Genomic DNA, 551313 nt, shown 5'->3' on the forward strand with positions numbered 1-551313 from the left:
GAAGAATGAGGGATAGAAAGATGGATTAGAAGCTCTGAATATGGGCAGAGGGACTTTTTGACCATCAGGTTTCCCTGCACAGCCATTATGTTAGGGAATCCCTAAGGCCAAAATGAGCAGAGTTTTGCTCTAGGGTTCTAAGCTCGGTGGTGGTTGCCCTAGTTCTTCCCAGAGAGTTTGTTGGGGAAGAATCTTTGTCTTGGAGTAATTGCCGGGTTGTCACAGTTCTGCAAGCAATTCTGCTGGAGCTGGGAGGGAGGTGGGAGAACTGTACTCCATATTAGTCCTTCTGTTCTCTGCCTCACTTCTCATTTCTGTACTGTGATGTCTGTCATTTCCAGTCTTCTTCCCATAGCTGCAGCCTTCACTGCCTATGTTCTAGGTGGCTCCTGCCTCCTGTCTGCTTAATGGCCAACACTCGCCATTCTCTTCACACATTTCAGAAATGTGTTGAGCTCTGTTATCAGTGGATGGGTCCCTTGCCATTTGATTATTATTATTGTTGTTGTAAAATTTTTACATTTTAAATTACTATAATATTAATAGACTCTCAATTGGAGCTGTAGATCAGCATGTGTGCTTTGGTCTGCCATCTTGAGTACAGTCTTCTATGGAAATTTGATACACCAGAAATTGGTTCAGGATATGGGCAAAGAAAAATCATTAGAAAAACAACTTGAGGCAAATGGGGCTTGACTGTGCCCTGAAGGACAGGAAACACAGCCACAGACAAAATAACATAAGATTCCTATTGGCAGATACAGAAAAATTATTAATAGTCTTTAGCAGACCAGTCAGAAGCACCCCAGTGCTGACATGCATCATCACAGCCACAAGTCACAGGACAGTTCGTCCATGTCCTCAACATGGAAAAAGATGTTAACCTAGCACGAATGGTTTTTTCAGTCACCAACACCAATAATCAACATCCATTCAATACATAGTTCATTAAGCATCTATTTCATGCCAGATACTGTGCCAAGTGCTTGAGATATAATGGTGAATAAAATCAGACCTATTTCTTGGCTTCATGGAGTTTACAATCTTATGATTATATAATTAATATGGTTTTGCTGTGTTGCCACTCCAATCTCATCTTGAATTTCCACGTGTTGTGGGAGGGACACGGTGGGAGGTAATTGAATCATGGGGGAGGGTCTTCCTCGTGCTGTTCTTGTGACAGTGAATAAATCTCACAAAATCTTATGGTTTGATAAGGGGGAGTTTCCATGCACAAGCTCCCTCTTTGCCTGTTGCCATCCATGTAAGATGTGATTTGCTCCTCCTTGCCTCCTGCCATAATCTTGAGGCCTCACCAGTCATGCAGAACTGTAAGTCCAATAAACCTCTTTGTTTTGTAAATTGCCCAGTCTCAGGTATGTCTTTATCAGCAGCATGAAAACACACTAATACAATAATTAAATGTAGTTACATCTGTGGTTACTGCTTTCCTGAGACAATGCATACATCTGTGAGAGTGAATAAGGGGTTTTGCTGACCAAGTCTGAAGGGTAGGTGAAGGTTTTTGGGAGGATCTGACTTATGAGGAGCACAATTTTCAATAAGGGCCATTGTACATTTTATAAATATGTATGTATACTTTTATTACACAGATAGGTTTAATCATGAAAGATAGTTAAATCTAGCCTAGGCATCAGGATACCTGGGAGACATTTTAGTTTCAGATTTGCCAACAGATGACTGTATGACCCTGGGCAACTCAACTCAGCTTCCTTCGGAAGGATTTTTTCATCTGTAAAATGAAGAGATCAGACAAAATAATCTGTTAGATGATGAGTAAGACACAGAAATACATTTGTGTTTTCACATAAAATGACCTCATATCTTTGCATATTTCTGTTTGCACTTAAAATGACATCATATTGACAAATATACATTGGTCTTGTTTTTGGGAGATGTGTTGGCTAAAGAACAGGGTTTCAAGCAACAATTATTTTTGAGTATTAATTAAGTATTCCTTTGGGATTTTTGCTCCTGGACTCATTTTAAATTGTGAAAGTTTCTAAAATGTTAATTTTCAATAGTGTTAACTGTTGCTTTTAAAATATGCTTCATGAAATCGGGTGGAAGTTTGTGTGCATGTATGTGTGTGTGTGTGTTTTGTATTTATTGACAATAAAAGCCCCCTTGAGGAAACACAAGATGATTTTCTTGTCTATAAAACTGTCCCTAGAAATGGTAACACATCTTAGGTTGCCTGAGTGATTTGGCAGATTGAAAGAGGAACTTATATGTAGTCAGTACCCCAAAACAGTTTTTAGAATTAGGCTAGCTCTGCTTCTTGAAGCATGTTATCTTTAACCCCTTGTTTATCAGTTTGTGCTTATTCTTGTGCTTGATTGAAAATGTTTATAGTTTGGAAACAATATCTCTAAGTGAATTAAATGCTCGTGTATTTTAGAAATAAAATTGTACTTCCATCTTTTAATTTATTTTCGAATTATCCTTGATTATGCTCATAGTTTTAACTCCTAATTTGGAGTAAACTCTCTACCTTCAGGAGCTTCAAGTCAGTGATCCACTCGGTCCTCAAATCTAAGTGAGTTCATTATTTCATCAGAGGGGCCGTCCCTCTCCCGTGGACAAAGAGTTGGTACTCAGGTATGGTTTAGCTAAATTCACAAAAAACCTGACTCCACTAGATTTCTTTGGGTGGTACTGAGACAGAAAATAAAGGTAAGACGTGACTAACAGTTGAGAGAGGAATCTCATCTGGGTCACTGAAAAAGACTAAAGGAGAAATGTCTGTCTTTCACCAATGTTCTTTCCTCACTGAGAAACAGTGGTTCCACCAGCACAGTGTAATTGTCCATCTCTGTTGATCTCCAAGAGCTTTTGAAATATGAACATAATTACAAATAGGGTGTTGGGTGGCACAAGGAAATACTTAGCATCATCTTTGGGAAAGTGGTTGTACTCTCTACAAATTTCAATTAAAAGGCCAAATTCTTTTCAAAAGGAGTTTTGTGTCTTTCCCGTTTTCTGTATTGTACTTTTTGTTCTAGTTGCTAAATTCCATTTACAGTCCAGAATGTGCAATGAGATGGCAGTTAATGCATAAATAAATACTGTGAACTGCTAATAAGTGTCTCAGGAAAAGACAGTCATTTTCAAGTATTCATGTCAACATTACCTTATAGGCAAATGTGTTAACAATACACATAGCTTTGATCAGCTGTGGCTATATTAGTCAAAATGCAGTTGTGAAGGGATTAAGGAAGGGCTGACTAAATCCTTTCTTAAAAATTGCATTAAAATGCAACACAGAAGAAAAAAAATGAATGAAAGCATGTGTGAATTTCCTAAACCTACAACATCTGTGCTGATAGTTCAGACCTGCATTTTAATATTCTACATATATAGTTACACATATAAAATATTTTTAGCATTGAAAACTATATTGAGTATGAATATTTACCGACATGGGAAGAACTTTGTAGTAGACTGATAATTTAAAAATCAGATGAAATAACAATTTGTAGTGAATGGTGCCACTGTAGTGGATAAGTGTATACATATTTATTAAAAAGAAGAGAGCTGAGTTGATACAGAGAAGCTGTTAACAGTGATTACCCCTAGACAGTGGGGTCATGGGCATCTTATGTTACTCTTCTTGCTGACCTTTTTCCCAATTTTTCTACAATAAGGTTGCATTGTCTTTTTAATAAGAAAAATAAATATTAAACATACTGTGTAACAAAATGTGTTATGATCACTTGTCAGCAACAGAGCCACTGATATTTGCAGTGATCATGGAAGTATGCATGAGAAGCAAATAAATAACATAAATTTATTCATAAACAATGAATAAATTCCTTAGGGCCAACTTTTTCCAAAGTGTGTTCCTGAGAACACAGGTTCACAAAATTATCTGTGAAAAGCATAAACAGGGTTGATTTTTAAGATCTATAGCTATGTTGGCAACATTTTAAAAAGGACTCTAAATCTTTCGTAAATTCAAAAGGCACTCTGGAAAGTTCTGGAGTAGAGAAACCTCCACAGTAATTTCAGTTTTTGACCCTCAAACAACATGGGTATTAGTTGTTAAGTTTTGGGGGAGTCAAAAGTTGCATGCAGATTTTTGCCTTTATGGAGTTGGTGCCTCTGACTCTCAGGTTGTTCAAGGGTCAACTGTATTTATTTGACCACAGATCCCTTTTTTTCATGGAACACCTATTAATATTTAATGGTCCCCACTTTAGGAAATGCCATCCTAATTCACTTTTGTGTTGTTATAAAAGATCACCACAGACTAGGTAATTTATAAAGAAAAAGAATTCTTTCTTAAGTCTTGGAGGTTGAAAAGTCCAATATCAAAGTGCCAGCATCTGGGGAGAGCCTTCCTGCTGCATCATTTCATAGTGGAAGGTGGAAGGTCAAGAAAGGATGCTCCAGAGAAAGCAAGATCAGAGGGGCCGGAACTCACTTTTATAACAAGCCCACTCTCATGGTAACTGACCCACTCCTACAATAGCAACATCAATCCATTCATGAAGGCAGAGTCCTTGTGACCTAACTACCTCTTATTAAGCCCCACCTTCCAACACTGTTGCACTGGGGATTTAGTTTACAGCACATGGACTTTGGGGGACACACTGAAACCACAGCGCCATCTTCAGTCTGAGAAGAATTTCTGTCTTTCATTGAAGTTCCAAAGGCTTCTTATTTTGATGACTTTCCCTAAAGAACGGATGCTATGGCCAAATGCTTTCTTTTTAATATACCTAATGAGTAAAAGTGCAAAAATAACTACAGAACTATCAAACAGCAACAAATGTTCTTCTGCTGCCTACCACAGAATTTTCCTTGGTGAGAAGAAAACCCTACATCATATTTCTCTTTGGCTTCTGTCTCTGCAGGCAAGAGGAAAGTGGACACCCCACAACAAACTACAAACAGTTTCACCTCCTAGCCCGAATTTCTCAGGGTTATCCCTCTTACTGGTCTTTTCCAATCCACTCTCACTTCCTCCAGTTGATACAAATGATGCTTCAAAAGTCCTAATGAGAATTTCCAGAGCTGGATTCCAGCATTCACAGACCAGTAACTGGGTGTTTGGTACCCACAAGACTAACAATTTGGGGTACTTTTTTTTAAGAGATAGGGTCTCACTATGTTGCCCAGGCTGGACTTTAACTCCTGGGCTCAAGCAACCTTCTCATGTCAGTCTCCTGAGTAGCTGGGACTACAGGTGCACACAACCATGCCCGGCTTTAAGTACCTTTTAATCACAATTTTAAAATCATAATAAAACAATTACTTTATCTTTTAAAATTATACTTCAAGTTCTAGGGTACATGTGCACAACGTGCAGGTTTGTTACATATGTATTATATGTGCCATGTTGGTGTGCTGCACCCACTAACTTGTCGTTTACATTAGGCATATCTCCTAATGCTATCCCTCCCCCCGCCCCACCCCACGACAGGCCGCGGTGTGTCATGTTCCCCTTCCTGTGTCCAAGTGTTCTCATTGTTCAATTCCCACCTATGAGTGAGAACATGCAGTGTTTGGTTTTCTGTCCTTGTGATAGTTTGCTGAGAATGATGGTTTCCAGCTTCATTCATGTCCCTACAAAGGACATGAACTCATCCTTTTTTATGGCTGCATAGTATTCCATGGTGCATATGTGCCACATTTTCTTCATCCAGTCGATCACTGATGGACATTTGGGTTGGTTCCAGGTCTTTGCTATTGTGAATAGTGCCACAATAAACATACATGTGCATGTGTATTTATAGCAGCATGATTTACAATCCTTTAGGTATATACCCAGTAATGGAATGGCTGGGTCAAATGGTATTTCTAGTTCTAGATCCTTGAAGAATCGCCATACTGTTTTCCACAATGGTTGAACTAGTTTACAGTCCCACCAACAGTGTAAAAGTGTTCCTATTTCTCCACATCCTCTCCAGCACCTGTTGTTTCCTGACTTTTTAATGATCGCCATTCTAACTGGTGTGAGATGGTATCTCATTGTGGTTTTGATTTGCATTTCTCCGATGGCCAGTGATGATGAGCTTTTTTTCATGTGTCTGTTGGCTGCAGAAATATCTTCTTTCGAGAATTGTCTGTTGATATCCTTTGCCCACTTTTTGATGGGGTTGTTTTTTTCTTGTAAATTTGTTTGAGTTCTTTCTAGATTCTGGATATTAGCCCTTTGTCAGATGAGCAGATTGCAAAAATTTTCTCCCATTCTGTAGGTTGCCTGTTCACTCTGATGGTAGTTTCCTTTGCTGTGCAGAAGTTCTTTAGTTTAATTAGATCCCATTTGTCTATTTTGGCTTTTGCTGCCATTGCTTTTGGTGTTTTAGACATGAAGTCCTTGCCCATGCCTATGTCCTGAATGGTATTGCCTAGGTTTTCTTCTATGGTTTTTGTAATTTTACATCTAACACTTAAGTCTTTAATCCATCTTGAATTAATTTTTGTATAAGATGTAAGGAAGGGATCTAGTTTCAGCTTTCTACTTATAGCTAGCCAGTTTTCCCAGCACCATTTATTAAATAGGGAATCCTTTCACCATTTCTTGTTTTTGTCAGGTTGGTCAAAGATCAGATGGTTGTAGATGTGTGGTATTATTTCTGAGGGCGCTGTTCTGTTCCATTGGTCTATATCTCTGTTTTGGTACCAGTACCATGCTGTTTTGGTTACTGTAGCCTTGTAGTATAGTTTGAAGTCAGGTAGCATGATGCCTCCAGCTTTGTTCTTTTGGCTTAGGATTGTCTTGGCAATGCAGGGTCTTTTTTGGTTCCATATGAACTTTAAAGTAGTTTTTTCCAATTTTGTGAAGAAAGTCATTGGTAGCCTAATAGGGATGGCATTGAATCTATAAATTATGGTTTAAACGTATACCCAGAAAGTATGGTATGATTTCTTTCTCAGCAGTAAGTCAGGTACTGGAGGGAAAAACAGCATACTCAATGCCTGGAATGTCTTCTGTTATAGCCTCAGAGTTGATGAAGAATGCAGTCCTGCTCCACTTCGATTCCATCTGGCTCTAGAAGGTGTTTCTGAAGGTTTGTGAACAGCATTTGGATTTGTTTGTTTTTATTTATCTTGTTTTTTTTACTATGATGTATAAATATGTCCTGTAATATCATTGATCTATATGATGAATGAGACAATGAAGTGTTAAAATGGAACTTGTTGATTAGGATATTTATACCATAGTTTGGTTTTAAGAAACCCTGACAGACACAATATTTAAAATGATTAAATTTATGCTTTGACATGAGGCTACTAAAAGGTAGAATGTATCATTGAGATATGCTACTTGAAAAAACTACTTTAAAAAAAATGGAATTACTGGTGTCATGAAGAAATGCTTTTATCTAAACCCTGGTTTCAAAAACTTCTGTAAAAACTTTTCACCTCAATAAATAGTTTACTTCTGTGTAGAAAGGGAGGCTTATGCTTGCTGCCCATTTGTTCACAAAGCATGCTTAAAAGATAAACACTTGGGGCCACAGTTTGAATGTATTAGTTACTTCACCAACTATTTTCTGGGGACAAAGCAATGCATAAAGGACATTCATTTTTATCCATGTAAACATTTTCTTGTTGAGCATATACTGCTGTTCATGTCTTTCCAGCCTAAATCATAGTTCACAGAATAATTGTTAACTACATGAAAAACCTCCCCTAGCATGGAGTTGGAGCCATAAACTAGCCAATAAGTCATTGAGCACTTTTTTCATATATATCTGCACATTTCTGTCAAGCACTGATTGATACTCTGCACACCTGATTCTTTCCAAATGTAAGCCAAGTATCTGCTAGCATGTACTCCTGATAACACATTGTTCTTCTGTGCTGTATGCCATTAATATTATATGATGTACAGCAGTTCACTTGGATTATGAAATTGCCAGTAGCTAATTAAAGTTTCTTCCTGAGCATGGTAATGATCATTAACCTTAGAACTGGTTTTAGAAATTTGTTGGTGATAATGTGACTTCTATATTTCTGTTTTTGATGTATAAGTTTGAATAATGTTTATTTAGTTTTAGTCTCTTCTCCATCTTTAAATGACGAAATTTATCAATTTCATATTAGAAAGCATTATTTTGTGCTTGTTCAGGAAAAATTCAATTGGTTTATCAGAAAGGTCACAGAACTCTGAAAGCAATGCAAAAGCTCCTGTGGCTTCTTGCCATTCTTTAACAAAGTTTTGTAACAGACAATGCAATAGAAACTGGAGGCAAATTGATTGCTGGTCTGATAAAATCCAATTTTCACATATTCATCAAGATTCACTTGTTTCAGCAAATACAGCTTCATATTTGATATTTGCATTGAATTCCTGTTCACTGTTTACATTTATAGTATTGTTCTATTACAATTTTTGTCACTATTTTTATCCTTTACTTTTAAATAACTGATTTATATCTGTGAATTGGCTATCATGACACAATAAAAATTTTGACATTTAAATGTACAAAATTCAATAGTCAAGGCAAAATGCACCATTAACTATTAGCTGAAGTGAACAACTTTTAGGAAGAAACACAGTGATTATTAAGCATGTGACTAGGTTTCTATAAAACATAGTAAGTTAATCTTAACTCTCAAGTTTATGTAATAAACATGAACTAAATTGTTTCCTTGCTGTTTCCTCCTATAGCTAGCCTGGGAAACACCAATGACTCATAGTCTACCTGGGATCAGCATTTCCCCATAGGGTATGATTTCGGCGTATTGGGATGGCTGCCTGTCTTCCAAAATAGCTCATTATTTAAAGCCTCCAAGTTATTTTTTTCTTCCTGTGACTGCAAGATAGATCTGGCTCAAAAAACTCAAGGCATGTAAGTACTGTGTGAACCAATTGCCTCACTTGTCCCAGCTACTCCGGAGATTGAAGCAGGAGGATCACTTGCGCCCAGGAGTTCTGGGCTGCAGTGAGCTGTGATTGGGCCTATGAATAGCCACTGCCCTCCAGACTGGGTGACATATAGCAAAACTCTGTCTTAAAAAAATACTCAAGGCAATTTTTGTGAATATCATGGAGCCTATACTATTACAGGCAGACTATAGACATGAGCTACATGTAAAACAGACATAGTCCCTGCCTTCCCAGACCATGATTCAGATCTTAAATAAATAAGCATGAATAAACTGCAAACTACCAATTGTAGTAAGCGCTGAAGGAAAAGAAAGATAAGAGAGAATAATAAAGTGAAGAAGGGTGTCTAATTTAAATTGTTGGGTCAAAGGCAAGTACTGTGTGAGCTCTTTTCTCTGAGCTCCTCCGCCGGAGGAATAATCCACAGGTACTTAGTATATGTCCTTTTTCTAATAACATTTGTGTAGTATAGGAATGTCTGGAAATAAAAGATTTTTTTTTTCATTCATTTACTTTTTTCTTTAGTGCTTACTATATTAAGACATTGTTCTAGACGTGGGGGCGGGGGCGGTGAGGACGGAGCACAGCGGTGAGTAAGACAGCCAAGATTTCTGTGCTTATGTAGATTTTGTTCTAGAGGTGAAATGTTCCTCCTCAGAATACGGAAAAAGAAAAATATAACTAAACTCTGGAGTAAACTATTTAAAAAGTTTATGAAGTTCACCGTGAGGATAAAGAAATATACTCATGTCCAACAACACTTGACTGTAACCAGATTGAATATTTAATAATCTGTTTTTTTAAAAAGGCCTATATCAATCAGAAGTGGTGATCAGCAATGTAGAAGATAAAGGCTCACATGGAGCTGGTGTAGTAGGTATTACAGATTGATGACACTAGCCATTACTATCACCTTACTCCTTTTCTGATTGAAATTTGGCCTCAAATAGAAATTTGCCTGTAGAGAGAATTATTAACAAGAATTGGATATGCTGCTGGCATTTTGGTCACATATATTAGTGTTTGGGAATGTATTTACCATGAATCTTTACTTGAGGAGACTATAAATTAAGCTGTGAGCCTGCTAGGCCAGGAACTGGCTCTGGATTCAGTGCGGTGCCATCACCCCCAAGTAGTACCCCTAGGGCCTGTGTTGGGGTGGCCAGGCAGCTTTCCCCTTGAGACTACTGGCTTTAGGGTTGGGGTTTTTTTTTGTTTTTTTGTTTTTTTCTCTCCAGTCAGCAATTTGAATTAATCAATTATCTTGAGATATTTTCGAGATATTTCATTAACTATCCCTAGAAAGACAATAATGATTTAGAATGTCAGACAGGAATAGTAATTTCAAGGTTTCATTAAAAAAACCATTTTTAAAAGATTGGCTGATATTCCCAAGTGCTATCAAAATAGGCTAGAAAATGTAGGAGTAATTGAACCCACAACGTTTTATCCTTTTAGAAATGCAGTTGCTGTTCTATAAGGAAGAAGATGGAATAACACAGTAAACAGGGTTCTTTTCAAATAAATTAATAAATTAAATACACAGACATTTCTTTTATTTTGACAGCTGAAATAGTGTGTAAGATCAAAAAGAAACATTCAGCAGTTCAGTCTTGTCTCCCTTTCTTATGAAACTGAAAAGAAACAAAATAAGCACATTTGAATTTGATGTAAAGGAGACTAAGAATATTTATCATAGACAGTTGAATATTACTCATCTGAGACCAAACCTACTCGTTTTCAGTTCGGCAAAAATACACAAAGAATTTGATAAATATTGAATTATGCTTCAGGGCAATGCTCATGCAGGTTGAGACAAAAAGAAATACAATGTATTTTTAAAATCGTATTTGGTAATGGACTTTAATTTCAAAGTAGAAGGAAAGAATTTTTTTTAAAAAAAGATATTAAATCTTTTTCAAAAAAGATTTTTTTAAAGAATTTTCATCAACTTCAAGAATTTCTTGAACTTCTCTTCAGTTCAAATTACGTCTTTTATCATTTCTTCTTTGAGATTTGCACTGCTGGTAAACTCTTTATTTATTTACTTATTTATTTATTTTTTTGGTCTGAAAATGTCTCTACCCTCATTCTTAACAAACAAACAATTTTATTGAATATAAGATTTTAATTGGCAGTTATTTTCTTTCAACATATTAAAGATATTTCACTACCTCCTGACTTCCAATGTTTATCATTGCTCTAAGTGAGGTTCCTTTGAAAATAATCAGTCTTCTCTTTTCCTATAGCTTCTTTTTAAGTGTTAAGTCCTTGCTTTTCTGCAATTCAGTATGTGTCAAGATGTATACTTATTTTTGGTTTTTTTCATTAGTCCTGGAAAATTCTTTTAAAAAAATCTTTTTAAAAAAAGATTTAACATAATCTTTTTTTTAAAAAAATTCTTTCCTTCTACTTTGAAATTAAAGTCCATTACCAAATATGACTTAAAAAATACATTGTATTTCTTTTTGTCTCAACCTGCATGAGCAGTTACCCTGAAGCATAATTCAATATTTATAAATATTTAATATATTAAAAGATTTAATATAAGCTTTTTTAAAAAAAATTCTTTCCTTCTACTTTGAAATTAAAGTACCTTACCAAATATGATTTTAAAAATACATTGTATTTCTTTTTGTCTCAGCCTAGGGAAGAGCTGTTGCTTGCTTTTATACCACAACCTTTGGTTATTTTTCTAGTAAATAAGAGGAAAGAAAGCTTGAACATTTGTAGAAAAAATGCAGCAAAAAGGAAAAAAATAGGCTGACGGTAAAATGATGTGGTCATGTTAGCTATATCGCATATACTATTGTTAAGACAGTGTGTTTAGAGACATTAACTTAGATTATGGTAATTATTTTGGAAATTTATAGTATTCAGTTTATGGAGCTTTGTGTAAAATGGAGAATACTTAAGCAACTGAAAACAATGATTAGCTTTTTTAAACTTTGCACATTAAGATCATGGGGCATTTTTAAATGTTAGTTTTTTTATTCATAACAATTAAAAAGTGCTCTTTGCATATTTAACTAAAATATGAAAGTAGGAGACAGACACTGCTAACATGTTGTGCATTTCCTCCAGCCTCTAAATAAATAAAGATAGATGTAGATCTAGGAATCACATTACTAGGAGATTTGAAAATGAAAGTAGGAAACCCTCAAATCTTCTGTCTTCCCTATTCTCTACCAAGGCACCTGAAAAGAGATGCTCCGTCACAATCCCAGCTTCACGTCATGCCTTTGCTGTTATTTCCCCACCTAATCAACCAATTTTCCCTAGACTATTTATGAAATAATGCTTCCTTTCCCCATTTATTTAGGACGCCACATTTCTCATAATTTTTTGCTGTTGGTATTCTGAGTCAGGCATTCTTTTTTTTTTTTTTTTAAGATGGAGTTTCACTCTTGTCGCTCAGGCTGGAGTGCAATGGCGCGATCTTGGCTCACTGCAACAGCTGCCTCCCAGATTCAAGCGATTCTCCTGCCTCAGTCTCCCAAGTAGCTGGGATTACAGGTGTGTGCCACCACGCCTGGCTAGGTTTTGTATTATTAGTAGAGACGAGGTGTCACCATCTTGGCCAGGCTGGTCTCGAACTCCTGACCTCAAGTGATCCCACCCGCCTTGGCCTTTGCCCTTTATTTCCTATTACATATTAGACCCTCCCCTTCAAATCACTTCTTTTCAGTTCAAATTACATCTTTTATCATTTCTTCTTTGAGATGTGCACTGCTGGTAAACTCTTTTTTTTTCTTTTTTTTTTTGGTCTGAAAATGTCTCTACCCTCATTCTTAAAAAACAATTTTATTGAATATAAGATTTAAATTGGCAGTTATTTTCTTTCAACATATTAAAGATATTTCACTACCTGCTGGCTTCCAATGTTTATCGTTGCTCTAAGTGAGGTTCCTTTGAAAATAATCAGTCTTCTTTTTCCTATGGCTTCTTTTTAAGTGTTAAGTCCTTGCTTTTCTGCAATTTAGTATGTGTCAAGATGTATACTTATTTTTGGTTTCTTTCATTAGTTCTGGAAAATTCTCAGCTATTATCTCTGTTCCATATCTTTCTTTCTCTTCAACTGGAACTCTTATCAGATGTGTAATAGATCTTCTTAACCTAAGAAACTCTTAAATGAAGAAGCTCTAAGCTCTGTTACATAAATTCTGGTTTATACTTCCTACTTCTTTTTGCCTCTGTATTCTGAATAGTTCTTTTCTTACCAACCTTCAAATTCACTAATTCTCTTTTGAACTGCTTCTTGTATGTTATTTCTATCCATTAAGCTTTATATTTCAAATGTTACATTTATTTCTAGAAGTTTGCTTAGTTCTCTTTCAAATGCACTAAGTTTTGTGTGTGTGTGTGTGTGTGTGTGTGTGTGTGTGTGTGTGTTTTGGCTTTGTTTTATTTCTTTTTTGATTATTATTATTTTACTTTTATTATTTTTTTTATTATACTTTAAGTTCTAGGGTACATGTGGATAACATGCAGGTTTGTTACATATGTATACCTGTACCATGTTGGCGTGCTGCACCCATCAACTCGTCAGCACCCATCAACTCATCATTTACATCAGGTATAACTCCCAGTGCCAATCCCTCCCCCCTCCCAAGTTTTTTAAAAAATAGTTTCCTATTCCCTGAAAATACTTGGTTTTTAATTTTCAAAGCATAGTCATTTTATTTCCTGTAACTGGAATATTACAATATCTAAATCAATTGTATATTTGTTTCTGCTCTTTGTTGTTTTTTGCTGGGTCTTGTGCATAGTGACTTATTTCCTTGTGGTGCTTGGTTACTTTTGTCTGTGAGTTGCTTTTTGAAGTCTTCTTTTGTAATTATAAAAGCATATCCAAGTGTTTCTATCCCCTTTTTCATTCCTAGTGTATTAGGTATTTGTGTGGTGTGTGTGTGTGTGTATTTGTGGTATGTGTGTTTGTGTGTGTGTGTGTGTGTATCTTTCTTAATTAGAAATCTCCAGGGCATTTTTCTTTTGAGACAGGGTCTCTCTGTCATCCAGGCTGGAGTGCAGTGGCACAATCATGGCTCACTGCAGCCTCATCCTCCCAGGCCCAAGCAGTCCTCCCACCTCAGCCTCCAAGTAGCTGGGGGACCACAGGTGCATGCTATCATACCTGGCTAATTTATTTTTATTTTTTTTGTAGAGACAGGGTCTCAGTATTTTGCCTAGGCTGGTCTCTAACTCCTGGGCTAAGGCAACTTCTCACTTTGGCCTCACAAAGTGCTGGAATTACAGGCATGAGTCACCGCCCTCAGTCTTCAGGGCATTTTTGTATTATTTTTTCCTTCAAAGACACAACTTTTGGTCTACTTATAACTCTAATGGCTTTTATTTAATAATTATTTAATTTTTGTCTTTATTTTTCTTATTTCCTTTTCCTTAAGTAATGTAGTTTGAGTTCGTCTTCACATGCATCCCGTTTGTTATTTTATATACTTCTTTTCTAAAGGAGCAATAATTATCATTTTGTTTCCTTTTTGTCATATAACTTATTTGGGATAATTTCCTTTCCAAATTTCTAAATGACTGATTTTTTTCCCCTTGTTTAATCATTTGTTATTCATTTTTATTTTATTTCATTATTTTTAGAGAATGTGGTCTAAGTTTTAGACTATTTTCTAAATGCTGAGTTTTTAATGGCCTAATGTTATCAATTTTAGCACATATTCTACAGATCTTTGTCAAAAAGAAATAATCATATTTAGGGTCTAACATTCAAAATATACATAAACATAAATAGGTAGGTAGATATTAATCTTTTAAATTGTAATCTTAGAATTTTTCTGACTACTTGATTTCTCAGGTCATTAATTCAAATGACACAGTTATAAAATGAAAATCTTTCTTAGGGATAACATGTCTAAGCATATTGTTTGGGAATTCAGAGGGGGCAGAGCAAGATGGCCAAACAGGAACAGCTCCAGTCTCCAGCTCCCAGCGCGAGCGACACAGAAGACAGGTGATTTCTGCATTATCAACTGAGGTACTGGGTTCATCTCACTGGGGAGTGCCGAACAATCAGTGTTGGTCAGCTGTTGCAGCCCGACCAGCGAGACCTGAAGCAGGGCGAGGCATCGCCTCACCTGGGAAGCGCAAGGGAGAAAGGAATCCCTTTTCATAGCCAGGGGAACAGAGACACACAACACCTGGAAAATCGGGTGACTCCCACCCCAATACTGCGCTTTAAGCAAACGGGCACACCAGGAGATTATATCCCACACCTGGCCGGGAGGGTCCCACGCCCACGGAGCCTTCCTCATTGCTAGCACAGCAGTCTGTGATCTAGTCGAAAGGCAGCAGCGAGGCTGGGGGAGGGGCGCCCACCATTGCTGAGGCTTAAGTAGGTAAACAAAGCCCTGGGAAGATTGAACTGGGTGGAGCTCACAGCAGCTCAAGGAGGCCTGCCAGTCTCTGTAGACTCCACCTCTGAGGACAGGGCACAGCTAAACAACAACAACAACAACAACAACAAAAGCAGCAGAAACCTCTGCAGACGCAAGCAACTCTGTCTGACAGCTTTGAAGAGAGCGGTGGATCTCCCAACACGGAGGTTGAGATGTGAGAACGGACAGACTGCCTGCTCAAGTGGGTCCCTGACCCCTGAGTAGTCTAACTGGGACACATCCTCCACTAGGGGCAGACCGACACCCCACACCTCACACGGTGGAGTACACCCCTGAGAGGAAGCTTCCAAAGCAACAATCAGACAGGTACACTCGCTGTTCAGCAGTATTCTATCTTCTGCAGCCTCTGCTGCTGAGACCCAGGCAAAGAGGGTCTAGAGTGGACCTCAAGCAATCTCCAACAGACCTACAGCTGAGAGTACTGACTGTAAGAAGGAAAACTAACAAACAGGAAGGACACCCACACCAAAACCCCATCAGTATGTCACCATCATCAAAGACCAGAGGCAGATAAAACCACAAAGATGGGGAAAAAGCAGGGCAGAAAAGCTGGAAATTCAAAAAATAAGAGCGCATCTCCCCCTCCAAAGGAACGCAGCTCATCGCCAGCAATGGATCAAAGCTGGACGCAGAATGACTTTGACGAGATGAGAGAAGAAGGCTTCAGTCCATCAAACTTCTCAGAGCTAAAGGAGGAATTACGTACCCAGCGCAAAGAAACTAAAAAGCTTAAAAAAAGAGTGGAAGAATTGAAAACCAGAATAGTTAATGCAGAGAAGGTCATAAACGAACAGACAGAGATGAAAACCATGACACGAGAAATAAGTGACAAATGCACAAGCTTCAGTAACCGACTTGATCAACTGGAAGAAAGAGCATCAGCGACTGAGGATCAAATGAATGAAATGAAGCGAGAAGAGAAATCTAAAGAAAAAGGAAGAAAAAGAAATGAACAAAGCCTGCAAGAAGTATGGGATTATGTAAAAAGACCAAATCTACATCTGATTGGGGTGCCTGAAAGTGAGGGGGATAATGGAACCAGGTGAAAAACACTCTTCAGGATATCATCCAGGAGAACTTCCCCAACCTAGTAGGGCAGGTCAACATTCAAATTCAGGAAATACAGAGAATGGCACAAAGATACTCCTTGAGAAAAGCAACTCCAAGACACATAATTGCCAGATTCACCAAAGTTGAAATGAACGAAAAAATCTTAAGGGCAGCCAGAGAGAAAGGTCGGGTTACCCACAAAGGGAAACCCATCAGACTAACAGCAGATCTCTCGGCAGAAACTCTACAAGCCAGAAGAGAGTGGGGGCCAATATTCAACATTCTTAAAGAAAAGAATTTTAAACCCAGAATTTCATATCCAGCCAAACTAAGTTTCATAAGTGAAGGAGAAATAAAATCCTTTACAGATAAGCAAATGCTTAGAGATTTTGTCACCACCAGGCCTGCCTCACAAGAGACCCTGAAGGAAGCACTAAACATAGAAAGGAACGACCGGTACCAGCCATTGCAAAAACATGCCAAAATGTAAAGACCATCGAAGCTAGGAAGAAACTGCATCAACTAACGAGCAAAATAACCAGTTAATATCATAATGACAGGATCAACATCACACATAACAATATTAACCTTAAATGTAAATGGACTAAATGTTCCAATTAAAAGACATAGACTGGCAAACTGGATCAAGAGTCAAGACCCATCAGTCTGCTATATTCAGGAGACCCATCTCACATGCAGAGACATACATAGGCTCAAAATAAAGGGATGGAGGAAGATCTACCAAGCAAATGGAGAACAAAAAAAAGCAGGGGTTGCAATACTAGTCTCTGATAAAATAGACTTTAAACCATCAAAGATCAAAAGAGACAAAGAAGGCCACTACATAATGGTAAAGGGATCAATTCAACAGGAAGAGCTAACTATCCTAAATATATATGCACCCAATACAGGAGCACTCAGATTCATAAAGTAAGTCCTTAGAGACTTACAAAGAGACTTAGACTCCCATACAATAATAATGGGAGACTTCAACACCCCACTGTCAACATTAGACAGATCAACGAGACAGAAAGTTAACAAGGATATCCAGGAATTGAACTCATCTCTGCAGCAAGCAGACCTAATAGACATCTACAGAACTCTCCACCCCAAATCAACAGATTATACATTCTACTCAGCACCACATCACACTTATTCCAAAACTGACCACATAATTGGAAGTAAAGCACTCCTCAGCAAATGTACAAGAACAGAAATTATAACAAACTGTCTCTCAGATCACAGTGCAATCAAACTAGAACTCAGGACTAAGAAACTCAATCAAAACCGCTCAACTACATGGAAACTGAATAACCTGCTCCTGAATGACTACTGGGTACACAACGAAATGAAGGCAGAAATAAAGATGTTCTTTGAAACCAATAAGAACAAAGATACAACATACCAGAATCTCTGGGACACATTTAAAGCAGTGTGTAGAGGGAAATTTATAGCACTAAATGCCCACAAGAGAAAGCTGGAAAAATCTAAAATTGACACTCTAACATCACAATTAAAAGAACTAGAGAAGCAACAGCAAACACATTCAAAAGCTAGCAGAAGGCAAGAAATAACTAAGATCAGAGCAGAACTGAAGGAGATAGAGACACAAAAAACCCTCCAAAAAATCAATGAATCCAGGAGCTGGTTTTTTGAAATGATCAACAAAATTGATAGACCGCTAGCAAGACTAATAAAGAAGAAAAGAGAGAAGAATCAAATCGATGCAATAAAAATGATAAAGGGGATATCACCACCGACCCCACAGAAATACAAACTACCATCAGAGAATACTATAAACACCTCTATGCAAATAAACTAGAAAATCTAGAAGAAATGGATAATTTCCTGGACACTTACACTTTCCCACGACTAAACCAGGAAGAAGGTGAATCCCCGAATAGACCAATAGTAGGCTCTGAAATTGAGGTAATAATTAATAGCCTACCAACCAAAAAAAGTCCAGGACCAGATGGATTCACAGCTGAATTCTACCAGAGGTACAAGGAGGAGCTGGTACCATTCCTTCTGAAACTTCCAATCGATAGAAAAAGAGGGAATCCTCCCTAACTCATTTGATGAGGCCAACATCATCCTGATACCAAAGCCTGGCAGAGACACAACAAAAAAAGAGAATTTTAGACCAATATCCCTGATGAACATCGATGCAAAAATCCTCAATAAAATACTGGCAAACCGGATCCAGCAGCACATCAAAAAGCTTATCCACCATGATCAAGTTGGCTTCATACCTGGGATGCAAGGCTGGTTCAACATATGCAAATCAATAAATGTAATCCAGCATATAAACAGAACCAAAGACAAAAACCACAAGATTATCCCAACAGATGCAGAAAAGGCCTTTGACAAAATTCAACAGCCCTTCATGCTAAAAACTCTCAATAAATTCGGTATTGATGGAACCTATCTCAAAATCATAACAGCTATTTATGACAAACCCACAGCCAATATCATACTGAATGGGCAAAAACTGGAAAAATTCCCTTTGAAAACTGGCACAAGACAGGGATGCCCTCTCTCACCACTCCTATTCAACATAGTGTTGGAAGTTCTGGCTAGGGCAATCAGGCAAGAGAAAGAAATCAAGGGGATTCAGTTAGGAAAAGAAGAAGTCAAATTGTCCCTGTTTGCAGATGACATGATTGTAGATTTAGAAAACCCCATTGTCTCAGCTCAAAATCTCCTTAAGCTGATAAGAAACTTCAGCAAAGTCTCAGGATACAAAATTAATGTGCAAAAATCACAAGCATTCTTATACACCAGTAACAGACAAACAGAGAGCCAAATTATGAATGAACTTCCATTCACAATTGCTTCAAAGAGAATAAAATACCTAGGAATCCAACTTACAAGGGATGTAAAGGACCTCTTCAAGGAGAACTACAAACCACTGCTCAGTGAAATAAAAGAGGACATAAACAAATGGAAGAACATACCATGCTCATGGATAGGAAGAATCAATATCGTGAAAATGGCCATACTGCCCAAGGTAATTTATAGATTCAATGCCATCCCCATCAAGCTACCAATGACTTTCTTCACAGAAGTGGAAAAAACTGCTTTAAAGTTCATATGGAACCAAAAAAGAGCCCACATCTCCAAGACAATCCTAAGTCAAAAGAACAAAGCTGGAGGCATCACGCTACCTGACTTCAAACTATACTACAAGGCTACAGTAACCAAAACAGCATGGTACTGGTACCAAAATAGAGATATAGACCAATGGAACAGAACAGAGTCCTCAGAAATAATACCACACATCTACAGCCATCTGATCTTTGATAAACCTCAGAAAAACAAGAAATAGGGAAAGGATTCCCTATTTAATAAATGGTGCTGGGAAAATTGGCTAGCCATAAGTAGAAAGCTGAAACTGGATCCTTTCCTTACTCCTTATACGAAAATTAATTCAAGATGGATTAGAGACTTAAATGTTAGACCTAATACCATAAAATCCCTAGAAGAAAACCCAGGTAATATCATTCAGGACATAGGCATGGGCAAAGACTTCATGTCTAAAACACCAAAAGCAACAGCAACAAAAGCCAAAATTGACAAATGGGATCTAATTAAACTAAAGAGCTTCTGCACAGCAAAAGAAACTACCATCAGAGTGAACAGGCAACCTACAGAATGGGAGAAAATTTTTGCAATCTACTCATCAAACAAAGGGCTAATATCCAGAACCTACAAAGAACTCAAACAAATTTACAAGAAAAAAACAAACAACCCCATCAAAAAGTGGGCAAAGGATATGAACAGACATTTCTCAAGAGGACATTCATACAGCCAACAGACACATGAAAAAATGCTCATCATCACTGGCCATCAGAGAAATGCAAATCAAAACCACAATGAGATACCATCTCACACCAGTTAGAATGGCGATCATTAAAAAGTCAGGAAACAATAGGTGCTGGAGAGGATGTGGAGAAACAGGAACACTTTTACACTGTTGGTGGGACTGTAAACTAGTTCAACCATTATGGAAAACAGTATGGCGATTCCTCAAGGATCTAGAACTAGAAGTACCTTATGACCCAGCCATCCCATTACTGGATGTATACCCAAAGGATTATAAATCATGCTGCTATAAATACACATGCACATGTATGTTTATTGTGGCACTATTCACAATAGCAAAGACTTGGAATCAACCCAAATGTCCATCAGTGACAGACTGGATTAAGAAAATGTGGCACATATACACCATGGAATACTATGCAGCCATAAAAAAGGATGAGTTTGTGTCCTTTGTAGGGACATGGATGCAGCTGGAAACCATCATTCTCAGCAAACTATCGCAAGAACAGAAAACCAAACACCGCATGTTCTCACTCATAGTTGGGAACTGAACAATGAGATAATTTGTTCAGTGTGATCTGAAGGGGAACATCACATACCGGGGCCTATCACGGGGAGGGGGGAGGGGGAAGGGACTGCATTGAGAGTTATACCTGATGTAAATGACGAGTTGATGGGTGCTGACGAGTTGATGGGTGCAGCACACCAACATGGCACAAGTATATATATGTAACAAACCTGCACATTATGCATGCAGGTACCCTAGAATTTAAAGTATAATTAAAAAAAAAAAGTGGAAAAAAAAGCATATTGTTTTCTGTACATAAAGAGATTTTCCCTTTTATTACTTCTATTTAATATTTTCATTAACTAATAATACTTGGCAAAGCATGTGATTAGTCTCTGTAACAAGTTTTTTCTTCTCACTGTCAGATTTTAATCCCCTACATCCAACATTGAATACATATAAACTATGCCAGAATGGTCTTTCTATGCCTTGTTTCTCCAGTAAGCAACATGATGACCTTGGGGTTTTTAGTGTATGTGGAAGGGGGAAGGTGGGTTATGCTGTGGACTGACATCTGTGTTATATTTTGTTCTTACCAACCATACATTGAGAACAAAATGGGCAAGAATGTAACCTCTGAATAGGACTTTGGAAAGCCACTCCCCCACCCACATCCTTAATCATTATAAGACTTATTTATAGGAGTAAAATAGTTTCTCATAGAAAATTTGAAAACAGCATCTGCAATATAAACAGGCAGGAGGAAAATGGTGCATTTAACCACATCACTCAAAGGCAACCATTAACAACTAGTTTTGCTTCTTTCCTTCTAATATTTCTTCTAGAATTGTTTTTACATAATTGAGACTCTTCCACTATTATATAATACGCATTTTCCATTATTAAAAATTATTCAACAGAATCATGTTTAAATGCCTTGAGAATATACTATTTTTCACTTAATATTTCTTTAATATTAAACTTGCATTTCCAATATATTTGTATTATTAATTATGCTTTGATGAATTTGTCTTTTTTTTTTTTTTTGAGATGGAATCTTGCTCTGTCCCTGAGGCTGGAGTGCAGTGGCATGATCTCAGCTCACTGCAACATCCGCCTCCCAGGTTAATGTGATTCTTCTGCCTCTGCCTCCCAAGTAGCTGGGATTACAGGTGCCCACCATCATGCCCGGCTAATTTTTGTTATTTTTAGTAGAGACAGTGTTTCACCATGTTGGCCAGGTTGGTCTCGAACTCCTGACTTCAGGTGATCCACCTGCCTCAGCCTCCCAAAGTGCTGGGATTACAGGCATGGGCCATAAGTAACACAGTGGATCCCTAACTTTTGGGTGCATCCGAAACCCCTGAAAGGCCTCATTCCCCAAGTTTCTGATTCAGTAAAAGTCTGAGTGTGGCCAAATAATTTGTATTTGTAATATTTCAGGTGATGACAATGCTGCTAGTCCAGGGACCAAACTTAGAGAATCACTGTAATATTGACATGTAAGGATTTGTTTCAATAATTTCTGAAAAGCAATGCTTCTTCCTTCTATTGTTGGTTCCATCTTTGATAATGCAGGGAAAAATAATACTTATTTTAGATTAGAAAAGGAAGTAGTAATGTCTATTAAAGGTTTTTAAAAATCTTTTAGTCATTGGCTTTTGCTAACTCCTTTGCACTGATTGTGGAATCTTACTGGAACCATTTGACCCTGGAGCCACATCACTATACAGCTGGTCTCTTTTTTTTTAAGTCACCTGTTCTCATTTAATTCATTTCCTTTGGTGTCTTCCTTCCTGTGGAAAGCCTCTGACATCTGTCCTACATACTTCCTTATGAATACAAAAGCTCATTTTTTTCATTTTTAACTTTTATAAGTCAATTACTCTTACCCTTTTTGTATTTGTGATGTTTTCATTCCTTATGTTTTCAAAAGACACTCTAGTCTATAATTATTTAGGATTGCTCTTTTAAAAAAATTTTAAACATTTTTTACTACATTCTGTTGACATATTTAGGTCTGAGCCTAATGTCAAATACTAGCAGCGGATGACTTCTCACTTCACTGGCACCATCATGTGGTGAAATTTTGCGCTACATTGAAATATTTGCCAACATGGTGCCATTTAATCACATTTTATGTATAGATAACACTGAAATTGGACCTATCACAGTAAGTTAGGGAATCTGAAATAATCCTGTTACTTTAGTAAATGCACAGAAAAGTAAACACCAATGATTAAGTATGTGGACACTGAAGTCAATTACATGAGCTCAAAGCCAGGCTTTTATACTATCATGTAACATTGGGCACATTGGTTAATTTCCCTGAGTCTCAGTTTCCCCGTATGTAAAATGGGATACCAGTAGCATCTATCTCATAGGGATGTTGACAATGGCCATAAAATAGTTTAATAATATCAGCTGTGATTAGTTGTTACCATGCCATCACATTTCATTTTCCCTTTATGGTCAAACCAAGAAAAGAAAGAGTATCAGAAGACTTCCCCTGTGAGTTTAGAAAATTGTACCAACATGTAATAATTATTTTCAGAATGATTATAAGTAACATGAAGTTAAAAACTGTGAAACATAAAGATTGAAAAAACATTTAAATAAAAGTTATTTTTTAAAAAGGCAACTTCTGGAAAGAAAGGTCTATGAACTGTACTTACCAAGTGAAATTTGAAAACTAATCTGGTTATATTAAGCATAACTGACAGTCAAAATAAATAATTGTGAGGATGAGTAACTTAAAACCTTTTTAAGGGTCAAAAATACTTTTTAAAATTAAAAATGATTTATAGTCCCCAATCCTCTCAATGAGCTATTGAAAGAGAAATGTTTAATTTTATAAATCCTTGAAAGAGACACACGTGGGACAGATCTATATGTTGGAAATCTTTCTATTAAAAAATAAATTCTAATTATTTTATCAGAATAAGAGAGAGAGTAGAAGCAGGCAGGGTTGCTGTGATTTGAATGTGTTCCCCAATGTTAATGTGTTGGAGGCTTCATTTCCAATGCAATGGTGCTGAGAAGTGAAATTTTTGAGAGGTGACTGGGTCCTGAGGGCTCTACTCTCATTAAGGGATTAATGGAGCCATTATTGCAGGAGTGCGTCGTCATGGGAGTGAGTTCCTGATAAAAGGATAAGTTCAGCCCCCTTCCCTGCTCTTCGCCTTTGCCTACTCTTTCCCTCTCTTGCCCTCCTGCCTTCCACCATGGAATGATGGAGCAAGAAGGCCTCACCAGGTGTGGTTCCCTTGATTTTGGATTTCCCAGCCTTCAGAACTGTACGAAATAATTTCTCTTCTTTATAAATTACCTAGTCTGTGGCATTCTGTTATAGAAGCACAAAACGGACTAAGACATAAAATTAGTGCTGAGGAGTGTGGCTGTTGCTATAACAAATACCTGAAAATGTAGATGTGGCTTTGGAATTGGGTAACAAATAGAGGCTGGAAGAATTTGGAAGAGCAAATAGACAAGCCTCCACTGCTGTGAATGGAGCATTGGGCAATTCTGGTGAGAAGACAAGAGCTGTGAGGAGAGCCTAATCTTCTTAAGGATTATTTAAGTGGTCATGACCAGAAGGCTGGTAGAAATATGGACAGTAAAGGCCATTCTGATGAAGTCTCAGATGGAAATAAGAAAAGTGCATTGGAAACCAGATTAAAAGCTATCCGTGTTTTGCAGAAAATTGTGGTGGAACTGTCTCCATTTCCTAGGACTTTGTGGAATACAGAACTTAAAAGAGGTGAACTAAAATATCTGGTGGAAGAATTTTCTAAGCAGCAAATTATTGAAGGAGTTGCATGGATATATTTAACTGCATACAGCAAAATAAGATAAAATGTAAGATATGAAAGCTACAGAGAGAGAGAGAGAGAGAGTGTGTGATTTAGAATTTATACTGAAAGGTAAGCAGAGCAGAAAGATTTGGAAAATTTGCAGCCTGGGCATGGAGAGTGTGTTGTCCAAAAGACCACCAGAATGCCTAAATGATAGAAAGGAGAGCTTTATTGGCAATATCAGTTTGCAAACTGAGAAGAGTCTCTGGCACGTGCTGCAGGTGCTCTTCTTTGAAGATGAAAAGGGCACGTTGGCCCTTATGCCTCAAAGGGCCTGTACAGTCAAACATAGTCAGCAGGTTTGGGGAAAAGCTATACATATTTATGTGGAGAGTTGAGTGCATGCGCAATGGGCAGGCATATATGTAATGTATATCCCATGTTCACTTTGGGGTGGGGTTTTGGCATTAAAATGAGGTGAAATTTGGCTCCACGTTAAAAGGTGAACTGTAGGATATGAAGACTGTGCATAGTATCTATAAGCTTGCTGAAACTAGCTTAAGGTCTATAGTTACTTATTAGGAAAGTGTGTTTATAAGGTAGGTCTTCTGTCCAATCAGAGTTGAAGTGGTCTGGGTTGTAAATCAGTTTATGAGGGCTCTTGATAATTTACCTGATAGCTCCTATTGTTATGGAGTTTAGTAAGAGTGTGTTTTTCCTTATAGCCATAGGAATTTAGAAGTTGTCACGTCAGCTGAGCACTGAACCCTCAACCCATAGGTAGTACCTGTTTCCTTAACCTTGGGGTCTGGCTTAGTTGATAAAGGGGCATCTATTTTGGTTTCTCAGATCACAAGTAAAACGGTATCTTTAGGACAGCAAACCAAAGATATGGCCAAGCCACTATTTGCTAAAGAGGTTAGTATGGCTAGAAGGAAACCAGGTGATATTCATCAAGACCGTGGAGAATGATCTGAAAGCAATTTCAGACATCTTTAAGGCTCCCCTTCCATCACAGGCCCAGAGCTCTAGAATAAAATGGTTTTGTGGTGGACGACCCAGGGTGCCCTCCATGAGCTTGCTGCCCAGGACCACTTCCAGACTCTGTTCCCTGTATGCCAGTGCAGTAATCCTGTCACCCCAGCAGTGGTTCAAGCAGGCCTGGCTGTGGCTCAGGCTGCCATTCCAGAGGACACAAGGGGTAAGCCTTGGTGGCATCATGTGGTGCTGATTCTGCAGGTGTGCAGAATGCAAGAGCTGTGGGGCCATGGTGACTTCCACCTAGATTTCAAAGAATGTGGACAGCCCAGTAGGTCAATGCCTAGTGGTCTTGAGAGTGGGGCAGCTCCCATACCAGCATGCAACTCCTATCTGGGAAAGCTGGAGGCATGAAATTTTGATCTGAGCACTGCTCGGTGGACAGTCCACCAAAGCGGTAGGAATGGAGCTGCATGAGGCCTTGGGGATGCTGCCCCATCCTGGTGTGCCGAGGATATGGGATATGGAGTCAAAAAAGATTATTCTCCAGCTTTAAAACTCATTTTTCTTATTGGATTTTATACTTGCTTGGGTCCTGTTACTTTCTTCTTGCTTGTTTTTCCCTTTTGGAATGGGAATGTCTATCCTATGCTGTCCCAACATATATATATATGTTTATATATATGTGTGTGTGTGTGTATATATATAAAGTAGATAACTTGTTAAATTTCACAGGCTCACAACTGGAAAGGAATTTGCCTTAGGATGAATTGTGCCTTGAATCTCACCCATATCTGATTTATATGAGACTTTGGTCTTTGGACTTTTGAACTGATGTAGAGCAAGACTTTTAGGACAATTGGGATGGAATGAATGTATTTTGCATGGTGAGAAGTCATAAGGTTTGAAGGCTAGGGGTGGAATGCTATGGTTTGAATGTGTCCCCTGAAGTTCACATGTTAGAGGCCTGATCCCCAATGCAACAGTGTCGAGAGGTGATTAAGTAACGAGGCCTCTGCCGGCAGACACTGATTAATGCCACTTCACAGGAATGAACTGGTTGTCACAGGAGTGAGTTCCACATAAAAGGATGAAGCCAGTCCTCTCCCTAGCCACCCCTCTTCCCCTCTCTTACCCTTCTGTTTTCTGCCATGGAATGACACAGCATTAAGTCCCTCACCAGATGTGAGCTCCTCAACCTTGCACTTCTCAGCCCCCAGAACGCTAAGAAGTAAATGTTTATTTTAATCTTTATAAATTACCCAGTCTCAAGTATTGTTATAGCAGCACAAAATAGACTATTCCCCCATCCCCTTCAACATCATGTATAATCATTAAATAGAATGAGTAATCTTGCCAGAACCACAATCTTACATTCAGTTTTCAAACTGTAGTTTCCCCCAGTTAGCATTGTTCAATGAATTTTTGTTATGCCATTATGTAAATGTAGTCTATGTTCATTATCTCTGTCTTATTAAATTCATCAAAAGCTGTCCAGGAACAGATTTTCTGTTTTGTCAACTACACCCATAATCTTGTTCCCAGATTTTTCATCAGTATTTTCAGACTGTGAGGGAAGGAAAGCAAGAAATGGGAACAATTTCATGAATTTTAAATATGCTGTAACTCTGTTTTAGTACAATAAAGTATATAGCAGTCTGCAGTTGCTTCCAGCATACCCCAATCTCAGGGCAGTGCCAGGTTAGTGCAGTTGGTTAGAATGTGGCAGTATGTCCAAAATTATTTCCCATGTAAATCAATTGGCTTGGCTGTGCAGAGAAGAATGTCTTCAGTGTCAGTCTGAACTGTTGAGGCCAGCAGTCTGGAAAATCTGTGCCTCTGATTATTGAGGTTTGGAGATTTCCAAAGACCTATTATTGACTTCTAATTCCATTGTGGTTGGAGAACAATACTTTATGATTTTCATCCTTACAAACTGAGATTTATAACCCAGAATATGGTCTTTCTTGGCACATGTTCAGTATGCATAGATATGACACATCTCTCCATTTATTTAGCTCTTTCATTTGAGCAATGTTTTGTCACTTTAGAGTACAGCTCTTGCATGTCTTTCATTAAACATATTCCTAGGTATTTATAATACAGATGCTCCTCAACTTATGATGAGGTTATGTCTGAATAAACCCATCCTAAATGGAAAATACTGTAAATTGTAGTTGGGTTTCAACTTAATATTTTCAACTTACAATGGGTTTATCTGAATGTAACCCCATTGTAACCTGAGGAGCATTCTGAATGTCTATCACTTTCACATCATTATAAAGCAAAAAAAAAAATCGTAAGTCAAACCCTCCTAAGTCAGGGATCATCTGTACTATTATAAATGGCATATTTTAACATGTCATTTTCCAATTGCTGCTTACTAATATATAAAGTATTTTTTTATATATACTGAGCTTTTACCCCATGACTTCAACATCCAGTAGATGTTGAAGATTTTCCACATGGATAGTCTACAAAATACAATTTATTTAGTAGCTTTGAAAAACAGATTTTCTACACAGACCACTGTAAATAGACAGTTTTGCACTTTTCTAATATTTATCTTTTATTATTTTAATTATTTATTGTATTGTCCAGAATTTCTGATACAAAGTTGAATATAAGTGATGAAAGCCGACAGCTTTACCTCGTTCCCAATCCTAGGATTGGATATTTCACCATTAAGCATAATAGCTATTGATCTTTCACAGATGTCCTTTATAAAGTTCTCTTTTATTTCTAGTTTTGTGATTGTTATGAGTTGGCAATAAATTATGTCAAATGCTTTTTCTGCCATTATTAAGATTTTCTCCTTTATCAATGTTGTAAATTACTGTTTATTAATGTTGGGCAAATCTTGCATTCTGGATAAACCACAATTGGCCACTGTATTTTATTTTTTTCTGGGTTCAATTTGCTAGTATTTTCTACAGGAATTTTGCATCTGTATTAGTGAGTAATATTAGTTTGTGGTTTTTTTCCCCTCTAATGTCTGTTAGATTTTTCCGAAGGCTCTGCTGTTACTCCTTCCTCCTCTATTCTCTGAGTTTATATAAAATTGACATTGTGTGTTATTTAAATGCTGGATAGAATTCACTAACGGGGATGGTTTTCTTTGTATTTTTAAATTATGAATTCAAATTCTGTAACAGATATACAAGTACTCAGATTTTCTATTTCTTCTTCAGTGTTTTGATAATTTTTTTTTTTTTCCAAAAACTTTTTTTCTTGAGACAGAGTCTCGCCGTCATCCAGGTTGGAGTGCAGTGGTGTATGCTCAACTCACTACAACTTCTGCCTCCAGGTTCAAGCGATTCTCCTGCCTCAGCCTACCAAGTAGCTGGGATTACAGGTGCATGCCACCACACCTGGCTAATTTTTGTATTTTTGTAGAGATGGGGTTTCTCCAAGTTGGCCTGGCTGGTCTCAAACTCCTGACCTCAAGTGATCCACCCGCCTCGGCCTCCCAAAGTGCTGGGATTATAGGCATGAGCCACCATGCCTGGCCCCAAAAACTTTTTATTCTAAGTTATCAGATTTTATTGGTATAAATGTTTATAATATTATTTTATGGTTTTAATTAGAATTTTTCAATCTTAGCACTATCGACATTGCAGGCCAGCAAATTGCTGTGGGGGACTGTCCTGTGCATTGCAGAATATTCAGCTGTTTCCCTGGCCTCTGTCTTCTGATAGCAGACTCTCCAACTGTGACAACCAAAAATGTCTCTGGACATTGCCAAATGTTCCTTGGGGGGAAAAAAACCCTCTGGTTGAGACCTATGTTTTAATGTCTGTAGAATCTCTAGTGTTCTTTCATTCCAGATACTGGTAATTTGTCTATTTTTAAAATGAGTTTTTCTAGAGTTTTGTAGGCTGTACAAAAGAAGACTATGCACTGGACTTGGCCTGTAGACCACAGTTTGCTGATCCTGACTTAGATTACTGATTTTTTTTTCTTCTTTTCTAACAAAGGCATGAAAAAAACTATAAATTTCCCTCTGAGAATACTTTAGTTGTATTTCATAAACTTTGAAATGTTGTATTAATGGATATTAGCCAATTAATGGTTATGGAGAGTGTTTATGAAGTAACATGAGCTTGACTGTTATTCCAATAAAAGAGCTTACAAACAGACTTTTGGTTCTGTGAGAGATGAGCAATGAAGAACAACAATAAGTACTTTCCCAACTAGTTGATAAATTAACATAAACATCCATAATCTGGCAACAATATTATTTTGGCTCCTATCCCTAAAAAAAGCCAGTCTGCAACATCCAAAACATTTACCAACACAAGGAAATTGCAATGATTTTCCTGTACCTTATGGAGTATTAATTTGCTGCCACCTGCTGGGAGGCACAAATGAGTTTCCAGCATTGCTAGCTACAATTTGTCCTCAACTATTTATTTTGAAAATTTTCAAATCTATAGAGGAGTTAAAAGAACATTCATATACTATTCACCTGAAACAACCGTTTTTTTGTTTTGTTGAGACTGGAGTCTCTGTCTGTTGCCAGGCTAGAGTGCAGCGGCCCAATCTCGGCTCACTGCAACCTCTGCCTCCCAGGTTCAGGTGATTTTCCTGCCTCAGCCTTCAGAGTAGCTAGGACTACAGCCACGAGCCACCACGCCCAGTTCATTTTTGTATTTTTAGTAGAGACAGGGTTTCACCATGTTGGCCAGGATGGTTTTGATCTCTTGACCTCGTGATCCACCCGCCTCCGCCTCCCAAAGTGCTGAGATTCCAGGCGTGAGTCACTGCGCCCGGCCCAGGTTCAAATTTTTTAAATCCTTAAGGCTATCTAGTTGACAGCTGTCTTTAATGTAGATCAGTCCTCCTGCCTTTTTTTTATTGTCTTCCACATTAACCTTATTGAAAGGTCCAAACAAATCACATTCTGAATTTATCCGAGTGTTTCCTCACAATCAGATTCAGGTTAAACATTTTTGGCAAGAGTGTTACGTAGGTGTATTTCCCATAGCCTCATAATGACATGTTCATATTTTCGCCGGTATTGGTAATGCTAGCAATTTTTTTCCCATGAAGCATCTATTAACATTTTGCAAGAGACTAATGTTCCAAGGAAATGTGTTCCCCAAGCTGTACTGTTCAGAAAACTTCTGAATAAAAAAGTGACACGCATGAAAGTGTTTTAGAGTTTGTAGAATGAAAAGCAGGTTAAGGATTAACTCAATTTTAAAATTAACAAACTTCTTCACTTCTAAGGTAGCACAAACTGGGCTTTCATGAAAAGTAACCCTTACCAAAACAATTGTTCAGATGAGCAACGCCAAGTTTAAAGAAAGGAAATAAAATGTCTCAAGAACTGTCGTTCTGTTTGTGTTCAATAACTGAGATTTGAAAGGTCTGATTCTACGTTCTCTCCACTAGATCCTTGGCTTCATTTAGACTTGTGCTTAATTTTGTCATTGACTATTGAGTCTACGATCACTCTTTGGAGTAAAATAGTCCAAATAGTAATAATGAAAATGGTGAGACCAGTAATTCATTTACTATTATTCTATATTCAGTAAGAATCAACCTGTATCTAATAGCTGAAAAGGCCTGAAGCCTCCCAAATGCATGTCATTACACAAATTCTGTGTGAGGACTGACATCTTGGTTCCATATACTAATTATACTGCATGGCCCCCATTTATAACCATATCTACTTGTCATAATTCGATCCTGGCTGCTGCCCATGGATGCTATCTTTATCACATTATAGCAAACATTTGGGTGATTAAGTTTTTCTCAAAAATTCTAGAATAGCATACAACGGCTTTACTACTTATTACGTCATCTAAGGGTTTTTAAAAATTAGTTACCACTCCGCCCACGCAGTGAGGTAGCAAATATTATGCCATTTCAAGCGTGTGCCTTTCCCCCCTCGGGACTTCCCGTGGACATCCTTGCAGCAGTGAGGCTGAGTCCTGGCTTTGGGTGCATGTTAAGAAATACTAATCAAAAGGAAAAGGGTGCCTTTCAAGAGAAAAAAAATTGTGGGAACTTCAACCTTTAAAAACCATGCCATGGTTTAAAAACGTAAAACTCTATTTCGGCCGAACGCTGAGCATTTCTTCAAATCACTAGGAGAAGCTTGAATGTCTTTAAATTCACCGGTCTGTAAAACGTAACGCGTCTCTCCCTCACCCCACATTATAACTTTCCAAAAAGCGGAAGAAGGGGCTCCGGGGGTCCCGGCCCCAGGAATGCTGGGGCTGACGGCAGGACTCTGCCTCCGTCCGACTCGAGGGTATCGCGAAAGCCGGGAGGGAACAAAAGTTACCCTCGAACTTCGGGGGCAAAAGAGTCCATGTGGACCTTAAAAAGGGCAAAACCTACCCTACAGGCCGTAAACCGCCCTCCCCTCCCCCCGCCAGAGAACTTCCCGGCGCAGAGCTTCCGCAGCCTGCCGCAAGCCGGGAGGCCTTCACGCTCACGCGCTCTCCGCCACACGCCGGAACTGCGCGGCCACGTCCGCGGGGACCCTGGCCATGCCCCGCGCCGCCACCCGGCCCCAGGCGATCTCCTGGCCCCACGCGCCTGCAGTCGGCGCTGCTTCTGCGTGGGAGGATCCGGCGGAAGGGGCGGGGTCAGCCGGCACTTCCGTGACTTCGGGCGGGTGAGTATGGGGAGTGTGCGCGGCGTTAGGGAGTCGGGCCTGGGCTCCCGCCTATGGCAGCCCCCCCGCTGGGAGGCCAGCGCGGTCCTCCGGGGCGCCCCCTGGAGGATTTGGGGTGGGGGAAGGAAAAGGAGAGTATTATCGAATATTCTCCTGATGTTGATGTTAGGGGTGCGGATATGTGTGGACAGGCAGGAGTCGGCAAATGGGTTCAAATGGAAGGTTTAACAGAGGCCCCGTACGTAAACAGTGTTTTAAAATTCTCATTTTGGTTAAGTTTCTCAGGTTATCTTTGAGCCACAGCAAGGCAGCTTTGTTAAGATGGCTCATCCTTTGTCGCTGCCAAACCAGGTGAATGGTTAACCTGAGGCCGGGTCGGAGAAAGCCACTATGACTTCTACCAAAGAGTGAAATTAAAACTCTTTTCCGGGAAATAAAATCGAGGATATAAAAGTAGGATTCAAACTAAAAGTTACAAACAGTATCTAGGTTCTGTCACATGCTGTGCCGGGCAGGGGCTAAATCTCAGCAGAGGGCATGCTGTCTTCATACGTATTTCTCATTAGAAAATGAAAGACAACCTAAACCAAAATAATATGATAAAAAATGTTTATTATCTGTCTTAAGAGTTGTACCCTAATCCATATGTTTGGAAAACATAAACTAATAAAACTCTTCCAACTTGGTAGAAAGCCAGAAGTTTCCAGAAAAACTGTGGATTATTCAGTATTTTGCGGTTGTCTACAATGTTCAGAATATTCTTTTACAATAATTTTGCACTAAATATTGGTTTGTGTTCAGGGTAACAAGAGGTTTTTAAAAAGTCAAAGACAGGGACAGGTACTTTAAGGTCTGTATCCTATTAGGAGAGACAAAACAAGCATGAAGTTACATAACCATAAGAAATGTAAATCACCATTTGAGATATTTGATGTCAAAAGAAAACCTTTATTTAGAATGGAAAGAGCTGGTGAATGCTTGAAACATTTACCATTTAGCTGATTGTTGCCACATGGGAATGTGGGTCTCTCAAACGCAGATCCAATTGTCTCCAACACAGGCCAAAGATCTGTATTTTTGCGTAATTTTTCTTGATTTTTAATGTTACTTGCAACCAATTTAGTTAACCCACACCTTCTCTGGGTGGGCCAGGTGCAACTAGTTTGTGACCTCTGCAGATTTTCACCTTAGTACAGTCCTACACTTACAGAATGGTTCAGTTAAAGATTTTTTGACTTTGCAGTGGGTTTATCCAGACACAAACCCCATCGCAAGATGAAGACTCTTTGTATTCAGAAATAATTGGAATTAGAGATCAGAAAAAGTCCTAGAGATTGGGATTGTCAGGAAAGATTTTAAGCTGAGTAGTATAGGAGAGGGATCATAGAGGGGGAAGGATATAAAAGATGAGTTAAATCTTGGAGTTGGGAGAGTGGCAGGTTTGGAAGTAAACTCTCCTTAGAGGAAGTTTGGAAAGGCAAGTGCAAGAGGTGCTGCTGGTCTGGGGACTACACTTTGAGAACCACTGTCCTAGGGTACGGTGAACTTTTGGAGGAATTTGAGTAGGAGGGTAAGGAGATCACATTCACCTTTCAGGATGAGTCTTGCTGTGAAGTCTGAAAGGAGGACCGAGGAGGGAGAGAGAAAAGAGGAACGTTTCTTAGAGGCGATTAGCACCTGCTTGATGCCAGGCCCTGTCCCAGGCTCTCTCATGCATACTGTCTCGTTCATACTCACCACGACCCTGATACGTAGATCTTAATGTTTTCATTTTGTAAGTGAAGGAACTTTGAGAATATGAGAAATTACCCAGGTATCATAGTTGGTCTCAGAGCTTCCTAGTTCAACTCTAGATTTGAAATAGGGTGGTAGCAGTGGGAATGAATCAAAACATTTAATGGTGATGGAATTTAGAAAAATAGAGACTTCACAAGCACATTGAAGCCTAAAAGTGGAAATTTGGAAATCTGAATCTTATTGGAAAAGTGATAAAAGGTAAAGTGGACAGAGAACTTTAGAGAATCCCTTCATGAATTCAGTATTCATTCTTTATTACTCTTCACTCATGGTGACCTATTTAAAACCTATTTAAATGTTGCTTATTTAAGAAGTCATCCTGCTCTACAAAAATTTCTGAAATTATTTGAAAAAGAGAAAATAAAGCCTTCTGTTGGGGGAGAGGAGGAGTGGAATGTGGTAAACAGATTAATGGCATTTGACAGCTTATCTTCAAAAGCAATTAGGATTGAGAAATGGAAACACATGATACAACACTGCATTGCCTGTATGAATTGTGCTGTGCTGCAGACACTGATCTACTGTATTGATTTTGGAAATTCTGTATGCTTTTTCTTGCCAGAGTAGTTATTGAAATTGAGAATATTCATTGGATCAATTTCAAGATAAATATCCCAAGTCAGACTGCTGCTGCTGAGCAAATTTTTAATGAAGGAAAATATCCATATATTGAAATCAGTTTAAAAAGAAAGTCCTTAAAGTAAATATATATTACTGTAAAATCTAGAAAAAAAAATGTACATTTTATAAACATCAATTAACTGAGTAATCAGTGTAGTAGAGTTATTGACCCATGCAGAATTATGGCATACATTCATTAATTCTGTGAGCAAATAGTTGTGCTATAAATACAAAGATAACTGATATGGTTTGGCTGTGTCCCTACCCAAATCTCATCTTGAATTGTAACTCCCACAATCCCCATGTGTCATGGGAGGAGCCTGGTGGGAGGTGATTGAATTATGGGGACAGGTCTTTTTCCTGAGCTGTTCTCATGATAGTGAATGAGATCTGATGGTTTTAAAAACAGGAGTTTCCCTGTACAAGCTCTCTCTTTGCCTGCTGCCATCCATGTAAGACATGACTTGCTCCTCCTTGCCTTCTGCCATGATTGTGAGGCTTCCTCAGCCATGTAGAACTATAAGTCCATTAAACCCTTTTTCCTGTATAAATTACCCAGTCTCAGGTATGTCTTTATCAGCAGCGTGAAATCAGACTAATACACTAGATATAGCCTACTTTGAGGTATCTTACTGAATCTTGTAAAGCTGGGGAATTTCTCTTGTATTTTATTAGTGCTTAGCTTACAAATTGTAGGATGAAGCCATATTCTCAGGAATCCTGAAAACTAGTTGAAACATTTTGATTTGATTATTATTATTTTATGGCTGTTATGCTTTTAATGGAAGCAGATACAAAATTCATCAATGCAAAATAATGTTTTACATACTCATTAACATAGTGATTAATGTAAATTATATTTTGACAATGTAAAATACAGTGTATTTGGCCTCAAAAAAGAAACTACAGAGTTAGCTGCAACTTAAGATAACTGGAAAGGCTCCTTACATTGTTTTTTGCCCACCACCTTTATTGTAATAGTTCTGTATGATATCTGGGGAGGGAATTAAAAAATAATACAAAACTCTTTCAGCTGTGGTTCAGAGAACTGTAGTGAAGCTGTATGGCAATGACATTGTGAGACCCTGAAGTTTCCCCAGAAGTATTTCAATAAGAGGCAGTTAAGAAGCTTAATAGTTTCAAAGTCTGGAAAGCAGCAAATACATCTTAGAGAATTTAAAAACATTATAAACCCCACTTCTCTTCTACAGAGACATTTTAAAGCATGGACATAACTTTAAGGAGATAGAGAAAACCTCAGTAGTTTTCATAAAGCTTCAATGAACACACCCCAAGGCACAAGTGTTGAAAATGGCCTGTTCACTAAAATGTCACTTGTGGAGGTACAGGTATGCTGTGCTTACAGTGAGAGGACGACTTTATCCCTAGTTAAAAGCACCAGGTGTCAAGCTCTGCTTCCATTACCCAGGATGCACCAATAATCCCTATGATAGTGAATGGTTCAAATAGTATACTACATTTCCAACATGTCTTTTGCCTATTTGCTTATTTGTTACTGGGGTTCTTTTGAACCCCACAGGTCTATAGAATATTTTAAAAGGCTAGAACTACCTTAAAAATAGTCTTGAAATAATACGGAGCCCTTCTAAAAGAGCTCACTGGATATTTTAATAACATTTACAGAAAGAAAGAAAAAATTTGAAGTAGCTGAATTTCTTTCAAGTGAAGAAGAATAATGTAGAACATGTAATCTAAAATGTTTGATAATTAATGTCAAAAATTGCCAAGATTATTAATATATATTCTGGTAATCACTATTGGCCAAGTTAATTTTTTTTGCAAAATGCACTGTATGTTAATAGAACAGGAAAATCGTTATTTCAGACCACTAACAGAAGAAAACCCACAGCTAGAGAAGCATCTATAGGGCAATTAAATGTTAGGGAAGTTTACTAGCTTTAGAATACATCAATACACTTCGATTACAGAAATATTTCATTTTTAAAACTAGACTGTTTTAATGTACTTTTTGTAACGACCTGATCTAAGGAGCCTTGGAGGCTTGTGAAAAAGGTGTATCCACAAAGATGCTGCATTTCTAGTGTGGGGGTGAATTAACACTTCTGTAAGAAGGAAGGAACTGAATCAGCTCAGCATCAATAAACAACATTTTTCTTTTAAACAGTAACTCATAATCTGATGACTCACTTCACTTTGCTAGTTCAAAATTAGGCAGAGGAAGAACTAAGCTAACGGGTCAGACCCGGAAACACAATGATTTGGCAAGCCTCAGTCACTCAGCTCATGATGTGTGATAATCAGTGGAAAGGCTGCTCAACTCTTGTCCATTCCTTCACATCTGTAGATGAGTTCGATATAACCACTTCTTTTTATCAGCTTACCAACTTTAAGCTGCCTACAGGCAAAGAGATCACAAACTGCAGGGAGGCCATAATGGTCTGGGGGGAAGTTATATTCTTCCTGTAGAGGTGAATTAAGTAATACTTCCCAGGCCTTCTTTCGAAGCAGCCACTTGTCTTCTCCAGAGGATAGCTGGCTGAGGTTGCCCATCTTCTTTCCTGGTAGGACCCAGTCAGCTGTGTTAAAGGGACACCAGGAAGTGCTCATGGGGCTTTTTAGCTTTTGTTTGCCAGCTTTGTCTTCAGTATTAGGCACTTCCTTAGGATTTCCTTCTTTGTATGGGGGCCTGATAAGCCACTCCTAGAAGACGCTGTTCTTTATGACTTGGAAGGAATCAGCAGTTCTAGAAGGAACCATTGACTTTGGTACTTTAGTTCTATTACTACTTTACTAGAAGGACAGAGCCACATATTCAGGGAATCGTTATGTTTCTCAGGCTCAGGTTTGGGTTCCATGGGCATCTATTTTTATCCTTTCCTTCTTTGTTCAGAAGCCTCTTATACAGAGCCTCCTTCTCACAATTCTCATCACACACACATTCTGAAAAGCTGGTGCAGGGCTCATTGGCTCTGCCTACCTCCTCTACCTTACATGGGTCCTGATGGTTCTGGACAAGCCTATCCTCTCTAACCATGCTGGGGGTGGACAATGGTTTCTTGGCCTCCAAGTGGTCATTCAGGCACTTCAGATTGCCCACGTTTTCCAACTGCGTACCTTTGGGCTGCTTTTCCTGACAGGTGGTACAGAAGTCAGTCTTGACAAGCCAGTCATTAACATTATAGAACTGGAACAAGAGCTTAAACTTCTCACTGCTTTCATGACTGCCATTCTCGGGCTTCCCCAGCTTATGGGATTCCTGAGGAGTCACTAGCCAATCTGATAGGTTCATCTTATCTTGATCAGGAAGCTCTAGATCTTCAACCTTTTCCATTTCAATGGAGAGCTAGTGGTAGAGTGGCTGTTACACTTTTGATAACTTGGTTTTTCAGGAACTTCCTGTTGCTGACTCTTGAGGAGCAAGTTTTCTAAGCCCTTTAGGTTTCCCCAGACATTACTGAAGAAATTGCAGGCTCTGGAAGAAGTCTGACTGTTCTCCAAGGTCTGCTTTTTGGTGAGCCAGTCCTGGGGGTTTGTGCTGGGTGTGTAAGGAGCCTGATGACCACTGGCAGGTTTGCTTCCAAGGAGTCATTTGTTGAGAGGGACAGCTGCAATACTGGATGCAGACTTCTGCTCTGGCATTGGGATATAGCCCCTCCTCCAGGAAGGGCCCAATATTTGATGAACTAACATAAGCCGTCAAGTGCTCAGGAATTTGAATTGTTTTGAGAGACCTAAATGTGGTGATGGTCTGGCACAGAGCAGTTGTGTCAGCTTCAAAGAGTAGGACATTTGAATCTTCATGCTCAAGGGTCAAACTGCCCAGTCTCTCCAGGCACACAGAGACTTGATTGGCTAGATCTTTGTTTTGGGTACACTCCAATTGATGAGTAAGACAATTGAACTGGCCCAATAACCAGTAGAACTGCTGAGCCTGCTGTTGAAGTGTCTCCTCTTTCAGCTGATAGATGAGGTCCACCTGTTCATATAGTCACACCTCATGGCTTCTAAGACATTCCAGGTGGTGGCTTATGCACCTGTGAATCTGAGCTTTGATCTCTTGCAAGTTGTCTTTAATTTGCTGTTCAGCCTGGAGTAACTCCACCAATAGCAAGCTGCAAGTCCCTCCGTGCATCACTACCCCTCAAAAGGGGTTCTCTATTACTGGAGCTGCCACTCTGGTCTTGGAAGGTATTCATTCTGCTCACAGCTCCAGGTCCAAGTGCCTCTCTGGGCAATCCGAGGGGACCTTGGGTGGACTGAGACATGGCCCCACCCAAACCTAGGGCCCAAAGCGGATTTGATTATTTGTCTAGTTCTTTGATTTCTTCCCATGAGAAAGCAGGAAAAGATGCTGAGTTACATGAGCAGGTAGGAAATCCTTCTTTTTACTTACATGATTTTGCCATTTTAGTGGAATTAGTCTGTTCTGCCTGTGACAGTATGTAAAGGTAGAAAGCCGCTCATACAAGGCTGAGTTATATTGGCTCTTAAAAAATTTATGGGCTGCTTTAAAATCTGGTTGATTGGATAAATTCATGGGGTTAAAGATATTATGAACTTAGTTATCAGGTGTGAATTATTGTCTGTGTAGCGAAAAACATTTTAAAATGTGGTCTGTTCTGTCACCTAACACATCGAGATCTCCTACTGATAAAAACTTAGCACAGGAAATAGAAACTAATTTTTCATTTTGGCTTAAGCAAAAAATAAATAATTAAAAAGATAAATAGCCAGCCATAATCAGGCATATTCAGATGTACAGGATTATTTTATTTTCTCTAGAGTTGACACCATATAAATCTGTATTTGTGAAATCCATAGTTTTTTCCAAGTTCTGCCACTAGTTGAGAGGCCTTGGTGAATCAGCCTTATGCTGTTGAGTCTCCCCTTTAAAACAGGATGTCAACCACTGTAGGATTGTTGTGAGGATTAGCTGAAAAAATGCATGCATGATGCCTCACACGTGATAAACACTCAGTAGAAGGTAGCAGCTGCTGCTTGCCATTCAGATGGTCCAGAGAGTTGGGGGGAAATCAAGAAAATTAGTCCCCTGGGAAGAAGTTTGAGGATGTCAAACCCAGAATTGCATACATCTGGATAGCTTTTTGGTTTTGGCAAAAGAACTGCAGTAAGATGGTATCATCCTTTTTCTGGTTCTTTCTTTTCACTTAAAGGCCTTTTAAGATTTGCATTGGCATCAGAAGGCAGATAACTACAATCCCAATTGTGATAAAACCTACAGTATAAATCATAAGCTTATCAGACAGTTGGTGTGGATTTTCTGAGAAAGATTGCAATTAAATTGTTGTAAGAAACCACTATTTTAAATGTTAAAGCAATCTAGAATATTTATTTAGAGAATATTTGCTTACATTATTATAAATAGACATAGTTTCATCTAGTAAAACTTTTGTTACTGAATTTTGATTCCTTGCAAACTTATCTTAACGTTTTTCTGTTTGAAAGGTTGGTTACATGTCAAAGGTGCCTTGATTCAAAACAGAAAACTTAGAAGGCAAAACGTTTTAGTCAAGGTCCTTCAGTCACACAGGTTAAGATTGTTACCCAAACTTTCCTTTATAGTTTAGTAGATTGTTTACATAGAGTAGATAAGAGTATATATTCATGAATCCAAAAAAAATATTGGAAGGTTACTGTGTGCCAGGCACTGTGCTCATTTCTGAAGAAATATGCCCTTTTTCTGGGAGACTCAGTCGAGTTGAGCAATGATAATTGGTAGGGAGCAGTCTATAAATAGATCAATTAGAAAACAAGAAGACAAATACTATTTTTGAGATGGGAACAAAAGACTGGAGCATTGAATAGAACACTTAACTGTCTGGAGAAGGTGGGGGAAGATGTATCTCTGAGGAGGTGCTATTTGAACAGAGTAGGCATTTGTCAGCAAAAATGTGAAGGATATGCACTTCAGACACCTAATTTTTATTACAGCATATATATAGTTTAAAAACTTTACCGTGCTCAAAAATGGTTACTATCTCATATATATCATGTTATTTCAGACTACTTTTGAACTTCAGATTTAACATGATTCTGATAAAATATCTCTGCATGGAAGAAAAGGTAAAATGTGATTATTGCTTATTTCATCTTGCACATAATTCTTTTTACTAAATTTTTTTAGTATATATGCTGACTTTATATCTAATTTAGAAACTGACATATAAATGCATTGAATGTAACACTGACCGTCACAATAACTAGTAAAATTAAGGATTAATCAAATTTGACTCTGATGTTAGGAAGAAATCTAAATGCAAAAGGAAGCAAGTTACAGGTTATGGCAAAGATAATAAATCATGAGTAGTTATTAGGCATTTCTTACTAAATTTTAAAAATTCTGAATTTTATCTTTTAAAAAAGATTTTTTTGCTTACTTTTTCTTACCATAGAACTGTATTAGTTTCCTATTGTTCCGGTAACAGATTACCACAAACTTACTGTCGTAACACAAATTTATTATCTTACAGTTCTATTGGTCAGAAGTCTGACACAGGTCTTACTGGGGTAAAATCAAGGTGTCAGTAGCTCTTTGTTCCATCCTGGAGGATCTAAGAAGAGAATCAGTTTCCTTGCCTTTTCCATCTTCTGTAGGTTGTCCTCATTCCTTGGTCCATGGCCCTTTTACTCCATCTTCAAAGACCTGAAGAGTGGATTGAATCCTCACATGATGTCACTCTGCTGTTCATTTCTACCTCCCACTTTCATATTAAAGGACATTGGTGATTACATTGGGTCCACCTGGATAATCTAAGATAATCTTTTTACCTTGTCAGCTGATTAGCAACTTTAGTTCCATCTGCAACTTTAATTCCCTATTTGCCACATAACATAACATATTCATAGGTTCCAGGGATTTGGGCGTGGACGTGTTTGGGAGGCCATTATTCTGCCTATCATAGTAACATATGCTGTTTTTAAAAAAACAGAAAAATATGGTCAACCGAAAAGCAACATAAAAGCACCATAATACCACTCATCTGTAGATGAAGTTATATACACATCAATATATATAGTTATTCTGTGTGTGTGTGTGTGTGTATGGGGAGGGTGTCAATGTGTGTTTAACATTTTTGAAAAAGGTGTCACACTTCCTCTTAATCCTGAATCCTTTTTTTAGTAATCTGGTCTCGTGGATTTAAATGACATCTAAACATCGAAGGAATGTTGAATTTTATCAGATGCTTTTTCAGCATCAGTTGAAATGCTCATATGGTTTTTGTCTTCCATTCAATTGATATGATGCATCACATTGATTTATTTGTATATGTTGAACCACCCTTGTACCCCAGGGATAAACCCCACTTGGTCATGATTAATGATCTTTTTAATGTATTGTTGAATTCAGTTTGCCAGTATTTTATTGAGGACTTTTGCCTCAGTAGTCATCAAAATTCATCCTATGAGGCCAGTATTATTCTGATACCAAAACCAATGATATACCAAAAAAAAAAAAAAAAAAAAGAATACTAGAGGCTAGTATTCAACAGTATTCAAAAGAATAGTATTCTTTTTTATTTAGTATTCAAAAGAATACTAGCCTTGTATTAGTTCATTTTCATGCTGCTGATAAAGACATACCTGAGACTGAGCAATTTAAAAAAGAAAGAGGTTTAATTGGACTTACAATTCCACATGACTGGGGAGGCCTCACAGTCATGGTGGAAGGCAAGAAGGAGCAAGTCACATCTTACGTGGATGGCGGCAGGCAGAAAGAGAACTTGTGCAGGGAGACTCCTGTTTATAAAACCATCAGATCATTTGAGACTCATTCACTATCAGGGGAACAGCACAGGAAAGACCCACCCCCATAATTCAATCATTTCCCACTGGGTGCCTCCCATAACACGTGGGAATTATGTGAGCTACAAGGTGAGATTTGGGTGGGGACACAGAGCCACACCATATCAAGCCTCTAGTGTACTTTTTTTTTTGGAATGTCTTTGGTTTGGGTATCAGAGTAATACTAGCCTCATAGAATGAATTTGGAAATACTCCCTTTTCCTCTTATTTTTCAGAATAGTTTCAGTAAGATTGGTATTAGTTCTTTTAATGTTTGATAGAATTCAGCAGTGAAGCCATCAGGTCCCAGGCTTTTCTCTATTAGACTTTTTATTACAGCTTCAATTTCATTAGTTGTTATTGGTGTGTTCAGGTTTGGGATTCCTTCATTGTTCAACGTTGGTAGGTTATATACATCTAGGAATTTATCTGTTTCTTCTAGATGCTTTCAATTTATTGGCACATACTTGTTCATAATAAGCACTAAGGAGACTTTGGATTTCTGCAGTGTCAATTGTAATGTCTCCTTTTTCATCTCTGCTTTTGTTTATTTAGATCATCTCTCTTTTTTCCTTAGTTTAGTTTGCTTTTGAAGTTGCATTGTTCATTTGAAGTTTTTCTTCTTTTTTAATGTAGGCACGTGTAGCTATAAACTTCCCTCTTAGTACTGCTTTTGCTGTATCCCATAGGTTTTGGTATGATGTGTTTCCATTATTATTTGTTTCAAGACATTTTTCAATGTCCTTAATTTCTTCATTGACCCACTGTTCATTCAGGAGCATATTGTTTAATTTCCATATATTTGTATAGTTTCCGCAATTCCTCTTGTTATTGATTTCTAGTTTTATTCCAATGTTGTTAGAGAAGATGCTTGATCTTATTTCAATTTTTTGAATGTTTCAGGACGTGTTTTATGAGCTAACATTTGGTCTATTCTTGAGAGTGATCCATGTACCAAAGAGAAGATTGTGTTTTCCACAGCCATTGGATGAAATGTTCTGTAAATACCTATTTCGTCCATTTGGTCTGTAGTGCAGATTAAGTCTGATGTTTTGTTATTAATTTTTTGTCTGGAAGATATATCCAATACTGAAAGTGGGGTGTTGAAGTCTCCAGCTATTATTGTATTGGGGTCTATCTCATTATCTCTAATAATATTTGCTTTGTATATCTGGGTGCTCCAAGGCTGAGTGCATGCATATTTAAAATTATATCCTCTTGCTGAATTGACCCCTTTATCACTATCTAGTGACCTTCTTTGTCTCTTCTTACGGTTTTTGTCTTGAAATCTATTTGTCTGATACAATTATAACTACTCCTGTTCTTTTTTGGTTTCCATTGGCATGGAATAACTTTCTCCATCCCTGTATTTTCAGTCTATGTTTGTCTTTATAAGTGAAGTGGGCTTCTTATAGGCAGAGCTCATTGGGTCTTGTATTTTTTATCCATTCCACCACTCTATGTTTTTTGACGGGAGAGTTTAGTCCATTTACATTCAATGTTATTATTAATAAGTAAACACTTATTCTTGCCATTTTGCTATTTGTTTTCTGGTCTTCCCTTCTTTCTTTCCTGTCTTCATTTTAGTGATGGTGATTTTCTCTGCTGATATGATTTAGTTTCTTGCTTTTTATTTTTAGTGTATCTGTTGTATGTTTTCTGGTTTGAGATTACTGTAAGACTTGCTATCTTATCTTACTATCTTATCACCCATTATTTTAAGCTGATAACAACTTAGCACTGTTTACGTAAACAAGTGAATAGAAAACTAATAAAGACTATGCCTTAATTTAATCCCTGGCTTTTTAATTTTTTGTTGTTTCTGTTCATATATACTGTCTGTCTTGAAAAGTTATTGTTGTTATTATTTTTGATTGGTTCCTTGTTTAATCTTATACTTAACAGTAGTTTATACACCACAGGTACAATATTCTTTTGTTTACTTTCTATTACCAGTGAGTTTGTACCTTCAGATGATTTCTTATTGCTCACTAATGACCTTTTCTTTCTCACTAAAGTGTTTGTTCTCTTTAGCGTTTCTTGTAGGAGAGGTTTGGTGTTGATGAATTTTCTCTGCTTTTGTTTGTCTGGGAAAGTATTTCTCCTTCATGTTTGGAGGATATTTTCACTGGATATACTATTCTAGTGTACATTTGTTTTTTTCCCTTCAGCACTTTAGTAGGTTATGCCATTCTCTCCTGGCCTATAAAGTTTCCACTGAAAAGGCTGCTGTCAGTCATATTGGAGCTCCATTGTTTGTTGTTTGCTTCTTTTTCTCGTGCTGCTTTTAGGATTCATTCTTTATCTTTGACCTTTGGGAGTTTGATTATTAAGTGCCTTGAGGTAGTCTTTGGATTAAATCTGCTTGGTGATCTGTAACCTTCTTGTACTTGAGTTTGGTATCTTTCCCTAGGTTTGGGAAGTTCTCTGTTATCCCTTTGAATACAGTTTTTACCTATCTCTTTCTCTACTTCCTCTTTTCCTCTTGAAGGCCAATAGCTCTTAGATTAGCCCTTTTGAGGCTATTTTCTAGATCCTGGAGGCCTGCTTCATTGTTTTTTATTCCTTTCTCCTTTGTCTTCCCTCACTGTGTATTTTCAAATAGCCTGTCTTCAACTCACTAATTCTTTATCCTTTTTTTTTTTTTTTTTTTTTGAGACAGGGGTCTTGCTCTGTCACCCAGGCTGGAGTGTAGTGGTGTGATCAGGGCTTGCTGCAGCCCCTACTTCCCAAGCTCAAGCAATCCTGTCTCCTCAGCCTCTTGAGAAACTGGGACCACAGCCACCACACTCAGCTAATTTTTGTATTTTTTGTAGAGATGGGGTTTTGCTATGTTGCCCAGCTGGTCTTGAACTGGGTTCAGGGGATCTGCATGCCTTGGCCTCCCAAAGTGCTGAGATTACAGGTATGAGCTACCGTGCCTGGCCCAAGCTCACGAGTTATTTTTTCTGCTTGATCAATTCTGTCTTAAGAGACTCTGATGCATTCTTCACTATGCCAGTTGCATTTAATCTCCTTGTTAAATTTATTTGATAGAATTCTGAATCCTTTCTTGTGGTATCTTGAATTTCTTTTTTTCTTTTTTTTTTTCTTTGAGATGGAGTTTGTTCTGTCACCCAGGCTGGAGTGCAGTGGTATGATCTTGGCTCACTGCAACCTCTGCCTCCCAGGTTCAAGTAATTTTCTTATCTCAGCCTCCCAAGTAGCTGGGATTATAGCACCCACCACCACACCTGGCTAATTTTTGTATTTTTAGTAGAGACGGGGTTTCACTATGTTGGCCAAGCTGGTCTTGAACTCCTGACCTCAAGTGATCTGCCCAGCTCAGCCTCCCAAAGTGCTGGGATTACATGTGTGAGCTACCACACTCAGTCGTGTCTTGAATTTCTTTTGAGTTCCCTCAAAACAGCTATTTTGAATTCTCTGTCTGAAAGATCACATATCTCTGTTTCTCCAGGATTGGTCCCTAATGCCTTATTTAGTTTATTTGATGAGATCATGTTTTCCTGGGTGGTCTTGTCTGTGTCTGGACATTAAGGAGTTAGGTATTTATTGGAGTCTTTGCAGTCTGGGCTTGTTTGTACCTGTCCTTCTTGGGAATGCTTTCCAAATATTTGAAAGGGCTTGGGTGTTCTGATCTAAGCCATATCTGCATTTTGGGGCACCCCAAGCCCAGTTAACACTATGGTCCTCGCAGAATCATAGAGGTACTACCTTGGTGATCTTGGATAAGATCCTGAAGAATTCTCTGGATTACCAGACAGAGACTCTTGTTCTCTTCCCGTTCTTTCTCCCAAACAAAGTCTGTCTGCTTCGAGCCACCTGGAGCTGGGGATAGGATTATACAAGCAGCCCTGTGGTCACCACCACTGTAACTGCACTGGGTCAGACCTGAGTCCAACACAGCAATGGGTTTCACCAAAGGCCCACTATAACTACTGCCTATCACTTTTGTTCACTCAGATTCCTAGGGCTGTGCAGTCAGCAAGTGGCAAAGCCAGACAGGCTTATGTCCTTCCTTTGAGGGTGGTAGGTTCCCCCAGGCTCCAGGTAAGTCCAGAGATGCCATCCAGGAGTAAAAGCCTGGAGTCAAAAATTCTAGAAATCTATCTGATGCTGTATTCTACTGTGACTAAGCTGGTGTTCCAACCACAAGACAGCATCCTTCCCATTCTTTCCTCCCTTTTCCAAAGGCAGAGGAGCCTCACCCCATGACTGTCACTGCCACAGGCCCATGAAGAGTGCTACTCGACTACTGCTGATGCTCCCTTAAGGTCCAGGGGCTCTTTGGTCAGCTCGTGGTGATGCTGCCAGATCAGGGACTTACCCTTCAGGGCAGTGGGCTCCCCTTTAGCCCAGGGCAGGTCCAGAAATGCCATCCAAGAGCCAAGTCCTGGAATTGGGGACACCAAGAGCCCATTTGTTTCTCTACCCCACTGTAGCCAAGCTGGTGCCTAACATGCCAGACAAATTCCTCTTTACTTTTCCCTTTGCTTTTCTCAAGCAGAATGAGTTTTGCCCTGTACCTACTGCAGCTAGGAATGTGCTGAGTCTTACCTGAAGCCAGCAAGTCTCAGAGTCTCTCACCCAAGGCCCTCGATGTAATACCTTGGTATTGCTGCTGGGCCCAAGGGCTCTTCAGTCAGCAGGTGATGAATCCTGCCAGGACTGACTCCTTTTCTTCAATGCAGCAAGTTCCCTTCTGGCCCAGGGTGTGTCTAGAAATGTTGTTCAGGAGCTAGGGCCTGGACGGGGGACCTCATGACTCTAACTGGTGCCCCATCCTGCTGTGACTGAGAATATCCAAGATGCAAGATAAAGTCCTCCCCACTCTTCCCTTTCCTTTCCTCAAGCAGATGGAAGGTGTCTCTTTTGTAGCCATGAGCTGTGCAGCCTGGGATTAGGGAAGGAGTGATGCCAACACTCCTTTTGCTGCCCCGGCTGGTGTCTCACTGGGTTGTTTCGCTCCCACCCCCGCGCCCCGAAACCCCCCAGTCCACTGGCTCTGGGCTCAGTTCAACACTAGGACTTGCCTAGGAGTTGCAGTCCTTGTGGTCTAGACTTCCGTTAAAGTTTAATTGAGACACTAGAGCACTTTAACCCACAGTGGCTAGGCTTCTGTGAGCTCAGGAAACTCAAGTTTCAAGTGCTGGGAACAGCCATTCCTCTCTGGCTGGTTTAATGGTTAACAGTTCCTTCTGTGTGTGGTGCCAGCTGAGTTTTCAGGTTTTGCTTTCTGCTATAGCAGGGTGGCACTGCCTCAAAGTTGCTATGTTCTCCCTCTCCCCAGCGCACAGAAATGCTCTCTGCATCATGCCACTGCTGTCAGGGAATGGGAGAGGGGTGGTGTTGGGTATTCAAAATGGTTTTTCCTGCCTCTTCAGTGCCTCTTTGAGTGATACAAAATTAAAACCAGGTAGGGAATGATTGGTGAAGCCTTGTATTCTGCTATCCTGCTCCGACCCTGACCACCTCTGTCACTCTTTTTTTGAACACAGCTTGTTTGGTAATAGGAGGTAGTCCTGTTAAGACTTGTTAATTAAGGAGCATATTTTAAATAGTTCTAATTTGCTCTTAGACTACGTATGACAACATCTTCCCTATGGGACAGTAGGACTAGATTTGGTAATAATGTTTTCTATCCTGCAGATTTCCTGTCTGTGTTCTTTGGCTCCTCTTCATGCCACCACCATCACTGCAACTGAAAAGACTTCTTACTTCAGAAGTTGGGCAGAGTTACTAATATCTACTCCCCTTGTAGCCAAAGGACTTCTCTGTTATGTTAATATAATTTATTAAGGAATGCTTGCCATAAAGAGTCAAACAACCTGGGTTTGAATCTTGGCCCTGCCACTGGCTATGACTGTAATCACTCAGTCTCTCAGTGTTCTTTCCCCCTTCTGTTAAATGAAAATTAAAACTGTTGTATTGCCCTCATGGAATTAACTGGAGAATAAGTTGAAATAAAGTATCTGAAAGTGGCTTGTAGACTCTAATGTGCCAGGCATTTGGGGAATGAAATAAGTTCAGATCAGCAGCAGCTCTTTTTTTCTTTTTATTTAAGCAGTTGCAGTGTGCCAGGCTCCATGTCAGACTTTGAGGATTCTAACAAGATAGCATAGGTCAAGAAGGTCTTAAATCAGGCTTTTCTTTTCCGTTCCTTAATACCTTGCCTAAGTCCAGGTCCTCATCATCTCCTTTGATTTCTTGCTAGGGCTCCTGAACTGGGCTCTCTTAAAAAGTCTCATCACTCTTGACGTCATGTCACTGCTTCTAGAGTTATCTCTTCAAAAGCAAAGTTGATTATGTCACCTCCATAAAGGTTTTACTCTGTCATTTGTCCACTGCCCACAAGACAAAATTTAATTTCTTGACCTCAGTTTACCTCCAGTCCAGCCTCATCTCCTATCAGTATTTTCATATACCTTCAGCTTCTGCCTTACTGAATTTCTCCATTTTCTCTGACATGACAGGGAAGAGACCAAGTCCCAACTCTGATTTTGCACATTTAAGTCCTCAGCCTGGAAAGCCTGCCTCAACCTTCTTCAACATTTTTGTTATTTCAGACTCGGTCGTGACTTGGACTCCTCTGACTTGAATTCCCCAAGAAGAGTGAGCTCCTGTAATCTTGTCTGTTCCCATGGCACTTTGTTCTTTCTTTGATGTGATGTATTTTATTCTGTGAGCTCTTGAAGTGCTAGGATTTAAGATAAGATAATGAATAAGGCATCCTGCCTAAGAAAGTGTAGCAGATTGAATGATGGCCTTCAAAAAGATGTGTCCACATCCTAATCCCTGGAACCTGTGAATATGGCCCTATTTGGAAAAAGAGTCTTTGCAATGTAATTAAGTAACTAATTCTGTTACGATAATTATGGTAATTTGTTACAGCAGCCCTAAGGAACTAATATATTAATAGAAGGTTATGGTATAATGGCTGGAACATAATCAAATACTATTGTCATCACCATCAGTACCATTACTATAGTCACCATTACTCTTATCACCTATCATGGGACCTGAAAAGTAGTATGCGCTTAGAAGATAGTGGTTGAATAAAAATACAGTTCTTGCCTGTGGGATTCCAGTCTGTTGGTAGTGGTAGTGGTGTTGATGAGAAATGTGCTTAAAGGTGGTATTGAAAGAGAGCTTCCAAAGTAGACTCCCTCTTAAAGTTTTGTTTTAAAGGTCTTTTTGTGTGTTTGTGTGACAGGTGACATTAGATCTTTTAAAATTGTTTTTTAGAAACACTTTTATACATTTTGAGTTGTCCTTTTAGAATAAGGCTAATTTTGTACAAATAGACATTATAATGCCCACCCCCCCGCAATAGAGAAAATGTTGTTTTTGGAAAACTGATGAGCACTTATAGTTCTACCAGTTTAAAAAATCTTAAACTATTCTTTTTCCCTAATAGAATGTTAAGTAACTAATTAATTTCATGTTCATTGGCCTTGAAGTACCATTTAGAGGTGTATCTTGGAGCAATAATTTATTCCATCATGCCACAAGGTGCTTGAAAATCAACCAAAATTTACAAATACTCATAAACCCAAACTGGGTGAGTTACATGTAACTGTAAATTTTACTTTGCTACTGCAAGAATTATTACCAATGTTTCATAACTTGGTGTAATTAAATAAAAGCTAAGGTTAATGGAACTCTTACTCCATGGTAGACACTGTTTTAAGCTTTTTACAAGAATTGTCAGTTTGTTCTCATAACCACTCTGCTTTTGTACATATTCTCTTTACTCAAGAGGAAGCTGAGGAATGGAGTGGTCAAGTAACTTGCCTAAGGTTATTTTGGCAGAGATTCATAGTGACCATGGCTCATAACCTCTGCACTGCCCTGACTTGGCATACCATGTCAACTTTCATTCTTTAATACAATTTGAAGTAGAGAATATCAGTATATCATCATTAAAAAGATCCTTATCAGGCCGGGCACGGTGGCTCAAGTCTGTAATCCCAGCACTTTGGGAGGCCGAGACGGGCGGATCACGAGGTCAGGAGATCGAGACCATCCTGGCTAACACGGTGATTTTTTAGTCTCTACTAAAAAATACGAAAAAAAACTAGCCGGGCGAGGTGGCGGGCGGTGTAGTCCCAGCTACTCGGGAGGCTGAGGCAGGAGAATGGCGTAAACCCGGGCGGCGGAGCTTGCAGTGAGCTGAGATCCGGCCACTGCACTCCAGCCCGGGCGACAGAGCGAGACTCCGTCTCAAAAACAAAACAAAACAAAACAAAAGATCCTTATCTAATTTCATAGTGGTTCAAACTTTAGTGTGAATCTGCAGGAATTCTGATTAGTGGGGCTGGGAATGTGCATTTTAAATAAGCACCCGGGTGGTTCTGACTATACTTTGAGATACACTGATCTGGTTACTACACAACTCCTACAGTTCACTTATGGCTTATTTGTGTGCTTTAAGTTAGGCTACTTTTTGCATACATCCGTGTTCAAGGATGAGTCTATTGAATACAAACATGTATCTAAACTTGTACCTGAAGTGCCTACCTTAGTAATCACATTTCTTTTTGTGGAGAGTGAATACAAGGACAGCATCAGAGAGATTCATTTTTTTTTTTACCTTTTGTATGAGCTTCAGAATCTGGTGTATTGACCTGAGGAAACTGTTAAGATGAATGTAAGAGAAAGCATAACATAAAGTTTCTACCCTAGTGGTATTTTATATATTGTTTTTATTAAAAGAAAACGTTAATGTAAATTCCCCTTCGCAGTAGAGTAGCAGTTCCATTATTTGGGTTACTCCAAATATTAACTGTGGCCATGGAGGGAGTCTTCTCTTTTAAGTTTATTTAGTAAGAAAACTTTCACCCATTTGTACTACCAAAAACTCTGATTATGTGTGGGTTAGAATATGGGGGAAACACTAGGCTTTCAAATTTTACTCCTTCAGTATTTTAGTTATATATCAAACTGGCTAACATGTTTTTCTTTCTTCTAGGGAGGTCACAAATCACGTTGAGCCAAAACGCATACAGTGTTTTCTTCAGTTACAAATAAAATGAATATGCCCATGCTGCTACCACATCCTCACCAGCATTTCCTAAAAGGTCTTTTAAGAGCACCTTTCCGATGTTACCACTTCATCTTTCACTCAAGTACTCATCTCGGATCAGGAATCCCATGTGCTCAGCCGTTTAATTCTCTTGGACTCCATTGTACAAAGTGGATGCTGCTGTCAAATGGTTTAAAGAGAAAATTATGTGTACAAACAACCTTAAAGGACCACACAGAAGGACTTTCTGATAAAGAGCAAAGATTTGTGGATAAACTTTATAGTGGTTTAATCCAAGGGCAAAGGGCCTGTTTAGCAGAGGCCATAACTCTTGTAGAATCAACTCATAGCAGGAAAAAGGAGTTAGCCCAGGTGCTTCTTCAGAAAGTATTACTTTACCACAGAGAACAAGAACAATCAAATAGAGGAAAACCACTAGCATTTCGAGTAGGTCAGTCTTTTTATGTGTGTTTTTTCAGTAAATAGTTTTGCAAATTCTCTGTATTCTATTTAAAATAAAAAAAAGTCTAAATAGTTTGCAATTGAATGGGGACTTTTTTTTCACAATATTTGGATGAATTTTAAATGAGTCTTCATGGCAAATATTAGTTTTGTTAAGTTGAAAAAATTGCCATGACATTTGAACCAAGGCTATGAATTTTAAGAAAAGAATATAAGATTTTTATTTTGGCAAGAATCTTGCTCTGGATCCCAGGATAGAAATATTCATAGGAAGAACTACTATGAGTTTACTCCTATTCCTTTTAGTAATCCTTTGGCTTAAATAGTTTAAAGTGAGTTCCCTGTTTTGTTGTCGTATCAACTATAATTATCACATTTCAAAATTCTGCCTTTTAGGTTGTTCATTAGTCTTTCTATAGGCAAGTCTCACTTCTTTCAGGTACTTTTCATTGAGTTTCTGGGAGTGGCTGTAAACCCAGCCATCTCAGTAGCAAAAGGTATTTTATTTATTTTTATTTTTTATTTATTTTTTGCGACAGTTTTGCTCTGTCACCCAGGCTGGAGTGCAATGGCGCAATCTCGGCTCACTGCAACCTCTGCCTCCTGGGTTCGTGCAGTTCTCCTGCCTCAGCCTCCTGAGTAGCTGGGATTATAGGCATGCACTCCCACGCCCAGCTACTTTTTGTATTTTTAGTAGAGACGGGGTTTCACCATGTTGGCCAGGCTGGTCTTGAACTCCTGACCTCAAGTGATCCATCTCAGCCTCCCAAAGTGCTGGGATTACAGGCATGAACCACTGTGCCCAGCTATTTTATTTTTAGAGATGGAGTCTCACTCTGTCACCCAGGCTGGAGTGCTGTGGTGATCATAGCTCCAACATCATGCTTGGCTCCAACATCATGCCTCCAACATCATCCTTGGCTAATTTTTTTTTTTTAAGTTTTTTGTAGAGATGGGGTCTCATTATGTTGCCCAGGCTGGTCTCGAACTCCTGGGCTCAAGCAGTCCTCCCACCTTGGCCTACCAAAGTGCTGGGACTACAGGCATAGGCTACCATGCCCAGCCTATCAAAATGTGCTTTAAAAAAGAGATCATATTTATTCGTTGTCTGTATATTAGATGTTCATTTGATTTCTTGAACAATTTGACGTGGTTCTGAAATTGCTTTTGAAATTGTGCATTGTAAAACAATTTAGATATGTTTGACCAGCAAGAATTAAACAAGCCAGTTTAGGTGTAATGAGAATGTCCCATGGTGGTGAACTAGGTGATTTGAACCAACCCTCCTGCTAAAAATAACTTGCCTTGGTGGTTAAAGTGCAAAAATTTTGTGGAGAATGAGTAAATACTTTTAAAATTTCATGTTACGTTACACCTTTATCTCACAGTTTATTGGCAATGCAGACACAAAAGCCTCCTAGTTTTTAGGGTAATGGGCATAGATGCTTTAAGATAATTTCAAAATAGCTCACCAATCAATATTTATACTGGTCCCCATTTTTCAGACTTCTTAATCTTCTGCCCTGACTGAGGGATTCTCATTTTGAGAGTACTACATTGGACGTTAATAATCTTTATGTATGGTAATCAAAGATATTAGCAAACTCCCACAGAGAAATTCTAGTTATGACAAACTGCCTACTTACTAGATTTTAGAGAATCTTTGAAAAAATGTCTCAGAAATGTGTGGAATTAACTAGCAGTTCACAGATAACTTTGTAGTGCTATTCTGGTTCTTCCGTCTTGATCTTGTGAGGCAGATAAACCTGTCTTTATTGCAGTTATTTTTTTCATCATAAGTAAAAGCAACAGATGTTTATTCAGCATCTAAAAAGGTGTTTAAGATAAGTGTTGGATCTGCCCTAAGAATTGTGGTAAGGAGTCAGGCATACCGTACACTATACATACTTTGTAGTTAGTTAAATGCCTATGTTTTATATATTTCATTTAACATACATTTATATATCTCTTATGCCATGCACTGTTCTAAACATATTGCAGACATTAACTCATCTAATTATTAAAACAATCTGAAGAGAGAAGTACTGTTACCATATCTATTTTATTATTGCAGTGGACACTGAGGCATAGAAAGAGGTTCAAAGTAACTTACCCAAGAGCACACAGCTTGTGGGAGGTAGAGCTAGAATGAGAGCTGGCTGCGTGGCTTCAGGATTTGTGCTCTTACCTGCTGTGCACTGCCAACTCTCCAAGTGGGGGAATTTTCTGATTTTCTTAACATAAATTATTTTTTTCAGAATTCAGTTTATATTCTTTGAGTTACGAGTGATATGAAGAAAAAAGATGATCCCTTATAAATAGAGAATTGCTTTCTCAATCACTGGGAATTTCTAGAATAATGAGTTGTTTTTCCAGTGGGAAGAAGTATACAGAACTGAGGTAGGTAGAATAATTACTGATCATGATGCGAGGTGGGCAGATGTAGAAATTGAGCCCATTAACAATGGAGACAATGAAGTCTGTCCAGAAAGATCTACTTTATAGTACAAAGGCAAAGCATGTTTTATAATTTTTAAAAGTGAATTTTGTGAACATGTGGAACCCAGAGTGTTTCCTTCTTATAGCCCCATTACTCAGGAATTAAAGAAACAGATTTTTATTTGCCATTTTAGGACATGCTGAAATATATGAATTGTGGTTTTAATACATTAGGGGAACTAGAAGGTAGTCTAATATTTTACTCAGTAAAGCTGATCGTAGTTCTGATTTCATTTGTTTCATTGAATTAGAAGATCTCTTTCCACCATAGGGTTGTCTGGGCCCCCTGGTGCTGGAAAATCAACATTTATAGAATATTTTGGAAAAATGCTTACTGAGAGAGGGCACAAATTATCTGTGCTGGCTGTGGACCCTTCTTCTTGTACTAGTGGTGGTAAGTATGACTGATTCTTTTTAAATTGCAGAGCTCTAGGGGCTTTCTGTTATAATTTAGTAGGAATTGGCACAGTTGGGTGACCTCTAACTGCTAGCTAAGTTTGGTTTCGCTGAAGGAAGGGAGTTCTGCAGAGTTAGGTGGAAGTAGTTTGGGAGTGTTGTCCTCTTCAGAGGAGGCCAGCTTGTGGATAGCTCAGTGGGCACTCAGAAAACTGCGACAACAGTTGCCAGAAGTTGAAGATGATCAAATGCAAATTTCAGTCCTTCAGCTCCCATGCATAAGGCCAGGCCCCTCTTTGCTCCTGTTGTGTTTCCTGGCTGCCTTAGCACCTGTGCAATTCACAAAATAGGTACTTACTCATGCATCATTTTCCTCATAATGTTTTAACATCTCTTAAGCATTAGAAAAACCTTACTTCTAGGGGCCGGGCGTGGTGGCTCACGCCTGTAATCCCAGCACTTTGGGAGGCCAAGGTGGGCGGATCACGAGGTTAGGAGATCGAGACCATCCTGGCTAACACGGTGAAACCCCGTCTCTACTAAAAATACAAAAAAATAATTAACCGGGCGTGGTGGCAGGTGCATGTAGTCCCAGCTACTCGGGAGGCTGAGGCAGGAGAATGGCGTGAACCTGGGAGGTGGAACTCGCAGTGAGCCGAGATCGTGGCACTGCACTCTAGCCTGGGCGACAGCAAGACTCTGTCTCAAAAACAAAAAACAAACAAACAAACCCACCTTACTGCTGTTTATAATTGTCAACTGTTTATATAATATGTTCAGTTAAACAGAAAGCTCTTAGAGGGGCACTGTAATATACTGCCATTCCCCTTATGGCATTTAGCATAGTACATTGTATGTTGCACAGAATGTTAAGCAATTACTTTCTGATTTGAGGTCATGAAGTCACTCAAAGTTTAATTTGCAGCTCATCAGAGATAAAATGAATATAAACTTAGTTCCCCAAAGGATCTTTTAAAGAAAACAGAAAGCATACCATATAAACAGGAAAGGTTTTTTCTTGCTTTACCCCTCTTTATGATTTAAGCTTTTCATATTACAGTTACTCACTTAGCAAGTATTTGAGTGCTTACTATAGGTGAGGCATTGTACATGGAAGATTCTTAAACTGTGTTATATAATGGTGAACAAGATACAGTTCTGGCTTTAGCGAGGTTTACATCTTATGCGAGAAACACAAACACAGGCCATTACAATACAATGTGTGTTGCGAAGGGGTAAATACAAGATGCTTTATGAAAGTATTTGATTTTTGCATACTGTATTATAATGTGGGTTTAATACTAAATATTCAGAATGATGATGTAATCATATTTTAGGGACTTAGGTTAATATAGACGTGGACAATTCCTATTATCACCCCATTGAGAAATCTAGCTTAGAACGTTCAAAATTTTTGAGTCACTATAATAAAAAAAGTTAACTGTAAAATAAAATTTTTGCTCACAAGGTTCAAAATTAAATCCCTGTCAATATGTTGTCTTATTTACAGCTTTAGAACTTTGTTAAAAGTAAGTACTTAATGAAGGATTTTTTAGTAAGTGGCCCTCATTTATATATAGGTAAGAAGGCCATTCCCCCATTTTCACAATATTCTAGAATACTGAACAATAGAAAAAAAATAATGGCTTGAGATAAAAATAGACACAAAATAATGTAACAAAATAGCCTATGGTTAAAGTTACATAGCTATGTGGTTCCTAACCTTTCTCAAAAAATAGTGGTCCCTTTCTCAGGCAAAAAATTATGTAGACTTTGAAAGAAAAAAATACAAGGATAGACAAAACACTCAATATAAATTTCTACCCTATTGTATCAGTACATACACTTGAAAAACAGCATTACATTAAAGTTTGAGAAGCATTAGTTTTTTGATCTATAGTCAATCTTTTTTGTGCTTTGAATTCACAGACCCGCTATGATAGCTTTGAGACTTTCATGAGGGTCTACAATTAACAGTTTTGGAATCGCTGGCTAAGACATGGGAGAGTAATTTCCTAATGTTTACTTCAATGTGATGGAATCTATAGGGTAGTAATTTAAAGTATAGCTTTGGCAGATTGTTTACTTACACAGAGATTATTTCATGCAGAAAATTACCTTGGAAAAAGGTTGTGTGTGAAGTAAATAAGGAAGTTGATGTATGGAGTACATGTGTGGTCTAGAATTAGAACCTATGAGAAGACTCTGAACTGACATTTAGTGGTAAAAGAGCATATCTTTAAGAAACTTTTCAATCTTTAACATTATGTGGAAAAGGTAGCTCTTAAAAAGAGGGAAAATAAATATTCAGATTAGAACAGCAGTACACCTACAAATGTTGTTATATGACTGAAGCAAAGTAGTAAAAGGTAATAGTCCCGGGAGTTTTAGTCTTCTAGAATTTGTAAGTATTGATGTTTGTCAAAATATTATACTACAGTGAAAACAAAAACATAACCCGTTTCATTCCACAGTTATTGAGTGCCTGCTCTTAACACTTTGTTAAGCATTTAGTGTACAACATATGTAAGGCGTTGTCCTGTCGGCAAATACTTATTTAAAGCATGGTATATCAACCTTGGCAGTAGTGACATTTTAGGTCAAATCATTCTGTGTTGTGGGTGGCTGTCCTGTGCATTGAAGGATGCTTACTTAGCAGCATACCTGGCCTCTACCCAGTAGATGCCAGTAGCACCCTACCCCTCACTTGTGACAAGTAAATATGTCTCTAGACATTGCCAAATTGCCCCCAGTTGAGAACCACTGTGTGAAAGAGATAAGAATTAAAAATATGAAACCAAAAAATGTGTTGTATGAATAGTTTTCCATCCATTAACTCAGCTTACATTGCATTCAGTGAGAGCTCCACATTTTCTAAGTAGTAGGCGATTAGAAGCAACAGACTGGGCAGAAGGGGCAGCTTGAAGATATATTTGTGTAGCATTTACGTAAGGTTGAGAAAATGTCATTTGCAAAAATAAAAGAATGAGGAGTGGAGGGTGCTCATGGAGATAATAGAAAGAGGAGGGACACTAAAGTTCTCTTATGCCCTCCAGGATGCTGGCATACATTGCAGAGCTGTTGTAGCATAGAAAAATCACAGAGATGGGCATGAGCTGAAAAGGTTCCAGGCAGACTATATGAAGGAGCAAGGACTTTCACTGATCTTTATTAGGTGGATAAGTTCTGTGTTTTTGTTAGTAACGGTTTTTGAAGCACATGCCTGTATATAATTACATTTGATTCTCCCAGTAGCATATTACCCTTGTGATGTAGCTGAGGAAAGAGGATTCAGGAAGGTAAAGTGACCTCTCAGAATTGAACAGTGTGAAATGGTGGGGCCAGAATACAGACCCTGGGCTTGACACGCTATAACTTAGCAGTGAGGAAACAGGAGAGATACTTCTGACATGAGAGCACAAACAAAAGATGGGCAGAAGCAAACACAGTGATATTAAGATGACAGTAAAGTAACCACCTTGGTTAGAACAGAGGATTGGTGTGAGGACCAGTAGAAACCAGAGTTGGACAGGTAAGGTGCGGCTGAAGAATCTAGATTGGAACCTTTGGTCAGCGGGAAGTTAAAATTACAGGTTTTGAGGGACTTGAAATGTTAAGATTAATCTGACATCATTGTATACAATGAGTTGGAGAGAAGCTCAGTAATATGAAATGCAGTTTGAGATTTAGGGAAAAATGGCATAAAGCACTTCCCTCTAGGAACTGACTGAAAATTGACCTGTAAAACTGTTCCACGATTATAAAATGTAACTGTATGTTTTAGGTTCACTTTTAGGTGATAAAACCCGAATGACTGAGTTATCAAGAGATATGAATGCATACATCAGGCCATCTCCTACTAGAGGAACTTTAGGAGGCGTGACAAGGACCACAAATGAAGCTATTCTGTTGTGTGAAGGAGCAGGATATGACATAATTCTTATCGAAACCGTAGGTGAGTGTGATATTCTATTTCATAACAATATAGTATTTTATGAATGCTATATAAAGATGAGTGACAACTTATTTTTGTTCATTCAGCAGATATTTGCTAAACGTATAATTAAATACAAGATATCCCATATTCCATAGAAGATATGAATGTATAGGTTATAATCTGTACCCTCCAAGATCTTATTTTAAAAAGTAAAAATAAGCCATCTATCTGGATAACTGTTACATAGGTGGTATATTATACATGCCAGAGGAGAACTGTAAGCATTAGGATGATCTGTGTAAATGATGCTTTAGCACAACACCTATTTTGTTTAAGTACATTTCATGTGTCTACTGTGTTCACCAAGAAAATTAATGTAGTTGGCTGCCTTTTGAAAATGCAGATATGTTTTATTTCATTGTTTTATATCCTTAGCATATAGTTACATGTGATGAAGACACAGAAATGAAAACCCCAATAAATTCTTTCTTGTGGAGAGACAATCTATTATATTGCTATGTGATAAATGTTTGTGATACAGCCTAACTCAGATTTGGGGGTCCAGTGAAGACTTTTTAGAGGAGGTGACAGCTGAACTCAGTTTTGAAGGAAGAATTCGAGTTAAACAAAATGTAGGATAAAGGACATTTGCAAAGATACACAGGAGTGAGAAAACATGGCCCATCCAGAGAAGTGCGGTTTGCTCAGGATACTTAGAGCCCAGAGTGTGAAGGCAGGGAATGAAGGGAGGTCAGTTGGAGCAGTAGGCCAGGGCCAGATTGTCAGCGACCTTACATGCCATGCCATGGCGTCTTCTGGAGTTTGCCCTGAAAGGAGTGGGAAGATGCTGCTGGATAAGCAGGAGAGTGAGAAAACCAGATATGTATTTTGGAGAGATCCCTGGCAGCAGAGTATAGAATGATTAGAAGGAGGGCTAGAATAGAATCAGGAGACTACTGTGCTAATCCCAGAAGGAGATGGTAGAGGTGTGAATGAAGCAAAGGAAGTGGGAATGGAGATGAGATGGATCAACGTAACATTGAAGATAAATGGGCAGGATTTTATCCATGATAAGATATGAGATAAGGAAGGAAGGGGAATTGCAGATAATAGAGAATACTGTGGAAAAAGTGGATGTGCAGAGAGGAAAACAATGAGTTCAGCTGTGAATATATTAAGTGTTAAATGCTTATTAGGTATCCGAGTGACTGTGTGTCTCGAGAGAAAAGGACTGAATGAGAAATACAGATTTAACAGTTACCAGCATAGTTCATAGTTTCATACTTTAAGTTAAGAATTTGGTTTAGATCAACTGGGGAAAATATCAGACAAAAATGAAAGACATTTATATTAATCTGCTAGGGCTGCCATAACAAAATACTACAGACTGGATGGCTTAAACAACAGAAATGTATTTTCTCACAGTTCTGGAGAACAGAAGTTCAACATCAAGGTGCCCATAGGTTTGGTTTTTCCTAAGACCCGTACCTTTGTCTTGTAGATAGATGACTGCCTTCTTGCTGCATCTTCACTCTCCCTTGTCTCTTCCTGTTCACTTTACTCTCTTAGTATCTCTTCCTGTCCTTTTGAGGACACTAGTCCTATTGGATTAAGGCCACTAGTCCTATTGGATTAAGGCCCTACCCTTATAACTTCATTTAATTGCTTCTTTCAAGGCCCTATCTCCAAATAAAGTCACCTTGAGGGTTAGAACTTTAACATAGGAATGTGTGTTTTTTTTTCTGTTGTTTTTTTTTTTTTTAAAGACAGAGTCTCACTCTGTCATCCAGGCTGAAGTGCAGTGGCGCAATATTGGCTCACTGCAATCATTTGAACCTCCCGGGTTCAAATGATTCTCCTGCCTCAGCCTCCCGAGTTGCTGGGAATACAGGTGTGCACCACCACACTTTAATTTTTGTATTTTTAGTAGAGACAGGGTTTCACCATATTGGCCAGGCTGGTCTCGAACACCTGACCTTGTGATCCACCTGCCTCGGCCTGCCAAAGTGCTGGGATTACAGGCTTGAGCCACCACACCTAGCCTAACATAGGAATGTTTTTAGATGAGGGGAACACAACTCAGTTCATAACAATAGCCATGACAGGGCTTTAGAAACTCCACCATTAAAAAGTAGATGAATGAAGAGTTAGTTGCCTGAGTGGTAGTAGAGAATCAAAGGAGAAGAACACCTTAGAAACCAAATATATTACCTGGAAATTGTATTTAGCCACCTTTCCCAGAAACTCAAAATAACAGTGACTCAAACAAGAAAGAGGTTATTTTCTAAATAAAAGAGACCTAGAGAGGGCACTGTGGCCCCAGCCTGTAATTCCAGCACTTTGGGAGGCCAAGGCAGGCAGATTGCTTGAACCCAGGAGTTCCAAACCTCCCTGGGCAAGATGGTAAAACCCCGTCTCTACAGAAAAATAAAAAAATTAGCTGGGCATGGTGGTGCGCATCTATAGTCCCAGCCTTGGGACTTGGCAGGCTGAAGTGGGAGGATCACATGAGCCTGGGGAGTTTGAGGCTGCAGTGAGCTGTGATGGCACCACTGCACTCCAGCTGGGGTGACAAAGTGAGACTCTGTCTCAAAAAATAAAAGAACCCTGAGGCCAGGCATGGTAGCTTATTCCTGTAGTCCCAGCAGTTTAGAAGGCCAAGGTGGAAGAATTGCTTGAGCCCAGGAGTTTGAGACCAGCCTGGGCAACATAGCAAGACCTTGGCTCTGCCAAAAAAAAAGAAAAAAAAATAGCCAGGCATTGTGTTACACACCTGTAGTTCCATCTACTCAGGAGGCTGAGGTGAAAGGATGACTTGAGCCCAGGAGTTCAAGGCTGCAGTGAGCCATGATCGTGCCATTGCACTCTAGCCTGGGCAACAGAGCAAGACCCAGTCTCTCTTTAAAATAAAAAGGAGCCTGAGGCAGGCAGTCCGGAGCAGGTAAGGTGTTTTGACAGTGCTGTGGGTGTCACAGGTTTCTTTTGTCTGTCAGATTACCATTCTTAGCACTCACTTTCCATCCTCCTCAGTTTGCTCATGGTTAAAAGATGGCTGATGTAGCTCTGACTGACACTTCCATGTTCCACATAGATTGAAGAAGGAAAGGGAAATAAGGAAGCAGGGAGGGGTGGCATAAGAGGTTTAGCTGGATTAGCCATCTTCAAAAAACTTTTCCGGAAACCCCATCTAATGACTGTTGCTTTGACTTATTCATCATATCTAGCTGAAAGGGGATCTTGTGAATGTGGTCTTTCATCTGATACGTTGATACTCCTAATAACATTTGGGTGAGAAAATAGGAAAGAATAAATATCAAATAGGCAACTAGAAGTCCATCACACCGTGAAAGGGAGAGAGTTTCCAGAGTTTTGGTGGAAGCAAGATTTTTTTTTGAGATGGGGTATCACCATGTTGCCCAGGTGGGAGTACAGCAGTGCAATCACAGCTCACTGCAGCCTCGACTTTCCAGGCTCAGGTTCAAGCTGTCCTTCCACCTCAGCTTCCCAAGTAGCTGGGACTATAGGTACACCACCATGCCCAGCTAATTTTTGTATTTTTTGTAGAGACAGGGTCTCACTACATCACCCAGGCTAGAAGCCAGTTTTAAGTGGTATGAGATGAACATGAATTGAAGTGGAAGGAGTGAGCATAAATTACCTTTTTCCAGAAACTTGAGTATTTAAAAAAAAAGTGAGAAACATGGTGATAGTTGGAGGAGTTTGTGAGTTTTTGTCTTGTTATTTTGTTGTTGTTGTTTTTATTTTATGTGGTTTTAAGATGAGAAAGATTTGAGCACAATTTATGTATTGTGCCAGAGGGCAAGGGCCTGTAGACAAACAAGAGGTTAAAGATAAAAATCAGCAAGGACCCAGAGGAAGTGAAAAAGAATGAGAGATTCCTTTTCAGTCAAATGGTTCTTACACTGAGACTGCAGAGGAGGCTTTAGGCTGTTTTTATTTGTGTCTTGTTACCTGCGGAGTATGGGAGAGGGAGAAGCCTAGAAAGTTCTTGCCTTTATTTCCTCTGTGAAGTAGGTGCTGTGCTCCTGATCAAGTAGGGAGATTATGGTACAGTGAATGGTCATAATAGCTGCTGTGGGAAATGGAATGGAAGCCAACTGAGGGCGTTTAGGGAGATTGCTTTTGCCAGGCCGTAAGGAAGATGTAGCAGAGGCTGCCTGTCGTGGCTCTTGTCCACAGAGCTAAGTGATTTCTCTCACGTGCTTATGGAGGAGAGAACACACATAGTGGGATTGATCCCTACATAATTGGGCGTTTGCAGGCAAGTGTGAGGACAAGAAGACAAAAAAGATAAAACTATTTGCAGGCATGATTCAAGACTAGAGTCACAGTGTTCAAGCTGTTCGCTGATGAAAGGGAAGCCAAGAAAGAGCTGTGAGAGTGAGGAGAGGATGGAAGCCTTTAGGTTCTCCATACAATCCAAGAACAGAGCGGGAGAGCTGGGAAGGATAACTGGTTTGCTTAGAGGGTAAGATATGACATTTAATACATTCTTCAGAAGTGTGATGTTTAAAGAGGTGACCAGGTTGACTGTGTGACCAAGAGTATGAGTGAATGAAGTTGAATGAAAATGATGGTCAATGTAGTTGAGAAAGTCTAATAATGGTGAGTATTTTAGGATATAGTTGTGATTTAAAATTTCAGGTGTGGGTCAGTCGGAGTTTGCTGTTGCTGACATGGTTGACATGTTTGTTTTACTACTGCCACCAGCAGGAGGAGATGAGCTGCAGGTAATTATTTTTATTTTTTTCCCCAAAAATACAAACTGTATATCTCTGAAAATAAAAATTTCCAGTGTTGTGTTTTTGTAAACTAAGTTGATAATGGTTTAGAAAATGAAACATCATTCATGTTGGCTAAAATACCTGAAACAAAGGCAGATTCTTTATATTTTTTCCTAACTTACAGGAATAGAATATATGACCTTGAGAATGTAAAATTATGCAACATAAATTTTTCCATCTGTAACATCACTAAAATACACGCATTGCTCCACTCAGAAGAGACCATTGTTGCATAGATGTTGTTAGTACACTTGATTCAAAAGTTCTGGGGATAGTGGGATCCCACTATCATAGTTTATATGTTGTACAATGGGATTCTTACTCTCCTCCTGCACTGCAGTTCTGGCACTACTACCCAAAGTTAGTGCAGACTTCATAGGGTGAGGGCATAGTCCTCCACAAGCCTCCTCTCGCTTCAGACACTAGCTGCAAGCTCCAGGGTGCCCAGGCCACCCATACCTCTGACCAACTGGCTATAAATTTGAGAGTTCCCATTATCCCTTAGGTTTAGTAATTCACTAGAGCAGTGGCCCCCAACCTTTTTGGCACCAGGGACTGGTTTCATAGAAGACAATTTTCCACAGACTGGGGGTAAGAGGGCATGGTTTCGGGGTGAAACTGTTCCACCTTAGATCATTAGGCATCACTTAGGTTCTCATAAGGGGTGCACAACCTAGATCCCTAGCATGCGTAGTTCCCAATAGAGTTTACTCTTCTATGAGAATCAGATGTTGCCTCTGGTCTAACAGGGCAGAGCTCAGGCAGTAATGCTCACCCACCGGCTGCCCACCTGCTGTGATGCCCAGTTCCTCCGTGGCCTGGGGGTTGGGGACTCCTGCACTAGGGTGACTCAGAGAACTCAGGAAAGCATTATATTACAATTGCAATGTGCTTATAAAGGAGACAAATCAGGACCATCCAAATGAAGAGACACATAAGAACTCTGGGAGGGCCCAAATGCAAAGCTTCTGTGTCTTCAAGACACATTTCTCTCCTGGCATATTGATATGTATCACCAACCAGAAGGCTCCCCTGAGCTTTAGTATCCCAAGTTTTTCTTGGGGTTTCATTATGTAGGCATGATTGATTGAATAATTGAACTTGATCTCTAGCCCCTGTCCCCTCCCTGGAAGTTAGGTTGATATCACATGGCATAAAACCCCAACCCTGTAATCACATGATAGGTCTTTCTGCCATGGTCAGTCCCCCATCCTGAGTGATCTCATTGCATAAACTCAGGTATAGCCCCAGGCACCTCCCATGATTAACAGACACTCCTGTTACTCAGGAAATTCTGGGAATTTAGAACTTAAAAGATTACCTCCCAGAAACTCAAAGACTAGACAAATATTTTCCTTTTTTTTTTTTTTTTTCAGAGACAAGGTCTCACTCTGTTTCCCAGGCTGGAATGCAGTGGTGTGATCATAACTCACTGTAACCTTGAACTCCTGGGCTCAAGTGATCGTCCTGCCTCAGCCTCCCAAGTAGCTGGGACTATAGCCATGTGCAACCACTCTCAGCTAATTTTTGTAATTTTTTTTTTTCCTACAGATGAAGTCTTGCTTTGTTGCCCAAGTTGGTCTTGAACTCTTGACCTCAGGCGATTCTTCTGCCTCAGCCTCCTTAAGTGCTGGGATTACTGGTGTGAGCCACCACACCTAGCCCAGACAAATTATTTGTTATACAATGCTTCTGTTTCAATTTTATAATTCTAAAACACAGTGATTGCAGATTATGGCTGCTTATTTAGAAGCATTAACTATTAGAATTTCATAATTGAAAGTTTTGTTTAAAAATATTTGAAAAGAAATTTTAATCTTATGTAGAAAAACCTGTATTTACTAAATAAGGTTTGACTTTTGGATTTCATCCTTTGTTTTTAATATTTTTATGTGACATAATTTGAATTAAGAGATTGAGGTTTGTCCACGCAAAGCTGAAAGAAGAAAAATACAAAGTATAAAAAGAAATAATAATAAAAAAAGAGATTGATGGGTTTGTAGACATCAGGTTATTTTTCCTCAAATGCAAATTGAAAATAAAATGCTATATACATTTAAGGAAAATTTCAAAGACTTTTTTCTGGAAATGCAGATGTTAATGATAGGTATGTTTTCTTTTTAAGCACCTTACTGATGGATGGTTTTGCATCCTGCAGTGTTAGCTCATGAGCAGATTCCATCACGAGACAATGTGAACTCTCCTGCCACTCAATCTTGTTGTGACTTGATGTATTTACCCTAATTCTGAATGTATTTCAACATGTTAGTCTCTAAATTTGGAAGAGATATTACAGACGACTTCTATAATTCCAACAGCCAATGCTTTTGAGTAATTTCTGTCAAGTAATGGTGATTCTTGACATCCAGGGCTTAGGAGGATACAGATGAAAAGTTAATGAAATGTATGACTTTCAAAATCTTAGCATTGACTAGTTTTCCCATTTTTATGTTGGTTGTCATTAAATGTTTCTGATCTCTTTAGGGTATCAAAAGGGGTATAATCGAGATGGCAGATCTGGTAGCTGTAACTAAATCTGATGGAGACTTGATTGTACCAGCTCGAAGGATACAAGCGGAGTATGTGAGTGCACTGAAATTACTCCGCAAACGTTCACAAGTCTGGAAACCAAAGGTAAGCTTGCTTGCATTCTGTATCTTTCACTCTGAATGGATTGTGTACATTAGAAGACAGGATGTAAGTCCCAAACTAGACATATAATCAATCTTGCTTCTATGTGAAGATTATAGTTTTAAAAATCATGACAAAGCCAGAGTGTGTAGTCATGATTTTAAATATAATCCTTTAACCACTAGATGTCAAAAACTAGATCAGAGATGATAGATGTGATTGTAATACTTAATTTGAGCCATTTGGAAGTGATAGCAAATCCATTCTGAAAGGAACCATCCTTAAGATTATGGAGCAGTTAATTATTTGATTATCTATGTTGGAATTTGAGTAAGAGAGAAAAGGCTTGTGATGTGATACCTCCATTCCCATTATGTTTGTTGGGTGCCATTTTCAGTAAGGAAAAAAATTTTAATCCTGTAATAAGTGAGGCAGTAATATTGATGTGGGCCTCTTTATCTGTAGACAGACACTATATTATTAAAGAATAAGCTGCAATCATTATAATGAGAATAATGATGACTTATCTTACTGTCATATCCCAGTTTTTCCCAATCATGTCGTCTGTATTGAGTCTGAAGCCACCTTATATATACATGCAGATGTCAGATGCCCAGCTCTTCCACTTACTAAATCAGGCAAATTTGACAGAGGGAATTAGGCTATTTCTCAACCTACCTTCATTTTCTGGCACTCAGGCCTCAGGGGAACCTACCTGGCATTGCCCTTGTCACAAGTCCTCTATGATGCCCCTGACCATCTGAGCAATTAAAATAAAATAAATTAAATTAAAACAAATCTCTGGGCTTAAAATTTGACCTTGAATCAGTGTTTTATTTCTGCTATGCACTTAGTAATCCTAGGTATATTACATCAGAATATATATTGGTATGTTTACTTTGACACAGCAATAAAGTCTTATTCTTGTCAATTGCCTATTTCTGTAGACTATAAGAATTAACTGGCAGGTATCACAGTCCCCATGAAAATGTTTTCTATCATTTTAAGTGAGATGGTCTGGTTCTTCCCTTTTCAATAGGTAATTCGTATTTCTGCCAGAAGTGGAGAGGGGATCTCTGAAATGTGGGATAAAATGAAAGATTTCCAGAACCTAATGCTTGCCAGTGGGGAACTGACTGCCAAACGACGGAAGCAACAGAAAGTTTGGATGTGGAATCTCATTCAGGAAAGTGTGTTAGAGCATTTCAGGACCCATCCCACAGTCCGGGAACAGATTCCACTTCTGGAACAAAAGGTTCTCACTGGGGCCCTGTCCCCAGGACTGGCAGCAGACTTCTTGTTAAAAGCTTTTAAAAGTGGAGATTATTAAAATTCATCCTGTATAATAATTTTACATATCGTTTCATAAAGTATTTTAATAGAAAAATCACTTGTATGCTTATATTTTCAGTAATCATTGCATGGTGCTCTTGTCTTCTTTCTTTGTGACCCATGCTTGAAAACTTGAAGGAAGTTAGATATGAATGGCAAAAGTTAGGCAGTATTTATAAGGTACCTGTTGTATGTTACTGATTTCTGTTTCATTCTCTTCTTATACCCTGGCATGGTGGCCTGTAGGGTAGTTTCTTCTTATTAGTCAAGAACAGAAAAAGCTAAGGAGAGCAGAAAATATCTTGTACTTTAAAATGCTTACTTTGATTCCATATTATCTGAATTTCCAGAGAACATGTAAACAAGAGTGACTATATTTTTAGAGTCTTTCTTGAAGCCAGAACGACACACAGTGGGTTGCTAAGAGCCAAAAATCATAACTGACATTTAGTGTACCAGATTATTCTAAGAATTTCTGAAGTCACCATGTACATGAGTAATGAAACAACTGGAATAATGTGATGATGTGAACACAGTTTTAAAGTCTGCTTGTCTGGATTTGCAGGGAGCCTTCCCCCACCCCCCGACACGATAGGTAAGAGAGCAAAAGGAAACTGGGAAAATCAGCTACAGATAAAATGGGTAATTAATCCCCAGTTCTTGGACCCATTATATTTGTAGCCAATTGGAGTAAACCCCTAAAAGACGAAGTGAGGTCAGAATGATTCAAGGATTATTCAGTTTGAAGACTACCAAAGGCTTTTGCTTCTCTTCTTCCTTGGCCATTTCACTTCATTTTAGTATTTTAAAAATCTTTTTTCTTGATGGTGAATAAGTTTTGTCCTATGGAGGAAGCATAGCACAGTGATTAAGAGCTTGGGCTCTGTAGTTGGACTATGTGGGTTTAAACTTTAACCCAGATCAATCATATATTAGCTATATGAGCTAATCTCTTTAAGCTTCCGTTTCCTCCCTGGTAAAATGAAATTGGTGAAGAACTTTCTAAGGTTAGTGAAGATTAAATGAAATAACGTGGGAGAATTATTTAACTGTCATGATAGTGTATAGGAAATACTCAAAGGCTGCTTACTAGCATTATTACATTAAAGTTGTGGGTACCTGAAACTGTACAAACCTGATGTATAATTTCTGTTTTCTCTCATGGTCTTGTTACTACCATCATGCTCTTGATATTTTAGGATATTTTATGATTATCTTTGAAGAACCCTTTCTGGTTAATTCTTTGAATATATTTTATACTTATTTGATGGTAGTTGTAACTATGTATGTTTGAATAAAATTTCTAACCATAAAATTTCTCCATTGCACAAAAAGCCTTTATAGAAGTTTCTGACATGTTCTATTCTGAACCCTGTAGAATATTTTATGTAGTAATAGCAGCTTGCATTATTACTTACTGTACTGGTTCCTATGTGGAATCAAATCTCTTGAGCATTATTTTAACAAACATCCCTTTACATTTTTTGGAAAGATTTTTAGTACTCCATTGGCATAGCTATTTCATAAAAGGTTTAGGAGAAACTTTGAAAGGTTGTCCAGTTGACTTTTCTGATTTTAGAAAGGACCACCATGAAACTACCCTATCAGACAAAAAACTGGTTTTCAGAAACCTGAGATAAGGAATTTTATAATTTCCCTGAGTAAGCTGTTACAGGGAATAACAAATCTATTGCCATATGTGGCACAGTGTAAGTAATGCTGGAGCACACATACTGCATTGTAAAGAAGGTAGGAAAGGTGGGGGGACTTCTGTTAGCTTTAATTTTAAGGCTAAAGCATTTCTTCTCGGTTTGAACTACTTTTAAATGTTATAAATGTCATCATAAAAATCATTAGAAAACTCGCTTCTCCTTATGTTGTCATTGTACCGTTGGGTATGGTATAGAGACCAATTTCTAAGAGATTTTTACCTCTGTTTCTGTTATTTGCTATACTGGAGGTGATATAATAATAATGAAATGTAGCCCTTTTTTTCAACTCAGAAATCCTATTCCCTCTCCCCATCTGTGATTATACTGTACTGGACTTCTGACTTGGTCAAAAGCATAGGTTTTGACTTAGATACATGTGGGGGCCGATCTCAGCTCTATCACTAACTAGCTATATGATCTTTGGCAAGTTTTTTCTCTATATGCACTAGTTTATTTATCTGTAAAATTAAGATAATAGCTACTTTACAGGGTTGGAAGTATTAATTTAGAAATTATACAGTGCTTAGCACTCAGTAATTAGCAGGTGGTGGTGTAAATATTTTACATAGATATTTGTGACAGTTCTTTGTTCTATAAAACAGACTAATATTAATTTCAGATTGGCCAAGCTACTTAATTTCTCTGTGCCTCAGTTTCCTCACTATTAAATGGGGATGACAATAATATCCACCCAGAGCAGGATTATTTTAGTATTACATATAATCCTTGGATATAAGTGCTGATGAAGTTTAGATATTTGTCCCCACCCAAATCTCATGTTGAAATGTAATTCCCAATCTTGGAGGTGGAGCCTGGTGGGAGGTGTGTGGATTAGATCATATCTGTCATGAATGACTTGGGCTATCCTTTGGGTGGTAAGTGAGCTCTTGCTCTGAGTTCACACAAGATCTAGATCTGGTCATTTAAAAGTGGCACTTCCCCATCGCCTACTCTCACTTGCTCCTACTTTCATCATATGACATGCCTGCTCCCCTTTCACCTTCTGCCATGATTGTAAGCTTCCTGAGGCCTCCCTAGAAGCTGAGCAGATGCCAGCACCATGCTTCCTGTCATCTGTCGAACCATGAGCCAATTAAACATCTTTTCTTTATAAATTTATAAATTACCCACTCGCAGGTATTTATAGAAAGAATAGCCTAATACAAGTGCTAAATACATATTTGACAATAAACGGCAGTTATCGCTTAGAACTGTTATGAGGATTAAGTGAGTTACAGTGTCCATTCATCTCAAAAAGATAATTCTGAAAAAAATTTCATAGGTTCACTTTGCCTTGTCAAGAATATAATTACCAGGCTGGGCATGGTGGCTTGCACCTGTAATCCCAGCACTTTGGGAGGCCAAGGCGGGCGGATCACGAGATAAGGAAATTGAGACCATCCTGGCTAAAACAGTGAAACCCTGTCTCTACTAAAAATACAAAAAATTAGCTGAGCATGGTGACAGGTGCCTGTAGTCTCAGCTACTCAGGAGGCTGAGGCAGGAGAATGGCGTGTACCCAGAAGTCAGAGCCTGCAGTGAGCCAAGATCACACCACTGCACTCCAGCCTGGGCGACAGAGTGAGACTCCATCTCAAAAAAAAAAAAAAGAATATATGTACCATTAATTTCTGTAGATAGGAAAAAAATGTGCTGAGCTCTAAAACTGGGAGACATTTTGCTAAAACAATATCAAATCTCATTAAAATGATGACAGTTATTTCAATAGTTGACATTAGCTATCCCAATACAACCTAACAAGGCATTTTCTCTTCATAATCACTCGATCATATGGCCATTTACCTGCTTTCCCTAGGCTTTTATAGCTATTGCCCGGTGAACACTGAAGACAACAGTTAACGAACAACATATGTATGATAATTTATGTAGTTGAACTTCTAATGCCCGAAAAAAAAAAAAAACAGGAAAAATTAGTGAAAATCATTCAAACATTGTGCTCACCAGGTAGACTGCCATCATAGAAGTCATAATGCTACTGCTAAAAACTAGTAAACTACTAGTAAACTGTGAAGACAGAAGTAACTCCTGTGATCTATAAGTTTGTGCAGATGGTGGAGCTTTGCTGCTTCTAAAGCCTGGGAAATGCAAATGCGGCTTCGTTAAAGCAAATGCTTCCTACGCCAGACTTTGTGAAACTCCTCCTAAAGCTGAATTCTAAAGACCAAGTGGACATATGTTAGGGTGCCATTGTAATTCAGGTAGAGTGTCAGAGTGGTGACTGGTACTAACAGTAGGTGTTCTAAACATTAACTACAAAACTGATGAACATGTCAAAACTTTAAAAGGAACAATCAGAAAAACTCTTTAACAAATGTTTTTCTTTCTATAGTATTTTAATTTATTTTTCTAAATTTTAAAATTTACTAAATTTATGAACGTTTTTATCCCACTTGAGATGAATACTTAGTTCCTGTCCCATGAAGCTTCTGTAGATTTGCTTTGTCATTTGTGGTATGTTTGATAACAAAAATGTTAGTGGCACAAAAACAGTTATGTTGAATGCTTTTGTTTTAGAGAAAATTTCCCACTCTGTACTAGAAAATGTAGATGATATGAGTCAAAGTTCATTAATATTTACCCAAAAATTTGTGTATAAAGGTAACCTTGGGGCAGTTTATTTTGCTTAGCCCCCTCAGCTTCTTGATAGAATGAGGTGAGGGCGTATGTAAGTCAGTAAACTCTTCTGTTAGTAAGGTCGAAGGCTTAATCGAAATTAATTATGCTTTTAACTAACAGAAGAAATCATGTGACCTCATTCTCAAAGCTCGTAACATCCACCTGGCCAATCTTGAGATGTGGATAGAAATCTTTTTTTTTTTTTTTTCAATTTTTACAATAATTTTTGACACGTTGAAGCTGTGCATGTTTATGGGGGCACAGTTTGATGTTTCAATACATGTATATGTTGTGTAATGATCAAATTGGAGTACTTAGCATATCTATCCTCTCATGCATTTATCATTTCTTTGTGGTGAGAACATTTAAAAATCCTCTTTTCTAGCTATTTTGTAATATATACTACCTTACTGTTGCAAACCATAGTCACCCTACTGTGCAATAGAACACCAGCACTTATTCCTCCTATCTAGTTGTAACTTTGTACCCATTGACCCCCCTTTCCTTCCTTCTGCTCTCCCCTCCCCAGTCTCTGGTAACCATGGTTCTGTTCCCTATGAGATAAAACTTTTTTTAGATTCCACATGAGTGGGATCATGCAGTATTATTTCTTTTTCTGTGTCTGGTTTATTTTCCTACACATAATGTCCTCCAGGTTCATCCATGTTGTTGCATGGTGTTAATCTTAGCATGACAGTATAGCCATTTATAGGGCTCATACTTCAATGCCAAATCTTGTTATATGTGGAACCCAGCTATTTCAAGGATTAGTGTTCTCTTACAAAGCCACATTAGCATTTACACCCAGATTTTGCTGACTCAGAATTCCATTGCATGCGAGATCTCAGTCCCCTGAAGAATCCTCTCCCCAACTATTTTTGGAAGTCTCAGGGGTTTCCTCACTGAGTCACAAACAAGTTCACACTCTTGGGTGCAGCCTACTCATGCCAGGCTTCTGTTGGGCCTCCACTATTTCTAATGCTGCTGTTTCTGTAGGAGAATGCTGCCTTGCTTAGATGTTCCCAAACTGTGAAACACTTAAGTTGCCAAAATAGTGCTGTGTTTCCAGGGTACAGCTTCTTTGCCTCTCTTCCAGTAGGGGCCAGTGCATTGTTCTGGGATAGGAACGAACTACTACCATCTCTTATTGTCCTCAGGTCTCCTGTCTTTTCCCCCAGCACCTAAGTACACACCTCTGCAGAAAGCTTTCCCCACACAAGCCCACTTTTCAAAATGTAAATCAACTCCTGCAAAGGATGCCTGGGTAGTTGGCTGTCCTTCCTTTTCTGGTAGTATCACCTTTAACTGAATCATGACCTCCCAGCTTCACATGTGGGTATGATTGCTAATTCTGTCAACCCCTCAAAAAAGGTATCACCCCCATTTTACAGAAAAAGAAATTGAGCATCAGGGATACTAGGAAATTAATCAAAGTTCACCATTTCTAAATGTGATGCATCACATACATTAGATTTAAACATTACTATTTTCCAAGTTGCTCAAAGCACTCTATGAACCTCATTCTTTCTATAAGACAGTTCAGTGACAGATGTTATCTTCAATTATAGATACTTCTGTGGTATAGAGTAATTAAGGAATTTGTACATGACTCAGATGATAAGATCCTGCTCAGTGTTTTAACTTTAAGACCTTTCTTCTATAACCTAATATCCTTAATTTTGCTTTTGTGGAGAACACACCTCAAGGTATTTTTTTTCCAGTAGAATTTTTTGCTTATGTTTAAGGATAATATTTTAGACATTCAAACCCAACCAAACAGAAACCCTTAATATCAGCTTCTGTATTAGCCCAACTTTTGGCTAGAAATGACAGAAATCTACTAGCTTGGGAAAGAGAGTAATATACTGGATCATCTAATCATATAAGGAGAAGAGTAGGAGAAGAGTACTTCACAGACACAAATGATGCTGGGGATTCTCCCTGCCTTTTCTCCTCTGTGTATTGACTTCATTCTCCTGGGTTCCTCCCCATAGCTGGAGATATGGCAACAGCAGCACTTAGGTCCACAGGAAGGATTTCCCCTATCTCCATAGACCTAATTCTGAAAGTCTCAGGGGAGCATTCTCACTGGTCTGCCTGACAGGTCGTAGGTCCATCTCCATGGCCAGGGATGTGGGTTCTATGATTGATAGGAGTTGAGGAAAGATCATTTCCCCAAAATAAGAGGTTTGATAGTCACAGAATCAAATAGGATGCCAGGCAGACAAAACAGATGTCTATTATAGATACTTTAATCTGTTTTGGAGTAAAGTCAGATATAAGTATTATTGATTGGTGTCTTATATTAAAAGAGTCAATCTTCATGAAAAGGTTTAATTACCTAATTATCGGTAATACAGTTGATCCTTGAACAATATAAATTTGAACCGTGTGGGTCTATTTACATGCTGATTTTCTTACACCTCTGCCACTCCTGGGACAGCAAGACCAGCCACCCCTCTTTTTCCTCCTTCAGCCTACTCAATGTGAAGATGACAAGGATGAAAACCTTCATGACGATCCACTACCACTTAATGAGGGATCAATATATTTTCTCTTAACATTTTCTTCCCTCTAACTTTATAGTAACAATACAGTGTATAATACACATAACATACAAAATATATGTTAATCAACTGTTCGTGTTATCAGTAAGGCCTCCGATCAACAGTAAGCTATCAGTAAGCTTTTTGCAGAGTCAAAAGTTATATGTGGATTTTTGACTGTGTGGGGTTTCAGCGCCCCAACCTCCATGTTGTTCAAGGGTCAACTCTATACCCACTGAAACACGTACAAGTGAGGTTCATATTGTCAGCTGTCATATATTTGAACTTTTGTGGCAATAACACCCTTATTTATTAGAAATATCCTTCCCCAATCCAGTTTTACAAGTAAAATATTTTTCTTTTATCCCCCCATACTAACTTAATACTTACCTTTCCTAACAGTGAAGATGCATCTGCAAACAAAGGATCAATAGCTTCAAGAAGAATGGTTAAAGCATGGTATCTTTTTTGTATTATTTCTTTTATGTCTAACTAATTAATAAGGGATTTTAAGAGTTATTTTAGCCTAATAACTTTGTTTTAGTTATTTTAACCTAATAAAACTTTTATTTTACCCTTTGAACAGTTGAAGCAGGCAATACATTTCAGACACAGGTCTTTTGATTTTGTGGTTGACCTACTCAAGCCAATTCTAGAGAAAAAATGGTTTATTTTAAATATAGAGAATCTCATGAAAATCCAAGGACAGGAATCAAAATTTAGCCTTTAAGAATGGAGGCAATAAGGATTCCATTTTAAACTGACATATAAAGAACTTGAAAATCCCCACTTCATCCTTACCACAAGAAAATGCTGGCAAAACTGAAAAGGACTTTTGGACCCGTAGGGAACCAACAGACCAAAATCTGGAGACAGATGCACCCAGACAGTCACAGCCGAGATCTGCCTATCCAGAGCGGAAACCACTGGAGCCATGAACTATTAGCTTATTTTGAAAAATTAAGTGATTATTTTGAAGAATTGCTGGAGGCTGAGTTTGGACTAGTGCAAAAGTGAGAAACTTCTGGATGTTGCAGTCTTAGGGGAATCCCCACAGTTTTATGGAGTTTACTTCCAAGAACAGTGTTGTCACAGTGGAGATTCAACCAAAAAAAAAAAAAATCCTCTCATGGCTCTGGCAGGAGGAGGAAAAGAGAACTCATTATGTAATAAGCCCAGAGCCTTCTCATAGGCCTACTCTCCAGGAGAAAAGACTGTCTGAGCTTTTTCCCAGCTGGGATAATGGCATTCCTTCCACTCCATTCCCAGCTGATGCTTTTTTCTAACCTAAAAGAGGGAGGGGAACATAGTCAACAGGAGTCAGGGCTTGGGGCAACTAGATTAAAAACTCGGTAGCCAGTGAATGGAGAAGGCAGTGGGAGTAGGGGAAATCTATACCACTGGAAAAATACTTGTGAAGTCACAGCCCAGAAGCACAAGACCAATTAAAAGACTGATATTTAATTTTAAGATTATAAGACCTTTAAACCTTGCCATCATACCACCAGGGCTTTAATATTGTAACAGTGGATTACAGTTGTAAGAGCTGCCAGATACAGACTCTCTCTCTGAGGAGGAGTACTTAGGGAAGCCTCAAGTCAAGAGGAAAGACAAAAACAAGGACATGAGGAATTTGAAGGCTCTAGTACCTGCACCTATCCCAATATTAAAAACAGCTCAACTCCTAGCCAGACTAATTGCATCCTCACACTAAAAGCCTGTTTATTTCAGTGTCTGTTACCCAATAACATGTATTCATTTCAATAAAGGAATTACAAGGTATGCCAAGAAGCAAGAAAAGACATAATATGAAGAGACAAGGCAATCATCAGAACAAAACTCAGATATGGCATAGATGTTGGAATTATCAAACAGGGAATTAAAAATAACTGATTAATATACTAAGAAATCTAATGGAAAAATAGACAACATACAACAACTGATAGGTAATGTAAGCAAAGAGATGGAGACTTTATGAGGGAATCAAAAGGAAACGCTAGGAATTTCTGAAACTAACAAAAATTTAAAAAGGCTTCAATGAGCTCCTCAGTAGACTCGACATGGCCAAGGAAAAAGATCAGTGAGCTTAAAACGAGCCATTAGAAATTCATAAATTCAAATGCAAGATAAAAAAGAATAAAAGCATGGAACAGAACATTCAAGAACTGTTAGAAAATTCCCAAAGATACACAATTATGGAATACTAAAAGGAGAGAAAAGAAGAAATGTTTGAAGTAATGATGCCTGAAAACTATTCGAAATTAATGACAGACACCAAACCACAGATCCAGAAAACTCAGTGAATACTAAACAGGATAAATAAACAACAACAAACCCACACATAACCATATATTTGAACTGCAGAAAACCAGACAAAAAGAATGCAGGCCATTCTCACGTGAACCAGAAAGTCTCAGTCATGATACTTTTCTCTGTCTTGTTCCTGCACCATTCTCGATTTTAACTCTTTCATAACTGTTTTTTATATGGACTACCAAGGGCCTTGCTAGCTTAAATTTTATCTCATTACCTTAGAGCTTTAATTTCCACTTTAGTACTTTACAGTTTATTGGTTCCAAATTTTGGATTCCTGACAGAAATCTTCTGGTGGCAACAGAGGTCACTGAGGAATCTATGGGTAGGTTTCCCAGAATCAGTTGCTCACCTCAATCTGCATTTCAGGAGGTGGGATAATAAAGCATAAATATGGTTCCTGTTTATTCATGAAGAACCGTTTGGAAAGCACTTTTTCTTGGGGTCGGTGGTTAAAACAGGCCGTGATGTGTACTTCCACCACAGAATAATAGGTAGATCAGTGAGTTCCAGAGGAGTGAACTAACTGATTTAAGCAGCCAGTATGACTTACAGTCAAACTTACCTCTCCTAGCTAGCGTTTACTCAGTGATCTCACTGTGACATGGATTAGAAACAATTTGTTAAGAAAAATGTTTGGACTTTTTGTTTTTTGAGACAGGGTCTTGCTCTGTTGCACAGACTTGAAGTGCAATGGCACCATCACAGCTCATTGCAGCCTCAACCTCCTGGGCTCAAGCAATCCTCCCACCTCAACCTTCTGAGTGGCTAGGATTACAAGTGCATACCACCATGCCTGGCTAAATTTTTGTATTTTTAGTAGAGACAGGGTTTTGCCATGTTGGCCATGTTGGTCTTGAACTCCTGGACTCAAGCGATCCACCTGCCTTGGCCTCCCAAAGTCCTGGTATCATAGGCATGAGTCACTGTGCCTGGCCTTTTTTTTTTTTTTTTTTTTCATTTGTGGAAAAAAGACACAACACAGGCAGGGTGCAGTGGCTCACACCTGTAATCTTGGCACTTTGAGAGGTAAAGGTGGGAGAATCACCTGAGGCCACAGTTCGAGATTAGCCTGGACAACATGGCAAGAGCCCATCTATACACAAGATAAAGTAAAAATTAGCTGGGGTGTGGTGACTCATGCCTGTAGTCCCAGCAACATGGGAGGATGAAGTGGGGAGGATGGCTTGAGCCCAGGAGTTTGAGGCTGCAGTGAAATATGATCTCTGGACTACACTACAACCTGGACAACAAAGGAAGACTCTCTCTAGAAAACACACACAAACAATGTAACATTCACACTTTCAATTTCCAAGTATACAAGAGCATCAACCACATGCATATTGTGCAATAGATGCCCAGAACCACCCCCACCCTACATGACTGAAATGCTCTAGCCACTGAACAAACTTCCCACTGCTTTCTTCCCCCAGCCCTTGGCAACCACCATTCTATTTTCTATTTCTATGAGTTTGACTATTTTAACCACCTCATATAAGTGGAATCATGCAGTATTTGTCTTTTGTGACTGGCTTATTTCATTTAGCATAACATCCTCTAGGTTCATCCATGTTGTGACCTATGACAGGATTTCATTTTTGAGGCTGAATAATATTTCATTGTTTGTCCATACCACATTTTCTTTATCCTTTTATCTGTCAATAAACAGGCTGCTTTCACCTCTTGACTGTCATGAATGGTGCTACAAATGTGAATAATGCTGGGTGTGCAAATACATCTTTGAAACCTTATCTTTGACTCTTTTGGATATATACCTAGAAGTGGAATTGCTGGATGTATTACTCTGTTCTCATGCTGCTATAAATAACTGCCCAAGACTGGCTAATTTATAAAGGAAAAAGGTTTAATTGACTTACAGTCTCACATGGCTGGGGAGGCCTCAGGAAACTTACAATCGTGGCGGAAGGGAAACCAAACACATCTCTCTTCACATGATCGCAGCAAGGAGAAGTGCCGGGCAAAGAAGGAAAAGCCCCTTATAAAACCATCAGATATTGTGAGAACTCACTCACTATCATGAGAACAGCAGCATGGGGGTAACCACTCCCATGATTCAATTACCTCCTACCAGGACCCTTCCAAGACACGTAGGGATTATGGGAACTACAATTCAAAATGAGATTTGAGAGGGGACACAGCCAAACCAAATCACTGGATCAATATGGTAGTTCTATTTCTAATTTTTGAGGAACCTCCATACTGTTTTACATAATGGCTGCATCATTTTACATTCCCAACAGTGTACCAGAATTCCAGTTTCCTCACATTCTCACCTACAGTTTCTGTAACTTTTTTTTTTTTTTTTGAGACGGAGTTTCACTCTTGTTGCCCAGGCTGGAGTGCAATGGCACGATCTCGGCTCACTGCAACCCCTGCCTCCCGGGTTCAAGCGATTCTCCTGCCTTGGCCTCCCAAGTAGCTGGGATTATAGGTGCCCACCACCACACCTGGCTAATTTTGTATTTTTTGTAGAGACGGGGTTTCTCCATGTTGGTCAGACTGGTCTCGAATTCCTGACCTCAGGTGATCCGCCTGCCTCGGCCTCCCAAAGTGCTGGAATTACAGGCATGAGCCACCACGCCTGGCCCACTTTCTGTAACTCTTACTATACTTTCTGTTTTGGTAGTGGCTATCCTAAAGGGTATGAGGTGATATCTCACCGATGGCTTTGACTTACATTTCCCTGATGATTAGTAATGTTGAGCATGTTTTTATATGCTTAATGCCCATTTGTATATCTTCTTTGGATAAATGTCTAAGTCCTTTGCTCATTTATTAATCAAGTTATTAGTTTTTTGTTATAAAGTTGTAGAAGTTCTTTATATATTCTGAGTATTAACCCCTTGTCAGATATATGGTTTGCACATAGACCTTTAAGTTACTATTATTATTCCTGCTCTTCCCTTATAAAGTTATCAGTCTATTTAATTCTAGAAATGTCATTGTTTCCTAGAGATCTGCTACACATACTACATCTTTATTCCAAATCAAGAATCTGAGAAATCACATTACCTCTTTTGCAAAACCAGTGGTGTTACTGTTTCCAGAAACTTTCTTCCCACTAGCTCCAGTCACTTGGGGCTCTTAAAATAATAGAGGACACAAAAACCATTTTTCTCAATGAATCTCAGAACATTTTATTGCCTGTCATATATTATTGCTGCTGTTATGCCTTGATTGTGTCCCTCCTCCCAAAAAATATGCTGAATTCTAACCTCCAGTACCTCAGAGTATGATCTTATTTGGGAATAAGGTTGTTGCAGATGTAGTTAAGATGCAGTCATGCTGGAGTAGGGTGGGCATCTAATCCAGTAGGACTGGTGTCCTTGTAAGAAGGCAACATGTGGCAAAGAAACCCAGGGAAAATGTCATGTGATGATGAAGGCAGACATTGGAGTGATGCAGCCGGCTGCCAGTCAAAGAACACCAAAGGTTGCCAGCAAACACCAGAAACTAGGAAGAGGCAAAGGAGGATTCCCCTATAGGTTTCAGAGGGAGCATGGCCCGGCCACCACCTTGCTTTCAGACTTTCAGCCTCCACAACTGAGAGAGAATAAATTTCTGTTGTTTTATGCCATCTAGTTTGTGGTACTTTTTAATGGCAGCCTTTTTGCTTCTGTTTATATTCCACAATTTATACCATATCTTGGCCTTAAACTCAGTATTGGGCTTTGAATATTCCAAATACTTAAATAGACATTTTTCCAAAGAAGGTATACAAATGGCCAATAAGCGTACAAAAAGATGCTCAACATTACTAATCATCAGAGAAATGTAAGTCAAAGCCACAGTGAGATACTGAGATGTCACCTCACACCCTTTGGGATAGCCACTACCAAAACAGAAAGTAATGGTAACAGTTACAGAAAGTGTTGGTAAGGATGTGAAGAAATTGGAACCCTGGGAAACTAATACAGCTGTCAAACTATCTGAGCCTGCCTCAGAGAGAGAAACCTCTACAAAGATTTTATCCCTGCCAATCCCCACTGCCCAAATAAGAATATATTCTTTCACCTCCCAATTCTGCTTCCCTGAGCACCTTGGAAACCCATAAAATGAAAGGAACACATGAGATTCCCGGTGTTTCTCTTATCCGGGTACTTTGCTTCCTTTTATATCCCATGATTTGTACCACATCTTGGCCTTAAATTCAGTATTGGGCTTTGAATATTCCAAATACCTAAATTTTACAAGTTTGAGAGGTTGAGTTCCCTTATAAGAGGGACTCAGGAAATTTTAGAGACACTCTAAAAAAATTAGCGATGAGCAACAGAAAAGCCATTATGAAGTGTTTGGCCACTCAAGCTATTCCGCCTTGAGGAGATAATGTCTGACACTCACCAAAGAGTGGGTAAAAGGCATAGTATATAAACTGTTCTGCTATTATAAAACTCATTTCAGTTCTATTCAACTTTTTATAACGTGCATTCACCTTCTCTAGCATCAAGCTCTATTATATGGCATTTACATTACAGATTTTTAGCTCAAAATATTATCTTAATAATTTGCTCAAAAATTGTCTCAAAACAACAACAGATATTTCACTACACATAATTTACCTACTTTCCAATATCAAGAAAGTATACCCAGGGTATGCTGTTTATGCTGCCTTTTTACACAGTTTTCTACTTAAATGGCTCTTGATTAGTGAATTAATCCTAAGCAGGGTGGCAGGAGGAAATGTCATTGGTATAGAGTATATTATTCAAATGTATTTGTAGAAAGTAGACCAGGCCAGGCATGGTGGCTCACGCCCGTAATCTCAGCATTTTGAGAGGCTGAGGTGGGCAGATCACTTGAGGTCAGAAGTTCGAGACCAGACTGGCCAACATGGTGAAACCCTGTCTCTACTAAAAATACAAAAATTAGCCATGCGTGGTGGCAGGTGTCTGTAATCCCAGCTACTCAGGAGGCTGAGGCAGGAGAGTTGCTTGAACCTGGGAGGCAGAGGCAGTGAGTGGCGATCGTGCCACTGCACTCCGGCTTGAGCAACAGAGCGAGACTCCATATCAAAAAAAGAGAAAGTAGATCAGTATGGCAGGAAATAAATGATGCTGTTCAGTGGCCCAAGGCAGATGCACAATAAATATTTATGGAATGAATGGATGAATGAACAAATTCTGAGCAAAGTTAATATGTAGACACAGAGACAAAGAGACAAAGCCATAGATTAAACAGTCCCTTCAAAGAGTGACAAATCAAAGGGCAGTAATATATTGAATTAATGCAATTTTCCAAATACCCTAAAATGGCATTTGTCAGGATACCCACATTTTTGTAGAACAAAACATTGCATCTCTTAGCTCAAAGCATCTCTCAGTGTACCTCTGGAAATTCAGAAACAGGTATGTAAATAGCAGTGCACATTATAAATCTGCCACCATGCAGACTAAATGTCCAAAGGATGTGGGGTGAAGTATTAACCTCAGTCGTTCTAGGATCGTCTGTTCCCAGGTCTTGGCACATTCTTTCTGTGCATTCTTAAACTTTTGGATCCCAAATCAGCACATAGTGAGAAAAGAGACAAGGAGAGTCAAACTTGGATATGTATTTGACTAAGCCACCAACATAGGCAAATAAACTCCCCATGGTAAATAGGGAGGGAATGAAGGGTCTGTCTGTTAAACTTCAAGAAGATTTATCATCTGGTCTCTGTTCACCAACATTCATACATTACCTATTTTAGCAACTTTATTTCATGGCTTTCTCCACCCTCTAACATGAGGTTCTGGGGAGAATTCAACTTATTTAAAGCTGTGAGGAGTTCATCTATCTATTATTTGTCTTCAAGCATTGAGAAACTGTAATTCACTAGGATTAATTCCTCTTTAACAGAGAACTTTTTTGGACTCCAGTTAGCAAATATGCCATGGGTGATAGCCTTCTAGAATACTTCCTCTGAGTTTGAATAATTTCTGGGGTTGTGAGGGTTTTGCATGTTAATATTTAATTGATAATATTTGATGTGTGGTTCTTAAACTTGGTTTCAGAATCTTCAAAGTATTTCAATGATGCATGTAACAAGAGACTGTATACTTCTTTCCTGTAAACAAGTCTACAGACCTCAGCTTGGGAACACAAGGCAATTTGCATTAAAAATAAATAAAGAATGTCATTCTTTGGTCTTTCTCTGCCGGACTCATTTATTAGGTCATGATTAGGAGCTTCTTTGAATATGAAATCCAGTCACATATGGGTTGTCAGAGATGCTTTTGGACTGTTCTAAGAAAAAAGGGAAAAGTCAGCACCAGAGAAAGCCAGGGTAGAGAGAGGTGGAGGGTGACAGATAGATGGAGTATTCACTAGGCAAGAGTCCAGACTTCGCAGCCATGTTGCCTGAGTTTCAACCCCAGTTCTGCTGCTTCCTAGCAATGTGACTTTGGGTAAACTTTTTATGGATCAGTTTCTTTCTCTGCAAAATTAGGGCAATAATGGTGCCTTTCTCATAGCGTTGCTGTGAGGATTAAATGAATATTAAAGTCTAAGAAACTTGCCTGGGAAGTGTAAGTAATCTGCTTCTATATTGATTTATTATTATTATTATTATAATATACATGAGACTCAGGTTAAACAAGAATACTTTTAAATATCTTTTAAGACATCCTTCTAAATGACTTTTGCTTTTCCCAATAATGTTTTGCATATAACAGACTGAGATTGGTGTACAAGCAGAATTGTATAGGACTGGCTTACTTTTATACTACAGGAAAGATGAGCCAGCTCCACTTGTGAGTCAACTTTCCCCACTCCCTCCCTGGGTGACCTGACAAAATCAGCTATTACTACGTGCTGTTTATCTCAGGGTTACCACTAGGAAATGCATGAAGCCTTGACCATTATTATGAATCTTTTTTTTTTTTTTTTTTTGAGACAGGATCTCGCTCTGTCACCCAAGCTGGAGTACAGTGGCCTGATCTCAGCTCTCTGCAGCCTTGAGCTCCCAGGCTCAGGTGATCCTCCCACCTCACTTCCCCGAGTAGCTGGGACTACAGGCATGTGCCACCGTGCCCTGCTAATTTTTATGTTTTTTTGTAGAGAGGGGGCTTTGCCATGTTACCCAGGCTGGTCTCCAACTCCTGGGCCCAAGTGATCCGCCCACCTTGGCCTCCCAAAGTGCTGAGATTACAGGCATAAGCCACCGTGTTGGGCTTTGATTATTTTTTAGCTTCAATTATTATGAGCCCTTTGGCTTATTTGCCTGAGAGTGTGCGGCACAATTTGTGGACTATTTCATCACAGGTGTTTATGAATAGACAGGGTTTCCCTGAAAAAGAACAACCATTCAGGTTTCCTCATATGTATACCTTGGTCTTTTCCTCCGTGGACTCATATTCTTTCCACCCTATTTTCCTATTCTCTATTCCCCACCCATTTTACACACACACACACACACACACACACACAGACACACACAAAAGAACTGTATACCTTATTTTCTCCTTCCTCTGATTACTGGACCCAGAACTAAAAGGAAAGAAAGTTTAAGAAGTATCATATTTGATTGAATTGATTCCAATCTCTATGCCTTAGAGGATTTTTTTCCTCAAGGCCTAGACTCTAGAAGAAAGTGGAAAAGTAAATGCAAACCCAAAAGATTTTTTGCAAGATTTGAGTGATTGATTATGATATGGCTTGGATATTTGTTCCCTCCAAATCTCAGGTTGAAATGTGATCCCCAAAGTTGGAGGTCAGGCATCCTGGGACGTGTTTGGGTCATGGGGGCAGATCCCTCATGAATGGCTTAGAGTCTGCCCTGTCATAATCAGTTCACAGGGTATCTGGTTGTTGAAAATAGTCTGGGACCTACCCCCGCTTCTTTGTCTTGCTCCTTGTCTCATCATGTGACATGCTTGCTCTCCCTTCCACTTCCACCATGAGTGAAGCTTCCTGAAGCCTCACCAGAAGGAGATGCCAGCACTATGCTTCTTGTACAGTCTGCAGAACCATGAGCCAATTAAGTCTCTTTTCTTTATAAATTACTCAGCCTCAGGTATTCCTTTATAGTAACATAAAATAGCCTCATACAGATTATATGTTGATACATTCAATTTGTTTTAATTTTTGTAAATAACATTTTGACTCTGATTTTAAGTACCTATATTCATTGTAAATTTTTTTTTTAAAAAATAAAAGAATATAGGATGTAAAAATCATGTGTATTTTTCCATTCAGCTAAAATAAGTATTAACATTTATATATAACCTTCTAGGCCTTTTCTTCTAAAATACACAAACACACACACACTTTTTATTAAGTGAAATTGGGTTCACGACATATACACTGTTGATCACCAGTTTCAGTTTTCAAATGGTAAACAGAACCAAAAATAAATTTCAGGAAAGCAATGAAAAAGATCCTTCCTTTTGGTCTTTTCCTCACAAATTTTATCAATTTCCTTTTCCCATTACTTTGCAGTTTCCCCTTCTTTTATTTCCATCAAGTCTTATTGCAACTGGTTCCTTGTATCCCGTGTCTTTTAAGCCATCTACTACTCAGTTTTTGATAAGTTCCTAAAAATTTCCAAATCACACAGTTGGTCAGTAAGTATGGAGAAATTATCCAAGATCAAGGACTAAGAATTAATATCATTGTAATTGACAGACTCAAACAGTTATTCACTGTTAACTCCTTATGTGTACTCATTAAGGTGCGTAGCGACACTCATCCAAATATCAGAACTTAGCACCTTATGGGGAGGAGATGGATTCAGTCTGAGATGGAAATTTCAGCTTCCTTGGGGTTTTCTTCTCAAGGGAATTCTGCTTTCTCTGGTCTTTATCTGGTATCTTCCTAGGTTTCATCTTGTGATGGTATCAATAAGCTTCTGCCTTCACAGGATATAGCCTGACATATCTAGTCTGTGGTGATAGAAATTGAAATAGTGGTTACCAGATGTGTTTTGTGCATGTGTATGTGTGTGTGCGTGTGTGTGTGCACGTGCACATGTGTGCATGTGTGTGTGTGCTGTTTTTAACTGGAAAGGGACACAGAGCAACATTTTAGCATGCTGAATATGGGTCATAGTTACACGGGTAAGGACATATGTAAAATATATGTGTGTACTTTGCTGTTTGATGTTATCTCTAAATTTTTTTTAACAAAATATGGCTTGATCCACCCTTTTGGCACGCTGTCAGTACTTTAAGCTAGTGATCTAGTCAAGATCTAGCAACTTTCAGAAACTGCAGACCAGCCGTTGTGTCAGCTATAGAGACTTCTGGCCTTTCCTGTTACTGGGTTCTTCTGTAGAACAGAAATCCTCAGAGATGCTTCTGACAAAAGGAGTTTTGTGGTCAAATAAGTTTAAGAAATGCTGCATAATCTAGGCCACTTTGCAAGATGCACAATGCAAACAGACCTTGAAAGCTCTGAGAAGTCTTACGAAAAAAAAACATGTTTATCCCAAATTGTTCTAAACTTACTTACCATGAAACCCTTTTCATTAATACCTATTGACATCTCATTAGAATAATCAGCTTGTGTTCAGAGAGAAGCCTAGTCAGTGCCAGGCCACCAAAGGCTCCCACGCACCAGGTGAAATGAACACCCCCTGCTAGTTTTATTTGGTATGAGGTCACTCAGTAAGCTCCTATTTTCACAAAATCATGCTCACAACCCAGAGTCTGTTGTCACAGTGCTCTTGATTTTTTTGTCATACTTAACACACTGATGAATAAACAATACAGCTTGCCGTAAATCAGTTACAAAAGGGAAGTTTTTAGTGCAGATTTTCCAACCTGGAAGTCAGACCATAGAAGTCAGTGTCCGTGAGAAGGAAAGTATCTAATAAAACGTCAGAACAAAGAATGATCATGAGGTCCTCTAGAATTATTATAGATTAAATACTTATGATAATAAATTCAATTAGTCTGTTCACTTATTCTCTCATTTGAAGTACAATTTATTATTTTATTTTGTTTTTATTTTATTTTTTGAGACAGAGTCTCACTCTGTCACACAGGCTGGGGTGCTGTGGCACGATCTCGGCTCACTGCAACCTCCGCCTCCCGGGTTCAAGCGATTCTCCTGCCTCAACCTCCTGAGTAGCTGGGATTACAGGTGAACACCACCATGCCCAGCTAATTTTTTGTATTTTAATAGAGACATGGTTTCACCATGTTGCCCAGGCTGGTCACAAACTCCTGAACTCAGGCAATCTGCCCGCCTCGGCCTCCCAAAGTGCTAGGATTACAGGTGTGAGCCACCGCGACCAGCCAGTCCAATTTATTTTTAACGGATTTGTTCAACATCTAGTGGACTGCTGAACTAAGTCATAATTCCATCTAAACCCAAGAGTAGACATTTTTCCTTAAGTTTGGCTACTTTTGGTTTTTGAGGTTATAATTGTTGAAATGATATCATAACTGATTATGGGAAAAGTAAAATATTATAGAGGCAGGAAAGTGATAACAAAGCACACTGATACTATAATGCATTTTTAAAAGACCTTATTTTATTCCATATTCATTTATAGATGAACACATACTTTGAGAAGAAAATTTTTAAATTTTTTTTACAAATAATCTTCACAATTTTGTCTATTTATTTTCCTGTGTCAAAACAATACATACTGCTGGCAGAGTTCTCCTCAAGCAGCCACTACCTGATAACGAATGAGTTAGAAAGACCTGGACAGCCCAGTGTTTCTTTCTCTCCTTCACTCTTTATCTTCATGGTCTTTTTTAAAAAAATAGAGATAGGGTTTTACTCTGTTGCCCAGGCTGGACTCAAACTCTTAGGCTCAAGTGATCCTCCCATCTCAGCCTCCTAAGTAACTGGGACTACAGGTGTGTGACCACCCCTGGCTTCTGTCATCTTTTTATCTAATCTGGATTTCTCCAAAAAGTCTTCAACTCCATAATAAAAAGCAGCTAAGCCTGCCAACATCTGCCTAATTCTTTTTCTAGGGCAAATGTGCTTATGTTCCAAATTTCAACATTTTAAGGAAGAAACCATAAGGAAACATACTAACAAGTATTTGCAAATAATCTCATTCTCAGAGAAACATATCATATAGTGTGTCAGCCTGACTTTAAAAGACTTTAAATTCAATCCCTGGAGCAGTGTCTGTCACCTGCATTCAAAGACCAGTTGCAGCAGAATCATGTAACAATATAAAAATGCAGATCTCGGGGCTTTACCTCAGACCTACAGTCTCTGAAGATAGAGCTGAGAGTTCTGCCAGTTTAATGGGCCCTATTGGTGCTGATTAAATCCTCTATCGAAATTCTTTTTTTCAGCACTTAATGATAGCTCCACTTGCAGAGTTGCTAATTGGCACTTCTGATTGGAGTGAAGCGGGGAATGTACATGGCATCTGTGTCTATAAAGAATACTGAGGGTTACTTGAATGAGCAATGGGGGTTGAGAACTACTGCACCAACAGTTAATTTTAAAAAGGAACAAACAGCCGTGCGCGGTGGCTCACACCTGTAATCCCAGCACTTTGGGAGGCCAAGGCAGGCGGATCACGAGGTCAGGAGATCAAGACCATTCTGGCTAACACGGTGAAACCCCGTCTCTACTAAAAATACAAAAAATTAGCCCGGCGCGGTGGCGGGCGCCTGTAGTCCCAGCTACTCAGGAGGCTGAGGTAAGTGAGTAGTGTGAACCCGAGAGGTGGAGCTTGCAGTGAGGCAAGATTGCGCCTCTGCACTCCAGCCTGGGCAACAGAGCGAAACTCTGGCTCAAAAAAAAAAAACAAACGTTGAGAGAGTAATTTCATTTTGATTTGCCACTGAATTGCTTTTTAATCTAGAGAAGTGAAGATGGGTAAACATAATAATCAGATTTACAGTAATTATTAGTGAAGGATGGAGGGATTCAAGTGAATAGAAGATCAAATGCTATGACTTCTCAACGTAAAAAAGTTCACGGCGGCATTTCCATGACCTTAATTCTCTCTCTCTCTCTTTTTAAAGAGGAAATGTGCTTTTTAAGCATTTCAGTAGTTTTTCGGGGAACAGGTGGTTTTTGGTTACGTGGATAAGTTCTTTAGTGGTGATTTCCGAGATTTTGGTGCACTCATCACCTGAGCAGTATACACTGTGCCCAATGTATCATCTTTTATCCCTCACCTGCCTCCCACCATTGCCCCAGAGTCCCCAAAGTCCATTATATAATTCTTATGTTTTTGCGTCCTCGTAGGTTAGCTCCCACTTATGAGTGAGAACATACGATGTTTGGTTTTCCATTCCTAGTTAGTTCACTTAGAATAATGGCCTCCAACTCCATCCAGGTTGCAGTAAATGCCATTACTTCGTTCTTTTTTATGGCTGGGTAGTATTCCCTGGTATCTATATACACCACATTTTCTTTATCTACTCTTTGGTTAATGGGCATGTAGACTGGTTCCATATTTTTGCAATTGCAAATTGTGCTGCTATAAACATGCGTGTGCACGTGTCGTTTTCATATAATGACTTCTTTTCCTCTGGGTAGATACCCAATACTGGGATTTCTGGATCAAATGGTAGTTCTACTTTTAGTTAAGGAATCTCCATACTGTTTTCCATAGTGGTTGTACTAGTTTACATTCCTACCAGCAGTATAAAAGTGTTCCTTTTTCACCACATCCATGCCAACATCTATTATTTTTTGATTTTAAGTTATGGCCATTCTTGCAGGAGTAAGGTGATACCTCACTTTGATTTGCCTTTCTCTGATAATTAGTGATGTTGAGCATTTTTTCATATGTTTGTTGACCATTTGTATGTCTCCTTTTGAGAATTGTTTATTCTTATGCTCAGTCTACTTTTTGCTGGGATTATTTGTTTTTTTCTTGCTGATTTGTTTGAGCTCCTTGTCGATTCTGGATAGTCCTTTGTCTAGAACAAAGGACTTTGTTGAAAACTTTGCATGGTTTGCAAATATTTTCTCCCACTCTGTGGGTTGTCTGTTTACTCTGCTGATTATATCTTTTGCTGTGCAGAAGCTTTTTAGTTTCATTTGGTCCCATCTGCTTAACTTTGTTTCTGTTGCATTTGCTTTTGAGTTCTTGGTCATGAAGTCTATGCCTAAGCCAATGTCTAGAAGAGTTTTTCCTATGTTATCTTCTAGAATTGTTATGGTTTCAGGTCTTAAATTTAAATCTTTGATCCATCTTGAGTCGATTTTTTTATAAGGTGAGAGATGAAAATCTAGTTTCATTCTTCTACATGTGGCTTTCCAGTTATCCCAGCACCATTTGTTGAATAGGGTGTCCTTTCCCCACTTTATGTTTTTGTTTGCTTTGTTGAAGATCAGTTGGATATAAGAATTTGGCTTTATTTCTGGGTTCTCTATTCTGTTCCATTGGTCTATGTGGCTATTTTTATACCAGTACCATGCTGTTTTAGTAAGTATAGCCTTGTAGTATACTTTTAAGATGGGTAATGTGATGCTTCCTGATTTGTTCATTTTGCTTAGTCTTGCTTTGGTTACACAGACTTTTTTTTATTCCATATGAATTTTAGGATTGTTTTTCTACTTCTGTGAAGAATGATGATGGCATTTTGATGGAAATTGCATTGAATTTATAGATTGTTTTTGTCAATATGGTCATTTTCACAATATTAATTCCACCCATCCATGAGCAAGGGATGTTTTCCCATTTGTTTGTGTTATATATGACTTATTTCAACAGTGTTTTGTAGTTTTCCTTGTAGAGATCTTTTTTTTTTCTTTTTTTGAGGTGGAGTCTCACTCTGTCACCCAGGCTGGAGTGCAGTGGTGCGATCTCAGCTAACTGCAAGCTCCACCTCTCAGGTTCACGCCATTCTCCTGCCTCAGTCTCCTGAGTACCTGGGACTACAGGTGCCCATCACCACGCCCGGCTAATTTTTTGTATATTTTAGTAGAGATGGGGTTTCACTGTGTTAGTCAGGATGGTCTCGATCTCCTGACCTTGTGATCTGCCTACCTTGACCTCCCAACGTGCTGGGTTACAGGCGTGAGCCACCGTGCCCATCCTCCTTGTAGAGATCTTCTGTCTCCTTTGTTAGGTGTATTCCTAAGTATTTTATTTATTTATTTATTTTTGCAACTGTTATAAAAAGTGTTGAGTTCTTGATTTGATTCTCAGCTTGGTTGCTGTTGGTGTATAACAGTGCTACTGATTTGCGTACATTGATTTTGTATCCTGAAACTTTACTGAATTCATTTATTAGATCTAGAAGCTTTTTGGATAAGTCTTTAGGGTTTTCTAGGTATATGATCATGTCATCAGTGAACAGCAACTGTTTGACTTCCTCCTTACTGATCTGGATGTCCTTTATTTCTTTCTCTTGTCTGATTGCTCTGGCTAGGCCTTCCAGTACTATGTTGAATAGAAGTAGTGAAAGTGGGCATCCTTTTCTTTTTCCAGTTCTCAGGAGGAATGCTTTCAACTTTTCCCCATTCAGTGTAATGTTGGCTGTGGGTTTTTCATAGATGGCTTTTAATATTTTAAGGTATGTCCCTTCTTGCCAATTTTGCCTCAAGTTTTAATCCTAAAGCGATGCTGGATTTTGTCAAAAGTTTTTTCTGCGTCTATGACCTTAATTCTTAACCCTGGCTGCTCTTTAGAATCCTCCAGGATTAAGCGTTAAACAAATAGTGATGCCTGGGCCCTACTCCACATCAACTAAATCAGAATCTCTGTGGTGGGGGCCTGGAGTCCTGCTTATTTTAACAGCTTCCAGGGTGACTCTAGTGTGCAGCCAGCCAGAGCACCACTACACTTTGACACATGAGAAGCTGTTGAGTCACCTGCTATTGTTGACATTACAGGCAGTTCATGTTCTCTTCCAGACACTTGGAGGTCTTTAGGAGAAGTGAATGCTTGGCACTGTTCTTTCATCTCATTTCCACTTCTTGAACTACCATCATTAGGAATTACTGCTTTATTTGTGATAGTAGTAAAATACAAATAATTTTGCCACCTGCTTTCTTGCCAGAATTATGAAGCAGCATATTTCTTAGAGCAAAATCCAGAAAGTTATATAACTTACAAATATATTAGTTAAAATTTGCCTCCCTCGGGAGGCAAGGGGGTAGCATTTGTGGAATTTTGTGATCTGTTGCTTGGCAACTATATCTAAGACAGTTAAGCTTCTGCACTCTGTGAACTGTTGAGTCACAAAGTTTGGTGAGCCCAGTCAATTGCTTCCTGCTACTAGAAGGAAATTAATTCTTCATTATGCAGAGGACTTGACAAGTTTTCATCCAGAGCAGGCCATTCGTAGTTATGTCACACTTCTTCTACTTGACTCCACAAATTCTTCTGCCCTTTAGCCCTCTTACTTCTCAAGAGTTTGATCTGATCAGACGCAAAGCTGGAGCGTCTTGGCAGGATGAAACACGATGGTCAGATTCTTCCATGACAACATACATAGGCAGTTACCGGAAAAAACAACTGGACAAGTCCGCATGCAACCGATTTTCTTTTAGAGCAGGACAGCATCAGCCTGAGTGTAAACAGTAAGATCTCTTTGTAATTTGCACCTGGATATATCACTATAAATAGACAAGAGTGCCCTTAGAAGAAAGATGTATTGTAGACCCTGAAAGACTTCATAGACTTTAACCCTCTGTATTTTCTTTTGTAAATGTCAGCAGGAAGAAGAGCTAAATGTCAGTGACCAGCTGAAATTATGATCCTATTCTCTATTTAGTATTCCTAAAATTATATATAACTGCCTACTGCTGAAAGGATATGGATATGAATATTTGACTACATTTTGGGTATTTGGAGTTCTCTTTTCAGCAAAAAGGTGCTCCTGAGAATTTCGCTTTGTTTCTTGTTTGGTTTCTGGCTTTCAGGAGCTTAGAAGTTCCTTCAGAGCAGGAAGAAATTGACGAAATCCTTCCCTATTCCCTACTTGTGGTTATTGCATTTTCTGAGTGTTTACTGTAAGCCAGGCCCTATGATAAGCCCAAAATCAAAAAAATTAATTTCAGTTTATAAAGTGACTGCAACTATAGAAATAAGTAATCAGCACAAAGAAAGATTTTTTGGGTGTCTGGTGAGGGAGGGAGTGTTGTATGTCTGAAGAGAGCTCAGTAAAACAAGTTTCCTCCAAGCTGGTTTGACAGGCAGGCGAGGTGGGGAATGGAAAAGCACAGTGCATGGAGAAAGAACCATTTAGCCCCAAACACCATCAAGGAGCTGCCAGGAGCTAAGTACATTTGAGAAAGTATAAGTGGGGATGTGGAAAAATATCAGGACTTGTTATTAAGTCTATCCATCTGTATATATTAATTGGTAAATATTTTATCCAAATTCTTGGAACCTAATTGATAATCAGTTGAATTATTAACCTCAACTTCAGATGTCAGCAATAACCCACATAATACCCTGATAAATATTAGTTATATTTCCATCCAGGCCTTTCCAAATCATCAAAACAAGTACTTAAAGCTAAAATGTCTCAGAAAGACTTCCCCATTGGGTGCCTTGCCTGGTTTAGTCCAACAAACTATAATTTCTGCATTTTAAAAATATCTCTCAAGTATATTGGCACTTAATTAGCTTTGGACATCCCTTTGCTAATTCTGTGATACTTGAGGTTCCTCTTGGCCAGGTAGTGGAGTTGTCTTAGTCATTTTCTGCTTCTACAACACAATACCACAGACTGGGTAAATTATAAATGATAGAAGTTGGGGTAAATTATAAATGATAGAAGTTTATTTGGCTCATGGTTATTGGAGGACAAGAAGTCCAAGAACACGGTACCAGCATCTGGTGAGGATGCAATAAGATGATCATCTTATCGCAGAGGGTGAAAGGTGGAAGAGAGCACTTGCAACAGAGAGAGATACTGAAACTGAACTTGCTTTGTAACAGCCTCCTCTTGAGATAACTAACCTGCTTATATTATTAATCTATTTGTGAAGGTTCCACACTTATGACTCAATCACCTCTTATTACCTCCCAAAGCTATTGCATTGGGGATTAAATTTCTAACACATGAACTTTTGAGTGACACACTCAAACCATAACAGGAGTCTTTAAGCACTGCTGAGGTCCTTTTTGAAAATAGTGTTTGAAAGAAACGTGGTATCCAAACAGATCCATTTACCAGAGTAGGAAAAAAGGTACTATACTTAATAACTGAAAAAAATGCAGGAATAGGACATCTGTTGAAAATGTATAGAACATCTGTTGAAAATGTATAGAACTTTGAATTTTTTCCTATTCAGAGAGTGATCATTATGTGAATCATTCCAACCAAGGCAGCCTGTGACATTGCAAAACACAAAAGAGCATGGGCTTGTGAGGTTCACCTGTTTTTGGAACCTCAGAAATGTAAATACATTCTTTGCACAACTATTGCTTATTCTATTAGACGCTAAGAAGAAGCAAGTGTTATAAATGAAGATGAAGTACAGATTGAGCTCATTTTGAAAGTACTGATTATATTCTAAATTTACTTTGTTTTTAATCTTTTTCATGGCTAATTTTAGTCCCAAGGACAAATGTCTTTTTAAGTTCTGAGCAAAAGCTATTTGATTAAAATTCCATAAGGCTATAGAGGGACATTCTACATCACTGTAAAATCAGAATGGTCCAAGGAGAATTATTGGGACAAAACATAAAATGACTGATCATATAAAGTGGGTTAAGTCAAGAAAGTATTAAAATATACAAAACATTATACATTATACTTTTTACTCATCATATTTATTTACCACATACATTGAATATTCATATTGTATGAGATAGAAAAAACTTGGTAAAAGTCTTGATCATTTGGTTCTGAACCAGTTTTAACTGCAGATATGTAAATTTATAAATATAATCAAAAGGATTCTGAATTTGGAGAATGGAGATTAGTGTGATACAGACCTTAAGCTATTATGAAATATTGTCATCAATCCCAGTTATCTGCCAAGGTTGAAATAAGGGAAGGGTCACATTTTGGAATTCCTAAGACAGGAATGTGGCTCAAGTATAAAATATTAAGTCTTGATTCTTTCTGTATTCAAGACAAGGAATGAAATGGCATATAAATTGGGAAGTAAGAACTAAAACTGTCTTTGTTTGCAGATGACACTATCATCTACATAGAAAATCTGAAGGAATCAGCAAAAAAAAAAAAAAAAAAAAAAATCCCGGAACTAATAAGCTATTACAGCAAGATTGCAGAATACAATGTTAATATATAAAAAATCAATTATTTTCCTATGTATGAGCAATAAACAAGTGGAATTTTAAATAAAAAACATGATACCATATATATTAACATTTCCCAAAGTTAAACACTTAGATATAAATCTAACAGAATATGTACAAGATATATATAAGGAAAACTAAAAAATTCCAATGAAAGAAATCTAAAAAGAACTAAATAAATGTAGAGATTTTTCCATGTCCATGGATAGGAAGACTCAGTATTATCAAGATGTCACCTCTTCCCAAATTGGTCTATAGATTAAATGCAATTCCAATAAAAATCCTAGCCGGTGAGTTTCTGAATATCAACAAACTAATTCTAAAGTTTATATGGACAGGCAAAAGACCAAGAATAACCAACACGATATTGAAGAAGAACATAGAATTGGAGGACTGACACTACCTAACTTTAATGCTCACTATAAAGCCAAAGTAATCAAGATAGTGTAGTATCGGTGAGCAAATAGATCAATGAAGCAGAATAAAGAGCCTAGAAATAGGCCCACATAAATATGGTCAACTGGTCTTTGACAAAGAAGCAAAGGCAATACAATGGAGCAAATATTGTTCTTTTCAACAAATGGTGTTGGAACAACTAGACGTCCACATGCCAGAAAATTAACTGAGACACAGACCTTATACCATTCACAAAAATTAACTCAAAATGGATCATAAACCTAAATGTAAAATGCAAAACTGTAAAACTCCTAGAAAATGACAGGAGAAACCTTAAATAACTTTGGGTATGGCAATGGCAATGATATTTTAGATACAACACCAAAGGTATGATCCATCAGAGAAATAATTGATAAGCTGAATTTCATTAAAATTAAAAATATCTGTTCTGAGTAAGACAATGTCAAGAGAATGAGAAGACAAACCACAGACTGGAAGGAAATATTTGCAAAAGACACGCTTGAAATTTTTGTATTTTTAGTAGAGACGGGGTTTCACAATGTTGTCCAGGCTGGTCTTGAACTCCCAACCTCAGGTGATCCATCTGCCTCGACCTCCCGAAGTGCTGGGATTACAGGCATGAGCCACCGCGCCTGGCCATGCATGATACAAACTTTTAATATTTAAATTAAGAGGAAATTAAAAACTTAGTGCTTACCAGTAACAGTTAAAAATGTTGTAAAAAATGCCACATATCAGCCCGGGCAACACAGTGAGACCACATCTCTACAAAAATAAAAAAAATAGCCGGGTGGTGGTGACACATGCCTGTGGTTCCAGCTACTCGGGAGGCTGAGGTGGGAAGATTACTTAAGCCTGGGAGGTGGAGGCTGAAGTAAGTCATGATTGTGCCACTGCACTCCAGCCTGGGTGACAGAGTTAGACCCTACCTCAAAAAAAAAAAAAAAAAAAAATGGCACCTGCAACATGGCTAAAATAGGTCACATCTCTAGGAAGAAATGTAATCAAAGATGTGCAAGATCTCCACTCAGAAAACTAGAAGACATTCGAGAAAATAGAGGCAATCTAATAGGAGATACAAACCATGTTCATTAATTGAAAGATGATTGATGTGGTTTGGCTCTGTGTCCCACCCAAATCTCATATCCAATTGTAATTCCCACTGTCGAGGGAAGGTCTTAGTGGGAGGTAATTGGATCATGGGAGCAGTTTCCCCCATGCTGCTTTTGTAATAGTGAAAGAGTTCTCATGATATCTGATAGTTTAAAAGTGGCAGTTTCCCCTGCATGCTCTCTCTCTCCTGCCACCATGTAAGATGTTCCTTGCTTCCCCTTCATCTTCTGCCATGATCGTAAGTTTCCTGAGGAGTCTCCAGCCATGTGGAACTGAGTCAATTAAACCTCTTTTGTTCATAAATTACCCAGTCTCAGGTAGTATCTTTATAGCAGTGTGAAAATGGACTAATACAAGGATATAGTAAAAATGTCAGTTCTTTCCAAATTGATTTATAGATTTTATACAGTTCCAATAGGTGTTTTTGTAGAACTTGACACAATGATTCTAAAATTCATGTGGAACTACAAAGAGCCAGGAAATAGCTGAGATACTCTCAAAACAAACAAACAAAACAAACAACAACAACAACAAAAAGGTGAGGGTCTTGTTCTATCAACAACAAACTTACTATAAAGCTTTAGTAGTTGAGGCAGGGTGCTTTCATGAAACAAGAATAAACAAAGACCAGTGGAGCAGAATAAAGAGCCAGAAACAGACCCATGCATATACAAATACTTGATTCATAAAAAAACAAAAAACAAACAAAAAAACCCAGCAGAGCAGCAGAGAAAGGCAATGTTTTCAATTCCAAATAAATTAATTCAGATGAATTGAATATCAAAGTGTAAAAGGCAAATCAATGAAACCATTAGATGACAATATGGAGAATATCTTGACTATTTCAAGGTTGGCAAATATTTCTTAAACAAAACACAAAAAGCACTAACCGTAAGGAAAAAGTTAGATAAATTTTGAATTACCTTAAAATTAAGTGGTTCTATTCAACTAAATACAATATTAAGGGTGTATAAAAAGGCAAGCCACAGAGAAGAATATATTTTCAACTTAGTGACTGACAAAAGGCATCTATGAGAGATATATGTACTTATATACATATAAGTGTATATATATGAATTTGTAGGAACTCTTACAAATTAATACCAAAAAAACACAACCCACTAGAAAAATAGGAAAGAGACTTCAAAATTAAATCAATAAACCAAGATATCCAAATAACCAATAAACATACCAAAGGTGCTCAACTGCGTTAGCAATCATAAAACGCAAATTAAAACTACAAAGAGTTTATGCTAAACACCTTCAAGAAAAGTTAAAATTTAAAAGACCATTAATATTAAGTGTCAATATAGACCAATGGCACAGAATAAAGAACCCAGAAATTAAGCCACACACCTACAGTCAACTGATCTTTGAAAAAGTCAACAAAAATAAAAAAGGGGAAAGGACACACTATTCTATAAGTGGTGCTGGAAAACTGGCTAACCATATGCAGAAGAAAACTGGACCCCTAGCTTTCACCATATAAAAAAATTAACTCAAGATGGATTGAAGACTTAAATATAAGACTTCAAACTATAAAATCCTAGAAGAGGCTGGGCATGGTGGCTCATGCCTGTAATCCCAACACTTTGGGAGGCCTAGGCAGGTGGATCACCTGAGGTCAGGAGTTCAAGACCAGCCTAGCTAACATGGTGAAACCCCATTTCTACTAAAAATACAAAAAAATTAGCTGGACATGGTGGCAGGCACCTGTAATCCCAGCTACTCGGGAGGCTGAGGCAGGAGAATCACTTGAATCCGGGAGGCGGAGGTTGCAGTGAGCTGAGATTGCACCATTGCACTCCAGCTTGGGCAACAAGAGTGAAACTCCATAAAAATAAATAAATAAATAAATAAATAAATAAATAAATAAATAGGCCAGGCGCGGTGGCACACGCCTGTAATCCCAGCACTTTGTGAGGCCGAGGAGGGCAGATCACGAGGTCAGGAGATTGAGACCATCCTAGCTAACATGATGAAAACCCGTATTGGATAAAGATACTAAAAATACAAAAAATTAGCCGGGCGTGGTGGCGGGCGCCTGTAGTCCCAGCTACTTGGGAGGCTGAGGCGGGTGAATGGCGTGAACCCGGGGGGCGGAGTTTGCAGAGAGCCAAGATCGAGCCACTGCACTCCAACCTGGGCGACAGAGCTCCGTCTCAAACAACAACAACAAAAACAAATAATAATAATCCTAGAAGAAAACACCTAGGTAACACTCTTCTGGACATTGCCATAGGCAAAGAATTCATGACTAAGTCCTCAAAAGCAAACACAACAAAAACAAAAACTGACAATTGGGACCTAATTAAACCACAGAGCTTCTGCATAGCAAAAGAAACTATCAATTGAGTAAAGAGACAACCCACAGAATGAGAGAAAATATTTTTAATCTATGCATCCAACAAAGGACTACTATCCAGAATCCATAAAGAACTTAAATCAACAAGTAAAAACCAACAAACCCATCAAAAAGCACGCAAAGGGCCAGGTGGGTAGCTGACGCCTGTAATCCCAGCACTTTGAAAGTCTGAGGCAGGAAGAGGATTGCTTGTCCCAGGAATCTGAGACTAGCCTGGGAACATAGGGAGACCCTATCACCCCCCAACCCCCCCAAAAAAAAGAATTAGCCAGGTGTGGTGGCATGTGCCTATGGTCTCAGCTATTCAGGAGGCTGAGGTGGGAGTATTGGTTGAGCCTGGTAGTTCGAGGTGCAGCGAGCTATGATCATGCCGCTGCACACCAGCCTGGGTGACAGAGTGAGACCTTGTCTCAAAAAAAAATTGCGCAAAGGATATGAACAGACACTTCTCAAGAGAAGACACAACAAGTGGCCAACAAACCTGAAAAAAATGCTCAGCATCACTAATCATCAGAGAAATACAAACCAAAACCACAATGAGATACCATCTCACACCAAGCAGAATGGCTGTTAATAAAAAGTCAAAAAATAACAGATGTTGATGAGGTTGGAGAGAAAAGGGAACATTTAAACACTGTTAGTGGAAATGCAAATTAGTTCAGCTCCTGTGGAAAGTAGTTTGGAGATTTCTCAAAGAACTGAATATAGAACTACCATTGACCCAGCAATCCCATTACTGGGTATATTTCCCAAGGAAAGTAAATCATTTCAACAAAAAGACACATGTGCTTGTATGTTCATTGCAGCACTATTCACCATAGCAATGACTTGGAATCAACTTAGGTGCTCATCCATGGTGGATTGGATAAAGAAAATGTGGTATGTATACACTATGGAATACTACACAGCCATGAAAAAGAATGAAATAATGCCCTTTGCAGCAACATGGATGCAGCTGGCAAGTGAATTAATGCAGAAACAGAAAATCAAACACAGCATGTTCTCACTTATAAGTGGGAGCTAAACAGTGGATACACATGGATATAAAAATGAAACAGTAGACACCGAGGGCAGAGAGGGAAAGGAGCAAGGGTTGAAAAACTACCTATTGGGTACTAAGTTCACTATTTGGGTGACAGGTTCAATATAAGCCTAAATTTCAGCATCACACAATATATTCATGTAACATACCTGCACATATACCCCTTGAGTCTTAAAAAAAAGCCTACTAAATGTTGATAAGGATGCCTAACAATAAGATCTCTCATATACAGCTGATGGGAATGTACGTTGATGTCGCGCTTTAGAAAAAGTTTAGTTTTACCTTCTACAGTTGATTCTACGGATATTGTAGACGTAGCAATTCTACTCCAACTGAAATGTGCTTTCACATGTACGTTGAGAGACATGTACAATAATGTTCTTAGCAGTACTTTTCATAATAGCCAAAAAAACTAAAACAAGCAAAATGTAGAATAAGTACTATTCATTGACAGAAGCGTCAGCTGTGGTGTGGTCATACAATGGAATACTGTATAGTAATGAATAAGAAAAACTATGGTTCCACTCAATAATCTCACAAACATAATGTTGGGCATTTTGAACCAGGTGACATGCTGTATAATTCTGCTTATATAAAAATAAAAATAAAAATAAAAAACCCAGCCCAAACCAAGCTATAGTTTTTAGCGATAAAATATATTAAGAGAAGCAATAAAGTGGTTCCTGTAGAAGTTGGGAAATTGGCCCAATGACCACCTGTATCAGACCATCTGCCCCAAATCTACTGAACAATAATTACTGGGGATTTAGCTTAAAAATCTGCACTTTTAAATTCATACCCCCAGGTGACTCAACTGCTGCTGTTGGTTAGGAGAAGAAAGATGCAGAGTAGGTGACCAACCCCTGTCTCAGGAATGATTAGGGCAGGTTTTTGTGCTGAATACATGTATAGGAATATTTTAGGCCTCGTTAGGCTGATATCAATTCCACTCTACCCCTGCATCATGGAGTTACAGGTTCCTGAAGCATGAGGACCCTCCTCCCTCAATCAGTGACCCCAAAATAATTACTACCATGTGTTGAATTCTAGAAATTGATGACTTTGTTCATTCCATACAAAATAACCTGCGCTTCCCACCCAGTCCCTGCTTGCTTAGAGTGTCATATTTGGATTCAAGGAAACTGGGATACAGATGTGTTTCAAAGGATACACACTGCATCTGTGAGTCCCCAAGTTACTCCGCTGATATTAAGTTTTTGGTTTTTTCAGAAACCAACATAATTACTGTAATCTTTCTTATCCCATTCATAGCACTTATCTTATTTCGAAAACAGCTCCCTAGAGAAACACTCATAAATCCCTTTGAAGTAATTATGAACTTAATGTTTGAGCTTTTCATGCGCAGAAGTTGAAAATGTTACCCTTTTATGACAAATTAGAGAACAAACAAATCACTAAAGACGACAAGAAAGTCCAACTGTAGTTTATTTAATGGGATTGTGGGATTACAGTTGGGAGCATAGAAAGAGTGGAAGAGAACAAACAAATGTTTAAAAACCAAATAAAAAGATGAATGATTTATATTCCTCTGGGTAAATACCCAGTAATGGGATCACTGGGTAGAATGGTAGTTCTGTTTTTAGCTTTTTGAGGAAATGTCATACTGTTTTCCACAATGGTTGAACTAATTTACCCTCCTACTAACAGTGTACAAGTGTTCTCTTTTCTCTGCAACCTTGCCAGCATCTGTTATTTTTAACTTTTTAGTAATAGTCATTCTGATTGGTATAAGATGGTATCTCATTGTGGTTTTTATTTGCATTTCTCTAATGATCAGTGATAATGAGTTTTTTTTCCATATGCTTTTTGGCCACATGTCTTCTTTTCAAAAGTGTCTGTTTATGTTCCTTGCCCACTTTTTAATGAGATTGTTTGTTTATTTCTTGAAAATTTGTTTAAGTCCCTTTAGATGCCGGATATTAGACCTTTGTCAGATGCATAGTCTGCAAATATTTTGTCCTCTTCTGTAGGCTGTTTACTCTGTTGATAGTTTCCTTCGCTGTGCAGAAGCTCTTAAGTTTAACCAGATCCCCTTTGTCAACTTTGGCTTTTGTTGTGATTGCTTTTGGTGTCTGCGTCATGAAATCTTTCTAGAACATAACAACACATGCATGCAAATGTTCACTGCAGCATTATTCACAATACGAAAGACATAGAATCAACCTAAATGCCCATCAATGACAGGTTGTAAAAAGAAAATGGGGTACATATACATCATGAAATACTATGCAGTCACAATCAAGAACAAGATCATGTCTTTTGCAGAAACATGGATGGAGCTGGTGGCCATTATCCTTAGCAAACTAATGCAGGAACAGAAAACTAAATATGGCATGTTCTCATTTATAAGTGAGAGCTTAATAATGAGAACACATGGACACAAAGAAGGGAACAACGTGGCCGGGCACAGTGGCTCACACCTGTAATCCCAGCACTTTGGGAGATTGAGGTGGGCAAATCACAAGGTGAAGAGATCGGGATCATCCTGGCCAACATGGTGAAACCCTGTCTCTACTAAAAATACAAAAATTAGCTGGGCTTGGTGGTGCGCGCCTGTAGTCCTAGCTACTCAGGAGGCTGAGGCAGGAGAATCACTTGAACCTGGGAGATGGAGGTTGCAGTGAACCAATATCACACCACTGCACTCCAGCGTGGTGACAGAGTGAGACTCCGTCTCAAAAAAAGAATGAAACTACAGACACTGGGGTCTACCGGATGGTGGAGGGTGGGAGGAGGGAGAGGAGCAGAAAAAAATTGCTATGGGGTATTAGACCTAATACCTGGGTGATGAAGTAATCTGTACAACAAACCCCCATTACACGAGTTTATCTAAATAACAAACCTTCACATGTACCTCCAAACCTAAAATAAAAGTTTTAAAAAAAGATAAATGGAAATTCCTGTAAGTCCATAGGCTTCATGTGATTTATAAATCCATAAATTTGTAACTTGTTTCTTCTACTTGCTTTTCTTAGGATGTCATTGCCAAACAGTTCTGCCTGTCGTCTTCTCTGCTGGGCTGGTACCCAAGAGACTACAGATGTCAAAGGTAAGTGCAACATGAGAAGTTTCTGGGCCCAGCCCTTTTGCCAGGGTTGCTGTGTTTCTTTCAGGTTCTTTTTTTTCTCTGACTTCACTGAGATATGATTGACAAATAAATATTGTAAAGAAAATGTGGTATGTATACACCATGGAATACTACACAGCCATGAAAAAGAATGAAGCTGTGAACTGTGGCTCACACCTGTAATCCCAGTACTTTGGGAGGCCGAGGTGGGTGGATCACTTGAGGTCACGAGTTCGAGACCAGCCTGGCCAACATGGTGAAACCCGTGTCTACTAAAAACAGAAAAACAATATTAGCTGCGTGTGGTGGCGCATGCCTGTAATCCCAGCTACTCAGGAGGCTGAGGCAGGAGAATTGCTTGAACCCAGAGCTTGCAGAGCTTGCAGTTAGCCGAGATGGTGCCATTGCACTCCAGCCTGGGTGACAGAGCAAGACTATGTCTTAAAAAACAAAACAAAACCAACCGACCAACCAAACAAACAAAAACAGACCTAATCTCTTAACAATTTTTTTTTTTTTTTTGAAACAGGGTCTCACTCTGTTACCCAGGCTGGAGTGCAGTGGTGCGATCTCGGTTCACTGCAACCTTTGCCTCCCAGGTTCAAGTGATTCTCATGCCTCAGCCTCCCAAGTAGCTGGGATTACAGGAGCCTGCCCCTATGCCTGACTAATTTTTGTATTTTTAGTAGAGATGGGATTTCACCATGTTGGCTATGCTGGTCTCAAATTCCTGACCTCGTGATCTGCCCAACTCAGCCTCCCAGAGTGCTGGGATTACAAGCATAAACCACCATGCCCGGCTCTCTTAGGAAATTTTAAGTATACATTGTAACTAACCATAGTCACCATAGTGTACATAAGGTCTCCATAAGTATTCATCTTATAACTGAAAGTTTGCACACCTTGACCAAAAATTCCCCATTTATCTTACCTTACACCTCCTGGTAACCACTGTTCTACTATGCTTCTATAACTTCGACTTTTTAGATTACACATATGAGTGAAATTATGCAGTTTTTGTCTTTCTGTGGCTGAGTAATTTCACTCGGCATAATGTCCTCCAGGTACATCCATGTTGTCACATAGACCGAGATGTCCTTCTCTTTAAGGGGGAATAATTTTCCATTGTATGTTTATACCACATTTTCTTTATCCATTCATTATCGACAGACACATAAGTTGTTTCTAGATCTTGACTCTTGTGAATAATGCTGTAATGAACACGGGAGTGCAGATAGCTCTTCAAGGTCATGATTTTATTTCCTTTGGTTGTGTATCAGTAGGATTGTTGGATCATACAGTAATTCTATTTTTAATTTTTTTTGAGAACCTCCCAATTAACATTTCCATCAACAGTGGATAAGGGTTTCCTTTTCACACATCTCTGACAACACTTATTTTTTAACTTTTTGATAATAGCCTTTCTAACACGTAGAAGTGATACCTAGCTGTGGTTTTGATTTGCATTTCCCTGAATTTAGTGAGGTTGAGAACATTGTTATATACTTTTTGGCCATTTGTATGTGCTATTTGGAAAAATGTCTCTTCAAGTCATTTTCCCATTTTTAAATCAGTTTTTTTTCCTGCTATTTAGTTGTATGAGTTTGTATACCAAAAGTATCTGAGACAGGTCTCAATCAACTTAGAAAGTCTATTTTGCCAAAGTTAAGGATACATCTGTGAACAGCCTCTGGATGTCCTGACAACATATGCCCAAGGTTAGGGTAGAGCTTGCTTTTATACATGTTAGGGAGACACGAGACATCGGTCAATACATATAAGATGTACATTGATTCAATCCAGAAAGGCAGGACAACTCAAAGCAGGGCCTACCAGGTCAGAGGCAGATTTAAAGATTTTCTGATTAGCAATTGGTTGAAAGAGATTTTATCTAAAGACCTGGAATAGATTAGAAAGGAATGTCTGGGTTTTGATAAAGGGATCTGGAGACCAAGGTTTTATCATGCAAATGAAGCCTACAGGTAGATTTCAGAGAGAATAGACTGTGTTTCTTATCAGATTTAAAGAGTCTGTTCTATCAGTCTTAAACTCTCTCTGTTGATGTTTGTGAGGCATGTCTGACCCCCAGTTTCCATCAGACCCTGAACTAGTTTTTCAGGATAATATGAAATGCCCTTGGCTGAGGGGAGGGTCCACCAGTCAGTTGGGGGCGCTTAGAATTTTATTTTTGGTTTACAAGTTCATTATGTACTTTGGATATTAACTCCTTATCTGAGAGATGGTTTGCAAATATTTCCCGTTATTCTGTCAGTTTTCATTTCGTTGATAATTTCCTTCCCTGTGCAGAAAGTTTTTGTTTAATATAGTTCCATTTGTTTATTTTTGCTTTAGTAGACTTTGCTATTGATGTTATATCCAAAATTCACTACCAAGACCAATGTCAGAAAGCTTTCTCCCTGTGTTGTCTAGGAGTTTCTTGTTTTCGGGTCTTATATTTAACTCTTTAACCTATTTGAGTTGATTTTTGGGTGTAGTGTAAGATAAGAGTACAATTTCTTTCTTTTATATGTCGATATCCGGTTTTCTCAGCCCAATTATTGATGAGACTACTGTGGGAGCCATAGGCTCTTGGCTCCCTAAAGCTTTGGTAAAAATCACTGACATGAGGCAGATTGATTAATAGGAGAAAAGGCATAAACATTTATTTAACATACATCCATGGGAGCCTTCAGAATAAAAACCCAACTTCCCAATGAGTTACAGAAACGTGTAAATTATCCTGAGGCCACAGTAAAGAATGCAGACTCAGAGAATGTCCAGAAACAGGTAAATCAGGCTTAATGGCAAGGCAGGTTTAGAGAGAGAGAAATGAGGAGGCTTGACTGGCAAAGGTGGCTTTTTTATGTAGATGAAGCCTTCTTCAGAGAGAATAGACGGTAAATGTTTCTTTTCAGATTTTTAAAGGTGTCAGTTCATCTGCCAGAGTTGGAGGAAAAAGTTTTAAATAAATAAATAATAAAGGTGTCAAACTCTCAACCTCTCCTGGATCTGGGGGAAGGCATAGAAAGGGGAGGGGGCATGACTTCATTAATGGAGATTCTCTACAGATGCAAATTTCCCCCACTTAAAATAGCTTCACAAGGCCACTTCTGTCTGCTGGCCAAGCAGCAGCCATTTAAAAATATGTCAAAGAAATATATTTTTGGATAAAGTATTTTAATTTCTTTCACTATTCTTTCCCTATTGTGTATTCTTGGTGCTTTTGCTGAAGATTAGCTAACTATATGCATGGGTTTATTTCTGGGTTCTCTGTTCTTTTTCATTGGTCTATGTTTCTGTTTTTATGCCAGCGCCATGCTCTTTTGATTGCTACAGTTTTCTAATATATTTTGAAATTAGGACAAATGTTTTTTCTTGCTGCTTTCAAAATTCTCTTTGTCTTTGATTTTTGAAAGTTTTGTTACTGATGGCAAATCCATACAGGTCTGCAGCAATCTCAATTCTTGCCTCCTTAGAAGAAAGAATTTGACTGAAGGGCATAAGCAGAAGGAGAGACCAAGGCAAGTTTCAGAGCAGGAGTAAAAGTTTATTAAAAAGCTTTAGAGCAGGAACGAGAGAAGGTAAAACACACTTGGAAGAGGGTGAAGCAGGTGACTTGAGAGATCACCTTGGAAGAGGCTAAAGCGGGCAACTTGAGAGATCAAGTGTGCAGTTTGACCTTTGGCTTGGGGTTTCCTATGTTAGCATGCTTCCAAGGCCTTGCATCCCTTCTCCCTTGTTTCTTCCCTCGAGATGGGCTGTCTGCACGTGCAGTGGCCTGCTAACACTTGAGAGGAGAGCATGCAGTGTGTTTACTGGAGCTGTACACATGCTCATTTGAGGCATTCTTCCCTTACCAGACAAATGTCTTTAGAAGGCCATGTACTAGTTAACTCCACAATTTTGCCTCTTAATGTGTAAGCTGGAGCCCATTCACCAGACTCCTGAGATCTTATTGGGATGCTGCTGATCACCAGTTTCAGGAGTTTCTATTTATTGGGAGACTGCCTTTCCCTGGCATCTGCTATGACCAATTATTATTTTAGAGAGACAGTTAGCAATCACCTGACCATAGCTTGATGGTTGCCTGACATTCCTGTTGTGTGTGTGTGGCAAGGTTGGAGGCTAGGCCATCTCTTGCCCTGCTCATGCCTGACTAACTACCTCCTGTAACATTTCCCCCCTCAAGAGTCCAGTACCCCAGTTCTTTGGGGAAAGTGGATGAAGGTCAATCTTCTGTAACTGATTCCTGCTGACAGAGAGGAGTGGTAGTGATTGTTCTGCAGGTCTTGGCCTCTTGCTAGCTGTCAGGGCAGAGCTGGTTCCATGGGTTGGTGAAAGCAGTATCCAACCAGGTCCAAGAGACAGGGACAGGATTTTGCCTCTGTCATGTCCTACTAATGAGCAGTCTAGAGGTCCTCTGTAGAAGGCTGGCTCTTGAATATTGAGAGGACAGTATCCCTCACTGATGATCACATGGAGCTTGATGGCCTGAAGGTGAGAGGCAAGAAATAGGATTATTGGAATTAGAAGAATGCTAAGTCAAAATAAGGGGGTGATGATAGCTCCAAAAAATTCTGAGACTGCCAATATGCTCAGGTAGCTGGTGGCTATAGTTATGCCTGCTAAGACTTGGGTGCATGGGGTTGCTAGCTGATTCCATTGGGTTCTTGGGGTTGCTAGCTGATTCCAATATGTGCCCAGAATTAGAATATTGATCCAGATTTTTACATTACCCATCCGCCTTGTTTCTTCTGACCTGCAGCCAGAGATCACTGGCTGGTTCACAGGAATAAGCAGGGTTAATCTAAATTGCAGACAAAAACTCAAAAACTGATGAGACTAGAATCTAATAATAAGTGTACCATAGTTTTTGAAACAAAATTTTTTTCTCTCCGGTCCTCAGTTTTATTAAAGACAAATCATGATAGAACTGACTTGTTCACAAAATAAACTTTAGTCTTATTATACTTGGCATGGTTATTTGCATAAAGCACAGTGAGAATAATTATGTGCCATATAGAGTCCTTTTAAAATTGGCTTTAATGAAACTGTGTTCCATAAGGAATTTCAGATAAGACTTTTTTAAAGCCTTAGGTTGGCACCATCAAATACCTGTATGACTTGGGTAAAGTTCTCTCTTCTTATGGTCTCAAGATAACTTGGGGCTTCTAGGCCTGTTATAAAGTGACATTCTTTACTCACCACAAGCCAGGAACCCTTTACAGGGACTGTGCAGCCAAGGTATGAGGGCAGTTTTCCGAAGGAACTTTTATTGGCTTCATAATTCCATTTTGATTCCTTAAAGAAAAGCATGCCATTCCAGTCAAAGCCTTGGTAAAATAACCAGTTTCTCCAAGGGTGTCCTGTTATAAAAGAAAACAGATTCTTTTCTTCCTTTTTTCTTTTTTTTTAGGCGGAGTCTTGCTCTGTCGCCAGGCTGGAGTGCAGTGGTGCAATCTCAGCTCACTGCAAGCTTCACCTCCCGGGTTCATGCCATCCTCCTGCCTCAGCCTCCTGAGTAGCTGGGACTACAAGGCACCTGCCACCATGCCCAGCTAACTTTCTGTATTTTTTAGTAGGGATGGGATTTCACTGTGTTAGCCAGGATGGTCTCGATCTCCTGACCTCGTGATCCACCCGCCTCGGCCTCCCAAAGTGCTGGGATTACAGGCGTTGAGTCACCACGCCCTGCCCATACAAGATACTTTTTTATATAAAAGATGCTTTTTTATATAAAATCTCTTCTTTATAACCTTCCGTGCCTTTAGAACCTTTGAATTCAACAAAAATCATTCTCCTTTCATTAGAAAGTAAAGATTTGTACTGCATGTTGCTTTGCAAGTTCTGTAAAGGGGGAACAAATGAGGAGATTATTTACATACTGCACTGGAGAAGTTATCCCACCTCAAGAGATTGCTCAGTTAGATTTTTGCTAGTGCTTGTCTGAATAAGTGTGGGCTATTTCTATACCACTGGGTAGGACTGTCCAGGATGAAGTTATTGGTTAAAGATTTAGGTAGCTTTCTTAGGAGAAATAGAGCTATTAGGAAGATGAATTCAGGCCGGGAGTGGTGGCTCATGCCTGTAATCCCAGCACTTTGGGAGGCTGAAGCAGGCGGATCACCTGAGGTCGGGAGTTCAAGATCAGCCTGACCAACATGGAGAAACCCCATCTCTATTAAAAATACAAAATTAGCTGAGCATGGTGGCACATGCCTGTAATCCCAGCTACTAGGGAGGCTGAGGCAGGAGAATCGCTTGAACCTGGGAGGTGGAGATTGCGATGAGCTGAGATCGCACCATTGAATTCCAGCCTGGGCAACAAGAGTGAAACTCCATCTCAAAAAATTTTAAAAATAAAAGAAAGATGAATTCAGAAGTCAGGTAAATATTAAGCAAGCACCCATCTTGGAGAAAAAAAAAAAATTTTTGCCCTAAAGAGGTGTTGGGTATTTGGACATCACCAGGGACTGGTCCCTTAAGTAACATAAAAGGATGTGAATTTTTTCTTTTGGAGGGAGGGGGTGGCATTTCCCCCATTACCTGATAGGATTTGGAGGAAAGTTGCTCAGAGAAGGAGATTAGCACAGAGTAAGCAGCTCTTGAACCCAAAAGGGAAATTTATAATTTTACTTGCCACCTCCAAAGTTGCCCTCAACTTTGTCCTGTTGATGACAGTGTCTGATTTGGAAGCCAGTCACAGCAGACAGCCCCTTCAGCTCAAGGCCATCAGGAATTGGGATTCTGTCCCACGGGTGGTTTGGCCCTCAGAGTAGTCTCATTTCCAGTGGCTGACCTTCTGGCAAAAGGGGCAAGCCATGCACATAGCTTTTATCCCACTGGGGCAGTGCCTTCCAGTGCCCTGGCTTCCTGCACCAATGGTAGTTACCTGGAGAAGTGTCAACCTGGAGGGCAACCTGGAGGGGGCTAGTGGGCTTGCAGAGCAGCCAATACCTCCTTTCCCTTTGTTTCTCCTTTTTCTTGGCCCTGTCCTCCTTAATCTGCTCTCAGTTATGAAAGACTGAAGAGGCTAATCTGAGGACCTCCTTCACAGGGGCACTAGGTTCCAAGGCTGACTTTTGTTATTTCCTCGCCTTTCATTTTTAAGCCAAATAGTATTACAAAGGAAAACTAGTTTCTTGTTTTAAGGTTTGGGGGAATTTTTCCGTTTTGGGAGATACATCCAAGGGGCAGTTCCTGTGGTATCGAGACAAGATTACCTGTCTGTGAAGAGAGAACAGAGGAGAAAAAAGTAAAAACAAGGTGTCCCGTCTTACTTTCCTGTTATCCTGTATGGGGCATCCCCCATTCGTCCTTAGGGTTCCAGAATGAACCAGTCTTACCATGTACCCTTTGCCTTGGTCCCATCTCATCACAAGTGTGCACTTGAGAACAGAGGAGATACTGAAGTGAACAGTGGTCTCCTTGTTTATCCTTGGGGTTCCAGAATGAACCAGTCTTACCATGTACCCCTAACCTTGCCTTCGTCTCTGTTCTAATGGTAATCTGTTACCAAGCTTGGGACCAAGCTTTATCTCTGTCCTCTGGGTCTCTTGTGCCTACGGTCTTGGGCTGGCCTATATCCTTGTCTCCACGACCTCATAGTGACTCTCACTTGGAGCATTTTAGCAACAAAATCATTATCTTTTCTCAGATTCCCATTTTACACGTTTTTTAAGTAGAAAAGAGACCTGCTTTTCAGCTAACTGCCTCAAGGGGGCTGGACTTCCCTTCCTTTGAATATGACATTGAAGGTCTTGATGCATGTTGAGAAGAGCATGGAAGTGATTAGAGAAATGGAGGCTACAGGAAGAAGTGGGAGGATGTGAGAGGAATACTCATGGGAAGCCTTCATATGCTCACAAAAACAGCAACCCTTGGATTCTAGAGGGAAACGTTTATTTGCCCTCTTGACATAAGGTAGTAACCTCCAGAGAACTTGGGGCTTGGGGCTTGGAGTAAGAACTCACAAATGGCAAAGGAAGAACTTTGCCTCCTTCCCGAGGGATTCTAACTCAAAAAAAGCAAGTATGTGGGACTTTTAAAGGGCCACAGAGTGAGGCCCTATGCAGGCAGACAAACTGCTTCAAAAGCCACTGAAAAACTTACCCCTAGAGTGTAACAGGAACAAAAACCATATGGCAAGTCATAAGTTGCTGGCAGAGCCAGGGTTCCAATTAGTTTGTCTGTCCCCACAATGTGCCAAGAGACAGGGGAAGGGTTGGAAGTCATCCAAGTTGGTAGGGTAAAAACAAGTATAAATCTCAGGGGATACCTGCAAGGAAGCCCATGTCTTTGTTGCCATGCAAATGCAGCTTGCAAGAACATTAATTACAGGGAGTATGTGTTTAAGAAGTCACGTGGCATGCAAAAGTGAAAACAAAGAGGCGGACTTGCCCCCGAGGCAGACAGTCTGGCAGGTGTGCAAGGCCATTTCAGAAAACACACAGAGAAAACAGGAGAATAGGCAGCATAGGTATTTTTGGGAAAGAGGTAATTTTAGCTGGAAAAGCACAAGAAACCCCAAGCATTGCATGGGTTTAGGCTTTAGTCCTACCATTCTCATGAGCTCCCTGCTTAGGAGGGCCATTAGTGCCTCAGTTCTACTTGATGTGGGCTTCAAGGTCTTTCCCCCCACCACAAGCTACCTGCCAGGGTGAGCTGAGAGATCAGCCAGGAGGAGCACAGCCACTTGTGGCTGAGAGGAATCATTCTGGGGGTTGGTTTGTAAGCAGGAGAGTAAAAGGGGAGAAGAAAACCATGTACAGAGGTTGAATGCCTTCAGCTGAAGAAGGCAAGGTGTAGAAGTCTCTTACGACTAGGGAACATATCTGAGTTATGCAGCACCAAAGTTTGTTAGCAGTGGAACGTAGTGGAAAGTATGTTAACAGCATAATGTATTTGAGTCATGGCACCAAAGTATGTTACCAACAGCGAATCCATACAGATCTGCAGCAGTCTCAATTCTTGCCTTCTCAAAAGAAAGAATTCAACTCAGGGGTATAAGGCAGAAGGAGAAACAGAGGCAAGTTTTAGAGCAGTAGTGAAAATTTGTTAAAAGGCTTTAGAGCAGGAATGAAAAGAGGTAAAGTACACTTAGAAGAGGGCCAAGCAGGTGACTTGACAGATCAGATGTGCAGCTTGACATTTTGACTTGGGGTTTTTATATGTTGGTATGCTTCTGGGGTATTGTGTTCCTTCTCTCCTGATCCTTCCCTTGGGGTGGGCTGTCTGCATGTGCAGTGGCCTGCTGATGCTTGGGAGGGGAGCATGCACAGTGTGTGTACTGGATTGTATACATGCTCACTTGAGGCATCCTTCCCTTACCAGTCAAATGTCCCTAGAAGGTCGTATACCAGTTAAACTCTGCCATTTAGACTCTTAATGTGCACTCTTGAGCCCACTCACCCATCTCCTGAAATCTTATCAGGAAGCTGCTGATTACCAGTTTCAGGAGTTTTGGTTTTTTGAGAGACTGTCTTTCCCTGGCATTGGTTGTGGCCAATTATTATTTTAGAGAGACAGTTAAGCCCGTCTCTCTGATAGTTGCCTGACATTCCTGCTGTGTATGTGTGGTCGGGGGTGTGGGGTGGGGTGGGGAGCCCTCTCCTGTTCTGCTCATGTCTAACTAGCTACCTACTGTGACAGTTTGATTTAATGTGTCATGGTTGAAGAAAGTAAAGATCACTTGGTGACCATTCAGAGGCAAAACTTATCTGAAGAATTTAGAAGTAATTAGATTTTCCTATTATCTAAAGCTGGCATCTGGTACCAGTCTTCTTTCCCCCAAATTTATAAGTAACTAGAATTTTTATACATCTCCAGAATGCATGCATGTCAAAACTCATTGTGCAACCCTTGTTGACATCAAGGCACTAAAATGTCTACGAATGTAATCATTTATCATAACCTACATGGCTAATATGGTCCAAATTACCCTTAAAGCTTCTGCTTTAAGGTCCATAAATACCCCTAAGGAAAAATCCACCAGAATGCACTCAGTCTTCTCTTGTTGAGGTGCCCCACTGCACCCTCCTCCAGTGTTCTATCTAATAAAACCACTTTTCAAATCTATACTGTTGTTGGTAAATTATTCTTACTACCCTGCTGACCACTTTCCATTGCTGGAGCTCTAACACTTTGCCCAACAATGGAAAAATCACCTTTGGGTTGAATCTGTTTGGGAATTTTTGATCTTCATGCACTTGGCTGTCCATATGTCTCTCCAGGTTTGGGGTGTTTTCGTTCTTTAAATAAGTTTTCCACTTATTTCTCTCTTCTGGTACTTTCTTTCTCTTTTCCTTCTGGTAGTACCATATTCTGTATATGTATATTAGCTCTCTTGATAGTGTTCCACAAATCCCATGGCCTTTCCACGTTTCTTTTCATTTGTTTTTTTCTTCTTTCTCCTCTGACTGGATAGTTTCAAATGATCTGCTTTGAGTTCATAGATTCTTTCTTTTGCTTGATCAAGTTAGCTGTTAATCCTCTCCATTGCATTTTTTATTTCATTTATTACATTCTTCAGCTCCAGAATTTTAAAAATAAATTTTATTTTGCTTGCTTAAGGTACAGGAACACCTTGTTTTATTGCATTTTGCTCTATTGTGCTTCACAGATAATTGCTTTTTTCTCACAAATTGAAAGTTTGTGGCAACCTTGCATCAAGCAAATCTATTGCTGCCATTTTTCCAACAGTATGTATTCACTTCTTGTCTCTGTGTCACATTTTGATAATGTTCACAATATTTTAAGTTTTCATTATTATTGTGTCTGTTATGGTAGTCTGCAATTAGTGATGTTTGATGTTATTATTGTAATTGTTTTGAGACACCACAAACCACACTCATATAAGACAGCAAACTTAATTAATAAAATTTGACTGCTTTGCCAACCAGCCATTTCCCCATTTCTCTCCTCTCCTTGGGCCTCCCACTTCCCTAAGACACAACAATATTGAAATCAGGCCAATTAATAACCCTACAATGGCCTCTAATTGTTTGAGTGAAATGAAGAATCACGTATTTCTCACTTTAAATTAAAAGCTTAGTAAGGAGGGCATATTGAAAGCCAAGATAGATCAAAAGCTCGGCCTCTTGCACCAAACATTTGGCCAAATTGTGAATACAAAGAAAGTTCTTGAAGGAATTAACAGTGCTATTCCAGTGAACGCATAAATGATAAGAAAGCAAAACAGCCTTATTGCTAATATGGAGAAAGTTTTGGTTGTCTGAATAAAAGATCAAAGCAGCCACAACATTTTCTTAAGTCAAAGCCTAATGCAGAGATAGGCCCTAACTCTCTTCAATTCTAAGAAGAATGAGAGAGGCAAAGAAGGTGCAGAAGAAAAATTTGAAACTAGCAGTTGTTGTTGGTTCATGAGGTTTAAAGAAAGAACCAATCTGCATTACATAAAAGTGCAAGGTGAAATAGCAAGTGCTGATATAGAAGCTGCAACAAGTTATCCAGAAGACATAGCTAAGGTAATTAATGAAGGTAGTTGTACCAAACAATATATTTTCCACGGAGACCAAACAGTCTTCTGTTGGAAGAAGATGCCATCTAGGACTTTCATAGGTAGAGAGAAAAAATCAAAGCCTGGCTTCAGAACTTCAAAGTACAGGCTGACTCTCTTGTTAGGGGCTAATGCAGCTGATGATTTTAAGTTGAAGCCAAAACTATTTACTATTTTGAAAGTCCTAGGGCCCATAAGAATTATGCTAAATCCAGTCTACCTGTGCTCTGTCAATGGGATAACAAAGCCTGAATGACAGCACATCTATTTACGGCATGATTTCCTGAATATTTAAGCCCACTATTGAGACTTACCACTTGGAAAAAAAGATTCCTTTCAAAATATTACTGCCCACTGACAATGCAACCGGTCATTCAAGAGCTCTGATGGAGATGTACAAGGAGTTTAATGTTGGTTCCATGCCTGCTAACACAACATCCATTCTGTAGCCTATGGATAAGGGAGTAATTTCGACTTTCAAGTTTTATTATTTAAGAAATATGTTTCAAAGGCTATGGCCACCATAGATAATAATTCCTTTAATGAATCTGAGCAAAGTAAGTTGAAAATCTTCTGGAAAGGATTCACCAATCTAGATGCCATTAAGAATATTTGTCCTTAATAGAAGGAGGTCAAAATATGAAAATTAATGGGAGTTTGGAAGAAGTTGATTCCATCCCCTGTGGATGACTCTAAGGGGTTTAAGACTTCAGTGGAGTTAAGTATATGTAAGATGGTATAGAAGTAGCAAGAGAACTAGAAGTAGAGGTGGAGCCTAAGGATATAACAGAATTGCTGCAATCTCATAATACAATTTTAATAGATGAGGAGTTGCTCCTTACGGATGATCAAAGAAACTGATTTCTTGAAATGGAATCTACTCCTGGTGAAGATGCCATGAACATTGTTTTAGTGACAACAAAGAATTTACAATATTGCATAAGCTGAACTGATAAAACAGCAACAGGGTTTGAGATGATTGATTCCAACTTTGAAAGTATTTTTAAATTAAGGTATGTCCATTTTATTTTAATTTTTTTATTTTTATTTTTGAGATGGAGTCTCACTCTGTTGCACAGGCTGGAGTTCAGTGGTGCAATCTCGGCTCACTGCAACCTCCGCCTCCTAGGTTCAAGTGATTCTCCTGGCTCAGCCTTCTGAGTAGCTGGGATTACAGGCCCCTGCCACCGCGCCTGGCAAATTTTTGTATTTTTAGTAGAGATGGGGTTTCACTATGTTGGCTAGGCTGGTCTCGAACCCCTGACCTCATGCAATCTGCCCACCTTGGCCTCCCAAAGTGCTGGGATTACAGGCGTGAGCTACCGCACCTGGCTTATTTTATTTTTAGACACAATGCTATTGCACACCTAATAGACTACAGCAGAGGGTAAACATAACTTCTATATGCACTGGGAAACAAAAAGTTCATGTGACCCACTTTATTGTGATGTTTTCTTTATTGAAACGAACTGGAACTGAACCCACCCTATCTCTAAAGTATGCCTGTATACAATATGATGCTATAGAGTACATATATAGTAAACAGGTTACCATAATGAAGCAACTTAAATATCCATCATCTCACATAATTACCCTTTTTTATGGCAAGAGCAGCTAAAATCTATTCATTGATTAATAGCATGAATCCAGGATCTGGTACAGTTTTATTACCTACAATCCTCACGTGTTCATTAGATCTCTAGACTCATTCTTTCTACATATCTGCCACTTTGTATCTTCTGACCTACATTCTGTTTGTTTTTTATTTCTGTTTGTTGAACTTCTCATTTGGTTCATGTGCTGTTTTCCTGATTTGATTAAGTTGTCTGTGTTTTCTTTGTGACTCACTGTGCTTTTTCATAACAATTATTTTAAATTTTCAGGAAATTTGTAGAGCTCCATTTTGGGGGGGTTGGTTAATGGAAAAATACAGTGTTTCTTGGGTGGTGACATGTTTCCTTGACTTTTCATATTCCTCAAAGTCTTGAGTTACTGTCTTTGCATTTGGAGATACAGTCACCTCCTCCAGCCTTCACTGACTGGCTTCAGGGGAGAAACACCATCACAGTCATCTCAGCTGGATATTTGATGGCTCTCTCAGGCCTTTTCTATGGATGTGCCCATTCCACTCCTCTTGCTCCCTCTTTGGAGGGAATTCTTAAGATTGTATGGCTTCTGTCAATCTTGCAGAGCCAGACCAGACCAGACGCTGAGAGGCTCTTGTTTGTCTTCCCTAGAGCAGTGCCCTAAAATGCTCACGTTTGTGTGTTTTCTCCCAGTCTCATGGAGTTGGGTGGGCTGTCTGCACGTGCCGTCTGCAGAGGCTTGCACATGCTGCCTCCAGGAACACACATGGAGAACAGGCTTCAGGGGAGGGGCTAGTGATGCATGTGGGGCATTGGGGGTGCCCGTGGGCCAGTTGGGGTGCTCTGCAGGTGAGGCATCCCAAGCAGCTCATGGGTGGGTTTCTGATGGACTCCCTGAAGCAGTAAGTGGGATCCATGGCCCTTTGTTGAGTTCCGAGTCCTGCTGGCTGTGAGTCTTTGCCTCTCTCCCCTGTTTGCAGCCTCCCACACCACTCAGCTGTGATAATTACCTCAGTATTTTCTATGGGGTGAGAAAGAAGTGGGCCCCTTGGGCAGCGTCTCACACAGCTGGAGGAGCCAGGCGCTCACTCACTCTTCTCTCACTTCTTCCCATGGGAGGAATCGTGGGCTGAGGAGCTGTCTCTTGGCACTGAGTTGTGCTACCTTGCAGAAGAGGTGTCACAGGTAAAGGGAAACGGCTCTTACCCTCTTCAATGCATCTATTCTTGGAGTTTTTACTCTACTAATGTACTGGAATTTATCCACTGGTCACCCAGGCTCCCACTATAGTACTGTCTTCCATGGGTGGTTGTCAAAATCAATCTGTCCATGGGGAAATGATGGTAGAAAACTCCTATTTTGCCATTTTACTGACATCACTCTCCTCTACTTTTAGATTCTTGATGGTAGTCCCAATGGCTTCCATTTACCTACTAAAGGGATGGTGGTCTTTAGCAGGAAAATGACCATGTTCCACGCTGGAATGGTTGCTCTTAAAAATGACAGTTCTTCCAAAACAGACATTTTTCTCTTTCACAGTAGTCCCAGTATGTAACTTCCCAGAATGTAACTTCCACCAGAGCTTGGAGCTCTAGGTGATATAATCTGAGCTTTACTGAGTACACCAAGGAACTAAGAAGAGAAACCAAAACTATCAACTGGTAAACTATATTTACTCATCTATAGCCACCTCCACCCTGTTTCAGTTAAATTAGGTTAACACTAGTTGCTATAGATAGCCCCCCAATTTATCTATTATCAAAATTATCTATTAATTAGGGAGTTGATAGATAAACTTCCAAATTCCAGTTGCTTAACACAATAACATATTTTTTTTCTTTATCCAAATGCAAAGTTGGCTGTTCTGCAGGTAGACCTTTCTCATGGTTACTTGGGACACAGACTTCTTTCCTCTTGGACTTCCACCAATCCCCAAAGCCCTAGAGCCCTTTGTCTCCATCTGGCAGGTGGGGGTGAAGGCGAGGGGAGACACACGTGCTCTTTCTCCACTTCAGCCTGGAAGTGACTTGCATCACTTACGCTCACATTCCAGTGTGATGCCAGAGAGCTCAGAAATGGATTCCTTGGCTGGGCAGCCACTTCCTAGCAACAACTGCTCACTATGGAAGGGAACAGCTGGCCACTCTGCCACTCACTGATTTTGAGAAGAGAACACAATAGATTATTTTCCATATAATTTCCGTCTCTCAGGGTTGAATCTTTGAAGGTTTAACAAGACTAATGATTGTAATATCAAATTAGGATTTGTAGCAATTTATAAAATATTCAGGTAATACCCATTTGTGGTGGAATGTGTCTATGTGTGTGGCGGGGGCTGCGCATGGTGGAAAAAATTATCCTGCAGCCTTATTGGGTTTTCCTAAATAATGGAGATAAAGGTTTTTGATGGTTGCCTTGGATGATCACTATTCTGTTAGCTTTCCTAGTAAAATTTGACTTTATCAGCATAGTACATCTGAGGAGGGATTTATGTGTTCCTTAGTGGTTTGTTGAGGCAAGAGGAGAGGGCAGCTGACCATGTTTGCTATTGTTAAAATCAGGAGACTTTCTCTCCTCCCTTTGCAGTAAAGAACATAAAATTGAAACACACTATGCAGCTTGAAGACAAGTCTGAGCCTGTGTTTGGAAAATTAAACAGCTTGAACACGTCATTCATAGTAAGTTAAGATGACAGCACATCTGACCTGAGTAGCACAAAGTACAATTCTATTACATTCATATTGTTTTTTGTGCCCTTCAGAATTTGCTAATCACCTGTGGCCTGCTAGACCTGCTGAGCAGTCCTGCAGTTGAGTGGGTGGGGGTATTTGAGGGGTAGTAACATGAGTAGCAAAAGCAGTAATCTACTACTCTACAGCACGTATTACTTTGCATTCCTATCTGCTCTCCAGTTATTATAGTAAAGCATTGGTAGGACGAAAGGTAGAAATGACATCGGTGAATATATTCATAATGACTGCTTATCAATTTACCCCTGTTGCCTTTTTCATTCTTTGCAAGTGGTCATTTTCATTTAACTGATGCTGCCTCTCTTCATTAAGAGGTAACAGTACATCAAGGCAGAACTATTTAATTTACCCAAATGATAATATCTCCTTGTGCTTCTTTTCCATTTCCATGTCAAATTTTTGATTATCAACGTTAATTTAGCTTGAAGTCAAGGATCAAATTGTCAATGCAAGCCAATTATATAAATTTGCTTGTCACTAGTGGACTTTGGTCTGCTGATTGTTCCTTTGTAACATCCATTCATAAATAGAAAAATTGCATGGGCTGTTCTTAAGTGTGATTCATGGTCATCATAGGAGAAAAGTTCTCAAATTCTTTTTCACATCTGCCTTTCAAAGAGTTCGGTTGTATTTCTGCCTACATTAAGTGCTTTTCCTTTTGCATGAATATTAATTTTCTTTCCAAGAGTTTGATTTGGCTGTGGCTTTTCTGACCTGATTCCCTTCTATATCATATGCTCAGCTCTTATATTCAAAGTAGAACAAAGCAATAGCTAATAAAAATCCAGTATTATAAAGCTGCAATACAACAAAATTTTAATTCAACTTTCTCTCCGTTGTACTATGCTAATACAGATTCTAACAAGTTTTTATTAAACTTCTGTCCAGCAGAAGCAACTTTATGAAGAGCACGTAGAATGCAAACCGTGATACAGCTGGGCCAACACTCACTGGCTTTCCCTTTCCTTTCACTGTCCTACACCTGTACTGCTCTAGGGAGAGCCCAGCTGAACCTTGCAAAAGAGCGCACTGGTCTCTTTTATTCTTGCTGTTCCAGAAGATGTAACATGCACTAGGAGGAGGTGTTATATGGTATGACCACAGTAAAGTCCAGATATGAAAACGTGTACGATATCCCTGGGATATTTCCTAAACACAGCAAACTTCAAGTCTCTGAATCAGCTACCTGGAAATGCTTTTATGGGATATGACATTTAACAAGGATGGCCGTGCCTAGGAGAATATTGACAAGAACCAAATAATATTCTAAGAGGGCAAAATGTGTATGAGTTGTAATGTAATTTCAAGAGTATTTGTGTCCATTTTTAACATCCTTTCTCACCTACTCTTTCAATCCCACTTTTATTCTTCTGTAAAGCCTTCCCAAGCCTTTAAAGATATCAAAAAGCAGTAAGAACTCACTGGACTACCCCATCAGTCATGTCTTGCCAACCCAATCTATTCTCCACAGAGGGACATCTTAATGCACAAACAAAATAATCTCACTTCTGTTTCCTGTTGCACTTAAAACAAAATCCTAATTTTTTGCCATGGCCTGGAAGGTCTTGCACGAATGTGACCCTGCCTATCTTTCCAGTCTATTTCACACCTTCTCCCACCTTTGCTTATTCTGTTCCAGTTATATTGTATTTGTTCAGCAACTTGAAACTGCTAAGCTATTTCCCACCTCAGGACCTGCACACATGCTGTAGTCTTTGCTGGAACACAATTATCCCAGTTCTGCTGAGTTGTATCCTTCAGGTCCTTCAATTCTGAACTTAAATGTCACCTCTTCAGAGAGGCCTTTCCTGGCTACCGTGTTTAAAATAAGTTTTTCACATTCTCACCCTCTTCATCTCTATCTTGATGCCTGCTTTGTTTTCTATGTATTATGGTATTTGTTTACTTGCTTATTATCTCTTTCTCCTACTAGAACATAAGCTTTACAAGGGCAGGAACTTGTCTGTCTTGTCTTTGTATCCCCAGCACCTGGCACAGGGCATCACACAAAGCAGGTTGTTTGTCAGTGTTTGTTGAACGATGGTTTTTATGGTCCTTCCATGGTTGGCTTTTTCCTTCCCACAGCGTACTTCTTTATAGGGGCAGTTCTTTGTTTATAATTTGTCTTCCAAAAGGAAACTTATAAATGACTTTTAACAAATTAAAATGTAGTGTATAGAAGCAACCTTTGAAAAACTGTGTTTCCAGTGACAGCCTTTAGAATCCTATGTAGGAGCCCCTAGAATTGCAATACTTTAAAAATGAAGTGAATAACTAGTGCATGGCACTGTTCCACACAAACATGATTTTAGTTATATTCACTTCTCCACCCCTACCCAGGTTCCGTGACGCGCTACAGGAGATACAGCCAGGCAAACCCCAAATCTGAAACTTATGAATGAGGAATATAAATAAGGGATGGCAAATGTGATTTGAGGGGAGAGGAAAAGAGGAGAGAGGGCAGATGACTGGCTGGTGGCTGTGGGAGGAGTTGGGGCCTGAGGCTGGGGAAGGACCTTCCATTTCTCAGCAGTGTGAGGGTCTTGTGGCTTCCAAGCTTGGTTGGTTTTGTTTTGATCATGCCTCAGAGGTGTGCCCCCTTGTTCTGTGGTTGGATCATTTCCAAAGCTTATTGATCCTGGAGGTTGGGGCCCCAGAATGAAGGGGGAAGCAGGTGGGTTATGGCATGCCTGAATAGACGGAGGCTTTTTCCATGGGTCTTCTGGTCTGTCTAAGAAAGGGACTCTATGCTGGCCCTGGGATGTGAACTTAGGAGCAATGGGCACCTCCCCCAGCTTTCGCAGAAAAGACTCACAGCTCCCCAACCAAGGCTTCCTCACACCCAGGCCAGCTTTTCCCAGCAGAGGAAACTTCCCTCTCCAAGGCCTCCTCTGTTCTGAAGCCCAGAAATGGGGTCAACAGGAAGACTCTCACTTCTCACTTCTCCTCAGCTATACACGGAGATGCCCAGGAGTGAAACCCACCCACCTACACTCCCCCAAAGGAGCCCTAGGTCTTACTGTGAGTAAGACTCTCTTTCTGTGAGTGACTCCACACAATATTCCACCTGCCGGCTGAGCTGTTGCTAGCTGAGGTACTGCACTTTTTACCCCACCACATATTCCCGGGGAATGTTGTTGTTGCTCTTCCTCCAGCCATCTCCCCACATTGATTGCCTAGCAGAGACTGATTTTAGCACTTCCTTCCTGGTATAAGGCCTCACAGGTCATTCTGCTGAGGGGAGAAAAGGGCTCGAAGGGCTTTATTGTGATTGTCTTCATTGTTTTCCCCTAGGGTCGCCCTTATTTGCCTTCCATTTTCAACAAAGGAAAGATGCTCCTGTGGGACAATGGAGGGATCAGGGGTCAGACAGGCAGGCTGCTCCCTCACCTAATCACTGCTGCCCTCACCATCCTTCCCCATTTCCCTGTGGACCTCCATAGCCACCGCTGCGCAAGGTTTGCAACAAAGGGAACTAGATGACCGAAAACAAGCCTCACTCACCACAGTGTGAGCTGTCATGGCAGAGGGAACTTTTAACTTCATGACTTAGATTGTTTTTTGGCTAATTTGTATGCCTTGCTGTGAGAAGCGAATGTATTTCTTTTAAACTACAGGAAGAAAAAAAAGATGGCCAGGTGTGGTGGCTCATGCCTGTAATCCCAGCACTTTGGGAGGCCGAGGTGGGCAGATCACAAGGTCAGGAGTTCGAGACCAGCCTGGCCAATATGGTGAAACCCCGTCTCTACTAAAAATACAAAAATTAGCCGGGTGTGGTGGCGGGCGCCTGTAGTTCCAGGTACTCAGAAGACTGAGGCCGGAGAATCGCGTGATCCTGCGAGGTGGAGGTTGCAGTGAGCTGAGATCTCACCACTGCATTCCAGCCTGGGTGACAGAGCGAAACTCTGTCAAAAAAACAAAAAAACAAACAAACAAAAATCACACTGACCACCAATATGTCTAGGTAGAGTGATAAACACTCTGCCTATAATTGAGGGCCTCATCACACTAAACATGACAGCTATGCTGTGCGACTGCTGGCACACCCCAGAGAATCCCCGGATGGGCCTCTGGACTCAGAAAATATCAATGTCCCTTCCAGGTGGTGGAAATTTTGTTTTGTCTTACTCTCTCTATTTTAAATTAGAAAACAGACTAAGAAATGGTTAAATGTGTTTGCCAGAAAATATTCAAGTGTAAGGCAACAGTTTCCAAATTCCCTGCAGAGACTGGGCACAAGGGAACATTGGCAGCCAAGCCTGTTATTAAGAAGGTCACAAGATGCCATCTGTTACTGCGTGCACTTTACTGTTCAAGCATAACATCAACTAGGAGGTGGCTGCAATTGATTTTGCCTGTGAACTTAAAAGATAGAGCTATGGTGGACACCATAGTGATTTTAGTAGGCTTATATGAACAAACCATGTGTCTGCCTATGAGACAGGCGGGAGTTACATGGGGAGAAAATAGGGAAAAGGTGAAGCATTATTTTTAGTTCTGTCCTTGGTTATAGCTCAAATGTAATTTAGGATGCTCCTCGGTGATTTTCCTTTTTTTTTTTCTTGTGCCTGGTTTTAGCCGTTTACTAAATACGATAGAACTGCCTTCTTTATAATTACCAAGTTAAGGCAGATAAAAGGGGGAGGGCATGAATAAAAAGACAGATAAATGAACTGCCTTATTCTTTTGCTCCCAAAGAATAAAGGAATGAAAAATCATTTTAAAGAATTTATAAAATTCACAAGAAAACTAAAATGGCACAATCAATACCCACCTGCCCTCTCCTAGATTCATCAATTGTTAATATTTTGCAACATTTCCTAACATTTGCTTTATCTAAATCTCTCTGTACTGATACCTATATATACTTATTTGCTGGAATGTTGAGAGTAAAATTAAAATATCATAACAGTATATCCTAAATACTTCTTCATGAGTCTCCTATGGATAAGAATGTTCTCTTACATAACCACAATATTATTATCACACTCAAAAAACGTTTGACATTGTCTTAAAGTCAGCTGATTAGAAAAAAAGAAATTTAATGTTGCTAGAATGATTTTTTTCTAATATATAGAACATTGAATGACTTATTCTTAAAAATCTGTCAGGAAAGAGATTTGCTCTCTAATCTATCCCAATGGTTAACACATCTCTCTTTAAGACAATGATACCTTATATTTTTGAGACATTTTGAGAATTCTGATGAAAGCTCTGGGACCTATCTTCAGAAAAATATTCGTAAAGACTGTACCAGTTTGAGGCCTGTTAGGAACTGGGCCGCACAGCAGGAGGTGTACAGTGGGGAGCAAGCAAAGCTTCATCTGCATTTCCGGCCACTACCCATGGTTGGCATTACTGCCTGAGCTCCGCCTCCCGTCAGATCAGTGGCAGCATGAGATTCTCATACGAGCACAAACCCTATTGCGAACTGAGCATGCAAAGGATCCGGGCTACATGCTCCATATGAGAATCTAATGCCTGATGATCTGTCACTGTCTCCCATCACCCCCAGATGAGACCATCTAATTGCCAGAGAACAAGCTAGGGCCCCCACTGATTCTACATTATGGTGAGTTGTATAATTATTTGATTATCTATTTCAGTGTAAGAATGATAGAAATAAAGTGATGTAAGAATAAAGAATAAATATAATGTGCTTGAATCATTCTGAAACCATCAACCCTGCACCTGCTCACCCACCTTCCATGTTTCCATTGTCTTCCCTGAAACTGGTTGCTGGTGCCAAAAAGACTGGGGACTGCTGCATAAAGACACTTACACTGGCCAAGAATACACACATCTTGGCTGCTTCTAGGTTGTATTGTTCACATTTAATCTAAATTCTCCTCCTTTGTGTACATACAATTTAAGGCCACAGTACTCGAAAAGGATGGAGAATGGTTTGTCCTCACTTTCCAACATTATGTTTTGTGTTCATGAACCTTCATTTCAAATGACAGGCAGGTGGGAGATCAAAGTATCCCCAACATATTAAAGGAAAGCAGAATCACAGATAAGGCTGGCAGTTGCACTATGACAGACACCCAGTAGGTGGACTAAATGATTAGAAGACCTGCAGGTATACTTCCACACTTGAGCTTCTCTGATTCTGCAAGCCTATACTTGCTTTCTTGATAATTTGCTTTTAAAAACTAAATACCTGTGACCAGGAATTACAGGAAATACAGGTATTTCCATCAGGGTTGGTACAACATTTAAGGACTTAATACCTAAAGATAGAATTTGTTGGTAATTATGAAGATATTTAGTTTTATCAACAACAAATTGCCCAATTCAGTTACAGTTCTAAGACTGGGAAGTGGGAGCAGGAAGGTAGATACATACTAGCAAATTAGGGTAACATTAAATGTCCTTAATTAAAAGGCCAACTGAAGCTGCCAAGGTCAAGCTGTACCTTGGGCTCTATTTTGTGAACTGTGATCTCGCAAGGAGAAGTCATTAGCTAACCGTAATCCAACATATGTGAGCTTAACACTGGTGAAGAGGAACACTGGTTCCTCTCCATATACCGACTAAAGAAAATGAGAGACATTTCTAGTTCAGTGAGAAAAATGACCAAGTTGGCCGAAATATAAGCACAAATGTATAAATACCTAATGCTATGATCTAGCACAAATTCTAATGTCTGTATTTTTCTCCATAATGCACCAAATGCCCTCAAAATTACTTTCTATAAAACTTTAATATTATAGAATCATATCACTTACTAATTAATGATTAGTATAATTCTTGAAAGGAAGGGTAACAAAAAGCTAGTTAAGCCTCTGGGAGGCCTGTGGGATTTATAAAAGTCTTACAGAGCTTTGAAAGGCTAAGAATTCACAGAGCATGGAACAATCAGCACTAATTGTGAAGGATAAACTTCTTATCCGTCTGCTTTTACTGTGGCTATGAAAAAGTGGGTTTTTCTTGAATTTAGCTAAGTAATTGTGAAGCTCTTTGACTCTGGCTTAAGATACCTTGTTTTTTAAAAAAAGTTTATCAGCGTAAAATAGCACACAAAACAATGAACATTTGCCACAGGCTAGTTCACTCTCTCGACTTATTTCTAATGCCAGATCCCATCATATTACATCAAGCAAGACACCCTTTCAGCATTTTCCCCTGATTTTTAATAAAATCACACAAGGTAACTCAGTATAATTCATCATTAAAAAATCAATCTGGGCACCATGGCTCATGCCTGTAATCCCAGCATTTTAGGAGGCTGAGATAGGAGGATTCTTTGAGCTCGGGTGTTCGAGACCAGCCTGGGCAATAGAGTGAGAACTCATCTCTATGAAAAATGTTGAAAACTTAACTGAGTGTGGTGGCATGTTCCTGTAGTCCCAGCTTCTTGGGAGGCTGAGGCAGGAGGATCACTTGAGCCTGGAAGTTGAAGGTTGCAGTGAGCCATGATCATGCACTGCACTCCAGCCTGGGTGGCAGAGCAAGACTGTCTAAAAAATATAAAGAAAAAGAAAGAAAAGAAGAAAAGTGCAAGTGAAAAAGCACAATGACATCACATGTTCTCACTTGTAAGTGGGAGCTAAGCTATGAGGATTGCAAAGGTATAAGAATAATGCAATCGACTTTGTGGACTCGGGAAAGAGTAGGAGGTAGGTGAGGGATAAAAGACTACACTTGAGTATAGTGTACACTGCTTGGGTGATGGGTGCACCCAAATCTCAGAAATCACCACTGAAGAAATTATTCATGTAACCAAACACCACCTGTTCCCAAAAAACCTATTGAAATAAAAAAAATTAGAAAATTTTAAAGAAAGAAATAAAAAGAAAAAGAACCATAATGAGCTACTCCTTCACAACCATTAGAATGGCTATAAGTGCAAAGACAATAACAAATGTTGGGGAAGATGCGGAGAAACAGGAATCTTCATTCATTGCTGGTGGGAATATTAAAATACAGCCACTTTGGAAAACACCTTGGCAGTTTCTTTAAAAGTTAAACAGAAATTAAAAGCAGAATCCAGCGATGCTACATATAGGTTTTTACCCACTAGAAATGAAAACACATGTCTACACAGACTTGCATGTGAATGCTCATGGCAGCATTATCCATAGCAGCCAAAATTGGAAACAGCTGTAATGTCTGTTACCTGGTGAATGAGTAACAAAGTCTACTATATTCATACAATGGAATACTATTCAGCAATTAAAAACAAGAACAAAATACTAAAACAGCTGTAACATGGATGAACCTCAAAACACTGTATTAAATTAAAGAAGTCAGACATAAAAGATCACAGAGTGTATGATTCCATTTATATGAAATGTCCAGTAAAGGCAAATCTATTGAGAAAGTAGATGAGTGGTTTTCTGGTGCTGGTGTTAAGAAAGAGGATTAACTATAAAAGAGCAAAAGGAATCTTATTGGGGTGATGAAAATACTCTAAAACCAGATTATGGTGATGATTGCATAACCTGGTAAGTTTACTTAATTCATTGAACTGTGTACTTAAATTTTAAGTTTTTAAGTGATATATCAATAAAATTGTTTAAAAAAATCCACCTGAGCTTCTCAAGACCTTAATAAAAATTTACAGCCTCAGAATTTCAGCAGTCTTGCCTCTCTCCAATTCTAAGAGTGTAAGTTGTGTATCATAGGAGAATATTTCAGACACAAAAATGTTTATCTCTCCCAAAAGCTCCAGAAGAATTACTATGAATTTAACTTGTATGGTTTTGTCTTACCTGTTTGATGCTTACTTTTAAAAAGATATTATTCTTAATTGACACATAATAATTGTATATATTTCTGGAGAACAGTGTGGTATTTTAACACATGTATACAATGTGTAATGAGTGAGTCAGGGTAACTGGCATATTCATCACCTCAAACATTTATGATTTATTTGTGTTGGGAACATTCAAAATCCTTTCTTGTAGCTGTTTGAAAATACGCAATTTTCCAGAGATATTTCAAATAAAAAAAGAAAATACACAATAAATTATTGGGTTTTTTTTTGAGACAGAGTCTTGCTTTGTTGCCCAGGCTAGAGTGCAGAGTGCAGTCATGGCTCACTGCATCCTCCACTTCCCAGGCTCAGGCAATCCTCCTGCCTTAGCCTCCCTAGTAGCTGGAACCCCAGGTGCCACCATCACACCTAGCTAATTTTTAAAAATTATTATTTGTAGAGACGGGGGTCTCCCTATGTTGCGTACGCTGGTCTCAAACTCCTGGCCTCAAGTGATTCTCCTGTCTTGGCCTGCCAAAATGCTGGGATTACAGCCATGAGCCACGGTGTCTGGCCATAAATTACTGTTAACTGTATTCCCTCTACAATGTTATAGAACACTAAAATTTATTCCTCTTATCTAGCTATAATTTTTCATCAGATGCTAAAGGGAAACAGATGATGTGTGTACAATTTGTGGTAGTAGCCTAATTGGCAGTGTAAGAAATTTTATTTTAACACTGCTTTTAATCCTGATTTTCCCTCTTCATGTTCATGCAGGACTATTCCCTGAAATAACCAGGCCCTTTAAAAAGTCATTTGATGTCAAGCATGGAGTGGTAAGTCCAACGTTTCTCAGCGATCACTTACCTGTAGAGAGCTTAAATTATTGTATACTGCATATTATTCGTTAAAAAAACAAAAGGGGTTAAAATTTTAAAAAACAATATTCACTAAACATTTATTCCTGAGTGCTTATTTTGTGTGTAGCTTTCTATTAGGTGATAGGAACACAACAATAACCAAGGTTACAAATTGTGAACAACTGATGATACTGTGCTTTTATCATCATCACCAACTTTTCCTCTTTCCCATGCAGAGGAAAAATTAGTATATACTGGCAGTTAAAAATAACTTTCCTCTGATTGTAAACATTCAAATAATACAGAGTAACACAGTAAAGATTATCTGAAATTCTTTCCCTTCCCTCAGGGACAATCACTATTTTCATTTCAGCGAACATCCTTATAAATGTCTCTCTATACTTATGTATGCATAAGGATACATGCATACACACAGTCTATTGATGAGATCATACTGGACACTGTCCTCTGTAACCTGCTTTTATCCTTCAATATTTTCGTGGACATCTTTCAGTGTTAATCAACATAATTATTTGTTATCATTTTTAATGGATACATAATATTTTATTAACTGACTCCATTACAATTTAAAAATATGCCATAGGCCGGGCATGGTGGCTCAGGCCTATAATCCCAGCACTTTGGGAGGCCAAGGCAGGTGGATCACCTGAGGTCAGGAGTTTGAGACCAGCCTGACCAACATAGTGAAACCCCATCTCTACTAAAAAAAAAATACAAAATTAGCTGGGTGTGATGGTACGTGCCTGTAATCCCAGATACTTGGGAGGCTGAAGCAGGAGAGTTGCTTGAACCTGGGAGGTGGATGTTGTAGTGAACCGAGATCGAACCATACACACATGCCATATAAGGAGGCATTTAAGGTTTTCTAACTTATAACTACTGTAACCCATGCTGTGATCAACAAAATTTGAATATACGCTTTTGCAGCTGTAAAATCATCTCTTCAGGGTACGTTCGCATATGAGGAATTCTTGGGTCAAAAGTACACTTATTTTACAAATGGCCAAACTGCCTTCCCGAAAATTGGCTTCGTGCCCCAGTAGTGCGTGAGAGTGCCTGTTTTCCTATATCCTCTCTAACACTAGCTTTAAAATATAATCTTGATGTTTTCCAACTTGATAGATGAAGATAGCTCAATTTGCTTTTAATTTTATTTCTTTATTAGTGAAGTCAAGCATCTCCTCCTATGTTTATTCATCATTCATAGTTCTTTCATGAATTGTAATTGATTCTCACTATTTGTGGTTATATTTTGTAAAATCACCATGAATACTGAATTAAGGAATACTGAACCATTGTTCCTAAAGGAAATATAAGGTTAGATTCCTGGGAGCCTCCAGTCACTGCATCTTTGCCGACTGATCAATATATAATTTTGTTTTTACATATGTTTCTGTTTAAAGACACTTAATATATGTTGTTAATTTATTAACATTGAACTCATGGCTAACACCACTATAACTAATGCCAGAATGGAGCTTAATTAATTTACAAATACATTTTAGCAAGTAGGTGAATTTGCAAATACAAATTCGTGAATAATTATATTTGAATGATAATGATAGTATATTTCCTTTGTCCATTTTCCTACTAGGGTGTTTAGCTTTTTTAAATTGATTTGTATATGGTATTCTCATATTAGAATTGTACTCTTTTGTCTATATTTTACTGTTATTGTTTGTTATTACAGTGGTGGCTTTTTTTTTTTTTGAGACAGGGTCTTGCTGTGTTGCCCAGGCTGGCCTTGAACTCCTGGGCTTAAACAATCTTCTGCCTTGGCCTTCTGAGTGGCTGAAACTACACTGCACTCACAGTGGTGGCTTTTGACAGCGGTATCAGTGCTTTCTGAATGCAGGAGTGGGGAGGAGCAATGTTGGGAAAATGAATTTTATTAGATTTCTATTATTATGAAAGTGGTTGGTATTTATTTCTATCTCTTTTTTTTATAGGCACATCAAATTTGGGATTTTGGTGATTGTTTTCCAACACCTCCAAATTATGGAAAATACTGTAAGTCCCATCCTAAACTACTACTTTATATCCATTTTCTGGCCTTTATTTTAATAGTGGTCTTCATGTGATATTTCCACACCTTTTGCGTTTCTGCTTTCTTCCTCCTGGCACCCACATTGTTACATCATTTTATCTCTCCTAACAATACAAAAGGTAGGATGCAGAAATAACAGGAGGGAGAAATGCAAGAGGCATTTGCCACTCATACTGGTGGCAGAGGCAGGGGCTGCATATGTAAAGATTTGGATCTATTGATTTAAAACAATGTTTGGGAATGTCAGGAAATTTCACTTGTGGTAGACTCTGTTTATCACAAACACTCATATATTGGCTATCTCTTCACCCTAGGTGTAAGACCTAAAAAGCTAGCACAGGAGGCCCTGATAAACTACAGTCGACGAGGGAAAGGTGTCCTAAAGCATGTAAGCATCTTTCTACTTGCCCTACAACAGTGGATCTCTGGGGGAGAGTCAGGAAGTGGGGTTCTGAGTGTCTCTACATGGCAGCAGGGGTGGTGGCCTGTGTATGTTTAGAGTTGGTATAAAAGTATTCCCTAAGTTACAATCAGGCAAAAAGCGGAGCTGTTCTGATAAGATAAAGTCTTTCTTAAAGCATCATGAATAGTTTCTTGGGTGGATCTCTCCACAGCTGTTTTGGAAACAAGCCCTTAAGAGGCTTACAGCAGTTGGAATTTCTATTGTACTGTCCGAATTTTCATCGGTGAGTTGCTGGGTTCTGCCTGTTGTGAAAAAGGGAGTTCTCCGATAGTCCTGCCCTGCCGCGTATCCACCCTGGGTGCCCAGTGGCCGGAGTTTCCCTCCCCATGTGCCCGTCCTGCCACCCATCATCTACCGTCCCTGCTTCCCCGAAATGACCCTCCAGACCAGGGATTCTCTCCTTCCGGATTAGACTTTCTCAAAACCCAGGGCTTTTAAACAGATTGTTAAAATGGGATTCTTTTTATGTCTTAAATTTCTAGCAGAGACTCTTAGAGAGTAAGTTGAAAGAAAGAATAAAAACTGGTTTCTGCATAGAAGTTACAACTAAACTGGTTTCTGCATAGAAGTTACAACTATTTTTGCTATTCTATTACTTTATTAAGATTTCTGTTTAACTTAAAAAAAACTCAGGCTCATCCAAAGTAATTATGTTCATTATACCATGGGTTTGATATTCTCATTATGTGTGTTAGGGGGGGAAAAAAAAAAAAACTCTGACCATTAAAGTAAAAAATGTTATGCAAGTACTACCTAACAGTATCACAAGAACCACCAGTTATACATACATTTCACTTTGGAAATGCTGGTCTTTGGGCATTAACTAGCAAATCTGATACATTTCGCTAATGGGAGAGGGTTGAATGACCCGCGCTGGTTCCCAGGCGACTTGTCTATTTTAATGATGGTCTTCCAGAAATGGTGCAGTTTTTCTCGACTTTTCTGCTTAGGACCTGATAATGTTCCCAGGGAGCATTTCAAACATGGGAAGCCAGTGCGGTGGCAGACTATGGAGGGAGTTGTTTGGGGGCATTTGTAGCTGTGTGGTCCCCTGAAAGTTATATTGTGTGGTCAACCAGGGACATCCCTTCACTGTAGGGTTGATGCCTGCTTCTAGGAAGGGTAGATGATTTCCTGAAAGTACATTTACTGAAAGCTGGCCTCTTGGGAGTTGCTTGGGAGAATCATTAACTATTGTTAAATAAATAAATCCCTCTTGCCTACATGGAATTGTACTGGTGCCAAGCAATTCCATTGCCAATCAGTGTCTGCAGCTGTTCTGGGGGAACAGTTGCTTCTCTCTGTAAGGTTCTTCCCCAACCCCTCCCAGAAAGGGAATTCTCTATACTCAAAGTAGCCGCTTTTAAGTCAACCATTCCCAACAAATAAATGACATTACATCCTGCTCTTGTTTTTGTGGTGCAATAACAGACTAAAAATACATGCACGTGCACACACACACACCCCACAATTAATATGCGGCGCATATTTGGAAAACCTTGGACCTAGAGTCCTGACAAAAAAAAAAAAATAATAAATCATGACTTTTTATTTATGAGACAAGGCAAATCTTAATATTTTTAAATTTTATACTTTGAAGGAGAACAAGCACTGAGATATATAAATGCCCGATTTCCTGCATCAAAGCAATAAGTAGAGATTGAAATTTTCAACGATCATTAACACTATTCTTAGTTTTGAAAGTACTTGCTTGCTGGGTAGTGCCTTTGGTAACCATTCTCTAAGTATTTATATTCCTGTGTCCTATCTTGAAGAAGTTCCTGATGGAAACTGGAAAGCAGAGCATTCACATCCAGGAATGCGGGGACTAGAGGAATTAGGGAAACCTGGAAAGAATCTTACCAGAGAAGCAGTGGGGGCCGGTTAGGGATTGCAAGAGTTCCTGCCCTTTTTCTCTCCCGCTTTATTAATCTGGCCTTCCTGACAGAGACACAATATATTAAACAGGAGGGTTAAGAGAGATGGAAGAAAATGCAGGATCAATCCCATCTCCTGCTCATGAATGATGTCTGGTTTGGAAGAGACCATTTAATTCCCAATTCTGTGGAAAAGTGACCTTTGCAGATGAGCGAGTGTTGACAACCAGGCCATTTTTCTCCAGCTTCATGGACGGTGCGATTCTGAAAGCAAGGTTGGCTCATCTGAGGGTTCGGAAGCTGATCGATACTCTGATTATGGCTGGGGAGGACCCTCATCGCCATTTAACTAAGTTGGAAAACGAAGCCACAGTGCTGGAGGCGTGGAGTTTGCTTAATAAACAACTTTGAGGTATGGGGCCCCCCCAACACCCCCCTGCCCAGGAACATCTGGACCCTGGCAGGTTGGCTTTCTGGGACAATTCCATGGGCTTCATTTCTCAATTTTTTCCCTTTTTAATTGGTGGTGAGAGACAAAACTTGTTATAATCTTTACTAAACTTTCCTTTTTAAATAAATACTTGGGACCACATTTATCCACAGGAACCACAGAAATGGTGCTGCGGCCCCGACCGTCGTGGGCTCCGGCGTCACAGAGCCTGTCCCTTGTATCTGGGAGCCCCGGGGAAGGGCGCAGGGGCGTGAGAAGGGTTCTTTGTATTCAGAGCGGTCACCCAGCAGAGCCGGAGCCTTCCACCGCCAGGTTTTCCTCCGCGCAAGGCGCCGCCGGGAAGCGAATTGGCTTCGACCGTCGGGGCGGGGTCGCGGCCCTCCCGCCCTGGCTCTCCCGGTAGGCTGCCCGCGCCCCCGGAGCCGCGCCCACGGCCCGCCCACCCGCCGCCTGCCCCTCCCCTCCCCCGTCCGCCTCTTCCCGCTCCTCCCGGCCCGCCGGAGCGGTCGCCTTCTCCTTCCTGCACGGCCCACCTCCTCTCTCCGCGATCCTCTGGCTCTCTCCAGGATCCTCCTCCCCTAGAGTCCACGGGCCGCCTCCACCGCCTACGATCCTCCTCCTCTCTTCGCGACCCTCCTCCTGCTGATTCTCCCCGCTACCGCCCGCCTCGTCGCCCTCGCGGAGCGCGCGGGAGGAGGGACCGGGAGGGGCAGGGGCTGCGCGGTGACCCGGGGCGCGGGAAGGAGCCCGCTGCGGTCCAGGCCCGCAAAGGGCCCCGGCAGCCGCCGACTTCCGAGGACAGGCAGAACGGTGTTTGGTTTACTGAAGGAGCCACCTCCTACCCCCTCTTCCTCCCCAGTCCCCGTTTTCTGCCCCCCACACCCCCTTCCATTTACTCCTAGTTACCAAGACCGTCCTTCTCTTAGGATTTTTGTTGAATAGAAAATACAATTAAAAGTCGCAGCACCGCCCCTGCCTCCCGTCCCCCAAACTCCTAGTGATTATTTTTGTCTCTTAGCCCTAGGTTGGGTTAAATACATTCCCCGGGAGCCATCTGGTCTGATTCCCGGCAACCTTCGTATGGTTTCCATTAAGCTCTCCAAAAGCATGCGTTGAAAAGGCAGCCTTGCAGCCACTCAGGAACCTCCGGAGTTTTGCCCTGGCCAGCCCGGGTAGACATCTCAGGCAGTAGGAGAGAAAGGCCTTTGTTGAGGTTCCGAGTCTAGTACCTCATGATCCAGGTTTTAATCTCTTAACTTCCTGGCTTTTCCTGGTCCAATAAAATACAGTTCTCTAAGGTAATGGTTATCATTAATTCATCATTTGTTTTTTACTATATGCAAGGGATAGCTGATTACAATTCTGTTTTAATTCTAAAACTGAAGTCTTAACAGCTTTACAGATGAGTTGCAACAGTAACCTGGCCGCAGAAGTTCAATTTGACCAGCAGCATTGGTGTGGTGGGGTCTACACCTTCTTGCTTGTCTATCCCCCATTCCTTAATCCCCAAAAGGCAAAGAGCAAATGTTTGCTTGTGGAAACATATTCCCTCACACGTGAGTTAGGGCTTGTATCCAAGAAAAAGGGAACCGGCAGGTTCATAGACTCAGAGTGTTGTGACTAGAATGTTCTTTAGGATTCATCCGAGATGTATGTCCATTGATTGAGGACACTCAGAAAGTGGAGGGGCTTCGGGAAGGTCACATGACTGATGAGTACTGTACTGCAGCCAAATTTGGGGATGGGAGGGTGGGGAAGAGACCTGGGCATCAAGTGCTTTATCATATACAGCAAGGAAGATTGTGGTCAAATCAATTCATTAGTGGCACATCCTAGCTCTCCCCAGCCCCTCAGCTGCAGTTCCGTCTCTGTCCTGCTCTGTGCCTCCTTGTTTGGGGAGTTAGAGCCCTTTGCTTTTCTTCCTATTTCCCCACTCCCGCCCTGCCCGTGTGATTTTTATTTGGGTTTTTAAAACGAAACCAGGTGCTGCATAAAACAAAAGCAAAGTAATAACAAGGAAAGACTATCCAACCCTTGAGGAATGTGCTGAGTTTTATGACTCAGGCTGTCCTGGCAAAGGGCTTGGGCTGACAGCGAGAGGTGGGTGGCACGGAGCACAGACCATACATGGCAGCCCTGGCCTCCCCAGATAGGCATGGTCAAGGCAGCCTGTGACTCACAAAACCAGAGACTCTTGTTCTTTGTGGAGCAAGACTTCCCGGAGGCTAAAGCAAGATGATCATCAACTTTTCTCCTAGAGCTCCAGAGCCAGTTCAGTCTGATAAAGCAGGGGCCACCCCGGAGTTTGGAGGGGAAGAGAGCCCAGGCAGAAGGCCATCCCTGGGAAAGAAACAGGCTTGATGGACTTGGGCGAGAGCTTTGGTGCAGTCAGGAGATGAGTAACATGGAAGTTGCAACATGACATGAAAATTAGCATGTATTGTAGTGGAGACAATGGCTTGAGAGTTCCAGGTCGCTGGACTGCCACAGTGCCTTGGAGAAGGGGACTGTTTGAGTGCTCCTAAGCCCGGAGGAGGTGTTTGCTCCTCCTGAGTGCATGGAGCACAGGAAAAGCTTGTCAGATGCCAGTAAGGTTTTCGAGGTGCCATTCCTCATGCAATCAGGAAGAGTAACTATGGGCAAAAGTAGTAGACTTTGCATAAACACCCAGAGAGCCACCCAGACACACATCCTCACATTCTGAGAATTCTTTTCAAATGAGCATAGTAATGGGGTGAGGTGTACATTTTTTCTGTTACTAAGAGACAGACTGAGAGAGAGAGAATGCAAAGGAGAATGTCTCTCCTAGCAGAGGTGGTGGGAGGGGTTGGAATTTGGGTGACAAGAATCTGTTTGCGCCCCCTTCATTACACAGGCCTGGGTGAAACGGGACTGATAGGGCTTCTTCTGGTTTCTGCTTCTGGTTTCTTCTTCCCAGAGAAGGCTGTCACTTTTTGAATGAGAATGAACTTTGACTGGCATAAATGAGATCTCTGTGCAGAAGCTCCATGGAACAGGCTCTTGTGTTTCCTTATCTTCTTTCTCTTTTTCTTTTCCTTTCCATGGACTATCCATTGAAAAGCTATGGTGACTATTCCATAATTGCAGGCAAAGCTCTGCTTAACTTTTTCCTTAAAGTCTACTTACCTGGAAAAATAAAGTCTTTTAAGGACGATGACTTCATAAATATTTATAGTGGGAACAGGCGTCACTCTGGTTCTGCGAGAGAATGGGCTCATTCAATTTTATTTATGATGTGACACTTGGGTGAGTGACATCTGTCATCTGGGTCGGCCCTACACTCTGTTCCACTGAAGCATGTTTATGGAGTGATTATGCCTGCAAATATTTGCTATATTTAGGCCCTCTCCTCCCCTAACCCCCTCTTAGCCTTCTTAAGTCCCCAAAAAGCCAAGCTGTGGTCTGGAAGGTTTGAACCCTAATGATAAGGCACAGGGGCTTGAACACGTGCTGTAGAAGGATTTGATGAATTGGGAGGCAATTAGAGTGGGAACGCTGTTACTATAGCATTCCTGTATTCAGGAGGTTTTGCTGTCCTGTATCTAGCAGGTGAGGGCTCTCAGCTGGGCATTAGGGGTTTTGACAGGTGACGAGCACAGCCCTGAGTGACGAATGTAGAGGGATGCTTTTGAAACTCTTCCCTTCCCAGGGAGCTTTCTCCGGACAGGATCTCACAGGCCCTCAGATCTGTCACCATGCACTCCAGGGCTCTAGGGGCGGGACCTGATAGGGACTCTATGACCTCAGCTGGGTCAAGGTCTGGGTGTAACCTGAGGCCTCCACTCAGCCACACCTCGTCCATGGCTGGGTGCAACAGCTGCCCTCCATCAGCTGCAGAGGAGGGAGGGCCTTCTCTGGCTTCCTGGCTTTCGAGTGCACATGCCTTGACCTAGGCATTTCAGGCTGGACTTAGACATACTTCAGGACTCAGTATTTGCTCTCCGATCGGCTTGGCGATCTATTGTTTATCCTGGGAAGGGCCAGGTCTTGGCACAGGAGCCTGAAGCTTTGCCAGTGTTTTATTTTTAGAGACAGGAAAATGTCTGCTTTTTGGCAGCTGCTCTTTTTCTGGCACACATCAGGGATGGTGTAAAAAAGTTCAAGTGAGAGATTCCAAGCCCTAAATTCATGGCCTATGACATAGGCAGTAGCACCATGAGCCTCTCAACAGGCGCCTTTGGGGAACCTAGGATCTGTCATTAGAAGGCCTCCTGGGCAGCGTAGTGGCCTGCCTGACACACCCTGGTGGCGAGAGTCCTGTCTAGTTCATAAACCTCAGAACCTGAACATCTCGTGAGTTCCTTTTGAACGCATCAGCCCATCTGAACTATTATAGTTCTTCCCTCCATTTTTCTCCTTCTCTACCAGTCCATAATCTAGTTCAACTTGGTAGCAGAGTTAAAAGAAAAAAAGAAGTCTGCTAAATTTCATGTTCATCAATCCTTCTTAAACCCAGTGATGTTGTCATCATAATGATTGTAGAAGCCAGCCAGTGTCCATGGCAAGAAATATCTTACTAGACTCAGAGATCACATTTCCAAGTTTTATTGGAATTAATATTTGTCCTAACATAGCCCTCTTAAAACATTTTTGTAGGTCCTGTGATTCTGGCTACTGGAAATTTATAGGAAAGCACTTTGTAAACTATAGTGACATATTATGCAAAGGTAAAATGGAATAGAAATAAACATAAATAATTATCAGTATCTTTTCTCCCCAACCTTTGGAAAAAGATTACTTTCTAATTACAAAAATAAAACGTGAATGCATTCTCCTTTACTGCTTATAGCCCATGATTGCCTTTTGGATTCATTTTTCTTCCTGCTGGAGCACATCTTTGGTGGATTTTCTTTTGCTTTTCCTCCCTTCTCCATCAGAGTGGGTAATACATTTTTCTAAGGGCTGGTGTGTCTGAGAAGGTATTTTGCTCTCTCTCTCTCTCTGCATGTTAGCTTGACTTGTTATAGAACTCTAAGTTCAAATAGATTTTTCCTGAACATTTCTAAGCTATTCCATTATTTTCTTGAGACTGCTTTGGTTGATGAGCAGTACCCTTTTGATCTGACTCTCACTCCTTCGTAGGTAATCCTCTGTATCCTCTTGTACCTTTTACGATTGTGTTTTTCACCTCGATGCTCTGCAGTTTCGTTTTGATATCGCTATGTATGAATTTATTTTTAAAATTTATCCTGCTTGGTAATGATAGGCTCTTTCAATCTGAGTGTTGAGGTTCTAAGATATGGGGCAGAAACCAGAAAGGGTAACTTCATCTATATAGTAAAGTGCTGAGGAAGAGAGGAAAGAAACTGTGCGGCCTGAGTGTTGGGAGGAATTTTAAGGGATTAATAGAGACAGCAAGAGAATAAGACTTGGAGAGATTCATTGTTAGTTGGTTCCTGCTGGAGCACATCCTTGTAGAGAAAAATGTGTAAAGAAGATTTTAAATATACTCCCAGCAGGACTCAGTGGTTTACGCCTATAATCCCAGCACTTTGGGAGGCCTAGGCAGGTGGATCACCTGAGGTCAGGAGTTCGAGCCTAGCCTGACCAATATGGTGAAACTCCGTCTCTATTAAAAATACAAAAATTACTCAGGCATGGTGGCGGGCGCCTGTAATCCCAGCTATTCAGGAGGCTGAGGCAGGAGGATTGCTTGAACCTGGGAGGTGGAGGTTGCAGTAAGCTGAGATTGCACCATTGCACTTCAGCCTGGGCAACAGAGCGAGACTCTATCTAGAAAAAAATATATATATATATACACACACACACACACATACACATGTGTGTATATATATATACACACACGCACTCCCCTCTGGTGTTTTACGAAGAAACTAAGACTCAAATTGTTGTTAATTATATTTTTTTTTGTGGGACTGTTGGATCTGTGATTTGATACTAAACCAGAAGACTGAACCATAAGACTACTTTGAATTAATATGAATTACATAATCAATTATTATTTTGAGATAGGGTCTTGCTCTGTCACTCCGGCTGGAGTGCAGTGGTATGATCTCAGCTCACTGCCACCTTTGTCTCCTGGGCTTAAGTGATCCTCCCACCTCAGCCTCCCGAGTAGCTGGAACCACAGGTATGCACCACAACACCCAACTAATTTTTTGTATTTTTGGTAGAGATGGGGTTTCACCATGTTGCCCAGAATGGTCTCAAACTTTTGGGCTCAAGGAATCTGTCCGCCTTGGCCTCCCAGAGTCCTGGGATTACTGGTGTGAGCCACTGCCCCTGGCCAGCAATGAGTTTTTTTTAATGATTAGGCAAATAACCTTTTTTCATTCTGTCCTTGTCCCTTCCCTTCCCTCACGCTGTCCAGGCTACAGTTTCTTTTCACATAATGAAAGATTCTTTTACAAAATGAAATGGAGTTAGATGCTCTAAAGTCTTGCTGTTTCTCTATAACTCTTTTTCTCTTACTCATTGGTCATCTACCTACCTAACCACTTTCTTTTATGGCTAATAGATTATAAGAAGCATACACAAATACTTTGTCCGCTCATTTAGTAATCTAATTTCTCACCAGATGGGTTGTCATGTATAGATTGTAGATTTGGTCAGAAAAGACTGTACAGTGACCAAAGTTATAGCAGGTTCGGACTCTTAGCTTAAGATCCAGAACGCGAAGCTCTGCTTACCTCCCCAGAAGTTGACTACTCCTGACTGAGGAATTCATCCCATAGATTGTCTTAGTCCACCCATAGGAGTTATGTGTGGCAGAGGAGCAAGATTTGGGAAAGGCTCAAACACAAATTTATATTCAACCAACCATAGCATCTCTGAGCAAATGAAGGCAGGAGATACAAACAAAATCGTATTATGACTTTTCACTCTCTTCTTGAAACATAATCATTGAATTGCCTTTTATTTTATCGTGTGCATGTATTACCTTTTAGAAAGCACTAAAAACAGTTGTTAAACTTTTAAAAGTGTAAGGACAATAGAATAATTATTGAGAGTCCAAATTCTCCCAGGAGATTTGAATTACTTGAGAGCTTTTCCCTCTACTTCTAATATCCACACTAAAGTGTTTGATATAACGAGACAGTAAACATATGCAGCGTGTATAATCTGAATTACTCTCCTGACTAAAAGGTAGAGATTGAGTTGCTGCAGCCCAACACCCCTGACAACTACTGAGCTCCTAGTTGTTAGATGCTGCTACTCTTACTAGATTTTGAGATATGCATAGTCTTTGCCTGAGTAAGCGGGATTGCAGTGTGACCTAGAGGAGAGAGATCTGGGAAAGGCTCAACGTGGAACTGATATTCAACCAGCAATAGCAGCTCTGAGCAAATGAAGGCAGAAGATGCAAACAAACCTAAGTTCAAAGTCTGCTGACATTGGAAGCCAGCCAGGTGAAAACCATTCACGTGGATCTTCAAGGGAGTCGGGCGTTTCTTTGAGTTGCCATCAGCATTTCTTCTTTTCTGGAATATAAAGTTTCCTTCACTTTGTATGTAACTAGGGCTCTATCTGTATCCAGAGAGGGTGAAATGCTTTCCAAATTATAGCTCTCTCTCCCTTTCAGGAAAAAAAAAAAAAAAAAGTGACGTGAGGTTTTCAAAACTGCATTTTACAAAAAAAGAACGATGCATTTACTTTGTAATTTCAAATGACATATTTTCCATTTTTGGTGAATCTGTAATTAATTGTGGCTCCTAAATCATCGGGTTTCCTACAGTCCCCTTCATCTTTTCTCCAACCTTTATGTTAAACAGTTAATGCTCTATACATTATATAAATACCCTTCTGAAATTCAGTGCCCAAGGAAAAATCCATTTTTAAAGAGAGGGATTCTGAATAATAACCACCCCTTGTTTTGAAAATATAGGTTTTCATAAAACAGCATTTGTAAAAGCAGATCCACCCCTAGAGAACATGTGACAAATATCTAGCAGATGTCATTACGGCAAAGTACTCCCCTCAAAACCCTTAAATTTTCACTTCTTCTGGATTTCCCGCTTTAATGGAAGAGCCCACCATGGCGACACGTGCTCTGCCTCTCAAAGTGTGGTCTGCAAGGCTTTGCCAGATGGTCTCCTTCAGAGTAAATGCTTTCAATATGATACTGTTTATATTTGTGATTCTGGCATGAACTAATAATTTTCTCGTGATAGTTAATAAAAAACAGATTATTTCATTTCTATCTCATAAAACCTGGTACCTTTCCTCCTATTCTATCTGATGAGGGTGATTTTTTTTCCCGTTAGTGAGGTTGCAGTGAGCGTGGGGAGGATTATGGAGCTGCAGCCGTCTCCACGGCTAATGCGGTGTCCAGCCTAGAATTTGAGATCCCCTCCTCCTCACAAAAGTCAGGCTTGCAATGCATCAGAAAAGGATAGTTTGTCAGGGTAACAGAGACCAGGGCTCCAACATAAACAATCTCTTTGAAGCTTCAAGGTTTACCTTTTAGCTGTAATATTCTGGAATTTGGTGGCTGAGTCTGGGGTTCTCTGGCCATATCCATCATGTTTTCTTAGAGGCTGATCACATTCCCTTCTAATCCTTCATTTTTCCAGACTAGAATACTTATTTTATAACCCTTGCCACAGCAGAGGGGTGAGGGGTAGGGCGACTTTTCATCCCTTGACCTTTTTTTATTTTAAAACTTTTTTGGACTCTTTGCGTTTCGGAGAAGAGGTACTAAATTTTATCTGTGTAGCCTTCTTTTCCTGTGGGTATGTTTGGCTAACAGAAACTGGTTCTGGTGAGCAGCAATAGTAGGGATGGTATGAAGATGGATGGCCTACACTTCAAAGGATGACTTGATAAAAAAAAGATATGGAAAATTGGTTTGGAGTGTGGCTGGAGATTATAATGCCACTAGTTTACTTTTCTTCAAAGGAATGTGAAGTAGGGAGTGGGAAAAGGTTAGATTTCCCTGAGAGAGAAGGTAAGATTTGGGGTCTTTTGGTGAGAACTAGGATGCATTAACTTTCTTTTTTTCTCTCTCTCTCTCTCTTCTTTTTTTTTTTTTTTAAAAGACAGAGTCTCACTCTATCACCCAGGCTGGCATGCAGTGGCTCAATCTCAGCTCACTGCAACCTCCACCTCCCAGGTTCAAATGATTCTCCTGCCTAGTCTCCTGAGTAGCTGGGATTACAGGCACCTGCCACCATGCCTGGCTAATTGTTGTTGTTGTTGTTAGTAGAGACTGGGCTTCACCATGTTGGCTAGGGTGGTCTCAAACTCCTGACTTCAAGTGGTTCACCTGCCTCAGCCTCCCAAAGTGCTGAGATTACAGACATGAGCCACCATGCCTGGCTGCATTAACTTTATTTCTTTCAATACTAAACTCAATACAAGGGTAGACTTTTCTCTTTGTTGCCAGCATCTCACCATCTACTCATTCTTTAACCTACTGGAATTTAGCTTCCACTCCTAACCTGTCATTGAATCTACATCCTTAAAGATCACCAATGGCCATCAAATTGATGAAGGCTATGAGATTCAGCCTGACTCTACTCATCCTTCTGTACGATTTCACATAAAAGTCTCTCTACCACTGGGTTCTCTAGCAATGTTGTGCTTGTCTCCGACTTCTCTGTTTCTTCTCTTTCTCCTGTGTTGACATTAAAATCTCCCTATGAAAGCCATCTCCTAAGGTTCTGTCATTGGTGCCTTTGTTGTTGCTATTGTTGCTGGTGCTGTTGCTTCCATGGTGTTACCACCCTCTCCACTGTCTTCAAATATCTTTGCTCCAACAAGTCTCATCATGAGATTTCTTCTGAGCTTCAGAATACGTTTTCAGTCTTCTACACAAGAGCATTTTTTTCTAGACAGAAAACTACTGTGGTCCACCTGGTGAGGATGCTAAGAACCAGCACAAGGATATTAAGAGTGGAAAAGACAGGAGTCAGAAAAATATTTGGCAGATAAACAGAGCTCTTTGATGGATTAACTATCCAAAGAGCAAGAGGAAGAAAAAGAAGTCGGAGAGCACGAAGGGGACAAAGCTGACCCCAAGGTTTATAGCTTAGGTAAATTGGAGGACAGGTGTACCCTTATTGGAGTAAGAAATACATGGTAAGAGTCAGATTTAAGGGAGAAGATGATGACTTCAGTTTAGGACATATGGAACATACCTCATCTCTACGTTTTTTGCCTTTTGAGTCTTCCTTTCTGTCTTAGTCTGTTTTGTGTTGCTGTAACAAAATACCTGAGACTATATCATTTATAATAAACAGAAATTTATTTGGCTCATGGTTCTGAAGGCGGGAAAGCCTAAGATCAAGGGGCCAGCATCCTGTGAAGACTTTCTTGCTGCATCATCCCATGGCAGAAGGTGGGAGGGTAAGAGAACTCATGAGAGAGAGAAGGGGAAGTGGGCTCAACTCGTCTTTTTATGAAGATCCTGCTCCTGAGAAAACAAAGCCACGCCTGTGATAATGGCATTAATCCATTTCTGAGGCCGAAGACCACATGAGCTAATCACCTCTTAAAGGTAGTGTCTCTCAACACAGCTGCATTAGGGATTAATTTTTTTTTGTTTTTGTTTTTTTTTTGAGATGGAGTCTCGGTCTGTCACCCAGGCTGGAGTGTAGTGGCACGATCTCCGCTCACTGCAAGCTCCACCTCCCAGGTTCACACCATTCTCCTGCCTCAACCTCCCGAGTAGCTGGGACTACAGGCACCCACCACCATGCCCGGCTAATTTTTGTGTTTTTTTGTATTTTTGTTAGAGACAGGGTTTCACTGTGTTAGCCAGGATGGTCTCGATCTGACCTCGTGATCCGCCAGCCTCGGCCTCCCAAAGTGCTGGGATTACAGGCATGAGCCTCTGTGCCTGGCCGGGATTAAGTTTTCAACACATGAGCTTTGGGAGATTCAAACCATAGAACTTTCTTAGTGCTGCTAGAATTATCTTCCTAAAATGCAGGTCTAATTCATGCCATTCGCCTCAAAATTTTTTGTTAGCTCTTACTAACTACAGAGTAGTTTAGGCATTCAGTCTCCTTGACAGGGATTTGAAGCCCTACACAAGCTGTCTTTGTTTGGTTTCATTGTAATCTTCTAGCACAACAGAATCCACCAAGCAATTTCTCACCTTCTTGCCTTTGCTCAAGCTGTTCTCTCAATCTGGAATGCCCTCCCCAATTTTTCTGTCTATGGAAATCCCACTCATTCTTTAGATTGCAGCTTGCATGCTACATCCTCCATAAAGCCTCCTCCCACCACAGTTAGAATCTGTCATTCTTTATTCAATATTTTCACAGCAATTTATGTGTATTTTTTCTTGTATTATAATGCATATGTTCAGATGCTCATTTCTTCTATTGGTTGGTAAACTCCTTAAAGCTGGGAAATGTATCTTATTTATCTCCATTCCTTATCAGCTGCCAACACACGATTTTCCATATATTTGTTGCTCATTAAATAATAAATGAAAAGGAGAGAGAGACATTAATCATGGTTAGCGTGGAAGGGGAGTCTTGTGGGGAGAAATGGTTGGTAAGTTAGGCAGGGACTTGCTTTAGAATATATTCAACTGGGATGGAAACTTTGGGTTGTGAAGAAAAGGGATAGAGAATAATGATGAGGGTGGCAATGGATTATGGGTAATGTGAAGGGCTCATATTTAAACACAGGATCCTGTGATACAAAATCATGCATGTACACATTTAGCTTCTTATCCATAGGCAGATAAACCAAATTGTAAAGTCCTTCAACAGGAAATTATTACTCTTCCCATTTAACTGTAACCACAACTCTTGAATATTTCACTATTTTTGCTACTATGTCTATTGTCTGATACCATAAAGAGATGGGACCTTAATTAATAGTATGGTGATGATCCATTGCTATGCCCATTTACTTAATTGTAGAAAAGGTGGGCAAGGAGATATTCATTCTGATTAATAACATTCTTTGACTCTTAATTTTTCTTTTCATTTTCATCAATCTGTTTTTATATTAAATACTACAAAGAAAAAATGAAAAATATTGTCTTTTAAAAAGTTATTTATTGTACTGGGTACATAGTAAGTATATATACTTATGGGGTACATGAGATAATTTGATACAGTATGCAGTGTATAACAATCACATCAGGGTAAATGGGGTATCCATCACCCAAGCATGTATCCTTTGTGTTACAAACAATCCAATTATTCTCTTTTAGTTATTATAAAATGTACAATTAGATTATCATTGACTATAAGACACACTGTTGTGCTATCAAATACTAGGTCGTATTCATTCATTCATTCATTTTTTTTTTTTTTGGTACCCATTAGCCATTCTCACTTCCCCCTAACCCCCTACAACCCTTCCCAGACTCTGGTAATCATTCTTCTACTCTCCATCTCTATGAGTTCAGTTGTTTTAACTTTTAGATCCCACAAATATGTAACAATATGTCAAATTTGTCTTTCTGTGCCCGACTTATTTCACTTAACATAACAATCGTTAGTTCCTTCTATGCTATTGCAAATGATTGGATCTCATTCTTCTTTATAGCTGAATAGTACTCCATTGTGTATATTTACCGCTTTTTCTTTATCCTTTCATCTGTTGTTGGACTCTTAGTTTGCTTCCAAATCTTGGCTATTGTGAACAGTGCGGTGAGAAACATGGAAGTGCTGATACCTCTTCAATATATTGATTTCTTTTCCTTTGGGTATATACCTAGCAGTTAAATTGCTGGATCATATGGTAGCTCTATTTTTAGTTTTTTGAGGAACCTCCAAACTGTTCTCCATAGTGATTGTACTAATTTACATTACCACCAACAGTGTACTAGGGTTCCCTTTTCTCTACATCCTCACCAGCATTTGTTATTGCCTGTCTTTTGGATAAAAGCCATTTTAACTTGGGTGAGATGATATCTCAGTGTAGTTTCAGCTTGCGTTTCTCTGATGATCAGTGATCACCTTTTCATAAACCTGTTTGCCATTTGTATGTCTTCTTTTGAGAAATATGTATTCAAATCTTTTGCCCACTTTAGAATCAGATTATTAGAAATTTTTTTCTATAGAGTCATTTGAACTCCTTATATATTCTGATTACTAATCCCTTGTGAGATGGGTAGTTTGCAAATATTTTCTCCCATTCTGTGGGTTATCTCTTCACTTTGTTTGTTTCCTTTGGTGTGGAGAAGCTTTTAACTTGGTGTGCTCCCATTTGCCCATATTTGCTTTAGTTGCCTGTGCTTGTGGGGTATAACTCAAGAAATCTTTGCCCACTCCAGTGTCTGGGAGAGTTTTCCCAATGTTTTCTTTTAGCTTCATATTTTGAGGTCTTAGATATTAGTCTTAAGATATTAGTCTTTACTCCATTTTTGTTTGATTTTTGTATATAGTGAGAAATAAGGGTCTAGTTTTATTCTTCTGCATATGGATATCAGTTTTCCCAGCACCATTTATTGAAAAGACTGTCTTTCCCCCCAAGGTGTGTTCTTGGCACCTTTGTCAAAATGAGCTTACTGTAGATGCCTGGACTTGTTTCGGGGTTCTCTATTTTGTTCCATTGGTCTATAGGTCTGTTTTTATGCCAGTACCATACTGTTTGATTACTACAGGTCTGTAGTATAGTTTGAAGTAACATAATGTAATTCCTCTAGTTTTGTTCTTTTTGTTCAGGATAGCTTTGGCTATTCTGGATCTTTTGTGGTTCTATATAAATTTTAGGATTCTTTTTTCTATTTCTTTGAAGAATGTTGTTGGTATTTTGATAAGGATTGCATTGAATCTGTACATTGCTCTGGGTAGTATGGACATTTTAAAAATATTGATTCTTGCAATCCACAAACATGGAATATTTTTCTTTTTTGTGTCCTCTTCAATTTCTTGCATCAATGTTTTATAATTTTCATTGTAGAGATCTTTCACTTCTTTGATTAATTTCTAGGTATCTTATTTCATTTGCAGCTATTGTAAATGGGATTCCTTTTTAAATTTCTTTTTCAGACTGTTTGCTGTTGGCATATAGAAATGCTACGGATTTTTGTACGTTGATTTTGTATCCTGAAGCTTTACTGAATTTATCAGTTCTAATAGTTTTTTGGTGGAGTCTTTAGGTTTTTTAAAATATAAGGTCCCCAGCACTTTGGGAGGCCGAGATGGGCAGATCACAAGGTCAGGAGATCGAGACCACGGTGAAACCCTGTCTCTACTAAAAATACAAAAAATTAGCCGGGCGCGGTGGCGGGCACCTGTAGTCCCAGCTACTCAGGATGCTAAGGCAGGAAAATGGCATGAACCCGGGAGGTGGAGCTTGCAGTGAGCCGAGATCGCACCACTGCACTCCAGTGTGGGGGACAGAGCGAGACTCCATCTCAAAAAAAAAAAAAAAAAAAAAAAAAAAAAAAGTGTGTGTATGTGTGTATATATATATATATATGGTCATATCATCTACAAACAAGGATAATTTAACTTCTTTCTTTCCAATTTGTATGCCCTTTCTTTCTCTTGTCTGATTGCTCTAGCTATGGCTTCCAGTACTATGTTGAGTAACAGTGGTGAAAGTAGGCATCTTTGTTGTGTTTCATATCTTAGAGGAAAAGCTTTCAGTTTTTCCCCATTCAATATGATAGTAGCTGTGATCTGTTGTATATGGCTCTAATTATGTTGAGGTATATTCCATCTGTGTCCAGTTTTTTGAGAGTTTTTTTATGATGAAGTGATGTTGAATTTTAACAATGCTTTTTCAGCGTTAATCAAAATGATTATATGGTTTTTGTCTTCCATTCTATTGATACAATATATTATGTTGATTGATTTGCATGTGTTGAACCATGTGTACATTCCTGGGATAAATCCCACATGGTAATGATGAATAATCCTTTTAATGTGTCATTAAATTCAGTTTGCTAGTGTTTTGTTGAAGATTTTTTCATCAATATCAGGGACATTGATCTTTAGTCTCCCTCCCTCCCTCCCTTCCTCCCTCCCTCCCTCCCTCCCTCCCTCCCTTCCTTCCTTCCTTCCTTCCTTCCTTCCTTCCTTCCTTCCTTCCTTCCTTCCTTCCTTCCTTCCTTCCTTCCCTTCCATCCTCTCTCCCTCCCTCTTTCTTTCTTCTTTTTCTTTCTTTCATGTCTTTGTCTGGTTTTGGTATCAGGGTAATACTGATCTCATAGAATGAATTTGGAAGTATCCCCTTCTCTCTGTTTCAGGATAGTTTGAGTAGGATTGGTATTAGTTTTTAAATATTTGGTAGAATTCAGCAGTGAAGCCATCATGTCTCAGGCTTTTCCTTGCTATGGGACTTTTTATTACCACTTTGATCTCGTTACATGTTACTAGTCAAATAACAGTCAAGTTATTGGTTCAAGTAATTGTTCAGGAATTGGGTTTCTTCATGGTTCAATCTTGATAGGTTGTATGTGTCTAGAACTTTATCCTTTTCTTCTAGATTTTCAAATTTGCAGGTGTCTAGTTGCTCATAATAGCAACTAATAATCCTTTGAAGTTCTGCAGTATTAGTACTAATGTTTCCTTTTTCATCTCTGCTTTTATTTATTTGGATCACCTCTCTTTTTTTCTTAGCTAGTCTGGTTAAAGGTTTGTCAAATTTATTTAACTTTTCAAAAAAACAACTTTTAATTTCATTGATCTTTCGTATTGTTTTCTTCATTTCAATTTCATGTATTTCTGCTCTAATCCTTATTATTTATTTTCTTCTTCAAATTTTGAGTTTAGTTTGCTTTTGTAGTTCTTTAATATACATCATTTGGTTATTTACTTGAAGTTTTTCTTCTTTTTTGCAGTAGGCACTTACAGTTATAAACTTCCCTGCTTTTGTGTATCCCATAGGTTTTGGTGTGATGTGTTTCAATTGTCATTTGTTTCAAGACATTTTTCAATGTTCTTCTTAATTTCTTCATTGACCCACTGATCATTCAGAAGCATATTGTTTGATTCCTATGTATATGTATAGTTTCCAAAATTCCTCTTGTTATTGATTTCTAGTTTTATTCCAACGTGTTTAGAGGAGATGCTTGATTTTATTTAAATTTTTAAGTGTTTTAAGGCTTGTTTCATGAACTAACATATGGTCTATCCTTTAGAATGATTGATGTACTGAGGAGAAGAATGTGTTTTCTATAGCCATTAGATATAATGTTCTGTAAATATCTATTAGGTCCATTTGGTCAATAGTGCAGATTAAGTTCGATGTTTAGTTGTTAATTTTCTATCCGGAAGATATATCCAGTGCTGAAGGTGGGATGTTGAAGTCTCCAGCTATTATTGTATTGGGGCCCATGTCTCTCTTTTGAGCTCTAATAATATTTGCATTATGTTCTTGGATGCTCCAATGTTTTTTTTTTTTGTGTGTGTGTGTGTATACATATATATATATATTTCAAATTGTTATATCCTCTTGCTGAATTGGCCCCTTTATCATTATATAGTAATCCTCTTTGTCTCTTCTTATAATTTTTGAAAACTATTTTGTCTGACGTAATTATAACTACTACTGCTCTTTTTTGCTTTTCATTAGCATGAAATATCTTTTTCCACCCTTTATTTTCAGTCTATGCTTGTCTTTATAGGTGAACTGTATTTCTTGTAGGTAACAGATCATTGGGTCTTGTTTTTTGTTTGTTGTTTGTTTTAAATCTATTCAGCCACTCTGTGTCTTTTAATCGAAAAGCTTAGTCCATTTACATTCAATGTTATCATAGATAAGTAAGGATTTATTCCTGCCATTTTGTTGTTTTCTGGTTGTTTGTAGTCTTCCTTCTTTTTTTTCATTCCTGTCTTCGTTTTAGTGAAGGTGATTTTTCACTGGTGATATGATTTAGTTTCTTCCTTTTTATTTTTTGTGTATCTGTTGTATGTTTTTTGGTTTGAAGTTACCACGAGATTTGCAAATACTATCTTATCTCCCATTATTTTGAACTGGTAACAACTTAACACTGTTAGCCTAAAAAATCAAACAAGCAAACGGAAAACTAATAAAGACTCTATACCTTAACTTCATCTCCCACTTTTTAACTTTTTGTTGTTTCTATTTATCTTATATACTATCTATGTCTTGAAAAGTTGTCGTACTTATTATTTTTGATTGGTTCATCTTTTAGTCTTTCTATTTAAGATGAGACTAGTTTACATGCCAGTTACAGAGTTATAATATGCTGGGGTTTTTTCTGTGTATTTACATTACCAGTGAGTTTTGTACCTTCAGATGATTTTTTTTATTGCTCATTAACATCCTTTTTTTCTTTCACTTTGGCATTTCTTTTTTTAAAATAATTTTATTTTATTTTTTTGACTTTGCATTAATATTTCATCTCTAATAACAAAGTTATCTGAAACATGGGCAAGTGTTATGATGATATACTTCTTTTTTGGGGGGTTCACGTATTTTTTTATTATACTTTATGTTCTAGGGTACATGTGCACAACACACAGGTTTGTTACATATGTATACATGTGCCATCTTGGGGTGCTGTACCCATTAACTCGCCATTTACATTAGGTATATATCCTAATGCTATCCCTCCCCCCTCCCCCGACTCCACAACAGGCCCGGTGTGTGATGTTCCGCTTCTTGTGTCCCAGTGATCTCATTGTTCAATTCCCACCTATGAGTGAGAACATGCAGTGTTTGGTTTTCTGTTCTTGTGATAGTTTGCTGAGAATGATGGTTTCCAGCTGCATCCATGTCCCTACAAAGGACATGAACTCATCCTTTTTTATGGCTGCATAGTATTCCATGGTGTATATGTGCCACATTTTCTTAATCCAGTCTGTCACTGATGGACATTTGGGTTGGTTCCAAGTCTTTGCTATTGTGAATAGTGCCACAATAAACATAAGTGTGCATGTGTCTTTATAGCAGCATGATTTATATTCCTTTGGGTATATGCCCAGTAATGGGATGGCTGGGTCAACTGGTATTTCTAGTTCTAGATCCTTGAGGAATTGCTGCACTGTTTTCCACAATGGTTGAACTAGTTTACAGTCCCACCAACAGTGTAAAGTGTTCCTATTTCTCCATATCCTCTCCAGCACCTGTTGTTTCCTGACTTTTTAATGATTGCCATTCTAACTGGTGTGAGATGGTATCTCATTGTGGTTTTGATTTGCATTTCACCATGGCTAGTGATGATGAGCATTTTTTCATGTGCCTGATGGCTGCATAAATGTCTTCTTTTGAGAAGTGTCTGTTCATATCCTTTGCCCATTTTTTGATGGGGTTGTTTGTTTTTTTCTTGCAAATTTGTTTGAGTTCTTTGTAGGTTCTGGATATTAGCCTTTTTTCAGATGAGTAGATTGCAAAAATTTTCTCCCATTCTCTAGGTTGCCTGTTCACTCTGATGGTCATTTATTTAGCTGTGCAGAAGCTCTTTAGTTTAATTAGATCCCATTTGTCAATTTTGGCTTTTGTTGCCATTGCTTTTGGTGTTTTAGACATGAAGTTCTTGCCCATGCCTATGTCCTGAATGGTATTGCCTCGGTTTTCTTCTAGGGTTTTTATGGTTTTATTTCTAACATTTAAGCCTCTAATCCATCTTGAATTAATGTGTGTATAAGGTGTAAGGAAGGGATCCAGTTTCAGCTTTCTACTTATGGCTAGCCAGTTTTCCCAGCACCGTTTATTAAATAGGGAATCCTTTCCCCATTTCTTGTTTTTGTCAGGTTTGTCAAAACCTTATCAGATGGTTGTAGATGCGTGGTATTATTTCTGAAGGCTCTGTTCTGTTCCATTCGTCTATATCTCTGTTTTGGTACCCAGTACCATGCTGTTTTGGTTCCTGTCACCTTATAGTATAGTTTGAAGTCAGGTAGCGTGATTCCTCCAGCTTTGTTCTTTTGGCTTAGGATTGTCTTGGCAATGCGGGCTCTTTTTTGGTTCCATATGAACTTTAAAGTAGTTTTTTCCAATTCTGTGAAGAAAGTCATTGGTAGCTTAATGGGGATGGCATTGAATCTATAAATTACCTTGGGCAGTGTGGCCATTTTCATGATGTTGATTCTTCCTATCCATGAGCATGGTATGTTCTTCCATTTGTTTGTGTCCTCTTTTATTTCCTTGAGCAGTGGTTTGTAGTTCTCCTTGAAGAGGTCCTTCACATCCCTTGTAAGTTGGATTCCTAGGTGTTTTATTCTCTTTGAAGCAATTGTGAATGGGAGTTCACTCATGATTTGGCTCTCTGTTTGTCTGTTATTAGTGTATAAGAATGCTTGTGATTTTTGCACATTGATTTTGTATCCTGAGACTTTGCTGAAGTTGCTTATCAGCTTAAGGAGATTTTGGGCTGAGATGATGGGGTTTTCTAAATATACAATCATGTCATCTGCAAACAGGGACAATTTCACTTTCTCTTTTCCTAATTGAATACCCTTTATTTCTTTCTCTTGCCTGATTACCCTGGCCAGAACTTCCAACACTATGTTGAATAGGAGTGGTGAGAGAGGGCATCCCTGTCTTGTGCTGGTTTTCAAAGGGAATGCTTCCAGTTTTTTCCCATTCAGTATGATATTGGCTGTGGGTTTGTCATAAATAGCTCTTGTTATTTTGAGATATGTTCCATCAATACCAAATTTATTGAGAGTTTTTAGCATGAAGGGCTGTTGAATTTTGTCAAAGGCTTTTTCTACATCTGCTGAGATAATCATGTGGTTTTTGTCTTTGGTTGTGTTTATATGCTGATTTACATTTATTGATTTGCGTATATTGAACCAGCCTTGCATCCCAGGGATGAAGCTGACTTCATTGTGGTGGATATGCTTTTTGATATGCTGCTGGATTCGGTTTGCCAGTATTTTATTGAGGATTTTTGCATCGATGTTCATCTATTGGTCTAAAATTCTTTTTTTTGTTGTGTCTCTGCCAGGGTTTGGTATCAGGATGATGTTGGCCTCATAAAATGAGTTAGGGAGGATTCCCTCTTTTACTATTGATTGGAATAGTTTCAGAAGGAATGGTACCAGCTCCTCCTTGTACCTCTGGTAGAATTTGGCTGTGAATCCGTCTGGTCCTGGACTTTTTTTGGTTGGTAGGCTATTAATTATTGCCTCAATTTCAGAAACTGTTATTGGTCTTTTCAGGGATTCAACTTCTTCCTGGTTTAGTCTTAGGAGAGTGTATGTGTCCAGGAATTTATCCATTTCTTTTAGGTTTTCTAATTGATTTGCATAGAGGTGTTTATAGTATTCTCTGATGGTAGTTTGTATTTCTGTGGGATCGGTGGTAATATCCCCTTTATCATTTTTTATTGTGTCTATTTGATTCTTCTCTCTTTTCTTCTTTATTAGTCTTGCTAGCAGTCTATCAGTTTTGTTGATCTTTTGAAAAAACCAGCTCCTGGATTCATTGATTTTTTCAAGGGTTTTTAAATGTCTCTATCTCCTTCAGTTCCGCTCTGATCTTAGATATTTCTTGCCTTCTGCTAGCTTTTGAATGTGTTTGCTCTTGCTTCTCTCGTTCGTTTAATTGTGATGTTAGGGTGTCAATTTTAGATCTTTCCAGCTTTCTCTTGTGGGCATTTAGTGCTATAAATTTCCCTCTACACACTGCTTTAAATGTGTCCCAGAGATTCTGGTGTGTTGTATCTTTGTTCTCATTGGTTTCAAAGAACATCTTTATTTCTGCCTTCATTTTGTTATGTACCCAGTAGTCACTCAGGAGCAGGTTGTTCAGTTTCCATGTAGTTGAGCAGTTTTGAGTGGTTTCTTAATACTGAGTTCTAGTTTGATTGCACTATGGTCTGAGAGACAGTTTATTATAATTTCTGTTCTTTTACATTTGCCGAGGAGTGCTTCACTTCCAACTATGTGGTCATTTTTGGAATAAGTGGAATGTGGTGCTGAGAAGAATGTCTATTCTGTTGATTTGGAGTGGAGAGTTCTGTAGATGTCTATTAGGTCTGCTTCGTGCAGAGTTGAGTTCAATTCCTGGATATCCTTGTTAACTTTCTGTCTCAAAAGTGGGCAAAGGATATGAACAGACACTTCTCAAAAGAAGATATTTATACAGCCAACAGATACATGAAAAAATGCTCATCAGCACTCGCCATCAGAGAAATGCAACTCAAAACCACAATGAGATACCATCTCACACCAGTTAGAATGGCAATCATTAAAAAGTCAGGAAACAACAGGTGCTGGAGAGGATGTGGAGAAATAGGAACACTTTTACACTGTTGGTGGGATTGTAAACTGGTTCAAACATGGTGGAAAACAGTGCAGCAATTCCTCAAGGATCTAGAACTAGAAATACCAGTTGACCCAGCCATCCCATTACTGGGCATATATCCAAAGGATTATAAATCATGCTGCTATAAAGACATATGCACACGTATGTTTATTGAGGCACTATTCACAATAGCAAAGACTTGGAATCAACCCAAATGTCCATCAGTGACAGACTGGATTAAGAAAATGTGGCACATATACACCATGGAATACTATGCAGCCATAAAAAAGGATGAGTTCATGTCCTTTGTAGGGACATGGATGCAGCTGGAAACCATCATTCTCAGCAAACTATCACAAGAACAGAAAACCAAGCTCCACATGTTCTCACTCATAGGTGGGAATTGAACAATGAGATCACTGGGACACAAGAAGGGGAACATCACATACCGGGGCCTATTGTGGGGAGGAGGGAGCAGAGAGGGATAGCATTAGGATATATACCTAATGTAAATGGTGACTTAATGGGTGCAGCACACTAACATAGCACATGTATACATATGTAACAGACCTGTACGTTGTGCACATGTAGCCTAGATCTTAAAGTACAATTTTAAAAAAAAGTAAGTTATGCAAAAACAGAAAAAAAAAATCTTTCTGTCTCGTTGATCTGTCTAATGTTGACATTGGGGTGTTAACGTCTCCCATTATTACTGTGTGGGAGTCTAAGTCTCTTGGTAAGTCTCTAAGGACTTGCTTTATGAATCTGGGTGCTCCTGTATTAGGTGCATATATATTTACGATAGTTAACTCTTCTTGTTGAATTGATCCCTTTACCAATATGTAATGACCTTCTTTATCTCTTTTGATCTTTGTTGGTTTAAAGTCTGTTTTGTCAGAGACTAGGATCGCAACCCCTGCCTTTTGTTGTTTTCCATTTGCTTGGTAGATCTTCCTCTAGCCCTTTATTTTGAACCTATGTGTGTCTCTGCATGTGAGATGGGTCTCCTGAATATGGCAGACTGATGGGTCTTGACTCTTGATCCAATTTGCCAGTCTGTGTCTTTTAATTGACCATTTAGTCTATTTACATTTAAGGCTAATATTGTTTTTGTTTGTTTGTTTGTTTGTTTGTTTTTTGAGACGGAGTCTTGCTCTGTCGCCCAGGCTGCAGTGCAGTGACCGGATCGCAGCTCACTGCAAGCTCCGCCTCCCGGGTTTACGCCATTCTCCTGCCTCAGCCTCCCGAGTAGCTGGGACTACAGGCGCCCGCCACCTCGCCCGGCTAGTTTTTTGTATTTTTTAGTAGAGACGGGGTTCACCGTGTAGGCCAGGATGGTCTCGATCTCCTGACCTCGTGATCCGCCCGTCTCGGCCTCCCAAAGTGCTGGGATTACAGGCTTGAGCCACCGTGCCCGGCCAAGGCTAATATTGTTATGTGTGAACTTGATCCTGTCATTATGATATTAGCTGGTAATTTTGCTTGTTAGTTGATGCAGTTTCTTCCTAGCATCGATGATCTTTACATTTTCGCATGATTTTGCAATGGCTGGTACTGGTTGTTCCTTTCCATGTTTAGTGCTTCCTTCAGGATCTCTTGTAGGGCAGGCCTGGTGGTGACAAAATCTCACAGCATTTGCTTGTCTGTAAACGATTTTATTTCTCCTTCACTTATGAAACTTAGTTTGGCTGCATATGAAATTCTGAGTTGAAAATTCTTTTCTTTGAGAATGTTCAATATTGGCCCCCACTCTCTTCTGGATTGCAGAGTTTCTGCAGAGAGATCTGCTGTTAGTCTGATGGGCTTTCCTTTGTGGGTAACCCGACCTTTCTTTCTGGCTGCCATTAACATTTTTTCTTTCATTTCAACTTTGGTGGATCTGACAATGATGTGTCTTGGATTTGCTCTTCTCGAGGAGTATCTTAGTGGAATTATCTGTATTTCCTGAATTTGAATGTTGGCCTGCCTTGCTAGGTTGGGGAAATTCTCCTGGATAATATCCTGCAGAGTGTTTTCCAACTTGGTTCCATTCTCCCTGTCACTTTCATGTATACCAGTCAGACGTAGATTTGGTCTTTTCATATAGTCTCATATTTCTTGGAGGCTTTGTTCATTTCTTTTTACTCTTTTTTCTCTAAACTTCTCTTCTTGCTTCATTTCATTCATTTGATCTTCAATCACTGATACCCTTTCTTCCAGTTGATCGAGTTGGTTACTGAAGCTTGTGCATTTCTCACGTAGTTCTCATGTCATGGCTTTCAGCTCTATCAGGTCCTTTAAGGACTTCTCTACATTGGTTTTTCTAGTTACCCATTCGTCAAATCTTTTTCAAGGTTTTTAGCTTCTTTGTGATGGGTTCGAACTTCCTCCTTTAGCTCAGAGAAGTTTGATTGTCTGAAGCCTTCTTCTCTCAACTCATCAAAGTCATTCTCCATCCAGCTTTGTTCCATTGCTGGCGAGGAGCTGCATTCCTTTGGTGGGAGAGGCGCTCTGATTTTTAGAATTTTCAGTTTTTCTGCACTACTTTTTCCCCATCTTTGTGGTTATATCTATCTTCGGCCTTTGATGATGGTGATGTACAGGTGGAGTTTTGTTGTGGATTTCCTTTCTGTTTGTTAGTTTTCCTTCTAACAGTCAGGACCCTCAGCTGCAGGTCTATTGGAGTTTGCTTGAGGTGCACTCCAGACCCTGTTTGCCTGGGTATTAGTAGCAGAGGCTGCAGAAGAGTGAATATTGCTAAGCAGCAATTGTTGCGGCCTGGTCTTTCCTCTGGAAGCTTCGTCTCAGAGGGGTACCTGGCCATGTGAGGTGTGAGGTGTCAGTCTGCCCCTAGGTGGGGGTGTCTCCCAGTTAGGTTACTCTGGGGTCAGGGACCCACTTGAGCAGGCAGTCTGTCTGTTCTCAGATCTCAAACTCCGTGCTGGAAGAACCACTACTCTCTTCAAAGCTGTCAGACAGGGACATTTAAATCTGCAGAGGTTTCTGCTGCCTTTTGTTTGGCTATGCCCTGTCCCCAGAGGTGGAGTCTACAGAGGCAGTCAGGCCTCCTTGAGCTGTGGTGGACTCCACCCAGTTCGAGCTTCCCAGCTGCTTTGTTTACCTACTCAAGCCTCAGCAATGGAGGGCGCCCCTCCCCCAGCCTCGCTGCCACCTTGCAGTTAGATCTCATACTGCTGTGCTAGCAATGAGGGAGGCTCTGTGGGCGTGGGACCCTCTGAGCCAGCCATAGGATATAATCTCCTGGTATGCTATTTGCTAAGACCCTTGGTAAAGCACAGTATTAGGATGGGAGTCACCCGATTTTCCAGGTGTTGTGTGTCATGGTTTCCTTTGGCTAGGAAAGGACATTCCCTTCCCCCTTGCACTTCCTGGGTGAGGCAATGCCTCACCCTGCTTCGGCTCTCACTTGGTGGCCTGTACCCACTGTCCTGCACTCACTGTCCGATGTGCCCCAGTGAGATGAGCCCAGTACCTCAGTTGGAAATGCAGAAATCACCCATCTTCTGTGTTGCTCACTCTGTGAGCTGGAGGCTGGAGCTGTTCCTATTCGGCCATCTTGGAACTGCCGCCTCAATGGATGTCTTGTGTTTCTTATAGGACAGTTCCATTGTTGATGAAGTCCCTCAGTTTTTGTTTGGGAAAAATCTTTATTTTTTCTCCTTCATGTTTGAAGGATATTTTCACCAGATACACTATTCTAGGGCAAAAGTTGTTGTTGTTGTTGTTTTCCTTTAGCTCTTTAAATATGTCATGCCACTCTCTCCTGGGCTGTAAGGTTTCCACTGAAAAGTCTGCTGCCAAACATATTGGAGCTCCATTGTATGTTACTTGTTTCTTTTCTCTTGCTGCTTTTAGGATGCCTTCTTTATCTTTGACCTTTGAGAGTTTGATTATTAAATGCTTTGAGGTAGCCTTCTTTGGATTAAATTCACTTGGTGTTCTATAACCTTCTTGTACTTGAATGTTGGTATCTTTCTCTAGGTTTGGGAAGTTCTGTGTTATTTTCCCTTTGAATAAACTTTCTACCCCTATCTATTTCTCTACCTCTTCTTTAAGGCCAATAACTCTTAGATTTGCCATTTTGAGACGTTTTTCTTAGATCTTGTAGGAATGTTTAATTCTTTTTAATTATCTTTTATTTTGTCTCCTCTGACTACGTATTTTCAAATACCCTGTCTTCAAGTTCAACAATTCCTTCTGCTTGATCAATTCTGCTATTAAGAGATTCTGGTGCATTCTTCAGTGTGTCAGTCACATTTTTCAGGTCCAGAATTTCTACTTGATTCTTTTTATTTCCATCTCTTTGCTAAATTTGTCTGACAGAATTCTGATTTCCTTCTCTGTGTTATCTTGAATTTTTTTGAGTTTCTTCAAAACAGCTCTTTTGAATTCTTTGCCTTCAAGGTCACTTATCTCTGTTTCTCCAGGATTGACCTTGGTGCCTTATTTAGTTCATTTGGTGTGGTCATGTTTTCCTGGATAATCTTGATGCTTGTGGGTGTTCAACAATGTCTAGGCATTGAAGAGTTAGGTATTTATTTTAGTCTTTGTACCCTGGGCTTGTTTGTACCTATCCTTCTTGGAAAGTCTTTCCAGTTATTCGAAGGGACTTCAGTGTTTTGACCTAATTTGTTTCTGCATTAGGGGACACTGCAAGCCCAATAATGCTATGGTTCTTGCAGGTTGTAGAGGTACTGCCTTGGTGATCTTGGATACGATCCAGAAGAATTCTCTGGATTACCAGGTAAATACTCTTGTCTTCTTCCCTTACTTTCTCCCAAACAGAGTCTCTGTGTGTGTTCTGAGCTGTCTGGAACTGGGGATAGAGTGACATAAGCAGCCCATCGCACTACCACTGGGACTACACTGGGTCAGACCTGAAGCCAACACAGCATTGGGTCCCACCAAAGGCCTACTCTAACTACTGCCTGGCTCTACTTATGTACTTAGTTTGCTCAGGGCCCTAGGACTGTACAATCATCATATAGTGAAGTTAGCCAGGCTTAATGTCCTTCCTTTCAGGTCAGTGAGTTCCCCCAGGACCCAGGCAGGTCCAGAGATGCTCTTCAAGAGTCAGGGCCTGGAGTCAAAAACTTTAGAAATCTACCTCATGCTCTGCTCTACTGTGGCTAAGTGGGTGCTCAATCCACAAGACAAAGTCCTTCCCACTTTTCCTTTCCCATTGCACAGGCAGGGGTACCTCTCCCCATAGCCACCATCACAACCATGTGTCCACAATATGGTGGGTACTGCCAGGTGACTGCCGATGTTCCCTTAAGGCTCAAGGGCTCTTCAGTCAGCTTGTGGTGAATGCTGCCTGGCCTGGGACTCACCTGTCAGGGCAGTGGGCTCCCCTTTGGCCCAGGGCAGGTCCAGAAATGCTGTCCATGAGCCGGTATCTGGAATCAGGAACCTCAAGAGCCTGCTTGGTGCTCCCACCGTAGTCAAGCTGGTACCAAAGGTTCAAGACAAAGTCTGCTTTATTTTTCCCTCTGCTTATCTCAAGCAGAAGGAATCTTTCACAGTAGGCACCACAGCTCAGAATGTTCTGGGTCTTATCTGAAGCCAGCATATCTCAGTCTCACCCAAAGTTCTTGATGTACTACCTGGGTATCGCTGCTGGTTATGCAGGACGCAAGGGATCTTTAGTCAGCAGGTGATGAATGTTGCCAGGAGTAGCTCCTTCTCTTCAAGGCAGCAACTTGTTGCTGACCCAGGATGTGTCTAAAAACATCCGTGAGCTGGGGCCTGGAATCGGGGCCTTACGACTCTGCCCAGTGCCCTGTGCTACTGTGTCTGAACTGTTATCCAAGTTATAAGACAAAGCCCTCGTTTCTTTTCCGCTTTCTCTGCTCAAGTGGAAGGAAGGAGTCCGTTTCGGAGCTGTAAGCTGTACTGCCTGGGGTTGGTGGAGGGGTGGCATGGGCACTCCCTTAGCTTCCCTGGCCAGTGTCTCAGTAGGTCATATACCCTCTAAGTTCACTGGCTTCATGTCCAGCACAGCACTAAGACTTGTCATTCTTGTGGCCTAAGCTGCCTTTTGAGTTTATTTAGGACTCCAGAGTGCTTTAGCCCACAATGGTGGGTCTTGCCTGAACTCAAATTCTGACCACTTGGATAGGCAATTCCCCTCTGGCTAGGGCTGTTCTAAATGTTGCCAGCGTGAGTGGGCATCAGCTGAGTTCAGCCTAGGTTTGTTTTCCACTATAAGAAGGCAGCACTGAGGTCAACGCAGGGTCCCACAATCACTGTGCTCTCCCTCCCCCAAGTACATAGATCCTGCGTGCCATGTGGCCACTGCTGGGGGTTGGCGGAGGGATGGTCTTGGCAATTTAAGACTGTCTTTTCTACCCTCTTCAGTGCCTTTTTCAGTAATATGAAGTTAAAACCAGGTGCTGTGATTGCTCACTTGATTTTTGGTCCTTATGAAGGTTTTGTGTGTGTGTGTGTGTATGTGTGTGTGTGTATGTAGATAGTTGTTACATTTGGTGTTTCTGGTGGGGGAAAAAGAGGACGATTGGTGAATGCTTCTATTTGACCAGCTTGCTCCACCCTTGAAAAATATTGTCTTTTAATATGAATCCTAGAATAACAAAATTGAGGACTTTCCTTCTGGGTGGTCCCACACATACATATTTATTATGTTTCTATCTTCATTATGTATGTACCTATGCATTCTTTATATACAAATTCTGTGTATCCATGTGGCCATCCTATCCATCAGTCCATCTTTATCCCAATCTTCCATTAGTAATACAACTGCTAGTTGTGTGTCAAAGACGGTAAGAAACAGAGAAAACCCCTATACTGAATATTTTAATTTTCAATTATCTGTTATGAGTGCAGCTACTCCTTATCCAGTCCCATGTTCCTGGGGGAGTTATATACACAAAGGAGATGCCAGACAAGTGTAATCTTTTTATTCCTAGTTGGAGTATGGCTCACAACCCTTTTCATGGTGAGTTTGGACCTAGGAGAGCCACTGGGATGCCTTTTGCTTGGGCTTGAGGCTGCCTGCAGAGGCCTGGGTGGTAACTTGCCCCTATCAGCCCTGTTTTGGCTCTCATGTGGCTTTCCTAGGTCAAGGAGGCTATGGTGGAAGGCAGCACACAACCCTCTCCAGTGGCTTCTCCCTAAAAAGTCCTAGAAGAGCTACATCCCGTCAGAGAAATTAAAAAAAAAAAAAACACCCTCAATAAGGGAGGACTGTAAAGAGACCCTGCTACATGAATGAGAAGCCTTTGCCTGCCTCTTAATGTGCCAACTCCGCCATTTCTTAGCATCAGGACGCAACGCTGTTCTTGGCTCTGCCCAAGACCATCAGTCTTTCTCAGGAGTAGGGGGCCAGGAGAAGTGCTTTGAGCTAACCCAGCAGGATGGGTGGGTAACCAACATTGACCTAGAGGCTAAAGACATGGCAACATTCACACCAAATATGATCATTGTATTGGATACCACTTGTTCCTTACCTCACAGACTCACCTTATTCTACCTTTTGCTGTGGCAGCCAGCTCGAGTCAGACGTCATTGACAGGATCTCCTCTCAGCTTCACCAATTAGCTCTTGCTGCCTGCCCAGGGCTTCTTTGCCACCTCAATATTTAGTGTATTCTTTCATTACACTAAAACTAAATAAAATGTTTCATTTTACTTTCTGTAAGAAACCATTTACTCTTCTACAGAAAACATCTGAAAAGTGGTTGTCAGAGCTCAGTGGTCACAGTGGCACTGGTGACTGAGGAGGCCGGTAGCAATTGGGATGGGAAATGGAGGGAGAAAGTTGGAGAGATGAAAGTGGGCAGGGCAAAGCCTCTCCATCCATCTGGCAAACCCCTAACTCATCGAAGCAGATCAAACAGTTCAGTAAAATATGTTTAAGCCACGCTCAAGATGATTGCAGGCAATCCAAGCATGGAGATTTGGCTTTAACCAGATGAGGAAAACTGTAAGCCGGGTGCGGTGGCTCATGCCTGTAATCCTAGCACTTTGGGAGGCTGAGGCAGGAGTATCACTTGAGGTCAGGAGTTCAAGACTGGCCTGGCCAACATGGTGAAACTGTGTGTCTACTAAAAAATATAAAAATTAACTGGGTATGGTGGCATGCACCTGTAATCCCAGCTACTCAGGAGGCTGAAGCAGGAGAATTGCTTGAACCTGGGAGTTGGAGGTTGCAGTGAGCCAAGATCATGCCTGGGCAACAGAATTGAGACTCTGTCTCAAAAGCAAGCAAGCAAGCAAACAAACAAAAAACAGATAAACTTTAGATCTCCCAACCTGTGAAGTGAGCAGAGCAGAAAAATATTTTTAGTCATTTTTTTCCCTTCGCTGAGCCTGTTGTGGCTTGAAAATGTTGAGGTGCCATTTTTGCTGTAACTGTCTTACAAGGATTCTGCCTTGCAACCATCTCTCTTTCAAAAGGCTGACTTTTTCTTGTTTACAGCAAGTTGTAGAATCGTAGTTGATTATATGTTATATTAGAGTGGGAAGGGGCCTTCGAGATCATTCAGTTCAGCGGTTCTTTTCAGAAGATGCTTAATGGTATGTCATAATCACACCCCTAGTTTGTGTCTGAGCCAGGTTTCTAACTCAGGTAGTCTGACTCCAAGTAATCCAAATTTTCTCACTGTACAGGGTAAAACACCACCTGTAGGGAATTGTGTAAGGGGAAATGATTTTGAAGTGTGAATTGAAGTAGATTCTCTGCTCCGGGTTTAGAATTCTACTGAAAACCAAGAACGAATGAACTAATACTTAGCTGTGCGAGAAAGGAATTCCAGGGGGATACAGCAATTGGTTTTTCTTTTCCCTTTTGCACCTCCTATTAATGTGAGCAGGATCTGCATTTTCCTGTTTTACAGATTCAACTACAAAGAAAGAATTATGAACAGAAGCTCTACTACTTCATAAAGAAGAAGAGGCCTTGATTAATAAATAACCTGACACCCTTCAGATGTTGCACAGGGAAAAATGGAATGCCCCAATTTCTGGGAGTCACTGTACTTCACTTACCCAGGAGCTTGTTTTACAGGCATTTGCCTGCTTAGTTAATTGTAGTTATTCCCAAAATAAACCCCATTTTGTGTGGGACTCTTCTATTCTGAGGGAATGATGTAAGCAAGAATATTGGCTGGAGTATCTTGAATATCTGTGATGGATGGCTCCTCAGAATGAATCCTAAATCTCCAAGGGACCCCTTTTATCTTGTGATTTTGCTCAGAGGTTCTAAGCTGCTGCTGGGAAGGGTTCCAGTTCTATATTCTCTGTCTTCTGGAAGCACTGATGAAATCACTCAGGTGCTATCCGCTTCCATCTCTCACTAAGCACCTCTTGGCTCTCCTTCGTCCCCACAGACTGAAAGCATGGAGGTGACTAATGAGATGTGTCTTCCCCTTCAAATTGTTCACAAGTCCCACATGACCTTTGGCAGGCAGGGGTTCCACCGTGGTGCTTCTGACTGTGGATAAGGGGAAATACGTGCTCACCACGGCTTGCTATTTCTCCTTGCTCCCATGACCAGTGCGGCAGCTCTGTTAAATGGTCAGGCACGGTTTGTTGGTGGCCCCCAAACAATCCATCAGCAGTGGACACATTATAGAAAACATGGCTTTGAGTCTTAGCTTAAACTACATTTATGTAGCATGACAGTAGGAGAAATACCTAATTGTGCTTGGATTACAATTCAAACAAAGGCCTCATGACTGTCTTGCATATGCAGGGTCCACACACCGTTTTCCAGAGAAGTCAAGATGGGAGAGGGTGTGATCTGTTCTGTCACGAACAGTTCTGTTTCCAGACCATTTCTCAAAGTCACTGAAGGCCCATTTCTGGGGAAATGATTACTAAACTGATGATTATTTTATTTGTATTGCTGGCTATTCTCAACTTCAGGGAAAACGTAAGGTAGCTGTGGAGTTTAAGGAAAAAAAATGTGTACACAAAATGAGAAGCCACATCTGCCTGTAGCACTAGCAAAAATCAAAGAAGTCTGGCTTATTTCAACACCGGCCACCCCAAAACAAAATTAGTATTTGAATCAAATTAACATATTTGACTCAATCACCTAAAAAATAGCTGTTGGATGAAAAAATAAGAGAAAATAGTGTCTAATTAGTGACTGGCCATTTTCAAAGTGGCTTCTCCTACATTATCTCATTTTTTAAAAAGTAAATTTGATCTTTTTAAATGTTAGAGTGAAGTGGTTCACAATTGCTTGAAATAAGCAAAGGACATTATATTTATAAGCATGCAAATTACAAACCAGGCAAAACAGTCTCTTCTGCTGCTTTATATATTTTTGTCAACCATCATAGATTCATGGAAAGGTCTCAAATAGATAGAACAAAATGGATTTTAAAAAATTGTTTGAACTTAGCGTGTTTTTCATTTCTTTCTCTCTCTGTCTTTGGTCTCAGTTTCTTTCTCTGGTACCTTCTCTTGAATGGTGAACTATTATTACTTGCATTTGGATAGATTATTATTTAGTTTGCAAAACATACAATTTTTCCACTCATTAAAATCTCATAGTTGCCCAACTTCATTAAGATAAATGGAATTATTCATCTGTTTTCCCCCCTTTGGCTATGGGGGTCAATGAAATGATGTTAAGCAGGAGAGGATAGGGTTGGCAAACACTTTCAAATGTCACTAAGTAATTTCAGGAAGGAGCTGGCCTGCCACTGTCCTGAATGATGGATATGCTCTCAACCTTAATGGCCATTAAAGATGTACATAATAACAGTTTGCATTATAACCATCACTGTTCAACACTTGAATTTTGTGACAGTTAAAACTAGGAGTGGACACTTCTGAAATCTGATTAAAATACACTGAGAAGTAAAAAACGGAACAAAGCAAGACAAACAAAACCCTGAGACTAACAAGCAGTCAAGGATGGCAAACGAAAAAAGAAAAAGAAACAAGAGTATAGCCAACTTGTTTTTTTAATTAGAGTATATTATACTTTCAAACTGGATACACTAGAAATTGGCAATGCAACATAAGATGCAAAGGAATATACCAGTTACTGTCAAAATGACCCTGTACAGCCTTGTAATGCAAAAAGCTTTATACAATACAAATTTTCAGTAATGTACACAAACCTTGACAGTATGATCATCTGAACATAATATGAAGAGTTAAAAAAAGGATAGAAGAAAGAAAGTGCTGAGAACCCTAACTGCATTACTATATGGAAAAATAAGCTAGTTTTCATTGAAGAATGCATAGTGACAACAATTGAAGTTAGTTGGTAGGTGAATTTCTCAAAGATGTTAGTGTTTTACACGGAAAGGATATCTATGGAATACATCCTTCCCTGAGTATCAAACTGCAAACCAAATTCAGGGGAACATATTTTCTAGGGTGGAGTCTGAAAAATGCTGTAGATTTTTTTTCTTTATTAATAACAATAATAATATAAAAAGTCAAACAAACTCCAAACACACCTTTTCTCACTCAGAAAACTTTTATAATTTACCAGAAAGATTGATGACTCTTTCCAAAGTGCTAAAAAAGTTGCCCAATTATATTAAGCATGACTAAGTCATTCAAATACAAGTTCAGTGGCAAGCAGTGAAATGCATGGCATTTGAGCAGTAAACGTCTCCTTCTTTCACTCCCTCTTGTTCTTGAAAGTTTCAATCCTAAGACCTCCTATTGCACAAGTGGCATGCTGTAAAACCTATGGTCCGAATTGTCAGGGCCACCCTTTCAGGGTTTTAACCCGCTGGTGCTTGAGTGTGATTCACCTTTTCTACCAGCCTCTGTGGGATCACTTTAGCCCACTTTCCTGTCAACACTGAACTTGTAATTTTGAAAACACATTATTAGCCAAGTGGCACATTCTCCATTATATGGGGATAAAGACATGACTTGAAAACAAAACAACCCAACCCACCCATAAGCCCAGTATTCTTGGAGTGTATTGTCCATAACTATCTATAGTGTCTTTTACTGAGACATTGATGTGGCGAGGTTGAACATCGTTTCAAACCCGGCCGAGAACAAAGGTCTCTGCTGGAGAATGACTGAGGGTTTGGGAGCTTCCCGCCCTAGCTGGTTTGGCCTCCCTGTCCCTGTGGGCATCTCCTTAGTGTAAACAGATTTGCCAGGGCACCGAGCAGGCTCCCCATCCATGGCGGGATGACTGGCAAAGGGAGGTGTAGCGTACCTGCTGGGTGTGGGGGAGAGGGGCTGGCATGGAGGGGACTGAGGAGACCATGGTGTGGACAGACAGTACAGTCTTCTGGCTTCCTGTAGAACTGTACTAATTTCCAGGGAGCTTTCAGCAAAGCAAACTGACTAGAGGAAGAACATTAGGGATGCTTTTATTTTCCCCTGGTGAAACAGATTTTAAAAAACCCCAACTCTTAGGATAACACATGATGGAAAACAGCAACACAGTAAGAAAGTGTTCCTCCTGTACACCAGTTCTCCAATAGATAAATTAAATATATAAACTTTTATATTCCAAACTTCCCATTATTATACAAAGAACATTTCTTCCTGCTCTTTCAGCCTGTTTCATACTGGAAATTCTGTTGTTTTAAAAATACAAGCAATGAACATATTCAGCCAAAGATTTTTTCCTTTTTTCTTTTTAAATCACCCATTACTTTTTAAGATTAGCAAAGGGCTTTACAACCAACCCACACCTGCTTCCTGCTGCAATAAAGTGCTGCACATAAATTGCCATTTTAATGACCACAAAATAAGAGCTTTTAAATAAGTATAAAGTTAGCCTCCTAGCAGGTTACATCTACCAGGCGTTAACAAAATGGAATACAGAATTACTAATAACATGGAGGATACCGCGATATAGCCAGAAGACCGGCAAAACGCAATGGAAACTTGTCAGGGGCATAAACTGAACCATAGGACTAAACAGCACCTTTTTGTTGCGTCATTATATGTCAAAGAGGTTGTGGCTAAATCTTCAAACATACAGTCTACTCATTCCATAAAAAAGGTACATTTTCTTCCTTTTTACTTTTTTCAGATGAGAAACAAAAACTAGTGCAAGACCACAGCACTGTGCAAAACTGCCGCTTCTTTTTTTTAGTCTGAGCATTTATACCCAGAATTTATCCAAACCCCTTTTAATCTCCTTGGCTGGATTTATCAACCATAAATTTTTTTCACTCATACATTTCTTTTTCCTGCAAACAAATGGTAACCACTGAATTAATACATCATATATATATATATAATCTGCCCTTAAAAAATGATGCACTGTGTGTGTGCACCGTACACATTTGTCTATGTGTGGGCACACACACAAAACACACTTAAGTTCTGTGATGTTTGCTGCAGTGCTGCGAGATATTTCTTCCAGATCAGTCACTTGATTCCTCGCCTCTTCATCGCCAGAGAAGATCTGAGTACAAGGTCTCCAGCGCTCTGGTGGAAATCTCCAGCAGCACTGTAGATGTCTACCATTCCTTCATCGACTAAGCACCAGGCCCTACCACTCTGTAGCCGTCAAAGAGAGAGGGAAAGGTGATGAAGGAGCACAGGGAGAGACTGTCGTGGATGAACAACCCAGGAGGGAAAAGAACGTTCATCGCTGTTAAAGAAGCCAGTACAAAGAATGTGCAATAGAAATGTCATGGCACACGACACACGGCTTTCTCTTTCAGAATCCACAAACGCCCACACACCGCATTCACCCAACAGAAAACCAAATGCACCAGTATATAAGCTTACAAGTGCTGATTGCTATTAAGGACACTCTCTTTAGGGTTTAACAAGACAAGATTCCTTTCAGAGAAAAGTACGGAGAAGGGCTGAGAGTGGGAGTGGGTGGCTGGGTAGGCATGCCTCTGAAGGTAGAAGTATGCAGTAGGTCACCTCTCTGAAGATTGGATAAAGCAGCTTTCAGGTCAATGCAATAGGTATACACACAGAGCCAATTCTCTATTCCTTACTAAAGATATACAGTACACATGTTTCAGACCCATGGGGGTCTGTAGGTTTTGCAGCAACATACACCTGCTGGGGTTGTGTTTAAGTTTTGTGGGTTTTTTTTTTTTGTCTTTTGTCTCTTTGTTTTTGGTACAGAACATGGCTGCCCTCAGACAGTCTCTGCTCTTTCTCTCAGTCCGAGATAGGCGAGGAAGGAGTGTTTGGGTGAGGGGATGCTGGGAGGCGCAGTCTGAGGTCGGGGAGGGTGGAATGTGAGATCCAAGTGGTTCTTGGGGTATAACATTGTCAAGGGAATGAGATGGGCAAAATCTGAGTTCCGGTACTTGTCAAAGCGCAAAGGGGAGCCGTTGAAGGCCAAAGCCTTGAGTGCCAGGTTGGGCTCTGAGCTGCTGCCGTGGGCTGCTGTCAGGGCCACGGTCTGCAGAGCCTGGGAAGCGGACATAACCGACAGGGGAGACAGGAGATTCCGGGAGCTCCCGACCACCAGGAGCGGGGCCCCCGGGCCGGCCGGTTCCTTGGGGGCTGGACACAGGCCCTTCTTGTCCTCCTCGGGGCAGTCCCCACTCTGGTGCTTCTTGACGTGGCGGCTGAAGACGAAAGGGTGTGTGGTCTTGAACAGGCACTCTTCGCAGCTGAAGGTCTGGCGTGGGGCGTGCTTCAGCTTCTTGTGCAGGTTGAGATTGTCCTTGCGCTTGCAGCTGTAGCTGCACTGGTCACAGTGGAAGGGCCGCTCCCCGGTGTGGACGCGCACGTGCTCGATGAGCTTGTTGGCGGTCTTGGACAGGTAGCCGCACTGGTCGCACTTGTAGTGGTTGCCCAGGCGGTGCTCCCGGGTGTGCGTCTCCAGCTCCAGCTGGTTGGCCTTCACCGTCTGGCAGATCCGGCACTTGTACTCCATCTTGTAGTGGGTCTTGAGGTGGCACTCCATGGCAGCGGGGCGGTTGGTGGAATAAATGCAGAATGGGCACCTGCCGGGGGAAGCAACGCAAGGCAGGTTCAGCCGGGGAGGTTCGGAGGCAGCCGCGCTTCTCCCCGCCTCACCAGCCTTCCCTCACACCACCCCGCAGTGTCTGAGGCCTGACCTGCCCAGCCCAGCCCAGCCCTTGCCGCCTCTCAGGGGTGGAACGGCCCTTTTTGGCTCTCCCTGCTGACAGAGCAGTCCCCGCTGACAAGCAGCTCTGGCGAGGTCCGCTCAGCCTATTCTGGGTCTCCCGGCCGATACAGGCAAGGCCAGCCCTCACCAAGGGGAGCAGAGAAAGTGCCAGGAATCAATTTGCTGGTGCTCCCCTCCAGCCCCCGCCCGGCCCCTCGGAGCCCTCCCCACTCCCGACCAGACAGCGTAGAGGTCTAAACCTCCTGACCTCCCCTCTAGATGGGAGCAACACAAAGAATCGACTTTTCATGCACCACACCAAGCACACGCAGAAAGGCTAAGAGGTTTTAAAGAACAGCTTATAGGGGGAGCGCTACCTCCAGCAAACAGAAAGTCACAGGGGTCAGAATCGTGCTTATTAAGGGGTTGTTAGGATGAGAAGGCCTGTGTGTGTATCTCTGTGTGAGTGTGTGCGTGTGTACATATCTATGTACTCGTAAAACATATCTCCCTGCAGGACTGGCTCTTTGTCAGGAAAGGAAGCTGAGGACTATGGCAGGGGCATGGGAGGAGAAGGAAGCCCACCCAACGGCCCATCTGCTAATGAGGAAGGGAGGAAGGAGGGAGACAACTGCTATCTGGAGCTCAAAGACATTATTAATACATGATTATGCTGGAGACAGGATAATAATCCGACTGGATTGGAAATTCTCAGAGGGCAGGACCGTATCTTACATTTCCTCTGCATTCTCTGCAGTGCTTGGTAGAGTAGTCAGCACATGGTAAGCACTCAGGACATACTGGTTCATTATTTGAGTGGTCTCTACAGGCAATTTAGGCAGATTCTGGAAGGGCGGATGCTGGTCCCAGCTCCATCACCTTGTCAGGCTGGAGCTGGATACCCTAGCCTGGGCCTCTCTGTGGCTCAGTTTCTCCATCCTTTGCAGTGAGGCTATGCTACCACCAACCCTCCTGGCTGTCCAGAGGGGCCACGAGGAGTGGTGAGGCCATGTTAACAAACTCCGCTGAGCTTCCCTTTTAGAAGCTGCCAGGCTGGAGTCAGTGGCTTATATGAGAACTGTAGCGTGTTTGCTCTCTTTCCACAAAGAATGCAAATGCAAAAGTGGCTGCCTCAGCTCTTGCTTGGCTCCTGCAGGGCAGGGCCCAGGAGTGGACTGTCCTCGGAGGGTCTGGAGAGGTGTTCAGCAGAGCCCAACACAACCAAGTGCACCGTGCACGGCCTCCTCAGCGCCAAGCTCGCCGTTAGCCTTTGAACCTCAGCTCACAGAAGAGTGCACACGAGAGAAATATAAAGCCCATTCCCAGGTCAGGTGCACACACAACCCCTACGCCAAGCTGGGCCTTACCTAGAGGAGTCTGAAACTCACCACTGTCCTGAGCTACGGCAAAAGAAAAATAATAGTATAATCTTATTTGATCTGCATTATGAACAGGATATAGAGTACAAGCAGTTCCATCACAGAAAAGCAATTTAGACATCAGCAGTCTGTTTCATTTTAAGGACATTTCTGTGACCCACAGCTCAATCTTTCTTTCACTGCTCAGGCAAAGTGCTAAGGGTTTTCCGTGCTCCCGTTATTTTCTTAAAGACACTCTCTCAGGCAAATTAATTCTCTGATATGGCAAAGGAAACAAAACAAAACAAAACAAAGACTCACTGTATAGCCAGAAGGCATTATCAATTTTTTCAAAGTATTCTTCTACTTGGTCATCCTAGAACATAAACTATTACACAGGGGACGGTTAGCACCGCACGGGAAGTGTCTGTACCAGCAAAAGCATCAGAGTTCACTGTGCATTCTCCCCAATGGCTTCAGAGGCTTGGGACTTTGGAGGTCCCTGAGGAAAGGCGAACTGGCAAAGCCACAACTGGCAGGGGCCGCAACGTTCATGGGTGTGATTGGGCTACTGGGAAGGGCAGTGAGCACTGGTCCAACCATAGAAAAACATGGTTCTGGTGTTTCTTTTTAAAATGAGAGCACACAAATATTTATAAAGGGACAGTGGGAACAAACCAAATCAAATCCCCAAATAAGCTCTCGCTAGGCATTTCCCATCTACTGGTTTCCTTGAATTATAATCACCCCCTCCCCAATCCCTTCTGCCCTCCCCTCCCCCTCCCTTCGAAGCACCCCCACGAGTGAAACAAAATGGAGTTCAATGGTGGGTCCTGTTGTTCCCTGATTCTCCTGTGTGGGGGAGTTTTTGAGGAGGCAGGGGCCTGGGGGGACCCAGCCCGCACTGCCCCCAACACTCCACTCCCGGGGTCCTTTCCATCTCTCCCTTCCTCAGCCATCTGGGGGAGTCATGCCACCTCTCTGGCGGCTTGTGAGTTTCAATGATGAACATGTTTTAAAACAAAAGGTTTTTTTCCCCCTCGTGTTAAGTAAATGTAATTTTTCATTCAACATGATCGTTTAGCTGAGAATTAGTAATTATGCCTTGAAAACTGTGTCTTTCTGTGTCCTCCTACCTGTGCTGCTTTCTCTTCACCAGACCCTAAGTGTCTTGTGAACAGGGACTCTGATTTCACCGTGCAGATTAGGTAGTACTAGGACATACATTTCTTGAGGGTGGAAATGGTGTTTTATTCCTGTGTGCCCGTTAGCGCCTATTATCAAGCCAGACACACAGTGTGTTTGATATTAATTGATTGGTTTCACTTGAGACCAAAGAGCCTCTTGAAAATACTGGTTAAAGATGATGCTCGTTGTCTAGATCTTGGGAAGAAGACATCAGTATGTTTGCAGGAGGACCATGAAGCACATGATCTTTTCATGAAAAATGTTGCCTCCTGCCTGTTCAAACTGTCCAATTTTGGAGGATGGGGTGGTTGTAATGCTTCCTTAAAGGATATGTAGCAAGCCATCGGAGAAACAGAGATGGTGAGTCTCGGTGACAGTATGATTTATGCTTGGGGACACTAAGCCCTGAGTCCATCAAAATTAAGTCTGAATAAAACTCAGGCAGTGTAGGAGGAGTCTATTCTTGCATGCTGGGTTGTTCCAACGTGTCTTTTCTCTTGCTCTGAATCCCGGGATATTTGCAAAATGGATTCTTCTACTGACATCTGTTGACACCCTAGGGGGACAGGGTTAATTCAATCCAGCTAAAGGCAGCAGGGGTTCCTGACTAACTCCCCTCATACCAAGCTTCCCTTCTCCATGACTCCCAAAACCTTCACGGGAAGGGACAGGGCAGGGAAGGGGAAAGGGTATTTAATAACAACGCAGTAAAAGGTTCTGTACTTGCTTTCCTTACTTGAGCCCACCGGTGGGGACAGTGTGGCATTTCTTATGCTCCAGCAGCTGTTCGGGGGTCTTCATGAACTTATGGCACACATCACACTCAAACATCCGGGTGATGAGGTGTATCTGCAGATGACGCTCAAACATGTTCTTCGTCTTGCAGACAAAGTTGCAAAAAACGCATTCGAACCCTGCAAGGACCGAAGCTGGGTATAGAGGTGCACAGGGCAGCGGGGAGAGGAGGGCAGGAGTGGAGCCAAGCTCCCCCTTCCTCGCATCTCCTCAGACGCCTGACAACTATACTCTTCCAGGCACTGTTCCCCATATCTCCGTGCAAAAAGGAGTTAAATGTACAAACATCAGAATCAATGTCACCCTCCCCATCCTTCTACCCCATACTGGAATGCAAATTAAGCCAAAAGAAATGCAAACTTTAGGTGAGGCCCAGTATACTGCATCCTGGGCCTATTATCAGTTTCTGACATTGCTCCTGTCCAGGGCTTATTCTCAAGAATAGGTCATCCTGGGTGCAGAGGGTTGAGCAGGCTCACACCCAGCTCCTCCTTACCTTTCTCTGGTTTTTCCTCACTGTTCAGTGAGGGCTGGCTCCCAGGCATGACAGAGATGACCAGCAGGTTGTTCCCGCCCTTGTTTTTCTGGGAGCCATCTGAATCATCTTTGCTGTTGGCCGAATCACTCAGAGCTGAGAGGGAGGATGAAGAGGGGCTATTTGATTCGCTGGGGGTCTTCCTGTCTTCCCCTAAAAAATAAGCAAATAACCCAGTCTGTTACTGAGATGAAAATCCTCAGAATGATAGCAACTGAGGGTGACGAGTTGAGTCTCACGGATGCATCATCATTCTGGGAGCACAGACTCATGTCCCCAGCTCCCCCACCACTGAGGGATCCCAGGCCCTAAGGCACCTACCCCCTTTGTGGTACTGGGGGCCAAAAGCAGGCATTCATTCATTTGAGAAGTGTTTATTAAGGTCTTACATGAATTAAAATAAAATGACAGTAATAGCTAAGATGTACTGAACATGTTACCGCTTTCCAGGAACTGTGTTATACTTTAAATTATCTCATTTTGTTTTTTCAAAAATCCTATGTGGCACAATGGTTACCCGCCCCATTTTATGATGAGGGAATGGAGTCACAGAAAGGTTAATCTGGCCTAGATCCTATGGCTGGGAAGTGGTGGAGAAGAGGTTTGAGTTGGTCTGACTCCAGGGTCCATGCTCTTCATCAGTACACTGGACCCTCTCCCTCAAAGCCAGACACAAACAAGTCAGCAGGCCATTAAAATCTAGTGTCAGAAGACTTCTGCTTCTACTCAAGAGAGAGTGTCAGGGACTGGGTTTACCATTACTACTAACAACTGAAAAAAATCAGACAAAATATACCAAATGCTAGTTTTCATATCACTGGATGTTAGGCAATGAAGAAAAGTGGTCCCTGAGAGACAGGAAACAAAAGAGGTGAGCCACATGACTGATCAGTTTCCTGCCTTGAGACTCTCCAGGCTTCAGTGCAGAGAGGAGGAACCAGGTGGAACCTGACAGACGCCCTGAGTGGAGGAGACAGAGCTGACGGTCTGACCAGACTTTGCAAGACGGAGTATCAGAGGGGAAGGGCAGCACAAAAAACAACTCCAGAGACACAGAGAGGGTCCCCCTTGAGTATTCAGCAAAGTATGGATCAGAGCATGGGGATGAAGAAACTACCCATAGTTGGAGGGGGGAAAGCCACCTGAAAGGCTTAGAGAACAGTGCCCGGCACTCAGAGAGGGCTAGAAATAATGCCTGTTTCTACTAGTCAGATTGGAAAAACACGTAATTTACAGGGCATTAGGTGGAAAACTAAGAAAGGTCTCTTAGTAGTGGGTTAAACCTAGATTAATCACTGCTTAGTGATCTAGACCTGCCAAAGAATCATGAAAGCAAGACCCCAAAGGAATGAGGTTTCCAGGTAGCTAGCTGCATCTTAAAACAAAGGTCAAGAATATGTATAGGAATATAAAATATTAAGCACCCAACATTGTAAAAATCACAGTCTGCATCCAAAGGTGATCAGATGTGCAAAAAGATAAACACAATTCAAATTGAGAATTATCAACCAATCAAAGGTGACCCAGAACAGACACAGTTGTTAGACTTTGCAGACAAGGACATTAAAACAGTGGTGACTGTATTTCATATGTTCAAGAAGTTAAGCAGAGACATGGACGATATTAAAAAGATCTAAATAAAATTTCTACTGATGAAAACTGCAGTGTCTGTTGCCAGCAGTAATCTCATTAGACATGGCAGAGGAAAAGATGAGTACACCTGAAGATAATAGCTACAGAAACTATCTGAAATGAAACAGAGAAAGGAATTCCCCCAAATGAAAAGAGCAACAGTGAACTGAGGGATGCCTTTGGGAAGCTTAAAATAAGTTTAATTGGAATCCCTGGTGGGGTGGGGAGGGCAGAGATTTGAAATGGCCAAAAATGTTCCAAATTTGAGGAAAATCATAAACCCATAGATCTAAGAAGCTCAATGAACCTCAAGCAAAAGAAACACGAGGTAACCTATACAAAGGAACATCATAAATTGCTCAAAATCAGTGCTAAACAACAAAATCCTAAAAGTAGTCAGAGGAAGAAAGATATGTGCAAAGGAGCAAAAGCAAAGACGACAGTGGATTTCTCACTGGAAACTATGCAAGTAAGAAGACTGTAAAGCAGCATCTCTAAAGTACTGAAAGATACACTGCCAACCTAAAATCTTATACCCAGTAAAAATATATTTCAAAAATGAAGGCAAGAAACAAAAGCTTACATTAAAACAAATGAAGGAATTCATCACCAGCAGACCTAAATTACAAGAAATGTTCAAAGCCCAGGCAGAAGAAAATGAAATCAGATATAAAACTGATCTACACAAAAGAATGAGGAGGCTGGAAATAATAAACACATGGATAAATTCATAATTTTTGAATTATTGAAATATCTTTAAAAGATACAAGTAACATTGTTTAAACAAAAATAAGTGTTTTATAGGGTTTATAAAACATTTTTTAAGTAAACATATGACAATAGCATAAAGGCTAGGAGGAGAGAAATGGAAGTCTACTAGTATGAGGTTCTTCTACAACATATGAAGTGGTTTAATCAATTAACTGAAGTTCTACTGTGATAAATTAAGATGTACTTTTTTTTGGAGACAGGGTCTCACTCTGTTGCCCAAGGAACGTACAGTAAAGTGATCTCAGCTCACTGCAACCTCCACCTTCTGGGTTCAAGCAATTCTCCTGCCTCAGCCTCCCAAGTAGCTGGGATTACAGGCATGTGCCATCATGCCTGGCTAGTTTTTGTATTTTCAGAAGAGACAGGGTTTCACCATGTTGGCCAGGCTGGTCTTGGACTCCTGACCTCAAGTGATCTGCCCACTTTGGCCTCCCAAAGTACTGGGATTACAAGCATGAGCCACCGCACCTGGCCTAAAGATGTACATTATAAACCCCAAGTAACTGGAGAGCTAGACTTTGTTCCTGGTTCAAGAGACTTGAGAATATTAAGATGTCAATTATCCACAAAATGATTTATAGATTCAACGTGACCCCAAAATTGTAGGTTAAGGGAGAAAACATAGGGAGACTATTCTTCAGTTCCCTTTAAATCAGTTAATTAAGCAATCTAGTGACTGTAAATGTTAGAACCCAACTTCCTTTATTAGGAGATTAAAAAATAAGTCCAGCCTGGCCAACATGGTGAAACCCCATCTCTACTCAAAATTCAAAAAATTAGCCAAGTGTGGTGGCATGCGCCTGTAATCCCAGCTACTTGGGAGGCTGAGGCAGGAGAATCACTTGAACCCATGCAGGCAGAGGTTATGGTGAGTGGAGATGGCGCCATTGTACTCCAGCCTGGGCGACAGAGCAAAACTCTGTCTCAAAAAAAAAATATATATATATACACACACACACCCCCCTATGTGTACACACACACACACACACACACACATACACACACACACTTCTAGAGTGTAAAATTATTGGTGTTGTGTTTACTTTTATTCCATTTTCAAAATTTTCTAGAGTGACCATATTTTTTAAAGTTTTTAAAAATAGAAAGGAAGAAATATGTATCCACTTGCAATGTTTTCAAATCCTGTTCCTGTCAAAACTGCACTTAGGGTCCAGAGCAGATAACTCTTACTTCGGTTCACAATTTTAAAAATCTTGCTCCTATTAGAACTGCAAGTATGTGACCTTAGTCACTGATCATGAGGAACAATGGCATATGACTTTAGACTACAGACTCCTCTCTTGGTGCAAGAAAGCTGTGTGAAAACTAGTACCATTATTGCCAGTTGCTTATCTTATATATTTAGCCAGCTTAGTTACATTTTCTAGACAGAACATTTTCAGTGGAGACCCTGAACCCCTGATATTGCGACTCCATCTTCTAATATTGGCCTGTTGCAAGTGATTCTTTTAAATTCGTTTTTAGAATTAAAACATATTAATTTCAACTACCATCTCTAAACATAGATTCAAGTACCCTTAGGCTTAAGGCACAGGCAGAAATACCTACATTAATAAATTTATAAAGATACAATGTGCTGTGCCAGCCACTCTGTGATACAGCCCAGCCTGCTCAATGTGTAATCCCTAGTCCAGACAGCCTCCCCTGTTTCTGTCTCCATCTTGTTTTGCTATGTCTGTGGAAAGAGTCATGGTGCCCTTGCCAGCCAAGTCCAAGGCTAATCGTGACCCAAGTGATCATTTACCTTCTTCGGCATCACAAAGATCTTGGTGAAGGACACCTGTGCACAGGTGATAAAACTTCACACACTAGGACAACTAGCTGAAGAGAACTTAAAACACAAAACGAAATCCCTAAATACTGCACAATTTAAAACATCACAACTTAGGAAATTGAAACCATAAAAAAAAATTACCAATCATCTTGCTGCCTCACTACAGGCACTGTTACATTTTAGAGTACTTCTTTTCATTCTTAAAAAAGTAAGCACTTCTACTTAAATTGTTTCCATTAAGGTTAAGAATAAAGACTCTAGATCCAGGCTGGGTGCAGTGGCTCATGCCTGTAATCCCAGCACTTTGGGAGGCTGAGGCGGGTGAATTGCCTGAGGCCAGGAGTTTGAGACCAACCTGGCCAAATGGCAAAACCCCATCTCTATTAAAAATACCAAAAAACAAGATGGGTGTGGTGGCCCCTGCCTGTGATCCCAGCTACTCAGGATGCTGAGACATGAAAATTGCTTGAACGTGAGAGGTGGAGGTTGAAGTGAGCCAAGGTCGTGCCACTTTACTCCAGCCTCGGCAACAGAGTGAGACCCTATCTCAAAATAAATAAATAAATAATAAAAATAAAAAATAGATCAGAATACGTGAGTTTGAATCTCACCTCTACCACTTAGTAGCTGTATTATTTTGAACAAGATACTTAACTTTGTGCCTCAATTATCTCATCTATAAAATGGGGATAATATCAGCACTTGCCTCATATGGTTGTCGTGATAATTAAATAGGTTTTTATATGTAAATCACTAAGAACAATGGGATCATGGTAAGCATTATAGAAAATATTATTATTCTATTATAAAACATACATAGTAAAATGTAATAATAATGATAACTAATACTTTGTATTTTCTCATGCTATTTTAGATATTTGTACATAGTTGGCTCTCAAAAAATTCATGAAAATATTTGCATTGTTTTAAATGATTGTATTATATCGTGGAGGGGATTAGTCTACTTAAATAGTTCCTTAAAATTAAACTTAAAGTTAAAATTAATATTTCACTGATTGAATATTTTCCCATGAATAAATTCCCAGAGATGGGATTACTGGGTCACAGGGCATTACATTTTAAGCCTCTTGGTATATACAGCTTAATTAGCTTCCAAGGAGTTTTACCACTCTGCAGGGCAACAGCAATGTGAGTACCAGCATCATCCCAGCAACAGTGAGTATTAATACCAAATGTTCTCCTAACTTCACAGTGGAATATAAGCCTGGAGTTTTAGTTGGACTGCCAGTGAGGTTGTGTGTGTTTCCTTATGTAAGTGGTTAGCTTTTATTCCCTTCACTGTGAATTGACTGCTCATGTCCTCATATCCTCTGCTAATTCTTCAATTAGAGGCCTAAAGATTTTCTTAACAGTTTATAGGAATATTCCATGCGGTAAATATATTAACCTTTTGTCATTTTTGTAAACACATTTTTTCAGACCCAGGTTTTGGTTTTGCTTCTCTTTTTCTGTTATTTTTTGCAAACTGAAGAAATTTTTATGTGTCAAATCTCTTGATTGTTTTCATTTGTGCTTTATTTTATCACTTAAGCTTTTACAAATCCTTCTCGCTCTGTAAGCTTGATAAATATTCTATTTTCTTCAGGCTTTTCTAGGGCTGACTTGTTAATAGGGATTCTGTAAGTTATCTGGAATTTATTTTGGTGCCAATGTGAGGTGAGGTATTGATGGCTGTATTTTCCAAATAGCCATTCAGATTCCTCAATGCCATTTATTGCAACATTTAGAAATTGCAGCAAAATTTGCATTGAAGAAGTCACAAGCACCAGACGGGATATTTTCCCCTTGTTGATATTCTCTGCAGGGACAAGACACCAGACGGTGGGAGAAAGGTGAGGAGGGGTCACTATGCGGAAACGCCTAATGAGAGGACAGTTCCTCAGGTACCCCCTTAACATCCCACTCACAGGCATGCCTGGAGTAGCAGAAACCCATAAGAAAATGTGAGAAAGCATGGGTTCTGTAGGAAACTAAACAAAATGTGTGCTATTGATTAGAGCTCATCCTGGAGATCACAACTTCACTTAGGTAACAAGATAGCGTGGCAGATTTCCTAAGGTACTGAAATAATAGGTGACTTTTCCTAAGACGGGAAAATCAAATTAGAGAACAAGGCTCATAGAATTAGAGAATCTTAGGCCTAAGGGCATCTCCTGCACATCTGAAAATACAAGGAACAGATGGAGGTCCAGATAAGTTAACTGAGGTCCTACATTCACAGTACTACTGATGGTACTATAGGGTCTAGGACCTGGATCTAGAATTCAGTGTGTGCTTTCCTCCATGCCAAGTAACTGCCACATAGATTACAGAAATAAGTCTCTAGGACTCTAAGGTTCAAGCAACGGCCACGTCTGAGTAGTTTTCTTAGCATGCACAAATGTGCATAGACGAGCTTGCACACAAATATATTCATTCACTGAAGGAACACTGATTCCCCACTTGTACTGTAGGGCCTGTTCCAGGTGCTGAGATACAGCAGTGAGTTAGACAAGCTCCCTGTTCTTGGGAATACATACTGCTATATATGTCATATAACAAATATATTGCTTTTTATGTCATATAGCATATATATTGCTTCATATCATAACTTTGCAATAATCCAACTTACTAATTTACAAATTTAGATTGATCTATTTTGGGTCAAACTCAAACACCTCAAAACTATACTGAAAACAGGAAACCCTTGCTGTGAGACCATTAGCTTATAACAGGGGTCAGCAAACTACAGTCCTTGGGCTCAAATGAGCCTCCTGTTTTTAGAAAAAGTTTTACTGGAACATGACCACACCCACTCATTTGCATATTCTCCAGGACTACTTTCAAGTTTCAACAGCCGAGTTGAGTACTAGTGACAGAAACTGTATGACCTGAAAGCCTAAAATATTTACTATTTGCCCCTTTGAAAAAAGCTTGCAGGGCCCTGGTTTATAAACTAGGTTTTAACCTTATTCTTAGAGGAGCGGCAGCATTAAAGGCTCCTACTGAATTAAAAAAGAAACTTCTTTAATGCATTTCACTCTTGGGTGACTGTACTAACAAACAAGATATTCTTTCCTGCTAGACAATGAGCCCTGAGCCCTGCTACATCAGAGAGAACAAGATCTTTGCTTCATTCCCTGTGGTAATTACGAGGTATGTGTTTGCACTGGTTAGTTGTGAAGTTTCCACTCACGACAATTAAGCGATGACAAGTCCAGCTTCTTCCTAGTCATTTGGTTTCTCTGGTTTCCATATGGTGGTATGGGCGTGGAGGGGGCTTTGGAGTAGGATGGGAGGGAGGAAGGTTTTCAGCTGGGTTCAGGTATACTTTGGGGTAAAGAGGGTTAGAATGAAGGTTAACAGAAAGGAGAAAAAAAAAGACTATCTGAAAAGCCAGTGGTAATGGAAAAGAGTTTGGCCTTTTCCTCCATCAGCCACTCCAGAAATGCTGAATTTAATTTGTCTTCAACATGGGTTTCCCAGCTCACCTGCTGCCCACAGGCTAATGTGGTTACAGTCAGACAACTGACTGTAAAAATGGCACCTTCTCACTCAGCATAACAGCTCTCTGCAGACCTCCAAGTCATAGCTGCTCAATTTACTGACAAAAACAAGCTTTTATTACTGTTGGCACCACTGAGCCAAAGTGGCCAGAGAAGCATAGAGAGATCCTTCTCTGCCGTGTACATCGTCAGCACAACTGTCAGGGAAATTCCCCTTCCCGAATCCTTCAAGTGCTGATGAAGTGAGGGGCTGATCCAACACCCAGGGCTGGCAATCAGCAACATCAGCTCTTAATTTGTAAGCCCCGCAAATGCAGAGGGAGCTCCTCCTCATTCTCACTTAATGACTCCTTGCTGGTATCATTTGTAACCATCACTTGTGAGCGTATAATTGCATGGTGAAGTCAGAATGTTAACATCAATAAATGGAAGAAGTTAAGCAGAATGGCAAGAAGCTTAAATAACAGGCGAGCACTGGTGAAGCCTTGGCCATGGCCTAGACAGTGATGGGTTCGTTTCAGGAGAATCTGGTTTTCTTTGGCTGTGAACACACATGCCATGCGTCATTAAGGAGAGCGTCAGGGCTGCAGTTTCACTGGAGAGGAACGGAGCCTACAGAAGTAGGTGTGCAGTGCCCTGGCACGGGAAAACAGAAAGGTTCAAGGCTCTGCCAAGTGTTTCTCGGGGCTGTCAGAACAGCAGTGATACAGAGAGCAAGCTCTGGAATGAAAACTGTTCTGGGCTGAGTTTCAGTAGTCACTGAAACTAGTGACTGCAGCAACCCCTAGTTGCTGACCTTGGGTGGAATACCCCACCTCCGTTAAGCCTGTTTCTTCACCTGTACTGTACAGTGTGATAACAGTAGTATTCGCTTAGAGGGTTGCTAGGGGCTTAAATGAGAGCCAGTGTGCAAAGGCGTAAGACTGGGGCATTGAAAGACTGTCACATATGGTGATGAAGAAGAGGATCAGGATGAGCAACAAGCAAAGAGCTCAGCACCTTTCAACCACATCTGAACTTGGGAGTCTTTCAGAGCAGTAAGGCACAAGGCATGGCAGGAAACAGTATTATGACTACAGGGCAATGTGGCACTCATGCCTTGGGAAAGTCCTTCCTTCCATGGAAGGAAAGGGCAATGTCTCAGGGTGGTGGGGATGCTTCGGCCAGGTGGCAGGTGCTCTGGGGTGCAGGGTATGGAGGAGGAGTGTGAGAAGGACAGACAGGAATGGTCACCTGTGTGCTTGGTGCCAATGTGAGTCTTTATCTCTGCTTCCTCCATGGTGACGAAGTCGCAAGCAGTGCAGCAGATTGAAAACATCCACTGCTCCTTGTCCACGTGGAGTGACATGTGGCTGACAAACTGGACATTGAGCTCTGTCTCAAATCCACACACGTGACAACTACATGAAAGGGTAAAAGAAAAGAGGGGGAGAGAAAAGGGTGACACATACTTCTAAATGTGGGCTGTCCATTTATACACAGTACACTCAAGAAAACTGGAATTTGAAACACATTTGTCTTTCCACCAAAAGGTTTTGCATTAGAAAATTCTTCTGCTTTCTGGGATGCCTCTAAAGTAATCACTGTGCCAAACAGACTAAGGCCCAGCATCATGTAACAATCACATATGTATTATAACGATGCTAAATAATCATAAAGTTAATTTACAACCATGGATTCCAGATGCTGCACATCACCTAACTGATTTCCTTTGGGCAAAGAGATGCAGGGTAGCGTTGCCAAGGTATTTAGTGGTGCTGGTACACTGATAAACTCGGAGAGCATCTCACAGCCCAGGAGCCTCTCTCTGGCTCTGGAAACCTTCCCTAGTAGCAATGAAAGCACATACAGTTTGTTGTATGGCACTCCAAGCAAGAGGCTACTCTATCTGGGACAACTTCTGATAGAAGCCACCCATCCCTAGAGACATTCCTGCAAAAGGAAGTTTCCACCAATCAGTATGGCATATCTCTAGGGCAAGATCTGATAGACAGCCAGAAACTTGGGGGTTTTATGACAATCAAACCAATATTGATTCATGATTGAATACAGAAACGAAACATAAAATCCAGGTACTAAAGGGTGATACAGCCAAGGGGAAATATGTAATGCCTCTGGGCTATTTCTCTGGGGTTCTCAGATTTACATTTCCTCAGCCTTTTTTTTTTTTTAAACAATTCTTAGGGAGCAGCAACACACTCCGTTACAAAGGTTGGAGCTTCTGAGCTGAACAGACCTAAAAATTCATCCTCCCCAGAGCCCAGTCACTGTCTGGAGCTCCACCCCAGAGAGCCACCTCTAAGACCATTTCTCTTTCAATTAATACTACCAGGGGCACCCAAGCCAAGAGAGGAGTCTGTGCAACTGCAGGGCTCAATCTAAGCAAAGAAATGACTCAAATGAAGGCCAGGCTATGACTCAGAAAAGGAGCCTCGTGATGTATGCCCACAGCAGACAGGTAGGAAATGTTGAAGCCAAGAGTCTGAGAAAGGCAGACTAGCATGTTCCATCTGCAACTCACCTGTAATAATAAGGATGTTTCTTCCCGTCACTGCCTTCAGAGGTGACGGCGCTGACAATGTCCTCGGTGTCTGTACTCACCAGCTTCACGGAATGGACAGTCAAGTGCTGGTTCAGATTTGCACGGCACTTAGCAGCATAGGGGCACAAGTGGCATTTGTATTTTCTTTCCTCTGGGGGAGAAGGAACAGGAAAAAGCCCAAATCGTTTTCAAAAAGGAAGTCCCAACACCTTGTAAGAATCACTTAAAGGTATAAAGGAAAGAATGGTTCAAGTCACATCTCAGATGGCAACAATGGTAATGCCTTGGAATTCTAAGTATCTAAAAGTTTTTACCTAGCAGGTCACTCCTGTATTAGTACTTTTAAATATCTCCGGCTGGGCACTGTGGCTCACACCTGTAATTCTAGCACTTTGGGAGGCGGAGGCAGAAAGATCCCTTAACGACAGGAGCTCGAGACCAGCCCGGGCATCACAGCTAGACTCCGTCTCTACAAAAAATTTTTAAAAATTAGCCAGGCGTGGTGGCACAGGCCTGTAGTCCCAGCTATTTCGGAGGAGGAGGTGGGAAGATTGCTTGAGCCCAGGAGGTCAAAGTTACAGTGAACCATGATCACATCACTGCACTCTTGCCTGGGTGACAGAGGTAAACCTTGTCTCAAACAAAACAAAACAAAACAAAAAAAAGAAAGAAAAAGTCCCAGGGCAACTAGAATAGATAACCTGCCCCCCCCTTTTTTTTTTCCTGGACACCCACAGCCCCTTTTCCTGATAAGGTAAGCCCCATACAGGCCAAAATAATATTTTGTGCGTGAACAAGTTTGTGTGTGTGTGCACCCCATGTTTCAGTAGTGGGTGGGTGCTAAGCAGGGGAGGGGGAATGAAACACAGCATTTGCAGGACTGCAGTGTAAAAGAGGCCTCATCATTTTCCCTAAGCTCCTGGCTTGGGTCAGCCAAGAAATAAAAAAAAAAAAAAAAAAAACTAATGAAATTAAGGGAAAAAAATGCTGTGTGAAATAACTTAATTGGAAATTTCATTTTACATAAATAAAATAAAGAATTTCAATTAATTTCTTAATGGAAACCCTCTCATAAAACTGACAAATGTTTCAGTATCATTTCCAGAGTGGCATTCTGAATGCGTCTGATTAATCAAGCAAATTAAAGTAAAAGGAGCAGGCTTTGCTTTCATCATACAGATAAAGGTAAGAGCAGAAGATGAAGGAAAGAACAACTCCAGTGTTCTATCCTTGATGCTTACTTGGTATTACTGAGCCCGGCTTAAAGAAAATACCTGTCTTCTTTAGTTCACAGAGAAGAACATGGAAAAAAAGTTATTCTCTACAAAATATGAGACCATTATTATATTATTATAGGTGGTCCCCAACATCTTGAAGGGCTGGCATCTGGGCTCCGCAGGGTCAGTCAGGGAAAGAGCCCTACCATCCAGATAAAATGTGTCCTTTCTTTAGAAGTTTTGCATTTGTATGCATAAGTGAGGTTGGTAAGTTTTGTTATTAAGGTTATGCATCCTCCACAAAGTGAAACTGTGGAGCTTTTTAAATCTTTTTCTATCATTTGGAAAGGTTTAACAATGTCGGAATTTCCTCTTCTCAAAAGGTTAGAAGGAACTCACCAGGGAAAACTTCTGGACCTGATGCCTTTATTAATGATACGTCCTTCATAATTTTTCCAAATTTCCCTTTGGGAACTGATTGATTCAAGTCTCCCCGTCCCCCTACTTTGGGTCAATTTTAGTCATTCTGTTTAAATGATCTATGTTATCTCAGTGTTCAGCTTTTTTTCTTAGAGCTTCATTATTCTCCAGTAATTCTTTAACATCTTCCACACTGATGATTAGGCTTCCTTTTTCATTCCTAACTTTCAGTATTTTTGCTTCATTTTCTTAATCAGGCTTAAAAGGATTTATCTATTTTATGGCCATCTTCTTTCTAGACTTTGTTGTTTCATCAATTCCTTAAGATGACTGTTAAGTTCCTCTATTTTTGTCTTTCTCTAATTAAAATGTTTACGTCTATAAATTTCCTCTGACTAGAGCTCTTGCTGTTTGCTCCAGATTTACGTATGAAGTGTTCTCTGTTTCATTCCTTTTAGATGTCTGTTATTTGAATTTTTATTTTCTCCCTTTTTCTTTGGTCCAATTAGGCAGGACGTTTTATTGACCCTTACTTATTTAAAATTTCATTTAAGTATGCTCAGAGAATGTGACCTTATACAACTCCACTTTTTTGAACATGTTAAAGTATTCTTTGTGGCTAAGTATATAACTAAATTTTGTCTTTAGTGGAATTTAAGATGAAAAATATTAAAAATATTTTTAAGAAAAGACACCAGTCTGGGCAGCATGGTGAAACCCCGTTTCTACAAAAAACTTTTTGTTGTTTTTGAGACTGAGTTTCACTCTTGTCACTCAGGTTGGAGTGCAGTGGTGCGATCTTGGCTCACTGCAACCTCCACCTCCCGGGTTCAAGCGATTCTCCTGCCTCAGCCTCCTGAGTAGCTGGGATTACAAGCGCACGCCACCACACCCGGCTAATTTTTGTATTTTTAGTAGAGATGGGGTTTCACCACTTTGGCCAGGCTGGTCTCAAACTCCTGACCTCAGGTGATCCACCCACCTTGGCCTCCTAAAGTGTTGGGATTATAGGTGTGAACCACCGTGCCCAACAACAAAAACCTTTTTTTAAAAAATTAGCTAGGCATAGTGGCAGCGTGCACCTGTAGTCCCAGCTACTCAGAAAGCTGAGATGGAAGGATCACTTGAACCTGGGAGGCAGAGGTTGCAGTGAGCTGGGATGGAGCCATTGCACTCCAGCCTGGGTGTCAGAGCAAGACCCTGTCTGGGGAGGAAAAAAAAGACAAAATTAATCTTGTCCTATTAATAGTTCCTGTCTTGCTTTTTAAGTTTTGTGTGATGTACGAAACCTTTATTTTGAACTTTTCTTTATCATTTTGTTTTTGTGTTCCCTGTAAAGAAGATACATCTGGATAACTTAAAAACCTGATTTCAATGTAAAAATGGAAATGTTTGATTTTATTATTTCCATCTTGCTTTATGTTTACTACTGATTTTACCTTATGTCTTTTTGTCTTCAATTATTTTTGCTGTGTGGACTAAGTTACTATTTATTCCTCCTTGTTAACTTGGTTCCCTTCCCTTTCCCAACTCTCAGAACCAACCATATTTCTCCACAATTACATGTAAATAAAGGCAGAAGCTGTTTCTCCACCGAGGTGCCTTTTCCCCAGCTGCTCTCACCCATCACAATAAGATAAAACCAGTAAGATGGAGTGTGTCCCCCTGTCCTGCACTCTCAGGATGAGCTCAATACATTTTTTTTTTTACAGAGTTTAGGAATTTTACCGGAATAAACCTAAATTGTGTATATTTTCTCATCAGTCCTACTTGGAACTCAATGAACCCTTTCAATACAAATAAAAAAGCCTTTCCAAGGTCTTCTTTAAACATGCCAGGCAAAACGGCTTGAAAATGTCAGGATAAACACATTCCCAGCGCTTCCTGTAACGCCTCTCTTAGAGAAACTCAGCTTCTGGAGAGTAAAGAAGTTGGTGATGGAGCATGGAGGGCTGACAGCCCAGGCCCCACTCACTCACCTGTGTGCAGCGACAGGTGTCGGGACAAGGTCTGCTGTCGGCCAAACACTTTCCCACACACGTCACAGGGAAAAAGTTGGTCATTGAATTTCCAGGATGGTAATCCATTCCCTGCCTCTAGGACTATCTTTTCTGTTTCTGGGTCAAAAGAACAAAGCATCATGAGAAATAAGGCAACAAGAATACATTTTCTGTTAGTCAACATTCAGGATTTCGGCAGAGCCTTCCCTCTGAAGAACGTGGCTAGTAACTGCAAATGAGTCTCCGGAACTGGTTTTCATGCTCATTTCCTGTCTCTAAGAAGGCCATTCTTGAAAGCTGTGGTGGCAAGTGGATTCCGACCCCCGTCAAATCTTCAGTATTTTCTCTCTTTCATCACTGAAGACCAGCCAACTAACCCTCTAATCAGTTGACAGCACTGTGCCCAGTATACAGCAGATACTCAATAAATACTTGTTGAATGAGTTGACTGACTTGCATGTTAAAATTCCAGAAACGTAGGCTCTTGCCACAAGACAGTAAATAAAGGATTGTAGGCTGGGCTTGGTCACTCACACCTGTAATCCCAGCATTTTGGGAGGCTAAGGCGAGTAGATCACTTGAGCTGCAAAGTTCAAGACCAGCCTGGCCAACATGGTGAAACTTTGTTTCTACTAAAAATACAAAGATTAGCTGGGCATCGTGGCGGGTGCCTGTAATCCCAGCTACTTCAGAGGCTGAGGCATGAGAATCGCTTGAACCTGGGAGGCGGAGGTTGCAGCGAGCTGAGATCACACCACTGCACTCCAGCCTGGGTGACAGAGTGAGACGCTGTCTCAAAAAAAAAATGTAAGTCTCAGATTCTGATGTGAAAACAAATGGTGCTATCCCTTGAAAGGAAATATACTTTCATTCTCTTTAAGAAGAAAGCTTTGCTCTTCATTCCAGTTTGAGCAAAATCCTTAATGAGGAATTTGTGCTAAGGAGACTCAGTGATGACTACCGCACACTGTACCACAGAAAATTCCCTAATGCAAGAATGAACCAGAATTTCCCCAAAGGTCTCATATTTGGGAAAACAGTGAGTGCCACAAGTTGTCCACCCATAATTCACAGCCATGAACGAAACAAATGGACTTTAATACATTCTCTAATCATCTTAAAGAGTTTTTATTTTCTCATTCTTATCCCTAGGATTACCTTTAATCCTAATTCATGTTTCTTCTTGTGGAACTGTACCAGATTATATAAACATTCCTTCTATGATAATGTCATAAAATAGGTGACAGAACACCAGGAAGAGGGAAGGAGACAATTCTAAAAGGACACTTGAATGGGCCACTGATAGGCCTTTCACCTCACTTTGAAGATGAAGACAAATGATACACTAAGTTAATATCTTGTCTTTTACCTCAGTAAATCATTGCAAATCTCCTTAAAGCACAGTGCTGCATTTAGAACTGGACACCATGTGGTGATAATTGAATGGTGGTAAGAACTTCTCACAATCTAAGCAGATGAAAATGCTCACAACACGAGTCAGAGATAACATCAGAAGAAAGAACTTTATTTCACACAATTTGGTTAAAACTGCTTCCCAATACAGGCTTCCACCTGTATGTGGATAAATCAACAGGATCAATTTTCATTTGAATGATTTGCCAGATAGGGTAATCTAAGCGAAGAAGAAACAAATATGAATGTATGTCTGGAAAGCGGAGGAGGGGAAATGATGGTGAAACTGCAATAATGTTCGCTGTGAGGCACCTGCCAGCAATCCCAACACTGATAAAGCACATGAATTGATTTATCTGTGTTTGTTAAAACATAGCACTTGGGGCCTTAGGGAGAAGAGTTGCTCTTATTAAAGTAGAAATGTGTGACTAAAAACCTCTCAAGGGGAAGAGAATTAAAAAAAGGGAGTTGAACTTCTGAGAACAAGAACTACTCTTAGATGGCTGTCCTTGAGTCCAAGCAGTGGGCATTTCAGCTGTGCAGTGAATTTCAGTGTATAATAAAAACAGTGCTTCCAAGAACGATAATGGTAATAATTATAAGGAGAGGTCAAGAGGGTGCAGGGTCTCTTAATACATTCATAACAAGAATGAATGAATTGGGTCAAATACCAAACAAGTAGATGCAATTAAAAATAGATAAGCATCTTAATAAATCCTTCAAGTATCAGTCATGTACTCAAGAAGTTGAAGCATCATGAACTGTCTGATTCCTTCCACTGGTGTTAGAAAATGATGAAAGCACAAATCTCATCATGTCTTGTTCTGTATGCCAACGGCTCCTCAAGGCCAAACTTCTGGCTTCTGAGTCCTTCATGGCCTGGCTCTGGCCACCTCCCACCACCCAAATGCTTGGCAAAGTAGACTGCTTGACTTTTCAGGAACAAACAATTCCCTTTTAAGTGTCATTGCTTTTGAATCAACTGTTCCTCCACCAACAGCTACTCCCCACAACTACTTCTGTACAATAAACTCAGACTCAATTTGAAGCCCCATCTCAGATTTCATCTCCTCGGTGAAGCCCTGCCCAATTCCCAAGGAAGAGTTAGTCATTTCCCCTGCTCTGTCCCAGGGCACTTTTATGAATATTTCCATTGTACCACTTTACCTGTTATATCACTTGTTTACATATCTTCTATAAGCCATATATATATATATATATATGCATATAAAACACCCAGTATAGTCCAACGTGAAGCAGTGCTCACTCAACACGTCCCCTGGCCTCCCTCCCCTGGGGGAAGGGTTCTGCATTATTTATTTGTGTATCCTCAGCATTAGCACAATCTCTGCTACATAAGAGGTGCTTAGTATATATTTGTTGAGTAAATGAATGACTGAATAAAAGGGTCCAAGTGAGGCAGAGAATAGACATTATTCTTATTTTATAGAGCAAAAGACTAATAATTTAGTAGCATTCATTAAGGCCTATGGCCAATTCAGAATGAAAAATCAGGCTACCTGCCTTTTGAATTACTGTTTTAACTCAATTCACTAACTGCTTTCATGATTCTATTAGTGGAAATGTTTGCAGTCCTGAGCCATACTTCCAAAGGCTCTAAATTCTTACCTCTTCCCAATAGCATCAAGCCACAAGATGATTCCCTTTATGATGAACTCTGGCAGTTGCTATTTGTCAGTTAACCCAACAGTCATTGTCAACTTTCCTTATCCCCTGACTTCTCCAGCCATGGAAGCAGCTGGGGTAGCCATGTGCCAAAGTTCTGAGAAGGCTTTTGCGGTTCTGTTAAAATGAAGGATATGACTAGTATTGCCCCCTTCTCTTTTCCAGCCTTGATCACAGAAGAAATGGTTAGGACTCTGGCAGCCATTTTGTGAATATGAGGCATGAAGACAAAAGCCAACTGCCAAGGATGGAGAAAGGGAAAGATGGGAAAAGTATAGGTCCTTGATATGGTTTGGTTCTGTGTCCCTGCCCAAATCTCATGTCAAATTGTAATTCCCAGTATTGGAGGTGGGGCTTGGTGGGAGGTGACTGGGTCATTGGGGGTGGAGTTCTCATGAATGGTTTAGCATGGTCTTTCTGGTGCTGTTCTCATGATAGTGAGTGAGTTCTCACAAGATCTGGTTGTTTAAAAGTGTGCAGCACCTTCCCCTTCTCTATTCCTACTGCTCTGGCCATGTAACATGTGCCTGCTTCCCCTTCACCTTCCACTATGACTGGAAGCTTCCTGAGGCCTCCCCAGAAGCCAAGCAGATGCCAGCATCATGCTTCCTGTACAGCCTATGGAACTGTAAGCCAATTCAACCCCTTTCTTTATAAATTACCCAGTCTCAGGTATTTCTTGATAGCACTGCAGGAACTGACTAATACAGTCCTCTGTGACATTTCTCAGTAGCTGAATGAACACCAGCAACCACCCACTTCTGGACTTCTTGTTTCGTGAGGGAAATAAGTCCCTGTTTGTTTCAGCCACCGTTGGTTGGGTTTTCTGTTACTTGTAACATTCTTAACTGAAGGCCCTTCCTATGGTTCCTCTTGGTCTTAGGACTTTGAACATTAGGTTCCACCTTTTGACAGGCTTTAATTCCCAAAATCCCCCATCCTGTGAAGAACTCTCCACATTAATTATCAACAGCAACAAGTGTACAGCCAGCTGAACACATTTCCATCTTAATTATCTTCTTCTGTTGGGAAAGAAAAACCTTAAAAGCTTCTTTTAGATTACTCAGGAATTTCCTTTAAAAAAACTTTTTATGAAGCATAATATATGTAACAGAAAAGTGCACATATCAATAACTGCTTTTAAGTTAGTTCCGAAGTCACAAAACAGCTTGGAATATGGGTACTATTTTTAAATTTTTGCTACTCTTCATCTTGATTCCCATATCCCTTAGCATTTGTTTCATTATTTTAAGTAGCTTGAATATATACTTAAGATTCTCTTCATTTCTTTTAGAAATTCTTGTCTAATGGTAACCTCTTTTTTTGTATGGAGTCTCATAGGATTTTGTCTCTTATAAAGCGTTTTATTTCTTTTCACACTCTTATGTTCTGATCCCTGGGATAACCATAAATTGCTTCCAGAAATTCCTGGCTACTTGGTATTATGTGATCAGATGTTTTTTCTCCACTTTTCCACCTATGATGTTTGCCTTGAATGCCATTTGGGCTTTTCCTCTTCCTTATGTAGGTTTTTGTTTTAAATGAAGCAAACAGGTGTATAGGATTAAGCACTTTTGTCCTTATAGTACAGCTGGAAAAATAGGAACACAGTGTAAGGAGAACAATCCCATCTTAGCAATCCGAAAACAAGGCTGTCAGCTCTTCCTATTAATGGTGAACTGAGGTCTGTCATCCATAATGATGAGGACTAGTTGGTCAAAATACAATACAGCAAACTATGCTTCTTATAACCTAGTTATTCAAGGGGACATGTCTCATTTCATGCATAGGTCCTGGGAAGATGAAACCCATACAGTATGTCTCCAAAAATTTTCCTTAATTAAACACATTTCGTAGAATTCAGGAGGGAATTCTATCAAAATCTGCTTGACAAAACATTATATCAAGTAGAGCACTCAGTTATCTTCAGATCCAATTTGTTCATTTTCAGGAGGATAAAAATGAAGCATTATATTCCAGGACTTCTCCAACCCCAGAGTAACCCACAACTTGCACAAGGTTGGGCAACAGTTTCCACAGTAACTAAGTCTCTATCCTGCCCCAAATCTTAGTTCAAGGAGGAACCTGAACGATCATCTTGTTCAATGTTTTCTGTTTTATATATTAGGGAACTGAGGCCAAGAGAACCTAAGTAATTACCCCAGGTAACCTGGCTAGTGACTCTGGGAGAGCAGAGACAGACCCACGGTGTCATTCAAGCTCCTCCAAGCCATATGAAATCAATGCCAAAGTCTACAAACAAACAAAGGAGGGATTTTTCTTCTCTTCCTGTTCTTTGGCTCTGAGTTTAATACTCTTGGTTACACATGGACATGTGCAGATTTAGCAACAATCCACAGACACTAGCACTTTTCTCCATTTCTCTTCTTAAAAGTGTAAGCCTAGAATATTTCCAGGCACAGAGATGTCAGAAACCCTAATATGTCAAAACTTAGAATAAAGAAGGAATGAGAGGAAGATCAAATAGGGAAGTCCTAAAAGCCAGTCCTCTCTGAGGTAAACATGGTATTACTGAAGAAAGTTCCCTTGAACCTTTCATTGCCATTGGGGAGCATTTTTGGTAAAATTAAACAAACACACAAATAAGCAAAACCTCAAAAAACAACAGGGACAAAGGAAAGGACTTTAGTTTGCTTCCTTTCAATTTTAACATAATTTGACCCTATATTTGGTGTATTGTTTGGCTTTGTGGGCACATTTTACCATGTGAAAAGATCCCTGTATTCTCTGACAAAACAGCCCTCTCGAAGAACCATCTCTCAACCTGATTTTGGTAAAAGAAATGCTAAGACAGAAGGCTTTATTTGGCGACAGCTGTAAGCAAAAGATTGGCCAAAATATGACCTCAATGCATAAATAACTGTTCAGATCAACTAAATCTCATTACTGAAGAAGAGGCTCTGGGGCCGCTTGGGTTTTCCATTGTGACATGTGGTATTTTGATCACTTCTTTCTTTCATGATCAAGGCTGGAATGTTTTGTTTTGAGGCATATCTCAAACTGAAATTCTGAAATCCTCTGTAGTCTTGGATAGGTTAAAACCTACCAGGTCATTTTCCAGGCAGAAAGCAGAGGGCATGGAACTTTCTGGTCAGACTCTAGCCCTACTGGCTCTGTCCTTTGGTTTCATGGGTTCTGCATGGCCTCTGCTTAAAACAAGCTACCACCTTCTGAGGGCTGCTTGTGAAGCTAAGAGTCAGCTGTGGTTTATGACTCTTCGGGGGTTAATATCTTTGTTCCAGTGCTTGCAGCTCATCTATATCCCTTTTTTATTTTTTCAGAGTCATTTCAATTTAGGGTTACTTGCCAACCTACCGTTTTAGAATTTCCAGCTCAGAGGATCTATCTTGCAGTGTCACAGCTGTACTGGAACAACAGCCACAGTGCAGATGGCTGGCACTGGTGACCTATCCCATCATTTCATTTACTACTAGTGACCCTGCACAAGATGCCAGAAGTGTTGCTCATGCCAGTCCTAACAGACTTACTAGGCTCCCTATGACCACCTCTCTGCAGGTCTTGGTGGAACCAGCTTCCCCTTTAAGTACCATTACACTCACCCAAAAACAGGCTTTTTTGCAGGTCAAGGTGTTGCCTCAATGAACTGCTAAGATAGAAGAATTGAGAAACAGTTTTTGTCGGCCGCGGGCAGTGGCTCAGGCCTGTAATACAAGCACTTTGGGAGGCCAAGGCGTGTGGATCACACGGTCAGGAGTTTGAGACCAGCCTGGCCAACACTGTGAAACCCCGTCTCTACAAAAAATACAAAAATTAGCTGAGTGTGGTGGCGTGTGCCTGTAGTCCCAGCTGCTCGGGAGGCTGAGGCAGGAGAATCGCTTGAACCCGGAGGCAGAGATTGCAGTGAACTAAGACCATGCCATTGCACTCCAGCCTGGGTGACAGAGAAAGGCTCTGTCTCAAAAAATAAAAGAAAAAAAAAGAAAAGAAAAAAGAAATAGTTTTTGTCAATCTGTGCTCAGTTAGAAACACTGGGTGGAGATTCTTAGATGTAAAAGAGTTAACAGCCTTGATCTTTGGGCTCATTTCAACCTTCAATACTTAACAAACTTAGTAAAAGTAGAATTTTGCATTACTACTTTCAGAGGGTCCATGCACAGGCCCTGGGAAGATGACACCCATCAAGCATGTCTCCAAAAATTTTTATTAATTAAACCCATCTGATAGCATTCAGGTGACAGTTCTGTCAAACTCTGTTTGACAGAGCATTAGATCAAGTAGAGGACTCTGATACTTCCAATCCAACTCCTTCATTTTCAGGAGGACAAAAAAGGAAGCCTGTCACTCCAGAACTTCTCAGACCCCAGGGCACCCCACATCTTGCACGGGGTCAAGTAACAGTTTCCACAGTAATTAAATCTCTATCCTGCCCCAAACCCAAGATCAAGGAGGAATCTTAACAATCTTTTTTTTTTTTTCAAAGTTGCTGTTTTACATATAAGAAAACTGAGGCCTAGAGAACCTGAGTAACTACCCCAGGTAATCTGCCTAGTGACTCTGGGAGAGCAGAGACAGACCCACAGTCTGCCTGTTCCTCTAAGCCATATGTAATCAATGCCAACTGCTCAGTAAACAGCTGCTTCTGAAAAATCATCCCAGGAAAACTGAGTGACCTTTTTTTTTTTTTTTTTGCTTAGTGCTAGGTAACAGCTTAAAAAATACTTACTGATTGATTTGTATCATAAATAACTGTGTTTTCCATATCTGGTTCTTTATGCAGGTCATTTTAAATCAATAGTAGAAAACTGGACCTTGATTCCTTGGGTAACAGAAATGGCTAGTACTAGGTGCCCCTAATTCCAGTGAGGCTGATCACATAGAACTTGAGCACCATCGGGACCTTCTCTAAGCCTCCAAATGTAGATAGTCACTGCCAGAATCTAGGCCAATTGATGTCTGCCATTATAACAATATTTATTTTTTTAAAAAAACTATATAACTGAATCCTTTACAAAATCCACATATGAAAAGTTGAATATTGCTTCTATGTTTTCCCTGTACTTGTATTTCCAAGATTAGTGGGATCCTCTATAAAACCTTATTGAATAAATGACATAATCACATCACCAAGATCAGGACTGTTGTACTGAACGTAAACCTAATTTTATATTACAACATGGAAGCAAACTGACAATATTGATTCAGGAATCATGTCTAAAGGACCTGGTTATTATCCTGCCCATTACACAGACCAGTGACCACTTCTCTTCTTAATGATGATGGTAGAATTTAAGGTCTTAGCAAATGCCCTCAGAATGTCCCAATGTTCAGGCCATTTATAAATCTTTGTTAGAAAAATAATCAGGCCTGAAAATTATGTCTTTTTTGTTAGTTTGTTTGGCTTTGTGGCAGAAACTGATGTTTATTTACTCAACGTCTAACAGAACTATGCGGGTTTTTGTTTTGTTTCAAGGTGGCAATGTGCCCAGTTAAAAACATACCTTCCTTACTAGCTTCCATTGCTATTAAAGGCTGGTCATGGAACACAGTTCTGGACAATGAGATATAGGTGGTAGTTCCTATAAAGACTTTTGCCCTTCACTCTGCCTCCTCCTTCTTGGCTGTCTGGAGGTACCGCCGCTCTCTTTCAATCATGAAGATGAAGGCTATCGATAACGACGGAGGAGCAGAAAATAAAATGGTGGGTCCTTGACGTTTTCCTCAAATAGCTATACCAGTCTTACATTGCCTATTTCTGAATTCTTTATTATGGGAGAAAACAAATCCATAATTGGTTAAGTCTCTGTGGTTAAGATGAACATGATTCCAACAAATAAAGACTTAAAGTGTATAGTTTCATCCAATTTTGGCAATTTATCTCTATTATGCAAAACAATATTGGAGTTTGTTAACAGTATATTAAGACCATACATAATTAAAACAATAGCTTATATTTATGGAGGACTGACCACTGCATTAGTCACTATATGGTGCATTTTACACATATGTTTAATATTTAACCTTATAGCAGCACTATGTATTAAGACACTATGATTACCATTCTTATTTCACAACAAAACAAAACAAGAAAACAAAAACAGTATCAAGCTCAGGGTGGCTAAACTCAAGGTCATCTAGCTGGTAAGTGATAGCCTTTCCCAAACCCAAATCTGTCTGACTACAAAGCCCATACTCTCAGCCATTTATTACATTATACTACAAGACCAAAGAGGAAAATCTAATGGTTCTAATTTATTTCACCAGAGACAGATCTTCTGTCTGTTACAATCTCGATTTGTTCCGCTGTAAATTCACCAACCATAAAGAAGAAGCATCCGCGATCACATAAATCTAAAGAAAGCTTTATTGAGGCAACCTAAATGCTTCCCCCAGGGCCTGCCTGGAGAGAGAATGGTGGAATTTGGAAGCTCTGCCTCATTTCTGTTACCCAAAGCCTCTTTGGCCTCTTCTTTACATCTTTACATCTAGTGAGTTGCTGCATATGAAAAATCCGAGCACCAATTATGTAAATTTTAATCATAAAACTTATTTCAGGTCAGCTTTCACTTGCTCCAGAATGAGACCCTTATAGTCTGTTCTTTCAACTTTTCCCAGTGAAGAAAAATCACAGGCATTCAAGTGCAGAGCTACCTAAAGACTGTATTAGGTGATAGCACATCTTTAAATCCAAAAGTTATCTTCTGTAATTTACTATAAAGTATGGGCACATATAAGAACACCTTGAGGAAAAACATTTTCATTGGGCAAATACAAGAATTTCCTCTTTTCTCTTGTTTGTTGTTGAACTGGGTTTTCAATATATATTAATATTTACTGAGTAAATGAGGAAAGGAATAAATGAAAAGAGTAGATCACTATAATTAAAAATTTAACGATTCTAAAATACTCTAATATTCTAGAAATACTCTGAGTTTAGAAAGTAAATCCAGACTTTCTAAAATACTAAAATTTTAATGTTAATCTACTCCTGAAATTTTGCAATGTGCTATGCATCATACCTACAGAATACTGAATATATTTCTTTTTAAAATTCAAGTCACAGTCATTTCCAAATATTATTCAAGTAAGCCTCTAGGGATTCTGCAGTTCTCTTCACTAAGATTGGAATCCACTGGTATTCTCAATTATTCTAGTCTTCTTTTCTTATGGACAAGCCTTGATCATATCAACCATTCCTTTAAAGATTTCTAAATTTCCTTAAAGCCCTTATCAGCTCCCAGACACTGCAATATTCTTGTGTGACGACATCCAGTTTCAAATTTTCAGTCTTCCTCTTTCTCTGCTCCTAACCTATTGAATTTTGTATTAACAGAAAATATAACTATTCTACTTTGCCTTTCTCCTGACCTTGGGTTTTAGCACATTAGACATTTTTGTTAGTTGACGGCACATTTAACATTTTAAAGCAACAGTGGTCACAAATATTTTTTCTCTTTGATCCGGAAATCTTACCTATTTGATTAGGCAGAGTTACATGTTTTTATATGATGGGAATTCCTGTTTGTTGGTTTATGTAATCATTTTTCCTCAGGCGGGGAATCACAGACACGGGACTGGGAAATACTTTGTGTCTTAGTTCATTCAGGCTGCTATAACAAAACACTGAATGGCTTATAAACCACAGAAATGTTTTTCTCACAGTTCTGGAGGCCGAGAAGTCCAAGATCAAGGCACTGGCAGAATCAGTGTCTGGGGAGGTCCTGCTTCCTCACAGACAGCCATCTTCTCACTCTACCCTCAGATGGCAGGAGAGGCAAGGGGTCTTTTATAAGGGCCTCTTTTAGAGGGGCACTAATCCTACTCATGAGGGCTCCACTCCCAAGACCTAAGCACTTCCCAAAGGCTCCACCTTCTAAATAGCATCACTTTAGGGATGAGGAATTTAATGTATGAATTGAAATGGGGGGACATAAACATTTAGACCACAGCACTTTGTTAGCTAGGAGAGGAGGAAAGGGATTATTAGAATTTTCCTATGAATGTATGTCATAATGACTGGCAGCACTGATAATTAGTTACCAGTAATAATAAGTAGCATAGTTGGCATATTTTTTTTATATAAATAAAATAGGCCATCTCTATTATATCATTCTCAATAATTTGAATACACACATACTTTCTTTAATGGTTGAGAAAACTTTGGATTTAGGTGTAGCTGAAAGAGGAATTATACATGTGAATAGCTAAGATTTATTTAGCACTGATTTTACTCTGGGTACTGTGCTAAGGCTACAGGTTTTACTTACATAATTTCATTTAATCCTCTTAACAAAAGATTAAGGTTGGTCTCATTATCCTTATTTTATAGATGAGACAAATCAAGGCGCAGAATTGATTAAGAAATCAGCTTGTTCTTACATAGCTGGTAAGAGGGAGAGCCAGGATTAAACCCAGGATGCCCAACTAGGAAGCGCATGTACTCTACAGCTTTCCTTACACTGCACACAACTCTAGTTGTGTCCATGGGGTATGTCATTCCTTTTTGCAAAAACCTCTACTTTCTGTGACAAAGTAGATAAAGGCTGATAGCCTTGAGGCTGAGCTTCTGGCCTCAAGATTTCTGAAATAGTGACCTCGTTTTGGACCTGGTGCTAAGGAGGCCAATACCATGTGTTAAATGTTTCTCTTTCCTAGGTGGCAAGTGCTGCTGCATTTCATGGCCTCAGATCAAAATACAACCTCATTAGCTGCTGTGAACACAATGTTCCTGTTGAAGAATGGAATGGAGTTAAGAGTGTAGAAGGTCTGATGTAAATTTACTCCTACTCCAAATGCATATCCTATTGACAGAGTTTGAACTATTGCATTTGTATATGAAAGTCAGGGCATTCTATTGTTTTCAGTTGTCACAAGGGAAAAAAAAAAGAAAAAAAAGAAATGGCATTACTACTGTCAATATAAATAAATGAAAAATCTAAGCTACTTCTATTTGTCATTTCAGGATTGGGAAACGGACTTTTGGCCCACAAACCAGAAATATATATATCCAACAGCCGAGGAATAGACATATAATTTTTTTTTTTTTTTTTTTAAGAGACAGGGTCTCGTTGTCACCCAGGCTGGAGTGCAGTGGCACGGTCATAGCTCACTGCCACCTCGAATTCCTGGGCTCAAGCAATCTGTCCATCTTGGCCTCCCAAAGTGCTGGGATTATAGGTCTGAGCCACTGCGCCTGGCTTGGGATATTTTTAAGTAACAGATAATATTCAATGATTCAACTCCAAAGTAGTTGAGCAAAAAAAGTACCTACATTTAAAAAAGACGTCTTCCTTCCATTTCAATTTTCAAATTGAAAAGGAATTCAAATAAATTAAATAAAAAGGTCAATATAAAATTTTGGCTACAAATAACACTAGAGAAAGATCAAATAATAAACTGGAAAATATGGCAGGACTACCTTACTCCTGAGTGGAAATGCAATACATTCTAGTTATGTGCCCTGTATTACTGTAGGCTGTTTGGGTATTGATTTTTCTCATGCATTACGACTTGGCCACCTTTAAAAAGCATCTCTTCCTACCCTCTCTTTACATAGATCTTAAATATAATAGACAATAAATATTTGTGGATTTGTTTAAAATTCCACTAGCTATAGGCAAGAGAAAACATGCATAGATGCATACATATGTAATTTAATGTCAATAACTTCCACACAGACAAGGCTGAGAAGTCCCAGCCTGTGCATACTGCACCCTTAGGGTTCCCTAGAGTGACAGAACTAATAGTGTGTGTATATGTGTGTGTGTGTGTGTGTGTGTATCTATATATATATAAAAAGAGGAGTTTACTAAGTATTAAATTACACTATCACAAGTTCCACAATAGGCTGTCTGCAAGCTTGAGGAGCAAGGAGAGCCAGTCTGAGTCTCAAAACTGAAGAACCTGGAGTCTGATGTTCAAGGGCAGGAAGCATCCAGCATGGGAGAAAGATGTAGGCTGGAAGGCTAGGCCAGTCTTGCCTTTTCACGTTTTTCTGCCTGCTTTATATTTACTGGCAGCTGATTAGATTGTGCCCACCAGATTAGGGGTGGGTCTGCATTCCCCAGCCCACCGACTCAAATGTTAATCTCCTTTGGCAACACCCACACAGGCACACCCAGGATCAATACTTTGCATCCTTCAATCCAATCAAGTTGACACTCAGTATTAAACATCACACTTTCCTACCCTATAACAGAAAGTTGTTACCTCTAACTTTGATGGTAAAAGTTCAACCTCAAAAGGTCTTTGGAGACCTTCCCTCAGCAGAATCTTTGCCTCATCTTTGGTGAATTAGGGAGAACTGGAAGAAGGCATAGTATTGCTTCTATGAGATGTAGATAAGCTAATTGCTTGCCTAAGGTCTTCCAGCAAAATTCTGACTGGGGGGATGTCAGTCTCAGCTCAGCTCCCTCTTCACCTCATCCCCCTGCCTCCCCACATGCTGAAGTTCAGGTTCTTAATCACACTACATACCAAAGGCTTTGCAGAACGAATCGGTCTTTAACCATACACTATATTACGGAACATGTACTAGAGCAGACAACAGATGTCACCATGAGAATCTTATTTTCTGCTATTTCCCAATTTCGGCATGTGAACATTTATAACCTTAATGTTGCATGAACAAAGATTTTTGCATTTAATATTAATATGGGAATTCACAAATCCTCCTTCTCCAGTTGGAAGGCTACCACATTCTGATTTCAACAGTGTATGGCTGCTTTTTCAGCGTGTAAATTTGCCTCAAGGTCCTGTTGGTGTCTTCTGAGCTGAAAATGTGGTCACATTCTAGTCTTACAGGAGACAATGTCAGGTAAAATGTCTAGAGATTTTCACATTTGTCATTTTCAAAGCACACATAGCCTGTAATCCCAGCACTTTGGGAGACCAAGGTGGGAGGATTGCTTGAGCTAGGAGTTGCAGACCAGCCTGGGCAACATGGCGAAACCCTGTCTCTACAAAATTAGCCAGGTGTGGTGGTGTGTGCTTGTAGGCCCAGTTACTCAGAAGGCTGAGGCTGGGGCGGAGTGGGGATGGGATAGGATGGGATGGGACGGGATGGGAATTGCTTGAGCCCAGGAGGTTAAGGCCACTGCATTTCAGCATGGGCGACAGCGAGAGACCCTACCTCAAACAAACAAACAAACAAACAAAAAAAACAAAAATAGCGCATACATACCTAACAACAGTAAAGGCCGATGGAAAAGGTTTTTACTTGTCAAGACCTAATTCACAGAGATATTTCTACCGTTAAGGAAACCAGTAACATCCACAGCAGAACAAAACACTGCATAACACCATATCCCAAATATTGGTTTGGCAAGAAACCATGGGTTAAAAAGTGAGTTTTCAAAGGCAGGGCTTTCAAGAGGACTGGCACCTTTATTTCCTCTTCCAAAGTGAAGGTTTAAAAAAAATGGCAAACTCTGCTGTCTAGCCAAGGCTGCTGAACCATGTGTACCTGCCAAACCACCCAAGAATCAGTCAGTGGCTGGTAGACAGTGGGTGAATCTGCTTCTTCCCCTGAGATGCATGTGCTGGGGATGTCCTCATAGGGTCATGCCAAGTCAGAGGCAAGGTGTTATGTTTTTTCTTTTTTAAGACTAAGTCTCACTCTATCGCCCACAGTGGAGTGCAGTGGCGTGATCTTGGCTCACTGCAATCTCTGCCCACCGGGTTCAAGCGATTCTCATGCCTCAGCCTTCCTAGCAGCTGGGATTACAAAGCACCCACCACCCCACTCAGCTAATTTTTGTATTTTTAGTAGAGATGGGGTTTCACCATGTTGACCAGGCTGGTCTTGAACTCCTGACCTCAAGTGATCCGCCCCCCTCAGCCTCCCAAAGTGCTGGGATTACAGGTGTGAGCCACCGTGCCTGGCTGGCGTTATGTTTTGCAAATAATTTTCGTCTCTTAGAGCCCATGGCTCTGAGTTACACAATTCTGGGACTACATCTGCAATAATTATGAATCAATGGCATTCTAACATAATCTACTTTCCCAAAACAAAAATTAGAGGTCAGATCCCCTCAGGCTCAAATCAGAACCTGAGTTCCTCTGTGTTGGATCTCACTGCATAAATTAGGCAACACGACAATGAGAAGTATTTCCGTTTGAACCAATCGTTTTGCCCTAAACAATAGAACGTGAGTTAATCCCTACATTAGATTCACATGTGCGAGGTAACGTTTTAACAGGGAAGTGGAAGCAGTTGTACTATTTCTGAAAATCTTTGCTGTGTCTGCCTAGCCAGAGTAGGGTAACTTATCAGTGGCTCCTCAGCTAAGGCTTCCAATTCCTTTTGAATTTAATTTGGAGTCAGTCAGTGGATAAATCATATAAAATATGCGAAAGAGAACTAGCTGTTGATTCTGGGCATGCATATATTTGGCCCACATAGTTAAGTGATTGTGTCTCTACAGTGAGATAAAATGGCCTACCAGAAGCAGTAATAAACCCCAGGTGACTCCACTGAACCATTATTTCAGGCTTCAGTGTCTACCCTACTGAAACAATGCTAATATCCTTCATATTCTGTTAACTTGGGAAGGATGTAACCACTTGATTCCACAGGGTGAAAAAGTTGCCATTTGGAACCATGGAGGGAAGAAACTTTTACTTTATTTCCCCATTTCAATTATCAGCTTGAAGGGAGGTTCTTCACTCTTTCAAGTACAGAGCTGCTTAAGAATAATTGTTCCTAAAACAAACACACGCAGACATGTTTCCACTTGTTTGTATGTAAAATATCTCTGGAAGGATGTGTACGAAACTGGGAACACTGGGAAGGGTGAGAGTCGGGGGTGGAGAGGGATGAGGTTAGCGGAGCAAGGAGAAGTGAATTGTTGGTGGGGAAGGGTGGAAGGGAGACCTTATTTGGTTACCTGCAAATCAGCTTTCTAACCAATTTTGAAAATTTGGTGTCACCCCTCTCTTATCTACCTTCTTAACACCTATGCAGGAAACACAGTGACAGCAATGATAATACAATTTACTAAGAGCTAATGATGAGTCAAGCACTCTGCTAAGAACCTTACATAAATTACATCATTTGTTCCTCCTTTTTTTTTTTTTGAGATGGGGTCTTGCTCTCGTTGCTCAGGTTGAGTGCAGTGGCATGATCTCGGCTCACTGCAACCTCTGCCTCCTGGGTTCAAGCAATTCTCCTGCATCAGCCTCCTGAGTAGCTGGGATTACAGGCGCCTGCCACCACGCATGGCTACTTTTTTGTATTTTTAGTAGAGACAGGGTTTTGCCATTTGGCCAGGCTGGTCTTGAACTCCTGACCTCAGGTGATCCACCAGCCTCAGCCTCCCACAGTGCTGGGATTACAGGCATGAGTCACTATGCCTGGCCTCATTTGCTCCTCCTAACAACCCATGTGGTAGGTACTACCTTCATTTCATAGATACCGAAGAGAACCACATATACTGACCATGTATGTACTGGATGCATGTACTATGTGGCATGGGGGTGGCTCCTGGGGTCACGCCAAGCCAGAGGCAAGGTGTTACATTTTATAAAGAATTTTGGTCTCTTAGAGCCAGTGGCTCTGACTTACACAATTCTGGTACCACATCTGCCACAATTATGAATCAATGGTGTTCTAGCATAATTTAATATCCCAAAAGAAAAATTAGAGGTCAGATCCTATCCGGCTCGAATCCGAACTTGAGTTCCTCTGTGTAGGACAGAAGAGACTAGAGAGCAGAGTAAGTCCAGATCTTGCTCTTAAAGGTAAACTCTTTGCCTTTAGGAAAAATTATTTTAGGAAGCTTCACATTGACCTTTACAGATACTCCCTCTACTGCTCTTCTATAATAACAGCCAGAGGATTATCTTCCTATTAAGTTACAACTGTTCACCTGGTCACCACATGAGTCTTATGCCAAGGACAGGTTTGTGAAATCTCCCCTACTCACAAAAGCTGCCTGACAGGAAAAGGACTTGACCTTCTCTGGAGCTTGTTCACCAAGGTAAGGCTATCAGTCCTCATTCCCATCTGCCCCTTCTCTGCCTTTCTAGTTCCTGCATTCATTTATTTTAAAAAGAAAATGATGATATGAGTACAATCCTTATTTTTCTTGTTGGAGGAACTAACACTCTAAGGCTTGTTCGTCAAGTCCTTGAATAATTTTTAAGCATTATACTATAATATGTTGAGTTTTAAAAGACTAAAGCTTCTGTGGTATAAATGGAAATGATTTATTCCGGAAATTCTCATTGTATTGTTGCTAAACCCTCACTCCCTCTGAGTGCTAACATTTTTAGCCAGCCTAGAAAATATTTTGACCCAAGTCAGTCTAAATAATGTTCATTTCCATATGATTATATGGAATTGTTTTATCATTTTCTGTTGATAAAAATAATATGAATTGCCAAATGAGTCACCATCATTCTCCCTCACCGAATTTAAGATTAAATGGATATAGAATCATCCTACTAAATTTCACGTTGTGAGGACCAAAGGAACTTTGAGAAACTTTTAGAGAAGAAAAGCAAGACAGAGGTTTGCATACTGGAGTGTGGCTTCCTTCACGGACTTCATGTTCGCATGAGAGTGGGTTATAGCCTGTAGAAAAGACAGCCTGCTCCTTTCAAACAATATATATGGTTTGCATTTCTGTCAGTTCACATGCAAGTAAGATATTGCCCTTTCAAAATTTTCACTAGTAAAAAGTATGAAATGACCTAAGAATGAATATGTGTGGTTTAGGGGCCAAGCTACCCTAACATCAATATAGGATTTTCTCTACATGTATATGTATGCTTGCAAATTTAAAGATGTTCTGGCTGGGCGCAGTGGCTCATGCCTATAATACCAGCACTTTGGAAGGCTGAGGCGGGCAGATCACCTGAGGTCACAAGTTCAAGACCAGCCTGGCCAATGTGGTGAAACCTCGTCTCCACTAAAAATACAAAAATTAGCTAGGTGTGGTGGCGTGCACCTGTAGTCCTGGCTACTTCGGAGGCTGAGGCAGGAGAATCACTTGAACCTGGGAGGCAGAGGTTGCAGTGAGCCGAGATCGTGCCACTGCACTCCAGCCTGGGTGACAAGAGCAAGATTTTTCTCAATAATAATAATAATAGTAATAATAATAACAATTTTAAAAAAGATGTTCTAACTTTATCTTTAGCCATGTTAAATATTAGAACTGATGAGGCAGAATTTCAGGGAAGGTTATCTGCTACATGATGTTGAACTCTGAAATAATGTAAAACGTAAGACAGCTACTGCCATTTGTAAATCTGAATTGCACTTTTTCCACTGTGAGTTTTTAAACGTCTTTACTGAGGAGTAAAGAAAGAATTTTCACAAATTTAATTATCTCTGTGGGTCCAAACCAGAAATCTCTGACGTTGTTGAGAAACAGATGAATGCGAGGCCATAGATAACACAGAGTGTTATCTAAAGTTGACAACTACACTGAATTTCTAGCCTGGCCACCAATGTTCTGAAGTAAGAAGCTGGCAGTCTACTGGTTCATGATCGGCTCAAGCCCACATCAATTCCAATTTAGCATTATCTTCAAAGTAGATCTCCCGTTTTCATACTTTATTGGGGTTGTGGGGTTGTGGCTACAACTCCAAATTAGATCAAAGCAACAAATATTGAGATTTACAAACAAAATGAAATTAACAGACATTTACGTGCTGAATAAGTTAAGGCTCAAATCAGCTAGTCGGGCACAGCAATCAACCACAACAATAATATTTATAGCTCTCAGTGGAGCTCACTATGTGCTAGGGACTGTTCTGAGTGTTTTACGTACATGATATCATTAATCCTCACCATAAGTCTATGAGTTAGATATTACTGGCAATTTACAAATGAGGAAGTCTGGCACAGAAGGCTGACTATTCAGGATTAATGTAATAGAGTAAAATAACAGGCCATCGCAGACACTGTCACAGTCTGTGAACTCTATCCTGACCAAAGGCCATTTGGAATTATTAACCAGTCTTTGGGTTAACCTAAAAGAATTAACCTAAAACCAGACATCTGAGCAGAGACTGCTAGCTGTCCTCCAACATCCATACTTTTCTCCTTCCTTTAATAAAGGAATCCCCCGAGTTTTAGCTGGGCACATGGCTGCCCAACAAAACACTGTCAACCTCCTTACCAGCTAAGTATGGCCATGTGACCAAGTTCGAGACAACAGTGTGACCAGAAGTGATGTGTTACATGCCCTTAAAAGGAAGGTCATGCCCTTGACTTCCTTCCTGCTATTTAGGATGTAGATGTGATGGTGGGAGCAGGAGCAGCCATAGTAGACCATAAGATGGAAGATGTATGCTAAGAATGGCAGGATAACAAAAGAGGAGGAGTCTTAGTGCCTGGAGCCGCCACATCGGCTCTGGACTGCTTATACTCTGGCTGTTACATAAAAAGGGAAATCAGCTTCTACCTTATTTAAGCCATTGCTATTTTGGCCTTTTTTATAGCCATCAAAATGTTATCATAACTAATACATACAGTATTTTTTTCATGTAAAGTATGCTTAGTTTATAGAGAGTAGGACCCCTGCTCTATAACGCATATGTTCTGTTTCTTGAGATTTCAATAATTCATGAGCAAGATTCCATCATGTTTGATGCTTATTTTCCAGGCCACTGTTACAATGAAATTGCATGTCACAGTTGTCCAGTTGTCTTTTATAAAACAAGCACCAGTATTAATAGAGCTATTAAATAACCAAACTGTAAGTTAGAAACTTGAAAAGTTTCCAGAAATACATGTATAAACACAGTGAAGCAATCGGGATAGCTGGTCCTTTTTTTCTTTTTTCCGAAACAGAATCTCGCTCTGTTGCCAAGGCCAGAATGCAGTGGCATGATCTTGGCTCACTGCAACCTCGACCTCCCGGGCTCAAGCTAGCCTCCTACCTTAGCCTTCCGAGTAGCTAAGACTACAGACTCCTGAGCTCAAGTGATCCACCTGCCTCAGTCTCCCAAAGTGCTGGGATTACAGGCATGAGCCACTGCACCCAGCCTGTACAGCTGGTCACTGAGTCTTAGTTTTAACATGCCCTTTATGTACACATCTGCCAACATGATTTGGTGTTTCTCAACCTCAGCACTAGTGACATTTTCGACTGATAATTCCCTACTATGGGGCCTGTGCTGTGCATTGTAGATTGTAGGATGTTTAATAGCATCGCCAGCTTCGACCTATAAGATGCCAGCAGTACTTCCCCCAGTTAAGACAATGAAAAGTAACACCAGACACTGCCAAATGTCCCCCTGGGGGCAAAATACCTCCCAGTTGACAACCATACATCTAACCTATCCTGGGTTGCAGATTTTGAGAAAGCAGAGACTGTGACTATTTAAATTCTAGTGGGGATACAGGCAGGTAGGTCCTTAATGTACTTTGGATGATAGTGGTGCCCTGGTGATTACCAAGGGCAAGGAGCATGAGCTAATTCTTATTTTTTAAATTAAAAAGTTCACTGAGCTTTCAATACGAAAATTCACAAGGTAGTAAAAAAGTCATAGGCATAATTCCAAGTACATTTAACTATTAGTCCAACTTCCTCTATCCAAGGTTAAGATGGAAATAATTGCCTATGTGAAGTTAAAAAAAAGTCCTCTATGTATGAATAGGATTCTTTTATAGAATCTCTAATGGTAGTAGGGAATTTGACCCTTTCAGAATCAAGACCATTGCCCTGTTAAACTTCCAGTTCTTTAGCAATTGTATGTTGCTAGCACTGTACTTGCAGATGTTCAGATATTATATATGTATAATGAGAAAATCATTTGCAGACATTTTCAAATATGTACGCTTTTAAAGCCCCATTATCAAGTTCTTCTACCTTGATATCCCCATCAGACAGCACTGAATCTGTTTTGTTGGAAATCTTTCTACATTCCATGGGATCAGCTAATTCAAAGCAAATAAAATCCTCAAAATCTCTTTCCTGTTAGAGAGAGTGGGGAAGAAGCGTACTCGAAAAAGATACATCAGGCCCGTCACCTGTCCTGAGATGGGACTCCAGAGTCAGGAAGAAGCTGTCAACTTGTGTTTCTTTCAAATCACTACATTCATCTCCAGCACCTTTGGCATAATTAATGATTGTCAGGGCGTGGGAAGCCAATCAATTTGATGTTCATTTTCATCAACATTAGCCGAAGTAATGCCCCAAGGGTGGGATGGAAATTACATTATGTTTTAATTGAGAGAATTTTCTCTTTGCTGATTTCTGGAGTGGGTGGAATCCAAGACATAACTTCTTTTCCCTTTCAATACGTATGCTTTTAAAAGCTCAGCTGATTGCTGCCAGCAACCAAAAGCTCCATTATTCCAACGTGAGCATTCTACCACTCATGGCAGGGAGGGTGGGAAGGGCAGGAAGGTGGGTCTGCTATTCGTAGAAAAAGATCATTTTAGAAAATGGAAATCAAAGGCAACATACTGGGGAGAGAGGGTCATTTGTCCCTTATCTAATACACCAAATAAGAATGAAGGCTGGGCACTGTGATAGTTACCTGTATCTGTGAAAGTGCACAACCAAAGACTTGTTTCAGATACTAAGAACTCTAAGAGTTCAATTAAATGGCTAAATGCAGAATTTAAAACATTTCTTCTCTTTCCTCCCACTTAAATTCACTTTATCATTACTTTAAGACTCTGAAAAGCATTTCAGAGACACTGTTCTTCAATGAGATTCACTCAAATGTAAAACACCATTACTTTCTCTTTCCACTCAGATACAAAGCAGAGTATCACCAGACTACACTGGGAAAAGGCTTGATTCCTTTTGTTTTGTTTGTTTTCACTCCTGTTGGGCACAGCTTCAAAGGTCTGGTTCGGGAACAATCCAATCATCTCAATGAAGATGGGAGTTTGGATCCACAAGGTGTTTGGCACAAACCAGCCTGTTCAGTCAAAACCAAAGCAGCTGGCACAAAGGTGGGAGCAGGGGTGCATGAGGGAGTTCTCAGGTCTTCCTGAGGGAACTCAAAGCCGGGGACTCCAGGCTTTATTACTGGCTAGCTCAGTGATGTTCAAATTTCTGGTTGTGACCCGCCAGCAGATCATAAAATTGATTTAGTGGATCTCAATCCACATTTTTTAAAAGGGTGAAATAGGTTGGGCGCAGTGGCTCACGCTTGTAATCCCAGCACCCTGGGAGGCGGAGGCGGGAGAATAGCTTGAGCCCAGGAGTTCATGGAGAAACCTTGTCTCTACCAAAAAAAAAAATTAAAAAGTTAGCTAGACAAGGTGGTATGCATCTGTAGCCCCAGCTACTCAGGAGGCCGAGGTAGGAGGATCACTTGAGCCTTGGAGATTAAGGCTGCAGTGAGTCAAGATCACGCCACTGCCCTCCAGCCCAGGTGACAGGGTGAGACCCTGTCTCACAAAAATAAGAGTAAAATACAATAGGATAGATTAAAAAATTGCAGACACGGTACATGTGTGAGGATTGTTTCAGTTACCTGTAACTATCTATCCTCTCTTCTTCCTTCCTTCATCTCTCCCTCCCTCCTCCTTTCTTCCCTCCGATCTATCATCACTTATCTACTTTACTTAAACACCTATCTGTATATATTTTACATTGTTACTTAACACACGCATATGCATACACACATACAAACAGGTAAAACTGTATCTGGGTTTTCTTCAAAAAATTTTAAAACCTACCAGCCCAATACATCATTTCACCTACTTTGTTATGACAAAGGATCTTAAGAGGCCAAATCTATTAAAACCAAAACAAAACAATGACCAATATCCTTTTCCTAGTGCAGATTTAAAATTCCTTCTTTAGAAATCTCTTTAATCCCATTAAACTCAGCAATTTGAAAAAAAATGAGCTCAAGCTGGTTACCACCATCAAGAGGCTAAGGAAATCACTTCTTTGCTAGCAAACAGTGTATCAGGATCATTCTTAGTTCTTCAATTGCACAAATAGAGGCAATCATGTTGGAATCTAGCTGTTTGCAAAAGGATTTAGAAACTGTCATGGATATAGTCTGAGAGGCACAGAGCTAATATCATCATCTTGAGAACATCAACCACACAATCTGACCAGGGAGATATATTTTCTCTCCCCATTTTAAGCAGAGAGGAGTTTTTCCAATTGATCAAAGGACTCCTATAAATTGGTGTATACGACTCCCCAAGACTCTAGAACTTAATAGAGCTGGCTATATCATTTAGCTTGAGCCAGTAATGATTTCCCAAAGGCCAAACTCCAACTTTATCCCTGTTCTCCAATCAAATGAAAATGACTTAAACACATTCAGAGTGTGCTAAGCACACCAGATCCTCCTGGTTGGGTTATTTATGCATACAAAAAGAATTCAGTTTCTCAAAATGGATATAGTTTATCCTAACTTCCTTTTTTTTTTTTTTTTTTTTTTTTTGGTTATAACTTATTCTGGTATATGCTTGTGCAACCCAGAAGAGGGGCCACCATTACCAGATAACAATCTGTTCATTTCAGTCAACCAAGAATTTTTTAACTCTAAGGTTTCTTCAGTGGCAATTTCTATTAAAAGCAGCAAAGTCCTTTTAGAAATCTTGACTAGTTTACTCTTACATGCCAAAAGGAAATGAACGCATACACATACGTGTGTGTACACACAGAAGTGAAAACTGATGTAATCCAATCACTTGTAAAGGTTTCTCCTCTCTCCACCCTCTACTCCCCACTCCAGTGAATTCTGAAGCTTGCATCATTCCAGAGGAAACTGTAATTTGGACTCACTCTCTGGCTGAGGCGTTAAGTAATCAACCTCATAGCCTGCCAGCAAGGAGTGGACTGCCTATTTTATCACTGAAACACATTATCTCACTCCCTATCTCAGCAAACTGCCTCTGAACAGCTTGGCTGAATAATGGTACAAGAACAAGTCTAGACTAGATAATCACCTACTTTTTTTCTGGTGGCTAAAAAACATTTAAAACAAACATCTAGCTGAACAATGGGTTTATATAATCCAAGTCTTGAAAAGTCTATAAAGAATCTACATTTCCTCAGATATAATGAGTAACAAAGAAAATGTTTTTAAAAAGTGATTTCAACATCTGAAGATTATTGAAGGTAGGTGGGAAGTGGTACATTTATCTGAAAACTCATCTTGAACCTGAACCCTTCAGTGGCTGTGGTCATTCTACTCAGTAACTAGGTTTTTGATGGTTTAATATTTAGTAGTGTTTCTAAGTAAGGGAGGCAAATAAATTTCTTATTAGGTACTGTTTCCATGAGTGGGGACAAGGCAAATCCCTTCCTCCAAAAGATGTCTATTATGTACTAGCAAACACGAGCTTTTTTGATTGTCAGTATTACATTTATATAACAAATATTTAAGAATTCCATTCTAAGTGACAGATGTTACTGTCTTACACAATATAATTTGGTACAACATTTAGAAAATGCCATCATAGGTGGCTTTAGGATTGTAAGTCACCTCTTCAATGGCAGTACTGGCAAAATACAAATACACAACAGCTTCTAGGCATGTTTTGTATGCATCTGTTGGAGTAATTTGCAGTTTTATTGGAGAATTCATAGTTCCCTGACACAGCTCTTTATAAATAATGCTGGAGCAATTCCTGAAAGAAGTAAAATTCACCTTTCTGATGAAGGCATTCTCTCTTCTAGAAGAAATTCTAAATACTGGATTTGTCTCTTTAAAAAAAAAATCCTGGTTTCAAGTTCCTTAACTTTTGAGCCCTTCTTTTTTTTTTACTAGAACAAGTTTTGTAGACTTTTTCCCATAAGTATTCAAATATCTAGATAGTCATTTTTAACTGATTAGGAAAAAAAAAAAAATCCCCAAATTTCAACCAAATGTAACAAAACATAATCCCTCTTTGATAATAAGAAAAATTAAATGAGAAAAATATTGGGCAACACTCACCATCAATAATTAATTACTAAAGGAACATGCACAGATTCCATTCACTATAAAAATTCTGCTCAGCAAATTACCTTTCTTTGCCTCTTTTATCTCTATGCAGGGCCTCTCTGTTCCCATTAAGCCTTTCAGAGGACATTATTTGGGCTTTAAAGATTAAACAGGAAAGAGTTAAATGGAAGTAAGATCATGTCACTTTTCTGCTCAAAGCATTCCAATGGTTCCTGGCATACTTGCAATAAAAGCCCAAGTCCATGCTATTTCAGATGACCTAGGAGCCAGCTCCCTCCCTCCCCTCCAGCTTCACCTCCCTTCCTGCTGTCACTTCCCCAGCCAAGCTCACCCTCAAGTCAGGACCTTCTTGCTCCCTTTACATGAACTCTCTTCCCCACGAGGCAATACAGGACTCTCTCCCACCTTTGCTTCAGGTAGCTGCTTGAATTTCACCTTCTGGGGAGTCTTTTCCTGACCATCCTACCTTATATGACCCCTTCCCAAACCCTCTCTTTCCCTTGCTTATTTTTTTTCACGACGTTATATATAATAATACTAGTTTATTATCTGCCTCCCTCTCTAGGGTGTATGCTTCGTGAGGACAGGGGCTTTGTTTTACTCACTGCTGTTCCCCAGGACCTAAGAAATACTTGGCATACAAAAGCTGCTCAATAAGTATGTTGAATAAATGAACTTATTTTTTTTGAGATAGGGTCTGGGTCTGTTGCCCAGGCTGGAGTACAATGGTGCTATCTGGGCTCACTGCACAACCTCTGCCTCCTGGACTCAAACCATCCTCCCATCTCAGCCTCCCAAGTAACTGGGACCACAGGCACACGCCACCACGCCCAGCGAATTTTTTTTTTTAATTTTTGGTAAAGATGGGGTTTTGCTGTGTTGCTCAGGCTGGTCTCAAACTCCAGAGTTCAAGCAATCCTCCTGCCTCAGCCTCCCAAAGTGCTGAGATTACAGGCATAAGCCACTGTGCTGGGTCATGAATGAATAAACTTTCTTTTCACCCCAGTGATATGCACACCTCACAATCTTCTCATACTGCTCATCAAATATTTAATGATACTCAGATCCTTTTTTTATTTAATCCTCATTCTGCAACATCTCAGTATTCTTTGACACTGGCAGAGAAGAATGAAAATAATCTAAGGGGAAAGTTAAGGACAGGTTTGTCAAGAGCCACTGATATTTTTTCTAACTTACCACCTTTGTTAGGAAATTAAACAGATGTGACAGAAATTAGAATGCTTATTATACATTTTGATATAACTACTGAAAATACCCTCCCATGGCAGCTATTATTTTATTAATTACATGTATGTCACTGATACTTATGAGACCAATGATGCAATGAGACAGTACAACAGACCGTCCCATTAAACACTCTATTTTCAACAACCAAGATAGAGAAAATGGCGTGCAGTTCTTCTATCACACCTGGTGCCCTAAGATTAATTTAATTCATGAATCTCCCTTGCAAGGTTAAAAATAAGTAACCACCCTCAAAGTTCAATCATTCCTTGAGTAAGTTTCGTGAGCCTCCAAATGGAAATGACTGTGCTCATAGTCGTATTTCATACAAGGATTTCACAGCTCATTATTAATAACTTACAGGATGTGTAACTTTAAAGTTTCTGAAATGACTCTGCCAAAATTTGTTAGAATTTCACCTTCTGGGGAGTCTTTTCCTGACCATTGTTGTTTATACAAGATTGTTACACAAGATGTTTAGCAGTCTCTGACAAAGACCTATCCTGTGTATAACCATAATTATTAAGCTTATGGCCTACTAACTCAGAGCACCATGGATCTTACCTTTGTTCCTTAACATCTTACTCCCTCTAATCATTTAATTTTTCTTTACAGAAGTGTTTCATGCTCATTATAGAAAACTAGAAGAATAGAGACAAGGTGTTGGAGGGGAAACAAAACCAAAACCCACAATTAGAGTTCCCATCATCACCCAAAGATAACTGCTATGAACACTTTGGTGAACTTTCATGTTTCTTTTTCATGTCCCAGTGGTTTTTGTTCTTTGAGATGGAGTCTCGCTCTATCACCCAGGCTGGAGTGCAGTGGCGCCCTCTCGGCTCACTGCAACCTCCGCCTCCCAGGTTCAAGCAATTCTCTGCCTCAGCCTCCCAAATAGCTGAGATTACAGGCGCCCACCACCACGCCTGGCTGATTTTTGTATTTTTAGTAGAGATGGGGTTTCACCATCTTGGCCAGGCTGGTCTTGAACTCCTGACCTTGTTATCTGCCCGCCTTGGCCTCCCAAAGTGCTGGGATTACAGGCGTGAGCCACTGCGTCGGGCTGCTTTTTTTTTTTTTTTTTTTTTTTTTTTAAAAAACAAACCCAAAACCAAAAACATTAATTACTATGAAAGGCATGGCAAGTCTTAGTATGACACCAGTGATGATATTTTTAAAATACCACATTTTCGAGTGATAAAAGTAACAGTTGGGAGATAGACCAGAGTGCTTTAAAAATTAACATTTTCATAAAAATGAAAAACAATTTGACCAAAAATAGTGTCAGAAATAACTTTCACATACCGAAAGCATGCCTACATGTTAAAAGCATTTGCAAGAGTACACATTTTTTTTTTTTCCCCGAGTAAACTTTCCCCTTGTTTTTCTGTGGGTACAAGTGCCTATACAGTACATAGAAAACTAGTGAGCAAAAAAAATAATTAGGATGAGTCATCTTACCTTTTAAGTCATCTTGCCACAAAATGGTTACCTACAATCCACATAACCAATTAATTCCTGCCTCCATACTCTAACAAAGACAGCCAGAATTTGGATCTAATCTTTTTTTGTAAATCATTCTACCTCCAGGCTATCCCACTCCCTCATTATCCTGTTTACTGGCCTCTTTCCCATTCCTATAATACAGCTGATTTCCCTGATAACCTCAGCACAGGCCCCTTTCCCAGGACCCTCCCCCATCATGAATCTTTCAAGCCTAATTCCATTGATGTTAAAAAAGAAGCAACTCATTTGAGTGACTCATTCCTAGATACTTACGGCAGAGAAACTAGATTCTGCAGCTGGATGAGTCATTTTGACTGGAAAGCCCCGATGGGAAAGAGGTTCTGTGTAGGGTGCATACAACAGAGGATGGGGAAATCATGAAGGTAGTAGGTACCGATAAACGCAGAACATTTAAACAGTGTTCCTTAGTCTGAAGCACTTTGATACCTTAAAGAGGAGTTCTACTTTGCAAATACCCCTTTACAAGATTTTTTCCCAACATTTTCATCTGAAAGTATCTCCATTCACTTTAGTTGCTTCTAGGTCTACCATTTTTCTGGAGTCACATTTATGTATTTGTTTGGTTTTTAATTTTATTTTTTAGAGGCAGTGTCTCTCTGACACCAAGGCTGGAGTGCAGTGGCTTGATCATATTAATAGCTTACTGCAGCCTTGAACTCTTGGCCTCAAGCAATCCTCCTGCTTCAGCCTCTCAAGTAGCTGGGACTACAGGCATACATGACCACACCTGGTTAATTTTTTAACTTTTTGCAGAGACGAGGTCTTGCTACGTTGCCAAGGCTGGTCTTGAACTTCTGGCCTCAAACAATCCTCCTGCCTTGGCTTCCCAAAGCATTGGGATTACAGGTGTGAGCCACTGTGCCCAGCCTAGCATCATATTTAAATGTGGTTCTGCCAAAGTGGATTTTGTCCAAAGCTCCAGGAATATCCTCATGATAGAAACTTCCAGAGAGAGTTGGTGTCAAGCATTCAGTATGAGAATATACAAGATATTTTCTCCTTTGTTAAAAATGAAACTAACTTATTGATGTTTTCTGACTGAAACCACCTTTGCAAAGATGATGACAGTAAGAGAAGTCTAGCATGGCTGACTCCATCTTGCTTCTGGCCTCACAGACTGGCTGCCTTTGCTTATTCCTGGGCCTAGGCTTAGCCTAGGGCAAGCTAACCATGTGGAGAATTTAGTTTATAATTTAACTTTGAAACAAGGATGATAATAGTCCCTCCCTAAAACTAATGCCCTCCTTGCTCAGGGACTGAAAAGTAATAAAAGTCCATAAGACTAGGATTATGAGAAGGGTCTGAATTCTAAAATGTAGGTGTAGTTTCTATAATCCCTTACTGCTCAGGAGTCATGTGGCCAGAGGTCACAAGATTTGTGTCTTCCCCAGTTGCTTCTATAGATAACATCACTATTGTGGAATCTAAGATTGGTCTTTTGAGATGTTTTTCAGACAGCATTCTGGCAACTGACTGACCCCACCCAGACCCATGACTCAACTCAACCAGTCCTGTGGCCCCCATCCAGAGGTGGACTCAGCACATGAGGACCATTTTCTATACTCCTATGATTTCATCTCCAACCAATCAGCAGCACCCATTCCCTAGCCCCCTGCCCACCAAATTATCCATAAAAACCCTGGGCTCTGAGTTCCTGGGGAGACTGATCTGAGTGATAACTCCAGTCCTCCTGCTAGGCTGCCCTGCATTAATTAAACTCTTCACTGTAGTAACAGAATCTCAGTGAATTGGTTTTGTCTGTGCAGCAGGCAGGAAGGACCCATCAGGCAATTACATGATTATGAAAATAACATATACTTCTTATAAAAATGGAAATTCATGAAATATAAGTATAAATTACTTGACATGCCAACTAATCTGAGGAAAAGCTAACATTTCTAGATTTATTCTTTCTGCTCTTTTTTCCCTGTATGCCCACAGTTTTACAAATCATGGTATCATACCATTCATGTGGATTTGTAATTTCTTTATAGTTTCACAAACTGTATGAAAAACTCATCTAGCTCTGGCTTCTGGTTAGGGGAGCTTACTGAAGGAAGCTGGCCAGGAATTATTGCTTTATATTTTTAGCAGTTTACTTGATCTAGAGATTATTCACTATGGCTCCAAATTACTGTATGAGTAAAGGCCAATTCTAAAAAAAAAAAGTGGCTTGAACACAATGGTTTCCCACTTTACTTTTTTAACTTTTAGAAATTATAAATGTAATGTAAATTGGTGAAAAAAATAGAACAAAGGATATAAACTCAAAAATAAAAGAATACCTCTCACTACTGTCCCCTTCTCCCAATCCCTGTTCTTTCCACTTGTCAGTGGTAATCACCATCCATAGTTTAAGAAATTATCCATGCATATACAACCTATTATGTACACATAAATGTACTGCCTCTTTTTAAAAACATAAATGGGATCATGTCACACATGTTGTCAGCAGCCAGTGTTTTCTTTTTTTATCTAACAATATATCTTAGGCATTTTTTCAAAGAGATTCCTACAGATCTCCTTCATTCTTTTTTAATGGCTGTGGAGTTTTCCACTGAATATTCATGGTTTATTGAAAATGGTTTCCTACCTATGTGCATTTAGTTTGTTTTCAGGTTTTCGGGTATTTATGCTGCAAAGTGTATTTTTGTTCATATCCCTTAAAGTTACTTGCTCAAGTCTATTTGTAGATTAAATTCCTAGAACGAGACATTGGCATCCAGCTCACAAACTAACATGGAGTGTTATACTTCTCTGCAACCAAGAGAATTCATTTCTTTTTCCTTTTTTTTTTTTTCTTTTTTTGAGTCAGGGTTTCACTCTGTTGCCCAGGCTGGAGTGCAGTGGCGCAATTCTGGCTCACTGCAACCTCCATCTCCTGGGTTCAGGTGATTCTCGTACCTCAGCCTCCTGAGTAGCTGGGATTACAGGCATGCACCACCATGCCTGGCTAATTTTTGTTTGTTTTGTAGAGACAGGGTTTCACCATGTTGGTCAGGCTAGTCTCAAACTCCTGGCCTCAAATGTTTGGCCTGCCTCACCTCCCAAAGTGCTAGGATTATAGGTGAGCCACTGCGCCTGGCCCCTCTTTTCTTGTTTATAATTTTAAGAGAGTATTTCATGTAAGTATTACATTATGTAAGCCTCACCATGGCTCACAGTAGACACAGAGGAGATTGGGAGGAGATGGAATGCAAAAGCAATTGAGAGTGTAGGAAGCTAAGGACAGAAATGACTGTGTACATGTGGTGATTTCCAAATGTAAGGTCCATCTCTGTTGTTTCTTGTAGGGGTGAGGAGGTCTAAGACTAGGGAGGTGTGCAGCTTGACAAAAGCTGTAGAACGTTGTTTCTCTCTTTATGTGCATGACCTTGGAAGTGCCAGGAGATTTGTGAGACATGTTTCCCAAGCAAAAGGAAAAACCACGCACAAGATTTTAATCATTTAAAAGAAATACAGCGGCCGGGCGCGGTGGCTCAAACCTGTAATCCCAGCACTTTGGGAGGCCGAGACGGGCGGATCATGAGGTCAGGAAATCGAGGCCATCCTGGCTAACACGGTGAAACCCTGTCTCTACTAAAAAAATACAAAAAACAAACAAACAAACAAAAAACCTAGCCAGGCGAGGTGGCGGGCGCCTGTAGTCCCAGCTACTCGGGAGGCTGAGGCAGGAGAATGGCATAAACCCGGGAGGCGGAGCTTGCAGTGAGCTGAGATCCGGCCACTGCACTCCAGCCCGGGTGACAGAGCCAGACTCCGTCTCGGGGAAAAAAAAAAAAAAAAAAAAAAAAAAAAGAAATACAGAAAAATCCTTTTCATGGGCTGCCCAAATTCCATAGTGATTTAGGCCTGAATTTAAATCTGTCTTATACACAGTTTACCATAAGTATTGATGAGAGACTCCAATGTGAACTTTTGCCTTATTGGGATCAAAATATAAAACTGGCCATCACTAAAATAATTTATATTTAAAAAGAAGCTCATTTGATAAAAAAAGTTTCTTCAAAACATCTGTTAGCTTAGAGATGGGGAAAAAAATTCTACTTGAAGTAACTGCAAGCTTTTTTTTTTGTTGTTGAGATGGACTCTCACTGTGTCACCCAGGCTGGAGTGCAGTGGCACAATCATAGCTCACTGCAACCTCCACCTCCTGGGTTCAAGCGATTCTCCTGCCTCAGCCTCCCAGGTAGCTGGGACTACAGGTGTGCGCCACTGTACCTGGCTACTTTGTGCATTTTTTGTTTTTTTTTTAGTAGAGACAGGATCCCACCATGTTCGTCAAGCTGGTCTTAAAACCCTGACCTCAGGTGATCCACCTGCCTTGGCCTCCCAAAGTGCTGGGATTACAGGCGTGAGCCACCACACCCAGCCAACTCCAAGCTTTTTAATATGAGACTAATGACAGAGGGAAGTTTTATGATTGGGAGATTTATTATCACATGTGAAAATCACATGTGAAAATCAGTCTTCAGTTTTCATATTAAGTATTGGACTCTCACATCATACCATCTAAAGTCTTATTGTGCCACCATCTCCCAACTCTCTGCTTCCAGAAATGCCCTAAAGTTTCTTTAGTGATTGGCAATCAGCTCTGCATCTAAGGTGAAAAAAATGAATATAGCCCTGCAATCTTTCTACTGTCAAGGTAAACCATTTTATTTATATTTATTTATTTATTTATTTACTTATTTTTTGAGATGGTGTCTCGCTCTGTCGCCCAGGCTGGAGTGCAGTGTGATCTAGGCTCACTGCAACTTCTGCCACCCGGGTTCAAGAGATTTTCCAGTCTCAGCCTCCTGGGTAGTTGAGACTCAGGCACACGCCAACACGCCCAGCTAATTTTTGTATTTTTAGTAGAGATGGGGTTTCACTGTATTGGTCAGGCTGGTCTTGAACTCCTGACCTCAGGTGATCCACCCTCCTCGGCCTCCCAAAGTGCTGGGATTACAGGCATGGGCCACCACACCCGACCTAAACCATTTTATTCTAAAAGGAGAGTTACTTCATGGGATAGTGGTCCCCTCCTCCGTGGTTTTGCTTTCTAAGATTTCCATTACCCACAGTCAACTGTGCTGTGAAAAGATTAAATGGAAAATTCCACAAATAAACATTTCCTAAGTTAAAAAAAATTGCTTATTGTTCTAAGCTGATGAAATCTCTTGCCATCCTACTGTGTCCTACCTGGGACGTGAGTCACCCCTTTGTTCGGCATTCCATGCTATATACACTAAACTCCCATTAGTCACTGACATCCTCTGCTCCTAACATCTATCAACATTGTCACGGCTCCATGATCCAGGATCACCAAAAGCAAATGATCCTCCTTCTGACACAGTGTCAGAAGGTCAGTAGCAGCCTCACACTACGTCACAGCATCTGTTATTCACCTCACTTCATCTCACCATGTAGACATTTCATCATCTCACATCAACACAGGAAGAGTGAGTATAATGCAAGAAGATCTTTTGAGAGAAGGACCACATTTGCATAACTTTTATTATAGTATGTTGTTATTAAATTGTTCTATTTCATTATTATTGTTAACCTTTATTATAGTATGTTGTTATTAAATTGTTCTATTTCATTATTATTGTTAATCTCTTGCTGTGCCTAATTTATAAATTAAACTTTATCATAGGTTATGTGTGTATAAGAAAAAACGTAGTATTTCTAGGGTTTGGTACCATCTGTGTTTTCAGGCCTCCACCAGGGGTCTGGGAATGTATCCCCTGAGGATGAGTGGGGACTAATGCAGTGTGAGCACCCGCGTTAGGTAGAGACCAATTCTATTTATAAAAGGCTTTATTGTACATTTTATTTTTGCAAATGGATCGATTTTAACCTGTGGCAAAAACAGACCCGTATTATAATCAGTCTTATGAATGCATGTTCATCAGTCAAAGTTTAGATTTTATCCTGATGACGACGGGAAGCTGCCCTGGCAGGCAGTGGTCTGATGAGATCTGCAGTCTAGAAAGATAGTCGGACTGCAGGATGGAGAGCAGGGATTTGAGGGGGTGACACTGGAGACAGGAAGACCAGGCAGAGGCCTCTGTGATCCAGAGAACTAGCGATGAAGACTGGAATAAAGTTATTGCAGTTAGGGTTAGGAGAACTCTAGGAGAAGGGATCGATGCAGAAGGACATGGTAACTGAATGGAAGTGGAGGGGGAAGAAGAAGTAAGAATGAAAGATGGTGCAGCAGATAGTGTTGTTCCTCACGCCCCTCCCCAATTACAGATTGAGCCTTCCAAATCTGGAAACCCCAAATCTGAAATGCTCAGAATTCGAAGCTTTTTGAGCACCAGCATCATGCTCAAAGGAAATGCTTGCAGATTTTTGAATTTGGGATGCTCATCCAGTAAGTATCATGAAAATATCTATCTATCTATCTATCTATCTATCTATCTATCTATCTATCTATCTATCATCTATAAAAAAATCTGAAATCTGAAATACTTTTCTGATCCCAAACATTTTGGATAAGGAATACTCAACCTGTATCACCTTTCCTTCACGGCTTCAACGCCTTACTTCTCACCACCAGTGCCTGCACGTATTTCCTACGGGCTTTCTTTGGCCACTGACACCTGGTTGGCCCACCTGTATGGTAGACCAGAGATTGAGGGAACTAATTCTCCTGGGAACAGCTTTAACTGATGACTGGCTGCATAAACATCCCAGCTGTCTCACTCTTCAGGTAGGAAACTCTGGAAGTGTGTGTCGTACACTGTGTCCTAGAGGTCCCCAGGGAAATTAATCTTCAGTTGGCCACATTGGTAACCTGTTTGGCTGCTTTCCTTTGCTTTGCTCACTTTTCCATCTTGCTACCAGGGTTTCCTGGTCTCACCTCCTAAAAAACAAACAGACAAAAAACTAGGCCAGGTGCAGTGGCTCACACCTGTAGTCCCAGCACTTTGGGAGGCCAAGGCAGGCGGATCACCTGAAGTCAGGAGTTCGAGACCAGCCAAGCCAACATGGTGAAACACTGTCTCTACTAAAAATACAAAAAAAAAAAAAAAAAAAATTTGCCGGGCGTGGTGGTGTGTACCTGTAATCCCAGCTACTCAGGAGGCTGAGGCAGGATAACTGCTTGAACCCAGAGGTGGAGGTTGCAGTGAGCTGAGATCATGCCACTGCACTCCAGCCCGGGCGACAAAGCAAGACTCTGTCTTGGAAAAAACAACAAAACAAAACAAAACAAAAACCTTAAAATTGCACTCAAATTTGTCTCACAATCTGCTTCTGAGGGAATCCAAACAAATGGTGTCCAAACTTATGGTGCGTGCAGTGGTGGGTGATGATTATGATGCTATCTATTAAGACAGAAAAACAGGAGAGGAGGGTTTTAATTCATTGACTGATATTTTTGGAGGAGTGGTATGAAGAAAGCGGGAGGCAGGGGAAATGACATCTTCAGTTTGAAGCCCTTTGGACTGAAAGAGCTCCAGCGACCTTGATGTGGGATGTCTGAATGGAACATCTGGGGATGGCGTGGTCAAACTTATATCATGCGAATGCAAAGACTGGCCACACTTTTGCACTTCTAGTGAACATCTTTTGTTTCTGAATGACAAAGTGAGAAAAGAAAAGCTAAGTATCTTGCTAAGAGACACACTGAATGAGGGAGAATAGCAGAAAATGAAAAATGAAGCCCTGGACCGTCATTCCTATCATTACATCAGGAGACAGCCATGGTGTGATGTGGGAGTGTCTTCCTTACCACAGAGAGGCCCTCATTTGGCCTATGTAAGAGAATACAGAACAGATTTGTTTGAATGAAAATAGATGGTCTAGTTTATGAGCGGAATTACTTCTCTTTTTTTCTATCCTGGTTACCAGAGGGCAGTTGCTGCCCTGAAAAGAAATAAACACAAAGAAGAAATTGCATGAAATGAGAATATGTATTTTTGATACCAAAGGAATGGAAGAACATATTGTATATACAGAAAAGGCCTTGTAGATTGAATTAGCCAGTCCCAAACTGAAGCCAGGGTCACTGCATTGCAATTTTCAAACAAATACTCTCCGTCATCCATTATACATACTCAAGATTTTGGCCTTTTATAGCACTATTCATTCTCGAGGCATCTAAATAGTCTTTGCAAAAGTAAAAAAGCAACCATAGGCACTGCTGAGACCTTATAAAGGGTGTTTGGAATATTATGTGAGCACATATAAATTTGATAAATTTGCTCTGTTCAGAGGAAGAAACCAGGCCAAGGCCAAAGTGGCCACAGCCCTGGGGATAGCCTATGCTTGAGAAACAAAGTCCTCAAATGGGATTTGGGTTTTGTTGAGAAGGGGTCTTGCTATGCTGTCCAGGCTGGTCTCAAACTCCTGGGCTCAAGTGATCCTCCCACTCCAGCATCCTGAATAGCTGGGATTATAGGTGTGTGCCACCACACTTGACTTGGATCTGGGTTTTATAAGGGCTTTCGGATGTTACCATTTCCCACAAAGTACAAACATGAAAGTGTTGATAATTATTTTTAAAATGAAGTGACTCAACCCATCTGGGCAGACTCAAACCATATGGGCAGAGATAAAGAGGTGTGGCCACACAATCACAGTTTTTTTTCTTTACCTTTGTGGCTTTCTACAGAAACTTCAGGTAAGGCATCTAAACAGGGTACACATTTCTCCTTTGGAAATGTTACCGCCCTTTAAAAAAGTATGCCTGTACTTCAGTGTGTGAACCTATAAATGCTAGTCTGTAGGCGCTGACAACTTAATTTAATTAGTTAATTACTGAGAAGAGCTAACTCAGACAAATAGCTGACAGTGCCTAATGAAAGATCTTTCTCTATAACTAGTTTCTAATAGAGTCAACAGCTCCCCTTCGAATTACACCTATACTCTAAGACCAAACTAGGCTGGTGGGGGACAGATGGGGTTAACAAGGAGTACACAATCCTTAGCCTCTAATAACACTGTTTGGATCAAGAAAATCCATAACTACGAAACTTTCTCCCTGTAGTAAACAGCTGCACAGACTATAGTTTATCTCCTGCAAGTTCATCAAAGAAATGCCATAAGCAGTGTGGAATAGTTTTTTGATTTGAAATGCAACAGGAAAAAGATATATCAACCTACATGTCATTAGTTTAGGGCAACCAGTTTGTGTTACAAATAGAAATGTTCCTGCAAACTAGAAGTGACATAATTGAAAAACTATTGTCATCATTATCACTGTCATAGTCTGAAGCAAATGTGCACTCCTATTAACAGCCTGAAGATGTCCACTTGGCATCTAGACGCACCTATTTGTAAATAAGCCAATTAGCCTTGACAAATACTGAAATACTACCATAAGTATACAGCTTGATGAATTTTCGCAAAATTACCTATGTATATAATGAGTAATCAGATAAAGAAATAGAATGCCCCAGCCTCCTAAAAGCCCTTCCCATCCCCATCCCAGTCACTACCTCTCCCCAGTACTGTATCTTTCAAGAACTACGTATGGTGACTTTTTCCTTTCCCAACTTTCACTGTAGGTGGAAGAATTTTAGTAGTAAAGCCCCTAGACTAGACTGATTTTCTACTGTGCTAGTGTATAGTTTTGGCCCTAGAAAGAAAAGGAAGGAGTCTGGGCTAAAGTTACAGTGCCATAACAGATATGTATTAGTCTATTTTCACACTGCTATAAAAATACTACCAGAGACTGGGTAATTTACAAATAAAAGAGGTTTAATTGACTCACATCTCTGCATGGCTGGGGAGGCCTCAAGAAGCAAAATCACGGCGGAAATGGAAGCAGGCACATCTTACATGGAGGCAGACAAGAGTGAGCCAATAAAGGACGAACTGCCAAACACTTAAAACCATCAGCTCTCGTGAGAACTCACTATCACGAGAACAGCATGGGAGAAACAGTCACCATGATCCAAACACATGAGGATTACAATTCAAGATGAGATTTGGGTGGGGACACAGATCTAAACCATATGAAGATGACAGAACTTTTAATACAGGGGATGTGCAAGGAGCTGGTAGACCAGGGAATTGGGCTAGGACCAAACCCAAGTTCTCCAGAATCCAAGTCTAGAAATTTTTCTTCTATGCTGCTGACCAGATCATCACTAAACAACTGAGCATTACATATTTTATCTAACTGAAAGTTTTAACACAGCTTCATAAAACCATTTCTATGAACCAGATGATCCATTAAAAACTACTGACATCCTAACTGAAAGAAATGTTCCAAGTGACTACGATATTACTAGATATCAAAGCATTAAAGGAAGAGAGTAAAGATAGAAATAGAAATAAAAGTAGAATTCTGTTAATCAACAGTAAGTACTTATAAATTATTGCAAGTATCTTACTTAAAGGATTAATTTTTATTTCTAACTAAAAGAAGACAGTGCATCAGTAATACTTAAAATGCCAACAGCTGGGGTAAATGTGGGCAACACTGGGAGTTGTGCTCCTTTTGATCAGTGTCTGGTGACACATTTTCTGACTTACCAGGCAGCAAGATAGGGCAGAAAGAGAGAAAATATGCTGTGCAGTTCTGGGTCTGAATTCCTGTGCTGCCCCTCCCCAGCTGTATGACTTTGAACAAGTTATTAAATCTCTCTACACCTCCAGGTAGTAATTTGTAAATTGTGGATAATTCCTATATCTCAATGAGTTGTTTCCGGGATTAAAAATGAGATGACATATGTCCTGTGCCTGACAATTTAATAGATCCTTGAAAACTGCTAGCTTCTTTCTCTGTACAAAATGAATTTGTCTCATCACAAAGGAGCTCAAGTTACAAAACGATACACACCAACATCCAATGTTCTATTGTTTATCTATGACTTTGTCTAAATTGAAAAAGAATCTGCTGTGTTTGAGAATGGATTGAAGAAAATAGTTTGCTGTAATATAATCCAAGACAGGTTTATATGTGTGTCTCTCTCTCTTGAGGCGTGAGTCGGAAGTCTTAACACAAAGGAAGGTGACATGCACACATTGAGACATATCTTTTTAAGCCAACTGTCTTAAAGAGGTCATTCACATCTGACCAGGAGTGTGTCAGGCTGAGAGCTAGTTGCAGGTGGCACTCTAATGCAAGGCATCATTTATTCAGATTTCAGGAAAGTATATGACACAGTATATTAGACTGATAGGCAGACCAGAGAGGGGAAAATGGATCAAGAACAAGATTGGGGACAAGGCAGACAATTCCAAACCAGCCTTTTAATTGAACATCAAATTCTGACTGGCATAGCAGGTCCTGAAAGAAACTAAAACTTCCCCCTGCCTATCATAAAAAGCTTGTTTTCGTGACGGGTGCTGATGTTCATCTTTTCTTGTTTGTACGTTATAAACAAAACCAACAAAATGATTTTTTTTTTTTTTAATGCAAGTTAGGAAATAATGAGGAAAGGGATTGACGAATATAATTGCAGATGTGCTTTACATCATCTTACTCCAGGCTGCATCTGAAATAACACACGGAAGCATCGGGGACTCCAAACACTTGGAGAGAATTCCATGGAGACCCACATTTTCCTTCACACCCGCCCTGGTTGTGTTTTTGTTTTTTGGCTTAATACAGAGCAAACATACTGTGACTTCAAAAACATAATAACACAGAATGGAAGCTCCACATTGTTTAAAAGCAGTACTGGGATATAAATTCTTCTCTTAACAGCCTTTGCTTACAGCAAGATGATGGGAAACAGGGACAGCTGCAGGTACAATGGCAATGGGTCTTCTTTTAATACAGAATTACCCACGTGCCCTGAAATCACCTGACCTCGGAATCTTTCTTCTATTGATGTAAATCTTGCACAAAGTGAGACAACTATAAATTAAAGCACATTAAATTACACATAGTCTGTAATTTCTATCTCCCCCATGATAGGAAAGCTCTTTTATTTCTTTTGTAAAGTCACGAGCAGCAACATCACCCCCCAGGGTACATTCAGTAATCTATTTATGGCTCTAAGGATATTTTGTCCCCACATCCCTCCCGCAGAAGGTGACAGCAGTTTTTAACTCACCATTTTATTAAAGATTCCTGATGCTACCTCTGCCTAAGACATTTGCAGCAAGTGAAAATGTTAGGTCTTGGCTAACATGAGCATTCTTTAGTTCTCAGGAAAGTCAGTCTAGAAATACTGGCAACAACCGCAGCCAGGACACCGTGAAGCTCTGTGTTTATTCTGTTTCTCTGGGACGGTGGCAGCTGTGAGTTTCAGATGCCATCTGCCGAAGGCAAATGCCTAGTTAACTGTGCTATTCTCGATTTCTTCACAGTCCACAGTTCTACCAACCTCTCCCTACTTTGCAATCCCCCTCACTGTTGGCTTCCTTATCCAACAGGCCTGAAACACAAGCACAACATACTGAGGCTACCATGGATCCCCTTGGCCCAGCAGCTGTTACGCCCTAAATGATATTCTCTTCTGGCACCTCCTTACCCTGTAGTCTTAATTTGAAGGCATCTGGACTCTTCATCCTATTGGTAGAAGGGACATAACTATATACCAGTGCTGTATATATTGTTGAAATAATGCTATGTATTTTCAGCATTTGCAAGGGAAATGGAACTAGGCACCTTGTATCTCATTAATTATGGTCTCTGCTAATTGGGAATCTGAGAGAATTCTCTGGGCTGACATTTATTTTTGCATTATCTGCTGAAAGAAGAGGTTTGCTAAGTAAATAAAGGGTAGAAAGAGTTTTTTAATAGTAATGTTTAAACTACCTAAGAGAAGATTTCTAAAGATTCTGAGGCTTTCATTTGTATACTAACAACAAATCATTTTCTACCTAGTCACTAAAGCCAGCTGTCTCCTTTCTGGCTTCCCCATTTCTGCACATCCACTATCATTTCCTAATTCAACGTGCTTATTAGCAAAGCTAACCAGTCTTCAACCAGCCAACTCATCCTCTGCCTGCTTCTCCCACCCCACTCCTCTTTTTCTCTCTAACTCAGGCCCTCGTTAATAAAGCTTCCCTAGAATTGGAGGATCCTGGCTGGGATCCTGTCTTTTGCCCCCAATCCTCTCCAATGATTCAGTAATCTGCTGCCGGATTGGTCTTTCAAAAATTTCTTTTCATTTTTTCCTTTCACACTTCAATCTTATTATCCCAGATGAAATGTTCTATAAGAACCCATGACTCTTATACTCCAGAACTCTAAGATCCTCAACTGTAGCTTCAGTGTCCCTGTTCCTAGCACAGAATTTAGCAGATTACTAAAATAAATGTAGATTCACAATATTTATCTGAATCCCCTGGGGGCAGATATAATTTGGGATTCATACTTCTTTCTCATTTTAGGACCAGAACATGGTGCATAAAACACACTTTATGTAACATCCCAGTGGGCCTGGAACACTTCATAGTCAAGTGCACTGATAGTTCTGCAACAAAATATATAAATTTTACCCCTTGTTGCAATAAATAAGGACAGTAAATAGCCTCCTATTAGGTTTTGCTACAAAATATTTATACAAAAAAATGTTGTTTGGTAGGGTTTTTTGGATTTCAGAATTGTGATTAAGGGATTGAGGATGTATAGTAGGTATATTTATCCATGGCCACTTATCACTGTCTAGACTTGAAAGAAATAAGTTTTCTTTAAAAGTCTCCACATCGCTAACTTTGATTAATTCAGACTTCTTCTCCACAATTAGTTCAATTTATTGAGGCCATTCTTACAAAACTGTCTTCAGATTATGAGAACTTCATGACCACAAGGTTGACCCTATCATTTTAATTTTTTTTCTAATTTTAACCCATTCCCAAAGCATTTTCACCTTGCTTATTAAAACAAAAAAAAATCTTTTTTTTAGCTGCTTATTTTAACAAAATGTAAATGTAGTCGTTTTGCTTTTCTCTACCTAAAGAAAGGCTTTAGTGAAGTAGGGTGGATTGATTATCTTTCAGCAGGATGGATTTACATTTTAAAAATCTCAGTTATGCTGACCTTCTCCCCCAAATAAGAGTTAAGCTTTTAAAGTGTAAGTTCATCTAATGTCTAACATAAGTTTATCAACCAAATCACAGAAAACCCCCCTATGCACAGTTAAACATATACCGAAATCACTCTTTAGGTCAAGTTTTAACTTGACCGATAAACCCTGCTTTAAATACAGCCAAGTCAAACATTAAGCCAGCAGTGCAGGGTTTGTATATATATCATGGGATGCTGGCCGTATGGGTCACAGCATTTTGACAGGCAATTCCTAGGCAGTTATTTTGACATTAGAAAGTCACAATCCATCAACTTAACAGCAGGGCAATAATTTTGGGACCAGGGAGATGGCTATTCAAAATGACACTGTGGGAAGTAAACAGTAGTTCCAAGAGCCCCTGTTTGAGTATGAAGACATAAACTAGGCAAAATTTCTCTCCACCTCTAGAACCAGCCATTATGTAATATGTTTTTGTGTAAGCATGTTATTTCTGGTGTTTGAATAGAAAAGCCCTGCCTGCAAAGCTAAAAAGCATGCAGGTATCTGGATTCTTTGGCTGGAAGTGTGGAGATGAGAAGAAATGGAACTACCCTTATGAGACTCAAGAATGACAGTTTTCTTCCCCACCCCCATCCTCCACCCCCAGTTTGTCACAAACCATTTCCAATGACCTGTGATACCCGAGGCCAATATTTCAGATGTTACTGAATTCTTTCTGCATTGCAAATTAATCAGTTCTCCAGTGCCCTGGGAAACAGGGCTCCTTGAGTATGTGGAGGAGACTTAGGCTTTATTCTTGAAGAGGCTGCGGGGCCAACAACCCAGCTGTGAGTCCTGCCCTGCACACAGGCGGCCCTGGTCTCCTGGACAAATGAATGCGGATGGAGGCTACCGAGTGCTGCTGAGATCCTCTCCACAGCCGGGAGGCAAGGTAGCAACTGGCAGAAGTTTCCTGGCAGCTAGATGGGTGGGTATGGGTAAGGAGTATGAACTAGAGTGCAGCGATTCTCAGATGTTCTCATTTCACAATAACTCTGAGAACACACACATAAGCCCTCCAGGATGGCCATGTTGTGGATAAGGAACAGCAAGCACATCCTTCCTTCTACCCGGGAAAGGAGAAATGAAGAAAGGAAGAATGGATAAAAAATGATGTGCTGATGGCTGAGATGGCAAAATGGAGCACTGGATGGATATATGTAGATACTACGGCCAAGAAGAGAGACAAAAATCTGGGTGGCAAGGTTTCCTCAATGAGCTGTCTTGTTTCCATGCAAACTGAGGTGGTCTTTGTGGGGGCCACACCCCCTGGGGTCATGACCTGCCCTACTGGGGACTAGCGCTCTCACCACTGCCCTCCCTTATATTCCTGGCTGCCAGCCTGAAATACAACGTGTGAAGCAAATTATTTTCAGGTTATACTTCACTATTTTAAAGAAAAAGAAATTCATTATGTGGGTGAAATATCAGCAGGTAAAGAACAATAAGCTCTTAAAGCAAAGATGAAGAGGCTTATTACTGTAAACATTTTAATAAACTTTTGTAGCTTAAATTGAGTTTCTTCTTCTTTTCTAAAACCTAGCCTTATATGAATAACTACATCTGTAAGCTGAAAGTATCTGAAAATTCACACGTTTCAGAAAAGTAATTCTTAAGCAATCAACAGCAGAAGCAAAGCCAACAATGTTTCCATACCTGGAGCTGATATTCTTCCGTGAAGCACAGATTCACTGGGCAGCAGTTCTTTTGAATTGGAGGTGAATGGTGATTGTCTAAATGTGTCTTCTGAAAAGAAAGGGCTGGGGTGGGGGAGGGGGAGTGAGGTTTAGTAAATTAAAGTTATTTAAGACACCCAGAGCACCTGGCCCCAAATACATACATACGTAATATTGGATAAGGTGTTGTTTGCAACGGTGTTTAGTGAATATAAGAAGATTGTGCTTAAAATGGAGAAAAAGAAAAGTCATTACATCAGATAAGTGCCAGCTGTACCTTCTGCCTATAGGTCTTATATTTGGGGGGAATATATGAAACATCATCTTTGAAACACTGTTAAACCTGTAGAGGAGGACAGCTGAGCAGTACATTTTCCTCTTGCTCTATTCTCTGTGTGCAGAAATGACAACTGCAACTTGAAATTGTGTTGGTTCTGAAGGAGTTAAAGTCAGAAAATGGGGCTGCCAGAAGGGACCCCAAGGAGCTCCCTCATATAACATGAAAGAGAGGCCCTGACCTGAGTGATCCTAAGCTCCCCTAGTGACTCAGCTAGAACTAGAACTAGGGTCACCAGACATCCTGCCAGGGTTCCCCCTTAAACCATGACCATAGTGAACACAAAGGATCGAAAGTTTTTAATCAGAGGATTCTAACTCGGTCACAGGGTCCATCTTCCAGGCCTCTAAAATAACATGTGAACAAGTACCACGATCACATATGAGAATACTAGAGTATCCATCAGAGTCCAACCTAGAAAATGGAAAGCCCTATTTATTTACAACAGAGGAAATTCAACCATAGGAACTGGGTACCCAGATAGTGGAAGTTCCATGGGGTAGTAAGAGATAACAGCCCAGAGATAAGAAGGGCAGGAAGCCATTGCCACCCTGAGGCTGGAGGGACCAAAGGAGGAGACAAATGGAGCCCAGGTCATGGTAGCTGGAGCACTAGAGGAGATGTAGCTACTCCGGGAGACAGAGAGGGAGTGGAAAAATACCCAGGTTCTACCTTAAGTCCCACCCCTACCTCTCACTAGTGCCTCTGATTGGCTGAACCTTCCCAGAAGGCGGAGAAACACAGCCAGGAAGGATCACTACCCCCAACCACTCTCCTGGGCAAAACAGCAGATCTGGAGCAGAACAACAGACCAAGCCTAGGACTACTAGGACTAGTGCTGCTTTGCTAAACATGCCACAAGGCTATGGTTGCTATTATTCCATTTTAAAAAGAGAATGTTAAGATGAAAATGGAAGACACTTTTTTTTAAAGTAAAACATACATTGATAGATAATATAGTTTTACATGACTATGTTAGGCTAGATTTAGCACCACTTTGTATGCCATGGTTTTTCTTTGTATCTTAAACACAAAACAATTTAAATAGGCTTAAGAAGTGAACACTGGTTATAGGCTAGTAGGAGGCAGGAAGTGGGGAGAAGCAAAGGGACAGATATGTCGCTTTCTACCAAACATCTCATAACTTGCAAGGGTGGCTAAGGCAGTGGAGGAGGGGACACAGTGTGACCATGGGGCCTGGCCTGGCCAAGGAGCCCAGGAAGGGCCTTCCTGCAAAAGCCACCATGAGCGGAATGGACAGTAGGGTCCTTAGGGTTTGTTTCAAGGAGCTGGGGAAGGTGGCCCCAAGCACTGGGAGAGAGCACAGCCAGCCTGCAGAGCTGGAGGAAGGCCCATGGTGGAGGGAAATGAGGCTAGACCCTGTGTGCCGTGATCATGGCTTTGTCCCAGCAGTAGTGAGGGCACTGCAGTGTCTTAGGTAAGGGGATCAGGAAACCGAACTTCAGTTTCAGAAAGCTCCATGTGGCTGCAGTAGGCAGTGCGGCCTGGGGGACTTGCAGAAGACAAGGTGTGTGGCCAGTGCAGCAGCCCAGATGGGACATGGTGATGCTAGTGGCCAACATCGCCAGCCAGCAGCGACACTTGCAGGTCGAAGAAGAGTTTAAAAGAGAGGGCTGGTCAAGACCACAGGTACATTTAAGAATAACCTTCACTTAGCTTTCTAGGTGAAGCGAGCAGACGCTGCTGTGCTATGTGCTGGCAGTAGTCTCCTGGGTCTTGCTAAGTAGTGGCAATGGGCTAGCGCTGTGTCTTCACATGCTCTCTTCAAAAGTGCAGATTCCTGCTGATGTGAGGAGTGGAGCCCTATTATCACTGAGCTGCTCAGAAGAAACTGAATTGAAAGGGAGACAATCACTAAGGGAAACAACATTCAAAATAATTTTCTACCCTGGATGCCAGCTTTATCCTGCATAGAAAAGAAGAAATTTCTTCTGAGGGAGCAGAGAATTAGAAGGGAGTGCTGCTGGATACTAAAAATGCACAACAGGGCTGCCAATGTTTCTATGGGGCAAAGAATCAATGGAGAAACTTTCAGAAGGCAAGGCAGCTTAAGGCTGGTGTAAGTCTTAGCTACAGAGAGAAGACATTAGGTTAACAGGGAATTGGTCTCAGACTAAACATGCAGCCGCCATGCTCTGCATTCGGATCCGTTCATGCCAGGAGGTAGGGAGTGTGGTGGTTTTGCAGAAAGTTTGGAATCAGAAAAATTGGAGTCTGAATTTCATATTGGTTACTTCATAGTTAAGGGACCTTTGTCCAGTCAATAACTACTCTAGCCTCAGTTTCATCACTGAAAAAGAGGTTTAACAATGCCATCTTCTAGAGGGGTGCTGTAAGGGTTCAAATGAGATGTTTCATGTTAAAGTCCTCAGTACATAGTACATGCTCAATAAAAACTAGCAACAAACACTAAGTATCTGGCACTGATTGAAGGTGCTTTGTGTGTATTAACTTCACTTGGTCCTCATAAGAACCCTATGAGAGTAGCTACCATTATTATAGCAGTCCCCCCTTATCCATGGTTTGGCTTTCTGATTTCAGTTATCCACAGTACAGTACAATAAGATAGTTTGAGAGCGAGACCATATGCACATAACTCTTAATCCAGAATAACAATACTGTTATGCAGAATATTGTTCTAACTGTCCTATTTTATTATTAGTTACTGTTGTTAATCTCTTACTAAGCCTAAATTAGAAATTAAACTTTACCATATGTATGCATAGGAAAAAGCATTGTGTATATAGGGTTCAGCACTATCTGAGGCTTCTGGCAACCACCGTGGGTCTTTTTTTCTTTTTTGAGACAGAGTCTTGCTCTTGTCGCCCAGGCGGGAGTGCAATAGCGCAATCTCGGCTCACTGCAACCTCCGCCTCCTGGGTTCAAGCAATTCTCCAGCCTCAGCCTCCCAAGTAGCTGGGATTACAGGCGTGTGCCACCATGCCTGCCTAATTTTTGTATTCTTAGTAGAGATGGGATTTTGCCATGTTGGCCAGGCTGGTCTCGAACTCCTGACCTCATGTGACCTGCCTGCCTGAGCCTCCCAAAGTGCTGGGATTACAGGCATGAGCCACCGTGCCTGGCCAACCACAGTGGGTCTTGAAATATATTCCCTGTGGATAAGGAAGGACTACTGCATTATTCCTATTTTACAGATGTGGAGACTTAGGCACAAAGAAGTTAGGTAGTTGCTTATGCCCATGAGTTGAGCACGTTGGCTTCCACATCTGCACTCTTTCCCGCTCAGCTACACTGCCTTTCGTTGGTCCATTAACACCTAAGGAATTTACGGACAATAGAGACCCATGAATCCTTGGAACAGATAGAGAAAAGGAAGAGAAAGAGAAAGGGGTGATGGAGGGGAGTAGGCACCAGTCATTTCAGTGTAAAGGCACTGAAGGAAGTGGAAAGACTTTTCTATTGATAAATAGAGCAAGTAAAAATAATTTTTGTCTTTATTTCCCTATAGAAGTTATGATACGCCCCAATTTTCTAAACCTTCTGTCACTCGTGGGCCTGGTCAATTTGCAACTCTAAACATTTGCCACTGCTGTACTTACAGCTTCCGAGAGCAAGCCTGTCTCTGTTATTAACTCTAAATGAAGAAGGAAGGGTAACGAGGTCGTTAGTTGTTTGTAAGCTTCTATTTCGCCAAAGCTGTAAAGCACATGGTGGCACTATGGCTACATACACATCTGTGTATTAATCCTTCTGGTGCCCAGATTAGCTTCATGCTTAAGGAAGGAGAAAAAACTAAACTTGGAGCATGCCCTATAGAGCAGAGCTTGCTTCATGGGATTAGGTCTCCAATAACACTGGTTATTCTTAACTCTCTGCACAAGGTACTAAGAAAACAGAAGATACTCCATGTGTAACTCTGTCCCATTCATTTTTAGAATGCTGGGTCGTATATACGTTCTTTTTCTTCTCCTGTGCCTCACAGTGACTGTAAAGTACAGAAGCACATCCGTTCTCAGGTGACACCCAGCTTTGCGGTGGACAAAGCACTTCAGTAAGGGGTGGTGAGGCTGACACCTCGTTCATGCTGCTCAGTGACTGTCACTGTTGGCAGTGGGCAGTGGAGAGGCAAGTTCCAGGAGGCACCGGACACAGGATGAAGCGGGCTGCATCTTCCCAGGGAGTAAAACAATCCATGAAATACACTGGACTTTACGATGTGCCCCGAAGCATGTTTATGCTGTCCTCCAACTGGTAACTTCAGCCAGTCACCCACTATTCCAGAAAAGGAGCCAGTTTGTGAACACCATATAGCCCCTGCTTCTGAATCTTCGCCTGCCTAGACTTTAGTCATTTTATTGTGAAAAAGCCCCTCCATTCAGAAAGTAAGCCAAGGAAGTGGAAAAAAGCAAAAAAAGAGATTTTTTTTCTGGTTAATATTTTTGGTAAAAAGTTGATAGAGGAGGAGGTGGAAATTAACAGCTAATGGGGAGGGAATCGTCACTTATTTTCACTCAACAAAATCATCATCTATCACAACATATTCCCTTTGGCCCGGGTCAAAGACTGGCTACCTGGAAGACTTACATAATTCATATAAATATTCACTAACTATTCAGTAGCAGCATCTGGAAGTTGATGGTATGGACATCAAAGAGCCCAAGCCCCCTGTTAATTTCCCTGGGTTTTGAAAATACGATCTTCTACAACTTTTATCTACTTGAGTTTCTTTTCTGGATACAAGTGAAATGGCTGTGGAAAGTTTATTTTGATTTTTCTCCTGTAGAAAATCTAAGGGCTAAGACATGAAGGGGCAGGGGTGTCATAGTGAGTGGACAATTCCAGGCCAGGCATGGGATGTGGGGTCAGCAGCACAGGGCTGAGAAAGGAAAAGATTTACAATAAATAATAAAACAGGCCATAAAGGATGATGGCTCTAAACAGTGATACATTCTGCTAAGTGACTATCGTGACACCAGTATTTCCACCTTTAACACCTGACGGCCAACAGGGAGTTCTGCCTCATGCAGAAGCGAAGGCCCATCTACCTAAAACCAACCCTCCCCAAGTGCTACCACTGAAACCAAACATTACAGGGATTCTCATTTTGACAGCAACAACAAAACCAAAAGAAAAAAGAAAAGAAGGTGAGTACAGACTGTGAGAGAAAGTTCAGAAAAGACCTTGCTTTGGTAATGACACAACAGTTTTAAAGGAGCAATAGAGAAGAAACATTTTTTTTTTTTTTTCTAAGAGATAGTAACTTTCAAGACTAAACTTGGGAATGACAAATAGAAAAGAAAAAGATTAAACAAAGAAAAAAAGACTGCACTGTAATGAGTTTTTACTTAGAACCCAGAAGGGACTAGATAGATCAGGGTGGCATGAAATTCTATTAAATGTAGGAGTTTCTAGCAAGTCATCCTAAAGTGGTAGTCTGACTTCTGTCTGCACAGAGACAAATTACCTTAGTAAATTTTTTTAAAATAGTGAATCTTAAAAAAATAAAAAAATTCTTCAGTGAAGTAATCAAGTAAAAGTACTCAATTATCACATATATATTCAGCCATATATTATGTGACCTAACAGGGTTTACAGATTTCTTTCGAGAGCTGGGTGAAACATGTCTGAAAGAATCTGGGGTAATTTTTAATTTTCTTTTGCGTTACTTTAAGGAAATTTTTAAAACAAGTTATCTCACTTAGATATATGTCTGAGAAACTATATATTGCAAAAAGAGAGCTGAAGTCCCAGTGTGGGGTAGAACAGTTCTGTGGGAACCAACATGTTCAGCGTGTTCTCTCTCTAACTGCTACCTGCTCCCCAGCTGACCTCAGCCCCTGGGCCCCTCACCAGGTGGTTTTCTATCCTTCCTGGTAACAGTGTCTTCCTCCTCTCTACTCAGACCCAGTTGTTAAGCCACTGCAATACTGGTTTTCCATGTTGATACATCATGTTATTTTTTAAGACCTGAAATGCCACAGATTTGTCCAAAATCACTGAGCCGGTATTTTAAAAACTCTGACCTCTGAATCACTTAGACCTTGAGAAACCCTCCAGGAGTGACACACGGCATTAACATTTTGAAGTGAACAGGAAGCAGTAGTTGAGAAAACAGTTTTCCATGTCTCCAAAAGCCACAAGAAAAGGCAGGCAATAGACCAAAGTTATGTCAAGAATTAATCTGACTTTAGTTCAAAAATATTTTGAATATGTGAAATATGCATGTTACAGAATTAAAATGGATACAGGTAACTTGCATATGGGATCTCCATATCTATGTTTCATATAATGAAACTGAAGGAAATGAGAACAAACCGGAAATGTTGTCTTTGAACAAAAACTAGAGCTTGCTAATAATAACAGATTACAGGCCTTGCCAAAGGACAAAAGAGGTGTGTGTGTGTGTTTTTTTAATGCTTCTTAAACATATCAAATAAGAAAGGTGGGTTTATTCAAAGATAAGGAATAAAGGAAATCTTTGTATTAGTTATAACTATCTCCTCAACATTTCCTCAAGCACTTTAAGGTGAGAAGACATTCTTCGAGAAGCTGGAATAGCTTACACGAAAATAAGCTCACAACTCAAAAACAAAAACACTTTATTTTTACGTATTTCACTTTCTGAAAATATCAAATAACAGTATTTCATTTTCAACTTAATTTTCATGATTAACGCAGTTTTCTTCACTTTAGTGATTTTGTTTTTCTCAAATATTACTTCCTTTTATTTGCTAACAATTTAAAATAATAGAAGCTTAACATTTCTTTTTATGTATTTATATATGTACATGTTGTGTAACATATTTATAAGTAATTGTATTTGAAATATATTAACTGCTTAGTTCTACATATTTTTGTAAAAGAATTTCAAACACTTTAAAGAATAAAATGTAAACACTCTATACAGTTGCATCAGTATCATGTGAAATATAGAAGAAAACCCTGATACAGTCCTTTTGTTCTGCAGTAGCAGTCACTCCATGTGGCCTAGGACCATGTGTGGTCTTCCTAACTTCCTCATTTTCATTTTGAATAAGCAGTTGTATAGCTGTTGCTTCTGAAATGTGCCCAGATATTAACATGTTACCTATAACAGTCAGGGCCAGTTGTCTTACTAACATTCTTACGGTCAATTAAAAAGGTAATCTATAATGAAAGAAAAGTTTTCATGGTACACATGAACACTGCCCTTCCCTTTTCAATACCACAGAAATGGGAACCCCTGTTCCTAAGGGATTTTATTTATTGTAATGAAAAGGACCCCGGGTGGCAGGTTAGGGAATGTGGGGGTGGACAAGAGTGCCCAAGATTAAAAATGACTGTGAGTCTCTGCCCTGAAGACAACCCCGACCATCTGAAAGAGAAAATTCCTTATTTGACCATACAAGGGACATAACAGGGACCTCCTGTGGCCCCAGCGGGTTAGGCCTGAAAACTCAGTCATTGATCATGTTGGGCTCACACATTTTCAAAGAAAGAGGGGCTGTTGTGAATAAAACTTGGATTATTCCTATACATTCGCAAGTTTCAGCTGGGACATTTATCTAAAAATTGAGGCTGGCATTGCAGATTCAGTGGGTTTCTAAATGGGCCTGTGGGCAGAGGGGACTCAAGTGTACTCCATCACTCTACAAGCATATAGGCAGCAGATTTTCTTCTTTAATTTTTGGAGATGACAAGGCAGCTAAGCTGGGTTTCCTCTCCTCCAGTTCCGCTGATGCGGCTGCACACTTGGCTGGGGCCAATGAAACAGAAACTTTACAGCAATGAAAAACTAAAGGTGTTGTTAATTTTGTAAGATGTGAAAGAGTATCATGGAAAATCTCCTTACTTTTCAGAGATATATACCAAAGAATCTGGGAATGAATGTTTGATATCTGGGATGTGACTTAAAATACAGGAGGAAAAAGGACTGGTAAACCAAGTGTGGCAAAATGTTGATACATGTTCAATATGGGTGATGGGAATATAGTGATTCATTATCTTATTCTTTCTATTTTGGTAAAAAAATTTCATAATAATAAAAAATCAATAGCAACAACTAAACAAAAAATCCAACCCAGACAAGCCACCAAACAGAGTAAGAAATGACAGTAAAAGGAAATACAAGACTGTACATGGTGGCTCACTCCTGTAATCCCAGCACTTTGGGAGACCGAGGCAGGAGGATCACTTGAGTCCAGAAATTCGAGAACAGCCTGGGCAACATGGCAGAAACCCCGTCTCTACAAAAAATACAAAAATTAGCCGAGGGTGGTGGTGCATGCCTGTAGTCCCAGTTACGTGGAAGGCTGAGGTGGGAGGATCACTTGAGCCCAGGAGGTAGAGGCTGCAGTGAGTGGAGATTGTGCCATTGCACTCCAGCCTGGGCGACAGGACAAGACCTTGTCTCAAAAACAAACAAACAAACAAAACCCAAAACACACACACACACACACACACGAGCAAATACCAATGTCTCCCCATGAACAAAATGCTTAAGAGCACTAGGAATCAATAAATGAAAGACTTTAAATGGAAGATATAATTTTATACCCTTCAATCATTAAAAAATTTTAATGATAAGCACAGAGTTGGTCAGGCCATTGAAATATTCTGTCTCCCTCTGTCTCTGTCTCTCATGAAAACTGTTAGAATTACAGATTCCATCTTTTTAAAAGTCATTTTGACAATTTGTACCAATAGCCTGAAAAATGTGAATACTGTTTTGAGTCATTTTATCCCACCATTGTTTATATTAACAATTTTTTTGGGGGGGACCCTTGATATCCAATAACAAGGGACTGATTAAATAAATTGTACTGCAGACAAACACTGAATACTATGCAAACATTAAAAGAATAACATTGAGAATGTCCATGGAAAAATGGACAATCTTATATATTGCTAGGTGAAAACAGAAGATTATAAAACTGTATAGGTAGTAGGATTCAGTTATACATATATAAATGTATACTTATAAATATGAATTTATACATATATAAATGAAAAAAAAATCCAGCAAGGATACACACCACCAACTTAGCAGTGACTGTCTCTAGGTAGTAGGACTAAAAATACATTTTCTTTATGTGCTCCTATATTATCTGGAAATAAGATACTTTTAAAAGTTAAAAACAACTATTACATTTTACTGTTTAGGATCCTTTACTTTGGAAAAGACTCAGTCCTTTTAAAGAGAAAGCTCTGAGGGACAGTTGTGAAAGACACAGGCAGAAACAACTGCATCTCAGTTATGACCCTCAGTATCAGTCTGCTTCAGTTTCAGAAGTCTGACAGCTATGGAAGGAAAAGGTCGTATGCAATATTGTAGAAGAAAAGTAGAGCATCTTAGGAAAATATAACATATTGTTCATGTTTAGTATTTTCTTCTTTGAAAAGTATAAATGCTTCCTATTTCAGGTTGTCTTAAAGGTGGGCCAACATGTATAACCTAACACCAAGTTTTCAAGGAACAAGTTCCTGTTGCTGCTGCTCTAGCATTCATGCACTGTGGAGCCAGGAAACTTCTCGGGACAAGGAGCACAATGCCAGGCCTTGTCGAGGGCCGCTGCAGTGGAGAGGCCAGACCGGGGGAGCCAGAGCCAACCACAGACCAAGGAAGTGAACCCTGCACGTCCGGATACTCGAAATGTCAGCTTGTGGAGGATCTCCCGCAGGAATCTGACTTTATACACAAACAAAGACGAAGAGCTTTCTGCTGAGGTGAGCTGAGAACGGATGAACTTTGTCTTCTCTGCAGTGACGCAAGCCTCTGTCATGTGGAAGTTACAGATGATGCTAGTGAAATGTGGATCATCTCCTGGCCCACCACATCATGCAAGAGGGCTGCTTCGCAGAGGTCAACCCTTGAAAGACTTGATACATTTCTAGTAACAGCCCTGAAGATACTCTTGAGAGAAAATTCCAGATAAGAACAGCACCTAAGCCACACATACTTTTTGGTTATATCTTTCTTGCATAACCTACCAAAGGTAGCTAGAGGAGAACACAGTCTCTGGATGTCCACTGACAGAGACTTACCAATTTAAACTTCATTCCTGACTATTAGGAGTCATAAAAACAAGAGAGAATACTATTGCAAGCCAGTAGAAATAAAGACAGGAGTGTCCATGAGAAATGAAAAGAAAGGCACAGCCCTCTTCAGATCCTGAAAAGGAGATTTAAATTTGCCTCTTAAGAGTAACACAACACTGAACCATTCTAGAAGCATATTGTTCAATATAACATTTCAGTATAGATGTCATGAACGGAGGAAAAATGGTAGAGGGCAAATATCTATAGGACAATGGAGTAAAGGAATAGAACAAAGAACTGAGAAATGACTTGGTGAAATGGGAAGGAAAAACAAATGCAAATGGCAACAATGCATGAAGTAATTTCAGGCCGTGTGTGTGTGTGTGTGTGTGTGTGTGTGTGTGTATCTCCATTGTTTTCAAGGGTCAGTTCTAATTTCTTTGAAAAATAGAAACTTAAAGATAAACAGCAAAGAATGCCACTGAAAAGACTCTCAAGTCAGCATGTGTGTCCGCGCAGCTGCAGATAGTGGTGTAGGCTGTGCACTGCACAAAAGCACCACATCTAGAGGGGCATGATTAACGTCACAGACATCAGATTTATTGTGACAATATTCCAGTAGATGGCAGCGTACTAAGGGAGGGAGTCTTTAAAATGTACGATGGTGCCATGAGGCCCCAAAACAGTCTTGGCTTCACCATAAAGAAATACATGTCCTAACTGAAGGGACTCCATGAAATTAGTAGCAATTTCCATTCTTTAGAAATAGAATGCTCATTGCATTTAATTTTAAAGTCACAACATGTAAAGGGTAAAGAGAATATATGGAGACCTCTTTAGATATCAATTTCATTTGCTCTGTTTCTGGTTTCTTAATTGCTTCTGTCTAATTCAGTGTTCTCTAAAAGCAATATTTTTACTTTTTAAGGTAATATAGTATTATTCTCTTATTCCTACCGAAGAACTGAAAAGGGAAAATTGTGCAAATTGAGGCAGCACATCATGCTTTTGCAAATTTGTGCAATTTCTATTACTGAATCATAAATATTTAAGGACACGCATCCGAACCATCACAAAGGAAAATTCTACATTGGATGATTCCAAGTGAATATGTCTTTTAGTAAACACTATGTGCCATTATCTAAATCACAGAAAAATAGCCTGCATTTCAAATTCTGAAAATTGGGCAAATTAAATATTGGTCTGCACAGCATGATATGAGTCTATCTTTCTCTGATTTTCCCACTTCTGCTTTTTGTCTAGTAATGGAGAAAAGAACAATTCAGGCAAACTCTTCCTTGTTTTTGGAACGAAGCAAGCCAGGTGTGAGAAAGTATTCCTTATAGGCCTGCAATCTTATACCCCCATGGACACTGAATTATTAATGGGGAAAAGAGAGAACAAATAACCAAGAGAGGGTTCTTGGCAGCCATTGTTTGAAGTTCATGGTGTTACACAACATCGAGCATGTCCAATTCACCTGCCAGGAGCTATCTGATTCTTACTCTAGGGTTCCATTTTCCTATTTCGATTTTATCCAGCATCTGGCTGGGTGATGGTCCATGTCAAAGGATGTAGATCTTCTTTTTATCCCATTAAACTTTGAGATCTGATTATGATATCATGCCTCATGTATTTTCATCTACCAAATGATCATAATAGCTAGTTATCTGCTCCCTGCAGAACCTAGGCTTGTGCTGGGAAAGGAAATAGAAAAATCAGGATTTTATTAGTCTGAAATGTTCGGTCCTTCTGTTCTCATGGGTCTGGCCGGGACTCTCTCCTCATCTCATTTGTCGGATAGAGTGGCATTAAGAACACTCAGTCCACACACTATCTCAAAGGAGACCCACAGCCTTCTTTACACTTGGATTGAATTTTCTAGACTCTGAGGTTAAACAGGGAAAGAGACTGCTGTTTTAGCATTTACGGTGAAGTTCCATCTAAAGGACTGATTCAATGGGAAGTGCCCCGATGAGGACACAAACAAGGGTGGAGGGACAGGGTCAAGGCATTGGTGAGCAGGACCACATGATGCAATCATTTCAGCTGCTAAGTAGATTGATTTTTCTGCCTGGCTACATGGTGTGCCTTGGTGGATTGTTTTTCTCCTTTACTTTTGGGAAGATTTTCGTAATTTAAGCAGCTGAGTCTAAGTTCTTAGGATTAAAAAAAAGGAGATTCTCAAATCAGTTCTTAAAATGATGTCTGGGATTTGCTTCAAAATAATCTACAGGGAGGGGGAATTAGAGGAGGGAGATAGATAAAAATATCATAAAGCATTAATTGATGACTGTTGGATTGGATGACAGATACTTCTGTATATGTTTGAAATTTTCCATTATAAGAGTTTTTAAAAATGAGGGAGAGACCCAGTGATCCAGAAACTTGGTAGTTACTAGTTTCAACCTTAGCTTCACCTAAACCCCTTTAAAAAATCGCTAACAAAGAATGCTGTCTCCCATCATTTTCACTCTCCTTATCTACCCATCCTATAACAGAGGTATTAACAAGGGGCAGAGTTGCCACTGGACAGGTGTGAGAAGGGAGGATTTGATGATGAGGAAAGTGCAGTCACCAACCCTTACGGGATGGAGAGTTAACAGCACATATCCATGGACTTCGTGTTCTCTTGGTGCAGGACATGGGCATCAGCACTCCCATGACTCACTGGCAAGCACGTATTGGAACGCCAAGCTACAGAGTGTTTCCCCTTGGGTTGCTACACTTTTTCTTAGTCTTGTGGTTGAAATGAGCATCAAGATAAATAATAATAAACAATTGTGAGGGAAGCTGTGGGTTTATAAAAGGCAGGGATAGAATCAGCTCCTTTCTTCAGTTTTGTGTCTCTTCTCCCCACCTCATGTCTTTGGATATCCAGACGCTAGGATCAGGAGATTCCAGGCATTCACCAGCATGAGAAAGGTAAGGGAAGGCTTGATCTCCGTGCTGTGCTGAGGCTGGCATCCCAGGCCTGCCCTTTACAAATGAAACTACCTTAAGTACACCTAGCTACTCTCAAAGTGCAAAAAATTCTGAACTTGATTCCAATCATGAACTGTCCTTCTGAATAGTCAGTTTCTTCTAGGAAATCAAACACAGAAGATATGATTACTAAATAAACACTCCATTAGTACTTAAAAATCTGAAGATACAGAAATTCAGAGGTTTGATGTAAATCTTTTTGAAATGTATCACAAATCACACCTTAAAGCATAATCCACACACTGATCTTGTATGTGCAAAGTAAGAGTTCCTTCTAAAACAGGAGTCCGGAAAGAAGAAAGAAAGTTGGCATTGTTTTTTCTGTCCCTGATTATCAGTTAACTGAGGTTAAAGAGGATTTCTTGGCATAAAGATTTGATTCTATTCCACCTGAAATAATAAGGCGAGAGGTAAAAAAGAGATCTATTTATGGATAGGCTAATCAAGCAAGTTGCCTCTACTCAAAGGAAAAAATAAAAATAAAAAACACAACGAGGACTTTGTAGAACTATAAGCCAAAAATTCCTTAACACTGATTTCTAAACACCATATAATGCTGGGGGCTCACAGGAAGAACCTCTTCCTTCGCTTTGGGCAAAAGCTCTAATTCGGATTTCCTCTTACTCATAACCTCCCAGCAAGAGGAGAATTTAAGGATTGCATCATTTTTGCCAAATGGTTAAATTTCTTTTTTTTCTCCTCTATCCTATAATCATGCTTCAGCTCCAGCCAAGGCAGTTTAGGCTTGAGGCACATTAAAGTCCTTGTATGGGGCCAATTTGGGGCCTCCTCTTACCTCTTTCCAGAGAACACCTGAAAAGCATAAAATAATATGGTCTTGCAGCACATCTTTTTGTTGTATATTATGTAATCTTAAAGAGCCAGCAGAAACCTCCATAGATCATGCTAGTGGGGTCCTGCCCACATCCTCCCTCCAGCAGTAGTGCACCCACCCTGGAGTTGCTATAAGTGTTGCCTGACAACTATAAGTGAGAACTGCTGTCCCCATTGGAACCCCCTAACGTCGGAGGTTATACATCCCCTGCAGGGGATGAATTGAAGCTAGTGAATCTTCCTGGGGGATGGAGCTGAAGTTACAAACCAGCTAAAACCACATCCTTGCTCTCAGCTCCTTCTCCTTCTTCCCTCTTCTGCCCCCATCACTTCCTTGCAGGTTCCTCTGAGAGCATTCCCTCAATAAAGCACTTCCACGAGAATCTCCATCTCTAGGGGACTTAACCTATAACACTTCAAGAATCCTATGGCAGCAAATTAAAATGAATATTTATTACTTTTAGTCTGCTGTCTTTCAAGGTCTACTAATCTAGCCAATTTCATCAATGTTTAGACCCACAGACACAAGCAATATACTAAATAGCTTTAAGGTTAGATGTAGGAGGGGGCAGGATGGACTCCATGGGAGCTCACATCTCCTATTTGGGCATCAAACTTAATATACAAAATAGTCTTTCCATCCCCCGAAAGCCATTTCTCAATACAATCTGCAGTACAACTTCCTAGTCTCATTTTCTATCTGAATACTTATATACAGACACAACACTAATATATACCACTCTTCTGTTCTATTAGAACGAGGTTCCTTTCCCTAATACTCTATAAACCCAGTGTGAGCCGATCACGGTGGCTCACCCCTGTAATCCCAGCACTTTGGAAGGCCAAGACAGGCACACAGCTTGAGCTCAGGAGTTTGAGACCAGCCTGGGCAACATGGCAAAACCCCATCCTTACAAAAAATACAAAAATCAGCAGAGGATGGTGGCACACGCCTGTAGTTCCAGCTACTCGGGAGGCTGAGATGGGAGGATGACTTGAGCCTGCAAAGTGGAGGCTGCAGTGAGCCACAACTGGGCCACTACACTCCAGACTGGGAAACAGAGTGACACAGTCTCAAAAAAATAAAATAAAATAAAAATAAATAAATAAATAAAATAAACCCAGTGTGAGGCAAGCTGGCTCTGTTTTAATTGCTCTTTGAAATTTGACATTCCTAACCTCCAATTAATGGAATTGTTTTTTTAAACCTCAGGTTAAAGTTTAAATGAGTACTGTCCACAGGCCTGATAATGCTGTGAGGTCAATTAATAACACATCAGAAAGAAAAATATCATTTACCTTTTGTTGCAAGAAAATTAGAAACAAAACCCAGCAACTGTTCCCATCAGAAAGAATCTTTCTCTGTTTGCTCAGGAAAGCAAAGTTCCTTGATTTTAAGACTCCTTGGTAGCTCCCAGCTAGTTTCCACTGTCCCTAGTTATTCATCCTAAAAGTGTGTATTGCTCTTGATCATCCTGTAAAGCTCATATCTTGGGCTAACTCAGAAATTGGAGGGAGGTTTGAAAGTGGAGAATGGTCCTTCAAAGGTGGAGAATGCATTTCCCCTGAGCTCCTTTTCTGCAGTGGTGGGGTTTTCACCTGCTGGCTCTCGCCTACAACGTTTCAGGTTTGGGTGGACTTCAAGGCTCCATGGGAGCAGCAGCACTGGCTGGTCTTCCTCTCCTCACAATAGCAGATGGACAGTGGGCAGCCTACATTGGCTGACCTCCTTAGACTGCCTTTGGCAAGTGGAAAACTCCCTTGTCCACAGTGGTGAATGATATAAATTTTCTTGCAATTTTTTAAAAGCATTATCTTTTTTCTTCTTTTAAAATCTTTGCCTTCCAAATAATGCTGGGAGGTTAAAAAAAAAAAGTTGGGATATCCTTGGTGACAAATTATCAGCCTATAGTCACAGAGGCAGTCAGGAGCAGGGTTGCAATAAGACAGAAAGAGGCCTTCGTGAGATACAGACCCAGCCCCGAGTCCCAGCTGAGCCACCCAGCTCAACTCTCAGGCCAAGACACTTCTGCAGAGAGGATGATAATAACATCTACTTCACAAAATTATTGTCAGGAATACAAAACAATAACATACAGAAAATTTCCCAGCAAAGTGACACCTATTAGATGTTTAGTAAATATTAGTGGTCTTCCTCCTTTACTTCTGTATTGTTTCTACCAACCGAGAAATTTTGGTAGAAAATGGTGGTAAAGGGTGTGACTCCTTTGAACCCAGTGGGAGAAAGAGGTTTGGGGAGCAACGTTCAACATGTAGTACGGGCTGGTGGCCCACATGGGGTGTTCTGGAGGAACGCCACACAAAGTCGCCTACCTGGTGGTGGTCCGGATGGTGTTTTCTTTTGTATGATTGTGCTCTTTGCTCACTTTTTCTGTAAGGAGAAAGAATGAAACATATACCTCTTAGGTTGTTCTCATTCAACTTGCATCTTTTAGCTTTAAGCAGAAAAACCCTCAACATTTCTCTTTTTCCTCTGTGGTTTCCTTTTGATTTCTTTTTTTTTTTTTTTTTTTTTTTTTTTTTGAGACGGAGTCTGGCTCTGTTGCCCAGGCTGGAGTGCAGTGGCCGGATCTCAGCTCACTGCAAGCTCCGCCTCCCGGGTTTACGCCATTCTCCTGCCTCAGCCTCCGGAGTAGCTGGGACTACAGGCGCCCGCCACCTCGCCCGGCTAGTTTTTTTTTGTATTTTTAGTAGAGACGGGGTTTCACCGTGTTCGCCAGGATGGTCTCGATCTCCTGACCTCGTGATCCGCCCGTCTCGGCCTCCCAAAGTGCTGGGATTACAGGCTTGAGCCACCGCGCCCGGCCTTGATTTCTTTTTTAAACATCCAGATCCTCCTCATCTTACTGGAAAAGGCAATCATTAAAAGCATGTTGATAGTATCCATAAAAATATTTTATTAAAAACCAATCAGGTAGGGCGCAGTGGCTCACGCCTGTAATCCCAGCACCTTGGGAGACCGAGGTGGGTGGATCACGAGGTCAGGAGATCGAGAGCATCCTGGCTAACACAGTGAAACTCCGTCTCTACTAAAAATACAAAAAAATTGGACGGGCATAGTGGCAGGCACCTGTAGTCCCAGCTACTCGGGAGGCTGAGGCAGGAGAATGGAGTGAACTCAGGAAGCAGAGCTTGCAGTGAGCCGAGATGGCAGCACTGCACTCCAGCCTGGGCAAAAGAGCAAGACTCCATCTCAAAAAACAAAACAAAACAAAAACAACCAATCAGGCCAGGTGCTGTGGCACACGCCTGTAATCCCAGCACCTTGGGAGGCTGAAGCAGGTGGATCACTTGAGGTCAGGAGTTCAAGACAAGCCTGGCCCACGTGGTGAAACTCTGTCTCTACTAAAAATACAAAAATTAGCCTGGCACGATGGCATGTGCCTGTACTCCCAGCTACTTGGGAGGCTGAGGCAGGAGAATTGCTTGAACCTAGGAGGTGGAGGTTGCAGTGAGCCAAGACTGCACCACTGCACTTCAGCCTGGGCAACAGAGTGAGACTCTGTCTCGAAAAAAGAAAAAAAAGAAGAAAAGAAAAACCAAAGGGAAACAGTAACAAATATCAAGTATGTGGTGTGATTTGAATGAGGCCTTAGTAAGTACATACATACGCATACACACGCACACACACATAGAGTTACGGGCAGAGACAGTTATTTCCACTGTATCTTTCCCCAGCTGAAAATTTCTGCTTTCCTCTGATTCAGCATGAAAACTGCAGTTGTTGCAACTGTTCCGCCTCTGACTTTGATGACAACCTTTAAGCATTCTGTACTGTGAGGCCCCTTTGTGAGAGGGGATAAAAAAACAGCCTAAGACCTCTTGGTGCTGCAGTCATTCAGTGTTATTCTGATAAATGTCACAAGGGACAAAAAAATATCATTTAGACAAGAAGAGGTAGATACTCCCTTACTGTGGCTTGAGGTCTACATCTATCAGCTGCCAGAAATTATTTAATGAGCTTTCAAGAACACAAAAGTTGAACTCTGGCCTTTCCAATGCAGTTCAAATGTGACGACCCTACACTGATGGTCACAGCTGCCAATGGCTTCTTTTAATATCTAGAAAAAACCTGGCCAACGCTATAAGAGTTTCAGATCTAAACAGCAGGGCAAGTAAAAAACTCTTAATCTTGTGGAGTTTTGGAAAAATTTAAACAAAGATTTGCAACACCTGTCTCACACTTTGTACTGCTAGTCTGAAGCCACTGCATGCATGTGTGCACGGACAATTCCTTTCTGTCCACTCAACAATGACAACGAGTGTGAATTTGGATTCACAGCCAGTATTCTTTCAGAGAGCAGGAAATCGGGTCTAAATGACTTGTCTGAGGTCACCCAGGCAGTGACAGAACCAGGGTGAGAACTCTCAGACACAAAGTTTTTAGCTGATAGGAGACTGCGACAGCATACGGTTTAGAGACAGACTTTCTGAAAAGAACCACACAGGTCACGCTTTTGCAAACTTTAACTCCTCAATCATTATTAAAGTTATATTGTTTTTAGATAAGCTTCATCCTTCAAAATAAATAAATAAAACTAGCCTGTTTTGGAGCTTGCAAAGATCTGTGTGTTCTATAAAGTTTACAGAATTAGTGATTTCAGCTACTACAGAGATCTGCACAAACAACCCCCCATTTGAGGACCTGGAGGCCACTGTTTTCAGCACCATCTGATAATTACACAACTATGGGCTGTGTTGACAGGTCAATGAGAAGGTGAACTGTTAGGGTGACAGATGGATTTTAGCTTTTTTTCTCTTTCCTGGTATCTTCCTTAAGAGAGAATTTAATGGATGCTCTAAATGTGTTACCCATAACAAAACAGAGTTTGTTGGACATTAGTAACAGACTTTATTGATGCATAAACTTTCATACTGTAGGCCAGTGCCTGACTTTGGACAAGGTATTTGTATGTATTTCTACCTGAATCTTATATATGTATACACCATCAACCTCAATCTTGCGCAAAAAAATAGAAGCATATTAAATTTGTTAGGGACAAGTGGTGTGTCGCTTGAAAGAGATGACAAAAGGAACAACTTAGGTACTGGGATCCTTAACTATTTCATCCAGATACTTCACTGAGCTGGTAATTACCGTACTTTTCAATTCTAAGTACGTGAGTACAAAAAGTTGGTTTACAGAAACTGTTCTGCTAAGGCTACAGCTGGAAATAGTCCTCATATTTTCATCTTTTGCTTTTCCCTTCTTTGTTTTGTTTTTGTTTTGGCAAGATACAATAAAACCTCATTAATTCAGACCACACTAATTTGGAAGTCATAGTAATTCAGTCACTGTTGGAATAAATTGAAATTTATCTTTTGCACATTAAAAAAAAAAAGGTTGTTAATCAGATCAACTGCCTAAGCAAAATTAGAGGTGAGGTGTTTAGCCCAGTCAACAGGAATCATTTGCACATAATTGAATAGAGTTTTAATTTCAGGTGATTCTTAACTATTTATTAAGGAAAGGTTGGCAGGAATTCTACTTGGCAAGACTTTATTAAGTGTTGGTTTGGGTGGCAGTATGCGTGTTAAAGCAACAAAATTGATTTCTGTCTAAAAAATCCTACAATTCAGGTTGTTTTTTAAAAAAAAACTGTGTTAGAAGGGTTTTCCTTCAATGATTTCCAATTATTGACATTTTCCGGTGCAGAAACATACCTGACAGTTGAAAGAGGAGCTCGGAAGCCATCTTCACAGAGATATCCTGACTGAAGAGGTTTCTCTCTGGGGGTACTCTGCCCTCTGGCATCTTCTGTAAGGGTTCGGTTTTCTCTCGCCCGATTAAAGTGCTGTAGCCAACATTCCGGCTGGGTGATATTGAGACATGGGAGTCCTGGATGTCAACCTCCATTGGTTCCTCTTTAATCTTCACCATCTGTGTTTCTTTGTAGCTTTCCGCTGCAAGCAGGTGAATGAAGAGAAACAAAAACACCACCATTTCTTAATTCCAAGCTAAACCCAGTTTCTAATCACAGAGAAAACCATGAAGATTGTGTCAGGGAAGAGAAAAGTGAGTGTGCGCGGCACACTGGACCATAGTTTGAAAACTATTGGCTCAATCATCTGATACTTGAAAAGATAGGAGACTTTAGTTTTTTTTAGCCCGGAGACTCAGGGGCTTGTTCGAGGTCACACAGATGGCAGCAGGGCCAGGCCTTGGCCTGCAAGCTGGAGCCTAGGTTTCTTGACCAAGGTCTCTCACCACCCACATGTGCCTCTTCCTCTCTGCCACACTGTTTCCAGAACTGAGAGAGGACATGGTAAATGTCTGTTCTTGCTTTATAACTTATTCAATTCAGTGAATCAAATAAGAGCAAGCATCTTAACATTATGGTTTTCTCCCTCTATTATTATTATTATTATTATTTTTTTTCTGAGAAGTAGTTTCACTCTTGTTGCCCAGGCTAGAGTGCAATGGTGTGACATGGGCTCACTGCAATCTCCACCTCCCAGGTTTAAGACATTCTCCTGCCTCGGCCTCCCGAGTAGCTGGGACTACAGGCACTTGTCATAATATCCGGCTAATTTTTGTATTTTTAGTAGAGATGGGGTTTCGCCACGTTGACCAGGCTGGTCTTGAACTCCTGATCTAAGGTGATGTGCCCGCCTCGGCCTCCCAAAGTGCTGAGATTACAGGCATGAGCCACTGTGCCCAGCCTCTCCCTCTATTTTTAAAGCTCTGACCAATTGCTTTTCTTTCTTCCGGGGCACATACATTAATCAAGGATAAATAGGGTCAATTCAACGGAGACATCTGCACCTTGCTGGAGGTGTATGGAAGACCATGTAGGAAGTTAACTGCAGCCCAAGGAGCAACACTCAGAAAAACAGCAATCTTACAAGTTATAGTAATGGTACAATTTACTGTTTGTCATTTAGGTGTGGCTATTAGATGTTGGGTCTTTAGTCTGAAACACATACTTGTTTTGTAAGGGTGGAGTGTCTACGTCCGTGTATTGCTTAGAGTTAATGAGAAAACATCTTTGAAACAAGGTGGGACAATTAGCCCAGAAAATAACTTGGGTTGCTTTAAAATAAGGCCACACTTTCAAATTAATAATAATAACTGGTAACTAGTGTGTACTCAGCACTCTGGAAAACAAAAATCGAAGAGGATTTTGATAGTTGAACAGATAGATGATAGACAGAAAGATAGAGCAGTGGGTTGAATTGCGGTCCCCCAAAAGAAACATCTACATCCTAACCATGGGAACTTGTGAATGCGAATGTGACCTTATTTGGGAAAAAAAAGGTCCTTGCAGATGTGATTAAGTCAACAATCTCAAGAAGAAAACATCCTGGATTATCTAGGTGGGTCCCAAATCCAATGACAAGTGTTCTAATAAGACACAGAAGAGGGCAAGACATAGAAACAGTGGAAAAGGCCATGTGAAAACAGGCACAGACTGGAGTGATGCAGCCACAAACCAAGGAGTCCCTGCAGCCACCGGAAGCTGCAAGAGGCAAGCCAGGACCTTCCCCTAGAGCCTCTGGAAGGAGCGCGGCCAGACCAACATTTTGATTTCTAGCCTTCAGAACCATGACAGAATAAATATCTGCTGCTTCATGCTTCCGCAACTTTGTGGTAACTTGTTACAGCAGACCTTGGAAACTTTAGATAGATAGATAGATAGATAGATAGATAGATAGATAGATAGGCAGGCAGATAGATACATAGGTACACAGAACAAACAGTAAGAAACAGTGTAAAGGCCGTGCTGATCTGTGGGACAGCTAGGAGATGTCATCAGGGAAATCTCATTGTTAGAAGCTGGGAGGTCCAAAAAACTATGCTTTCCTTGGAAAGCATGACATGGGTGAACATCAAATACATGTATATAGTCTATTGTCTGGTAGTTAAAAAAAAAAGAAGAGCATTTTAACCTAAATGATTAAAATTAATACAGTGCTATCAAGATCTTATGTAAGAAGAGTGTTAATTGCTCTTTTTTCTTCCTGACATATTACACATGCTTCTCAGGGAAAACTGTTTGTTTTTTGTCAACAACTAAACTGCAGGCAAGTGTGGTATTTACTTTAGATCCCTCCCCGCTTTCCCTATTGCTGCCAAGCTGTTTTTTCTCTGCATGTCTGCGAAGCAGCTCATAAAAATCAAGTTCACTGATTCAGTCAGTCATGATAAAAAAAATTTTAAAAAGAAAAAAACAGAAGAAGAAGAAAGCTGTGCAAGATACACGCTTAGCTTCTCTGCCTTTACTTCCAGTCCATCTGATTCTTCCTGGAGAACTGATCTTCCTCCCTCAAGCCCCTTAGGGATCTGGTGACCTCACAGCCATCCTGACCTCCAGCCAGATCAGCCACCCTCAGGGGCAGTCACAACACAGCTTCCCTCATCATGCTTCCCCAAAGTACCTAATATTTGGAAAATAAACAGTGGGGTCAGTGTCATAGGTACATAATGATGCTTCTGAATCTTGCACTGGGAAGTCATTCTAAGGCCTGGGGACAAACACAAAAGAATACTAGGACAAATACAAAGGGATTCACTTCATTTAAAAAATCTTGACACTATAAAAAGCAAAGCCAGAAAGAAGCTCTCTTATTTATCTTCTCCTCACACCTCACACCACCCTGCTTCATTTCCCTAGCTTTGACCATGGAATCAAAAATCACCTGGCTATTTGCACCACCAAATTTAAAGAAATTAGTTTTTAAAAGCTTCCTGGGATCACATCAAGTATGATTTACATGAAGTGCTTTCTGCTCTTTCTTATGACAACCCTTGCCCTTTCAAGAATGCACAAAACACTGATCACTGATAAAAAGCCTTTGACCTTCTTAATTCACTTGACAGATTCCAGACTCAGGGAGAGGGGTTTTCAAACTAACATCTCAATGGGCAAGTGAAACAATGGACATATAATACAGTAAATATCTTAGTCCCTTCTTTTCCATGCAATAGCATTATTGCCAAGTGTTTTCTTGGCATTTCTTTTCAAGCAGGATTTCTCAACCTTGGTACTACTAACATCTGGGGCTGGATAATCTTTGTTATGGGGGACTATATTGCACATTGTAGGATGTTTACCAACATCCTTGGTCTCTCTACCCACTAGACACCAGTAGCATTATCCTCCAGCTTTTTTTTTTTGTTTTTTGTTTTTTGTTTTTAAGAGATGGAGGTCTCACTATGTTGCCCAGACTGGAGTGCAGTGGCTATTCACAGGTGTGGTCACAGCACACTGCAGTCTCGAATTCCTGGCCTCAAGCAACCCTCCTGCCTCAGCCTCCTGAGAAGCTGGGGCTACCTGCACAGGCCACCATACTGGGGTCCATCCTCTAGTTTTAACAACCAAACATGACTGTAGATGTTGCCAAATTTTCTTGGGGGAGGGAAGGGCAAAACCACCCTGGTTGAAAACCATGGCTCTAAAGTTTTTGCCGCATTGTAGTTTTCGCTCCAAAAAAAGTTCAATCACCACACAAGACAAAGAAGAAAGAAAAAGCTCCTTTCATTTCTAGCCTAGGCCTAGTATCAATCGCCATCTCAGCCAGGTTCCTGGACAGGCTGACCTGGCAACACTGGTTTCTGTTACATACCTCACTTGGTCCCCAGGCCAGCTCTCTTCTTTTTGCCTGGGGTGTTCTAACATAACAATGGTTGAATTAATCATTTCTACTCACTCTTAGCTTTGTCTCCCATACTCAGGGACATGTCTACACATCCAGGATTTTACTCTTTCCTGTACACACACAATGTGAATCCTTTTAGAATCTCTTCCCAAAATAATAGGACAAATAGTCATTTTATCCCAAGTTGTCTATATATTGTTGCTGCTGGTGTGGTGGTGTGCCTATAGTCTCAGCCACTCAGGAGGCTGAGGTGAGAGGATCTATCGAACTAAGGAGTTCAAGGCTGCAAGGAGCTATGATTGTGCTACTGCACTCCAGCCTGGGCAATAGAGGGAGACTCTGTCTCAAAACAAACAAACAAACAAACCCCACAAAAACCAAAAAAACTACAAGATATTTCAGAGGTTGAATGGGAAGGACTTGGTGTCTGACTGTAGTCTGAATTAAGAATGAAAAGACAGGCTGGGTCTGTAATGCCAGTACTTTGGGAGGCTGAGGTGTATGGATTGCATGAACCCAGGAGTTTGAAGACCAGCCATGGGCAACATGGCAAAACCCTGTCTCATAAAAAAGTACAAAATTAGCTGGATGTGGTGGCACATGCCTGTAGTCCCAGCTATTTGGGAGGATGAGGTGGGAGGATTATCTGAGCCTGGGAGGTCGAGGCTGCAGTGAGCCCTGATTGTACCATTACACTCCAGCCTGGGCAACAGAGCAATTTAAAAAAATGCCTCAATTTAAAAAAAATGAAGAAACAAATGTGAGAGAAGTTATGGATGAAACGTATACAGGAACTGGATGAGAGGCAGGTGAGATAAAAACAAAATTCTATGAATTGTAAGCCTCTAAGGTTTGGAAGATAATATTAATAGAAGCAAGGAAACTAGAAAAGTTGGGCTGAGGAGAAATTTAGGAGAAGTTCTGTGTTGCCTAAGTATACAAGTTTCCCACAGGAAGTGGAGGTTGTGATGGCTTATAGGCGGGAAGGGAAGGACATTTGTGACATGGAGATGGGAAGTCATCTGAATTCATGGGACAGAGTGAGGTCTGCAAAAGAGAGCGAGCAGAGGGCAGTGGATAGGGTGGAACTGTTATTACCTACCCTTAAGAGGAGGAAGAAGAAAAGAGCAAGGAAAAGAGATAGAGAGGGAATAGTCCCACCTGGTGTGGTGGCGTGGAAGCTGGGAGAGAAGTAGGAGGCTCTCCAGGTGCCACGTGAGCTTCCTGCTCTCTGCCTTCTTGCCCTTGGGTTCCTGCACCTGCACAACGATTCCTTCTCTGTCCCACAGAAAGCCTTAGCCCCACCCTCCCTACCTCATCTCTGAACACTCCACCGTGTGACTCTGTGCTCCTGCAATACTGAAATATTCCAGTTGCTTGAACAGAGCATGCTGCCCCTTGCCTTATCTTTTGTTATGTGCTCTTTCCTTCCCAAATATGCTGATAAAGCCTATTCAAACTTCAAAACCCTGTTCAGATGTCCCTTCTGTGTGCAGCCTTCCTGTATCTTCCTTGAGTGGCACTCTCTCCCTCATCTTTTCTGTATCTAGAGTGTTTGTACCTTGCAGATATTGTGATGTCTTACACAGCAATTATTTTGTACGGATTCATTTCCCCTCTGGACTGAGTTCTCACGGGAGTGCTTAGTTCTCGTTCATCTTTCATCCCCAAGACAGCACAGGGCATGGCGTGTTGAGCAAGTTTAATGCTATGATCGCCCCATGCATCACCTGAAGTGTGGCACACGGTGGTGTGTAATGTTATCCTCCCTCCCTGGGCCCTCAGTCTGCCGCAAACACTCATACATGCTACAGATTACAACGAAGTATGAAAGGATGGAACACTGGAAATGGCACTGATAGAAACAATATCAATTGGCTATTCCCTCTCATTCTCATCATGCTATCATGATTTGGATCTAGTATTATAGAATAAAAAGCTTAAAAGAGCCTTTAAAAGCACTGTCAACTATGCCATGCTGGCACCATTCACTTTCTAGAGTGACAGGCTTTTCAGTGGGATAAATAAAAAATCTTTCATCTCCAACTTATAAGCCTCAAAGATACAAAGGTCTTGGTTGGGCAAACACCTTCCACATATGAAATTTGATTCCTGCAGGTCTTGGGATTGATCATTACTTAAAACCTTGTGAACAAGAATGCAGACCAAAAGGACCCATAAAGTGAAACAAATGATCAGGACCCAGAAATGAGACCCTATGTTAACATCTTTACCTTGGGCCTGGCACCCGCTGACATCTCATAAAGGCAAGATGCCTGCTCCCTTTGCCTTCTATTTTTGCCCTTCCAAAATCACAATGGAATGAAGAGTTGGGCTGAGTTTTCTTGGTTGCTCAGAGAATGGTTACGCCCCAGATCTACTGGAGTGGAGGCCAAGGATGGAGGCAGAAAAGGAAATGCTTATTCCACAGAAGTCTGAAATTACGTGTTTAGCTTCTTCTTCTTAGAGAGAAGCAACGTGGAAGTGAAGCAGCCTCAGGTCCTGAAGTCATCCCCTCACCCTGTGACTGGAGCTAGGTACCCAGTGCAATGGAGATACCTTGTATCTCCATCCTTGTTATGAAAATTAAGAACCCATTGCTCAGATGCTTAATATTATTCTCTCTTTTGGCTTTTTTACCCTACACTGTGTCTCCCTCTGTATCACAGAACAGAATCACAAGTCAATTAAGACAAGTTTTTTTTTTTTTTTTTTTTTGAGACAGAATTTCTCTCTTGTTGCCCAGGCTTGAGTGCAACGGTGAGACCTCGGCTCACTGCAACCTGCACCTCCCGGGTTCAAGCGATTCTCCTGCCTCAGGCTCCCGAGTAGCTGGGATTACAGGTATGCGCCACCATGCATGGCTAATTTTTTGTATTTTTAGTAGAGACAAGGTTTCTCCACGTTGGTCAGGCTGGTCTCGAACTCCTGACCTTAGGTGATCTGCCCTCCTCGGTCACCCAAAGTGCTGGGATTACAGGCATGAGCCACCGTGCCCCGGGCTGAGACAAGTTTTATGTTCTATAAAGGATGGGCTTATTATATGCTTCTTCTCCATGGGAAGTTATATATTAAAATTCATTTTTCTCTACATTGTGGCCCTTGATGGGGAAAAGCTCCTCATTCCTGCTCTGAGGAGTGAACTCCCAATACTGGGGCTTGCCCATGGGTGCTGCCACACCCCAGAGAGAGGCGATGCAAGCCCTGCTCCCATGCCTGCTCTCCCTCCTGGACACACTGGCCATCTGTTCCTGGGGAAAAAGAGGGGACTCTTTCTCCATAAAAGAAAACAGTAGTGGGCACATTTTCCTTTAGTTCTCCTCAATATATAAGAAACTTCAAGAATGGTAGCTTTCAACAGAAAACCCATATGATGACCTCAAGTACACGTACACACACACCCCACATTTCACTCAGAATAGTGCAGGGAAAACTGAGCAAAACATGAGACCAAGCCAGTGTCTATGATGAAGATGATACAAAATCTGTGTCCAATTAAATCTTTAATTAATTCATTCATTAATTGAATGAAATACTTTTTTCTGGTGGTGACACCAATCTTTATAGTACCCTAAAGATCAGAAGAATTTTGTTTTAAATGATAGAACTAGGATTTTCTATATGCCTCCTCCTTCTTTCTCTCTCACGCGCACGCGCGCACACACACACACACACACACACTTTTTATTCCTAAAACAATTTCAAAGGTATTTTATTAGAATTGATTTCTTGAATTTGATCATCAAAATCAAAAAGTAACCAACGTTTTCCCTCTACAGCAGTATAATATCTGCAAATTTAGGAAGGAAAATTAACAAATGTCTTTAGAATTAGCTATGCAAATTAGAATTCATAATTAAGTAGACAGAAGCGAGCAGGGGATCAACTTAGAGTCAGTTTTAGAAAAACACCCAAGAAGCACCAGGTATTCTATTTTGCTAACTGTTTTGAATTAGCAAAGAACAAACATGTCTTAAAAATGCTGAGCTCAAACTTTACAGGTAAAAAAGAGTTAGTGAGACTTGGAATTTCTTTCTGGGGTACATGAAACATATCATTTTCTACAAGATCAAAGCACTTGTTGCTTTACTCTGATGTAGATTTTTAAATTAGTCTTGTGTCCTCTATACCAGTTATCAATGCAACAGGTCCTCGACTGAGCTAACTCAGTTGGATATCTGCAAATGTTTTCAGACTGGCCACAACAGTACGCCCACACCTGCAGTATGAGTTTTCAACTTGATTCTAGTGACCAGATATCAGAATATGTCCCTCAAACATAACAAATTCTGCACTCAATTTCACTTTTGTCCAAATCAAAATCAAAATTAAAATCCTCCAGTTGCTGGGAGCTCAGAGAGATTAGCTTTGGCAGCCCAGCAGATGATGTGGGGTGGCTCTGTCATTATCTGTTGAACTTTGAGTGTCCTGGTGTTAAATGTAAAATCTCTCCCAATCATCTTGTTTTCTTTTCATTTAATGATTTCACTAGAAATTAGCTAAAGAGGTGCATTTGAACTGTATATATGCCATCTGGTAACATTCCAAATGATCTCATTTTTAAAAAATTAACCTATTTTTCATCTAATGTCCAGAATATACTTTTCTTGTCTCATATTAAAAAGTCAGAAAAAAGAAAAAAATGGAAAGGGTCAATTAAAGTATCTGATCTAACCTTAAAGCTATTTAACATTATTATCCTTTGCCATTTAATAAATCTAAGCCCTGTCCATCCTTATCTGTTGTGATTAATAGGCCTTTATATATCCTTCCATGAACCAGAGTGCTGGTGTGTGTGCATGTGTGAGAGTGTGTGTGTATGTGTGTGTTTGTGTGGGTTCTAAACAGGATTCCTGGCAATGGTACGTGCCTATAATCCCAGCAGTTTGGGAAGCTGAGGCAGGAGAATCACTTTTAATAAAGATGTTTTTCAAAATGAGACGGTACATTAAAATCAGTCTAGAAATCCCCTCTAAAACATAAAAATCTAAAATACAGAAATTCTGGCCAGGCACAGTGGCTCACACCTGTAATCCCAGTGCTTTGGGAGGGCAAAGTGAGAGGACTGCTTGAGGCTAGGAGTTCAAGAACAGCCTGGGTAACATAACGAGATCCAGTCTCTACAAAAGATAAAAATAAAAAAATTAGCTGGGCATGGTGGCACATGCCTGTACTCCCAGCTACTTAGGAGGCTGAGGTGGGAGGATAGCTTGAGGCCAGGATTTGTGGCTGTAGTGAGTTGTAATCGTGCCACTACACTCCAGCCTGGGCGACAGAGACCCTGTCTCTAAAAAAAAAAAAGAAGAAAAAAAGAAAAATGATGAAAAAATAAACAATTCCTGAAAGATTCAGTAGAATCCTTGCTACCATAAAAAATTACCAAAAAGCAAAGGCCATCTCTGTCAACTGATGGGTTGGCCATTGCTATATGCGCAAAGGGTTGGAGGACAGAGGGATTCCTTAATGTCCAAGGAGGGAAAGGAGCAAAAGAAGTTTTATTTTAATAACTAAGAGTTTGTCAGTTTTCAAGTATTTTCCACTTCCAGAGGGTCAAAGGTCTTCAGCATATGCTGACAAGTTTAACATGCTTTTCTTATGTGGTGCTACATATTACTAATATGCAGTAGTATATAACACTCATAGATACTAGTAATATTAATCTACAAATACTGCTAATGTAAATAATAATGAATCTGTCGCAAGGATATCTCTGCTGAGAAGCCGTGACTACTTCACTCCTGTTGGTCAATGTTCCCAGCAGGCAGGGAAGGGCTGATCAACATGCAGAGAGTGGAGCATCAGATAATAACAGAGACCAGAACCCAGGCAATACCAGGAGTAAGATATGGTAGCAATAGATGGGGTGGGAAGGGAATGTAGGCTCCATGCAGGTGAGGGCCTTATTCACTTCTGTATCCTTAGTGCCCAAACAGGGCTTGGAAAATGGTAGTAGCTCAATAAAGATCTGCTTAATGAATGAATAAGTGAAATAAAACAAAAAGGAAGGAGGTCACAAAGAAGAAATGGAACAATAGGATGAGAAATACGGGTTCATTTAAACTCCCAAGAAATCTTTGCAACAGCCAATAATAAGTGAGTTCCTGTTTTTGATAGGGTACCGTCCCTAGTTCCATGCCTGTGGGAGTCGTTGGACTGTGGGGTGGGACCTCCTGCTGGTGGATAATGTTCCCTCCGGGCTCTCACTTCCCCATAGTTTCTGGAGATACAGAGTGCATGGACATTCCCTTGATGTATTTTGGCTGTGTTTCAACCTTCTTTTCCAAATGCTTTTTAAATCAAAGCTACTTACAAGTAGTGTAAGCGACTCATTCTAATTTCCCTTCCTCTCTCTCATTCCCGTGTCTTCTCTAACACAGGTGCTGAAGAGCCAGAAACCACCAACCAGATGGCAGGGAGAAGAGGCGGTAACCCTTACACTGAATAGCAAGGCCCTAGTCATTGAACACTCACAGTTACACAGAGGATTGATACCCCACCCTGGGTGTCTCCGGGAGAGCTGAATGTCAAGCAGGAAGAGCTTTCTAGTATGAACAACGTTTTAGAAGAAAATATTTTAAACAGTATAAGATAAACAGGGTGCAAAATGTAGTGGGGTCTAGCAGAAGCAATTGAAATAATTTGTACTGATTAAATGTGTAATTCTGTCCTGATGAAACTATCTTCCTCGTCACCAGCTTTCTTCTTTCTTCTTCACAGCTCTTCGGAAAAAAAGTTCTAAAGAAAGTATTACTTACATATTACCCAATATGTCGGCTAAATAAACATGGCTGATTTCCAAGTGAAGGTTCTTACCAATATTTGAATGTGCAGAGGCAAGAGATCCCGCTCACATAATCAGGTCCACAAATCAGTGCAATTTCACCTCTTGTTCTCATTAATCCTTGGTTCTGTTGAGGGCCTCTTTCCCTCTTGAGTGGAGGGGCTATTAATGTACCTTTGGAAACATGCGTGTGGACCACAGGAAGCTCTGTAAGGTTGTCCCCATAAATGCCCTCTACCTCAAAAATAGCAGGAAGAATTTCTGGTAGCAAAAACAGGGGAAGTGTGTACATATGTTTAGGGCAAGGGTAGGTTTATGGGGAAAAGGATGGTAATAGTAGGAAGTAAAGAAACAAGTTCATAATTTATTCTTTAAACAGTGACCCTCGTCATCTGCTTTTGTACCTAAGATAAAATGTGATGGGTCATGCATAAATTCTATAACCTCCCCTCCTCTCTCCAGCTGTGGAGATAAGTGACACAAGCATATGGCAAGCCACAGGAAACCAGGAAATATGCTTGAATCCAGCTGCTATCCCATAGTTAGAAAAAAGGAAGTAAATCAACCCACAGCATAAACTCAGGATGGCTTAAAATGGGAAAAATACAAACATGGGTGGAGTAAAGAGAAGAATTATTAGAAGGGAAGACAAAGATCCTTTCAGAAAGAATACCACAGGTCCTTACAGCTTGATGGGGGGGGGGAGGGGGGACACTTTTAACTCATTTGTCTTTCTGTAAGAATCCTAAAAGCCATAAGAGAAACAAAATTCTCTTTGTGAAAGTTTCCATTCCTGGGCTAATATTGACACTCCCCTGCCCAATGGAAACGGTCCCATCACTCCCAGACTATATGCATCTTCCAGTGCAGTGCACAGACGTGCTGAGTAGCCCCTGCCGCACCAGGCAGTAGAGCCCCTGCCCAGTGGGTGACCTGGCCACTTGGCAGCAGACAAGCTACATAGCAATGAGGATTCCCTTCTCTAGGGGTAGGTCTATGAGACCAGCATGTACCCAGATGGGCACCATATCCATGGGGTTTAATTATGCATGCAAATATTCCCCTTCTTTGACATGAATAAGTTAAAGGTGAAAGGTTAATATGGTGATGAGAAGAAAAACCACTGTGGAATGAGAATGCTTTTGATATCTTGTTAAGGAAAATAACGATTAAGCTCTCCCTCACAAGACTATAACTGTATTAACATATAGCCAAAAGGGCTGCTGGGAGGAGCCTCAAAAACCTAGAATGGTGCAAGGTACATACCTTCTATCCATCAGGGAAACTTGTCCTATGAGTGAAAAATTGAGCAGGTTGACTGGTTACTCAAATATTTCCAACCACACTGCAACTGGATCCCTCGGAAAATAAAGCTTCTTCTCCGAGTCATCATCATCAAAACGTATTTACTAGCAGCCTCTCGTTTGTGCCCCAGTATGTGTTACCCATTAGGTAACATCTGTAGTCATTTATACCAGAAACAGAAAGTGATGCAGGAATCCAAGAGGAAGGCCTAGGCGTCATTCTTAATTCTTTTGCTCCATATTTGTAAAGGAAGATCTGGAGCCCCTCCGGCACGCCCCCACCCCAGACCCACCACTCTGCAGCCCTCCCCACTCCCTGCTGTGTCCAGACCCCTCCCTGCCCTAGTCCTGAAGCAGCCCAACAGAAAAGGAATCTATGATGAAGGTGGAGCACATGAAATTCCTGTCAGAGTTCTTGCCTGGTTTCTGGGAACACAAGCCAATACAAATTTTCGTGGCTATATTAACATATGCAGCTATGCGACAGGGAGATGATAATAAAACAAGAGCCCTTTTGAGCCTGGCCTTGTGCATCCCAGGCCTTGGAGAAAGCTGGGTCAAAAAAGCAAAAAGGGTAGCCTGAAGCTTGAGGGCTAAAAAGGGAGGTGCAGAGGCCCTGGCCTTGAGGGCGTGAGCTGGAACAGCTCCCATATGGGGCAGGGGGAAAGCAACAGGAGCCATTCAGGTTTATGGGTTCGAGGATTTGTAAAGGGCATGTGGAATTACAAAATAAACAGAAGGGTGCTTACTGGCCAGAGCAAGTGTAACATCAAGTATGGCCAGAGAGCCTGTTGGAATAAGTTCCTCTTTGTAGCTGAGAAAGAACCAAGTTCCAGGGCTGGCTGCATCCAGCTACTTCTGAGTCTGTCCTGCTTAAATGGTCAGGTTAACAATACTGCTGTTTAGCCTCTGAGCTTAACAAGATCTAGACCTTCAAGAGAAGGTTTCTCTGGGTATAGAAACATGTCAAATTTTTACCTTATTAAAGTGATCTATTCCCTGCTTGTATAAAATACAGACTTGGTACTCCCAATATCTACAATTCTCACTGAGTTTTCAAGGGCTAAAAAAAAGTCTAATTCTTATTTATATTTCATTGTTCCCCAGCCATGGTTATATATATATAACCCCAAGTAATACATATATATTGCTCACGGTACATATGGCAATGAGGAAAGTGATCCAGCCATTAGTTGTGGGCCCACTGCTGGTCACATTCACTATAAGTCATTTAAAAAGTTGACATATAAATATTCTTTGCCATTAGACATATAAAGAATGCTACAGCAAATATAGGAGTCAGAAGGGTCCACTCCACTGAGGTATTATTCAATAAATTTGGTTTCACAGGCTTTATATCTCTGAAAATTAAATAGCACTATGTGACCATAAGACAGACTTTCCTTTTAATATTAAACAAGTCTGCAATTTTTACTTAATTTTTGGATTTATGGAAAATGTGATAATGCTCACAAGCAACAAAAGAAAAACAGAGATAATCTGGACGAGATCAAAATTTAAAAAGTTCAGGCTGCAAATAATATCATTAAGAAAATGAAGGACAACTGGCAGAACTGAGAGAAAATATTTGCAAATCATATATCTGAGAAGAGACTTATGTCCCAAATACATCAGGAACTTTTAACACTCAAGAATAAAATAAATAACCCAATTTAAAAAGTAAGAAAATAACTTGAATAGACATTTCTTCAAAGAAGATATACAGATGACCAATAAGCACATGAAAATATGCTCAACATCATTAGTCATCAGGGAAATGCAAATCTAAACTATAATGAAACACTAGTTTACACTCTTAAGATGGTTATAATAAAAAAAGACAGACAAAACCAAGTTTTGCAAGGATGTGGAGAAACTGAGACCCTCATCCACTGCTAGTGGGGATGTGAAATGGTGCAACTACTTCGGAAAACCACTTGTCAGTTCCTTAAAATGTTAAACACAGAGTTAGCATTTGACTCGGCAATTCCATTCCTAGGTATATACCCAAGAGAATTAAAAACCTAAGCCCATACAAACACTTGCATATGAATGCTCATAGTAGCAGAAGATGGCAAACAATCCAAATGTCTCCATAAATGGATGAATACAGCAAGAAAATGTGGTATATCCATACAATAGAATATCATAAAAATTGAAAATGAATAAAGCCATAAAAATGAAGTACTGATTTATGTTACAACATAGATAAACCTTGAAAACATTATGCTAAGTGAGAGAAGCCAGATGCAAAAGACTGCATATTGTATGATTTCATTCATAAGAAATGTCCAGAGTGGGCAAACCTATTGAAACACTAGATTCGTGGTTGCCTGGGTGGGGAGAGAGCACCTGCTCATGGACTCGACATTTTTGGGGGCAATGAAAATTTTCTGGAATTCGATGTAGTGATGGTTGCACAACTCTGTGGATATACTAAAAATCACTGAATTGTATACTTAGAATGGGTAAGTTTTACGGTATATGAATTATATTTTAATAAAGATGGGCCAGGCTCGGTGGCTCATGCCTGTAATCCTAGCACTTTGGGAGGCTGAGACGGGCAGATTGCCTGAGCTCAGAAGTTCGAGACCAGCCTAGCCAACATGGTGAAACACCATCTCTACTAAAATACAAAAAATCAGCCGGGCGCAGTGACAGGCACCTGTAATCTCAGCTGCTCAGGAGGTTGAGGCATGAGAATTGCTTGAACCCAGGAATCCACTGCATTCCAGCCTGGGCAACAGGGTGAAATTCTGTCTCACATACACACACACACACACACACACACACACACACACACACACACACACACGATAGTTTTTAAAATGAGATGGTACATTAAAATAAGTCTATAAATCCCCTCTAAAACATAAAATATATAAATTCTGGCCAGGCATAGTAGTTCACACCTGTAATCCCAGTACTTTGGGAGGCCAAGTTGGGAGGACTGCTTGAGGCTAGGAGTTCAAGATCAGCCTGGGCAACATAGCAAGACCTTGTCTCTACAAAAAAAGAATAAAAATAAAAATAAAAATAAAAATAAAAAAGCTAGCTGAGTGTGATGATGCACATCTGCAGTTCTAGTTACTTTGGAGCCTGAGGTGGGAAGATCACTTAAGCCTAGGGGTTCAAGGTTACAGTGAGCTATGATCACACCATTGCACTCTAGCCTGGGTGACTAAGCAAGACCCTGTCCCTAAAAAAATAATAAAATAAAACATATAAATTCTAGAAAAGCAGAATACTGGATTCAATAAATTTCTTCAGGGGCTCAAAAAAAGTTGAAATGAAAACATGAATTTTTTGATTTTTGGACTGATTAGACTCATTAGATCTACCTGTTCACTTTATAAGTGAGCTCTACATTTAGCCTTTTATGCAAGCAGGTAGAATCATAAGGAACTAAGTATAAACAGGCCTCACATCGTCTCTACCACCTAACTAGATAACTTCCAAGTCTGCAGGAGGCAAATGTGAGAAGGCAGTAACATAAAAATACAACATGTATTTTCCATCCTTATAGATTACTGAAGTCACACTGCTTAGAAAGCTTGCTAGACCATAATTTTCCAAGGGAAAATACCAAATAAGCAAATAAGTTTTTGCTCTGAGAAATTATTAAGCTGAAATCTCAAATTAATCTCAAATAATTCTTTAGAAGAGTCTCCTCCAACATGGTCTTAGATTATGTAGAGGGGAGGTAGAGAAAGGTTTTTCTCCTAAAAGAATGCCAGCATTGCTCAGGAATAATCATGAAATTTAACAGCAAAGAACATTGAAAAAAGTAGTATTATCTGAGGCTCACAGCCAACACTATCTTGATTTATTAGGTACATGTGCCCTTCTAAAAAAAGGTTCCCAGATACCATTATTTCATAATAAATTAAAAAGAATCTTCACGGAAGAGAGATGGTTCTTTTTAAAAAGTAAAATGTACATTTAATAGAGCTTTGTTCTCTGTCAGCTTCAACCTAAAGCATTCTTCTCAGATGGATGAAACTTATTTTTCCAATTAACCATTTCCTCAGCACAGTGCTTCTCAAACCTTAGCTATCAGAATCGCTAGGGGGGCTTGTGAAAACAGACAGCGGGACTCCCACCCCAGAGTTTCAACTAGGTCCAGGATAGGGCTCAAGAATTCGCATGTCTAACACTTCCTTATCCCCACAAATTTAATGATGATTCTGCTGGTCTAGGGACCACACTTTGAGAAGCACTGCCTTAGCAAATTAGAGATGTTTTTCTCTCAGACCCTTTTAGGAAGGAAAGATAAACAGCACCCAACACATTTCCACTCAATATTGAAATGACAGCAACCACCATAATTATTCCTGGACCTTTTGTGGTTCGTATGTATTGTTCTATCTTCCTGTTCGCACCTCACCCTCCTGCCCTCCCTCCCAGCAATCCCACATGGCTAACGGCAGCAGCCACATCTGCTCAACATGCCCTCATCTCTAAATAGAGAAGTTTCCACTGTCGGGTCCCAGTTGAAGCCAAGGCACTTGGTTGGGATTTAGGATTGGGATAAAGACATTTCTGTCTGGCTATTCTTTTGAGCAAAGCATAAACTCAGAAGCTGCTGGCAATTCCCCCTTTCCATCATGTGGCCTGGGTAACAGAAGAAGTCCATCTGTCGGTCCAGAGAGAAGCAGAAATGAGGTGGGGAAGGGGGTGGTTCCTGGGTTCCATATGGGCCTCCAGACTCTGGCTGCAGTGGAAAACCGATGCCCCACTGCATCCCTGCCCTTGGGATCAATAAGCCAATCCAAAACCCGTATCTTCTACTAAATTCTTCTATCCTGCCAAAACTATCTGAAGAGGGTTTCTGTTATCTATAACCAAAGGGGCCCTAATTACAACTGTTAATAAAGTGACTTATTTTCTTCTCCACTTCAGTTCACCTTAGAGATTAAATTCACCTTAAAATGTCATTCTACTCAAGTTTACCTGTTTCTAAATATCTCCTAGCTGAAGCTCCATCTCATTTACGTGACACCCTAAACCACACATCACTATGTTATTTCAAATGTAGGGTCTGCTTGGATTCCTATACAAGAGGCAATTATAATTTATATGGCTCTCCAGGACTAGGCAGGAATAAATGAATATAAACCACAAATGAATATAAATCCTCTGGGTGAGCACAGAAATTTTTAAAACCAATAAACTTGTTTCAAATTAAGTTCTAATATAAAGTTTTATTTACCACACTAGAGAAATGCAAATATTTAATTTTTCATTAATGTTTCTCTGTATAACTCCAGCTTTCCAACTATGTACTTTTTGTGTGTGGAATTCATATTTTTAAATGGCATTCTTATCTACTACTTCTAGGCTCACCCAACCATGCATGATACATTTTATATATGCATTCCCATGGAAACATGTAACTCCCCAAAGAAAGAAGAGGGCATTTATCTTCATCATTTTGCATCTAGCTACTTCTCTTAAAGCAAAGCAGAGACAAAGCAGACAAAATTTTGTGTCACTCTCAGCATTACATCATATCTGTGATAACACAGCTATCCCATAAGTTTTCAAGGTGACCAGATATTGCAAAACCAGAGTTTAAAGGTACTTTAAATATTCTACACTATCTAATGTTATACATCCTCTATGTTGAACACTGAGAATTCGGCCTCCTTGAATGAAGACTTCTGGGAATTATCTTTGGCAACCATATGCTTAGCAAAAAGTCTGATTATTTTGGCTGCCTTGTGTCACATAACAACAAGTAGTCGCAGACTTCCAGTGCTTTCCTCAGAGTGTGTTGCTTTCTTTATGGCAATCAATTTACTTGGCCCAGCTGTCAGGCACTCAACTTCCCAATTAACAACTGGAAATAGAACTTGAACCACAGGAAGGAAGAAAGCTCAGATTTTCCCAAACGCACACTTAATGAAAAATTGAGCCTACTCTAGCTCATCTGCGTTTTTCCCGTAAAACACAAATGTCAATTTGGAAAACAATATATCTACAGAGGTTTTTCCACATAGAAAAGCTCCACATGATATGTGACTGGGGCAGGTGCCAAGTCTCCATCCTTAAGGAGTTAACATAAATTAATTTAAAACTGAAAATGAAGCAGCCAAAATTGTGGACTAGTTTCTTCTTAGTAATTCAATGAGAAGACTGAAAGGGTCTAAACTATAGGTCACCACTTCTAACCTCAAGGGAATAAATAACAGGGATGAAAACTCCTTTTATTCCACATCTTAACTACTCCTTGGGTCAAAACTGAAACAAGGAAAAGTGTGCCCCATGCATCATCCTTGCATGACTAATTATCCTCACCCAACTCTTCCTGACCAAAAGGATTTTCCCCAGCATATCAGAAGACTACAAATGAAAACAAGCAAGGCAGGAAGCAATAGGAACTCCTGTTCACAAGAACAGCTACCACAAAGCTTTGGGGGTATCAGCCGAGGCAAACTGGTGGTGCAGCCCTGACCAACTACACAGACATTTTGGGAAATGAATTACTCTTGTCTACAGAGCAACAGAAATGATCATGGAAAAGGGTATCTGAAGACACAAGTCCTTTACTTGGATGTCTTTCAGGAAATGAACTGTGAAATTGTTAAAATTACAATTTGAGGAAAGAATATACAAAGTTTTTTCCTAACAACTTCATTCTTGCAAGAGCACTGCTCTATCAGTGATTAGAAACTCTAATATCCACTTTAAACCTAATTAAGGGTGAGTCCTCTTTAACTTGTGGCTTGGGAATGAAAAGATATTTGCTTTCAAGTCACATGCCTATTGTTATGACTAAAAAACTTCTTTCCAGTTTACCTGACCATGGCCATTAGAGTATGGCAGTACTAAGTTCCAAGTGCAAATCACATAGATGGATTCCACTGCCCTGGATTACTTCTGACTAGACCACAGCATCTAAAGATCAGGACTGTGATGCATATCTCTTTGACCTAAGTCGTTTGCACACAGAATGCTGAGGATTTGAGGATTTTTTTTTTTCACGGCAAAAAAAAATTGTTGTCAGTCTTCAAACAAGTTTTCATTTCCACATCACGAAGCAGGGGCAGATGCCCTTTGGAAACAGGACCATGTCATCCATTCAACTATTGCTGAACCACATAGCACATGTGCTCAACCAAAGGCAACATACACATTTAGAAGGACCACTGCTGTCCACAAATATCTTTCAATGTTCATGGCTGATAGACATATTCTGTTTGGGAGATATCATTATTATCTATAAAATAATTCCATACGTGTATCTCAAATCTCATCATGCAAAAGGATTAAGATAAAATATTTTTCCTTAAAGAACATCACTCCTGAAATCTCATTTTTTGCATATTATCTTTTGGTGATACCAAAGTCTCTTTTGCTTACAACACTTGCTGCACAGCAAACTCTGAACTAGAAATATTATATACTGGAATCTGACCATAACGAGGGAGACAGGGGTCACTGTTGGATAAGACTTCAAGTCACTGGAATGTGAAAGTGTATGCTATGGAGGAAGAATCAGAGCTATGTGACCTCTTTGAATTTATCAGAAAACAACAAATGTGTTACTCTACATCATTTAACATAGGAAGGAGAGTTCAAATATACAAAAAATGTGTTCACTTGAACACCCTTTATAAAAATGTTCAGCTTTTATAATAGTAAATAATACAATCTTACTAGACCTCTCATCTGCATAGGAGGTACTATACTATCTCTGCAAAGTTTAGGAAGATGGAGCTATGATAAGTATGTAATGATTGCCTTATGCTTTATTTATAACAAATCATGTTACCTTGAACTTCCAATGTGCTTTGAATTACCATCAAAGGAAAGAATTCTTAACCCCACCAACTGGTAAGTACAGGAATTTCAACCGTTCTGATATAATGACTAAGTAAATCACTGTTAATTTCTTACTTTCCAACCCACTAGTCAACCAGAAACACAGTAAGAACTGCTGATGAAATTACAGGTCTTAAAGGAGTCTCTCTAATGCACTTCTTGCTTTCATCCTCCAAGCACAGCAAGTTCCAAACTAAAAACAGCTTTTGATTCATATTAGCATTTTAAATATAGTTTCTAAAAATTACGCTTAAGAGGTAATGAACTAAGGATGGGATATGACTTGACAAGTATAATTATTGATATAACCCTTTTTTTCCATGTTCTGAAAGTCCTACCTTTGAATTGAAAAGATACCATGTTTTCACCTGTTTCAGAGAGGACAGGGCAGATAGGAGATGATGTGGAAAAAAATCCAAACTATATGAATTTCAAATTATAAGCCATTTTTCCTATATTTAATAGGCTGAGATTACATTCAGATACTAGTAAAGAATGATTCATTAATCTTAAGAACAGATTATTGTAATATTCCATTATAAAATTCTCTATCCATAAAATCTCTTATTGCCACTCTATTGGTAATTACTTCAAGTGCCATCTCAAATGCTTATGAAGTTAAGAAAAATATTTGTAATGGTGCTTAAAGAGTATAGTATAAATACACACAAAATGCCAGGTCCTCTATTAGGGAAGAATAGGTATTTTGATCAATTAGCAGAAGAGCTTTGAACATCATTAGAACCCACTTAAAATTATGGCCTCTATCACCTTAGAATGCAGCAGTAGTTTCCAACAATTTGCAGTGATAGTCAGGAAAAGGTTGTATTTAATAAGATAGGTACACAGCTAATATACACAAACAAACTCACACACAACACAGGAATTTAAGCCAAGTAATCTGATCATTCCTTGAGTTCACAGCAATAATGCGATATTGCTGCCATTAGGTTAATTATAACCCATGCAGGAAGTAGTCCAGTTGGCCTGCAAGTGAAACTATCAGAATGTGAATATTTTCGAATAAATCAAGTACCTGAGAGTTTCATGAGAAGTTCAGAGGCTGCTTTGACTGACACATCCCGCCTTAGCACATTTCCCTTCCCTTCCTGGGGCTTTAGTGCGTCCTCAGAGACGCCTGGGGCTGACACTTCAGATTCCGGGCTGAACACATAGCTGGACCGAGGCAAAGTCGTGCTTAAGGACTCCCCTTCCTTAGGCTCCTCTTTCACTTTAAAATTAAGATTCATGGGCTCCTTCTGATTTGCAGCTGTCAAAAGAAAAAAAGGGATTATATATACATAAAAGGCCACTCCCCTCCTTAGCTGCCCTGCTACTTCACGAAGTATGGAATGCACAATCACACTGCGCTAACAACCGGAGGGATCACGACCTCATCAGAACAGGCTGGGCCCTGGGCAAAGCCGCACAATACACTCCATGGGCCTACGACTCTGAGAAGTGTGGGCTTCTGAATCTTTTGAACCTATAATATTTTAAGAAGTGCTACCTCTACAAAGTCTCTGGGCATTTTCTCTTTGGTTTCCCTAGATGTCTTCTTTCCTGTGTATGCCACTGCCTCCCTGACTTATTAGCACTCTCCCCACCTAATCCTATTATGAAATAATGCTTTCAGGCAATTATTCTGCCATAAGATATTGAATACTAACATGAGTCAGAGGCAATACCCAGAGCAAAAACCTGGGGTGTGTTGGTAAGGTGAGGATGGAGAATTTGCCAAACAGAAAAGCTCAGACTAGAGATAGACCACTCTTGCCTTATTATACGACGACACTACTAATCCATAAACAGTGGGGCATGTACTTAGCACTGTTCTTCTGATTATGGTGAATAAATCCATGTCTGTAGCCCAAGTCATCACTGAGTCCAAAATGACCTTTTTTTTTCTTTAAAGAACAGTTTTTATTTTGGAATAATTTTAGATTTACAGAAGTTGCAAAGATGGTTCCAAGAGTTCCCATATATCCTTCACCCAGAATTCCCTAATGTTAGCATCTTACGTAACCATGGTACATTTGTCAGAACTAAGAAATTCACATTACTGTGAGCTAAACTCTACATTTTATTCAGATTTCACCAGTTTTTCCACTAATGTCCTTTTTCCATTTTTAGCATAGTTGGTTGCTGTGGAGTGTGTGGTCAGGACAGAGCTAACTGGCATATTATGGGATGGATTCTGTGGCTCAGCCACACTGTACCAGGCCTTCCCCACTGGGCTACATACTACCAAGGAAAGATCAAAAAGGAAGAGACAAGCACCCTCTTCCTACCACTTTTCACTTTCACAGGCATCTCGCCCCCTTTAAGAGTCCATGAGGTAGGAACTTAGGATTCATTACATTGAGTGTGTCCATCTTTTGAGAAAGAGGATCTGGTCCTAATTAGAAACACTTATTAGAATGAGCCTTAAGCCCATCCCATCTTAACAAACAAAAAGATAAAAATAAATCCCCAAAGCAAACATCTATCACCCCTTGCCTACCACCTACTCCAAGCCAATACTCAAGCACAAAGTCTGTTTTCCAGCTCATATCCCTCTAAGAATATGCATTCTAGAATCACAAGTTCACACAGACCAGCATATTTGGAAACCGAACCCCAAAAGCCCAAAGTACTATCTGGAAGTTTCACTACCAGAAAGATGCAGAGCTGGGACCAGAACCTAGGTCCATGGGCTTCCCCCGCTGTGTCTCTCACCTGCCTCCACTGCACCACCTCCACTTCCGGTCTCTGTGTTGTAACAAAACTTGAAAATACTTGACCTTCCAATCAGCTCAAATACCACCTGCTCAGTGAGGTCTACTCTAATCATCCTGTTCAAAACTGCAATCCCCACCTTCACAGTCCTTCCAACCTCTCTTACCCTGACCTAACTTTCATTTTTCCCTCCAAATACTCATCACCTAATAACCTACTGTCATGGACTCAATTGTGTCCCTTCATATGCCAAACCTGCCAATGTGGAAAATATTTGGAGTTAGGACCTCGAAGGAGGTAATTAAGGTTAAATGAGGTCATAAGAGTGGAGCCCTAATGCAATGTAACTGGTTCCATCAAAAAATCAGAAGAATAAGAAGAGAGAGAGAGAGAGACACCAGGGATGCACGCACACAGAGGAAAGTCTGCACGAGGACACAGTGAGAAGGCGACTGTCTGCAAGCCAAGGAGAGAGGCCTCAGGAGAAACCAAACCTGCTGACACCTTGATCTTAGGCTTCCAGCCTCCAGAACATAGAAATAAATCTGTTATTTAAGTCATCCAGTCTGTGGTATTTTGTTATGCAGTATTTAGCTTAACAGACTAATCACATGCTATATGGTTTTTAAAATTTATTATGTTAACAATTTATGGCTAGGCGCAGTGGCTACTTGTAATCCCAGCACTTTGGGAGGCCGAAGCAGGCAGATCACTTGAGGTCAGGAGTTTGAGATCAGCCTGGCCAACATGGTGAAACCCCATCTCTACTAAAAATACAAAAATAAGCCAGATGTGGTGGCATGCACCTGTAATCCCAGCTACTTGGGAGACTGAGGCAGGAGAATCACTAGAACCCAGGCAGAGGTTGTGGTGAGCCAAGATTGTGCCACTGCACACCAGCCTGGGCGACAGAGCGAGATTCTGTCTCAAAAAACAAAAAACAAAAAATCAAGGTAGGCTTCATGAAGGGAACAATTTTTTTTTTTTTTTTTGAGACACTTTGTCATCCAGGCTGGAGTGCAGTGGTACAATCTTGGCTCCGCTCACCACAACCTCTGCCTCCCGGGTTCAAGCAATTCTCCTGCCTCAGTCTCCAGAGTAGCTAGGACTACAGGTGCCCGCCACCACATCCAGCTAATTTTTTGTATTTTTAGTAGAGATGGGGTTTCACCGTGTTAGCCAGGATGGTCTCGACCTCCTGACCTCGCAATCCACCAACTTTGGCCTCCCAAAGTGCTGGGATTACAGACTTGAGCCAACACGCCTGGCCCAACAATTTTTGTTTTAACACTGATGTGTCTCAAGTGCCTTGAATAGTGCCTGGTACATAGTTAGTGATGAATATATATTTGTTGAATGAGTAAAATGTGTTGCTCCAAATTAGTGGCATCCAATGGCCTTCCAACATTACCTGAAGTTAACAAAAACTAAGACCTCCAAAATATCCCACCAAAAGCAATCAGAAGTGCTTTCCCTGGATTTAATAATTAGGTGGGAGATAAGACCTTTGAAGTAAAGTTAAAGGCCTTTCTACCCAGACCACAGCATTACTGAAATATCTAATCATCACTTGAACTCTAGCATTACTAAAGGAGGAGTCCAGAAAAGTCTCAAGGAAAGTGCTTAAAATCTAGCCCTTTGGGGACAAATGCCACAGGAATCTGAATCAAAGGGAGCAATGATGGTCTACGGAGCAATCCTCAAATATGTACTTCCAACGTCTACTAGGAGGGCTGCTCCTAAGACGATTTGGTTTATTTAGCGCATTTCTCCCCTTTGCACCTTTCCCTCACTTCTTGGGGGATTTTGCTGGTCACCCTTCTAAAGCTTGCTCTCTCCCAACACCATTCTCCCAGAACCCTTTATAAAGTCCTTTGCAAGGGCACCCTAGTTCATCACGACAGAGTAATTAAATAGGGTGTTTATTAAGTCTGTGTCTTTGATTCTTTGAGGAGGAACAATTTAAAGTGAATGGTTAAGTATTTTTAAAATGCTTCATTGCCACACCTTTTATTTAAAAACATTTTCAAATTCTAAGATGAAGCTAAGAAAGAGATGCAAAAAAACTATTGAGGCCCTAGAAGCAAATCCCAACTTCTAGAGCTCATTAAGCAGATGCTTCCTGCACATGTAAGTGGTTTCTAGAAGCGTTAGTCAGAGTATGTGCTACAAGAGACTTAGGGGGAAAAAGTAAAGATATTTAGCATTGCTAGCACAACCTGGATTTAACAGAACTTCAAAAAGACACTTTAAAAGGCAATAAGCAAGCTGTACATTGCTGGATTATACATTTGCAAGGCACTACATACCTGGTTTGCATTCTGACAACACAGAGAATGACAGAAAATTGTAATGTGCTGAGGAAATGTAAACGTAGCTAACGACATATCAGAAGGGCATGTGGAAATCACTCATTTGTCCAAGTTTTAATTTCCCAAACATTTGGGTCTCAATAGAAGATGTTAAAAACAGAAATATGAAGGCTAACCTACTTTTTTCAATGACCAAAAATATTTACATTGAGAACAGTACATAAAGCCTATAGTTTAAAATTAATATGACTTAATAATTACTATCTTTTAAATTATCCCACTTTACAAAAAAAACCCACATGTGCAGTGAGAGGTGGAACTCAAGACGTTTTCTTCTTCTTTGGGGAAATTGCTAAGAGAAAAGCAACCAATATGACTCATGACATAGTCTTCACTTCATTCCTACTAGTAACACAGGAAGATTTGTGCAGGTGTGGAACTTAACTTGTCAAGGACTTTCACAACACCTGCCTTGACTTCTGTTTATGTATTTGAAAGTTTCTGGATAACTGCACTTTTGACGTGATGAGGAAGCCCCCACTAATCCAGAGGCTCCTTGTCTCGCTGTTTGTTCCCAGCATCTTAGGACCTGGGCCACGCTGATGATCAATTACACACACCTCTTAGTTTATGTACTTGATGGAGGTGGACCACCATTTAAAGGAAATAAATCAGCTTTTTTTGAGGATTTATGAAGGATTCAAGATAAAGGCAAATGTGGGAAAGGAATGGGAAAGCTGCTGGGATAAGATGATTCCAATCTTCCAATTCTAGGAAATTACTATATAACTAGAAAATACTATATATTTTACAATATTTTCTAGTTATATAGTAATTGGGAAAATACTATATATCTTCCCTATTACTAGGGAAAATATATATAACGTCCTTCTAAAGACCATCATTTGTTTTAACAATGTATACAACTAGCACTTGAGTAATTACACAGGGATTAAGCCTTCCATCAATCACAGGAGATAGATGTTATTACTATCTTCATTTTACAGGTGAGGAAACTAAGGTCCCAAAAGGTTAAGAAACTCATGCCCCAAATCACAGATCTAATTCACAGAGACACTTGCTCAGAGTTTCTCACTGGAAATGCATCCAAACCCTTTCCTTTCTCTCCAAGACACCCAGCTACCTTTAAAAGGGACACCACCCTCAGCAGGTGAACCATGGCTTTGGAAAATAAGTGATGTGGGTGAATTAAGCGTTGTTCATGAGAAAGGGAAGGGAGGGTTTCACCTGAAGAAAAGGGACATTTTCTGGTAGGAAGAAATCTTGTGAAGATTTGACTAAGAGGATGAAGGGAAGGAACCGACTGCAAAATGAATACTTCTGTTGGTTCCCTCTGGTGAAGGAAAATGACACCTTTTCTTGAGCTTAATAAGACAGAACTCTCTTTCAGTTCAACATATGGCAATTTTGTAAATGCTGAACTGCTCTGTGAGAAAGCAAGGCCACTGAGAATTTTATTTATGACCTGACCCTAAACCAGAGCCAAAGACTCTTGAGCCTGGAAGGGACTACAGAGCAATGGTTTTCAAACAGTGTTCCAAGGAACCCTAGGATATGTTTCAGGGGTTCCAACAAATGTTTGTTTTGAATTTAAGTTTTAAAAAAATTATTGTAAAAATTAATTAATTTAAAATTTAAGTTCAAAGCGTGCATCATCCACTGCATTATATATAAAACATCAACATACTGGAGACCACTAATATGTTGACAAGTTAATTCAGATTCGTGTAGTAGCCCTTGTAATGCAGTTTCTCCCCCTCTCATAGGAGTGCTGCAGTTCTAGTCATATATCATCAGTAATGAAGTGGCTGCATTTGCAATGATTTTTCAAAAAATTCAGGCCTATGCATATGTGTCCATATATAATTATAGCACTACTAGAGCCTACATACATACTTTAAATTAGTGTTTCTCAACCTCAACTCCACTCATACTCTGCACTGGATAATCTGCTGGGAGGAGTTGGGGGTTGGGGACTGTCTTGCACATTGTAGGATGTTTAACAGCATCCTTGGCATCTCTACGCACTAGTAGCCAGGAGTACTTCCCAGTTATGAAAAAAAAAATTATCTAGACATTGCCAGCTGTCCCCTGGGCATACCTACCTTAAATTAAATGCAAGGGTAGGTTCAAGTGTATCAAGCGTATCTGCTTGGTGCAGCTTCTGACCACAGCTAATAGATAGACAAATAAACATGTGTAGATATATATGGATATAGCTAGATCTATCTTTTATTGAGCACATAACATAAGCTGGGTAATACACAAAGTATTTACCTGTATTAATTTATCTAATTCTCACCACCACCCTTTGAGGTAGGCACTAGTATTATCCCCATTTTGCAGATGAGAAATCTCAGACCTAGAGAGATTAAATACATTTCCCAAATAACAGTTAACTGAGTAATAACCAAGTAGTTGACACAGAATTACAGATGGCTTTAGGGCATATTGTGAGTTTTGGATACTGCTATCTTCCATTTATTATAAGGAATGAGGGCAGTTGCCAAATGTTGTCAACTTTGAAGCAAAAATTTATACTCTTCTTTAATTGAGGAGATCCTGAAATTACAAGACAAGTTGTTAAAAATCTGTTCCCATTTGCCACTATGTGAAACCGTACTTGTATTTTTTCAAACTGAGATCAGCAAAATAAATTTAGAAATATACAAGATGATCACATTGCTATAGACTCCCTCATAGCATTGGAGTGTCACATTTTGTGCTCACCGAATAGCAACTTTTCCCCCTCTAATTGCTTGGCTTTTTAAATATGTAAATGTAATAAATGTGAACTTTTGAAACAAAATGAAAGCCATTACTGTTTTCCACGCCCTTATTTTACAATAAGAAAACATAGGCTCAGAGGATTATACGATCTTTTGAAAATCACACAACTCATTAATGATAGAACCAGAATCAGAGGTTAACTCTCTAGATGACAAGCCGGTGCAGTTCTATCTAACCAAGTTCCCTTGTTAGCAGTGTGTATGTATGTATGTAGGAACAGGTTGGGGATCTGGGATCTTTCAGCACTATGATGTGCTTTGGATGAGAAACCGCCTTCTGAAATCATAAGAAAAGCCAAGATTTAATTAAATAATAATGAAAAACAGTTAAAAATGACTTTTAAATGTTAAGCGTGTTATATTCAAATGGAATGTTTATAACATTCACTAAATATTTTTAAATCTCGCTCTTTAATTTCCCTTAAATCATTTTATAATTAGTGTTTAGTGAAATTTTAACCATCTCATATTTCTTATTAATCCCCACCTGAGCTAAACCTTGGCCACCCTTCAGCATCTATGTACCCAAACCAAGACTGTAAAGATCCCTATGAGAGCTATGGACAAAGGGGAAAAACAGCCTCTGGAGAAGGGTCAAAGGTAACAAGAAGTGAGCAGTGCCTCAAGAACTTTAAAATACATAAAGTTTCCCTGCAAAAACTAAACTACTAAAACCAACCCACAAAGGGCAAAAGTAGCCATCTGCAGTAATCCACTTAACAGACAGGATATCTCCCTTGTCAAAAGCAGGAAGGACAGGTCCTGGAAAACCCATCAAGCCCTAAGTAAATGTGAAAGAAGGCTGTATTTTAAATTCCTATTATTAACATGGCCAAAGAATGAAATGTATGAACAGCAATGCAGTGGTTTGCCTGGAGACTAGAAGAAAGAAGACCTGAAGATTGAATAATATATTTCCAACCTTTTTGAGGAAAGTTAGTATCCACCTGCCCCAAATGACATCTCCTCTTGACTGTTATACTTGTCATTTTAAATTAATATGCTGATATTCTTATTTACAGATCAGTTTGTAAATGATTTTTGTCATTGTGGATCACCCAGAGAGTCTGAAGAAGTCTGGACTGTGGCAGACCATGAAATGGCTACGATTCCCCCCTCCAAAGGCCCACCTCTTTACAGTGTGACTTTGTAGCTCCTCCCAAGAAGAGGAAGAATATACACGCAACTCCATGGTTCCAATTATCAGACCCCGGGAACAACATGAGTAAAGGTAGAAAAATGGAAATGAGAAGGGTATGTTCATGAGCTGGTGAAGACTGTTAACAGTTTTCTTAAGAGGAGTGGGGAGATGGTTACTCAGGAGAAAGGAGCTGGGGCTGAGCACCAGCTAATTGGGAGGCTGAGGTGGGAGGATCGCCTGAGGTCAGGAGTTGGAGACCAGCCTGGGTGACAGAGTAAGACCTCATCTCGAAAGAAAAAAAAGACAAGACAGGACAGGACAGGACAGGAAAGGAAAGGGAGAGAGAGAAAGGAAGGAAGGGAGAGAGAGGAAGGGAGGAAGGGTGGAAGGGAGGAAGGAAAGAAAGGAGGAAGGGAGGAAAAGAGCTAGACAGACAGGAGCATGATCTGATGCAAGAGGTACTGGAAGAAGAGTCCATCAGAAATGCTGGCTGGATGGGTGGGGGCAGTGCTGGGGAGGAAAAGGTATCAGGGAGGGAGCTGGAGGGGCAACTTGTAGGCTTGAGGAAGAGGTTGCACATGAAGGGATGGAGTATAGATAAAAATTTCAGTGTAATTTTCAAGGCATAAAAAATTTAACCAGATTAGTGACTGAAAGTGCATGCGTTAGAAATGATGCCATGGTTTGAAGCCAAGGAAAATAAACAGTGAAGCAGACGGAGGTCAAAAGACAGTTTGCTCAACTGAGAAAAAAAAAAAATAGGTAATAGCTAATTAAGTAGTCAAGAGCCAAGCTTTCGCAGTTACCCAGAGCTGAATCCTTGTTCTGTCCCTTGCAGTGGAAACCTTTAAGTCTCAGCCTCCTCATCTATAACATAGGTTTACTATTACAGACCCTATAGGGCTGTGGTGAAGGTTAAATGAGAAATTACACGATATGGCTGGCACAGTGTCCAGCTCACTGTAAGCCATTTGATTAATTATAGTTCTTATAACAATAATAGTAGAAGCAACAACAATAATAACAACAGTAGTAAAAAGAATGGCTCTCAAGGAGAATGACACTTCTCTTTGTTTTTACAGATACGATAGGCTTTGGTAAAATTTCCCAGGGGCCTATCAAGATAAAAAATCACTCTGATGGCAATTCTGGAACTAGGTACACTCTATCTAGCACAGTCAGGAAAGAAAGGTCTGGATTCCAGTCATGACTCTTTTACAGTTATTTACCCCAAGTCTTGGTTTTCTCATCTACATGCTTGTTATGAAATGATGTATTTAGAAATATACTGTACGCTGTGAAGCTTTACAGAAATATCGGTTGGCCCGACTCTTACTGCTTTATTTGTACTAAATAATTCCTAAGATGCCTAAAACTATTAACACAAATTCTAAAGTTGTCTGACATAACAACATCCAGAACATGCTGAAATTCTGGCTAATTCCACAACACACAAGAAGGGCAGAGAACAGAGCCAAGTTCCTGCTACCTTCTGTAATTTGGGGGTAGGGAGCCTGGGGAAAAGAATCCTGTAACCACACTGCCTGGATCAGAATCCCAGTTCCTCATGCCTGAAATCCTAGTTTCTCACACCTGTAATCCCAGCACTTTGGGAGGCTAAGGCAGCCAAATCACGAGGTCAGGAGTTCGAGACCAGCCTGGCCAATATGGTGAAACCCTATTGCTACTAAAAATACAAAAATTAGCCGGGCGTGGTGGCAGGTGCCTTTAGTCCCAGCTACTCGGGAGTCTGAGGCAGGAGAATAGCTTGAACCCTGGAGGTGGATGCAATCTCAGTCAGTAGCTAAGATTGCACCACTGACTCCAGCCTGGGCGATAGAGCCAGGTTCCGTCTAAAAAAAAAAAAAAAGAATCCCAGTTCCACCACCTATTCATTGTGCTAACCTGGGCAAGACTCCTAACCTCTCCATTTCTCAGTTTCCTCATCTGTAAAATAGGAATACTTATACCACCCACTATGGCATCGCCACGAGGCTCAAAGGAGTGAGCAAGTATTAAATAAAGTAAAAATAATAAGCAATGAGTAACTAGCATAAGAACTCTGTCCATGCAAGTTTCAACACGTGTGTGTGTAAGCAATCCAGGCCCCATTTACTCATAATCCTCCAGGCCCTACTTATAATCCTCCAGGCCCCACTTACTTATAATCCTCCAGGTCCCACTTACTTATAATCCCACCTGCCCCTTTCTTTAACTCAGGTCAGTGCTTGTCTCATGACTGGCAAGTCACCGAAAAATAAGAAAGAGTCACACTCTTCCTCTCATATGAATCACCAGGTTCAATAAAGTCGAGAATTTCAAAAGGGCATTCAAGCTGCTTACACATATAAGGCCCCTAAATACACTGCTCACACGAGGAATTTTAGTCACAGGATCAGTGAGGGGCCATCACCAGAAAAGCAAGCCAGGGTTAAAAGGAAGGGCCCAACTAAAAATGCAAAAGGAGGCTGTCAAAAATCACCTGACTGGAGAAGGCATGCCCAGGCGTGGGAAGTGGGAGAGCCCCCTGGCTGTTGGCACGGCCATCGTAGGGTGTGAATAACACAAGGATGGCATTTACTTGGAAGAAGGCTCATTTGTTGAGATGACTGCCTTTACAGAAAGGCAATCAGAGCCACTGGGCAATGAGGATGACTGGGTTCAATGGGCATCTCCCATCCCTCCTTCTCCAGCAGCACAAACAAAGGTAAAGCAAGATTGGGAGCTACCATTTATACAAAAACTGTATTGTAACTACAGAGGCTTAAAATCGTGTGAAATTGATGGAAACTGTAGAACAAAGGCCGATGGAAGACTATAGTATATGACACAAACACATTAACCTACACCCTACATTTATATGTGAACACCTTTGCTGTTTAATGGATGAGCTACTAATAAGTCAGAAACAGTTTAGCTGATATCCATTTGTTCATAAACTGTCTCTGTGAGGCTAAAAGTAAGTTGCTGCTTTAAAGAAGTCCATCTCTCCTAGTTAAAATTATTTTGGTCTCAATTTTACGAAATTAATATAATGTGGGAGACAGCACAACAATTTTTGCTGGCTTCCAAATTAAAAATAGTTGAAATGACATATCTTTTATTTTGGAAAACCAGGGACAAAAAGATATTCCCAGCCAACAAGTGAAGTGCCAAGTTTCTGTCAACTGCTTGGTTATAATTTGGAGAGTTAGAATTAAATTTTATATCTTGAAAAGTGTAGTTTTCGGAAAAAGAAATGATGTAAGGCCGTTGTTGCAGGCAACTTTTAATCAGGCTTCTAATAACGATGACCCTCCCATCGTTCAGTGCTCTGCACTGAATCTTGAGACTTTTTAGCTGGAGAAACTCCCCTGTCAGGAGGCCCCACAAGGAAACACCTGGGGCTCCATGAACACAACTCCCCCAGTCCTCTCCTTCATGTCAACCTTGACCAACAGTGAGAGCCACAGGCCTATCTCATACCACCATGCCCCGTTTCATGGTCTAGGGTGGAGACCACGAGAACAAAACTGCACTGATGAAAACCATAGCTGTACCAAAAAATACTGTACCAGGTACCAAGTTTATATTCCACATCAGTGGTCCTTAGCCCTGGCTGCACACTAAAATCATTCTGCACATTAAAATCATTTGAAGATATTAAAGAAAATACCAATGTCTAGGGCCTATCCCAGTGAATCATAATTTCTGGGCCCTGGCATTTTGTGAAAAACTCCCCAGCCAAGGCTAATGTGCAGCCGAGGTTAAGAACTGCTGCTGGCTATGGGCGACAAGGCACAGAATCAGCAGGAACTTAGCTCTCCACAGTCAGGTGAGCACCTATTCCCTGAACATCCTAGCCACGTGACCACTGGCTCACCTGTCCTGACATGCAATGATTTGCATATGCCTTCTGGCTTCCAGGAAAGAGCTGCTGGAACACACAGGCCTGGAGCCCTCTCAGGTCTGCCTCAGTCTAAGCTGTGGGTGAAATCTACAAAATTCATTTTTCTGTCAGCCCAGAAAGCTGCCCATACAAGCAGTGTTAAGTGGGGGCTCAGTCGGAAGAATGGCTGATAGTCTGGAGAAGGGATTTTATTTCACAATTATACACGTTAAGAAACCTCTAACAGGAGTAGGGGTGGGGGGCATTGAGAGCCCATTTAAAACAGTATTCTATCTACTGACTTTGAATCCCACTGGGTTCCATTCAATCATCTTTCTGCTTAGTTTTAGTTGAAGGAGCAAGAAAGACTCCCCTTAATAACCAGGCAAGAAAGCATCAAGTGTTTTCTCTCTTTTGGAAACAAGTAGGTGTCTACACGCTTGAATTTGTCACTGTGCTCCAGTTTTGCAGACAGTGATCTGGCTGGCACAAAGATTCACAGACTCAGTGCCCACAAACAGCTGCACCCTACAGTACCAGCAGGTGCACGGACAGAGCCCAGCGAAAAAATTCAGTGCAAGAACAATGGCGCCGTTATAACGCCAAGGGACAAGGCCCCAAACTAGCCACTACTTCACTACATTTGATGACGGGAAGAGCTAGAAACTGAGCTGCAGCTCCCTGGGATTTGGCCTTTTTGGCCCTAAATCATAACCACAGATGCAGCCAGGTAGGGCACCACAGTGAGAGCAGCTATCAAATGCATGGCCAGACCAACTAGAGGGTAAGTAAAATTAAAAAAAAAAAAAAAATCGCTCCAGAAAATGTATTCCTTTCCTTTTAACACATCTTCTCCTCTCCTGAGCTGCATTGTCACCAAGTTTACATTTACATCCAAATATGCACACACAAAAAAATTAAGGATGCATCTCACTCCCCGGTGACTTTATAATAGGTTGCTAGGTAACAGTGCATACAAGTCAGGTTTCAGGACCTCCAGTAAGCCACCATAAAATAGCCGCATGAGTCTTTTGCATAAATAGTGTGTGCATTTGTTATCTGTTTTCTTACGCCAATTGATCAGTCAGTAAATATTCTGACTGCCAAACCATAAGCAACTCCCCATCAATAGCTAACTGAAAACACAGATCACAATATAAGGCTTTGATGAGCAATTCTTCCCCCTAACCTATCAATTGGCTTCTCCCCTTTGGTCTCTGCTGCTTGCAGTGCTGGCTCCAAGCAGCCTTATCTTATGCTCCCTGAGATTGGGTCTGGAGCTAATTACAGTGTAATGTGGGCACTCAGAGCTGAACCCAGCAGGAGCCATGCATCATACACAAGGGTTTTATCCAAAGACCAAACCTTCCCTGTTCCCACTCACCTTCCTCTAGATTTTAAAACATCCCTGGAGTTATGGAGTAAAGGGAGTAACACCTTACTCGGAGTAATTCACCCCCACTCAGATTGCCCTTGTCTGTTAGGTAAGGAAACGTCCCCCTTTCGAAGCTATGTGATGTGAATGTGTCATTTGCATTCCTTCCCTGGGGATTGCACTATAAGGGCCCATAAAAGGAGTCCCCTTTGCTATCACGGTGGCAGGGAGGACAATCAAGGAAAAACTAGAGTTCCCCTGGAGGTGAAATCCTAAAGGATCAGAACAGCAAACAGGAATGCATGAAAACATGCATTTTCCCACCTGCTCAAAAATTTCTAAATATAAAACTCAAAGTCTCTAAAAATCACATTTTCTCCTCGATTGGAATAGAAGAGGCAGAAGTCAGGGGAGAGGGGTGATGAGGAGCAGAGAAGCCAGTGTTCTTTAGAGCCACAGTCAGAAACTTGGCTGATTCCAGCACAGGGCCCCCTCACACTCACTGCCAGCTGGTGTGCTTCACTGTTATATTCCCTGCTCTTTGCCTACTTGGTTCATTTCTGGGACATCTCATTTTCCATCCCCTACCTTTCCTCATTTCTTCCAACTAGTGTCTCCCACTCCTGAGGAGCAAAGATCTGGGGTGAGGGGGACATTCCAAAAGACCCGACTGAAGTGTCCCTGAGCAAAGGGACTTCAGAGTGGAGCTGAACCTCTAATTCACCTGGCAATGACATTTAGTGAAATGCAACTCACAGTCCATTTAAAGGAAGGCGGTGACCAATTATTCTCCATTTAAAAGGGTATTGTCAATCTCCAAAGAGCTGACATGGCATTTGGAAATCATGGTGGAAACTGCCATCTTCACTGAAATACAGAACCAATTCTCCACCGACCTTCCCCCACCCCCTACATCTCCTTTAAAACTTAAAAATCATACTTTTAACATACCTTCTCATTCCAAAAGAGAATGATAGGAAAAACAGAGTGACCTAAGACCTTGATGTCCCTGTTCAACACCACAACTTAAATCAAATATGTTGGGGAAAAAATGATAAAAAAGGAAACATCATGTACAATTTGATGGTGATAGAAAGTAATGTCAACTAATAAGAATATATCTTTATAATTTATACTCCATCTTTTTTTCCCAAATGGATCAGGACAGTTTTTTTAAAAAAAGAAATTTTTTTAAAAATGTGTTTTTAAATTCCACTTTACATGAGGTCCCCAGAGTGGTCAAATTCAAAGACATAAAGCTGTGGTCTCCAGGGCCTGTGGGGGAAGAGGCGAACTGAGAGTGGTTTAATGAGCTTCAGTTGGAGAGAATGAAAAAGTTCTGGAGACGGATGGTGGTAATGGTTTGCACAACAATGTGAACATACTTAATGTCACTGAACTGCGCACCTAAAATGGTTAAAATGGTAGATTTTATGTTAAATATAGTTTGCCATAATAAAAAAATTTCTCGTTTAAAAAAACCTGAAAAACTTCTTAAAGACAGTTATCATTTGCTCAAATTTTAGAAGTCTATAATTCCTAAAAGGAGTCTTTGTATATATGTCCTTTAAAAATCTTATAAATTAAGACAGTAAAGAACTTGAATAATGCCAAAATGAGGTATTCCATACAAGTCCAGTGCAGAAGAGACATGTTAAACAGGGCCCAAGGTCACACAAGCAACTGACACAAGCCTGGCTTACCATGTGACCTTTCCCACCTACAGTAAGAACTCATCAAGGGGAAAAAAAACAGAAACAAATCAACAATCCCTACTGTTTTGAGACCCAAGCCAAAGCAATACTACTTCCAAAGGATTACACACACACAAAGTCAAGGAGAAAACGTATGGAAGTGCAGACTATCCAAATTTAAAGGGACCTTGAAATCATCTAGTTCTACCAGCTTATTTTACAAATGAAAATACTGGTAGACAGAGAGAGAGAGAGAGAGAGAGAGAGAGAGAGAGAGAGAGAAAGAGAGAGAGAGAATACAACCCTATTCAAGTACCTGACAGCTTCATGAGAAAATCAGACGCCATCTTAACAGAGATGTCCTGGCTGAACAATGCTGACGCACTGTTGGCCACATACTCGGAGGGGTCTTTCAGCTTTGTGTGGTTGGCGGGCCTGTCGGCAGCATTCAAAGTAAAGGAGGTGGGCAGGCCGTTATCTTCCTTGGGTTCCTCCTTCACCAGCAAAGGCGAGACGCCAGCCCCTCCCTGGCTAGTCCTCTCTGGAGTGTTAGACGTCATCATGGTCCCCACTAGCTCTGTCCCTCCTCCTTCCCTTTGCTGCCCCAGGCAGGCACTGTCACTGAGGTGGGGAGATCCCTTGACATCTGGGTCTGGGATCTCCTCCTTCACCTTGGCTTCTGTCCTCAGGAAGTGCTGATGGCAACGCATGTGGAGTTTCAGGCTGAAGTGGCGTGAGGAAGTAAAAGGGCACAGCTGGCACTGAAAGGTCTCTCCCCGATCCTGGTGCTGATGAACCTGACGGAGAAGCAAGAAGAATGAGCTAGCCACCATGCATTTATGGAAAATGCCTTGCTGTAGATCCAAACTATTCATCAATCATTTCCTCACCGGGCAAAGGGCTGGCCTTTGTACCGCAGAGCGTTTCATTACGGGACTCCAGGTAATGAGGCCAATCCCTAAACATAAAGTGGGTCCCCAAAGGTTAAGAGTCCATTATTAGGGCCACACTCACAACTGAGGATGCAGCCGGCCAATGGATGCTATTTTGGGTAGCATCCCAATATTCTAGTCATCTGATCTCAGTTGATGTCTTTGGAGAAAGTATTATGAACCCAGCACAATCCAAACTTACATAATTACTAGTTGGGGGTCAAAAGAGGTAACCTGTCAAGTAATCCCTCTCACAATAATAACACTTTGCATGTATCCAATTTTTTGTTACCCAGAGAATTAGTTATGTTTTGCAAACATAATTTCAATTTTTAAAATGCTGCTCTTAATTAAGAATGTAGAAAATAATGTCTCCAGGGTATTCCCGTTTCAAAGGCAGAGAAATTGAGGCCCCAGAATAAATGGATTGAGCGAAATTACATACAAAAAAGAAAAAAGCAAAGTAGGAGAAAAACCAAGGTCTGACCCTCACCAAGTATTCTGAGCAAAAGGAAACCAATTTTTCTAAACGTGGCTATAATATCATGCTCCAGATTCTGACGTCTGCAATGAAAGAATGCAGACTTTTAAATCCAGTTCCAGTCTTACATGCACACGATACCTGTAAAAATTGGGAGAAACTTTTTTCTTCCTGTCACTACCAAATTTAGTGCTTAAAAAAGTGAGGAAATCATTGCATTGGCCTGAGCCAGGCTTTGAGCTGGCAGGTGCTCATAAGCTTGTAACTTCCCCATTCATCTCTGCCAATGCACTTTAGTGCTGACCTGCTACACTCTGCTATTTCAGGACTGGCCCTCCCTTAAGTAGAAACTGCCAATTGTGTAGATGTGGGCCAAATGATTTGGGGAGCTGTGTGATCCGAACAAACAAGTAAGTGATTGGAATCCAAAAGCAAAACAAAACTGACACCTCCTCTTTTAGGGGTGACCTAAGCAGGACTCGAACCCAGGTCTCACCAAGGTTAAAGGCTCACGGGTTAATCCGTTGAGCCACCTGGCCCCTCTGGGTAGGTTTCCTTTCCAAGAGAGCAAGTTTTACAACAGCTGTTTATGCATTCTGAATGCAATCCAAAAGCATTATTCACCAGCCAAAACATACTTTTAAATAATGTTAAGTGACCAACAAAAGCAAAGAAATTAAAAGTTAATGGTGAGATCCTGTCGCTACAGCACCCCACTGTGGCTTTTTGAAAAAAACAACAGAAGAGATTCTGGGTCCCCCAAAGCATGAGTTTCTCAACAGAAATAGCCATATACACTTAAACCCAGTTAGGCAAAGTCCTGATCATGAAAAGGCTTTTCCTCTGCTGGGGTGGTGTGCTGGGGGTGGGGAAACACACCGATTGTCACCAGCTGTTAACATCACCCCTTTCTGTTCTTTCACAACAAAGGGATTTCACTGGGAGCTGATCATTTCATTTGCTTTCTCACAGAATCCCCACCATCTCCTCCAACCAACAGTCCCACAGGACCCTGACCGGTGCTGCCAAAAGCATGCCCCAGAACCAGGTGGTAAAGGTCACGAGGCAGAGAGCTTCCATCGTCCCTGAGAGCAGTGCAGTGGGGCAGATCCATTTCAGAAGTGTCCTTACATCTACTGACCCAGGAGAGGAGAGGAGCTAATCCAAGAACAGAAGCTCCGGAAGCAGCTTCTGGAAGGAGGAAAAGGACAGAGCGCGAGCCCAAGTTCTAAAATCAAAAGGGAGCCCTGGATTAAAAACAGTCTGTGTGCATGTATTTTATGTGACTTCTTTTCCACGAGATCCTGGCCTTGTTATATTTAGTTACGGACAAATTAGTGAAGCTTTAAAGGAAAAACAGTGGGTATTTTGTTGACTTTTGCACTTAACAGTTTTTTTTTTGAGCTACACCTTCCCAAAGGGACTATATATCACATTTGGCCTTTGAGAGAAGTATTAGCTCTATCCTCTGACTGCAGTTTTTTCCCCCTTCTCTCCTGACATTCGAGCACTTTTCTGTCATAATTTTTATTCTCTTTAGCTTGACATTTGCTTTAAAGACCCTTTTAGTCTACTAAAATGAAGGGATGCTTCTCTAAAGCACGTCATTCTTTCTAGGCCATGTTTAGGGGCTCACCTACCCCCTGGTCATTTCACATAAACAACCCATATCAGGTGCTGTTACATCATTAGGGCCATCTCTTCACCACTGGGGCCATTTCTTGGTAGCAGTTGGATGCTTGGGTTGTAGTACTTCAGAGCTTGGGGAAATTTTGGGAAACCTCTACTGCATCCCCCACCAGGGGGACAGGTGAGGGCCTTCACGAGAAGTTACAGCTCCTTAAATGGCAGACCTGAGACTACTAGAACTCAGTACCCTGACCCTTGGTCAGTTTCCTGTCAATACTTCACCAGTGTTCTTTGTCTTAGCAGTCCTCCTCACCTTTTCTGTTCAATTTTAGTTTATGAATTCATGTTGAATTCCTGTATGTTCACTTATCCAGGAAAATTTTAAAGGACTTAATGGAAATCTGAGATAACCCTGAGGAAGCTGGAGGCTTTTATAAGCTCCTTCCACAGCAGGTCATAAAAACATTTGCACAATATATTATGAAGGGAAGGTGGGCTAAAAGAACGTACAGTGACTAGGACATAATAGGATAGAGTAAGTACTATAATACAAATATAGTAAGTACTATATTTGTTGAACAAAGAAAGTAGAATCTCATTTTTCTTTAAAAAAATTGATATACCAATATAAAAGAATATACATCAAAGTGATCATGGTTATTTATCATTCTGGGTGATGGGATTAAGGATCAATTTTATATTCCTTTGTTTATCAGTTTTTCTAAGTTCTCAGCACTAAAGACAGATCACGAAAAAGGGAAAGGGAATAAAATTTATTTTAGAGTAATTTTTTATACCATTTCATTGATTATTTCTAAATGCGAACAAACATTAATGTATATTCAGATGGTTTTCGGATGATTACTGTATTAGCTACCTTTACTGAATGTTGTTTCTCCAGGCTAGGCACTGTATTAAGTGCTTTATGTGCATTATCTCATTTAACTCTTATAACAACCTCATGAGACAGACTGTAGGATTATCTCCATTAGTGGAAACAGAGGTTTGGAGAGGTTAAATGATTCCTTCAAAGTCTCACAGCCCCTAAGGTGGAACTGAGATTCTAACTAGGGTTTCTATGACCATACAGTTTGAGATCTTAATCTCTGGCTATACTGACCCCACTTCTTAGGCAGAATTCATTTAGAAAATCTGTCCACGGCCGGGCATAGTGGCTCACGCCTATAATCCCAGTACTGCGGGAGGCCAAGGCGGGTGAATTGCCTGAGGTCAGGAGTTCAAGACCAGGGTGGTTAACATGGTGAAACCTTGTCTCCACTAAAAATACAAAAATTAGCAGGCGTGGTGGTGCACGCCTGTAGTCCCAGCTACTCAGGAGGCTGAGGCAGGAGAATCGTTTTGAGCCGGGAGATGGAGGTTGCAGTGAGCCGAGATGGCGCGATTGCACGCCAGCCTGGGTGACAGAGCTAGACTTTTTTTAAAAAAAAAAAAAAAAAAAGTCTGACCATCCACATTTGTAGTATCTGGTGGATGTAGCAGAGGATATCTACCCATAAGACTACAATCATTATATTTCCAGGTAGACTAGATTTGCAAAATGTAGCAAAATTAAAGTATGTTTAACCAAATAAAATCATGAATGCTTTGATTAAAAAAAGAACAGCCAGTAAGTGAGGTGGAAAGCAGGGACAAGAAAGAATATACCATTTGATAAAATTAAACTTGCATGAGCTTTTCTCACACTTCCCGTATCAAAAGCTCAAGTCATAGCTCAACAGGTTAGGACACCATGAGTTTGAATAAAGTAGTAATTTCACACAACTGCTTTATCGTACTGGTTATTGATTTGTTCTGAAAGCATTCTAAGACCCCACGACCCGCAAAGCCCTTGCAGCTCTCATCTGTGACACTGCCATGGCCGGCCGTCTGTGTCATCAAGGCACCCAACTTATCTCCCTGTAGTTTCAGGGTCAGTAGTTCCTGCTATTGAAAACCCTGCTTTTTTTCCATGGGTTTATAAATAGGTTGTTTTACGTGACCCCGAGCTGAAACCAAGCTTACAAGGTGTCAGGCTAGATGCAAGTTTTCTGCCCGCTGAAGCTTTAAATTTGCCAGACCTGATTTCTAAACACAGCTTAGGAAATAGTAACTAAAACAAATTTTCATTTTAAAGGCATTTCTTTTGAAGTCTCATCCTACTAATGAAATTCAACTTTGCAGGTTTAAAATATAAGTTTTTACTTTGGGAAGAAGTGACAGAGGATGAGGAGGGTTAAGTAAAAACTAAGTCGGCTGAGTAAAATTCAGCCAACCAGAACTCCTGGTTAAATGGATTCTAAAGATGAAGGGCATGCTACTCCCAGGAGACAAAGGCAAATGACAGAAAACAAATTACATCATGGATTTAAATTTTTTTAATCTTCCAAGCTATTTCCTAAAGTCAGTAGAGGTTCTATCTGGTCACACTTTTTTAGAGCTATAATTCTGAAGAGTGATTACTTATCTATTTAGAAGGATTAGATCGCAAGATTTCCAAATAAACAAATACCTTAATTATGTCCATACATTATGCTTCTTACGGTAGGAAAGCAAACACTTTATAAATAATGTCAACAGTCAAATCATATCAAAAATATCAGTGAAGATATGATTGCTATTAAGATGCTCAATGATAGTTATTAGAATTAAATAACTTCCATTGAAAATTCCTGTGTCAGACATGTGGCTAATATTCTCTCTTTAAATACTAATGATAAGTCTTCCAGACAAACATTATCATTCCCATTTAACAGAAGAGAAAATTCAGAGTCTAAAGGTTAACTTGCTCAAGACCACTTAGCTAGTAAGTTGCATAATAAGATTTCAATTCAGGTCTATCAAATTCAAAAGCCCATGCTCTTTTGATCCCATGAGTTTCCTCCTTGATTGTGAGACAAAACCCTTCACATTAATGGGGTCAGCTAAAAAGATTTCCATCTAACTAAGTTTTCCCCCATCCTACATAAGACGGACTCATGGATTCTAGTCAACTCTTCTGTACATGTTTAGTGTAGGTTTGAGCTCCCCAGTTGTTTTTAATAGGACATTGAAAATTATGTCCTTGGATGTTTGGTAAATGTAATCCTGGGAATTATGATAGCTCAAACAATGACAGCCTCAAGGAGAGCTACAGTCTTGCTAGAAAGGGCCCCCAAGCCTCCCACAGGGCTAAGTAAAGTTAAAGGCCAGGTGCCTTCAATGTCTTCATGCCTCCTACACAGTGTCTCTGCATGTTCATCTGAGTTTGCAAGCTGGAGAGTAAGGCAGTAACAGACAAGGGCTCTCTCTCCAGGAAGGGTAGCAGGTTCAAGAGCCCTCTCTTTGGTGCTCAGTCCAGCAGCTCTTCCTGAACTTGGCTTTCCCTGCTTCTTGCTGTTCCCCAATCCTGCCTCTGAGTGCCCCAAGAAATGCGTCAGCACACAGGCCAGGCAGGCTGCTGCTCCCCTATAGGAGAGGACCACCCTCCGGTAAGTACATTATTTGGATATTGAAGGTTCTCTCTGCCTTTAAGTTCTTGGCTGCAAAGTGGACATTAACACCTTTCTGTTGAATTCTACCTTGCTACACGGAGTACTGTCAACCACATGCTCCATCAGTGAGACGCCCTCCCTCGGCCAAGAGGGATGTCCCCCTGCGCCAGACCATGTACAGGAGCCCTGGCTGTGCCTGTCTCTCCAGGAGGTGCCGTCGGTAGGTGGCTTACCTTCATGTGGGATTTGAGATTGTCCTTGCGAGCACACCGGAATGGACACAGTGGACACTGATGACTTTTTAAACCTGTGTGAATCACCATGTGCCGCTTCCAGTAACTCTTCCTTTTAATAACCAAACCACATATTGGACACTGGAAAGGCTTTCCACTTTCCTCTTCTGAGGCTTGGAAGAAAGAGAAAGAAAGGAATATTAAGGAAAACAAAAAGGTACATTGCATCTGGCATTAATTCACATACACCGCCATATAAAAAGCACTAAAAATGATTTGGGGTTGTTTCTTGACAATTCCGAGATTTTATCCATAAGAAAGTTTTAGTACTGCTTTTCTTCAGGTAGAAACCCATATTCATCTGGTTACTTTCATCTGGGCTCCATTTTCCAAAATCTGATCATCCTGCCTTGTGAAAGTCTGACTTCCAAAGGCCATCTAGCACAAAGGAAGACATCTGCAAAGGGGCTTTGCCCGGCCTGTCCTAACTCAGGGCCCAGGGGCACCATGCACAGTCAGAGAAGCCTGAATGCAGGGGCTTTGTTTCCTGAAGGAAACTGTCAGACTCAAGTCCATGTCTGAATTCCTGAACTTGGAAAACAGTGAGAAATAAAAATAAATCACATGGGACAGAGAATAATGCACTGCTCCACACTGAAAACCAAACAGCTATCATAAACTTCACTCTCTGAACTCCAATGGAGACAAATTTTTGGATCCCTACTGCTGACTTGTTTAGTTGTGGCTTGAGCAGATGCTGCTGCCAGTGTAGCCATCAGGGGGTCTTAAGGTCAGGGTTTTTGACCCTTTTATTTCTGTCCCTTTGGTAGCCACTGACAATATGTGCTGCCTTCCTCTGCACGGTGACTGGGCTTTGCTGACCACTTTCGGAAGAGCTGCAATGGGGCCACCACAAATGCTCCAATCTTTCAAGAAATTAAACCAACCAACTACCTCCTCCAAATAAAGCTAAAGTCGCTCTCAAAGTGAAGGGTCTCTGTTGTGACACTATTGCTAAACTTCTGGTCTACCAACTTACATTGCCCACTGCCACACTAGCCTCTGCAATTTGAGGATACACGGAGTAAAAATAAGCAGAATCAAGGGCTTAGACATTTCTTTCTTAATCATAAGGAATCAGAAATATTTCAAAACCAGTTAAATGACTTGGCATATGTGCCCACAATAAAATATAGAAAGTACTTTTTAAAATGAGCTAGATTACAGACGATGATATAAAAACATGTCCAAGATATTAGCATTGGTGGATAAAGCAAGATACAAAACCATATATCCAGGGTGATTCTATTTTCGTTTTCTAAAAAAATAGGAATCAGTCACAGCTAAAACCATTAGGTGAAATATTAGCAGGGAACTTTATAAAGGATGGATCAAGTTGACAACACCTAAAACCACTAATTAATCTTAACATTATTAAAAATGGGGCAGATACCGTGTGCCTTCTGATGTCATCTGTGAAATGTCCTTATAAAAAATTAAACAATCCTCTATATAACTAGCCCTTTATTGGAAATACAATTGATTTTTTAAAAAAGTGTTAAACACACCAACGGGATGAAATCAGCCAAATCTATAACGTGTGAATTCCTCAGGACAAATGACCCAGTTTCTTCAACATGTAAATGGCATTTTTAAAAGAGAAGAGGTTATGGAAAAATAAAGACTTAAGAGATATACACAAAAAAATGCAAGGTGTGAAGCTTATTTGGATTCTGTTTAAATAAAACAACTGTAAAAGGACATTTCTCAGATAATTGAGGAAATACTGATTATAGCTTGGGTGTTCCAAAATATCATTTAGCAATTGTTATTCCTGTTAGATGTGATAGTGGAATTGTGATTATTTTTTTAAGTCCTTATCTGTTGAAGATATATACACGGAAGTATTTACAAGAAAGCTGATCATGATGTCTGGGATTTGCTTTAAAATACTTAAGAAAAAATAAAAGGAGGGAATGGGAAGAATGGCATGAATAAACAGAACAAACAAAAAATGGTATCTTTTTATTTGCATGAAAACTTTCTGGAAGCATACCCAGGAAAACACTAAGCAGTTATCACTGAAGGATTGTGGATTAAAAGGAAGGAATCAGGAGGGCAACTTGTGTTTTCATTTCACATCCTTCTGTACTATTTGAATTTTTTAATGTACATGTTACCCTTCTAATTTTAAAAGAAAATATTCCCAAGAGTATACTTTAAAATAATCTCATCATGTATTTATTGGGTCAACTGAGTCTCTACATACAAAGGAACACTTCAAATGGATGGAACCAGAAGGTTCTGGAATAAAGTTAGAGCATTCCAAAAATGCAGTTTTACTAATACAGGTCTATTGGTTAGCTCAACCATGCAACTTGAAAAAGAATCAAGTCTGGAAATTCTACTTGTGATGTGTTCCACCACATGTATTTCCTTTTGTAATTGGGGGAGTAAGAGGAAATGAGGGTTTCCTTTTACTCTAGGAAGAGCACACGTTGTAGACACACATAAACAAGCATTTTTATTAACCCCCTGTAGCTTTTCTGCTGTCTGTTTTTGTGAATTGCCTCTGCCGATCTGGAGTCCTATTTGTAATTATGTCTCTCATCTTCTATCCTTCCCTTTCATTTCCTCCACCCTGATATTTTGATCATGAAGACTACATGATGAACAACAGACTGGAGAGAAAGGACTGAATCAGGCCTCTACGTGAAATTACTGTCATACGCTACAGGGAAAAAAATCATAACAATGTCTATTTGGGGTTGTAAGAACTTCAAAATAATAGGAAAGAGATAAACAAACAGGCTGTCATTGATCCCTATCTTCAAGAAGTATGTCCCACTATCAAATTCCTAAACTACCTAATTTTACAGAACTGTCTAGAAGAGGAGAGAAAAATTGAGATGTCTTCCACTGACCTGAGATTTCATGGCACACCATAGCAAGGCAATAAAAGGGCATTAGCTGAAAAAATGAACTCCGCCGGCTTCCCCTCACATCTTGCCTTGCCTAATGTGACCAATGCATTTCCTATTCTTTCTGAGACCCACAGTCTTCACCTTAATCAACAATTCTTTATTTCAAATGTATTACAGAGTACATTACATTTAACCCTGCATATTACTATTTCATATAAATCCATTTAGCTATGCTTCCTTAGTTTTAATTAGTACCAAAATACACGAGTTGGGAACAAATTAGGGTGCACTTGAACTGACTAGGAAAAAAATTAACACACAATGAAGAGAAACCAAAAACACACACAATGAAGAGCAACTAACTGCAAGAAATGCGGTCAAATAGCTACACTACTATAATTTTTGAAATTTTTAACTGATCACAGCAGGAAAGGAAGACGACAGAAACCAAATGATAAAAGAAACCCAAGTACCATGATTGATTTTCACCTTTGGCCAGTAATCTCCCCTGATAACATCTGCATTTTTATTTATTCAAGAAAGAAATTTCATATTTTAGTAGGATGCTCTCCATGTGTTTATGATGTTGTTAAGTACTTTAAAGAAGGGAGGAAGTAAGGTTGTATTCTATTTCGTATGCCAAACTATTTTCAGGGAACTGACAGCTGTAAATTTCACTTAAAGTTAGAACCTAAGGAAATATGACCACTTCCTCAGAATGAACCATACACTTTTGAGGCAATAGGATTGAAATGTTCATAATTTTGCCTAGTTTACAACTGCCTAATAAATAACTTTTCCCAAGTATATCACTAGCTACTTATTATCACTGCGAACAACACTAAATTCCACCAAATGCTAAGAGAACCAGTGGGATGAATAGCTGCTGATCTGCTCCTCTGGAGATAACTATTCTCTTCATAGGCAGTAATATTATTGGAATAAAAGAAATAATGAATGTGCACAAGACACCTGTCACATAGTAAATAGAAGCTACTTGTAGTAGCAGTTGTTGTATTAAGAGTAGTGACAATAAACAAACTCCAAACATGCCCTGCAAAGCTGAAAACTCACCCTCAGAGCAGATGTAAATCTAAACAACTAACATCACATAATAAATACACGGTTCAGAGCTTGGCCCAACATGGTAGTTTGTCACTGGAGCCAATAAGAAACACATAAGCAGAAGTCCATAGTGTGGCTCAGGTAGGGTCTGGCTCAGCCTAGACAAAATACTGATGGATAATCCAGCTCAGCAGGGAAAAAAAAGACATGGAAAAGATAGTAAAGAGTAGAGGGAGGAACTGGCTGCAGTAGGGCCTGGAAGTCCTTACCTTTGTGTCTCCAGCACCCAAACAATGCCAGGTACAACATATAATTCAATAAGTGTGTGTTAGACCATAAGGAGATTAAATGAAAAAGGTTGGGTTAAGGGAATAGAGAGAAGTGAAATGAGGGCTAGAAATGAAAGGAAAAGATGCAGGAGGCTGCCAGTAAGTCCCAATGGAACTTGTGTTAGGCCAAGAGTGTGTGTATGCCTTTCACATAGTGCCCCAATACACATTCTAAATGAATGGATGGATAAACAGATAAATGTTCATGTACTTAGACCTCAGCTATTTCCAAAAATGAACCTGGAGCAGCTTATATTAAAAATGCATATGGTATGACTACATCATTAATAAAGTACAGTGATATATGTTCAACTATTTATAATGAACAAGATCTGCCCAAAGCAGAGAAGATCTTGTGGGAAACTTGATAGTGAATTTTAAGAAGCAACATTAAACTCAAAAATTAGGGGAAAAAAAAAGTTTGTTTTGAGTTAATAAACAGAGTTTTAAAACACTGAGCAGTAAATATAAGCAAGGAATTCTAAAACAGGAAAGGATCTTGCTGATCATCCAGCTCTGTTTACAGATGAGGATACTAAACTGAGGTGGTATGCCGTGAGTCTCTCTACTAGTTAGTGGCAGAACTGAGATTACAGCTCATCTCTTCACTTCTGGTTTGCTGCTCTACCCTATTGCCTATGCATAAATCCCCAAAACAACAACAAAACTTCATTGGGATAAAAAAAAAATTTTTTTTTTAAACCACGGAGGGTTGTAGTAGCTTAACCGCTTTAACACAAAGGTATTTTAAAAACAAATGCAACTGTTTTGTAGGCTTTGAAATCAAACTTCCTGTTGTTCAATCCTATGTGGTGATTTGCAGCAGGTCAACATAACTTGCAATTGGATAGTTTCTGCATATAGACCTTACCATAAACTTAAGAGTTCAAGATGCCTGGTGACCCTGGGTCTGCATAATCTGTGCATTATAATGGTCTTCATTCTGGACCTACTAACACTACCGGTGCACATCTGTGTAAGATGACGACCCATCTTCCTTCCCAACAATACACATGGATTTTAAATCTTTTAACAGAATTGCTGTGTCATGTGTCTCAAATGCCATTTCATGGCAACAAAAACAACCTAGATTAGCAATGGATGTCCCTGGGTTTATCTGTTATTATGGATGCAGACTTTATTAATGCCTACTTTAACTAGTAAATATTCAGAGAAGTCTGATATCTAGAGCCATACTAAGTTTAAATCACTGCAAAAATATAATTGAGATGAACGACGGACGGTTCTAAAAATCTTTGTTAAAAAGTGAATTTTCTAAACAGGTTCACGTATGGGATCATTCTCAGATTATGGCTGATTGAGACTTATGGCCGGGCCCTGTGGTTCACGCCTGTAATCCCAGCACTTTGGGGGCCTGAGGAGGGTGGATCACTTGAGGCCAGAAGTTCGAGACCAGTCTGACCAGCATGGCAAAACCCCATCTCTACTAAAATTACAAAAATTAGTCGGGTGTGGGGGTGCATGCCTGTAGTCCCAGCTTCTCAGGAGGCTGAGGCACAAGAATTGCTTGAACCCAGGAGGCAGAGGCTGCAGTGAGCCGAGATTGCACCACCGCACTCTAGCCTGGGCTATAGAGCGAGACTCTGTCACAAACAAAAGATTTACTATAATAACCATGGGCCTAATGGGAGTATCAGGAGAGGTGATCTCCCTCTCTGGACTTTGTATGCTTTTGCAATAATTTTAATAACATCACATAAATATTAAAGAAAACAGCAGCCAGAAACCCCCTATGTATTGACCCACAGGAAATATTCTTAGTTCTCAGCTGTATAAGACCAGGTTTGCTTCTAAGAATATTTACATTTTATTCAGTACAATAAGATGCTTTGGAGACCCTCTCTCTGAAACCCTCCCTGTTATTTCTTTTAACCAGGAGTATGGCATCCTGGGAATCTTGTTGGCCTTCTACAAGAAACTTTGTCTTTAAAATAAAAACCATTTATTTTATTCTTAGCTGCAACAGAACAGTAGCTTCAAAGAGAATTCAGTCAATGTGTGACATTTATCTTTATAGCAAATGGACATAATCTTCCCTCTATCGTGTCCCCTTTCAGAGGAGCTGTGTAGCATGTGCTGGGGGCGTAGGGTCATATGAAAGAAACCTCCCCCTCAAGTGTCACGTCTCTCTTGCAGGGCGGAAGGGCTATCGAGTGGTGGACTCTTTAAGGAATTAAATACACCATGACCTGGCAACCACTGAATCCTGTTCAAAAAAGAAGAATAAGGCCAAACCTAAAAGACGATTTTTTTTGTTCACGGTTTGGACTTCCCTTGACCTAAAGAAGGTCAAAGAAATGCTGGTGTCTAAATTACTCAAGGCGGAATCAGCTTTTCTAGAACATATCTCTTTGTAACTTAAGAATCAACTTTATATGCCTTTTCTTTTTTTGCACATTTTGAGAAATCGCTTTTTAAAAATGAAAGCCCTGCCTGAAATCAGGATGGTGTATAGTTTATTTTTGTGGCTTTTTGTTGTTGTTCTTGGGGGTGGTTATTATTTGTTTACTTAAGTCATTAGGCAACAGAAACTCTTTTCCCTGCTGTGAGCGGCAAGTGCACCTATGTATTTTGAATTAAACTAAGATTTCCTTCTAAGGGAGAGGAAAGAATAATAATGACAAATGTTCCGAAACAGGGGTGATGGCTCTCACCACATTTCCATAATGCTTCTTAGGTAAACTGAAGGTACATCCCAATCCAGCCCCAGGTGGCCCCCAAACCAACAGTACAATGTGTGGAAGGTGGGGGAGGGAGAAGAAAAGGGAGTTGGGGAGGGTGGAGGGGACAGATGGAGATGACCCACCTTTCCTTCCACTCCTCAGATGCCAAAATCAGGGATCCCCAGTAACACCAAATCGTGTACCCATGATACAAAGACAAATAACAAAATTAGATAATCTATGAACTCCTTATTAACCCATAATCTAGCTAGGCTGCTGGGAAGTGATGACATTCACTTTAACTGAAAAGAGTGAGGGCGTCCCCTCTTCTGTTTCCAATCCATGCAATAACAAACAGAACTTGAACGCAGGATGTGTCCACGTGGACATATGGAATATTTTTCGGGTAACAATTTCAAGGACCCTCAATTTCTTGGCAGTGATCTTTCCTCATGCATGAGTTTTACAAAATGAAAGATTTTTAAAATAAAATTACTCTACCAATGAAGCTGCTTCTTCAAGTCTTAGACTGTGAACAGAAGCATGTTGAAATGGGGGAGTTGGGGTGGGGAGGCCTCACATACAAGTTAATCAGCACAGGGTTCTATAACCCAAAGCTGAGAAGTTCCTTTCCCTCCTCTTTCAGTTTGAACATTCTGAACATCCATTGATTAAAATATTAAGTGTTTCAGCAATATAATAAACTTAGTAAAAAGCAAAGTAAGAAACGATTTCTTATAGATCTCCTATATTCAATTATTCTGAGAACCCCATTGAGTTGCCGGCATAGATTAAGTGCATTTAAACAAAAAAGGAACGTAGTTTTTCCCTCGGGTGTATTTCCTACAACAAAACAAACAAAAAGTCTACCATTCACTGGAAGCTCATGACCTCTTTCTCATCTTTACATGTATCTAGTTGTTTGAGAGAGAAAAAATTATATTCACAACTATTGCTGGTTATACCCGAGACTACTTTAATATGACAAAGCTACTACAGTTCGGATTTCAGGAAACATGGTTTTATCAGTCATTTCTTTCCAAGTCTTCAATCAACTAAAGTTTATTATTAATTCTGTATAAGCTTTTCCAAGTAACAAATGTCCACTTGAATGTATACTAGAAACACCATTCACACATTTATTCAATAACTAGATATGCAGAATATATATATAATTATTATTTTCATTTTTAAATTTTTATTTTTTTGAGACAGAGTCTCATCCACGCTGGAGTGCAGTGGCAGGATCTCAGCTCACTGCAACTTCTGCCTCCCAGATTCAAGCAACTCTCCTGCCTCAGCCTCCCGAGTAGCTGGGATTACAGGTGCACACCACCATGCCCGGCTAATTTTTTGTATTTTTAGTAGAGACGGGATTTCATCATATTCGTCAGGCTAGTCTCGATCCCCTGACCTCAGGTGACCCACCTGCCTTGGCCCCTCAAAGTGCTAGGATTACAGGCATGAGCCACTGTGCCTGGCCTAAATTTTTTTTATATATAGCCATACCTCTCTTTCTACCGCTACCCCTAAATGAAATTTCTATAAGTCAAGAGTGATTTTTTCCATTGTAAAGTTACCCCAGCCTCCTTTGCTCTTCTCCTTGTTTCCTAATATTACCCATTTCTCTCCTTATTTCACCAGATGGCAGGTGAGAAGAGAGGAGAAACGGAACTTAGAACTGACAAACAATCCTAGGATTTTATTGACATTTCAGAAACTCTGGAGTGAACAGTTTGGATCACTGAGAGTCATAAAAGTCCCAGATACCCATTTTCCTCATTGTCTTCTGCTGTTGACTCAAGTTTTGAAGTAACTGTAATTAGCGCATATAGCTCACTCAGCCATTTAAAGGGAAAGTTGTCATAAATGCATCAAATTGATATTAACTATGATCATTCAGTCAATTATTTGCCATTCCAAACCCTCTTCATCACTGTTGCTGAAAATAATCAAAAGTTGGCTAGATACACACAATGGCAATGTTTGTACCGATGAGGATGCACATAGCCTACTTCCTGCTCCATTCTGGCAGGATATCCTTAAGAGACATCTGAAACCCCAACATGCATCCCCAGGAGCGTGTATTTATCATGCACACAATTTTAAAGCAAACCAGAACAAGAAATGGTGTTTCCACTGTGAGAATTCAAGTGACTAAATTTCTCCCTAAAAAGATGAATAATTATGAATGCTAAGGTCCTATATGACAGCGATTGCTCCTTTGGAAAGACTGCCTCCACTAGAAAAACCTTAGGATTCAAATTTTCCACATGCATATTCCTTCAAAATTGGATTGGCTTTGAATTAAATAAAGCATTCACAGGAAATGTGTTGATTATGTTTGATTGACAATCTTTTTTAGAGTTCTTATAGGACAAGAAATTTTAGAAGAATAGGATACGTGAAAAGGGCTTAAATTCCACAAAAAGTAATAAAAATGCTAACATAAAAGTATATGCTGTGATAAATTAGGGCAGAGTAGTTCCTGATTGTACAAAAGTCCATTTGTGATGGAGGCAGCAGGAGTGTGGGCTCTCCCTTGTCCACTATTTCAAAAGCAGTGGGTTTTTTTCCCCTATGTTCAGTGATGCCATGCACTCCATGACAAAGATGCTTTGATCTTCTCCCATTAAATATATCTTGTACGGACCTAGTCTGAACTTAGTAAGAAAAAAAAAATCATTTGTATGAAAGGGAGGGAATGCTGCGTGTCTCTAAGATTATTCATTACCTTTCAAAAGTGAAGCTATTTGTGAAGTCTTTGTGTAATACGTACATGAAAGACTACTATGCTGCTTACTTAAAGTATTTTTGTTGTGCTCTTGCTTTCTATTCCTGCCTCAGATCAGATGGGGAACCCAACAGAAAAAGGCAATGAATAAGACACCATGGTTTATAGTCTAGAGGACTTACACGATGATTGAAAGAAAAGATGCCATACCTGAATTGGAGGGTTTAGAAACTCTTCCCTTAGGAACTGGGAGTAATAATAATTCCAGGGATTGTGGTGGTGGTGGTGGAGGTGGTGGAGGTGGTGCTGGAGGTGGCGGAGTGACTTTTTCTGGTTTCTTCTCTGAAGGCGGGGGCGGTAGAGGGTCCTCAGGCAGCAGCGATGACTTCTCAGCCAGAAGACTGCCCGCAGCCCTTGCTGCCACCTCCTTCAGAAGGGCCGCTGAGGAAGTCATAGAAGCCAGGGAAAGGAAGGAGCTGGCCGGTGGAGGGTGCTCCTGACCGGGAGTCAAACTTCTCTCACTGACCTTCTTGGACAAAGCGGCCAAGGTAGAACTGGCAGACTGGGAGCTAAAAGGGGAGGAAAAGGACTCAAATCGCATGGTCTCCTCAGTCCTGGTGAGAGATTTGTCCTGCAGAACGGCATTGGCTGCAGCTTTCAGTTTTAGGATGGCTGAATCCGGAGACAAGCTGCAGGTGGTGGTTGAGTTTGGCAACCACTTACCTTGATTCCATATAAAACGGTTACTTGGAGTGTATTGGTCATTCTGTTCCTGCTTCTCGGCCAACTTCCTGGCCAGAACACTGAGCTGCTGGGCGTGGTGGGAAGGTGGGGAAAAGGAGAGGTTCGAGCCAACGTTTACGGGGGACTCCACTCTGCCATTGGCGGTGGCTGCAGCATCGAGTTTGAGGGAACCAGCCTCCAGCAGCCGCCTCAAGTTGCTGCTCAGGGGCTTGTTGGAGCCTGGGTCATCGTCACACAAAGAAGACACTCCCGGGGAAAGGTGATCTTGACACTGCAGTGAGTCTCGCAGGACCTCACCGTCCAGTGCCACCAGCTCCAGTGTGTGGCTGCTGGGAGTGGTGCTTCCCAAGGAGGTGTCGGGGGACGTGGACTGCTCCTGGATCCGGTCCTCCAGAGACAACTTATAGTTCTCCTGGACTTCCCCAAAGGATGCTTCTGACGGAGTCTCTGAAGAGTTTCCATACCAGTGTTCTCCTTCACTGAGCTCTCCCTCCGCCTCTTCCTGCCTACTAACATCTGGGGAGAATTAAGAAGATCAGGTTTACTCCCAAAGTGAACAATAAGTAAGTCTCAAGACATTCAAATGGAGTTGATGACATGCTTTCTCTTCCCTTCCACCCAAGAACCAAATGAAAGGTGGCAACAGCCTTAACAGAATGTCAGACAGACTTGGCAGAAGCCTGAAAAAAGTAAAAAATGCCAAACAGGCAAAGGTAAAAACGTACCCAAGTAGTCCAGATAAGCTGAAATGGAAAAGAAGGAAAAAGAAAAATAGATATGGTAAAGAGGTAATTGGATGAAGAAACTGCTATTTTCAGGCAATGGAGGGAATGGAAAGAAGCCTATATCCTTGTGAAAAACCAGCACAGTATGTTTAGCACTGTGACAGAATGAGAGAGGCAGCCTGGCATAGTGGGACACAGATCATGAGACACAGACAGTGGGAAGCGCTTCCCTACTTTCTAACTCCATGACTCTAGGCGAGTCACTGAGCTGGTTTGAGAATCCACTTCCTCCAATGTAAGATGCAATTCATTTTTTAAAAAGCTTATCAAAAATGTAAATAATACCTGCTTAACTCACTCCAGTTGTTATGAAGCTTAAATCATAATAAGCATGTGATCATGTTTTGAAAATAGTCAAGTACTGTATAAAATCAGACTTCATTAGCAAACACTACTCACATTTCTGACTTCTGACTGTGGCAGTACCTCCCATGTTATGCATGCTACCTATTTTAGGGTCCTCAACTCCAGTTGTCATCATGCTTGCCATGTTATTACAGGCAGTGATTAGGAATGTGTTCTCTCCCTCCACTAAGAGTCTCTTTTCGTTATTTTCTATTTATCGATCCACCACTACCACTCCCATAGCACTCCCATGCACCAGTTAGGCAGGCTCCTTGCCATTCTAGGGGCATTCACAAGCCCTGCCACTTTTCTACCTTTTCTCACGATATTCCTTCTATCTGAAATGTCTTTCCCCAGAAAAGCTGACTGTCCAATTCTACTTACCCTTCAACACCCAGCTCAAAGGTTTCTTCCTTACAATTCTCCCTGGAACTCTCAGTCAGAATGAACAAAACTAAGATCTTGCCTTCTTGGAGCTTACATTCCAGAGGGGGAAGACAAGTGTCAAACAAAATTAATAAATGGGTAAATAACATAGCATGCCAGAGGGTGATAAGTCCATGGAAAACCACATAGGGCAGGACATGGAGGATGGGGAGTAATGGGTGGGAAGAGAGCTGCAATTTTAAATAGGTGGTCAAGGTGGAGCTTCACGGAAGTGGTGACATTTGAGCAAAGACTTGGAGGAAGTGAGAAACTGACTATGCAGAGGGAGAGTCACTGTGAAGGCCTTGCTGTGGGAACATGGCTGGCACATCCATGGAGCAGCACTGAAGCCAGTGTGCGTGGAGTGCAGTGAGTGAGGTCAGAGCAGTGACACAGGAGGTCATAGAATACCATGAGTGAGTGTGAGCATGTGTATGACAGTGCGTATGCATGTGTGTGCATGTGCGCATGCACTGTGGTGCAGGAATGGAGTCACGCACATCCACAGGATGTTGTGAACTGCAGAAACATCTTCTGAATTTGGCAAAACTGGAGACCACTGGATGGTTTGTGGCAAGAGAGTATTATGACGTGACTTATGCTGTCAAATCATTGTTCTGGCTGCTGTGTGGAACACAGACTCCAGCTACAAGGATGAGCACCAGGAGGCCAGCTAGGAGGCTAGAATCCAGGTGGGGATTATGAAGGCTCAGCTCAGGACTGCAAGGGGTGAGAAGTGACCCAATTAGGTACATATTTTTATTGCAGAGCCAACATTCTCATATTTTGTTTATATTGATTTTATATTACTCTAAATTATCTGTCTACGGTTGGCTTCCTTCTAAAGTGGTGCTCCTAGAAGGCAGGGATTGTATTTTATTATCTACATATTCCACACTGTGCCTGGCACAATGTCTGGTCCCTAGTAGAGTTCAATGTATGTGTCGGGATTGAGCCAAAATCCCTCCTTGCACCAAGTTTTGCCATATAACATGCTGTTTCTGTTTGAAATAGAAATAACTAGAACTAGTAATGCATGAACTATACACTAATACATTGATCTTCCCATGCTATTTAGAGAAGAAATGTCACAAATGACAAATTCTCTTTCATGAAGCTAAAATTCTGCAACTCCTTCCTGAGATTCTTTATTAAGTTATCAAGAAAATGTAAAATATCAAATGGAATTTGCTGGGAAAAAAGCAGATTAAATTGAATTTTCTCTGTTAAAAACAGTTTGGTTCTTTGTGATCTGCCACATTTCCTTCTTCCCACTTGATTTCAACATTTTTCATCTTTCTTGAAATTGGCGGCAACCCTAAACTCATCATTTCTCCAGTGGCTTCTTGGAGAGATGCTTTTTACCAAACACCAAGCAGTCAACATCGATTTCAACAATAGGGCTAATTTTATGTTTCTTTGGCAAACCACCTTTCTTGATTTCAGATTAAACATCTCATCCTTCAGCAGAATCACATAGGAAGTATCCTATAAATAGTAAGTCAAAAGTTTAAAAATCCCTACAGTAAGAATTTGTTGAATATCTGCTCAAAGAATCTTTTCTTTAATCTTTACTATTAAATGAAGTACACTCATTAAGTGAAGTAATGGGAAAATATATTTTTCAAATTTAAATACTTTTAGGTCATATGTGTGTCATACCAGAGTAGCTCAAAGTAATCAAGAATGGTTCCAAACTAATGAAGCAGGGTCACCTAACAACATGCATAAAATCTGGGTTTTGAGAACCACAAGAAGTTACAACCACACATCCAATCTTGTCATTTTACGCAGACTATTAAATACATTAAGTAAAGGTTACTGGCTGAATCAAAGGCACACGACCACATAGAGCTAATGCAGAAACCAAGAACCCCAAATCTCTCAGCTGGCCCAGTGCTTCTCTGCAAGGCTCCACTGCACAATCTGCAGACAGAACCTCTGAATGATGACTTCTAGAGAGCTCTGAGCAGCTACTCACCCCCTTTCCATTCCCCGTCCTTCCTGCCAGCCTCTTGAATCAGAAATCAGCAAGGGATTCTCTTAGATAAGGACAGTATTCACTCTTTATCTTCAGATAAATCATTAAGAGGTGAGTACTCATTATTCCTGTACTCTAATCTCTTCATTCCCATTCTGCCTCTTCTTTGTTGCAGTTGGTCAAAAGGAGATTCAAATGCCTAAAGAATTTAGCACATCTACTGGCAAAGTTCCAAAAGCAAAGCTTAATTTCCTAACCCCCTCCACACCCTCAGTGAGCAAGAATAATCCCCCTCCAAACGTGCTGAAACAGGTGAGTGTGCAAAGAGGTAAGTGTGCCAAAGGCTAAAGAAACAGTCAACTCAGGCTCTAATCCTACCAAGCAGTGATAAAGATGTCCGAACATTCTTGAAAGATACAACAGCTAATATTTACATTTAAAGCAACTTTCCTAACCTTGACAAAACACAGACTCAAAACAAACAAGTGAATAAACAAAGTATTTCTTTTTTTTTTTTTTTTTTTGAGACAGTGTCTTACTCTGTCACCCAGGTTGGAGTGCAGTGGGATGATCTCGGCTCACTGCAAGCTCCGCCTCCTGGGTCCACACCATTATCCTGCCTCAGCCTCCTCAGTAGCTGGGACTACAGGCGCCCGCCACCACATCCGGCTAATTTTTTTTTTTTTTTTTGTATTTTTAGTAGAGATGAGGTTTCACCATGTTAGCCAAGATGGTCTCGATCTCCTGACCTCGTGATCTGCCCACCTTGGCCTCCCAAAGTGCTGGGATTACAGGCGTGAGCCACCACGCCCAGTCTAAATAAAGTATTTCTTAAATAGAACTGTTTATGGCTCCTCAAATGCCTAGATAATTTCTCAACCACCCATCCCTCTATTGTTTGCAGACTTGTTCACTGAGATACACATACCTCTGGACTGCAAGAAAACTTGGATGCATAAAGAGTATTTCTTAAATTCATAATACTCTATTAATCACTTTATTGAAGATGCTGCTACTGAAATTGAGGTTATTCAAGAAATAAACTACCATATAATTTTAATGCATGGCATAGAAAGAGAAAGAGCAGAAACTTGAGGAGAAACATACCTGAAATTATTCTGGCAATACCTGAGGTCAAATAAATGGTGGGGGGAGATTTGGGAGAAATGAATGCAAGAAAATGAGGATGTGCAGAGGGTGGGGAAAAATCATAAGAAGCTCAAACAAATATATGTCTGTGTTCACAAAACAGCAAGGATTTTCTCCCACTTTTTTTTTTTTTTCTTTTTTGCCTGCTGGGCTCCTCTATTTTCATGTCCAATCTCATCAAGGAGTTCTTGAAGGCTGCAGTGGTCCAGCTATGGTGAGCTCTCCTGCAGAGTCTGTAGGACAACCTGCACCTTTCCTAGCCTGGAATTTCCTTTCACACTACATCCTCAAAAAAAGTTCTCTCATTGTGAAGCTCAAAACAAAGCATTCCTGAAATCTAGAGGATGAATTTGCTGGACACAACAAACTTCAGAACGTGCAAACCTTGACTTTTCTGTCTCTCTTTCACAATCTGAGAAGTCTCAGGCAGCAAGACACCTCCATTTTCCAGTCTGCCAACCAGCACGGACTCTTTACATGGGATCACGGAACAGTACCACACAAGCCAGGGTCCTGGAAGTGCTTCCTGCCGTACACTGACCGTGGATTTCACAGCTTTCTTAACCAAGGCTTCCCGGGGAAGCCTCTAAATGGCCAATGTAAATAACTTCCTTGTAAATACATTATTTTTAACCTCCAGAGAAGAAAGCTATTTCCACTGCTAATTTTACAACAACCTCTGTCTCTGACTGTCAGGTTCACACTCATTCTTGTCAATTTTACACAACAGTCTGTTTTTGTGTGTGTTTTCCCTTTAAATCAGAAACACAAAGAATTAAGAATAGCAATGGTGCAATTACAGAATGAAAATATGCTGAATAAATTTTGTTTCCATGTGGCGAATATTTCTCCTTTGGGGAAAACAAAACAAAATTCCACTACCTAACACATTTATTTATAATTCAGTTCTCAAGCAGTAACTCAGTAACTTGATATCTACAACTCTTGCTGCATTCTTGGTAGAGAATGTCTTCTCAACTCACTTCCTTTTTGGTTTGACAGTTTTAATTAGATGCATTTAATTGGACCAATATACATCTCAGAGCATCCTCGTTCAGAAAGATTGTGAGTGCAGAGTGAAAAAAATATATAACAAAGAGACACCTATTAATTTGCATGCTTTTTGGTTGAAGCAAGTGGGGAAGGAAGCCTAAAAGTTCCATTTCTAAATCTACTCACAAACTAATACCACCATTCAGTCCATATGAATCTAGCCAGTAGGTTTTAATGAGAACAGGACTTAAATTCTTAGGACTCAGCTGGCATAGGATTGGAGAGATGCTTTCTCACAGTCAACTCTCTAACAATCAGTGTCTCCAACACTCCCTTCTTGTGACCACAGATATGTTCACCCGGTACCTACCAACCAACCTTCTGGTATATTTTCTTGTAAAAATCTTGTAAGTTTTCCCCTTCCTACTAATACACTTCTATAGCTAAATATCTATGCCTTTTAAGATCATACATTTCCATTAGCATTATCAGTTATAATAAGTGCTGCAAATCATGCAACCAACTTTTACATGCAGTTTTACATAAAAGTAGTTTGTAAAGTTTAATGCAAAAGTTATTAGCAAAACCAGTGCTACCAATTGACTTAATTCAACAAGTATTTACTGATCACCTACTATGTTCAGGGAACTGTTCCCCACAAAGGGAAACTCAGAGACACAGCAGTCTCTGGCATAAACGTTTCTAATCAACAGAAGAGTGAGGGTTTCACGAGCATTCAAAGCATAATGACTGGTGCCACCATACAGAAGCAGCAAGGGTTGTGTAAGCACAAAAGAGGGAATAATTAACTCCAGCGGTTGAGGTGGCTTTGGAAATGGACCTCAAAGGATGAGGGTGATTTTTCTGGTAGACAGAAATTCATTTACAAGCAGCCTTGCTCCTCAGCAAATTATCAAAAAGGAAATATGCCAGTCATGGAGAAAGCTAATATTCAAATGATATATGTTGGATAAATTAACCCAATGAAAAAATTGTCTATTTTTATAAAATACACTATCTTCACATTTTAAAAATATACTATCTATTGATTTGTCAAAAGTAGACCTTACCAACTATTTTACCATACTCACCAGTTTTGAAATCAAACTATTACATTATAAATACCTGGAGGCAGGGCTATGAGTTAGTCATTTTTGTGTTCCTTCTCGATGCCCTGCTCATAGTAGGGGTAGCTGGGCTCCTGTGGTTGTAAATGACAGAAAACCAGCAGGAACGCATGAAGCAATAAGGGAATTTTCTCAGTTCCTGTACCAAACAATAAAAGGGGCACAATGGAGCCAGCATCAGATAGGATGTCGAAAGCACCATCAGGGCTCTCTCTCATTCGCCTCTAGTGTCTCCCTCTCAGGCCACTTTTCCCAGGAGGCTGAAAACCTGGCTGCAACCGGTTCTGGGTTTTCACTCTCAATGACTTCCCACTAGAGAAAGGTCTTTCCGCCTCTGATTGGCCTGCTGGAGGTCATGTTCCCCTCCCTGGGCCTATCACTGAAGCCAGGGGGCGGGTTCTACAATGGGCTCAATGTGGGTCACAGAAGAAAGGAGAGGGAAGAGGTATCAGGAAGACAAAAGCAATGACCTCTATAATGTTTAATAAAGGTTTCTTCTGCCGCATATCAGCCTGTTCTGTACCAATTTTATGATGCTAAGCATAAAACACATCCGCATTTAGGCCGGTTTTACTTGCCAAGTTTTAAATTGTCCCTTTGTAGCCTGAAAGCCTTAGCACATCCCCCACACCAGGTCTGCCTGAAACTAAGAGACCTCTCGCGTCTTCAGGGCTCCAAGTCCACAGTCTGAGGTAAATGCACGGCCGGCAATCGGCTCCACAGGACAGAGACTCGGAGATTACAGTTATCGAAATATGGATGTCCAGGACACCCAACCGCTGTCAGCGTGCCCAGGAAGAAAATGTAAGAACTGCTAGTTATTTAAAACTGCCAGGGTGGAGAAGACAACCAGATTCCTGTCACCAGTCCAGCTAGGGAAAAGGTGCCGCAAAGGCATGAGGAAGTGAGAGGAAGTCTGGAGAGGAGAGGAGACCACACAGGGAGTGGGCAGGGTTGGGGGGTGACGGGCTCCTGGGTCAAGACGAGCATTTGGCACTCAGCAACATTTTCAAGTCACTATTCTAAATAACAGTGAGTAAAATAGAGGCAGCACAAATGAACACATCACTCCTCTGCAGAGTGAGTTCCAAACAGTAGCTAAGTTAGTTTCAGTATTCTCATACAAAGTGCTTAGGCAGACCTTCCATGGCCGAGGAACTGTCCGTACTCCTCCCTCTAGCTGCCCATCTCAGCAGGAATGGCAACTCCTCCATCCTTCCAATTGCTTAGACCCAAAACCATGCCACTTCCCTTGACTCTTCTCTCTTTCTCAGACCTCACATCCAATTCATTCTCGGATTCTGTTGGTTCTACCTTCAACAGAGGTACCAAATCTGGCCACTTTGCACCATTTCCAACACTACTACCACCCTGGTACCCAGTGCTGCCATCCCCCACCTGTACTATGGCAGTAGCCTTCCAACTGGTCTCCCCACTTCCTAACCTTGCCCCATTATTCTCAACCAGCAGCCAAAGTAAGTTCTCAAAAATAGAATGTCAAATTTCATTACTCCCATCCCCAAAACCTCCACAATGGTTTCCCATGTTTCTCAGAATAAAATACAAAATTCGTACCTGGACCTCAAGGCATCCCTAATCCATCTCCTTATGACCTCCTCTCCTAACTCTCTCCCCTACTAGGAAATTAAGCTCCTGCCTCAGGGCCTTTGCAATTGCTCTTCCTTTGCCTGAAATCCCTTTTCCCACACAATAGCCACATGCCTAATTCCCCTAATTCCTCAGGTCTGCCCTCAAACCTCACTGTTTTTTAGAATACAAGCTCCAAGAAAAGACTTTGTTTTGGTTGCTGCTGCATCCTCAAAATGCATTTAGGATGGTAAAACACAGAGCAGGCACTCAATTATTATTTGTCCAATGCATAAATGAAATGGAAGAATAGGCTGAACAATCATAAAGGTAACACCTGTCAGTGATGGAAATGAGAACTATTTTCGAAACTGTAAATTAGAATGCTATTTTTCTCATGTGAGTCAAACATGGAACAGAGAAAAAGCCTGTTTTGCAAACTTTTCCACCAGTTTCCCCAATGGCCAAGAAAAAACAGTACTACAGGGGAACATGGTATTAAATTTGCAGCCCCCTCAAAGCCCCAACTTTCTTTGAGCTTTAGTTTAATATTTCAGGTGACTTCTGCATTCCACTCTATACACAGCTGTGCCATCAAGAAAAGCAGCCTGTTTCTCCAGGTACCCACCTGCTTTGAAGAAACATGTACCCTGTTTGTAGAAGCAAGAATGTATAAAAATATCTAGCACAATGCCAAGAGCTCAGTAATGGATAACTATCATTATTACTGCTATTACTAACCAGAAAACTGTATTAGACCTATTAACCCCACTTTCAAAGACAAAAGCAAAGGCACAGAGGATAAAGTAACTTGCTAGTATAATACAATTAATCTGTAAGATATCAAAAACTATTCATTATATTTGAATTTTGTTATATGAATTATTTTACAGATAGAAAAGCCTTGGAAATCTAGTCTATATGGCTAGTCTTTAGTTAGAGGCCTAGAGAGGGCCAGAGATTTGCCCAAGGTCCCCTAGATGATTTCCAAACATAGGCAGTGCTTGAGCTCAGATGTCCCAATATTACCAAATCATAGTACTTTTCAATCAGCATTAAGTGAATAAATGAATTCTAGAACAAGCCCCTGCATACAGTAGGCTCCCAATAAACATTTGTTGAATGAATGAACAATCATGAAAACACATCTGGAGCTATGAGAGACATGTTCATATTTATCAGCAAATTTCATTCTTACAATGATTTTATATGGGAAACCAAACTCTTCATTTTACAGACCAGAAAACCAAAGTTCCAAAAAGTTAATGGCTTACACAACATGCATGCTTACTGAGTGACAAAGCCAAGTTGAAACCCAAATATTCAGAACATCTGACAATATGAGGAGCTTGACAAAAAAATAATTTTTCAGGTAACCAAAAATTACCAAAGTACCATCAAGTACTCAATATTTTTAAAATTTTATTTTGATGGGATTTAAAAGTGCATACACACTTAAACATAGTATGTTGATGCTGTTATTATGTTTGTTATACATAAGTGTGTTTCAGGAGCTCCTGGAATTTTTCAGCAGTTTGTCCCTCCATTGAATGGCCCAAAGCAACAATGTATTTTAAGTTCTTATTCCTACTTTAATAGTCTTTTTGAATACTTTCGTTCTCCATTATACCCTCAGCAGAGACCCTTTCTCCTATACTTAGAACTCTTTGTATGCATAAACTGAGATAAAAATCACCAGGCTTATTAAAACTGTGTACAAACGTGGAATGAATACCTAGTTTCATGGGTTGAATTGTGTTCCCTCGAAAGATATTGAAGTTCTAACCCCCAGTACATGTGACTGCGACCTTATTTGGAAATAGGCTTCTGCAGATAATCAAGTGAAGATGAGGTCATTGGGGTGGACTCAAATCCAGTATGACTGGTGTCCTTATAAAAGGGGGAAATTTGGATGCAGAGACACACATGCACACAGGAAGAACACCATGAGATGAGTTATGCTGTCACAAGCCTAGAAACTACCAGAAGCTGGGCGAGAGGCCTGGAACAGACCCTTCCCTACCACCTTCACAGGGAGTGTGGCCTTGTGGACACCTTGAGCTCAGACTTTTAGCCTCCAGAATTGTGAGACAATAAATTTCTGTAGTTTAAGCACTGGTTTGTGATATTTTGTTACAGCAACCCAAGAAAACTAATTTAAGTATATTTGGATGAAGGCCTAAGGCATTTTTCCTGGATTTGTTCACCTCTGGATTCTCAACTATAGCCTCAGTTTGTAATGCAGTTTTTGTAATAAGCTGGGTATTATTACATAAAACTGACCACACTGCTGATCAGTGTTAAGTCCTATGAGGCTGGAAGGACTATGAGTGGACTAATAAGTTATTTTTGCTTATCTCTCAATTTTAGTCAAATTTCTTTCAAATGAAAGGTTTAAAAACAATAGGCCAAGCATGGTGGCTCCCACCTATAATCCCAGCACTTTTGGAGATCAAGGCTTAAGGATCACTTGAGCTCAGGAGTTCAAGACCAGCCTGGGTAATATGGCGAAACTGCATCTCTACCAAAAATACAAAAATTAGCCAGGTGTGGTGGCGCATGCCTATGGTCCCAGCTATTCGGGAGGCTGAAGCAGAAGGATAACTTGAGCTCGGGAAGCAGAGGTTGCAGTGAATCATGACTGCACCACTGCATTCCAGCCTGGGCAACAGAGTGAGACCCTGTCTCAAAAAAAAAAAAAAAAAAAAAAAAAAGACATTACCAAAAGAGGCCTTCTCTTACTAGGGCTACTTAGAGATATCCAAAGAAAAAAAATACTCATCCTTACATCCTTACATCCTTACTCACATTTCAGCAAATTAACAAGAAAATCTTTTCTTTTGTTGAAAAGATAGCTTGAATTTACTCGCCAAAAGGCCAGTCTAAAGACCAAAATGGGACTGGTTAGTCCACGGACTGATTACTTGCTCCCTCACCCTTTCATACACCTCTATATTACAAAAGGCACATAGAATCTGTCCCCTCAAGCAATCAGAAGTAAATTTACCATGGCTACCACATCGTTTTCAGAAAAATTGTCTAAGGCTGATAAATCCGTTGATTATCTGCTTCCTTGACTTTTCTTTTTGTATAAATGTTTTCATTTTCACATTACCAGTACTTGTCAGAAGATCAGTAATAAATTACCAAACTACTGAAATCACTAGGAAGTCTTTACCAGATCTTTACCAAAAATGAACTCCCCCAACAGCCCTAACCATATTAACAATGCACTCTACAGTCTAAGAAATAGCATTCTATGAATGGCCACTTATCAAAATCTTAGCTTATACATAAAATGATACATTTCTTTGTAGACACACACACACACATACACCAAGAGCACTGGCATCATGTACCTTGTAATGAAACATATTACAGTCATCATCATTCTGTCTGCCAAAGAAAAACTTCACACAGTAAGTCCTTTATGTACTAAAAAATATACATATATCCAGAAAGAAAAGGGCCGTGGGAGAAAAGAGACTTAGCAAGGGAGAAGGGACAAAATAGCTTTTATTTAGTGCTTAAATACGTACAAAACAAAAGCTTCAAGGAGGCAGCTTCCCCTAACATGCCCCCTGCAACCTGCCAACACATTCACAAAACAATATTGGTGCAATCCATTGTATTATAACTTTTTTACCAGTTATGCACAAGAATCCATGAAAGCAAAGGACAATCCATTTCAAGGACAGCCCTAACTCAAAGTTAACTTTAAACACTGATTTAGGCCAAGCGTTTTAACCTTTACTCCTACTAGGCTTTATGCCAGGGCTGCTATCAAGTGGTCAAATGTATTCTTATTCCTTATCTCCTTTTATTTTCCCTGCCCACCTTCTGGTACACACAGAAGTCAACAATAAAGAGCAAAAAAACAACAAAAATTAACAAAAATGGCAATCAACCAAGAAGCTAAGGTAATTCCAAGGGCCAGGATACCCCACAGCTAAATTAACATTCTCTTAACAACTCAAGTCCAGTGGTTTTATCCATTTAATTCTCTTTGAAGAATCCTGAAGGTACCTTCCTTTATTCTTGGGCATTCCTCAGGCATGCCCTTGGGGTTTTCACTAAGAGGGCTTTTCTAGATCTTTCACCTAAAAGAAACCCAGCACTGTTTTCTAGGACTTTGTCACCAGCAGTGACGCTCCAGAGGAGCCATTCATTCCACCCCCAACAACACTCAGATGCTTCTTGTCTTAGTTGATTTCATGTTGCTAAAACAGAATACTTAAGACTGGGTAATTTATAAGGAACAAAAATTTACTACCTCACGGTTCTGCAGCCCTCGGGGCCACACGTAGTGTGGGTCTTCTTGCTGCATCATGACAACAGAAAGCATCCTGTGCTGAGAGAGAGCGAGGGCAAGAGATGACCAAATTCACTTTTATAAAAACTCATTCTCTTGGCCAGGCTCAGTGGCTCACACCTGTAATCCCAGCACTTTGGGAAACTGAGGCAGGCAGATCACCTGAGGTTGGGAGTTCAAGACCAGCCTGACCAACATGGAGAAACCCTGTATCTACTAAAAATACAAAATTAGTCAGGCGTGATGGCGCATGCCTATAATTCCAGCTATTCGGGAGGCTGAGGCAGGAGAATCACTTGAACCTGGGAGGCAGAGGTTGCCATGAGCCGAGATCATGCCATTGCACTCCAGCCCAGGCAACAAGAGTGAAACTTTGTCTCCAAAAACAAAAAAAAAAAAGAAAAAAAAAATCCCTCTCCCAATAACCAACACACTCTCGAGATAAGGATATTAATCCATTCATAGGGCAGAGCTCTCCTGACGTAATCACCTCTTAAAGGTTCCACCTCTCAACACTGTTGCATTGAGGACTGAGTTTCCAACATATAAATTCTGGGGGACACATTCAAACCACAGCATTCCACCCGTGGCTCCAAAAATTCATGTCCTTCTCACATGCAAAATATATTCATTCCATCCCAATAGCCCCAAAAGTCTTAACTTCTTTCATCATCAACTCAAAAATCCAAAAGTCGAGTCTAATCTAAATTAGATATGGGTAAGACTCAAGGTACAATTCATCCTGAGACAAATTTCCCTCCAGCTGTAAGCCTGTAAAATTAAACAAGTTATCTACTTCCAAAATACAATGGTGGGATAGGCATAGAATAGACATTCTCATTCCAAAGGGAGAAATAAGCAAGAGAATGGGGTAACCGGTCCTGAGTAAGTCCAAAACCCAACAGGGAAAACAATATTAAATCTTAAGATGCCAGAATAATCTCCTTTGACTCCATGTCCCCAATCCCCTGTACACTGGGGTGGGGGTTGGGCCACCAATGCCTCAGGTAGCCCCACCCCATGGCTTTGCTGGGTTCAGTTCATCCAGTAGCTCTCAAGGGTTGGTCTTGTGCCTGCAGCTTTCCCAGCCTGGAGCTGCATGCTCCCCTACTTCTACAGCTCTACTAGGAATTGCCCTAGTTGGGGGCTCCCTGCAAGCTCTGTTCCTGCAGAAAGTCTCTGCCTGGGCCCCTAGGCAGTTGTGAAATCTAGATGGAGGAAGCCATATGCCCACAGCTCTTGAATTCTGAGCACCTGCACACTTCTACCACATGGACATAGCCAAGATTTGCTGCTTCCACCTTCGAAAGCTGTGACACCTGGGGTGACCTGGGAGCATGATCAGTACTAGAATGCGGAGAGCAAAGACTTACAGCAGCCCTAGGCAGCAACCCCAGTGTCCCAAGGGCACCCGAGGCCTCTCTTTTGACATTTCCTTTCCCCAGACCTTGGCACTCTGGGCCTGTGATGGAAAGGGAGCACTGCTGATCTCCAAAGTACCTTTGGGGTCATTCTCTCATCATCCTTTGGTTTCCTTCTATCCATGTTAATCTCCTTATCAATCAATCAGTTGCTCGGCCACACCCATGGTTTCCTCTCCTGAAAATGTTCTTTCATTCTCTGCTACATGGCCAGACTGAGAATCCTTCAAATTCCTCATTTCTGTTTCCCTTTGAATTATAAATTCCATCATTAAATCATTTCTCTCTTCTCTCATTTTACTGTATGAAGTTAATAGAAGCCATGTAGCTCCTTCAACATTTTGCTTAGAAATTTCTCTCAAGAGATACCCTAGTTGATGGCTCTTAAATTCTGCCTTCCTAAAAGCCTGACGGTATGGACACAATTCGGCCACGTTCTTTGCCACATCATAACAAGGATGGCCTTTACTTATTTCCAATAGTTCCTCTTTTCTATCTGAGATCCCATCAGAATGGCCTTTACTGTCCATATTTCTACCAACATTTCGATCACAGCCCCTTAATTAATCTGAGAAGTTTCTCAGTTTACCACTAGCTCTCTTCTTCTGAGACCTCAGCAGAATTGCCCTTAATGCTCTATTTATAGCAGTATAGGCTTTTTCTAACCTGCTCCTCCAAATTCTTCTAGTCTCTATCCATTACCTAGTTCCAGAGCTACTTCCACATTTTCAAGTATTTGTTATAGCAACAGCCCCACTTCTTAGTACCAATTTTCTGTCTCAGTCCATTTTGTGTTGCTATAACAAAACACCCAAGACCGTGTAATTTATAAAGAACAGAAATGTATTGGGCTCACAGTTCTGGAGGCTGGGAAGTCCAAGATCAAGGAGCTGCATCTTGTGAGGGCCTTTCTGCTGTATCATAACATAATGGAAGGCATCACTTGGAGAGACAGAGAGCAAGAGAGGGCCAAACTGGTTTTTGTAACAAACCCACTCCCATGATAATAATATTAATCCAGCTATGAAGCCAGAGCCTCTTAAGGTCCCTCTTGATTACTTCTTAAAGGCCACACCTCTCAACACTGTTGCATTGGCAGTTGTTTCAAACCCATGAACTTTGGGGAACACACTCAAACCATAGCACTTTGGAAAATGCATCAAGTGGTAAGACTGAAGTTCAGAAACATGTTCTTCTGCTACTTTGGATAAGGCTCAACTCCAAGGTAGTTGGTCGAAAAAAAAGAAAAAAAGAAAAAATGGCATTCATATGTCATTTCCTGGGAGTGACCACTTACATTATTCCTACATCAGTTCCTCTGGTTCTGTCTGTTAAGTGCCCTAATTTTGTATTCGAATAAAAACACCACTTCTTTTTCACCTAAGAACTATCTGTAGTTCTGTAGCTGCAACATTCCCACATATTATAAGAATTTCATTAACCAGCTTATCCTCCACCCAAAACTGGTATTTGAAAAGGAGAGTGAAAATATATCGAGCAATTTAAAGAAGTTAGTTGATAAATACAAGTTTGAAAAGCTTTTGATATATTAGGTTGGGGCAGAAAGTAATTACGGTTTTGCCATTACTTTTAATAGCAGAAACATCAATTGCTTTTGCACCAATCTAATAAATTTGCTCAACTAATCAGGCTTCCATTTGTTTGGAAGTTACTTAGAGAAAACCTAATTTTTAAGAAAAATTTCCATATTCGTATCAGCAGTAGTAAATCTTGACTTCATACTTTGCGGGGCACATATGGTCTCTATCCTTGTATGTTGTTGTTGTTTTAAATCACCCTTTAAAAATGTAAAAACTATTCTTAGCTGAAGGCAAAAAAAAAAAAACACAGGCTACAGTTTGCAGACTTCTGCTCTACAGAACAGGTACTTTTTCTTTATTAAAAAAGGCGGAATGGTGCTCTAAAACAGCAGTGAGCTAAGATTGCACCACTGCACTCCAGCCTGGGCAACAAAAGTAAGACCCAGTCTCAAAAAAAAAAAAAAAAATACTGATATATGGCAACAAGTTTCATCATCATCTTTTTAATCCAGCCACTTGTGTAAGTCACTGAGCACCTTTGTGCCTCAGTTTCTTCATCTATAAAATGAGGGGTTAGGATGGATCAGTGGTTTCCAAACCACACGTAGAGGAAGCCTGGGGCTCTTGGGCAGGGCTGGGCTATATGCACCCACCCCCAGCTCTCACCCCAGCACATACCCAGCCAGCTCAGCCCTGCTTTGGCTTTGATCTTTTCTACATAGTGAAGCTCTCCATAAAGACAAGGAAGGGTTCCACCAATTTTGTTTTGTTTTGAAAGCCACCATTTTAGATGACCTCAGGGATTCTCCTGGTGAAAATCCTCTATAAATCCACTTTGGATCATCAATCATTATCCAATCATCTTATTGGTGACTATGTGTCAGGTAAATAGAAATGATTTAAAATCCTATATTGAGCCAGGCACAGAGTCTCACACCTATAATCCCAGCACTTTGGGAGGCTGAGGTGGGGTATCACTTGAGGCCAGGAGTTTGAGACCAGCCTGGACAACATAGCAAGACTCCCATCTCCACAAAAAGTTTAAAAATTACCCAGGGCTGGTGGCATGTGCCTCTAGTACCAGCTACTTGGGAGGCTAAGGTGGGAGGATCACTTGAGACCAATAAGTGAAGGCTGAAGTTAGCTGTGATCACACCACTGCACTCCAGCTTGGATGACAAGAGTAAGACCCTGTCTCAAAAATTAAAATTAAAAAAAAAAGTCCTATATTGCATATTTAAAAGAGGAGAGGCAAAAACAAGAAAGATCTTATTCTAAGGAACCACCTATACTTGTTCAGATTTGTGAAAATTCACTGGATAGCCAAATCAAGAGGGTTCCCATGTCCCACACATACTCATGAAAGGGAGAGCTCATTTCTGCATCTCTCTGCTTACAGCACTGGGAAAAGCAGAATGCTTTAGCAAAGGAAGGACCACTGAGCTGAGACTCCGAGACCTGGTTCCACTTTGAATTTAGAATTTACCAGTTATATAACTTCTGATGTTTATTTAACAAAAGCTGAAGACCCTACCATACACCAACTCTCAGACATGGTATGAGGAATACAGTGATGAACCAGAAATATGAAGAATGCTCTGTCCCCATTACTCAAATCCATCATCCATAAAGTAGGGTAATAATACTGCTCTCTCTCCCATATGTGGTCGTCTTGCAGAGATGGCCAAGTACATGCAAACTGCAAAGCATGGATAATAACATTAAACCAGAAACCTATTGATTCTCCTCCTTTTAAGTAAATAAAATATATTCAACTCCAACAATTCACTAATATTGATGAAACAGGGCCACAATAAGTTTTGTATAGCAAAAAATCTATTTATACAGCATGAAACAGCATGGCAAAATAGAAAGGACACAAGCTTTGGAACCAGACACTCCCACTCGAATCATACCCTGCTATGCACTAGGCTCACCTGAAGTCTACAAGCACCTTCTCCCGTTTAGAGTATAAGATACTAATATCTGCAATTGTACAGGGGTGTTGTAAAGGTAAATTAGCATTATATAAGTAAAGCACCTGGCATAGAGTTGACACTTAGTGAATAATAGCTTTCCCTTTTTCCCAGGCACCTAGATATCTCAGATGATAAAACATTATGTTTTAAAGAGGACGGCTTACCTCAGAACTGTTGATATTGTTACCCAGCTCTATATCATAATCACCCCAACCAAAGAAGACAGGAAACTTCTGGTTGTTATGACCATGGAATCCAGATGCAGAATATGCCCAGTCATCAGGAAAATCTGACAGTCTTGGCACAGTTTGAGGACAGAAAGAGAGCAACAGCCAATAGCTGAGGGGAGACTCCACAGTCTGGAATGTGCCACAGACTTCCAACCGCAAAAGTTCTCTCTTGCATTTAGACGGTGGTATCCCCTGCAGCACAGGCCACGGCCTCTGCTCTTCTGGGCAAGTCTCCTCGGGAAGGGAGGAGAAGCACGTGACTCCCTCCAGTCATCTCCAGGCTACATTCACGTGAATGTCCAGGGCACTGTTCATCGCTTCCTGTACCCAGCCCGGGACAATTTAGGCAAATCGTTTTCTCATTTTTGAAAGAGGAAGACAGCAGGAGATGGTTTCCAAAGTTCTTTCTACCTCTAAAACCCTTTGATTCTGTGACCCAGTCTTAACTTCTTTGTTTATTCATTCAGCAGTGTTTACGAAACACCTTCTGTGGGATCCCCTTCTTAACTTCATTCATTTGTTCATTCAACAACATTAATAGAACATCCCCTATTTCTTGGATTCTGTGACCAGTTCTTTACTTCTCCCTTCATTCATTTATTCAGCACTATTTATTGACCACCTACTATAATCAGTTACTGTTATCTGCAAGAATGTACAAAAATGAATAAGAAAGTCCATGCCCTTTAAAAGCTCAGTCAATAAGAACATCGACAAGTAAGAAAGTATACTATGCACAGGAGGTTACTACAATAGAGCTACGGGAACCAGGGTAGCTAGGGGTAGGGGATGCCTAATTCTACCCGGCAGGTGGGACAATGGAGGAGGGGAAGCAGGAAAGGCTTCTCAGAGAACTGAGTGTTGGAGGCTAAGTAGGAGGTTATCAGGCACATAAATGAGTTGAAGATATTTCAGAAACAGAAAAGAATATGCCAAGGAAAGGAGGTATAAGTATGATTTGCAGAACAGATAGTTCAGTACAAATGAAACAAGGAGCATACAACATGGCACAGGAAAGGGGCTCAGATGACGAAGCATCTTCTAGATTTTGCTTCTTGGCAAAGTCTAGAAGTCCAAACTTTATCCTTTTAGAAAATGCCTAAAATATCTTAAATAGGATTATCTGGATTACATGAGTGTTTTAGAAAGTCTGCCATGGCGGCAGTGCGGAGACTGGATTATAGAGGCAGGGCTTGGGGAGGGGAGAGGTGAGACTCAGGCAAAAAAAAAAAAAAAAAAAAAGAGGTCGGCTGGCAACCATTTCAATTCTCTTTGAGAAAACATAAGAGTGTAAACCAAAGCAGAGGCAGGGGGTGCGTATGCTTTATTCTAGAGATATTTGGGAAGTAGAATCAACAAAACTGGGTGGGGAAGAAATTCCATGAGCGGAGGAAAAGGAAGGGGTGGCGTTTGGATTACACTCAGGTTTCTGTCTCAGATGAGTGGGTTCATGTACGGTGAGGACAGCAACCCAGAAAAGGAAGACATGGAGACCAGAAGTACTCCTAGTTCCCCAAGACTGGAAGTCTGAAGTCATCTCTTCTTTGCTACCATGTAGTCTCCAAGATAAATCATGCTGGACCAAGGCACTCACTGGAGTTCTCCTCCAACAGGAGGAAATCATACAGGTACCAGCATAAATATGGAGCATCTTCACAGACCAAAACTGTTACATACATATTTACAAGAAACAAACGTAAATTTGACTGATGAGTTATTGAAAACATTACTTTTAGTCTAAACCAACAGATATACAGCATAATGCATATTTTAAGATAATTCAAAGATACATCAAGGAAATCTCACAGAAGCTATGAGAACCCTTGTGAGTTTAGGGTTCCCCATCTTCAGGATTCTTTGCCTTTTGGGGTCTTTGGGGAAAAATTTCAAAGTGCTACATTATAGCATTACCTGGTAAAGCCAAAGAAGCACATGTGGCATTTCCATTACTATGTAGACACCTTAGAGTAGTGGTTCTCAAAGTGTGGTGTGTGGACCCCTATGTGTCTCTGAGACCCTTTCAGGCATCCTCAAGATCAAAACTGTTCTCATAATAATACTCAGCTATCATTTGCCCTTATTACTCCGTTGACATCTGTAATGATGATACAAAAGCAGTGACGGGTAAAACTATTAGGACCTTAGTTCGAATCGAATCACAGCAGTAGCAATAAACCATACTAGTAATGATTTCATTCTTCACTGTTGCACATATTTAGAAAACTAACACACAAACACAAAAACAAAACAAGGAGAAAAGCCCTGCCAGTTTCACTTAAGAATGTCTTTGATGAAGCAGTAAAAATTATTTTCATTGAAGACTGACCCTTGAGTAATATCTTTTTAATAACACATGTAATCAGCAAAGTACGGTTGCTGTCTCAAGGAAAAGGACATGTGTGACTGAGTTAAGAGCTGAACCAGCCAATTTTTCCTTGAACATCACTTTTAATTGAAAGGATAACTGACTATGGTCATTCAAGTATGGGTATTTGGCAGACTCTTCATTGGAAATGAAAAGTAAGACTGATACTTCAAGGACAAACTGACAGTGTTTGTTGCCAATGATAAAATTCAAGCTTTCAAGCAGGAATTAAAATTTTGGAAAACATGTATCTTACACTGTGAATTTGACAGCTTCCCAATACAGTCCTTAAAGACCTTTCAGATAACATCAGTGTTGATATTAATATTTTTTTATATTGTATAACAAAATGTGTCAACATTTGGTAGATCTACGTAACTCAGTGAACCAATATTTTCCAAATGTCCAACGCAAGATGTTCTGTGCACATTGATCCATTCAAAGCACAAGAGAGACCAGTAGATTTTAATGCAACAAAACATGAAAAGTTTATTGAAATGTTTTGATTCATCATTGCAACTAATCTTTAAGAAGCTACCTCTTTTTGAGTCTTGGTGTAATATCAATGAATATTCACAATTATCTGAAAAGACTATTATATATTGGTGTGAAGTCAGATTTTCTTCAGAAATGCCATCCAAAACATGTCACAAGATTGAATGCAGGCCAGGCACGGTGGCTCATGCCTATAATACCAGCACTTTGGGAGGCCAAGGCAGGCGGATCACCTGAGGCCAGGAGTTCAGGACCAGCCTGGCCAACATGGTGAGAACCCATCTCTATTAAACATGTAAAAAAAAAAAAAAAAAAAAAAATTAGCCAGGCCCAGTGGCAGGCACCTGTAATCCCAGATACTTGGGAGGCCAAGGCAGGAGAATTGCTTCAACTTAGGAGGCAGAGGTTGCAGTGAGCTGGGATGGCACCACTGCACTCCAGCCTGGGCAATAGAGGGAGACTCCGTCTCCAAAAAAAGACTGAATGCATTAGCATATAGGAAACTCTCGTTGTCTTCTGTTAACTTAGGCATTAGAGATTTGCAAAACTATAAAATAATGCTACTCTTCTCACTAAATCTCTTTTGGAAAATATATTTTTATTAAAATATGCATTTATAATTAACATGTAATGGGTTAGAATCAGTATTTTTAATAATACATTTAATTTCTCAGTTTTAATCTCTACCATGATATAGATAAATAGATACAATGCATATGCACAAAGGTTTTTGAAGTGTAGGGGTCCTGGTAAAAAGGTCCTAAAACCAAAATGTTTGAGAACCAGTGTCTTAGAGAAATTCAAACTCAGGCTAACTGATATGTACATGCATGTTCACAGCAGCACTGTTCAGAACAGCAAAAAAAAAAAAAAAAAAAAGTGGAAACAAAAGCAAACATCCATTGTGATATGTTTCTACAGTGAAATACTGGAGAGCAGTGAAAATGAATGTGCCAGAGCTACATGCATCAACATGGATAAATTCCAGAAAGGTAACCATTTAATGAAACACCAAGGTGCAAAACACACACTGTATACTAATACTGTTACACATCTCAAAGACAAGCAAGACTAAGCAATATGGTAAAGTCCAGAGAAAAGCCAAGGAAAATAATAAACAGAGAATTTAGGGTAACGGGAACTCTTAGGAGACAGGGAGTAGGAAAAGAATACACGAACAGGTTCAATAGCATTAAAACCAGTTAAACTGAGTGGTAGGTTTACAGATGTTTGTTTTGTCATTATGCTTTCCATTATATATGTAGAGATGTTAGATATACTATTTTTTGTTAAGAGCACATACTATATTACCTTCAAAGGGAGACACAGCATTAGAACACTCCTTGCTGATTACTGAGGAACCAAAGAGGTAAGGGAGGGATAAGAGGGGAGGGCATGCCCTGGGTGAGTGTCTGCAGCACTGGCCCTGAGAAGCTGGTTTGAGGCAGGGCTCTCCCAACAGCCTCTTCAGGGATCACATCCACTGCCATCCACCTGAGTTTGGTTTTTCAACAGCTCTCCCTACTTGAAAAGGCACTTCTTCATTTAGGCCATCGCCCTCTATCTCCATTTTTATCACTGTGAAAGAAACTACCACACTTCACAGTTGACTTCTGAGATGTAATCAAACCACTAAATTTAGCAATCATTATCTCTTATCTGGGTCAGCCCCTTCCATATTTTTCCTACTTCTTATCTTTACATCACCAATATGGCCCCTCTGGTTCAATGAAGTCCCTTATCTTAGTGTCTCTCACATAAATGAACTTTTGATTTATTTTGCCCTGTTTTGGTTAATGTATTAGTCTGTTATCACACTACTAATAAAGACATACCCAAGACTGGTTAATTTATAAAGGAAAGAGTTTTAACTGACTCACAGTTCCAAATGGCTGGGGAGGCCTCACAATCACAGTGGAAGGCAAAGGAGGGGCAAAGTCACATCTTCCATGGCAGCAGGTAAGAGAGTGTGTGCAGGGGAACTCCCCTTTATAAAACCATCAGATCTCGTGAGACTTATTCACTATCACGAGAACACCACGGGAAAGACCCACCCCCATGATTCAATTACCTCCCACTAGATCCCTGCCATGACATGTGGGAATTATGCGAGCTACAATTCAAGATGAGACTTGGGTGGGGACACAGCAAAACCATATCAGCTAATGACATTTCTTCTTCTTGGAATGTTCTCTCCTCTCTGCTCAGGATCTAAGTCCATCACTTCCTTGAGGATGCTTTATATGTCATTCTTCTTTGAGAATCTTTTACCCACACACTTGCTGTGTTTCCTCAAACATTTACACATCTAACTGATAGTATGTGGTCTTGCACTTGTTACCACATTGATTTGTACTTATCCTCTGTGATTATTTTGTGTCAACATTTGAAAGAACTATCAGCAGAGGTTGCATCCTACAAAACTTCTGTTAGCCAGGTAAATGCTCAAAACCTTTCCCTAATGAATGAGCACCAAGTGAGGGTTACAACTCTTAGCCAATCAAATCGTCACTGCTCTAACATGACACCGTGTCGCCACACACCTCTACTCCCAAAAGGCTCTCAATTCAGTATAGTGAAAGACGTGTTCCCCTGCTGTGGGAACAGATTTCCAATTTTAAATAGAAACCAAGCAAAGTAGCACTTTACAGAATTGTTTCCTGAAATATTAAACAATTTTAGAGTTCAATGCTTCTCATCTCACCCCACACTACTTGAAGTCCTTAGAAAATCACCCCCAACGGGTGGCTGAACCAGCTTCTTCATAAACACAACATCTGCTGTTTCATTTTTGGATAGTTTTATTTATTCAACAAGTCTCATCAAATCAAATGTATATTCCTTCTAACTTCTATCCTATTGGCCCTACTCTCTGTTTTCTGATTAGCACTTCATAAGTTTATGAAAATACTTTCCAAGCTGAATTTTAATTATTTGCTTCCATCTCTTTCTCTGCTCACTTGTCTCTGAGCTCCTTGAGAGCAGGGACCATGCTCTATTCAGTTCCGCAAATTCCCAAACTTTGCTCAGTTAGTGCTGGTGAAATGAATGAATGAATGAACAAATGATGTATCGGTTATCACACACAAGCTGAGAATGCAGGATGAATAACAATTTACTCCCTTTTTCACTTGACAGAACTTCATATATTTGAATGTAGCAATCATGCACAATTTTTATCCACCCCCACTCTTAAATTAAGTATTCCCAATTGCCTCAATAACTAGTTTCTCATATGATGACTTCAAGAGCCTACAACATTCTAGTTGCCTCCCTTCTTGTGAGCAGTTTATCAATTTCCCCCTTTAAATCAGTGCAACCAATCTGGGATTCAGTAGTCATAGATGGGTTGAATCAGTTTGTAAGAGCGATGTTGCCACCCTTGTTCTGAATTCCATACTTAAATTCTTTTAGCCAACTCTGCTGAAATGTATCCATTTTTCAAATAAAGGCCGAGTTTTAAATATTAATTGTTGATTAACAGTGGTTATTTCTGGGGGTGGAAGTTAGGATAAGGGGACTTTCATACTTTAACATTATTGCATGGGTTTAATTATTTATACTAAGCATGTACTACTTTTGTCATTAAAAGCCAGTATCAATTTTTAAAAATAAATTAATAGTTAATATTTGTGTTTTCTATGGTTCCAGCCTTACGGAGTACGTCCAAGCCATATTTAAGCTTCTCATACTTTTTCTCTTCTTCTGCACATATTTTTTCACCTATCAACAAGTATTTGAGTAGCCATTTGTGCACAGCACTTCTCTCTAACTACGATCTAGTAGCCAACTCAAACCTTACTTCTAGATTGTGAAATTTCTCTCTTTCTATAAATGTCACAAAGCAGCTCACCGTAATTTGATTTCTCACTTTCTTAAGGTCAGATTAAAACCCAGTAAGATATTATTTGAAGTTTGCCTTCCCCTAGAAGGGAGAAATCATATAGCACATTTCAGTAACGTTTCCTGGAGCGTAGGGTCTCCCACACTTTGTTTCCTCCCAAATACAGCTGTGTTTCATGCTCTAGAGAGGACTGTTGGGTTAACAAGTAGGGCCAAACAAGTGCAGATTAGAAAACATCGCCTAATTCTAGGCCATTACGCGAAGGCAGTGCTCTCCATATGGAGCACATAATTCAGGCCTCAGACAGTGTCACTGCATGTGATTCCATTCTACTACCCTCTGCTTAGTCCCTGCTCTCTAGGAGATCAGAGACAACTGAGCAGAGAAAGAGATGGAAACAAATAATTAAAATTCAGCTTGAAAAGTATTTTCATAAACCTATGAAGTGCTGATCAGAAAACAGAGAGTAGGACCAATAGGGTAGAAGTCAGAAGGAAGATACATTTGACTTGGTAAGACTGAGATAAACTCAGATCTTAAGTCTTTGAGGAGGGAAATATTATCGGCAGCAGCAGTTTTCATGAATCATGGGGCCATCAAGTTCCATCAGCAACTAAAGGGTTCTCCTCCTGTAGCGGAGGGGCTCTAAGCAGTTAACAATGGCCAAAACCATCTCCTTCAGGCTGTGGGATCCCATGTAGACTTTACAGACCTACAGCTGCACTGGGTCTCAAGAGACCAACAAATGGTCCAGCCCTTGGTAGTGCTGACACTGGTGACTACAAGCTAGCTTCTTCCTCTCTCTGGGTCTGTGTCCACTTCTGTCCAATCAGTGGGAAAAGCAGCCCTTCCCTGCCTGCCTCACAGGCAGATGATAAAGGGCTTCATGAAGAATAAAGTGTAATATAAATAGGAGGTTTGGGTAATGTACTGTTTTCCATTTTACATGATGGAGCTACTGAAGCAGAGATGATTAAGTGACTTGCCCAAGGTCACACAGCCAGTGAAAAACCTTGGTGATGGGACAGTTTAACGGAGAAGACTGGAGTCTGTGTCTCCTGCCTACTGTAGGTTCCTTCCGTGAGTCTCTCTGGTTTCCAGCCTCGAGGAGTTGCAGTCCATTACCCAGGTCCACGAGCTAATTTTAGGGTTTTAGGAGCCTGAAAAATTACCGTCAATAAGCTGACCAGGCTCACCATCGCATGTCTTTATTTTTGGCTGAAATGGTAACATCCCAGAGTGGGAGTGCTGGTTAGTTCAGGGGTCCTCGACTCAGGATTAAGCAAATTAATCACATCACCCAGGGAGCTTTTAAAAAATGTTAATGCTCAAGCTCCACTCTGGGTCAATTCAACTTAAATCTCTGGGGGTGTTTGTATTTTTAAAATACAGGTGATTCTAATACATCTGGTTGAGAGCCACTGGGTTGGCTGATGGTGATCAGAAACTGATGGACACCAATAGTTGTCCTTAACTAATTACATAATACAGTTCAAGCAATCCTCAGTCGACATGAATTCACACCTCAAGTGTGTTAACATGGCCAGCATTTACTGTGCACATACCCTATGCCAGACACAAATCTAAAGTATCTACATGTACAAGCTGACTTAGTCTCAGAGAACCTACAATGGTCTCTCACTTCACAGATGAGAAAAACAGGCAGATAACTGCAGTAACTTGCTAGTGTCATGGCTACAATGTGGTGCTGCCAGGATCTTAATCCCTATACAGCTTCTTGATACTGCCATCAAATGTGCTATACAACACCTGAGACTCTGATGAATGGAAAGAGCAAAGAATGCTGGGGAATGCAGAACAGTTTCTAATCCAAACGCCTACAGGGATCAGGAGGTAAGATACCTGAGGGAGGCGGGCAGGTGTATATGCATATGGGGACATGGTGGCCGAGTGGCAGGAACTGTGGCAGACTGACGAGCACATGCCTGGGGAATGGAGACAGCCGCCACCGACTACAGCAGATTGCTGCCATGTGGGGAGGTGGGCCCAGTGCGACTGGCTCTTCCAAGTTTTCAAAGGAAGCTGGAAATTTGGATTTTTATAGGAAACCTCCAATTTCCAAAATGTTGTCTCAAGTTTTTAAACAGTATCTGTGTGGGGCAAAACACATTACTATGGCACCAGCTTGTAACCTACGATATGATCTCTCTCTCCCACTGCGCACACATACACACACCCCCATCCTTCATTTAAGATTCATTGCATGTATTCTCTTGATTTGGTTCTCTGTGATTAGAAACAGCAGACCCTGCCTTTCCTTCTTTCTGTGTAAATAAACTATTACCTATATAACATATGGAACACCTAATATAAATTTCCTCCGTGTTATTCTAACCAGTGGGCTGCCTGTTGAACAGAAGAATAAATAAATATTTATGGAATACCTGTTCTCTAATTTGAGTCTCACTCTAAGTGTTTAAAGGAGGATTTAGTATCCTCACTTTATAATAAAATCTGGTTATAATGCATATGATTATTACACAACTTAGATACAATTCAGATCAAATCATAAACAGAGAAACTCATTCCTATAGTAAAAGCCTACTATAATATTGTTGGCCTATGAAACAAGTATTAGTCAAGTCCTACGATAATAGCCTTGTAAAAGAATTTTACTATATCATATTATTATTATTACTCACCACTCTAATGAGATGTATTGAGAAAAAAAAAACGTAGAAACCACCAAAAAGTTCCAAGTCAGAAATACCTGTAATCTATTCACAATCTAAACAAACTGAAACACCTTTCACATACTTGATAATAAGTAATATTTATTAAGTCCTTTCTATACAGCAGGCACTAATTAGGCATGATTTTGTGTATATGTATAATATTTACATTTGTATACATATTCAATTAATCCTTCTAATAGCTCTGTGATACAGAAATTATTATCACTATTTAAAGATGAGTAAAGTGGAGGACAGGGAAGATAAGTAATTTGCCCAAGGTCACACAGCTAGTCAGTGGCAAAGCTGGGCTCTGAACAACCTGGCCCCAGAGTCTGTACATTTGACTGCTGTGCTACGAACTTCGAAAGCACATGAGTCCTGTTGCTATTCAGTTGTGCCATACACAGTAGACAAAGTTAAAAGAGGGCACAGTCACAAATGATACTTTCCCCCTCTCATTACAAAACAACAACAAAAGCTTTTTAAAATACAGCACCAGACCACCTAAGATACTACTAGCACTACGTAACCTTAGAAACATCTATCACCCTCCACAAGCACAGTAGCTGGTTTCAAAAGCTCGGATAAGCAGAGTGCTACTGATCAATCATGTAAAAGATCATTTTTTCCTGGCCTTCTTCAGTCTCCTTTGAAGGCCAGCTTCTTCAGCACACTCAAAACAATTCACCCTGAGATCCACATCACTCTCTCACCCCTTTTCTTTTTCCCTTCACATCACAATTCTAATGGGGTCTAACCACTTTTCTGACCCATGTAGAAATGACCAAAGAGAAAGATATACAGAGAGAGGTTATTTTGGGGTTTGCTTTTTCAGGCCCTAGCCTCCAAGAAGGTCCATGCATTTCTTCCTTGCTGGTAGAGAAACTTGGTTGAATTAGGATATTCTTAAAAACAGAAGCAAAGTGTATCTAAACCCTGGTCACTTAAGGACTCCAGAGACAGAACTTCAGTGGTAAAGGCTGTTTTTCATAAGAAGGGAATGGACAGTCGGAAACAATATCCTTTTTAGGCACAATGAATCTGCTACATTTAATATAACCCTAGGTCAGACTGTGAAAGCAGAGTTGCTAAAGGCCACATTCTGACCTCAGATCGTGGGCGCATATCACTGTGCATTTTATAAAATTAGCTACAGTGCAGCCTCTCTCTCTGTGTGTGTGTGTGTTTGTGTGTGTGCGTACATGCAGTGAAGCTAACTTTTATAAAATAGCAACATGTACCCATGCCATTTAAGATTAGTATCAAGCCAAACTCTGATTTTAATTTATAAAACTACTTTGTAACTACAACAATTCTATCCCAAGGTGGGTCCCTGGGGAATGATAGGCATCATCAGAGAGGCCCCTGCCTCAGCACCTAGTCACACACTATTCTCCAATATCATAAAAAATAACTTACAGAGAGAGAGCAGAAATACAAAACTTGCTCCTAAACACAAGGGAGAAAGCAGCCAGAAACGTCGGCCCATCAAGTACTGTTAGCTATTTCTAAGGTCTGTGCTTCACACATTATTCTCTTATAAAATATGACAGAAGACATTTTGGCTACCATGAACTGTAAAGTGTTTTGTACACTTAGCCCTAGATGGAATGAATTACTGAGCTACACCTAGCAAACCAGGAGACAGAAGAGAGTACATCAGAAAACAGGCACCATCATTTACAATCTATACCTCTAAAATGTGGTTCTAAGAGTACATTAACTAGGCAATATAGCAGTGAAATCTGATGGAAAAAAAGCTCACATCGTACCATAACTAGGCCTGGTTGGGATTTTTTTCCAATAAGAGAAAACCTAAAATCTATGCCTTCACCACAAAGCTCATGGTCTTGTAAAATCTTATGCTGGAAACCCTTAACGCCCCCTAAAGCCCTATTCTGTAGGTCATACTCTCATTATCTTGTTCTGCGATCAGTCTGATTAAATTATACAAAATTACGAATACATCACTCAGAATGAAGAGATTAGCTCCAGCCAATTCTTTGTTTTTCCTTGTCCTGTCCTAATACTCCAGCGGATATTTAAAAATGAAGAATGGAGGAAGACATGGCAACTTCAAATGGGGACAAAGGATATATTAACCTAATCTCAGAAATACGCTGCCTTCAGCTTTCACAGATGGCACCGCTGACCAGTCATAGAAACAGGGGTAGCAATGTGGGCTCCACCATCATCTCCCTCTCTCACACTTTGAGCTGCAGTCTCAATGTTGGTGTCCCCCCAAATTCATGTTGAAACTTAATCCCCAATGTGATAGTATTAGAGATGGGGCCTTTGGGAGGTGACTAGATCGTGAGGATAGAGCCCTCAAGAAAGGGATTAGTGCATTTATAAAAGGGGCCCTAGAGAGCTTGTGTGCCCCTCCCACTATAGAAAGACACAGCAAAAAGATACCATCATTGAAGCAGAGATTGAGTCCTCAGCAAACATTGAATCTGCTGGCACCTTGATCTTGGACTTCCCAACTTCCAGAACTGTAGGCAATGCATTTCCACTGTTCATAAAATACCCAGTTTAAGATACTTTGTTATAGTAGCCAAACTGTCTGAGACATCTTGTCATCTTTAAGTCCAAAGATACCAATTTGCTTGTAAGTGACCAGGGTTAAAGATAGTGGATGGGAGTTTTTCCCTTTTGTGAAACTACCTTGTCCAGACAGGATCCGAACCCAAACTAACTTGTCCAGACAGGATCTGAACCCAAACTACTGGGATTACTTAAGTAAAACTATTTACCAACTCAGCGAGGCACCATACATTTTCAATCCAGCCTTTTCTACAAGAACACATTGACATTAATAGAACTCCCTGTATTTTAAACCAACTTCCGAGCTGAGGAGAAGCCTGCGTCATCACTCTACCAACACACTCTCCCTTAGGTGTGTCCATAGTCTTTGTCCATCTGATTTTACAAGCCTCACAAGACAGAGATTTTCTACACCTCCCTTGGAATTCTCCTAATAGAGGCCATTCAAAGACTCTAAAATCTCAAATGCACAGCAAGCTCTCACACTGGCCGAAAGCTGTCCAATTTATACTTCTCCAGCATGATTTATTAACACTTTGTGCAGCGAGACTTGTCAACTCACACCAGCTGTGTCATCCCCAGAGTGAGACGGCAGCATGCAGGTAAATTAAAAATCAATTTTTTTATTAGAAACTATTTTGAAGCATGAAAAGGAATGTGATTTTGAGTTATCTTTCCTATTTTTACAGGAAAGCTCAGTGATACCTACTTACTGTATTAGGAATACAGGGATTTTTTTTTAGAGAACAGATAGGCATTACTATCCAGCATCAACCTAGACTGCTTCTGGGTACCTTGGAATCATTAGCTCTGGCTGACAGGATCAGTGAACTACTTTGCCACTTCAGACTCAAATTTTTTCCCACGTGGTCCCTGCCACAGTTAGTCAGGAGGTACTGCCCATTCACTGCAAAAATTAATAAAAATAAATAAGGGAAAAGAGTTCAATCTTTCATCCTTTCTCTTTCGTTAGACATAAAAACACTGGTAAAATGATAAAAATAAGAACTTCTATTGCTTTTCAGTCATTTTGCTTCCCAATTTTACTAGAAAGCAAGAAAGAATTTTAAAAAGTTTTGTTATTGAAGAACACAATAACCTGATCTGGTCTTGATCCACAACTGAGTAAACAATGAAAATACTGGAATAACAAAACAACTGCTTTATTAACTTTTCTTTTGTGCTCCCCCTCGGGAATAGGCATCAGGCAAATTTCCAATGGCAAATATAATAGGATCTAAACTTGTACACGTTTATGTGTAAGTTGAAGCTAATGAAGAAGTAAGTGATCACCAATGGTAAGAAAAAAGATTTACAGATGTAACCAATACAAGAGAACACCCTTCCTCATCCTTTCCCTCTTCAGTTTGTGATTCCAAATGTAAAAACGTTCATAAAGTGCCTAGTCCCATGCGTGGTAACAGTCACAGCACCAGTTAGCCACACAGTTACTCGCTCTTCCATTTTCTCAGGCTGACAAACTTTTTAAAGTTATCCAGTTCAGGATTCTGCTAAAGACAAGCAGGTGCTATAGCTCAAAGCGCCTCTTGGATATTTTTTTAAATATAGTATTGGACCTTGTTAATGGAAAGAACTTTTGTAAAAGAGCCATCAACAACAGCAGAATCATATTTAAATCCCAAAATGATAATTACTGCTCTAGGCCAAGAAATAAAAGCTGTATCTTTTGTAATAATTTTTAAAACCACCACTCAAAACTAGTGTAGGTTTAATACCCTTTGCTTAGGGTCACCTGCAAAAGTGAATACAGGACTTCTTTTGATTTGTAGACAGTAAGATCGCCATTCAACCCTACAGTATAGGCCATCTTTTTCTGCATATGTATGAGGCCCATATAACAAAACAAACACAGATACACACACACACACTTCAGAGGCCCAGGAGGAAATGGCTGTGTAGAATTTTAAATCAGAAACCCAAGGCTTAGGTTAGTAGTGTCAGGTTAAAGGCTAACCCATCTCCAAAGCTAATTCGGTTCTGAACAGTCCCATGGGTGTCTAGCTGAACAGAAGGAGCTAGGAAACCTTAGCAGGCCGGAGCCCAGACTGGGGAATTGCTGGGACTCTGTGCCAGGGGCTGAGGCTCACCCCAGACTTGGTATCAGATAATACCAAGTGCTAGTCTGGATTTCCAGGACTAATCCACTCCAGGGTGGAACTTCCAGGTTCCCTGGTGTCTGTGCTGTGTAGTGGGAGGACTGTGGGCTTTGTAGATCCAGACTGTGTCTGGCTGGTATTGTACTTAATATCAGAAAAATAGATCCAACACAGAAAGAGTCTATAAGTAGCAATGCTTTATGCTGTAGAATCCTTAGGGTGGTGCAGACACAGGGAGAGACCTAAGAGGAAGTGGAAAGCCCTCCTAATTTTCTATAGATTCAGTTTTCATAAGTTCCTTTTTTTTTTGTATTCGAATTCTAATTTGCACTTCTTAAATGTGTTTACAGGTTCTACAGATTCTTAAAACAAGGTACTAACAGTGGCCATTAACCACTTTTGTATTTACTCAAAAGGGCTCTTTGGCTTCAAAAATAGTCTTCCCCCTCTCATTCCTTCAAGATCTCCCTTCCCCTCCTCCGTTCCTCCGTTACACACTCCTTTCTTTTAGAGTCAACTTTTAAATCTGCCCCTATTTAACTTCTTAAAACTCTGGGATGACTTCTAGGAGGAATACTTTAATCCCCAGACTTCCTATATTTTAAGTTTGATACAAAACAGTACTCCAGCAAAAGAGAAATCCTACTCTCACATATAAACAAACAAACAAACAAACAAAGTGTCTAGCATTAAAACTGGGACTTAGAACTACAATTATATTCGACATTAAATACAAATTAACACTAATTTTCCCCAAAGTCAATAATTACTACTTCACACCACTTGCAAGTTTCAAGCCTCACTCAGCACTTAGCAAGCCTTGGGTGACTGTAACTGAACTGCAAAATACACCATTTGCCCAGAAATTGCGAAGTCCAAACGCAAACTGCTTTAAAAACATGTGTAAAACACACTTAGCACAGGCAACACACACCCACAAAACTCCATTCAATTCAAAGGTAAGTGGAAAAGCTCAGAAAATTAAGGCCTCACTTTCAAAACTGCAGGGACTTTTACGGTGTTTCCAAAGGTAATTGCTTCTTACTTCAGTAAAAGTGACTTTATGTGACTGAAAGAGGGAGGTGATTTTTTTTTTTAAGTGAGTGGATAACAGGATTCAATCAGACAGCAAAGTAGGAGAACCCACTCTCAAAATACAACTTCATCACCAGGTACCGACGCGCAGGAAAGGCCCACCAAGCACACGAGCTAAAATGGAGCCTGAATTTCCTCTCAGACGCAGAGGGTAGTCGCATGAGGTCAGGGTCAAGGTCATCAGCAGGGCAGGCTGCAGCTGCCCGACTGCACAGCACACAGGAGGAGGGAAGGCGTTCCATCTCCGTCACAGTCGAAACAGATAAATCCCTTCTCTCCCACCCTCCCTCTAACCCCGCCAACATTTTTTTTTTTTAAGCAGGGGGAGACGAGAAGAAAGGGAAAATGACCAAATAACCTCACCGCCCTGTTTTCGCACACAAGCTCATCAGCTCCCAAAGTTGCCATCTAAGGGCAAGTTCGCAGAGAACACTGAAGCCCATTTTGTCCGAGCAGGGCAGACCTCCCCTGACCCCCCCAGAATTCCTGCCTCCTCTACCTCCCCCCACACGCCCCCGACAAGAGCCGGGCAGCGCGGCAGTCCGGCCATGTGCACGCACACTCTTCCACCAACTGCTGCGAGTTTTCTGTGAATCGCAGCGCGGAGCCTCCCAACTCGCCCTCCCCGACTCCACCGCCTTCTCCTTCCTCGCACAAAATTTCCCTACACACGCAGCCGCCTGCGAGTGATTTTATGTGCATATATATTACATATGTGATATTATCCTCAGAACCTCTAGCGGGCAGGCGAAGAAAGGACTGCACAGGGGCATTTTCTTTTTTTTTTAAAGGAAGGGGAAAAAAGCAAAACCCAAGCCCTCTGCGTCGACTCCTGCGTACCGGGAAGGGGAAAGAAAGAGGAATGTTTGCTGAGCGGACTGCTTGCAAGTGCCCTTGCTCGCCACTTCGGCTGCGGCCCGGGTGACACGGAGGCGCGGGGGCGCCCGGCCCGAGCAGCCCGCGCCCCCCTCCCGGTCCCCTGGGCAGGCACCGCCGCGGATATTTCGCGAGGGGGAGATCGATCGCGCTGCCTGTCTGCAGCGGAAACGCACACGCTCACACACAACCCGAGCCCGAGACACCATAACCTTAACCCTTCCCCCACCCTCCGTGAACTTCAGGTGACCGACCACGTCGGCCTGACACCCGGGCGGGCGGGCGCTCCGGCTCCACTCCCGCCCCCAGCCCGGGTTTTGTAGGATCGGGCTCCGAGCAGCGCCAAACCGCCGAGAGAGGGGAGTAGTGTGGGGGGAGAGAAGAGAAATTGACCCTCCGTCTCCCCCGACCCCTCCCTCCGGCGCCTCCCGCGTCCCCTCCTCCCCGTCACCCCGCCCCACGCCTTCTCCCCTGCCCCCTCTTCCCTGCATTCAAGGAGCCGGGCGGCCCCGGGGGATATTTTTAGTTGCTTCTTTCTCCTTCACTTTTAGCTTTAGCAGCATCTCGGAACACTCAAAGCGGAGAAAGACTGGGGGTTTGGGGGGAGCTGGAGAGGGAGTGGGGGAAAAGTTAAGAGTCGCGCAAAGAGAAGCCGGAGGGAGGGCGGAGAGGGACCGGGGGCGCGGGTGGAGGAGGGGAAGGGGACCGGGCCGTGCCGGCGGGTGTGTGTCTCCAGTTGGCGTGTGTGGCTGCCGCCGGGGAGGGCTGTGATGCACTTTAGTCCTGGACTCTGCTCAGGCTCGCCAAGGAGGGGGTCTGAGAGCCCGAGTCTCGCCCGGCTCCGTCTGCTCCGACTGACCCCGCATTTTATTGCGGCCAGGAGCCCTGCTCCTCCCTCCCCTCGGCTCTGCAGGGACCTCGCGCGCCGCGAGCCGCCCTGCCTCCTGCCTCCGCCTCGGCGCAGCTCCCGCACCCCACATCCGCCGCCGCTGCCCGGCCTCGCCCCCCGCCCGGCCGCCCCGCGCCCCGGCGCGCCCCCTCGCCCCGGCGCCGCGGGAGCAGCCGCCCGGCGGCGCGTGTGTACCCGTGTGTTTGTGTGCGGTGCCCCTACACCCTCCCCAGGCGCTCCCGCCTCGCCCGCCCCCGACTCCCCTCCTCCGCCGCCGCCTCCTCCACCTCCGCCTCCTCCTGCTCCAGCCGCCGCCGCCGCTGCCGCCGGCGGCTCGGGGGCCGACCAACCCCGGCGCAACCTTTAGCCAGGGACGGACCTCTCCCTGGATCCTGTACCCGGCGGCTGCTGCGCGCCCTCTCCCCGACACCCCCAAACGCCATGTCACGGCCCCCAGCCCTCCGCGCGTCCCGACCCCCGCACCCTCAGGCGCCGGAATCCACAAGGAATTTTTTTTTTAAGATTCCAACCTCTCCCACCTCCCCCCACCAAACCCCCGATAAAACCCCCGGCATCCACACTACTCCCCTCCTCCCTTCTCTTGCCCCCTCCCCCCAGCAACCCGGAGTGAGGAGGGGGAAGGGGAGGGAAAGGGAAAAAAAAGCCCGATCTCAAGGAAAAAAAGAGGGGGGGTGAGAGAAAGAAAGAAAAAGAGAGAGAGAATAGAAAGGGCACGGGGCTGATCATCACCAACATGGCTGCCTCAGCATAGACCTAAACGAGGAGTAACCCGGGCTGTGTCTTTGTCAGTTTCACCTCTGTAACCCTAAACTAATGCAGAAAACAACGGAGGAGGCTGCGGAGGGGAAAGAGGAGAGGGAGGGCGAGAAAATGGCACGAGAGGAGGTGGAGAAGGGATGACTTACGTGAGGGAAGGCGCTTGGGCTGCTCCTGCTTCCTCCTGGGCATTTTCCCCCTTTTCTCACATTCTCCTCCTTGGTTAATGTGAGATCAAATAAACCCCCGTGGGGGCAGAGAGGCAGACACTGGCAGGAGCGGGGAGGTAGTTGGGGGGCGGGCGGGCGGGCAGGGGGAAACCCCTTCTCCGGTGTGTGCAATGGGTTGAAGCTTGTTTCCTGGAGCCAGAAGAGGGGTTTTCTTCTTTTCTTTCCTTTCTTTTTTCCTTTTTTTTTTTTTTTTTAATTTTTGGTCGTGCACCTGGCTTGTCCCCGAGCGTAATATTCTTCAATGGAAACGGATCTAATAGGTGTGAGTGTGTGTGTGTCCTATGCTCGCGTGTGTGATGGGAGGTATAAATAAATGAGTGCCGGTGCGGCGGTGTCTATGGCCGCGCTCTGTGTCTCCGAGCCCCTAACACTAATGTCGGGATCAAAGGGCAGCGGCGGCGGCAGCACAGCTCACAGCTCGCTCTCTTGCTCTCTCTCTCTTTCTCGCTCTCTCTCCTCTCGCGCTCTCTCTCTCGCTCTCTCTCTGTCACACACACACACTCACACACACACAGAGGCACAGACTGAGGGAAAGAGAGAGCTACACACACACACACACGCACGCACACACAGAGAGAGCAAAGAGGAAGGTGCCCCAAGGCTCCCAGGGCGGACTCAGCCTCGGATTTACAACCGCTCTGTCTGGAAAGAATGGGGGGCGCGCGTGCGGGGGTGGGATGGAGTTCTTCACATTTATCCCGCTAGTCACCAAATCTAGGGGGAAAAAAGTTTTTCCCACTCTTTAAACAACGATTCGTTCATTATTTTACTGATTTTTTAAAAGGAAATAAATTTCTCTCTTAACTTTCTTTTGTTTATTAAGCTACATTTTGTTCTGTATGTAATTCTGCAGGCTTTTGTCCCTACCCATCACCTTAAATCTGGAGGTTACCGTCTCCCACACACTCTTGAAAAACATTCCAATAAAACTAATTTAAAAAAAACTGAAAAGACAACATATGGTGAAATCAATAACTTGGTTGACAGTTGACAGAATAAGTGCCCAGTTTTGGAGTGTCCAGTGGAGTTAAAACTGAAAAATGCTCCTAAATGAACATTACAGCTACTTGACAAAGAGAGGAAAATAAGATTAGGTCACCCCTCATGGTTGCTTTAACTGCTACGTGATACTCCTAGAGTGCACACAGCAATCTTTACTTCGGAAATTTACTTTTTCCCCTGCTATATACTGCAGGTATATGAAGTTTACCCTGAACCAATTCCAGTGTGCATTATGAGCCCAATATAGCAGTTTTCATTAACTGATACATACTTTCATTACCTTACAAATCACACATCTTTCTTCAAAGGGAGACATAAAGGAGAAAAATAGAAAAGGACGGGTCTCACTCGAGCACAAAAGGTACTTGGTGAAAGAGGACTGTTCTCTTTGTGACTTGCAGTCATTTGGATAAAAGTTCACTCAGAGGTTGTTAATGATTTAAACTCCAAAACCTGCTACTATAATTGAAGTAAAAATGGTCTGAAGAAGAGTTGTTTCATAAAACTCTCTTTGTAAGAGGAAACTTTGAACTTAGCAGAATACATTATATGTCATGAGTCAGATGTAGCTAAAAACTAAAAAGGTGCATTATTTAACTACATCTTCCCTTTTTAGCTTTTTTAAAACTCTGACTCATCATCTTATTATGTTAAATATTTTCCTACCAATTTTTAAATAGACCTTTTCATCAAAGAAAGTGGAGGCACAGTAAAGATACAGAACATTAAAATGACACTCTATAAGCCTACATGGATAACTCATGCCTCTTTGAGGTTCAGTTAATTTGTACAACTTCAGTGGTGTTAAAGAGAGCCATGGGGGTTAAATTCTGACCTGCCTTATTAAAAATAATAATAAGGCTTTATATTGCACACTTTTATAAGTGAAGCTTAAAGAGTGCTGTATCTCCCAAAAGATGTCTTTCACTGATAGAGAAATCTCACATTCAACCTCTCCCTGCCAACTGCCCCCAAAAGATCTAGCTTCCCAGTAACAAGTAATGCTATTGAAAGCAAGGTTTGAAACACCTGCATGAATTCAATCTAAAACCAAAACAGAGAGCAGTCAAGTTTAAAATGGAGCACGCTGAAATCCCAGCACTTTGGGAGGCGGAGGTGGGCAAATCACGAGGTCAAGAGATTGAGACCATCTTGGCCAACGTGGTAAAACCCCATCTCTACTAAAAATACAAAAATTAGCTGGGCGTAGTGGCGCACTCCTGTAGTCCCAGCTACTCCGGAGGCTGAGGCAGGAGAATAGCTTGAACCTGGCAGTCGGAGGTTGCAGTGAGCCAAGACTGGGCCACTGCACTGCAGCCTGGAGACAGAGTGAGACTCCATCTCAAAAAAAAAAAAAAAAAAAATGGAGCATCATCCTTAAACCAGTTCTTCCTCGAATGTTGGTTCAAAAAAACTGGTAGTTAGGTTGCCCTGCATTATAATTTGAAATATAACTATCTTTCCACTCAGGTCAAATTCAATTTACCATAATTTTAACTATTGTCGGTGACATTGGACTTGAAATTAATATATTAATGATAAATTATAGCCCATCCTTTCCAAGGAGACCACTGCCCTGAATGTGTAGGATCTTTACAGCTGAACAATGGTCACCACACTTCACCACTGCTCTCTCAGAACCTTTGGCTAGGGTGTTCAGGATTATTACTCTGCATGGACACACCACCACCTTTTCTGAATTGCTAGGACTCTTCATGATGTTTAGTAGGCTATAATTGAAAACACACTTTAGGCCTTTCCTCAAAGCAGAATACATTTCCTGCGACCTTTTAAGGCATGCAGGCAAATGCTGTCAACTTTTAATTATATAGGTGTTCTATCAACAGCCAAAAGCATTTTTAAATTGAATTTATTCATACCTCCACCTCTTTCCAAAAATTATTTGAAATAGTACACAACAATGGAATATGGAAATAAGGACAGAACAATTTCCGTTTCAATCTCAGGTTGGTATCTCTATGCTACAAAATACTCTTCAAGGTCATTTGCATCTCACCCTCAATTGCTGTATGCTCAGGGAACACAAACTAATTTTAATGTTAGCTAACATAAAACATTAGGAAAATAAATAGTTGGGGATTATGACAATGGATTTCAAAATCAAATGCATAAATAATTTTGGAAATGTATGCTTTTGGGATATATATATACCCATGAACCATGAGCTTGGATTATTGTTGACCATACTCATCAGATTGGAATATTCTATTTGATTCACCCCACCCATGAACCAAGCTTTTAAAAGCGTATTTTATCTTAATAATTATAGTACTCTCTCCACCCCCATCTCCATTACCTCTCAAATGTGAAATTAAAATAGATTTTCTCAAAACTGTGCACTCTAAGAAGTTTCATAAACACTCTCACAGAAGTGAAATGTATTCAAGCTTAAATATTGCTAACGGTGGGTAGACAAAGGGAGCACTTACCCAAGAATAGTGTGTGGTCTGCAGGTCCAAAACTACTTTCATACTATCCAGAGTCCATGAGGTCAAAACTACGTTCATACTAACAGTAAGATGTTATATTTCTTCTTATCTGTGTTGACATTCGTACTGATGAGACAAAAGCAATGGTAGGTAAAAATGCCACATCTTAGCACTAATCAAGGCAGAGCACCAAAATATATAATAGTCATCCTATTCTTTACCATCATGCACTTAGAGGAAGGAAAAAAGCAGGTTCATTTAAGAATGTCCTTGATAGAGCAGTAAAAATTATTAATTGTATTACATCTCAATCCTTGAGTACAAGACTTTTAAATATTTTTTGTTGACAAAAAGGTAGGTACATATAAAGCACTTCTGCTGCACACTGAAATACATCAGTTGTCTGAAGGAAAATCACTTGTGAGAGTGTTTGAAATAGCCACGTTTTAACGGAATGTTATTTTTACTTGAAAGGATGACTGACTGACAAACTGAGAGGGGTATTTCTAAAAAAACAAATGAAGTGAGCCTGCAATTTCAAAGAAAACAATGCATACTATTTTTTGGCAGTTACAATATTTACATTTACAAGCACAAATTAGAATTTTAGATAACTTGTATCCATCACCATGAATTTAACAGCTTCCTGATACTTACAGGCCTTTTTGATGAAATGGGTGGTGATGTTAACAAATGTGACTTTTCGACATTGTCACAAGATTTTGGGAGATCCATAAAGCTTAGTGAACCAATATTTTCCAAATGACCAATGCTTGATGTTACCAAATCATGCCGTAGTACAAGATCCATTCAAAGCACAAGATAGATCAGTGGGTTTTAATGTAAAAAAAAATATGAAAAATCCATTGATATGGTTTCAGATTCTCCTGTAAGTAATCTTTAAGAAACTACCACTCATTGAGTTTTGGTGTAGTATCAAAGAACAGTATCCATAATTATCTCAAAAGGGTATTAATATACTTCACCCTCTTCCAGCTACCTATCTTTATGAAGCTGGATTTCTTTCATGTACATCTTTAACCAAAGCAACATATCACACAATTGATTGAATGCGGAAGCAGATATGAGAACCCAGCTGTATCCTATTAAGCTAGACATTACAAAGATTTTCAGAAATGTAAAACCATGCCCATCTCCTTATGAAATGTTTTGTTTTGAAAAAAAAAAATAGTTACTTTGTATGAAAATGTATTAACTTGTATTAAGTTTCTGATTGTTATGTATAAATTAATTAATAAATTTTTTAAAAAATTCTACAGTTTTAATGAATAACAATCAATAGACATAACCAATATAAACAAAAGCTCTTTGGGATCCTCAAAAACTTGTAGGAGTATAAAGGAATTCTGATTCCAAAAAGTTTGAGAATCACTGCCATAGAAATTAAGATGCAGTTAAAGAGAAAAATGAACAAGTATGGAGGTTTCACCAGAGGTATTAGAATCCAATTGTGAACATGCTTACCCTCTTCATAAAATGAAGCTCACTAAGCCCCTGGAGCTGAGAGTTAGTCTGTGTACCCCAAGATTAGCTCCTCTGATGAGATCCCTTATGGGATACAGGAAGTAAAAGAGGGTGCTCATCCAGTCTTGTTGAAACAGGTTATCCAGCCACGTGGAGAGGCCAGTTACTCTGAACAGAGGGCCCAAGTCTTTGCTAGCCTCACACCCTCTAGAAAAGTAAAACCAGGGAGGGTCCCTCTCGCTTTCCCAGGGTATGAACCGTCTGCCTCAAGAGTTAAGAAGAGACACTATTTACCCCAAATGTGCTCCAAGTCTGACATTTTAAATAATGAATGCCTGTCCCAAAGCAGAGACGTGGGTCTGGTGTCTCTCCTGGCCTGGACTTCACATGTTATAAATCACTATCTGGTGACAATGACCAGCCATCCTTTACAGAGGGGTAGGCTTTTACTGTAATATGTACTTTCATGGGCCTGGATGGAATCAGCAAAGGAAACATTTCTGGGCATTTGGGATATCTTTCATCTAATCCATGGGCTTGGGCCCCTTCTCTAAATATCTTCCCAATAGTTCTTCACCTCCAACAGCTGATGTGAATGTTTCAGAGTACAAAGTCATATTTAGATTGGTCAAATTCCAAATTTCTGTGGTGTGCTTCCCTCACCTGGTTCATCCTGTCAGCTCTGATGCTCAGAACCACTCAGTTCTTCCTTGCTTACTCCTAACTTAAACCACAATATGAAATAAAACTCTTGTCTCCAAACCCTTACTTGTCACGATTCTTAGCATCTCTGTCCATTTCGCTTCCTTGGGCCTTTTTCTTAAATCTGCATGGGTGGGAACTCCCCTAAGCAGCTTCTCCCCACTTTCATGTATTTTTGAACTGATTTGTCTGATCGTGAAATGTACTTCCTTGCTGCCTGACCCAGTCATCCTGTCCTGCCTCAAATCATACTACTGCCTCCTTGTGAGTCCCCTCTTGCATGTGGCGTCCTTCACAGTCCCTCTCCCTGGCAGCTCTGATTCAGCTTCTCTGCAACATCTATCTGTCCCTTTGTACATTCTTCCCCCAGCCTCTTCCCCTACTATGGTTCACATATCCAGGGCATCTTGACAAAGTTGTTTACCCAATGTACATGTCAAGCAACATCCTCCTTAGACTACAATATTGTTATAAGAATAAAAAAAGACAAATTATTATATGCCCAGACTCATGATTTTGGGTGATCAGCAAGTACAACGGGAGCAGAAACCAATCAAAAACCTTCCTATGCATTTCCCTTATACCTTCTCCTCCATGATTACTATCTCTGCCATCTGTGGTCACCCCCGTCTACCTTCATTTTTGGAATTCCACTACACCACTGTCTATTTTTATGCCAATTCTTATGTAGTGGGTTATGGAAGGTAGGACCAAGTTGCCTTGAGCTCCATCTTGTCCTTTTGGTGCTAGAGTTTGGCTATATCTTTTTATTGGACTGAAAGTCCTTTCATATAAAGCAATAAACAAATGGCAATGCCATGGGAGTTAACCATTATACACTCCCTCTTTGACATCATTTCATTTCCTACTTAAATATTTTTAGTAAAGAGGCAAAATTAGAGCTTCAAATTAGAGCCACAGAACTTTATGGCCAGAAAATGCCTTGCAGATCACTTGGTTTTGCCCTGGTATTCCACAGATGAGGAGTCAGAGTAACTAAAACATTTTGGCAGCGCTGCTTGCTGAGCTCTGACTAGTGAGCTCTTGGCTATTCCAGAAAATTAGAGCTCAAATATAGGAAAATGTAAAGGCATATTTATGTATCTTAAAGTATTTAAGCAAACCAGTTTTGTAAGCCACGATGTAGAAGCATTTGAAATCACAGTATCCAAACTTAAGGAGTTGAGTGCTTTTAAATATTGTGTGTGGACAATGTAGTGTAGGTTTGATATTGTTTGCTAGCTCCTGAAAGGTTCTTTTTAAATGTGAATGAGGGATAGCTATTGGGATTAGAAAGAAACTTTAAAATTTACCAAAAAGAAACCCCAAACCATATAGATGAACTCTATCTTGAGAATGTGGATACTATGACAAAAAACTGGAAACCTTTAAAAAAGGTGTTACATTCTCCGAGAAGAAATCTTATGGACATTTCAAAATAGAGTGCTCATACCTTCATGAAAAAAGGTAGCCTATGTTCAGATCCCATTTCAGTGTCGGGCAATGGTACACTTAGTCTTGGCCAATTGTCTTAGGATGTCTTTCAGTGGAGTTCATAGGTACCCAGTGTCAATGTATCATTGCAACTCTCTTACTCTTAAAGCAAAAACCATGAGTCACTCAACGCAGTCCAGCTCCCTGATGACAGGTCCACGGGCCATTTTCATATTGGAAGGACGGGTGCTTTTACAGAGGAAGGTTCTGAAACCTCATCCTCGTTTACATTGCACTCAGGAGTCCGTATCTGGGGAACAATGAGAGAAATGGAATTTTGTGAAGTGTTTGGTACCAAAAAAAAAGTAAAATGATTCCTACAAATAGCCCAAAATAACAGAAAGGAACAGAATGGATAAACTAAAGTTCATGTCCTTGTCCTCGAGTCTGAAGCACAACTGGTCCAGCAGGTATCCTTTCAGTAAACAGAGTCTGGGGAATGGATTAACAAGTTAAAGTGCAGTTAGGCTAGGATAGAGAAGCTGCACCGTGGAAGTATGATTGTGTAAAAGCCTCACATACCTAGGCTCCTTTGGCACACATGTGGGGCCCACACAATACAGATTACTGGCTCCATATAGTTCCTATTAATGATGTCCTGAAAAACACAACAGGAATTACAGGAATTACTTAATTTCCAAAGAAATTTGCACCCCAGGAGATTCAAGCTTGTTTTGTGCCAGATTGTTTGTGTTTTAGGGGAAGTTTAGGTTGCTGACTGATTTTTTACATATTCCAGCTTTTTGGAGAGTTCGCTTCTTAGTGCAGCGTCCATGAGAAGCTTTGTTATGACTTTTGCATAATATAAGTAATCAGCAGTATTTGTGTTTGAGTGTCCTTTTTTTACAAAAAAAAAAAAGGAACATACTATATCAGCAAGGACTATCTAATTCATCTTCATGTCAGCTCTGTGAACCATATTTTCTTCACTTTAAGGCTGAGGAAACTGAGGCATAACCCAGGCAAGAAATTGCTTAAGGCCACATAATTAGACCACTAGCACTTGAGGGATATAGACATCCTAATTACAGCTACAGTGCTTTCCCTACATCAATCAGGCAGAAGCCTGAGGAACAGATGGGCCATGCATCATGTCCTAAATGCCAAGAGACTATTTTTTGTCTGATAGGGAAGGAGTAGACCCAGATGCCCCAGTGCTCTCCCCAGCAAATGTTGGTTCCAGTTTCCTGAAAGCCAAGTATAAGCTCCCATGTATATATCAATTGTTACATTATTAAAGAGAGCAAAGTAATCTCTAAGAGTGACCAGAGCCTAAACATGCAGAAATGGACATTTCCCATGTGCTAGTGAAGTAACATTGTGCTGGTTTCGCCACATTTGCCTCCTCTGCTTGTTGTTTCTTCTCTACCCGGTTCTCTTTGCCCCAGGAACTGACCACTAGTGACTGCAGCACCCAAGCTCCCTGACTGGCTTGATATACAGCTGGATTCAGGCAACGGGAGGTAATTGTAAGAAAGGAGTGGGATGCGAGAAGGGTAGGAATATTTCTTCTCTTCTCCCTCTCTGCTTCCATGCTTTGTCTCTGACTGTAATTCTGTCCTTCCATGATTACAGCCTCTAGCACAGTGCAGGCTTCGCTGGACTTGGAATACAGTTTCCTCTCCTCATCTGTTCAGCCCTAGCGCTGGTAACTGCCGTCCACAGATGGTAGTTCCTAGATGCCTCTCAGCCCTCATTAGTTCCCTTACCCTTACTCACAACTGTGTAAGAAGTTCTTCATTAAAGGCTCTTCATTTGAGTCATGTGGGGTGAGTTCTGTTCTCTGCCTGAACCCAGACTGATACAATCTACTTTCATTCATTCACTAACTATCTAATGAACACCTACTATGTACCAGGCACCGGTCAAAACCACTGGGAATACCACAGTGAGCAAATAGAGATATTACCCCTGACCCTATAGAGTTTACTGAACTCCATGGCTTATTTTACTTAACTCTTCTTTGTTATTTCCCGTAAAATTGGGGTGATTATTTTTTTAAGTACAGAAATTCTCCAGGCAAGCTAGGAATTGTAAGAACAGAGAATGAGGCTATGTGAGAGGTAATTTAGGCTTCAGACAAATTCGAAGTACATCATTAGTAGATGATTATGGCAGGGGGCAGGGCAGGGAAGGGGTGCAGAGAAGGAGAAATGATCAAGTAGAGTCAGTCTCCCAAAGGAAAGCCTTGGTGCCCCAGGATCTAGGACCATCTCAGTTCCATGCTCTGAACAAATTTAAGGTGACGTAAGCAAAACTGATGAGTGGGCAACACTGATCTCCAAGACCCCTTCCTTGATGTTTCCTCGGTCCTTTCTCCTGTCTCCACTTCTGGAATGTTTGATGCCATTTGCTCTCTCAGCAGTACCGGTCCTTTTAGCAACCAGAAATACCACTGTGGTGTCCCACTTAAACCTCTCCTGATAGATGGTCCCATAATCTTTCTTTATTCAAAATATAACTGTTCTTTTTTTTTTCCTTTCCATTTCCCAAAGTTTCCTCATGCTTTTTTTCTCCCAAAATGATAGCTAACAGGATAATGAGAGTTCATTTTTTTCTTTTATTTTCCAAGTTTTTAACAGTGAAACATATATTATTACTACAATTTAAAACTTTTTTTGAACCACAACAAAAGTAAATTAGCTACTCAATGCCAATGTCTTTGGTGGTGCAAATAACATATCCTCTTTTACCAACAGGGATACCTTTGAAATACCCAGAAAGTAAAAGATGTCATAGAATAAATATGGCCATCTTTCTGGAATGCTCCTTTTGCTGATACATTTGTTGAGAGAAAGTTAACCAATTTAACTTTGAAATAATTTAAAATGTACTTTTATTAAGATATGTGTGGAGATACCATGTACTCTGGTTTTTCTCATTTAAGATGAGGATAATGACAATATTGTACTTCCCCTGTATGAGGTTGCTGTGGGATTTAACTGAATCCTTAAGCACAGTAGCTGGTATATGCTGCTGCTCCTGATGGCATGGGATATGCCATGAGGTCCAAACTCTGAATGAACTTTAAGTCAAAATGCAAGGTTTCAAAGAATTTTTGCCCAGAACCTTCTTCAGGCTCTATCCTCAGATTCCCAGGGGAAACATTTTCATTTGCTTTGGCTGCTAGAGGAAAAATCTGAATATATTACCTCTGCTTTCTGGATTCCCCATGCTTTATCCCACAGCAGTAACTTTCACAGCAGGAATTTTAGGCATTGTGGCATTCATTCAGTTATAAATTTCAGTTATAAAACATTTATTGAGGTTTTCGTGGTTTGATTTTTTAAACCAACCTGTTCTCCTTCTCCTTCCCCTATTGTTGTGCCTGAAACAAAATAAATGACCCAGAATTATTTGGCATTCATCTGACATAAATCATAACCCACATCAGATTACTTTCAACTCTACATTTTAGTCCTATGGAAAAGTATAGTTCTGAATGACGACTGTTTCTTCCCTTTCAACACTTCTTTATCACTGTCCAAAAAAAAAAAAAAAAAAAAAAAAAAGATAGGCAAGGAAAACTAAAAATCAAAAGAAAGAAGGAAAGAGAAAGAAGAAGAAAGCGAAAGCAAGCCAGAATAATAGTATCAAAAACTAAATTTACTTTATAAACTAGGACTTTCTCTGAATTCAGAAAATGATTTTTATACCAAACGAAACAAAACAAGCCCACATACACAAATTTTGATAATGTTTAACCCAATATTGGGTTCAAATCTTACCCTTGAAAGAACTAAAGTCACAAAACAAGTCTTGTTGTCTTGATGTGCTTTGAATGAATGGTTTTAATCACACACTATTTTAAGTACCTGTGTCGTCCTGTTACTGAGTTGGATGACTGCTTTCAGTTCACCACAAAATATACTCAAAACTTATTAAAAGCAACAAACAATAATATTATTGTACTCATAGTAATGGCTAATGTTATCATACAACCTAGACTTTGAGTATACTGTGTGAGAAAATATCCATGGCCCTTGCTCTTATGGAACAAATATCATAATGGCAAGTGATGACCATTTTTGTAAAAGGCTCTAAGGGTAACAGTTTAGACTTTACTAGTTACTTTTGTTTAAAAATTAACAAAACAAAATAACTAAATATATGAATATTGGAAAAAATGATCAATGTGGTAATATTCTCCTGTTTCAAATGCTTTGGTCAAACAGCTTGTATCTTATGGAAAGCTCTTAAGGTACATAAGTCACTGACATCTACCACTTGCTTATAATCGGGTAGCTTGTACCTGACTTCAAACTATACTACAAGGCTACAGTAACCAAAACAGCATGGTACTGGTACCAAAACAGAGATATAGACCAATGGAACAGAACAGAGTCCTCAGAAATAATACCACACATCTACAGCCATCTGATCTTTGACAAACCTGAGAGAAACAAGAAATGGGGAAAGGATTCCCTATTTAATAAATGGTGCTGGGAAAACTGGCTAGCCATAAGTAGAAAGCTGAAACTGGATCCTTTCCTTACTCCTTATACGAAAATTAATTCAAGATGGATTAGAGACTTAAATGTTAGACCTAATACCATAAAAATCCTAGAGGAAAACCTAGGTAGTACCATTCAGGACATAGGCATGGGCAAAGACTTCATGTCTAAAACACCAAAAGCAACGGCAGCAAAAGCCAAAATTGACAAATGGGATCTCATCAAACTAAAGAGCTTCTGCACAGCAAAAGAAACTACCATCAGAGTGAGCAGGCAACCTACAGAATGGGAGAAAATTTTTGCAATCTACTCATCTGACAAAGGGCTAATATCCAGAACCTACAAAGAACTCAAACAAATTTACAAGAAAAAAACAAACAACCCCATCCAAAAGTGGGCAAAGGATATGAACAGACATTTCTCAAAAGAAGACATTCATACAGCCAACAGACACATGAAAAAATGCTCATCATCACTGGCCATCAGAGAAATGCAAATCAAAACCACAATGAGATACCATCTCACACCAGTTAGAATGGCGATCATTCAAAAGTCAGGAAACAACAGGTGCTGGAGAGGATGTGGAAAAATAGGAACACTTTTACACTGTTGGTGGGATTGTAAACTAGTTCAGCCATTATGGAAAACAGTATGGCGATTCCTCAAGGATCTAGAACTAGATGTACCATATGACCCAGCCATCCCATTACTGGGTATATACCCAAAGGATTATAAATTATGCTGCTATAAGGACACATGCACACGTATGTTTATTGCAGCATTATTCACAATAGCAAAGACTTGGAATCAACCCAAATGTCCATCAGTGACAGATTGGATTAAGAAAATGTGGCACATATACACCATGGAATACTATGCAGCCATAAAAAAGGATGAGTTTGTGTCCTTTGTAGGGACATGGATGCAGCTGGAAACCATCATTCTTAGCAAACTATCACAAGAACAGAAAACCAAACACCGCATGTTCTCACTCGTAGGTGGGAACTGAACAATGAGATCACTTGGACTCGGGAAGGGGAACATCACACACCGGGGCCTATCATGGGGAGGGGGGAGGGGGGAGGGATTGCATTGGGAGTTATACCTGATGTAAATGACGAGTTGATGGGTGCAGCACACCAACATGGCACAAGTATACATATGTAGCAAACCTGCACGTTGTGCACATGTACCCTACAACTTGAAGTTTAATAATAATAAATTAAAAAAAAAAAAAATGTACACACACAAAAAAAAAAAAAAAAAAAAAAAAAAATTGGGTAGCTTGTCTAAATGGACAACCGGGCTGGGGGCAGCAGGTCACACACTGTTGAGCAGGACAGTGAGGAGGGAACCTCCTGTTTCTCATTCCAGAGACTGTAAGTCCATTGTTGCTGTGTTTTCCCATCTTATAGGAGAAGCGGGATATCTAAATTTTATTGAGAATCTCCAAGTTTTGAGACATATATACTCAACAAAATACATCTGCTGGTCCGATCTGTGGATCATCAGTTTGTGATGATCATGTGTTATATACATGTAACTCCCAACAAACCATTGCAATTATGCATTATTCTTATATGCATCAGACCAGAAAATAGAATAATAAAGTCCTCGAATACCATTGTGTCACATATTCACAGACTCTCAATTTTGGAACTAAACTTGCATTCATCTAGAGTAACTTCTGATTTGATCGTACTTAGTAATGAGGCAGACCCTAATTGGACAGATCTTATTGTGAGATCATTGTTTCTTAAAGTCAGTCAAAATCTAGCATTTCCCTTTATACCCATTAGATGGCCATTATCTAAAAAATTAAGAGTATAAAATAACAAGTGTTGCTGAAGATGTAGAAAAGTTGGAATCCTTGTGCATTGCTGTTGTGAATATGAAATGGTACAGCCACTGTGGCTCCTTAAAAAATTACATATAGAATGGCCATGTAATCCAGTAATTCTACTTCAGAGTATATATCCAAAAGAATTGAAAGCAGGAATCCAAACATATTTGTACATCTGTGTTCACAGCAGCATTATTCACAGTATCTAAAAAGTGGAAACAAACCAAATGCCCATTGACTGACAGATACATGAACAAATAGAATGTGATATATACATACAGTGCAATATTATTCAGTCTTAAAAGGAGGGAAATCCTGTCTCATGCTCTGACATGGGTGAGCTTTGAAGACATTATGCTAAGTGAGAGAAGTCAAACATGAAAGGACAAATACTGTATGATTCCACTCATATGAGACACTTAGAGTAGTCAAATTCATAAAGATGGAAAGTAGAATGGTGGTTGCCAGGGGCTGGGAAAGGGGGAAAATTGAGAGTTATTGTTTAATGGGTATGGAGTTTCCATTTGCAGAGATGAAAAAGTTCCGGAGATAGATGGTGTACCTCGGCGTGAATGTACTTAATGCCATTGAGCTGTACACCTACAATGTTTTAAACGGTAAATTGTTATGTTTATTTTACCATAGTTAAAAAAATGAAAAAAGGGAATCTAGCATTTCCGCTATCTGCGCTTTATTTTGCCCGCTGAAGCCACAGAGCATAGGTTTGCTCTTTTACATGACTATCCTCCAAATACTGGCAGAGAACAGCCTTCGCACCCCTCAGTCTCCTTTCCTGCATCCTTGCTGTTCTCCTCTGAGGCCTGCCCTTTCACTGTGCCCTGCACCCGGACCAGATGCAGTGGACAGGTGAAGGCGCGCAGGACAATCACCTCCCTTACTCTAAGTACCAGGCTGCTGGGGGGCTTTCTCCAATTGCACAACTCGGATATTTTAGGCTGCATCTCATTTTCTCAGGAACCCTCAGGGATTGGGGTTCTAGCATCATTTGTATGGCTCACTTATTTGCAAATGATAGATAATGTTGAAGAAAATAATAATAATAAAAAAAGAGATGCCCAGGACCATTATTCCCTGATAAGACATCTTCAAAGCAGAACTATCAGCAACGCTTTCATTTCTTTCTGAATTCTGGAACTGCAACATGGGTGAATTTGAATTTCCACTGAAAATTAACCTATAGTCGAAAAGGGTCCTAAAGGGGGCTTCTTGGTTTATCCACAGGCTTTTCCATCTGGAAGCTATATCTGTCAGAAATCAGATGAGGCTCAAAAAGTAGAGACGCTAAAACAATTTCTTTTTCTCTGCATCTTTCCATCACTTTCTCTGATAACGTTTACAGAAGTAAACGTAGTTTTACAAGTTTACATTTTGGGACAGTAGGCATGTAATAGAGCTCTTCTTACCCCTAGGTATCATTAAAACTGATTGTCCTCCTTCCTGTAAAGTCCTCCTTAACCTAAAATTCAGAAACCCTTTTACATTATTTTAAATTTGGTATTTGCCCATACAGGAGGATGCAATAAAAAACGACTTCCTAAAGAAGCTCTGACAAAATCCGTGAGCCCTTTTGACCTCACAGACTTTCAGGCATCCCAACTTATTTCCTTCTAAGAAGAGAGGCGGAAAAAAGGTTTCCTTGCTCAAACAGCCAGCTTTGCAAAGGACCTTGAGAGGTCTGGGGGATGCTGGGAGTTCCCAGCTTGCTGGCACAGGCTCCAGTTCCACTAGGTCATGTTAAATATGAGTATGCACAATAGAAAATGAGAGATGACCTCAATTGTCTCAACAGGATGTAGGAAAGCAAAGGGATGATGCAGCAAGTGGCTCAGGCCTTTACTATTAAGAGCTTTAAATATCACTGGTATTAGTAAATGAGAAGCTACAAGCAGTGTCATAAACGTTATGAGTTCACAACACAGTGTGACAAATCCTGAAATATTGGTTGTGGCTGAGAGATTCCTGATTATGCTGGGTATGGACACAAGGTAGGCGAGCCAGCAAAAAAGGTTATTTGTCTCTAAGCCGAGTCCATCCATGGGCAGAAGTATTATTACTTATTATTATTAACCATACTGACAACAACCCACATTTTTATGGCATTTGAATATCACAAAATGGCTCAACATCTTTCTAAGTTGTTATTCTGTCCCACAATGGAGCAGGGTAGAAGGTCAGAAGGAAAACATCAAGCTTAGATCCAACAGAAGCTGATCTCAAGATTCAGGTGGAGTTGGTAACCTATAAGAAGTTATTCATTTAAATTGGTGAAAAATTAAAAAGTCATTAGAAACCCCTTGCTTGAAGTGGTCAGAAATATTCAATGTTCCAATTGCGGACTTTAGCAAAATCAAAAATTCTGAGTGCTCAGGTTTTTTCTTTTCCTCTCTTCTTCCCCTTTAGCTGCCTACCTCCCAAACCCAAATCCGGCTTTCCAGACCTAATGTTCCACCTGCCTGTATCCCTGCCTGCACATCAGAGCTCACTTCCTGCCACCATCCCTCCACCCTGATTCCTCTGGTCACATAGCCTTGCTCGTCTCCTAACAAGCCCAGAGCTGCACTGTGACTTTCGTGGGCCCATTCCTCCAGTACAAAAGAAAAAAAAAATCAAAATTATATTCTACCACTGCATGGATATAAGGATGAACATACAAATATTATGTATTAAAACATTTTTTGGACCTGAAAGTTTTTTTTCTTCTGATTTGGAAAGAATTAAAACATTTCTGTGTGTCCCTAAAAGTATTATAGGCCCTGTGTCTACAGCACCTGATGGAGAAGTTGGATCTTTCAGGACTTTTGCAGTTGCTCTTCTCTCTGCCTGAAGTGTTCCTTCCTCAGCTATTCATATGACATACAGCCTCAGTTAATTTGTGTTTCTGCAAAAATGACATTCTTTTCAGGGAGGTTTTCTCTCATCACCTTACCTGAGACAGGCCCACACCTCAACTCCAGCCAAGCGTCTCTATCCCTCTACCGTGCTCTCATCTCTCTACCATACTCTAGTTTTCTTTTAAGCATCTGATATCAATTAGATATTTATGTTTTACTTGTTTGTGGCCTGTCTCTCCCACTAGAGCGTAAGTTCTGTGACACTAAGGTACTCTGTTCTCAGGGCCCAGAAAGTGCCAGGCATACAGTAGATATACTCATAAATGTATGTTCCAAGTGGAATGAATTTCTGCCTGGGATACTTCTTCTGTATTCCAAAATAGTTATCTCTCAATATATAAGGAGAATGAAAAGTGAACATGAGGGAAGATGGAAAATGCTCTCTTGCTCAAATGTCCAACCTTATGGAAGATCTTTGGAGGGCTGGAGACATGCTAAGAGCCCCAGTCCTTCCAACCAGGACCCCTGCTCTGTGCTCCGCATCACTTTTTGCATTCTCCTGTCCTGGTGAACACCACCTGTTTTGCAATTACCTGTATTTGCTGAGGCTGAGGCTGAGGCTGAGGAGGCTGAGGCTGCCCATCCCTCATGCCTTCTAAGGGCATGTACTGAGCTCTCTGTAAATCATTGCTGGATTGAAAATGGATGAATGAGAAGAAGAGAAAGATACAGAAGATGTTGTCAACATGTGAAGAACTTATGCTTCACCACTGGATTGCACAGAATAAATGAGGATGGCTTCAACCAGGGGACATTTGTTGGAGACTTTGAGAAGAGGATCATTTTAACATGCAAAGGAGAGAGCATGTAAATATAGCCAGCATCTAGAAAACCGGGCATGGGATGATACTTGGAGTGCCAGGTATGACCCTTCTGGTTGAAAAATCCTGCCTTAAGATAAAAAGAGGATTAATGACTCTTTGAAAAGCCCAGGAATTGGCTTGCTTCAGGCCTTCCTGTATTCAGAGCTCTAACAGCATATTCAGGACTTGGTTACTCTCTCTTTCTCAGAAACTCCTCCTGCTGGGGTAGCTTTCATCACAGACTATATTGTAGCAAATTAAGGCACAGCTCTAACTTCTTTGCCCTCTCAAATTCAGCACAGGAAGAAAGTCTCTTTCCTAGAATTATCTGCTCGAACTCACTGCTCCTTATGGGCTCTGACTTGGCCATTTACCTACCTTGGACCCAGTTGCAGTGCCCAGGAAAGTGCAATCATGCGCTGACCATTCTAGGTCTGGATGGAGTGATGCCTTTGAGCCACAGAGACCAAGAATGAGTGACAGGTATTCCCCTCACTGCAGTTACACGAAGTAGGGTATATGTACACTGAGTGACCGAAAAAACAAATGTCCACTCCTCTTGGCTCTAGAAAGGAAGTGTAATGGATTGGTTTGGCATAAAAGGCCTGGACATGAACTACGGTTGCAGGGAAGTATGCTAAGTATTAGATTCTCTAGGGACAATGCAAAAAGATTGTTAGCAAATGTGAAGGAAAATTAGAGACTCTTTTCTTCACAATTCTCATGTTCTGTCAGGCAAGCAATTCCCATGATCTAAGGAGTGAGAGGGAGAAGTTCATTTTATCAAAACATTTTTTCAAGAAATGATGCCGGATATTAATTTTGTTTTTAACCCAACTTTGGCCTAAGCAATGGATGTGAGTATGGAGTGAATCACCTTTGTTCATGAAAGGAGGGAATCTGTGCCCAGGGGACATTGCTGTAAGTGGTTTTACTGCAGCTGCTTCTGACCAGGTTATCTTAAACAAGTCATTTCAGTGACTCAGAGAAGTTGGATAGATGCCAGATGACTTTCTGTCTGGGCTTAAGGTGCTAGTTAGGCAGGTCGGCAGATGTCTTATTTTATTTAGCGATAAAGAAGAGACCGAATGCTCTCAAGCCTCCCTGGTGACCACGCCCCACTCAGAAAAGCAAAAACTACCTTCCTCCAGGCCTGTGGCGTTGGGATCAGAGGAGAGAGAAAGTTCCTGTCAATGACGTGTTCTGAAAGTCCATCGAATCTTGCTCACCTCTCTGCCTGCTCTAAGGAAGAATGCCATTTAGACCAGATCAAACTGACGAAGGTACCTATGTGCTTTTCTTCACCACCGTGAATGGATTGTTCCCATTGAGTAACAACTTCCAATAAGCCATAATTGGAGTATTTTGCCTCTTCAGAGAAAAAAGAAAATCACCAAACAAAATAAACAGGAAATATTTAATTCAGATAACAACCACCCTATTTCATCACCATCCCCTTGTTCCCTAATGAAAGAAGCTGTGTACTTTTCATTTCAAACTTCAAACATTGTAAAGGCAGCAAAAATTAAAATTCAGTAAGTGTGCCCCTTTTAGAGAATGGGGGGTGCCGTGTTGACAGCTGTGCTTTTTGCTACCTAGCTTGCAGAGTACAAGAGCAGTGTGTATGTAAAATACTTTGCAATCCTTTTTGGCTCGAGGTGTGTAATAGCAAAAAATGCATTTTGACACGACGCTGCATTAGTTCGGTTTTCTTTTGGTCAATCAAAATGTCGCAAAATGTCTTACTTCTTGTGCCTTCTTTCTGAGAGAGAGAGAGAGCGCATGCATTTTTAAATAAACTGGCCAGATTTATGTACTAAATACGGATTTCCTCCTTCTCGGGGGCAAGGAGATGGTGTTTCGAATTTTAGATATGGATTTATAGTCTGATATCATTACTTGACCTTTTTTTATTATTAATCTCTGTGAGTCTTCTCTGATATAAACTTTCCTTGCCTTTCACTTTCCTCCCTATTCCCCAAACTTTAGTGCCCACTCTCAAGATCAACCTAAAGGAAGCTAAGGAAATAAAGTGATGATTCCACACTCAGAAGCAACGAACTAGATGAAAATCTTGACACCAACCTAGATAATTAAACAAACATCTACCTATTCCTCTCCTCATGAATGAATAAATGCAAGAATGAGAGACATTCCATCCTACTTGCTAATATTCATCTTCTTCCATTGTATGTTCCCCTCACATGGCCCTAAATTTGCTCTCCCAGCAAATCTCTATTCCCGCGTTTGTCTGGAGGATTTCAGTACCACCTTTTACCCAGCTGCATCTTTCTATCACTTGCCCTTTGCCATGGGGAATCTCTCTATCGTTTTTACATTTTCAATTTGGTCTCTTACCAATTTGACTAAAACCTGAATTTCTGTCATGAGAGTCCCTTACCAACCTTGTCCAGCAGAGGTCACTCTTCTTGCTCATGGGCTGAGGTGAGGGGGTTGCCTCCCTGAACTCTGCTAATTCCAGGTTATCCTACTACTTCTCTTCTAAAGTCCAGCATCCACTCATGGCAGCCTCTCTCCATCTCTTTCATCCTCACTCCACATCTTGCCGAGCACACGTCCATGTTCCTCAGTGACTTCAGTGTCTGCGTCTCATACACTAACATCCATTGGTCTTCAGGTGTTCTCATCAATTACATTGCAACCCTTCAGTTTCTTGATGTTTTAGGCTCTAGGGACAATAATCTCCACTCTATTTTACTGGGCCACTGGTGGGGCCTCAATTTTTTTTTTTTTTTTTTTTGACAGGGTCTCACTCTATCACCCAGGCTGGAGGCAGCGGTGTGATTATGGCTCACTGCAGCCTCGACCTCCCAGGTTCAAGTGACCCTCCCACCTCAACCTCCTGAGAAACTAGAATTACAGGCATTTGCCACTACACTCAGCTAATTTTTGTATTTTTTTTTGTAGAGATAGCGTTTTGCCATGTTGCTCAGTCTGGTCTCCAACTCCTGGGCTCAAGCAATCCACCTGCCTTGGCCTCCCAAAATGCTAGTATTACAGGCATGAGCCACCCTGTCAGGTCTTTATTGTCATTTTGTAATGCTTCTTTCTAAGCCTTCATGGTAACTAGCACCAAACATGGCTCCTAAAATTGTTGCATTCTCCGAACACCCATGCTGGCTGCCTCACACATCAAGAATTGTAATCTTCCCTTCCTCTGAAATCTGGGCTGGCCTTGTGACTGAGTGTGGTGAAAGTGACTTCTGGGACTTCTGAGCCCAGGCCTTAACAGAATTGGTAGCTTCCGCTTCCTTCTTTTGGGAATTCAGATGCCATTTGTGATACCTGATTACCCTGGGCGTCCATGCTGTGAGGAAGCTCAAGCTAGCCATGTAAGAGGCTACTTAGAGACACAGAGGCCTGGCCAGTCCCCAGCTGTTCCAGCCATACCATCTGAGGATTCAGACATGTGAATGAAGAAACATCTTGGACATTTCCCAACCCAAATGCAGAAGTGACAGAAATAATAAATTTTTACAGTTTTAAGCCACTTAATGTGAGGTGATTTGTTATATAGAGATAGTGAACTCAATCTTACATTGTGAAATTTCTTTCTAATCAACATTATAACTTTCTAGCTCTCTCCTTTCTTTCTTTCTTTTTCTTTCTTTCTCCTTCCTTCCTTCCTTCCTTCCTTCCTTCCTTCCTTCCTTCTTTCCTTCCTTCCTTCCTTCTTTTCTTCTTCTTTTTTTTTGGTAGAGACAGGGTCTCATTAAGTTGCCCAGACTGGTCTCAAATTCCTGGCCTGAAGCAATCCTCCCACCTCGCAATCCTCCCACCTCGCCCTTCCAAAGTGTTGGGATAACAAGGATGAGCCACTGCGCCCAATTGCTGTCCTGTAATTTCATCCCTACTGACCATCCAAACCTCCAGTCTTTAGCAGGATCTTTATTTTTTAATTCTTTTTTTTTTGACTAGTCAAGTGTAGCAGTAAGAAGGGGGAAAAGCGTAAAACAAGGAGTTTCATCCACAACTGACTCTGAACAATCAATTGAGATAACTCTCAACCTTTGGACCAACCCAGAAAGATCTTTAGAGGCTACAGCCCAGCAGCCTGCTACCGTATGAAACCTGGACCCCTCAACATGTTTTTGCTTCATATACCCCTTCTCTTCACAAAATGCCCTTCCTTAAAGTCTATGATATTACTGTGGTTCCGACTTATCTCTCCTTTCCCTTCACCTATATATTTCTCTCTTTTTTTGAGATGGAGTCTCGCTCTGTTGCCCACGCTGAAGTACAGTGGCATGATCTCAGCTCACTGCAACCCCCACCTCCCAGGTTCAAGCGCTCTTCCTGCCTCAGCCTCCCAAGTAGCTGGGATTATAGGTACTCACCACAACACCTGGCTAATTTTTGTATCTTTTTTTTAGGTAGAGACGGGGTTTCACTATGTTAGCCAGCCTGGTCTTGAACTCCTGACCTCACCTATACATTTCTTGAAAATGTCTGTTTCTTGCCTTTATTTCCTCATTACTCTCTCTCCTTTGGTTTCAATCACTCAAAAACATGTATTGAGCATTGATTACATACACCATTTAAGGAAACATCAATGAATAACATAAAGAGTACCTCTGCCCAGCCCTCATGAAGATTACATACTGAGGAGGCAGTCAAACAGAGACAGCAAACAACAACAACAAATAAAATATATAGTGTCAGGGGGAAATTCATGACTTGAAGAAAAAGCGGAGTAAAGACAGTGAGGTAAGGAGGCTGCCTCTCTCATCTCTGATCTTTGTCTCCTCTGCTCAGTGTGATCACTATGCTTTGCTGGCATTTCTTTCCCCAAGTCAGGGTTTGGTAAATGCCTCCGTTTACCGAATGGAGTCTATCACTGGGCTAACCCTTTCTTGTTTACGTTCTTTCAGTGCTGACAGTTGCCAGTTGTGCAATGCCTAATGATGATCCATACACTTTGTCCAGTTTTCTAGTTGTTCATGGTGGGAGGGCTAGTCTGGTACCAGTTTTTCATTCGTGGTCAAAAGTGGAATCCTCTGGGTTAAGGGTTTGAGGGTAGCTCTGACTGTGGTTTCACTCCCTGGTAATTTCTGCCCTTGATATTCTACTTGAATTGCTCTCTCCTCACTTCTAGGCTTCAAATCCAGTGGACTCATCTTAGTCCCTGCCCTTCCAGATGTTCCTTAGCCTCTCCTTCTTGAAACTCTGTCTTCCTTTGGCTGTAATAATACACAGGGTTTTGTTGTTTTTGTTGTTGTTGTTTGGGGCTGGATGGGAGGTGTTTTGTTTGTTTGTTTAAAATCACACTTCATTTTGTGTTGTGCATATTTGGACATTTGCACCATCTTCCCCACTGGACTTCAAGCACCTTGAGAGTAGGGACATGGATTGTTCATTTTGCATCCCCATGCCCAGCACAGCACCCTTGACTTTAGTAGGGACTCTACAAATGTTTATTGAGTGAATTTGAAGTCCGGTAATAAACGGCAGTGTATGGGATGCACCCTTGGAGGGGCATAGACAGCTGCAGGACTGCACTTTCCTAAGGTGACCAACCATTCCCGTATGTTCAGGACTGAGGATGCTGAACTTTAGAACTTTTAGTGCTAAAATCAGGAAAATGCTGGGAAAACTGAGATGATTGATCACCCTGGCATGTCCCAGCCTCATTCAAATCATGGCATTTGTGGAAAATGGTTGTATTTGTAAAGTATCTTGGTGTCAATCAGTAAGACTGCTGTGGCAGAAGAGGACCCTGGGCCTCCCAACATCTCAACTTTGCAAGACTTTTAGGATGTCTGCAGGGATTTAGTAATTCAGTACTCCTCCAACCCAGCACTCAGCAGTTGGGAAGCTCTCCTACAGTGATCTCAAGGAGATGGTCCAGCTGTTGGCCTGGGCCTGGAACTGGAAGGCTCCAGTTTGAGTCCTCACTCTGCCACTGCTTACTTGTGTGAGCATTGGTGAGTCACCTTACCTCTCAAAGATTAAAAGTGGGAAAGCATTAATACCATACAAATGTTTTACCTCATTATTGTGTCTTAGTTTGTGCAGGTAGCTATAACAAAATACCTTAAGACTGAGTAATTGATAAACAACAGTTATTTTTTGTTGCTGTTCTGGAGACTGTGAACTCTAAGATCAAGTTGCAAACAGATTTAGTATCTGGTGAGGGCTTGCTTTGTTCCATAGATGGCATCTTCTTGCTGTGTCCTCACAAGGTGAAAAGGAAAGGGGACATAGTGTTTTCCCCAATTTTTTTTATAAGTGCACTAATCTTATTCATGAGGGCAGAGCCCTCATGACATAATCACTTCTCAAAGACCCCACTTCTTAATACCATCATGTTGGGTACTAGGTTCCAACATATAAATTTTGAGGAGATACCAACATTCAGACCATAGTGTACCGCTTCTGTCATGTAATTTGACTGCTTAGAGAGGTAGGAGCTGGTTGAAGGTATACAGTCATAGAGAAACTCTCCAAGACAAAGGTAGAGGGGTTAGGCTTAAATATGTGACAGGACGCCATCTCTCCTGAGATAAAATGGAGGAAAGAAACATTATGTGGAGAGATGAAAATACAGTGGGTTGAGGAGTGTAAATGGGGGCCTGTTTAAGTTTACCCATTTTGGACTGCTTAGGGATGTGAAAGTGGTTAAATTTAGGCAACGAGAGTGATACTAGGAGTAACTTTCTGGAATAACTGGAATAACTTTCTCTCTCTCTCTCTCTTTTTTTTTTTTTTTTTGAGATGGAGTCTCACTCTGTTGCCCAGTCTGGAGCACAGTGGCGCAACCTCAGCTCACTGCAATCTCCACCTCCTGGGTTCAAGCGATTCTCCTGCCTCAGCCTCCCCAGTAGCTGGGACTACAGGCAAGTGCCCCCACAACAGGCTAATTTTTTACTTTTAGTAGAGATGGGATTTCACCATGTTGGCCTGGATGCTCTCAAACTCCTGAGGAATAACTTTCTTTTATTAACACGAATGTGGTGGTGGGTAGAAGAGGAAGAGTTTGGGGTTGCTTGCGGGATGAGTGAGTCAGGGCTATTCCATAGTTACTCCTGTGGGACTGAGCAGAGTTGAAGAGTCTGGGAGAAGTCATAACGGAAGATGCTCATCTTATTTTCTTCTCTCTTTCCCTTCCCTGTCTTTCTCTTCTCCTTTTTCCCTCATAACTAACCATAATGCAGCCAGTTTTAAAATATTGGTCTTATTACTTGTATTTACTGAATTGAGTATTACCTTAAAAGCTTGAGAGTTGAATGCTTTGTCTTCTTTTTTCTTTCCAAAAAGAAATTAATAGTAAAAGTGTTTTCATTCCCATGTGGCCAATAATCAATAATGAATTATTTTTTGTGACCCCTTTTCTCTTATAGTGGAAAAAAAGCTCCACCCTACAATTATTCCCATAATGCTTAAAATATGTGGCACTAATAGCTCTTCTTCAATATTCATTTACTACAATGCATCTTTTTCAGCTTTGTTTCCTGTGCAAATTTCTTTCTGGAGAGGCAAAATCTTCCTTTTGACCATCCTTCCCTGAATGTCAAGGACACGTAATAGACCCTCCCAAAGGTCACCTGCCTTGTAGCCTGTTTTCTAGATAGTGTTTTACTATGAAGAGGAGGATTTAGGTTCAACAGCTGTTTAGCCCGCTTGCCCCGAATCTTAGTATGCTTTGGGTGGTTGTGATTATTCTAAAAAACAATATATTTCTTTAAGTTATTGCTTTGATCTTCACGCTGTAATTTAATTTGTCCCCATCCTCATGAACACACCCTCACTACTTATTTATTATGAATACCTTCACACAAGCATGCTTTTTTGTATGCTTCTGGGAACAATCAGGGCCACATCTCTATCTTTGGCCTACAACAAGTGAAGGATTAACCCATTGCCATTTCTCTGGTTATTGAAGTCTGAGCCAAGAGATCATTTTTAAAGTTGAGTTTAGCTTTTTGGCTTTGCTGTTTGGAGTTAATTTATGGCATGCTCAACTAAGTTGTTACCTCCTTACTAGCCTACAATGATTTGACTTTGCATAGAGACAAGAGTATATTGTATAAGTATAGAATGGTTTTAGACTTTCAAATGCTATTTTTATCTTCTTTTATCTTCTTTCCTATGGCTTTCAATATCAACCATCAAGTCAATAAGCCACTATCTAACATTATTTAATTGCAAATATATCTTCATTCAACTAGGTATTTCTTTTATTATTATTATACTTTAAGTTCTGGGATACACATGCAGAACTTGCAGGTTTGTTACATAGGTACACATGTGTCATGGTGGTTTGCTGCACCCATCAACCCCTCATCTACATTAGGTATTTCTCCTAATGCTATCCCTCCCCTTGCTCCCCATGCCCCAACAGGTCCCAGTGTGTGATGATCTCCTCCCTGTGCCCATATGTTCTCATTGTTCAACTCCCACTTGTGAGTGAGAACATGCAGTGTTTGGTTTTCTGTTCCTGTGTTAGTTTGCTGAGAATAATGGTTTCCAGCTTCATCCATGTCCCTGCAAAGGACATGAGCTCATTCTTTTTTATGGGTTGCATAGTATTCCATGATGTATATGTGCGACATTTTCTTTATCCAGTCTACAGTGGGTTGGTTCCAAGTCTTTGCTATTGTGAATAGTGCTGCAATAAACATATGTGTGCATGTGTCTTTATAGTAAAATTGTGTATAATACTTTGGGTATATACCCAGTAATAAGATTGCTGAGTCAAATGGTATTTCTAGTTCTAGATCCTTGAGAAATTGCCACACTGTCTTCCACAATGGTTGAACTAATTTACACTCCCACCAACAGTGTAAAAACGTTCCTATTTCTCCACATCCTCTCCAGCATCTGTTGTTTCCTGACTTTTTAATAATCGTCATTCTAACTGGCATGAGATGGTACCTCATTGTGGTTTTGATTTGCATTTCTCTAATGACCAGTGATGATGAGCCTTTTTTCATATGTTTGTTGGCTGCATAAATGTCTTCTTTTGGAAAGTATCTGTTCATATCTTTCACTCACTTTTTGATGGGGTTGTTTATTTCTTGTAAATTTGTTTAAGTTCCTTTTAGATTCTGGATATTAGCCCTTTGTCAGATGGATAGATTGCAAAATTTTTCTCCCATTCTGTAGGTTGCCTGTTCATTCTGATGATAGTTTCTTTTGCTGTGCAGAAGCTCTTTATTTTAATTAGATCCCATTTGTCAATTTTGGCTTTCGTTGCCATTGCTTTTGGTGTTTTTGTCATGAAGTCTTTGCTCATGCCTATGTCCTGAATGGTATTGCCTAGGTTTTCTTCCAGGGTTTTTTATGGTTTTAGGTCTTAAGCTTATATCTTTAATCCATCTTCAATTAATTTTTGCATAAGTGGTAACAAAGGGGACCAGTTTCAGTTTTCTGCCTATTGCTAGCCAGTTTTCCCAACACCATTTATTAAATAGGGAATCCTTTCCCCATTGCTTGTTTTTGTCAGGTTTGTCAAAGATCAGATGGTTGTAGATGTGTGGTGTTTTTCTGAGGCCTCTGTTCTATTCCATTGGTCTATCTATCTGTTTTGGTACCAGTGTCATACTGTTTTGGTTATTGTAGCCTTGTAATATAGTTTGAAGTCAAGAAGTGTGATGCCCTCAGCTTTTTTCTTTTTGCTTAGGATTGTCTTGGCTATACGGGCTCTTTTTGGGTTATATATGAAATTTAAAGTAGGTTTTTTTCCCAATTCTGTGAAGAAAGTCAATGGTAGCTTGATGGGAATAGCATTGAATCTATAAATTACTTTGGGCAGTGTGGCCATTTTCATGATATTGATTTTTCCCTTCCATGAGCATGAAATGTTTTTCCATTTGTTTGTGTCCTCTCTTATTTCCTTGAGCAGTGGTTTGTAGTTCTCCTTGAAGAGGTCCTTCACATCCCTTGTAAGTTGGATTCCTAGGTATTTTATTCTCTTTGTAGCAATTGTGAATGGGAGTTTGCTCATGATTTGACTCTCTATTATTGTTGTATAAGAATGCTTGTGAATTTTACACATTGATTTTGTATCCTGAGACTTTGCTGAAGTTGCTTATCATCTTAAGGAGTTTTGGGGCTGAGACAATGGGATTTTCTAAATATACAATCATGCCATCTGCAAACAGAGATAATTTGACTTCCTTTATTCCTATTCGAATACCCTTTATTTCTTTCTCTTGCCTGATTGCCCTGGCCAGAACTTCCACTATTATGTTGAATAGGAGTTGTGAGAGTGGGCATCCTTGTCTTGTGTCAGTTTTCAGAGGGAATGCTTCCAGCTTTTGCCCATTCAGTATGATATTGACTGTCGGTTTGTCATAAATACCTTTTATTATTTTGAGATATGCTCCATCAATACCTAGTTTATTGAGTGTTTTTAGCATGAAGAGGTGTTGAATTTTATTGAAGCCCTTTTCTGCATCTGTTGAGATAATCATGTGGTTTTTGTTGTTGGTTCTGTTTATGTGATGGATTACATTTATTGTTTCTTATATGTTGAACCAGCCTTACATTCCAGGGATGAAAATGACTTGATTGTGGTGGATAAGCTTTTTGATGTTCTGCTGGATTCGATCTGTTAGTATTTTATTGAGGATTTTCACATAGATATTCATCAGGGATATCGGCCTGAAATTTTCTTTTTTTGTTGTGTCCCTGCCAGGTTTTGGTATCAGGATGATGCTAGCATCATAAAATGAGTTAGGGAGGAGTCACTCTTTTTCTGTTGTGTGGAAGAGTTTCAAAAGGAATGGTACCAGTTCCTCTTTGTATCTCTGGTAGAGTTCAGCTGTGAATCTGTCGGGTCCTGGGCTTTTTTTGGTGGTAGGCTATTAATTACTGCCTCAATTTCAGAACTTGTTATTGGTCTATTCAGGGATTTGATTTCTTCCTGGCTTAGTCTTGGGAGGGTGTATGTGTCCTGGAATTTATCCATTTCTTCTAGATTTCATAGTTTATTTGCATAGAAGTGTTTATAGCATTCTCTGATGGTAGTTTGTATTTCTGTGACATCAGTGGTGATTGCTCCTTTATCGTTTTTTATTGTGTCTGATTCTTCTCTCTTTTCTTCTTTATTAGTCTGGCTAGTGGTCTATTTTGTTAATCATTTCAAAAAAACAGCTCCTGGATTCATTGATTTTTTGAAGGGTTTTTCATGTTTGTATCTCCTTCAGTTCTGCTCTGATGTTAATTATTTCTTGTCTTCTTCTAGCTTTTGAATTTGTTTGCTCTTATTTCTCTAGTTCTTTTTATTGTGATGTTAGGGTATCGACTTTAGATCTTTCCTGCTTTCTCCTGTGGGCATTTAGTGCTATAAATTTCCCTCTAAACACTGCTTTAGCTGTATCCCAGAGATTCTGGTACATGTGCCTTTGTTCTCATTGGTCTCAAATAACTTATTTATTTCTGCCTTAATTTTCTTATTTACCCAGTAGTCATTCAGGAGCAGGTTGTTCAGTTTCCATGTAGTTGTGTGGTTTTGAGTGAGTTTCTTAATCCTGAGTTCTAATTTGATTGCACTGTGGTCTGAGAGATGGTTTGTTATGATTTCCATTCTTTTACATTTGCTGAGGAGTGTTTCACTTCCAATTATGTGGTCCATTTTAGAATAAGTGCTATGTGATGCTGAGAAGAATTGATATTCTGTTGATTTCGAGTGGAGAGTTGTGTAGATGTCTGTTAGATCTGCTTGGTCCAGAGCTGAGTTCAACTCCTGAATATCCTCATTAATTTTCTGTCTCGTTGATCTGTCTAATATTGACAGTGGGGTGTTAAAGTCTCCCATTATTATTGTGTGAGAATATAAGTCTCTTTGAAGGTCTCTAAGAACTTGCTTTATGAATCTGGGTGCTCCTGTATTGGGTGCGTATATATGTAGGATAGTTAGCTCTTCCTGTTGCATTGATCCCTTTACCATTATGTAACACCCTTCTTTGTCTTTTTTGATGTTTGTTGGTTTAAAGTCTGTTTTATCAGAGAGTAGAATTATAACCCCTGCTTTATTTATTTTATTTTTTGCTTTCCATTTGCTTGGTAAATATTCCTTCATCCTTTTATTTTAAGCCTATGGGTGACTTTGCATGTGAGATGGGTCTCCTGAATACAGCACTCTGATGGGTCTTGACTCTTTATCGAGTCTGTGCCTTTTAATTGGGGCATTTAGCCCATTTACATTTAAGGTTAATATTGTTATGTGTGAATTTCATCCCGTCATTATGATGCTAGCTGGTTATTTTGCCCATTAGTTGATGCAGTTTCTTCATAGTGTCAATGGTCTTTATATTTTAGTTTGTTTTTGCAGTGACTGGTACTGGTTTTTCCTTTCCATATTTAGTGCTTCCTTCAGGAGCTCTTGTAAGACAGGCATGGTAGTGACAAAATCCCTCAGCATTTGCTTATCTGTGAAGGATTTTATTTCTCCCTCACTTAAGAAGCTTACTTTGGCTGGATATTAAATTCTGGGTTGAAAATCATTTTCATTAATAATGTAGAATATTGGCCCCCACTCTCTTCTGGCTTGTAGGGTTTCTGCAGAGAGATCTGCTGTTAGTCTAATGGGCTTCCCTTTGTGAGTAACCTGACCTTTCTCTCTAGCTGCCCTTAACATGTTTTCCTTCATTTCAACCTTGGTGAATCCGACGATTATGTGTCTTGGGGTTGCTCTTTTCAAGGAGTATCATTGTGGTGTTCTCTGTATTTCCTGAATGTGAATGTTGGCCTGTCTTGCTTGGTTGGGGAAGTTCTCCCAGATAAATATCCTGAAGTGTGTTTTCCAACTTGGTTCCATTCTTCCCATCACTTTCAGGTACACCAATCAAATGTGAGTTTGGTCTGTTCTCATAGTCGCATATTTCTTGGAAGCTTTGTTGGTTTCTTTTCATTTTTTTTTCTCTACTCTTGTGTTCATGGTTTATTTCATTAAGTTGATCTTCAATCTCTGATATCCTTTCTTCCACTTGATCGATTCAGCTATTGATACTTGTGTATGCTTCATGAAGTTCTTGTGCTGTGTTTTTCAGCTCCATCAGGTCATTTATGTTCTTCTCTAAACTTATTATTATAGTTAGTAATTCCTCTAACCTTTATCAAGGTTCTTAGCTTCCTTGCATTGGGTAGAACATCCTCCTTTAGCTTGGAGGAGTTTATTATCCACCTTCTGAAGCCTACTTCTGTCAATTCATCAAACTCATTCTCCATCCAGTTTTGTTCCCTTGCTGATGAGGAGTTGTGATCCTTTGGAGGAGAAGAGGAATTCTGGTTTTTGGAATTTTCAGTCTTTTTGTGTTTGTTTTTCCTCATCTTTGTGGATTTATCTACCTTTGGTCTTTGCTGTTGGTGACCTTTGGATGGAGTTTTTGCATGGTCGTTCTTTTTGTTGATGTTGATGCTATTGCTTTCTGTTTGTTAGCTTTCCTTCTAACAGGCCCCTCTGCTGCAGGTCTGCTGTAGTTTGCTGGAGGTCCATTCCAGACCCTGTTTGCCTGTATATCACCAGTGGAGACTGCAGAACAGCAAATGTTGCTGCCTGCTCCTTCCTCTGAAAGCTTCATCCCAGAGGTACACCCGCCAGATGCCAGCTGGAGCTCTCCTGTATGAGGTGTCTGTTGACCCCTGCTGGGAGGTGTCTCCCTGTCAGGAGGCACGGGGGTCAAGGACCCACTTGAGGAAGCAGTCTGTCCCTTAGCAGAGCTCTATGCTGGGAGATCTGCTGGTCTCTTCAGAGCCAGCAGGTAAGAACGTTTAAGTCTGCTGAAGCTGCACCCACAGCCACCCCTTCCCTGAGGTGCTCTGTCCCAGGGAGATGGGAGTTTTATCTATAAGCCCCTGACTGGGACTGCTGCCTTTCTTTCAGAGATGCCCTGCCCAGAGAGGCAGAATCTAGAGAGGCATTCTGGCTACAGTGGCTTTGTGGCGCTTAACTAGGTATTTTAAATAGAAATAGCTTTCGTTGAGCTGCCAGGATATTTGTTAAATTCCACTTTTACATAGGAAATAGTTCAAGACATTAATTATATTGAGTTTTGAAACATCCAAACCAGGATATTTGGACAAGTCTATTCAGTTTAACTCATGATTCTCTATCAAGATTGCATTGTGAGGGAAACTCATTTGCTTTCAAAATGAATAACTATCAGAAAGTTAGACTAAGCTTTTTTTTTTTTTATTGTAGTCTACCATATTTTACACACTTTTTAAAGATTTTAAGATTCATAAATTTATAACGATGTTATGCTGCCTCCTCTTTCCATTATTATTTGCTGCAATCTTCCAGTAACTTTCCTGTTTTTGTAAAGAGATTGGTATTCCTCTTTGCTATTTTCCTCTCCTTCCCAATTCCTCCCATCAGCCTGGGTTACTTCAATTTCTACGTGCACCTTATCTTGCAGTTTCTTAAACTTATTGTAGGTCACTGTTCTTGGTCTCTATCTCCCCAAACTTCTACTAGGACCACACCCTGGACTTTGTTATCATACACAAACACCTCGCCTCTGAAACTCTACTGTTTTCTTCTAGGACTAAAACCTCCTATCCATTCAGCTCTTGTCCTCTTATTCTGTACCTTGCAAGGCTCTTTTCTCAGTCTTCTTCACTAATGCAATCTCCTCTATTTCTTAATATGCTGGTGGTTTTGAACATGATTCACTTCTCTTCTTACTCTACATTCTTTCCTTGAGTGAGCTCATCTATTCCATTGACTTCCACTACCATGTATGAGTTGATGACTCCCAAGTTGTTTTTCTTGTCTGTATCCCTTACCTCTCTTCTAAGATTCAGAAAAAATTTCTAGTTCCATAATAACAAAAGTAACTAACATTTAAAGAAAATTTACTATACAGTGTATTAAATGCTTTAAGTGTTAACTCACAACCCTATGAGATAGGTTATTCTTTAGTACTGAATTTTACTCTGTCTAAGATAATATAATCTAGCAATTTCACTTTTGAATATATACCCAAAAGAATTGAAAGCAGGAACTCAAACAGATATCTGTACACCCAGGTTCACAGTAGCACTATTCACAATAGCCAAGAGGTGGATGCAATACAAGTGTCCATCCATAGATGAATGGATAAAGCCATACAAAGAAGCTATACACATACCACATTTTAATAATAAAGTATTAATATTTAATAATGAAATATTATTCAGCCTTAAAAAGAAAGGAAATTCTGACATACTGTACATCATGGATGAACCTTAAAGACATTATGCTAAGTGAAATATCAGACAAAATGACAAATATTGTATGATTCCAATTACATGAAGTACTTAGGGTAGTCAAATTCATTTAGATAGAAAGTAGAATGGTCATTCTGGGGGACATGAAGACAGGGTAAAAAGGAATGATTGTTTAATGAGTATAGAGTTTTAGTTTGGGAAGACAAAAAGGTTCAGATCAAAGTGGGAAGAGTTTCACAACAATGTGAATGCACGTAAAGTCACTTAATGACACTAAAAAATAAATGACTAAGATGCCAAATTTTATGTTATGTATATTTTACTGGAATTAAATATTATAAAAATACCAAGAGTACAGATGACAAAGAAAAAAATGGTTAAAATGGTAAAAAAAAAAAAAAAAAAAGAGATGATATTGATTACAAAATATATCATTACTTTATGTACTGCTAAGGAAAATTAGTGATGCCAATTAAACAATAGTACAATACTTTCTTACCACTTAGAATTTTAAAATATCTATTGGGAGAGTTCTTTGATATGTAGCCAGAGATTTAATTAATTAATTAATTAATTAATTTTGAGACAGGGTCCCGCTCTATTGCTGATGCCAGAGTGCAGTAACACACTCGAAGGACCTCAAGACTAGCTGATGCCCAGTACATCTGGCTCCAGCCAAATTGCATGAGTCCTGTAGATATTTCTTCACAGAGACTTACATAAAATAATGTATGTTTCCCTGAGGAATTTGGTTCCCATTTTATTTTATTTTATTTATTTTATTTTTTGAGACAGGGTCTCATTCTGCTGCCCAGGCTGGAGTGCAGTGGTGCAATCATGACTCATTGCAGTCTTGACCTCATGGGCTCAAGCACTCCTCCCACCTCAGCCTCCAGAGTAGCTGGGACTACAGGCACAGGCTACCACATCCAGTTAATTTTTGTGTTTTTTTTGTAAAGATGGGGTCTTGCCATGTTGCCCAGGCTTGTCTCAAACTTTCAGGCCCAGGGGATCCACCTGTCTTGGCCTCCCAAAGTGCTGGTGTTACAGGCATGAGCCACTGTGCCTGGTCCAGACATAATTTTTATCATGGATTACTCTTGTGCACATATATAAAGGAACTTCATCATAATCAGTATCTGAACTTTCTGAATCACTTTTCAAAGCAGAGTTGTTAATACCCATGATTTTTTACACAAAGTTGTCCTCTGTGCTAGCCACAGAGTTGATAAAGTGGCATTTTTAAAAGAGAGCTCCACTATGGTTTCTATATTTTCTTCCAGGGCATTGACACCCATTCTGTAAGTTTTGATGCTGACACTATTGATCTTACAAGAAAGTATCAATGGAAGGTTTTTGACAACTATAAGGGCTCATGTTTCTTCCTTAAATGATCTTTAAATGATTTGTTGATTGCAATGTGGAAGGAGATGCTGTTGTCCAGTTATGATGCCAAAAATAACAATAATATTAGGACACTTTCTAGAAATCTTATCTTTAGCTGTTAATATACAAGTGCATGAAACTCATCGAGAACTAATATACTGGTTGGATTATGTGGGGTTCATGGAGAACTATTCCAGATAATACTTAATCATTTCCATTTCTCTCTTCCCTTTCCTGTGCTCTGGGAGAATCTCTTTTTGGCCCAGTAGAAATCCTCCTTCCTATGAGAGTTCCTGTGAGTGAAACTCCTATGTTTGTGATTTTTTTTTTCTCTTAAAGGCTAAGACTTTTCTCCAGCAATGTACCTAACTCAATTAGTATGATAAAATATAAATAGCAATGATTAAATGTGCACATATAGAGACAAAAACAAGTATGTTGCGATTGCCAACAACAATTGAAAGACAGCTCCTAACTTTACAGAAGTTAAAATTTATATCTTTAGACTTCTACTTCCCGGGACATGGAAGAGACATAATTTTCCCTTTAATCCTGCTAGGTACAACTAAAACCTCTGGATATTATAAAACAAACAGAGCTAATCCACCTCAGAAGAATGTCTAACAGAATTTCTCTAATCAGAAAGGCAACAATAAAAGAAGACACCTTGGACCATCAGGAAGAAAGAGCATGGTAGGCAAAAATATGGGTAAATACAATAGGCTTTCCTTCTCTTCTTGGGTTTCTGAATTATGTTTCATGGTTAAAACAAGGATAACACTGTCTAATGTGATTCTAACATTATGTAGAGAAATGCTCAAGATAATTATAAACGGAGAGAGTAAAGGGATCTAAATGGAAATAAAGTTTTTACATTTCACTCTGAACTGGTAAAATGATGATACCAGTAAACTGTGATGTTATGTAGATACAATGAAGTGCCTAGAATACCCACTTAAAAAAATACATTTGAAAGGCCAGGCATGGTGGATCATGCCTGCAATCCCAGCACTTTGGGAGAACGAAGCAAGAGGATTGTTTGAGGCCAGGAATTTGAGACCAGTCTGGGCAACATAGAGAGACTATATCTCACAAAAGTGAAATAAAATAAATTAGCCAGGTGTAGTGGTATGCACTTGTAGTCCTAGCTACTTGGGAGGCTGAGGCAGGAGATTACTTGAACCTAGGAGTTTGAGGCAGCAGTAAGCTATAATCATGCTATTATACTACAATTTGGGCAAAGAGCAAGACCCTGTCTCTTAAAAAGTTAAAAAAAATACATTCTAGGCTGGGCATGGTGGTTCACGCCTGTAATCCCAGCACTTTGGAAGGCAGAGAGAGGTGGGGGGATCACTTGAGGCCAGGAGTTCAAGACTAGCTTGACCAACATGGCAAAAACTTGTCTCTACTAAAAATATAAAAATTAGCTGGGCATCTTGGCACACACCTGTGATCCCAGCTACTTGGGAGGCTGAGGCACAAGAATCACTTGAATCCGGGAGGCAGAGGTTGCAGTGAGCCAAGATCACACTACTACACTCCAACATGGGTGACAGAGCAAGACCCTGTCTTTACAAAAAAAAAATTCTGAAACACTTTAGAATAATCATAGTAGAATCTAAAAACATGTTCAAGTAATCCACAGAAAGGCAAGAAAAAGAAAACAGAAGGAACAAACAGAAACAAAATGTAAAATGAGAGACTTAAGCCCTAGCATATCAATAGCCATATTAAATACACATGGTCTAAATATGCCAATTAAAAGACAGAGGTTAGCAGAGTGGATTAAAAACATGATCCAATATATGCTGACTACAAGAAACTGAAAATATAATAACATAGGTGAAAAGGGAAATGATCTGAAAATATGTATCACCCAAATGTTAAGCAAAGGAAAGTATAAGTGGTTATGTTAAGATTAGATAAAGTAGACTTTAGCACAGAGAACATTACCAAAGATAGGAAGGGACATTATATAATGTTAAGAGGGTCAATCCACTAAAAAGATACAGCACTCCTAAACAAACATGTACCAAATCACAGAACTGCAAAGGGCATGAAACAAAAACTCATAGAACTAAAAAGAAAAATAGACAAATCTTCAAATATAACTAGAAACTTCTCTCAGAAATTACTGAAACAATTAGACAGGAAATCAGCAAGGATGTAGAAGAATTCAATAATACCATCAACCAACAGGGTCTAATAAAAATGTATATAAACTTTTGTAAAATATTTCACCAAAGAATAGCAGAATACACTTTATTTTCAAGTGCCAATGGAAGATACACTAAGATGGACTATGTTCTGGGCCCTGAAACAAACCTCAAGCAATTAACAAAAAAATTTGAAACCAAACAAAGTTTGTTTTCTCAACCACAATACAGTTCAACTAGAAATCAATAACAGAACAATAACAAGAAGATCTTCAAACACTTTTAAACGAAACAACACATTGCTAAATAATCCACGGGGCAAATGGAAGGTCTCAATGGAAATTTAAAAATACATTTAACTGAAAGAAATTAAAATACAATATAGCAAAATTTGTGGCACACAGCTAAAGCTGTACTGAGAGAAAAATTTATAGCACTAAATGCATAAAAAAAGAAAATGTCACAAATCAGTCATTTAAGCTTCTACCCCAAGAACCTAGAAAAAGAAAAGAAAAACTGAAAGCAAGCAGAAGGGAGGAAATAATAAGAAGCAGAAATCCATGGAATTGAAAACAGAAAAAAGGATAAAAATAATAAACAGAGCTGATTCTTGAAAAAAAAATCCATAAGCTTAACAAACTTCTAGTAAGACTGACAGAGAAAAAAAATAGATGACAAAAATTATAAATATAAGAATTAAAATGAGCTATTACTATAGAGCCTGCGGATATCAAAAGGAGAATAAAGGAATACTATGAACAACTCCACACATATAAAATTGTAAACTTAGATGAAATAGATCACTTCTGCGGGAAATACACAACTACCACAATACAAACTACCATGACTCATCCAACAAGGAATAATTTGAATATCCCTGTAACTATTAAAAATTTTAATTAATAATTTAAAAACTCCCAAGAAAGAAATCTCTAGGCACAGACAGTTTCACTATAGAATTCTATCAAACATTAGATGAAACATTAACATCAATTCCACAAGTATTTTCCAGAAAATAGAAGACAAGGAACCACTATCCAATTCCTTTCATGAAGTTAAAATTACCCTGATACCAAAACCAGATGAAAGTAGTGCAAAAAGGAAACTATAAATAAACATATCTCATGAATATAAATGCAAAAGTCCTTAGTAAAATGCTAGTGAGTAGAATTTAGCAATATCTGAGAAGAATTAAATGCTATGACCAAATACAGTTTATTCTAGAGATTTGAGGCTGGTGTAATGTTTGAACATCAATCAATGTAATCTGTCATATGATCATATCAATTATAGAAAAGATATTTGATAAAACTTAACACTTTTTATGATAAAACTCTCAAGAAGTACAATAGAGGTGAATTTCTTCAACTTGATAAAAATCATTCAAAAAAATTCTATAGCTAACATTCTGTTTAATGTGAAAGACTACATGCTTTCCCCTTAAGCTGGGAATAAGCCAAGAATGTCTCCTTTTACCACTCTTATTCAACATAGTGCCAGAATTTTTAATCAATGCAATATGGCAAAGAAATAAAAAGCATAAAGATCAGAAAGGAAGAAATACAATTGCCTCTACCTTCAGATGACATGATTATCTACATAGAAAATCTTAAGAGTAAGAATAATAAAACCTTCCTAGAACTAATAAATGAATCTAGCGAGGCTGAAAGACATAAGATAAATATATAAAAATCGATTGTATTTCTATATGCTATCAATAAACACATAAACAATGAAATGAAAAATACAATACTATTTACAACTGCTAAAAAATACTTTGGTATAAATCTAACAAACATGAACAGGACATTGGTGATAACTACACAATTCTAATTATAAAATCCTACATAAATGGAGAGACTTACTGTGTTTATAGATTGAAAGACTCAAACATAGTAAAAATGTCAATTTAGCCAAAACTGATGCACAACTTTAATTCCTATCAAAATCCTAGCAATATATGTGGAAAGGCAAAAGAACCAGGATAGTTAGAACAGTTTTGAAAAAAGAAAAAGAAAAAATGGGATGAATAGGCCTACCCAATTTCCAATTTCAAGGCTTTCTACATACTAATAAAGATTGTGACATTGCTGGAGAGATAGACATATAGATGAGTGGAACAGAATAGGGATCCAGAAGTAGACCCATAAAAATATGCCCAACTAATAATTAACAAAGGTACAGAAGCAACTTGGTGAAGGAATGATAGCCTTTCCAATAAAAGGAGGTGGAACTATTGGGCATTCACTTGCAAAAAAACCTCAACTTCAAATTCCACCTTACACCTTATATACAAATAACATAAAAAGGATTACAATCTTAAATGTAAAACTCTAAGACTTTCAGAAAAAAATCCATAAAGGCTGGGCGTGGTGGCTCATGCCTGTAATCTCAGCACTTTGAGAGGACGAGGCTGGTGGATCATCTGAGGTCAGGAGATTGGCCAACATGGCAAAACCCTGTGTCTACTAAAAATACAAAAATTAGCCAGGTGTGGTGGTGGACACCTGTAATCCCGACTTCTCAGGAGGCTGAGGCAGGAGAATTGCTTAAACCGGGAAGGCAGAGTTTGCAATGAGTTGAGATTGCACCACTGCATTCCAGCCTGGGCGACAGAGCAAGACTTCATCTCAAAAAAAAAAAAAAAAAAAAGAAAAAAGAAAAAAGAAAAAAAAAACCTATAAGGTAAAATCTTCAAGATTTAGGGTTATCCAAACGGTTCTTAGATTTGATATCATAAGCATTATCCATAAGAGTTAAAAAAAAAATCAATAAACTGAAAACTGGATTTGATCAAAATGAAAGCTTTTGCATTGCAAATAACCCTGTTTCAAGGATCTAAAGGAAATTTATAGGATGTGAGAAAATATTTGCAAACCATATATCCAACAAAGGATCAGTGTCTAGAATATATAAATCACTCTCAAAATTCAACAATAAAAACAAAACCAAACCAAACAAAAAACGATCCAATTGGACATGGGCAAAATACATGAAGAGATATTTCACTGAAGAAAACATACAGGTGGCAAATAAGCACATGAAAAGATGTTCAACATCATTTGCCATTAGGGAAATAAAACTTTTAACCACATTGCAATACCACTACAAACTTATCCGAATGGCTAATATGAAAAAAAATCAAATGCTGGTGAGGATGCAGTGAAACAATCTCTCATATATTGCTGGTGGAAAGTTAAAATAGTGTAGCTACTATGGAAAACAGTTTGGCAATCTCTTAAAATAAACCTAACATGCACTGTAACATGATCCAGCAATTGCACTCCTGGACATTAATCGTAGGAAAATGAACACTTATGTTCACATGAAACTCTGCATGCAAATATTTGTAACAGCTTTAACTGTGATAGACCCAAACTAGAATCAACCCAGATGTCCTTCAAAGGGTGCATAAACAGTGGTATATTCATATCATAGAATGTATCCTTACCATGGACTAAAAAAGTGAATTATTGATACATACAATAACCAGGATGAATCTTAGATAAATTATGCTCAGTGAAAAAGGCCAATCCCAAAATTACATACTGTAGGATTCCACTTATATAACATGTAAGTGGATAAAATTATAGAAATGGAGAAGAGATTACAGCGTCTCTTCTGTACAGAGATTACAACCTCCATGGAGATTGCCAGGTATTAAGGAAGGGGTGGAAACAAAAGGGAACCATATGTGGCTATAAAAGGGCAACACAAGAGACCTTTTTGGTGATGGAAATGTTCTGTATTGTGATTGTCTCAATGTGAATATCCTGGTTGTGATATTGTTTTCTAATTTGCAAGATGTTATCATTGGTTAAAATGTACTCTGGTGAGGGTATACAGGACTACTCTATTATGTGTTAAAACTATATGTGAATCTACAATTAACTTTTAAAAAGTTTAATTTCAAAAGTGTGGTGTATATCTTAGACCTGATCAAATGCAGTATCTTACTCAAGGTCACACAACAAATAAGTGGTAGAGCCTGTTGGCACTCGGCTCTGTCTCAACCCCAAGGATGGGGTGCTTCTCAATATGTCTAGTGGACATTCCTCAGTTTCCTTCCTTCTTTTCCCTTTCCCACCATTTCTTTCTTTTGCATTCTCTTCTTTTTTCTTTTTTGCCTTCCTAAACAACTCAACCCTGAAGCTGTTAGGCAAGACAGTACAAGATGAGCATCTGAACCCAAGGTGGCGGTGGCGCATGGGGCACGACATGCTGTGCCCAGGCACCAGATAGGATGTCAGAGCCTGAGCAGGGTGAGGAGGGCACCCGTACGGGAGCAGTCCCACGGGAAGTGCCAGGAGGTGAGTTGGATGAGAAGGCCTCTCTGTGCAGGGAAGGGAGCAACAGTAGAGCGGGGGTATTGGTTACATCTAATGGGTTGACCAACAAGTGACAAGAAACCCAGGTTTTTCACTATTCGATGTCACTGTTCAGTGTCACTGGCCTGGAGCAGTGACACTGTAATAATATGAGCACATCTAGCTCCCAGAATGTGGCTTCTAAAAATTATATTCTTCACTGAAAGAAACCAAGGCTCCTTAGAGAAATGATTGATTTCAGGGCTGGTAGGCTAAGTACAAGGTAAGTCCAAAATGTCTTATTTATGCCAGAAATCAAGGAAGTGCTCAAAGAATGAGAGGAGCATGTCAAAAGGACTCGGGAACCACCTGGAAGGAGCTCTTGGCCAAATCTGGAACAGTTTAAGCACTTAAATAAATAATGATAGTAATGGATTATAAACAATTGAATAGATAAATCGTTAAGTCCATTCTGATATAAACTAATGAATAAATTGAAAGTGTGATGAGAAGTTGCAAATTTACTTATTAATTACATAGGGGGAAAGAATAACTTTAAAGTGAAGAAAACTGGCAGACACCACTTTAATCAAATGATCAAAGGGAACATCATCAGTAATGGGATAAACTGAAGTCGTGTGCCACCGGATAAGGTGCAAGAAGAAGAACGCAGCATCACTTCTTTGATTTTCCTGCCAAAGAGGCATAACCCAAATCTAATAATGGGGAAACATCAGACAAACCCAAACTGAGGGACATATAACAGAATAACTGCCCAGTAATTTTCAGAAGAGTCAAGTACACGAAAGTGAAGGAAAGACTAAGGAACTATTCCAACCTGAAGGAGGCTAAGGAGACTTAACTGAACTCAGCCCATGATTCTGAACAGGAAAATTTTTGCTACAAAAGATCAGGCAGACATTTGGCAAAACTTGACTGAGGTTTGGGAATTCGTTGGTAGTAACGTATCTAGTTAATTTCCTGATGTTGGTAGTAATGTATCTAGTTAATTTCCAAATATTACCATTTGTAGGAAATAAATACTCTGGGTGTGGTGACTTACACCTGTAATTCCAGCACTTTGGGAGGCCAAGGTGGGCGGATCATGAGGTCAGGAGATCGAGACCATCCTGTCTAACACGGTGAAGCCCTGTCTCTACTAAAAATACAAAAAACGTAGCTGGGTGTCGTGGCACTTGCCTATAGTCCCAGCTACTCAGAAGGCTGAGGCAGGAGAATCGCTTGAATCCGGGTGGCGGAGTTTGCAGTGAGCTGAGATTGCACCACTGAACTCCAGCCTGGGCGACAGAGCGAGACTCCGTTTAAAAAAAAAAAAAAGAACTAGGGAGTGGTGATTGGGCATCAGATCAGTCTTACTTAGACATAGTAAGTAGGGGTCAGGGGACAAAAGGTTTTCTTTCCCACTTTGTATTTCACTTATAGCTTTTCGAAATGTTTGAGGGTGTTTCAAAGTTTTTTCTTTAAAGGAAAAGAAAGAAAAAATGTTGCCACCTGGTTAAACCCCAGGTATCTAAAATTTGGTATATCTCAAACAGAAATGGCCATCCTTCCGATTTGCTCCTTTTCTGACTCTCAATTTTGATAAATGTTACTTATATCTAATCACTTACCAAAGATAACCATGAAAATCAAGAAAACGAAGGGATCATTGTTAATGTCTCTTTCTCTGTGACTCCCACATCTAAGCTTTATCTACTCTGCCTCAGAAATATCTCTCAATGTTAACACCTCTTCATCACTCCCACTACCACTGCGGTGGCCTCCGTCTTTGTACCTGATGTCACTAACCGGCCTTTCTCCATCCAGCCTGTGTGCTAGCAATGAACTTACTAAAAGTGAATCTTTTCACATTTTTGTCTTGCTTAGAGATATCGTTTGGCACTCTGTGGCATTCAGGGTAAAGTCTGGCATTAGTAGCTTCAAAGCCTTCCTTAATCCTAACCAACCTGTAGTCTTCTTATCTTCTGTCTCTCCTGTAAAACAATCAGCTATGCAAACTTTTCAACCTTCCTTAGACACACATGCCTTTCCTTAACTTCGTGTTTTCACCTGTGTTGTCCCTACAGTGTAAAACGCCTATGTCACCTTAAAAGCAGGAGATGCAAATTGGAAGGCCAACAAATTGAATCTGGCCTCCAGAATATTTTGTATGACCAATACAGAGGTTTCAAAAATGTGCAAAGGGCATCCTTTAGGTGGGGTCTTCCCTCTGCTGCTCATCAGGAAGCCCCTAACATCTGGCAACTTCACACGTTCCCCTTCCCTGGAAGGATTTGAGTTGGACTTTTCAATACTCATCTCCCCCGAAGCCTTTCATGACTTCCCGCTTGTGAAGGCTCCATTCATAATCCCAAAATAGCACTTATCACAGTATCCCAAGATCTCTGCTTGCATGCGGCTCAACTCTGACTCTCAGCAGGAACTGCGCCACCAACCTAAATTCTACCAAGAGAAGTACAGACACACACTGGAAAGCACTAGTTGGGGATCCAGAAGTGATTCACTCTTTCCTTGGAATATTTTTGATCTCCAAAGATATCTGGAACAACCATTTTCATGTGATCCCAGGTCATACATATTTTAGAGGAAAGTTCCAGCGGGGGAAAGTGCTTTTAAAGTTTCTTTTATCTTCTTTGGAAAGGTGGTGATCCTAGAGGATTGGCCTGAGCTATGTATTAATATTTTGCCTGATTAAGCTTTTAGGTGGGTTGTGAAGCAGAATATGAGTTTCTCCTTCACTTTGGTGTGGGTGATTCCATTTCTGTTCTAGATCTGCAGGCCTTTGTACAGTGAGCAAGCAAATGAAGGAGTATGATCAATAGACAGATACATAAATATAGTATTGATATATATATATAATGTATATCATAGAGAGATAGATATATGATAGATAGGTAAACCGATATGTTTTCTGCCCTAATGGATTGACATAATCATATACATATTATATATATAATAAACTTATATATTTTTTAAGTTAAGCAATTAAATTGTGCTTGTGTGCGTGTGTGGTGTGTGTGCGTGATTTTCTCAATCCAGTAGAGCAGCAAGCATGTCTAGTACAATTTAATAAGCCTTTTTGTTATATAAGTAAACATCAGACTTTGGCTCAAATAGAAATGAGCAAAAGGATTTGCACAATTCTACCAATACTGCATAAATGTTTATTTTGATGAGTTCTGGGCTACTTTTTAAAGTTGTTTCTTTGTTATTTTGATGAGGTTTTGGCTCTTTGGGAGCATATTAATTATATTATCTCATTACACATTTTTAGAGGATTTTGGAAATTAGGAAGCACAACAAGCAGATGAACAGAGGTGAAGACACATCAAAAATACTTACCAGGTGACTTCCCTGAGCGCAGTCACAGGCCCATTTGCTCCCATTAGAAATTAGAACTTAGCAAATCCTGTACAGCAGAGATGGCAAACAGATGCCGGACACATGTGGTTCTCCTTAAGAATGATCTTCTGTGGGATGTTCTCCATGCTTCTGACTGTCCTCTCTGTGTGTTCCCTTCTGGGATCCCTTAGATTAAAGAATGCTCCTTGAATTCTCAGTGCAATGAGGGAGGGGAAGGTGGAGGGATAGAGAAAGGGGCATCAGAGCGTGTGGTTTTTGTAATAAGGGATTGGCACTAAATTTCTAACTCAGATCCTGTGTCTACCTATGGAGAAAACCACAAACATTTAGGTCAAATTCTGGTGACAGTCAAAGTTAGTAAACTTTAGTTCCTCGTTTTACTGTTTTCTGTGGTTGGAGGGCACAAAAAAAATCTGTTTCTCAAAATTCTCCAAAAACAATTTTCAAAAATTAATTATATTATTAGGGAAGGTGATGGTAAGGCCTAACTCTTTAAAATGGGACATCTGTACAGATGTTTTGCTGACAAGTGGGTTTATCAGGTTGACAATATTAAGCTCAAGCAAATATAAGAAGCTTTGTCTCTCCATGGTTCCTTAAATTTACCCTGGCAATTTGTGATGTACAAAAAGTCTAGATATCACTGCCTAGAAGCACACAGGACTCCTTTAACCTGAGCTCATGGGAGTAAATAGCATGTAGCTGACCCTATTGGTTTTCCTCATTTGTGTCATATAGTCTCTACTTCTGAGATACCCTCACCCACATTCCATCCATCTAATAACTTTTCAAAGGAAAAAAAATCCATTACATTTAATATGCATATTGATTGTATGGTAAATCCTGATTTTAGAAATGTTGTAAAGTGGCAGGAAGGAAGAGGGAGAAGTGCATCTTAAAATTGGGGTTGGAAGATGCATACTTGAAGAGAGTCTCTTCAAACTGGGTCAATCAAAAAATGGCAAGTGGCTTAAGGACGTAGATCTCCTAGAACCTGATGGCAGGAGGTGTAGAAAGACTTCTCAAGAGCTAGGCAGTCAGCAGGCAGCCAATATTTCGAGTTCTGGTCATGTCTTCTCGGCATATCTGTTTGATTCATCTTTCTACAGCTCTTCCTGTCTGTGACCTTTAACTTCTGCTCCCTCAGAATTTCAGCATGAGCTTTTCATGCTATCAACTTTGGACTCAAAATTTGACTGTTTCCCACTGCTAATAGACTTATTCTTAAAGTACTCCAATTACAAAATTCTGCAGGAGGAATCTAATGGTCTCAGTTTGGATATTTTCTCTTGGTCCTATCAGGTTTGGCCACAGAGTTTCGGTTGCCTAATAAACACACGGGCACATGGGCTCACTTCACAGGGTATAGGTTAGAGCTAGAGTCTGTTAATATGGGAGGGGAGATAATGATCATCATTGCATAAGAATCATGAATGTGTGGGGAATTTTTCAAATCAATAGATATTGGAGGTAAGTGAGATATACTCATAGGCAACTTGGCTTATATGTGAAAATGACCAAAATCTTCCTGTTTATCTAACTTGTGACTATTGTTTTAAGTTGTGAGACTCTATCCTCAAGTGACCTATAAGCTAGATCTGCCAACTAAAATGTCAGAGATTTAAAATGACAAGATATTGGATTCATGTAATATACAATTTATGTGACACACTCTTTTAACTAAGGTTTTTATTTAATGCAAAGTATATAGCAAAGTGATCTTACATTGCTTGTCAAGTGTCAGTTGTCAGAACCCTCTTAGAAGACAATCTGGAAAAGTGTAATCAAGAGCTTTAATGTGTCCATAACTTCATTTTGAATTTGGTTTAAGACTTATTTGAGCTAGTTATGTAGTTGGTGCTCAATGAAAGCTTGTTGAGAGATTCGTTTATACTTTTATTGCTTTTTACAACATGTTCTTTTATGTTTTCCCGTTTAACCTGCCTTACAGTCTATGGCATATCAGGCTTGTGTTTGAACAAATAGAACAACATTTGTGAAAGCAGGTTAAAAAGTGTGCATGCAATTTGTACAACTGAACATAAATTTCTTAAAAATGGAGTTTTGTGTCCAAGTTGGCCAGGTTTATAATGTGAGCTTTAGGACGTGATGACTGAAGGCAAACTTGGAGAAAGGGCGCCGATGAGAGGTTGAGGTTTTATTTTCTTGGTCTGGCTCAACTCAATGTCATCTGCAGCCAGAACTCATCACCTCACCCAGTGCAGAAGAGGCCCATCTCTTTCCTTCAACACTGGCTCTTTGTCAGTAGTTGGAGAGAAGACTGTGTAGCATGACATATCTTTAATGCCATAGGCTTAAGAACTCCTCCCTTTTCCCCACACACACTCCCGCATGTTTTATGACATTCTACTTTAAACTCAGTCATTACTACAGAATTTTAACTTACACAGTCTTCCAAGAGTGAGATCCCATGTTGGTCCTTCAGGGGCTAGTACAGCAGGATTCTGGATGTTACTTTTTTGACTTGCACAAAAGTGGTCCCGATCTCAAAGAGAAGTTGCCATCATATATTCTTGTGAGAATCAAGATGTAGATTATTCTCTTTTACTTCAGGACTGTTGTTCCAAAGGAAACAGTGGGGACCGGTGAATGCCAAGATTCTGCTTCCTCGTTGTCGGCAAGCTCAGGTAGACTGCCACTTTTACCTGTAGTTTGTCATGAACTAGAGAAATCTATGTAGAAATCTCCATACTTTGAGGGTTTGCAGATGCATATGCATAGTAATCATATTTTTTTCTTTGACATGTTGAATTTAGATGTTTTTAACACAGTGTGGAAATTGATCACTGAGTAGAATTCAGTGTTGACTGTGAAATCACTTAAAATAACTTCTAAAATTCAGTATTAACTAAATTGAGGAGATTTGTTAGGTTTCTGAGATCCAAGCACATCTTTAACAACATCTGTCAATGCCAGCTGCATTTGATGGGTTTGCATGATCCAGCTAAAGAATGTTTTACAAGAGGTTGCTGAAGATCTCATACGTATATACCTTCTTTTCTCATGAAGACTCCCCTACCTTTTCTAGTAGGGTGACTACTAGAAACAGGGTGACTACAGGTAACACTAATTTATTGTATATTTTAAAATAACTAAAAGAGGCCAGGCGTAATGCCTCACGCCTATAACTGCCACACTTCAGGAGGCCGAGGCAGGTGAATTGCTTGAGGCCAGGAGTTCAAGACCAGCTTGGGCAACACAGTGAGACTCCATCTCTATAACATCTCTGTAAAAAATTAAAAACTTAGCCAGGCATGGTGGTATGCGCCTGTAGTCCTAGCTACTTGGGAGGCTGAGGCAGGAGAATCGCTTGAGTCTGGGAGTTCAATGCTGCAGTGAGGCACCACACTCCAGCCTGGGTGATGGTGTCTCTAAAAGAACAAACAAATAAAATGATAACAATAATAAAAATAACTAAAAGAGTGGAATTAGAATACTTCTAACACAAAAAAATGATAAATGCTGGAGGTGATGGATACTCCAATTACCTTGATTAGATCAGTAGAGATGGTATGCCTATATCAAAACATCACATATAATATAAATATACGCCACTATTATGTACCAATAATAATTAAAAATTCAAATTAAAAAAAGGATTCCCATAACTGATTGCTACAAGTTAGAGTTTTGGGGGCTGGGGAGAATTGAGAGGAGGAATAGGGAAAAAAAAGACAATGATTTTGTCTATCTGGATTTTGAAACAAAGTTTCTAAGTAGGCCCATGCAAAAAAGTCAACTTAAAGTTAAATTGAGGTACTTTAATTTATACTCAATGTTCACATTATAATTCTAACTCATTTCCCAGGATTTCCTACTAAAATTTGTATTATCTAGGAATTGATGGTACAGTGATAAGATGATCCTTCTAGTCTCTAGTCCATTTGACGCCCTACTATGTAAAATCATTTCCTCCCAAGGCTAAGGGTATGTGTGGTGTATTTCCTTATTCCAGGCTCTTAAGGGTTCCAGGAAGTCTTGCCTTGTGTCCCTTTGCCCTAGAGCTCTCATGGAACTCCAGACAGATCTGGCTGCTGTGTCATGATGCAGAATGCTAGCCTGCAGGGAGGGAGAGGGGACTTCCTATTGCTCACCTGCTTTTATTGTCAATTCCTAAGTTCAACAATAAAGAGGAGCTTCCGCCCTGTCCCTGGACCTCATTTTTTCCTGGAAGAGAAAGCTGCTGGCACTAGTGCACACATCAGGCCAAGAGGAGCCTGCTTTCCTTGACTTTTCTGATAACCAAAGGTACAAAAAGGGACCACAAAACTTTCCCAGGGAATCACTGAGGCACAGACAAATCTGAATTGCTCCATTAATCTCCTGTTTTTCAAGGTCAAGAAAATAAGAGATAGCATACCCTAATGCCACCTGCACATGCAAAGCACCCTCAGCCCTTCATTCTGCATTAAGAGTTGTGTGGAAGCAACAGGAAAACAGTGGAAAGTTAGGAGAGAGAGAGAAAAAAAAAAAAGAATTTCTCAAAATCAATATGCCATATCTTTCAATCTTGCTCAAGTAAATAGTATTGAAAAAGGTAAATGTCTTCATTTTTTCCTGCCAAGGGCGAGGCGTTTCAGTTTTTCCTTTGTAGTGGATGCAGGAAGAGACAGAGGAAGTGCCAGTGTTTAGCCTGGAAAATTGTTAAAAATCTATGCTTAATGTTATTATTCTGTTACCATGCAAAGTTGTATGTAACAGAGAAGGTTACACTTTATCTTAATTGTTTGGTAAGCCACGTAAATAACTAAAATTCAAATAAGGATTTATTAATGTATAAAGCTACAGGGTTTTTCCTTTTATGTTTATTTTGCTTACTTATTTGACTTTAACCATTGTTCTTACATAACATTTTACATATAAATATAAAAATACCTTTTGTATATGAAAGGCTATTCTCTGGAAATTTTCAAATTAATGCTTTCCTGAGTTTTCTATTTAGCAGAGAAGAGCCCAACAAAATTCTGCAAAGCATTTCTTTAACTTGCGTTGGCTGTGATTATACTTACAATGCTTACTTACTCTTCAGTTAAATGCATTAAACACTATTGTTTCAATGGCCCTTGCTGTGTCAAACTGTTATTTCTGGCATTTCATATAAGCATGAGGTCAAGATGAATAGAAAACACCAAATAAATTTCTCAGCAGGAATTCTAGCTTCCCTTCTCCTATATGGTCACACTTCTGATTTCTATGAAGAAAGAAAAATCTTACAGGCAGATAAAATCATCTGAATTTTGCTCTCATTTTTGCTCATGGCTTTTAGAATACTAAATGTGTAGTATTCTACATCATACTGGATAGTTTTGTATAGTAGATGCTGACTATAAATGTTCTTGGCTTATACAGAGGAAGTGATCCTAAAATAAAATATATTTTAATTCCTGAACTTATGCTCTCTCTAAATCCTTCCTTATATAATTCTTCTACAGGAAAATAAACCACCATGATATCTTATTTCTGGAACTCTCATTGTCTGATACTTTCTAAAGTTTGATGTCTGAATGTCTTTAAAAATGTTTAATCATCATAATGGATAAAACAATTGGAGCAGTCTGACATTGTTTATCTTCGTGTGGTTGAAAAAAATGCAAAAATAAATTGTTTGTATAGTGCTGAAAATGGAGGTTGGGATTAAATTGACCTAAGGTTAATGATAGGATGAAGATCAACTGTCAAGCAGCAAGAAAATGCTATAGCCTTGGCAATAATTAATGTTGAACAATGGCTGGAGTTCAGATTATTGTAATGAGAGAAGATATGCTATTCTGACTGTCCAGAGGTCAATGTTACTTGGTTTCCTATGGTTAGGGGTAAATAAGAAGGACTTTCGAGTAAAAACAATGTAACTGGATACAATGATCCTGCAGCGACCCAAGGTTCATGGGAGACATTGTTTGTATGTATAAAGAGTTTATAAAATATGTAGCAACCAATGTTTTACGGAATTCAGTGCCTGAATGAGGAGTGATGGGGGTTGGGGGGGGGTGGAGCCAGGGAGGTATTTATCTAGCTGCAAAAAATAGACTAAGATTATATTTTCCAGAGTCCCATATGTTGGCTATTATGCTGTAATTCTAATGAATCTTTTCTGAATCCTTCATTTTTTGAATGGCACCATTCTTCCTATAATATATCATCAGTTGTCCTTGCTCTGATAATGTATTACATTAATATATCATTAAAGCAACAGATATATTAGAGTAATACATTATTAGAACAAAGCACTCTGGTGGTGATATATTTCGCAAAAGATGGCTCCATCTTGGCAGCCCAGGTCGAGAAGCAGAGTCAGTTCAACAAGACAGAAGGTGAATCCATGTCACATGCTCTTTAGCACCTGACATTTGGCTGCAGCTGTAAGATGCAACCCAAGTGTAATGCACATTCCAGTTTCTATTGGACCACTGGGCCTTCATCAAAATCCTTGAATATGGTGAGTCTCATTTCTGAAAAAGAAATAGAGTGGGACATAAGTCTTATCTGATGGAAGATTGTTTGTAGGCAATGAATTGTCCAAGACTTTGCTGTTTCTAGGGAGGCAGGTTCATCTGCGAGGGCAAACCTACGTCCCTGGCTGGAGTGGAATCTGTACCATTTGCCATCCCAGAGTGTCAGCTGTGTTTGCTTTCTCCACCATCTCACTACAGGCATTATTTTTCCTCTCACTGTTGAGTCCTTTAACTTGGAATAAGTTTTCTTTCTGCATATGGACATTCAGTTTTCCCACACCATTACTGAAGAAACTGTCCCTTTCCCAATTGTTGTTCTTGGTACATTTGTCAAAGATTGGAAGATAGATTTGTTTAATAGTTTATCTATCATCATTTTCTTCTCTTAATAATTGGCTTAGGGTTTCAGAATAGGGAGAAACTTGAACCTCCAGGGCCTTTGGTTTACCTTGGGGATGTTGACCTATTTACATACAGATAGGGCCATAGCCAATGCTGTGGCCAGTGTCAGGATTTGTATAATGTTATAGCTATCTATAGCTATAACAAAACTTCAATCATGTTATAGCTATCTCTGTGCAGAAAATCAGATTTCTTTCTCACTGCCACCTATTGCAGCTACAAGACTTGAGCTACAAAACGTCCAAGGAAAGGAATAGAATATTTATAATAATTTAAAGGCAAACTGGCTAGAAGCTGCAATTGATGGGAAGAACTTCATTAATCATGATGCAGGTGAGGAGGAGAATAGTACTCCTTTCTAGGTAGTGACCTCTTACATTTGAATGAGCCTTAGAGAAAGGGTCATTCGTTTAATTCTTTCCCTTTCAGAGTCCTCTTACAGCTGTGAAGTTATTATGCTCCTTCCTCCCTCCCCAGAAAAGTAATAATCACCTCCTAATAAGAGCCTGCCTCAGCGGTCAACACCTAGAGAAAGTAGCCCCAATTTAGAGAATGGCATCCTACAGGGCCTTCCCTCTGGCACTTGAAGGAAGGATTTGGAAGTGTTCAAAGAAGGAGCATAATACTTGCTAATGTGTTTTTACAGCAACTGTGACTATTTTTCATATCTTCTTCCTGGACTTTTGGTATGAGATGTTTGTTAACTAACTGACCATTTTCTGAGTGGATGACTTAGATACATAGATAGGTCTATTCTTTAATAGGTCGGCTATCGCTTCATAGATTGCCAGATAGACCAGGAGAGGGAGGTAGAGGAGAACTGCTGATACACCTGGAAGTCTGTTACAAAGAAAAATAGACATGAGTTATATGCCTGAAAGGGAAAGAACTTTGAATGAGGCTCATTTTTTAAATGGCAACAACCTCAAATAGAAGACACAGCAACAGGTTTGTAAGAAGAGACAATTATCTAACTATGGTCCCATTGTGTGTTTATTTCCCAGTAACCTTGCCACTGTCACTCAGTACTGGATAATTTGAGAAATAACCAGGTGCCATTTTTAACCTTTCACCAGAATAGACTCAGTCCCCACAAAGGCACTAATATATCCAGTCCCTGAGGTACCACAGATTAATACATTGATTTTAAATATTTTATAAAATGCACCCATCAAAAGGTTAGAAGCATATATTCATCAATTAAAAATTAAACAATCAAGGCAAAACAATACATACACACACACACGCACACAAAAGAACTCAAGCACACCATCCATTACTAAGAACAAGTCCATCAACAGGAGACCAAGGAAAGACAAACAACTTACGTCAGGTCTGCAAGTAAAATACACTTATCAGCCCACTTAATAATGCTTTTTGACATTTAAGATCCTGTTTCTATGTGGTCCTGTACCAAGAGGGATTTACACATACATACTCTTGTGCATTCTCAGAGTTTATATTCTAAAAAAGGCAGACTAAAGTCCACTTAAGGCTCTCTAGCAAGCTGCACTAATAGGAAAGTTATTTTAAAAATAAAATTAATATGGGTGTCTTTGTGGGGTTTTATTATATCAATCTGAATTTAGAAGAAAGATGAATTAGAAGGCTCCCATTATATGAGTACGCAGTGACTCGCAGATATTACAGAGGGGAGAACAAATGATTTCCAACTTCCTAGGGCAATTTGACAACGCATATTTAAAGCCTTGAGATTTTTCACTCCCTCTGTCCCAGAAATTCCACTTACAGGAATTTATTTTAAAGACATCGTCATATAGACTGCAAAGATTTAACAAGAATATTAATTTCAAGTGGGACATGCTGGCTCATACCTGTAATCCCAGCACATTGGGAGGCCAAGGCAGGAGGACTGCTTGAGCCCAGAAGTTTGAGATCATCCAAGGCAACATAGTGAGACCCTGTCTCTACAAAAACTAGAAAAAATTAGCCAGGGATGGTGGCACACACCTGTAGTCCCAGTTACTTGGGAGGTTGAGGTAGGGGGAATCACTTGAGCCCAGGAGTTCATGGCTGTAGTGAGCTGTGATAGTGCCCCACTGCAGTCTAGCCTGGGTGAAAGAGCAAGACCCTATCTCAAAAGGAAAAAAAAAAGAATATTAATTTCAACATTATTTACAACAGCCCAAACTTTTAAATAGTGTACATGTTTGAAAATACAGGATGGATTTCAATTTGTTATAAAACACCAATATAGTGGAAACCTAGGCAAGGTTCTAAAAGTGACAATGAAGAGTAATTAAAGACATCATTGTAAGATGTAAGAAGAAAGTGGCAGTACAGCATTGTTTTTTAACTCTTTGGTTAAAACAATTATGCACACAAATATCCTTAAATGCATGCTCTCATTTATTTGTACATGTAGATAGGGAATGTCTACAAGGAAATATTAATAATAATTACCTCTGTGTCACCAATTATGGATGATTTCATTTTATTTATGCTTATTTGTAGTAGCTTCATGTTATAAATGCAACCATTTAAAACTGATAAAATACACAACAGTGTCTAAAAACAAGTATCAGTATGGTTGAGGAGGGGCATAGCAAGGAGATAAAGTTGGAGATGTAGGTAGAAGACAGAAGAGCTTTGAATGCCAAGCTAAGAAAAAGACATTTTTCTCCACACATGGCATATTTTATTGGAGTTATGTTTATTTGAACTGCTGCTATATAAAATATTATCAGTCTTGCTTTATGTTCAAAACTGGAGATAGCTTGAATCCTCCACTCTTAATTCAAAAGCCTTCATCAAAAACCACACGCTATCAGAGCTGGCGGGCTGAGTGGTCGGAAGCTCTGTGGCCTCTGCCACTCAGTAGCACCCCTTAGCCATCTTCACCCTCTGTCAATGCCTGGTGATCCACGGTTGTTTACAGGCACGGGAATGTCTGTGAGTGATCTGATGGCTTCGCTTCAGTTATTGTAACATTTGCTGCTGTTACAATTTAAGATCTTCTTTATATCCTACCTACAATGCTGTAACAAGGTCATCCAAGAGTTCTTTAAGTGTTAGAACTGTAAAACACTCAGAACGCTCAAGAAACTAACTCGGGGACTTTGGAACAGAACTTACATGTGCTAAATCTCTACTGAGAAGGCCAAATAACCACCACGGTGTACTGTACTGTTAATTTAAGGGAAAGTACTTCAAAATAGTAGAGAAAATACAGGGAAAATAAAAAGCAGCCTTAAAGCAAATGTACATTACAAGATTTGCAGATTTATGCACTCCAAGATTGCATTCTCCCTCCCGCACACACTTTATATTCAGTCCTGTGGGAAAAGTAGGCTTGAATTGTGTAAGTTTTGAATTATATGAAGTATCCAGAAATGCATTATTTGCATGAAATGCAACCATCTTGTATAATGAGGGTGGAATGGGTTGAGGGTAGAGGTGGCAGATGGAAGGCAGAGGGGATGTTGAAAAGAAGGTGACTTGAATGTTGGACTTAGAAGCCTACTTAGGCTTCTACTCAACTCGGGGGATGAACTGGAGGGAAGAGAAGATGGGGCCTCAAGAAAAGGGTGAGAAGGAATTAAAACTGGCTGAAGGAATGAATACAAGGCACTAGGGGAATCAATTTGTATGGATCATGTGACTTAACTTTCACAAGTTGTGAGGCATTATTTCTTCCTGGCAGTAAGAAAAACCAATCGGAAGTCCCAGAGAGGCATGCATGGAAAGACTCCTTTATTTATTTATCAATTTGTTTTTCATTCTTTTGATTATTCCAAAATGAAATTTTTAATGATGAATGTAATGCATGCCTGAAAAAACAGAAGCTCAAATAATGAAGAAGTGTTGAAAATAGAAAGCCAAGGCCCGGCCCAGAACTTTGGGAGGCCAAGGCAGGTGAATTCCAAGGTCAGGAGATCGAGACTATCCTGGCTAACACGGTGAAACCCTGTCTCTACTAAAAATGCAGAAAATTAGCCAGGCATAGTGGCACTTGCCTGTAGCCCCAGCTACTGGAGAGGCTGAGACAGGAGAATGGCGTGAACCCGGGAGGCGGAGCTTGCGGTGAGCCTAGATAGCTCCTGGGCAACAGAGCAAGACTCCGTCTCAAAAAAAAAAAAAAAAAAAAAGTAAAGAAAATAGAAAGCGTAGAAAGCGGAAGCTCATTATTCAACAAACCTCCTCACCTCCCACCATTAAATCCTGCTCTTCAGAGATAACCAGTTAAGCATTTGGTTACTAACTTCTAGACATCCTTACACATAAAAATGGCTTATTCTAAAGCTACTGTTCGATAACATGCTTTTCCCTCCATGCAATTGTATGTTGTGGATACTGAGCCATGAACCACCAAATCCTTTTTAAAAAAATTAAAACACTTTATTTTTAAAAGACATTTTAGATTCACAGCAAAACTGAGTGGAAAGTATGAGAGTTCCCATAATAGCACCTGTGCTTTCCACGCTCCACTCCCAATTTTTCTCACAAGTGACATACCACACCTCACACCTCAGTGGTACATTTGTTACAATCAATGAACCTACATCGACACATCATTATCATCACCTAAAGTCCATAGTGTACATTAGCGTTCCCTTGGTGTTATACATTCTGTGTATTTGGACAAATGTATAATGACGTGAGTCTACCCCTGGTGTATCATTCGGGTAGTTTAACTGCCCTATGAAGTCTCTGTGCTCTGCCTATTTATCCCATGCTCCTCACTGACCTTTTTACTGTCTCTTTAGGTTTTTTTGCCTTTTCCAGAATGTCATATACTTGGTATCATACTATATGTAGCCTTTTCAGATTGGCTTCTCTCATTTAGTAATATGCATTTAAGGGTTCTCCATGTCTTTTTCTGGCTTAATAGCTAATTTCTTTTCACTGCTGAATAATATTCCACTGTCCGTATGTACCATGGTTTATTTATTCACTCACTTACTGAAGGACATCTTGGTTGTTTCTAAGTTTTGGTGATTAGAAACAAAACTGCTATAAATATCAGTTTGTAGGTTTTTGTGTATAAATGTCTTAATTCATGTGGGTAAATACCAACAAGTATGATTGCTTACAGTAAGAGTATATTTAGTTTTTTGTTGTTGTTGTTTTGTTTTGTTTTTGTTTTTGTTTTGAGACAGTCTTGCTCTGTAGCCCAGGCTGGAGTGCAGTGGTGCAATCTCAGCTCACTGCAACCTCCAGCTCTCAGGTTCAAGCAGTTCTCCTGCTTCAGCCTCCTGAGTAACTGGGACTACAGGCACCTGCCACCATGCCTGGCTAATTTTTATATTTTTAGTAGAGATGGGGTTTCACCATGTTGGCCAGGCTGGTCTCAAACTCCTGAGCTCAAGTGATCTGCCCTCCTCGGCCTCCCAAAATGCTGTGATTAAAGGTGTGAGTCACTATGCCTGGCCAAGAGCATATAGTCTATTTAGTTTTGTAAGAAATTGTCAAAACATCTTCCTAAGTGGCTTTTCCATTTTGTATTTCCACTTATTCCAATAAATAAATGTGCTTGTTGTACCACATCTTCACTGCATTTGTTGTTGTCAATGTTTTGAATTTTGGCTATTCTAATAGGTCTGTAGAGATTGACAGGCAACCTGTGTCATTGTTTGAATTTTCCATTCTCTAGAAATATCTTGCAACTTTGCTATAATCACTTATTTGAGGATTTTTGTGGGGTTTTTAGTCAATTATTTTGAATTTTCTACATAGATGATCATATCATTTGTGAAGAAAGGCAATTTATTTCTTCCTTACCAGTCTGTATACTCCTTTATTCCTTTTTATGTCTTATTGCATTAGATAGGACTTCTAGAGCAATGTTGAAAAGCAGTGGTGAGAGGAGACATCTTTGCCCTCTTCCCGATTTGGGCAGGAAAGCTTCAAGTTTCTCACTATTAAGTATAATACTAGCTTCAGAGTTTTTGTAGATGGTCTTTATCAAGTTGTGAAATTTCCCATTATTCTTAGTTTGCAGAGAGGTGGTTTGTGTTTTTTTATAAATAAGTAGGTGTTGGATTTTGTCAGTTTCTTTTACTGTATCTATTGATATGATTATGTAATTTTTCTTCTTTAGTCTGTTGATGTGGTAGATTATATTAAGTGATTTTCAAATGTGGAACCAGTCTTGCATAACTTAGGCAAATTCCATTAAGTCATAGTTTATCATTAAAAAAATTCATTGTTGGATTCCATTTGCAAATATTCTTGCAAATATTTTTGATTGTATGTTTATGAGAGATATTGGTATTTTCCTGTAATGTCTTTGTTGAATTTTGTTATTAGGGTAATGTTGGTTTCATAGAATAAATTAGGAATTATTGCCTCAGCTGCTATCATTTGGAAGAGATTGTAGAGAATTGGTACAATTTCTTTCTTAAATGTTTGGTCAAATTCACCAGTGAATCCATATGGGCCTGGTGCTTTCTGTATTGCAAAAATTATTAATGATTGTTTCAATTTCTTTAATGAATATAGACCTTTTCAGATCATCTATTTCTTTTGTGTGAGTTTTGACAAGTTGTGTCTTTCAATGATTTGGTCCATTTCATCTAGGATATGAAATTTGTAGGCATAGAATTGTTCATAATATTACCTTATTATTCTTTTACTATCAATGAGATCTGTAGTGATGTCTTCTTTTTAATTTCTGACATTAGTAGTTTGTGTCTTTTTTTCCTTAGCCTGGCAAGTGGCTCGTCAATTTTATTGATCTTTTCAAATATCTAGCTTTTGGCTTTGTTGCTTTTCTTTATTAATTTTCTATCTTTAATTTCATTTATTTTTGCTTTATTTTTTATTATTTCTGTTCTTTTGCTTACTTCAGTTTTAATTTGCTCTTCTTTTCCTAGTTTCCTAAGGTTAAAGCTTATGTTGATGATTTTAGATTTTCTTCTTTTCTAATATACGCATTCAATGCTATAAATTTCCCTCTAAGGACTGCTTTCATTGCATCCCACAAATTTTTGTAAGTTATATTTTCATTGTAATTTACTTAAAAAATTTATACTTTTCTCTTGAGATTCTTTCTTTGGCCCATGTTTTACTTAGAATTGTGTTGCTTAATCTTCAACTGTTTGGGGGTTTTCAAGTATGTTTCTGTTGTTAATTTTGAGTTGAATTCCACTGTTGTCTCAGAGCAGACACTGTATGATATCTATTCTTTTAAGTTTGTTAAGGTATATTTTATGGCTCAGAATGTGTCTATCTTGGTAAATGTTGCATGTGAGCTTGAAAAGAATGTGTAATATGTTGTTGCTGGAGGAACTTCTAGAGATGTTAATTATATCCAGTTGATTGATGGTGCCATTGAGTTTAACTATGTCCTTGCTGATTTTCTGCCTGCTGGATCTGTTCATTTCTAATAGGGGGATATTGAAGTCTCCAACTACAGTTGTGGATTCATCTATTTCTCCTTGCAGTTCTATCAGTTTTGCCTTACTTATTTTGACACTGTTAGGTTCATACACATTAAGGATTGTTATGTCTTCTTCATGTATTGATCCTTTTATTATTATTTAATGTCCCTCTTTCTTCCTGCTCAGTTTCCTTGCTCTGAAGTCTGCTCTGTCTGAAATTAATATAGCTATTCCTATTCCTAATTTCTTTTGATTCATGTTATCATGGCTTATCTTTCTTCATCCCTTTACTTTTAATCTATATGTGTCAGGTTTCTTGTAGACAGCATATAGTTGGGTCTTTTTTTTTTTTTTTTTTAATCCACTCTGACAATGTTTGTGTTTATTATTATTGTTGGTTGTTTGTTTGAGACAGGTACAGTGTCATCCTAGGCTGGAATACAGTGGTACAACCATAGCCCACTGCCACCTGGAACTCCTGGGCCCAAGCAATCCTCCTTCCTCAGTGTCCCAAGTAGCTGGGACTACAAGCATGTGCCACCATACCTGGCTAAGCTCTGTCTGTCTTCTAATTTGTGTATATAGAATACTACTGATGCTAAAAAGAGTTGCTGGTTTTTCAATTTGTTCAGCTTTTTACTTGTTGTTAGGACTGAATGGCAACTTCTAAGCTCCTTATATGCTGAATCAGAAACTGGAAATCTCCACCTTACCCTTTTAAAAATACCTTCACAGTGTCTCACTTTATGGCTGTGCTATTCTTTAACCAGTTCTCCATTATCATGGGCACTTGTCACTTTTTTGGCCACCCAGTTTCCATTCCTTGCTCTTAATTTGTTAAATATAAAGCTAATATTTTATTCAATTTATTAAACATATCAATGTTAATCCAGAATATTGTGCTATTTATAATTGAAACACAGCAAGTCCTTCATTAAACTCTCTCTAAAACACTGCTCACAATGATGCAAAACTTCTCACTTTAAAAAATTAAGATTTCTAATTGACACATAATAATTGTATAAATTTAGGGGGTACAGTGTAATATTAATATTTTGATATATGTATATAATATATAATGATCAAATCAGGGTAATTAGCATATCCCTCACCTCAAACATTTATCACTTCTTTGTGTTGGGAACATTGAAAATACTTTCTTCTAGGTATTTGAAACTATATAATAAATTATTGTTAACTATAGTCACTCTGCAGTGCTATAGGACACTAAAACTTATTCCTCCTATCTAGCTGTAATTTTATATGCATTAATCAATCTAGCCCAGTGCTCCACCAAGCCTTCCCCCTTCTCAACCTCAGTAACCACTATTCTACTCTTTAATTCTATGAGACCTATTCTTTTAGCTTCTACATACGAGTAAGAATAAGTGGTATTTATTTTTCTATGCCTGGCTTATTTCATTTAACGTGATGTTCTTTAGGCTCATTAATGTTACCATGAATAACAGGATTTCATTCTTTTTATGGCTGAATAGTATTCTACTGTGTAGATATACCATTTTCTTTATCCATTCATCTGTTGATGGACATTTAGGTAGATTCCATATCCTGGCTATTGTGAATAGTGCTGCAATAAATGTGGCAGTGTAGGTTTTTCTTTAGCATACTAATTTCCTTTCCTTTGGATTATATACCCAGTAGTGAGTTTGGTAATTCAATGTTTAGCTTTTTGAGGAACCTCTATACTGTTGTCCATAATGGCTGTACCAATTTACATTTTCACCAGTGGTGTATTAGGGTTCTCCTTCCTCTGCATCTTCACCAGCATTTGTTATTTTCTGTTATTTTGATAATAGCCATTCTAACTGGGGTGAGATGATATCTCATTGTGGTTTTGATTTGCATTTCCTTGATGACTAGTGATGTTGAGCACTTTTTCACATATTTTTTGGTCATTTGGATGTCTTCTTTTGAGAAATGTTTATTCAGATCCTTTACCCATTTTTAGTCAGATTATTATTATTATTATTTATTATTGCTACTAAGTTGTCTTAGTTCTGTGTGTATTATGGATATTAATCCCTTGTCAGATGAATAGCTTGCAAATATTTTTCCCATTCTGCAGGTGTCTCTTTACTCAATAGATTGTTTCCTTTCCTGTGCAGAAACTTTTTAGTTTGACATAATCCCATTTGTCTATTTTTGCCTATTTGTTGCCATATCTAGAAAATCTTTGCCCAGCCCGATGTCCTAAAAGCATTTCCCCCATATCTTCTTCTAGTAGCTTTATAGTTTTGAGTCTTACATTTAAGTCTTTAATCCATTTCGAGTTGATTTTTGTATGTAGTGAGAGGTAAGGGTCTAGTTTCATTTTTCTGCATATGGATATCCAGTTTTCCAAGAACTGTTTATTGAAGAGCCTGTTCTTTCCCTAGTGTATGTTCTTGGTGTCTTTGTCAAAAATCAATTGGCTATAAACATGTGAATTTATTTCTAGGGTCTCTGTTCTGCTCCATTGGTCTATGTGTCTATTTTTATGCAAGTACCATGTTGTTTTTGTTACTATACCTTTGTAGTATACATTGGAGTTCAACAGTGTGGTGCCTCCAGCTTTGTTCTTTTTGTTCAGGATTCCTTTGGTTATTCAGGTTCATTTTTGGTTCCATACAAACTTTAGGATTGTTTTTCCTGTTTATGTGAAAAATGGCAGTGTTACTTTGGTAGGTATTATGTTAAATCTGTATATTGCTTTGGGTAGAATCATCATTTTAACAATATTAATTCTTCCAATCCATGAACAGGAGATGGCTTTTCATTTTTTTGTGTCCTCTTCAATTTCTTTCATCAACGTTTTACAGTTTTCCTGTAGATATCATTCACCTTTTTGGTTAAATTTACTCCTAAGTATTTTATTTTGTTTTATAGTGGCTGTAAATAAGATTACTTGATTGATTTTTTTTTAGTTGGTTTGTCATTGGTGTATAAATACTACTGATTTTTTTTTTTTGAGACAGAGTCTTACTCTGTCACCCAGTCTGGAGTGCAGTGGCACAATCTCAGCTCACTGCAACCTCTGCCGCCTGAGTTCAAGCAATTCTCCTCTCTCAGCCTCCTGAGTAGCCGGGACTATACGGGACTATAGGTGCCTGCCACCACGTCCAGCTAATTTTTGTATTTTTAGTAAGAGATGGGGTTTCACTTTGTTGGTCAGGTTGGTCTCGAACTCCTGACCTCAGGTGATCCACCTACCTTGGCCTCCCAAAGTGCTGGGATTACAGGCATGAGCCACCACGCCCAGCTTAGAAATACTACTGATTTTTACATGTTGATTTTGTATCCTATAAATTTACTGAATTTGTTGATCAGTTCTAAGGGTTTTTCAGTAAAGTCTTTAGGTTTTCTGATATATAAGATTATATTATTTGCAAAAAAAGACAATTTGACTTCCTCTTTTTCAAATGGATGGCCTTTTTTTTTTTCTCTTGCTTCATTGCTCTGACTTTGGTTTCTAGTACTATGTTGAATAAGAGTGGTGAAAGTGGCTATCTTTGTCTTGTTCCACTTCTCAGAGGAAAAGCTTTCAACTGCAGTCTGATGTTGGGTGTGAGATTATCATTTGTGGTCTTCATTGTGTTGAGGTACATTTCTTTTATATCTAAGTTGTTCTGAACTTTCATCAAATGACATAGTTTTGATATTTGTTGCCTTCAAGTCTCATGTTGAAATTTGATCCCCAGTGTTGAAGATGGGGCCCAGTGGAAGGTCTTTGGGTCATGAGGGCAGATCTCTCCTGAATCTGGGCTTAGTATCCTCCCTCTAGTAATAAGTGAGTTCTTGCTGCTAATTCACACGAGAGTTGGTAATGTTTAAAAGAAGGTGGCATGCCTCCCTTTACTCTTTCTTTTTCCTTCCTCACACCTTGTGATGCCAGCCCCACTTCCCCTTCTGCTGTGAGTGAAAGCTTTCTAAGACCTTCACTGGAAGAAGATGCTGGTGCCACGCTTCTTGTATAGCCTGTGAAACCGTGCACCAAATAAGCCGCTTTTCTTTATAAATTACCCAGCCTCGGTTGTTCCTTTATAGCAATGTAAATGGACTAAGACAGAAGGGATATTGAATTTTATCAAATGATTTTCCTGTGTCTATTGAGATGATAATATGTTTTTTGCCTTTCATTCTGTTGATGGAATGTATCATGTTTTGGATATGTTACATCACCTTTGCATCCCTGGTTTAAATCCCACTTGATCATGGTGTATAATCTTTTTGATGTTCTATTGGATTTGGTTTTCTAGTGTATTATTGAGTATTTTTAAAAACATATTCTTCAGGAATATTGGCCTGTAGTTCTCTTTTTTATGTGTGTGTGTGTATCCTAATCTGGTTTTGGTATCAGGGTACTGCTGTCCTTGTAAAATGGAGTTTGGAAAAATTCCCTTTACTTTGATTTTTTAAAACAGTTTAAGAATAGGTGTTAGTTATTCTTTAAAAGACTGGATAGAATTTGGCAGTAAAGCCATATGATCTTGGGCTTTTCTTTGTTGAGAGACTTTTTATTACTGATTAAATCTTATTACTGGTATTAGCCTGTTCAAATTTTTTATTTCTTCGTGGTTCAATCTTGGTAGGTTGTGTGTATCTAGGAATTTATTCATTTCCCCTAGGTTTTCTGATTTGTTTGCATATAGTTATTCGTAAGAGTCTCTGATGTTCTTTTACATTTCTGTGGCATCGATTATAATGTTTCCTTTTTCGTTTTTTATTTCATTTATTTGAATCATCTCTTTTTCTTAATCTAGGTAATCATTCATTTTGTTTATCTTTTAAAAAAAACTGCTTTTTTGTCTCAGTTTTGCTTATTTCTCCTCTAATCCTTATTTTTCTTCTGCTAATTTTGTAAAGGTTTGGTTTGTTTTTGCTCTTCTAGTTCTTTTAGGTGTATTGCTAGATTGTTTATTTGAAAACCTTTTACTTCTTTGATGTGAGTGTTCATTTTTACAAACATCCTTCTTAGTACTGTTTTTGTTGTATTTCACAGGTTTTGTTATGTTGTGTTTCTAATTTCATTTGTTTCAAGAAATTTTCCATTTCCTTCTTACTTTCTTCATTGACCCATTGATCACTCAAGAGCATATTGCTTAATTTACATTTATTTTTCTAGTTTCCAAAGTTTCTATTTTTACAGATTTCTGGTTTTATTCTTTTGTGATCAGAAAAGATACTGATTTCATTTTGATTTTTAAAAGTTTGCGAGACTTGTTTTGTGGCCTAAAATATGGTCTATCCTGAAGAATATTCCAGGTGTTAATGAGAAGAATACATATTCTGCAGCTGTTGGATGAAATGCTTTGTAAATGTCTGATACATCCATTTGGTCTATAGACCAGTTAAAATCTGATATTTCTTTGTTGATTTTTGTTTAGTTGATCTGTACAATACTGAAAGTAAAGTATTGAAGTCTCCAACTCTTGTTGTATTGAAGTAATCGCTCCTTTAAAATCTAATATTTGCCTTATAAACCAAGGTGTTCTGGTGTTAGATGCATATATATTTATAATTATTATGTCCTCTTGCTGAATTGATCCATTTATCATTATACAAAAATCATCTTTGTCTCTTTCTATAATTTTTGACTTGAAGCCTATTGTATTTGACGTAAAGATAGTTATTCCTGTTTACCTTTGGTTTCTGTTTGTATGGAATATCTTTTGCCACGCTTTCATTTTTGTTCTATATATGTCTTTACAGGTGTAGTGAGTTTCCTGTAGGCAGCATATAGTTAGGTCATGTTTCTTTAATCATGCAGCAAATTTATATATTTTAATTGGGGAATTTAATCTGTTTATAGTCAAGGTTATTATTGATAGGTAAAGAGTTACTCTTGTCATTTTGTTAGTTATTTTTTGATTGTGTTGTACATTCTGTGTTTCTTCCTTATTTATTTATTTTTGAGACAGAGTTTCACTCTTGTTGCCCAGGCTGGAGTACAATGGTGCAATCTTGGCTCACAGCAATCTCTGCCTCCCGGGTTCAAGTCATTCTCCTGCCTCAGCCTCTGGAGTAGCTGGGATTACAGGTATGAGCCACCATACCTGGCTATTTTTTTTTCTTTTCTTTTCTTTTTTTTTTTTTTTTTAGTAGAGACTGGGTTTCTCCATGTTGGTCAGACTGGTGTTGAACTCCAGACCTCAGGTCCGCCCATCCTGGCCTCCCAAAGTGCTGGGATTACAGGTGTGTGAGCCACCACTCCCGGCCTCTTCCTCTTTTATCATTTATTTTCGTGATTTGGTGTTTTTCCATAGTGATGAGGTTTGCTTTCTTTCTCATTCTTGTTTGTATCTCTTCTCTACTAGTGAGTTTTATACTTTCATGTGTTTTATCTTAATGGTATAGATTCTTTTGCTCCCAAATGTGGGACATTTCAAAGCATTTTTTGTAGAGCTGGTCTAGTGATGAATTTTATCAGTTTTTGCTTATCTGGGAAAGGCTTTATTTTTCCCTCTTTTCTTGGGGATAGCTTTGCTGTGTGTAGCATTCTCAGTAGACTTTTTTTCTTTCAGTGATTTCAATATATTGTCCCATTTTCTCCTGGACTGTAACGTTTCTGCTGGGAAATCTTCTTTTAGTAATTGGGATTCCTTTACATGTGACTCAATGCTTTTCTCTTGTTGTTAGAATTCTCTCTCTGTCTGGACTTTTACAAGTTTGACTATAACATGCCTCAAAGAGGCCACTTTTGGGCTGAATCTATTTTGGGAGTTTTGAGCTTTCTGAATGTAGATGTCCATGTTTCTCCCATGACTCAGGAAGTTATTTTCTTTTCTTTTCCTTTCCTTTCCTTTCCTTTCTCCTTCCTTCCTTCCTTCCTTCCTTCCTTCCTTCCTTCCTTCCTTCCTTCTTCTTTTGATGGAGTGTCACTCTGTTGCCCAGGTTGAAGTGCACTGGTAGAATCTCAGCTCACTGCAACCTCCACCTCCTGGGTTTAAGTGATTCTCCTGCCTCAGCCTCCCAAGTAGTTCAGACTGCAGGCATGCACCAACCCACCTGGCTAATTTTTGCATTTTTAGTAAAGACGGGGTTTCATCATGTTGGCCAGGCTGGTCTTGAACTCCTGACCTCAGGAAATTCACCTGCCTCAGCCTCCCAAAGTGCTGGGATTACAGGCATGATCCACCATGCCTGGCCAGCTATAATTTTCTTAAATAGGCTTTCTATACTTTTTCCTATATCTTCTTCTGAAACTTTCATAATACAAAAATTTGTTTGCTTAGTGATGTCCCATAAATCCTGTAGGCCTTCTTCACTCTTTTTTATTCTTTTTTCTTTTTATATAACTGGGTTATTTCAAAAGACCTGTCTTCAGACGAAGTTCCTAAATTCTTCTTCTTGATCTAGTCTGTGGTTGAAGCTCTCAATCACATTTTTATTTCATTCATTGAATTATTCATTTCCAAGATTTTTGTTTGATTTCTTTTATGATATATACCACTTTATCGAGTTTATCATTCAGATTCTGATTCTTTTTATTTTGTTCAATTGTCTAGGTATTATTTTGTAGCTTGTTGAGTGTCCTTAAGATCATTATTTTGAATTCCTTTTTAGGCATTTTACAGATTTTCTTTTCTTTGTGGTTTGTTACTGGGGAATTATTGTTTTCCTTTGGAGGGATCATGTTTCCTTGCTCTTTAATGCTTCCTGTGTCCCTACATTGATATCCACACATGCTGTGGAACAATCCCCTCTTCCAACTTTATGGAGTAGCTTAAGTAGCTACATTTACATGAAAGTCTTTTCCATTTGGGTTCTGTAGTATTGGTTGGATAGGGTGCTTTAGCTTTGGTCCTGGGTAGGCAAATTAGTGTAGTCTCCATGTGATTTATTTGGCTGCAATCAATGTCAGTAGTGTCTGTGAGTGCCTCAGTGGCCTAGACTAAGGGTGTTTGTGGAGGCAGTTTTGTGGCTTTTCTGGGTCTACAGGCTGCCTGGCAGGCCAGCTTTCAGGTCCTGAGGCTGTGCAGGCCAGGTGTAATGGCTCCACCAATTGCAAGGGTGGCTTTGCTGGTAGCAGCAGGCACCAGGCAGGCCGGTCCTTAGGCCCTTAGGAGAGTCTGCAGAGCATGGTAGCTCTGCTGGAATTTCTTGGTTTTGATCAGCACCTTAGTTTTATTGCATTTACTCTTGGTGGAACATTAAATTCAATGTCTGCCTCTCACTCAGATAATCAAAGGGGACAATCCTTCTTCTCCCTGTCCTAGACACAGTCAGAGAGTTCAATCAGATGTTCTTGGCTGGGACTTTGAAATTAAACGAGAGGCCCAAAGAAAAACACTGGAAAGTGTCAGAAAGTCTCTCATTCCAGGTAGGCATGTCCTGATTAAACCAGTCTTACTACCGGTTATTGGCTGTGGTTTTTGCTTCCCTGGCCCTCAGAAGTAGCTCAGTTTTCAAACCAGTGCTTCAGATCTCTTGTTAATCTTACCTGCTGATTTGTAAGTCTTTGAGAACCTCTAATTAAGTTGTCCAGATTTGATTTTTGTTGTTTCTACCCAGGAACCCTAACTTGTGCTCTCACCCTTTCAGGTCATGCCACGCACACAAATTTGTATGAAAATTGTGTATTTATAGAACAGATAAACCAAGTACACACTCTTGCTGAATGAGACCTCCAGTAGTTGTCCTGAGAGGTGAAATGACCAGTCTCAGCACACCTGCACCCCATTCTCAGCCCACCAAAGGGCAAAGCACATCAGGTGGAAGCTCTGCCCTCATTTATAAAGCTATTGATGTACATTTAGATTGTTTCCAATTTTGCACTATGAGAAACTATGCTATAATAGGTATCCTGCAATGTTTCTTTTCATCCTAAATTAACTTACTGAATTCAAATTTTCTCCAAAGTTTGGTCCACAGTAAATTTTTAGAAAGCATTTATTATAAATCATAATGGTGTCTGTACTTTCCCTCTGTCTCACAAAGAATATTTCTACTAGCTCTAGGCAAATGACCTCTTTAGGTACCCTATTGGATGATGCCACTTGCTTTGTTCTCCTCTGTGGAAAGGGGTAGACTTCATCACACAGAAGACTCAAGTTGCAAGACTGTTTTGGGTTAAAAACAAAAATTCTGCATTTTATCTACAAGTTGTGTATATCTTTCAGATTGTGACAGACGGCTATGTCCTGTCACAGTTGTGAAGACTTTATAGAACTGTAGCAGAGAAGTAATGCAACAACCAACGTGTTTCAAGGACTTACTATGTGTGACACAATTGTAGGTGCTGCACCTGTAAAGATTCATTTGATCTTCACATCCGCCCTATAAGGAAGATCCTATTATCAGTTCCAATTGACAGATCAATAAACTAAGACAAGATAAATTAAACCTTTATCAGTGTTACTTGGATGGTAAGTGGTGGAGTTAGAAATAAAATCCAGAACCATATTGTTCCACAGGCCTCAGGAACAAGTACATTAAAACAGATACCTTTACTTTTAGGCATTTTAGGAAATATACTGATTTTATATCTCTCAGACATCCAGATTGATATCTGTTTGTTTTGATTTTTTAAAAAATAAAATGTAATGGTTGTCATAAAAATAGAACAATTTTATCATTTTAAAAATTGAGGAAAATCAAAGGTAACTATTAACAGGAAAAGAAATATGTCATAGTAATTCCATTGTTTCCTATTGTTCCAAACCATCCTTAACATTTTGATGAAATTCTCTTTCGTATGTATATTAAACATATAAAGATTTGTTTTATAGAGTGAAGACATACTGTACTAATAGGTTTTGTTTGTTTATTTTAGAGACAGGGACTTGCTCTTTTGGCCAGAGTGCAGATTGACCATGGCTCACTGTAACCTTAAGCTTCCTGGGCACAAGAGATCCTCCTGCCTCTCAGCCTCCCAAATAGCTGGGATTATAGGTGTGAGCCATCATGCCTGGCTAAGTTTTTTTTTTTTTTTTTTTTTTTTTTAAAGAAATGGAGTCTTTTTGTGTTACCCAGGCTGGTCTTGGACTCCTGACCTCAAATGATTCTTCCACCTCGGCCTCCCAAAATGCTGGAACTGCAGACATGAACCACTGTGCATGGCCCTGTACATATAGTTTTATATAGTTTTACTATGTAAAATTTTATTATGAACATTTTACACATTGCTAAATAATATTCCAAGCTCGATTTTTAATGGTTATATAATATCCCATGAACTTGAATGTACTATCATTTAGTTAATTACTTTCCTTTTGTTGGCATTTAGGTCAATATGGATTTTTTGCAGAAATAGCTATTACTGTGATGAATAGTCTTGTGGTTTCAATCCTGATTTTCTGGGACTTTTATCAACTCTAAGAAAATCCTGAGTACCTTGCGATCATGCCAAGTCATGCAATGCTGATGCCAAACTCTGTAGATGGGTAGGCATAGTCTGTCAGACCCATTCCCCTCACTCTCAGATGCAATTAGAAGCCGTGAGAAAATGAATTGAAAGACAGATCAAATAGATGTTCACACTTAAACCCTAAATGTGGTCTCTGATACATTTTTATTATTACCCTTCTTCAACAGAATTGGCTAGGTTAAAGGCGGGTCCAGGGGTCAAGCAGATCATATGTGAATTCAAATAAATACATCAAGTTTAAAGTGTATTTTGGAATAATTTATGATCAATCATTTGAAGTTTCCAAGAAATGTGTCAGAGAGTTTTTAAGAAGTCATTATTATTATTTTCCAGTTTAAAGAACTCAAAGGCCCCCAATGTTTTTTTTAATTGCTGCTGAACAAATTAACCAAAATCCTTTTTTGTGATTAAAAACTGTATCAATTTCCAGGCTAATCAGCATATCTTACTCTACGTGGTTCACAGTTGACCAGAATATTCACTGCAGCCCAGTTCACCGATTCCGGGTCAGAAATTATCTTCTTCCCTCATAGCAGTTTTCTGCAAAGGAACATGGAGAACAGTCCTCTCCATTTTCATACACTGTTTCTTTTTACTGACACATTTGTAATCCAAGTTTCTTTTTTTATTTATTATTATTTTAATCCAAGTTTCTTAAACCAGTATTTCCTAAAGCATGCTCATGGGATAATTTTTTTTTTTTTTTTTGAGACCCCAAGTGATCCACCCACCTTGACCTCCGAAAGTGCTGGGATTACAGGTGTGAGCCACTGCTCCCAGCCGGGATAATGTTTTTTAAGTGAAGTTCCAAAGAACTGATGGTGGTGTAGTGGTAAGCACATGCATGGGCTCTGGAGCCAGCCTTCCCTGGCCTGCACAGAGGCTTTACCTCTCACAGCTTCTATGTCCACATCTGTAAAGTGGGGATAAGTGTACTTAACTTACAGCATTGCTGTGAGGACTAAAGGAGGTAGTAAACATATGAACAGTGGTTAACACGGTGACTGGCATGTTGTATGTGCCAAGTAAGTATTATCTATTATTAAAATAGTAATACTATTAGTATAGTAATTACTATTGCAAATCAGTTTGGGAAATTCTGGGTTGAAACCTGCTTGCTTGTTTCTACATGGCAAGACTTCTTAGAACCTGCAATAGGTAATATGTTTTTTTGAATTTCTGGAAGCGTTTCCCAAGCTTATTTGATAAGGAAACTCTTTTAAAGAGGATTTTCCAGGAGGAATGTGCCAGAAAAGCTTTCTGGAAACACAGCCCCAAACTAAAAAACTGATGTCAGTCAACACTCTTTTTACTTCTGTATCCAAGTTGCTAAGTTTCAACTCAATAATTTAAGATTACCATTAAAGTGCTGTTACTAAACTCAACCTGTTCTATGCTGCTTTTGCTGCAGCTCACATCTTCCTGTAAACACATGATGATGAAGAGAAAATAATCGCCCTCAAGTGAGTCCACACAGACAGCTGTATGCCCACACATGCACATACACAAACACAATGTTATGGGTAGGCCCATCTGAATGGGGCTAGTGTCAGTAAGAGGAGACAAAGTTTGTTGTTATTTCTGAGACAGGGTCTCGCTTTGTTGCCCAGACTGGAGTGCAGTGGCATGATCATAGCTCACTGCAGCCTCTACCTCCCAGACTCAAGAAATCCTCCTGCCTCAGCCTCCTGGTAGCTGGGAGTATAAGCACGCACCACCACACCCTGCTAATTTTTAAAAACATTTTTGTAGAGGTGGGGTCCCACTATGTTGCCTAGGGTGGTCTCAAACTTCTGAGCTCAAGCAATCCTCCCATGCCAGCCTACCAAAGTGTCGGAATCATAGGCATGAGCTACTGCGCCCAGCCAAAGTTTTTTATTTCACTTTAATTTATATCACATCTGGAAAAATATCTGTGTTTACTAACAAATATAAGCCCCTAATAAATATTTTACTGGGAGGGATCAGAATCTCCCAACTATTAGGCATATGTTGCCTCTGTGATTTTGGTAAATATACAGGATCCCCAAAACCACTAACTTCTATTTTTAAAACTTTAAGTATAATTGTCATATTGCAAAGTTCATCTATTTCAAGTATACCATTCAAAGATGTTTAGCAAATTTACTGAGTTTTACAGCCCTCAGCATAATCCAGCTTTAGAACATTTCCGTCACCCCAGGAAGGATCTCTCATATCCATTTACATACCTGTTTACTTACATTATTACCCCCACACTGTCATCCTGGGCAACCATTAATAGACATCCTATCTCTATAGATTTGCCTTTTATGGACACTTTTTAAAAATATTATTATTATTTGTTAGAGACAAGGGTCTCACCACATTACTCAGGTTGTTCTCAAACTCCTGGCCTCAAGTGATCCTCTCACCTCAGTGCTGGGATTATTTCATATAGATGGAATCATACAATAGGTAATGTTTTGTTTCTGACTTTTTTCAATGAAAATATTTTTGAGGTTCATCCACGCTGTGGTATGTATCAATAGCTTGCTAATTTTTGCTCCTATTAAATAGTACTCTATTGTGTGGATATACCATATTTTGTTTATTCACCCATCAGTTAATGGACTGTTTTTACTTGGGTTATTATGAATAATGCTACTTTGAATATTTGCGAGCAAATCTTTGTGTATATATATCATTCTTTCATGAATAAAGGTATCTTCCTTGCCTTCATTATCATTTCTTCATATTTGGTAAGATGGAAATGGATCTATTTTGACCAGATTTCTTTGTTCATCATATACTTACCAAGTCAAATAAGAAGTCGTTGAGACCCCTATACCTAAGAGCAAAATTGCTGCATCTCAATGACTTCTTATTTGATTTGGTAAGTATATGATGAACAAAGAAATCTGGTCGAAATAGGTCCATTTCCATCTTACCAAATATAAAGAAATGATAATGAGGGCAAGGAAGATACCTTTATTGATGAAAGAAGGATGATTTCTTAGGAAGTTTATTTTGCTGCATGTTATTTGTTATTTGCTGTAAATCCCTTATTCATAAAGTGACTATTCAAAGCTGCTCTTTGAAGGAAGCTGTAAGTAGATATGGTGGCTGTTACTCAGCATTCATGTCAAATTCCTATTCTTGCATCTTTATGCACCACACAGGTTAGAAACCAGAAACTCTGTTCCTGAGAGGCAACCTTGGGAGGTTAGAAACCTTGAGAACTGGGTTTCTGCTTGTGAATTAGGTGTTTCTGGTTAGGTCCTGAGACTTGGAAAGTGGAAGGTGGCAGAGTTTTATTCTGGTTGCTTGGCTATTACTCCTGACGGGTGCGGTACACATTGTGTTTTTCTGGAGTATTCCAGTACCCAGGGTGTAGTTTTATGAATATTAAAGAGCATTGTTGCAGTAGCAGTGGTTTCCTGAGCCTCAGATCACAGTTACAGTGGTATGATTTTGTGGTCAGCAGTTCTATCCTCTTCCATTTTCAGGAATGTGCGAGGTGGTCTCTCATAGTGAGCTAGTTTGGAGGTGCCCTTCAGGGAGTTATTCCTGGAGATCAATGTAGAACCAGACTGCCTAAGAATCTTTAAGGGCCGAATTCCCATATTAAATTCCTTCTGCTTAACACACCTAACATAGCTTCAGTTTCCAGTAACTGAACCCTGCTAATTTCAAAGCCTAAAACGTATTACCGGATAACACAAAATAGCCAGGGGATCTTGGGTTCAATCCCCCAGTAACAATTCTTCACTAAGACAAGAATTCAGAACAAGTGATTTATTAAGGAAGCTCTTCCAGGAAACATGGGCAAGGGAATAGGAGACTCAGAAAGGGTAGGGGAAGATGCCAAGCAAGGATGGGATCTTCACTAAGCCTTACAGAGAGCAGCTTTTGCTCAATCCCACATGGGAAGTGATGTTAAGTGTTGGTAAGTGATGCCTCGGAGCTGTTCTAATCCAGAGCAAGAGAGCTGGGTCGCTTACTGTTATATCTGGTAGTCATTGGTTAAGAGCTGACCTGGGGCAGGAGTTTTCAGGAACTTCAGCTCACTGGGTTTATAGGCAATATGGCTCCAGTTGCAAATGTTAGTCCTCTGAAGAAAAACTGTAGGCACTGGAGGTTTGAAGTGACCATACTCAAAGACAAGAAGGGTGCAAAAAAATGGTAAGAAGGGAACTGAGGGGATTTGGGCAATGCTCAGAGCTACAATGGACTTGTTCCATACTGGGACTAAGATACTGGAACAGTGGCAATCCTCTGACATAATCAGATCTCTTTTCTCTTAATGCAACTTGAGGGTTAATCATAAAAACAAAACGGAGGCCACAATATTAGTCATAAGCAAGAGGTTTGACTCGAACTTCACTTTTTAATCAATTAATGTTAAACAGACAATGGAGGTTTGCCTGTTTTCTATTGTGGTCTCAATCATCATTAATACTTATTGGGCATCTGTTTTAATCAAGGCACTGTTAGGTGCTAGGCATATGAAGAGATATAGAACTCAAACTCATTGGCAGGGCCCAAAAGATTGCCAAGCATCAGCCCCGCTTATTCTCCCAGTTTCCCATTTCCCTACTTACATTTAGTGTTCCTTACAGAACTTTTTGCAAGCAATTTGAATACACTGTTCTGTTTCCCAACTCCACATCTTCTCACATGTCATTTCTTCAGTTTTAATGCCCTTCTTGTCTATTTGGCAATTCCTTTCCCATTCATCATAATCCAAGTTATGGCAGATACTGTGGATGGATAACTCAACAATAGTTCCCAGCTCCTCCTCTGTTCATTTCCACTGAGAGAGAGACAAAGAGAGAGAGAGAGAGAGAGAGAGAGAAACCAAGACCCTTTTGCAGCCTTTTTTGCTGTCATGATTGACGAGGTACTTAGTTCTAGCCAGTATAACAAGGAGAATATCTACTTGGGGCTTTGGGGAAAGTTTCTGCTTTCTTTTTTCTTTTTTTTTTGAGACGGAGTTTCGCTCTTTTTGCCCAGGCTGGAGTGCAGTGGTACAATCTCAGCTCACCACAACCTCTGCCTACCACATTCAAGCAATTATCCTGCCTCAGCCTTCTGAGTAGCTGGGATTACAGGTATGTGCCACCATGCCCGTCTAATTTTGTGTTTTTAGTAGAGACAGCGTTTCTCCATGTTGGTCAGGCTGATCTCAAACTCCCGACCTCAGGTGATCTGCCCGCCTCAGCCTCTCAAAGTGCTGGGATTACAGGTGTGAGCCACCGTGCCCGGCCAAATTTCTGCTTTCTAATAAAAGACACAGGTACAAGAGGAGAGCTGTTGGCATTGCCCTTTCCTCCTTCTTCCTGAATTGAACATGAATGGATCCAATGCAGGAACTATTCAAGTGAGCTTGTATCATGATAAAGCAAGCATGAAGGAAGGCATTACAGCCAGATGGAAAGAGCCAGAGATCATGATGTGATCAGGAGCTCCTGAGCCAGAACAAGTACCTTCCCATCTCTGAGTTTCTTGTTATTAGAAAAAAATTAGACTCTGTTCAACCCGGGGGCTGGCAAATTCTGGCCATGAATCTGGCTGCTTGTTTTTTCTGTTATTGTAGCCAAAGCATTCTTTATTTTTCATTTTTAACTTTTGTGGGTATATAGTAGGTGTAGATATTTATTGGTTACGAGAGATACTTTGATACAGGCATGCTATGCATTATAATCTCATCAGGGTAAATGGGGTATCCATCACCTCAAGCATTTATCCTTCGTTACAAACAATCCAGTCGTACCCTTTTAGTTATTTTTAAATGTACAATTAAGTTATTTTTTTACTATAGTCACCTCGTTGTGCTAGAAAATACTAAGTTGTATTTATTCTTTCTAACCATTTTTTGTACCCATTAACCATCCTCACTTTCTCTCCTTCCCCCAACTCCTGCCCCACTGTCCTTTCCAGCATCTGGCAACCATTCTTCTATTCTGCAACTCCAGGAGCTCAGTTATTTTAATTTTTAGCTCTCACAAATAAGTGAGAACATGTGAAGTTTGTCTTTCTGTGCCTGGCTTATTTAACTTAACATAATGACCTCCACTTCCATCCATGTGATTGCAAATGACAGGATCTCATTCTTCTTTATGGCTGAATAGTACTCCATTGTGTATACGTACAACATTTCCTTTATCCATTCATCTGCTGATGGACATTTCAGTTGTTCCCAAATCTTGGCTATTGTGAACAGTGCTGCAATAAACATGGGAGTGCGGATATCTCTTCAATATACTGATTTCCTTTCTTTTGGGTATACACTCAGGAGTGGAATTACCAGATAGTATGCTAGGTCTATTTTTAGTTTTTGAGGAACCTCCAAGCTGTTCTCCAAAGTGGTTGTACTAATTTACATTACCACCAACAGTTTATGAGGGTTCCCTTTTCTCCACATCCTCGCCAACATTTGTTTTTGCCTACTTTTGGATGAAAGCCATTCTAACTGGGGTGAGATGGTTTCTCACTGTAATTTTGATTTGCATTTCTCTGATGATCATTGATGTTGAGACATCATTGATAATCTGTTTGCCACTTGTATGTCCTCTTTTGACAAATGTCTATTTAAATTTTTTGCCTATTTTAAAATCAGATTATTTGAATTTTTCCTATAGAGTTGTTTGAGCTCCTTATCTATTCTGGTTATTAATCCCTTGCCAAATGGGTAGTTTGCAAATATTTTCTCCCATTCTGTGAATTGTCTCCTCACTTTGTTGATTGTTTCCTTTGCTGTGCGGAAGCTTTTTAACTTGATGTGATTCAATTTGTCCATTTTTACTTTGGTTGCCTGTGCTTGTGGAGGTATTCCTCAAGAAATCTTGGCCCACTCCACTGTCTTGGAGAGTTTCCCCAATGTTTTCTTAATAGTTTCATAATTGGAGGTCTTAGATTTAAGTCTTTAATTCATTTTTATTTGATATGGCAAGAGATGAAGTCTAGTTTCATTTTGCATATGAATATCCTGTTTTTACAGCACCATTTATTGAAGAGACTGTCATTTCTTCAAAGTATGTTCTTGGCATCATTGTCTAGTGAGTTCACTGTAGTTGTATAGATTTATCTCTGGGTTCTTGATTCTGTTCCACTGATCTACATGTCTGTTTTTAGGCCAGTACCCAGCTGTTTTGGTTACTATAGCTCTGTAGTATGATTTAAAGTCAGTTAATGTGATTCCTTCAGTTTTCTTCTTTTTGCTTCATATAGCTTTGGCTATTCTGGGTTTTTTGTGGTTCCATATGCATTTTAGGATTATATTTTCTATTTCTGTGAAAAATGTCATTGGTATTTTCATAGGGTTGCATTAAATCTGTAGACTGCTTTGGATAGTATAGAGATTTTAACAATATTGATTCTTCCAATTTATAAACATGGAATATTGTTCCATTTTTTGTGTCCTCTTTAATTTTTTTCATCCATGTTTCATAGTTTTCACATAGTCTTCTCTCTTCTTTTCTTAGTCTGACTAAAGGTTTGTCACTTTTGTTTACCTTTTCAGAAAACCAACTTTTTGTTTTGTATTGTTTTCTGTGTTTCAGTTCTTTTCTTCTACTCACTTTAAGTTTGGTTTGCATTTGCTTTCCTAGTTTTTTAAGGTGCATCATTAGGTTGTTTATTTGACTTTTTCTTCTTTTCTGATGCAGGTACTTATAGCTATAAACTCCCCCTTTAGTACTGCTTTACCTGTATCCCATAGATTTTGGTATGTTGTGTTTCCATCATCATTTGTTTCAAGAAATTTTTCAATTTCCTTTACAATTTTGTTTTATGGACCCATTGGTCATTCAGAAGCATATTTAATTTCCATAGCTTGTATAGTTTCCAGAATTCCCCATGTTATTGATTTTGAGTTTTATTCCATTGTAGTCAGAGAAGATGCTTGATATGATTTCAAAGTTTCTGAATGTTTTAAGACTTGTTTTGTGACCTAACATATGATATATCCTTGAGGATGATCCATGTGTTGAGGAGAAGAATGTGTATTCTGAAGCTGTTGCGTAAAATATTCTGTAAAAATCTAATAGGCCCATTTGGTCTATAGTGCAGATAAAGTTTGAAGTTTCTTTGTTGATTTTCTGTCTGGAAGATCTGTCCAATACTGAAAGTGGGGTATTGAAGTCTCCAGCTATTATCGTATTGGAGTCCCTCTCTCTTTAGTTCTAATAATGTTTGCTTTATATATCTGGATGTTTCCATGTTTTGGATGTTCCAAAATAATATTTGCTTTATATATCTGGATGTTCCAGTGCATGTATATTTACAATCCTTATATCATCTTGCTGAACTGACCTCTTTATTATTATATAAACTTCTTTGTTTCTTCTTATAGTTTTTGTCTTGAAATTGGTTTTTTTCTGATGTAAGTATAGCTGGTCCTGCACTTTTGTGGTTTTCTTTGGAATGGAATACCTTTTTCTATACCTTTATTTTCAGTCTATGTGTGTCTTTATAGGTGAAGTCTGTTTTTTGTAGATAACAGATCATTGGACCTTGTTTTCAAAATCTCAACTACTCTATGTCTTTTGATTGGAGAGTTTAATCCATTTATAGTCAATGTTATTATCAATAAGTAAGGGCTTACTCTTGCCATTTTGTTACTTATTTTCTGGTTGTTTTGTGGTCTTCCTCTTTCCTTCCTTGATGTCTTCTTTTTAGGGAAGGTGATTTTCTATGATGGTATAATTTAATTTTTTGCTTTTCATTTTTTTGTATTATTATTATTATTATTATTTGAGACGGAGTCTTGCTCTGTTACCCAGGCTGCAGTGCAGTGGCCAGATCTCAGCTCACTGCAAGCTCCGCCTCCCGGGTTCACATCATTCTCCTGCCTCAGCCTCCGAGTAGCTGGAACTACAGGCGCCCGCCACCTCGCCCGGCTAGTTTTTTTTGTATTTTTTAGTAGAGACAGGGTTTCACTGGGTTAGCCAGGATGGTCTCGATCTCCTGACCTTGTGATCCACCCGTCTCGGCCTCCCAAAGTGCTGGGATTACAGGCTTGAGCCACCGCGCCCGGCCATTTTTTTGTATTATTTTATTTGAGCTTACTACAAGGCTTGTAAATACTGTCTTATAACCCATTAGTTTAAGCTGACAAGAAATTAACACTGTTCACATAAACAAACAAGCAAAAAGAAAACTAATAAAAACTCCAGACTTTAACTTTGTCTCGTCTCCCTGCTTTTTAACTTTCATTGTCTCTATTTATATCTTATTGTATTGTCTATGTCTTGAAAAGTTGTGGTTATTATATTTGATTGGTTCGTTGTTCAGTTTTTCTACTTAGATAAGAGTAGTTCACACACCACAGTTATAAACACACAGTGTTATAATAGTCTGTGTGTTTTCAGTGTACTTACTATTACCAGTTTTGCACCTTCAGATGATTTCTTACTACTCATACTGTCCCTTTCTCAGTGAAGTATTTCCTTTAGCATTTCTTATAGGATAGGTCCTATAATGATGAAATCCCTTAGCCTTTGTTTGTCTAGGGAAGTCTGTTTTCCTCATGTTTGAAGGTTTTTTTTTTTTGCCAGATGTACCATTGTAGGGTAAATTTTTTTTCCTTCAGAACTATAAATATGTCATGCCACTCTCTCCTGGCCTGTAAGGTTTTCATTGAAAAGTCTGCTGCCAGATATATTGGAGCTCCATTGTATGCTATTTGTTTCTTTTCTCTTGCTGTTTTTAGGATCCTTTCTTTATCCTTGACCATTGGAAGTTTCATTATTAAATGCTTTGAGGTCATCTGCTTTGGGTTAAATCTGCTGAGTGTTCTATAACCTTCTTGTACTTGGACATTGATGTCTTTCTCTAGGTTTGGGACGTTCTCTGTTCTTAGCTCTTTGAATAAAATGCATATCCCTGTCTCTCTACCTCTTCTTTAAGGCAAATAACTCTTAGATTTTCCTTTTTGATGCTATTTTCTAAATGCTGTAGGTTTGCCTCATTATTTTTTGTTCTTTTTTCTTTTGTCTCCTCTGACTGTATTTTCAAATAGCCCCTCTTTAAGCTAAGTAATTCTTCCTTCTGCTTGATTGTTTCTGTTGTTAAAAGACTCTGATGCATTCTTCAGTGTGTCAACTGCATTTTTCAACTCCAGAATTTCTGCTCTATTCTTTTTAATTATCTTAATCTCTTTGTTAAATTTATCTGATAGAATTCCAAATTCCTTCTCTGTATTATCTTTAATTTCTTTGAGTTTCCTCAACACAGCAAATTTGGATTCTCTGTCTGAAAGGTCACATATTTCTGTTTCTCCAGGATTGGTCCCTGTTGTGGTGTTTTATTTAGTTTATTTGGTGAGATAATGACCTCACTATGGATGGTGCATGGAAGGTCTTGATGCTTATGGATGTTCATCTACGTCTGTGCATAGAAAAGTTAGGTATTTATTGTAGCTTTTGCACTCTAAGCTTATTTGTTCCTGTCTTTCTTGGGAAGGTTTTCCAGCTATTTGAAAGAATGTAGGTGTTCTGATCTAACCCATATCTGCATTACAGGGTATCCCACACCCAGTGACACTGTGTTTCTTTCAGACTTGTAGAGGTACTGCCTTGATGGTATTAGATAAGATCTGGAAGAATACTCTGGATTACCAAACAGAGACTCTTGTTCTCTTCCTTTCATTCAAACAAGTGGAGTCTCTTTCTCTCTGTTCTGAGCCACTTGGAGCTGGGGTGGGGGTGACACAAACACCCCTGTGACCACCGCCACTGAGACTGTACTAGGTCAGACCTGAAACCAGCACAGCACTTGATCTTGCCCAAGGCCCACTGTAACTACTACCTAGCTGCCACCTATGTTCACTCAAGGCCCTGGTGGTATACAGTCAGCAGGTGGCAAAGGAGATAGGCTTGTGTCTTTCCCTTCAGGGTGGTGAGTTTCCTTAGGCCCCAGGCCGGTCCAGAGGTGCCATCCAGGAACCAGGGCCTGACATCAAAAACCTTAGAAGTCTATCTAGTGCTCTATTGCACAGTAGCTGAGCTGCCACTCAACTCACAAGATGCAATCCTTCCCACTCTTCCCCACCTTTCCACAGGCAGAGGAGCCTCACCTCATGGCTACCACCATGCCCAAAGGGAGTACCCCCGGGCTACTGCAAATATTCCCTTAAGGCCTAAGTGTTCTTCAGTCACTTTGTGGTGAATCCTGCATGGCCTGTGACTCTTTAGGGCAGTGGGCTCCCTCTGATCCAGGGAAGGTCCAGAAATGTTATCCAAAAGCCAAGGCTTGGAATCAGGGACCCCAGGAACCCACTTGGTGCTTTATTCTACTGTGCCCAAGCTGGTACCTCAGGTGCAAGACAAAGTCTCCTTTACTTTTCCTTCACTTTTCTCAAGCAGGAGGAGTCTCTGCCCATAGCCACCATAGCTGGAAATGTACTGAGTCTTACCTGAAGCCAGCAAGTCTCACAGTCTCACCCAAGGCCTATGGCATACTACCTGGGTATTGCTGCTGATTATTCAGGGCCCAGGGATTCTTTAGTCAGCAGGTGATGAATCCTTCCAGGACTGGGTCCTTCCCTTCAAGGCAGCAGGTTCTCTTCTGGCCCAGAGTGTGTCTAGAAATGTCCTGAAACTAAGGCCTGGATGGGGGCCTCATAACTCTAACTCGTGCTCTATCCTAATGCGGCTGAGCTGGTATCCAAGATGCAATACAAAGTCCTCTTTATTCTTCTCTCTCCTCCCCTCAAGCAGAAAGAAGGGGTCTCTTTTGGAGCTGTGAGCTGTGCAGACACCTGAATGGTGTCTCCCTAGGTCACACGCCCCTCAGTTCACTGGCTCAGAGCCCCGTTCAGCCCTAGGACTTGCCTATGAGTTGCAGTCCTTGTGGCCCAGACTGCCTTTTGAGTTTATTTAGGACTCCAGAGCACTTTGGCTCACAGTGGAAAGTCTTGCTGGAACTCAAGTTCTGACCACTGGAATGGGTGATGCTCCTCTGCTTAGGACTGGTTTGAATACTTCCTCTGTGGGCAGGTGTTGGAGGAGTTCAACCCAGCTTTGCTTTCTATTGTGACAGAGCACTACTGTGTTCAATGCACTGTCTCACAATTGCTGTGCTCTCCCTCTCCCAAGCACATGGATTTCCTCTCCACACCACATGGCCACTGTTGGGGCTGGGGGAGGAGAGGTGTCAGCAATTGAAGACTGTCTCCTATTCGCCTCACTCCCTCGTTCAGTGATATGAAGTTAAAACCAAGTATGTGAATGCTCACCTGATTCTTGGTTCTTATGAAGGTGCTTCATTGTGTATAGATAGTCGTTAAATTGTTGTCCTTAGGGGCAGGGGAGACATTGGTGGAGGCTTCTATTTTGCCGTTGCTCTGCACCTTCTCCTCAAAGCATTCTTAATTGAATGAAACATGACCAAATGATCACCTCATCTGGAATCTTCCCTCCACACCTCCAGGTTACTAATGTATCATGTGTATTTGCAAATTATTGTATTGTACTTATCCCCCAGAGCTAGATTGACTGCTTTCTCATTTATCTGCTAGGTATTGAGCTTGGAAGTGCAGGACCCATGTCTTGTTCCTCCTGAATATTTAGCATCATTCCAGGTCCATACTCAATACTCAAAAAATGATTGTTGAGTGAAGGGAAGATACAGTCTCCCCTCTGTGACAGACACGGATTGTTGTTTTTCCCTTGCCCCCTGTCCCCACAGCCATACTATCCTTTGGCTGCAGCACTCTTCCTATCCTGCTCTATCCCTAGTGTACCCACTCTCCTTTCCCTCTCATTCCCCAGAGCACCACTACCATAGGGTATTGGGTATAGCCACTTAAGTGTAAGCCTGTCACACTCAGTAAGAGTTTGAGAGTGACGCATGAAGATTTTAGCACAGCTGAGAACAGAGTACAATTTAAAATAAAGTTCCATATTAGACATCACAGTCTGAAGTTCTTCAGTGATTTGTACCATGGAGTATTTCATATTGGTTGTCTTTCTCTGCAGGGCCTGGCCTGCTGCCATTTTCTCTCTCACTTTCTCTCTCTTTCTCATTCTTTCTGTCTCCCCCCAGAGACATCCTTTTCTTCTCCTTCATTTTAGAACATACTATCTGTATTTCCTCACTTCATTACATAAATATATTGACAAATTTAATTCTCAAGGTCTTTCCAAATCAGGTCTGGACTTACTTTTGAATCCCAATGGTTTCTTGTCAAACAATAGTGTCATCTAACTCTGATGACACTTGGCACAAGTTTTTTGTTTGTTTTTTTGTTTTGAGACAGTCTTGCTCTGTTGCCCAGGCTGAAGAGTAGTGGCACAATTATAGCTCAATGTAACCTTGACTTCCTGGGCTTAAGTGATCATCCAACCTCGGCCTCCCAAGTAGCTAGGACTATAGGCACATGCAACTGCGCAACTGCATCCAGTTAATTTTTAACATTTTTTGTCTATATGGGGTCTCACTACATTGCCCAGGCTGGTCTCAAACTTCTGGCCTCAAGCAATCCTCCTACCTCAGCTTCCCAAAATGCTGGGATTATATGCATGAGCCACCATGCCCAGCTCTTGGCAGAAGTTTTGAAATTCATTTTTCATCTACTAATGCAGGTTCTTAAGCAGGGTTTATTGCAACCTGTAATCTGTGGGCTAGGGGTGGAATGCAGGTGGAGTGGTTCTTATTCTTGCTACAGATAAAAAAAAAATGGAGATGATTTATCTTAGAAAAGTAAAAGCTAAGTAACAGTTTAATAGTCTTCAAATAAAAATTTTATTAGTATCTTGGGAGAGGAGAGTGGTGGCTCTGATAATCCTAAATTTATGAGCAACTTTGAAATGCATATGTTTGCACACTTGACTTAGCTAATTTTATAATGAGTTTGTATTCACCTGCTTTTTGAGAATATGCTATCTGGGTCAGAAAAGGAGATGGTGCTATGGTAATGTACAGGGTAACAGAGGAACTTAATTTAGGATTACAAAAAATGCCACAATGTGGATAATTAAGAGCCAGTTCTCCAAGAAGAGATATTATGTAATCATTCTTCGACCCCAGGAGCAACAGAAGTGGGACAGGGAAGAGTAGAGAAGAAGCAGAGGTGTTCTTTTTTTTACTCTCGTGGTGATAAAATGTTCTGTAATATCTGCTGAGGGGTTTCCTGTCCCTTTAAGCGAAAGGATCACTTCACAAAGTGTTTCCATGCCAGCTTTGGACTATCTTAGTTCACTCAGCTGAAATGATGGCTCTAGAAGCTGGTAGTACAGTGTAGACATACAGAGCCTACTTCAGCCAAGGACAGTGTTCCTTGGAATAGCTTCTACTGAGCTTCTGAGAACTAAACCAAGATACCATGTGTTGAATTCTTCCCCTCACCACCTCCCATATGTTGTTTTCCTGAGGTTGGCATAGAATGAACACACAGCCAGAGAAAGAAGAAAAGTAAGACCATCCTGCTGCCCTACAATAAGAAAAGACATGATTTAAAAACCCCTCAGGTTGTAGGGGCATTTAGGGGACCCTATTCCCCACAACATACTTGCTACCTCCACCCATGTGTCTGCCAAGCTAAAAAGAACCAAGCTAAATAGTTAATGAAGTTACTTAGAATGTAGCCAAAGTTTAGCTCAGTGTGGGTCTGAACTGAACTCCATCCAAGGCAGCAGGTTTTAAAGAGTCTGGAAGAATTAAAGAGAAGACATGAAGGCTACTTTGGGAGTAGAGAGGCAAGGGGATAAGGTAGGTGGGTAGAGAGAAAAGAGTGTGGGAGTCACATGACTCATCATGATAATGGCTATCATCAAGGTCTTACCTTTGGTTAGAAGTGGTGGGTACCTAGGTGCTTATGCTGTTATTAAAAACAATTAAACAAATAGGCAAAAGCAGGTTATAAATGAACCAATGATGGGGATGTGCTATGAATCAAGAACTATGATAAATCCAGTGCCAAGCTCCTGAGATCAAAAGGGGAATATGATAGAGAGAGACTCATTCTCTTTCATAGTGCTGTTGAGTTTCTGACCTGTATGTTAAGACTTCAAAATATTGAAAGGAATTTAGGAGAGAATGTGCATTGTCTGTGGCAGGTGATCCTCACAATGAGTCTATGAATGTCCAGATGGTGCAATCTCACTCGATCCTCTCAAACAGTCCATGGATTTGGTGTTATGCCCATTTCACAGATGAGGGGACCAAAGCTCAGAGAGATTAGATACTGTGCTTGAGGTTGCAGGAACAGGAAATGATGTCATCAGGTTTATAACCTGGATCTGCCTCCTAAAGCCTGAGGTCACCCTCCGTTCTGCCATGTGACAAGTCAGTGGACCTGGGGAGAGTGAGTGTTAGGTGGGCAAGAGTGTCATCACTCCTCTCCCATGGGTCCGAACCTGGTGCCAGGTGTGTGGGCAGTATTTGTACTTTTACAATGTTTCTTTCATACACTAAAAACACAATCCTCCTCCTCCTTCTCCTCCTCCTCCTCCCTCCATATTGTGGACAGGTTCAAAATACCCGGTTTCTCAGAAATCTTTGTTTTGGATAATAAAAATACTTTTCCTAAAAACGAACTTTTATAAGTTTCTAATGTGAAACAATAGTTAAACTATGTCTCGTCATCATCTGTCAGCCACAACATCAAAAGCAACAAAAATAACAGCAAAACATCACAATAGATATACAGCACTCTCAGGACTTACAAGATGAAAATATGGTCACAAACTAGACTCAGTCCACAACACAAGGTCTTGTTATCTCCGTGTAGAGTCCTCATTACAGTGTCCTTTAAAGTAGCCAGGCTTCAGCCCTCAGTAAGTTTTGAAATCAATTTAGTAGGTCTTAGTATTTAAAAATAGACTTTTGAATTAATCTACATTTTAAGGATAAGTATTGTTTTACAAGGCTTTTGTTTCAGTTCTATAGGTGTATATGTGTGTGTATGTGCATGCATACGCACGTGTGTGCACTGCGTGTACACTTCTTACTGTGGTTATTTATCAGAAAGGCTTAAAGGCCCTGCTGCTGGGAGTATTAATGAATGCCTCTGAGGAGTTAATGAAAAGGTAGCTGGGAGTGTTCCCTGATCTTGTGCACCCATACAGACCATGAACACCTCCACATGCAGGATTTAAAACTGTGCTTCACAGGGCTAGAATCAGATATGGAGGCAAATCATGAATGCATGCCACTTTAAAGCAGATGACACCTGGGTGTAATTTGGAAGATGAACGGTCGGCTAGGGAGTTGGGCTGGACAGAGCCATTCAGACCAAGTAATTGCAAGAGTCATAAGAGGGTAGGGAATGTCAGGCCTTCAGAAATATTGTGGTCTAACTGCTACCTCACTGTCTTTAGATACATTGGGAAAGAATTTCTTCTACTTCTTAAAGAGAGTAACTATTTATTACTCCTTTTAAGAATAATTTCAGACACACACACACACACACATATATATATATGTTTATCTCCAAAGTACTAATAAATAACACCAGCAGCAGGACTTTTCATGGTTATTGTCTATTGGGTGTCAGGCACCCTATTAGGTGCTCTGCTGCATTATCTTTAATCCTCTCAAAGACCTTACAAAGTTGTTCTTGTGGTAGTTTTACAAATCAAAGAACAGCCGCTATTGGTTTTGAGGAATTAAAGGGAAAGACTAGCTGGTTGTTCGTGCACGAGACTCATAGGATTCCATTGACTTGGTGACTTTAACCCTGTCTTTAGCTCTGCAGGTTCAGACACCCATGTTTGTCAACAAGCTGAGAGTTGTTATCTCAGATACAGGTCGTGTTACCCAGTGGAGGTGTGGACAACCAAAATGCTTCCTGATTAACCTATGAGGACAATAACTGTGACACAGCCTGGACCACTGGAGCCAGCCTGACCAGCCCATGGGAACTCATAACCCAATTAGAAGTTTGCTTGGTGAATGTTGATTTTAAAAAGGGGATGGTAGGTGACTATACAGGTTTAATGTTATCAGGTTAGAATGGCTTGAATGAAGTAAGGTTACCAACCTTTACCTTTTACCTCGGTAGTTTCTCAGTAAGAAGAACAGACCTAGGGAACTTTTTGGGCATAAGAGTGATAGGCTCTGCCCTCAAAGCTCCAGTGCTCAGAACTAGAAACTTCCACTTGGGCTTGGAATAAGTGCTGGCCTTTGATACCTCATCCAGACTGAAGATAGGGCAGGGCCAACATGACTTGCTTGCCTGCAAGCACTATGAGAAACTGGTGCAGAAGGAAAGCAAAAGGAAGCCTGCTGAGGAGCTGAGGTATGAGGGCCCCGAGACTGTGCAGGCCAATCAAAGAAGGTGAAAGAGTGTGCACAAGCAATGCTCCGACTCCATCAGCCCACCTTCTGATATGTGAAACCAAGTGGTTGATATGCTGTCTTGAGTCAGAGTAGCTACTCTTACCCTGGGGAGAGAAGAATGAAAGAAGAGGCTGAGAGAGCATGTGTCAGTTCACATATTCCCTAAAATGGTCTGCAAGTTGAATGGGGGGGAGGTTCTCTCATCTGTGAGCCTGAGTTGGGAATATGGGAAGAAGAATAACGAGGTCAGGAGATCGAGACCATCCTGGCTAACACGGTGAAACCCCGTCTCTACTAAAAACACACACACAAAAAACTAGCCGGGCGAAGTGGCGGGCGCCTGTAGTCCCCGCTACTCGGGAGGCTGAGGCAGGAGAATGGCGTAAACCCGGGAGGCGGAGCTTGCAGTGAGCTGAGATCCGGCCACTGCACTCCAGCCCGGGCGACAGAGCAAGACTCCGTCTCAAAAAAAAACAAAAACAAAAACAAAAACAAAAAAAACCAATGTTTCTAAAAGGGCAAGCACTGCTCTTGGCCAGGACACTGGTATCTTTGACCAAGATGCATTTTTTTCCCTGAGCTGTTCGTAGATGGACTCAACAGCCTGCTCTGGAACCCCATAAAGGCAGGAGAAGAATTTGTTCATGCTCTTAGCATGGTGCTTAACAGACTCGCGATGTATGTATGGAATACGTGCATTTACTTCTCCTTTTTCTTTTTTCGTGGTATCGAATGCTACTTTAGATTGACTATTATTCCCTTAGCTGTGTTATTTTCCTCAATCAGATTACTAGGTTCAACATGATGGGTTGTGCAACATAGGTTCCAAATCTCTGCTCCATACAATATGTATTGATTTTGTTGTTTAGCTCTTGGAGGACAACCTCATTTTCCTTCCTGATACCAAGTTCTTTAGGGACACTCCCTATAGCCGTCAAGAGCGTACTGTCTCATTCCCATCCTACAGCCATTTAAGAACAAAGTCAAAGTTAAGATCCGAGGTCATAGGAAAAAAAAAATGTTATAGGATGTACTGTTTGAACAACTCCTGTTAGAGACGTTAGTGTTTCACAGAACTCATCAGAGAAACCCAAGTTTTCACAAAACACTACATTTATTTCCACCTCCCACAGCAGTTATCTTGCCCAAGACAGGAAATTGTTTCCAATTTACGCATGGTAAAGGACACCTCCTGAAAATTTCCCTTTGGGGCCAGGAATTTAATCTTACTACTGGGTTAATGCATTTATTTGGGTGGCTTTTTAACCTAAATAAGTGGGCAGTACTTCCTCCCACCATCACTTTCATAATTGCTGTGAAAAGAAGACCTCGTAGGGGTTGCTGCAGAGACAGCCTGGGGAAACCCCGCAAAGTTAAATGCACTGCTTGAAAACAGAGATGCCCGGTTCCAGCTGCTCCAGCCCCGAGTCATTAGATTTGGTCGCCAAGGAGCCCAACAGGGCAAAGGTCAATTTCTCTTTGCTTTTTTCTTCCATTTCCTGTTCTTCCACTTTTTCCGTTGCCTTCTCATAGCTATTCCAGGGTTTCTTCTTCTTTTTCTCTTCTCTTTTCATGTTCTCAAAAAACAAGATAACTTTCAAAGCCTTTCCTTTCTTTTCTCACTCTATCCACATCCTCTTGGCTGTTCAAATGCATAAAGTTCACCCTTCAGCGAAGGAGACAGTGCAATTTTTATAGTCAGGAATATAGGCCAAGAAGCCAGAATTCCTGGGGCTGAATCCCAGTTGCTTGGGAGAGTTATTGAATCTCTCAGGACCTCAGTTTCTACATCTGTAAAATGGGAATGATACTAATAGTTCTTATCCTATAAGATTATTATGAGAGTCAAATAAGTTAATATATGTAATGTGCTTAGAAATGTTATGTAACGTATGTAAGAGTGTTTGCTGGGAAAAAACGACAACATGTCACAAGTGGGGAGAATGAAAATGGGCTTACAACAGAGACCATATTCCACCCTCTGTCCCTTTGATTAAGGATAGGGGTTTGGCTGCATCTGTATTTCTTCCCCTAGAATATCCACGTATTCTAGAACTCTGAGTATGCTTTTTGTGTAAACTAAACGTAGTTCAGAACTTTTTTCTCAGCTACCATTTTCTTTTTGGAGAGTGAAAAACTCTATCTCTTTTGTGAAGAGCTATTTCTAGCTAGCTTTAACATAGTGTTTAAATTAATGACCATTTGTTTACGCCCATGATGTATAAGCTAAACAACTGCCCCTGCATTCTATAATTCCAGTCCCAAGGAAGGGGAAAAAAATGCCAGGATAGCATGGGGAAGAAAAAAGCAATCATCACCAACCCACTAGAAAATTTCCCTCCTCTCATATTCACTCTTTAATTACAGAACTGCATTTATGTACACATTTGGAGAATTACATGTTTATATGTCTTGTCTCCTCTTGATCATAAGGTAGTGTCTGTTTCATATTATGTATTCTTGGTGCTCAGAACAGTGCTACACTTACCTGTGGGTGTAAAGTACAATTTGCTGACAAACTATAAAGCAATATAAATAGATCATATATTAGACTAGTGTTAAAGATTTTAAAAATAGTCTATTTTAAAAATATAGTTTGTCAAATTTATGAGTTTTAAATGGCAAAATTTAAAGGGAAGAATTAAATAAAACGACAGTGGTTTCCATTTCTTGAATCACATTTTCTGCTTTTATTCCCATAAGACTGTAAAAGGGATTTTATAGATATAGTAGGTGTGAAGTACTTATGTAAGGTATATATATATATAAGGTATATGTATGTGTGTGAGGTATGTGTGTGTATGTGTGTGTTATGTGTGTGAATTAAGCTGTCAAGTCAGCACACACAAGGAGAAAATCATGTACAGAAGTGCCTTAGAAAATTGCATATATCCCAGAAGCTCAGACACGAAGATTTAGCTTCTTTTGTTTCTATTTACATTTCTCTGTAGTCTCATTCTCTGTGGAGCACTGGAGGCTAGAGTCTAGTTTGAAAGGGAGAGTACATGCAACAGGGTAAGAAAGATTTTTTTTACTTTTTTTGTGCACTAAGATTTATGAAAATAAAATTCTTTTAAAATGCAACTTCACAATTTGTGTGTGTGCATATGTCTATTACATATACACGTATACATACACACATATATATATGTTTTTAGATGGAATCTCTCTTGCCCAGGCTGGAGTGCAATGGCATGATCTCAGCTGACTGCCACCTCCACCTCTCAGGTTCAAGTGATTCTCTTGCCTCATCATCTTAAGTAGCTGGGACTACAGGTGCTTGTCACTATGCCTGGCTAATTTTTGTATTTTTAGTAGAGATGGGTTTCACCATGTTGGCCAGGCTGGTCTTGAGCTCCTGAGCTCAAGTGATCCACCTGCCTCAGCCTTTCAAAGTGCTGAGATTACAGGTATGCACCACCGTGCCTGGCCTGCCTGTGGTATGTCATAATCGATACACTTTTATTTTTATTATTTCACGTAATTTTTACAACAAATCTGAAAACAAGGTTTGCATTTACAGATCAGGAAGCTAAGAGCAATGAAATTATTTTCTCTGTGCTCAGTGATGGTGCTAGCTTAGAACTGGGCGAACAAACCTACACTTTGATGTTTACCCACTAGCACTACCTCCCTCAAAGCTGCTCACGAATCATAATAGTGAAAGAAGCTTTGAAACTACAAATCTACAACTTCCTTTTGTAGGACTGGAATGGACCTTAATTAAGACCCTTCTGTTTACAGAGGAGGGAACTGAAGTCCAGGGATACCGAAAGACTTGGCCCGGGTCACATCGTGGTGATTGGAAGGACTAAGAGAGCAAGCCTGATTCTTAACTCCCAGACCTTTCTACACCCCACCTTCTGCTGCCCCAGTCAGGAGGCTAGATCTCAGAATGCAGTCAGAAAAATCCTTCACTGAGAGGACTAGATTGTAGCTCTGAACAGAGCAGCGTGTGGAGGCTTGCACTGTGAATTTTAGCTCCAGATCAACTGCAAGAACAAACGAGCAATCCCAAGAGGACCCACAGGCTGTCTGAAGGAAGCGGACTGTTCCTGCAGGACCCAAGAGACACCCCAAATCCTGTGAGTGCCCCAACTGCGGAAGTGGGAAGGAAGACCCTCCTCTCCTGAACACACACCCCCTCTGGAGAAGCTGAAGGTCTGTTTGTGGGAGAAGTTTCCAACTTAACTGGAGCTGAGTCAAGTTAGAGAGCCCAGTGAAATGCAGGGGTAGAAGAGGCAGCAGCAAGGCCCTGGGAGCTCTCTGGGTCCCCAAGCAGCCCATTCTTGCCTGGCACCACGGAGATCCACTGGAAGGGTGGCCAGAGGAGCAGGGGGTAAAACTCCATGGGGAGAAGGAATTCTGTAGCTGAACTTTGTAAGTTTGAACGGGGCAAGAAGCCTCCTGGCCAGAACTAAGGGGAGGGCACGAATCCGGTGCGCAGACTTCACAGGTGGGAGAGAACTAAAGTCCTTTTCTCTGGCAGCTGGGAAGCAGACAGCCTCAGGCAAATTTCCAAGCCCGTCTGGCCCTCCACCTGGGATGTTGTTGGGGGCACAGTGGGAGTGAGACCGGCCCTTCAGTTTGAATGGGAACTGGGTGAGGTCTGTGACTGCTGGCTTTTCCCCAGTTCCCTGACAACCTGCATGACTCAGCAGAGGCAGCCATAATCCTGCTTGGTACACAGCTCCAGTGACCTGGGAATCATGATCAAGTGGGTTTCATAGCAGGGATGGTTTAACATATGCAACTGAATAAATGTGATACACCATGTAAACAGAATTAAAAACAAAAATCACGTGATCATCTCAATAGATGCAGAAAAAGCATTTGACAAAATCCAGCAACACTTTATGATTAAAACTCTCAGCAAAATTGGCATACAAGGGGCATACCTTAATGTAATAAAAGCCATCTATGACAAACCCACAGTCAACATAATACTGAATGGGGAAAAGTTGAAAGCATTTCCTCTGAGAACTGGAACAAGACAAGGGTGGCCACTCTCACACTCCTCTTCAACGTAGGTACTGGAAGTCCTAACAAGAGCAATGAGATAAGACAAAGAAATAAAGGGCGTCCAAATCTGTAAAGAGAAAGTCAAACTGTCACTGTTTGCTGACGATATGATTGTTTACCTTGAAAACCTTAAGGATTCCTTCAGAAAGCTCCTAGAACTGACAAAAGAATTCAGCCTAGTTTCTGGATACAAGATTAATGTACACAAATCAGTAGCTCTTCTATACACCAACAGCAACCAAGCTGAGAATCAAATCAAGAACTCAACTCCTTTTACGATAGCAAAAACAAAACAAAACAAAACAAAAAACCCACCACCACCAACAACAAAAAAAACCTTAGGAATGTACCGGACAAAGGAGTCAAAAGACCTCTACAAGGAAAACTACAAAACATTGCTGAGGCCGGGCGCGGTGGCTCAAGCCTGTAATCCCAGCACTTTGGGAGGCCGAGACGGGCGGATCACGAGGTCAGGAGATCGAGACCATCCTGGCTAACACGGTGAAACCCCGTCTCTACTAAAAATACAAAAAACTAGCCGGGCGAGGTGGCAGGCGCCTGTAGTCCCAGCTACTCAGGAGGCTGAGGCAGGAGAATGGCGTAAACCCGGGAGGCGGAGCTTGCAGTGAGCTGAGATCCGGCCACTGCAGTCCAGCCCGGGCTACAGAGCAAGACTCCGTCTCAAAAAAAAAAAAAAAAAAAAACATTGCTGAAAGAAATCATAGACGACACAAACAAATGTAAACACATCCCACGCTCATGCTAGATAGAATCAGTATTGTGAAAATGACCATACTGCCAAAAGCAATCTACAAATTCAATACAATTCCCATCAGAATACCACCATCATTCTTCACAGAATTAGAAAAAACAATTTTAAAATTCATCTGGAACCAAAAAAGAGCCTGCAGAGCCAAAGCAAGACTAAGCAAAAAGAACAAATTTGGAGGCATCACACTACCTGACTTCAAACTATACTGTAAGGCCATAGTCACCAAAACAGTCTAGAACTGGTATAAAAACAGGCACATAGACCAATGGAACAGAATAGAGAACCCAGAAACAAACCCAAATACTTCCAGTCAACTGATCTTTGACAAAACAAAAAAACACCATAAAGTGGGGAAAGGACACCCTTTTCAACAAATGGTGCTGTGATAACTGGTTAGCCACATGTAGGAGAATGAAACTGGATCCTTATCTCTCACCTTATACAAAAATCAACCAAGATGGATTAAAGGTTTAAACCTAAAACCTGAAACTATAAAAATTCTAGAAGAAACATTGGAAAAATCCTTCTAGACATTGACTTAGGCAAGGATTTCATGACCAAGAACCCAAAAGCAAATGTAATAAAAAGAAAAGTAAATAGCTGGGACCTAATTAAATAAAAAAGCTTTTGCATGGCAAAAGGAACAGTCAGCAGAGTAGACAGACAACCCACAGAATGGGAGAAAATCTTCACAATTGATACATTTGAAAAAGCACTAATATCCAGAATCTACAATGAACTCAAACAAATCAGTAAGAAAAAAACAAACAATTTCATCAAAAAGTGGACTAAGGATATGAATAGGCAATTCTCAAAAGAAGATATACAAATGGCCAACAAACATATGAAAAATGTTCAACATCACTAATGATCAGGGAAAGGCAAATCAAAACCACAATGCAATATCACCTTACTCCTGCAAGAATGGCCATAACCAAAAAAAATTAAAAAAAAACCGGTAGATGTTGGCATGGATGTGGTGAACAGGGAACACTTCTACACTGCTGGTGGGAATGTAAACTAGTACAGCCACTATGGAAAACAGTGTGGAGATTCCTTAAAGAACTAAAAATAGAACTACCATTTGATCCAGCAATCCCACTACTGGGTATCTACCCAGAGGAAAAGAAGTCATTATTCAAAAAAGATATATGCACATGCATGTTTATAACAGCACAATTCACAATTGCAAAATCATGGAACCAACCCAAATGCCCATCAATCAATGAGCGGATAAAGAAACTGTGATATACACACACACACACACACACACACACACATATATATATACACATACACACACACACACGTACATATATATGATGGAATATTTTTTTTTAATTTATTTATTATTATTAAACTTCAAGTTGTAGGGTACATGTGCACAACGTGCAGGTTTGCTACATATGTATACTTGTGCCATGTTGGTGTGCTGCACCCATCAACTCGTCATTTACATCAGGTATAACTCCCAATGCAATCCCTCCCCCCTCCCCCCTCCCCATGATAGGCCCCGGTGTGATGTTCCCCTTCCCGAGTCCAAGTAATCTCATTGTTCAGTTCCCACCTACGAGTGAGAACATGCGGTGTTTGGTTTTCTGTTCTTGTGATAGTTTGCTGAGAATGATGGTTTCCAGCTGCATCCATGTCCCTACAAAGGACACAAACTCATCCTTTTTTATGGCTGCATAGTATTCCATGGTGTATATGTGCCACATTTTCTTAATCCAATCTGTCACTGATGGACATTTGGGTTGATTCCAAGTCTTTGCTATTGTGAATAGTGCTGCAATAAACATATGTGTGCATGTGTCCTTATAGCAGCATAATTTATAATCCTTTGGGTATATACCCAGTAATGGGATGGCTGGGTCATATGGTACATCTAGTTCTAGATCCTTGAGGAATCGCCATACTGTTTTCCATAATGGTTGAACTAGTTTACAATCCCACCAACAGTGTAAAAGTGTTCCTATTTCTCCACATCCTCTCCAGCACCTGTTGTTTCCTGACTTTTGAATGATCGCCATTCTAACTGGTGTGAGATGGTATCTCATTGTGGTTTTGATTTGCATTTCTCTGATGGCCAGTGATGATGAGCATTTTTTCATGTGTCTGTTGGCTGTATGAATGTCTTCTTTTGAGAAATGTCTGTTCATATCCTTTGCCCACTTTTGGATGGGGTTGTTTGTTTTTTTCTTGTAAATTTGTTTGAGTTCTTTGTAGGTTCTGGATATTAGCCCTTTGTCAGATGAGTAGATTGCAAAAATTTTCTCCCATTCTGTAGGTTGCCTGCTCACTCTGATGGTAGTTTCTTTTGCTGTGCAGAAGCTCTTTAGATATGATGGAATATTATGCAGCCATAAAAGGGAATGAATTAACAGCATTTGCACTGATCTGGATGAGATTAGAGACTATTATTCTAAGTGATCTAACTCAGTAATGGCAAACCAAACATCATATGTTTTCACTGATATGTGAGAACTAAGCTATGAGTACACAAAGGCATAAGAATGATACAATGGTCTCTGGGGACTTGGGGGGAAGAGTGGGAGGGGGGAGAGAGATAAAAAACTACAAATTTGGTGCAGGGTATACATGGGTGATGGATGCACCAAAATCTCACAAATCACCGCTAAAGTAACTTAGTCATATAACCAAACACTTATGTAAAAATAAAAAAAAAACTTATGGAAAAATAAAAAATTAAAAAAGAAAAATCCTTTGCTGAGAAATATTAAGACTAGAATGCTAAGAAAAAATATTAACAGTTCCATAGGAAAATGACAAAGAGCATACATAGATAATTTATGAAGAAAGAGCAAAATTTTTTTAAAATTTTGACCTATGTTGTCAAGTAAGCAATGCAAATTAAAAGAAAAACCATTTAGACTCAGTTGACAATGACTTTTTTAAGCTAATACTCATTGTTTTGGAGGATGGGCCTTGCCGTATGACTGAAAGACACTTGTAGCTGGCAGACTTAAAACTATTACACTCTTTCAAGAAAGCAATTGCGATGTAGAACAATTGTGTATGTAGAAACTTAAAAATATGTAAGACTTTTGATCTAAACAATCAGAATTCTAGGGAATTTTTCCAAAGATAATCAGGTATGCAGCCAAAGAATATTAGATGCAACATTACTGATAATATTAAAGAATTGATCATCTCTTGTGTCCCAAGTAGAATGGTTTAATAAATTAGTGTAAATTCACGTGATGTGATGTTATGCAGCTGTTAAAATTATAGCTTGGAATATTATTTGATAACCTGGGAAAAGGTTTGTGATATATTAAGTGAAAAGGAAAATCCAAAACTGTAAATAATCTGATTTTTAAATTATTATTAGTATTTCATTGAGAAAAGGATTGGAAGGGAATCAGTCAGAGGCTTTCATTTCTGGATAGTGAGTCTTGGAACATGCTCATAGTAAGGCGTGCACTTTTGTTTATTTTTTGCTCAAATAAGCAAATGAATAAATTGTGAGATTATGGATAATTTAAATTTTCTTTTGCAGAGATTTTGGAATTTCCCAAATTTTAAACAATGAGAATGTATTCTTTTTATTACCGTAAAATTAACCACTATGAAAAACTTGCAGCGTGTTGACACTAAGACAGAAAGAAATCCTAGTATTTTTGTTCAATATCTTTCATTTTTACCACTTTCTTTTGGCATCTCTGGGTTTCAGTTCCCTCCTCTGTAAATAGAAAGAACTTAATTAAGGTGCCTTCTAGCCTTAAAAAAGGGAGTGTATTAATATATGCATTCACTTGAAAAACTAAAAAGATAACAATTTGGAAAAACCCATGAAGGTAACTAACAGAAGGAAAAACTAAGATGAAAAGTGTTTGCCTCTGGAAAGAACAACTGGCAGGACTGTTGTTTTCAGTGTAAGACTTTTGTAGCCATTTAATTGTACTTAACCATTTTCATCTATTTCTTGAATAAGAACAATTCTATCTTAATAAAGAGTTACACTTGTTCATAAAAAAAAAAAAAAGGGAGTTATAGATCCATTCCTACTCAGTCATCTTGGCTGATAGAATTCTTCCTTCATCAAGATCCTCTGCTAAAGAGCACCCTCAAAATTAAAGTCATTTTAAAAAGCTCTTCCCAGTTTTGCAGAGACATTTTTGTTTTGCTGGATGACTTTTGGAAAACCACTAGACTTGTGTCATTTCCATGTGAACAGAAACACGTGTTTTCCAGAGGGCCGACTGTAGTTAGGGCTGCGTCTGTGCTACTGTGTCTCTGCATAACCCAATGGGCCTGCGTGAGAGTAAGACTTTTCATCTCATTCTCATTGGTTTCATACATTAACCAAATCACTTCGTGTGTGCTAGAGGTCATGGTGGGAACTCTCAGTGTAAGGCTATGGATGGTTCGGCTCAACGCATTTCTTATTTCTGAAAAACAATTTGAAGCATGCAGCCTATGGCTGGAAGGCAACTGAATTATGTTCATAGAAGGGCAGCTTGATTTCTTTCCATAGTATCCTTTCTCTCTCTTCTCTTCTCTTCCCTCTCTCTCTCTTTCTTTTAATTTCTTTCCTTCCTTCCTTCCTTCCTTCCTTCCTTCCTTCCTTCCTTCCTTCCTTCCTTCCTTCCTTCCTTCTTTCTTTCTTTCTTTCTTTCTTTCTTTCTTTCTTTCTTTCTTTCTTTCTTTCTTTCTTTCTTTCTTTCTTTCTTTCTTTCTTTCTTTTCTTTCTTTCTTTTCTTTCTTTTCTTTCTTTCCTCTTTTTTTGTTTTCAGAGTTTCACTGTTGTCATCCAGGCTGGAGTGCAATGGTGCAATCTCAGCTCACTGCAACCTCTCCTTCCTGGGTTCAAGGGTTTCTCCTGTCTCAGCCTCCTGAGTAGCTGGGATTACAGGCACCCACCACCACACCCAACTAATTTTTGTATTTTTAGTAGAGACCAGATTTCACCGTGTTGACCAGGCTGGTCTCGAACTCCTGACCTCAGGTGATCTGACCGTCTTGGCTTCCCAGAGTGCTGGGATTACAGGTGTGAGCCACTGTGCCTAGCCATATCCTTTCTTTAGAAAGTAAAAAATAAGTTGCTATGTGTCATCACCAAGTACGGGCAAATTGGTGCAGAAATTATAAAAGAGTAGATCTCTTTATTGAGATGCACGTCCTACTTATTTTTCATTATTTAGTGATTTTTTCATGATTTAGTATGGCAGAAATTACCTAAAAATGATGATCAAATTATCAATGACTTTCTTGCAAAGGCAAATGGAAAATTTTTAATTTTAATTTTTGATGGGTTTATGAGTTAGAAAATTACTAAGGAATCAAGGGGACCCTGTGTACCTATTCCAAGCAGAGAGACTATGTTAAAATAATTTTGACACACACGCCAAAGTGGGAAAGAATCAGACACATGGCTGAATCAGACACGTGGCTGAAGGCAAATAAGACATCGTCAGGCCGTCACATAAAGCAAGATTCCACCTAGTCCCTACTCTTGAGGAGTTCATTAGGACTTACCGCATGGGTTATAAGTGATTGAACTTTTAGGATGATTTTTAAGAATGAGGTTAGCTGCCATTGCAGGTTATTTAATAATCTATATCCGTATCTATATATGAGTTAGTTAGATGTGATACTACATTTGGTTTTCTTAACATATGTATGAGAATCAAACTGAGAACAACTATGGAGCATTGCGCCTGATGCAATAATTTAATATGGAAACTTAAAAACGAGTTAGGTATCTCCAAACCACAAGTATCTAAATGTATTACCACTTTGTTTCTGAGCACAGATGAGCATACTTTTGAGTAAGCAATGACCTGTAAGATTAGAGGATGAGAAAAAGATCATCTCCTATGCAGATAACACTCTGGGTAAGACACAGTGTTGAGTGGTTGACCTCAATAATTTGCCAAATAATGAAATTTCCCATTACGATCATTAGTCCTGAAGGGCTTCTAGACACATACTCATTTTCTCTTAACTTCTAAATAAATTTTTGCTGAGCATCTCCTAGGTGCTAAGTGCTATGGGAAGTAAATAATTAAGCAGAAATGACTCAATCCTATTCCTGCCTTCAGTGAGCTTTCCCTCAAGTCAACAGGGAGAACCATATGCCTACTCAAGTAGTTATAATGCAAGAAAAGTGTGTGAAGTATAATTAGTAAAAAGTGACAGAAATTTTATAGTTACACTGTTGTGAGTGGAGAAAGATTATATTTTAATTGCGTTAAGGCATTAAGCCATCCAGAAGGATTACTAAATTGACAAGGATTAGATCATTTAATGAATAAATCACTACCACCCATTATTACTGTTAGCAGTGGTTTCTAAACATTTTTGATTTTATAAGCCAATAGTAAATAAAATTTTGAGCACCAACTCAGAAGTATGTATTATATTTTTGTCTTACACATGTATTGCTGTATCAATATATTATATGTACCAAACATACACAAAATAGGTATGCTTAAAGGATGAGCTAAATTTGAAATAAATAATATTTGAAAATACTTATTAATTTTTATTCATGGCATACTTTTTTCCTTAAAAATGCCATTTTAAACCAGTGCAGTGTGGTTGAAGGTCCTTGTTTCTTTTTGAAAATGGTAGTTTCACATTTGTGACACAGCAATTCAAAGGTCTGCTTTTCAGTTGTTTATTGTTTCATTAGTTTTAATGTGCTGTCATAATTGCAAAAGATATGTCACAGACACAACATAAACACACCTAAAGTGAAATCTAGGTGTATGACTGTAGATGCACTTCCATATTCTGGTAGTATTCTTGACATTTGCAGTTTGGTGAGAGCATCTTCTTGTTAGAGCTAATTAAATTGTCATTGTCTTTTGAGTAGCTAAAGAGACCTTATCCAGGCACACAAAGGTCAGCTCTGCCATTGTCCCGTTTGATGTTGCTTGCTTTAGTGAAATATTCAGTCAGAAGGGGTTTTCTCTCTTCTGTACTCTTTTAAAGTCATTTGTATATTTTGTGAGGGTTGGTTTACATAAATTAGATACTAGGATCTATACATCCCCTGGCATAAACAAACGACCATCTGTCGCAATACACTGGAAGAGCGGAAGTGGGAACTCCACAGTCAACACCTCCATGCTGTGAAGCTCCTGCTCCTCTGGAGAAGTGTCCCTTCTGATAAGTGAGGCCTGACCAGCTGACATCTCCACCTAGCAATGGCACTGCTGTCACTTCATTTAGTGGATATTTGTAGTGGTATTTCCCTAATTTTTAAGACAACATTTTAAATGTTTGAATATTTTCTTCCCACACCACAATGATGATGTCGACAGTCCTGCAAGCTGCACACTCACACCCCACTTCGGAGATCTTGGAACTAGAGAATAGTTTATCCTTTCCACAGAGAGGCAGGGGACAGCAGGAGGGCCTAACACCCCGGGATGGAGCCCTAAAGTGACACTTTTTCCCTGGCAAATACAATCCCAGGTATCTTAAAATCCAGGTAACCATTATGTCACAATGACACCACTTTCGTTTTTTCTTTTGGGACCCTTTGGTGAAATAACCAGATTTACTCTGTTCTAGTGCCCAAGTCTCTGTAAGTCCTGTTAAATCAGTGTTGGTAAATTCATGAGATGGATGGATTAGAGTCCTCTTCCCCCCATGCATCAATAGAGTAACACAGTACATGAGGCTTCTGTTTGTTAATCACCAACATTAGGGGCTTGATAAACAGTTTTAATACTAAATGCCAAATATCTGTGTTGGTAGATATGTCAAAACAGATGGGCCATGTTGTTCTTTTCTTGCTTCTCAGACTCAAAATGAAACACTGCCCTCTCTAGGATTTCACTTATTCCAAGGACAGCCCCGTAGCTGGGTCTGTATGGGGCTTGCCAGCACACAAAGTTCATTCCTACTCCTTCAGAGGCCAAAAGCCTCTGCATTTTGCTGTTTAATGCATGTCTTTGACCAGTCCCTGGACTCTGGCTATGCCCTCAACTTTTCTTAACTGCATTAGGCAATGTCACACACTTGAATTTCTGTAGGCCTGAGAATATGTGTGACATCCAAACTCCCAATTCCTCTCTGAGTTCAGTTAGACTAGTTGTGTGGCATTTTCCAAACAGGCACAACACCTAGATCCAGGTTATTAACCTTTTCTGGGTTACCTACTCCTTTGAGGATCCATGTGAAATCCAGTCAGAAAAATACTCAACCACATAAATTGTGCATACAATTTCAAAGAGGGGGTAGTTTATATCCCTTCTGAAGTTCATCTTAAACTAGGATTTTTTTTTTTCAACTAAATTTACTGAGTTGTCCTACAAACCAAATCATACCCAAACTGATTGATTTTAGGTTTTTAATTTTTATGGCTGTTTTTTTTCTCTCTTTTATAATGAGTTAGCTTTGAAGACTTATAAAATGTTTATGGTATGTCTATTTATATTGCCTTGAACAGTTAAGGACTGTTTATTATGGCATAATGTTGATCTTTAAATATATAGTTACAAAATTCCCCACTTTATAATTTGGTTGTCACTGAAGCCTGTACACAGGCTGGTAGTTGCTTACCCCAGTCAATTTCTCCCCTTCCTCATCACTAAGAGAAATCTGATTTTGTTAGGGGTGGTAATGTACCCTACTAAAAATCTACATTTTGTAGCCTGCCTTGTGGACAGAGGTGGCTATGTGGTTAGATTATTGTCAATGTTAATTTGAAAACCTTAAAAGGGTTGATTCCTTTTAAAGAGCTAGAGTGTGCTCTTTTGCACTCATTCTTTCTTCTTCTTCTTCTTGCCCAGAACACAGATGCCACAGCTGGAGCTCCTATGGCCATCTTGGAGCCATGAGACAACCCTGAGAATGGAAACTGTGTGTTCAGATGTCAGAACGGAGAGTTAGAAAAATACTGAGAAACGGATAAACCTGAAACCTCTAACAAGCCCTGGGGCTCCTTCCTCTGGACTCTTGGTCTTCTAGTTACATGAGAGAATTTTAAATCCTGATCTTGGTCAAATAAATAAATATGGTGTGTATACAAGCACACATGTACATACAGATACATATTCATATCAACACAGAGACATTTCTTAAGTAATGCAAATCTATACCTGTATTTAAAAATATCTATGAACATAAAGTAGCAAATCCTCTCTCATAGGGAAACTGATAATTTCAACAAATTCAGTACACCCTTCTGAAAATAAGTTGTTAACCTATTTGTATGGTAGCATCAAAAACTGTATATACTAGTGTCTAACTTACAAATAGTACATTCTTTTGTTGTTGTTGTTACTAAATTTTGTTTCCTTAATTTATTATACTTTAAGTTCTAGGGTACATGTGCACAACGTGCAGGTTTGTTACATATGTATACATGTGCCATGTTGGTTTGCTGCACCTAATTTACATTAGGTATTTCTCCTAATGCTATCCCTACCCCATTCCCCACCCCACGACAGGCTCCGGTGTGTGATGTTCCCTGCCCTGTGTCCAGGTGTTCTCATTGTTCAGTTCCCACCTATGATTGAGAACATGCGGTGTTTGGTTTTCTGTCTTTGCGATAGTTTGATCAGATTGATGGTTTCCAGCTTCATCCATGTCCCTACAAAGGACATGAACTCATCCTTTTTTATGGCTGCATAGTATTCCATGGTGTATATATGCCACATTTTCTTAATCCAGTCTATAACTGATGGACATTTGGGTTGGTTCCCAGTCTTTGCTATTGTGAACAGTGCCACAATAAACATGTGTGTGCATGTGTCTATAGTAGCATGATTTATAATCCTTTGGGTATATACCCAGTAATGGGATGGCTGGGTCAAATGGTAATTCTAGTTCTAGATCCTTGAGGAATCACCACACTGTCTTCCACAATGGTTGAACTAGTTTACACTCTCACCAACAGTATAAAAGCATTCCTATTTCTCTACATCCTCTCCAGCACCTGTTGTTTCCTGACTTTTTAATGATTGCCATTCTAACTGGTGTGAGATGGTATCTCATTGTGGTTTTGATTTGCATTTCTCTGATGACCAGTGATGATGAGCATTTTTTCATGTGTCTGTTGGCTGCATGAAAGTCTTCTTTTGAAAAGTGTCTGTTCATATCCTTTGCCCACTTTTTGATGGGGTTGTTTGATTTTTCTTGTAAATTTAAGTTCTTTGTAGATTCTGGATATTAGCCCTTTGTCAGATGGGTAGATTGCAAAAATTTTCTCCCATTCTGTAGGTTGCCTGTTCACTCTGATGGTAGTTTCTTCTGCTGTGCAGAAGCTCTTTAGTTTAATTAGATCCCATTTGTCAATTTTGGCTTTTGTTGCCGTTGCTTTTGGTGTTTTAGACATGAAGTCCTTGCCCATGCCTATGTCCTGAATGGTATTGCCTAGGTTTTCTTCTAGGGTTTTTATGGTTTTAGGTCTAACATTTAAGTCTTTAATCCATCTTGAATTAATTTATGTATAAAATGTAAGGAAGGGATCCAGTTTCAGCTTTCTACATATGGCTAGCCAGTTTTCCCAGCACCATTTATTAAATAGGGAATCCTTTCCCCATTTCTTGTTTTTGTCAGGTTTGTCAAAGGTGAGATGGTTGTACATGTATGGTGGTATTTCTGAGGGCTCTGTTCTATTCCATTGGTCTGTATCTCTGTTTTGGTACCAGTACCATGCTGTTTTGGTTACTGTAGCCTTGTAGCATAGTTTGAAGTCAGGTAGTGTGATGCCTTCAACTTTGTTCTTTTGGCTTAGGATTGTCTTGGCAATGCAGGCTCTTTTTTGGTTCCATATGAATTTTAAAGTAGTTTTTTTCCAATTCTGTGAAGAAAGTAATTGGTAGTTTGATAGGATGGCATTGAATCTATAAATTACCTTGGGCAGTGTGGCCATTTTCATGATATTGATTCTTCCTATCCATGAGCATGGACTGTTCTTCCATTGTTTGTGTCCTCTTTTATTTCATTGAACAGTGGTTTGTAGTTCTCCTTGAAGAGGTCCTTCACATCCCTTGTAAATTGGATTCCTAGGTGTTTTATTCTCTTTGTAGTAGTTGTGAATAGGAGTTTACTCATGATTTGGCTGTTTGTCTGTTATTGGTGTATAGAAATGCTTGTGATTTTTGCACATTGATTTTGTATCCTGAGACTTTGCTGAAGTTGCTTATCAACTTAAGGAGATTTTGGGGTGAGACGATGGGGTTTTCTAAATATTCAATCATGTCATCTGCAAACAGGGACAATTTGACTTCCTCTTTTCCTAATTGAATACCTTTTATTTCTTTCTCTTGCCTGATTGCCCTGACCAGAACTGCCAACACTATGTTGAATAAGAGTGGTGAGAGAGGGCATGCCTGTCTTATGCCAGTTTTCAAAGGGAATGCTTCCAGCTTTTGCCCATTCAGTATGATATTGCCTGTGGGTTTGTCATAAATGTTTTTATTATTTTGAGATATGTTTCATCAATACCTAGTTTATTGAGAGTTTTTAGTATGAAGGGCTGTTGAATTTTTTCGAAGGCCTTTTCTGCATCTATTGAGATAATCATGTGGTTTTTGACTTTGATCCTGTTTATGTGATGGATTACATTTATTGATTTGCATATGTTGAACCAGCCTTGCATCCCAGGGATGAAGCCAGCTTGATCTTGGTGGATAAGCTTTTTAATGTCCTGCTGGATTCAGTTTGCCAGTATTTTATTGAGGATTTTCGCATCAATGTTCATCAGGGATATTGGTCTAAAATTCTCTTTTTTTTTTTGGTTGTGTTTCTGCCAGGCTTTTGTATCAGGATGATGCTGGTCTCACAAAATGAGTTAGAGAGGATTCCCTCTTTTTCTATTGATTAGAATAGTTTCAGAAGAAATGATACCAGCTCCTGTTTGTACCTCTGGTAGAATTTGACTGTGAATCTGTCTGGTCCTGGACATTTTTTGGTTGGTAGGCTATTAACTATTGCCTCAATTTCAGAGCCTGTTATTGGTCTATTCAGAGATTCAACTTCTTCCCGCGTTAGTCTTGGGAGGGTCTATGTGTCTGGAAATTTATCCATTTCTTCTAGATTTTCTAGTTTATTTGCATAGAAGTGTTTGTAGTGTTCTCTGATGGTAGTTTGTATTTCTGTGGGATTGGTGGTGATATCCCCTTTGTCATTTTTTATTGCATCTATTTATTCTTCTCTCTTTTCTTCTTTATTAGTCTTGCTAGTGGTCTATCAAATTTGTTGATCTTTTCAAAAAACTAGCTCCTGGATTCACTGATTTTTGAAGGGTTTTTTGTGTCTCTATCTCCTTCAGTTCTGCTCTAATCTTAGTTATTTCTTGCCTCCTGATAGTTTTGAATTTGTTTGCTCTTGTTTCTCTAGTTCTTTTAATTGTGATGTTAGGGTGTCGATTTTAGATCTTTCCTGCTTTCTCTTGTGGGCATTTAGTGCTATAAATTTCCCTCTACACACTGCTTTAAATGTGTCCCAGAGATTCTGGTATGTTGTGTCTTTGTTCTCATTCATTTCAAAGAACATCTTTATTTCTGCCTTCATTTCGTTATTTACCCAGTAGTCATTCAGGAGCAGGTTGTTCAGTTTCCATGTAGTTAAGCGGTTTTGAGTCAGTTTCTTAATCTTGAGTTCTAATTTGATTGCACTGTGGTCTGAGAGACAGTTTGTTGTGATTTCTGTTCTTTTACATTTGCTGAGGAGTGCTTTACTTCCAACTATGTAGTCAATTTTGGAATAAGTGCAATATGATTCTGAGAAGAATGTATATTCTGTTGATTTGGGGGTGGAGAGTTCTGCAGATGTCTATTAGGTCTGCTTAGTGCAGAGCTGAGTTCAAGTCCTGGATATCCTTGTTAACCTTCTGTCTCGTTGATCTGTCTAATATTGACAAGGGGTATTAAAGTCTCTGATTATTATTGTGTGGGAGTCTAAGTCTCTTTGTAGATCTCTAAGGACATGCTTTATGAATTTGGATGCTCTGTATTGGGTGCACATATATTTAGGATAGTTAGCTCTTCCTGTTGAATCGATCCCTTTACCGTTATGTAATGGCCTTCTTTGTCTCTTTTGATCTTTGATGGTTTAAAGTCTGTTTTATCAGAGACTAGGATTGCAATCCCTGCTTTTTTTTTTGCTTTCCAGGTATCTTCCTCCATCCCTTTATTTTGAGCCTATGTGTGTCTCTGCACGTGAGATGGGTCTCCTGAATACAGCATACTGATGGGTCTGGACTCTTTATCCAATTTGCCAGTCTGTGTCTTTTAATTGGACAATTTAGTTCATTTACATTTAAGGTTATATTGTTACATGTGAATTTGATCCTGTCATTATGATGTTTGCTGGTTATTTTGCCCATTAGTTGATGCAGTTTCTCCCTAGCATTGACAGTCTTTACAGTTTGGCATGTTTTTGCAGTGGCTGGTACCAGTTGTTCCTTTCCATGTTCAGTGCTTCCTTCAGGAGCTCGTGTAAGGGAGGCCTGGTGGTGACAAACTCTCTCAGCATTTGCTTGTCAGCAAAGGATTTTATTTCTCCTTCACGTATGAAGCTTAGTTTGGCTAGTTATGAAATTCTGGGTTGAAAATTCTTTTCTTTACGAATATTGAATATTGGCCTCCACTCTCCTCTGGCTTGTGGAGTTTCTGCTGAGAGATCTGCTGTTAGTCTGATGGGCTTCCCTTTGTGGGTAACCTGACCTTTCTCTCTGGCTACCCTTAACATTTTTTCCTTCATTTCAACTTTGGTGAAACTGACAATTTTGTGTCTTGGGGTTGCTTTTCTCAAGTAGTATCTTTGTGGTGTTCTCTGTATTTCCTGAATTTGAATGTTGGCCTGCCTTGCTAGGTTGGGGAAATTCTCCTGGATAATATCCTGGAGAATGTTTTCCCGCTTGGTTCCATTCTCCCCATCACTTTCAGGTGCATTAATCAAATGTAGATTTGGTCTTTTCACATAGTCCCATATCTCATGGAGGCTTTGTTCATTTCTTTTTACTCTTTTTTCTCTAAACTTCTCTTCTTGCTTCATTTCATTAATTTGATCTTTAATCAGTGATACCCATTCTTCCACTTGATCAAATTGGCTACTGAAACTTGTGCATGCGTCATGTTGTTCTTGTGCCATGGTTTTCAGCTCCATCAGGTCATTTAAGATCTTCTCTACATTGTTTATTAGAGTTAGCCATTCATCTAATCGTTTTTCAAGGTTTTTAGCTTCCTTGCAATGTGTTCAAACATCCTCCTTTAGCTCAGAGAAGTCTGTTATTACCAACCTTCTAAAGCCTACTTCTGTCAACTCATCAAAGTCATTCTCCGTTCAGGTTTGTTCCATTGCTGGTGAGGAGCTGCAATCCTTTGGAGGAGAAAAGGTGCTCTGGTTTTTAAAATTTTCATCTTTTCTGCTCTGGTTTCTTCCCATCTTTGTGGTTTTATCTATCTTTGCTGTTTGATGATGGTGACCGACAGATGGGGTTTTGATGTGGATGTTCTTTTTGTTGATGTTAATGCTATTCCTTTCTGTTTGTTACTTTTAACAGTCAGGTCCCTCAGCTGCAGGTCTGTTGGAGTTTGCTGGAGGTCCACTCCAGATCCTGTTTGCCTGGGTATCACCAGCAGAGGCTGCAGAACAGCAAATATTGCTGCCTGATCCTTCCTCTGGAAGTTTCATCTCAGAGGAGCACCCGACTGTATGAGATGTCAGTTGGTCCCTACTGGGAGGTGTCTCCCAATTAGGCTACTCAGGGATCAGGGACTCACGTGAGGAGGCAGTCTTTCCATTCTCAAAGCTCAAATACCATGCTGGGAGAACCACTGCTCTTTTCAGAGCTGTCAGACAGGGGCATTTAAGACTGCAGAACTTTCTACTGCCTTTTGTTCAGCTATGCCCTGCCCCCAGAAGTGAAGTCTACAGAGGCAGGCAGGCCTGGTTGAGCTGCAGTGGGTTCCACCCAGTTCGAGCTTCCTGGTTGCTTTGTTTACCTACTCAAGCCTCAGCAATGGCAGACATCCCTCCCCCAGCTAGACTGCTGCCTTGCAATTCAATCTCAGACTGCTGTGCTAGCAGTGAGCAAGACTCCGTGGGCATGAGACCTGCTGAGCCAAGTAGGGGATATAATCTCCTGGTGTGCCATTTGCTTAGGCTGTTGGGAAAGCACAGTATTTGGGTGGAAGTGTCCCGATTTTCCCGGTACAGTCTGTCATGGCTTCCCTTGGCTAGGAAAGGGAAATCCCCCAAACCCTTGGACTCCAGCCTGGGGGGCAAAAATTCCATCTCAAAAAAAGAAAAGAAAAATGAAAGTGGGAAGTTCAAGAGAAGTGGTCTCAGCTCTTTGCATATTACAGGTGGATGTGGTATTTTAGGAAGCGGTTAATATTCAGATATGTTCTGCTTAGGTCTGGTGAAAATACTCTCATATGCTCACTGTAGTGGGCATTTTTGGTTATTTTACTGCTTAGTATCCATTCCCCTTACTAACAGCATCTAATTTCCCTTAGAGCATTACACTCCCCAGTGGATAACCTTTTTGGGTGTGCCCTGTATACCTCCTAGTGAAGAGGGGCCATATGACCCAAGCTAGGTCAATCACATACTGCCTCTTTTAAACCTAAAATTTGGAGAAATTGACAAATAAATAATGGTTGACATTTCTATATCCTCAAAATGGCTCTAAAATGATTTTAAAAAGGGTGAGTAGTCAGCAAAATATAAAACAAAACCCCTAAAACCAACATTGAGCTCTGTCTTCAGAATTGTAACAAAAAATAGTTTTAAGAATTGTTGACTGGGTACATTGCCTCATGCCTATAATCCCAGTACTTTGGGAGGCCAAGGTGGGCAGATTGCTTGAGCCTAGGAGTTCAAGACCAGCCTGGGAAACATAAAACCCCATCTCTACAAAAAATACAAAAAACAAAAATAAACTGGGTCTGGTGGTGCACACTGCAGTCCCAGCTACTCAGGAGGCTGAGGTGGGAGAATTGGTTGAGCCCAGGAGGTTGAGGTTGCAGTGAGCAGAGATTGCACCACTCACTACAGCCTGGGCAACAGGGTCTTGCTCTATCTGAAAGAAAGAAAGAAAGAAAGAAAGAAAGAAAGAAAGAAAGAAAGAAAGAAAGAAAGAAAGAAAGAAAGAAAGAAAGAAGAGAGAGAGAGAGAGAGAGAGGGAGGGAGGGAGGGAGGGAGGGAGGGAGGGAGGAAGGAAGGGAAGAAAAGAGAGAATAATTGTCAGTGTGCAGGGTAATAGATAAGAGCTATTTTGTTGAGACCTCTCATTTTTATCGTTGGATAAAAAGGTGAGGGTATCCAGGGAATCACTTAGGCAATCCCAATGCTTCTCAGCATTGGTAACCTGATATGGCAATTTGGGAAGCTAAGGTCACTATTGCACCTGAGCCATGGTGCGCACCTACCCCTATACTCTGTAGCCAGACCAGCTGAGTTGAACAGCTTTAGTCAATATCTGAGCTGGGTGGGGCTGGGCAAAAGAGCAATAGATGAAAACAGTCCCAGCAAGATGCCATCTCTTCCTTAGAAATCAATTACTGAGATATCGAAAAGGAAAAGCAACGAATGCTTTGCCTAATTAAGCAGTTGAGTTTATAAGTATTTGATAAAACAGCAAAAGTAAATGCAGCACATACATCAGAGCTCTTGGTTGTAAACAATGGAAACCCAAGTTGGCTTACTTTGAGCTCCATGGAGGAATAAGGGGAGAGATACAAGAGGTGCTCCCAGAAAGCTGGTGAAGAGAACAACCAAAGCCCAGAAGACAGGGGGCACAGAGTTGGGCAGTGGGATTCTCCAACTCTAGAACGGAGGACTTTACACTTGGTATCACCTGTCCCTACAACCTGGCTTCATTCTTTTATACCAGCTGTCTCCATGGGGTGGAGTTACAAGGCTGCTTCCAGACATCATCATTAGTAAAGAAAGCTCTTCTTCCCTGTGGAGCTCCTCTTCAGAATCCTGGGGAAGGCCTCTGATTGGTTTACCTTTCGTAGTCTCTTGGAATAATCACTAAATACAGTGCATGATGCATAACAATTAACCACGTTCCTGCTCTTTGACTGGAACAGAGAGTTCAGGGATCCATAATTAGAAGCTCACACTAGAACCACATGATTGAAATGGAGAAAGGTAGATAAAAACAATCCATGTTCAACAAAGCCTGTATATGGAGTCAAACATGCCATATTTAGGTATTCATAAGCCTATGGGAAGAAAGAATCTGGGTATCATTTGATTTCACAAACTAACATCCCATCAAAACTGAAAACAAAACAGGATTTATTCAACAAATATTTAAATGGTTTAAAATGAGCAAAGCTTGTTTATTCCTGATTTTTGATCACTCACTGGCTTTTTCAGGATGCCACTGATAGTTTTATCTCTGTGCATGTGGAGGTCTTTCTAAATTTGTCTTAGTAATATCCCTCCTGGAGGGTTTTCTAATATATGCAGGAGATAAAGAAAGAACTACTATATACTTGCCCCTAGCGTGGATTTCTTCATAAGCTGCATTGCGAAGGGAATACTGCATGCATTACCAAAGTTAAAATGCATGAGTCTGTAGAGCCACACTTTGAAAATATTTAAAATACTAAAAGATGTGTGCATGTATGTCTGAATGCAAAGGTGTGTGTATGTGTATTTGTGTATGTGAAAACTGTTGTAAAATGAAAAGTTAAGGGTTGAGTAACCTAGACAGTTCAACAGCTTTTAAAGAAAAAAACATATACCTATTAAATTTGACTCATGACATTTATTTTGCCTGCATGGTGAAAATGTTGATTTCATTAGTCATAGTAGTTGGCCAATGACAGCTATTTCAAAATAATCCTTGGATAGTTGACAGCACTACCAACCATTTCTACAGTTATGAAAATATTCCTCTTCATACGGTGTTAGGATGTATTACTGCATTTTTTAAAAGTTCAATTTCTTCATTTTTCATAGACTAGTGAAAATACATTTTAAAATTGTTCTTCACATTTTTGCTGCAGTTATCACTATAAATATGTATTATTTCAGCCTATCAGCAGATATCATATTACTTTTGTCGAGAAAATTACTAGTAACACTTGTAGCAAATAAGAAATAAATGTAGATAGCAAACTTACCATCTTTGTTTGGGGTCCCCAAAATGCAGAGTGAGATAAAGATTTGATTACAGATGGCTTATTTGGTGATCCCAGGAACTTCATGGGATGGAGTAGGGAAAGGGAGAGAAAGAAAGGAGAAAAGTAAAAAGGGGGTGCCTTAATGAGTAGGTTCCATTTTTCCTAAGCAACTGGGGCTCACTCCCTTTGGAGAGCCTCTGAGAACCAGAAAGAATGTGTCTCAGAAGGAATTCACTCTTCTAACTCTTGAATCTCATTGATTAAAGGTTGATCTTGGAGGCATTATGCCCTTAGCACTTGCAGGCTACTTGCACTGTGGGCTGAGAAGGGCCTCAGCTGAGAAGCAGAGAGTTATGGACTCGTGGTGGTAGTAAGATGTCAGTGTGTATAGACATGTTTGCAAGCTGCAGGGGAGCTAACAGGTGAGCCAGACGCCATGGGCAGGGTATCAATAGTGACTACCATGTTCATTCCTTGCTCTCAGCAGATCCTCTCATGCCCACCCTGAGTTTGCTCTGTTACTGACATTTCAGAGTTGTAGCTGGCTGCAATCTCCAAAAATGACTGAAAATAGAAGAATATATGGAACAAGTCACAATCTTCACTGCTGCAGCTGGTCCCAAGGCTATAATCTATACTCATCCTCTCTCTCCAATTCCACCTCTTCTAGATTTCCCAAATCCTTGGCTAGTACTTCCACTAGTCATCGTTGCTTGCTCAGTGAATGACCAGACCTTCATCTCTGAGTCGCTGGACCTTGATTACCTTGCCCTTGTGAGGACATGGCTACTTCAATTGCTTCTCTGCTATTATCACCGGACAAAGAAGCACTAAAGGGGGGGCCCGAGTGATTCCCCCAAGTTCTAGACATCTTCCTCCCTGGGCCCATTATGTAGGAGCAACTCCAACTCTTCAAGATAATCAGTCAGTTATCCTGCCAGTATAGTACTCCCATTTTTGTCTGCTGACCCATCAGTATGAAGATGCCCAAATCCTCAGGTGGCACTGTATTGATGCAGTGGAACACTTACTGTCTCCCTCTGTACACACATCCTGAGTCCAAGCCTTTTAATCAGGAAGAGCCTAAAGTTGTAAGAATTAAAAATGTAGTTTCCACTAACGGGTCAAAGGGAGTGTGTTTAAGTCAGTCCTACTTGTATCCTTTAATTATTATTCCTGTGTCTTCCAAGTGCTGGGAAAACAGCACAGTGATTGCATTTAGTGATCACTGGTTCAACAAACATGCTGTATCTTCGAGGACAATGACCTAGTCATGCAAGGTGCAATTCCTAAGCTGATGCCTTTTTAAGTCTTTAAAAGGCTATTCAGATACTCTCTCAGATCCCCTCACAGCCAATGGTCTTCTGATACAATAGATCAGAGCATTATTCTCATGGGTAGTAGTTATTATTACTATTTTTTTGCCTCAGGAATTCAAAGCAGTTCACCAAGTGCTGTGCCTCTCTCTTAGTGGTAGGATATGCAAAGTATTATTTCGGTTAGGATGTCTCAACATACCCCTAGATCTTTGGGCCCCTAAAATATTCCCTGAAGTGGCAGACTTCCAAAACTTTATAGGGCTTATCTCTCATCCTTCAGCATAGGTATACTTGCTCCTTCCTAAAAACCAAGTTCAATTATTATTCTGTCATTAATATAATGGGCCAGGAAGATGTTCTGTAGAATGTCAAGATGATCAAGGTCACTGAAAACTATATTGTAACAGAAAAGAGGATCATTGAACAAATTCCTAGGGCCAGGTAGTGAATAATAAAGATAATGCATTCAACAAAAACAACAATTTTGGCACTTACCGTGAGACTATTGAAAAAGTGGTTTGCATTCACAAGAGAAAGACAGAAGTGCACATTCACTATCAGTATGAAGTATCTTGCTAAAGCAACCAGCTTACTAGCTCTTCATGTGGCTTTGCTTTCTTCCAGCACGGCAGCCTCAGGGTAGGTGGTCCTCTTACACAGTAACTCAATCCCACAGAGGCAAATGTCCCCAGGAACAAGGCAGAAGCTGCATCACCTTTTATGACTCAGCTGTAAGAATCACACAGCATCAGTTCTGTACATTATAGGTCAAAGCAAGTAAAGTCCAGCTTAGATTCAAGGGCATTGAGATTCGATTTCATCTCTTGATAGAGGAATGGCAAGTTTGGGTTGTAGAAGAGCATTTGGGATGAGAGATATGGTTGCAGCCTTCTTTACAAAATACAATCTGTCACGTCTCTCACAGCAAGGACTGTGCTACCTTGCTCAGGCTATGCTGAGACTTGTTCCCAGGTTTTGGAATAGAGGCAATGAGGGCAGGCAGTAGCAGACCTTGAAGTAATCTTGGAGGTGTCTGCCTCAGAGGAGGACTGTGTAGAGTCTCTAGGCAATGGGAAGCTGTTCTGTTCAAGTAACAGGGTGCAGGATACCCCTGCTAGCCTGAGTTGTTCAGGGAATCTAGGGGTTCGAGGTTATCTAACACATCTATCCAGATGCCTGCCTGCATCCCAGTAGTTTTTAAGGACCATTTCCTTCCTCTAGGGCTTTGACTTTTGCATGAGAGGCCTGCCTGGACTGTGCCTTCAATGTGCTCTGTAGTTCAATTCCTCTTGCAATGAACCCCTGACTGTCATTTTTTAGAACAGCCTGTCGTCTGGTTGCAGGAAATGGAGGTCTCTTTAGATCCTCCCAAGGAGACCTTCTGGCTTTCATTACTATGCTCTGAATGGATAGTTGGACGTTGTGAACCTATCTTTCCTTTTTTTTCCCAATTCTTCTAGGGGAGTTAACAAGAATAAGACAACTCTTCAATTCATGTGATTATCACAGCCCTATTTCTTTCAGGAGTTAGCACTATCACATAAGGTAAGCGTCTCCTTTCACCTTTATCTCATCCAAGTACACCACGGGTGAATTGTGGGTAATGAAATCTTCAAAGTGCCAGGGTTTGTCACCACCTTACTCACCACCATTAATAGGGTTTTTGTTGCCTCCATACCGTTGAGAATATACTTTCTATAGTCACTACCAGTACCCATTATCTTGGTTTGAGTTCCTCCAAAATCAGACCTTGAGACAAAGCTTTTGACACAGGAGTTTATCTTGGAGAGTATCTCAGGTAGAACAAGTGAGTGAGTGTGCAAAGTGAGAGAGGTGAAATAGAAAATTGAATTGGTGAATGGGTTTTTACTGTGGGCAACTTGTGTTCAATCCCATTTGGGACCTCTGAGGAACCAAGCAGAATGCCTTATAATAGTCCCACTAAGGTATGGGACAGTTACATATTAATCCACTGATCCTAATTCTTCATCGGTTGAGGGGTTTTCAGTCCCCAGCAATTCCAGGATACCTTGTGAGTGTCGGGCAAGCTCTTGGTGTACTGGAGGAAATCCTCGGAGAAGCAGAATGAGGCAGGTGCTTGACGGGGGAAGCCGTCAGAATCCTTAGGAAGTATTCACTGCAGCTGCAGGTCAACTCAGAGTCAAGGGACGTGAGGAAGGGCATCAAGATAGTCTACTACCTACTCTTCAGTAATTCACATGAAAAAAATCAAGAGGCAGTCTCTGTTAAACATTGTAGACTGAACACATGCGTTTATCACAACTCCATCCTGAAGCCTCTGTGAAATGACTGAAAAGGAATAAAAACAATCTTATAAAACCTGGAAGGATAAAGAGAACAGAAGAGGCAACAGCAGACAAGAGCTAGCAACAAAATGTTGGAAGACAGAAGGCAGATGGGTGAGTGGTAACGAAGTTAACAGAGCAGCAAGAAAGTTTGCTTTGCTGTGGAAAATATCAAAAAGCAAATGAATACCTACTGTACAGCCCTGGAAAGGCTCAGAAACTGGAAGTTGTTACTTCTGTAGGAAGGGATGCAGGCTGAGGCTGAAAAAAAAAAAGGGACTGGAGAGGACCCCTCAGAATCCTTCTCCTCTTTTGTACACCAACCCAGCCCAGCAGGCAACTGTTTTAATTTCTAGGGAAATAGAGCCAGGGATTTTTCAGACTCAATGATACCATGTTTTGTAGAGGATAGGAGTAAGGCTGAAAAAGGAAGATCAAGGTCAAGTCTACATGCCATATACTAATTAGTGAGACTCCCACCCTTTTTCCCTCACTTGCAGTTAGGGCACTGGCAACTAGATTTATATTCCCTAGCCAGGGAATTGGAAGAGTCCCCTTTGACAAAACCAACTGATTGGAGAAAAGACTTATATACTGACATTTTGAAGTCTCCCAGCGAAATGACCAGGTGCCTGACTGATTGCTCTACAGTAAACAGTAGCAAATGATGAACACTACAAATACACACAAAGCTTCCCATTAGCTTTTTAAGTGCCTCACTCTTAAATGTGAACAATCAAGTATCACCAGACATGTGAGGAAAGTCTCTGACATAAAATTTTAAAGATTAAAAAAACCAAACAAATGAATAAAGGCAACTTGGAGTCACAAAGAGTGCAATGGAAAGAACACTTAAATGTATTACTGACCTCAAAAAAAAAGATAAAATGTTAACATCTGCAAAATAAGAATGTGTGGTTACATGAAAAAAGGAATATGTAGAGCATAACAAATCATTCTTGGCAAATGAAAATAGGGTAACAGAAATAGCAGATTCAATAAAAGGGCTGGAAGATAAGTCTTCAATAAACTGAGCAAAAAGACAAAGGGATGGAAAAATGGAAGAGTCAAGTAAATCAGAGAATTGAACTAGGAGACCTATCATTTACTAATAGGACTTGTTTAGTTCCTCTCCCGTCCTCCTAAATGACTATTTTGTATCTTTTCCTACAATATATCCTTTTCCACCCTCATTTCAAGTTCATGCCCTTACCTCCAAATTCACTAAGAAAATTAAAGCAACTGAAAACGCCCCTGCTCATTCCCATCACCACATTCCCTTACATCTGTTAGTGCGCCCTGTGTGCTACTGTACACACATGTTCCATCCCCTGAGCTAACACGATTCCTCTACATACAGTCCTAGTTTCTTCCCCTTCCTTGAAAGTTTTAGTGATTGTAAGTTGTCCATTCCTTCCCTGTCTTTTATCAGTTTTTTCCTCCTCTCTTGGATCATCCTCACCAGCAAGCAAATGTGCTATAATATCTTCCATTGGAAAAATTAAAATCTTTTCCTTATATCGTATCTCAACTCCCCTTCAGGACAAAATTTAAAAGACTGACTACTTTCACTGTCTCTAAGACCACTCCTCTACTTCCCTTTGAACTCACTTCAGTCATGTTTTCACTCTCACAGGTAGAGCTAGTAAAAAATCACTGATGACCTCCATGTTGCTAAATCTCAGTCCTTATCTTATTTAATCAGTCAGTGGTTGATCACTCCCTTCTTCTTGAGATGGTCTCCTGGCTTGCTTCCTACCTCCCTGACTACTCCTTCTCAATCTCCTTTGTGGATTCTTCCTCTGCTCCCTTATCTTTAATAGATGGGCATGCCTCAGATCTCAACCCTCAGACCTCTTCTTTTTCTATGTTCACTAACTCCTTACCACTGCACTTGTTTTGTCAGTATTTACAGGCTGATGACTTCAAAGCTTATATATCTAGCCAACACCCCTCTCCTTAACTCCAGACTCCCATATCCAGCTACCTGTTTGGGATCTCCAAGCAGACGCCTAATAGGAATCTCAAACTGCAATGTTCAAAACAGCTTCTCCTCTTCCCAGAGATGTCTCTATTTCAGCAACTCCTTCCTTTCATTTGTTCAGGATAAAAACATCAATATCATATTTAACTCCTCTCTTCCTTTATCCTACATCATCATCATATGCTTTACATTCATTGGTGTATCCTATTGCTTTCATATTTAAAAAATAAGCAGAAACGGAACACTTTTCAACACTTTCAACATCACTAACTGGAACCCCACTAGCTGGGTACAAGCCCATTATCACTTGCTTGACTTACTGCAATCACATCCTAACTGGTCTCCCTCCTGCTGCCTTATCCCACCAGTTTATTCTCAACACAGCAGCCAGTCTGATGCTTTAAACATGTAATTTAGATCATGACACTTCTCTGCTCAAAACCCTTCATTGCCTCCCTAGCTTATTCAGGATAAAAGCCAGATCCTTATAAAAGAAAAAAACCTCCAAAGCCTGATATAATCTGGCCACAGACTACTTCTTGCAATCCACATCTTACCTCTCTCCCCCTCACAAACCCTGCTCCAGCTTCCCCAGGCCATCTGTTCCTCCACAATGCCAGGCTTGCTTCTGCCCCACCCCAGGCTCTTTGCACTGGCCATGCATGATCTGGAGTGCTCTTCCCTCAGCCGCCCATTCCTTCACTTCCCTGAGGTATTTTCTTATACTTAAAATAAGGAAACAAAATAGCAGTGCCTTTAAAAATTTTGCTGGAAAATATTTCCAATCTATAATTCTCTTCGTATCTAGATTATCAATCAAGTTTGAGAGTAGAAATTGTGTTTTACGGCATGCAAGGTCTCCGCAAATTTCCCTTCAATTTCTTTTTCAGGAAGCTCCTGGAGGATGTACTCCACCAACATGACATAATAAACCAAGGAAGAGGAAACGGGGCATCCAACATGGAAGACAGGCAAGGGGAATTCCCAGGGTAATGGTGACAGGAAGTCCTGGGGCCATAGATGTGCAGCCAGCCTAGCAAGAGGACAGCAGGTGCAAGAGGAAGGTAGTCAAGGGTGAAGAATGACACTGAGAGATTGCCTGATGCATTTGGTCATATTAAGGAGACTGATACAGTTTTATAGAGCTTGGAGCTGACACATGAGAGTCGCATAGAAAAGCAGTGGGGTGGTTTTCTGTAGGAAACAAAACAATTAGACAAGAAAAGATAAAACATGATCACCTGCCCCAACTGTTAACAATATTTTCATGGTCATAAGAATGACTTCAACCAAAATCATGTAATAAATGTATTGAGACCATGTAAGGAGTACACATTTTCCTTGATTTACGATAGGGTTACTTCCCAATAAAACCATTGTAAGTAGAAAATATTGTAAGTAAAAAATGCATTTAACACACTAACCTACCAAGCATCGTAGCTTATTCTAGCCTGGCCTACCCTAAATGTGCTCAGAACACCTACATTAGCCTCCAGTTGGGAAAATCACCTAATGCAAAGCTTATTTTATAATAAAGTGGTGAATTTATCATGTAATCTATTGACTACTGTACTGAACGTGAAAAACAGAATAATTGTATAGGTACTCGAAGTATGGTTTCTACTGAAATGTGTATTGCTTTCATACCATCATAAAGCAGAACAATTTAAAGTCAAACCGTCGTAAGCTGGGAACCATCTGTATAGTGTGCAAGGGGGAGGGAGTAGAAAGAAAGCTGGAGACTCAACTTCTAGATTAGAAAGCTAATACATTATGTCTAAAAGCTTAAAGGTTGAGGCATAGCAATGCAATAATGTTATTTAAGAATATGAAGGTAAATACAGAAGTGAAGGCTGAATGATTTGAAAATGTTTCCTCTGGGAGCAGAAATCAGGATAGAGAGGGGATGATTTTTTCTCTTTTAAATTAAAGACTTATAATGATTGGCTTTTTGTAAACTAAGTACATGAATTTCTTTGCTAAAATTAAAATAAAATCAGAAATAAATAGAAAGAAAAGCTCTCCAAACTACAATAAAAAAGAAACTCATGAATCATACTTAATTTAACTGATATGTAAGTGGTATAAAATGCTCATACAGAAAAAACAAAAAAATTATTTTCAAAGTGTTGTAACCCTGTGAACATCTACTAAGGTATTCTACTTATATTTCTCCTTCCTTCCTTCCTCCTTCTTCCTTCCTTTCTCTATTTTTCTTTTCTCTTTCTTTCTTTCTTTCTTTCTTTCTTTCTTTCTTTCTTTCTTTCTTTCTTTCTTTCTTTCTTTCTTTCTTTCTTTCTTTCTTTCTTCCTTCCTTCCTTCCTTCCTTCCTTCCTTCCTTCCTTCCTTCCTTCCTTCCTTCCTTTCTTTCTTTCTTTCTTTCTTTCTTTCTTTCTTTCTTTCTTTCTTTCTTTCTTTCTTTCTTTCTTTCTTTCTTTCGTCTCTCTCTCTCTTTCTTTTTCTTTCTTTCTTTCCTTCTTTCTTCTTTTTTTGAAACAGGTCTTACTCTGTCACCCAGGCTGGAGCTCAGTGTCATCATTATAGCTCACTGCAGTCTCGACCTCCCAGGCTTAAGTGATCCTTCTCCCTCAGCTCTCTGAGTATCTGGGACCACAGGTATGCACTACCACACCCAGATGATTTAATATTTATTTATTTATTTATTTATTTATTTATTTATTTATTTTGGTAGAGACAGGATCGCCCTATGTTGCCCAGGCTGATCTCGAACTCCTGGGCTTAAGAAATCAGTCCTCTTCAGCCTCCCAAAGTGATAGGATTACATATGTGAGCCAAAGTGCCCAGCTTCACCTTTCTCCTAGGAAGTGCATCCCCTTTGTTTTACAGATTTGCTCCTTTTGCATTTGGGTTTATCTGTAGTACTATCCTATCTCCTATACGTAAGGGTTGGCATATGATTCCATCAAGCCAGTCTGAGTCTTGTCTTCAAAGTTTTTGAATTGAATAGAGGAAGGGAGCTTTGTGAATGCAACCCCAGAGCTGTCAGCAGGTATGTCTTCTGTGTGAAATATCCTGTCTGCAGTAGATAGTAGGCAACAATGACTCAGACACAGAAATCTGGGGAAGAAATAAAGAACAAACTTGAGAGTGGGAGAGAAATCAAGAACTGACAGCATTCAAGTTTCTGGTTCTGGTTGTCCCCAGCTACTTCCTTGCATTTCTAGCTCACCAGCCAAGAAGCCCTCCTTTTCTGCTCATGCTGTTTCGGGTTGCATTTATAGCAACTTCTAAAAGCACAATGTACATGTGTGTCAAAGGCAGCACTACAACATACCTTTATTGTTCCCCTACTAAGTGTGGGGCACTAAGTGCTTGACACTGGGTCCATCCTCAAACAATCTGAGAAATCAGGACACAAAGACAAATGAAATTCTGAGGAGCCTTCAGTACAAGAGGAGCCATGTAAATAATGAGTGCATTCAGAGGGAGGAACAGTAATGGAGGAGTAGGAAACCAGATTAGAAAAGGAGGTGGCCTTGGAAGGGAGAGGAGAGAAATGGGAAGTGTATTCTAGGCAGGGAGACAATGAGAGCTGGGGTTGCAAACTCAAAAGCTTACTAGTGCTGCAGGGCAGGATGGCTCATGCTTATAGTCCCAGCTACTTAGAAGGCTGAGAAGGATGATCTTGGGCCTAAGAGTTTGAGGCTGTAGTGGTGAGCTATAATCGTGCCACGGCACTCCAGCCTGGGCAACAGAGTGAGATCCTGTCTCCAAAGAAATAAAAGAAATTTAAAAGCTTATTAGAGCCATGCATCACATGAGGCAGGCTGGGGTGGCTGTGGGGAGCCCATGTTTCGTTTGCAAAGGGCTCCTGTGGCCATCGATGCATGCTACCAGGGGAGGGCCCAGTCTTACCAGGTCTTCCAATTTTTCAGGAAAAGTGAGAAATCTAAATTTTGTTGTGAAATTGGTGATGTTTAAATGTTGACAAGAATTTGTAAAAATCAAAACACTATGTGAGCCAAACACACCACATCTATTGGCTGGCTCTGGGTAGTGGTCCTTTAGTGAAAGACCGATGTTGTAAGCAAAGGGAGGGCAGAGGAAACATGTGATTGTGTTTCTAAAAAGGAGACTGGGAGCAGACGGTTGTATTGAAGAATAGTAGAAAAGTTTGGAGAGTTAGATGGGGGCTTTGAGTCCTGTTAACAGGTTATTCAAGAGACATGTGTGCAGAGAAATATTTTAGGAAGATATATTTGGTAGCTGGGTGAAGGATGAGTCAGACATGGAAAAGACTAGAATACTGTTTTATTTAAAGACATGATTTTAAGGGTTTGGTACTTTTGTGGTTTTTTTAAACTGTAAAATGGGGTCAAAGTTATTCTCATGTGAAACTGTAAGGTTTTCCTCCTTTAAGTCTGAAGCAGAACTGATCTTTCTGATACCTCCTGACAGAGCAATATTGGAATGACAGGGGACTCAGTGGGGAGATGGAAGGGAAGGCTTTCATTATGCAGCACTTGGAGTAGAGTCTAATCACTTTCTTGCTGGACATTGCTATACTCTCCCCAAAGTCTCTCTTTGATCTCCATCCACTGAGTCTCCTGCTCTCTCAACTCTGTCCCCCACCATCACTACATATTTAATCCTCCCCACAAGTGGAGTTGCAGCAGCCGTGGAGCTGAGCCATCTGAATACCTCTTCCAAAGTAAATCTGCCAGGAGTTGAGTCAGCCTTCAGCCTCCAGCAGTAGTACCTTTGGGGTTTGCCATAAGGTGCACACTGAGGTCATGCTCCCCATGGGCTGTTCCCAGCCAATAACTGAGCAGGCAGGGGCACTAGAGCTCATCATTTTTGCCCAACATGGGACTCTTCTAATGGCCAATATTTACTCTGAGGTTCCCCATTGTGCTGACTGATTTTCTCAGACTGCACTTCAGTTGGAGCCTCTTCTTACCCAACTCTTCTTCCTTCCTCATTTCCTTTCACAGATGTCAGAGCCACATCATGTTCTGAAGATTCGCGTTGTCTACTTCTGCTCCCTCATCCCTTTACCTTTCACAGGCGTTTTGCCCAATAAATCTTTTGCCCTTCTGATTCCATCTTGGCATCTGCTTCCCAGAGGACTGAACTGACACATCTGGAACCAGGATTAATCAAAGAAGGCAGGTAGTCAAAGAGGTTTGGGGACTGGATCACTCAATTTCTGGCTAGTAAGGAAGATTTCCTCTGGAATGGAATGTGGGGCATGGATAATCTTTGGCACAAGATGGTGGTCTAATTGCTAAAATGTTCATTGGTGGTGATTTGGGAAATCAGGCCTTCAGAAATTATGAGGGGAACAGTATGTACAAGGATAATGGACTTGATGGGATTTTACTAATTTGTTTTATGTCCTGCAAAGGGATTATGCCAAATTAACACTAAAAACTATGTGTGAAAAACCAAAAGCCATTTTAAAAAATGGGGAGAAGACCTGACAGATGCCAAATATTGGGAAGAGGCTTGAATAGCTCCCAAACAAGAGATATGGGTGGCAAATAGGCACATGGAAAGAAGCTCAATATCATGAATTATTAGAAAAATGCAAAATTGAATAAAATACCACTATATATGTATTATAGTTTTGATGGCAAAAATTAAAACTACAGATAGCACAAAGTCCTGACAAAAATGTGTAATAAATGTAACTCTCATAGATCACTGGTGGGAAGGCAAAATGGTACGGCCATTTTGTCAAACAGTTTGGCAGTATTTTTAAATTAACTGAGACATACACATTATCATGTAACTCAACAATCCCATTCCTGGCTATTTACTCAGGATAAATGAAAGCATAGCTTCACACAAAGACCTGAATGTGAAAGTTTTTACAAGTTTTATTCATAATTACTCAAAACTGGAACAAACCAAATGTCCACCTAATGAGGAATGGATAAACAAATTGGGATGCATCTATACTATTAAAAACAAAAGGGAATGAACTACTGATGCATGCAGCAACATGATTGAATCTCAAATGTGTTAAAATGAAAGGAGGCAGATGCAAAAGACCTCATGAATGATTCCATTTATGTGATACTTTAAAAAAGTCACAGGGACAGAAATCAGAACCATGGCTGCCAGGCGCTGGGACTGGCAAGAAGATTAATTACAAAGGAACATCATGAGGGAATTTTTTGGAGTGATGCTTATGTTCCTTATCTCAACTGTGGTGATTGTTATACTAATATATATATATTTTTCAAAAACTGATCAAACTACACACTAAATTTTACTCTATGTAGATTTTATCTTAATAAACCTATGTTTAAAAAATAAATATGAAAGACAAAGGTCCTTTTTGGTAGCTTTCACAGCATCCCTTGTCTTCAGGAGCGCAAAGTGGACATAGCTGAGGTATAAAGTCAACACTTAATAGAGCTACAGAACTACAGAGACAATGAATGGTCAGACAAGGCATGTCTGCTATGCTAAGGTCAGGGCCCTAGCTGAGAAAAGCTGGGACCCTGAAACATGGAATACAGACATCTGGGTGAAGGACCCCTGAAGACTGTGGCTCTGCAAATTCCCACGCCATTAGAGGCTGCAGAAGTGTCCCACCCCCCACAAGTTTAGAGCTTTGCCCAGAAAGGATGACATTGCAGAGCCCTCTTTTCTTCAATACAATAAGTATCTCCTCGGTTTACTATCTCTTCTTTTGGTGCCAGATGGTTAAACAGGGTTAAACTCCAGCACCCCACTTCTGAGGACATGCTGTGCCTGATAAGGGAAGAAAAGGATTACATCCCAAAAAGGCTGGAAGAATTAGCCACTATGGACTGGCAGAAGTCAAGGGAAGCACTCCCGGGATTTGATGTTGAGGGTGTTTGATCAAAGAGGCTAGGATATAAGACTGAAAAAGCAAGACTTTGTAGTCTCGGGACACTATGGGACATCGGATTTAACACCCTGTCGAGGATCTTAGGAGATACACAGATTTACAGCTGGGTGGTTCTTGAAAACACAAAGAAAGTGATGACCCTGCCAGAAAGCATTTTCCAAGGAAGAGGCACTGAATAAGCAAGTAGACAAAAATGACTTGGGCAGCCAGTATTATCCAGCCTTTGTCATTGGCTATCCCAGAGTTAGCATGACCTGCACATGAATGAAGCTGCCAATGGAAGCAGAGATGGGTCCAACAGCATGAACTCCCATGATCTAGGTATGGCTGCCTCCAAATGTCCAATCATCCAACAATAGATACCAATGCTAATCCTGCGATATGGTGCTATCTCTTCAGGAAACCAAATTGTCATCTGGTGACAAGTTGACTACATTGAGTCCCTTTTATCATGGGAGGGCCAGTAATTAATTCTCATTAGAATAGGTAGCTATACTGGTAAAAGTTTGCATTTCTTGCCCTCGGAGCCTCAACCTGCTAAGCTTCCTATTTGAGAGTTGATGGAATGTCTGTTCCACAGGTATGGAATCCCACATAACATAACATCTAACAGGAGACCCACTTCATGCTAAAGGAAACCCGTGACCATGGGGCCAATCTGTTGTGCCACAAACCACATCATCTAGAAGCAGCCAGCCTCAAAAAGTACTGGAATAACCTTCTAATGGCCCAACTTCAGCACCAGCACAGACACAATACTCTGTAAGAGTGGGTATCATTCTCCAGGATACAGCGTATGCACTGAACCAGAGACTTGTGGAGGTCTGTCCTCAGGTATGGAGCTGTGTCCCCACTGAGAAGTATACATGGGCCCAGGAACCAAGGGGCAGGAATACCTTCCTTTCTACCATCTTCTCATTCATTCCAATGACTCACAGGGGTCATTTCACTTCATAGCTGCACAACTGTGGTGGCTATAGGGTTAGAGCTCCTGGTCCTCCAAGTGGGTACACTCTAGCGAGGAAGAAAAGCCAGAGTTCCATTAAACACAAAGTTAAGGCAGCCTTCCAGGGCACCTTGGGCTCTTTGTGTCCAGAGACCAGCAAGTTAGAAGAGAAGCGACCATCCTGGCAGGAGTAATTGATGTTGATCAACAAGAGGAGGTAAGAATATTTTTATATAATGGACAGAGTCATTGTGTACATATAGAGCTCAGGTAACCTACTTGGGTGCCTCTTAGTAGTCCCATGCCCACTTGTGGTGTGAAGGGACCCCCTTGTATAGCAACTTTGGCCAGAGATTACTCAGGGCTCAGCCCCCTCAGTAATGTGGTCTGGAACACATCATCAAGTAAGCCTCCAAGACTTGTAGAGGTAATAGCCAAGGGTAAAGGGTAGTTGGGATAAATAGTGGAGAAGAGAGAAAATGAGTGCCAGTTGCAACTCCAAAACTAACCACAGTGATGGGGCCTGAGGTTCATCTGACCTGCCTCTTCTGAGCTTATCTCCAGGAAGCAAAGCTCACAGTAACCGTGGAGGAGCAGCCCCCTGATCATGCATGGAGAGGTAGCTCACACGGGGTGAACTGCAGTGGTCCTGGGTTTGTGCCATTCAGAACTCCCTTCAAGAGAGAGCCTGTTGCAAGGAGTGCAGTTAACTGACAGCCTCCAGCTGCAGAACTTTCTGGACCCTGTACAACATGCGCGCATACTCACACACTGAAACCATGTTCTCTTAAAAGACTGAGCATGGTGGGGATACTAGTGCCTGGCCATTCCTGCCCAACGCAGGACTCCTCTCACAGGAACTTCTTGCTCTGTGGTTCCTTCTTGAGCAGGCTGACTTTCTGAGAGCTGTACCACAGTGAGAGGGTGAGAGCAGGCTCTTCTCACCCTTCTCTCCTTCCTTCTCACAGTCTAAGGGTTTCCCTGCCTGCTTTTGCTCCTTTGGTTTCCTCCCTTCCTCCCTCCCTTCCTCCCTTCCTCCCTTCTTTTCTTTTCTTTACCCCTTTCTTTCCCTTTCTTTCCTTCCTTCCTCCCTCCCTCCCTCCTTCTCTCTCTCTCTTTCTCTCTCCTTCCTTCCTTCCTTCCTTCCTTCCTTCCTTCCTTCCTTCCTTCCTTCCTTCCTTCCTTCCTTCCTTCCTTCCTTCCCTCCCTCCTTCCCCCATCTCCTGGGTTCAAGGAATTCTCCTGCCTTAGCCTCCTGAGTAGCTGAAACTACAGGTATGCACCACCACGCCTACCCAGCTGATTTTTGTGTTTTTAGTAAAGATGGGGTTTCACCATGTTGGCCAGGATGGTCTCTAACTCTTGACCTCGTGATCCGCCCGCCTCAGCCTCCCAAAGTTCAGGGATTACAGGCGTGAGCCACCGCACCCAACTGTGTGTTATTAATGCTATCTTGACCTCTGCTTCCCAGAGGGAGAAGTACCCAGAGGGACAATTACCCTTTCTTATGCCTGATCCTAATGGGAACACAGCTTCTGTGCAAGCAGCCACATAAAGAAACTGACTTCTCTCCTGCAGTGATGGTTCTGATTATGCTACTAAAATTCAAGGCTAAATTTAATATTCCTTCACATTTTAATGCCCAGAACACTTAAATTATTAAAATTGGGGGGAAAAGTCAATTTACAGAAATGAAATTACTTATATTTTAGCAAAGCACTGTCCCACAGAGTGAGTGCCTACCTAATGTATCTGCTCAAGAACATTCCAAAAGATCCCCAGTCAGGTTTTAATCTATTTCTTCAGGTCTCCTCAAGTTTTGCTATTTCCACGACTCCTTATTCTAAAACTTACAAGTCAATTTTTCAGCCCTATAACATGTTAAGAAAATTTCACATTTTCATCGACTGAAAAGGAAACTACCGTTATATAAAAGATGAATAAGCTGACAGTTTTGGAGGGGCTGGCATCATTATATTTAAATGGTTTCAAGTGTTTTAATTTCATCCACCATCAGATTTTATGCAAATAGAAAGTAAGGTCTGTGCCTTTTCGTGTATCCTTCTGGGCCCCAGGAAGTCTGCTTGTGCTTAACAAGTTCTCAGTAAATAACCAGTTTATTTAATCTCTCCCCATCCTCTCCTTTCTTCGACCACCACTCTAAGATAATGGCCATTATACCTCTTAAGGCCAATTCATTTCTTCCTTTGTTTTTATTTTCTCAATATACCTAAATATTTTAAATGATTTTTTAAATTACATCAGCAAGTCTGCTTATTTTACAAAGTGATATAGATCCAAATATACATAAGAACGACATTAATAACCTTCCAGTCCCTTCCATCCTCACCCCATAAATAAGCAATGGTAACAGCTTGATGTACCTTGGTCCATATCTTTTCTTATGCTCATATGGACTTGTAAGAATTGGTATATTCGTGTGTAGTGTATTTTTTGATTGATCAAAAAAATCACAGTTAAGCAATGTGGTTTTTATCATCTCTGTTTCAGTAAGTGAGACTCTGGCTCAATATTTTTTAAAACAACATCACATTCCAAGTTATTGGTAAGACCACAGTTTATTCAGTTTGCTTATTACTGAGGTCTAATGACAGTAAGTGTATTTTGATAATATTATAAAACACATATTTATTTCTCTCCTGTGCATTGCTGTTCATATTCTTCATTCCTTACATTTAAATTTCTAAACCATCAGAACCTTACTTTTGTGGATAACATGAGATAGTGGATTTAGTTTTGTTTTCTTCTAGATTGATGGCCAATTTATATTTAAAAAATAAATCAATCTTTTCCTACTGAATTGAAACAGCACCCTTTCCATATTTAAAATTCTTATATATAATTACATTTACTTTGGGATCAATTTCTGACCCACTGATACATTTTTATTCATCTCTTAAAGTTGTTTTGATTACAGTGACTTTATAGTATAGGTTAATATTTGGTAGGGTAATTCTCCTATTTCTGTGTTTTATTTTCATAATTTTCTTGCCTATTCTTGGATGCTTACTTATTTTTTCATTTAAACTTTACATTCATTTCATGTAGTTTTGTAATATGACCTGCTACGGTTTGAATGCTTGTGCCCTCTCCAAATTCATATGTTGAAATCCTAACCCCCAAGGTGATAGTATTAAAAGATAGAGCCTTTGTGAGGTCATTAGGTTGCGAAGGCAGAGCTCCCATAAATAGGATTCGTGCTCTTATAAAAGAGGTCCAAGGGAGCTTGTTTGTCCCTTTCCCCATTGAGGACGCAGCAAGAAGGCGCCGTAAATAAACCATGAAATGGGCTCTCACCCGACAGTGGTCTTCCTGTGCCTTGATCTTGGACTTCCCAGCCTTCAGAACTATGAAAAATCAAATTATGTTGTTTAGTAGCTATCCAATCTGTAGTATTTTGTTACAGCAACCCAGAGGGACCAAGACATAATTCAATGTGATTCTAATAGGAATTGCATCATAGTTATATATTAATTTTTCTAAGGATTAACATTACCACTATCCTTTCTGGAGTACTGGCATGTCTCTCCACTTGCTTAGATCTTGTTTTCTGTCTTTAAAAATGACTTTATGGTTTTTTTTATATGGGTCATTTACTTAACTATTAAAAACATTTCTTAGCCATTATCGTTGTTTTTATTATGATTTTAAAGAAGATATTTCAAATGTAAAATTGTATTATTAATTTCAAATATACAGAAGAGTGTAAAACATAATATTCAAGGCAACATGTACCCTCCTTTCATACTAGATTTTAACATTTTGACATATTTATAGAATGTGATGACATACTTTCATCTGCCCCCTTTCTAGAGATGTGACTGGTATCTGGAAGCCAGTGTGTATGATTCCTATACGTTTGAACATTTTAAAAATATTTTCGCACTCCTAAATAATATATAATGGTTTTATATGTATTCCTAAGTAATATATAATGCTTTTATGAGTTATTTAAAAAATAAATTTATATCCATGTCTAATTGTTGCTCATATTGAGAAAGACCAATTATTTTCATGTACTGTATATATCTTGATTTGAGATACTTTATTAAATTATTTTAATTGTAGTAGTATTTGTCTTATTAAATCTTAGGCCTTCTCTGTTCTCTATTACATACAAAGATATAGAATTTTACCTTTTTTGTACAATATGCATGCCAATTGTTTTCTTTTAGTTTAATTAGCTAAACATTCCAAATAATGCTGAATAATGCTGGTAAAAGCAGCATGGTTTTCTTATTCTTGATTTCAGTGGAAATGACTTTAGAAATTCTAATATAATGCTTCTGTTAATTTTCACAGTTGTCATATTTAAGCAAGACTTTTAACTTTTTTTAGGATAATATTTATTCTTCTCATTCACAATTAGGGTCCAATTTTGGGCCAGCTCCCAGCCAGGAGAGACCCTCTGTGTGAAAGTCGGGTATTTGGAGTGTCTTGGCGTTGGTTCCATCCATTATTTGCAGGGCTAAGTCTAGATGGTTCTCAAAATGTGGTCCCTAAATGACAGCATCAGTTATATCCTAGGAATTTTTTTGAAATACAAGTTTGTGGGTTTCATCCCAGACCTACTAAATCAGAAATTCTGAGGCTGGAACACAGCAATTTGTGTTATCACAATCCTTCTGGCATACACTGAAGTATTAGAACCACTTTTTCTTTGCAGTGTATACATACAATGGAATAGTATTTAGCTCTTTAGATAAAGAAGGAAATCCTGACATAAGCCACAACATGTATAAACCTGGAGGACAGTATGTTAAGTGAAATAAAGCAGGCACTGAAGAACAAATACTGAATGATTCAACTTAAATAATATATCAAAAATAGTCAAACTCCTAGAAGTGTAGAGTAGGATGGTGATTGCCAGGGACTGAGGAAGGGGATATGGGAAGTTGCTGTTTGATGGGTATAAAATTTCACTGTGCAAGATGAGTAAGTTCTAGCTGTACAACATTGTGCCTAGAGTTAACAACACTGTATTGTGCACCTACATAATTGTTGAGGGTAGATCTCATAAGTGTTCTTACCACAATAAAAATAAAGTAATAAAAATGAAACACACATACACAAAATTAAAGAAAGTAAAATTTGAGAACCACTGGTCTGGAGACAAGTGCAGAACTCAAACAGGCTGTTATTGGCCCCATATATATTTTTTTTCTTCCTTAAGTCTTCTCTTGATCTCACTTCTCCCACCAGCCCTCTTTTCTTTCAGCAAGAACTTGTCAAAAGAGTTGTTTTATGTTCACTGTCTCCAAGTCTTCTCTTCCTATTTTTTCCTCAAGCCACAGTAATTAGATTTTTCTTTATTTTTGTTCACAGTCATTGAAACGGCTCTTGTTGAGTCATGCTCATGTTGCTAAATCCAGTGGTCATTTCTCAATCCCCATGTTACTTGACCAATCAGTGGCATTTGATCCAGCTGATTACTCCTTCCTTTTCAATATATCTCCTTTATTTTTCTTCTAAGACAACACACTTTCTGGAGTTTTTCCCTAGTTCCCAGTTGCTCCATTATCAGTTTTGACCTTGAATGTTGGAGTGATCCAGGGCTGAGCAACTGATCTTTTTTAATTCCACATCTCACTCACTTCCTTGGTAATCACATCTACTCATTGCTTTAAATGCCAACTATGTTAGAGCTGCCCAATTTAGCAAATACAGACACAGGATGGTCAGTGAAGCTTGAATTTCAGATACACAACAAAAAAAGTTTTACTATAAAACTATCCCAAATATTATATGTGATACACAGTATTAATTATGTTATGATAATTATTTGTATTAATTATTAATAGTCACAATAATTACTAATAGTTATATCAGGGAATTAAATCCATTACCTAAGATATATTTGGGACATATTTATCCTAAAAAATTATTTGTTGTTTATCTGAAAATCGAATTTTGTTACATTCCTGTATTTTATCTGGTAATCCTAATCTTTAGGCCAAGGAAGTCCCAAATTATATATTCAGCCTAGAGCTTTCTTCTAAAGTCCAGAAATCTATAACTGTCTATGTCTCCACTTGGATGATCAATAGACAATTCAAACTCAACATGACCCAAGCTGAGCTCCTGATGTTCACCATCTCTAGATGTGCTCTACCCACAGCCTTCTCCCATCCCAGTTGATGGCAACACCTCCTTCCAGTAGATCAGGACAAACACTTGGAGCAATCATTTTCTTGTTCTCTTTCTCTTCCATCCCACACCCAATTAGTCAGGAAGACCTATTGGTTCTACCTTCAATAGGAATCTGGATTTCCAACCATTTCACACGTCCCCACCTCCATACCATCCTGGTGCGAGCCACTGTCATCTATTGCTTCCAGTAGCCTCCTAGCTGATCTCCACTCTTTTTCCTTCAGTTTGTTCTCATGACAGAAACTCTAACAGGAGTCTTTTAAAATCTAAGCCAGATGTTCCTCTTCCGCTCTGCTCACTCCAATGGCTTACTCTCATGCAGAATTAAAAGCCAAACTCATTTCAATGGTCAGCAAAGTTCTACATCACCTAGTTCATGCTACTTCTCTGACATCATTTCGTATTAGCTTCCCTTTATTGGCTCTCTTCTGACCACACTGGCCTCCTTGCTACTCCTGGTTCACTCTAGCCGTATTTCCACCTGAGAACCATTGCACTGGCTGTTCCCTCTACCTGGAGTGCTCTTCTCTCAGATATTTACCAGGCTAACTCCCTCACCTCCTTAAGTCTTTGCTCAAATGTCACTTTCTCAGTGAAGCTCAAACAGACCACTTTATTGGATTTGTAATTCACTCCTTTACACACACACACACACACACACACACTCTTAAAGTCCCTTGTTCTGCTTTATTTTGTTTACCATAGCACTTACCATTTTAACACATTTGACTAGTGCACCGTGTTTGATAATTATTGTCTGTCTCATCTCCCTCACTCTAGCCCAGAATGATCAAGGAAAGCATCTGCTCCTGCTTTTATTTCTGTGAATCAACTTGCCCAATGTTCCTTGAACCTACTGCCTTCTGAATACACTTTTTTTTTTTTTTTTTTTTTTGAGACGGAGTCTCACTTTGTCTCCCAGGCTGGAGTGTGGTGGCGCAATCTAGGCTCGCTGCAAGCTCCGCCTACTGGGTTCACACCATTCTCCTGCCTCAGCCTCCTGAGTAGCTGGGACTACAGGCCCCTGCCACGACGCCTAGCTAATTTTTTGTATTTTTAGTAGAGATGGGGTTTCACCATGTTAGCCAGGATGGTCTCGATCTCTTGACCTCGTGATCCACCCACCTCAGCCTCCCAAAGTGCTGGGATTATAGGCGTGAACCACCTCGCCCGGCCTGAATACACTTTTACTATCACTAATAAGACCCTTTGATTTAGCTTCGCCCCTCTTCCCAACAAGATAATACAATTCATTCAAAAAAGTAAATAAGGTGTTGAAGGGTTTTTATCTCAGAAAAGGACTTTGCATCTCCAGGGACCTCAAGACTAGCTCATCTGGCTCCAGCCAAACTGGCACGATCCCTATAGACATTTCTTAACAGAAACTTACATAAAATAAAGTATGTTCCCCTGACAAATCTGGTTCCCATTTTATTTTATCTTGTATTTTGAGAGAAGCTCTCACTCCGTCACCCAGGCTGGAGTGCAGTGGCTCAAGTGACCCTCCCGCCTCAGCCTCCCAAAGTGCTGGTTTCCATTTAAAAAGACCCTGAATGCCTAAATACAGGGTTTTTATTAATAAGTATTTCAGAAAACTAAATATTATGGGACAGTGCCTTATAGGATGCATGGCACATGGCTGGGCACAGTGGCTCACGCTTGTCATCCCAGCAGTTTGGGTTGCCTAGGCAGGAGGAATCTCTTGAGCCCACGAGTTTGAGAACAGCCTAGGCAACTTAGGGAGACCCCATCTCTACAGATAATTTAAAAATTAGCTGGGCATGGTGGCGCATGCCTGTGATGCCAGCTACTGGGGAGGCTGAGGTGGGAAGATCACCACCTGAGCCCAGGCGGTCAAAGCTGCAGTGAGCTACAATTGTACCACTACACTCCAGACTGGATAACAGAGTGAGACCCTGTCTAAATAAGAAAAAAAAAAATGACATGTAGTAGATACTTAATAATGAGTTTTGACACTCTTACATCTCTTCTTTAAAATGTACTACCGATTTAATCTGACATCTTTCTCCTAAGAGCTCTTGGCTCAGCATAGCGCAGGTGAGTTTATAGCTATTACCCTATTAATTCAACTTGTGAAGTTGAGAGTTCCCAACTGCTATTACCCTCATTTTGTGGAAAGAGAAATGTAGTTACATGTAAGTCAAAGTGATTTGCCCTAACTTTTATGTGTCGTTGTCACAGATTTTTTTCCCCCATCAGTTCTTGGTACTTTAAAGCCAATATTTGGTTGCAGTTTCATGAGAGCTTTTAAGTGAAACTAGCTGTAAGAAATCAGCCTATGAAAAATACTTCATATTTATTACAGTTCCCTAGATCCTTGGGTATTCAGCATCTCAGTACTCAAGAAACAAGCAGTAAATTCTAAGGTTCATTTCACGCTGAGTGAAATGATTGAAGTCAACAGTCATTAAAGGTGATGAAAGTGATAAATTCTGCTCCATATTTCAGCTGTTTATCATCACTGCCTATCCTCATCAATCAGTAAATTAATTAATAGATAGTGCCTATGCTGATATTTCTATTCATTCAAATAATTTATTTAACTACTTTCAGACTTTTAATAAGGCAAGAGGGATATTTTTGTAAATTCTACCAAATTCATGTATAAGATAAATATAAATCTAATATAATGCTTTAGCAGCCTCACAAATTAGATTTCCAAGAACTCTAAATGAAAGTTACGAATATCAGCTCAATTCATTCCCAAACCTGGCCACATTGGAATCATCTGGGCAGACTGAAAAAAAAAAAAAAAAAATTGCATGGGCCCAATCCCTAAACATTTCTGATTCAGGAGGTTTGGGTTTGTGGCCCAGGAATCAGTATTTGAAAAACAGCTCTCCGCTGAATCAGCTATAGGCGGATTTGAAATTCACTGAGTTAAATAAACAGTGTTAGGATGAAAAGAGAGTCAGCCAGGAATTTCTCATCAATTGGCTGATTATTAATGGACCAAAACCGGACAAAACAATTTCATTGGAAAGTCTTCATTTAGAATGTCAGACAGATAACTCAGCATATTAGGCTTCCTTTACAAACTGCTGACCCATGCCGTGTAAGGCCAAGGTGGCAACTTTTGTAACTACACAGGAGAGAGGCAGTGTCAGACTTACCTCTTCTGAAATAAGCATTCCTCAGGTGTGCTCCCTACCTGTAAGCTCATGGGTGCCCCAGTTTTTCTCTTTTCTTCCCAACTAATCATTGTCTAACACCACCCTTCACCTCTCCACACCATACCACCTTGTCTGCACAGCCTTCTCCCGCTGGGGAAATCCAAACCGAGTCCAAGTCTGAACTGAGAGGATGTATGTGTGAAGTAATAGGCCTCTAACAAACAAAGAGCTCATGTGAGCCCTGAGTACCCAATTTATTTTGATAAAGTCTTTTTAAATAATCACCCTATATACGATCATATTTTTCCTTGTTGTACTACTTCCTAACACATTCCCTCTATTTAATTTACACAGTGAATCATTACTGTCTTCTGATAACTGTTCTATATTTCTCATTATTAAACTCATTTTATTGATCTCATTCTTTGTTCCAATCTGTCATGATTTTATGAATTTTAATTCAATTCTTTCTACATTTATGATCCCTCCAGCATCATGCCATCTCCACGTTTTTATTAACATGGTCTCCAGTCTCTCTTCTATGCTGCTGGTTATCATTATGATGTGATGTTAATGAGACTACTTAAATATATTGTACCACTGCAGCACCTTGTTGGAAAAAAAAATCTTACCTAGACATTAAGCAATTAATATTAACTTTTATGTTTAATTTTGTTGCCAATGTCGTATTTATTTTGCAGCCGAGTTGCATGATTCTCGTGCCTCTCCTTTTCCTCTGAGTGTTGTGTAAAGGCAAATGCTTTTCTCACACTGTGAAATAACATCATGAAGTGCTCATACTGTATTTCCTTTACCTATGGAGCTTCTTAGTTCACCAAATAGACAAATTATCAACCCTTCCTCATTTTCATTAGTTAAGGTAAAAAACAAAATTCAAGGAAATGTTAAAATAATATAAAGCCCTTGACATGAAACTACACAAATCCTCGATGTTTATAGGAAAGGCTGACACCACATTCCTAAATTCATTCTGTGGAGTCTAAGTTCTAGTCGATACAGATTTTCAGGTGTCCCCAAAGAGCTGCTTACCACGGATACTTTCTGTACATAGAAGAAGTGGGTTAATATAAATTAGTGGATTAAGATACAGGTATCCCTGAGCTTTCTGGCAATTTTAGTCAAAGTATTATATACCTACATAACGATGATAAACCTCAGTAGTGACTCTCTGCACTTGTTTACACCTTGTAGTCACAAATTTCAGCTCTTTCTAGAATCATTAAATTTCAGAACACTTGAGAAACTATGTTAAGCAAGGTTGTTCTCTGTTTCTTTATTGGTAAGCAGAAGAGTAAGGCGTGTTTAGGTAGCACTAGGTTTTTAAGCCAAGAGATCCACCCTCTGTCTCCACCACTATTGCAGCTTATCCTGCATGGCTCTCTCCTTGATAATCCCAGGGCTTGCTTCCAAATCGGGCTTTTGAAATGATGACCAGTTTTCAGGTTGAAAGCCTCTTGATTGCCACTTGCCCAGTTTTGACCTTTTAATTTCCAATGGTTTAAAATTAATGATTTAGAATCTCTCTCCAACTGGGCTTGTCAACTACTCCTGGTAGACACTTTGCTGGGCCCAGCCCTTAAGGTGTTTCATCTTAGCAGGATGTCTGGTATCCAGCTACGTTTCCTCTGGATCCTTCTGGAAAATCCAGATGGCATTCATGCAACCACAGTCTAATTGACCTGAAATGAAAAATGTGGTCATTTCAAATCAACAAATTTTATCTGTATAGCTGAACCGTGTGCTTCTGTCCCTAATGATTATAAAGTCTTAAGACACCCTCTGCCACACCTGTGAATGTGACGTATGTTTGGTTTTCCTGAGTAGAAAAGGCCTAAGTTATCATTGAACTAAGAGGGACTTCAAAAGTCAATTTGTCTAAGGTTTTCAATTACTGAATAGCCTGTATGATGCAGACTTCCAAAGCTAGTCTCCTGAATTCCTTCCAACATCGTCAAACATTAGAGGCAAGAGGAAGGAACCCAAAAGACCATATAGTTGACCTTCTCACTTAACAGAATAGGAAATATAAATCACAGAAAAGCTCAGCAATTTTCCTGGAGCTGGAACTAGAACTCACATTTCCAACCTTGGTCTGGTCTCTTTATCACTCTGCTTGACCTTAGTGTGAAAATGTTTCTACTTTTCCAAGGATTAAAAAAATGAAGACTGTGATGCAATAACAAAATTTAAGCATTATAAGGAAAATAACCTAGTCTATGTTAGAAATTTCTAGAATGTTTCAGGAATTTTTCCCTAGTAAAACAGAACTGTGACATTTTAAAATGGGAAAGAACACATCATCCTCTCTATCCCAGCCTGCATAAGAAGGCAAGGGACATGCCTGATACCCGTATTAGCTTAGAGTTCACTAAACAACTCCCTGTTCTTAATTTTACCCAAAAAGTTACCATAACTCTAGGTTGCATGAGAATGTAGCCAAAACATACTCATGGAGAAATCTGTTTTAAAAATTCTCAAGCTCATTCACTGGAGTTGTGTCTTCATGATTCCAGATAGTTTAATTCAACCTCCAAAGCCAATAAAATGATATCTATGGGTTGTAACAAGCCAGTTCAAATTCATTTAGTAATTTTAGGCAGAGAATAAATCTTCACATTACAGATGAAGACATGAAGACAATAAAGTAAGCAAATAAATATGGCTCTTCTTAGGGTTATTTTATCCACAAATGATCAAGAGTAGTGTTTGGTTTATAACTACAGATTGAGTGACATCATTCTGACATTGTCTGTTAGGACAACCACTGGTACACATTTGCCATTCCTCGGACACCTGGCTCCTGTCTTCTGTGTTCCTTGACAATTTTATCTGGTTATTCTCTAATTGGCCATACCCATTGTTGGTCTTACATCAGCCACATCTCAAATACCTCAGTGAGGGTGAAGGAATCGTTGCCTGCACCCAAAATGATTATGTTGTAACCACTTGCAGGGAGGAAACCAAGGAGGTCTTCATAGAGCTCTAAAGTCCTACAGTTGGAGAGTTTGTGAGTTATGCTAGACCAGTGCTGTTCAACATAAATATAATGAGATCCATATCAAATTTTAAATTTTCTAGTAAAAATGTTATGAAAAAGTTTTTTAAAAACCTAAAATTAATATTAACAATCTATTTTATTTAACTCAGTATATTCAAAAATATCATTTCAACATGTAGCATAGCTGCATTTTAAGTGCTCAACAGGCCACATGTGGCTAGTGGCAACTATAATGGAGAGGGCAACACTAGATAGTTCTCTTGGGAAATCATTTTCTCCAGTTAATCCTAGTAAGCGACCACTTCTTACAAAGAGTTTTCCATGTTAAAAAAAAATCATGGCAAGTCAAGAGTTCCCAACTGTATAAGTCAGGGTTCTCCAAATAACAAAACCAATAGGATGTGTATATAAAATATATATGTAGAGAGATTTAAGAAATTAGCTCATGCAACTGTGGAGGCCAGCAAGTCCAGAATCTGCAGGGCAGGTCAACAAGCTGGAGACCTAAGGAAGAACAGATGCTGCAGCTGGAGTCTGAAGACGGTGTGGAGGCAGAATTTCTTCTTCCTCAAAAAACATCAGTTTTTGTTCTCTTAAAGCCTTCAACTGATTAGGTGAGTTCCATCCACATTGTGGAGAGTAAGCTGCTTTACTCAAAGTCTACTGATTTAAATGTTAATCACATCTAAATATATCCTTTCAAAGCAGCATCTAGACTGGTGTTTCTTTTGCTACTTGTTTGTTTTGAGACAAGTCTTGCTCTGTTGCCTCAGGGACTGAAGTACAGTGGTGCAATTATAGCTCACTGCAGTCTTAAACTCCTGGGCTCAAGCTATCTTCCCACCTCAGCCTCCCAAGTAGATGGGACTACAGGCGTGCACCACCACACTTGGCCAATTTTTAAAAATTGTTGGTAAAGATAGGGTCTTGCTATGTTGTCCAGGCTGGTCTCAAACTCCTGGTCTCAAGCAATCCTCCTGTCTCTGCCTCCCAAAGTGTTGAGATTATAGGCTTGAGCCATGTACCCAGCCTAGACTGGTATTTGATCAAACATCTGGGACTCATAGCCTAGTCAAGTTGACCCATAAAATTAACCATCACACCAACCAAACCAAAGGAAACAATTTGAAACAATTACCCACATAACTCAGGAAACAATCCTTATTCAATAAATTTAGATATTAATTAAAAGTAATGACAAAAACTGCAATTACTTTTGCACCAACCTAGGCTTTGTTTTGGCTGTGAAGACCTGGCAAAAAGAAAGTCTTTTTTATATTTTTCTGTAAGCTGCTTAATATTCTGGATGGCCCTCCTTCGTACATTATAACTATTATAGCAAATAACTTGATTGTGTTATATTATCAAGGAGGATATTTTTAAAATTAAACAAATCAACAAAAGAAACCAGGAATGTCTCAATAGTATTCCCTTGGGAAGAATGGGCAATCCACAAGAGTGTGTTAGGTGCGTAACATCTAATGGCATCATGGGAAACTACAGATGTGGTTATTAATTTTTTCACACAGGACTGATAAATGTAGAAATCACACACCTCAATTACTTCCCTTTTTCCTCTGTTCTTCGTAAGTTAAGATTTAGATAGTTATCTCTTCTGGCTGCCCGGTATTATTTCAAACCCTCTGTCTATTTGGGGGATATCCAAGAAAAAGTAAAAGGCAGTCTCTCTCCTCCCACTTTGGAACCTGAAGGGAACAGATGTTACCTTTGCCAGGTCCCTGGTGACTGGGATGAGGACATATAAATGAGGCTCAGCCAATCTGATGATCCCCCTCCCCGCGGCCCCACCCCCCCTTACCCCACCAATGCCGACTCTTGGTGCAGGAGGATCAGAGATTATGGGCAGTGACTGTGGTGGAGCTGTGGAGTTGAAAGCCCAGTGGGGTGGAAAAGAGTGCACAGGGGCACCAGTGCCAGCAGCAGTAGCTCTGTTCAACAATCACAATGCCAGGAACAGGGCATCATCGAAAGGCTCTTTCTGTGGCTGAGACTGGCCCTTGGCTGTTCCTTGCATTCCCGGCTCCTGCTCACCTTCTGATTCTATGAACTAGCAACTATCTTACCAATACATTTTTTATTCTAAAGTAGCCAAAGTTAATTTCTGTTGCTTAATACTAAGAACCTTGACCCAGTATAGAACCTCACAAATGGCTGGTGAGATTTTATCTGACTCTTCAGATCAACTATTAACTGTATGGATGTCTAACATTTTCATAGAGGGACTTTCAAGTTTTTTGGTCTCAGGACCCCTTTATACTTTGAAAAATTATTGATGACACCAAAGAATTTTTGTTGACACGAATTATCTATTGATATTTACCTACTGGAAATTAAAACAAAATTTAAATTATCTGTTTATTAATTTAGTCAAAAATAAAATGATATATCCCTTACTTGTTAACATACATAACGCTTTTCATAAAAAATAGCTTTATTTTACGTCTCTGTGCGGTGGCTCATGCCTGTAATGCCAGCACTTTGGGAGACCAAGGTGGGCAGATCACTTGAGGTCAGGAGTTCGAGATGAGCCTGGCAAACATGGCCAAACTTTGTCTCTACTAAAAATACAAAAATTGGCCGGGTGTGGTGGCATGCGCCTTAATACCAGCGACGTGGAAGGCTGAGGCATGAGAATCGCTTGAACCTGGGAGGCAGAGGTTGTAGTGAGCCAAGATGGTGCCACTGCACTCTAGCCTGGGCAACAGAGCGAGACTCTGTCTCAAACAAACAAACAAACAATAAACAACAAAAAAAAGGCTTTATTTTCAGAAAACACAAAAGAATTCTCTGGTTTAATAAAAGACAAGCGTCTTAGATATGCTTCTGCCATCAATCCGTTATTATACATTCTCTGGGTTAAAGTATGAAGAAAATTCAGGTTTACTCAGCTATGTAGTTGGAAAACAGGAGAGCATTTTAGTAGCCTTTTTAGATATTTGTGGATATTCTTCTTTGATACCACACCAAGGACTGACAAGTGGTGATTTCTTAAAGGTTAGCTATAATATAGAATCCAAAATCTTCGCAATAAACAGTTCATGTTTTATTGCATTGAAATCTGTTTCAAAATAATTTTAACATAGGTCATTTGGAAAATATTGGTATACTAAATTATGCAAATATTTGAAATGTTGACATACCTCACTGTACAATATCAGAACCATATTCCTTAGTGTCACCACCAAACTCATTAAAAAATAGTTAGCCGGGCGCGGTGGCTCACGCCTGTAATCCCAGCACTTTGGGAGGCCGAGATGGGCGGATCACAACGTCAGGAGATCGAGACCATCCTGGCTAACCCGGTGAAACCCCGTCTCTACTAAAAAATACAAAAAACTAGCCGGTGGCGAGGTGGCGGGCGCCTGTAGTCCCAGTTACTCGGGAGGCTGAGGCAGGAGAATGGCGTAAACCCGGGAGGCGGAGCTTGTAGTGAGCCGAGTTTGTGCCACTGCACTCCAGCCTGGGCGACAGAGCAAAGACTCCGTCTCAAAAAAAAAAAAAAAAAAAAAAAAAAAAAATAGTTAAGTATTTGGAAGTTGTTGGACTGATGGTGGCAAATCTAGGTTTTTGAAAATTTTTAATTTTCTTTTGAAAGCCCAGATTTTACCATTGGCAGCAAAAACTCTAGGTTGTTTTCCTTCAAGTGACAGGATCACTTCATTCATTAAAAAAAAAAAAAAAAAAAAAAATCTACCAAACATATCAGTCAGAAAAGATACAGTTTGTCTGAGTCATTTTTTCCAAGTAGAAATGGTGTCCTATGATAAAAGCGGCTAGTTCGGCTGCATTCAGTCACTCTAGTGTCTTTCCTGAGACAACCATTGTACTTTGAAATGCACAGTGCTTTTGTATACTTTCCATTTCTCACAAGGAATGTTTTAGAAACCTGTATTCAAGTGTCTAGATTTAATAAAATTAATAATTTGTATGTCTTCATCGAGGACATTCTTCAATGAAACTGACATTTTCTGTCCTGTGAGTGTTTGGCTTGAAGAATGCAATGACTGCTAGCACAGCCTGGAGCCGCTGCCTCGATTCGTGGCAAGACACTAGCAGTTTCACCTGCCATTACTTTGCACCATCAATGCATATTCGAACACAATGAAAAAGGCAAATAATGCCTTAGTATTATTATAAAGACAGTTTTGACCTGATAGTCCCCCAAAAGGTTCCCAGGGCCTCCAGGAGTTCATTGAACACACTGGGAGAATTGCTGGGCTAATAAGTTAATGTGTGCCTGTCTGCAAATGAGAGGCTTTGTAAGCCTCTATCATTGCAGAAACAGGTGAAAATAAGACTTGCCATCTTAGTTTACACTATTTTGTTATAAATGTTTCTAAATAAAGAATAACTTGTCCACTTTACTGCAAGATCTTTCTCTAGGATTTTAAAAAGCTAAAATATCTGGGTACGTAGAGCCTTGTGACTGGTTATTTTGCCATTTTGACCTCTGAAACTGTGGTAGGTTGTACCGCAAAGTATCACTAAACTCATTTCAAGGAGGGAGGCTGGAGTGGCAGGAAAGGTTAGTAGACTTGAGCTCCTGTAATAATCCATGGCTACATTGGTTTAGATATCAGAGATCCTAGGAGGTGGTATCAGTGAAATCTTTCCTGAAATCTAGCCATCATGGGTTTTAACCCCTTGACTAAAGGCATTTAATTTGCAGTGAACGAAGGGAGTAATTGTAAAGGTAGAAATGAGAAATCTACATGAGCTGGCTTGAAATGACACCACAGAAAGGATCCTGGTGGACTTGAATAGTATATAATATTGGACTGAGCACAACAATGAGAACTGCTAGTAAGAACTTTCTTCCCGGTAATAATATACTGGAGATATTGTGGGTTTGTTTCCAGACCACTGCAATAAAGCAAGTATCACAATAAAGTGAGTCACATGATTTTTTTTTTTTTTTTGGTTTCCCAGTGCAAATAAAAGTTCTGTTTACACTTTTCTGCATATGGATATCCAGTTTTCCCAGCACCATTTATTGAAGAGGATACTCTTTCCCTAATGTTCTTGGCACTTTTGTAAAAAATCAGTTGACTGTAAACATATGGATTTATTTCTGGGTTCTCTATTCTGTTCTATTGGTCTGTCTATGTGTCTGTTTTCATACCAATACCATGTTGTTTTGGTTACTATCATCCTGTAATGTATTCTGAACTTAGGTATTGTGATGCTTCCAGATGTATTATTTTTGCTCAGCATTGCTTTGGCTATTCAGGCTCTTTTTTGGTTCCATACAAATTTTAGGATTGTTTTTCCTATGACTGTGGAAAATGACATTAGTGTTTTGATAGGGATTCCACTGAACCTGCAGATTGCTTTGGGTAGTATGATAAATTTTAACAATATTAATTATTCCAGTACTTGAGCATGGGATATCTTTCCATTTGTTTGTGTCCTCTTCAGTTTTGGTAGCTATTGTAAATGGGATTCTCTTCTTGATTTATTTCTGAGCTAGTTCATTATTGGTATATAGAAATGCTAACAATTTATGTATATTGATTTTGTATTCTATAACTTTCCTGATTTTATTGATCCTATCTAAGAGTTTTTTGGTAAAGTCTTTTAGGTTTTTATAGATATAAGATTACATCATCTGGAAAGACTAAAACTGGACTCATAGCTCTCACCATATACAAAAATTAACTCAAGATGGAATAGACTTAAATATAACACTCAAAACTACAAAACTACTAGAAAGAAAACATAGGGGAAACACTTCAGGACATTGGTCTAGGCAAAGATTTTTATGGCTAAGACCTCAAACGCAGAGACAACAAAAACAAAAGTAGACAAATGGAACCATATCAAATTCAAAACCTTCTGCACAACTGAAGAAACAATCAACAGAGTGAAGACACAACCTGTTTAATAGGATAAAATATTTGCAAACTATTCATCCAACAAGGGACTAATATTCAGAATATACAAGGGATTCAACCCAGCAACAACAACAAAAAGACAAATAATACCATTGAAAAGTGGGCAAAGGATCTGCATAGACATTTTTCAAAAGAAGACACACAGATAGCCCCAACAGGTATATGAAAAATGTTCAACATCACTAATCATCAGGAAAATACAAATCAAAACTATAATGGCTTATCATCTCACCTCAGAATAGCTACTTTTAAAATGACAAAAAATAACAGGTGCTGGCAAGGATGTGGAGAAAAGGGGACCACACACTGTTTGTGGTAATATAAAGTGGTACAGCCATGAAGGAAAACAGTATGGAGATCTCTCAAAAAACTAAAAATAGAGCTATTAAACAATTTAGCAATCCCACTATTGGGTACTTATCCAAAGGAAATGAAGTCAATCTATCAAATGGATTCTTACACCCTCGTGGGTATTGTAGCACTATTCACAATACCAAAGATATGGAATCAACCTAAGTGTCCATCAATGGACGAATGGACTAAAAAAAGGAGCATGTATACACAATGCAATACTATGCAGTCATAAGAAAGAATGAAATCATGTAATTTGAAGCAACATGGATGGAACTACAGGTCATAATGTTAGGTGAAATAAGCCAGGCATGGAAACACAAATATTGCATGTTCTCACTCATATGTGGGAGCTAAAAAATAGTTAATCTCATGAAGATAGAGAATAGAATGATATATATCAGAAACTAGGAAGGGCGTGTGGGAGGGGGTGGTGATGAAAAGAAGTTGGTTGATGGTACAAACACACGGTTAGGTAAAAGGAATAATTTCTAATGTTTGACAGCAGAGTAGGGTGACTACGGCTAAAAACAATGTGTTGTATATTTCAAAATAGCCAGAGGAGAGAACTTAAAATATTCCCAACACATAGGAATGATAAATACTTGCTGTGATGGATACCCTAAATATGCTGGCTTAATTATTACACATTCTATGCATGTAATGAAGTATCACATGTGCCCCATAAATATGTACAAATATTATGTACCAATAAAAAATAAAATTTTTAAAAAGTTATGTTTACACTATACCATAGTATATTAAGTATGCAATTGCAGTATATCTAAGAAAAATGTACATAATTTAATTTAAAAATACTTTATTCCTGAAAAATGTTAATGAGCAACTGAAACTTCAGTGAGTTGCAATCTTTCAGCTGATAGAGGGTCTTGCCTGGATGTTGATGGTTGCTGGCAATTTCTTAAAATAAAGTAACAATGAAGTTTACCACATCAACTGACCTTTTCTTTCATGAAAGATTTCTCTACAGCAATGCTGTTAGACAATATTTTACCCGCAATAGAACCTCTTTCAAAATGGGAGTCAGTTCTCTCAAATCCTGCTACTGCTTTATCAACTAGGTTGATATAATATTCAAAATCTTTTATTGTCATTTCAACAATGTTCACAGCATCTTCACAAGGAGTAGTTCCATCTCAAGAAACCAATTTCTTTGCTCATTCTTAAAAAGCAACTCCTCATCCATTCAAGTTTTATCATGAGTTTTTTGCAATTCAATCACATCTTCAAGCTCCACTTCTAATTCTAGTTCTTTTGCAATTTCCACCCCATCTGTAGTGACTTCCTCGCTGAAATCTTGAACCCCTCAAAATTATCCAGGAGGGTTGTAATTAACTTCATCCAAACTCCTGTTAATGTTGATATTTTGACCTCCTCCCATAAATCATGAATGTTCTTGATGGCATCCAGAAGATTTTCAATTTGCTTTGCCCATATCCATCACAGGAATTATTATCTATGGCAACTTCAGCCCTACGAAATATGTATCTTAAATAATAAGATGTGAAAGTCAAAATTACTTCTTGATCCATGGGCTGCAGAATGGGCATTGTGTTAGCAGACATGAAGACAACATCAATCTCTCTGTACATCTCAATTGGAGCTCTTGGGTGACCAGGTACATTGTCAATGAGCAGTAATATTTTGGAAGAAATCTTTTTTTCTGAGGAGTAACTCTCAACAGTGGGCTAAAATATTCAGTAAGTCATACTATAAACAGGGGTGCTCTCATCAAAGCTTTGCTGTTCCATTGACAGAGCACAGGCAGAGTAGGTAAAGCATAATTTGTAAGGGCCCTAAAATTTTCAGAATGGTAAATGAGCACTGGCTTCAACTTCAAGTCACCAGTATTAACCCCTAAAAAGTGAGTCAGTCTGTCCTTTGAAGCTTTGAAGCCAGGCATTGACTTCTCTTCTCTAGCCGTGAAAGTCTTGGGTAGCATCTTCTTCCAATAGAAGGCTGTTTTTGTCTGAACTGAAAATTTATTGTTTAGTGTATCCACCTTCATCAATTATCTTAGCTAGATCTTCTGGACAACTTGCTGCAGCTTCTCTATCAGCATTTGCTGCTTCACCTGGTACTTTCATGTTTCAGAGACAGCTTCTTTCTTTAAACTTCATGAGCCCATCTTTTCTAGCTTCAAACTTTTCTTCTGCAGCTTCCCCACCTCTCTCAGCCTTCATAGAATTGAAGAGTTTAGGGCTTTGCTCTGGATTAGGTTTTGGCTTGCAGGAATGGTGTAGTTGGTTGGTCTTCTATACAGACCACTAAACTTTCTCCATATCAGCAAAAAGGCTGTTTTGCTTTTTTATCATTCATGTGTTCACTGGAGTAGCACTTTTAATTTCCTTTAAGAACTTTTCTTTTGCCTTCCCAACTTGGCTAACTGGCTTCCAACCTATCTTGGCTTTCGACCTGTCTTCCTCATTAAGCTTGATCATTTCTAGCTTTTGATTTTAAGTGAGACATGTGCAACTCTTCTTTTCACTTGAATGGTCACAGGCCATTTTACAGTTATGAGTTGGCCTTATTCCAATATATCTGTGTCTCAGGGAATAGGGAAGACCTAGGAAAGGGCAACAGACAGGGAGTGACAGGTGCATGGAGCAGTCAGAATACACACAACATTTATCAAGTAATTTCACTGTCCTAAATGGGTGCGGTTTGTGCTGACCCAAAACAATTAAAATAGTAACATCAAAGATCACTGAGATCACAGATCACCGTAACAAATACAACAATAATGAAAAAGTTTTTGAAATATTGTGAGAATTACCAAAATGTGACACAAAGATGTGAAGTGTGCATATGCTGTTGGAAAATGGCACTGATAGACTTTCTCAATGCAGGGTTGCCACGAACCTTCAATTTGTAAAAAAAGTACAGTATCTGCAAAGTGCAGTAAAGTGAGGTATGCCTGTATTTGGATAGAGAGCCAGTTTCAAAGCTACTCTCACTTTCAGGAGCTTTCTTATTGGTTATTTGGAGTATTTTAATAATATTTGCATAAATTAATAAATATTAATATTAAATTAACATTAAGAGAAATTTAAGGAGACCCTACCTTTCACCAGAGAAAACATGTTCCAGTTATTTTTGCAGCCCACATTTGGCAAAGACTGGAGGAAAAACGAAACAAGCAAAACCCCAAAACAACTAATAGTTGTAAAGTTTGGAAAGAAAAATTAATTAGATAACAGAGTTAATTGCAGTTTAAAACACCCTTGTCATAAGTGTATAATAAAAATTCTAAGTGACATATCTGGTAGCTAAATCAAGTTACATGGTTCGTTATTTTTATTTTAAAGGAGTTAAACTGTGAAGAGTTGGTGTGTATAAGAGGCCAGAAACACAAATCTTTGAAAACACATCTCAGGCTTATAGTTTAGCTAAAATTACAACACATTATGCAGTAACATTCCTGCATATTTTGACTTGGGGATGTAATTCAAGGAATGGAAGCCTTTGCCCTGGCATAGCATCAAGGTCATGGGATGCCAAGCACTGGTGAGGACTGAGATCACAAGAACCATCTTCATTGCTGGTGGAGTGGGAATCAATTCATTTGGAGACATAACTTGGCAATTAAAAAAGTATGAAGATGCATATTTTAGCCTGCTCAGGCCACCTAACAGAATACCATAGGCTGGGTGTCTCAAACAACAGAAAATATTTTTTTCATAGTTAAATAGTTAATTTCTAGAGGTTGGAAGTTCAAGATCAAGGTTCCAGTGGGGTTTGGTTTCTGGTGAGGGCCTTCTTTCTGGCTTGGAGGTGGCCATTTTGTCCTTACATGACCTTTTTTCTGAGTGTACTCAGAGAGAGAGAGAGAGAGAGAATATGTACGGTATTGGATGTCTTCTCTTACAAAGGCACTAGTCCTTGGTAGGGTTCCACTGTTGTGACCAAATCATTTTACGTTAATTACCTCCTTATAGGTTCTATCTCCAAAGACAGTCACACTGGGGGTTTAAGGATTCAATACATGACGTGGAGGGGAACACACAATTTGGTCCACAGCAACCCACATACCCTAGGACCCAGAAGTTTCTAGAAACATTTCCTAGAGAAATTCTTGTGCATGTACACAAAGAGATGTTTAGAAAGAATATTCATTGTTGCATTATTTATAATAGCAACACACAAAAAATTTAGATAGCCACCATTAGGAAATGGAGAAAGAAATTGTAAAATAATCAAACAATAAAGCAATACACAGTAGTTAAAAGAACAAACAAGAACCACATATTGTGGCTCTGTCTGCATGAATAAATCTTACAAATAAAATTTGAGTATGAAAATCCAACTACAAAAAGTATACATAGATCATGATACCATTAAAGTGAGAAAGTAACTAAGCAGCAGGTCTTAGTTTCTTACGGATACACTCATATGAATGAAACATATTTTAAAAATATGACAATATGGATGGAAAGGATGAACCTCAATTCAGGCTAGTGGCTGATTTAGAGAAGAAGGAAGGGCAGTAACAGGATAGGTGACTTTAATTTTGTCTGTAATATTTTATTCTCAAGTTAAAAGGATCTGAGGTAAATATGGCAAAGTAATAACATCTACTAAAGGGATAGTGGGTACATGGTAATTTGATAAATAATTTCTATTCCTTACGTTTGCAATTTTCATAATGAAACACCAAATAAGCAAACAAATGCTTAAAAGGCAAAATGTCCCTGAGAGTTAGAGAGATCTAGGTCCCAACTGAGTTCCCATTATTCACTAGCTATAGGTCCTTGGGTAAGTTACTTAACCTCCTTAAGTTGCTTTTATTTATATATTTCATCGGGAATATTGTGAAATTCAATAGCGCTCATGTGAAGTATGTGGCACCCAGCATACAAAACACTGCTAGTTCCCTTTCTTGCATCAAGTGCTGTTTAGTAACATTGATTTAAACTCCATGTCTTTGTCTAAATTAAAAGAAAGCTTTGAGTGGTTGCAATGAGACAGAATAAAGTTTCCTGTTTCCCTTATTATGACCTTTTTTTTTAACCCCTACCTTGTCTCAGGTATTTAAATGTGTGTGTTCATGCGCAAACACATAAGCAGTACTTCACAAGTGCTTTAGAGTAGAGGCTAAGCTTTTGGAGGTTGGGAAAGTGGTCTGTTTAATGTCATGTAAACGTGAAGCATCTTTTCACTTACAGGCTCAAAAGAACTATATTGTAGCAAAACTGGGAATCAGTTAAAGTTTTTGTGTTGAGACAGTACTTGCTCGTTGAATTCTCATGGTGCATGTGTTTTTTTTGTTGTTGGTGGTTTTTTTTTTTTCTTTTTCTTTCTTTTTCTTTGAGCTGGAGTCTTGCTATGTTGCCCAGGCCGATCTCAAACTCCTGAGCTCAATGAATCCTGCTTCAGCCTCCTGAGTAGCTTATTACAGCTACATACTACTGCACCTGGCTGTATTCATTTTTATGCAGTCTTTCATAACAATATAATGAGGAGAGTTTTGTGTGGTCAGCTTTCAATTATCCTTGCTATGGAGACATCAGAAAGCTCAGGAAAATCCAGAAACTTCATCTGAATCAACTGTTTTCATTTTCTTAAACCGCCACTTGAATTATTAGCAGAAAAGATAATCAATTCAAGTATCTAAGCCTTTTTGTTCCTTTTTCATGCTAGAGAATTTGTTAAAGAAAAATGCAAAAGTCATAACATTAGCAGCAATAAAGGCAAAAAAATAAAAATAAAAGGCCAGACATGGTGGCTCACAATTCCAGCATTCTGGGAGGCCAAGGCAGGTGGATCACCTGAGGTCGGGATTGAGACCAGCCTGACCAATATTGGAGAAACCTCGTCTCTACTAAAAATACAAAATTAGCCAGGTGTGGTGGTGCATGCCTGTACTCCCAGTTACTCGGGAGGCTGAGGCAGGAGAATCGCTTGAAACCAGGAGGCAGAGGTTGCAGTGAGCCAAGATTGCTCCATTGCACTCCAGCCCGGGCAACAAGAGAGAAACTCCATCTCAAATAAATAAATAAATAAATAAATAAATAAATAATAAACTAAATAAAAAATTAAAAAGTCTCTGCTACTTTGGGGACAAAATGCTAACTGAAAATCAAGCTGATCAAATTGGTTGCCTTCAATTCTGTGTTGTCTCTAGACTGAAGCTCAGAGCTTCTTATAACTAAGAAGGAGAGGAGAAAGATATGTAGAGAGCAGGCAGAAAAGAGGCTAGATCACCAAGAACTGCCATGTATGTTGTGCACTGCACAACTCCAGAAAGCACTATTTACATGGACAACTATGTATGTATTCAGTGGCCCTGAAAGGAGGTATCAAAGTAAAGAACAGAAAAGGCCATAGTGACACAGAAGAGTTCCTAGTGTCTGAAATTTCCCACAATCTAACTTCATGAGTGAAGCCCATTCTCACTTAACTACACAAGTAAATGATGGATTTTGGAGAATCAAAGTCCATATTATAGATAATACATAGGATTTGTCTGTGGGATACTTCCCAATAACATGGAAATAAAGGGAATGAAACTAACAAGGACCAACATGTAATAAATAAGGTTATTGATCTGCAGATGTTCTCTAAAAGATTAAAACTGAGTAGCAAATAGATATAATAAACAGTCAAATCTCATTTAAAAAGTAAATCAATATACATGTGTGTTTTCCTGTATTTAAAAAGGTAAGAAACAGCAATGCTAATTAGTATTAGGATGAACATATGTACTTAATTAAACATCCCACTTTCCATGAGTGAACACAAGCAAGGAGCACAGTTTATGCAGTTTTCATGGTTTGAGAATGAGCTTACTAAGCATGTGGAAGAGAAAAATAAGTACTGGACAGTTTTGAAGAACTTTCTGAGTTTCATTGCTTTGATTAAAAGTGTAAAGTAGATAAACACCTAAAGGTCCTTCTATTTATGTGTGAAATCAAGGGTAGGTTCATGAGGTTTTAAAGGTCTGTGATTTCATTAACAATGATGGGTGATATACAAGGAAGAGGAGCAGAAAGAAATCATCCCTTTCCATGGACAAATGCTTTCTTTTATCATTGTATCTGTGGGTGAATAAATTCTATAATTATTGTGAAACAATATATACTATTCTAAATGCTTTTCTTTGGATCTGCATAGAGTGCCTTTGATGTAAGCAAGGCTGGGCAGTTGTTTAAAAAAGTGGTTTGGAGATCAAGTTCTTGACCTAATATGGTCAAGGTCTATTTTGGACTCTTTCATTTGAAACTAGCAACAGCAGATTAAAAACAATTTTACACTGCAAATTCAAAGCAGAAATGTATTTTTGACCAACATCTAATTTCCTGCTCTTTGTGATCCAAATTTGGTAAGATTTGGGGAGTTGAATACTAAGATTATATTTCTGCCTTGTGCAGAAGAATAATTCTAGTCCCTCAAATGATATTGTGAGTGTCCAGTGAGGCCCAAGGCTTGTTTTCATGGCACATTGATGGCTACTGGCTTGTGACCTATTAGTAGGTCAAGTTCATTGTCAGTAACCACCATATTATCCTAACCTTTTCTGCTGACCACAAAGCAAATGAACCAGAAGATAAGGTTCTTTCTTGGATCACTAATATTTTCTATTTTGGTACATTTATATCTTTCCTAGTGTAGCAAAGTAGCATTAAGTGTAGCAATTTCAAGAGGTAAAGCAGAGGTGTTAGAGAAGGCAGATGGCTGCCAACAGAGGTCGAGCTCAATGGTAGTGTCCTGTCCCAAGTCTGTACTCAGATTTTCAGGTCTAGAATTGGTTCTGTTTGCACATCCAAATTTGACTGGGCTGAGAGATAACAGCAAATAACCAAACTTACTAAGCACTGATGTAAAAACCGGTATTCTAATTTCCTAGTTACAGTGGTAAATATTACTATATCATGAACAGACTACTTATACTCCATATTTGAGGACTTCTCTTTTAAAGAATCTTGGTTTTTGGGAAGTTGAATTTCACAAAGATGCTTGCTCTATCAGTCATGATGAAACAGCACTGTGACAGAGAAAACCCATATAGTAATTCAAACAGGGAATGTTTCTATAAAAAAGAAAAAAATCAATCAAAAGAGAAAAATCAATAAAAAAAGAGAGAAAAACCACACAGTAATTCAAACAGGGAATGTTTAATATAAAGAATTATTAACTATAATAGAGAATTCGGATAATAATGGATTGACTAGTAAGAAATATAAATTACTCTACAGAATACAAGGATAGCAGATACAAGGGATAGCTGTTACTCCTAGGGCTGAGATAAAAGCACCTCAGGAAGAAACAGATCTTATTGCAGAGAGTGCAACTGTGGCTCAAGGATGGCTGACAAGTCACTGAAATGCCTCACCAGTAGAACTTTCTAGAAACACACCTTCTTGGGTGTCAAGGAAGCTATTCACAGGGTGGTGCCATATTTTGGAATTTACTCCAGTGTCAAGCAGGAGATGACGGAGGAAGCTGCTGGCCACTGTGTGCTGGTGACTGCCACTTGCTGCAGGAACCTGGCAGTGGAGAAGCCCCACACGTAGAAGGAACCTAAAGAAGAGAACAGACCAGAATCAGAAAGAGAAACCCCTTCCTCCTCTTCTATCTTTCTTGCACGCTCCACTGACATCCATAGCATCATGCCAGCTACCAATGGAGGAATATTTACAGGGTCCAGCTCCATCCTCACAGAGTAGGTAATAAAGGGTGGGTTTGAAGCTGAGAGGCAAGAAATTGGTAACTGGCACAGTTGCTAAGTCTGCAGGACATTCATTCAAAGAAAGGTAGACAGTGTTGAAAAACATGTCATTTGAGCCAAGGAAAATGTAATGAATCTCCTTGTCCAAAAACACAGCATACTTCTTTGTTTAAGGAAAATGTCTATAGGCTCCAGACCCATAACCCTTGGGTAGTTCTGGATAAACATAAATTTTTGGCCTGTTTTCAAAGTCCTGCTACAACCAACTTATTGCTGTTTGGGTATGGTATTATATAATCAACGTGATTTTAATTTTCTTAGATTTTTAAAATCACTTTCATAGCCTATCTCCCTCACATTATAAACCTTACTGCTTTGCTGAATCTTGAAAGTTTCCTTTTGTCTTCAGCCATGTAGTACAATTTTTGGTGACAGCTACAGGTGGCTAACTCTTCGAGGCTAGAGATGACCTTCATTCCAAGTTACAAAATATCTCTCATGATAGCCTACATCATGGCTATAGAGAGCTCTAATACTCTGCAACATGACCTCAGAGAGGCAAGATCCATTTAACTTTTTAAGCCAATAGTGTTTGATTTCACGAATTACTAAAAAACTTAGTAACAACCTTTTTTTATTACCCAGAAATAAGATTTGCAAAAGGGAGTTAATAAAGTAAAAGGAATATTTATTCAGAGAGTATTTACTATCTGTGTAACTTGAGACATGCTTTGTCCCTTATTTTTGTACAAATGCAAAATGTGTGTACTAATAGCAACAATTTTGATAGGCCATTGTGAAAATCAATTCAGTTAATAGATGTTACAGTGCTTAAGTCAGCACCTGGTACATAGTTAATACTCGTAAGTGATACATATGATCTGACATGGAAAACTAAGAAATTTCTTAGATTTCTGGCAGAAATTTATCCAACTTGAGAGAAAAAGATCAGCAAGAATGAAGAATTTTAATACATTTTTGAAATAAGAAAAAGTATTGTACCCTTTGGTAGTAGACAAAATCTACTTCCATTGACTATAGTCAGATATACTCTATTTATTAAGCATAGTGGGAACTTGTGAAAACGTAGAAGATCTGTCCATTTAGGGCCCAAAAATCTTCAGGCAACAGTCTCCAATGGGTTTATGACGGATTGGGATGCAAATTCAGTGTCACTAGATGGCGCTGTAGAGCAATTAAGCTTGGTTGCTTGTAAAGGTGATTTTAAACACTATTCTAAAATTAGGTTATTTTCATATGAACATTTTGCACAAGCATAGGTAGTTACGTGAACCAAAAATAGTGTGCCTATGTTCACCAGCGTTTTTACCCTCAAACAGTTGGTGTGGCAAGTATGAGAGACCTTGAGAACAAGTGACCAGAAGGAATAGTAGACTTACGGGAAGATAACTGAACACAAACCAAGCTCAGATTCAGTAGCTGATTGGGATCACTAAATGGTGACAGAGAAACTGTGGTCCGAGGTCATTTTGTCAAAGCTGAGGCTAGCATCGGTAAAATGAAATTGTGAGCTAAATACTGCAAAAATAGAGCATTAAAAGACTATAGTTTGAGATCCTTATTTATATCTGAGGTTCTGATAGCATACCTGATTTGTACTGTCTAGTTCACAAAAACAAGACTAAGTTGAAATTATATTTTTTCAAGTCTTATTTTGGATTAGTATTTTCACTTTCTAAAGGGCATGTTTTAAGGGATCCACACTATCATATAAAAAAAAATTGTATTTGGGATTTGGTAGAGCATTTTTTTGGAAATAGTGAGGAGAGAGGCATGAAGCAAAGAAAGAAGTTGGTTTTATATACAGATGTTAAGGAAGGTTATAAAAAAAGAAGAGAAGGTGCGGGCCACATTTAGACATTTGACTCACATTATAGTGCAGTAAAACTAGTCGATTCAGCTCATTGCCTTCAATCTCCTCAATCAGTACAGCCTTGCCAATTTTTAAACCAGCCAGCAGAGAGCAAGAATGACTGGAAGGCTGTGCTGCAATCCATTTATTGTACTACACAGAGCTATAGCTAGATTCCTACCAAGCCATAACATCAAGAAGGAAGAGATTGCACTTGACCTGTAGATGAATGGCTTTTGATGGGGACTTAGATGGAGATAAAGGCAGTCAGCTGCTATGGCTCTAGCATTAGAAATGGTGGGATATATAATACAATAGTGTAGAATGGTGGGAAAAGGAAACACTCTAACAACCTTGGAATAAAGAAGAAATGGAGATAAGAGATTTACAAGGTTAAGAAATGAAGAGGAAATATAAAGGAACGTAAAAGGAAATTATTCCTTGGATTCAGGAAATTAACTACTGATTCTTTCCTTGTAAGTTGGAGCCTTAAATAGTAAGAGATGTCTGTGGTGTGTGGAGAGGAATGTCTGTCTTATTGTGTGGTAACTCAGGACACTTGGTGTTCAAAGGTATAACATTTCAGAATCTGGACCTTGGAATCCCCATTGGTTTTAGTGTTGTAATCTCCAGTCTCTACAAAGTTGACCTCAACTGAGTCACTGATACTTCATTAATGATTTTTCATTATCTTTAGATTATTAGACTTTAAGTTTGAGTTATAAAATTCCTATTTCAGGCATCTTCTTAAAATTAAGGGCAAATGTATATAATTCTTAGGTATTGCCTCTACAGTCAAGTTTCAGGTGATAATTCAGTTAAAAAGTCAGTTCCTGAGTGTAATGATACAGAGAAAAATGTTATTTCTGTTGCAGCTGGTATGAGAATCCCATCTGAGGAGGGTTTTGCTAAGCCCATGAGACACTTAAGAAAAATCAGGCTACACCCTGAGGAAGAAGTGGACCACAAATACCAGTGCCTCACCATGGTGACAAGGGATTGGGGGTGGGAGTTGGGGGTGCTTCGGGAAGCTGCTAGACGGAGAGAATGAAATGCTGGTGAGAGGGTAGAAAGGTACCCCTCCTGGGGCCGGTCAGATCTATACACATGATTCTCAACACTTGATAGGCTTAGTGTGAGTAGATCCTTTGGGAAAACCCTGAAGGGGCTGAGTTTTGAGCCCAGCTAGCATGTTTGAATTTAGGGAGAAAGGCCACCATAAGAAATATGATGTTGGCCGGGCGCGGTGTCTCAAGCCTGTAATCCCAGCACTTTGGGAGGCCGAGACGGGCGGATCACAAGGTCAGGAGATGGAGACCATCCTGGCTAACCCGGTGAAACCCCGTCTCTACTAAAAAATACAAAAAATTAGCCAGGCGAGGTGGCGGGCACCTGTAGTCCCAGCTACTGGGGAGGCTGAGGCAGGAGAATGGCGTAAACCCGGGAGGCGGAGCTTGCAGTGAGCTGAGATCCGGCCACTGCACTCCAGCCTGGGTGACAGAGCGAGACTCCGTCTCAAAAAAAAAAAAAAAAAAAAAAGAAAAGAAAAAAAAAGAAATATGATGTTGGTAATTTTAACATTTATTTAGTGCAGTCATTTAAAGCTGACAACAGGTCACCTAGCTGGAGAGTGACAGATTCGCCACCCCACACTCACCCCAGCAGAGTGGAAAAGCAACTCTTGAACAATGAAATGAGTGAATGTGGAGATGAGTGAGGCCTCCCCGCCTCCACAACTCACCTTCTGTGTCTATATGCCCCCCGTGATGGCCCCTTATAGCTGGGCTCTTCCTGCCTCCGAAGGGTTAGATGAACTAAGTAACTGATAAATTGCCCCCTCAGTTGCCTTCTCCGGGAGATGAGGAACTAATGGGATCTCTCCCGTGAGGTGGGGTTGTAATTCACATAAAGCCCTTAAACTATTACTGGTCATATATGATGGAATATAGAATATATGTTAGTTCTTATCATTAAAAAATGACCTATTCTAATACTGTGTGCAGTAGTAACAGCTGAAGGAAACATGACTCTCAGTTTTTAAATTTTCCTCAGCCTGTGCTTCATGACTGTGCAAAAGCACCAACTCTGGGACTTTTAAAAGCCTTGGTACCCTAATGTAGAGAGAGGCCCAGAGGTCCTACTGCTGTGCAGTCCACCCTCCGGCAACAGGAACTCTGGCCAAATGCCAGGGATTAAAATCTTCCAGGGAAGGCAAAGACTAGAGTCAAAGCAGAAAGAAATCAAGAGAAGAAAAATAATCCCTTGAGTGACACACAGTTATAATTAAATAACACAGAACTAAAACCAAGCATTTTTTGTTACGCCCTCTATGAGTAATATTTGTGCTTTGAAACTTTTAAAATATTTAAGACAAGAAGAAATGAAATGCATGGCAACCAGTTAAGGTCATACATTTAGGACAAAAATAATAAAATATTAAAATGAAAGAAATAAATGTTCTAACTGAAATACTGAGATTCTGTGCAGATGAATTATTCAAAGTAGGAAACACACGTGACCTGCAATCTGTTCTCTAACAGTGGGGAAATGGTGGTGAAGTTCAAGTACAGAGCACTGCCAAGAGATGAGAAAATGACGGCAGGTAATGCTTAACAATATTCTAACATTATGCTTGGATTTAAGGAAAGGGACTTCAAAGAAAGAAGAGGCAAGTTTGCCTAGTGTAAAATGGAGTCTGGGGGCTTGAAGATGGTATTTTTCAGTCAGAACACCTAAGTAGGACAGACTAAGTTATGCTGTAGTAACAAACAACTCTAAGCCACAGTGGCTTCCAACAGCGCAGTTTGAATTCTTGCTCACAATAAATGTCTATTATGAGTTAGTAAAGATCTCTGTTCATCAGTCACTTAGGGGTAGGATGTCTGATGGTACAGCCACATCTTGAACTTTGCCAGTCTTTGTTCTAGAGGAAAGTGTGAGCCCAGGGTTTCAGATCATATAAAACACTAATGTCCAGAAATGACTCATGTTACTTTTGCTCAAACTCCCTGTCCAGGACTTCTTCAAGGGGGCCAAAAAGTACAATTTTACCCTGCAGGCAGAAGTGGGGAAGGAACAAGAAGAAGAAAAAGATTTGGAGAATAACTCCAGTGGTTCCCGTGCGGCTCCACATGGCACTCCTTGGAAGGAAAACCTGTTTGTATGGCTGGGGGCTTTACGTACTTCGTTCATGAGAAAATCAGCTCCTGACCCCAGCACTTAACATGAACAGTATTTTTGTGGCTAAGACGTTCATAAACTTAGGGTGACTTTGAGGAAAGGATTGTAGCTTTATTTTTAGTATTAATTGCCATGCATGTAACAGAAATCCAGTAGGCTATGGGAACAGGCAAGGACCTTTGCAATTGTCTAGCCTCAGGGTCTTGAATCCAAATGCCTACAAGAGCCAAGGCAGGAAATGTGCATGAATGGGGGAGTCCAGGAGGTGTGCAAGAGGGAGTTGTCATGAGAGGATGCACTGAGGGTATGAGTCCTCCTGAATGGAGTGACTGCTTCTCAGCACCAGCAAAGGGCCAGCGTGAGGGATTATGAAATGAATGTGGCCAGATTTTCTGACTTTTTAAGAGAAGCCAGAGAGATGCAGTTGGTTGTTTTTTGGTTTTTGGTTTCTTTTCTAATTTTAGATATGAAATCTGGTTTTTAGACCTTGGTTTCAAATTATAAAAAATGTAAAACACCATTTTGAACCAGTGATACCTGGCCGTAGCCTACCAGTTTGTGACAATTATGCAGTGTTTTTTAATCCTCTTTTCTCCCTCTTTCTCCCACCCTTATTCCTCCAGCAGCAGAAGAACCCTTTATTTGGTCAAAGTCCAACTCAGAAACTTTATTTGGTCAAAGTCCAACTCCGAAACTCAATATGTAGAGTGGATGTATGTGGGGAACTACTCTGACTGAAGCAAAGTGAGGGCCTGGACCCTAAAATTCAGCTGTTTCCCCTCTTCTCCCAGAACTCAAGAAGCACAGTTTGAAAACCAAAGAACGAGTGGAATGCAGGCCTCTCTTTCTTCAGGTGAGGATTCAGACCAGGATACGGAACCCATGAGAGGCCTGACTGTCAGTCCAGAAGTCCTTCCAGAGTGCCAGCAGTCCTGTGCTTGAGGTTTAGAAACCAAAAACCACTGTGCTGACCACAGCGCCCACTAGAGCTCCCCGTGTAGTCAGAGATTCACTGGAGCCTCTGTTAGACATCATCATGAAATGTACCCTGAAAAGACTGTTGCGCAGGACACCCTGCTGGCAACATGTGGGGTGAAGGGCGCAGAGGTTGCCTTCTCCAAGGAATCATTTTCTAAGATGTACATTTCCATCTTGGCAAGCTCAGAGACAAACACCCAGGTACTGTGCTCTGAAGCAGCTGAATTAGTAAACTAAGAGGAATAACATCTTGGGGAGCATTAGTGCAGGTGCTCTTTGTGCAGGGGCACATGGAAAGTGTGAGCAGCAGGACAGACCCTCGGCAGGGATGAGAAGGAGCTACCTGGACTTCTGGGTGTGTGGGAGTTTTAGCAACTTAATAGCTCAGCATCACCTTGCAAATATTCTATGTATCTGCACTCAGACCTTTTAGGTCTAGAAATAGATACACAATATACAAAGTATATATGTATACTATACAGACAGATAGATAGATAGATAGATAGATAGATAGATAGATAGATAGACAGATAGATAGATGTATCATATGTAAAGTATATACACATATATGTAAGTTTTCTTGTGAGTTTTATTTTATAATTTCAACTTTTATTTTAGATTAAGGGGTATATGTGCAGGTTTTACCTGCGTCTACTGCATGATGCTGAGGTTTGGGCTACAATTGGTGCCGTCACCCAGATACTGAGCATAGTGTCCAGTAGTTAGTTTTCAACCTTGGCCCACCTCACTCCCCATTCTAGTAGTCCCCAGTGTCTACTGTTGCCATCTTTATGTCCATAAGTACCCAATATTTAGGTCCCAAATATAAGTGAGAACATGCAGTATTTAGTTTTCTGTTCCTACATTAATTCACTTAGGATAATGGTCTCCAGCTACATCCATGTTGCTTCAAAGGACATGGCTTTTTTTCTTTTTTATGGCTGTGTAGTATTTCATTGTGTACATGTACCACATTTTCTTTATCCAATCCACCACCGATGAACATCTAGACTGATTTCATCTGTTTGTTCTTATGAATAGTGTTGCAATGAACACATGAGTGCATGTGTCCTTTTGGTAGAATGATTTATTCTCTTTTGGATACATTGGGATTACCAGGTAATCCCAGTAATGGGATTACCAGGTTGAATGGCAGTTCTGTTTTAAGTTCTTTGAGAAATCTCCAAACTGCTTTCCACAGTGGCTGAACTAATTTACATTCCCACCAACAGTGCATAAGCGGTCCCCTTCCTCTGCAGTCTCACCAGGATCTGTTGTTTTTTGACTTCTTAGTAGTAGCCGTTCTGACTGGTATGAAATGGTATAACCTTGTGGTTTTGATTTGCATTTCCCTGATGATTAGTGATGTTGATCATTTTAAAAATATGTTTGTGTGCCTTCTTTTGAGAAGTATGTGTATATCTTTTGCCCATTTTTTAATGGAGTTATTTGCTTTTTGCTTGTTGAATTAAGTTCCTTGTAGATTCTGGATGTTAGACCCTTGTCAGATGCACAGTTTGTGAATGTTTTCTCCCAGTCTGTATCTGTTTACTCTGTTGATTGTTTTTATTGCTGAGCAGAAGCTCTTTAGTTTAATTAGGTCCCATTTGACTATTTTTATGTTGGTTGCAATTGCTTTTGAGGACTTAGTCAGAAATTTCTTCCCTCAGGCCCATGTCCAGAGTGGTGTTTCCTAGGTTTTCTTCTAGGATTCTCATAATTTGAGGTCTTACATTTAAATCTTTAATCCATCTTGAGTTCACTTTTGTATATGGTGAAAGGTAAGAGTCCAGTTCCATTCTCCTTCTTATGGTTAGCCTGTTACTCCATCACCATTTATCGAACAGAAAGTCCTTTCTCCATTGCTTATTTTTCTCTACTTTCTCAAAGATCAGATGGTTGTATACGTGCAGCTTTATCTTTGGGTTCTCTGTTCTGTTCCGTTGTTCTGTTTGTCTGTTTTTGTACCAGTATCATGCTGTTTTGGTTACTGTAGACTTATAGTATAGTTTGAAGTTTGGGAATGTGATGCCTCCAACTTTGTCCTTTTTGCTTAGGATTGCTTTGGTGATTTTGGCTTTTTGGTTCCATATGAATTTTAAAATATTTTTTCTAGTTCTGTGAAAAATGACATTGGTAGATTGATAGGAATAGCATTAAATCTGTAGAGTGCTTTGATCTGTATGACTATTTTAACAATATTGATTCTTCCAATCCGTGAACATGGAATGTTTTTCCATTTGTTTGTGTTATCTGTGATTTCTTCCAGCAGTATTTTGTAGTTCTGCTTGTAGAGACCTTTCACCTCCTTGGTTGGATGTATTCCTAGGTATTTAATTTTTTTGCAGTTATTGTAAATAGGTTTGCATTTTTAATTTGGCTCTCAGCTTGAATATCTTTGGTGTTTAGAAAGGCTGAGTTTTATTTTATAATAAAGGATACACATTACTTAGTTTTAAAATTTAAATATGAGTAAGTATACAGAAAAAAACAAAACAAACAAACAAAAAAACACCTTACTCTTAATTATCTAATCTGGGAGGTCAGCAAATTATGGCCTGTTGTCCAAATCCAGCCCAAACCTGTCTTTGTCTTTAAGGTTTTATTGGAATGCAATCGTGCCCATTCACTTATGTGTTGCCCATGGCTACTTTCTTGCTAAAATGGCAGATGGAGTAGCTGTGAGACAGACTGCAAGGCTCACAAAGTCTAAAATACTTATGAGATGGGTGCTGTGGCTCATGCCTGTAATCCCAGCACTTAGGGAGGCCGAAATAGGAGGATCTTTTGAGCCCAGGAGTTAGAAACCATCCTGGGCAACACAGTGAGACCCCTGTTTCTACCAAAAAAAAAAACAAAAATAAAAATAAACTAGCTGGGTGTAGTGGTATATGCCTGTGTTTCCACCACTCAGGAGGCTGAGGGAGGAGGATTGCTTAAGCCTGGGAGGTCAAGGCTGAACTGAGCTGTGATCATGCTACTGTATTCCAGCTTGGGTGACAGAGCAAGACTTTGTCTCAAAACAAATAAATAAAATAAAATAAAACAAAATACTATTAGTCATTTTATAGAAAAGGTGCCTACCTCTCATCCAATCCCACCAATTAAAGATCATCATTATTATTTGGCATATTTTCTTCTAATGTTTTTTCTATGTGTATACATATATTGGAAAAAAATGAAATCATATTCTATTTAGTGACCACAATTCTGCAAATGATGGAAATAATATACATCTGCACTGTCCAATATAACTATTTAGTACTTGAAATGTGCCTTGTGTCACTGAGAAACTAAATATTTAATTTTATTTAATTATAATCAATTAAAATTTAAATAACCACATGTGAGTAGTGAATGCCGTTATGAACAGAACTTTCTTGAAATAATTGCTTAATATTTCAGGATCATTTCTTCAAATCATTAAATATTCCTTATAAAACCCTTTTTATAACTGTATAATATTATAATGCATGGATGAGTCATCATTTACTGAGCCCAGCGCCTATCACTGACACTTGGGTCTCAGTTTTTCACTATTATAATCCAATTCCATGATGAACATTTCTGTGCATGCAAATATTTGCACATGCCTACGATTATTGACTTAGGATAAATTTCTAGATGCAGTACCATTTGATCAGAGAACATAAATATTGCTCAGAGTTTTAAAATATATCATCACATTGCTAGAGAGAGCCTTCCATTCTGCCTACTTGACAGCAATACAGGAGAGTGCCTATTCCCTGTACTATTCTGCATATATTTTTAAGAATTGTCTTGAAAAGAGTCTCTCCCTTATCTGTTCCATCTGGACTGTCAAAGGGATGATTGAGTAGGATACCTTATGAAGATTCATCAGTGAGTTGAGAAAGATAGGGACTGAGATCAGAACGGAGCATTTTCTGCTGACGTTGTCTACACAATCAAGGCTTTGGGCCACTTGATTATTTACATGATTACTTCTAAATGTGGTGCTGTGGGCAAAGTCCTTATGCTGTGGCAGGTTTTGACATTGAAATATTCTCGCTTGGGGTCAACGAAAACTTAAATGGACATGTGTGCAAAAATGAAATAGAAATGTAAATGGCGGTTGGGAGGTAGAGGTGAGGGGGGTGGGAGTGGGGATGGCAGTAGCTCATTTTCATTCTCTCTACCTCCAATCCCCCAGGAAGGAAGATTTAAGAAACAGGCAACAGGCCAGGTGCGGTGGCTCACACCTGTAATCCCAGCACTTTGGGAGGCCGAGGAGGGTGGATCACGAGGTCAGGAGATCGAGACCATCCTGGCTAACACGGGGAAACCCTGTCTCTACTAAAAAATACAAAAAGTTAGCCAGCCGTGGTGGTGGGCACCTGTAGTCCCAGCTACTCCGGAGGCTGAGGCAGGAGAATGGCGTGAACCCAGGAGGTGGAGCTTGCAGTGAGCCAAGATCACACCACTGTACTCCAGCCTGGGCTACAGAGTGAGACTCCATCTCAAAAAAAAAAAAAAAAAGTGAACAGGCAACCTACAGAATGGGAGAAAATTTTTGCAATCTACTCATCTGACAAAGGGCTAATATCCAGAACCTACAAAGAACTCAAACAAATTTACAAGAAAAAAACAAACAACCCCAGCAAACAGTGGGCAAAGGATATGAACAGACATTTCTCAAAAGAAGATGTTCATACAGCCAACAGACACATGAAAAAATGCTCATCATCACTGGCCATCAGAGAAATGCAAATCAAAACCACAATGAGATACCAACTCACACCAGTTAGAATGGCAATCATTAAAAAGTCAGGAAACAACAGGTGCTGGAGAGGATGTGGAGAAATAGGAACACTTTTACACTGTTGGTGGGATTGTAAACTAGTTCAACCATTGTGGAAAACAGTATGGCGATTCCTCAAGGATCTAGAACTAGAAATACCATATGAACCAGCCATCACATTACTAGGTATATACCCAAAGGATTATAAATCATGCTGCTATAAAGACACATGCACACGTATGTTTATTGAGGCACTATTCACAATAGCGAAGACTTGGAATCAACCCAAATGTCCATCAGTGACAGACTGGATTAAGAAAATATGCCACATATACACCATGGAATACTATGCAGCCATAAAAAAGGATGAGTTCGTGTCCTTTGTAGGGACATGGATGCAGCTGGAAACCATCATTCTCAGCAAACTATCACAAGAACAGAAAACCAAACACTGCATGTTCTCACTCATAGGTGGAAATTGAACAATGAGATCACTTGGACTTGGGAAGGGGAACATCACAGACTGGGGCCTATTATCGGGGGGGGAGGGATGGCATTGGGAGTTATACCTGATGTAAATGACGAGTTGATGGGTGCTGACGAGTTGATGGGTGCAGCACACCAGCATGGCACATGTATACGTACGTAACAAACCTGCACATTGTGCACATGTACCCTAGAACTTAAAGTATAATTTAAAAAAACCTGAAAAAAAAAAGAAAAGAAAGAAAGAAACAGAGAACAGAGAAATAAAGGAATGGAGGAACAAGGCCACGGGAAGTGAATAAGCTCAGGTACTAACGACGAGTGGTGTTAACAACCATAAAATGTGGGGGATAAAAGCAGGGTCTTACGGTGAGAAAAACATGGAATTGAATTTTGCTCTGCTGACTCATCATGTACCCTGAGTAAGTGGCTTTATCTCTCTGGGCCTCAGTTTTCTGAGTAATAGTTCCTTATGTCTAAGGATTATTAAAAACAACCATTGTGAAAAATTCAGCACAGGGCCTGGCTCATATAGCACTACAAGTGAGGGCCACTGATGGGGTTGGGACTATCATTCTCTCAGGCTGAAAACCAGAGGGCTGCCTCCTCCTGGGTGCTGGTCCACGCACCCTCTCATGGAAAGCATCCTCACCACCAACAGGTAGGTCCCCTTGGCCTGGCACACAGCCCAGCTATAGCGTACGTATTGCTCAAAGAGGATGGCACTTCTTGTAATGTGCTTTACCCAGGCGTTCTTAAAAGTCAGTGACCTACCATTTAGGATGGCCTGGGCTACATGACGCCTTCAGGATTTGGGGGTAAAGGTGACTGTCTCCTCCCCTGCCTTAATAATTACTCTCTTCCCAATAACTGTTAGAATGGGTCAGATCAGACCTGCCCAAGGCTGCCTATGCCTGCAGACATTTTCCCACCCATGCTTGTTCTTTGTGTCTAAAATGTACCAGTTTTGACTTTTTTTTTTTTTTTTTTTTTTGTAATTTAGAAACTCTGATCTCTACCATTCAATGCAGGGGCAGTGCTGTTGTATATCTGTTGTATAACAGAGAGAGAGAGAGAACACATCAGTCAATTTACAGGCAACTATATTCCTCTCTCCTCTTGTGGCTGTTTCTCTGCTTCCTTTAAAATAAACAAAGGCCAAAAGTGACTTTGGAAAATTCCCAAAGGGAAGAATAAAGCCAACATGAACGACTGTCAATCAGGTTTACCTGATTTATAAAAGCAGGGAACCTTCCTACCCTGTCTTTATCCATACCCACCCCCTACTCCATATATACACATCTTTTTTAGCCAATGCCTCAGTTAGCACAATACTAACATTTCAGGGAAGGCTTGGGTGATTTTTCTTTAGGAAATAATGGTCAACACCATTCAAAAACCAGACAAGCTAAAGCTGTTTCTTGAATTGGTGATATATTTGCAAAGATGAAATTACACAATCCAGACATGCTAGTTATGAACACAGAAAATCTTCTACTACTCTGTTCAAGGGTCAGAAAATGAAGAAGTCATTTAGATATTTACCAACTTCACAGTGGTTGCTGAAAGCACCAGCCAAGTTTTTGAAACAAAAAAAGAGATGGCCATGCAGCTCACAGGAGAAGCAATTGCAACCCAATTGAAGTATTTCAACAGCGGGTTTCATTACCAACAGGAGAAAGCTGACTCTTCTGTGGAGTTCAGAAAGTGATTGAAAAGGTTACATTTTCATAAAGATGTGCGTGGGCAGAGCATGCAAAACCAGTCCTTGCTTACTTCAGAAGAGACAGAAGTCTTGAGCATGGACATACTTTCAAGTTCCAGCACGTAGATCCATGGTCATGATCAGGTGGCCCCAAACTGCTTGCCTTAATGAAGACGCTCCCAGGCCTACACATGGAACAACCATGAACCTTCTTTTGTTGTCCTTATCCACCACATTTGCATTCAATTTACCTAATATATTTCCTAACAAAACAATTAATACATTCACATATGAAACTAATTATGACAGAACTACAGCTTTGCCTGCTTTTTCTACAATTGAATTACTGAGACTCAGCCTGAATTCTAAAACTCTCTTCTTGAGTCACTAGGGGAGGAAAATGAACCACATGTGTTGTGAAGCTTGCACATCATGGGCTTCCTGTGTTGTCACCAGTGCAGGGAGTGACATACTCCTGGAGCAGTGGGTGGACTTTCGAGTTGGAACCTTAACTAAACCTTTAAAATAACCCCTATGGGCCAGGCACGGTGGCTCATGTCTGCAATCCCAGCACTTTGGAGGCCAAGGTGGGTGGATCACAAGGCCAGGAGTTTGAGACCAACCTGGCCAGCATGGTAAAACCCCATCTCTACTAAAAATACAAAAATTAGCTTGGTGTGGTAGTGGGCGCCTGTAGTCCCAGCTACTCGGGAGGCTGAGGCAGGAGAATCACTTGAACCCAAAAGGCAGAGGTTGCAGTGAGCCGAGATCTCGCCACTGCACTCCAGCCTGGGCGACAGAGCAAAACTCCGTCTTGGGGGAAGAAAAAAAAAAAGCGCCTATGAAACACAGAACTCAAGATACTGACACCATTGGTCTTGTAGCTAAGATGCCTGGAAAGTCTGTCTATGTTGAGTGTTTACCTTTTTCAGGTATGACTTTTCTGAGAAACTGTAATGTATGTCATGTCTTGGACATTCTGGGCACTCCAAATCATAAAATAGGATGTCCAGATTATTCTGAATGGCTGTATTTACATCATCCATTTCAACTGGTATGTCAACATACATGTTGCTGAAGAGGTAGCTTTGGGAACTACTGCTCTGAACATAAATTAATGATAGAAGGTACTGACTCAAAGCATCATGTGGTAGAAAACCCCAAATGCTTTTTTCAAGAACTGTATATGAACTGTGTTTGTGCACGCACAGTTGTGTTTGTATGCTCGGAAACGTTAATAAATTGGTATTGGGCAATGCAGTTAACCTTCATTTCATTGGAGGCCCACATTATGCTAGGATAATGATGTTTCAGAGCAGAATGTTTTGGTCCAAAATACATCGAACCATGCAATAATGAAATTCTATTTCTTTCCACTACTATGTTAAAGGCACCATGGGGGACACAAAGTCATTAACCCCAAACCCCACCCTCAGGTTATTTACAGCCTATTAAGAAAAGCCATGCTTTTCCCCAATAACAGAGAATTCAAATACAGCTAGTTCCTGTGTTTGTTGTCAACAGGAGAAAGAAAACCGTACTCTGCCGGAACACATCATTATTAGTGTAAAAATATATAAACAGATGTCAACATAATACACTTAATTTAAAGTATCATGGCATTAGAGATCCCTTGTTTGAAGAATAAACTCAAAGAAAGTCTGAATGACTTGCCCAGGGTCACATGGTACTGATGATATCAGAACCCAGCTTTTTGACTTCCAGGTGGAGAATTACAGGTAAACTGAGAGTCCCTGACTGGGTTTGGTCAGGTCCTTCGTGACTCTATAATGCTATGACTCTCTGAGAACTCTGTGACCATGCTGCCACTCCCCTGACATTCTTTTAATTAATAAAATCGCTCAGCTGAACAAAAATAATGGTTTCATTAAGATGCAGAAAATGCCACATTTAATCACTAAAAATGGCATAGTGTATCATTCACCTTAGAGAAATTCTTATATTTAAATATGCAATATAGAGATATTTTAGATAATTAGCAACAAGGAAAGGCAACTAACCTATTATTGCATAATATTTGATTACCTATTAACTTCGACCATGTAATTGAACACACAGCCAACGACTATCACTTCCTGGCACTAAAGCCCAGGTAGATACTGCTCTGTTTTCATTCTGTCATTCTAGTCATTTCTAGGATGAATTTCCTTTGATTTGGAAGAAGGTTTTAAACCAAGCATTCGATGTCACATTGTTACCCACTGAAAAGTGCTCTCTGTAAGTGCTTCCTGAAGAAGGCAAGGTTGAAGTGAACCCTTTCAAACCAATGTATGGCACTTTGTTAGCATTTGCTGAGTGTCCAGTCCTAAGCTAGACTTGTGAGGTAAGAAAAGAAAGTTTGTGCCTGTTTTTATCACATGGGGTCAATTACCTTTGCCTGCCTTCCAGGCCCAGGTTGCTAAACCCTGGGAAGTCTGTAATTATATTAGAAGATGGGATTATTAGTGATAAATGTGGTGTTTTTATAGATAGTGCTCTGAAACTTGGTTTCAATGGCCTTTCCCACACAGTGTCTCAATAACCCTAAGGTAGGCAGGAAAAAAAAATGTTACTGAGGCTCAGAAAATTTAAATGGACTACCTACAATGTGACAGAAGGCAGACCCAGGACTAAAATGGAGGTCCTTGGAAGCCTGGCCCAGGGCTGTTCCTTCCTTACAAGGAAGGACTTGTAAAGAACTTGCTCAATTCAAGGTTCCTTTGGCCTGGGAAATCCTTTTGCTTCTGCTCACCTGATGCCTCTAAGGTTGGATCTCTGGGTATCCCTTCTTACCTGACATGCATCCTGGCCACATCTTAGCCTGTAGTGCTCATGTACCTTCTTAGTCTCTAATCCGTCTGTTGGTGCTTTGATACGTTAACCATGGGCTATCTTACTCCCTCAATTTTATTTTTGGATAAATTGGAGAAAACAGTTTTAAAATGATGAACTATAAGAATTTGATGCTGATTCTTCATTCTCAGTACCAAGCTTTGCCTGTACTTCAAAACAGATCTCAATGGACAAGGAAAAATAATATCAGTATTTCACTGGGCATCTAAAGTGCTAGGCATTATGCTAAAAACATTGCATGTTTTTAACATTGTATCAAGATGGGGACTGAAGGGCTTTAAACCCGGGCAGTCTGACTCCAGAACTCAAATGTCAGCTGTGACACTGTCATTGTCTCCCGCAATGCCATACTTGCAAGTTTTGTGTAACATAGCATTTAGACATCTCTTTACAATTATGAAATTCTGGGTTTTCTTCCCCTGCTGTGGCCCAAACACAAACTAAGAACATACCTAATGAACAGCTACAATTGATATTTTCATCTTAATTAGGGATTAAATATAAAATAAATCATTCTATTTAACATGAATTATGATGTTCTAACTTTTCCAGTAGTTCATTTCAAATAGATTGTTTAATAGTAGGAGAAAACAGTAGCTTTTAAAAGTATATGTGGGAAATTAACTAAAATATTAAAAAGATCACTCACCCACTGTTAGCCTTTATTTTTTTTACTCCAAAACAACATGAGAAAATAAGTTTTTTCTTTTACCTTTGCTGTACTTTCCTCCTTGAAAATAAGCCCATTAATAAGGAGATGTAAAAGGAAAATGTAAGTATCTCAAGACAAATTATACTAAAACTTTTTTAAAAGAAACAGTTCTATCAAAACAAGTTTGCAAATAAAAATAATTACCAAATGAATATATTAGGGGAGTATCGCCATTAGGCATGTTTTTATTATGCAATAATTTATCCATGAACAGTTTATATTTCATATCCATATTGCAGTGTTTTTTTTTCCCAGTCACTGGGAGTACTCAAGCAGAGCTGATGAAAATTCATCATTCTGGAAAGTTCCAGAAGGGATTTTGCAGTGAGTAGAAAGGTGAAATCTTGGACGATAAGGTCTCTTCCAATTTGAAGATTCTATAATTTTCAACTTAGGCAACTGGCATAAGGTGAGTATCCTCATGGACTTGATTCTGTAGTGATGGTGGAAAGCAGTGGTGGGCTCTCGTGAGCTCTGGAGCCAGACTGCCTGGTTTTGCTGTTGGACTTGACCACTTAATTGCTGTGTGAACTTGAGCAAGTTATGTCTCCCATCTGTGCCTCAGTTTTCTCATCTGTAAAATGTTGATACTAATAGTATTAACCTCATAAAGTTGTTGTGAAGATTAAATGAGTTAATGTAAGTAAAGTGCTTGAAACGGTCCTTGTCACATGGTAAATATTCTATATCATAGCTATGCTATTATTTTCCAATAATAATATTGGGAAAATATTAGACAATATTGGAATAATATTCCTACATTATTGGAATAATATCGGAAATTATAGTCCAAAAATATTCAACTACTATCTGATCCATCTTATGGTCTCCAACATGAAACAAACGGTAGCCCATTGTGAGGTTAATTATGGTGAGGTAAGGGCTCATATCTTGTCTGAAGCAAAGGAAATAAAAGGAGAGGTAAAATGAGGAATTTTATTTAAAGGGGGCAGAGAGATGTCTAATGTTCAGGGAGGAAAATGAACACTCCGTAGGCCTAGTGATATCAGGAGAGAAAGTATGCTAGGAGAGAAAAAGCCAGTAGTATACAGTCTCTTCACACACACACACACACACACACACACACACACTCCTCAGCGAACACATTTGGGGATTACCGGTCTATCTGCATCTTAAAGTTTTCACTTTAGCACTGGGGTTTAGTTCTAATATTGACCTATGGCTTCCATTTGGCAGTTCAAGTCCACACATTTGCCTGAGCCCCTGCTAAGCAGCAAGTGTTGTGGAAGCAAAGAACGCTGCCTGAGGCTGCAGTCTAGGAGGAAGGGGCCAACAGGACTGTGCCCATAGTTTTCACTGGGGGGTAAGTGCCGTGATCAGCTTCTGTGCTGGATGCTATGGGTGCTGGATGCTATGGGGGCTGGGAGAAGGCCACCTGACTTAGCCTACAGGGACGGGGAAGACTTCCAGGCAGAGGCGAAAGCTTCACTTAGATGTGAAGCAGGTATTAGGCTGATGAAGAAAGTAAGCCAAACAAAACAAAACAAAGCAAAACAAAACCCCAAGAAAATTAGACTAAGAAATGTTTTAATTCCTTCCATAAACTTTGAAAATAGGCAGGCCTAGGCTTGAATTCTGGTTCTGCTCTTCACTAGCGATGTGACTTTGGGCAAGTTACTTAAACTCTCTGAACTTCAATGTAGTCATCTCTGGGACAGGGTCCCTATCTTATTGTGTTGTTCTGAGAATTAAAGAAACAATGTATGATCACCTCATAATCCAGTGTCTCCCAGATGCTTATTTTGAATATCTGTAGTATTAAATCACTCATACTAAAACATAATAAAAGAGGAAGTAATGATTTGTTGAATTTAGAGGAAGAAATAATGACAAGGAAAGCCAAAAGTATCACAACAAGCTCTGTATTTAGGCTCATATGTCCATTCTTGCCAGAGCCACTAATTCAGAGCTAGGGTGGAGAACAACTGGCCAAAGTCCATTACATTCCATCTAATGACATGTCTGTTGTGGGTGCGGGGAGGCTATTGGCAACTCACCTTTTCCAATACCCTCATGTTATAATACAAAGCTCCAGCTCAAACTGAAAATTTAAAGAACAATCAGCCAGATCACCTTCTCAATGACTATGATGTTTAAAGCATTCACAAAAGTGAATTCAAATTATTGGTATGTTTTATTAGCACCATCTGTAATTTCACCTTAACACAAAGATGAAGCAAAACAGGAGCAGGAAAGGCAGTCTATAATAAAAACTCCCATTTATCACAGGCCTCCTATGGGTTCGGTACTCTTTATCCGCTATTTCTAATGCATAGTGCAACTTACAAGGCAGTTCTGTTCTCCTTCACAAATGAAGCATCCACAGCACAATTGGTGACTTCACAAAGGTCCCATGGCTCCTAGGTGGGAAGCCACCGGAAGGCAGATCTGATTCTAAAGCTGCTGTCTGCATGCCAGGCTACTACAACTCTCAATCTGGGATCAGGGAAGAGAGGTACCACATGTGGTCAAGGAGCTCCCACATCCCCAGGAGTCCAAGGGTTGCCATTCTTCCTCCTTCTGTCTCCATGATGTCGCCACTACAATGTTGTCATATTGTGAACTGTTCTGGTAAGTTACAAATTTTTCCACAGAAAAGAAGAGAAAGGGCTACCCAAAAAATGGGATAGGAAAAAACTAATCATAAGTCTTCAGAGGTAAGTGAAGAACCTGACCTTGGATGGGAGTATCCTAACCCAGTGGTGGCCTTAGTCATGCTATACTTCTGCTTTGCAACTGATCCCAGATACAGACACAGTCTAATTGTAAAGAGAAGGAGTTATCTGGTGTATTAACTTGTTAGGTGAAGTAGAATGCTTTAAAAAAAGGTGAATTTTAAAAATCACATACCTTGATTCAAATGCAGTCTTGGCCACTTAATAACTGTGTGATTAAGCCTCATCTACTTATCTTCTAAATGAAATTAATAGTATTTACTTCACTTTTCTCATCTGTAAAATGGTGATAATACCACCTATCCTGGTAGGATGATGGTAAAGATGAAACAAGAATAAAAGCTAGCATGTAGAAAATAATAACCGAAGTTACCTATTGATATTTTTCTGTTATTATTTTAATTAGCTACAGTATAGCATTCTTACATGAAGTACCTGGATGTGGTAAATAATCAATAAACAGCAGCTATTATTATTAGCAGGGCACATTTTTGTATTGGTGCAGATCTACCGGAGGAAATAAATGAAAGGAGGAAAAATCCTGTATGTGACAGTAAACAAATGTAAACACAAAACCAAAAACAACAATAAGAAAGCAGAAGTGGAAGAAAAAGAATCCTAGCTTGAGTCAACCAACTTGTTACCAGAATTTAGTTATTAAAAATCTCTACAGTGTAAATTTAGCCTTTAGAGATTTAATTTTTTTTTAACTTTTTCTTTTGTTTTTACCAAAGTCCACTTTGAAGAGTCCAGTCTTCACTGGACCAAGGAAGAAAGGAAAATAAATTTAAATGTTTATGTATTTAGTTAGTTTTGCTTTGTAAAAGAGAAGAATCCAGGTCAGGTTCTTAACTCCACTCACCTCTGAAGAATTCCGAGTCGTATTTCCCTCTCCCTTTTTGGGTGATGCTTTGTCTATGTCTATGGTAGAGGTGAAATGGGGAAGAGACACGGCAGGGGTGGTGATCCTTCTCCTTGGAATGGTTTGTCCCTAAACGCTACTCTGCTTCTTTCCTGTCAGGGATGTTAGCAGAGCCCAAATCCTTATGAACCCAAACTCCCAAGCCACTGGATCCGGTGAGATGGCTGGAGCCCAGCAGAGTCAGCATGAGGAACACCACGAGGACTCCTGAAACACCACATTCCCATGGCTGCAACAGGGCAGCGGGGTAGCTGGAAGGCACAGTGTCCCTGAAACTGTGGTCCTCGGCAAGGAGTGTGGCCGCATGGTGGGTCGCCTGAGCTGTGAGCAGAGAAGGAAGGAAGAATGCCAACTTGGAGGCAGATGTGGGAAGTAGGAGTGCTGTGGCAACACAGTGTGGAAATCGGGAGTTCTCTTCAGGCGTGATGCTCACAATTCATGCAAATCTATTGATCTATGTATTTACCTACCTACCTCTATGTGTGCGTTTGTCTGGGAGTGGGGTGGAGCTGTGTAAGGTGGGTTCAGGAACTGTGTTCTTCAGGGCTGTCTGGGGACACAGAACCAATAGGAGCTATATCTATACTGATATCGGTATCTCTACAGATACAGATAGATGAGAGGGGATGTGTTAGGGGAATTGGCTCACATGACCTTGGTGGCTGAGGAGTCCCACCACAGTCCATCTGCAAGCTGGAGACCCTGGGATGCGGGTAGTGTGGCTTCAGGGCAAGTTCAAGGACCTCAGAATCAAGGGAGCATATCTGCCCTGAGGATGAGATCGGGAAAAAGCCTGCAGGCATGTGTTTGAAAGGAGGTGAGAGAGGAAGATCAGGAAGGGTTTTCCCAAATTACAGTTGCAATGCAAGAAAGGGAAAGGTGAGAAGAGGGACCTGAGCCCAGGCCTTGGGAGAAAGAGGAGGAGGAAGAAGGGCAGACCAGGGCTGAGGTCAGAGCTGGTCGCCAGAGGAGGACGCCTGGGCCCCTGGCCCCTGCCTGAGCAGAGATGGCCGAGGTCCAGGAGCCAGAGGAGAAGAAACGGATGCTCCCACCGCTGCTCCTGGCTTGCCCTGAGGGAGAAGGGTGATGGGGCTGTTCCTGTGCACCCAGGACCATGGCTCTTGAACTTTATGTGTCGGGAAGGAGGCAAGGGCTGAACTGGAGAGCTGGGCCCTTCATTTAGTGCCAGCATCCCAGGAAATGCTCTTTTCCCCGCGGGAGCCTCCGCCTGTGGCTGTAATGATCTTGGACTGGAAGGTCAAATTCCAAAGACTTAAAACTGCACCTGCAGCAGGACCGGCCACATACATTGTGGAGTATCTTTAAAATAAAATGCTGCACTGTCCTGCAACTGTCAGTCTGAGACAGAAGTCCTGAGTGCCCAGGGGTGGCTGATGTAAGTCCTGGAGTTTGAAGGTCATAGAGCCTGGAGTCCAAGGGTGGGAGGAGAAGAGTGTCCCTGCTCCAGGAGAGAGAGAGAGAGAGAGAGAGAGAGAGAGAGAGAAAATCTCTTTTTGTGTTTGTGCTGTTGTTGCCTTTTTTGTTCTTACCTGTACCCCCAGCCATTTGGATGATGCCCCCACATTGAGGACAGGTCTTCCCCAGTCAGTTTACTGACACACCTGCCAGTCTCCTCTGGAAACCATCTCACACACACACCCAGAAAGAATGCTTTACTAGTTCTCTAAGTATTCCTTAATCCAGTCAAGTTAGTACCTAAAATTAACCATCCTAGGGACACTGCTATTTTTAAATCTACCTAGAATTTGCACCTCTGACTCTAGAGATTGAGACAGAATTCATTTTCAGGGAGACTATCCTTTTGATTCGAAAAACACTGATATAAGCTCTTTAGTTAAACAATGATAGGGCCATGCTTCTATTCTGGAAGAAACAGATTAAGATGCAGCAAGCTAAGCTGCTCATTAGAGATTTTTTTTTTTTCTCTAATAGATTTTATGGCTTCGTCAGAAAAGAAGCAGGCCAGGGAAGAGTGGAGATGGGCAGAGTGGTGATAAAACAGGGGGCTCATGGAGAGGAGGAGAAAAGGACTTTAGCACCACAGTGGCAGGCAGGAGGTTAAGAGCAGAGTTTAATTGCAAGGGATTCCTTTGATGGGTTTATGAACAATCTGCTTTAGGAGCAATGATACAGAATTTTGTATTTCCCTTTTGGTGGTGCTGTGGTTTGAATGTTTGTACCCCAAAAAACCTCATGTTGAAATTCGGGCCCAGTGTTGGAGGTGGGACTTCATGAAAGGTGTTTGGGTCATGGGGGAAGATCCCATATGAACTGATTAATACTCTCCCTCAGGGGTAAGCGAGTTCTCATCTCATTGGTTCCCGATCCAGCTGGTTGTTACAAAGAGCCCAGCACCCTCATCTCTCTCTTGCTTCCTCTCCATATGATCTCTGCATGCACCAGCTTCCTTCCTGTCGTGCCATGAGTGGAAGGAGCCCAAGGTCCTAATGGCAGATACCTAATCTTGAACCTTCCAGCCCATCAGAATAGTAACCCAAATAAATCTTTTTCCTCTACACCCAGTCTCAGGCATTTCTTGATAACAACGCAAAATGGACTAAGGCATGTGGTATGACTCCTCATGTTATTCTCAAACCCTCAGTAAAGTTTTGTCACTCTCTATGGCTGGTGTCAGCAATGTTGTTGGAATAAAGAGAGCACTTGGTGTCCACATGGGGCAACCAATTAACAAAGAGGTAAGGTCAGGAGATGACAAGAGGAAGCACGGAGCTGGTGTAAGCATTCCCTGACAAATCCTCAAAAGTTCTTGTGAAAGAAGACTACGTGTTTCTTGGTCACACAGGATGAGATTCACATTATTTGAGGGAGGGATATTGTCATAGACATTGGGGATACCTGGCAGCACATGAACCCACTTTTTATGTTTAGGGATGTCCTCACTGTATGAGTCTCTATGAGGGTTAGAGACCTCCACCATGTCGGTCAAAATAGGCCAGAGACTTGTTTTTCCAGCCTCCTGCCCTGGAGAGGGGGCATGTGACCTAGGGTTGGCCAATCAGGCACCTCCCTAGGACTTTGCATTGGAAGTTAGTGAATCGATGAAGAGGAATGGTGGAGAGTCTATTCTGAGGAGTGGGGTATTGGGGTGGAAGGCAGCTAAATCCTCCAGTTTCCTGGGGCAGGAGAGAGAGTAGGGTTGGTAGCAGTATTTAGTTGAGAATATCCAAGAAGCAGATGCCAAGATGGGATTTGAGGTTTATTAGGGAAATAAATTAATTAGGGAAAATGGCTCTGGAGGATAAAGAGGAAGGGAGTGGGAATTGGTGGAGAGAGACATTAGATTGGGAGACAGGTCTAACAACTGTAAAAGGAGAAAGAGAAGCAAAGAATGGTGGGAAGAGCCTCAGACTGCAGCAGAATTCTGAGACAATCTTGGCTTGGCCAATGGAGAATCTCCAGGCAAAAGCTGCTGTGTTCATTTTTCTATCGCTGCTGTAACAGATTACCCAACACTTTGAAGCTGAAAACAATACAATGACCATGTTGTACTATATATCTGTAATTTGCTAAGAGGGTAGATCCCAAGGGTCTTCACCATACCAAAAAAATAAAAATAAGAAATAAAAAAGAATGGTAACTATGTGAGGTGATGGAAATGTTCATTAGCTTGATTGTGGTGAGGAACACAAATCTATTATCTTACAATTCTGGAGGTCAGAAGTCTGACATAAGTCTTAGTACTAAAATCAAGGATGCGACAGGATTGGTTCCTCTGAGAGCTTCAGGAGAGCTGGGGCCTGCCCTTTTCAGCTTCTAGTGACTGCCAGCATTCCTTGGCCTGTGGCTGCATCACTTCAATTTCTGCTTCTGTCATCACCTCTCCTACTTCCCCCTCTGATCGCCTGCATCCCTCTTATAAGGACCCTTGTGGTTACGCTGGGCCCTAAGTAATCCAGGATACTCTTCCAAGATTACATGTGCAAAGTCCCCTTTGCCCTATAAAGTAACATTCACCTGTTTCCTATGCTGGTGGCAAGTATAAGCTCTGATGTCCAGTGTCTAGTGCTATCAGCAGCAGTGCCCATTGCTCACGTTCTTGTGGCATGATTTGTACTTGGGTTCTAGATTCCTAGAGTCTCTCTTCTTCTACCTGTTTTCTGAACCTTCTCAAAACTTCCTGGCGTTTCTGTGAGCCGCTTGGCCATCTTTTAATAAACTTATTTTCTACTTAACTCAGTCAGAGTCAGTGTGGCTGATCATTGTTAGGTTTGGTGAAAGCAGGAGGCTCTGTTACTAAAAGGAAAAGAGGAAATAATTGCTGTAATTTTAGAGACTAAATTTTCCAACCTTCCTTGTGGCCAGGCATGGCCATGTGACTAAATTCTCATCAGGGAAATGTGAGCAGAAGTGATGTGTCTAATCTCCAAATCACTTATTCAAAAGGAACTCCCTTGCACACTCCTTTCTCTTTTCTCCCCTCTTCTGGGCTCAGTATGTATATGGTATTGGGGAGTCAGCTTGCTTCAGTAAATAAGAGCAACATTTGAGGAGATTACAGGCACCTAGAAAGATGAAACAAGGCTCTCTGGATGGTTTTATGGAGCAGAACCACCTTTCTATGTTTGCGGGTCTGTGTTCTTGTGGGTTGTTATGCGAGAGAGAAATAAGCCTATATTGGTTGAACCACTGTATTTGGGGGTCTCTTTTGAAAGCCACAAGCCTATTCTAGGTTTAGTATAACCTAATGAAAACAATCAATTTATGTCTAATATTCCTGACTAGTTCAGAAATAAGAGCCAGGAAAGATTCCAACATCTCAGGGAAGGGGGAGAAGGAGGGATTCTGGGACTAATTGTTGGGAAATTTGGGGATGAGGGCAGTAAAATTTCAGTAGTAGTATTTAAGAATGAGAATTTGTTAGTCTATGACATGTAGGGTTAAGACAATGGTGTTTTAGGGGTCTGAGTAGCCACTGCCACTGAATAGCATAGGTGGAAAGAGTTACACAAGAAGGCTACGGGGTGAAGTAATTAATACTCACAGTCAGGAGTAGCTTAAATAAAGAAAATAACAAACTCAAATCACTAAATTCTCAGCCCAAGGCACAGTTAGAAAAAAAGGGAATCATATATAACTATGCTAAAATAATCTCTTGCAGCAGGGCCAAAATAGCTGCAAACCAAATGCAATGGTTAATTCTGAATTTTGCTTTGATCTGTTGAATTCTCAGCCTTGTCAGTAGAACATTGAACATAAAAATGTGGAACCCTGATCACTGAAATGGGGATATATGGAAGGATTCAGAGGCCTTGTAAGGTTTTGATCCTCCAATTGCTGCTGCCCCTCTGAGGGTCACAGAGGAACATATGTCCATAGGTCACAGTTCATGAATCCCTACAAAGAAGCTAGTCTTTGCAAATTCTGGTGAATTTTAACAGTGTAAAGTGGAAAAAGTCTGTCTATGTCCTGATGAGCATCAACTGTGAAGAGGCTGTTCTTGTCTTATTTGAAAACCCTGTAAGAACCTCTCTGAGGACTTACTCTACAAGGACATGTCAATTCTTTACTTCCACATTCCCAACATCCTTCATTTTCCACAGTGCCATAATTAAAATGCCAACATGCCTGTGTGTATGGTAGTGGTGGGGCAGTTACAAAGTCAAATATCAAAGGAAAAGACTTTCTTAAAAAAAAGAATAATTTTTTCCTACTTTATGTTAGCAAAAATATCTGTGGAATATGATTGGGTAATGGATTATGGGGTGCTAGTCAAGGAGGGTGAGAATATATATTTAAATGGAGAAGAATTTAATCTCGATCTTGGGAAGGGGCAGTGGTACTCCAGGGCTTTCACTAGGTTCTTCCCAAAGAATTAGTCAAACCAATCTAAAAAATTCATGAGGAAACTGCAAAGATTAGTGATAAATTAAGTGTTGGAAGCATATAGTAGCTTTGTATCCCCACATAGCTTTCTGATTTGACTAGGGCAGGACCTGGATGGATCTTAGCAGAGTGGATTATTGTAAACTTAATCAGCTGATGACTGTAACTGCAGCTTCTACTCCTGATGAAGTCTCCTTACTAAAGAAAATCATTAGAGCCTATATGTGCAGTCACTACTTTTGTTTATTTTTTTTTTTCTATCCCAAGGATTGGCAGACTCTTTTTTCTTTGGTATGAAGCCAGATAGTATAATGAAAAGTTCTGCAGACCATAAGGCATCTGTCCTATCTACCCAACTCTGCCATTGCAATATGAGAGAAGCCATAGATGATGCATAAACAAATGGGTGTTGCTGTGTTCTAATTAAATTTTATTCACAAAATGGGCAGCAAGTGCCCCAGTAGCAACAAGCACATCCAGTGCTCAGATCCTGGTTTCTAATATCATTCTCTAATCAAAGGAACTAGGGATCCTTGGAGAAATGACTGATTCTAGAACTAGTGTGAGAAATATACCACATGAGCCCAGAGCATCTTATTATACCAAAAAGTAAGGATGTGCTCACAAATAACAAAAAAACAAAACAAAACAAAAAACTAAGAAAAGCCCACCACCAACACACACACACACACACACATACACACACACACGTCGACGGGGATATTTCAAAGAGGCACAGGAGCCAACCAAAAGAGCTCTTCATGGCCAAAGCTGAGACAATTTGAGCAATAAAATAAAGTAGCATTGGACTATAGCTCGAAGTGTAAAGATCCATGATTCCATACTGATACAAATACAAGATTTAATAAACTAACAAGTGAGAAGAAGAGACAATCTCTCACGCAGAAGAATTCCAAATATAACACATAGATACTCTGTCTTAAACGAGGGAGAGCATAACTCCCCACTCAAGTGTGGGCTGTGCGTAGTGACTTCTCTCCTAAGAATACAGTAAGGAGAGGCAGAAATAAGTAACTTTACAGTGGAGAAACCTGACATGCACTATTTCAGCCAGGTGTTTGAAGTCAATATCAATAGTCATACATCATGTTGTTAATATATACCCTTGATATGATGTGGTGAAAAGGGCCCTTTAAATTTGTGATATTTTCCCAAAAATCCATAACACTGTTCAAATTGTGAGAAAATCATCAGAAAAACTCCAATAGAGGAAGATTGTGCAACATACCTGACCACTACTCAAAACTGCCAAGGTGAACTTGGTGCAGTGGTGAGCTCCTGTATTCCCAGCTACTTAGGGATCTGAGGCAAGGGGAAGACTTGATCCCAGGAGTTCAAGATCAGACTAGGCAACATAGTAAAACCGTGTCTCAAAAACAAAAGCAAAAAGAGAACTGCCAAGGTCATCAAAAACAAGGAAAATCTGAGAAAATTTCACAGTCAAAGTAGCCTAAGGAAATATGACAAATAAATGTAATGTGGTATCCTCGATGCCATCCTGGAACAAAAAAAGGACATTTGGTCAAAATTAAGGAAGTCTGAACAGAACGGATGGAAAGGGTCACACAAGGACTGCGGGGTGGTATGGTTAATACGAACAATCAGGAGAGGCTTAAATAGAGAAAATAACAAACTCAAATCACTAAATTCTCAGCCCAAGGCACAGTTATGAAAAAAAAGGAATCATATATAACTATTCTAAAATAATCTCTTGCAGCAGGGCCAAAATAGCTGCAAACCAAATGCAATGGTTAATTCTGAATTTTGCTTTGATCTGTTGAATTCTCAGCCTTGCCAGTAGAACATTGAATATAAAAAGGATTATTTAGTAATAGTCTATCAATACATGTTAATTGTAACGAATGTACCATACTAATATAAGATGTTAATAACAGGAGAAATTGTGGGTATATTGGAAAACCACCATGCTGTCTGCTCAATTTTTCTGTAAATATAAAACTACTTTAAAAATGCAAGTCTATTAATAAAAATTATAAAAGGCAGCAAGGCAGATTTTACCTTCAGACTCTACTTTGCTGACCCCTGCTATATATCCCTTTAACCAGAGAAAACAGTCAAGTTTGCTTTCACCTGGTAGGAACAGTAGAATACCTTTATTATTTTGTCTCAGAGTTATATCAAATCTCAGACTTTATACCACAACACAGGCGATAAGTGCCTTGAACATCCCATCATCACCTAAAACATCATTGGATCATAGGTGCACTAAATTGATGATATCATGCTGACAAGAGTTGAAGAGCAGAAACTAAGAGCTACTCTCGATGCCATGGTAAGATACATGTCTGTAAGAGGAAAAGAGATATATCCTATAAAAGCATAAGAAGGAGCCTACCCCTTTAATAAAGTTTCCAGGAATCTGATGGTCCCAGGATATTGGCATATCTTCTTTAAAGGGAATGCTGGATTGGTACGTGTTGTAGCCCTTACCTATTAAAATGGTACTCTCTGGGGATCTTTGGATTTTGTAGATAGTATTTTACATTCAAATGTGTTGCTCTGACCCATTTACAAGGTGACCTGAGAAGTTGCTTATGCTCTCCCAGGATGCAAAGAATAAAGAATAATCCATTATCTCAGTTAACAGGGCTTATTGTAAGATTACACAGGAAAGTAAGGAAACTCACAAAAAGCGAAAATAACTCAAGCTAAGCCACCAGAGAATTAAATATTATGGCTATTTGGGACACAATGAAAGGCCTTATAATAACATCTACTGACTCTAACAGCTGACCGTGCTCCTGATTCCAGTCTTCCATTCTGCTTATCTCCACTCAGTTTTTCTTTGCTAGGACCAATTCTCTACCCTCTCTTGGCTTCTGTTTCTGTTCCTGTTACTACTACAATGGAATAACTATTTTTAATCTATTCTATTTATCTCCAGGTTTCTGTTTACTCATAACTTCTCCTGCCACCCAGTTTTTGCTTACCGCCTTCTTCATGTGTGCATCTTGGCCCCTCCAGCCTGCTGACTCTCTGAATGCTTTGCATTCAGTCTCTCAAAAAGAGTTTCTGGTTGGACTCTCCACTCTTGTCCAATGTCCTTTTATGGCAGAGCTCTTGTGCTGTCCTCCCTCAGGGACCCCTGGACAACTTCTAGAAAGCTAACAAACACCCATCACTGGTCCCATCAGCACTGACTGTGCTTGTGACATCACACGATGCCAACATGCTGACCTATGCAAAGGATGTTTTAGAAGAGGCTGTGGTTGTGGTAGACACGCTAAAGCTTCACCATATGGAGACATTATAGCCAGGAAGCACCTTTGCTGGCCTGTCCAGACAACTGAATTGGTCATTTTGACTAAGGAAGATGACAACCTTTAATACCTTAAAGCGTTAAAGGGAGAAAACGAAACTCCTGATGATTTCAGCTTGGAAGATGAACTATTAGGTTGGTGCAAAAGTAATTGTGATTTTGCCATTATTTTAAATGGCAAAAAGCACAATTACTTTTGCACCAACCTAATAGAAAGCTTTGACCTAGAGGAAGGTACTTTAGGAGACTGCCAATCATCATCATACTTTCTGTTCCCTTTTCTCTGCTTATCTATGTAACATTTCATTCAAAGTGGGTGCTCCTGGTTTATGGTGGGAATATGAGTAGGATTGTGGAGAAAAAGAACACAGAGACTCCTAATCCCATAAGTAAGCCTGCTGCCAGTGGTAGCCATACAGTGAGAATACTATAGAACTAGAGCCCAGTAGAGCACTTTGTTAGTCCCTGCGTTGGCTGGGTCACGTGTACGATGATCAACTTCTTGCTGCTTTTTTCTTTAAAAAAGTTAATCTGAACTCGGCAACTATGTTTTTGTTCATGGAAACCTGGTCATCCAGCCCCTTGGCACACTTGGTTTGGATTTTGATTCCCAGAACTCAGTGTACAGGCCTTTCCAGCCTCTCTCTCTGGCATATAGATTGCAGCGCTCTGCAAGGTGCAAGTCCTGAAAACACATCGTTTGGATTTCCTCTCTCTGGTTACCTGTCACAGTCAACTGCTCTCAATCCCTGGATTCATTTCCATTTGGATTCTGTGAAATGCTCTCCTTAATCATTCAATGTAAAAGAAGAAAAACTTTTTCCTGGTCTTTTTATATTTTTATTTTTTTAAATGGGAGAGGCTTTACTGATTTTCTTTTCAATTTGACCAATAATTTCCTTATGTCCACAGACACTCCTTAACAGTTGTTCTCTTGCTGTTGTCATTTTATATCAATGTTCAGAGAATACTTAATGGAATCTTCCTTTAATAACTACTCACATTGGCTCTTATTTTGTTTGCAATTTTGAAACCAAAGATCTATGGAATTTAAAGCATATACTCCTCAGGCAAGAGGTTATTAAACAATCATTGGTGACTGTATTTAGTGTTAAACTTATAACTCAGAAAGAGGTAGTCTGGGTGAATTGAAAAATACCTCAAGCACTCAGAAATTAGGTCTCCAAAAAGCAATCATCTGCACCTTATTTTCAAATGAAAATAGTGTCATATCAGGATTAATTCAAGTTAATAGCTAGGAAAATATCAGTCTAGGTACTGTACATAGCTTCAATGCCCAGTTTCATTTTGCTACAAGAAGCTATATATTTTATTGGACACACACACAAAAAGCTTGTCATATTATTCATCACCCCTAGAAGCAGGTCATAGAGCAGCAAAGTAATGTCACTAACAAGAAGCAGTTTTCTGTAGCAGACAGCAATTCTTACCCTGTCATGGATTTATCTTATTATTGACAGCAAATTTGGCTGGCATTGACCAGAATTGATGCTTTACCCAGCCCCATACCAAAGCTGGAACATGAAATGGGCTTATACCACACTTAATGTCCCTCACATATTTCCTCTGTTCAAAGTCACATCCCTTTTTTGATCTGAATGATGAAGGAGGACGTTTAAAACATAGACATTTCTATGCTTTATTATAGAGTAGTTTGTAAGTACCATTTTACAGTGCTGACACTTATATGAGGAGGCAGCAGCAACTACTTTAATATGATTAAAGGTAGCAGTATTCACTACAACAAATGAGTTCTAACATTGGCTACCGGAGTTGTGTGTGTGTGTGTGTGTGTGTGTGTGTGTGTGTGTTTCTTCTTAGTGTCTGGCTTACTTTCTACTTAATTTGTTCAGGAAAACACCAGGTAAATTTGTATTGTAAGAATTTGCTGAGCTCACAAATGATCCCATAAGGAGTGGGCATTCTATTCTTTCTAGTTCTGTTGTTTCTGTCATCTTTTTAAGACATGTTGTATCATTAGGCTTAATGTGCATCTTATTTCTTTAAAGTCGCCTGAGGAATGAGCTATCGATGAGAATCTGGAGATGTATATAGAAGCAGTAATCATTAAAGGTTGTGTGAGTAACTGGGCTCAGGGTATGCAAATAAGCAAGGAGTGGGATGTTGCCCTCAGTGAGCAAGTGCGTGGTTGTCTGAAGCTACTGTGACGGGGAGCCTCTTGTGGTCAGTGGAGGGGCTGATGAAGCAGAGACAACTCCAGAAAAGATGATGCCTGCCACTGAGGCCATTGGGATGATGGTGGGAGGAGGAACAGAGTCCACCTCAGAAAAGAGGAGGAAGAAATAGGGCCTCTTGAAAGGCAAAGGCTTTCTAGCTGGCCATTGACTATGACTTGGAAAAAGGCACAAGACCAAGAAAAATGAGTCAATGCTCTTCTCTCTGCCTGGAATATTATCACCATCCCTGTACCTAGTTAACTCCTACTCCCCCTGCAGTTCCCACTTTAAATGCCACTTCCTCTATTGCTGTTAATGTTGTCCTTTTTTTAAGTACTTTTCTTTCATAGCACTGTTCACAGTTTATAGTGGTGTCTTATTCGAGTGTTGATTTGAGGGATAGTGTTGATTTAAATGATTTATTAATCATTCAATAAATGGTTATTGTACACTTACTTTGTGTTGAGTATGTAAGATGTTAGAGATATTTGGTGAATGAATGACAACATAAATGAGCAAATGATGCAAGAATTAGATTTCCAGGGACCCAGGGCTATTGAAATCTCCAGAAGAAAAATGAAGAAACCAGTTTTGCAAGACCGTTTGATGTCCCTGGGGAGGAATTTCGTGTATCAAATAAAGGAAGGCTGGGTGCGGTGGCCTCATGCCTGTAATCTCAGTACTTTAGAAGGCCAAGGTGAGAGGATCACATGAGCCCAGGAGTTCAAGTCCAGACTGAGCAACATAGGGGGACCCTGTCTACACAAAAATAAAAAATAAAAAATTAGCCAGGCTTGGTGGTGCGTGCTTGTGGTCCCAGCTACTTGGGAGACTGAGGAAGGATCACTTGAGCCTGGAAGATCAAGGCTACAGTGAGCTGCACTCCAGCCCAGGCAACAGAGCAAGATCTTATCTCAAAAATTAAATTAAATTAAATTAATAAAAATAAACAAAGGAAGACCTTCTTCAAGAAGGGTCAGAGGCAGAACCTAGGAAAATTGTTGAAATCTTAGAAACTGTGAATGGAAAAGGCTGGACTGGCACATGCCCTCGGAGGTTGTATTGGGGAGCGGCTTTTGGGGAAGGCTTTGACATTCCTCCAGGCCCAAGGCATAGGAAGACAATGTAAGTTCTTACTAGACAAGAAATCAAAGTATTTTGATTTTAAAAATAGTTTTCTCTGTAAATTGGGCTAGACAACCCCATTTTTGTCTTCTGTTATTATCTAGATGTATGAAGGGCTTGAGATTTTACCCTACTTGCAAGGTAACCCATTGACTTGTCACAGCATGATTGCTGGCAGAAGACATGAGACTCCTAGATCAGAGACACAGAACTTTATTACTCATAGAAAGCAAGAAGCATGAACATCAGCATATTTGTGTCAGTTATCCTTGCTCCCAAGTCCTATGAGAGAGATTCAGATAGGCCCAGATAGATGCCTGTATATGCAGTAGGTTGCATTGCAGGAGAGAAACCCTGAGCTTAGGGAACTTGAATCTTTTATATTCAGCAATAAGCATGTGTGATCTTTTCTTCAGAAGGTGACATACATTACCTTTATCATCCAAGGCTATAAGAAAATCTACGTTTTTCTCTGGAGGGAGACATATGTTTAAGTTCCAAGGCTGTTTGTTGTACAAATATCCTTGAAAAGATAGTCTGAAAGAAAGGGCAGTCAGTATCTGTTTTAAAGATAGTCAGAAATGCAACAGGTCACTAGAGGGTTTTCCCCCAAGAATATCCACCTTTTCTTCTATACTGTATTGACTCCTGGAGAATTTTCCCCACCAGTATGCCACTTCATTGGTTAATCTGAGTAATCTGACTGATAGAGGCTGGAAGCAAATTCATTCAATATAACCTCATACAGCATTTATGAGGCCACTGTGAGGCTACCACAGTTAAGGCTACTACAATCAGTACTGACCTCAACCATGATCCCCAGAGTTATAGGCCAAATAGCTAAACACATCTCATAAACTATCCACATCTACCTTAGAAGCCAGGTGGCTTTCTCCTTGTTTCCACAGTGATGGCTAGAGGCCTTACTCCAGGTACAGCGGGACGCATTACATTACTGACAGTGTTTCCTTAAACACTTGAAGATCTCCTATCCCTCCAATCCCTAGGTGCAAATTACCATATTTTGGGGAGGGATGCAAGTTAATGCCTGGCTTCCAACTAAAAGTTGGTACTGGGGGTGCACCTGGTACCACGGAAAGAATTTTTTTTTACAATTGTCAGGGACCCCCAAGTGGGACCCATATCAGTTGGGAGCCACAGGTTGATAATGCCTCAAGTGTGGTTCCTAGTCAGTTGGTAAATCTTAGCGTTCACAGTCCAGTTCACATTGAGTCTAGTTCTTGTTTTTGGAGAAAAGATTACCTATCTATCAATCTATCTATCTATCTATCTATCTATCTATCTATCTATCTATTTATCATCTATCTATCTACTGTTGCATAAATATAGCCATGTGCTGTAAAATATTTCTGTCAACAACTGACTGCATGTTCTAATAAGCATATATAATAAATAAATCTTATGGTGCACAACGGTAGCCCCATACTGTATTATGATACTGTATTTTTACTATGTTTAGATATGTTCAGATACACAAACCCTTACCACTGTGTTACAACCGACTATAGTATTCAGTACAGTAACATGCTGTATAGGCTTACAGCCCAGGAGAAATAGGCTATATCCTATTACATAGGTGTCTAGAAGGCTATACCATCTTGGTTTGTGTAAGTACACTCTATGATGTTCGCATAACGATGAAATCACTTAATGACGCACTTCTCAGAATGTTTCCCTGTTGTTAAGTGACGCATGACTATATATAGATTTAAAAATCATGCTGAAGAAATATCCTTCTAGCCTTGTTTTGTTAAGAATTTGGTCTAGAATATCTTTGAATTTTACCAAATGCTTTTGAGCATCTGTGAAGATAATCATACGGTTTTTCTCCTTATATGTAGCAATTTGGAAAATCACATGAATGATTTCTAAATATTGAAATGTTCTTACATTCTTAAACCCTAGTCATGGTGTATTATTATTTCAAGATGCTGTTGAATTCTGTTTACTAATATTCTATTTATGATATTTTTATGGATAGTCATCAGTGAATTTAGTGTGTAGTTTTCTTTTAGGTGTAATTTGTTAGCTTGTGCTGTGTTGTACTCATTTCAGTTAAAGAAAATGGACGCTTCCCTTCTTTTATACTTTGTGAACAGTCTCGAGTGCATTGGAATCGTCTTTCTTTAGAAATTCACATAAATTGCCATGTGAAACTGTCTAGAAACATTTTTAAGGGGTCTTGAGTTAGATTTCTCACAACTTTGTCTATTTTTAAAATAATAAATTAATCTGGTAGATATCTTTTCTGAAATCAGTCTCAGAAAATACAGTTTTCTATGTAATTATCTATGAATATATATCTTTGTAATGAATTACACCCTCTAGCATTATAAACTGCCTTTCTTTGTTTTGTTTAATCCTTTCTGATCCAAGTTCAATTTTTCTGATAGTAAAATCATGACCCCTGACTTGTTTCTGTTTATATTTCCATGGTATAACTTTACCCATCTTTTAACTTTCAACCTTTGGTAAATGTCTGTCTTTTAAGCATTCTTCATATAAACAAATAGAGTTTAAATTTCTTTGTGATCCAACTTTATAAACTTTTTCTTTCATAGGTGGATTTAACTTATTTACATTTCTGTCATTTTTTTAATAGTATGCTTTCTATTTTTATGGCTTTAAAAATGTTTCTCCACTATTTGGACCCTTTTTTGTTTTGTATGTGGTTCTGCGAATAATTTGGAGGATTTGTATTTTTTATCTAGAGGTTGCTTTTTATAAACAATAGATTATAAAATGTCCTTTATCTTATTTTTTTTAGGTAGAAGAAAAATTCAAACAGTATAAAAAAGAATGTGGTCTGTATATAATATTTCAAATTTATTAATGTTTTTCATGGCCTGGTACATAATAAACTTTAAAAATATCCAATAGGGATTTGGAAAGAATGTGTAGTTTGTATATTGGGTAGCTTGTTAATTGTATATGACTGAAGTTCTCTATAGTGTTCCTCTCCCTACCTCTGACCTTTATCCTCTCTCTTAAGATAGCCAATGTCAACAGTTTTCTTACGCATTCTTCCAGGACAGTTATTTATGTATTTAATTTTATATGTGAAAAACCTTTTAAACATATAAAAACTAGATTATTTTATAAACTGTTTTATCATCTGCTGGTTTTAATTTAATATAATTTGGAGATACAATCATAGCCACACATGTAGATGTACCTCATTCTGAATAGTTCTTTTTTTAAAAAAGAATTATTAAAATAATCTTTTCCACCACGTAGTTAGATTTATTTTTGACATATTTTGTTCTTAACATCTAGTTTTCTTGCATAATGATCAGAGAATGTGGCTATATATAATATTTGGAGTTTACTGAAATTTTTTTCATGGTCTGATACATAATAAAATTTATAAATGTTCTGTGGGGATTTGGAAAGCATGTGTAGTTTCTGTGTCTTGGCTAGCTTGTTAATTATTTGTGATTCAAATTCATTATAATGTTATAGATTTTTGGTTACTTGTCCTGCGAGGTCTGAGCAGTATGAGACTCCCATTATGATTGTGGTTTTGACAGTTCTCCTTGCATTTCCAACTTTTTGGTTTTCATGTATATTTTGATCACTGTTGTTCAGTTACAAAATAGTTCTTGGCTATTTTATCTTCTTTATGTATTGTATTTTGAAATCAGTATAAAAGATCTCCTATTGCACTATCTAATGATTTATCCATTAAAAATATATTTAAGACAATTTTTTACAAGTTGTTCAATTTACTTTTGGCTGATATATCTTTGCCTACTTTTTATGTTCAACCAGTGACAGTTTGCTTTAAGTATGTTTCATGGAAATAGCACATCGCTGGATCTAACGGCAATAAGAAGTCTGCAGGGTGTATAATGGGATTTTTTTGAGTCTTCCAGATTTAAATCTAAATCTTGGCTCCACTACTTACTGGCCACGAGACCTCATGCAAAGAAATGATTACTTCTCCAAGACTCAGTTTCCTTACTTGTGAAATGGGAAAATAATAGCATCATATTAATTGGAACTCTGAATTGTAATAAAAATGAGGTTACAAAACAAAGGAAAATTTCTGTGCATAGGAAGCAATAAAAACTAAACCATGAGAAAAGGATGGGCTAATGCTGCCTTTTATTTACCCTCGCTACAGCCCAGCTGTTTCTTGCCTCTTACCTCAAATTGTCTGTCTCCAGAAAGGACCTGCCTCATGCTCCTTGTTAAATTCTAAAATCTCAGGAAAGAATTATTCATCTCCCTGGGGCTTATTTGAACTCCATCATTCAAGTTGGGGAAGAAGCACTTCCTAAGTAAGGGGGAGAGAATGCTGGGAGACAAAGCAGTCGACCCTGTAGGATGAAGTAAGGCCCACAGGTGATAGACATAAAAGCCTCTCCACCAGGTAGGTGCCCAATAAATGCTAGACCTCCCTGCTAGAGATCTCTGCTCTTCATAATCATCATTCCATTTAAAAACGGAGTCTGCTTCAGTGAAGAAGGCTGTTTTCCCCTAACCTAGTCATGAAGAGGGAAACACTTTATAGCATTTGCTTTCATGCTGAATGGCTATCATTTATCTATGAGATGATTCCTTCAAGAAACAAACCTCTCAGCTTTACTGATCTTTAAAAACTGGACTCTTAAATTAGTACTGAGCATCCAGTTGGATGAAACCCCACCCTCCCTGCCTGGGCCAGCTTCTAAGATCTAGGTTGTACTAGAGATAACATATTATAAAACCTTTCCATCCTTCTCAGCCTACCTTCCCATACACATAGGGCAGGCCTGACCCTAAGAGGCAGTGAGCCCGTGCAGCGGAAGTCCCACATTATACAGCCAAACAGGCTGTTCGTGAAGCTCCCTCTCAGCCCTGCTGAAGTCTATGGTACAAGTCTTAATCAATTTCCTAAAAGGGCGTGACACCTGACCTCTGCCGAGCATCACACAAATTCGTCCAGTATAAGTCAGACCTTACTATCTCATTATTTTTTGCAATGAATATGGCTGTCAACCTGGGTCCTGTGACAAAGAACAACTCATCAGAGTTTTGGGGTGATAAACATGATTGGAGACTTTAGCTAAAACGGTGAGCAGAAACACAGAGGAAGCTGAAGCTAAATGTAGTGAGGGCTGGGGGGAGTAAAGCCTAAATATAAAAACTAGTCCTCAAAAGTCCTGTGTCCCTTAAAGGTGGGACATAGACCCAAGGTGCAGGCAAAGCCAAGACTTCACACTTTCAGATGGCAGCTGCTGGGACCTCGCCAACAAGGGCCCTCATGGTATGGCTTCCGGCTGGTGACCAGGGAATTCCTGGTGGGTCCCTGTAAGTGAGCGGCAGGTGGCAGAATAGCAGGCCAGCAGGTAGGAGCTCCACACAAGTCAGTCCAGCAGAGGCCTAGAGGGCTGAATGGGGAAACCAGGCGATTCCCTCCCACACAAAACATCCTCCAGTCTCACTGTGATCACGCTCCCATCCCATTGGCAGGCCCTGTAAGTTATCTTCCAAAAAAACCCGAGTCAGTTTTCTCTTATCACTTCTCACTGCTGCCCCCAGCCTCACCTAAGTCACCTGGACTGGCCTTCAGCTGGCCGATACTGAAATCATTCTAATAGTCCCTCTGGCTTCACTGCTGCCCTGCTCTGATCCATTCTCCATACGAGATGGAATGGTGTTGTGAAAAACCATATGTTAGATCATGTCTGCCTAATCTCATTGTACCCAAAATCACATCCTCAGAACTTCCAACAGCCTGGAAGGCCTTGCTGGGCCTGCCACTGGCTCTGTCTCCAGCCACATGTGTGCCATGACCCCATGGCTGAATTTACACAGCATCCAGGACACGCTGCATTCTTTCCTACCTCCCAGTGCTCTCACTGCCCATTTCCTTTGCCTGGAACACTGTTCTGCCTCTTCATCCCACGGCAGCCTCACCCCCCCTTTGCATTTCATCACCGTGTTGGTGAGCCCTTCCTTGACCTCCCTTCTAAAGTAGCCTCTGCTCATGCCTCCACCCTTCCTCACTGGAGCCCCTGTTTACTTACTTCATAGAATTTATCCCATACCACATTGTATTGATTTGTTTATTGTCTTCCTTTGCCATGACAAGGCACGCTTTGTGAGGGGAAGGACCACATTTTTCTTCACTGCTCTGCCTCACCAGCCTGTGGCACATTGTAGGTGCTCAACTAAACATGTTTGTGGAATGAAGACAGAGGAAGTGGGCCAGCATAGTGGTGGGTCGAGAGGGAGTACTTTGGATGAATTGTGTGTCCCCCAAAAAGATAATGTTGAAGTTCTAACCTCCAATATCTCAGAATGTGAAATATTTGGTAATAGGTAGATGTAGCAAAGTTAAAATGAGGTTACTGGAATGACCCCTAACCCAGTATAACCGGTGTCCCTATAAAAAGGGAAAATTTGAACACAAACACAGATATGTTGGGAGGGAGGATCATGTGCGAAAACATAGGGAGCAGTCCACATGAAGATTAGAGTGATGCGGCCACAAACCAAGCAATGCCTGGGGCTACCAGAGCTGGAAGGGGCAAAGGATTCTTCCCCTGAAGGTTTCAGAGGGAGCATGGTCTTGCCATCACCTTACCTTTGCACTTCCGGCTCACAGGACGGTGAAGCAATAAATTGCTGTTGTTCTAAGCCACCCAGTTTGTGATTGTGGTACTTTGTTACAGCAGCTCTGGGAAGTGAGTACAGGGAGGGGACCACTTAGGGGGTCTCAGTTCCCAAGGCCTCAACTCCAATATTCTAGATTGTATATGGTCACAAGGGTAACTACAAACTGCACCTGCTGCTGGCCTGGGCTGCTCTTCCACTGAGTCAAGACAGGGTGAGGACATGCGTGAGTGAAACTGTGAGTAACAGACACTAGGGAATCCCATGGGGCTTGCCTGATGAACACTGGGCTGGCCACTGAGAACTCTGAGTACAGTGTTGTGGCGAATGGTGCCTTTGGAGAGAAATCATTTCTTACCCCGTAAAGAATTGGCTGTTGAGTGTATGAGAAGTCAGAATTGTGAAGGAAAACATTCAAAATGGAAAGAGTCATCCGTCATACACCACCCGGTTTCAGAAGCCAAAATCATAAAGGGAAACACTGGGCAGGACATTATTTCTGAGCAGCTTGGGGGATGTCAGAAGGAATTGTGGAATTCAAGTTTTAAAGATTAGGGAGGGCAAGTTAACCAATGACACAAGGAAAACTGAGGAGGAAAATGACCTGCTTCCGTCCTCTGACCTTAGTTAGCCATGAGGAGAAAATACTTGAAAAATTTCCACCAACCTGGAATTCCTCGAAGCTCCTTGTGAATAGGGCTGTTGGTGTGGAGAATGACAGTCAGTTTAGAAAGTTGATGGACTCATCAAAATTTATGTGATTCAAATCCAAGATAAGAAAATGTCCACAGGCATGAGTCATTCTAATGAGCACAACTGGGAATTATGGACACACGTTTCTATGTAAGAAGCTTAGAATACATCCCAAATTATGAGACATTAGAAGTAGAACCATTAAACCCAAATGATTTCGCTTACCTTTCACTGAGTGTAATCCAATCAATGTACTTCTTCCTGTTCTTTCAGTACCATCTCCAAGTATAACACAAAAGGTTTTCTTGTGGCTTTTGTTCTTGAATTCAATGTTCTTGAATTCAATGTTTTGTTCTTGAATTCAATTGGTTTCAAGTGAATAATTGAGGACTTATGGTAAAAACAAAATAGACTTATTTCCAATGTTTTAAATTTAGCTAAAACTGAGAGGCTTTTTGTTTGGCTTCCACTATCCCTCCTTGATTCTATTCCTTTTAGGTTGACTTTTTAAAAATGCCACACACACATACACACACACATACACACACACACACACAATGGTAAGTAATGAGAAACTAAAAGTGAGTTAAACATGATCACATTTACTTTGGCCACTGTGTATATAGTTCTTCATCTTGACTTCATGACTTAAATACTAGAAAACTATGAAGCACTTTTACAATCAGGAAGGGAGAAACTGTAAAATTGGGGTCAGAGCAATGGCTTCTTCTAATCCTACTCTGTACAGAATTCAATTGTTAATAAAATGCATCTGGTTCAAAAGCTGAGGGAGGCTAAACAGACCAGTCCATATTCCACCATATTGTCAATTGATTCAAATAATGATGGGACAATTAAAAGAGTGAGTTTTTCAAGTCTTCAAACAGGCACTTTCTTGAAGTCCAGCCAAAGCTTTTTGTATTTTAGCCTTGTATGCTATGCTGTAACATATGGCTATATTGAGGTACAGATTTCATCTCCACCAGCATCAGTGTAGTTGTCATTTTCCTCGTTCTGTCTCTTGATGACCCTGTTATAGTCTCTGTTATTAGGTATTGGAGTCCTTCAATATCATTTTCTCCTGGGCTGTTTATCATTAGGTGGTTTGAAAAAGGTGACTGCCAGTCATAGAGGGAAACATGGGGTAGTCCGTGTTAACATGCATTCAGACCTCTCTTTGACATCTTCCTCATTTTAATACTGAAAAATTTCTTTTCTGCACCAACTTGGATTGTTACCCAGCTGTTCTTCCAATGGAGGGACAATTGTGTTCCAAAAAATGGAACTGACAAAAGGACACGGGTTGATGGCTGTGCTTCTCGGGGAGGGGCTGGACTTCTGGATGCACTTGATGAGCAGGTTGATCTCATGGGGTAGCTGAGGCATCACGGACAAGCCGGGAGGATGTTACCCAGGTTGGGAGTAGCCATCTGCATCCGTCCTCGGCAGTCCCTGTTGTAACTTACCTGGGAAGCGCCATCAGGATGCGGCTCTGATTTCTGTATCTGCCCAAAGCACTCAACTCGAAAGTTACTGTAATCATGGTACAGCTTGGATGAAAAACCTTCTTGTACCCCAGTTGGCAGACACTAGCTATTTCTTTTGAAAGTCAATAACTTTGCCCCTTCCTGCTCCTTCTCAGGCCCATACCTTCCTTGTTTTTTCAGCTATTTGGGGCATTTAAAAATAAATCCAGCTCTGAGCTGCAGCAGAGCATTGATACCATCTTCTTCTAGGCCCTGGCACACAAACTCAGCACAATTGACTGTTTTGATATTTCTGGGCTGAAACTCTTCTCCTACCCAGATCTAATATGCATCCTGGTTCTCTAGCATGTCTGCACTCATACCCATCAATTAGTATGGCAGTCTGCCCACTTAAACAAGGTGCGGAGCCAATTTCAACAAGGCAATGTGCCAGTCCAATCCCGGCTCAGATAGGGACTGAAGCAAGTGACACAGCATGTCCACGAAGAGCCTTCCTGGTGGATGGTGCTGCCAAAGTAGGGCCTCATGTTTCACTCCAGGGAGCTGTCGCCGTGGAAATCTTTAATCATCATGCATTGTTTTCACTCTATTCTTTCTCCTCTTAGAAAAGAAATTAGTATTACAGGATTTTCTGGATTCAGGATGCTTCTTTTAAAATGAAAATTTCTTTTGTATAAGCAAAAGATACAAATGGGGCATTGCAAAGCACAGAAAGGCACAATAAGAAGCATAGGCCGTCTTTCTTCCCTAGAACCATGCACTGCCTTGACAGCCAGAAAAGTGTCACCGCAGACAGACAGCAAATTGCTCTTTGTGTACTGGTGAGGACCTGGAAAAGGTGGCTCTGATAGTTGTAGAGAGGCAAGAAGCACTATTGCAAAACTACCAGAGTTGCCCTTTTCCAAGAAGCTTCCCCCTCTAGCTCCGGGATAAAGACCGCAAATCAGTTAAGAGGCTAAAGAAGGAATAGGAAGGTTATAGGAATGGGATAGGGATAGGGAAAGCTAACCTCCTATGAGTTTAAATAATTTATTAATGAAAAGCAGCTGTGAACCTTTGCTCTGACGCCCACTGCCCCCGCCAAAGAAAGTCATAAAAAAGCCTACCCTTCTAAGAACTACCCTCAAGGTAGAACGAACTTTTTCAATAGTAAGGCAAGTTTAGGTAAGTACCATGGAGCCAGGAATAGTCAGACAAGGGCAATCATAGCATTAACAATAGTGGTTTTTTTACATGGTTTGTTTTATATCATTTTTATTTAACTATGTTTTCCCAGTTTTCCTCCTGAAACAAGGTATGATTGCTTTTTTCATAAGAAAAAAAATACAAAGAAAGAAAAACTTCATTTTGGAAAAATAAGATAGCGAGTTATGAAAATGAAGCCAACTACAGCCAAAGGAATTTGGGAGTCTTGAACAAAGTTCACTGGGCATTTTGGGGCAAGGAAAGGCATTAAAATAAAAAGAAAGACTGGCGAGAAGGAAGAATCACTGATGAAATGCAAGAAGACTTCCTAGAGCCTGCTCTGCTGTTACATTCTGTCGTGAACTAGAGATGATGAAGCTTTCATTCACAGAAATGAATGAACATTGCAGATTTGTTGCAGCTGACCTTGCTAAGTTAAACTCCATTTGGTTTTCAGTTACATTCAGTAAGCATTAGCAAATTTTGTGCATTAAGGCTTGTCACAGTCATGGCTGTAGGTGCTGTGGAAGGACCAAGCCCCTAATGCCCCAGGTGTGCTATGCTCTGAAGTCCAGAATCAGTGGTGCACTGGAGCCTGTGTGGACAGGCTGACCACAGCCAACTGTTACACGTTTAGGAATTTGGCCTGTGATTGTTAAACACCGGCATTATTAAACATTAAATTATATAAACTGGCAGCGAAATAAATTATATCAAAAACAAAAGCTATATATCCTCAAAACTCGTCACCTCCAAATTATTTTACTATAATCTGTGTTCCTAAAGTGATTTACATCTATCGCATTTGTACAGTGAAAGTATTACAGAAAGATGTGCTACTGCCTTCTCTGGAAAACTTGCTGATTTTCGTGGTGTGAGCTTTCCCACCGTGGTTAATTTCAAGCTGCCAACGTGATGTGATTAAACTCAGGACACATTACAGCTTCTACCTATTTATTTTTTCCAGAGAGCTGGTTGTTAAACATTTCGCAGCACACCACTGTCTGAAATCCACAAAAGCCAAGTTTTTACATTCTTTAATAAAGTGGAGAGAATCCTTCACACCCCCTTCAATATTACTTTGCTGCATTTTCCCAAGGCTGAGCACTGCCTTGAAATTCCAGAGTCTCAGAAAGATTGTGAAGACTGTGGGAAAGGCCCTTTCTGTCCTCCTGTGTCTCCGGAGGACTCAGGCACAAGCTGAAGCTGGAGTGGGCTGTAGCGTGGGGGGATGACGCCAACGCTGTGCTAGGAACGCCCTTCCTCTGAGCCAAGCCACAGCACATGTCTGTTTCTTCTCTTAGAACCAGTTTTTCCCAGGAGGTTCCTCAATCCCTCTTGTTCATGTTCTGCCACCACCAACCCTGAAGTCCTGCTTAGCCTCAAAGCTCCTGAGAGTAGAGGGAAATGAAGGTCTGGGCTACAGTGATACGAATAGGAACAGGACTGGACAGGTGCAGGGCTCATGCCTGTAATCCCCACACTTTGGGAGGCCAAGGTGGGAGGATTGCTTGAGCCCAGGAGTTGGAGACCAACCTGCTTAATAGAGTGAGAACCCTGTCTCTAGCCAAAAAATTAAAATTAGCCAGGCGTGGTGGCGCACACCTGTAGTCCCAGCTACTCAGGAAGCTGAGGCAGGAGGATTGCTTGAGCCTAGGGGATCAAGGGACCCTGTCTCAACAACAACAACAACAAACAGGACAGATTTGAGCAAGAAAGAGGAAATTATTACACTTTGTATCTCATTAATTACAGGTGATGAAAGAGAAGATAATTCAGATGAACATTCTTTAATCCCACTTGGTTCAGTACTAGGAACTGTCAGGATTACAAAAGAAGAATAAATTCTGGCAGGAACTCATAACTGAGGAGAGTTTAACATTTCAGCTTGCAACCCTATAAAAAAAGGGGTGACAGTGATCAAAGTAGGAAGGTGGTTACATTGATTTGAAATGCTTCTCAAAAACGGAAGCCAAGCATGGTGGGGCATGGCTGTAGTCCCAGCTACTCAGGAGTCTGAGGTGGGAGGATCAAGGCATCGAGGCTGCAGTGCACCATGATCGTGCCTGTGAATGGCCACTGTACTCCAGCCTAGACAACATAGCAAGAATCCATCTCTAAAAAAAAAAAAAAAAAAAAAAAAAAGAATTAAAATAGTCAAAAGAAGTTAGTACTATAGGGAGGCTTTAAAACTCCATTAGATTTGATGATGTTTCTTTTATTCATCTTACTTGACCCTATAAGGCATTGCACAGCACTGAGCATTGTCTTCTCTTTGAAATACTCTCCTCATTCAGCTTCTGTATCCAGTCAGGCAGAGAGAGAGACGGGGAGGGAGTTATTTTAAGGAATGGGCTTCACAGGATTGTGGGGGCTGGCGAATCTGAAATCTGTAAGACAGACCAGCAGGCTGGAAACTCAGGCAGGGTTTCTATGTTGCTGTCTTGAGACAGAATTCCTTCTACTTCTGGAAATCTTGGTTTTCGCTCTGAGGGCCTTCAACTAATCGAATGAAACCCACCTCCCTTATCAAGGGTAATCTCACTTACAGTCAACTAATTGTAACTTAATCACATCTACAAAATACCTTTGTAGCAACATCTAGACTAGTTTTAGGCACCAGAACCTGGCCAAGTTGACACACAATTATCCACCACATTTTCTAAGCAGGGCCTCCTTCCTGGCTGTACCAATCCTTCCCCTCTGCCCCTTTCCAGCCTCTTCTATTGCACACCTCCTAAATGTTGGTATTCGCCAGCATACGTCTGAGTTTGGAGGTTTTTTCAGAGTTAAAAGAGGTTTTATAAATATGTGAATGGAGATGGAATTGTCAAAATCACCTAATACACCTAAGTAAATTGAGAAGACATAATTTTATTAAGACATAATTTTATTTGTTCTGGGGCAGCATAAGAATAGTAACATTTTCATCAGGATAGAAAATTAAGGTAAGGGGGAATCAAAGCCACTGTCTGGGCCTTCAACTCTTTAGGCATGACATATTTAGATTCTCCAAATTTTCATCATCAGCACTTTCTCTTCCCACTCAAAATTATTTCTTTAGGAATCTCATCTGTGCCAGGCCTCTGATGACACCAACACACCAATGCCTACAAAATGATGTCCCAAAGAGCACTAGGTTCCAAGTTCAAATAAGTTAGAGAAGTGCCAGTGATACACCTCTCGTTCTTAGGGGTTTGCAGGATACACTACCAAACTAAAGGCTTTGCGAAGTCCTGCAGTAACAGTAGTCTGCAGAATATCTTTTGGGAATCATTGTCCTAAATCTATATTCTGAGCCCACGCACCTCTCTTAAATTTCAGAATGGTGTTTCCAACTGTGTACTGTATATTACATTTAGATGTCCCATGGCGATTAAAATTTAACATTATCAAAACTGGCATCATTTTGCCTGACTCCAAGCTTCTCCTTGTACGTTCCTTTTCTCCTGTAATCCTTATCTTTTTCCCTAGTTGGTACTTTAGTTGTCCAAGAAAAAGACCTGGGTGATTTTTGAAACATCCTTTAAAAATCGTGGCAATGGATTAGACTTTGTCCAAGATGACCTCAGTTTACATAGACTCTTTCCCTCCCCTCATGACTCCACATTTACCACTTTACTTGCCTAGATTCAATGAATCTACCTTTTTTTTTTTTTTTGGCAGAGTCTCGCTCTTTCACCCAGGCTGCAGTGTAGTGGCGCGATCTCGGCTCACTGCAAGCTAATGAATCTACTTTTTCAGAATATGTCTGATCTGCTCCTCGTCCCTGTGCACGCTGCCTGCCTCAGTCCTGCCCCACCATTTGTCCTTTATCTGCAACAATAACCTCCCCACTGCTTATATTGCCTCCAGCGACCTCCTTGCCTCCAGATGGATAGTCCTGAAACACTAAATGATATTATTCTCATGCTTAACACCAGTAAGTTGTTTACAGACAAAATCACCACTCTTATTTTGGAGGGTATTCTATGTTTAATTTACGATTAGGAGCTAAAGTTTTCTCAGTTCCTCCTGAGTGGTTTAAAGAAAAAGTCCTCTACCTTCCTTTGGAGATACAAATGGCTCCTTTTTGGAGATGAAAATGCATTGAAACAATTAATGTGAGGTTTGGGGAACATAAATGTAGGGGGCATTTGTCGATGTTTAATTTTTTATTGGTCATTTATTTCTGATCACAAAAGATATTGAGAAGTGACTGTTTTGAGTCTCACTAGAACAAATAGTCTGAATCAGGCTCTTTATTAAATTAAGAAAATGGAATATTTAACACAATAACTATAGTGAATTTCCCTATGTATTAGGAAATTGGGAACAATTCTGGCAGCTCTTTAAAAAAATAGATGTTTTAAAAATTTCTAGTAATATACGATGTTGTGATCTGGGGGAAAAAAACAGGTTTCAGAACAATATTTAAAATAGTCTATCAACTTAAAACTTTCACCTTTACACCCTCAAGTGGTGGAACTAATATATTTTTCTGAACAAGGAAACAAAAACTCTGGAAGAATATATCCTAAACTACTAGTGGGGTTTATCACTAAGGAAGGTGAATTATCATTTTCATATTATTCTACCTGCTTAACTATGTTTTCTAACGTGTCTAAAATGAGTATGAATTATTTCTGTAATAAGGAAAAAATTTTAAATTGTTTTAAAAATCCTTTAAAAATCTTAACAGCCCATTAGACTAACCAATCTTAGTCTACTTTTTCCAAGATGACCTCAATTTACCTCTTTTCCATCTCCCTCGGTTTTGTTTTTCTTCCAGAAAGACAGCATGTCAATTTGACATAGTCAACAGCGTACTTTCAGTGCCACCCATGTGGTCTGGCATTTAACACGTTTTCCAGGAGAAGGTAGTATTGATGATAGCCCTTCTAAGAAAACCCTGGCTTCTCTGTTTCAGAGTTTAATAGTAAACATTGAGAACTGGTTTGATTTCAAAATATATACAGGATGCATACTGAGATACACACAAAAGTAATTTCAAAACCTTGCATTTAAGCTCAGCTTATTGTTTATTTGTTTGTATACTGAGTCATTATAATATCCTAGGTGTTTTATCAACTTGGTATGAATTTTTTCTCTTTTTAAAAATAAGTGATTTTGTTATGGTTGGAATGCTTAATAACTAACCATTGGTTTCAAATAGATTTCAAGTTGAAGTACATAACAATTTTCTTTATCTTACTTGGGGCCATTGGGTGATATATGTTTACTTATTGGCTTTCATGCTTTTATTTAAAAGGCATTCCCTTTCAATATGTAGGAAAAAAAAAATTGAATATATTATACATGGCTTTTAAAATTCTATCTTCACTTCAATAATTACTTTCAAAACCAATTAAGTTCCTGTAATACTGATTCTAATATCTGAGAAAAAAGCACACATATCTAATTCAATTAGGTTGAATATCTTCTTGTTTTATTATTTTGTTTAATAACTTTAACAAATTTTAAAATGAGTACTTTAAAAGGTTTTGAAATCAGTCATAACATCTTTTCTAAAGAATCACAATGCAGAACCCTTTTACTTGTCCACATGAAATAACACATTGCCATTTAATATAGCTCTCTGGTATCTGATAACTTAGCATCCTAAAATTTCAATAAATACACCAGTTAAAAAAAAACACACAATTTAGAGAAATGGGGATGAACTTTCTTTCATAGAAGCAGTGCTGTCCCACAGAATGTTCTGTGGTGATGGAAATGTTCTACATCTTTGCTGCCCAGTACTGCAGCCACTAGCCACATACGGCTATGGGGCATTTATAATGTGGCTAGCATGACTGAGGAGCTGAATTTTTAATTTTATTTGACTTTAATTCAAATATAAATAGTTACACGTGGTTGGTAGCTACCCTATTGGAAGGCCCAGCTCCAGAGTTAAGATGGTTGAATTATATTCAGATAAAACTGTTCATAGATACTTGCCACTTAATAATGTTCCTTTTGCCTTAATAAAATCAATGTTGGGACTTGCCTAATTTCCCAAAAAGAATAAATTAACTATTTTCATTACCTCTTTACTTTCAGTTCTTCCCTGGCATATGGTAGGAAATGAGAGCTCCAGCTATTTCCCCTGAGAATATTGTTGGCATTTCATGCTATCCCTGAAATTGTCTGGTTTGAGCCCTAGGGGCTGTCCTTATGAGTCCCAAACAGATTTAAAAATGAAGTCCTTTACTTTCTCCTTATACGAGAACAATGAGCAATAATATATCTTTTATTTTTACATGGCTAAAGAGAGTTTACTAGTAATCTATTAACAATTATTAGGGCTTACTTTGGGGGATCTGAGGGTGACAATTATATTCTTGTCCCCACCTGTATTAGTCAGGGTCCCAACAGAAAACAGAAGGCACCCTTAAACTTGTAATTAAGGAGAGTTTTTAAATGACTCTTCACAAAGTGTAGGCTGTGTTAATGGAAACCTGCAAGGGGCGATGCAGTACCCCAGGGTTTGCAACACAGGTGAGCCATCTCACTACTCCTAGAACTGACAGGACAAGCCAAAGAGGCGGTTTCTGTAGGCCATTAGAGAGTTTGTGGCTCACGCCTGTAATCCCAACACTTTGGGAGGCTGAGGCGGGCGGATCACCTGAGTCAGGAGTTTGAGACCAGCCTGGCCAATATGGTGAAACCTTGTCTCTACTAAAAATAGAAAAATTAGCCGGGCATGAGGGCAGGTGCCTGTAATCCCAGCTACTCGGGAGGCTAACGCAGGAGAATTGCTTGAACCCGGGAGGCAGAGGTTGCAGTGAGCCGAGATCACACCATTTCACTCCAGCCTGGGAGACAAGCATGAGACTTCATCTCAAAAAAAAAAAAAAAAAGAGAGAGAGAGAGAGAGTTGCTGTGGAAGATTGCTTGATAGGAGCCATGGTCTTTGTTAAATAGACACAGCCAACTCTGACAACCATCCTACAATCTCCTTTTAGTGCATCCCATTGGCTAACTCAACTGGAAGCCAGAAAACAGGGGAGCCTATAGGTACAGTCTGTTAAGGCAGCCTTCTAGATCACAGGCAGGGTAGATAAACATGAGTGTGACACCTCATGAGGCAACAGAAATTATCTAATCACCCCCTCCCAAGTTTGGAACCAACTGAGAAAGACACAGCTTATTCTAAATCAACCAAGAAAGACCTGAAATGAGTTTTTAAAATGTCCACTTTATTACTCATGAAAGATAGGTTGAATGACAAGATTCAGATGTGTGTATTGGATCCAACTTATTCATCTTTCCAGATTCACTTGGCCACACCTGCTCTCAGTAGACAACACCATTGTCTCCCCAAGGCTACTGTCACCTAAGTTAATCAACACCCATTGTTAACACCATTACACATCTTAACCTCCCCCAGGGTAAGGGCTGGCTCTAGCTTGACTCAACATGCCTACCACTGCAAGAGCTACAGGAGCTTTGCCACCAGGCGTGGAGGCTCTGGATCCTCCCACCTACTTCTGAACTCAGAGGAAGGGCCATGAAGTGGATCATGGAATGTGGCTTCCCAGCAGCTTCCTGGGAGGAAGGGGAGCTAAGTGACAGCCCAGAAGTGTAGGAGAATTACCACCTCATATAAAAATTGTCTTTCCCTCATACAGGGAAAGACAAGAGATAACATAGGGGTGAAAAACTATCAGATAAACTCTTCTTTCCTCTTCCTCCAAGTAGAATCTCCTGAGATGGTTTTTCCAAACATTCTATTTGGAGACTGTAATGTTTAAATCACTGGGTGTGTTTTCTTGTGAAACTCTGGCCAGGTCAATAATTCACCACCTTGAATTTACTATCCCTCTTTCTCTGCCTGTGGACTGTATGTAGTAGATTAAAGATGGCTGCAGACTCTTTGCAATTTCTTCCACTGATAAGTAGAGTCTAATTCCCTCTCTCCTTAAATCTACATCAACCTTAGAGACTTGCTTGACTTTTAGAATGCAGCGGAAGTAATATTCTTGGATTTAAGAGGCCAAGTCAAAAGAAGCTTTGCAACTTCTGCCTGACACCCTTTGGGATACTTTTTTTTCCAGACCTATCTCTGGGTGCTGAATCACCATGCTAACAGAAGCCCAAGCCACAGGGAACATTCACATGTCAAATAGCCCCAGCTGAATCCCCAGCCATGAGCCAGCATCAACTACCAGCCCTCCTAGACCAGGAGCCACAGGTGAGTGAAGAAGCCACGTTGATAGTGATCCTCTAACTCGGCCACCATAACTGATGGCAAATGGAACAGAGAGATTAACCACCCAGCCAAGCCCTTCCTGGATTCCTGACTCATAAAATCAAGGCCAAGAGAAAATGGTTGTGTTAAACGTAGTTTGTTACATAGCAATAGAAAACTGGAACTCCCCTCAATGGGCTGTTCTTAGTGTTTCATAACAGTCTATAGAGATTCTTCTCGTAAGATCAAACAACTGGCTGCATTTTCCTATGAAGCTATGGCTGGCTCACTAACGGACCACCCTGTATTTGCTGTCCCTCCTTCCCTGCCTCACTTCCCCTTTTCCTTGATTCAGGCTAGCCTAGGATTATACTACCAAAAAATAAAGCATTAGCCACCAAGCTTAGCAAACTTTCTTGTTTACTAAGAAATTTAATACAAGAAGTATCCTAGAAAGGAGGACCTTGGAGTGGGACTTTGAGTTTGATGCCAATCTGTTTGAAAACAATCAGATAACTGGGACAGCAATAGCCTCTAGAAGTAGATGCAGAGTTGCTAATTCTTTCACCTGTGGTTATCTGGGATGAAGTACAGGTGGAGAGCGAGCCTGGAAAATCATGGAGCTACCGCCTTTGGTCAGTAAAGGGGTGGCAATTGCAGTGTAGATGAGGCTGCTTTTGGGGCATTTGAGGCTTTGCTAAAAGAAAATGATACACTCAGGGCATCTTATTATCAACTTAAGTCATGCTCTGAAAGCCAGAGGCTCTGTTTAAATGAGGCACTCATCTCCTGAAGCTGCACTTAAAATTGGTTTAGGATGTGATTACAAGGGTGGCAGAGTTTTATATATATATATGTATACGCACACACATATATATACACACACATACACACACACACAAACTAAATGTGCAGTCTCAATAGGGACTTGATATTAAAGTCAGGGTTTTGATAGGGAAGAGTGGAAAATTGAGACCTGGAATGGGGATATTTGTAGACAAGCCTGGATCTTTCTGACTGGCAAAAGAGACTGTTTCCCCTTGGTAGTGGTCAAGAATCACCCCTTGCCTGGAAAGCATGCAATGATCATGCTTATGAAGCAGGTGCCCCCAAAATCACGCTGATTCTCAAGTTTTCCTCAACACCCACACTAACCTCCTCTCACTGCCTCCAGGCAAATTTTCTTCCTGCTGGGGAATACATAGCCTCCATGCCAAAGGAAATCTTGACCTTGATGAAATGTGCTGGCAGAAACTGTGGGAACACCCGTGGCAGTAGATCTTGAGGGCATTAAACTGTAGGAGGCACATGGGCTGGATCGGTGAGAATGGATTGACATGAGCTACTCCACTGTGACGGAGGATTTGGTGTTCTGATGAAGACACCTGGAGCTGGTCCTTACATGCTGCTGCAATGACGTCCTCAGGTCTAATCACCACAATGGCCTAAAGTGAATGAATTAGAGATACGAGAACTTCCTTGGCATAGTTTTGAGAAAGGAGGCAGAAGTCTCAAGGAGGTGGGCGTGTGAGAACAGATTCGCTTTGTAAGACCTACCACCTGACTATGTTTCCCATAAGGTTGCCTTCATGAGGCGATAAACAATGCCATGGAGAAATGGGGATCAAGTAAGTGACGGGACAGCAGCATCTTTGAGAAACCCAGTGGTGGCTGTTGTCTGTAAGCCAGGTTCACAGTAGGAGATGCTGCTTTGGAATTGGGCCCCCTTTTATTCATGGTGGTAAAAGGAATGTGGATGATCAAAGACCAGGTGGCAGCCACTAACCATCAAGGAAAAGATAGATCTAATAAGCCTTGTGAGCAGTAAGGCCCCAGTTGAGTGAGGGTGCCTACTTTCAAGGATGCATTGCAATGGAAAACTGACTGGGGAGGGGTGGGGATGCTTGATTTGGATAACTTAACATCAAGAGCTGTTGAGTAGAAAGCTATCATTGCCTTCCACAATAGAAAACTGCACTCCATCATTGAGTTTCCAGATCTAAGTCAGTTAACAGACTCAGAGTCCATTGATTGAAGGAGATTCTGGATCCCCTAGAGGAAGGACCCTGTAATGCCACTGTAAGTGTATACAGTAAATAGTCCTCTGATCCTTCCCTAGAGAGAACCAAAGCAATTTGCCAGGGTAACTGGACACTAGGGAAAGAGTAAAACTTAGACTTTTCAAGGACTATTAGCTACAGTGTATGAGATGATACTGATATAAGGAGACCTGAAACACCATCATATTAGAACAGAGGCTTGATTAGAAGAGAGGATTATGGAGACCAAGTCTGTCTACTAAAGGGTTAAGTTGTTTTGGACACCCACTTTGCAATTATTTCTCTAGTTCCCAAAAGTATGGTGGAGAAGATATACTTAGCTTCTGGCTGCACCCTCAAATCAATTGCCTGTCCTGTGGAGTAACAGTCATTGTGGTAGGAAGGGCTAAGTGTAGGGTCTCTCAACCTCAGCCCTATTGACATTTTGAACCAGACAGTTATCTGCTGTGGGGTCATTCTGGGCATTGTAGAATGTTCAATAGTATCCCTGGCTACCCACTATATGCCAATAACAACTTTTGTTATGATAACTAAAAATGTTTCTAGACATTGCCCAATGTCCCTAAGAGGGCAAAGTCACCCCTGATTAAAAACCACGGGTCATATGTAAGTCCCTGAAATGGCCTCATTTCTTGTCAATTACAGGAGTAATACCACAATCCTTGAGGAATTACAGAGATTAACACCATCACCAAAGACAAAGGGATTCATTCCCCTAATATTCTCTTGATTCAATTCTCTGGCCTCTGTAAAAATCAGATGGACCCTGGAGGATGATGCTGATATAACCTGAAAATAGACCTAATCAAAGCTGCAGTGCCAGATGAGATATCTTTACTATGGCTACCAACCCTCTAACACTGGAGATATAGCTGTCAATATGGCAAGGAGTTTCTTTTCAAGAGCTGTTAGCAAAAGAAGCAGCTTGCGTTTATGTGGCTGTGAAGAACTATATAAGGTCTGAGGTTTCACCCTATTTATAAGCTAACAAGTAGCCCTCCCACAGTTTCATGGATGCTTGCAGAAGACATAATAAGATCTTTGGTTAGACAAAAAGAGCTTTATCAATCACAGAAAAAGCAGTAACCAGAGCTTCATGTTCATTTGTATTTGTTCCTTGTATCCCCTAAATCCCACAGAGGGGAGAGAGGGTGATGACTTAGGTGGGCCAAGAGGATGCCTACTCACCTAGTGTGTGGCATTACAACAGAGGGATTCTGGTTAGGGAATTTACTGCTTTTACTACAACACTTTTCATTGCCTGGGAGTTTAAGCAACTCATTTTTCACGGTTGCTCAATGCAGACACAATCCTGAGAAAATCTACCTGGGTAGAGAGTATTCAGAACCTTGCATTCTTGGTACATCCAGCAACAATGCACAGGAACACTCAGGGCTCATGAAGGGTTCCCACTTTTAGCAGTGGTGCTATGGACTGAATATTTGTGTTTCCCCCAAAATTCATGTGTTGAAGTTGAAATCCTCAATGTGATCGTATTTGGGAGTGGGGTCTTTAGGAGGTAATTAGGTCATGGGGGTGGAGCCCCTATGAATGTGATTAATGCTATTAAAAAGAAGAGACACTAGAGCTAACCTCTCTGTCCACTATGTGAGGAGACAGCAAGAAGGTATCCATCTGCAAACTGGGAAGAAGGCCCTCACCAATAACTGAATCTGTGGTACCTTGGTCTTGGACTTCCCAGCCTCACCTTCACCGTCTTGCCTTGGTGCTATGTCAGCTCTTGTCTCTGTCATCATATACTTCACAGGAACCATGGCAACTTTGACATTACATAGAACTTCACGCTGGCCCACAGCATAGAGAAGATCATGCTAATTGGACGTGATTGAGAGGAGATTTCAAGAACCCTATATCTGGGAAGTCACATGCATGGGAGATTAATTTCACAGAAGTTCAGGATCTTCTACGTTGGGGAAGATTTTAGGAGTCAAGTCACCTGCCAACTTGCCTAAAGCACATCAAACAACCCTTTATAAAATAAAGCAAAAATGGTTGCCCTTTGCATTTCTTATCACCAAGAAAGAGGCATGGTACATTTTGGCCTTCTTTCGATTTTAGAGGCAGCTGATATTTCACTTGAGAATATTTCTGTATGGTGAGCTCAATGTGATCAGATTTATAAGTCATAAAGTTGGGCAGAAACATTATTTGATGGAAATGGTATATTCAGGACTTGGCTCAAGTTAATCCAGAAGATACCACAATTTATTTATACAGGTGACTCAAATCTCATGTCACCTACCTCTTTTGCATCAATGGCTCTACCTAAATTCACATTTATGGCCTCATGGGGCGGGGACTACAACCAGTTGATGGACGAAGAAAGGATTTGGGCTTTGTTCAGAGTCTGGCCCTTGTGGTCTGGTTGTTCACTGTTCTCGAGTGTAATTTCATGGGGCCCTGCATGGAGTGTGGTGTCCTTCCCCAGGCGGTGAGTGTAGATATATGTGACTAATGAAATGCTGTCAGTTTTACCTGTCCAGCGTTGGGTGTTGTATTTGGCCACTCCATACACCTAAAGGGGGAATTCCTCTCTCTTCAACAGGGTAAAGAAAAAGTCAATTAAAACAGTAGGATCAGCTTCTTACACTCTTCAAACCTAGGTTTTCCTGGGTAGGTTCTTGGTTCCAGGAAAGGGAGGTCTTGATTCAGACAAAACAGTGAAAGTTCCACTAACCTGGAAGCTTCAACTACCTCTTGGCCACTTTGAGTTTCTCATACTAGTAGAGCAGCAGGAAAAAAAAAAAAAAAAGAAGATAGAGGGAAAGAGGGCATGCAGAGGGAGGGAGGGTATCTGTATGGGCTGGTAAAACCCATTCTGATTACTATGACAAGCTACTGCTACTATTAGACCCTGGAAGCATCCTTGGAATTTGTCTGGAATGGGCCCATAACTACCTGTCTTGGGGACAACTTTGGGCATCCTTCATTTAACATACCCAGGAGTTGGGTTTTCCTAGGGCTAGGCTCGGACACTACTGCCATCATGTGTGCCATGATGGAAGCCACAGCAGCTTTGGTGTCTAGGCCAAACTGATAGGACCCACTGAGGACCTAGCTCTTCCCACCCAGAAGATGTGGAATCTGACTTCCCCCATCAGTTGCCTGGAAGGGCAGGTCATGCAACCCACAAGTGTAAGGGAGTAAATATCCTATGGGGCAAATTTTGACCCATGAGAGACAGTATACAGAAATAAGGGGGAGGTGAGCTAGTGACTAATTGTTCTCCCCTCCACACACCAAAGGACTTTTCTGAGATAGGGGTTCCACATAGTTGTATGGATATATCACATGTGACAAGGTAACTTGCTATGGTTTTCTCTTCCTTTATCTTTTGCAAAGCTGTGGCCAGCCTCTTAATATATCACTTTATATTTATTCTCTTTCCTTTCCCTCCTCATTTATGTTTTCTCACTCTCTATTGTCCTAAGATTGCACTCCTTCTCAATAAAGTTTAGCATGTAAACTTCATCTTCAGGTTCTGTTTATTGTCTTAACTTATGCTAAATCAATGTGCAGCAACAATGGGTTTCTGAATATTTCTGACAGAATAAAATGTACCCCCACAATAAAAGGCAGAAGTGGAAAAATATAGTATTTCCAACTGAGACAGGGCACTTTTTGCATGGTGGGTGAGAACAGTAAAACAGAGAAAAACATGGTACTCTCAAGATACTTAAATTATTCTTCCAAACTCTCCAATCAAATAAGTTATTTCTCTTATGACTGGGAATAGTGAGTGAGGGGCAAGGATAGCCCACGGGCTATTCCATTAGCTGTCGCCCCAAGGATACATGACCTCAGGGAATTAGTCCTCCTTTCAAGGTGACCAGTGTTTGGCATTTATTCCTTTCATAATTGTTCCACAGTTTGGGGGCATTCTGCTCCATCTTTTCAATTATTTTTTCTTTTTGTATTTCAGATTTGGAAGTTTCTTTTGGCATATCTTCAAGTTTATTGATTCTTTCCTTAACTGTGTCCAATCTATTGCTAAGCCTTCCAAAGGCATTCGTCATTACTGTTATGGTGATTTTGATTTGTAGCATTTCCTTTTCATTCTTTCTTAGAATTTCTATCTCTCTACTTACATTTCTATCTTTCTGTTTGTTCTTGCATGTTGTCCACTTTTTCTGTTATGCCCCTTAACATATTAATCATAATTGGTTTAAATGCCTGGTCTGATAATTTTACAATCTCCGCCGTATCTAAGTATGGTTCTGATTCTGCTTTATCTCTTCAAACTGTTTTTTGCCTTGTAATTTTTTTTGTTGAAAGCAGTATGTGATGTAGTGAGTAAAAGAAAATGAAGAGAATAAACTTTTAGTGCAATGTTTTATGTCTACATGGCCACGGTTAGACTTTGTTTACTGTTTGCTGTAGCTGTAGGTATCAGAGGCTAATTTTTTTCTGGTGGCCTTGTTCTAGTCTCTCCTGTTATCTTTGGGTTTCTTTAGAGGCTTCTTTTTTTTTTTTTTTTCTGAGACGGAATCTCATTCTGTCACCCAGGCTAGAGTACAGTGGCGCTATCTTGGCTTACTGCAACTACCACCTACCAGGTTTAAGCAATTCTCATGTCTCAACCTCCCGAGTAGCTAAGATTACAGGCATGCACCATTATGCCTGGCTAATTTTTGTATTTTTAGTAGAGACAGGGTTTCACCATATTGGTCAGGCTGGTCTTGAACTCCTGACCTCAAGTGATCCACCCACCTGGACCTCCCAAAGTGCTGGGATTACAGGCATGAGCCACCGCGCCTGGCCTAGAGACCTCTAAAATAAAGTCTGGGAGGTGTAGTTATTTCAGTTGTAATCTGTAATTGTATAGGAGCCTTACTGATGTGTTGATAGGATGTGGGGAAAAGAGAAGCTTTCTATGGTTCTATGATTAGGTCGCAGATTTTCAGTGAGCCTGTGCCCCTGAACTATGGCCTTCACACATATTTTTAGTTTTTTTCTCTCTCTTAGATGAGACAGGAAGGCTACAGAGGGCTAGAGTTGGGTATTTTTCTCCCCGCAGGTAAGTTAGGCTCTGGTAGACCCTGCTTTGGTTAGGCTCTTGTAAACTGCTTTTCCTTGAAGGTAGGTCTCGTTAGGAGGAATAGAACTCTGGTATATTTCAAAATGACTCTAGACTTCCCAGACTTACAATGGTTTGACTTACAATTTTTCAGCTTTACAATGGTACAAAATGTATACACATTCAGTAGAAACCATACTTCAAGTATCCATACAAACATTCTATTTTTCATTTTCAGTAAAGTATTCAATAAGTTACACGAGATATTCAACATTAAAAAAATAGGCATTATGTTAGATAATTTTTCCCAACTCTTGGCTAATGTAATTGTTCTGAGTATATTTACAGTAGGCTAGGCTAAGTTACGATGTTTGGTAGGTTAGGTGTATTAAATGCATTGACGGTATTTTCAACTTATGATGGGTTTATCAAGACGTAATCCCATTATAAGTTAAGGAGCATCGGTACATGTCCCCTCCTGCTGATGGAAGCACAAGGGAATTTTTTGTAACCTTCACTGTAAGAACCTAGTAAGGCTCCTGGAGGTATAACTCTTGAAAATGTGGAGGCCCCCTAAGACTGGGCTCCCCCTGGCATTTTTAACTCTCAAGCTGTCCACACAGGGCCTCTAGCAATTCATCAGTTACAGTTTAGATTGTCTGGCCCTGGTACTGTTTCCTGTGGAGGTTTCTCCTCCAGTAAACTATGTTTCTCTGAATCCACCTGTCTCTCCAACTTTTAGGGCAGCAGTTTGCCTTGTGACTTCGATTCTCAGATGCATCTAAAAACTGTTGTTGATTTTTAGTATGTTCAGCTTTTTTCTTGTACAGATGGGAGAAATGACTTCCAAGCCCCTTAAATGTCAGACTGGAAACTGGAGGGTGAGACTTTTCTTTTGCTTGTCATTTATAAACTAAAATTTTAGGGAAGGTGATTCAGTATTACACTAATAAAGCTGTCGACCATGACCTACAGTATTGTACAATTCTTGCTCTACATGTATAAATATATGCAATTGATGAAAAACAAACAAAAACAAAAGCCTGAAAGATAAGAACTGGTATGATATGTGGGCCATGAGGTCTTGTGCTCAGTCTAAGTGGGCTATGGCCAAAGTTGGAGAGCCACTACAGCATATTGTAACCTTGCCACCTAGCCACCTATGTCCAAAGGATATTATTTCTTCCCTTACCTCCACTGAATCTGAAATCTCTCCTACTACCTATCGACACTCTTACTGAACCCAAGAGACAACTATCAAACATGCCCTAGCCACGTGTGCAGTCTAGAATATTGTGCCAAGTTTCTAGCCAAGTCCTTGTCTCTTCTCCTACTCCAGTAAAATGTTAAGAAATCCTCCATCTCTGTCCTTTAGAACCCATGAAACAGATGACCTAAGAAATCTGCCTTGTTCTTTTCTCTTGGTACTAACTTGACCCACTTCAATATTCCAGATCTGAGAGTACTTCTTAACCAGAAAGCAATCCAAGTCCTACCAAGAAAGAGAAAGGAAACAATATATCTTTCAAAGGTGCATTCTGTCATCCTTGACACGTAGAAGGCAGGCATTGTTAGGGTTCTGGTGGGCCACTAGGGTCGATATGTATCATGTGCGTCAGAATCAACTGAGACATCTATTAAAATTACAGATGCCTGGGCGCCTGTCCAAATTCACCAAATCAGAAGCTCTGAAGTTATCATAAGTTCCCCTGATTTTCTTATGTGCATCAAAATTTGAGAGCCACTGAGTTCAAGTAGCATGGAGGGTGGGAAGGCAGGCATGAGGAGGAGTAGTTATTAAGATTTGAATACATTCTTAAATCAAAATCATCAGGCAAGGCTGACTAGCTTATGGTACTGGGGCCACATGCTTCTTAGAACTTGAAATATGATCCTTTGAGTAACCATGAAATGAAAATAATTTCTATTGCAAACAGTATATCTATTGTGAATAAGGTAATTTTATATATTCTGAAGTACTGCAAATGAAATTATAATGTAGGACTCATGATGTGGGTAATTATCTGTTTTTGATAATAATACTAGGAGTAATATGGCATTTATCGCATGCTTAACCATGCTTTAGACTGGGTGGTAAGAGGTTTTTTTGTTTGTTTGTTTGTTTGTTTTTTGAGACGGAGTCTCGCTCTGTCCCCCAGGCTGGAGTCCAGTGGCGCCATCTCGCTCACTGCAAGCTCCGCCTCCTGGGTTCACACCATTCTCCTGCCTCAGCCTCCCGAGTAGCTGGGACTACAGGCGCCCGCCACCGCGCCCGCCTAATTTTTTGTATTTTTAATAGAGACGGGATTTCATCGTGGTCTCGATCTCCTGACCTTGTGATCCGCCCGCCTTGGCCTCCTAAAGTGCTGGGATTACAGGCGTGAGCCACCGCACCCGGTCAAGTGGTTTTTATTTACTAGTTCAATTAATTCTTACAGAAATCATGTCAGGTAGGTAAAGTGATTGTTCCCATTTTATGTGTAAAGAAACTGAGTCCTAAAGAAATTACATAACTAGCCGGGCACGGTGGCTCAAGCCTGTAATCCCAGCACTTTGGGAGGCCGAGACGGGCGGATCATGAGGTCAGGAGATCGAGACCATCCTGGCTAACACGGTGAAACCCCGTCTCTACTTAAAAAAATACAAAAAACTAGCCGGGCGAGGTGGCGGGCGCTTGTAGTCCCAGCTACTCGGGAGGCTGAGGCAGGAGAATGGCGTGAACCTGGGAGGCGGAGCTTGCAGTGAGCTGAGATCGGGCCACTGCACTCCAGCCTGGGCGACAGAGCGAAACTCCGTCTCAAAAAAAAAAAAAAAAAAAAAGAAATTACATAACTATTCTAAGTCATTAGCAAGTGGCAGGGATAGACCATAACCCAGAACTTCCTGCCCAAGCTTATAACCACTGTCTCACTGCATTAAAATTAATTGCATAATAACATATTAAAAAATTATAGTCCTTTGTGATATTGGTCAATTCTGACCCTTGCCTTGGCTGTTTGGCTCCCTTACACAATAAATCTGAGACTTAATTTTGAGTGTGTGGATGGCTGAATGTGCCTGCATTTAATTAAAGAGAAGTGCATTTAATTGTGCTGGCAAATTTTAAGTGCTTGGCTATCCTGAGTTGGCAAAACCTTCTAAGTTCTTAAGTTAACCCTCTACTTCCAGAAGTTTTGCTAAACAAGTGAAAGTTTATTTGCATACTGAGAACCTACCCAGATTTTGAGTATGAGGGTTTTCCTTGAGAGCCATGCACTAGCTGCATTCTCTGATGTAGTGGAAAACACTCCTGGGACTTCCTGGGAAATGGCCTTCAGAAGGCTCTTTCCAGCCTTTCCCAGGTACATGGGATTTAGCTGCATAGCAGTTCTCAGATTACTTGATAGAAATCCTTTTCTGCTCAGTCAGAAGCGAGTAGCAGTTTTAATTAGGGGCTTAGGACAAGGACATTTGAATACCAGCCTCTGAGAATGTAAAGCTCTTTTCAAAACCAGAACCAATATTTTCTACACAAAATGCTAAATGTTCAAGTCCTCATTTGCAAATAAAAGATGGCAAGTTTCCGGCATTTGCTTACTGTCATTTCCCCTGACACGATAATCAAGCACCCTGCTAATGACGGTGTGACTGTCAATATCACTTTCAAGTTATGAGACCTATTCAGGATAGGATAAAGGGGAGAAAGAAGATGGTCAACAGGCAGTCGGCTTTCATTTTAACACTCCCTGGAGGATTTCCATTACCCTTTCAGTGTCATGCCTTACCTTTTTTCCTTCTCAAGGTCAGCTCTGTCTAGACAGTTCCTAGCTTCAACTTCCTGAGGCTAATGCATATCCACAATAGGCTTGTGACCACAACCTCACACTGTGCCCTTCCACCTGAATCAGGAGAGTCCCTTCTTTTCTGTATTATTGGTGACCTTTCTCTAGGTTAAAAGGTCTCTTCTGCAGCAGGCAGGTCTGACTTGTTATGGTGATTGCACTGCAGAAAGCTGCTTCCACCTTGTTAGAAGTGACATCACTGTACATTAAAGACATCATATCTCCTTTCATATTAAAATGCCTGTCAGTTCTCCTGCTGAAAGGTTGTAAATCTGCCGGAGTAGCCTGAGCTTGGGGAGTTTTCATTATGAAAATATGAAGATAAGCACTCTGTTTTACTGTCAAAGGGAAAGAGGTAGATTTCTAGTAATGACATTACTTTAGGAAATAAATATACATTTCCTTAACCGAGTGTTATATAAGCAAATTTTGAAAAGATAGCTCTCTCCATTTTTAAAAAAAGTTTTTAAAATTCAGCCTTAGAAAGCTGGTTGCCATAACTCAGATAGGAAATATAGCTGGAGTATGATTTATTAATGCATGTATTTCACACTTGCTCTTATAGTAAATCGTTAGACATTTTCAGTGATTTTAGCCCTTCATTTTTAGTTGTCCAGTCTAAGAAGTGGCAAAGGAATACTTAACCCGCAATTCACCTTTAGTTCACAAATGAAGCAGTCTTTGTGTTTGAATTTAAGCTTTTTCT

At 40.0% G+C, this 551313-nt stretch overlaps 3 protein-coding genes, 2 long non-coding RNA genes and 1 pseudogene across 14 annotated transcripts; 2 read left to right on the top strand and 4 right to left on the bottom strand.

The window, feature by feature from the left end:
* Nucleotides 1–31362: 31362 nt before the first annotated feature.
* Nucleotides 31363–130300, top strand: MMAA (metabolism of cobalamin associated A). Of its 3 annotated transcripts, XR_012093471.1 has the most exons (11): nucleotides 31363–32077; nucleotides 51252–51756; nucleotides 54538–54660; nucleotides 58447–58617; nucleotides 63265–63350; nucleotides 65889–66038; nucleotides 67075–68374; nucleotides 102663–102736; nucleotides 128090–128148; nucleotides 129911–130025; nucleotides 130143–130300. XR_012093471.1 is itself a non-coding variant. In XM_007999905.3 (7 exons), the coding sequence occupies exons 2-7, from the start codon at nucleotides 51312–51314 to the stop codon at nucleotides 67363–67365; spliced, it is 1266 nt and encodes a 421-aa protein (XP_007998096.3). In that variant the 5' UTR covers nucleotides 31363–32077; nucleotides 51252–51311; the 3' UTR covers nucleotides 67366–69231. The 3 variants fall into 3 exon arrangements, 2 of the variants coding, with proteins under 2 accessions (XP_007998096.3, XP_072873759.1); XM_007999905.3 differs by lacking the exons at nucleotides 102663–102736; nucleotides 128090–128148; nucleotides 129911–130025; nucleotides 130143–130300 and having other exon boundaries at nucleotides 67075–69231; XM_073017658.1 differs by lacking the exons at nucleotides 31363–32077; nucleotides 51252–51756; nucleotides 102663–102736; ... (1 more) ...; nucleotides 129911–130025; nucleotides 130143–130300 and adding an exon at nucleotides 51818–54167 and having other exon boundaries at nucleotides 67075–69231.
* On the bottom strand, nucleotides 36810–39797 carry LOC103236329 (nuclear receptor coactivator 4 pseudogene; annotated as a pseudogene).
* On the top strand, nucleotides 91743–163282 carry C7H4orf51 (chromosome 7 C4orf51 homolog). The gene is made up of 7 exons (XM_037992676.2): nucleotides 91743–92034; nucleotides 102663–102736; nucleotides 128090–128148; nucleotides 130143–130203; nucleotides 130555–130628; nucleotides 132826–132992; nucleotides 163009–163282. Exons 1-6 carry the CDS (start codon nucleotides 91802–91804, stop codon nucleotides 132931–132933), a joined length of 609 nt encoding a protein of 202 aa, XP_037848604.2. The 5' UTR covers nucleotides 91743–91801; the 3' UTR covers nucleotides 132934–132992; nucleotides 163009–163282.
* A 1790-nt stretch (nucleotides 163283–165072) lies between these two features.
* On the bottom strand, nucleotides 165073–339535 carry ZNF827 (zinc finger protein 827). Of its 8 annotated transcripts, none has more exons than XM_037992650.2 (15): nucleotides 338861–339535; nucleotides 302601–303650; nucleotides 292655–292827; nucleotides 286226–286706; nucleotides 271028–271261; nucleotides 250144–250383; nucleotides 246793–246850; nucleotides 230284–230387; nucleotides 186905–187042; nucleotides 183268–183439; nucleotides 181980–182146; nucleotides 173004–173195; nucleotides 172449–172626; nucleotides 170534–170566; nucleotides 165073–169041 (listed from the first exon to the last, which is right to left on the bottom strand). In XM_037992650.2, exons 1-14 carry the CDS (start codon nucleotides 338901–338903, stop codon nucleotides 170551–170553), a joined length of 3246 nt encoding a protein of 1081 aa, XP_037848578.1. In that variant the 5' UTR covers nucleotides 338904–339535; the 3' UTR covers nucleotides 165073–169041; nucleotides 170534–170550. The 8 variants fall into 8 exon arrangements, with proteins under 8 accessions (XP_037848578.1, XP_037848574.1, XP_007998105.1 ...); XM_037992646.2 differs by lacking the exon at nucleotides 170534–170566 and adding an exon at nucleotides 170846–170912; XM_007999914.3 differs by having other exon boundaries at nucleotides 172440–172626.
* A 110484-nt stretch (nucleotides 339536–450019) lies between these two features.
* On the bottom strand, nucleotides 450020–454022 carry LOC140712105 (uncharacterized). The gene is made up of 3 exons (XR_012093555.1): nucleotides 453805–454022; nucleotides 452012–452078; nucleotides 450020–451821 (listed from the first exon to the last, which is right to left on the bottom strand). It is a non-coding gene; the product is annotated as an uncharacterized lncRNA (long non-coding RNA).
* Nucleotides 454023–505575: 51553 nt separating this feature from the next.
* Nucleotides 505576–518042, bottom strand: LOC119620494 (uncharacterized). Its single transcript, XR_005236986.2, has 6 exons — nucleotides 517875–518042; nucleotides 510323–510496; nucleotides 509692–509806; nucleotides 507727–507876; nucleotides 507438–507599; nucleotides 505576–505993 (listed from the first exon to the last, which is right to left on the bottom strand). It is a non-coding gene; the product is annotated as an uncharacterized lncRNA (long non-coding RNA).
* Nucleotides 518043–551313: the final 33271 nt, after the last annotated feature.

Source organism: Chlorocebus sabaeus, chromosome 7 (assembly GCF_047675955.1).
Source record: "Chlorocebus sabaeus isolate Y175 chromosome 7, mChlSab1.0.hap1, whole genome shotgun sequence".
Taxonomy (NCBI): domain Eukaryota; kingdom Metazoa; phylum Chordata; class Mammalia; order Primates; family Cercopithecidae; genus Chlorocebus; species Chlorocebus sabaeus.

Coding starts and splice junctions, on each gene's coding strand:
- MMAA (XM_007999905.3), top strand. CDS start 51,312: ATGAATATGCCCATGCTGCTACCACATCCTCACCAGCATTTCCTAAAA. Junction 58,618..63,264: donor AATTCTTATCGAAACCGTAG/GTGAGTGTGATA, acceptor TTAAAATTTCAG/GTGTGGGTCAGTCGGAGTTT. Junction 66,039..67,074: donor CACAAGTCTGGAAACCAAAG/GTAAGCTTGCTT, acceptor CCTTTTCAATAG/GTAATTCGTATTTCTGCCAG.
- C7H4orf51 (XM_037992676.2), top strand. CDS start 91,802: ATGTCACACTTCTTCTACTTGACTCCACAAATTCTTCTGCCCTTTAGC. Junction 128,149..130,142: donor TTGATGTCAAGCATGGAGTG/GTAAGTCCAACG, acceptor TTTTTTTTATAG/GCACATCAAATTTGGGATTT. Junction 130,629..132,825: donor GGAAAGGTGTCCTAAAGCAT/GTAAGCATCTTT, acceptor ATTTTTCTCCAG/CTTCATGGACGGTGCGATTC.
- ZNF827 (XM_037992635.2), bottom strand. CDS start 338,903: ATGCCCAGGAGGAAGCAGGAGCAGCCCAAGCGCCTTCCCTCAC. Junction 303,651..338,860: donor GCCCAAGCGCCTTCCCTCAC/GTAAGTCATCCC, acceptor AATTCTCCCCAG/ATGTTAGTAGGCAGGAAGAG. Junction 271,262..286,225: donor TTTTCTCATGAAGCTGTCAG/GTACTTGAATAG, acceptor TTCTTTTGACAG/CTGCAAATCAGAAGGAGCCC.